At 39.0% G+C, this 500,916-nt stretch overlaps 5 protein-coding genes, 1 long non-coding RNA gene and 1 other non-coding gene across 20 annotated transcripts; 3 read left to right on the top strand and 4 right to left on the bottom strand.

Annotated features, from left to right (window-relative positions):
- Positions 1 to 15,625: 15,625 nt before the first annotated feature.
- On the bottom strand, positions 15,626 to 43,748 carry MSANTD3 (Myb/SANT DNA binding domain containing 3). 5 transcript variants are annotated; one of them, XM_019454341.2, is made up of 5 exons: positions 43,321 to 43,431; positions 42,956 to 43,097; positions 37,133 to 37,210; positions 28,474 to 28,924; positions 15,626 to 20,750 (listed from the first exon to the last, which is right to left on the bottom strand). In XM_019454341.2, exons 4-5 carry the CDS (start codon positions 28,889 to 28,891, stop codon positions 20,341 to 20,343), a joined length of 828 nt encoding a protein of 275 aa, XP_019309886.1. In that variant the 5' UTR covers positions 28,892 to 28,924; positions 37,133 to 37,210; positions 42,956 to 43,097; positions 43,321 to 43,431; the 3' UTR covers positions 15,626 to 20,340. The 5 variants fall into 5 exon arrangements, with proteins under 5 accessions (XP_019309886.1, XP_053764111.1, XP_019309884.1 ...); XM_053908136.1 differs by lacking the exons at positions 37,133 to 37,210; positions 43,321 to 43,431 and adding an exon at positions 43,484 to 43,748; XM_019454339.2 differs by lacking the exon at positions 37,133 to 37,210.
- Positions 43,749 to 112,099: 68,351 nt separating this feature from the next.
- Positions 112,100 to 172,660, top strand: TEX10 (testis expressed 10). Its single transcript, XM_019454343.2, has 15 exons — positions 112,100 to 112,263; positions 116,743 to 116,931; positions 118,455 to 119,167; positions 119,557 to 119,800; positions 125,540 to 125,652; positions 144,474 to 144,712; positions 145,469 to 145,604; positions 147,171 to 147,346; positions 148,884 to 149,061; positions 153,284 to 153,372; positions 154,977 to 155,110; positions 164,260 to 164,340; positions 166,525 to 166,706; positions 170,752 to 170,962; positions 172,435 to 172,660. The coding sequence occupies exons 2-15, from the start codon at positions 116,752 to 116,754 to the stop codon at positions 172,546 to 172,548; spliced, it is 2,790 nt and encodes a 929-aa protein (XP_019309888.1). The 5' UTR covers positions 112,100 to 112,263; positions 116,743 to 116,751; the 3' UTR covers positions 172,549 to 172,660.
- Positions 172,661 to 173,474: 814 nt separating this feature from the next.
- On the bottom strand, positions 173,475 to 331,673 carry INVS (inversin). 9 transcript variants are annotated; one of them, XM_053908133.1, is made up of 18 exons: positions 331,562 to 331,673; positions 328,685 to 328,814; positions 311,928 to 312,094; positions 250,766 to 250,939; positions 246,439 to 246,606; positions 241,927 to 242,107; positions 239,349 to 239,458; positions 235,832 to 236,003; positions 231,440 to 231,595; positions 230,715 to 230,944; positions 226,611 to 226,717; positions 219,230 to 219,442; positions 206,497 to 206,771; positions 190,820 to 190,930; positions 190,213 to 190,309; positions 178,856 to 179,085; positions 178,047 to 178,121; positions 173,475 to 174,900 (listed from the first exon to the last, which is right to left on the bottom strand). In XM_053908133.1, exons 2-18 carry the CDS (start codon positions 328,788 to 328,790, stop codon positions 174,749 to 174,751), a joined length of 2,724 nt encoding a protein of 907 aa, XP_053764108.1. In that variant the 5' UTR covers positions 328,791 to 328,814; positions 331,562 to 331,673; the 3' UTR covers positions 173,475 to 174,748. The 9 variants fall into 9 exon arrangements, with proteins under 9 accessions (XP_053764108.1, XP_053764101.1, XP_053764103.1 ...); XM_053908126.1 differs by having other exon boundaries at positions 190,213 to 190,930; XM_053908127.1 differs by lacking the exon at positions 173,475 to 174,900 and having other exon boundaries at positions 178,115 to 178,224; positions 190,213 to 190,930.
- On the top strand, positions 188,586 to 188,688 carry LOC128778770 (U6 spliceosomal RNA). Its single transcript, XR_008424482.1, has one exon. It is a non-coding gene; the product is annotated as a U6 spliceosomal RNA (small nuclear RNA).
- Positions 331,674 to 331,866: 193 nt separating the features above from the next.
- ERP44 (endoplasmic reticulum protein 44) lies at positions 331,867 to 427,626 on the top strand. The gene is made up of 12 exons (XM_019454353.2): positions 331,867 to 332,175; positions 369,429 to 369,501; positions 371,438 to 371,477; positions 375,581 to 375,696; positions 395,890 to 396,074; positions 397,268 to 397,383; positions 400,095 to 400,152; positions 401,742 to 401,858; positions 405,505 to 405,616; positions 406,565 to 406,706; positions 423,986 to 424,088; positions 426,225 to 427,626. The coding sequence occupies exons 1-12, from the start codon at positions 331,882 to 331,884 to the stop codon at positions 426,324 to 426,326; spliced, it is 1,458 nt and encodes a 485-aa protein (XP_019309898.1). The 5' UTR covers positions 331,867 to 331,881; the 3' UTR covers positions 426,327 to 427,626.
- On the bottom strand, positions 426,446 to 432,350 carry LOC109270075 (uncharacterized). Its single transcript, XR_008424282.1, has 2 exons — positions 431,758 to 432,350; positions 426,446 to 430,751 (listed from the first exon to the last, which is right to left on the bottom strand). It is a non-coding gene; the product is annotated as an uncharacterized LOC109270075 (long non-coding RNA).
- A 1,238-nt stretch (positions 432,351 to 433,588) lies between these two features.
- STX17 (syntaxin 17) lies at positions 433,589 to 500,450 on the bottom strand. 2 transcript variants are annotated; one of them, XM_019454354.2, is made up of 8 exons: positions 500,390 to 500,450; positions 491,730 to 491,915; positions 479,608 to 479,673; positions 456,737 to 456,962; positions 448,772 to 448,887; positions 448,640 to 448,690; positions 440,607 to 440,693; positions 433,589 to 439,857 (listed from the first exon to the last, which is right to left on the bottom strand). In XM_019454354.2, the coding sequence occupies exons 2-8, from the start codon at positions 491,850 to 491,852 to the stop codon at positions 439,618 to 439,620; spliced, it is 909 nt and encodes a 302-aa protein (XP_019309899.1). In that variant the 5' UTR covers positions 491,853 to 491,915; positions 500,390 to 500,450; the 3' UTR covers positions 433,589 to 439,617. The 2 variants fall into 2 exon arrangements, with proteins under 2 accessions (XP_019309899.1, XP_019309900.1); XM_019454355.2 differs by lacking the exon at positions 500,390 to 500,450 and adding an exon at positions 500,286 to 500,377.
- Between the last annotated feature and the right edge of the window lie 466 nt (positions 500,451 to 500,916).

Genomic DNA, 500,916 nt, shown 5'->3' with positions numbered 1-500,916 from the left:
GAAAGAAGGGCAGGTGGTCTATTATACATCTATTTTCTAGGTGAAGCAACTGAGCCACAGGGAGGTGAAGGTGACTAGTCCAAGGTCACAAACCAAGAAATGGCCAGGACGCGAATTGGAACCCAAGTTCCGACCCCCAACTCTGCAGTTCCTAGAGATGGGCTAAATTTCTAGGCTCCTCACCCCCACCCTTTCCCACAGACACCAACTGAATTTAAAAATCTGTTTTGCCCTCTCCCACCCATAATAGCCAACATGGAGAGCAGATTTGCCATATGCAAGACCTGGACGAAGCCCTTTATGAGCAGAGCATTCTCTCCAATTCTTTTTTACAGCCCTACAAGGGAGTTTTCATTCTCATCCCCATTCCACAGATGAGGAAGTTGGGACTCAGAGAGGTAAGGTGATCTGACTCCCAATCCAGTGCTCTCCCTATCACATCATGATAGATGAGATTTAGCCTCAGGTAGTAAGATTATGGAGTGAATTGTTCGAAGGTCTCTGACTTTTTTCATAGACTATGCTGCTTCTCCCCTAAGAAGAAATTTCTTAGTCTCACTGAAAAACTGATAAATATGACTCAAAATTTTTAGCATGTGGGACAAGCCACCACAAGCAAAAACACATCAGGGGAAATGTTTTCAATGTGAATAAGAGACAATGTACTTAATAGAAAGAACATAAATCAAGAAGAAAAAGTTGACACAACAGAAAAATGAGAAGAGGAGCTGACTTGTCTTATTCACATAAAATACAGTAAATATATGAAAAGATATTTAAACCCACTAGTAATGAAAGGCAGATTAAAACCACAAGATTTTTTTCCTGAAGATGATTAACAATAGTTAAAAGAATTGACAAAACCTAGCACTATTAATTTATACATTTGGGGAGGACAATTAGACTATATATCAAAAACCTTTAAAATATGTGTACCCTTTAAACCTAGGAATTCTGGGTATTGGAATTTATCCAAAAGAAATAATTGTACATGGGGCATCTGGGTGGCTCAGTAGGTTAAGCACCCCACTCTTGATTTCCACTCAGGTCATGATCTCATGGTTCATGACATCAAGCCCGAGTGTGAACCCTGCTTGGAATTCTCTCTCTCCTCTCCCTCTGCCCCTCCCCCACTCGCACACACATGTTCTCTCTCTCAAAATAAACATTTTTTTAAAGAAATAATTGTACAAGCACTCAAAAATGTGCATATGGATGTTCATCAGAGCTTTTTTATAATAGTAAATATAATCTAAATGTCCATCTGGAAAACAAAGTATCCTGCCTCTTTGTACACAGGAGTATTTTGCAGTTTTAACTATGATGATTAACTGACATCATAGTTTACTGACATGGAAAACAGCAGGCTACTGATGAGTATAATAAAGTCCTATATTTCTAAAATATACATGTGTGTGTGCGCATATCCATAGGAAAGAAATCAAGAAGAATATACAGCTATATATTAACTGTGACTATTGGGCTTATGAGTGGCCCTTGTCTTTTATATTTTTCTGTTTGATTTTTTTTTCAATGAAAATTTTTGTTATAATTTAAAACTCTCTTTTCTTTCAAATTGTATTTTCAACATACTTTTTATATAAATTCATATTGTTAACATTTTGTTAAGACTTGCCTCAAACCTCTGAACTGTTAGCAGTGGCATAGCAATTGTTACAATGAAAATTCAGCTTCTGGCTTCCAGTTCAGGTATGATCCCAGGTTCCTGACTGCTAAGCCACAGCTAGCTAAAGGCTCCTTCTCAGACCATTCCCTCAATAGCTTCTCTGCTAATCTTGACCTCTTCTATGCTTCTTTTTTGCCCTCTGTCTTGGCTCTTTCACCCCCTGTATTCTGCCTTTAATTTTCATTTGACTGCTAACCATAGCTCAGGCATAAAAACTAAGAGGAGACAACCCTTAAATAAAAAGCAAAAACACTGTGGCCATAAATCACAAATTAATTTACATCTGCACCTTCCTCCAAATTAGGTAGGAAAAATTAAGCATAGATTTCTCAAAAGTTGTCAAATTGAAAAGGACTCTACTTCAGAAATAGGATTTCTCTGACCTTAATTATCCAATCTCAGGAAAAAAAGATCTTAGTGGTCATCTAATACAACCGTCACGTGCTTTAGTATTGGTGACCCCAAAATGTCAGGTAGCAAAAGAATATGGGACTCACTACATGAAAACCACCCAGAGAGTTTTAAAAGAAAGTAGATTTCTGAACACCACTCCAGACATGCTGGGAGTCAGGGGGTAGGGGGGGGTTATTCAAGTATCCCTTATTTATATTAAAGTTCTCTAGAACCTCACATGCACTGCCAATTTGGAAACCCCCGATCTAACCTTGATCAGTTACGGCTCCATAACAAACAACCATAAAACCTTAGCAGTGTGCCACAATAAACATTCATTTCTCATAAATCTGGGGGTTGATTAATCTAGACTGGGCTTGGCTGAATGGCTCTGCTTCAAGCTGCAGGTCTAGCTGAACTTGACTCTGATCTTCTCCAATATTATTCTTTTGGGGGTCCCAGCTGAAGGAGCAGCAAGCAGCTACCCGGAGGAACTCTTATGGAGTTGGCAGTGGTGCAGCAGGGGAAGCCCAACTGTGCAAGCTTTTTTCACACCCCTGCTTACACTTGTCTGTTAAAATTCCACTGGCTCAGTGGAGTCTCCTAGCTGAACCCAAAGACAACAAGTAAGGAACTCTACTCTGTGGAGGTGAGTGAGAGGGAGTGAATACGGGGTGAATATTTTTGAAAAATAATCTATCAGAAATCCTGTACTTGAATGTCATTATTTATGCTCTGTCAGAATGTTTTCAGCTCCCAGTAACAGAAAAACCAACCCAAATTAACTTAAAAAGGGATTTATGGGCTCAAATTAAAAAAAAAAAAAAAAGGCAAAAAGTAGTGCCCTCTCCTATGAGTTGGCTTTTGTCCTCAATAAGGCTTCACTCATGGAAAACATCTCATTCCCTCAAGAATTCTTTGTGAGCATCTGCTGTGTGCTAGGCACCACAGTAGCCTTGAGGGGTGAGAGATAATTCTGCCTCACTGTCTCAGGAGGAGGAGGGGAGGACATCTGAAAATTAGCAATTACAACTCAGTGTGATAAACACTAGATTGAAATGGAGCATGAGGGCGGGGGTAGGAGTAAATGGCAAATCCTACTCCACACTCCCAGCCTGGCCAAAATTCGGGCTTTTCTGGATCTCCCGCTGCAGGGTCTAGCTGCATAATGAAGGCCTGATAAATGGTAATGAGACAATTTGGGACTGACAAATTGGCCCTAGTAGGAGAGAGTCACAGCACTTGAGCTCACTCCAGAAACACTGAAATGATTTATGGTACAGCACTGACACAAGCCTGGGGCTGACCTCTGGCCCTCTTCAGAAATTGGACTCCCCTTCCTAGAGAAAGCAACCCTTTTTAAAAAAAAAAAAAAAGTAGGAGTGCCTGGGTGGCTCAGTCGGTTAAGCATCCGGCTTCGGCTCAGGTCATGATCTTGCGGTTTGTGAGTGGTTTGTGAGTTCAAGCCCCGTGTCGGGCTCTGTGCTGACAGCTCAGAGCCTAGAGCCTGCTTCAGATTCTGTGTTTCCTTCTCTCTCTGCCCCTCCCCTGCTCATGCTCTGTCTCTCTCTGTCTCAAAAATAAATAAAACATTTAAAAAAAAAATTTTTTTTAAGTAAAGAGTGAAATCATTCATTCATTCATTAAGTCTGTACTGAAGACCTACTTCTCATTCCTGAAAATACAATGGTGAGCACAACAGACCTGGTCCCTGTCTTAATGAAGTTTACAGTCAAATATTAAACAATTATGCAAATAAAAGTGAAATTGCGGAGCACCTGGGTGACTCAATCAGTTAAGCATCCGACTTTCAATTTCAGCTCAGGTTGTGATCTCGCTCTTGGTGAGATCAAGCCTGGCATCAAGCTCTGTGCTGACAGAGCCGATGGAACTGGCTTGGGATTCTGTCTCTCTCTCTCTCTCTCTCTCTCTGCCCCTACCCTGCTCGCTCTCTCTCTTTCTGTCTCTCAAGATAAATTTAAAAAAAAACATTTTTTTAACGTTTTTTTATTATTTTTGAGACAGAGACAGAGCATGAACGGGGGAGGGTCACAGAGAGAGGGAGACACAGAATCTGAAACAGGCTCCAGGCTCCGAGCTGTCAGCACAGAGCCCGACACGGGGCTCGAACCCACGGACCGTGAGATCATGACCTGAGCCGAAGTCGGACACCCAACCAACTGAGCCACCCAGGCGCCCCCAAAAAAAAAACATTTTTAAGTGAAATTGCAACAATGTTGATAAATACTATGAAGGGGAAGTTCAGAGGTTTACAAAAAGGGTGAGTAAAGTTAACCAAGTGAAGAGGGAATGTTCCAGGCAGAGGGAACATCATGAGCAAATGCCTGTGAGTAAAAAGGGTCTGAATGTCAGCCAGTGTAGTAAAGACAGCAAGGTCAGCTTGTTTTAAACCTCATTCATTGATTCAACAAATATTTACTGAGTATCTACTATGATGTAGGCACTGTTCTAGATGCCAAGAAATAGCAGTGAACAAAACAAAGTCCCTGCTTCTTATAAAACGTCTAGTCTAGTGAGGAGACCTCATAACAATAATACCAGTGGGAGAGAATAATTGTTGGATCAGGCCATAACAATAGCAACTATAATTCACGGAAGACCTACTACATCCCAGGTACTGCCAGCCACTTTGTATTTGTTGTCACTAATCTTCCCACCCACTGTTGGTAGGTATTATTTCCATTTTATAAACGAGGAAATTGAGGTTTATGAGGGTAAGTGACTACTCAAACTACAAAACTAGGAAGTTGGAGTCACCTGACTCTGGTTCCAGAGCCCCGCCACATCACTAAGGTGAGCGAGCTGGTGGAGAAGCATCATCATCTAATACAAAATGGAGCAAAGATTGTCACCACTGAGACTGCAGCTACCAAGGAGTGTGCACAAACAGTCCTGAGCCCCCTGCCAGCATGTCAGGAGACTTTAGTTGGGGCTTCTTGTGATCATGCAGGGATTACAGTAATGTGATTACGCTGCTTGTAATTACAACTCCAGTTGAAAGCACTATGATTGTTACCCACATCCCCTTAATGGTCCTCAATTACATAGATGGGCAGAAGCCAAGGAGGCAAGGGTTACAGATATCTGAACAAAAAAGTGCTATGGGAATCCAGAGAAGTAGCCTCACTCCGCCTGGAGAACAGGCTTCACCACTATAATTCTGTCAATTTGAAAGGCTTCTCACCCAAACAGTCTCTATGAGTGGGTAGGGAGACGGAGGCGGCATCTCTGGGTTTCTCCTGCAGGTCTTCTTGTCGTTCAGTTGTGCAGTATTGCCCTGAATACAGAATTAAGATTTTTCCTCATCTTTCAGCAAATGGAAATTTTCAGCTGCAATTCAGAAATTTCTCCCAGGGTTTAACTCATAAAGGATTGTACCAAAGAAATAGCTTCTCTGACAATCACACATAAATGGTAGTAAGAGGTATAGCATCGTAATTAAGAGTGTAAGTTCTGGAACCAAACCATCTAGTTTTGCATCTTAACTCTGCCACTTGCTACCTCTATGACCTTGGGCAAGTTATTGAACTTCTCTATGCCTCAGTTGCATAATCTGTAGCGTGGAAATCAAACTTCTATCTGCCTCACAGTGTTGTTTTAAGAAGAAAATGGGTTTGTATGGGCAAAATGCTTAGATTCATGCTTAGTACATTGTAAGTACTCAATAAATAATTGGCTAGGAGTAGTCGTGGCAAAGTAAGCACATAATAAGTGATAGTTCTTATTAGTGGCAGTAGCCGTTAACTGCATTTATATACTAGGCTAAGAGCTTCATGTGTATTATCTAATATAATGTTTCCAAAAACCTAATGGGGAAGGTGATATTATTATCCTCATTCTGTAGATGAGAAAACTGAGATTTGGAGAGGTTAAATCATTTGCCTGAGGTTACACAGTGAGCGGTCAGCAGGACTGATGCTGAAATCAAGGTCTGTCTGACTCGAAAGCCTATGGTCTAAAAAAAAAAAAACTCAAAAGAGATAAAGTCAGCAGTCAAAACAGTTCATATGAGCTGGCTGGTTGCCGGAGAGACCTGCAGGAGGGTAGCCTCCTGACTGGCGGAGGCAGCCAAACAAGGAGGAGGAAAGTGGTGACAAATAGCCAGGTGGGTCAAAGGGAAGGACACGAGGTTACAGCCAAGAGTCTGGGAACTTGAGAATGGCATCCACTGAGCTAAGAATCATGAAAAAGAGAGAAAGCAAGGAGCTAACTACGTGGAGGAATTAAAGTGAGCCCAGTGGAGTTAAATAACTACATTTTGCCACTATGTGTATTTAAGTATGTCAGCTTGACTCTGTATGTATACATATGTATGGAACATATGTCATTTGCCTGTGTGTGTACATATGTAATGAGTATATCAGCTTGCCTCTGTACATATGCAAAAGTGCCAAGCATATGCCATTTTACTCTCTGTGTACATATGTAGGGAATGAGTATATATCAGGTTGCCTCTCTGAGAGGGTGTATGTATGCAAATCTAAGTGTAACAGCTGGGCTCTGTGTTTGTACATGCACATGTACATGTGTGTATCCATGCACACATCACCATATATAGCAAATCATCGGTACATGTGAGCTTAAATTGAGTCAGCCATTTTTTAATTCTCCTCCTTTGGTTCTAAGTTGAAAATTATTTCCTACAGTCTGATGGCCTTAGGACTCAACATCAGGGTCAATACAGTTAGACTCGGCACTTAGTCTAGGTTCCTAATTAAGGAAGTTATAAAGGTGAAACAAACACTGCATGCTGGAGCTGTTTCTCTCAACAGAGAACAATCATAATAAGACTCAGGGCAGCTCTGGTAGTGGTGGTTTCAACAACAGTGGGAGCAGGGGTCACGGTAGGGTATGGAGAGTGGTGACAGTAGTGCCATTCATCCGACATCCATCCAACAGTGTTTGTTATGTGCCAGTGTTAGGCACTGAAGATGCACAAGTGAACAAGATAGACACAGTCCCTGTCCTAGAGTCCAATAGGGAGTCAGACTTTAAACAATCCATTACAATTGTGAAGGGTTTTGCAAAGTATGTGTGAAAGCATCAGACAGGGACCCCTTACATACCAGGGGCTAAGAGTATCAAGGAAAACTTCTCCAGAGAAGTGACATTTAAGCTAAGGCTGGAAGACTGATGAAGAGTTAGAAGGAGGTAGAAAGAGAACAGTATTCCATGAAGAAAGTTTGACATAAAAAAAATGAAAGAATATGACAAGGTTAAAAACAGAGAAGACAGCTGTGGCCGAAGTTTCAGAAAGTGAGGAGGTGAATGACATAAAGAATGAAGTTGAAAAAAAAAAAAAAGAATGAAGTTGGAGACTTCAGGAAGCACAGGCCAGATCACACAGGGCCTTTGAAACCAGGATAAGGATTCAAACTCCATCCTAAGATGATAAACAGGAAATAGCCTGCTCAGATTTGTTTTTAAAAGATTACTTGGTTAAAGGCATGAACTGTAAAGTATGTTAATTATATCTCAGTGATGCTGTTGAAAAAATCACTTGGGCTGCAGTGTACAGAGTGGATTGGAAAGGCACAGTGTACCCAAGAAAACCATGGGAGAGCTATTGCAGTGGTAAGTGATGATGGTAGCTTGGACTAGAGAAGATGTGGACAGGTAAATGAATTAGATTAAGGGAGGGGGGAATCAACAGAATCTGGTGACTAACTAGATATATAGGGGCTGATGGAGAGAAAGTGTCAAGCCAGGGTTAGCCCTACCTTCGGTGGCATTCACTAAAATAGCCATTTTCAGAGATGAAGCAGGTTTGGAGAGAGGATGATGAGTTCAGCTGTAGGCACACTGAGTCTGAGGGGCCAGTGAGGTATCTGTATCAAGCCATCAGTAGCAGTTGGATTTATAAGTCTGGTGTTCTTAAGAGATTTACACTGGGCATAGAGTGTGGGAGTCATCAAAGGATCAATTAATTGAAGTCATGGAAGTGGATGTGATGACTTGAAAGTGTAGGAGATTCTACAAAATGAGAAGAGGGCCTAGGCTGAAGCCCTGAGGAACTCCAATGGAGGGGACTAGGAAAGAATTGCCAGAAAATTAGGAGGAAAATGAGGAAAGAACAATGTCATAGTGACCAAAAGGTATTTCAAGAAGCAGGACGTGGTCAACTAGTCAAATGTTGCTGAAAGATCAAGCAGACGAGTCCTGAATAGTGTCCAATGGCTATATCCACTTGAAGTCATCAGTGATTTTAGCAAAAGCCATCAGTAAAGTGGTAGGGGCAGAATCCAGATTAGAGCATGTTGAGACATGAGTAATAAGTGGAAAATGGAGAAGAACGTTTAAACAGCTTGGCTGTGAAGAGAAGGTGACTGTAGGTAGAAGAGGGACTTTTTAAGAGATGAGACTGTACAGTATTTAAATAATGATGATAAAGATCCAGTGGGGTGGGGGGAGTTGAGTATACAAACAGGATGAAGGATAACCAGTAGTGGGATAAGGATAATTTCAAGATACTTGAGAAGACAGGAAGGGGTGGAATTCAAAGCACAGATGGATTGACTTGAGAGAAGACACTTTCTTTGTAACAAGAGGGAAGATAGAATGGAGGCTGACTCATGTGGGTATTACACATATGGTATTGAGATATCGAAGAAATTCCTGGATCCTGGCTTTGATGTTCTCTGACAAGAAAGGGAAATAGGGGTGGAGTGGGCATGGTGGGTGGGGGAAGTGGCTGGATCAAAAGGCAGGTGAAGGCAGCTTTGGCCCCACTGTAATCCCATAAACTCCCTCCTTAGCCTTTCTACCCCAGTCTTCATCAACCATCATTGATGTGGACAATCTCATTCTCCCTATCTTTTATGCAAAGTTCCTTTTTTTAAAAAAACTGACCTAAAACATGCAATGTATGTACTAGACACCACTTCAAATCAGGTACCTAGCCCTCTCTCTTAGCCAGATTACTGCTTTACTACAGAGAAACATGGGGTCAGATTTGAGAAGAGTGGTCATTGATGTTAAGGGGAAAGAAAACATGATTTTCCCAGCACAGCTCAGGAGAGATCCACAGCACCAGAGGCACAGACCAGAAAGGTACCCAGAAGCAGGAGTGCTTAGGAAAAGGAAGTTAGGAGCCTTTTATCTCAGGTGTGCACTTATTAACATGGGTGGGGGGAGAGGAAAAACCTACCCCTCTTCCTACTCACCTCCAGCAGAGGAGTTCTAAGGGAGATAGCTTCTTTTTCTTTTTTTTAACGTTTATTCATTTTTGAGGACAGAGCACAAGCAGGGGAGAGGCAGAGAGAGAGACAGAGGCAGAGACACTGAATCTGAAGCGGGTTCCAGGCTCCAAGCTGTCAGCACAGAGCCCGATGTAGGGCTTGAACTCATGAACCACGAGATCATGACCTAAGCCAAGGTCAGACACTTAACCGACTGAGCCATCCAGGCACCCTTAAGGGAGACAGCTTCTTAAGAAGGGGCAAAGGGGACCCTTTGCTTTCTGAACTAAATTCAGATTTTTCTCAGATCTGGCATACCTTCTTTCCATATGAATGCTAGCAAATAGTCAAGACTAATTTAATAATGATTTTGTAATCCCCATGAAATAACATCAGAGTGATGATCATTGATGGATGCTAAAACCATTGGGTGGAAGTTTGTTGGGGACAGAATATTCAGAGTCTTAAAGTATCACCCCACAGATAACTTATTACATATGAGTGAAAAACACAACTTTATAATGAAGAGAATTAGCAGACAGTGCCTTCACCAGGTGATCAAATTTAGCCTCACCAATGTGACTCCCCACGTTATGTAATGAGAATATAACATAATAGGGGCGCCTGGGTGGCTCAGTCGGTTGAGCGTCCAACTTCGGCTCAGGTCATGATCTCACAGTCTGTGAGTTCGAGCCCCACATCGGGCTCTGTGCTGACGGCTCAGAGCCTGGAGCCTGTTTCGGATTCTGTGTCTCCCTCTCTCTCTGCCCCTTCCCCGCTCATGCTCTGTCTCCCTCTGTCTCAAAAATAAATAAAAAACATTAAGAAAAAAAAAAATTTTTTTAAAGAATATAACATAATATACATGCTAGTCTTGCCAAAGAGGTTTAACCTGAATCAAATCTAATCATGAGGAAGAAATCAAATAAATCCAGCATGTGGGGCACATTGACAAGGCCTGGACTTTAAATGTAATGTCATGAAAAACAAAAAAGGAGAGAAGAGAGGTTTGTTCTACATTAAAATAGACTAAAAAGACAAAACCAACCAAATGCAATAAGCCTTGATTGAATCTGAGAAAATCAATAGCAATAAAAGACATTCTTAAGGCAACTTGAGAAATTTGAATGTAGATTACACATAGATGATATTATTGAGTTAATATCAGTTTTCTTAGGTGTGATAATGGGATCATGGTAATGTAGGAACATGTTCTTAGTGCATGCATGCTGAAGAATTTAGGGGCAAAGTGTCATAATATCTGCAGCTTTCAAGTGCTTGAGAGAGAGAAAAGCCATTAACAATTGGTAAATCTAGGTGGAGGGTAAAAAAAAAAAAAGATTTTAAAATACTCAATGCAGTCTATTTCTTCATCAAACATTTTTTTTTTTTTTTGCCATGACCTTGGGTAGCTTTATGCTTATAAGCATAAACTGTGCTTCTTAATGTGCTAAATTAAATTAGACTGAAATCTTTAAAAGCATCATAGCAAGAAAATTGCTCTGAAAAGCTTTTTAGACATAAAAGAACTTCTAATTTGTGTAGGAGTATAAGTGAAGATATGGTAAAGTGGGAGAGAGAGCCACAAAATAATAAAAAGAACACTTTCCTAGGAGTCAGAAGACCTTTGAGTCCAGCACTTAACCACAGGAGATGTTAGATTCTCTGTCAGCAAAGTGGGGCTAATGGTATTGCCTTCATCATCTTGCTGTAGGTACAGGAGAAACAGAATGTGAAAAGGCTTTATCAACTGGAAAGGAGTATACAAGTGAAGTGATTTTTATTATCATGCCATGCTGATGTCCTATTAGCAGTGGTTCCAGAACTGTATTATACCTAACAAGCAACTGGAAAGCTTGTTAAAAGTGTAGATCTACAGGGGCACCTGAGTGGCTCAGTCAGGTAAGTGTCTGACTCTTGATCTGGGCTCGGGCCATGATCTCACCTTATGGTTCATGGGTTTGAGCCCTGAGCTGGGCTCTGGGCTAACAGCATGGAGCCTGCTTGGGATTTTGTCTCTCCTTCTCTCTGAGCCCCCCCCTTCTTAAATAAGTGAATAAACTTAAAAAAAAAAAAAAAGTATAGGGGCATCTGGGTGGCTCAGTTGAGCGGCCGACTTCAGCTCGGGTTATGATCTCACAGTTTGTGAGTTTGAGCCCCATGTCAGGCTCTGTGCTGACAGTTTAGAGCCTGGAGCCTATTTGGGATTCTGGGTCTCCCTCTCTCTGCCTCTCCCCTGCTTGCGCTCTGTCTCTCTCTCAAAAATAAGTAAACATTAAAAAATTTCATTAAAAAAAAAAAAGTGTGGATTTCCAGTCTGGCCTTCAGGGATTCTGATTCAGGAGGTCTGGGTTGGGCCCAGAATTTGCTTTGTGAAAGCACCCTCACTTTCTCTGGTGAGAGGGATCTGAAAACCACACTTCACTGCCATGGAGGTTACCGTGATCTAAAATCCTTGGACTCAATGTTTGGTTCGTGGATCAGCAACATCACCAGCACCTTGGGAGCTTGTCAGGAATGCAAAATCTGGCTCGACCCCAGATTTACTGGACCAGAATCTGCAATTTCAACAAGATGCTCAGGTGACTCCCATGCACACTAATGTTTGAGAAACACTAATCTACATGGCAAAACTGATCGGTGACCTCTCTTCTTCGTCTTGGTCCTGATTCTCCGCTTGTTGTCAGACAGAATTGAGCTACTAGCTTTGCTGTTGCTGACACCCTTAACCTCATTTAGCTCTTCTTTCGGCTTCTCTTTGTTTCTGGCTCCTCAGTGGTGGAAGATATTCGATAAACATAACCAAAGTTGCTTATCTTCTCACATGCTGTAAACGGACAATCAAAGCAAACTGAGTTGGTACCTAAATCTAGTTAAGCTATTTACCAGGTATGTGATTTTTTTTTCTTATAGTGACATAAAATTTACCATTTTAACAATTTTTTAAGCATACAGTTCAGATATGTGATACTGAACAAGTCACTTAACCTCTCTAATCTTCCATTTCATTATCTTTAAAATATAGGTGATATTACCTACTCCTGCAGAGTATTTTAAGCATTAAACGAGATTTAAAAAAAGAATTAAATGATACACATACATGCCTAGAACCCACAGAAGATGTTCAATAAATGCTAACTCCCTTCCTTTCATTCTAAGTAGATTTCAGATAGCGCTGATTTTACAACAGATGTCATCTACTGAAACCAACTGATAAGAATTTCAAAGCATATATAAAAATGTACATATTATTGCCTTAGAACAGGGCAATTTGTAAAATAAAACTATTCTATAATCTATAGCATTGGCCAGTTTGAAATAGCTAAAGGAAAGAGTACCCAATTGCATTTTGTTGGGAAAATTACATTTTGGGAAGCAGCAACCCTTTTGTGCCCATTATATAGAAGTTCTTGCACTGACTGTACTTAGATTGCTTTAGAAACAATTCAAGTACAGTCATTATCCTAACATCAATAACTTTTACAAGTGGAGCTTTCAACCTTGGGGCTGATCCACTTGGATGCAGTATTTGAATTCCATTTATGTGCACATAATCTTTTAAAGAGATGCTAAATTGAAAACTTGGGTTACATGCAGTAAATTGAAAAGATTAGTTTACCTTGAGAATGAGACTAATTAGAACAGGGGAAGGGAATTTAGAGATTCTCTCCTCCAACAGCCTTATTTTACAAATAAGGAAATTAATATCAAGAAAGACCTAGTAACTTGCCCTCACTCACATGATGAGTTACTAGCAAACCTGGGACCAGAGCCCAGGTTCCAGGAGTGTGTCCTGGTGTCACTTGACTTTGAAGAATGGGTGACACTTCAGCAGCATAGGTGATGGGAAGGGGTTATGGAGAGGTCGACAGCACTCCTGGTAGAAGGATCAATGGAAGTAATTTCACAGAGCCAGGCTCTGAAATGGAGAGACTGATGAATGTACTCAGGAAGTGTCAGAGTGGGGAGGCTGGAAGGAGAGATTAAGATGAAGTTTTGTGACGTTAGAAGAAAGTCCTGGATTCTCTTGTAACACAGAATATCAGAAGAGAGTTTTAGGGACTCTTTTTTATAGTTTATATGGTTCTTCCATATTTGTAGTCTCATTATAGCAATCTTGGGAAATAGATATTATACAGATGATGGTCTAATATTCAGAAGGTCATGTTCTTTGCAAAACTAAGATTTGAACTAGGGCTCTGAATAGCAAGGCGGTGTATTATGATCCTTTTTTTGTCTGTTTGCTTGTCTTTGTTTTTTGTTTTTAAGTAATCTCTGCACTCAATGTGGGACTCAAACTCACAACCCTGAGATCAAGAGTCGCATGCTTTACTGACTAAGCCAGCCAGGTGCCTCATGTGTATTATGATTCTTAAAAGCATAAGCTCCAGAGCCAGGCCACTTGGGTTTAAATCTGTCTGGCCCCATTTAGAAGCCATATAAACTTGAGAGAAAAAAATGGCTAAAACTTAGTGTTTATTATGTGCCAGGCTCTGTTCTAAATGCATAGAACTAAATACAATTACTCATTTAATCCAACATCCCTATTATCTATTATCATTACTACTTTAAAAGCTCTCCTCCAGGAGAAAGAGGAGTGAAAGAAGTAAGGAAGGAGTGCCTCAGTAGAAGATGAAAAACAAGGAAGCATTTCCTCCTAGATTCTCTGTTCTTTATTATATGGTCTCAAGTCTGGTATTCCACTGGTTCCCTTCCCACTTGTGATACTGTGGTAGATTAAATTATTGTTCAAAATATTCACCTCTTCACTTCACCTTCTTAGGAGGATTCTACTTCCCTCTGCTTGACTTTGCGCCCAGCCATATGACTTGCTCTGGCCAAGGAAATATTAGCAGATTTAACACCAAAATTTGAAATAAAAATGCTTCTACAGTTGGGCTTGTCCTCTTGTACTTCTGCTAGCACACTGAGAAGAGCTTCCCCTGAATAGCTTCTGCCCTGCTACTCCCTAGACTTCTCAGTGGTTAAGTGTGAAGTAACCACCCTCCAATCCTACAGAAGATCTAATAGTAGCTCATCCAAAGACACTCTTCGAGATTCAAGTATAAGAGGGGCGCCTGGGTGGCTCAATTGGTTGAATGTCCGACTTCAGCTCAGGTCATGATCTTGGGGTTCATGGGTTCGAGCCTCACCTCAGGCTCTGTACTGACAGCTCAGAGCCTGGAGCCTGCTTCAGATTCTGTGTCTCCCTTTCTCTCTGCCCATCCCCTGCTCATGCTGTTCTCTCTCAAAAATAAATAAATGTTAAAAAAAATTAAGAGTGCCTGGGTGGCTTGGTGACTCTTGATTTCAGTTCAGGACATGCTCTCACGATTCGTGAGTTCGAACCCCATGTCATTGGTGTTCTCTCTCTCCCTCTCTGCCCCTTTTCCACACAAGTGCTTGTGCTTTCTTTCTCTTTCTCAAAATAAAGAAACTTAAACAAACAAACAAACAAAATACTCAAGGATAAGAATCTAGATCCGTATATATTTCACCGGCAGAGCAACAACCACTGATCTTCCTTCTTGGTTACTCTGGAAGCTGAACCAGAAGAATGGGACAAAACCTGACACCTTCTACTTCTACTGACTTCTGCTACTTACAGTACTTTCTCTATTAACAAGCATTCTTTTTATCAAAAGTAACCTATCTCTTAAGTAACAGGGTTTGGAATCTCCCCCCCACCTCAATAAACCCACAAAAAGAAAACTCAGAACAGAACCCAATTAAATCTCTTGGCACTCACCAGGAGAAGGAAGCCCATATTTATGGATGGAGAACCTTCTGCCCTGAGCCCTTTACTAAAGGTACAGGTTAATCTTACACACACATGCGCGTGCGCGCACACACACACAGTGGCAGTGCTGTCAAGGCATCTTGCAAGCAGAACTAGAGCTTCTGATCCTCTCATTCAGAAGTAGTGGATCACCATTCTGTCCATTCCAATGAGTGGCAACAGTGAGGGAACCCTCACACAGAATCTGGGTATCTGGATAATGTAGGAATATAAGTTTTCCACCTAATGATGATAAACTGCACTGTTGGGGTAACAGTCAGCTTGCAATCCTGACAGTTACAGTGGGTTATGAGGTTCAATAGGTATGTTCTTTAAAAAATTTACTTAAATCACCCTTCTATAAATTGAACCTCATTCTAAATGCACCAAAGGGCTGTTTTAGGAAATGTCATGTTGAAATTTTTCACAAAGAAAATAATCTCACTCTTGTAACTTTATGTAAGTTTTCTACACTGGGTGTTCCTGAACCATAGTGCACCTGGGTACTTCCCCTATAAAGGAGTTTCTCTACAGGAGGGCATCCATTCCACAATGACAACAATAATGTTAAAATGCTTTACATCACTCTTTATTTCAAAAGTGCTTTACTAACATAGACTAATCTTCACAACATTTAAGGGAGGTAGATAAGTATTACACCACTTTCACAGATGGAGAAACGGAGGCAAAGATTAGTAAATTGTGTTGAAGGGCATAATATATGGCACGATTAGGAAAATAATTTGTTGCAGTCACGGATTACTGGTGATCTTGCCCCATGACTTCTGAGTCCCACCAACACAAAAGTAGCAGATGCAGCATGGAAGCAGGTTGTCCTCAGTTTGGCTAGTCTAAGGCTACGCTTCTCCTTGTTGACACCAGATGTTGAATGTGCTGCCCTTTGGCCAGTATTTCCCTCACACACATTCTCACATGACTCCACCTCTAAAACAGGGGAGAGTAGGAGCTATGGTGGGTACAGGAGGAGGGGCTGGAGGAACAGGGCTGGGAAGGTGGAAGACAGAAAACACGAACTGGTATCAAGCAAGGGCGAGGAAGAACAGGAGGAGCCATGGGAGGCAGCCCAACAAAGAAAGCCAGAGCAGAAAAGAAGTGTCACTCCATGTGAAAAGCTCAGACATCCAGAAATGCTATTAAAAGGGTAATTCTTCACAATGACATTACAGAGCCATTCCTCGTGGCTTTGCCAAATATAATTATCAGGTCCTTCTGACATTCCCAGGAGGCAGAGCCATTCCTTTCCCCTGGTCCAAACCAAGTGCTGATGTAATTGACCTGACACTGCAGAGGCTGTTGACAACTCAAATGCACTCTCCCACCATGCTGCCTCTTCTTCTAGTCTCTTTCTTCCAACAACAACAACTACAAAACAACAACAACAAAGTCAATGCCTTTCAAGATTCTCTCTGCAAAATTCCTAAAACGTTCCCTAAAACTTTGATGAGTAGGGTAGAATTCCATGTTTGACTTTTATAAAGGGGCTGTAATAGGCATACATGGGCATGAACAGCCCCTCTCGGCCAATGCCCCTTTATACAACGTGGGACACTAAAGAAAGGACCTTTTCTGATCTTTCTAGGGCAAAGCCATTGTAAGTGATGGTGACATGCACCACCACCTGCACTGGAGGTACTGGTGGCTGAGGCAGCACCAAATGAGGGGGCTGACGAAGACCCCGGGCTAAAGTGTCATCGGAGGGACAGGTGGAAGAAGAAGTCAGAGCAAAGAGAGGCCAGCCACGGCAGAGATGGGTAGAGGTGCTCCCTCCCATCCCATGTTCAAGGCTGCATGGAGGCAACAATGTTAGTTCATCTCTCGGCACCTCCTAGGTTGGGTCAGAGCCAGAAATGCATCCTTTCTTCATTTCAATCGGCAGCATGGTTCTTTCTGGCACATAGCTTTAACACCTCACCCCTCCTCTCCAACAAGAGCAATCAACTGCCAAGCCTGACTGATTCCACCTCTGCAGTGCCCTTCACATTGGTCTCCCTGTCTGACGACAGCCTCCTCTAGATCCTATCATCTCATCCTGACCAGGGCAAGACCCTCCTACCTCATCTCCTGCACTCCAGTCTTCCCTAAACTCAGTTGCACCTTCTCATCTTCCTCCTGGAGCACAGCGTTCATGCTGCTGCCCAATTTGGAAATTCACCATGTTCTCACTGCCTCCCAGTTGTGTGTCTCATCATCTTGAATCTTCAACAGATTGCATCTGTTGCATCTAGCAAAGGTTCTCTTCTTTCTGAACCTCCACCTGTCCAAATGCCAACTCTAAAGACTCAGCTCAGATACCACCTCTCCCAAGAGGTCTTCCTTACCGGAGGAGGTGGCATTTCCTCTGAGCTACAAATGCACTTGAAGACATGCACTAATGGAGTACATGACAACTGCGTGTAAGTCTTACCTCCCCGACTGGGTGTGTCCACGATTTGGCAGGGTGGGGGATGGTGAACTGTCTTAAAATTTGTCTATTCCCTACAGCACCTACCAAGAATTGGTTATTGCATATCCACCTCAGTAAGGAACTGCTCAATGGTGAAATGAACATATACCTGCCCATGAATGAAGACACCAAAGTACACTGCAGGTGTGATCTGACTCTCAGGATAAAACAAATCCATGATATAACTTTGAGGGATGGGATAGGGGCAGGCAGGTGGGACTATCTGTTTTGGAGTCGAGAGACCTAGGACTGAAGTTCTGCTTTGCCATCTACCAGCCACTGGTCTGGTACCAGATGATTCTTCTCTGAGCATCATTTCCTGACTTCTGCATGACCTCACAGGATTAAGGATCAAATGAGACATAACTGTGAACTCTACACCACTGGTTCTCAATCCCAGTGATGTATCATAACCTCCAATAAACCTTCTGAAAAATGTAGAGGACAAGGCCCCAACCCAAGTCAACTGAACCAGAATACTCTGGGATTGGGACCAGGTGGGACTAATTATTTATAAAATACTATTTTTATGCATAGCCAAGGTTGAAAACTACCGTTATAAACTCATAAATACCATTAACAGTAGAGCACGGTACTTTAGGCTTCGGTTTAATTATCCTTTATTTGGTTAGGAATTCATTCTGTTTTTATAATTTCATTATGTGTGTGAGCATGTTTTGTGTTGTTCTGCATTGCTGTTTGTGTGCTTCAGTGATAAATTCTGAGAGAGGATAATGTCCAGCACACTGCTATACACAAAGTGTACCTAACCCAATTTGGGAGAATCTGGGGAGGATGATAAGTAAAAACTTCACAAAGTCCTCTAAAAAACCTTGCTACGCCGAAGTGTGGGGACCAGACAAGCAGAACTGGCAAAACTGGGGAGCTTGTAAGAAATGCAAAATCTCAGGCCCCACTCCAGAAGCTGCATATTAACAAGATTTCCAGATGGATCAGTAGGTGAAACAAAGGGAAACTTCACTCTGTTCACATCTGTGTTGAGGGCCTGCCATTCCCTGCCCTAATCCTGAGCGGGTAGGAGGGCATGGAGAATGTCAAGTTCTGTCTTCCATAAACCATTTAAGCTTGGGACGTTACCTAGATGTGTCTTCCCTAAAGGGTCCATTTTGTAAACATGAAATTAAGAATACAAATCCTTACAAAAGGATCCTTTCTTTCAAATCTAGTCTTTATAGCTTTCCTTCAAATAACCAGTGCTTCTAAGATATTTAAAATAAGATCAGAGTATAAATTGATATCCATTTAAGTTTTATGTAGTGCGTAAATTAAATAACAAGTATATGTTTATCTTACTCAACTTACAGTCCCCAGGACCCAAATTCAAAACTTAGGAAGGCGGGAAGCTTAGCCAAAGCAGTAATCAATTGTTCCCTAATGACCCATACCTTCTGGACAATTCGGATGTTTAGCAGTACCCATTCAAGACTATGCAGACCACACCACAGTCAAGGAGTTGCAGAAGATTCTAAACATTATCTAAACCAATGCCTTACTTTATTACAGGCACTGATTAAAAGGAGGTACCCCAGGTCACACAGCACTTTGAGGCAGAGCCAAGATCAGAATTCAGGCCATGGCTTCTCACCCTACACCCCCCTACATAGCCTCTGCCACACATACTTTTCTTTCCCCAGCACGTGGCCTTGAAATTTCATGCTCAGAAATTGCTGACCTGCCTTGACACGTGTCACTTTTCTTGTTCCAGCTACTGCTGTGCCCAACATCCCAGAACTGGTTTTAACACTAGGCTACAGGAGAAGCTATCTCACAACTAAATCAAAATATCCATTTACCAATCCATAGTTCCAAATATGCTGGTAACAGGTTCTTAAAAAGCCAATGCTAACCGTGTGATGCAAACTCCACAGCATTACTAATAGCTAGCACCATGAGCATGGTGAGGGAAGGGCCTTTCCCTAGGTGGCCAATGATTAAAAACAGGGCACCCATTAACTCAGTAGCACAAAGTTGGGAGGAAACTACAGAGGGAAAGCAAAAATGAGCACAGTGGGGTTGGCAGCACCTTTAAAAAACATACACAGTGTGACTATAAAATTGCAAGTCTTATCTTTTAATAAAACAAACATGATAGGTTATAGAAATCTAAATGAACATTTGTCCCTCAAAGCAGTTACATCCTTAGTTCCAACAGAGCTACTGCTTTTGGAGCCATTATTTGGAACCCCTCTTTGGGGAAAGGCCTTCAAAGGCAGTGCATGAGCCACATGAGAAAATATCCTTCCAAATGTTGGGTGTTTAAAATCAGAAAAGCCACTCAAAGAATGACACTGGGGGTGGGGGGAAGGAAAAAGGCTCTCATGGAGGTTTCCCTAAAGACCTCCAGCGAGTTCTGAGCAATAGCATCACCCCTGGAGAAACATGTGGCCTCCAGGGACTTTCAGCCACTTTCAACGGGAACGCGTTCACTTGGATAGAAAAGTTCCGCTATTAAAAAAAAAAAAAATCAGCCATACTCCTTTATAGTCACACTTGCCTCTGATTAAAAAAATACAACAACAACACTCACACGTGGTTCTTGTATGAATTCTAATTAAGAGACATTACATTCAGAATCATAGCACTCATAGTGATAGTTTTCAGGAGACTGGATCAGCTTCTTTGCCACTGAAGGGGTACATGGGGTGCAGCAGTTTACCTGAATGTATTCTTAAATACGTGACTACTACCGCTCTAATTTTCCTAGTTGTAGCTCTGTTACAAGTTACTGACCGCAAGTTCATGTTCCAGGCTTTCTTTGCCGACACAGATTGGTTACAAGGGAGCCGCCCCCACAGTCTTAGGGTGAATTGGGAAAGGGCCGGTTAAATGAGGAGACAGGCCACTCCTTGGTGAAAGTTTGTAGCTTCCTTTCCCAATACATCTTCTTTTTATTGAGAACTTCCATTTTTATCCTGTGTTCCTCCTCTGCCATCTCACACTCCCGCTCTATCTGCTGGATTTTGGCCACATGCACCTCATTCATCTGTATCAGCTGCAGCTGTAAGATGGACATTTGTTGATGGTGTTCTTCCTCATGCATCTTTTTTAAAGCACCTTCCTGAGAGGTTTTGCTCCTGTAGTGTTTATTGGCTGTTATTCTGACAGCTGAACACGAGGGTTCAGGTTGAGAGGTCCCCTCACACACAGGAAAATGTATGAACTCTTTCTCATCATCGCACAGTTCTCTATTTGAAACAGCAAATGATTCTGAAAAACAGTAGCAGAAAACATACGTTCAAAGATTTTACAGGCAGAGAGTGTATCAATCCTATTCCAAATGACAGGTCCCCCATCACAGGATGTAGCGGAAACAGTGTCTGCTTTGGCCTGCTTTGTCTATGGGTACTCTTGCCACACCTGACTTTTCAAAACCCACAAGTCAAAACCAGTGTTCCCTCCAGAAGCAATGATAAAGGGTTTCGTCATGTGGTTTCTAGAACTGTGAACTATAGGAACAGTGGTCCGAGACTGTGCTTATCAAGAACTGTTGACCTAAATTCTAAACCGAAGTGTGCACAACTCCGAATAAGCAGAACACCATGGTACGAGCGCAATGGTGGGTTTTCAGATTAAGTTCTCCGTCAGTTTGACCTCCCTGTCTCAGTTTCTCATCCGGCCGTGAACACTTTCCCTAGCCCTTGGCAATCCTTCCTGAAATCTCTTTCCTCTGTTAGCTTCCACACCATGGCTTTCTCCTCAGTTTTCGACACCTCCTCTCCGACTGCTCCTTCTCAAGCTTCCTTCCAGGACTCAGACTCTTGCTGCACCTGCAACTCACCTCTTAATATTCCTCTGGGGTTCCCATTTTTGGCTCAGTTTTCACTGCAGCCTAGTAACCCTCATAATCTGGTTTCTGACCTTCCTTTTTCTCGCCTTACTCCAAAATACCCTGGGTGCCCTTCAATCGTACCAAAAATTTCACATTCTTTAAAGGCCATGCTCTGTTTTATAATTCTGTCTCTGTTCCTTCAGCCTGAAGTTGGGCTAACTATTCATCCCTCTTCACTCCCCACCCAGGACCCCACACTCACTCAAGCATGCACTCTTATTCCAGACTCTCCTTTTCAACCTCCCCACAACCCCTACTTTGTTCAGCATCTGCGAAACCCCAGATCGCTCCTTTCTCTATGAGTACTCCTCTGTAATAGCACTTACCATGTTCTAGTATTACTTTGGGACCATGCCTTATTCATTTCTTTTATCCTCGGGCACCAATTATTTTGCTTGGTACATAGAGGATGCCTAGTAAATATTTATTGACTGAAGCTTTGAACACAGGGGAGAAGAGCTTATGGATACAAAAGGATGCCAGTTTTGCTGGTGCCACATTCATACTAGTATTTTTATAGGGCAATGACATTTTATCAATTAAGGAGTTTCAATATGGAAGACGCTAACTCCACTAACCCATGGAGTCTTCCAGCTGTGACTCCAAGGCTTTCTTGGGAAGCTTTATGTTCCCAATAATGAGAATTGTCTCCTTGGAGAAAAATAATATCAATTTATTAACAGAGTTGATTACATTATTACGTCCACTCCATTATTCCAGAAGATGGGATGCCGGGAATGTTAATGGCTACTGGGGGAAACCTAACTCGTAATACTCTGTTAATAAAAGGAAAATGGCTACTGTTTAGATTATTTCACTCCAAGGGGTTAGGTAACAACCATAACTGGTCCCTAATTAAGATTAAAGAGAAAGAAGGTAGAAGTCTCACTTTTGAAAGAGAAGGTTAAAAGTACTTCTGTGTCATCCAGAGATAATGAAAATATCTCCCTAGGAATCTTTCCCAACTCCAAGGGCTATGCCTTAATTAGATATCCTTCCTTCATGCTCCTGCTGCCTCCTGAGCGTACCTCTGGCAGAGCACTTGTTAAAACTGGTGGCTTAACTACCTCCCCATCCGATCTCTGAATACTCTGAAGACAGAAAGTGTCTCTTATTCATCCTCGTGGAGAACGCATTCCAGGGCCTGGACGATGCTGGCCACATCAGAAATGTGTGGGAATGAACTGGTTGCGGTGGGTCACATCCCTCCCAACACAGCACAACTGTGTAGACAGGACAGTGTTCTGAGTAGAGCCAAGGCACAGGACAAGGAAATGGGAAAGGCTTCACCCTGGGAATAAGATCCCTTGGGTGTGAACAACGGCAAAGAGGTTACCTCATCTGCGTCCCATCTAGCCTTAGATCTGAAAGTATCTTCTTTGAAGACTGGACACATAGACATTTTTTGGCACTTTTGGCCTCTGTTTTCTTTGATTCCATTCCAGAAGATAGTTCTGTATGCTCCTCTAAGTCTTTAAAGTTCATGCCCTTACAATGCTGCTCATCTCTTCCCATTTCTAAATGTTCATTTTTGTCTAAACGATTCCAAGTTTTAGGGGCCTGATGATGATGATGGTGAAGGCAGCTACCATTTTCTGAGTAGCTAACCAGGCACTAGGCTAGTGCTTTGCAGCATCACCTCATTTAATCCTTAAACAACCTTCTGAGGGAGGTATTATTAGAGAAAACCAAATACAATATCCAAAGTCATTTGGCTAGCTAAAAGAGCCAGCACTCTAATCCAGGTCTGCACGACTCCAAAATCCAAGCTCAACCACTACAACGCCCAGCCTCTCCCTCCTTCCTTGCTCAGCTGACCACTTATGTATCGTAAAATGCTGCCTCCAAGTTGTATCCACTACAAACCCCTTTATTATTAAGAATATGGGTGCATATTCCAAATTTTGATCTCCAAATCTGTCTCTATAGAGCTGGGAACATGAAGTCAAGTACGGTCATGTCTGGGAGCAGAGAAATAAATGACTCTACTTTCAAACTGTTCTTTTGTAGTTTAAATGTGTACTAATATATAAATATTTAAAAAAAAATCCAGGCCTCTTAAGAGGCAGAAGCTCTTAAAAATCCAGGCCTCTTCTGGCAGAAGCTGGAGCTTAAAACTAGAGGAGCCTGATGGAGTAGTTACTTAACTTTCACACAAATATTAGCTCCAATGAATGGAAGCTAGTGTTCAGATGGGGAGAATCTTCTCCTAATTATTAGGAAAAAGACTATGCTGGGAATGGCAACCTGCTAAAAACACACACCATGTAATCTGTCTCCCAGGTAAAACAAAGCCACCCAACATAGAAAACAACTCAATCTTGTGCAAAATGGATAGGATGGCCTAAGGGCTTTCCTGGGGGCAGAGGACACTGCAAGGAGGTATTCTTCCACTTGGGCAATTTGAGTAAGTTTAATATCAGCAGGAAAATACCTACTATGGCAATAAATGGATGGAAAGGAAACTGTGCACAGGCCAAACTCCAGCTCTTCTCCCCTGTAGAACAAAGGGAATAGACCTGACTAGAAAAATGGATTAATAAGATGCAGTGAGTGCATACTACAGAATGTCATGCATCAACTAAAAGAAACAAATTTATGGGAACAGATCTTAAAAACATTCTAAATGAAAAAAGCAAAAAAACAAAAAAGAAAAAAGAAAAGAAAAGGAATGTTATCTAAAGCACAATTTTCAATCTATGTAAATTTAAAATATATGCACACAGGAGCCCCTGGGTGGCTCAGTCGATTGAGCATCTGGCTTCGGCTCAGGTCATGATCTCATGGTTTGTGAGTTCGAGCCCCACGTAGGGCTTGCTGCTGTCAGCAGATCCTCTGTCTCCCTCTCTCTGCCCCTCCCTCATGCACATACTTTCAAAAAAAAATAAAAACATTAAAAAAAATTTTAATAATAAAATAAAATAAATGTACACCAAACACCAACACCTGCTCTCAAGAATATGTGAGAGAACGCACGAGCACATTGTTATGATTAGGGGACAGAAGAAAAGAATAAATGAGATGAATGGTGACAAATGACAAGGGAATCAACACATAAGGAACACAAAATAGGGACTTTTCACAGACCAATGATTGTTAATGTGCCACGACTGGATACGTAACTCAGTCTCTGTATTGGAGTTCCCATCCCCAAAAGAAGGGGATTGGATTAAAAAGTGATAGTAGTGGAATTTATTTGCTTATTTTTAGTGTTTCTTTTTGAGAGAGAAAGACAGAGTGTGAACAGGGGTGGGGGAGGGACAGAGACAGGGAGACCTAGAATCCAAAGCAGGCTCCGTAACTCACGAACCGTGAGGTCATGACCTGAGCCAAAGTCTGACGCTTAACTGACTAAGCCACCCAGGCACCCCAATAATAATGGAATTTATTAATAAACATTTGCATTATTTAATTATAGCTTTGTGTACCCATGTTTGCATTATTTGCTTATATAGCTTTACAGTAAATAATAGAATATGAAATTAAGTGGAAGTTCTCTTAAGATAGTTGAGTACTTGAGGGGCGCCTGGGTGGCGCAGTCGGTTAAGCGTCCGACTTCAGCCAGGTCACGATCTCGCGGTCTGTGAGTTCGAGCCCCGCGTCAGGCTCTGGGCTGATGGCTCGGAGCCTGGAGCCTGTTTCCGATTCTGTGTCTCCCTCTCTCTCTGCCCCTCCCCCGTTCATGCTCTGTCTCTCTCTGTCCCAAAAATAAATAAAAAACGTTGAAAAAAAAAAATTAAAAAAAAATAAAAAAAAGATAGTTGAGTACTTGAAAGCTTAGTTTTCTTAAATGTATTTGATGTTTAGTCATCCTACCCCCCTGACCACCCCTATAGCACATTTTGTTGGCTCCCTTACTTTGTTCTGCAAACCTGTTCCCGCAAGATAATGGGAGATAGGTGTCACAGCCAAATGAGCCATATTATAAATCTATAGGGTACAAATTGTTTGAATGTATTGAAGGGGAAAATACTGTTTGTTTTGTATAAGAAAATACATTCCTTAGTGTTAAATCTTAAGACTACTGTCTTCAAATACAGATGCACATTTCAAGAAAGTCGTGGACAAAGCTAAGAACATCCAGGGAATGGCGATCAAGATGACACAGCTGAAAGCACCTCGCACAAGAGATAGTTGGAGGGAGGCCTCTAGTGGAATTCTGCCAGGTTCCATCCTGTTCAATGAATTTCCACAAATCTCTAATCACCTAACTCTGTAATAGGCAATGTGTAAGGTGTTAGAACAGCACTGTCCAATGGAAATATAATACTAGCTACATATGTAATTTAAAATTTTAAAAAGTAAAAGGAGATAAAATTAAACTATTTTAATAACATATTTTTATCAATATATTTAAAGCATTATCATTTGACATGTAATCAAAATATAAATTATTAGTAAGATATTTTACATTCTCTTTTTGGTATAAAGTCTTCTCGAGGGGTGCCTTGGGTGGCTCAGTTGGTTGAGTGTCCGACTCTTGATTTTGGCTTAGGTCAGGATCCCAGGTCGTGGGATCAAGCCCTGTACCAGGTTCCACACTGAGAATAAAGCCTGCTTGGGATTCTCTCTCTCTGTCTCTGTCTCTGTCTCTCTCTCCCTCTGCCCTTCTCCCCCACTTGTGTTCTCTCTCCCTCTCTAAAAATAAAAAAATTAAGTTAAATAAATAAAATTTAAAAACAGCATTTCTATTTCAGTGTGAATAGTTAGAGCATATCTCAATTCAGTCTACCTATGTTTCAAGTGCTAAAGAGCCTCCTGTGGCTTGTGACTACTGTATTGGACAGCCCAGGGTTAGAGACACTAACTAAACACACACACACACACACACACACACACACACACACACACACCACAGAGTCCACATGTCAAATGAAATACAACAAAATGAAAGCCATACCCTACAGCAAGTTTTCAACTTATTCCCCCAAGACCCTGAAGGGATGACTGACAATTATAGCTTTCTTCTTCTTTCTTGAAAGTAATTTGAAATAAAAAATGAGTAAGGTAACCTCAAGGCTGTTTTAATGTATAAAGAGAGTTCTAGCACCTTAACTACTAGTGTTAACAGATTACTTTGGACACACTCCCCAATTGACAAAGCACCCTGGTTCTCCACAGTGTGACCCAGAAACAGGAATAGTCAGCACAGGCTATACTTTAATAATCACTAGCAAAAAGAGAAGTCTCCTGTGTCATATAACTACAAACACTCAATTCTAAAATAAATCCCTTTTACAAATGAGTCTCTAGAAATGTCACTACAGAAAGACACTGAGAATCCACATTCATTCCCTTCTTGCTGGAAAGCTGGAAGTTGTGTTTTAAGAGTAAATGAATTTACATCAGTTCCTCTGAAAAGAAAGAGAAAGGGTTTTTTGAAGTGAACTTTCTAGATCCTACTCTAGAATTTGAAAATGGGGAAATAAGACTGTCCCCTTAGAATAACCCTATGAAATCAATACCCAGTAATCCAGATCAGAGATCTGCAAAGTTAACTGAAAGTGGTCTACATCAGCATCTTCCTCGGCAACATCTCCCAGGGAATGAAGCTATTTGACAAGCAGCCCTGATTCACCTGCCTCCCTCCCTCAGCACCCACTCCCCTCACCGCCTGCAGAGAATGAATGGCTCTGAGGCCAGCAAGATGGAGAGTAACTGGCTAACGCTAGGGATATCTCCAAAGCATGGACACTGTCAGTTAGCAGTGGGCCCCATCCACCACAGAAGTAACATGGAAGGGAGGAAAGAGAGAATTGGCCGTGTCCATATAAATGCTGTCTGCTGGGAGATACCCAGCTTGGGAACTCAAGAATCAAAACTCACATAAGGTTTCTACACTGGAAAACAGTACGTGAGATTCATGACACTATGGTCATCTAACTGGTTCCCTGGACTTAATCTTGGTAAATGATCAGCAAACTTTTGATCACAATGCAGCTTGCCAGGATGATTTGCCTACAGGGCGAAAAAACGTGCTAATCAAAAACATGTGTTCAATTCACTTGGTTATTATCTTTTTCACTCTACATGGATAACGTTCTTGGTTTCAGATAGTTTCTTGTGACTTTTAATTAACCACTGCCTCAGAGCTCAATCTACTCTGGGGACGCTAATAAGTGAATTTCTCATCCTGCAAGCCAAGGATCACAGCTTTCCTAGACAAGTGCTTGCTGGGTCCTTGGAGCAGCCCTCTGACCTCACCAGGAATATTCCTCTGCTTCAAGATGTGTCTTCTGCAAACTGCAATGAATCTTTATATAAATTGGCCGTTTCAATCTTAAAGGAGGCAAGAATTATTAGCAATTTATCTATATGCATTCCCACTCTCCCCTTGCTGAGTCATTTCAATAGCCTTTCCAAGCTATGACACACTATCATAATATCCTCGATTCCATGACAGTCTTTTCCTTCCCTAAGAATTATGTATAACCTATTTTTCTTTTTCAATGAAAGTATATTAAATCTAAGATGAAAAAAAAGCTAAAATGAATTTTTCCCAGAATTTCTCAAGGTAGCTGGAGTACCACAAACCAAAACTGTGCATCACAATACTATAATGGGTAGGAAGGCTGATTTTTAACCCAGATGAATGTTAAATAGGTATTTGCTATACTCTTTTCTACTTAATTCTTAAGTCTGAAATAGTTCACTTATTTTAATGTGGCCTGTGAGTGACTTAATGCAGTGCTCTGCACCTAATAGGTCCTAAAACAATCATTTTCGCAAAAAATAAGATTGAGTGAATAAATACAGATTCTCAAAGAAATTCCCTTTAATATATATGACATAGGCTGAGATAAGCAACAGGGGTCCTTCATTCATAACTATATGACTAGAGCCTCTTATTTTTCCCTATTCTTCAGAATAAAGATGAGAGATCTCAGAGAGAGCGAGAACAAGGATATTAACAAGTCCTTTTGTTTTTTATGTGCTACACGACTAGAATGTTCCATATAATCTGGAGGTTTTGACTTGGGAAAATCAAGTTTGACATGAAAGTTTCTCTTTACTAAACTGCCTCAAAATTAAAGATTTTAAAATCACAAAGTCCAGCAGGTACCCAGGGAGGACACGCACACCGGCCTCAAGAACCAGTACCTTGGGCTGCACTGTCAGGGTGGTATTCAGGCTCCTCTTCCGGGGGGCTCTGCAAGAAGTAGAGCTGCTCTGGCAGCATGTTGGCAATCTTCTCCTTCCCTAGGACGTGGGTGCTCAGAAGAGGGCTGACACTCCGTTTCACCTTCTCTCTCCTCTCATGGGCCATAATCTTTTTGGTCCGAGCCTTGATGTTCTCCCAGCACTTCTTTAGCTGTTTGAAATCCCGCAGTGACACACTTGGCTGAGAGTTGTATTCATGGGCAAGCGCCTGCCAGGTACGCTGCTTGAGGGCAATAGTTCGCGCGTCGCTTTTCTTACATTCCAGCACATATTTGTACTTTTCTACCAAAGCAAGCAGGATGCTCTTTTCCAATTCCGAAAAGTATTTGGCAGGTTTTATAATTTCGTTGTTTTGCATTTTCCACTATATTTCTCCTGGCTGCTAGCTATCCTGTAAAAGGAAGTTCAAAACAATAATTACTAACCCCAGCAATAAAAATGTCAGCAAATCACTTAATCTTAATCCCTGACTTGATTCCCTTGCCTGAAATACAGTACTCTCTTTCCCATTAGTATTGAATTATGATATTCTCAGGAAAACATTCAGAAGTTCACTAGGAGTGGGGTTTTACTTCAAAGAAGATTTTCAAGTAGGTCCTTTGTTGTAGTTCTTGGCCATTTTGTGAATATCTTGTATGTAACAGCAAAAAAAAAAAAGAAAGAAAGAAAGAAAGAAAGAAAGAAAGAAAGAAAGAAAGAAAGAAAGAAAGAAAGAAAGAAAAAAGAAAAGAAAGCTTGACCATCTAGGCAGAACTCTTAATTTGTTAATTCATTTCTGCTCAATATCAGGAAACTGATCATTCCCCAAACTCATGTTAGGCAGCTTTTCAACTAAACAGCTTTCTCAAAGTTTTGTCACAGCTGAAAACAAGAAATGCCACCGAGTAACCAAATAGAATGGATAATATAAACATCGAGATTTCAGAATCATCAGGAAATCACCTGAAAAAGAACTGACATTTCCATCACTTCCATCTGTGACCTTGGATAGGGCCATGCTCCCAATAGGAACCTCAGTTTCTCTTCACCTTTAAAATGAGGGCTTGGAGTCTATGATCCCTAAGGTCTGAGGCCACTTTTAAGTATACCGTCCTATGTAAATAATTCACATAATTTCAGAGGTGAAAGGGCCAGTACCCTTTTTTTCTTTCCTTTTTTTAAAATTTTTTTAATGGTTATTTATTTTTGAGGGAGAGAGACAGAGAGACAGAGAGTGAGTAAGCAGGGGAGGGGCAGAGAGAGAGGGAGACAGAGATCCAAAGCGTACTCTGTGCTGACAGCAGAGAGCCTGATGTGGGGTTCGAACTCACAAACCGTGAGCCGCCTGACCTGAGCCAAAGTCAGACACTTTTTTTTTTAGTTTTTTAAATTTTTTTTAAATGTTTTTATTTATTTTTGAAGGAGAAAGAGAGAGACACAGCATGAGTGGGGGAGGAGCAGAGAGAGAGGGAGACACAGAATCCTAAGCAGGCTCCAGGCTCTGAGCTGTCAGCACAGAGCCCGATGCGATGCGGGGCTCATATTCACAAACTGTGAGATCATGACCTGAGCCAAAGTCGGACGCTTAACCGACTGAGCCACCCAGGCGCCCCTTTTTAATTTTTTTTTAAGCTTTATTTATTTTTGAGAGAGAAAGAGAGAGACAGAGCATGACTGGGGGAGGAGCAGAGAGAGAGGGAGACAGAATCTGAAGCAAGCTCCAGGCTCTGAGCTGTCAGCATAGAGCCCGACATGGGGCTCAAACTCACGAACCGCGGGATTATGACCTCAGCTGAAGTTGGATGCCCAAATGACTGAGCCACCCAGGTGCCCCCAAAGTCAGACACTTAATTGACTAAGCCACTCAGGGGCCCCTACCACTCTTTTCAAGTGAAGGAACTAAGGGCGAGTGAACTGGACTGCCCAAGATCACAAAGATGGTACCTTGGGAGGTCAAGAACCTGGACTGTCCTAATAATCTGGTATCCTTTTTTTTTTTTTTTTTTTGAACACACCAAACATCCATTTTATTATGCATATTCCTTTAAAGTCTTTGTTCCATATTATAATTAGTTACAATTATATATTATTTATAATTTTTGAAATATACATTTTCTCCATTATCTTTTAAGAATAAGTCTACATACCTTTTTATGTTTAGTTAAAAAATAGATATTTAACATACATAAATTTTATTTGACAGCCATATACATAATGAAATAATTACAAGCTAATTAACATATCATCTCACATGGTTACCTTTTTTAAGATCTTATGTATTATATATTTATTTATTTTTAAGTGTTTATTTATTTTGAAGGAGAGAAGAGAGCAAGTGAGTGGGGGAGAGGGGAAAAGAGAGAGAAGGAGAGAGAGAATCACAACCAGTGCAGAGCATGACACAGGGCTTGATCTCACAACCCTGAGATCATGACCTGAGCCAAAGTCAGGAGTTGGATACTTAACTGAGCCACCCAGGTGCCCCAAGATTTTATTTTTGAAGTTAATCCCTACACCCAACATGGGGTTTGACATTAACAACCCTGACATCAAAAGTCACATGTTCTACAACTGAACCAGCCCGGGTGCCCCAAAATAGCTACCATTTTTGTGTGTATGCCAAGAGCCCCTGGAATCTACTCTCTCACCGTATCTCCAGTATTCAATACAGTATTAGTAACTTTTGTCATAGACTTATTCATCCTACATAACTGCAACTTTGTACCCTTTGTCTATTATCTTCCCATTTCTCCCACCCCATCCTCAATCCCCGGTAAGGTGTGTTTAAATAGTCTGATATTGTTTGTATCATTTCACAACTATCTCTTGGACTCTCACGTTGGATGATTCCAAATTTCTCAACAACCATGATTACCTTAGGTCATCTTACCATCCTCCCCATTACTGAGCCAGGATCTTTCAAACAAAAGGTGCTTAGTAAATGTCTTATTCCCCTGAACCTATGTGTGTTTTGTGACCCCACACTTTTTCCACTTAAGCTTCCTACAAACTTAATCTCTCAAATACATTATGGAAAGAATGTTCCTAAGTAACACTGAATACAGCAATTGAGCATTGCATATTTCCCTTTGTGGAAGGAGCCAAGACACCTCAGTCCTTTTATTTTCCAAGCCTCTGATTTTTTCAGAATAACAGGCAAGCATCAAGATTCTGATGATGTAGTCCATTTAAAACTGATCGACTCAAATCAAAAGAATTAGGAATCACTTGAAAAGAGTCCCACTAGCCAAAAAATGGAATATCTGAACATCAACAAGGACGATGGGTACACAAATATTCATTAAATTATTATATCTGTGTATGTTTAAAAAGTTCCACAATAAAAAGTTAGGGGGATGTGCCTGGGTGGTTAAGCATCTGACTCCTGGTTTCAGCTTAGGTCATGATCTCATGGTTCATGAGTTCAAGCCCCACATAGGGCCCTGCACTGATAGCGTGGAGCCTACTTGGGATTCTCTCCCTCTCTCTCTCTCTCTCTCTCTCTCTCTCTCTTTCTCCCTCTCCTGCTCATGCTCTCTCTCTCTCTCTCCCTCTCAAAATAAACTTAAAAAAATTTTTTTAAACGTTTATTCATTTTTGAGAGACAGAGCACAAGCACGGGAGGGGCAGAGAGTAAGGGAAACACAGGATCTGAAGCAGGCTCCAGGCTCTAAGCTGTTAGCACAGAGCCCAACGTGGGGCTCAAACTCACAAACTGCAAGATCATGACCTGAGCCGAGGTTGAATGCTTAACCAACTGAGCCACCCAGGCACCCCTCTCAAAATAAACTTAAAAAAAAAAAAAATTTAAGTTAAGGAACAAAGGCAGTGACTTTTAAATACATGGTACACTAATTTAAAATCACATTATTACAAGCTAGCTATTCACATACTATGCCTGGGGAGAGGTTACTAATAGAGTTGTGAAGAGCTGAAATCTTAGACCTGAGGCTGGAGGAGATCCTGCCATATCAGAGAGCCTTAAGATTGAGGCCAAGGAGCTTGGGCTTTACATGAAAGCAATAGAACCTAATCAGGGTCTCTCACTGTGCACCACCTCATCCCAAAAGGTAAGATTAGAATGAAGGACTAGTGTGACTGGCATCTCCACATACCAGATACCCTGCCTCACATTCACTGTGAGCATATCAGTATCACAGATCAAGAGATTCAGATACATGTCAAAGTGCTTTGACCCTCAGGTCTTGGACAAAGCTAAACAAGGAGAAATGTATCTTTGGGGATGTATCACTGAACCCTTAACTTCCCAGGCCTGTATTTTAATGATGTTGTTCAGGGCGCCTGGGTGGCTCAGTCAGTTAAGCATCCAGCTTCGGTTTGGGTCATGATCTTACAGTTGGTGAGTTCAAGTCCCACACTGGGCTCTGCGCTGACAGCTCAGAGCCTGGAGCCTGCTTCGGATTCTGTGTCTCCCACTCTGTCTGCCCCTCCCCCACTCACGTTCTGTCTCTCTCAGAAAATAAACATTAAAAAAATTTTTTTGAAAATCGTGTTGTTCTAATGTCCCTATAATAACCAGTCCCCTTCCTCCCCAAAGGTCCAAAACTTTTTGCCTACATCAATATTCCTATTCCCTATTAACCAACATTCCCCAAACGGAAATTTATTAATACACACCTGCTACAATATAACTCTTCTGTAGTATCTCTAACTGCCAAGATATCTATATCCAACTTTATGTAGTTTTTATTCTAAAATTAATAGGTATACTGAATGTTCTTAAACTGCACAGCTCCTAGAGCAGACTCTGATTGCCCCCCATCCCAGCTTTTCTGCACCAGATGTCAATATGCCTACCTTCCGTCACACTCCCACTTTTTTTATTTTAATTTTTTTAATGTTTATTTATTTTTGAGAGAAAGAGAGAGAGACAGCATGAGCAGGGAGGGACAGAGAGATAGAGGGAGACACAGAATCCAAGGCAGGCTCCAGGCTCTAGCTGTCAGCACAGAGCCCGATACGGAGCTGGAACTCACAAATGGTGAAATCATGAACTGAGCCAAAACCGGACACTCAACCAACTGAGCCACTCAGGTGCCCCCACACTCCCACTCTTTTTAAGAATCATTGCTCTTGGGGCACCTCGGTGGCTCTGTCGGTTGGGAGACCGACTTCAGGTCAGGTCATGATCTCGCAGTTCATGAGTTTGAGCCCCACGTCGGGCTCTGTGCTGACAGCTCAAGAGCCTGGAGCCTGCTTCAGATTCTGTGTCTCCCTCTCTCTCTGCCCCTCCCCTGCTCGTGCTCTGTCTCTCAAAAAATAAATAAATGTTAAAAAAAATTTAAAAAAAAGAATCATTGCTCTAAGGATTAAGAAGTCTGATTCACAAATGAAAAAAGAGATTGTTCCCTATTTTTTTCTAACATAGGTAATGCTATCTTACTTATATGTATCTATATTTTTTCTAAGAAAACATTTTTTAAAATAACTTTATTTCTTCAAGATAAATTCCTAAAAGAGGAATGGCTGCCACAAAAGATGAAAACACTTAAGACTTTTGTTACATTGGGGCACCTGGGTTGCTCAGTCCATTAAGCATCCGACTCTTGGTTTCCACTCAGGTCATGATCTCATGGTTTGTGAACCTGAGCCCTGAATCAGGCTCTGCGTTGGCAGCTGGCAGCACAGTGCCTGCTTGGGATCCTCTCTCTCCTTCTCTCTCTGCTCCTCCCCTGTTCATGCTCTCTCTCAAAATAAATAAACTTAAAAAAAAAAAAAAGGACTTTTGTTACATCACCAGCTGTCCTCCAGCAATGGTGTACCAATTTACATTCCTACTAATAGCACATGAGCACTTCTGTTTCCCCACTCCATTTACTCTTGCTGTTAACATTTTTTTAATTCTATCCCAGCTGTGGAGGTGCAAAATGTCACTTCACTGTTTAATGAAATATGAATTCCTGCTCTTAGGCAAATAAGCCACACTCTAAACAAAGTCTCTGAGGTAGTTGGTGGAACTGAAACCCCATAGAATTAATTTCAAGCAATTAAACGATTCCACCTTGCAATGTATGCAGTACCGCAAGGTACCACCAGGTGGTGGTGCGTTTGTGGGAAGTCTACTGATGTGTGTGACCACTTGAGTCTCTAATAACTACAATAACAGTGGCAGATAACCATTATTGAGTCCTTACTGTGGGTTAGACACTATACTAAGTGCTTAATATGCACTCTATCATTTAATCCTCCCAAAAATAGTCCCTGAGACTACCATTTGTTACACTACAGTATTTTCTGTTAAAAAAAAAAAAAAAGACTTTATTAAAGTACCAGAAGAAATTATACAACTGCTCTCAAAAGCAAACTCAGAATTACCAACACCTGGGGACCATTAATAGCCTATTAACTAAACTGTTATTTAATCACTAGCTAAGTAAATCCAGAGTTACCAATTTACTTTGCTTAATTTTGTAGAACAGCAGGCCTCCGTGGGCCATGTGGTTGCATTCTGCAGGGCTGTAAAGGATTCTGGTATGAGATGGTGTACCCCAAAGGTCCCCTATGGATTCCCAATAGCTTCATGAAGGAGGCTGTTTATTCCCAGTAACCACTTCCATTTCCCAGATCAGAAAAGTGAGGCTTGGTAACTTGCCTGTGGCCACACAAAGAGTAAGTGGCAGAACCAGGATTCTGCACTCCACCCTGCTTAGCTCTCCTCTTCAGACCTAGTGACTGCTTGTGTCCCTGCTCAAATTACATGTCAATTAGCAATCTGTTAGCAGGGAAAGGTCCTAGGGTAAAGCTACTCAGGAGATGTTCCCGCCTCTGTCCATCTCCTTTTGGGGCCTCTTCCCCTCCCTCCCATCACCTCTACCTCTATGTCTCAGACCTAGGGCCTACAGCCACCCCGCCCCAGTGTACAGTTCTCTAACCAGAGCTCTGAAATAATTTCTGCTGTTGATCTGATGGGAACGTATAGTTTGAAACGTAACTGTAGAGATGATATGGAGCTTGCTTTTTTAAATTTTTTTAAATGTTTATTTTTGAGAAAGACAGGGACAGAGCGTAAGCAGAGGAGGGGAAGAGAGAGAGAGAGAGAGAGAGAGAGAGAGAGAGAGAGAGAGAACAAAGCAGGCTCCAGGCTCTGAGCTGTCAGCACAGAGCCCGATTGGGGCTCGAACTCGAGGATGATATGGAGCTTTAAAATTGTCTAAGCCCCAGGGGAACATTAATATTTAGCTTAAGCATCTGACAGTCCCAAGTAAACAAACTTCCCAAAGTAAGAAATCTCCAGGCAAAGCTTAATAGAAACGTCAAGGCTAGAAAATACATTCTAGCTTAAAACTACTCAGCAATGTCCATAATTAGTTATAGACGACAACATAACAAGCCTTCTCTGCTGCATCAGCTTTTATTAGAGAAAGATGGGCCTTCCCTGCCCCCCAACTCTGCTCAATATAGATCACCTTTTCTGTCTGCTTTTCTGGAGACAACAGTGCTACTGGTCCTGATGCGTGGTTGTGGTTCAACTAGCAGCCCAGTGACCCTCACAGAGTGGGCCTTCATTAAACATTTAATGAATGAGGGGCACCTCGGTGGCTCAGTTGGTTGAGCATCCAACTCTTGATCTGGCTTAGGTCATGATCTCATGGTTCATGGGTTTGAGCCCCACACTGGGCTCTGCGCTGACAATGCGGAGCCTGCTTGGGATCTTTCTCTCCCCCTCTCTCTGCCCCTTCCCCACTCAAGCTTGTGCTCTCTCTCTCCAAATAAATAAATAAACTTAAAAACCATTTAATGGATGAATACATTTTGATATAGGCATAAAACTGCCTATGATGCACAGAATGAGTATCATACATAATAGTCTGTACATCAAAAGCTGCATTCAAGTAAAAGTGGTCAAAAAAATAGCAAAATCCAAATGCAATGAAAGTTGCCCTTGGGCCAGGCAAAGACTCGTAGACAGGACTAAATAAGAGCATGAATCCAATACCAAAAAAACAAAAATTAAAAAAAAAACCAAAAAAAACAGAGAATACAGCACAATTCTCCAAACACTACCATTGACTAAACCACCAGAAGATTATAATAAGTACATTTAATATCACTTTAAAACAAAAATCCATCTGTTATGGATTGAATGTTTGTAGCCCCCAAATTCATGTGGTGAAGCTCTAACTCCCACAGTGACTGTATTTAGAGATTGGGCCTTTAAGGAAGTAATTAAGGTTAAATAAGGTGATAAACGGGGGGGCCCTGGTTCAAGGGGATTTAGTGTCCTTACAAGAGACATCAACATTCTCTTTCCCTTTGCCTTCGTCTCTCCCTCCTTCCCTGTCCCCTTTCTCCCTGTCTTCTCAGGGGCTCACAAAGAGGTCACGTGAGCACACAGAGCTATGGCAGCAGTCTACAAGCCTAGAGAAGAAGGTTCACTCAGAATGAAACTTACTTTGCTGGCACCTTAATCTTGGACTTCCCAGCCTCCAGAACTATGAGAAATACATTTCTGATATTTAAGCCACCTAGCCTGTGGTATTTTCATTATGACAGTCCAAACTAACACACCATCTAATGATATTTTAAGTCCACCAAGGGTCAATCTAAGTCCTAAAATTTGAGCCAAGACGAGAGAAACTTGGCCAGATTTTAGTATTACCTTTCATGGAAAAGGGAGTTCTTTGAAGTCAGTACTCAGAATAGGAACCGTGGCTGAAGATCTGTGTAGAGCTGAGACCTGGGAGAGATGTCAGGACCTTTTAAACCTTAATGAGTTATTGCTCGTGAAGTAACATGAACCAAGACACTGAATGCAGAAAACCTGGGCTCAAATCCTGACTTGAGCACTTACTTAGCTGTGTGGCTCTGGCCAAGTCAATTAATCTCCAGTGTTTCACTGTAAAATGAGGCTAAATCCCTACTCTGTCTCACTCCCTCTGCACAGCTACCCTTCAATGGGTGTAAAGAAGAAACACAGACTAAAGCTGCAATAAATTTTAGTTTCTTCCACCCCTCCCACTCATATTAAGCTGCTTCCAAAAATAGAATAGTGGTCTATATACAAGATATACTCGAATACTTATTGGCTCTTTTATTGCACAGACACACAATTCAACAAATGTAATGAATTCCTGCCAAAGGCTATGTACTGTCCTAGAGCATGCAGGAGACACAAAAACAAGCTGAAGCCTACAGCCTGGAAAGAACGCTGGCATGCCTAAACTGATAACAGACAAGCACAATGACACAGACACCACAGAAGAGGACAAAGCACCTTGGGCAGTCAGAGAAGGGAAGAGGTTAATTTGCATTCTTCATGAACAAGAGGACTTTGGAGCTAGATCTTTAAGAATGTAGAGGATATGAACACAGAGAGTTGAAGGAGATCATTCAGATAAATAATTGATAAGGGCCTAGACTCTGAGTGGTGACCATGTTAATGGGAAGGAGAAGGTGCACACCAGAGACTGTTTCAAAGTGAGAAATTACCAGGGTATGTGTGTGTGTCTGCATGAAGGGGATCAACAGGAAGTAGAAGCAATGAGGGTACAGGAACCCCCACTCTGTGCGGGCACCAGAAAGAGAGGTATTGTTTAGGATCGAGGAGGTCATACATATTTCAATGAAGACCTAACATAGTACAGCTTATCGTGTGGGGCAGGCTGGTGACAGTGATAAGCACAATGACAGAGATGTGCCTAGGGACCCTACTCCAGGACTGGGGGGGATCTAGATTAAGAACCTTAATTCCTACTAGAATAGACTGGAATTAGAGTTAGCATTGGAGCAAAGGAGGGCCACGACTTGGGAGACACTGAAGGAATGCATACAGATGTGTGGGTGAGTGGAGGGGAGGCAGATGTGGCACCCATTCCCTTAAGAGAGGCTTGGCAACACGTTATGCGTGATTATTTGGCTCTGAAGAAGACGGATGACAGGCTATTTCCTAACCTGGTCTGTTGCCTCGGTGTCTTCACTCAGCATCCCCACGACACTGATCCTGACATGTTAAAACTAAGACCAATCCTCTCATTTTACAGATGAGGAAACTGGGGCTCATAGCAAAATAGGGGGCTTCCTGGGATTCTAGCAACAGAGGAGACTAGAAGCGAAGCTTCCTCATTTGTTTTCAACCCCTCCCCCCCACATCTCCTCTTTGGGACCCTCTCATGGTCAAGATGTCCTTTTGTGAGGTGCCCTCAAGCCTTCCCTGCTATCCATCCTATCCGGGAACTTGAAGGAAACTGCTCTCAACTCTGACATTAAATTTGTGACAATTAGGACAAGTCCACTTTCCTCCTTGTCAATTCCTCATCTCGAAATTATGAAGCTAAAGTGGGTGTTCTCTAAAGCCCCATCCAGTCCTGGCAGTCTGTAGTAACTCTGAGGCTATGATGGGTTTTCTGCAACCTAATTTCCACAGTTCTCTGCCAAATACGCATCAATGGTATCTTCTGGTTATTTATGAAGCTGGTGGTGCTACTGGCCAATGAAAGAGAACACTGAAACAACAGAGTAAAGCGATTTCAGCACTTTATGAACACGGGCCAGTGAAGGCCCATACACAGGTTTAACCTAGATGTTAAGTAGTTCCAGGTGAAACAGGTGATTGGACCTCGTCACTACAGTAGCCCCAGCAACTAGAATGTAGCTGGCGCACAGAAGGCGCCAAATATTGATAAATATTGGTAAATATTTGTGGGATATATGTTGAAACTAACCTGCTCGCCATTTGCATTTTTTTTACTAATTATATCTAATTGTTCTACTACCTAAAATTTGTCCTTTTATAGAGGATTTATAATAGAAATTACTTCTTTGCTTCTCCCTGTAAATGTTATTGTACTGTATGCCAAATTTCTAAGAGGTGCACTATGACGGTGATGGCTTCATGATTTCATTCTATCCAGAGGTAGGAGTGATCAGACCTTACGGTGCCTGTGCCCACCTCCCCGTATACCTGCTCTCACAAGTCCAGACCTGACCACCCCAGATGGCCACTCACCTGGGCCCTCTCCGCCTCCTTCCTTCAGAGGGCTTTACGGTCTTATACGTTGCCATGAACTTGCTTCCTCTAATGCTCCCCCTCGTCTTCCCCTTCACCACCCACCCCAGGCAGCCATGTAACTTGGAAGTGTTTATTTTTACCATCTGTGTCTGAGTGTGACTGTGACTGTGACCAGAACCAGCCTTGTGTTTAAGGCATGAACTTACACCTCCTGTCTTTCCACCCTCACACTTTCCTCTACAGACCAGATGAAGGTTCCTAAAAGTCCCTACCCGTACCTTCCCTCCCTCACAGCTCCAACCTAAACCGTCTCCCCACCCCAACCCCAAGCTCCCTGAAATTCCCCACGAATCATTTTTAAAGTATCGTCTACACAAAGCGCTTTTATAATACAGTAAGTTCCCATTCCAGCCCACTTCTTGCCTGTGGGTACTCGCTCCTCTCCCCCCACTACTTCAAAACAACCAGGGGCTCTCAGATCTCTGGGACAGGGATCCCAAGTATTTACCCCTCTGCAGCACTCAGAATTACTCAGTACTATGATCTATCCATGTTCTCAAGGGTCACCAATATCTGAGGGTGAACTCTTGAGGCTTGGAACTACGTTTTATTTGTATTTTTAGCATACCGCAGATTCTCAGTGTTTGTTCAAAAGAAAGTAAGGGTGTCAGGGAGATCATCTCTCCCCAGCTCCATTCTCTCCCCTCAGCACCACACATGTCTCCACTTGTCCACCAGCTACCTCTGTCTAGCTGTCCATTGTGGGCACCTCAGAAATCTCCAATTCTCCGTGCACAAAAAGCAATGAACTATTCCCCTACTCCTAAAACCTCCTGATCGCCGATGATTTCAGCCACATTAACTTGGGTCAAAGCAGAAAACTCAGCATGTTCTTCCATCACAGGTAACCAATCACTAAGACCTAGTGTACATTTTACCTTAATGTTTATTATCTCCTCTCTCATCCTTATTGCCTTATATTCTTGAGGTCAGGCCCCAGTTCTCAAAATCATCTCCCACCTTCCAGCCCCTCTTCCACACAGCTGCCAGAGGGCTCTTCCTAAAACTCAGTGATCATGCCATAACTCCTGCGCGTAAACCTCTTACATCTCCCTCACTCCTCAGTGATCAAGTCCAAACTCCACATATAGCATTCGAGGCCTTTTCAGATCTGGCCCCGATTACAGTACCCCCTCCACCCCACCCCTCTTTCCCTATATTTTTCAACACAGCAGACCAAACTCACCTTCATGCCCTTGAATATGCTGTATTCTCATGACTCTGTACATGGGGCTTCCTCTGGCTGGAATCCAAGGTCCACCAAGAGTTCATTTTCTTTCTTCCCTTTTCTTTTTTAAAGATTTTACTTTTAAGTAATCTCTACACCCAACATGGAGTTCGAACCCACAACCCTGAGATCAAGAGTCAGATGCTCTACCAACTGAGCCAGCAGGTGCCCCACCAAGGGCTAATTTTCATCCCTCAAGATCCAACTCTCATGGCATTTTTATGACATCTTCTTCAACTAAAGTCCAGGCTGTCATGTTAATTTACAATAGTTTCCTTCTAAAAGGAGTTTGAGGTGGCTGACAAACCATGCACACACTGCAAATATGTATGTGTATATATTTATATATTTGTGTGTGTGTGTGTGTATTTTTTTTTAAGGGAAAGAATATCAGGGCAAAGATAAGGCAAGGGTTAAAAAAAACCCAGAAGCTAGGGAGTGGTGTAGCATTCAAAACTTCTATCATAATGTCTCATACTCCCCTTGTTAGAGATAATTTGACCCTGAGTTTTCTATCCAAAATGAATTAGTTACTCCTCTGTGAGCTCACTGCCAGTTGTATACGACTATACTGTAGCACTTCCCATATTTTTTTGTAATTTGCTCTTTGTGTCCATCTCCCTCACTGGACTGAGAAATTCATAAGGGAATACATAATTTCTGACTCATCTCTGTATCCCCAGCAGGAAGCATATGACTCAGCAGACAACTGGTACTCAGCAGACATTTGTTGAATGAATGTCACCGTGGACAGGGAAGAGGGTACTAGTGTTGGGTGAGCTCCCTACCAGGCATTTGAAAAAACATTGTTTTATCCTCATAAAAAAAAAAAAATTACATGGCTGAGAAATGGCAGAGCCAGGATTTGAACCCCAAACTATCTCTCCAAAGCAACTGCTCTTTCCATTAGCACACTGCTCCCTACCTTCACCATCACTATCTACTCAAATATCCACTCCTTCAAGGTCTGGTTTAAAAAAAACCCCTCCTCCAAGAAGTCTTTCCTACTCATTCAGGTCCAGCCCAGACCTTCAACAACACTCAAGTAAGAAACAGCCACAATTCAGGAGAGGAAAGGGTGCCTTCTCAGTAGGGGTAGGTGAGAACTGAGCAGGCTGCATAGGTATTCTGCAGATGGTGTTGTGAGGTCCTGAGCTCCCCCTGCCAGTCCCTTTCCCTGGGGTACAGTCACTAGGCCTTCGTGCCTTTCTCTCCAGTCTTCAGGGTCCAAAACCTTCAAGTTCTCCCCATTTCAAACTGAACCCCAAGTGAACTGTGTTCAAAACACACTCCTTCATTACATCGGTCAGACCTTTGTATTTTAAGTGTCTTATCAACCTTTAGCGTCTGTGAGTACCCCAATCTCTTGAAACACATGAAAATAATTTCAGGAATCACAAGAAGGGACAATGACATTTTAGGAAGCCCAATCATCTGGCTCTCAACCCATCTGAATATTTTTGGGGTGGCCTGGGTGTAAGAAAAGACAACCTGCGATCTCATCCCAGCATCCCTTTCCCCTCCCTGGGAGCAGGATGCCTGGTCTCTAAGGGCAGGATGGAATCCTGGTCCAGAATGCTTCTGGGGTAGTGAACTCTGGTCCCTCCCTCAACATCTTCCAGAGCTTCAGAATTCTTCTCTCTCCCCCTCCCCAGTCCACCCCTTTCTCTCCCTGGTCCCAAACTCCCATAACAGCCCTCAACCTTAACTTAGGAACTATGGTTTTGAATTCATATTCAACAATTCCCTTGGTAACACAAACTCTCATCTGACATGCTGAAATCCACATCACTGGCTCTTGTATTTTTCCACCTGGTTTTAAATGTGTGACAAATAGAGTTCTGCATCCAACCCCTCTCCTGTACTGCAGGAACGTTTGTAACCTTAAGTGTTACCACATCTAAGAAACAACCAATCTCTCCGATCAGAAGAGGTAGGCTAAATAAATTCTTCATGGTTTCCTACTCCTAAATAAAGATTATTCGTGCAATTTACAGTAGCTACCTCATAGCGCTGGTGTGATGATTTAGATAACTCATACCAACTGTTTAGTACCTGGGGCCTGGTATACAAAAAGTGCTCAAAATTTGGCTATGATCATTTATGTACACTATCTCTCACAATAGTACCAGGGGGTGGGTATTATATCACGCATTCCCCAAACCCCAGCACCCCCTCCTCCTTACCCCATTAACAGTAGCAGCAGCCCAGGCTCGGAGTAAAGAAGCTTTCCCAAGGTCAGGCGGGCACCGATATGATGATGCTCGGCCCTCGGCCTCTGACTGAGGGACCCCTCCCATTATACCCTCGGACGGGGCACCGGGGGGCCTTAAAGGAGACAAGTATGGAAAAGCGCTGAGCACAGTGCCTGGCAAAGAGCAGGGACCCTGGAATGCGAAGACCGCGGCACTGCGGTCGCCTGGACTCCTCCCTAGCTGCTCCCCCGGCCCGGGGGAACCAGAGTCCTCCCACCCCCACCCCGGGTGCGCCGCCGAATCACCCCGAGGTCCGCGCCCTGGGGCTTTGTACGCCGCAGGCCGGCCCCACTCACCGAGTCCCAATCGCGGCGCGCGGAAGCGGCCGCCTGGCCTGCGGGGCTGGGGTCGCGGTGGCTCGGCCCGGAAACCCGCCATGCCGGCCCGCGGCCCCCGCACGCCGGGCCCGCGCCCCCGCCCCCGCCCCGCTGCGGCCCGCCCGGCGGGGGAGCCTCCTACCTGCAGCGGCGGCGCGGCGGCCGAGGCGACCGGGGGAGGGGCCGGCGAGGCGCGAGCGCGGGCGGCCTCGGCTCCTCTCGCAGGCGGGGCGGCCGGTAGGGCCGCGGGCTCCGGAGCACCGGGCAGCGGCGGCGCGCCCCCGGCCGGCCAGGCCCCGCCGCGCGCGCCGCGGCCACAAAGCCCGGGAGCCGCCGCCCCCTCGCGGGCCGGCCGCCGGCTGCGGGTCCGTCGGCGCGGAGCAGGGCGGGAGCGCGGCCCCGCGCAGTCCCCACCTCCCTGAGCTGCGGCCGCCGGGCTCCCCCGAGGCGCGGGGCGGGGCGCGGGGTGTCCCCCGCCCACCCGACCGTCTTCCTCGGTGCTGACATCCCAGTGCTGATTGAGTTCCCTCTTCCCACCTCTGCGGAGGGGCTCCTGGAGGCCCCGAGAAACTGTGTTTCATCTCCTTGAACAACAAAAGAATCCATTTGTCACAAGGGATTTGGCGGCCATGGACACGAGTTAGCTCCGTCCAAGTCCTCTGTCTGAAAAGGGCCCCCTTTTCTTTTGGGACACCCTGCTACTCGAAACAGCCGGCCCTCGTGTGCTTGGTTCATCACGGAGTTTTGTTTTGTTTTGTTTTTTTATTTGCGGGATGTGTCTCCCCCTAGGCTGCGCGCTCCTAGGGCAAGGACTGTGTGTGCCCTCTGAAGCCCAGGACCTGGGTCAGACACTTTGTGCTGAGTAAGTGGAAATTCACGCGCAGATCAATGAATGCACAACAGATCAAAGTGTAGAACAAGGCACGTTTTATTGCACCTCCCACAAGGATGGTGGCTAGGTGTTTCTTACGTCCTGTATCCATGGAGAAGATTCCAAGCTCAGAAGGGCGGAAAGAGCTGTTGAACTTTGTTTTAATTAAGGTGAAATTCACATAACCTAAAATTAACTACTTTAAAATGAATAATTCAGTGGCATTTATTACATTTACAATGTTGAGCAACCAACATCTCTGTCTGGTTCTGAAAAATTTTTATTACCCAACAGTGACTCCCCATTCCCTCCTCACTCTCCTCCCCCCCCCCCCCCCCCCCATCTCTGGGCAACCACTAATCTATTTTCTGTCTCTCTGGATTTGCCTATTCTGGACATTTCATATACATGGAATCACAGTATGTGGCCTTTTATGTCTGGTTTCTTTCACTTAGCTTGATATTTTTAGGGTCATCTATCTTGTAGCATGTATCTATCAGTACTTCATTCCTTTTTAAGGACAAATAATATTCCACTGTATGTATACCACAATTAGTTTATACATCATCCATTGATGGATATTTCCATTATTTCCATCCTTTGTGAATAGTGCTGCCCTGAACATGCCTGTAATTTTATTTGACTGGGTGCCCGTTTTCAATTCTTTGAGATATACATACCTAGGATTACCCAGGATCAAAAGCGCCAGTAAAAATGAAGATATTATAAGAGTTTTACTGCTTATTGTTTATTATCATAGCAATAATTTGTCTAGTATCCAAGTAGCTTTGAAATTTTCCAGAGAACCTGGAAACTAAGACCAGCCTGAGGAAGTTGCTATTGATAAACAAACTTTATGACAATCACGTCCCTGGAACCCAAGGCAAGATACCATTTCTACTATAGTTTTCCACCCCAGTGCCACATTAGACATCCATGAATATTTCCTTCTTAAATAGGGATATGGTCCAGAGAAAACAACTGGGGTGTGAAAATAAGAGTGTCAATTGGGATTAGAAATGTGATTGACAGATGGCACAGAATGGGAAAAACGGTGGATTTAACAGATAGGTTCTGGGTTTGAATCCTGACTTTACTGCCTATATCTTTGTGAACTAAGTTAAACTCCTTGAATCTCAGTTTTCTCATTTCTAAGGTAGGAATAATAATACCTAACTTGGCAGGGTAGATTAACCTACTTGACTTCAGTAAATGACCAGTATTATTATTGTTATTTTTGGTTATTTAAAGTAATGATGATTGACATGAGTCACATGCTGAAATGCTGTTAAGGAAACACAGAAAACTCATATTTAAATTAAAAAATATTTTTGAGGGGCGCCTGGGTGGCTCAGTCGGTTAAGCGGCCGACTTCGGCTCAGGTCATGATCTCGCGGTCCGTGAGTTCAAGCCCCGCGTTGGGCTCTGTGCTGACAGCTCAGAGCCTGGAGCCTGTTTCGGATTCTGTGTCTCCCTCTCTCTGACCCTCCCCTGTTCATGCTTTGTCTCTCTCTGTCTCAAAAATTAAAAAAAAAAAAAAAAGTTAAAAAAAAATTAAAAAAAAAAAATTTTTGAATGTTTGTTTATTTTTAAGAGCGAGAGAGAGAGAGCGCGTGAGTGGAGTAGGGACAAAGAGAGACAGAGACACAGAATTTGAAGCAGGCTCCAGGCTCCGAGCTGTCAGCACAGAGCCGTGAGATCATGACCTGAGCCGAAGTTGGACACTTAACCAACTGAGCCACCCAGGTGCCCCAGAAAACTCATATTTAATTATGTGTCTCCTCTCCGAATCAAGAGAGCAAACGTTCTCCAAAACAAACATGACCAGGGAATCTACTCAGACCTGTAATGTGGTCACTGCCCTCCCAGTTCTCTCCGTGTCCCTAACTGAGTTCTCTTCATGTTCCTTTCCCTTGAGCAAACTTCTTTAATCTGTCTGAAACTTCTCTGGAAAGTAGAGTAGCAATACCCACTTAACAAGATTGTTTGATGACTCAGTACCGTATCTGTCTCTAAAGGGCTTAGCACAATGCAAGTTTCATAGAAAATACTTAATCAATGTTAGCTGTTATTTCATTATTAATAATAAAGCTGTTATCAGGGTGCCTGGGTGGCTCAGTCTGTTAAGCGTCAGACTTCAGTTCAGGTCATGATCTTGCGGTTCATGAGTTCAAGCCTCACATGGGGCTCTGTGCTGACAGTGCAGAGCCTGGAGCCTGCTTTGGATTCTGTGACTCCCTCTCTCTCTCTGCCCCTCCCCTGCTCGCTCGTGCTCTCTCTCTCTCAAAAATAAACATTAAAAAATTTTTAATAATAATAATACAGCTGTTATAACTTCTCTGTAGAAAATGTTAACAGAAGGGTAGGGTCCACATATCTAGTAAAAGGAAGGCCTATAGAAAGAACACATCCAGGTGACTCGTCTCTTCCCCAAGAGCATGGGGCTTGCCTCAGATGGTCCATCCCCATGCTGGAGGCACACGATGCACTGTGCTCTGATAGCATGTGGAGAACAACTCTGCAAATGGTCTCCTCTACACTCAGATCCAGTCTCACCAAGCAGTTGACATAGGAGTTGGTTTCTACACAAGTTTCCTTACAGGAGGAAAAATAGACGGATCATCTAACCTGAACACTCTAGAGTTCTGAGAAAGTACAGTTCTCTTTGAAAATTAATGCACTGGTATTTCATTTATCCATGTGCCTGTTTTGATTTTGACTGGCCAGATCCAGTCTTCCTAAAATCTAATGAAGTATAGACATTAGAGACTTCTTTCATCTGGCTCTTTGGGGGGTAAGGAGTAGATTCATTCAAATTTGCTAAAGAAAAAGATGTTTATTGAATTACAGGTGAATTGAAAGACAAGAACCCAAGTTGAGCAGGGCCTCACAGGCACCTAAGAGCCAATAGGAACATTTCTCTCTCTTATTTGAGGTGTATCTTTCTGTCTCTGCCTCTCTGACTTTTTCTTCTTGTCTCTCAGTCCCCTCTCTTTGTCTTGGCCTGCCTTTGTCTCCCTCTGTCCATGTACTCCCCTATCTCCCAGCCTGTTCCTTCTGCTTACTTACCTGCACTTGACCATCATGGGTACCTCGGCCTAGGGTAGAAACCTCCTCCTTGTCTCTTGGTTCATATTTACCCACACAAAAAATGTGACTGATCTAGCTTATCATTTCACGCCAGGACACAAGCTGGCAGCTTATGAATTGACTAGTTTGGGACTAGAAGTCCATTTCCAACTCAATCGGCAGTTGTGGGATATAAGGGAGGTATCATCCAGTACAAAAATAACCACCCAGCACAATGGACACTGGGAGTGGGGGTATTCACTGGATACGGGCATGGGTGGATAGATGCACCAAAATCATACTTTCTGAGCCAAATATCAGGATAAGTTGTACTAAGAGTATTTGCAATCCATTCTCTGATGGTAGAGGTAATCTAGGAGATATAGTTCTGATGCTAAAATATCAAAACTTCTGAAGCATTTTGAAAGCTAATGACAAGAATAAACACAGATTTTTGAACTTGAGACTTTTCTGGAAAATATTAGTTACTCTAAGATGGTGAGTGATTTTATAAAGCAGCATACGTACATCACAGAATTGTTTAGAGGACTGAGGTTTGTATATAAAAATCATTTAAGTAGTTCCCATATAATACAAGCTATTATCACATAGTGGAAGACCTATCTGTAGTGATCCTACTAAGGTGCAACTATACTATCAGGCAATCCCTGACTGTTGGTCCATCTGTCTCTTGGCACATTTCTCTTTAAATACAATATTAAGCACAGATAAGCAGGAAAATAGTTTTTAGGAAGCTTCAGGGATTCCTCCTAGGATCTTACCACTGAGGGCATTGAGTTAATATTCTATCTGAACATCTCCTTCCTGAAGTTAGAGAAAGGTAGGCTATTATTCTTCAATGGCCACATATATCCAAATATCTTTCATAAGACGTGGGCACTGAGATCAACAAAAATGCCTCAGTTTACAGGACCTATCTGTCCAGGGAAGGAATGAGGGGCACAGAGCATGGAGCGCTGAACAAGAGGCTACAGGTGAAGCTGTTAAGAACAAAAGCCAGTGTTGGGGCGCCTGGGTGGCGCAGTCGGTTAAGCGTCCGACTTCAGCCAGGTCACGATCTCGCGGTCCGTGAGTTCGAGCCCCGCGTCAGGCTCCGGGCTGATGGCTCGGAGCCTGGAGCCTGTTTCTGATTCTGTGTCTCCCTCTCTCTCTGCCCCTCCCCGTTCATGCTCTGTCTCTCTCTGTCCCAAAAAAAAAAAAAAAGAACAAAAGCCAGTGTTGATGGAACAATCTAGAGGAGTGTCAGATCAGAAAGTGATGGGGGGAGAGGCCAACCTGAAATACAGGCTGCCTGAAACTTCCAGGACTCAGGGAGTTCAACCTGAGTTGAACACTGCCCTCTACCTTTTCCTGAGACCCACCTTATCTATTTTATTTTATTTATTAAAAAAATTTTTTTAATGTTTGTTTATTTTTGAGAAAGAAAGAGACTGAACAGGGGAGGGGCAGAGAGAGAGAGAGAGAGAAAGAGAAACAGAATCCAAAGCAGGCTCCAGGCTCTGAGCTGTCAGCACAGAGCCTGATGTGGGGCTCAAACTCACAACCCACAAGACCATGACCTGAGCCAAAGTTGGATGCTTAACTGACTGAGCCACCCAGGCACCGACTCCCTCCCCCACCCCGTCTATTTTATTTATTTATTTATTTGTTTATTTTAATGTTTATTTATTTTGAGAGACAGAGAGAGAGAGGGCTAGGGCAGAGAGAGAGGGAGACACAGAATCTGCAGCAGGTTCCAGACTCTGAGCTGTCTGCACAGAGCCCAATCCAGGTCTTGAACCCACGAACCATGAGATCACGGCCTGAGCTGAAGTAGGGTACTTAACTGTATGAGCCACCCAGGTGCCCCACCTTGTCTATTTTAAAGTGGCTGGATTCACAAGCTGCTGGCCACTAAAATTGCTGGTGCCATAGTAATTTGACGTTAACATTGAAGTGGTTTTGGGGAACATGTTGTTGGTACCTAGGTGTATTAGTTATTTATTGCTGTGTAACAAATCACTCCAAAATTTAGAGGCGGAAGCCAACAAACATTTAATATCTCACAGTTTCAGTGGGGCAGGAAGCAGCTTAGCTGAACAGTTCTTCCAGGTCGGTCAGATGGTTTCAGTCAAGATGTCAGCTGGGGCAAGAGGCAGATTCCAATGTTCTTTGTAGACCCAAATTTGTCCTCACAGGTGCTCGTCTGTCCTTCATCTCATCTACATCCAGGCTCAACACTAGACTCGAGGCAACAGCAGCCTGAACACACTGTTCCATAAGCTGTCACAATTACGTCAGGCCTAACCCCTTGAAACTGTCCAAAGACACTGGGGCAAGCCTGCATTACTTTTCATAAAACTGCTTGACCCTGTTTTGTATTTCTAGACCTCCTCTGCCACTAATAGGCTGTGAAACCTTGGGAGGGAGGTTTAGTGCCTGAAAAATGAAGAGTTTGGTTTACATCCTCGATGGCTGTTTTGGCATTATTCGCCACTCCTGTCTTCCTTTCACTATCCAATTTCTAACACAGCAATTCCACTGCTAGGTGTCTCTTCTGGAAAAATATTTACCTGTGGTTACCAAGAGGCATGTTCACTGCAGCTTTGATGATGGAACGTAAAGGAAGGCATGAGGGAGAGAGGCAGAGAGAGAGAGAGAGAGAGAGAGAGAGAGATGCAGAAAGGAAGGAGAACAAGGAGGAGGAGAGGAGGAAAGGATGAGGAAATAAAAGGATAAAGGGAGAAGGAAATTTTGGAAAATACCTAAGGGCCCATCAATAGAATACTTCAATAAACTATGATTTTTTTTTTTATAGGACAACAAAGCATTCTATTGATGTGGGGTTTTTTGTTTGCTTAATTTTGGTTTTGTTTGGTTTTGCCCAGTCATTTTGGCTCCACAATTTTAAACTGGTACACATTTTAGTCTTGGGCATATTTTCACCCAGGACATTGTGATCTAAGGATGTTGTGATCCATTTTGATGCAACTAAAAAGTTAGCTTGCTCTTAACTCTACAGCAAATATGAATAGCTGGTCCTGTAAGCAAAGGTAAAAAAGCAATAGACCTACAGAAGATGACAAGGAGATTTTACTCCTCTGGAACACCTGAAAGGATTTCCTTACATATTCTCACAAATTAAGAATTAGTATAAACTGTCAGTATTTTATCCAATTCATAATAAATATTTCTGGTGGACACAATACAAAATTAAGTTGACAGTGGCTAAAAGTGCACATGGCAGATGTCAGATCTGCCAACTTTGACTTGTAAAAACAGGACTTACTAGAAATACTAATTATAAACTAGAACTCAAATAGCAAAAAAGCTAACCAATTAAATAGAAAATAGAAACTTTTCATAAAGGAATTGATTTTATTAATCCTCTCAGTTACAATTTCAGTAAAATAAAAATGTAAAAATTTGGGCAAGGTCAAAAATTTGATGACCAAGTCATTAAAAGAAGGAATATATGAGAAACTTTCATAGCCAAGAGGAGTTGAAGGGGACATGACAATTAAATATAATGTGCTGTGTGGATGAAACCGGGAACCAAAGGGGGGCATTAGGCAAAGGAAATCTGAATAGAGTATAAGCTTTTGTTAATAATAATGTATCAGTGTTCCTTTTCCCAACCTCAGGCTGGACATAGTGGGGAGAATGCTGACTGCAAGATAGAAAACAGATTGGGTTAAAAAAAATAATGATGATAATGATAATAATCAATAATCAATAATCAAATAATAATAATGATGATGATGATATTGATGATGATGTATCAACACTGGTTCATTCATTGTGACAAAGGCCCCATGCTAATATCAAAGGTTAACAATAGGAAAAATTGGGTGTGGGGGGTATATGCAAACACTGTACTATCTTTAGTTTGGAATGACTTTCACAGTTTTGGGAAGTATTAGGTATTTTATAGGATGTCCCTCAGTTTTTCTCAATATTAGATGGGGGTTATGGATTTGGGGGAGGGAAGTAACTATTAGAATTTTTAATTGTGAAATTCTGCGCATCTAGAGAAATACTACTTGCACATATGGGAAAAGGGTACAGACAAGGGTTTTTGGAGCATTATTTGAGAAAAAGTAAAAAACATCTATTGATAGGGAAATGATTAAATAAACTATGGAATAGCCATAGTGTAGAACACCACATTTCATTGACTATAGGCGTCATCAATTATAGACATCATTATTTTATGTATCACTAAGAAAAATGCTCCTAATTATGACATATTTATCACTCATACTTTTTTTCATACTTATTCAGAAAGCCAACTAAGACTTAAGGCATGGATTTTTTCAAAATTTCATATCATCCTTGTGCATACACTAAAAGGAAAGTATTCACAAAATAAAGACACATCTAAATCTTCTTCTCAGAGCCTGAACCTTCTGAATCATGTTTAGACTCCGAATCATCAATATTCCAGGCTGCTAACATCCATTCTGCAAGTTTTGAAGCATATCCAGCAGGCAATGACGGCTACATCACTACTGCTGCCTAGCTGACAGCAATTGTAAGGTGCATACCAATTTTAAAGATCATAAAATGTGAATGAAAATGTGTGCCTTAAAATAATGAAACAAGGATATCAGGCCACAGCTAAAGGGACCGAGGCAGTTTCATATATGCTACCATGCAAAGCTCTAATTCATATTGCAAAGGAAAAACAGCTAGTTGCAAGAAATATATACACTATGAGCTCATTTATGGAAAAAGCAGAATCAGCCTCTATATTTCTGTAGCAGACACTGAATTGGTTACCTAAAAGATAGGCACAACTTGCTTTTACTGTGCCATTCTATACTTCAGATACTTGCAAGGTAAATTACTTTCCTACACTCCCTTGTTGATAGACGGGTCATGTGATACAGCTCTGGCCAATGAATTATAGGCAGATGTTCTGGTAGGCTTCCTTTCCTGATAAAAATAAAAAACTTTGCAAGAAGATGACTGTTGTCCTTTCCTGTCTAGTGTGTGGACACATTCTTAGAGGAGCAGCAATCACCTTGTGGCTTGTGAGGACAAAAGCCAAAGGCTGTGGATGGTGGAAATGAAAGAAAGAGCCTGGGCTCCTGATGATATCACAGGGCTGTCCTGCATTGCTAGCTCTGCCCTGTCTGCCCCTGAGCTTCTTTCTGAAGACACCAGTGAACTGCCTTCTTTTGTTGGGTATTCAGTTGGCTGAATAGAGTCCTAACTGCCACGAGTCATACAAGTGTGGAGATAGATTTAAAAATATCTGAACAAAGTATAGACTAAACTGATAAAAGACAACTGGAGGTGGGAGTGGAATGGGGAGTAGATGTTGGGAGGCTTTAGCTTCATTTTCACTTTTTGAATCTCTTACAACATAAAGGTATACACATATTACCTATGTAAGTAAAAAAACATTTTTTGTATAAGACTGATGTCAAATGGAAAGGGACTTGCTGACAGGGAAGGAGCTTACAATGGGGTAGCACCTCAGGCTATTTTTTCAGATGACTTAAGCCCAGGAAGACAAAAGATTTTCTGCTGAGCTATCAGATTACTCTCCATTCAAAAAGGTTAGTATGGATTGATTTATTCTTTTTTTTTTTTAATGTTTATTTATTTTTGAGAGACAGAGAGAGCACGCTTGCACATGGGAGAGAGGCAGAGAGAGAGAGAGAGAGAGAGAGAGAGAGAGAGAGAGAATCCCAAGCAGGCTCTGCACTGTCAGCATAGAGGCACACAGCAGGACTCCATGTGAGATCATGACCTGAGCTGATAGCTTAACTGACTGAGCCACCCACGCACACCTGGATTGATATATTCTTACTGCAGACTGCTTCATAATGAATACCAGTTCTTTTTCTAAATGCCTACAAATTACCTTTGGTATGATCCATTCTGGGTTTGTATGGGTGCTCAGTAAAAGTCAAGATTACTAGATGGCATTTTTCAAGATTACTTTTTTCTCCTTTTTAAAATCAGAACATGTCCCAGTCTTGAATTTCCTGTTACTACACACATACTCTGACATTTTCCAAGGATTACTAGCATAGCAGTGGCAAACAAAAGATCCTGGCACAAAAACCACAATATGATGACTATTATGCTATTAATAATGATAATGATAATAATAGTACTTATCACTTATCGGGGGTTTTCTGTGTGCCGGGCAGAGTGCTAAGCAATTTACACACAGTCGCATTTAATCTTCACAAAAGCCTGTTGCAGTCCATGGCTATTATCGGTTCCATTTTATTTTATTTTTTAAATGTTTATTTACTTATTTTTGAGAGAGAGAGAGGGGCAGAGAGAGAGAGGGAGACAGAGAATCCCAATCAGGCTCTGCACCCTCAGCGCAGAGCCCAACCCAGGACTCAAACTTACCAACTGACATCACAACCTGAGCCAATATCAAAAGTAGGATGCTCACCTGATTGAGCCAGGTAGTCTCAGGCGATTAACTTGCCCAAAGCCACAGTCACACTAAGTCATAAATGTATTGGAACCCGCAAAGCACCAGCTCTTGACCATTAAATTTAACTGAAAGGCAAAATCAACAGACTTCTACAGGTAGTGGTAAAAGGCGCATCGTGTGCAAACTGAGGTCAGTCTCCAACAGGTTCCCTTTGAGTATCCGTCGACACCCCCTACCTGGCCCCACCTTCACTAACTCCGAGGAGCCAGAGCCGACTCCTTTTCGGATCCTATCCGTATTTTCCTTATCACCGCAGGCTGAGTTCCGCAGGCCCCGCCCCCCAGCCGGAGGGCGCCTCCAACGCAAGCGCACTATAGCCTGGAATTTGACTAAGGTTCCGCGCATCCCCGAGTGCAGGGGACAGGTGCTGAGGGGCGCGTGGTGCGGGGCCACGCCTGGAGGTGGGTGGGGCCTCTGTGTAAACTGCGAGAGGCCTGGGCTTTGGGCTTGCGGAAATAAATGGTGGGGAGTGGGCTTCTTCCCCGGAAGGAACCTTAAGATGTTTCCATGCACAAGAGTTTCATCACCCGTACATTTATTCCAGAAATAAGTCTTAGTGACTACTGTGTGCAGAAGCCCACCCACCTGGCATGAATACTGTCCTCCCTGGGCTCCCGCATTTGACAGATAGAACATGAGAGAGGGACAGACTAGGAAATGTGAAAGATGTTCCTTGAAATCCCCCTCCCTCCCAACACCCATGAATGACAATATCCAACGCAGTAGGAGGAAATATAGGCCTAAGTCAGGGTTCTTGTCCACACCTACGAGGGAGATGGTAGTCAGATTGCTTCTAAAGCCTCCATTACACTCTCTTCTGTTCTCCATGGCACTTGTACTTACTCCGCACTTAACGTCAATCTTGCTTTCTAGAAGCTTACACTCTAGTGGGCTTAGAACACTCCACCACAATATAGGATGAGGAAAGCCTGCACTCAACGGAGGGGCAAACAGCTGGAGAGGGTTTGTAGAAGACACACAATCCTCACACTGGTCCCCAGGATTATCACTGTGGTTCAAAGTAAGTAGGTAAAGACAGGCCTGACCTATTCAAAATACTTGCGAAAGTGAGGCGCCTCCCTCAGGAAGCTCACTATCTTTGACAAAAAGAAAAATTAAAGAATGGAAACAGCATGCTGTGCTGTTACCTAGGAGAAAGCAAAATAAATAAGTAATGGATAGAAAAATATGATTTCCCTTGTTTATTGGTATTTTTGTGAAAAACTATTTTTATTGCAGTTCTATTTTGTCCAAAGTTTTAGTTTCTCAAATCTGCAGCAACCTGAGCCATTTTTGCATAAGTTCCCATTTTTTCACTGTCTACTTCATGCCACCCCTCTGCCCTCCCTTCCAATTCTTCCTCCTCAGGCTATCACATTCCCCTAGTAATTAACAAACCTAAATTGTAGAAATAGTTTCTGCTCCCATTGTTCAGCTCCTAAACTGTCTTCCTTTCCAGAATATAGAGGCTTTCATTCATTAAAAAAAGCAGCCAAATCTTTTTTTTTTTTTTTTTTTACTTATATTGACTTAAAAAATTTTTTTTTTCAGTGAGCTCTGCACTCAATGTGGGGCTGAAACTCACCATCTGAGATCAAGAGTTGCATACTCTACCTAACCAGTCAGCGGCCCATATTGACTATTTTATAATGTCCCAGTTCCAGAAAGCTTTCCATCTTTCCGGTCTTACAATCAAGAAATCTCAGAATTTTTGTAATTGTCCCCACTCCCACACCACCATGTCGGGTATATTACAAAGTCTTCTCAATTTTATGTCCCCCCATATTTATCAAACTTTTCTTTGTCTCTCCATCACCATCCACCACCTTAGTCTAACTTCCCACCTGGATTACTGCTATTTCCACCTCCATTTCATTTTTGGCCTCCCTGACAATCCATTCTCCCCTGAGGAATTTTCTTTCTTTCTTTCTTTCTTTCTTTCTTTCTTTCTTTCTTTCTTTCTTTCTCCCTAATGTTTATTTATTTTGGGGGGGGGGGAGCAGAGAGAGAGGAAGGGAAAGAATCCCAAGCAGGTTCTACAATCATCTCCCAGCTGTTGTGGGACTCAATCCCACATCCTGAGATCATGACCTGAGCCTAAACCAAGAGTCAGATGCTCAATTCACTGAGCCACCATGGTACCCTTCCCCTGAAGAATTTTCTTAATTCACAAATCTAATTTGTCATTGAATGCCTAATACCTATCAATGGTTTACTTTATTTTTTAAGGATAAAAACCCAAATCCTTAATGGAACCTACAATGTGCTCCTGCCAAAATCTTCACTCTCTTTGACTCTGTTCTCCCCTTTTGTCTTTCTGTTTCATCCATTGTCCTTCCAATACCTTAAACATGCTCTCCTACCACAGGAACTTTGTACAAGCTATTCCTTCTGTTTAGTATGTTCTTTTTCTTATTCATTACATTCTTTAAAATTTTTTTTTTTTTAGTTTTATAACTTCATTGAAGAATAATTAACAAATATGTATACTTTTAAAGTGTACAACATGATGGTTTGATATACATTGTGGAATGATTACCAAGATAAAGATAACACATCCATCGCCTCACAAAGTTAACTCTTTTGTACACACTCTTTGTGTGTGTGTGTGTGTGTGTGTGTGTGTGTGGTGAGAATACTTAAGATCTACTTAGTAACTTTCAAGTATACAATACCATGTTAAGTGTAGTTGCCATGCTTGCTCTACATTAGATCCTCAGAACTTATTCTTCTTGTAACTGAAAGTTGTACCTTTTGACCTACATTTCCCCATTTCCTCTTCCCCCACAGCCTCTGGCATGACCATCATTCTATTCTCTGATTCTATGAAACTGGCTTTTTTTTCTAGATTCCACACATGAGTGATACCATACAGTATTTATCTTTCTCTGTCTGGCTTATTTGACTTAGCATAGCACCTTCACCTATGTTGTTCCACATGAAAAGATTTTCTTCTTTTTATGACTGAAAAGTATTTATTTTTATATTTATTATGAGAAATAAATATTTATATTTATTATGAGAAATATATATCTCATATTTTATATATATTTATATCTCTGTCACATTTATCTTTTATTACATATTACACATTATTACCTATTATCATATATTTCATTTACTTGTATATGAGGTATATATATACACATTTTCTTTGTCCATTCATCCACCAGCAACAGGTAGGTTGTTTCCATGTCTTGGCTACAGTCAATAATATTGCAATGAATGTGGGAATGCATATATCTCTTTGAGATACTGATTTTATTTCCTTTGAATATATATCCAGAAGTGAAATTGTTAGATCATATAGTAGTTTTATTGTTAATTTTTTGAGGAACCTCCATACTGTTTTCCATGATGGCTATACCAATTTACATTCCCATCAACATAGTATAAGAATTCCTTTTTCTCCACATCCTTTCCTACATGTTACCTTTTGTCTTGATAACAGCTATCCTAACAGGTGTGAGGTGACTTTCCATTGTGGTTTCAATTTGCATTTCCCTGATGATTAGTGATGTTGAGCACCTTTCCATATACCCATTTGCCATTTGAATGTCTTCTTTGGACTCATCACATTCTTAACACCTACACATCCTTTAGATCTCAGATTCAAAGTAACTTCTTAAGAGAAAACTTCTCTTGGGGTGCTTGGGTGGTTCAGTGGGTTAAGCGTCTGACTTCAGCTCAGGTCATGATCTCACGGCCCATGAGTCTGAGCCCAGTGTCCGACTCTGTACTGACAGCACAGAACCTGGGGCCTGCTTTGGATTCTGTGTCTCCCTCTCTCTCCACCCCTCCCCCTCTCACGCTCTGTCTATGTCTCTCTCTCAGAAATAAACAAACATTAAAAATTTTTTTAAATTTATTATTATTATTATTTTTTAAACGTTTATTTATTACTGAGAGACAGAGAGACAGAGTGTGAGCAGGGGAGGGGTAGAGAGAGGGGAGACACAGAATCCAAAGCAGGCTCCAGGCTCCGAGCTGTCAGCGCAGAGTCCGACATGGGGCTCAAACTCACAAACTGTGAGATCATGACCTGAGCCGAAGTCGGTCGCCCAACCAACTGAGCCACCCAGGCACCACCCCCAAAAATTTTTTTTGAACGGAAAATTTCTCTGACTCACAGACCAGGCCATTACAGAGAGATTTCCATTTACCCCTCCAGATACATTCTCCACCTTTTCTACCATGCTTTGTATCTAAGGAGGCCAACCTGTAAGGACCACACCAAAGACTCCCTGGCCCTCTGGCTTATGACTGGGGAAAACAATCTGAGCGGGGAGCACAGACAGGAGTTCAGAGCCAGGTGGGATATTTTGGCATTTATTCCTCTGATCTCTCTTTCAGGATTGCTGCAGGCAGTCTGTTCCCTTAACCAAGTGCCTACTACAGCTTAGACCAGGCAGGGGTCTCCACCAAGTGTTCTTTGTTTCCACATTCCAGTAACTGCCCACTCCTCCCTCCTCTTGCCCAGTGTGTCACATACTGCATTATTACTTGTGATTTCCCTAATCCCTACCCACTCCTTTCTGAATAGATCTTGTGTTAAACACTCTTCAAATTACTCTCTTGAAGTGTGCCATCTGTTTCCCCCTGGGACCCTGATTGAGACATTGCCCCAGGGAATTTTTCGTGTAACTAAAATTTACATCACTGGTGTCAAGACTTCTTATAGCCAACAACAATGGATTTTCTAATCAGTTATATTTCCAGAAATTGAATGCTATTTGTTTATTGAAAAATTACATTTTTTTTAAAAAGAAAAAGGATACAAAATATATGTTGAATTTGATCTTAATTTTATAAAACAAAACAAATTAAAAACAGATGTGTATATATACAAAAGATTCAACATATTAATGCTCCAAAACGGTGACAGTCAATTCTGAAGTGACAGGATTATTTTTTCGTTATAATTTTCTATGTTTTCCTTGCTTTTGGCAAAAATGCTATATTATTTTTACAATGGAAAAATATATATAAATGTTATTTTAAAACATTTTATTTGATCCAATCATACAAATTATAAAAATTGCTAATTAATTAAAATGGAAGTTAAATAAGACAATGAAAGTGTATTACCTAGGACATTACTTGGCACAGTAATGTAGACATTCAATATGTCAATAGTAATTTTTTGTTACAAATCAATGTGTTACATACTTTACCTAATGAAACAAAATACAGAGAATAGAAATTAACCTTTTCTGGATGACTCAGGAACGTTAATTATTATATTGTACTTTAATAACATGATGCTCTGAGCTCAGTTCAATCCTATCATTTAAAATGCAAGAAAATCTGTAAAATGGAAGCATCCCTAGAGAGATTAAGTGACTTCCCTGAGGTCATATACAGCTAATTAGTGCTCTGGGCTCACCTTTTCTCTCTAAAGACTTCCTTCAAGATATCCCTCCTTCTCTCTGGAGAAATACTTCTTTCCCTGTATTTGTCACTACCTACAATTTAGTTAATTCTATTAGAGCCTTTTCATTAAGTAATTAAATCTATTTCTATCTTTATCATAGTACGTCATGTACAACTTTTTCTTCTCTCTCCTTGTCTCAGTTCTATTTTATTTCTGGAAACGGAACTAACCAGGTGAAATGAGTACTAGTTATAGACACAGGGAAAGGAAATAAAAGAGTTTCTGAGTAAAATTAAATAAAGAGTAAATACCATCAACTTTTAGAGCCCATTGACATGTCCTGTATTCCTCTTCAGAAAACATACAAACGTCCATTCTCCAACTCTTTATCCTAACAGTACTTTAGTGGTGTATGACTTCGGTATTAAAAGATGGACAAGTTAATCAGGTGGTTCAGTGAGTTGAGCGTGCGACTTCCACTCTGGTCATGATCTCACGGTTCGTGAGTTCGGGCCCCGCATCAGACTCTGTGCTGACAGCTCAGAGCCTGGAGCCTGCTTCAAATTCTGTGTCCCCCTCTCTCTCTGCCTCTCCCCTGCTCATGCTCTATCTGTCTCTCCCTCTCTGTCAAAAATAAATAAACATTAAAAAAAAAATTTTTTTTTAAGATGGGTAAGTTTAGGGGCACCTGATGGCTCAGTTGGTTAAGCATCCAACTCTTGATTTTGGTTCAGGTCATGATCTCATGGTTCATGTGATGGAACCCCAAGTCTGGCTCTGCACTGGCAGTGTGGATCCTGCTTGAGATTCTCTCTCTCTGTCTCCCTGTAGCCTTCCCCTGCTTGTGCTTAAGCTCTCTCTGTCTCAAAAATAAATAAATAAGCATTAAAAAAAAAAGATGGACAAGTTTTGTGTAAAGCTTTATGAATTTTGAGAAACATGTATACTTGTGTGACCATTGTCTAGGTCAAGATAAAGAAATTTCCTTCTCCTCAGAAAATTCCTTCATGTCTCCTCATCCCATGCCCTACAGCCCCCATACCCTGCCCCTGGCACATTACAACCACTGTTTTTTTGTTTTTTGGTTTTTTTTAGGTAGGCTTCACACTCAGCATGGAGCCCAGTGCAGGGCTGAGATCAAGGCCTGAGCTGAAATCAAGAATGGTTGCTTAACCAACTGAGCCACCCAGGTGCCCCTGTTCTTGAACTTCTTATAAATGGAATCACACAGTGTTTACTATTATCATTCCTCTATACTGCTGTGCGACATACTACGGTATTCCATTCTTTATTTATTCTTCCTTTGATGGACAGCTGTGTTGTTTCCATTTTGGGCTTCTATGAATAAAGCTGCTATGAATATTCCTGTACAATTTTTTTTGGACATGTGCACTCGTTTCTTCTGGGTACATGCCTAGAAGCGGAATTCCTCTATCATGGAAATTGCTTTATTATGGTGGACATGTTACTGTAAGAAACTAATGGAAGGAAGAAAAATTTCTTCCTCCACCCCTCAAGGTCTTCTAGCGAGACTAAGAATTAAATTTGCATGAAACAGATTAACAGGAGAAAAAAGCCACAGTTTTATTAGGTGAGCACAGAGGCCCAATAATGAAATTGAAACCTAAAGAAATGACCGAGTCAGGCAGTTTTTATACTCTTTAGACAAAGAGACAATAAATCTATGAGGAATTGACAGGACAAAGAAAACCTAGCTTTGGGAGCTACAATTACTTAAAAAGAAACAAGCATTGTTGATACAGCCTTCCTGGCTCTAAATTTCCCATCTCTGGTGATAAGGACATCGCTTTACCTCCTAGTCCAGGGAGGGTAGCTTTCACAGAGGAGACTGATTTCCTGATTTCAGGGGGACAGAGGAGGGTCTGAATGTCCTTGCACAGCTGTTTCTTAAGTAACTTTTATTTAACATAATCAACATGTCAAAGTGGCACATTTTGAGGCAGCCTGCCTTAGGCCCTTACACTAAGAAACAGTTTTCTAAAGTGGTTATTCTCTTTCATATTCTCTCCCATTACCCCACACCCATACCAATACTTTGATTTCCTAGTCTTTTAAATTGTAGCCATTTTGTGAGTATGTTTTTTGTTTGTTTATAGTTTTTTTTGTTTTTTTTTTTTTTCAACATTTTTTATTTATTTTTGGGACAGAGAGAGACAGAGCATGAACGGGGGAGGGGCAGAGAGAGAGGGAGACACAGAATCGGAAACAGGCTCCAGGCTCCGAGCCATCAGCCCAGAGCCTGACGCGGGGCTCGAACTCACGGACCGCGAGATCGTGACCTGGCTGAAGTCGGACGCTTAACCGACTGCGCCACCCAGGCGCCCCTGTTTATAGTTTTTAAATATTTTTTTAAATTTTATTTAAATCCAAGTTAGAGTATACAGGTGTCTTACATTATGATTTTAATTTGTTGAGCACATTTTCATGAGTTTAGTAGGTCATTCAGAAATCTTCAGTGAGGCTTTACCTCAAGAAGCCCATCACCTAAGTATAAAAAAATCAACTGAAAAAAAAAAAAAATCAACTGAGATTGTGCTACAGAAAGCTGTACTATGTTGTTGAAGCCTCATTAACTGAAGATGATATTCAGAATATTGATCTTTCCAGCCAGGCCGGGTAGGGGAGTAGGGAGACACGTCCCAGAGGAAACAAGAATAACCCTCTATTACAGGAAGGAAAGCAGCATTTTTGTAAGGTTGTAGTTCCCACTGAAGGTTTCAAGGACTGTCAGAGGGAAATGGGGACCAGTTCTAGATTGGCTGTTGTTTCTGAGGCTGAATCAAATGTGTGATCGATGAACCAGGGATTGGATGCTATCTGTTGACAGAGTATCCTTCCTGGTCAGTCATGTGAGCACACTGCAAAATGACCAGACATGGAGGGGGTGGGACCAGACGATAGGAAACAACAAAAAGAAACATCCCACAAGGAGTGCCTGGGTGGCTCAGTCCATTAAATGCCTGACTCTTGGTTTTGGCCCAGGTCAAGATCTCCCGGTTCATGGGATTAGCCCCACAACATTGGGCTCTGTGCTAACAGCAGGGAGCCTGCTTGGGATTCTGTCCCTTTCTCTCTCTTTGTTTCTCTCTGCCTCTCTCCCCTTCTCTCTCTCTCAAAAAAAAAAAAAAAAAAAAAATCCACATTAAGAGCTTGCAAACTCGGGGCTCCTGGGTGGCTCAGTCGGTTAAGCGTCCGACTTCAGCTCAGGTCACGATCTCGGGGTCCGCGAGTTCGAGCCCCGTGTCGGGCTCTGGGCTGATGGCTCAGAGCCTGGAGCTTGCTTCCGATTCTGTGTCTCCCTCTCTCTCTGCCCCTCCCCCATTCATGCTGTGTCTCTCTCTGTCTCAAAAATAAATAAACGTTAAAAAAAAAAAATTAAAAAAAAAAAAGAGCTTGCAAACTAAAGTTCAAAGTACAAATGGCAGGGTAGCTGGTTCAATTGATTGAGCATGTGACTCTTGATCTCAGGGTCGTGAGTTCAAGCCCCACACTGGGGGCAGAGATTACTTAAATAAATAAAGAAAAAAGTACAAATGGAAAATGTACTCCTGAGGAAACAGATGACAAAGAAAAAAGTTTATAATTCTCAAAGAAGTAAATGAAGGACACCCAGAAGAGAACAAAATCATGAAACACTACTGCTGAAAAGGAAAACTGCAGTGAAACAAAAATCTCAGCAAACAAGATAAAGCCTAGAATGAATACTATTTAAAAAAAAAAAAACAATTTGAGAAATAGCGCTGATGAATTCATCTAGGAGCACCACAGAGATGAAAAGATTATTTTGAAAATATGAAAAAGCAGTTAACAAACATGGAGGATAGTTTAAGACATTGCAAAATATATTTCACAGTGGATGAATGATTATGTGCGTTATGGGAATTATATGTAAATAAAGCTATTTTAAAATCTATCTAGATCTAGGGCGCCTGGGTGGCTCAGTCGGTTGAGTGTCCGACTTCAGCTCAGGTTATGATCTCGCGGTCTGTGAGTTTGAGCCCCATGTTGGGCTCTGTGCTGACAGCTCAGAGCCTGGAGCCTGTTTCAGATTCTGTCTCCCTTGCTCTCTGCCCCTCCCCTGTTCATGCTCTGTCTCTCTCTCTCTCTCTCTCTGTCAAAAATAAATAAACATAAAAAATTTTTTTTAAATAAATAAAATCTATCTAGATCTAAATCTATGAGGAATTGACAGGACAGGATCTAGATATATCGGAGTTCCAGAAGAGAATAGAGGGAAGCATGGTAAAGAGAGAGCAGCTGATAGTTTTCTAGAACTGAATAAAGTCTTGAGTTCTTAGAAAGCCCTAGGTACAATAATAAATCTGTAAAACTGTAATAAATAAGAAAAACTTAAAAAACTACAGTACAGAAGTATAAAGTGCATGCATTTGAAGTCCCTCATTGCTCACCACAGTATCACTTCTCTCTCTGTGAATCATCCCTATTTTTCCTCTTTAAAAATTTTAAAATTTGTTTATTTAGCTATTTATTTATTTTTAAGCAATCTCCATGCCAAACATGGGGCTCCAACTCACAACCCCAAGGTCAAGAGTCACATGCTCCACCAACTGAGCCAGCCAGGTGTCCCTAATCATCCCTGTTAACCAGCTTGGTGCATCAGTGTACATCTATATCTGTATCTATATCCTTCTGTATATCTGTATTATACAAGTATTTAGTTCAGTGTGTGTGTTTGTTTTTAATTAATAAAGAGGATCTTATAATACATTTGCTGTATAGCTTTCTCTTCTCAAGTGATAAGTCATAGGGATCTTTGCGTACAACTATCAGATTGTTTTATTTTTTATTATGAAGTTTTTCTTCCTTTAAATGTTATTTTAAAATAAGTTTTGTTGGGGTACCTGGAAGGATCAGTCAGTTTAGCATCCAACTCTTGATTTCAGCTCAGGCCATGATCTCATGGTTCGTGGGATTGAGTCCTACCTCAGGCTGTGCTGACAGCATGGAGCCTATTTGAGATTCTCTCTCTCCCTCTCTCTCTCTGCTCCTTTCTCTCTCTGTCTCTCAAAATAAATAAATAAACTTAATAAAAAAATAAAAAATAAATAAAATAACATCTGTTATTTCTTTTCAAATTCAGAGAAAAATAAAGAGGAGCCCATAATCTCACTTCCCATCTATTGACATTTTTAAAATAATGAAAGAAATAAATATTCATGGCTAGAAAATGAACACTCCAGAAAAGAACAAACAACATGATAGCATGTGACTCTTCCCAAAAAATTATGTTTATTAACATATGTCATTTATATAGATTTTTTAAAAAGTTAATACAAAAGGAATCATTATAATCATATGATATATAATGACCATATATCAATGTTGTTCCACACATTGATTTTTCACCTAGTAAAATCTACCCATTTGATCTACCCATTAACATATATAAAACTATAGTATTATTTCCTTTTTAATGGATTCATAATATTCCATAAAACATAACATATTATACATAAGTACAATATATATATGGAATATATTGCATATACATTCTTTAATGTGCCCTTACTATTCCTTTAATGACAATCATTTAGGTTTTTTTACAATGTTTTGCTTTTGCTAAACATCCTTGTTTATACATCTTTGTGCATGTGTGTGAATATTACTGTTCCATAGATTTCTAGATTTGGAACTCTGATCTAAGGCACGCAGGCACTTAAAATTTTGCTGACTACCGTCCACTTTTCCTCCCCCAAATCTACACAAGTTTACACTTCCTTTAACAAAGTATCTGAGCGATTTTTTTCTCCACTTCTTGTTAATACCAAGTGTAATCAATTAAAAAAAATCTTAGTCTGCATGGAAACTAAAAATGCTATCTCATTATTTTACATGGCATTTTCCTAATTACAAGTAAGAAGGACAATGTTTCATAGGGTTAATGATCATTTGAATTTCTTTTTCAAGCCCATTTTTTGGTTAGAGTGAGTGTGTGTGCGTGTGTGTGTGTGCTGAAATAATCTTGCTTGTCTTTTATCTGTCATGATATCTTTTTACTATATCAAAGCTTGAAATTTTAATGTTTGTTTATTTTTGAGAGAGAGAGCACGAACAGGGGAGGGGCAAAGGATCCAAAGCAAGCTCAGTGCTGGCAGCAGAGAGCCCAATGTGTGGCTCGAATTCAACAAACCATGAGATCATGACCCAACCCAAAGATGGCCACTTAACCAACTAAGCCACCCAGGCGGCCCTCAAAGCTTGAAATTTTAATAAAACCTAATGGTCAATCTTTTCCTTATGGATTTCAGTTTTAGTTATCTTCTTGTAAAGGCCTTCTACATGCTCAAGATATTTTCTTTTAAGGTTTTTAAAAAAAATATTTAGGGGCACCTGGGTGGCTCAGTTGGTTAAGCGTCTGACTTTGGCTCAGGTCAGGATCTTGTAGTTTGTGGGTTCAGACCCTGCGTTGGGTCCTCTGCTGACAGCTCAGATCCTGGAGCCTGCTTTGGATTCTGTGTGTCCCTCTCTCTCTGCCCCTCTCTTGCTTGCACTCTGTTTCTCTCTCTCTCAAAAATAAATAAACATTAAAAGATTATACAAAAGTATTTAGATGTTAGGTTGGGATATAAATAAAACTTTGCTTTTCAAATCCATAGCCAATCATCCCAGGGTTATTACATCATCTTTTTCTTCATTGGCTTGAAATATCATGTTCATCATATACTTCGTTCCGATATATATATCTCATATATAATTGTGTGTGTGTGTATGGATGCCATATATGGAGACCTCAGATCTCTACTGCACCAGAATAATTACCAGTGGCTCCAGGTCTTACACTCTGAAATCCATCACTGTTTTTGCTCTGAGGTCTCACCTTACATGGACTGCTCCCAATTAGTGATGAAGATCTGAACTAAAGCACTGATACAATAATTGAGAGGAAGGCATAGCTATGAGAGATATTAAGTTGATAGACTCTAGAATCTACCTGTAGTCCCTGATTGGAGGTGAAGAGTGAATGAAAGTTAGGGATGTGGAATCATTTTGGATTTCTGGCATTGGTCACAGGTGAGGGGTAGGATCATTCAGGGACTATTGGAAGAGATTCAGCTTTGTATATGATAAAATGCAGGGGAAAATCATGACAAAGATCAAGAGATGTGTTGGAGAAGCAGCAATGGAAAGTGCTGGAAAAGTAGGCTGGAGCAAGCCTGTGAAAGACCCTGATACTATGCTTTGTAGGTCAGTTCTTACTTTTCAGTCAATGGAGAATTTATTAAAGGACAGCTCCACTCCACTGGCAGCATGCATGATAGACATTTACAGTAAAATTTTTATGATCATAACCACCAGCAAATATTTATTAGGCCCTTGCTATGTATATAAGATTCAGACCCAAGTTTCAGAATATTTACATTCTTTTTGGAGGGTGACAGGAAAAGTGAGAGGTAAATATGATGTAAAGGGAAAATTAGAAGTACAGAAAATCAATGCCACAGAATCCAAAGGAGAAAGAGAACATTATAGGCTGGAGTAGCTGAAGAAACTTATCTTGAAGAATTAAGGTTTGAACTGGATCTTGAAGGACAGGTAGGTCTTAAGTGTGGAACAGGTGGGGTGAATTCTGGGAAAAGGGGTTAGCAAAGTGGAAAATCACATCAGGACACCAAAGGAAGAATTAGTAAGAGGTAAGTTAGTTGAATAGGTGGATTGAAACCAATCTATATTATTTTGTAGACAGGTGAAAACACTCAAAGTTTAAAAAATATTTTTTTTTAGATAACGCTGGATACTACAAAGTCGTGTTTAACATGATCTTAATTCAACATTGCTTCTGAGAGGCTGCAGATTGGTGGCAGAGAGAACAGTCTGGCCTGAGTGAGCAATTCATTAAGGAACTATGATTGACCAAATTATTAATTAGGAATGAGGTTTTGTGTTATTGTACCATTTAACAGAAAAGTCAAGTAATATTGGCTTAAATAACATAGTCTAGAAGAAGTTTCATCTGGGCTGGTGAGCAGCTCAAGGATTTCAAGGCCAACGTCTTTTAGTTCTCTTACCTAAGGTTCCCATGTGCTATAAACTGTGATGTGTCCTTTCCAAAGTCGTATGTTGAAGACCTAGCCCCCAATTTGACTATATCTGGAGATAGGAGCTTTAGGAGGTAATTAAAGTTCAATGAAGTTGTAAGGGTGGGTCTTAATCCAATAGTACTGTGGAAGAAGGAGAAGGAGGAGGAGGAGGAGGAGGAGGAGGAGGAGGAGGAGGAGGAGAAGGAGAAGGAGTAGGGGAGGGGGAGAAGAGAAGGAAGGGATCAATCTCTATTTCTCTCTGCTATATGAGAACACAATGAGAAGCTGACTGTGTCTCCAACCTGGGAAGGGAGCTCTCATCAGAAAACCACCATGTTGGTATAGTGATCTTGGACTTCCAGCCTCTAGACGGCTAAAAAATAAATTTCTTTTTTTAAAACAATTGTTTAAAAAATTTTTTTAATGTTTATTTAGTTTTGAGAGAGAGAGAGACAGAGTGTGAACAGGGGAGGGGCAGAGAGAGAGGGAGACACACAACTGGAAGCATCTCCAGGCTTTGCGCTGTCAGCACAGAGCCTGACGCGGGGCTTGAACTCATGTACCATGAAATCATAACCTGAGCAGAAGTTAGACGCTTAATCGACTGAGCCACTCAGGCACCCCAGAAAATAAATTTGTTATTTAAGCCAACTAATCTATTGTTTTTCGCTATGGCAGCCCAAGCTAATTAATACACCATGTTTGTTCCCAAGTTAATTCCCATGATTTGTTGTAAATGGATGCTGTAGCTCTAGGTATCATGTCTATATATTAGACAAAAAAAGAAGAAAACATACCAGTGGAGTCTGTTTCCCTTTAAAGATGCCTTTCTGGAAGTTCCACCCAATGACATACACTTAGATCTGATATACAGGCACCCTTATCTGCAAAGAAGGCTGATGAATGTACTTTTTTAGCTAGACATATCACTGTACCTAATAAAACTGGGATTTCTGTTAATGACAAAGAAAGGAGAATGGATACTGGGTAGGCAACTAGCTATCTCTGACATAGCCAACAAATATATGGGGGGAAAGTACAATCTTGATAAATAAATTCAAATTAAAACAACAATAATTTTTTTTTTTAATCCACTAGGGTAGAAAGGATTTTTAAAAGTTTGTACCTAGTTTTGGCAAGGGCACAGAGGAGGCACATCATTATTGCTGGTGGAGGGGCGAATCTACTCAATGTTACTAGGCATATCTTGAAATGTGTATATCCTTTGGCCCATTAGTTTCAATTTCCAGAAATTTATCCAAAATTAATACAAATCTGAATAGAGATTTTTTTCAAAGAAGATATGCAAATGGCCAATAAGCACTCAAAGAAATGCTCATCATTATTAGTGATCAGGGAAATGCAAATCAAAACTGCATTGAGATACCACATCACACCTGTGAGAATAGCTATACTAAAGAAGACAGATGATAAAAAGTATTAGTAAGGATGTGGAGAAATTGAAATTTTCAAACACTCCTGGTGGGAATGTAAAATGATTCAGTGTCTTTGGAAAATAGTTTGGCAATGCCTCAAAAAGTTAAACATAGAGTTACCATCTGATCTAGCATTCCACTCATAGGTATATTCCCAAGAGAAATGAAAACATTTCCACACAAAAACTCGTACATAAATGCTCATAGCAGTATTTCTCATAATAGCCAAAAGTGTAAACAATCTAACGTCCATCAGTTGATAAATGGATAAACAAAGTGGATATTATCTATATGATGGAATATTATCAGCCATGAAAAGGAATTAAGTTCTGATACATGCTACAACATGGATGAACTTAAAAAAAATTATACTAAGTGGGAGAAGTAAGTCACAAAAGTCACATATTATATTATTGCATTTATATGCAGTGACTAGAACAGACAACTCTATAGAGACAGAAAGTAGATTAGTGGGTGCCTAGGGCTGGGAAGATAGGGGAATTAAGGGTCATAAATAAAGGGCATAGGGTTTCTTTTTTTTAATGTGTATTTATTTTTGAGAGAGAGAGATAGAACATGAGTAGGGAAGGGGCAGAGAGAGAGGGAGACACAATCTGAAGCAGTCTCTAGGCTCTGAGCTGCCAGCACAGAGCCTGACGTGGGGCTCGAACACACGAACTGTGAGATCATGACCTTAGCTGAAGTGGGCACTTAACCAAGAGCCACCCAGGTGCCTCTAGGGCATAGGGTTTCTATGAGGTATGGAAATGTTCTAAAATTGATTATGGTGATGGTTGCAAAACTCTGTGACTATCCTAAAAACCACTCTATTTTTACACTTTAAATGAATGAATTATATTATATGTAAATCATATCTCAATATAGTTGTTACAGGAAGAAGAAGGAGAAGGAGAATAAGGAGAAGAAAGAATTATCCTTAAAAAGGAGAAAGAATTCATTAAATTGTGGCCACGTTAAAAAAATTAATGTTTATTTATTTTGAGAGAGAAAGGGAGATAGCAGACAAAGGCATACACAGGGGAGGGGCAGAGAGAGAGGGAGAGAAGGAGAGAGAATCTTCAGCTGGCTCCACGCTGTCAACACAGAGCCTGACAGGGACTCAAACTCACATACCGTGAGATCATGACCTGAGTTGAAATCAAGAGTTGGACGCTTAACCAACTGATCCACTGAGGTGTCCAAATTGCAGCCACATTTGATACAAATATCCCTAAGGTCATGTTTCTCCTCTGTACTCCCAATGGACCTTCTTACATATAATTTAGTTTCAACTTTCTTCTATGTCAGCTAGAGTCTTGTTATTTTTTATGATAATACTTTCATCTCTGTGAGTCTAGTGTACTTGCTGGAAGCACAGAGTTTGAATTCCACCTTACATTCTAAGCCTCAGTTTCCTTGGCTGCAAAATGGTTTTGTCTGCAGAATAGCTAAACTTTTATGCTATGTGAATTTTTACTGGCTTCAGTTCAGAGGTATTGCTTTTCTTTTCTTTTCTAAAAAATGTTTTTATTTATTTTTGAGAGAGAGAGCATGCACAGGGGAGGGGCAGAAAGAGAGAGAGACAGAGGATCTGAAGGGGGCTCTGTGCTGACAGCAGAGAGCCCGATGTGGGGCTCAAACTCAGGAACCATGAGATCATGACCTGAGCCAGTCAGACACTTAACTGACTGAGCCACCCAGTTGCTCCAAGACATTGCTTTTCTAAACTTGTTTCTAATTTATAGAATTGTATTACCTTGAGCACTGCTACAGCCACCATTGAGAGTGCATAAAAAAAATAATTGGCAGGGTGCCTGGTTAGCTCAGTTGGAAGAGCATACGACTCTTGATCTTGGGTTTGTGAGTTCAAGCCCCACAATGGTTGTAAAGATTATTTAAATAAGTAAAACTTGTTTTTTTAAAAAAGATAACTGGCAGATAAAGGAATAAAACAGAATTAATTTCTTAAAGAATAGAAAAGTGTCATGAAGAATATGTACTTTACCATGCCTATCCAGACTTGCATCTTTCTTTAGAACTTTGTGGCTTGGCAAGATGCCTGGCTGTCTCAGTCCGTAGAATATGCGATTTTTAATCCTGGGCTTGTGAGTTCAAGCCCTGCATTGATTACTTAAAAATTAAAAAAGATTACTTAAAAATGAAAAAAAATCTTTAAAAACTTTGTGGTTTGGAAAGGAACTGGAAAGGGAAACAGTAAGGATGTTCCAGAACTGGAGATTGGGTCTGAGATAAGACAGCAGTACGCTAAAGGCATCCCAGATGCCAGAGGAGGCAGAACTCAGGCAGTTGCCATAGCAGTAGTCAGCACTGAGCAATTGATCACGTTAAATGTGGGTGTTGCTAGATGGAGGCTTTGATAGGTGAAGAACCTTTGTGTTGGCGGTTATGAAAACCCTGCAGGTAAGGAAGACCGTGATTAAATGAAGCAATCTCAGAGTCTGAGAAAGGCAGGATATTGATGCATGGCTCTTAGGGAAAGAGAGCTCATGGAATCAAGGATTTCACATGGAACAAGTTTTATTACTCGTTTGAGGTAAGTCCATTTCATGTATATTCTTGCTTCACTTTACACGAGGAGCTCTGAGAAAGGACTGGTTAAGAATCTCATATTATGTGATTGTTTTAGAATAGAAACTAAAATTGGAATCTGTTTCTCATCCTAGCCATTGTCCCCAAAGCATGACCTGTCTTTCTTTGCTGATATCTGGTCCCTCTCTGGGCACCACAAATGACTTCCTTCTATAGTGGGTTAGAGAGAGGAGTAGCTCCTAAATGTCAGTCATTCTTCTTCCACCTTCACAGGGCAGATCCAAAGATTTTGTAAGATCCCAGTATAAAAGTAGGATGTAAATAAAGAAACTATTCAATACCTCTGCTGGGTTATCTGTTGGCAAGAGGAGACCAGATCTTCAGCAGGGCTGTGCGGAAATCACTATGTTCCTGAATGCAGTAACTGGGTAGAACAGAATGTTAGAATGTCCTCTTTGGTTAAGTGTTGAGTGTGTTCTGTGTTGTCAGGGAGACATGATATTTGAAAGAGACCGAGGCTAGCTGGGTGTTTATCAAACTGAAGGGATTAACAGCGTACCAATGTGGTATGAAAATTACTCCAACCTGGAAACATCTCAACAGTCAGCAGCCACAGAAAGAAACATCTAAGCTTAAGCAGAGCCTCCCCAAAATACGGTTGCCATTGACCCTTCTTGAAGAGAGTTTCCCACTTGGAAGAAGACGGACTCTTAGCTCGAGGAAGTATTAATTCAGCTGCCCATAAGTATAAAAAAAAAAAGGCAGGAGAACCTTCCTTCCATACTTTCCCATTGCAGCCCTAAACCACTCTCTTTTATTTATTTATTTTTATTTTTTTATCTTTTAATTTTTGAGAGAGACAAGAGAGCATGAGTGAGTGAGGGGCAGAGAGAGAGAGAGGGAGAGAGAGAGAATCCCACGAGGTACAGAGAAAGAGGGAGAGAATGCATTGGGATTCTCTTTCTCTCCCTCTCTCTCTACCCTCCCCTCCCTCTCCCTCTCTCTCTGTCTCTCCTTCACTCTTGCTCTTTCTGAAAAGAAAAGAAAAGAAAAGAAAAGAAAAGAAAAGAAAAAAAGAAAAAAAAAACCAGTGCCTTACTTAGCTGGACACACAGATGAATTATGCTTCCTGTATTACCCCTGTAGCTGTGGCCATGTGACTGAATACAAGCCACGGAACATGAGTTTTGAGGAAATACTTAAAAATAAATTTCCTGCCAACCCAGAAAACACCTCCACAAAGGTAGATAAGAAAGAAAAAAAAAAGTTTTGTTATTGAATACATATTAAACAATAGTGTGATGCCCATCACAGGTAATGGCTAAAGAAAAAAGAAATCTCATCCTTTTATATATGCATGTTAATTGTCCTTATCCAATGGGAAAATAAAACTTCTCATACCTTTTCAACAACCGGGAAGTCACATCTCGGAGTCAAGCATCTGGGCTAGAACAGGTAGACGGGGTGTCAGGCTCCTTGAGGTTCATATTTCAGAAAGGTGGCTGTGAGAAAGAGGTTCCTTAAATGCAAAACTGGCAAGAGGCTCATTTAGCTTTTAAAGAGATTACATACATTTCCGGGAGAAGGGAAAGCATTCAGTTTCAAGTTTTCTAAAGGAAATGCTAAAGAAGAGGGAAATGGGGAAAGTTCTGTCTGTTTCCCATTTAAAATTTTACATGAAAAAAAAATTTATTTTGCATCTATTGACCCTTATATGAGCAGAGGTGATGTGCATCTCCTCTAGGCCTTGCCCATGAGGATGTCCCACAAGTGATTCTCCATACCCTCTCTTTCTAACATCTTGATATAATGAAGCTCAGACGCCATATTTACACAGCTCTTCCAGTTGTTTGATGCTAATATATGTAACATTTCTTGTTTATATACAGGTTATATACACACATGGACAAAATTTCAAATATTAAAGGACTCTGTAGTCAACACCGTTGGTGCCCACGCAGGTCCTCTGCCCGGCCAGCACACCCATTCGCGGCTGCTGAGTCTTGGCTGCTAGGGCTCACAGCTGCAACCTTCTCCAGAGAATTGCTCTTGGCCAAGTGGGATCTGCTTCCCGGAGTGATTGCCTCCCACCCCCAGGTGCAACCCACAGCCAATAATTGACCTAATGCATGGGTACAAAAAACTGGCTCTTCTGCCTCAAGGTGGGATCAATACTTGGTGGCAATTTGTGCTCCTGCTTCCACAGTGTGAACAGGTAGAGACAACATCCTCGCTTAGCTACTTCTCCAGCTTTATCCTGCTTTCCTTACTCCCTGTCTCCTGGAAGCACTCCCTCAATCAACCGCATGCATGCTATTTCCTGTTTCAGTCTCTGCTTCCAGAGAATTTGAACTCAAGCAGTAATGTGGCTGACCCTTGTTCAACCCAAGTTTGAACTGTGAGGGTCCACTTATACGTGATATTTTTTTTTTTTTGAAAAATACAGTAGAGTACTGCAAATGTATTTTCGCTTCCTTATGATTTTCTTTCTTTTTTAAAAAGTTTTTTTTGTGTTAGAGACAGAGACCGTGAGCAGAGACAGGAGCAGAGGGACAGAGAGAGAATCTAAAGCAGGCTCCATGCTCAGCACCGAGCCTCAAGGGGGGCTCATTCCCACAACCTGGGATCATGACCTGAGCTGAAATCAAGCTGGACACACTACCAACTGAGCCACCCAGGTACCCCCTTATGATTTTCTTAATAGCTTTTTCTTAATAGCTTTTTTCTTAATAGCTTTTTCTTAATAGATTTTCTTTTCTCTAGCTTACTTTATTTTAAGAATACAGTATTTAATACATGTAACATACAGGGGGGCCTGAGTGGCTCAGTTGGTTAAACGTCTGACTTTACTCAGGTCGTAATCTCACAATTCGTGGGTTTGAGCCCCACAATGGAGGCTCTGTGCTGACTGTGTGGAGCTTGCTGCTTGAGATTCTCTCTCTCACTCACTTTCTCTGCCCCTGTCCTGCTTGCTCGCTCTCTCAAAGTAAATACATAATGTTTAAAAAAATGCATGTAACATACAAAATGTGTCAACTGACTGTTTAGGTTATCGGTAAGGCTTCTGGTCCACAGTAGGCTGGTTTTGAGAATCAAAAGTTATATGCAGAGCTTTGACTGGGGAGGGGCAGATCGGCGCCCCTAACCCCTGCATTGTTCAATGGTCAACTGTACAATTAAATGGGATGTCAGTAATGGAAGCAGTGACCTCTCAACTTGTTTTGGACTGGCAAATTTTCTCTAAGATACCCTGTGGAAAAAAAGGAAAAAGACTGGAAAGTCACATACACTTGTGTTATATGAAACTGCCTGTTTTAGTGTATTGCTAGACATAGCATACAGGTTTCCTCTTGTGTCCCAACTACCACATATGTTGTACTGAGAGGACCCTGAAGCCTAACCTGGGCTTAGCGTAAAAGAGTGCTGACTGATACTTTTGCTGTAGGCAAGAGATAAGGGTGTTCAGGAGGAGATGATGAGAGATAATTTTGGTGTTTTGCTGTTAAAACAAATTCTTCTCTTTTCTTAACATGATTACATTTTCAGTCCTAATTTTGGTGCCAAACTGAATGTGGTAAATTCCTCAGTAATTCAGTTTCAAAACAAGTGTGTAAATGCTATTTGAAAGGCGTGTTACAATACTGGTTAAGAACACAGGCTCACTCACAAATGGCTAGGGATGAAATTCTGACTCCTCCACTTACAAACTATGTAATTGAAAGAGGACTTCAACTACCTACCTCTATTTTGACCTCAGTCTTTGATGCGGGGTCATGGAGCCCAACAGTCAAGAAAGAATTCCTAAGACATTTTTATAGAGCAAAAAGGTGTTTTTACAGGACCCATGGGTAGAAAGAGCCACACTGTGATTGTGAGGAGTGACTGATTTTATGGGGTTTTCTATCCTATGGAGGTGACAGTGACATTAGGGCTCCAGGAAATGGAGTCTGGGGGTCTATTATTAAATTTGTGTTTCTCCTGTAAATCATTAAGACAGTTACAAACTATAGTGCAAGTTTCATGTCCTACGTGACTTCGATCTTTATCGGTTCACCATTTGTTTCCCCCGACCTTTGTTCTTAGGCAGTCACTAGTGTCTGAGGAATGTTACACGTGTCCCACCTTAAGTGTGTGTGGTGGGGGAGGTTTCCAGGGGTGTCAGCTTGCGTTTTGCCCTCAGCCTTTGGTCCTCTCTTCAGTCGGTACTTTCTGATTAAGTTCTTTCCAGCTTATCTCTTAATTCAGGCAAAAGACCCTGCAGGCAAAGGATCCTGAGAGGCAAAACTATCCCTCAAGCAATAGGGACCACCGTGGGCCAGCAAGACCCTACTGTGAATGACCCCAAGACACGGATCTGACCAGACCTTTTCTGCCCACCTGCACGTACCCAACGACCCTTGCCCCATGTTTTCCTTACATAAACCTGGAAGTATTTTCAGCACTTTGGAGGCAGTCTTTGAGCCTAGTCCCGCTGTCTTCCCAGGTGTTGGCCTCACAGAAATAAATTCCTTACCACTGCTGGTATCTCTGCCTTTGGATTTTGTCAACAGGGAGTGGTGGAACCTGGGACTGTATGGAACCCCAGAGCCAAGTGCTCTTGCACCCTTGAGTCCCAGTTATGCAACTTTGACCAAGTTACTTGACTTCAGTTTGAGTCTGTGAAACTATAATAATAATAGCTTCCTCAAATAATTTTTATCAGAATAGTTAAGTTGATTCATGTGAAACTCTTAGAATGGTGCCTGGTACATATGAAGTGCTCAAAAATTGTAAGCTTTTGTTATTATTTATCAGGAATCTCTACACCCAGCATGGGGCTCAAACTCACAACCCTGAGGTCAAGCATCAGTTGGTCCTCTACCAACTGAGCCAGCCAGGCACCCCGCAACTTTTGTTATTTTCACTTAATGATTCCAAAGTAGTACAGGCTTCATCAGTGAGTGATCATTCTTTACTTAAACTATGTGTGTGTGTTTTAATCACATAACTGGTCATTCATGCTAATTTTAAAAATATCTTATATCCTAGAATTATAATTTCTAGGTAATGGAATACAACTACTTAAACTTTTAAAAGAATAAACTGTTTAATAAGGCTGGTTATTTTTTTAAAAATTTTTTTTAATGTTTATTTATTTTTGAGACAGAGACAGAGCATGAACGGGGGAGGGGCAGAGAGGGAGACACAGAATCTGAAACAGGCTCCAGGCTCTGAGCTGTCAGCACAGAGCCCGATGTGGGGCTCGAACTCACAAACAGCGAGATCATGACCTGAGCTGAAGTCGAACGCTCAACTGACTGAGCCACCCAGGTGCCCAACTACTTAAGCTTTTAAAAGAATAAACTGTTTAATAAGGCTGGTTATTTTTTTTAATTTTTTTTAATGTTTATTTATTTTTGAGACAGAGAGAGACAGAGCATGAACAGGGGAGAGTCAGAGAGAGGGAGACACAGAATCTGAAACAGGCTCCAGGCTCTGAGCTGTCAGCACAGAGCCCGACGTGGGGTCGAACTCACGGACCGCGAGATCATGACCTAAGCCAAAGTCAGACACTTAACCGACTGAGCCACCCAGGCGCCCCAATAAGGCTCATTATTGACCTTATTATCTATGAGTGGTCAGGTTAAGGTTGGGGAATGTGATTACTTCTGTCAGTTACAGATGCTAATCCCCTTAAGGGAAGGCAGTGAAAGAGAAGGTCAAAATGGAAGAGATGTAAAATTAGAGGTAGAAGCTCTTAGAAATATTGATTCGAAAAAGAACTTTTTAACAAGTTTCTTTTTCACCTTTGGAAGTTACTTTGAATGTTGATTTCTTTAATTCACTATTTTGGGCTGTCATTTGAATAATATGTATTCATCAGAAAATATTTCCTAGAGGCCTTGAAATCAGGTATTGATAAATATACCAAATATGAATGTTTTGTGAAGATCAAAATCCTACGATTTAGGATAGGTGTCCTCTATTCATTTCATGAACATGTTTGCACAACGTGCAAGAAACTGGAAATAATGATGACAATGTGAAAATAGTGTAATGTAGGTGGGTTGATGGGTTCCTAAGTGAAACACGAAACTGTAATCCCCAAGAGAAACCAGAAAGAACTCAGGATGCTTCTGTCTCAGACATGTGCTAATGTGGCTATTATTAGTCTGAGGAGGGAGGCACTGGAAAATTATTGCAGGAATAGTTTACGTTTAGGGGTGGTTGTTTTTCAAGCTACATTTAAATTTTAAATATGGTGAATATTTTTTTTTTAATTTTTTAAACATTTATTTATTTTTGAGACAGAGAGAGACAGAGCATGAACGGGGGAGGGTCAGAGAGAGAGGGAGACACAGAATCTGAAGCAGGCTCCAGGCTCTGAGCTGTCAGCACAGAGCCTGATGCGGGGCTCGAACTCACGGACCGTGAGATCATGACCTGAGCTGAAGTCGGACGCTTAACCGACTGAGCCCCCCAGGCGCCCCAAATATGGTGAATATTTTAATTGTACCTCGTTCTGAGGTGCCCCAAATATGGTGAATATTTTAACTGTACCTCGTCCTGGGGCGCCCCAAATATGGTGAATATTTTAACTGTACCTCGTCCTGGGGTGCCCCAAATATGGTGAATATTTTAACTGTACCTCGTCCTGGGGCGCCCCAAATATGGTGAATATTTTAATTGTACCTCGTCCTGGGGCGCCCCAAATATGGTGAATATTTTAATTGTACCTCGTCCTGAGGCGCCCCAAATATGGTGAATATTTTAATTGTACCTCGTCCTGGGGTGCCTGGGGGCTCAGTCGGTTAAGCGTCCGACTTCGGCTCAGGTCATGATCTCACGGTCCGTGAGTTCGAGCCCCGCATCAGGCTCTGTGCTGACAGCTCAGAGCCTGGAGCCTGCTTCAGATTCTGTGTCTCCCTCTCTCTCTGACCCTCCCCCATTCATGCTCTGTCTCTCTCTGTCTCAAAAATAAATAAACGTTAAAAAAAAAAAATTTAATTGTACCTCATCCTTTGCAAAAAAGAAAAAGGGCTACATTTGCATTAGCATAGCCCAGGTAACACTTGACCCAGAAATTTCATTGAAAGGCAACATTCTTAGTTTATTAACATACTTGCCATGAGGATTCTGTGATGAAATAATTAAACACATTTCAAACAAGAGTTAGGGGCAGCTGGGTGACTCGGTCAGTTAAGTGACTGACTTTTGATTTTGACTCCGGTCGTGATCTCACAGTTTATGAGTTGGAGCCCCTTGCTGGGCTGCTCTGTGCTGACAGTGCAGAGCCTGCCTGCTTGGGATTCTCTCTCTCCCTCTTTCTCTGCCCTCTTCCCCCCCCCCCCCACCTCTCTCTCTTTCTCTCAAAAATAAATAAGCATTAAAATTTTTTCAAATAAGAGTTAATAGATAAGTTTATTGTGCTGGGAGAATTGTGGGTTCAGGAAACAGTCACAGAAAAAAGAGTCAAGTTCTATAATATGCCATTTATTAAAATTTTTTTTAATGTTTATTTATTTTTGAGAGAGAGAGAGAGAGACAGAGTGTGAGTGGAAGAGGGGCAGAGAGAGAGAGAGAGAGAGAGAGAGAGAGAGACATAGAATCTGAAGCACACCCCAGGCTCTGAGCTGTCAGCACAGAGCCAGACTCAGGGCTCAGACCAACGCACCATGAGATCATGACCTGAGCCAATGTCAGGTGCTTAACCGACTGAGCCACCTGGGCACCTCATGTGCCATTTATTTTTATGTGCATCATAACTGATTTAAAAAGGAATATAAGTGCCTTTTTCCTTAACTGAAGATAGTCTAAATAGTCCTTTATATTGATTGAGTTAATTATAACCAGATCTATAAAGACATAGTAGCTAAACATTGCAAGATTAATGAATAAATTTAAGTTTAATTTCCCTTAATATGCACAGGGAACAGATAAAATTTCCTACACCAAACAAGGAAATATGAATTATAATCTTAAGGTTAAGAGTTACTTAACAAACAACTCTTGGTATTAAAGTAGACTCCCACATGGGGTTTGGCATGTAATCATTCTTAGCAAATGTCAATTTTTTTCTTTTTGTCTTCTATTATATTGAGTTCTTCTTATTAAATATCCTATGTTTTCAGCTTATCTTTAGATAAGAAGTAAAATTCCAGCAAACACTGGGCACACCTATAAATATCAGCCAGTCTTCTAACCCTCCTGGATGACCCAGGCTGAAGAGAACACAATTTAATGCTTGGGAAAGAGGGAAATAAACCACAGAGTAATAGGTGCAGGCAAATGTCTCAGGTAAATTGCAAGCAAAAGTCAAGAGATCTAAACCCTCCCTGCTGCTCCATTTTAATGTAATTTTATTATTCACACTAGTTGATAGTGTGAGGAGGGAAGAGAAAATATAGCTAAAATTTTACTTTTTTTTTTGTTGGGTACAGTATCATTTATTGATAGTACATGATAAGGTAGGACTCCCCAAGCCCCTCCCCTTCTTCAGGGGGTCTGGGATGGAAAGTGGAGGTCAGGGGATTCTCAGTGTGTTTGGGGATGGGTTGGGACAAGGATTCCCCAGCTGCTGAGGGCCTCTCTCTTCCTCTTGCTGAGGCTGGTAGTCCAGGGGGCTCTTACTCTTTGGAGGCCACGTGGACCATAAAGTCCACTACCCAGTTGCTGTAGCCAAATTCATTGTCATACCAGGAAATGAGCTTGACAAGGTGGTCGTTGAGAGCAATGCCAGCCCCAGCATCAAAGGTGGAAATAGCAGAAGATGACCCGGTCCTCAGTGCAGTCCAGGATGCCCTTGAGGGGGCATCCCGATGCCTATTTCACCACCTTCTCGATGTCCTTGTATTTGGCAGCTTTCTCCAAGCAGCAGGTCAGATCCATGACTGATATGTTAAGGGTGGGGACACAGAAGGCCATGCCAGTAAGCTTCCCATTCAATTCAGGGATGACCTTGCCGGCAGCCTTGGCAGCTCCAATAAAGCAGGGATGATGTTCTGGGAAGCCTGTTGGCCATCACACCACAGCTTCCCAGAGTGGTTGTCCACAGTAGAAGACTGTGGCAGTGATGGCATGAACTGTGGTCCTGAGCCCCTCCACAATGCCAAAGTTGTCATGGATGACCTTGGCCAGAGTAGCCAGGCAGTTGGTAGAAGGCATTGCTGACAATCTTGAAGGAGTTGTCATACTTCTCATGTCTCATGACCATCACAAACATGAGGGAATCAGCAGAAGGGGCAGAGATGATGGCCCTCTTGGCCTCACCCTTAAGGTGAACCACAGTCTTCTTCATGGTGGTGAAGACCCCAGTGGACTCCACGACATGCTCTGCATTAGCATCGCTCCCACCCTGCATTAATAAGGATGGCTACATTGACAGAAAAAAATAGACCTCTGAAAGAACAATAAGTTCATTTCTCATCTCATTTCAGAGTAGGTTTCTAAGTCAGCAGGTAACTCTCCTCTATGTAGTGATTCAGGGATCCAAACTCCTCCCATCTTGCGTTTCTGTCAACTGCTAGGACCTTTTCTTTATTTGTGCAGTAGAGGCAGGGTCACCATGTGCATATTGCAGCTGCTGGAAAGAGAAAGTAGAAAAAGGTTCAGCCTAATGTGTACTGATGTGGGTTTGGTGCATCTCACATTGCTTTGGATACAGCATGCTTGCATAACTGTACCTAACTTAATAGCGGCTGGGAACTCTAGTATAGCTGTATTCTCAGGAAGAAAAGGAGACTGGATTTTGATAGATACCTCTCAGCCTTGTTCATCCTCTCCCCTATCAATGCTAGCTATCTAAATCCTAAATATGATCATGTTAGTCCCTCAGTTAAACAAAAATAGGGGCGCCTGAGTGGCTCAGTCAGTTGAGCATCAGACTCTTGATTTTGGTTCAGGTCATGGTCCCGGGGTCATAGGATCGAGCCCTGCATCGGGCTACATGCTGAGCATAGAGCTTGCTTAAGATTCTTTCTCTCTCTCTCTCCCACTCTACCCCTCTCCCCTGCTTGTGAGTGTACCCTCACTCTCTCTAAAATTAAAAACAATTCTAGTAAAAAAATACGTAGTGGTTTTCTATCAGTGAACAACAAATATCTCACACTAAACTATGTGTTGAATACTGTAGATACAAGGATAAGGAAAATAAAGATTTGATATTTATCTTCTTGGAGCTTATGGAGGAACTAATATCCTAGGACTCTCATGTGGTTTTTTTTCTCTCTCACCCCTACACCTCATCCGTCATAAAGACCTGTGAATTCTACTTCCATCTAAGGTACTACACATCCTTTCTCCTCTGGTTCCCACCAGCATCACCACGCTAGATCTTTTTTAAAAGCTTGAATTGCATAGCTCCTATATAACCAAATTTATAGAGGGTTTTATATCAAATGAGCCATGAATGTGCAGAGTATAGAGAGAAAGGAAGCATTTAATTTTAACTAATTTGTTGACATTATTTTATACTTATTCTCACTCTACTCTTGCTTGAAGCTATGAGGGAAACCTTTTCCAGAAATGCTATTCGATCCCTTTTCTTTTGTGTAATGGCTAGGTTCGTTACCTGTGGTGGTGGTCCATGAGATTTCCTCTGATATTCTTAAAAAAATTTTCTTAAGGTTTATTTATTTTTGAGACAGAGACAGAGCATGAATGGGGGGGAGGGTCAGAGAGAGAGGGGGAGACACAGAATCTGAAGTAGGCTCCAGGCTCCGAGCTATCAGCACAGAGCTCTACGAGGGGCTTGAACTCACAGACCGTGATATAATGACTTGAGCCAAAGTCGGATGCTTAACTGACTGAGCCACCCAGTGCCCCTCCTCTGATATTCTTACAACACACTCCCTTCAATTTGGATTGCTTGAGAGGTGCCTACGTGACTGAGTTGGTTGAGCATCCGGCTCTTGGTTTCGGCTTAGGTCATGATCTCACAGTTTGTGGGTTTGAACCCTGTGTTGGGCTCTGCACTGACAGTGCAGAGCCTGCTTGGGATTCTCTCTCTCCATCTCTCTATGCCCCTCCCCTGCTCCCTCTCTCTATTTATTTTTGAGAGAGAGAGAGAATCCCAAGCAGGCTCTGTGTTGTCAGTTGCAAAGCCCCATGTGGGGCTTGGACCCACGAACCACGAGATCATGACCTGAGCCAAAGTCAGATGCTCAACTGACTGAACTATCCAGGTGCCCCAATATATAAAGGTTGAAAACATTTGGATTGCTTGAATGGCTTTGTGCTTCTAGGTACCAAAAGATCCTTTAGTAAAATATTTTTTTATTTTTCAAAAAGTGTATTTAACATTTAATGGGGATATTGCATGGCACTAGCTGTTTGAGGGTTACCATATCATCCTGAATGGAAGGGCTTTGGCGGTGGCTGATGCCCAGGCTGAAGAAGAGCCAGACATCTGTATTATTTTTCTATTGCTGCTGTAAGAAAACCACAAACATAGTGGTTTAATACAATGCCCATTTGTTATCTCATAGTTCTTTAGGTCAGAAGTCTGAAATTATGTCAAGATTAAAAAAATAATTCTTAAAATACATGTAATAGTGAACTACAATTAAAACAATTTGTTCTAGGGGCTCTGGATGGCTCAGTCATTTAGGTGGGCGACTTCAGCTCAGGTCATGATCTTGTGGCCTGTGGGTTGGAGCCCCGTGTCAGGCTCTGTGCTGGCAGCTCAGAGCCTGGAGCCTGCTTCGGATTCTGTGTCTCCCTCTCTCTCTGCCCCCTCCTCTGCTTGTCTCTTTCTCAAATAATAAACATTAAAAAAATTTTTTTAAAAAAATGATTTGTTCTAGTTATGGGATTGAATCATAAGCTCGTTCTGAAGTAAGGAAGAGAGGAGAGCATTGTAAGTGATAAGACATCTGACCCTAGCAGCATCTCTTAGTAGCTGTGGGAGTTAGGTTAAGTTACTTAAGCTTTCCCAGCAATATATAATATATTTCTATATAATAATAACACCTAAATCTTAGACTCATTATAAAGTTATAGGAGAATACTTGTAACAAAGCATATGTAAAACTGTTTGGAATAAAATAAATGATCAATAAATGTCAAATAAAAAAAATTTTAAATAAAGGAGATGATGTAAAATAGAACTCTTCTTAGCTTTTACAACTGTGAAATGCTTAGATCTTAAGAATATAGTTTGATGAGGGGCACCTGGGTGGCTTAGTCACTTAAGTATCCAACTCTTGGTTTCAGCTCAGGTCATGGACTTGCAGTTTGTGGGATCAAGCCCTGAATCAGGCTCTGTGCTGACAGTGCAAAGCCTTCTTGGGATTCTGTCTCTCTGCCCCTCCCCTGCTCCTGCTCTTTCTCTCTCTCTCAAAATAAATAAATTCACTGAAAAAAAAAAAGAATATGGTTTGACGAGTGTTGATAGATATTTATGCCCCTGTGTAACTCACATCCCAATTAAGCTGTAGACCTTTGCTGTCACCTGTCACTCCTGAAGTTTCCCTGTGGCCCTTTCAGGTCCCTTTTTCCTACTCTACAAGAGGTAACTTCTGTTTTATCTCTAAAAAGTAGTTTGGCCTGTTCTTGAAAGTTATATAAATAGAACTTTACAGTATGTACTTTTCTAGTATCTGGCTTCTTTTTTAATCAGAATAATGTCTGTGGGATTATCTATGCCATTGTGTGCTCCAGGTATTCGTTCCTTCATCTTGCTGAGTAGTATGAACATATCACAATTTATTCCACTCTTGATGAATATTCGGGTTGTTTTCAGCTAAGAATAAAGCCGCTTGGGTTGGTTGAGTGACCGACTTTGGCTCAGGCCGTGATCTCATGGTTCATGGGTTCGAGCCCCCCGTAAGGCTCTATGCTGACAGCTCAGAGCCTGGAGCCTGCTTCAGATTCTGTGCCTCCCTGTCTCTCTTCCCCTCCCCTGCTGGCAGTTTCTCTCTCTTTCTCTCTCTCTCTCTCTCTCTCTCAAAAATAAATAAACATTAAAAAAAAAAGAATAAAGCTGCTTGGGGTGCCTGGGTTGCTCAGTCAGTTAAACTTCAGCTCAGGTTGTGATCTCAGGTTGTGGGTTTGACCTCCACATCGTGCTCTGTGCTGACAGCTCAGAGCCTGGAGCCTGCTTCCGATTTTGCGTCTCCCTCTCTCCCTGCTCCTCTCCCACTCACGCTCTCTCAAAAATAAATAACCACTAAAAAAATTAAAAAGAATAAAGCTGCTCTAAACAGTAATGAAAACATTTCTGGTGGATAGGAGTTTTCATTTCTCTCAATACCTGGGAGTAGAATTTCTGGGTCATGTAGTAAGTATGTGTTAAATTTAGTAAGAACAGTTTTCAAAAGTGGGCACACCAGCTTATAGTCCTACCAGTAAAAGATAAGAATCTCGTTACTCTACTTCCTTGCCAGCACTTAATCCTGTCCTATTGTGTGACAGTGAAGGAAACCAGAATATGTCACCCAAAATATGCCACTTTGGCATATTTGATTATTTTGAATTAAGAGCACTTAAGAGTAGGTGCAAGGACAGTCTGACCCTTCTTTTTCTTGCTGAAAGCAGGAGATAAAACTCCCGTGTGAACCATACCTTCCCTGTACCAGGAGGAAAGAAGACCTTCTTGTCAGATCAGAGACTGGAGGAATCTGTGAACAAATCTTACTCCGTTGTTCTTCTCTCATATGTTTGTCTTCCTCAGTTTGCTGACTTGGGAAACCAAAAACTGATTTTTTTTGCCTTTCAGTTATTACCTTTTTTGAAAAAAATGTTTAATGTTTATTTATTTTTGAGAGAGAGAGACAGAGACAGAGACAGAGTGCGAGTGGGGTAGGGGCAAAGAGAGAGAGAGACACAGACTCTGAAACAGGCTCCAGGCTCTGAGCTGTCAGCACAGAGCCAGATGCTGGGTTCAGACTTGGGAAGGGCAAGATCATGACTTGAGCTGAAGTCATAGCTTAACTGAGTGAGCCACCCAGGCAACCCCGTTATTGCCTTTTGTTGAAGGTGCTACCTAAGCTGGAAGTCTAAGCTGCCATTTTCAGTTACTTTCCAGTAGAGTTTCTGGAAAGTATGGTAGGCGCCATGCTCTTCCATGTTTTTCTCTTGTTAATCTGTCTTTTTATTAGAGTCTCAGCCAGAAACCTAAGATGGGTAAAATTTTTCCTCCTTTACAACAGGGACTATGCCCAATTCTCTCTCTGTCGCCCCATGTCAGCCTCACAATGACCCAATAAAACAGGTGCTAATACCACCCAAATTATATAAGATAAGGAAATTGAAGTACAAAAATAAGAACTAATTTGCCCCAAATCGCACAACTTTCAAATGGTGGTACAGGAAATTTCACAGGGTAGCCTGCCTCCAGCACTGCTCTCATTCAGATACTGCCTTTCCAGATACAGCTTAAAGAGAGAGAGCTATAATGTATATCGTTCTCATATTTTATATATAATAGATTACATTTCATTCTTATGTACAAATGAAAAGAGTTGGCCTAAGTAGATGATGTTGTGAGTTTATCACTTGTGCCCCCTACTCTGACTAAATTTCCTGGTTATTTTTCAAAGCTTCGATGTTAAGGTGTATTTTTTTCATCCTGGGTCATGCAAATGATTCCAAGGAGGCAGTCAGGACTAAATTATAGCTGTTGTATGAGAATGACTATATGGTTAGGCAACAATACTCTTAGGTCTTCTTTCAACATCAAACATCTATTTTACAAAGAAAGTAGCTGCTGTATCCATAGGAAATATCTGTAAATCATTTGCTAAGAAGTTAGCTTTTTATTTTGTAATTTTTAGTCCCTGTAATCACATTTCATGCAAAAAGAATAAGTGGTAGAGAAAAGAAAAAACATTAATTTGAAATATTTTTTCCAGTTTTAGGATGCAACTGTTATAAATATAAATGTGTGTATATTTGTAAGTGTATGAATATGTGTGTATTTACTTAAACATATTTTACTCAAAGATTTTCTTAGTCCTTTTCTACACTCTGTGAAGACAAAGGAGACCATTTCTATTTTCTACTATATGAGGTCCACACTGCAAACAATCAAAATTTAGGATTTAGATATAGTGGTAGTAAAACTTAAAAATCTATTAAAATTCATAAATTATAAAGATGGTATTCTTACAAGTCCTCAGCAGTTCTGAGAATATCTTTTCTTACAATAAAATCAACATTTTTGCCTGAGTATTCAAAAAGAAGCTTTTACAGTCCCAATCCTAATTTTATATAATTGTAAAATTAATGGTGATGATCATATAATAGGGGCAGATTTATATATGTGTGGGCATGATAGGGATGGGGAAACCCAAATACTAATTATAAATAAAGGAAATAAAATTCCATCTTTTGGAGTTAATGAAAAAAACGATATATCCTGATTTCAAATAGGGATGTCACTTAAACAAAAAAAAAAGCTTTCAAGGATTGTAAGACAGAAGCTAAACTGAATTCATTAGCTAAAGAACAAATGTCAATCAGAAGTGGAATTGATTATCCTTTAAAACAAGAAAAAGGAAATTCCTAAGGAAAATTTTAGCTGTGCTCATTCAACATTGCTCAGAGAAGAAACTTACTTGCAATGCTTGAGAAATCTCTTCTCTGGGGCAGATCTAACCCATGTTTGAAAGTGGGCTCATCAAGCTCTCTTACTAGCAATCATTCAGCGTATTTAACTTATTCCCTTTGTTCCATTTCCCTGTCCACTATTCAATCTTGTGATCATGATTTTTGTTTCTTCCCATGGAAGTGTGCCCATTGGAAAAGAATGTTCAGGCATGTTAACTTGAGTATCTAGTCTCTGTACAGGTATATTTTTAAATGTTTATTTATTTTTGAGAGAGAAAGAGTGTGAGCAGGGGAGGGGCAGAGTGAAAGGGAGACAGAATCCGAATCAGGCTCCAGGCTGTGGGCCTTTAGCATAGAGCTGGACGCAGGGCTCGAACTCACAAACTGTGAGATCATGACCTAAGCCAAAGTTGGTTGCTCAACTGACTGAGCCACCCAGGTGCCCCAGTGTATTTTTTATTATAAATCTAAACGTTGACACTCGGTCTTTATACACTAGCCCCCTTGAACTGATTAATCTGAACCTGTTTAAGCTAACCTTGAAGTTTTCAGGGTATAAGAGTCAGATTCTGCAGGCACTTGAGTGAAATTATCAAGGTAATGGCACACATTACCAGCATTTTCCCCCAAAGAACTCTGCGTCACTGAGCGCTGTTTTCTTTCCAAAAAGTTGCAGCTCATCTCAAGAATCCACTGAGGCATTGTAAGATAATTGACAGTTTTTCTATCCTAGAAAAAAAGAAAAGATTGACGTTTGTTAATTTACAGAATGGAATTAATAGGAGCACAAATTGTTTTGTTCTGCTGTTTATAAAATACCTTTCTGTCTTGCAGATGGAATGATCTCTAATGATGAAAAGGGAAACCTTATCTCCAAAATGGTCTTAAAATTAGATGAAGACAAGGGTGGGTGGGTGGTTCAGTTGGTAGAGCATCCAACTTTGGCTCAGATCATGATCTCGCAGTTGGTGAGTTCGAGCCCCACAGCGGACTCTGTGTTGACAGCTCGGAGCCTGGAGCCTGCTTTAGATTCTGTGTCTCCTTCTCTCTCTGCCCCTCCCCTGCTCCTGCTCCTCTCTCTCTCTCTCTCAAAAATAAAAGCATTAAAAAAATTTTTTTAAATTAGATTAAGACAAAACTGACAAAATATTCAAAGTCTTAACTATTTAAATTGATTTCTTTGTGGGCTACTAAAAAAAAACCAAAGAAATCAGTTATTTGGGAGGTAAGTTTTTGAAAACCATGTAAGTATTTTGAAAGGAACAGATGAGAAATACCAAAATCAAAGTATTTTGCAGTTGCTAAATAGAATTTTTAAAAAATATATTATAAATATCCCTAAGGTTAATATAAGAAGCTGAGTCTTAAAGAACAATCCTATTCTGTGTGAGAACCTATAATAGGTTTGTTCTTGGGAGAAAAAGTAAATTTGTCAGAAGTTACTTGGAAGTGCCATGCTAATTTCAGGTAAGATGAAAGAGGTAACGGTAATGTTAATTAACATTTAAAATTAATGCTCTCTCTGTGTCTCAGAAATGTGATCTTGGGGCGCCTGGGTGGCTCAGTCAGTTAAGCGTCCGACTTCGGCTCAGGTCATGATCTCACGGTCCGTGAGTTCCAGCCCTGTGTCAGGCTCTGCGCTGACCGCTCAGAGCCTGGAGCCTGTTACAGATTCTGTGTCTCCCTCTCTCTCTGCCCCTTCCCTGTTCATGCTCTGTCTCTCTCTGTCTCAAAAATAAATAAACGTTAAAAAAAAAAAAAAAAAGAAATGTGATCTTTCTAATAGTCTTTATCTGTAGATGAGATACCTACTCAAAACTGGTGGAACCACCCAGAAAGCTTAACTCCAGAGCTTTGTTCTCTGATCACTACAGTGTGTCCTGGAACAATTGATATTTACCTTAAAATGCAATCATTTGGGGGCACCTGGGTGGCATCTGACTCTTGATTTCGGTTCAGGTCATGATGTCACGGTTGTGAGATCGAGCCCAGAGTTGCACCAAAGTTGGGCTCGGGCTGGGTGTGGAGGTTGCTTAAGATTCTCTCTGATTCTCTCCGTCTCCCTCTCCCTCTGCCCCTCCCCCTGCTCACACTCACATGTGCTCTCTCTCTCAAAAAAAAAAATGCAGTCGTTTGAACCTATGTTTCGGTAGTGTTACATAAGAGAATTCTAGGTAAAGAATTGTTGACTGAGCTGTTAAGTACAGCTAAAATTTCAAGTAGGAACTTGAATACTCTCTGACAATCCTTATGACTATTGGTGAATCAATTCAATTCAATTCTTTACATTTAATAATACAAATAAATATGTATTTTTTAATGTTTATTTATTTTTGAGAGAGACAAAGACAGAATGCGATTAGGTTAGGGGCAGAGAGAGAGGAAGACACAGAATCCAAAGCAGGCCCCAGGCTCCAAGCTGTCAGCACAGAGCCTGACGCAGGGCTCAAACTCCCAAGCTATGAGATCATGACTTGAGCCGAAGTCAGATGCTCAACCGACTGAGCCACCCAGGCACCCCTACAAATAAATATGTTAAAAAATAAGTTTGAAGTCAGGGCCACCTGGGTGGCTCAGTTGGTTGAGCATCCGCTTCTTGATTTGGTCTCAGGTCATGATTCCAGAGTCATGGGATTGAACTCTGCATGAGGCTGCATGGTGAGCCTAGAGCCTGCTTAAGATTCTCTCTTTGTCGGGTGGCATCTGGGTGGCTTACTTAGATGACCGTCTGACTCTTGATTTCAGCTCAGGTCATAATCTCATGATTTGCTGTCAGCACGGAGCCTGCTTGTGATTCTCTCTCCCTCTCTCTCTGTCCCTCCCCATATGCATGCCTTCTCTCTCTCTCTCTCTCTCACTCTCTCTCAAAATAAAAATTCTTTCTCTCTCTCTGCCCCACTCATGCTCTCTCTTAAAAAAAAAAACAAAAAAATCCATGCTCATGGATTAGAAGAACAAATATTGTTAAATTGTTAATGCTACCCAAAGCAATCTACATATTTAATGCAACCCCTATCAAAATAACACCAGCATTCTTCACAGAGTTAAAACAAACAATCCTAAATTTGTATTGAACCAGAGAAAATCCTGAATAGCCAAAGCAATCCTGAAAAAGAAAACCAAAGCTGGAGGCATCACAATTCCAGACTTCAAGATGTATTACAAAGCTGTAATCATCAAGATAGTGGTACAGGCACAAAAAACAGGCACATAGATCAAAGGAACTGAATAGAGAACCCAGAAATGGACCCACAAACGTATGGTCAACTAATCTTTGACAAAGCAGGAAAGAATACCCAATGGAAAAAAGACAGTCTCTTCAGCAAATGGTGCTGGGAAAACTAGATAGCAACATGCAGAAGAATGAACCTGGACCATTTTATTATACCATACACAAAAATAAACTCAAAATGGATGAAAGACCTAAACGTAAGGCAGGAAGCCATCAAAATCCTGGAGGAGAAAACAGTTAACAACGTCTTTGACCTCGTCTGCAGCAACTTTTTACTAGACATGTCTCTGGAGGCAAGGGAAACAAAAGCAAAAATGAACTATTGGGACCTCATCAAGATAAAAAGCTTCTGGTTAATAAAGGAAACAATCAGCAAAACTAAAAGGCAACCAACAGAATGGGAGAAGATATTTGCAAATGATGTATCAGACAAAGGGTTTGTATCCAAAATCTATAAAGAAGTTAACAAACTCAACATCCAAAAAACAAATAATCCAGTGAAAAAATGGGCAAAAGACATAGACACTTTTCCAAAGAAAACATCCAGATGGCTAACAGACACATGAAAAATGCTCAACATCATTCATCATCAGAGAAATACAAGTCAAGACCACAATGAGATACCACCTCACACCTGTCAGAATGGCTCACATTAACAACTCAGACAGTAACAGATGCTGGCGGGGATGTGGAGAAAGAGGAACACTTTTGCTCTGCTGGTGGGAATACAAAGTGGTGCAGCCACTCTGGAAAACAGTAAAATAATTAAAAATAGAGCTACCCTATGACCCAGCAACTGCACTACTAGCTATTTATCCAAGGGATACAGGTGTGCTGTTTTGAAGGGGCACATGCACCCCTATATTATAGCAGCACTATCAACAATAGCCAAAGTATGGAAAGAGCCCAAATGGCCATTGACAGATGAGTGGATAAAGAAAATATATATGTATCTATGTATGTATGTATATATATACAATGGAATATTACTTGGTGATCAAAAATAATGAATTCTTGCCATTTACACTAACATGGATGGAACTAGAGTGTATTATGGTAAGCGAAATAAGTCAATCAGAGAAAGACAAATATCATGATTTCACTCTTACATGGAATTTAAGATATTAAAAAGATGAACATAAGGGAAGGGAAGGAAAAATAGTATAAAAACAGAGAGGAGACAAACCATAAGAGACTCTTAAATATAGAGAACAAACTGAGAGATGCTGGAGGGGTGTTGGGTGGGGGATGGGCTAAATGGGAAAAGGGCATTAGAGGGGACACTGGTTGGGATGAGCATTGGGTGTTATAAGTAAGTGATGAATTACTAGATTCTATTCTTGAAATCATTATTACACCATTTGTTAACTAACTTGGATTTAAATTAAAAAAAAAGTTTGAAGTCAGAAATCCCAAATGTATTTGCCTACCTTCCTTATTTTCCCCTTGACAGTTAGATTTTTGCCAGAGTATTGGGAAATTCTTTTTTTTTTTTTAATACAATGTCTTTTTTTTTTTTAATTTTTATTTTTGAGAGAGAGACAGCAGAAACAGGGGAGGGGCAGAGGAAGAGGGAAAGAGAGAATGAGCCTGACCCTCAGGCTCTGTCTCACTACTGTGAGATCATGACCTGAGCCAAACTCCAGAGTTGGATGCCCAGCTGACTGAGCCACCCAGGCACCCCAAAAGGCATAAAGGTTTTAGAGAAAAAAATATCCTTTCACCCATTTCCTAGTCTCCTAATCCCCCTCCATGAAAGAAATGTTTCTAGCTTTGTGTGAATTCCTCCAGAGATATTTTATGCATATAGAGGCAAAAATGTAAAAACATTATCTTCTACTCCCTACCCACCCTCCCAGTACAAATGCTTAAGCTTCCTTATGGAAGGTAGTAAGAGCCTCATAATAAGAAAGAGTCTCCTAGTGCTTTTAATTTCTGGGTGTTTGCTGAATCTATTGACACCCACACCAACAGTAAAAAACAAAATAAAACAAAAAAACCCAAAAAAACAAAAAAAACCCTTAATCTCCATTTTTTGAGTTGATTTTATGCCTCAAAATTTTCCTTCCAACCCTAGTTGATTTCAGAATTAACTATTTTCAGGCTAACTACTCCTCACTGCCAGCTCCCATTCTATTTACTCTAGGAATTTTTCTACTGAAAAGAAAAACAAAACAAAACGTAGTGACTCCCAAAGTAGGAATTTATAACTATTTCCCTAATTGGCTGTGTATGTATACCATTTTTTTTCTTTCCCATAATCTGCTAGCTATTGTTTGCCCAATACTTAAGGAGTAGGAGGTAGTTTTGTTTTAAAGCAATTAGGTAAGCTGGCAATGACTAGAAAACGATTATTGTAAACCAGTTTCCTCCTTCAAATTAAATTAACTTTATCCAGATTAAATAATTATTTGCTGGGTGTCTGGGTGGCTCCGACTTTGGCTCAGGTCATGATCTCGAGGTTCGTGGGTTCGAGCCCCGCGTCGGTCTATGGGTTGACAGCTCAGAGCTTGGAGCCTGCTTCAGATTCTGTGTCTTTGTCTCTCTCTGCCCCTTTCCTGCTCATGCTCTGTCTCTCTCTCTCAAAAACAAACATTAAAAAAATTATTTGTGCTACTTGCCTCTTTACTTTTCTGTCTTCCCTAGCATATAATTAATGGACAGGACTGTGCCCCCAAGACCTATCACAGAAACCTGTCACATTTTAGGGCTTTGTAAGTGTGCATGAAATGAAAGAATAAACAACTCTATCTACCCAGGTGATTCTAAACAGATCCAGAAAATCTGCATTTTTCTTCTTAAACTTGAGTTACTTGGGAGAAAGATTCTAGAGTGAACTAAATGAGGATCATACTTAATTTCTAGAGGAAGACCTTGTTTAAGGCTCTGGACTAACGTTTGGGGTTAGTGCCAATGATTTGGGAAAGATTTGCCTTATATCCTGAGAATGGCAAAGTTTCACAGGCATTAGTCTTTAGTCTTTTCACTTGATCATGGGCATGATTTCTATACTGATGTATTTTTTAAATCCAAATTCATGATATATAACCTGAAAAGGCAATTTTCCCAGTATGTGAATTTGTTTATATCAAAATTTACAGTAGCATAAGAGTTAAATATAGCTATTTATAGGTTGTTTATTTATTACAAGCTATAAAAAATATGGTCCAGGAAATCTCCTTACTCTCTTGCAAGTCTACTGGCCTTTTTTTAACTATGAGTCTATAGTACTAGTTTTTTTAAGTAACTGTATTATAGAAAATTACATGTACACAAAGAGACAATGAATCCTCATATTCCTATCCTCCAGCTTCAATAGTTATCAGCTTGCAGATAAACTTGTTTTATCTCTGCCCCACTCATTCCCCCTTCCTACAGGGATATTGGAAGCAAATCCCAAACCATCACTTCATATCATCATTTTATCCATAAATATTTCAGTATGTTTCTCTAAATAATAGGAATTAAAAAAATAATTGACAATGATACATTAGTTTTAAGTGTACAACATAGTGATTCAACTTCTCTATACGTTATGCTACGCTCGCCACAAATGTAGCTACCATCTGTCACCATAGGGTGCTATTACAATATCATTGACCATATTCCCTATGCTGTGACTTTTATTCCCATGACTTACTCATTTCATAACTGAAAACCTGTACCTCCCACTCTTCACCCATTTTGCCCATCTCTCCACCCCCTTTTTCTCTGGCAACCATCAGTTTGTTCTCTGTATGTATAGGTCTGATTCTAATTGTTTTGTTTTGTTTATTCTTTGTTTTTTAGACTCCATGTATGAGTAAAATTATATATGTTTGTCTTTCTCAGTGTCACTTATTTCACTTAGCATAATACCTTCTAGGTCCATCCATATTGTTGGAAATGGCAAGATCGCATCTTGTTTTATGGCTGTGCAAGATTATATCATATATACATATATCACATTTTCCTTATTCATTCATCTATCAGTGGACACTTGGATTGCTTCTATACCTTGGCTATTGTAAATAATGTTGCAATAAATATACAGGTGCATGTAACTTTTTTTTTTTAAGTTTATTTATTTTTGGGACAGAGAGAGACAGAGCATGAATGGGGGAGGGTCAGAGAGAGGGAGACACAGAATCTGAAACAGGCTCCAGGCTCTGAGCTGTCAGCACAGAGCCCGACGCGGGGCTCGAACTCACGGACCGCGAGATCATGACCTGAGCCGAAGTCAGACGCTCAACCGACTGAGCCACCCAGGCGCCCCACATGTAACTTTTTTAAATTGGTGTTTTTATTTCTTTGGGTAAATACCCAGTAGTGAAACTATTGGATTATATGGTATTTCTATTTTTATGAAAAATGTTTATTTATTTATTTTTGAGAAGGAGTGTGCATGTGTGCATGTGTGAGCAGAGCAGGGGCAGAGAGAGAGAGAGAGAGAGAGAGAGAGGGAGAGAGACTCTCAAGCAGGCTCCATGCTCACCATGGAGCCCGAGGAGGGGCTCTGTCCCACGACAGTGAGATCACGACCTAAGCCAAAATCCAGAGTTGGACACTTAACTGACTGAGCCACCCAGGTGTGCCAATATTTCTATTTTTAATTTTTTGAGAAATCTCTGTAGTGTTTTCCACAGTGGCTATATCAATTTACATTGCCACCAATAGTGCATGACGTTTCCTTTTTCTCTATATCCTTGCCAATACTTGTTATTTCTTGTCTTTTTTGTTTGTTTGTTATTGTTTTAGCCATTCTAACAGGTGTGAGGTGATAGCTCATTGTAGTATTGATTTGCATTTCTCTGATGATGAGATGATTAGATGATTGCATTCTCTGATTTTGAGCATCTTTTCATGTGTCTGTTGGCCATCTGCATATCTTCTTTTGAAAAATGTCTATTCAGGTCCTCTGCCCATCTTTTAATTGGATTTTGTTTTTTTGGTGTTGAGTTGTATAAGTTCTTTATATTTTGAATATTAACCCCTTATCAGATATATCATTTGTAAATATATTCTCTCATTCAGTTGGTTACCTTTTTGTTTTGTTGATGATTTTTTCACTGTGCAAAAGCTTTTTAGTTTGATGTAGTCCCAGGAGTTTATTTTTGCCTTTGTTTCGTTACCTTAGGAGACATACCTAGAAAAGTGTTGCTGTATATGGCCGACGTCAGAGAAATTATTGCCCGTGTTCTCTTCTAAGACTTTTAGGTTTCAGGTCTCATATTTTAGTCTTTAAAATCCAGTTTGAGTTTATTTTTGTGTATGGTGTAACAAAGTGTTCCAGTTTCATTGTTTTGCATGTAGCTGTCCAGTTTTCCCAGCACCGTTTGTTGAAGAGACTGCCTCCTTTGTCATGGATAAATTTACCATATAAACCTGGATTTATTTCTGGGCTCTCTATTCTCTTCTATTAATCTATGTGTCTATTTTTGGGCCAATACCATCCTGTTTTAATTACTACAGGTTTGTAGTGTATCTTGAAATCTGGAATTTTGATAATTACAGCTTTGATTTTCTTTATCAAGATGGCTTTGCCTAGGGGCGCCTGGTTGGCTCAGTTAAGCGTCCTACTCTTGGTTTTGACTCAGGTCATGATCTCATGTTTCATGAGTTTGAGCTCCATGTTAGGCTCTGTGCTGACAGTGCAGAGCCTGCTTGGGATTCTTATCTTCCTCTCTCTCTGCCTCTTCCCTGTTCGTGCTTGCTCATGCGCTCTGTCTCATTCTCTCTCTCTCAAAATAAATAAATCAACTTAAAAACATTTTTTTAAAAGATGGCTTTGACTATTTGGGGTCTTTTGTGGTTCCACACAAATTTTAATATTACTTCTGTTTCTGTGAAAAATGCTGTTGGTATTGTGGTGGGGATTGCACTGATTTTGTAGATTGCTTTGGGTAGTATGGACATTTTAAAACTGTTAATTCCTCCAATCAATAAACATGGACCATCTTTCCATTTTTTGGTATCATCTTCAATTTCTTTCATCAGTGTTTTATAATTTTCAAAAAGTACAAGTCTTTCACCTCCTTGGTTAAGTTTATTCCTAAGTATTTTATTCTTTTTGGTGCAATTGTAAATGGAATTGCTTTCTTAATTTCTCTGTTACTTTGTTATTAGTGTATGGAAATGCTATCAATTTCTGGGTATTAATTTTGCATCCTACAGCTTTACTAAATTCATTTATTGCTTCTAGTAGCTTTTTTTTTTTTTTGGTGGAGTCTTTAGGATTTTCTATGTATAGTATCACGTCATCTGCAAATAATCAGTTGTATCTCTTCTTTACCAGTATAGATGTCTCTTATTTCTTTTTCTCTCTGACTTCTATCCCTACAACTACCAACACTATGTTGAATACAAGTGACAAGAGTGGAAATTCTTGTCTTATTCCTATTCCTAGAGGAAAAGCACTCAGTTTTTCACCATTGAGTGTGATGTTAGCTGTGGTTTTGGTTTTTTTTTAATGACCTTTATTATGTTGAGGTATGTTCCCTCTAAACCCACTTTGTTGAAAGTTTTTATCATGAATGGGTGTTGATTTTGTCAACTGCTTTTTCTGCAACGATTGACTTGATCATATGATTTTTATCCTTTATTTTGTTGAATTGGTATATCACACTGGTTGATTTGTAAATTGAGCCATTCTTGCATTCCTGGAATAAATCCCACTTAATTGTGGTGAATGATCCTTTTAATGTATTGTTGAATGTGGTTTGCTAATATTTTGTTGAGGATTTTTGAATCTATATTCAGCAGGGATATTGTCCTGTAGTTTTCTCTTTTTGTGATGTCTTGTCTGGTTTTAGTATAAGGATAACATTGGCCCTTAGAATGTATTTGGAAGCTTTCCTTCCTCTTCTATTTTTTTGGAATAGTTTGAAGAGAATTGCTATTAAATCTTTAAATATTTGGTAGCATTCATCTGTGAATCTATCTGTTCTTGGACTTTTATTTTTTGGTGACCAAAAAAATCTTATCTTTTTATGACCGATTCAATTTCTTTACTCATTGGTCTCTTCAGATTTTCTATTTCTTCCTGATTCAGTTTTGTAAGGTTGTATGTTTTTAGGGATTTATTCATGTCTTCTATGTTGTCCAATTTGTTTGCATACAATTGTTCATGCTATTCTCTTATAATCCTTTGCATGTCTGTGGTGTCAGTTACTTCTCCTCTTTCATTTCTGATTTTATTTATTTGGGTTCTTTCTCTTTTTTTCTTGATGAGCCTGGCTAACAGTTTATCAACTTTGTTTATCTTTTCAAAGAACCAGCTCTTGGTTTCTTTGATTTTCTTTCTTTCTTTCTTTTTTTTTTTTTTTAAGCCTCTAAGTCATTTATTTCTGCTCTGATCTTTATTATTTCCTTCCTTCTACTCACCTTGGGCTTTGTTTGTTCTTTTTCTAGTTCATCTAGGCCTAAGGTTAGATTGTTTATTTGAGCCTTTTTTATGTTTGTTTCTTGAGGTAGGCCTGTACTGTTATATACTTCCCTCTTAGAACTGCTTTCTCTGATTTTGGACCATTTTCATTGGTCAAGATAGACTCCCCCCCCCCCAAAAATAATTAAAATTCCTTTTTTTATTATTCGTGATTTCTTAATATTATAAAATATCTACTTTTCATATTTCCCTGATTGCCATATGTATATTTTACAGTTTCTTTATTTGAATCAAGATCCTTGGGAAGTCCACACATTACAATTGGTTGATCTATCACTTAAAATTCTCTTAATCTATAGCTTTCTATTTAGTCTCCTTTTATTCCTTCAAAATGACCTTTTTTAAAAACAGAAACCAGGTTGTTTGTCCCTCTGTTTTTCACATCTAGATTGTGCTGATTGCATTGCCATGGTGGAGTTAATATGCTCCTCTGCTTTTTTTTTAAAATTTAAAATGTTATAATGTTTATTATTTTTGAGAGAGAGAGAGAGACAAAGCACCATTGTTGGGAGAGGGAGACATAGAATCTGAAGTAGGCTCCAAGCTCTGAGCTGTCAGCACAGAGCCCCACATGGAGCTTGAACCCACAAACTGTGAGATTATGACCTGAGCTGAAGTTGGACACTTAACCAACTGAGCCACCCAGGCACCCCAATTTTTTATTTTATTTTATTTTAGAGAGAGACTGTGAAAACAGGGGAAAGGGGCAGGGGTGGGGAGACAGAAAGAGAGAGAGAGAGAGAGAGAGAGAGAGAGAGAGAGAGAGAATCCCAAGCAGGCTCCACACTTAGTGGAGAGGCCCACATAGGGCTCAATCCTACAACCCTGGGATTGACCTGGGATCATGACCCCAAGCTAAAATCAAGAGTCATATCAACCAACTGAGCCATCCAGACACCCCTCCTCTACTTTTAGTCTCCCTAAATTGTTAGATCTAGGTTTTTTTGTTTTTTTTTTTAAGTTTGTTTGTTTATTTATTTAGAGTGCAAGAGTACGAGCAAGGGAGGGGGAAAGAAAGAGAGAGAGAAACCCAAGCAGGTAACACGTTGTCAGTGTAGAGTCCAATGCAAGGCTCTATTCCATGAGCCCCAAGATCATGATCTGAACTGAAATCAAGAGTTGGAGGCTTAATGGGTTGAGCCATCTTGATAACAGATTCACTTTTGAATTTTTTCTGCAAGACTTTATTTATTTATTTATTTATTTATTTGGAGAGCGCACACGAACTGGGGGAGGGGTAGAGGGAGAGAGAGACAGAAGATTCCAAGCAGGCTCTGCATTGATAGCAGTGTGTCCAATGCGGGGCTTGAACTCACAAACCATGAAATTATGACCTGATCCAAAGTTTGACGCTCAACCGACTGAGTCACCTAGGTGCCTCAGGAGAGAGAGAATCTTAAGCAGGCTCCAAGCCCAGCACAGAGCCTAAAGCGGGGCTCGACTCAGGACCGTGAGATCATGACCTGAGATGAAATTAAGAGTCAGATGTTTAACCAACTGAACCACCCGGTCACCCTGGCAAGACGTTTTAAAAGGTATTATTGTGGACTTTCATATGAAGGTACATAATGTCTGTTTCACTCTCTGTGATTTAAGCAGCTATTGATAATCAATATGCCTAGATCCATTTGTTTACTAAGGGTTACAAAATGGTGATTTTTCCACTGAAGATTTCCCCTGATCCTCAAAAAAATTTTTTTAATGTTTATTTATTTTTGAGAGAGAGAGAAAGGGAGAGAGAGCATGGCAGAGGGGCAGAGAGATGGAAACACAGAATCCTAAGCAGGCTCCAGGCTCCGAGTTGTCAGTGCAGACATGAGCACACGGGGGCTTGAACTCATAGACCACTATATCATGACCTGAGCCACCCAGTGCCCCTCCCCCAATCCTTAAATATTCTTTAAAAATAGTGTTGTTGTTGTTTTTTTAAAAGGTTTTAGTGTATTGTTTCTTAAATATTTGCCATACTTATATACACATTCCCTGACTGCTGACCATGTAGACTTTCTGAGTTTTCACTCTATAAACACTGATGGGATCACCATTCTTGTACATTTCCTATGCATAACTCATTATTTGCATATCTGGTTATTTCTTCAGAACAGTCTTAGTAGGGGAGGTCCAAGGCATAAACAGCTCCATAGCTTCTTCCTACGTACTTAAGTGTCTTCCTCAAAAGCAGCAGTTCATTCCCTCCACTGATAAGAACGCCTAGTTCCTATATATCTTTACCATTCTCACATATTTAATGTGTTTGTATTCCATGTTTTTTATTAAATGTAAATTGTAATGTGTACATTAGGAATGTATCTACTATAAATACACTAAGAAAATTCAAGGTTTGTTATTTCATAAAATGCATAGAAGTTAGAAAAAACAGTTGTTCACATATAAGAAAATAAAAAATTAATCTGTAGAAATTTCAAAACTGTGAAAAATTTTTGAACTCCCTGGTGGGCCTCATGTTTATTTGCATTTTTTTTTCAGGAATTAATTGTAACTATAGACTAGCTTTGTGTGTGTGTGTGCAATTTAATGTTCTAAAATTTTTGAAGTAATGTTTTTTAAATAAAGGTAAATTTCTGACTATAAATATAATATGCTAATTGCAAAATGCTGTTCTGTGGAATACTATCTTAGAAATAATGCCTTGGGTTTTGTGACTCTTATAATTAAAAAAATTTTTTATGTTTATTTATTTTTGAGAGACAGAGAGACAGAGAGAGAGAGAGAGAGAGAGAGAGAGAGAGAGAGAGAGAGAGAAACAGAGCATGAGCAGGGGAGGGGCAGAGAGAGAGGGAGACAGAATCCAAAGCAGGCTGCAAGCTCTGAGCTGTCAGCACAGAGCCCGACGTGGGGCTCGAAGTCAGCAACCATGAGATCATGACCTGAGCTTAAGTTGGTTGTTCAACTGACTGAGCCACCAGGCACCTTGAACCATTTTATAATTTTAAAGTTTCCTTTAACCGGCTATTATAAGGAAAATTGTCTGATTTCCTTCCCTATAAACAAACTTAGGGGTTTTAAGATGTGGATTCAGAGTTTACCTTTATGATTTACCATATATGTATATTCTTGTGCCTTAGTTTCTTTAGGGCTGATATTCAACTGGGAGGCAGTAGGATGGCTATTTCAGTAGGTGAAAGCTGTACCAGTTGTGAAACGTTCTGAACATCATCCCCGAGGATATGAATGTCAACCTGGTAGTTACACCTTCTTTTTTTTTTTTTTTTTTAAATTTTTTTTTTTTTAATGTTTATTTATTTTTGAGACAGAGAGAGACAGAGAATGAATGGGGGAGGGGCAGAGAGAGAGGGAGACACAGAATCGGAAGCAGGCTCCAGGCTCTGAGCTGTCAGCACAGAGCCCGACGCGGGGCTCGAACTCACAGACCGTGAGATCATGACCTGAGCCGAAGTCGGACGCTTAACCGACTGAGCCACCCAGGCGCCCCAACACCTTCTGACTTTCATTGTGGTCTCAAAGATCCTCATCTGAAATCACAACAGAACCCTTTTTTCACTCTGTACCTATGGAAATTGTCAAACTCTTCCTGCTTAGCAAAATTGCTGAGAGGTGCAAAGTGATAGATACCCTGTGTGGGAAAGTGTCTGCAGTGACTGTGGACATGTGTCAGATCTGCAAGGTGGCAATTTAACCTCTGCAATGGTCATGTGACTTTTAGCAAACAATTTCTTCAAGGATGTGCTTCCTTGCACACATGGTCTGGTCTTTTAGGAAACAAAATTAGGAAGTTCACTGCTTAAGATGAGTCTTCCTCAGGGGGCACCTTGGTGGCTCTGTTGGTTAAGTGTCTAACTTCTGCTCAGGTCAGGAACTCACAGTTTGTGAGTTTGAACTCTGCATCAGGCTGTCTGCTTTCGGCACAGAGTCTGCTTTGGATCTTCTGTTTCCCTCTCTCTGCACTCCTCCCCTGCTCACACATGCTCTCTCTCAAAAATAAATAAACACGAAAAAGATTTTTAAAAAAGATTAGTCTTCCTCAGAACTTTGTAATGGGACTTATAGGTATGTTATTATAGGGTTTATTAATGTCTAAAGTTTGAGGAAATGGTGAAGCATCCATTTAAAAATCAATACTTGGACAAATAATGTATGATTCTACTTATACGAGGTCTCCGAAATAGTCAAACTTAGAGAAGCAGAAAAGAGAATGGTGATTGCCAGGGGACGGGGAGATGGAAGTGGATGTTCAATGGGCATAAAGTTATAGTTATACAACATCTGTGAGTTCTAGAGATCTTCTGTGGGATGTATTGTGTGTAATTAGCAATATGGTGTTGTGCACTTAAAAACTTAAAAGGGTAAGAGTGCCTGGGTACCTCAGCCAGTTGAGCGTGTAACCTCGGCTCATGATCTCATCGTTGGTGGGTTTGGGCCCCACACTGGGATCTACACTGATTGCTCAGAGCCTGGAGCCTGCTTCAGATTCTGTGTCTCCCTCTCTCTGTCCCTCCCCAGCTTGTGCTCTCTTTCTCTGTCAATAATGAAAAAAAAAAAAAAAAAAAAAACCTAAAAAAATTGTAAAAAAAAAAAAAGCCTTAAGAGGGCAATTTTCATGTTAAATGTTCTATAACAGAAATTTTCTTCTTTTTCTTTTTTAAAAAAATTTTAAAAAATATTTATTCATTTTTTGAGAGACAGAGAGAGACAGAGCATAAGTAGGGGAGGGGCAGAGAGAGAAGAAGGCACAATCCAAAGCAGCCTTCAGGCTCTGAGCTTTAAGCACAGAGCCCGATGTGGGGCTTAAACTCATGAACTGCAAGATCACGACCTGAGCTGAAGTCAGACGCTTAACTGACTGAGTCACTGAGGTACCCATCTTTTTTCTAAGTTAAAAAAAAAAAAGTTTTTTCTTTTTAGAGAGAGAGAGTGAGATCACAGGGGCAGAGGCAGAGAGAGAGAATCTTAGGTAGGCTCCACTCTCAGCATGGAGCCCCACACCCTGGGTTCATGACCTAGGCCGAAATTAAGAGTCAGACACTCAACCAACTGAACCACCCAGGTACCCTTATTGTTTTTTGTTTTTTTTTGTTTTTGTTTTTTTTAAAGCAAAGGGGCACTGGGAAACTTTTAGAGGTGATGGATGCGTTTATTACCTTGATTTATGGTGATGGTATCATAGGTGCATACATATGTCCAAACATCACGTTGTATACATCAAATATGTGCAGTTTTTTTGTGTATCAATTATACATTAATAGAACTATGAAAAAATCAGTGCTTGTTATAAAAACTGATCAAACCCAAATGTGATCAGCACCTGAGTAAATAGTATTGTACCAAATTCAATTTCCTGGTTGTGAAAATATACAATATTAAGGGGTGCCTGGGTGGCTCAGTCAGTTGAGCCTCTGACTCTTGATTTTGGCTCAGGTCATGATCTCATGGTACATGGGTTCAAGCCCCACATCGGGCTCTACACTGTTAGCAGAGCCTGTTTGGGATTTCCTTTCTCCCTCTCTCTCTGCCCCTCATGTGTGCTCTCTCTCAAAATAAATAAATAAAACTTAAAAAGAAAAAGAAAATGTACTATGTTAAAATTAAAAAAAATGTTTGACATTAAAGTATTAAATATTTTATTTTAATTTTGATAACCATCCTTTCAATCATCTCTTTATGCTATTTACACATCCCTCTTTGCTTCTGTTCCTTTCAGGTAATTAATAACTTTCTGACCTGTGTTTACATATTTCTCCGTGTTTACATGGTTGCATACAATACATGGATTTTTGGTTTATTTCATAAATGTGATTAGATTATGTTTACTTTCATGAAGGTTGTTATTTTTACTTGAAAATACATTGGGAAAGAAGTCTCTTCAAACAAACTAACTGATATAGAGGGAACTCAGTCCTTTTTTCTTCTTTCTTTTTGTTTTCTTTTTTTTTTTTTTTGAGAGAGAGAGCCCTTGCGTGTGAGTGGGGGGAGGGGCAGGGAGAGAGAGAGAGAGACAGACAGACAGAAGGAAGAGAGAGAGACATAGAGTTTTTTTTTTTTTATTTTTTTTTAACGTTTATTTATTTTTGAGACAGAGAGAGACAGAGCATGAACGGGGGAGGGTCAGAGAGAGGGAGACACAGAATCTGAAACAGGCTCCAGGCTCTGAGCTGTCAGCACAGAGCCCGACGTGGGGCTCGAACCCACGGACCGCAAGATCATGACCTGAGCCGAAGTCGGCCGCTTAACCGACTGAGCCACCCAGGCGCCCCAAGACATAGAGTCTTAAGCAAGTTTTAACTTGGTGGGGACTCCGCCGAGAGGCTCAATCTCACAACCCTGGTATCATGACCTGAGCCGAAATCAAGAGTTGGATGCTCAACAAACTGAGCCACCCAGCTGAGCTGCCCTAGAACTCGGTCCTTTTAGTGGCTTCACAATAGTCAATGTATCGCAGTTTATTAAACTGTCCCCCTACTGATTTATATCGCGTTGTTTTGTTACTCAAATATTGTTGAAATAAATATCTTACAAATACAGTATGTACTTTGGACTGATGCTTTTATGTCTATGGGGTAAATTCTTAGGGGATGGGATTACTAGATTTAAAGAATATGAATTTAAAGAAAACTTTGGGGGCGCCTGCCTCTGCACTCAATGTGGAGCCTCCTTGAGATTCTCTCTCTCTCTCTCTCTGACTCTCCCCTGTTTTCATTCTCTCTCTTTCTCTAAAAAATAAAAAATAAATAAAACTTTGTTTAGATATTTCCAGACTTCTTTCCAAAATGGCTGCATTATTTTACATTTTCAGCAGTAAAGGATGAGAATACACTTTTCCTTATATCCCTACCAGCAGTAGGTGTTCGATTGGTTTATAACTGTTGTGAATTTGATAAATTAGAAGTTATATCCCATTGTTATATTAATTTACATTTCCCTGACAGTTGTCTGCTTGAGCAGGCTTATAAAAGTTTATTGATCATTTGGATTTTTGTGTGTTTGAATTGCTATTCATAGCTGTAGGCCTCTTTCTCCATTGGATTGTTTTTGTCATTTTCTCAATAATTTGAAAAGGCTTCTTGTATATTGCAGATATTAATCACTTATCTTTCATATGTGTTACAATTCTTTCCCCTGAGCTACTTTTTTTGCCTTTTGTCTATGTTTATGGTATTTGCCATATCGCATTACATTTTTTTAATGTTGTGAACTCTATATTTTTCTTCAATGGCTTCTAGGTTTCCTAACTTTTCAAAGAAAAGTCTCCTTAACCCCTAAATTACACATGCATTGTACTCTATTCTTTCTGATGCTTTTGTTACTTTGTTTAGTTGTTTACAATTTTTTAAAGTTGTAGTGCTGATTATTAAGTAATCCTTCTTTCTTCAAACTCACCCTTCTATATTCTGCTCTGTGCTTCTGCATCTGGGACTCTGCAAATCTTGTTTGAGCTTTGATAGCTGGCTCCCTGCTAGGCTCTGCCAATGGGAGGCAGGACAGGAAGACTGGAAGGATCCAGGAAGAAGAAGGGACTCCCTTATTGTTTGTTTTTGTTCTTGTCAACAGCACTACAACAATGAGTATTCACCCAGGAGCAACTTGCTTCCAGAGCAATATTCCAGTTTCAGTTTTTCCAAAATGTACACCAGCAGACTTATTGCACCACCTCAAAGGCATCAGCCAGTTGGTACCCCCCCCAATTCTCTGGAGGTCTCACTTATAGCTCTGAGGGCCCCATCTACAACCTTCTGAATTGTACTAATCCCCACTCCTTCCTTTGTTCTTCCAGCCTTTGGGGATAGTGGCTGCTTCCTTCAGTTTTCCCTCTGATATCTCACATCCTCTTTCTGTGCTTTTATTTCTTCAGTATGTAGTTAATAATTCTTTCTATTAAATTCTCTCTATAAAAATAACTGACATGGTTTCTGTCTCCTGACTGGACCCCAGAGGTTGCTGTGGAATATTTCAATTTTTTCCTTCTTTTTTTTTTTTTTTTGTATGTCATGCTTCTGATGTTAGGAATTTTATGGAGGCCAGTTTCTCATCCCTTCAAATGGCTCACCAATTGTCCTAACAGCATTTATTACCTAATCTATCTTTTTCCTACTGGTTTTGTTTAAAATATTTTTTGATATAAAAATTTAAAAATTTTTACCAATTCATCCCACCAGATCATTCTTCTTTGTTCTTATGCTTTGAAAAGTCCTTTCCACGTGGGTCAGAAGAATAATCATGTCTATTTTCTTCCCGTGTTCTCGTAATATATCATATCACCTCATTTAGTTTTCAAAGTTTAAAAAATTGAGACCCACTAGAGGAATATTTTTGGCTTTGTCAATGAATATACATATACATGTTTATATAAAATTGAAACAAAAATTTCACAAAATCATCTTTGTGGCAGTGATTTTCAGTACTCACAAAAAGTCTCTTCTGTTTCTCAGTTCTTACACAGTTAGTTAGATACAGTCTGTGTTCTGCCAGAAGGATGTAAGCAGAAGTGCCGTATGTAACTTCTAAGAAGTCTCCCCAGATAGAGAGACCATGTCCTCCTCGTTCATTTCTTTTTGCTTGCTGGCTAAAATGTGGGCATGATGGCTGGAGCTACAGCACTCTTGAACCATGAGGTGACTTTGGGAATGGAGCAATGACAGAGAAGCAGCCTGAATGAGGACTTCCTGGAACAGATACCTCATGCTTAGCCTGCCTACACCTTGATTTTAATGTGAGTAATTAACTTCTCGACTTTAATGTAAGAAATTATTTTTTGTGTGTTTTACTGTGACTCCCAGCCAAACTTAATTCTTGCAAATACACCTTCCATAATTTACACTTCTACCAACAGTATGTGAGAATGCTGCTTCTCCAGTGTCACCAACAGGTATGTTGTCAAACTTCTGAGTTTTGATAATCTTAAAAATAAGAAAAATAATCTGACTTTTAATTTGCATTTCTCTTATTGTATATCAGGTTTTAAATCTTTTATTTAGGGTGATTTATATTTCTTTTTCTATAAACTCTTTGGAAATAAATATTTTCCTATTAAGTACATGATGTTTTTTATTTGTTTCTAGGATTTCTTTATATATTAAGAAAATTAATCTTGGGGCGCCTGGGTGGCTTAGTCAGTTGGGTGTCCGACTTTGGCTCAGGTTATGATCTCTCAGTCTGTGAGTTCAAGCCCCACGTCAAGCTCTGTGCTGACAGCTCAGAGCCTGGAGCCTGCTTCAGATTCTGTCTCTGTCTCTGTCTGCCCCTCCCCTGCTCTCACTGTGTTTCTCAAAAATAAATTAAAAACATAAAAAAAATTAAAAAAAAAAGAAAATTAATCCTTTACTTCCTTTTCCTGTGATATGAGTTGCAAATATTTTTCCAAATTTGTTATTTGCCTTGTAACTTTACTTTTTATTTCCTTTTTTTTTTTTTTTTTTTTTTTTTTGGTCTTGCAGAAGATTTCTGAAAGTTTTGGGAAAAGCCTATAATCATATTTTTGAAACTTTCCCCCCTGGTGTTTAGATTTTAAGTCCTAGGACAAGGTCAAAATCATAAAATAATTTTGTTTTCTGAGACTTTAATGGATTTTTAAAATTTATATCTTTGAAGATAGTATGTAAAGTAAGAACCCAACTTTATCTTTTTCCAAATGGCTTCCTATTTGTGCAAACCATTTATCTTTATACTATTGATAGGAGATATTGACCTTATAAGTACTAAATTCTTGTTTTTATTTGGGTTTATTTCTGGACTTTGTATTTTGTTCCATTGATTTGTCTATTCATATGCCAAAATCCATATTTTAAATTATTGAGGTTTTAGAATATGTTTCTGTATTTAATAGGGCTGCTCCCTTCTTGCTGCTTTTTTTTTTTTTTCAAAATTTTCTTGCTATTCTTAGTTGTTGGTTTTTGTTTTTTTTTCATATTCAGATATTAACCAGCCTGTGTAGGTCTAGAAAAAAAAAATTCTGTTGACATATTTATTGGGATCTCATTCAGTTTACCAATAAATTTTGGGAGAATTGACACCTGTAGGATATTGTATATTTTAATCCGATTTCTTATTCAGTATTAGGAATTTTTTATTAAAAATATTTAAAGTTTATTTATTTGTTTTTTAAAGTTTATTGATTTGAGAGAGAGAGCAGGGGAGGGACAGAGAGAGAGAGAGAGAGAGAGAGAGAGAATCCCAAGCAGCCTCCTTGCTGTCAACACAGAGCCGGATTCAGGGCTCGAACCCATGAATGGTGAGATCATGACCTGAGCCAAAATCAAGAGTAGGACACTTAACTGGCTGAGCCACCCAGGTGCCTGGGTACTAGGAATTTTTTTTTAAGTTTATTTATTTATTTTGAGAGAGAGAGAGAGAGAGAGCGCGCACACAGGTGAAAGGGGGAGGAGCAGAGAGTGAGAGGGAGAATCTCAAGCAGGTTCTGCACTATCAATGCTCAGCTGAAGCCAAGAGTCAGAGGCTCAACTGACTGAGCCACCCAGGTGCCACTCAGTACTAGGAATTTTATCTGTTTTGATTGCTATTGTAAATGGGACTTCCTTTTCCATTCTATTGTCTAACTGGTTATTGTTTGTATATGTGAAATCTATGGATTTCTGAATGTTAATTTTATACTGACTCACTTTTTCTGAATTCTTGTTTGTAGTAGCTTTACAATTGATTTTTTTTTTCCAGGTATACAATCACATCAGTAAATGGAGATGATTTTATTTCCTCATTTCCAATTCTTATGTCTTGAACTGATTTTTGTGGTACAATGGTGGTTGTATTCTGAGCTCTTAGCTTGTGTTCCTCCTTCCTGTCTTTTTCCAAGTTGTCAGCAGTCTTCCTGGCCATCCTATGTGTTGCCCAGTATCTCAATCAATTCCTTTTAAAGTCAGAACTGGTTTCTCCTTACTTTCCTACCCAGGAGACCTAACTAAAAGTTTCATTTTGCACAATGATACATTGTCAATAACAACATTTGTTGCCATTTATTGCCCTTTAAAATATACCAGGCAAGGACACCTGGGTGGCTCAGGTCATGATCTCACAGTTGGTGACTTTGAGCCCCGCATGGAGCTCTGTGCTGACAGCTCAGAGCTTGGAGCCTGCTTCAGATGCTGTGTCTCCCTCTCTTTCTGCCCCTTCCCTGCTCACGCTCTGTCTCTCTCTCTCTCTCCTTCAAAAATAAATACACATTAAAAAAAATTAAAAATATATATACCAGGTAGTTACCTAATTTGCATATATCCTATAAGTCAATTCCTAGAGAATGTATTTTGAATTTTTGTCTCTGGTTTAGCACCAGATTTGAAGTTCTCCTTTTCAGCTTTCTTCAAAAAGTCTCTGATTTTTGTGTGTCAGCAGTCGCTTTGAAACATAAGGTAAGAGTTTAATATGTTTATGCTTTTATTATTTGCCTCAACATTATAAAATCAAGTTTATTAACCTTTTTTTTTTTAAGGAGTGGTACCCTATTTCCAAAGCAAACATTAACTGGAAGTCTGGTATAAAAAACAGAGAACCTGAAACGGTTATACAAATTGTGTAGAAGTTACTTAATCTCAGCGTTTGTGATGTGTCTGAGCATAGACAAAAAAAGAGAGGTTGTTCAGATTAAATACAGATATTTCTGGACACAGATCTTCGTGTCCCATATGAATTGAATTGTGTCCCTCCGAAAAGACATGTTGAAGTCCTAACCCCCAAGCAACCCAGAAGATGATCTTATTTGGAAACAGGGTCTTTACAGAAGTAATCAAGTTAAAAATGAGGTCATCAGAGAGGGCCCTAATCCAATATGATTGGTGTCCTTATAAAAGAGGAAATTTGGACACAGACACAGATACACATAGAAGGAAGATAGTGTGAAGACACAGAGAAACCATCTACCACCCACTTGGAATTCATCTAAGACCACTAGAAGCTAGGAGAGAGGCATGGAGCAGTCTCCCATAGAGCCCTCGGGAAGAACCAGCCCTGCCAAACCATGATGTCAGACTTCTAGCCTCCCAAATTAATACATTTCTGTTGTTTAAGCCATCAAATTTGTGGTACTTGGTTACAGAAGCCCCAGGAAACTAATACTGTAGTTTCTGTGGCCAATTGGACAGAATTTTGAAAATGAAATATACCATGGATTCTAGAATGCATGTTCACTGTGTATGTGTTTTTTGGCGTGGGTCCAAGACCTTGATTAGCTATATTGTTGTTATTTATCAAAGGTCTGTTCTGGCTGGGCTAAGCAGATGATCCTTGCAGTTGCTGAGTTCATCATTTACAGTTGGAAAAAGCTAAAATACATTAAAATACATACGGATAAAATAAATACAATGGATAAAATACATTATCCTAATGTATATATTTTTCATGTCTTTAACCAGGGGTTGGAAACTGGCAACCGGCTTGTAAGTATTTTGTTTGGCCTACCCAGTGTTTTGTTGTTGTTGTTGTTGTTTTAGGTTTTATTTTTAAGTAATCTCCACACCCAACATGGGGCTCAGATTCACAACCCCAAAATCAAGAGTTTCATGCTCTACTGACTGGGCCACCCAGACACCCCAGTGTTTTAAAAACAGGAAACAATGTTCTTCTTCACCAGTATTTAAAGATCATACTTCTTACAGGGGCACCTGGGTGGCTCAGTCAGTTAAGTGATTTCAGCTCAGGTCATGATCTTACAGTTCTTGGGTTTGAGCCCCACATCATGCTCAGACAGCTGAGCTCAGACATGCTGACAGCTCAGAGCCTGGAGCCTGCTTCGGATTCTGTGTCTCTCTCTGTCTTTGCCCCTCTCCTGCTTGTGGTCTGTCTCTGTCTCTCTCAAAAATAAATAAAAACATTAAACATTTTCAAAAAAAGGTAATATTTCTCATAAAAATTTCTGGATTTCTGTTTTCCTTTATTCTTGAACATGAGATTTGCATTTCCTCATGGTAATAGTTGGCTGAAGTCTGGCTACTTCCTTTAGCCAGGCTAAGCACTTCCATCAGCTACATCACCACCAGCGCCACTTTGCTACAGGCAAAGAAGCAAGGATGGCTGGAGTAGAGTGAAAAAGGAAAGTCATTGGAGTGCCCAGAGGTTCAGTAATAAGTCAGAATATGGCAGATCTTGAGGCCATGATAAGGACTCTGGATTTATTCCAAGTGAAGTGGGGAATTAATGAGGGGTTTTGAGCAAAAGAGTGACCTGATCTGAGATTTGAAATTAATCACACAGCTACTCTGCTGATATTAGAATGTAAGGGGAAGACACGAGAATGCAATGGTGGAAATGGCAAACCTGTTCAGAGGTTTTCTATAATGATCATGAGATGCCTTGGACCATAATGATAGCAAGGGAGGTGATGTTAAGTGGTGGAAACACTTGATGTCAACAGAATCACCTGATGAATTAGATGTGTGATGTGGGAGAAAGAAGACTTTCTTTGGGTTTTTGGCCCGAGTAACTAGAGGGGTGAAGTTGCTATTTGAGATGAAGAAGCTGTAATAGGAATAAGTTTCAGGGGGAAAATAGGGAGATCCATTTTTTTTTTTTTTTTAATTTATTTTTGGGACAGAGAGAGACAGAGCATGAACGGGGGAGGGGCAGAGAGAGAGGGAAACACAGAATCAGAAACAGGCTCCAGGTTCCGAGCCATCAGCCCAGAGCCTGACGCGGGGCTCGAACTCACGGACCCTGAGATCGTGACCTGGCTGAAGTCGGCCGCTTAACCGACTACGCCACCCAGACGCCCCAGGGAGATCCATTTTGGACATGTTCACCTCGAGATGTATATAGGATGTTCAAAGGAAATGTTGAAAAAGCTGTTAGCCAGGAATCTGAAGTTTAGGGGACATGTCTGGCTAGCAATAAATCTTTCCTCTTCTGATCCAGTCTCATAACTTTTAATGTCATGTAATACGATATAATGCTGCTGACTTCCAAATGTTTATGATGGATTCAAGGCAGATTGTGGTAGTATGGCTCTGCTGCCAGGGAAGGGAAAGGTGGGTATTTGAGTCAGCTTTGTCTCTGATCTTAGAACAGGAATGGTTTTAGTCCCTGCGTTTGGGTCTCTGCTCATAAACTGAGGCTCATATGATTGTCAGTTTTACTGTTTTATATCTGGTAAGCTGTAGAGGCAAATTTGGATCAAGGTCTCAGGTCCACACCTGGGGTTCTTTTCTCCACTCCACCAGCTAGTCTTTGGCAAGGCTATCTTTCAAAGAACCACTCTCCTTGCTTTCTCAACCCTTTCTAGGCATTCGATTTCTCCCTTAGCTTCCCTGGGCCCACTTCATTTCAGCAGTAGGAATCTTAGTGCTGAGCTATTGAAATATGAGGGAAAATCCTCGACTAAGACTGTTAGGTTCCAGCTACTAGGTGTACTTTGCCCTTGGTCAAGTGATTCTTAACTTCCATCCAGGTTAACGTCCTCAGGAATTCTGTGGTTCTAGCAGCTTGAAACTTTTCCCTTTCCCAATTCAGTTCAACTTCTGTTCTTTGAATGTGGCTGCAGGTCTGGGGAATCGTGGTCTAGCGAAGGGAGAAAAGGCATGCTCTCAGGCAGCTGTAACTAGGATGACACCCCCCAACATGCACGCCCAGCAAGTTCAGGGCTGGACTTAGGGCCAAGCTTTGTCCCCGGATCCTGCGCTCTCCTCCCTGGGCTTCCCGGAGAGCGGGGGGCTTCCGGCGGGCCCCCTCCTCCCGGGGGCGGGGCCTACCTCTCCCACTCCCGCCTCCCCGGCTGCGCGCGGCTGCGGGCCGCTGTCACGTGAGCGCGGCGCGGCGGGGGAGGGGCCCTGATTTCCGGGCGGCGGAAGGAGACGCGGCCGCGTGAGGACGAGGCGATTTGAAAACACGCTCCGGGAGCTAGAGGCTGAGGCCGGTGGCGCACGCCGTCGCCTCGTGGGCTTCTGTTCGGACGCTCCTCTCCTCTGTCTCCGCGCCCCGGTCCCGGCGGGCCTTCAGGTGAGCGGCCGCCGCCCGTCGGGCCGGGCCCTCCCGGGGCGTGGGACGGCGCGCGGGGCCGTCGCCCCCCGGTCCGCGGCCCAGGCGGGCCGGGCCGGCTGTGGCCGGTCTGCGCGTCCGGAGGCTGTCCCGCGGCGCCGCGGCGGAGCGGGGCCTGGGTGCGGAGCTGGGCTGTGCGGGGGCGGGGCGCCCCGCGGGCGTTTGAAGCGCCTCAAGTGACTGGGCGGGTTCGCGCGGTTTCGCGTCCCGGAGACTTTTAGGCCGGGGTGTGTAGGTTGGGGCCCGCTTCCCCGACTGTGGCCCTGATCGCCGTCCGTGGGAGTAGAAGGCACGGTAGTTTCTACAGCCCGCCGGCTCTTCACTTGTGGGATGCTGGACCGAAGTGGGGCGGTGGGGATGAGTGGGCGTCTCCTACTCGGCCCCGTCGCCGTCCAGGTGTGGGGGTTTAGCAGTCTTTGCGGAGCAGAGTGGGTTCGGCGGCTGTCTGGAGGCGCCCCTGTGTGGGGCTATTTACTTTCTGGGAAGTCTGGTGTCTCCCGATTGTCCCCCTCAGGAGAGTTGGGAGGAACTCGTGAGAGTAAGGGGTTGGCGGGGAAATTACCAAAGGTCGACTGCAGTGTGCATTTTTATTTATTTATCTATCTTTTGGAAAAGAAGCTGGAAATTAAGGTGGTAGACAAAGTAGCTGAAATTCGATTAGGTCGAATTGTTGAAATTAGAAGACCTGTAACTGGAATGTATGAAATTCACTTCTAAAACTTTAGGGGCTCACCCGCGTAGGAGGTCCAGTGATGTGAGATTTCAACCCCTGACGCTTGAGTTTCTAGCTACTATTCAGTGTTGGCTGCTGTAAAAGTGGCTTATTCAGAATATTTGCTGTGCTATGAAAATCTTTATTTTTGTTTTATTTACTTATTTTTAAAGATTTAATTTTATGTAATCTTCACACCCATGATGGGGCTTGAAATTGGAACCCTGAGATCCAGGATCCAGAGTTATATGCTCTACCGACTAAGCCAGCCAGGTGCCCTTGAAAATCTTTATTTAACTTATTTAAAAAAAAAAAAAAAAGTTTTTGAAAAGTTTATTTACTTTGAGAGAGGGAGAGAGAGCGTAAGCAGGTGTGGGGCCGAGAGAGAGAGAGAGAGAGAGAGAGAGAGAGAGAGAGAGAGAGGGAGGGAGAGAGAGGGAGAGAGGGAGAGGGAATGAGAATGAGAATTTCAAGCAGATTCCCTGCTGATAGTGAAGCTTGAACTCACAAACCTGAGATCATTACCTAAGTGGAAATCAAGAGTCAGAGGCTTAACTGACTGGGCCACCCAGGCATCCCCTTTATTATTTTTTTAAGTTTATTTATTTTGAGAGAGAGAGAGAGACAGAATCCCAAGCATTCTCCGAGCTGCCAGTGTGGAGCCCATTGTGGGACTTGATCCCATGAGCAGCCAAAATCCAGAGTCTGAGCTTAACTGACTGAGCCAGCCAGGTGCCCCTGAAAATCTTTATTTTAATGTGAAAGTAACAAATTGGTAATAGGACTTTAAAAATTCCTAGTATAAAAATGGTCTTTGTGTACCATAAAATAATATTATTAGCTTTAAAAGTCAAGGAAGGGCCATCAGCCCTCTTAGTTTCTAATAGGGAAATTACTGTGACTAATATAAAGTGATGCATAATATGGTATAAGCTTGACCGACTGTATGTTGGACACAGGTCAGGTAGTTAGTGGCTAAAGATAGCCCAGAGGATTGGTGAGTGGGGGTTAATTCATTTTTTGTCTCATACCGTTTATTTTCATCTCTAGTACTAGCTAATAATAAAATTGTAGGGAAAGTTCACAAAGAGTGCTTGCTTAATTAAAAACTTTTTGTATACGGGGCGCCTGGGTGGCTCAGTCGGTTAAGCGGCCGACTTCGGCTCAGGTCATGATCTCACGGTCCGTGAGTTCGAGCCCCGCGTCGGGCTCTGTGCTGACAGCTCAGAGCCTGGAGCCTGTTTCAGATTCTGTGTCTCCCTCTCTCTGACCCTCCGCCGTTCATACTCTGTCTCTCTCTGTCTCAAAAATAAATAAACGTTAAAAAAAAAAAGATTAAAAAAAAAAATTTTTGTATTAAAAGAGGCCAGGTGAGGGGCACCTGGGTGGCTCAGTTATTTGAGCGCCCGACTTCAGCTCAGGTCATGATCTCTTGGTCTGTGAGTTCAAGCCCCACTTTGGGCTCTGTGCTGACAGCCTGGAGCCTGCTTCGGATTTTGTTTCTCTCTCTCTGCCCCTCCCCTGCTTGTGCGTGTCCCCTCTCTGTCTCTCTCTCTCTCCCCCTCCCCTCCTTCTCCCCCTCTCAAAAAAGTAAATATTAAAAAAAATTTTTTTTTTTTTTTTTAATAAAAAGGCCAGGTGAGTATTCTTTTTAGGTTTTGCTTATCCCTTTTTTAAAACTAGAATAACTAGAGGTGTGGGTGGGGTGAAAACCTGGAATTGGTATAAATGAAATAAGTTAAGCCATTTTGCCACTCAGGTTTCCAGTCCTCACCTTAATTCCAGTATGTGTAACATAAAGCTGATTTTGCAGAGCTCTGTTTTGTAAGTCCCTCTTCAACTCCCTAACACAGGACTGACAAATCTTTCTGAGGCTCATCTTTAATTTAGTACCACCTTCCTCACTTGGTTTTGTGAGAATTGAATGCCAGTGTACATAATGTGTCTCATATTGTGCTTGATAATGTTCTGGTCCTAAGAGTTTGAGGAAAATGTACGTGTTGTTATACGTATTGAACAGTGCCAGGTGCAGTTCTCAGTGTTTTACAAATAGGAACTCATTTGCTCCTTATTAATCCTATCCTGTAACAATTATATGAGGTAAGTATTATTATTATCATCCCTGTTTTGATAAAACAGATAAAAACTGAGGCACAGTTTTAACTACAGCTAGAAAGTGGCAGTCTGAATAAGAACTGAATCAGTCTGGCTCTAGAATCTGCTTTTAACCTAGGTTGCCAAATCCTACCTAGCTTAAGGGGCTCTAATGTGGTAAAACCTTGCAATCATGTGAATTTGGATGTAATGTTATAGGGGATTGGCTTCTGGATTCCTGGAACTTGAGCTGCTTGGTCTTGCACAAGCCATTTTATTTCACAATAATGTAAACCTTCATTTTATTCACATTTTTTGGGCTCCCCATTTATAGTGTTGTGACTTCTAAAAAAAATTTCTGGACATAGCATAGTTATGATAGACGAGAAGTTTTGTTTCAGAGGTACTTACCTGTTCTAGTGGGTGTATAGTGGTGAGCAGAATTCATTATTTTTGTAGCATGTGGAAAAGTTTTCAAGAAGAGTTGAGCTGATTCCAGGTATAGGAGGCTATATTTTAGATAGATGTTAGCTTATGAGAAGATAAAGCTGGAGGGGAAGTTAGGAAGGACGTGAAATGTCAAGCTATGGAGTTTTTACTGTAAGGGAGTGGAGGAACAGCTGAAAACTCCTGAGCCAGATCTGTGTTTAGAAAGAGCTCTCTCGTGATTCTAGCAAATGGACTGGGGAGTAGACACTAGAAACGAGGCAAGCATACTGATGGGGAAACTAATAACAGTCTGGGGTAGAAGTAAAGGATTTAAGAGGTGGCCTGGGAATGGGTAGGAGGCACGGATCAAAATTTTTGTGTGGGAAGTTTTGGATGTAAACTGAAAGAATGATGAAGAGGGGGAAGTACAAAATGACATATTTGTGCCCAGGTTATGTATTACAACAGTGGCCTAGCTGGTCTTTGTTCCTTACTCCTCTGTTATACTATACTCCCTTTTATACTGCTTTTATTTCCTGGTTTGGATACTGTTTTCTGTTTAGTCTGAACCTATCCTGGTGTTCAAAATGCTGATACTTCATTTTTGCCCATACCAGACTTATTCTCTACCCCTGAATCATACGGTGTTTTCCTTACTCAATGAAATGCCCATTAACTCTCCTTGCTACCTATCTCTGAATCTTACACATTTTTCAGGCACCAGTTTAGATTCATGAGACCTTTTCTGGCTGTTAAAGGATGCATTAGATGAAAACATTAGTCTTCAGACTTAGCTTTGTTTCATTAGTAGAGGTTCCTCAGGGACTTTGGGGGGCCAGGAACAGATATAAGGTATATTTAGCAATCTGTGTGCCACCCCCTCCCCCAACCACCCACCCCAAACCTGGACCTGGTTATTTCAAAAGGTTTCCATTTCCCAGCTAAAAACGCTTGACAGATTTGTGGCAGGGTTGTTGCCTTATTGTTGATGACTTCTCTTTATATGTGTCTTGACTAAGGTATACCTGTTGGTAAAGGTATTCTCCATTTAATACTTTGATCCTTTGGCACAGTCACTGTTGGCCTTGATTCTTGATTAGCTTTGAAATAAATTTTAGAGTAATATAAATGTTGGAAAATACCTTCTTTATTCTTTTATAGGTTATTTTCTTATATCCATTGTTTTAAAATTCTTTTCATTATAGCACTCAAGAATGACCAAAAAAAGAAAACGCCAAGATGATTTTCAAAAAGTAAAACTAAAAGTTGGTAAAAAGAAACCCAAATTAGAAAATGCTACTGTTACAAACTTTAAAACGAAGACTATACATCTGCCTGAGCAACTCAAAGAAGATGGAACTCTTCCAACGAACAATAGAAAACTTAACATAAAGGTAAATCATAAATACTGTTTCGATAAAGTAAGAGTTTTCTTTGAAATCATCTAGAATGTTTTTTGTGAAAAGTTGTATTGATTTCTCAGGGTTTATTGACGGCTTAAGTTCGGAGTTTGTCCGTTAATCAAATCTGAGTTGCCACTGCAGCTTTCCCACCTCCTCCAGAAAGACTTGCTCAACTAAACGCACAGTGATTTCTGTTATATACCTATTTGATGGGTTAATATATGATCTGGAAGAAATTCTGTTTAACTTTTCAATGTAGCAAGTTTTTGATGTGACAATTTTCTAGCTGTTTTTATAGTTCATGAAGATCTTGTCTTACTGATTTTTTTTTTTTTTAAGAGAGAAAGTATACGAACTGGGGGGAGGGAGGGAGAATCTTAAGCAGGCTCCTCACCCAGTGCAGAGCTCAAAGATCTTGTCTTACTCATTTTGAACCCACATAACTTACAGGTTCTCAGTAAATGTGTGAAGTTAATTCAAGTTTGAGCAATAGTTTTGTTTAAAATTTTAACAGCTTTATTGAAATGTAATTTTTATGCATAATAAAATCAACCCATTTAAAGTGTGCAATTGTGTAACTTTTAATGTATTTATAGTTATGCTATTATCCCCACAATCTAATTTTAGAACAGTTTTATCATGCCAGAAAGAAACCCTATATCTATTACAGGTCACTCCCCATTCTTCTCCCCTAGCTCTAGGCAGCCATTAATCTACTTTTTGTCTGTGTAGATGTGCTTATTCTGGTCATTTCATATAAATGGATATGTGGTCTTTCGTTACTGGTCTTTTAGTTAGTATGTTTTTGAGGTTCATCTGTGTTACAGCGTATCTGTCAGAACAGTACTTCATTTCTCTGTACTGTTGAATAGAGTTTCAGTGCATGGTTAATGTCACATTTTATCACTCATCAGTCGATGGACATTTGGTTGCCACTTGTAATGCCACTTGCCATTTGGTTGCCATGTGTAAAGCTGTTATGAGCATTTGTGAGCCAGTTTTTGTGAAGATCAACATTTTCTAGTTTTGCTTTTAAGTTCTGAAGTTAAATAAAATTGAAAAGGTACTTGAAGTTACTTTTTTTTCCCCACAGATGGTATAAAGTATTCCACAAATAAAATTGTCAAATGTTATACTCAGAATACACACATATCCTGAAAGACTATTTAAAATAAGGAGAATGCATTTGTTAAATTAAGAGTATATAAACGTACCTACCATATGTTTGGTACATAGTAGGTTTTTCAGTAGCGATGATGATTGTTGTCACTTTAAATGATAGCCTACATGCAGGTTAATTTCAGAAAGAAGATTCTGACCAAGAGTTATGTAATGTTTTTATTAAGCTAAATATATTTTAAAGATAAAACAATCTTAGTAAAAGCTAAATAACATTTCAAAAATACTTACTGAAGTAGTTTCCTCAAGGAGGGTTAATTTATTAGCATAGTTTTAGTTAGCATGTTTATTTGAAAATGTTATAATATAGCTAAATCCTGTATTTTTATTTTTAGGATTTGCTGTCACAGATGCATCACTACAATGCTGGGGTTAAACAAAGTGCTCTTCTTGGACTTAAAGACCTTTTGTCTCAATACCCATTTATAATTGATGCACACCTTTCAAACATATTAAGTGAAGTGACTGCTGTGTTTACAGATAAAGATGCTAATGTACGATTAGCAGCAGTTCAACTTCTTCAATTCCTGGCCCCCAAAATACGAGCTGAACAAATTTCTCCATTTTTTCCTTTGGTAAGTGCCCATCTCTCTAGTGCCATGACTCACATTACTGAAGGAATTCAGGAGGACTCTTTAAAAGTTTTGGACATTCTGCTGGAACAGTACCCAGCCTTAATTACTGGCCGTAGCAGTATATTGCTTAAGAATTTTGTAGAACTTATTTCTCATCAGCAGCTGTCCAAAGGACTGGTAAATAGAGACAGATCCCAGTCCTGGATACTTTCTGTAAATCCTAATCGGAGACTCACTTCTCAGCAGTGGAGGCTGAAAGTCTTAGTGAGACTCAGTAAATTCCTTCAGGCCTTGGCAGATGGATCCAGTAGGTTGAGAGAAAGTGAAGGACTTCAGGAACAAAAAGAAAATCCCCATGCCACTAGCAACTCCATTTTTATCAACTGGAAGGAACATGCCAACGACCAGCAGCACATCCAGGTTTATGAAAATGGGGGTTCACAGCCAAATGTCAGTTCACAGTTCAGGCTACGGTAAGAAGGATTTCAGTTATGTCCACACTCAGTTTTCCTATATTGAATTTTAACTGCTGATCATTGATGGCTAATTGTGGGGAGACATGAAGTTGTCTTTTATAGTTTTCATATAGTTACTCATGATTTGATTTTATTTACTGATGGGAGGAGTCATATGAAAGTATTAATTTGTTCATTTCTTACAAAGCCTAATGAGAAATAAAACTTGATGGTCTTTTTTGGCTTTGTCATCTTAGAATTTTATTTTCTTACTAGTCTTGATCAATGTAATTGTCAATTCAGGGAACTTCATTTTACTGGTACTTTACATTTAAATTTAAATTAAACAGGGAGTGATATTTTTTGATCATTAATTTTTATTTTTCATTCTTACCTTTCTTTATTAGGTACCTGGTTGGAGGACTAGGCAGTGTGGATGAAGGCCTGTCATCTACTGAAAACTTGAAAGGATTTATTGAGATAATAATTCCATTGCTAATTGAATGCTGGATTGAAGCTGTGCCTCCACAGCTAGCTGCTTCTGTTGGAAATGGTATAGAAAGAGAACCTCTGCAGGTTATGCAGCAAGTTCTTAATATTATTTCCCTTCTGTGGAAACTCTCCAAACAACATGATGAAACTCATAAATTGGTGAGAACTTAATGGATTCTTTATTTTCTAAGTAATGCCTTTTATCATAAATGGGCAGGTTAGAAATTTACTAATTGATTGCTACTAATTGATTATGCATTTTCCAAAATAATTCTAGTGGTGTAACTACAAGCTTGTTTCTTATTTTAGCCCCAAAATGCAAGTTAAGATAGTCTTGTGAGATGATTCTGAAATTTATTTGTTTGTTTACGTAAGACAGCACAAGTGGGAGAGAGGGGCAGAAAGATTTTTTTTTGCGCGCACACGAGGGGTGGGGGGAGGGGGAGGGAGGGAGACTATCTTAAATAGGCTCCATGCTCAGCTTGATCCTGTGGCCCTGGGATCCTGACCTGAGCCGAAATCAAGAGGCAAGATGCTCAACTGACTGAGCCACTCGTGTGCCCCACTCTGAATATTTTTAATTTAAGTGAAATGTGTAACTTAATGAGCTTGTTTTCATTTGCTTTTATTAGATGTAATCACAGTAGCGTTACCATGTATTGTTTATGGCAGATTGATTACGTAGGAGCATTCTAGTTTCTGGAGGCCTCTTATGGGATTAAAAAAGTTGCTTATTAAGGAGTTTCTTCCAGTGTATGCCACATTGTCAATTTTAGCAGAAATGGACCACAGTGAAGATCTTATAACTAACCTACTGTGATTTAGAGAAGAAATTACTTACAGACTTGATTAGTGCATGCTGTTTTGTTTTCTCTTGACAAGGGATATAAGATCAGAACACATTTCTAAAAGTCACCTTTCACTGTAGGTAAGCTGTAGTTCTAGGTATGGTCTGCGTGAAATTAACCTAAGATTCTAAGTTGTGTAATAGGTTTTCACTAGAAAAGATGATAGTAAAGACGAGTTTCGTGATGATTTGTCTGCTGTGTGGGGGAGAGTTGAGTATTGGCAGCCTTTTTGAAGTGCTGTGGTATAGAGAATATAATGTATAGTCCATGGTGTAAGTAAGGAAGAACAAGATCTAAGATTAATTGGTATTAAATTAATATGATAGCACACTTAAAGGGCAGCTGCAGGAACAATAAAGCTTAAAGTATCTGGTTTATAGAATTTCTGCAAGGATTTTTGACTAGGCAGGTGTGAATCCTTGAAGTTGCCTGCATGTGTACAAAACTGACAAAGCAGTTTTTTGGTTTTGTTCAATTTTTATTTCAAGCTGGAATTTAGAATGAGTGAATAGACTCCATAAAATAAGATGAAGGATAAACTAAAAAGAGTATTCGATGATCCTGAAAAGCATTGTGGAATCATACTAAGGTGTGTGTTTCTTTTAAGAGCTTGCTCTAGCACTATTAACCCATTATCCATCATCTGTAGGGTTGTTACATGAATTGCTTTTTCAAATAGGATGGCATTTTATTGACTACAGTTTTGAGCCTGTCTCATGATTCATTGCATACATTGGCAAGAAATTGATCAGGGTTGGGGGTAGAGTGTATAATTTTATGAAAGCAAAGCTTACTGTCCTTTATGGCAATTAACCTATGGTGTAAGCTAGTGACTAACAATGCATACAGGTTTTTGGAAAAGCATATGTTATTTGCATTCTTGAATGGATTTATCTGAAGCTGGGATAGAAAGTAAAAGTCACGATATCAACATAAACCTTAAGTACCAGTCTTTCCTTCATTTTTAGAAAACTAAGAAAAATTCTAAGCATTTTGGTGTTTGGTGACACACAGGCACTAATTGTTAATCCTTTAGTAATAGTGTTTGTAACCAGATAGAATGGTAGGACCAAATGCAAATTCATTAATTATGCTAATTTTATATTATGCACTATCGTTCAGATAATACTGTGAAAATATCTAAACACTGCTTTAATTTTATGGATATTTAAAGTTGTATGCGTTAGAACTATTCTGTGCTATTATGACTGTTTATTAACAGTTCATTAACGTAGGACACTATATTCAGAAGACTGTTTTGTATAGATTGTTGAACGCTATGTAGAATACTGAACTGGGATACTATTTAAAATTCAAATAAATTGAAGAAAGTTTAATTCGAATAGAAATAGTGTTTAAAAGCATACACTGGTAGAATTCTCTAATTTACCTTGGCAAATTGGTTATGTTGAATTGTAATAACTGGATAAGGTAAGATCTATTATTTTGTTAAAAAAATTTTTTTTAATGTTTATTTTTGAGAGAAAGAGCATGAGCGGGGGAGGGGCAGAGAGGGAGACACAGAATCTGAAGTAGGCTCCAGGCTCTGAGCTATCAGCACAGAGCCCGGTGGGGAGCTTGAACCCATGGACCACAAGATCGTGACATGAGCTGAAGTCAGAGCTTAACTGACTGAGCGATTCCAGGCACCCCAAGATTCATTATTTTAGAACAAAGCATGAATATGTATGTGAGCTGTACAAGGTGACATTAAAATGCGTTAATTTATTTTTTGTTACCATTATGTTTGTCTCACTCATCTTCAGTTATAGCTTAGTAGTTAAGATACTGGATGACCTATAACAGCTCAAACTTTAAAAGAGGAATGAAGTGGCATTCCTTGGTCTTAAATGCAAATTGTGTCCCACAACCTAAATTGTAGCTCTTTTCTCTCAGAAAATGTGAAGGTCTTCTGGAGCACCTGGGTGGTTCAGTTGGTTTAGCATCTGACTCTTGATTTCGGCTCAGGTCATGATCCTAGGGTCATGAGATTGAACCCCGCATTGGGCTCCATGTTGAGCGTGGAGCCTGCTTAAGATTCTTTATCTTTCCCTCTGCCCTTCTACCCTGCTTGTGCGTGCACTGGCTCGCTCTATAAAATTAAAGAAAAGGCGGGGGAGAGAGGGCACCTGGGTGGCTCAGTTGGTTGAGGATCCTTCTTTGGCTCAGGTCATGATCTCACGATTCGTGGGTTTGAGCCCCACGTCGGGCTCTGTGCTGACAGCTCAGAGCCAGGAGCCTGCTTCGGATTCTGTGTCTTCCTGTCTCTCTGCCCCTCCCCCACTCACACTCTGACTCTCTCACTCAAAAATAAATAAACATTAAAAAAAAATTAACAGAAAAAATGTATAGGGCTTCTATTGATAAATTGGCATCTAGATTAGGTGCAGCCTTGGGACACTTGCTTGCTTTTAGGTTTTGCTAAATGTATTTGCTGCATAGTTGAGAAACTTCATTTTAATCCAGGTTTTATTATTTATTAAAGTTTATTTATTTAGAGACAGTGTACACACGTGCATGAGCAGGGAAAGGGCAGAGTGAGAGGGAGAGAGAGAATCCCAATCAGACTCCATGCTCAGCAAGGAGCCTGACATGGGGCTTGACTGTGAGATCGTGTCTTGAGCCGAAATCACAAATTGGATGTTCAACCAACTGAGCCACCCAGGTGCCCCTTAGCTTTGTATTTTAATGCTTGCTATTTTTAGTTTATATACTTCATTGCCCACGTCTTTTTTGCCATGAGGATTGGAATTTGTACAACGTAATGCAATTATGCATCAGGATTTGTTGAACATCTATAAATATGGCTGTTTAAGTTAATTAAGATTCAGTTCCTTAGTCACACTGCCACATTTCAAGAGCTCAATAGCTACATGTGGCTAGTGGCTGTGGTATTAGAAGACACAGATGAGTAATAATTCCATCACTGCAGAAAGGTCTGTTGAGTAATGTTGCTGTACAGTCTCGGGTGTTCTAGGCTCGGGGAATATAGAGATGAACATGACTGACAAGGTTGCTTGCCCTCCAGTACTTAACTTTTGGTGGATGGTAAACAAATATATAATGTCAATACTAAGAAGAAAGATGAAAGTAAAGCAGGGTAAAGAGAACATGTGCTGGAACAGAGTGAGTGGGAGCTGTATTATTATTATTATTATTATTATTATTATTATTAAGGTTATTTATTTGAGAGTGAGAGAAAGAAAGAATCCCAAGGCTATGCACTGTCAGTATAGAGCCCAATGCAGGGCAAACTCATGAACTGTGAGATGACCTGAGCTGAAATCAAGAGTCAGAGGCTTAACGAACTGGGCCACCCAGGTGCCTCAAGGGGGAGCTATTCTAAATAGATGGTCAGGAAACGCTTTCATGGCTTTTAAATGTCAATGAATAGTTAAAGGAGCAAGTCTTAGACCTGTGGGAAGAACCTTCCAGGCATAGGGAACAGCAAGTGCAAAGCCCCTGAAGTGAGAACAAATTTGGCATATTTGAGGAATGGCAAGAAAGCCTGTGCAAGTGAGGTACTAAGAGAATGGTAGAAGATAAGGGAAAAAAGTGACAGTGGCCAGATCATGTAGCACCCTATTGTCCATGGTAAGAAGTTTGGATTTTAACCCAAATGTGGTGAAAAGACATTGGAGAATTTTCAACAGGGAAGTGGCATGATCTGAATTATGTTTATTTAACTTTAATATGACGAATTGGTACATAGAACACTAGTGAACTTCTCTGTGATCAGCATCCAGGTCTAGCAAAACTGTGGAACCCAAACTCACACCATCTTTCCTATGAATGACCAGTCCTGCCCTACATACATACTTATTCCCTTTCTTCTTTCCTGTGTTATTTGGAAGTATGGTTTATGCTTTAAAAGGTCACCCTAGGGGCGCCTGGGAGGCTCAGTTGCTTAAGCATCCGACTTCAGCTCAGGTCATGTTCTTGCAGTCTGTGGGTTCGAGCCCCACATCAGGCTCTGTGCTGACAGCTCAGAGCCTCGAGCCTGCTTCGGATTCTGTGTCTCCCTCTCTCTCTGGCCCTGCCCTGCTTGCATTCTGTCTCTCTTTCTCTCTCTCAAAAATAAACGTTTCTTTAAAAAAATAAAAAGATCACCCTGGCTACTATGTAGAGAATTGACTTTTGAGAAGGGCAAGAGGAAAAGTAGGGAGACCAGTTGGGAGGCTATTGCAGTAATCTTGGTAAGAGTGGTGGATTAGAATAGAATGGTAGCTAGAGTTGAAGTGATGAGAAGCAGCTGGGTTCTGATAAAGTCAGTGGGACTGCTCATGTGTATAGTGAAGGAAAGAGGAGCAAGAATGGTGCCTGCGTTATGATCCAAATGACAGTGTGACTGCCGGTGGGGAGATCAGTTTATTCATGTTAAATTTAACATGTCTGTTAGAAGTTCAAGAAGACATGTTGAGTATACAGTGATAAATTAGCACAAAGAGAAGAATACGGTAAAGGATACTAAGGAGCTGTAGGGTAACCAGCTAGTCCTATATCCCAAGAAACCTTTTAGTCCCTGGAAAAATGGAATGGTTGGTTCTCTGGATAGGAGAAAATAAGAGTGTTGTAATTTGGAAAAAGTGTTTCAGGTAGGAGAGAAAGATTCATGAGTACTGCAAGAACTTTAGAGAATTGCATTGCTTTTTGACAAATATTTTTAATGGGAAATAATAGAATTGCTGGGAAGTAGAGTTATTGTGTAACGGAACACTAGTACAAAGACTTTCTGGTATATTTTACAAATATTGCACTAGTGGTTCAAATTCAGAATTTTCTTCTTACTTTCTCCCTTTTTCTTTTAAACAGTAAATAAAATACAAGTAATGATAATTATTAAACACCAGAAAGATCTATGGGTGACATTTGGGCGCTCTAATTTATTTTGATTTTAAAATTTATTTGTATCTCTGTCATAAGCAAAAGATGTATTATAATGGTAAATATATAGTTGAATATTAATAAGTGGTCACATTTCTGCTTAAAGTTTTATTGGTTATTTTAAATTGTTTCTTGTAGATTTTCTGATTTTTATTTATTTTAATAGGAGTCGTGGCTTCGAAAGAATTATCTTATTGATTTCAAACACCATTTTATGAGTCATTTTCCGTATGCCTTAAAAGAAATAACCAAGCACAAAAGGAAAGAGACAAATAAAAGGTATTGTGATTCCTTCCACTGTATAGACTTGAAAAAGTTTTTAACCTGAAATTACCAGAAGATAATTAGCCTTAAACTGAAACGTTCTAAACTGTGAGGGGTTTGTATCTAAATTTTGTGAGATAAAAGTAAAAGTAGCCGTAGTATGGCTGATCTTGAACAAGTAAGTCACTTTAAGCCTTGAGACTTCCGTTTCTTTTTTTTTTTTTATTTAAAAAAAAAATTTTTTTTTTTTCAACGTTTTTTATTTATTTTTGGGACAGAGAGAGACAGAGCATGAACGGGGGAGGGGCAGAGAGAGAGGGAGACAGAATCGGAAACAGGCTCCAGGCTCCGAGCCATCAGCCCAGAGCCTGACGCCGGGCTCGAACTCACGGACCGCGAGATCGTGACCTGGCTGAAGTCGGACGCTTAACCGACTGCGCCACCCAGGCGCCCCGACTTCCGTTTCTTTTAATGTTTAAAAATCTAAAATGAATTCTTTTCACAGAGTATCAAGTTATATAAATAAGAATATAATAAAATTTGTTGGGCTGATTTATTTGGGAAAGAGGTACTATGTAATCCCTAAGCAAGAAAGTATCTTAAAGGTCATGTAGTTGTGTCATTTATATATGAGGAAACTGGTAATGAAACTATTATCAGTATCAGGAAGAAGGATAATTGGAGAGAAATAACTTTCTAAACCAGAATTTATGGATTAGAAGATGGAATTTAAAATTGTAAGCCTGAAAACGGTTCAAAATGTTCACCTCAAGTGAGAGCAAGTAAGTGTAGAAACAAGTTATCTAATAAAATTTGAGAAGCAGGTGCAAGCTAGAACGCTAAAAGTGGCAGTTCCTCAAATGAGTAAATGCCTGAAGGGGTCTTAGTCTGTCAGATGATTGTTACATTTGTCAAAGGGAAGAAACTACCTGGAGAATCAATGAGGCTCTTTGAGCAGGGTTTAGAGGATATGCTTAGAAGTGACAAGGCTGTTGGAGGCCGATAAGGTTTTCATTTCTTCATTAAATATTTTGGTTGCTTACTATAAAAGTATCATAATAGAGATCATCAGATGTTTTCTTGTTCTAAGCAATTCATAAGGTTGTTTAAATCAGTCAAAATACAAAATTGGTAAAAATATGTCAGGGAAGAGTTAGGAGACAGAAACCACCCTAGTGATTTTAACAGCATTAAAAAAAAAAATTTATTTAGTGCACTCAAACAGGGGAGGGGCAGGGGGGTGCAGAGGATCCAAAGGGGGCTCTGTGCTGACAGCAGTGAGACTGCTGTGGGGCTCAAACTCAGAAACCGTGCGATTGTGACCTGAGCCGAAGTTGGACATTCAACTGACTGAGCTACCCAGGTGCCCCAAAGAACCGAAAAGGCAAAAGGAAACATAATATGGAGATAGCCACTCAGGAAAGTAGGTACTGTCTCTAGAAGTGGGAGAAAGAAGAGAGCAAGAAGCTTGGAGGAAATGCTTTGTGGCACCAAAACTCTGACCCCTGGGAAAGTGGTTTTTCCTTAGTGGGCATGAATGTTTTTGAGATCTGAAGAGGGGCCTCGAGCTGGGGCTCAAAACTTTGCTAAGGGAATTTTGGCTGGCTGGTGCTTCTTCGGGTCGTGATGATGCTGGTTTTGTGTCACAAAAACTGCAAACTGGATTCAACTGTGGCTACTAGAATAAACTGCTTCTGGCCTGAGGAAGAGTTGTTGAGTTGAATTGGCAGCAAAAGGAAGCAAAAACAGGACTGGGAAGCAAACAAAGGAGAGTATCCTATCTTTCTCCTACAGCTTTCTAGTCTCACTAGGACCCCTTCATTGGCAGAGCTTAACGAGAAGCCAGCTGCAAAGGAAAAATGTGGCCTAGAGTCCCAGCTGTAGGATGACAAAGCAGAGTATAGAAGGGTGGGTTTGAAGCTTAAAAACAATAGTCCAGTAACTGGCAGGAGGAAAATTGAATTGTATGTAGCAGAAGGCAGTTTATTTAAGGGTTATTAGAATTGTATAATTAACAAGTGCTATAGGAATTTATAGGAAGAGAAAGATCCTTGATGGGATGAACAGATAAAGCTATATTGAAGAGTAGTATTTGAGCATGGATATCACTTTAGCAGGCATAAATGAAGCAAGGGATGAGAGATTATACTAACTAGAAGAGGTAGCATGTAAGAAAACCATAGGATTAGGTAATGGAGAGCATGGGACAGATCTGGGTCAAATCTGATTTCTGCTGTTTACCAGCCTTGATGCTGAGAGACGTTCCTTGTCTGTGAAATTCAGTGCCAAAGGGTCAAAGCTGAAAGATAAATGAAGACTTTTGGTTGGATCAGAACTACGTCTTTGGAAGATTCATTTAGTGAGTTTCTGGAGTTGGAGGGGACAGTCAAATAGGTAGCTACTTTCTTGAGTAAGGTATTAGGTTCCCCACCTCGTATCCCTCAACAAACATGATTTTTTATTAGAGCAAAACTTTTAAATCTGGTCCATGGATAAGCTTCAGAAAGTCCTAGAACTCTTGAAGAGTTTTATGTGTGTGTATTTTTCTTGATAAGAGCTTCCATACATAATTTTCATCAAAATGAGATTAAGTAGTGGTTAGGAGGTTTGGCATTTAGTAGACCATTAAATGCAAGTAAATTATCCAAGAGTGTATGGGTGTGCTGTCATTATTCAAAACATTTATTGAACACTTAACATGTGGAAGGCAGTTACTGTACTGTGTGCTGAGCATTTTGAGGTAAAGGGGTGATGCTTTGGAGTACAAGCTAATGGGGGAGATGTTTCTGATTGTTTAATCTGTGACCAACTGTGATAAAGTTAAGGAACAGTTTAGGGTAATATGAGAGTATATAATAAGGAGCCTGTCCTGATCTTTTAAGAGGGAATAGAGTTGTAGGGAAGGCTGCCCTGATGAAGTGATTTGTACCAAGATATAAAAGGTAAAAAGGAGTTAACTTTATGAAGATGTTGAGGTAATGAAATTGTGGAATTTTTTTAAAAGATTTTATTAAAAAAAAAATTGTAACGTCTAGAGAGACAGAGATAGAGCGCGAGCAGGGGAGGGGCAGAGAGAGAGGGAGACACAGGATCTGAAGCAAGCTCCGGGCTCTGAACTGGAGCCCGATGCGGGGCTTGAACTCATGAACTGTGAGATCATGCCTTGTGTTGAAGTCGTACGCTTAACCGACTGAGCTACCCAGGTGCCCCCATGTGGAATTTTGAAAATTAAATTGAATTTTATTTCATTACAGTAAGTGTACTCTTTAATCCCCATCCCCTATTTAACCCATCCCTCTACCCAACTCCCCACTGGGAACCGTCCGTTTGTTCTCTATAGTTAAGAGTCTGTTTCTTGGTTTTTCTCTCCCTCCTTTTTTTTTTTTTGTTCTTTTTTGTTTTTTGAATTTCTCATAAGTTTCCACATTTGAGTGAAATCATATGGTATTTGTCTTTCTCTGACCTATTTCGCTTAGCACTATCCTCTTCAGGTCCAACCATGTTGTTGCAAATGGCAAGATTTCATTCTTTTTTATGGCTAAATATTTGTGTGTGTGTGTGTGTGTGTGTGTGTGTGTGTGTGTGTGTGTACAAACATATGCAGTACCTTCAGTACCTTCTTTATCCATTCATCTTTTGATGGATACTTGGACTGCTTCCATAGTATGGCTATTATAAGTAATGCTGCAATAAACATATGTGTACGTGTATCCCTTTGAATTAATGTTTTTGTATTTTTGGGTAGATACCCAGTAGTGTGATTCTTGGATCATAGGGTAGTTCTATTTTTAACTTTTGTTTTTAAGTAGGCTTCACACCCAATGTGGAGCCCAACGTGGGGCTTGAACTCACAACCCCAAGATCAAGACCTGAGCTGAGATCAAGAGTCTGACACTGACTGAGCCCACCCAGGCACTCCTGTTTTTAATTTTTTGAGGAACCTCCATGCTGTTTTCCACAATGGCTATACCAATTTGCATTCCCATCAGCAGTGCATGAGTGTTCCTTTTTCTTCACATCCTTGCAGCACTTGTGTCTTCTGTTTTTGATTTTAGCCATTCTGACAGGTGGGAAGTGATAATTGTAGTTTTGATTTGCGTTTCCTTGATCACGAGTGATGTTGAGCATCTTTTCATGTGTCTGTTGGCCATTGGCCATCTGTATGTCGTCTTTGGAGAAATGTCAGTTCACGTATTCTTGTTTTAAATTGGATTATTTGTTTTTTAGGCATTGGGTTGTGTCAGTCTTTTATATATTTTAGCTACTAACCCTTTATTGGATATGTCATTTGCAAATATTTTCTCCCATTCTGTAGGGTGGTATTATTTAGTTTTGAGGATTGTTTCCTCTCTGTGCAGAAGTGTTTTATTTTGATGAAGTCCTAGTAGTTTACTTTTGTTTTTATTTCCCTTGCCTCAGGAGACCTATCTAGAAAAATGTTGCTATGGCCAGTGTCAGATTACTGCCTGTGCTCTTGTCAAGGATTTTTATGGTTTGAGGTCTCACATTTAGGTCTTGAATACATTTTGAATTTGTTTTTGTATATGGTATGAGAAAGTGGTCCATTTTCATTCTTTTTTGTGTGTAGCTGTCCAGTTTTCCCAACACCATTTGTTGAGACATTTTTCCATTGTATATTCATTTCTCCTTTGTCCAAGATTAATTGACCATATAATAGTAGGTTTATTTCTGGACTTTCTATCCTACCCCGTCTGATCTACATGTCTATGCCAGTAGCATATGTTTTAATTGCCACCGCTTTGTAATATAACTTGAAATCTGGAATTGTGATACCTCCAGTTTTGTTTTCCTTTTTCATGATTGATTTGGCTATTGAGGGCTTTTGTGGTTCTATACACATTTTAGGATTGTTCTGTGAAAAATGCTGTTGGCATTTTGATAGGGATTGCATTAAATGTATAGATTGATTTTGGGTAATATAGACATTTTAACAATATTTATTCTTCCAACCCATGAGCATGGAATGTTTTTCCATTTGTTTGTGTCATCTTCATTTTCTTTCATCAGTTTTTAAGAATTTTTCAGAGTGCAGGTTGTTAACCTCTGGTTAAGTTTATTCCTAGATCTTTTATTGTTTTTGGTGCATTTGTAAATGGGATTGTTGTCTTAATTTCACTTTTTGCTTGTTTCATTATTAGTGTATAAGAATGCAACAGATTTTTGTACATTGATTTTGTATCCTGTGACGTTACTGAATTCATTTATCAGTTCTAGTATTTTGGTGAAAATTTTGGGTTTTCTGTGTATAGTCTCCTGTTATCTGTAAATAGAGTTTTACTTCTTCCTTACCAATTTGGATGCCTTTTATTTCTTTATGTTGTCTAATTGCTGGGACTTCCAACATTATGTTGAATAAACGTGGTGAGAATGGACGTCCTTGTCTTGTTCCTGACCTCAAGGGAAAAGCTCTGTTTTTCACCACTGAGTAAGATGTTGGCTGTGGGTTTTATTATATTGAGCTATGTTCCTTCTAGACCTACTCTGCAAAGGGTTTTTATCATGAATGGATGCTGTACTTTGTCAAATGCTTTTTTGCATCTGTGGGACAGAATGCATCATCTATATGGTTTGTATTCTTTTTCTTACTGATGTAATGTATCACATTGATTGTTTTGCGAATATTATTATTTGATGTTTATTTTTGAGATAGAGACTGAGTGGGGGAGGGACAGAGAGAGGGAGACACAAAATCCAAAGCAGGTTCGAACCCGTGAACTGGGAGATACGACCTGAGCTGAAGTCTGACACTGAAACCAACTGAGTCACCCAGGCGCCCTGACTGTTTTGCAAATATTAAACCACCTTTGCATCCTAGAAGTAAATCCCACTTGATCATAGTATATGCTTTTTTAATATATTGTTGGATTTGGTTTGCTAATATTTTGTTGAGGATATTTGCATCTGTAAGAGATAATGGCCTATAGTTCTCTTTTTTGTGTCTTTATCTGGTTTTGGTATCAGGGTGGTAATTGGCCTCATTGAATGAATTTTGGAAGTTTACCTTTTTTATTTTTTGTAATAGTTGGAGAAGGAGTATTAACTCTTCTTCAAATGTTTGCTAGAATTTGCCTGTGAAGCCGTCTGGTTCTGGACTTTTGTTTATTGGGAGTTTTTTGATTACTGATTCAATTTCATTGTTGGTAATTGATGTGATCAGATTTTCTATTTCTTCCTGCTTTAGTTTTGGTAGGTTATGTTTCTAGGAATTTATCCATTTCTTCCAAGTTGTCCAATTTGTTGGCATAGATATTTTCATAATATCCTGTTACAGTTGTTTGTATTTCTAGGGTGTTGGTTATTATTTCTCCTTTTTCATTAATTGTATTTGGGTCTTTCTCTCCTTGTCTTATGTATTTATTTTTTAATTTTTCTTTATTTAGTTTTTTGTTGAGTCTTGCTAGAGGTTTATCAGTTTTTGTTGATTTGTTAGAAGAACCAGTTTCTGGTTTCATTGATATGTTCAATTATTTTTTCTAAATTTCTGTATCATTTATTTCTGCTCTAATCTTTATTATTTTTTTCCTTTTGATGGCTTTGGGTTTTGTTTTTTTTTTTGTGGCTTCTTTAGGTGTAAGGTTAGTTTGCTTATTTGAGGTTTTTCTTTTTTTATTTTTTACATTTATTTATTTTTGAGAGAGACAGACAGCATGAGCAGGGGAGGGGCAGAGAGAGAGGGAGACACAGAATCAGAAGCAGGCTTCAGGCTCCCTGCTGTCAGCTCAGAGCCCAATGCAGGGCTCGAACCCACGAACGATGGGATCATGACCTGAGCCGAAGTCGGACGCTTAACCGACTGAGCCACCCAGGCGCCCCTTGAGGTTTTTCTTCTTGAGGTAGGCCTGTGTTACTATAAACTTCTTTCTTAAAATTTTTTTAAACCATTTGAAAAAAATTTATTTTAATGCTTGTTAATTTTTTGAGAGAGAGAGAGAGAATATGAGTGGGGGAAGGGGCAGAGAGAGAGGGCAACCACACGAAGCAGGCTCCAGGCTCTGAGCTGTCAGTGCAGAGCCCAATGTGGGCCTTGAACTCACGATCCACATGATTATGACCTGAGCCCAAGTCAGATGCTTAACCAACTGAGCCACCTGGGCACCCCTATATAAACTTCTTTCTTAAACCACTTTGGTACAGCCCAAAGATTTTGGACTGTTGTGTTTTCATTTTCATGTAATTTTTGATGTTCTCTGATTTCTTGGTTGACCCGTTCATTGTTTAATAGCATGTTATTTAACTTAACCTCCATGTATTTGTGCTCTTTTCAGATTTTTTTCTTGTGATTTAGTTGTAGTTTGATGGCATTGTGGTCAGAAAAGATGTATATAGAACATTGATTTTTTTTTTTTTAATTTGTTGAGACTTGTTTTGTGGCCTAATATGTGATCTATTCTGGAAAATGTTCTGTGTGCACTTGAAAAGAATTTGTACTCTGCTGTTTTAAGATAGAATGTTCTGAATATGTTAAATCCATGTGGTCCAGGATTTCATTCAAAGGCACTATTTCTTTGTTGATTTTCTGTTTGGATGACCTGTCCATTGATATAAGTGGACTTTTAAAGTCCCCTATTATTATTGTATTACTATCAGTTATTTCTTTTATGGTTGTTATTAACTGTGTTTTGTATTTGGGTGCTCCCATGTTGGATGTGCAAGTACTTACAATTTTTATATCCTCTTGTTTGGAATGCCCCCTTTATTATTACATAGTGCCCCTTTTTGTCTTTTGTTATAGTCTATAACAAGTCTTTTTAAAGTCTATTTTGTCCAGTATAAGTATTGCCGCCTTGGTTTTCTTTTAACATCCATTTGCATGATAAATATTTTTTCATCCCCTCACTTTCAATCTGCACATGTTGTTAGGTCGGAAACGAGTCTTTTGTAGGCAGCATATAGATGGGTCTTGTTTTTTTAATCCACTCTGTCACCCTGTGTCTTTTGATTGGATCATTTAGTCCATTTACATTCAAAGTAAATATTGAATAGATATGTATTTACTGCCATTTTGTTACTTGTTTTATGGTTGTTCCTGTAGATTTTCTCTGATCCTTTCTCTTCTCTTGCTCTCTTTCATAGTTTGCTTTCTCTAGTGATATACTTGGATTCTTTTCTCTTTATTCTTTGCATATCTATTACTGATGTTTGATATGTGGTTATCATTAGGTGTGCACATAACATCTTCTACATGCATATAGCAGTCTATATTAAGTTGATGATCATTTAAGTTTATACTGTTATTTACTCCTCTCCCTCCCATGTTTTAGGTATATGGTTTCATATTTTACATCCTTCTATTTTATGAATCCCCTTAACTGAATATTTACAAATACATTTATTCTTATTGCTTATGTGTTTTTTACTTTTTGTACTCTCACTTCTGGTCTTCCTTTTCATTCAGAGTCCCCTTTAAATATTTCTTGTAGAGCTGGTTTAGTGGTCATGCGCTCCTTTAGTTTTTGTCTGAGAAACTCTTTTATCTCTCCTTCTATTCTGGATATTCTTGGCCACAGATTTTTCCCTTTCAGCATGTTGAATATATCCTGCTGTACTCCTTTCTGGCCTGCAAAGTTTCTGCTGAAAAATCCACTGATATCCCTGTAGGGTTTCACTTGTATGTAACTGTCTTACTTTCTCATCGTCCTTTAAAAATTTTTTCTTTATCACTACTTTTTGCCATTGTAATTACTATGTTTGTTGGTGTGGATGGCCATGGTTTGAATTGGGAGTGGGGGGAGGGTCTCTTTTTCCTGAGTCTGGATCTCTGTTCCTTCCCTAGACTAGGGAAGTTTTCAGGTATTATTTCTTCAAATAAATTTTCTTCCCTCTTATCTCCTCTTCTGAGATCCCTGTAATGCAGATTGTTACTATGCTGGATGGAGTCACTGAGTACCCTAAGACTATTCTCAGTTTGCATAAGTTTCTTTCCTCTTATTTGCTCAGCTTGGTTACCTTCCATTACTGTCTTCCAGGTCATTAATTCATTCTTTGCTTTGTCTAGCCTGATATTTATTCCATCCAGTGTATCTTAAATTTCATTTTCTGTGTTCTTGATCTCTGATTAGTTCTTTTTATTCTTTGACAGTCTTACTGATGTTCTCCATTCTTTTCTCCAATCCAATGTCTTTTTTTTTTTTTTTTTTTTAAGTAAGCTTCGTTTTCAGTGCAGAGTTCAACATGGGGCGTGAACTCAGGACCTTGAGATCAAGGCCCGAGCTGAGATCAAGTGTCAGATGCTTAACCAACTGAGCCACCCGGGTACCCCTCTCCTGTATCTTAAATTCTCTATCAGGCATATTACTTATTTTCACTTTGGTCTCTTGCTGTGGTTTGATCCTGGTCTTTCATTTGGGAGATGTTTCTCTGTCTCCTCATTTTGCCTGACTTCCTGTGTCTGTTTTTGTGTGTTAGGGAAGTCAGCTGTTTCTTTTGCTCTTAACAATAATAGTCTCTTAAAGAAGAGGCCCTGTAGTGCCTGGCAATGCAGTGTCCTGTTTCCCAAGGCCTGATGCTTCAAGAGAGTGTCTCCTATGTGTTTTGTGTGTGCTCTCCATTTGCGTCTTGGCCTCTTTTTCCTTTAGTGTAGTTTACAGAAGCTCTCTTTGCTCATTGTGTACAATGTTTGATCCTTGGCAGGGGTGGGGCACTGTTTATTTGTTTAAATGTTTATTTGTTTGGCGGGGGGCGGGGGGTGAGTTAGGGACAGAGAGAGAGGGAGACACAGAATCCGAAGCAGGCTCCAGACTCTGAGCTGTTAGCAAGAGCCTGACATGGGGCTTGAATACATGAACTATGAGATCATGACCTGAGCCAAAGTTGGATGCACAGCTGGCTGAGCCACCTAGGTGCCCCCAGGTGGAACACATTTTAATAAGGGGTGTAGTGGTCTGCTTATGAAAGGAGACCTGCCACTACTGCTGCCAGAACTGAGGTCCTGAAAACATGAGTGTCAGGAGATGTGGCATTGGCAGAGTTTGTGCTGGGTTTCTTGGGGAGGGGCCTGCAGCGCTAGGACTCAGGCCTGCATGTGACTGGGAAGGGCATATCTGCTGAATTGTCATGGGTTGGGGGGTGTTGGGTATGGTGGAGGGTGTGGGATGTTTTGGCAGGGGTGGGATGTAAGGAGGCTTGGCAAGTTAGGTTAGGAGTGGTAGCACGGGGCTGTTTCCTGTTGGTGGCTATTTATGCTGAAGGGAGAAGAGGGAAATGACCCTTGCCAGGTCCTTTGTTCCTGGAGGGGTCTCCCTGTGACCTCTGCCTCTCTGGGCCATGCTTTGAGATGAGCAAATCGCAAATCACTTTCCCTCTTGTCTGCCTTGAGTTTTCCAGTTGCTGATACTATGCTGTATTTGCACAGGCTGTTTGTCCTGCTCTAATTGTGGGAACTCTGCTTCCTAATGTCTTCTGGGCTTTCTCAGAGCCAAGTCTGCCGATTTTTAAAATTTCAGGCTTTAAGTCCCGCTGGTTTTTGAGAACTACAAAATTCAGCCCCTCTCATTTTCAAAAGCAAATATTCCAGGGATTCATCCTCCCTGTTCAAGGGCTCCCCTATGTGAAGTCTGTTTTCTGCCCTTCTCTATGCCATCATCTCCCTCTCCATCGTGTCAAATAGCCATGGTCCATTTTGCTTCCAGACTGTCTTTGCCCTTCCTACCTTCTTTAATATGTCCCCTTCCCTGCCTTTAGTTGTGGAATTTGTTCTGCCAGTTTCTGGATGGTTTCCTAGGTAATTTACACTGATACGGGTGTTATCTAGTTGTATCCGTGGGAGGAGGCAAGCTTAGGGTCCTCCTACTAGTACTGCCATTTTCCCAGACAACTTTGCAGTTGTGGGATTTTTAGCAAAAATAGATTGGCAATATAACTGGCTTATTTTTTACAAGATTCCCTAGGGATTCATTTTTAGGGATTTTGGGCTGCTCTTCCATAAGGAGCTGCATTGAATACTCAGATAACCTGTGGAGGGCAACAAAAGTTAAAGTTGGGGGGACAATGTTGGCTTTGGCCAGTGGTCTTCATTCTTATTCATATAACCTCAGTTAATTTTTTACCTGATGTCTAAATTTGTTCATCTTTGGTTCAAATACAAAGGATAGTATTGATTTTTATTGTGGTAAAATATACATAACATGAAATTTGAGCTTTTTAAAAAAATGTTTATTTTGAGAGAGACAAGCGCGCGTGCAAGTCAGAGAGGGGCAGGGAGAGAAGAAGGTAGAGAATCCCAAGCAGCCTCTGTGCTATCAGCACAGAGGCCCTTGTGAGGCTTGATTTCATGAATCATGAGGTCATGACCTGAGCCAAAGTTGGACGCTTACCTGACTGAGCCTCCCAGGTGCCCCTTTACCTTTTTAACTTAATCACTTGTATGTGTTTGGTTCAGTAGTATTAAGTATATTTACATTGTTTACAACCATCACTATCATCCATTTCCAGAAATATTTTCATTTTCCCAACTTGAAAGTGTATCGGTTACAAAATAACTCACCATTGTCCCCTACCACCAGCTCTTGGGAACCACTGCTCTATTTTTTATCTCTAATTTGACTCTTCTAGGTATCTCATAGAAGTAGAATCATAAAATACTTTTCCTTTTGTGTCTGGTGTAATTTCACTTAGGAAAATGTCTTCAAGGTTCATCCGTATTGTAGCATGTACCAGCATTTCATTTCTTGTTTTTTTAAATAGGTTTCATTTTTTGGAGCAGTTTTAGTTTCAAAGTAAAATTGAACAGAAAGTACATACAGAACTGTCCTGTACTCCTCCCAGAAATGTATAGCCTTTTTTCTATCCTGCACCATAGTTTTACATTTGTTAGAATCTATGTACCTGCATGGACACATCTCACATTTGTCGTTTACCTTAGGGTTCCCTGGTGGTATTACACATTCTGTGAGTTTTGACAAATGTAAAATGATGTGTATCTGCCTTGTTGGTATCATACAGGATAGTTTCACTGCCCTGAAAATCCTGTTCTCTGCCTATTCATCCCTCCCCATGTTTTTTTCATGACTTGATAGCTCTTTTTATGTTGGTTTATTTTTGAGAGAGTGTGTGAGCATGCACAAGTGAGGGGTGGGGCAGAGAGAGAGGGAGATGCAGAATCTTAAGCAGGCTCCAGGCTGTCAGCCCCATGAACCTGCGAGATCTTGACCTGAGTCAGATGCTCGATGAGCCACCCAGGCACCCTGATAGCTCTCTTAAGTGCTAAGTAATGTTTCATTGTATGGGTAGGTCACAGTTTATGTATGCACTCGCCTACTTCCTGAAGGATCTCTTGGTTGCTTCCATGTTTTCCTTCCTTTTTAAGGCTAAATAATACTTCACTGTATGTATATACCATATTTTGTTTATCCATTCATCTGTCAATGCACATTTGGTTGGTTTCCACCTTTTGGTTACTGGGAATGATGCTGTTGTAAACATTGGTCTTCAAATATCCATTTGAGTTCCTGCTTTCAGTTCTTTCCTGTATATCAAAGGATATAATTTTGTCATTGAAAATACTGACATTTAAAAATGCATTGTAGTCATCTGTAAGAAAACTTTTTTTGCTCAAAATGTATGAACCTACGTGGTGATGGTCTTTAACAAGGTAATTCTAACATGTACTGGGAACAGATACTATAACTGAACTAACATGAGTTCATTCGTTGGTGAGTTCTAGAGATGCAGTGGTCACACAAAGAAAACCATTTGCTACAAATAAGGAGATCATGGGGAATAGCTTCCAAATCCATGACTCCCTGAATATGGGTGAGCAGGTTCTTTTTATTTGGGGTTTAGGATGAATATTCAGAAAGGGGGGCTTTGTCATCGCATGTACAGGCAGGCATAAATTTGCACAGACATACTTAGATTGTTTTTGCATTCCTTTTGTTCCCTTAAAATCCTTAACTACTAAAGTTTTTGCATTTCTTTGTACTTCTGCTAGGAAGTTTTGTAAAAAGTGTCCTTAGGCTTAGTAGAACCAGTGGGGCATAGATCACAGAAACTAACTGGGGCCTAAATGACTTCTCTTGTGTCCTGAAAACTGTGTCTTTCTTTTACTTGGGACTCCAAATCTTTCTGTTCACAACAGCTAAAGTCTTGCCTTTGGTGTATGAATCGGCTTGTGAGAGCAAGCTGACTGGAGTCATCCACTAGTTGGGATGATTTTCTAGTATGCTGGGAAAATTAGTTTCTTTTTTGAGTGGGAATGGAGAGCTTTGATTTGGCAAGTTGTCATTAAGTGGTGGTTTGGTTGTTGGGAATTTAGTGCAAAGGGTATTAGAAAAAGATTGATTTTCTGCTTATGGCAGTGACAAAGTTTTTTTAGAAATTTTATTTTTTTTAATAGGTGTACTTTTTCCTTTCTCCTTTTTTTTTTTTTTTTTGTTTAAATTTTATTTATTTTTGAGGGGGGGGCATAGAGGGAGAGAGAGGGAATCCCAAGCAGTCTCCACACTGTCAACACAGAGCCCGACACGGGACTTGAACTCCTGAACCATGAGATCATGACCTGAGCCGAAATCAAGAGTTGGATGCTTAACCTACTGAGCCACCCAGGAGCCCTTATTTGTTTTAAAAAAGTGAGCTATGTTAAAGAAACATAATAAATACTAGTTCAGACTGTATATGAATGATTAAATTTTAGAAAAAGTTACTGGCAAATAAATTTATTTGTGGGACCCTGAAGACAGAATAGAGCCCAGAGAAAGAGTGCAACAGGAATTGAGTACTTAAAGAAGCAGAATTCAAAAGGAAATTGACTTGCAGTTACATGTGTAGAAGAAATCTGAGCTTCCTATAATTAAAATTGAGTAGCAATGCCTGTTAAGGCCAAAAGAAAAGATGTTTGGAAGAGTATAAAGTTTATTTGGTAAAAAGGAAGTTTATTGGATGTATTATATGTAGAAAGTTTTCCTAACTAGCTTGTTTGTTTTTTTAAGTTCATCTTTATTTATTTTGTGAGAGATAGAGAGCAAGCGGTATAGGGGAAGAGAGAGAGGGAGACAGAATCCCAAGCAGGCTCTGCACTGACAGTGCAGAGCCTGATGTGTGGCGCAAACTCAGAACTGCAAGATCAAGAACCCAACTGAAGTGAGATGCTTAACTGACTGAGCCACCCAGGTACCCCTTCTAAATAGTTTAAATAAGGACTCCCATTGAATATCCAGAATCTGAAATTTTTAGGGGCAGATACTACTTTGGGAGAACCTTAAGATAACAAATTAGGTTGGGAGTGGGAAAGAAGCTTACGGGGATATCCTATAAACAGTAGATCATAGTTACTATTGTGAGACAGTTTGTTATAGTTAGCTGGCTTACTCTTATGTCAGTTATCTAAGACAGCGGTTCTCAAAGTGTAGTCTGTGATCTCTGGGGTCTCCAAGGCCAGAACTATTTTCACAATTATATCATTAAGACATTGTTTGCCTTTTTGATTGTTCTGACATTTGCACTGATGGTACAAAAGCAGTGGTGGATAGGACTGCCGGTGTCTTAGCATGAACTAGGGCAATGGCACCAACTGTACTAGTAAAACATCGTATTCTTCACCACCATACACTCACTTAAAAATGTCCTTAATGAAGCAGTAAAAACTACTAATTTTGTTAAGTCATGACCCTTGAGAACACATTTTTTTTATATTCAGTGTGACAAAGTGTGTGTAAAGTAATTTGAATGCATACCATGGGATGATGGTTGTCTCAAGGAAGTACACTTTTGTGATTATTCTACTTGGGAGTATTTTTCTGTGATGGACATAATTTTAACTTGAAAGAATGACTACCAAACGAACTGTGGATTCAGACTTGGATATTTGGCAGTTATTTTCTCAAAATGAACAAAGAGCCTATCAATTCCAAGAAAACGGCTGACCGTATTTATGCCAGTGATAAAATTTGAGCTTGTTTCAAACCAAAATCAGTATTTTGGAGAACTTGTATCCATCACCTAAGTTCTGTCCATGTATTTCCTATGTTTATGCTCATTTTTTCATATGTCTGTTTCCATCTATCTGGGACCATTCAGAATCTGCTGGAGGTTATTTTTGCTTAATTGTTTTGTCTAAAAAATATATATACATATTTTTCATTTCTAAAGAGTGTTTGAGCAGAGCATAGTACTCTGGGTTTGGCAGTTTTCTTTAAGCACACTGACAATAACACTTTACTGTCTGCAGATTTTCATTTTCTGTTGAGAAGTCAGCTATGAGTCTAACTGTTGTTACTTTAAAAGCTTCCTATTCACACTCCCCATGAATTTTCTTTTTGTTTTTTGCAGTTTCACAATGATGTATCCAGGTGGGGTTTTTGTTTTTTATTTTTTTTTTATTCTCCTTGGGATTCAGTGAACTTAAATCTGAGATCTTAAATCTTGATTGGAATATCTTTAAACAGATCTGATAAATTCTCATTATCTTAAAAAAAATTGCAGTCACATTTCTCTCCTGTAAAGACTGATTAAACATGTTAACATGTTAGATTTACTTACTGCATCTTTCTTCTTTCTTTTTCTTTCTCTTTCTTTCTTTCCTTAAATCTCCTATGTTCTAGCTTTTAATTCTTCAGTTTTGTTCAACTGAGCTCAGACACAAATACATTGAATTTTTGTTTTTCATTTGTAGAATTTTTGTCCATTTGCTCCTAGCACCTTTTGTTGAAAAGACTTCATTCTCCACTGAGTTGCTTTTGGTCTTTTGTCAGAGATGAGTTGATTATATTTTTACGGGTCTATTTTGGAGCTCTTTGTTCCATTAACCTACGTGTGTCTGTTCTTTCACCAATTCCATGCTGTCTTTGTTACTGTAGTTGTATATGGTAACTCTTGAAATTGGGTAGAATAAGTCCTCCAGCTTTGTTCTACTTCTATCTTGGGTGTTTTAGGTCTTTTGCCTTTCTATATAAACTTCGGAATCAATTTATTGATAACTACAAGTAGCTTGCTGGGATTTTGATTTGAATTGTGTTGACTCTGTAGAGCTAATTGGGAAGAATTGTTACTCAAACCAGTGGTAGAAAGCAAAATTGGGATTACGTTTTATCTAAGAGCTGTTTTTATTTCTGGTTTACCTTTACCCTGGATAACATGAAAGTTCCGGTGTTTGGCAGGCCCTGGGCTTTGACTTTTCCCTGTGAGGCCACTAAAAGGTTACTTCAGTTTTGTAGTTTTTTCTTTGGAATTGGCAGCTGCCCTAAGGACAGAGCCTTGAGTGCTAGTATCTTGCTTTTTTCCTAGGTTTTTGGGCCCAGTAAATGTTTATTATCTTAGCTCTTGAGCTTTTGAGTTTTTTTAATGTTTATTTATTTTGAGAGAGAGAGAGAGAGTACAAGTGGGAGAGAGGGGCAGAGAGAGAGAGAGAGAGAGTACAAGTGGGAGAGAGGGGCAGAGAGAGAGAGAGAGAGAGAGAGAGAGAGAGAGAGAGAGAGAGAATCCCAAGCAGGCTCTGTGCTGTCAGCATGGAGCCCGACACTGGGTTCGATTCCATGACCACGAGATCACAATGTGAGCCAGTATCAGGAGTTGGGCACTTAACTGAGCCATCCAGGTGCCCCTGCTTTTGAGGTTTTTAAAAAATTTCATCTAGTTTTAAAGTTGTTTTCAGGAAGGGGATTACCTACATTTATCATTATTGAAAATTGGAGCATCCCCAGTGGTCTGCCTCCCTCATAGAATTGATGGTTGATATATTTACTCTTAAAAATTTGTATAAATTATTGGAGGAGCAGAATGAATTCTCCCAAATTTGCAGTGTCCATTGAGACCTTCCAGACAGTAATAAATTATGCTGCTTGAGATAAACTTATGGTAGATCTTGGAAAGCTCTACTTGTGAAGAAATGTGGCAGTTGAGTTTTGAGTGGTCTAATTAATGTTAAAATGTGCCTTGGTTTTGGGCACTGGGCCGTTTGGCGAAAAACCTTGTAGAAATTTTGGGTTTGTGGTACAGACTGCTAGTTGTCTGTCCCAGTTCTCATTCCTTTCTTAATTTCCAGTGTTGAGGAATATGACCGTGCAAAATAAAAACTAGATTTTTCATCTTCTTTTGCACCTAGGAGTGGTTATGTGAGTAATCTGTTAAATAGTTTGGACTTTTCTCTCTGTTGTCAAACTTGTACATTGAGCTGTCTGTTGGCCATCTCTGCCTGGATTTATACCAGAAACACTGCAAGCCCAACATAATCAAAAGTAATATTTATTTTCTGGATCTCTGCTACTTCATTTATCCAGTCACCAATGCTGGAACTTCTGACTCCTCCAAATCCCACTGTCCCAAACTCACACACATATATATACTTCAGACTTCAAATCCAGCTAATTTTTATTCTTTCTAAATGTCCTGCCTTCTCCCAGTCTATACCCAGCATTGACCCTGGTTCTTGCACTTGTCATCTCTTGCCTAGATTGCTACAAGAGCCATACAGTTGCTTCTTTGTTTATAGTTTTTTAAAATGTTTATTTTTTTTTAATGTTTATTTATTTTGAGAGACAGCACGTGCACATGCACCCAGGAGAGGGGCAGAGAGAGAGGGAGAGAATCTCAAGCAGACTCTGTGCCGTCAGCACAGAGCCTGACACAAGGCTCCATCTCATGAAGTGTGAGATCATGACCTGAGCCAAAATCAAGAGTAAGATGCTGAACTGACAGCCACCCAGGCGCCCCTGTGTATAGTTTTGTAACTCTCATTTTTCCTTTTCCATCCACAGAATCGCCCATCTGAAATAAGTTTTCAGTCATGCTTGCATAATTAATTTTAGTGCCCTTAGCCTCCCAGACTCTGTAATGTGGTTCCATTTTACCTTTCCAGCTCATTTGTCATTCCTAACCCTACATTTGATGCTCTAATAGCACCAGATTTCTTTTTTTTTTAATTTTTTTAAGTGTTTGTTTATTTCTGAGACAGAGACAGAGCACGAGTGGGGGAGGGGCAGAGAGAGAGAGAGAGAGAGAGAGAGAGACAGACAGACAGACAGACAGACACACGCAGAATCAGAAGCAGGATCCAGGCTCTGAGCTGTCAGCACAGAGCCCTATGCAGGGCTTGAACCCATGAACCGCGAGATCATGACCTAAGCTGAAGTCAGACACTTAACCTACTGAGCCACCCAGGCACCCCAGAGAGATTTTTTACTTTAATTAACTTTACATTTTTCTAAACATGAAATAAATAGGGCCTGCTGTTGAATATACCATATTCTGAAATAGGGATTTATAGTCTAAGTCACAAGTTTTCTTTTTGAAGTACTGTATTTGAGATATCTTTTTTGAAATTTCTTTCACAGTCTGAAAGAAATGTTTTATTTGGCTGGGAAAAATGATTTTCATATGTGTATCATATACGTTGTTTTAGAACATTGCTTATCTGGACCAGTCTCCTTCTGTCACACATACGGAAATGGTGGCCAGGAGAAATTAGTGATTATGTTGATGAGGTAGAAGCAGAGTCAGGATCTGCCGTGACCTACATCCAAATACAAGTATCTGCTTTAAAAAAATCTTCAAGCATGTTGAGGTTCTCAAGTCTTATCTCCAAATTGCATTTAGGATTACCAAGCATTGTTACAAAGACCTTGACCTTTTGTGTAAAGAGTAACTTGGGTAATTAACTGAGCAGGATACATTGTAATTCGTGTCTTATTAACAACCTTAATTCTATAAGGAATGGTTTATTTACAAAACAGTGGCCTAAACCTTGCCTCCATACCTGTCTTGGCAATTTATTTTAGAAGGAAATATTTTTTGACCCATTGATAGATTATTTTTAAGTATTCTAAGTGAAGCAGGCGTGGTAGATATAACATGTTATAGATGTATTTGTCTTTGTTTGTTTTTAGCATCAAGCATTGCACAATTCTCTCCAATAATGTAGATCATCTCTTACTGAATTTAACGCTGTCTGATATCATGGTCTCCTTGGCAAATGCCTCAACTTTACAGAAGGATTCCAACTGGATAGAAATGATAAGAAAATTTGTGACAAAGACCCTTGAAGATGGCTTTAGGCTAAATAGTAAGCAGCTAAACAGATTGCTTGGAGTATCATGGAGATTAATGCAGATACAACCTAACAGAGGTAGGTGTTCTTGCTTTGTCCTTATTTAAGAGAGGAGCTCTTATGCATGCTATTAGGGTCTAGCTTTGAATTGATGACTTTCACACATTTTATGTAGACAAGTTAATTACATTCAAACCTTAAAAGTTAGCTTGTATAATTATAAATGGACTATCTGCTTGAACACTGAAATGGTTAATACTCAGCGCATCTCTTTCTCAGGTGAGTAGGTCCACTGTGAAGCAATATGATTAAATTTCTAGTAGATTACAGACTTGAGTAAAAGGAGGTAGGTATTACTTCAGAATGCTATTGAGCCTAATGATAAAGAAATACACTTTTCTGGTCTAGTTTGATTAGAAATTGAGCACTTTCCCCTTTTATCCATATAGAATGTGTTGAATCTTGCCTGTCTCTACCTTTCTGTTAGCCTGAAGTTATGTCACATAAAGTCTATTTTTAGTGTGATTTACGAATTCTTTTCATTCAAAAACAAAGCTTTCCTGTTTGGTTCCCATCTTATTCATCTTTCTAATATCTTGGTTTTTGTCATCATTACATAGGTTTGTTGTCCCTTACAAAAATTACACTGTAGTCTCAGGTTGCAGTCTGACTTTTATATTAACTCATTACTATTGGACTTCAGTGGTAGTATCAGTTTGTGACTAAGATCTGCTTTGTCATAGGAACAAAGTAAAGTGCTTCTGTGCTTTTAGAGGAATTTGGGAGCTGGTGAAGAAACATTTTTGATTAATATACAGTTGTTTTTGTATTTAGAGGCTACAGAGTCTCTCATCAAGGCAGTTTATACATTGTATCAGCAGAGAGGCCTCCTCCTTCCAGTTCGAACTTTGTTACTAAAGTTTTTCAGTAAAATCTATCAAAAAGAAGAACTGAGATCTTACAGAGTCAGGTAAGGTTTCATTTATTTTACCTTTCTTTTTTGGTGGAGTTATTTTGTAGTCTACTTAAGATACTAGAGTGGTAAAAATCTTTGGAGATGTTCATTCTTTTTATTTTGTTTGGCTGCATATAAGAAAAGATATAAAATTGTATATAGAAACATGCATAGTAGTGCCAGTAATCTTTATGTGCACCACCAGCAGATAAAAGCCTCTTTGAGCTTATATTTCCACTTGTCCACTTACAACTTAAGGTCAGTTGGAGTAACCTATAGCAGCCTCAACTTTTTCTTTTGCTTTCTGTAAAAACTATGGAGGTTGAACTATTAGCTATTAGTGGCATATTGGGGCATATGGTGTAAGAATGAAGACGATAGAAGATGAAAAAGTTTCCGGCTTAGTTTGGTGCTATCAGTTGAGATGGATAACACAAAGAGTAGAATTAAGGAATTAATTTTTTGATACGGTGAATTTGAGATATAGTTTGGAAGTCAGGAAGATGTGTTTAAGTAGAAGATAAGGTTTGGGGATACCTGAGCATATGTAGGTAGTTGTTGAAACATATTTGAGTCTTTAGTAGAAGCTGGGTGCTTTTCATAATTTATCTAAATCTCATATTCCTACTTTGAGGTGTAGATACTGTTACTTTCGTTTTGTAGGAGGAAACTGAAGCTTAGTTTAATAAGTTGGTGAGTGTCCTATAATTAATGGGGAACAGAGCTGAGACTTAAGTTTAGGTCTGACAGCAAAGGTCATGCTTAATTCACTAAGCTCTTGGGGTACAGCAAAAGTGATTGCCGTTGCCTGAGTGAAGAGACATTGGAGCTTTAGCAAGTATAAGTACAGTTGATCCTTGAACAGTGTGGGGATTAGGGACACTGACCCCCCCTCCCCATTACAGTTGAAAAACTGTATGTAACTTTTGACTCCCTCAGAACTTAACTACTAATAGCCTACTGTTGATTAGAAGTCTTACCGATAAGTTGATAAACATATTTTGTATGTTATATATATTATATATTGCATTCTTACAATAATACCTAGCTTAATGCTTTCAGTTTCTAGGGTGTGCAGTTTGTGAGGTTTTCGCAAAAAATTTTCCAGTATATTTATTGAAAAAAACCTGCATGTAAGCAGACCCACGCAGTTCAAAACCATATTGTTCAAAGGTCAACTGTATACTGAAGAACTAAAATAACACAGGTTTGAAACCATTTAGTGTGAGAGCACCCTACATTGAATGCATTATTGAGTTAGTATAACAGCTAATACTGTAAGGATAAATAGAACACAAAGAGCAGTAGTAGTGTCTGTTTTTGAAGATAAACATGCAATTTAGATAGTGCCCCAAATTGCATGCTCTTTTTAAGTGAGTGGTTAAAACCTTGGAAAATGCTACAGCTGAATAAATGATGCTTCTGGTCTTATAAACTCTAAAATGTTTAAATGAGTACATGTGTTCTTGGTAGATAATAATGTCACTCTGTGGTATATTTAAGTTAAAAATTTTTTTTGTTTGTTTAAACTTATTTCTCTTGTCTTTATACTTTATTTTGTTCTTCCTTGGTGTTTCTTAGATATCGTAGTAAGGTGTTATCCCGTTGGCTGGCTGGTTTACCATTGCAGCTTGCTCATCTTGGCTCCCGAAATCCTGAGCTGTCAACACAGCTTATTGATATCATCCATACTGCAGCAGCACGAGCAAATAAAGAATTACTAAAAAGTTTACAAGCTTCTGCTCTCCGAATCTATGGTAAGAGTTTAACTGTGTAGGTAACCATTGATCTACCCTGCATTAGGAAAGAAGTTTCTTTAAAAAAAAAAAATTTTTTTTAATGTTTATTTTTGAAGGAGAGAGAGACAGAGTGTGAGCGGGGGTGGGGCAGAGAGAGAGGGAGACAGAATCTGAAGCAGGCTCCAGGCTCTGAGCTTTCAGTACAGAGCCATGTGGGGCTCAAACACACAAGCTGTGAGATCATGACCTGAGCCGAAGTCGGCTGCTTAACGGACTGAGCCACCCAGGCACCCCTGGGAAAGAAGTTTCTAAGCGGAACTCTTTAGGTTTGCCTTTCCTTTGAATTATTATAAATGATTCACACCATGGTTAAAGTGCCAGAACAAAATATCAAATAGTAAATTCATTTTCAATAGTAAGTATTTTTTATTAGGATACTTTTAGAAGGTTAATGGTTGTAGATGCTTCTTGGATTCTTAAATTGTCTTTTCAGCCACATGCTGTTTACAAATTCAAAACTGATCAGGTATTTAAAAAAAATTCCTTTGAAGCTTTGGCAGCAAATTAATCATAAAGGATATTTTGTATGACTTCTATATATTTATACTTTTTTATTCATCCTGGGAACTATTTTATATTTTAAGCAAAAATACCAATAAAAGCATATTGGGAGGTATTACATATATGTAATATGTATTTATTATTGAGATGTAATTCACAAACCATAAAATTTGTCCTTTTACAATGTATATTTCAGTGTTTTTAACATATTCCCAAAGTTGTGCAGTCACCACTGTCTGATTCCAGAATATTTTTATCACCCCAAAAAGAAATGAAACCCATTAGTAGTCCTTCCCCAGCTCCTGGCAACCACCAATCTACTTTCCTGTCTCTACGGATTTGCCTGTTCTGGACATTTGTTATAAATGGAATTATATAATGTAGAGCCTTTTGAATCTGGCTATTTTCACTTAATGTACTGTTGGCAGTATACATGCATATTTAGTGTGCATGTATCTGTACCTTTTTTTTTTTTTTTTTTTTTTTTTTTTGCTGAGTACTAGTATTCCACTCTATGAATCTGTCACTTATATTTACCCATTCATTAAGTGATGGACATTTGGTTTGCTTCCATCCTTTTTGGGTTATATTTTTAAGTCTTTTTTTTTCAGTACTGCTTATATGTAGATGTCTTCTGCTTTAAATTAGGTTGATATTGTAATTGTCACTGTTTAGCAAAAGCGCTTGTTTTTTACCGTTTTACTTTGGTTCAATCCCTTTACCCCATCAAAGTTATTATTTCAGACATTGACACTTGGATGTTGTGGAATTATTACAGTGTTAAATAAATATATCTTTAATAATGTTCATTGTTTTACTTTAGAAAATAGTTTAAGTCCTACATATACTTTATGATAAAACTTTTTTATGTAGATGGTAAGTTGAAATTCAGTTTAATACAGTAAAAAGTAAGCAAGCACTCAATCTGCTTTACTAATTTAATCTCTGTATATCTTTTATAGTTGACTTTAATATGTGTTACCTACCCCACTAGATCCACAAGAAGGCACTGTGGTGGTTCTTCCAGCAGACTCTCAGCAGCGTTTGGTCCAGCTTGTATATTTTCTACCAAGTCTGCCTGCTGATTTACTTTCTCGGTTAAGTCGTTGCTGTATTATGGGAAGACTCAGCTCAAGTTTGGCTGCCATGCTTATCGGGATACTGCACATGAGGTAGCATCCAAGTGAGCTATATTTTAAGTATATAGTCTTTTCTCCCATGCCTTTTACTGGCAGTGTGTAAATTACAGAAGGCTTATACTGCTACTAACTTCATTTGCTCTTAATGCAACATTTAAAACTCTTCATCCTATTATTGCTAGATAAAGTTCACTGGAGTAAGACTGTTTCAAGTTTTTTAGTGATTTGTATAGATAGAAATTATCTATAATTTGTACATAATGTACAGATTTTAAATTCTCAAAAGCCTGTAGTAAGGGTTCAGTGGCAGGTGAGAGTACTGTGCTTAAATAAAACCTTTGGTGTTAATGACATTGTGATACAGACCTTCTTTTCAGGGACCTCCAAATTTAACGTAGCTGGTGAAATAAATATGTTTGTGACTCAGGCGAGGAATCAGTTGAAATTTCTTTTTGTGTGTGTGTGGTTAAATGTACATAACATAAAACTTAACCATTTTAACCGGTTTTAAGTATACAGTTAAAAGTGTGCAGTGGCATTAAGTACTTTCACATTGTTGTGCAGCCAGCACCGCTGTCCATCTCCACAACTCTTTTATCATTCCAAACTGAAACTCTGCATGCGTTAAACAGTAACTCCTCATCCCCCTCCCCCCCGGCCCTTAGTAACCACTGTTCTATCTTCATGATAAAAAAAATAAATTAATTAATGTTTATTTTTGAGAGAGAGAGAGAGAGATCACGCGATGGGGAGGGGCAGAGAGAGGGAGATACAGAATCCAAAGCAGGCTCCAGGCTTCAGTCTGTCAGCACAGAGTCCAGCGTGGGGCTTGAACTCACAAACTGAACTGTGAGATCATGATCTGAGCCAAAGTCAGACTCTTAACCGACTGAGCCACCCAGACGCCCCTTCATGATTTTGAGTATTCTAAGTACCTCATATAAATGGAATCCTACTATATATGACCTTTTGTGTCTTGCTTATTTCACTCAGCATAACTCTTCAAGGTACATCCACATCGTATCATGTATCAGAATTTCCTTTTTAAGGTTGACTTAATGTTCCAGTATATGTATATACTACATTTTGTTTATTTTTCCCTTGATGGAAACTTGGTTGTTTCCATCTTCTAGCTTTTGTGAATAATGCTGCTGTGATCATTGGTGTACAGATATCTGTTTGAGTCCTTGCTTTAAATTCTTTTGGCTATATACCCAGAAGTGGAATTGTTGGGTCACATGGTACTTCTCTGTTTAATTCTTCGAGGAACTGCTGTAACGTGTTCCACAGTGGCTGCATCATTTTACTCTTAAATGTTTTATAATAGTGTTTCATATTGTAGGTATTCAAAGTATCCTTAAACACCTTGTGTTTGTATCATTAGGCATAATATTTTTAGTGTTCAGTAAGATTTATTATTGATTGTGTCTCATAGGCAGGGTCTAATATGGTTTTAGGGAGAAATTGAAATCTAGGTGGTACCTGAAAAGTTTAAAGACTAATAACTTCCTTGTGACTTGTACAATACAGATCCTCTATCCTGGTTAAATAGGAGTAGCTCACTTTATTGGTAGACTTGCTTTAGCTTGTTTGACAGTCACCTCTTACCATTATAAGACATATCTTGGAATCAGTCACCTAAAGTGTGATTTACCTTTCTTTTTAGCTAGCAGAAGAGAGCTCTCGGCAATGTGTTTGTTTATATGTGAAATTCACTCTTTTATTTCTTCTGTGTGCATGTGCATTAGAGGGACTTGGTCTTATCTTTAAGTGCTTTAAGCATATATTAGTTTCAGTGTTTTTCTTTCTAAGGGAAAAAAATCCTTGTCTAGTAAGCAGTTATTTAGCAGGCCTTTAAAAAAATTAAATGTGATTTCTTTTTGTTACTGAAGTGGTTTTGTCTATTAACTTCCAGTAGAGGGCACTCTGTTCCTTTGATACAACTGGTGAAGGATCTGTTTTCACGTTGACTTAAAATCAGTTTTTGAACACTTCTTGAAGCTAGTTCTCTTTGGAAGCTATGTTTATATCTTTATCAATATCTGTTATGATTGACTTGATAACTTTTGCCAAGGATGTTTTCAATTTTTTTTTTTCTTTTTGTGGAGATTTGTGGTAACTATTGAGAAAATATATTTACAAATAGTCGGGATTCATAATCACCAAATTAAAAGCATATTGTCAATATAGTTAAAAATCCACCAAGTTAAATTGTGTTTTTTAGCAGAGTCTGTTAGTAGACTTCTCTCTCTGTAGATGTATTGTTCCCATTCAGATGAATCTCTCTTTTTTTTTTTTCAGATGAATCTCTTTTTAAAAAAATAATACAAAATTAGGACTTCTGAACTTTCTTAGGCCAGTGACATCATTATATCACTTCCTAGATTCAGAATTTAACAATAATGTTTGTTTCCCTCAGACATACACTGGGTTATTTCATATCTGGTTTTCTTTTCAAAATACCCCCTTCTGTCCTCAACTATGACTATACACAAGCCAGTTGCTTTTCATATCTTCCACCTGCACTGTTATAATATTCCATCTAACTTTTGCACTTTTGCCAGATTAATTTTCCTTAAATATTGCTTTAATTCTGATTTTTGTCTGTTACACTAAGTGTATTATGAGATCAGGTTCTTTTAGGTTTTGTAGTTCTGATGTCCTGTTTGTCTTTATCCAAGAGAGTTAACCCCAAAGAATAGTTTGTTCCATATGTGAAAAACCCATCAGCTAAAAACTGTTGGTATTCATCTTTTTAAAAGTGCAATTAGAGTTGTTGCCCCTATCTAATTTTTATCACCCACTTAAAGTCTTTTAGAGTTTGACTCCCCCTCCCCCCCCCATACCATTCTCCTTGCGTTTTCCCCCTTACCTTTGCTCATTCCTTATCCTTTCTGCCCCTAGTTTATTTACAGCTGGATTGGGAAACATAAGACCTAAATGTGGAGAGAATCCACACTGTTAGAGAAAAATCTGACAAGGGAGAAATTTGGGACTAAGAAATTTGGCCTGATTTTTAAGTAGGGTAAAATACATGACCTCCTCTGTCAGGAACAGTTTCAGTTTAGTTCTTTTGTCCCAGCTTACCTCAGAAGTGTTCTGGCTCTGACAGTATATATGGTCATCATAATTTTAAGGGCAGTATGATATATTGCTTGTCATTTGTTGAAAGCAGTCTCTTAAATGGATTTTGCTACCTTTTTTAGCCACTGGATGGCACAGTTGCTTTCTGTTTTCACTGGGTTCAAAAGCATATTAGTTTGTTTTCTAATTACCATTTTGTACTCTTTCCCATTGTGCATTTCTGGCTTTTTAAAATAACCTCTCAGTTTTTGTTACTCCTCCCATAAGTCTTTTGCTTATTGTGGGAATAATAAAAAAGGGTGTTTCCATTATTTTAACTGCCCAGATTTAAAGAATGGTAATAAATATTAGCTATTGTAACAGTAAATTAAGTGCTTCTAGTTGAATTAGAAATGCCCAATTTTGTCTGACATTTATTCAGATAACTGAAAGAATTTGTAGCCTCAGCTTGTTGGATCTGATCATTCTCAGCATCCCCCCCCCCTTTTTTGGGCCATATCTGAGACTAACATTTGTTGTCTTTTCCCTTAGCCTTAACTTGAAGAGAGTTTTTAAAGGAATCACTGGAAACTGATCCCCTACCAGGAACCACATAATCCTCATTTAATGAGAAGCTGCTTTACATTTAGCTATTCGCCTAAGTATACCATGAATACTTAGCTGTGCTATTATGACGTAGACCCAGTTATAGCTTTGCACAGTATAGGAACATATGATTATCCTAGAATGACTTTACATGGAATATTCTTTGCCTAACTAAGATACTTTTTGCTTAGTTAGGAAATGAGCTTGTTTAAACTTAGCTCATTTAAGTAAGCAAGGTAAGACTTTATGAAAATCAAGTAGCAGCCAAACCTGCTACTGAAAAGCAAAGCTTCATCTTGGCTCCTTGGAATCTGATTTTCAAATGGCATGGAAATTTTCTAATTTATACCATATATATGGATCAGTTATGCTTTTTCATGGATATTTTGCATAAGTATGTTAGAAGTTGAACTTCCTATATTCTGGTACTTGAGCCCTTATATTTAAAGTGAATATATACTATGGGTTTTTAAGTTATTAGTGCAGATTTGTTTTCAATAAAGAAAAATAGTTATGTATTGTGCTGTTTTTCAAAGTCTTCCAAGTTGGTCACCTCTGGTAATAATTCTCCTATTGTTTGTTATAGATCATCATTTTCTGGATGGAAGTATTCAGCTAAAGACTGGTTGATGAGTGATGTGGACTATTTCAGCTTCTTATTTTCAACACTTACAGGTAAAGACATTCACCTGACAAATTAAGGAAAGGAAAAATCTGGTATAAAAGTTGTCCTAAGATTTACTGTCTTATCTGTTTGGTTCTAAGTTTTGAAGATGGTAAATAATCTATTTACCTTGAAATGATTTTTATGGCTAATAAGTGGGGATCTTTGAAGGAATATTTGTATTCTCCAGTGTCAGGCTTTTGAGGCAGGGATATACATGATTCATGTTTAAATCTCTCAGAGTACAAATACTCTGGAGATGATTTGAATGTCATATGATTATATTTTCATTTATTTCTAAGTCTAACTTCTCAACTTGATTATCTTGCTTTACAGTGAGTTGGACATACTTGACTCTTTCAGATAGTCAGGTGCAAACCTCATTGCATACTTTAAAAAGTTGATGAGCAGAATATCCATTTTAAAAATGTTTAAAATGTTCAACTTGATAGTAAGTACATCAGATTTCAGTTAGCCATTTTCTACATTCCATTGCTCAAAAGCAAAATTAGTAAAATGAATCTACAAATAAGTTAGATGTGTAAGTATTATTACTTTTGTTTTAAATGATTGTACTGTTTCAACATTTCTGTTGTATATTTGGAGGATAAAGATGACATTCTTTGACATTTTCTGAAGGCTTAAAATTTAGGAGATTTAATGAATAGGTTAAGATACTCCAGAAAAAACTTGACAAGTGCTGATAATGAGCTGAATCCAAGATAAATATTACATACACGGATAAATGAGTGTTTATTTGATAGTTTTGGATGTACCCATTTGAGATAGAAGGCAGGGATTTTATGTTTTAATAGTGGTAAAGGGTTAGGGTTAAGGGGTAGTGGTTTTAGAAAGCTCATTAGGAGTCAGTACTGTGATGTGGCCATCAAACTAGATGGTGACTCTTTAAGCTTAATGTCATGGAAATACAGTGATTTGAACATCAAAGCAGGCCACAACGCTGGTATTCTGATCCTTCTGAGCACTGTCAGGAGATACTGTCAAGTTGTCTATGTAGGTCAGACCAAGTGTATGTAATAGGGGTGGTGAGAGGATCAGAAATTTTGCTGTATAAAGTGTAGTTGGAAGAACTACACATGTATTATCAAAAAAAAAAAAAAAAAAATCCGGAAGGGTTTAGGAGGGAGAGTTTTAAAACATTTGAAGGGCTATTAGAGCTCCTGGGTGGCTCAGTTGGTTAAAACATTTGAAGGGCTATTATACAAAAAAATATATAGATAGTATACATATGAAGCAGTATATCATTTTACTTGTTGATTTGCTTTTTTAAACCTGCCATTAATGGAAAAGCTTATGCCTTTCACATTTTTTAAAGTAAAAGTGGTATGGTTCCCAGTATAAGGGGTAAAACTTAACTTGTTGCTGCATCATATATTGGGTCAGATCACATCCTTTGTGTACATAATTAATAGGAATTTTACTGCCTCCATTGCTAGCAATTCGTTTTTTAAAATATGTGAAAAGCAGAAATTCAGAGAAAGCAGAGTAGCCAAAGAATTTAAACTTGAAGGTACATGTCTATTTTTTAAAAATAAGAATGTCATTTGCTTTGTGATTTATTTTTTTAAATTAACTTTCTTTGTACCTAAATTAGGGTTTTCAAAAGAGGAGTTGACTTGGCTTCAGAGTCTTCGAGGAGTTCCTCACGTCATCCAGACACAGCTTTCCCCTGTGCTTCTTTACCTTACTGACTTGGATCAGTTTTTACATCATTGGGATGTTACAGAGGTAATAGTGCATTTAAAAAGAAACTTATGATTATTAAAATTCTGTTCATCAACTACCAATAGTTACTATATATTAGGATTGCCTTGTAGGAGATCCTTTCAGAGATAAAGAGTAGTATAAGAAATGATCCACATTTTGAGAGCACTTATCTTGGATAGGAGATATATGTTTCTAAAAGAGGAGTGTTTTTCATTACTGGTTGCACTACTAGAACAGAATAAATTAGCAGTCTGAATGGTGGAGATAAATTTCTTTTATCTAGTATAGAATGGATAGAATAGATGCTTCTATGAAAAGGGAGAATTTGACTTAAGTCTTGAAGGATGCGTAGAACTACTTGGATTTGGTATCTTTGAAGGTGACGTTTTTTTAAAAAACAAGATTCAATTCTTTTGGTTTTGAGAATTAGTACATAGTATGTTAAAGATAATTTAAAGCCTTGTTTTTCATTAAGTTTTAAAGTTCAACCTACAAATCTTATTTTTAAGATAAATACAATAACTTTAAGCAGTCTTTTAAAATGGGACTTTGATTATCCTTTTATAAACTTAGTTAAAATTTTAAACCATTTAACCTTTGTTTAAAGTTTATTTTGAGAGAGAGAGAGCATGAGCATGAGCGGGTGAGGGGCAGAGAGAGAGGGAAGGAGAGAATCCCAAGAGGTTCCGCATCATCGGCGCAGAGCCCAGTATGGGGCTCGAACTCGTGCACTGTGAGATCATTACCTGAGCGAAATCAAGAGTTAGATGCTTAACCAACTGAGCCACTCCGGTGCCCCATCAAGTAATTCAGTTTTCTGATAAACCTTCACAAATGTTAAAATATTAAATATAGACTAAATTAAGCTTTATAAAACACAATAAACCTTAAAAAAGTTATTTTAATACTTTATTTATTTATTTTGAGAAAGAATGAGTAGGGGCAGGGCAGAGAGGGAAGGAGACAGAGAATTCCAAGCAGGCTGTGCACTGATGGCACAGAGCCTGCCAGGGGGTTTGGACTCCTGAACCATGAGATCGAGACCTGTGCCAAAGTCAAGAGTTGGATGCTCAACTGACTGAGCCACCCAGGCGCCCCTATAAATATAATAAATCTTAATAACTTAGGCTTTGGTACTGCTTATAGTAAAAATCAAATTAAAATCATAAGTTTTAAATTGGAATTATTAGGCTGATCTTTTACTGTAACAGAATAAATTGTCTTACATGTTACAGATATGTAAGCTAAATATGCAAAAACATAAACATTGATATAAGGTTTTGATTCTCTAAAACATTTCTATAATAATTAATTTCTATTATTTATTTTTTCATTTTTTTATTTCCTACATGAAAAATGCTTATGCAGTAAGAATGTACTAATATCATCCCAAGTAATTTTGGTTTGAACCTTTTTTGCAAATTCTCAGGTTATGTTCTCTGCTGGCTAGTTTCTTTTAATGATTTGGAAGGCCCTTGGTGAGAACACTGACTAATACAGTCTTTCCTTAAAGCTTATAATAGCTAGTCCAAAAGCTTTTTTTTTTTTTTTTAAACCTCTTTGTCATTATTCTCAACAGGGTAGTCTCTAGATTCAAGTTACATCCTACTTTTCTATTTTGTTGCTATAACAATTGATTTTACTCAGCTGATCTATTATTTACTTCTTTTATTCTATTCTCAATATGCTTAATATTTTCCCATCTGTTAAGACAGTACCTTTTATAGATTTATATACACTTTTCACTTTGCATTGTTTGACTCTGATTACAGTTCTTAGGTATGCCAGTGAATTTATCTTCACTTTATTGCCCTAATGCCTGGTACTATGTTTATATGTATGTTCTCCAACAATACTGGATTTTAAAAAAGTGAAAAGAAATAATGAATTGGTTTAACATCTGAAATTTTATCTTACTTCATAGTAAATGAAGAGAGCTAAGATAGATCTCCTGAGGTTAAGGCCTTGAATATTAGATTGGAGGGATTGGGCTTGCCAACAGTAGTAAGAGTAGTTTTAAAGGACAGACTGTAATTAATGTATGTAAACCATCATGATGTATTGGAGAAAACACTGTATGGGATTATTGGGCTCCAGATTCCAGGCATAGATTTACCAGTGTCTAGTTTGGTAACTTGGACAAGTCATATAGCCTTTATCTGATTATTTAAATTTTTCATAAGCACATCATCTGTGTAAAGCCAAAATAAAATTGTCATGAAAATGTTATCAGCTGTATTTCTGAAGTGAACATTTCTCAAGGACGTGCATTAAACTTCAAGGTTCCTGTCTTTGAAATGTTAAGACATAATTAGGAAAAATCTGAAAGTCTCATTTTTAGTTTGTGAACTTAAGTGAAGATTCCAGTTTTCTTTTGGATAAGTTTTATTATTTAAGTTGGCCTTTTCATGTGAAAATATTTGACATACACATAGTTTTGACATCCTTAATGTAAACATTTATTTTTCTAATTATTTCATTTGAACAAGTTATTAGGACTGGGATCGCTCAGTTGTTTTGTAGTTTCATCTGTTTAAGCCAAAGTGATTCTTTTTCAAATCAGACTTTTTTTTTTTTTTTTTTTTTGAATAGGTATTCACAGAATACAATTCAGAACAGAGGATAATAGTAAAAAAGTCTTCTTCCACTCCCTCTCAACTACCCATTTTTCCTCCCCGGTTTCTAAGTAAACGTGTTCTTTCAGATATCTTCTGTCTTCACAAATGACTAAATATATTGTCATTTTTTTTTTTTTAAAGAAGTAATATCCTTTATATGCTAACCTAGACCTTGTCATTTTCACTTGTATCTTTGTTATTCTTTCTGAGCACTAAAGGAAGAGTTGTATGACCTTCCTGTTAATGATGGAAACTATAGTTAACAGGGAACGATCAAAAAGAGAACAGGAATCTCTGTGCAGAGATACCTTTTAGAAATGGAGATTTCTACTCCAGAGCCAATGAAAGGTTTTAAGGTTAATGTTAATTGTCATTTACAAAATACTGATTAGTTGTAAAAGAATGTTTTTTAACATGGATAAGCTCAGAATAATAATAATTATATAAATTCAGCTTAAGAAATAAGAACATTTTTATTTTTGAAACCCCTGTGTCCCTTTCCCTTCAGAGTAACACTGTCTTTAATTTTATCATATTTTTGTTTGTTTACAGTTTTATTGTAATTAGCATGTAACTCCAAACTATATTGTTGAGTTTTACGTGTTTACAAGTGAAACATTTTTTAGTAATTTTCTTTTTATTCAGTGTGTTCTTAAAGGTATCTATGTTAATGTGTAAGCAGTAATTCATTGTTTTCGTTGCTGTATAATATTGCATTGCAGTAAGATACCATGATTCATTGCTTTTGTAGTTTGAGTATTTTTAGCATTCCATTTTACCTCTGCTTTGGCATATTAGCTATGCCTCTTTGTTTTGTTTTTAGGTGTTTGCTCTTTAACTTAATACAGCCTACCTTCAAACTATACTACTTTATACCATAATATAATGTGTAATGATATGTGAGGTCATTCTTATGTTTTTCTGTATGTAATGTTTTTTTTTTCCTCTATATGCTTTTTTCTTCCTACATGTTGTCAAGATAATCTTTTTACCACTTTCTTCAGCAGTTTGATTGTATTAATTAATGCCTTGGTGTTACTTTCTTAATTTTTTTTTTTTTAAGCTTGGTATTTGCTGAATGTTTTACTAAGTTTATAGTTTATTGTTTTGGGGAAAAAAATGTCACTCATTCCTTCAAAAGATGTTTTGGTTCCCTTCTTTGGGACTTAATTTACTTGTATGTTAGACCACTTGACATTGTCCTGTAGACCTTTGAGACTCTTTAACCTTTTTTTGCCATCTCTTGAGAAAGTATGCTGTATCTTCAAGTTCACTGATCTTTCCTGCATTATCTAATGTGCTATTTAAATCTTAAAGATTTTTTTAAAACTAAGATTTCTTTTAGAGCAGTTCTAATTTCACAGAAAAATTGAAGGGAAGGAAAAGGTGTTTCCCCGTATAATCCCTTCCCCCACATTTGCATAACCTTCTCCCTTATCAACATCCCCCACCAGAGTGGTATATTTGTTATAATTAATGATTCTATGTTGATATAATTACCCAAAGTCCACAATATACATTATGGTTTACTCTTGGTGTTAACACATTTTATGGATCTGGACAAATGTATAATGCCACATATCCATCAGTATGATCTCATACGAGTGTCTTTACTACCCTGATATCCTCTGTGCTCTGACTGTTCATTCTCCATGTCCCCCAACCCCTGACAACCACAGGTGTTTGTTTGTTTTCACTGTCTGTAGTTTTACCTTTTCCAAAATGTCATACATTTGGGAGTATGCAGTATATTGCCTTTTTTAGATTGGCTTCTTTCACTTCATAATACTCATTTAAGATTCCTCCTTGTTTTTTCATGGCTTCATAGCTCATTTCTTTTTATTGCTGAATAATATTACATTGGATGTACCAGTTTATCTGTTTACCTGCTGAAGGACATCTTTGTTGCTTCCAAATTTTGATAATTATGCATAAAACTGTGTATATAGGTTTATACACATCCGTGTGTAGTTTTTGTGTGGACATGTGTTTAACTGCTTTGGGTGAATACCAGGGAGAGCCATTGCTGGATTATATGGTCAGAGTGTGTTTAATTTGTAAGAAATTGTCTTCCAAAGTGGTTGTACCATTTTGCAATCTTATCAGCAGTGGATGAGTTTCTGTTGCTCCAGATCCTTGCCAGCATTTGGTGTCAGTGTTTTGAATTCAGGCTGTTGTAATAAGTATGTAGCATCTCATTATTTAATTTTGATTTCCTTGATAACCTGTGATGTGGAGCATCTTTTCATATGTTTATTTGCCATGTCTTCTTTGGTGAGGTATCTATTATGGTCTTTGGCCCATTTGTTAATTGGGTTGTTTTCTTTTCGAGTTTTAAGTGCTCTTTGAATATTTTGGTTAACAATCCTTTATCAGATATATTTTTGCAAAGATTTTCTCCCAGTCTATGGCTTGTCTTTTCGTACTCTTGACATTATCTTTTGCAGAGAAAAATTTTTTAATTTTAATGAAGTCCAGCTTCTTTGTTTCTTTCCTGAATTGTGCCTTCAGTATTGTATCTATAATGTCATCACCATATGTAGGTCGTTTAGGTTTTTCTTCTAAGTCATTACAGTTTTGCATTTTGTATTTTACATTTAGGTCTGTTAGGATTCACTCTGAGTTAATTTTTGTGAAGAGCCTAGATTCATTTATTTGTAGATGGATTGTTAAAGCACCATTTGTTGAAAAGACTCCATTGTCAAAGATCACTTGACTATGTGGGTCTGTCTTGCTGGGCTCTCTGTTTTGTTCCATTCATCTATTTGTCTAGTCTTTAACCAATATTGCAGTGTCTTGATTAGCATAGCTTTACTGTAATTTATGAAGCTGTGTAATATCAGTCCTTTAACTTTATTCTTTTCCTTTAATATTGTGTTGGCTATTTTGGGTCTTTTTCCTGTTTAAATAAACTTCAAGATCAATTTGTTGATATCCACAAAATGACTTACTGTTTTTTTTGTTTTTTATTTTTAATGTTTGTTTATTTTTGAGAGAGTGAGAGCAAGCAGGGGAGGGACAGAGAAGAGGGAGACGGAGAATCCCAAACAGGCTTCACACTGTCAGCACAGAGCCTAATGCAGGGCTCAAATCCATGAACCGTGAGATCATGACCTGAGCCAAAATCAAGAGTCGGATGCTTAAGTGACTGAGCCACTCAGGCCCCCCTAACTTACTCATGACACTGATAGCAAGAGTAGTATGCACTGGGGCGCCTGCGTGGTTCAGTCAGTTGAGTGTCTGACTCATGTGGCTCAGGTCATGATCTCACAGTTCATGGGTTTGAGCCCTGCATCGGGCTGTGTGCTGTGACAGTTCAGAGCCTGGAGCCTGCTTGGGATTTTGTGTCTCCCTCTCTCTGTCCCTCCCCTGCTTGTTTGTTCTCTCTCTCTCTCTCTCTCTCTCTCTCTCTCTCTCTCTCAAAAATAAATTAAAAAAAAAATAGCATGCACTACCAACAACCAGCCAGGTGCCCCCTCAACAGTGTTCTTTTTTAAATTAATTGATTTTTAATTTTAGAGCAGGGGAGAGGGGCAGAGAGAGAATCCTAAGCAGCTGACGCAGGGCTTGATTCCACGACGCTGGAATCATGACCTGAGCTGAAATCAAGAGTCAGACCTTCAACTGACTAAGCCACCCAGTACCTCTCAGTAATGTTCTTATGCACCCCAAATTGTTCATTGTATTTACTTGTAATATCTGTTTTGTTTCCTTCAATTTGGTAAAGTTCCTCAGTCTTTGTCTTTCATTGACCTTGACACTTTGAAGTACATTGGGACAGTTATTGTGTAAAATTTTCCTCCCATTTGGATTTATGTTCCCTCATGGTTAGATTCAGGCTATATGAATTTGGTAGGAATATGACACAAGTGATGCTGTGGTTTTCTGACTGCATCCTGCCGGGTGGTGCATGGTTTTGATTTGTCCCATTAGATACTCACTTTGATTACTTGATTAAGTGCTGTCTGTCTACTTTTCCACTGTTTACTTTTTCCCCTTTGTAATTAGTAATGATTTATGAGGAGATACTTTGAAACAGTGTTAATGTCCCAGTCATTTTTATTAGTCTATTTATTAATTTGTGTTAATATGGTTTCCTATTTTATTCAGTGGGTCACTATAGAATATAGTGGTTTCTTTGTTCTTCTGACGTGTACTTATTTTTTTCTGAGTACTTCTTTACTTCCTTGTACCACAGATTGTTCTAGATTCATACGTGATTTTCACTGTCCCAGCCCTGCAATCAGGTATTTTTCGAAGAGGCCCAATTTTCCTTTAAGTGGAGAATGGTATCTTGAAACCAACTTCAGGACTCTGGGTGTGGTCATTGCTTTTGGACCCTGGTGTTCCCAGACTGTCGGTGGACAGAAATCAGGAATTTAACACTGTAGGGTTCATTCTAGTTGTCTTCTTTTCCTCTTGTACCTGCCTTTTCTGAAGGTTAAGAACCCTGGTTTCCGTTATACTTAATTTACTTGATCAATTTCTTTGTCCATAATTGATCTTTTGGTGCTATTCCTCTCCCATGCAGGCATCTTCTTTTTTTTTGTTTTTGTTTTTTTTCTCCCATGCTGGCATCTTCACTCCATTTGAACTCCCAACTCTGTGGGGACAGTCTACTTCTATTTATTCATGAATGGCTTTCTCTGGGCCACTGCAGCTCTCCTACCCATTCCAGTGCTGTTTACCTAACTCAGCCCCACCCAGTGGCTTTAGAACTGGATTGTTCAGGAAGGGAAGGGGTGGTGGAAGGGAAGGGATTAAATGGTTATTTATTGGGAATGAGCCCTTATTTTGTTGTTTTGTTTTTTTTTTAGTTAGTGCTCATTCATGCATCCATGAGCAGGGTGGGCAGGCCAGAGAGAGAGCTTGCTTGCAAGCAAGCAGAGGACAGTCAGCAGGGGAGAGAGAATCGAAAGCAGGATTTGCTCTGTCAGTGTGGGGCCTGACGTGGGGCTTGAACTCAGGAACCATGAGCTCATGACTTGAGCTGAAACCAAGAGTCAGATGCTCGAGCCACCCAGGCACCCTGAATGGGCCTTTTCAATTGCAATTTACCTTTTATTAATGAAAATATTCACTGCTTGTTTTTGAGTAGGAAGATGGTATTAGAAATACGTTGTTTACATTGTTACTTATAAGCATAAAAGAGAAGAAAAATTGCCATGTGTAAACTCTGGGTGGTATTAATTTACAAGAGGTTTTCCAGGGAAATAATGCATAGAGCTATTGATTTTTTTCAGAGTTGACTGACCATTCCCTTAAATTTAGCTGGACTGTCCTCTTTCTAGATTGATATTCTTCTTTTCCACCAGTCTTTTCTTTGTCTTTCTAATGTGATTCTTTTCACATATTTCACTTTTGGCACTCCCCTCAGCTTCTGGGATGGTGTAATGAAGTCTCTGAAGGACTTGATGTTGGCTTCCCTCCTCGTGTTTCTTTGAGAACTTAGAAAATTAAAAATACTAAGGATTTGACTCTCACTTCCCTTATATTTTTCTTCTTTTCCTGTGGACTGTTCTCTTACTTTTGGGGAATAGGAGGCAGTGTTCTATTAATTTGAACAGGGTATTAGTATTTTCTGGATCATAAGTGTTTTTCTATTGTATGTTTTCTCACCAAATGGGAAAAAGGCTTTTCAGTCCTTTGTTCACATCATTCAGATTTTTCTGTTGTAGCACTTATTAACAGAAATAGTCTTTACTTTGGTAGATTGAAGCTACTCTTTTAGGGCTGTGAGAAGAGTTTCTCAGTCTTTCATTCCTGTACCTGGTACCTAATAGGACTAGTTCAGTGCGTAAATGTTTAAATAATGAGTTGTTTGGAAAATTAGCCCATATATGAGATGTGATTGATTGACCTTTGATACTTGCATCTTCAAAGTCATTATTTTCAAGAAACTAAAATTAGAACTATGTTATGATCCAGCAATTGCACTATTAGGTATTTATCTAAAGGATACAGAAATACAAATTTGAAGGGGTACATGCACCCCAATGTTTATAGCAGCATTATCAATAGCCAAACTATGGAGAGAGCCCAAAAATGTCCATTGACTGGTGAACAGATAAAGAAGATAGGGAAGATGTGGTATAGGTAAACAATGGAATATTACTCAGCCATTAAAAAGAATGGAATCTTTCCATTTGCAACGATGTGGATGGAGCTGGAATGTATTATGCTAAGCGAAATAATCAGAGAAAGACCAATACCATATGATTTCACTCGTGTGGAATTTAAGAAACAAAACAGATGAACATATGGGAAGGGGGAAGAAAGAGAGAAGAAAACAAACTGCAGGAGATTCTTTAATGATAGAGAACAAACTATGGGTTGTCAGAGGGAGCGGAGCGTTAGATGTTGTATGTAGGTGATGAATCACTGAATTCTATTCCCGAAACCAGTGTTGCTCTTGTAAACTAAAATTTAAATTAGGAAAAAAAGTCATTTTTTTTTAAGTGTCCTGTTGTATATAGGGTAAGTAGGTTAAAAAAAAGTCTATAGAACTGATTTGATCCTGATTTGGTTACTGGTTTTTTCCTTTTCTGACAGACAGTTTGTCACAGTTTATTGGTTATCCCTGCCCGAAGCCAGAGTTTTGACATCCTGCAGAGTGCCATCAGTAAGCATTTGGTAAATATACTTAAAAAATTTTTTTTGTTGCTACTTAAAAAAGCGTAGAGAATCCTTGGTTAAGAGTGGGTTTGCCATAGGCAAGGAGAGAGTGTCTAGACTGAGAAGTCTTGATGTTTTTCTTGGCTGTTACTAATTACTTCTGACCTTGGGAAAATCCCCCTTTTCCAGGACCCTACTTTCTACATCTGCAATGAAGGGCCTTAAAAAAAAAAAAAAAAAAAAAAAAAGAGTTTATTTGGGAGAGAGCATGCACAAGGGAGGGGCAGAGAGAGAATCCCAAGCAAGCCCCGTGCTGTCAGCTCAGAGCCTGACAAGGGGCTTGATCTTACAAACCACAGGATCATGACCTGAGCCAAAATTGAGTCAGATGTTTAACCAACTGAGCCACCCAGGCACCCCTGCAATGAAGGGCTTTAAAATTATACCTCAGGGGGGCGCCTGGGTGGCTCAGTCGGTTGGGTGTCCGACTTCGGCTCAGGTCACGATCTCGCGGTCCGTGAGTTCGAGCCCCGCGTCGGGCTCTGGGCTGATGGCTCAGAGCCTGGAGCCTGCTTCCGATTCTGTGTCTCCCTCTCTCTCTGCCCCTCCCCCATTCATGCTCTGTCTCTGTCTCAAAAATAAATAAAACGTTAAAAAAAAAAAATTAAAAAAAAAATAAAATTATACCTCAGGTTCTTCTGACATATAGTGCTTTAATGAACACAAACCTGGTGTTTGTGTATTGGGAATCCAGCATCCAGACTGGGGTCTGATTTCCACCTTGAATATTTGGGTTCTAAACAAGGGATATAGCCTAACAGGTTGAAGGCCTGGCCACTAGAAGCAGCAAGCTAAGCCTTGCGACTGTTTGGTCTTCTGGCTAGTCGGTGTCTCTTGTTCCCAAAAACCTGGGATTTTGCTTTTTAGCTTCCTCCAATGTTTATGTTTAGATTTTTGGCTTATTATAATTATCCTTAGTGCAGAGGAAACTCCCACAGTTTTATCTTTCAGGCACTGTCACTTTTTTGGGTAATTTTCTAGGTACATTCCAACCCCCTTTTCTCCTTTAAAATGTTACTTCCCTTGAGTTGAATTTCCAGTGCTCTTTTCTCTCTGTTGTCAAACTTCTAATCTTTATCCCGTGTGTCTCTAAAGATCTCTACCACTTTTCTTTTCACCTCCACTCCAGATATTTATGCCCTCCTTTGACTACATTCATTATTCTAGTAAAAGATTAACATGCTAGTCTTGGGCACTATTTTCAAACAGCCTCATCAGAGCCTGCAGACTTTTTCATGATGACTTAACAGTAGTTTCCAGGAGATTTAAACCATGCATACATAACAGTTCTAAGTTAGAATCCACCTTAATGACAGATAGTAGAGTCCAGATGAATACACAAACCATGATGTCCCTTATCGGGGTTTTGAGGCAGTGAAGCAGTCAACTGTTAAGTATAGTGATGTCTTACTCCAGGGTGTTTTACTTAGTCATGTCTGAATGACTAGCTAAATTAAAGGGCAGGGGTAGGCTAATTGTAAAATGAACTTCGGTTTGTACATTTAATTACCTGGGACGGAGGTGGTGCCAGAAATGAGAGTTTTCTAGTCTGAAGAATCTAAAAATCATGGAAATGTGGTTGGTTGTATCAAGATTTGGGGTGGGGGGAGGGTGCATAAAGTAATCCTTTCAAATGATATTTCTGACCATCAGAAATTGTAATGTCTTAAATTTTAGTAGACTCATGGAGGGAAGGCAGTAGATTAGGTTAATAGTATCTCTTGAGTTGGCATGTTTTCAAAGTTATTTAACGTAGTAATTCTTTTTTTTTTTTTTTAAGTTTATTTTGAGAAAGAGAGTGCGTGTACGCATGCAGGAGAGGGGCAGAGAGTGAAGGAGAGAAATGCAAGCAGGCTCCATGCTATAAGTGACACAGAGCTCAGTCTTACGGTTTGTGAGATCATGACTTGAGCCGAAATCAAGAGTTGGATGCCTACTTGACTGAGCCACCCAGGCACCCCTAGTAATTAAATTCTTAAGGGAAAACAGGACCTTAAGTTGTGGCAGGTTGTGTGTTTAACGTATGCGCTGTTTTTCAGTAGAAGTGATGTTAGGTTAACTCTCCAGTTAATGGGATTTGTTTTTTTCATGGAGAGAAGGACGGTTGTGAAGAGGTCATTAATCTAATTTTTCTCTTCCTAGGTTGGGCTGACTGTAATTCCTGATAGTACAGCTGGCTGTGTTTTGGGTGTTATCTGTAAGCTCCTGGATCATACGTGTGTACTTAGTGAGACTCTCCTACCGTTTCTGGCTTCTTGTTGCTACAGTCTTCTTTATTTTCTGCTCACTTTAGAGAAAGGAGAAGCAGAACATCTAAGAAAAAGGTAATAGTTTTTGTATTCTTCGACTTTAATTTTTTTCTACCTATTCCAGTTTTCCCCACCAAATAAGTAAATAAGAATAAATAAAATCAAAAAATTTTTTAAAGAGGAAAGAGTGAAAGAAAATTAGATTTAATAAATACCCTGAATTGTCTTTCAGAATTTGTATAAACCTTAACTGGATTTCTCTTTATTGTTTCATAAATTCCCTTTGTCTTGTAAGAGGATTTTTAGTTTTTGTTTTTCTTTTAAACTACAAATTTGAAAAGTTAGATGGCATTTTAAAATTTCTTGGGAGCTTTCATTATTAATGTTGCTGTAGGTCTAGCAAGGAAAAAAAAATCTACCTTTACAAGAATGCAATCACTGATAAATACAAGCCTTTATTAAAACTAGCCAGAGTAAAAATCTTTAAATTCTTGGATTTAAGGAAATTTCTAAGATACTGGTGTTTATATTAGTACTTTAGCTCTTACATACTATTCACACTAAAGTTTCTAGTATAGTTTGGAACATTTCACTTTAGTTTAAAAAAGTATTCTCATGCTTATATTCTTATTCATAATGCCTGTTAAAATTTTGGGGCGACCTGGATGGCTCAGCCAGTTAAGTGTCTGACTTGGGCTCAGGTCATGATCTCGTGATTTGTGAGTTCAAGCCCCACCTCATGCTCTGTGCTGACAGCTCGGAGCCTGGAGCCTGCTTCGGATTCTGTGACTCCCTCTCTCTCTGTGTCCCCTCCCCTGCTCATGCTCTCTCTGTGTCTCAAAAAATAAATAAACGTTAAAATTTTTTGTAGAAGGTTTTTAAAAAAAATCTAACAGATGAACAAAGATCAGAAAATAAAAATTATTCTGTTGCCTGTTAACATTTTAATATTTGTCTTTCTAGTTTTTTTGACTTTCATATATCATAAGAATAAACACGTATATAAAGAGTAAGTTTAAACTGAATATCCATTTAGCCAACTTACACGTTCAGAAATAGAACATCATCAACACACTCTCTGTGTAACCTCTAGTTAGATTTCTCTTCTATACCCCCCAGAGATCACTTTTGCGTGTTAAATAACAAAAATTCAGCCTGGTACATTTTAAACATCTAATAGGGTTTATTAATTGATTCATTAATTGGGCAGCGTCCCATCTAGCAAGTAGAGGGGAGCTCTAAAGGACTACAGAATAGGAAAGTTTTTTTGTTTTCTTTTTTTTAAATTTTTTTTTAACGTTTATTTATTTTTGAGACAGAGAGAGACAGAGCATGAATGGGGGAGGGTCAGAGAGAGAGAAGGAAACACAGAATCCGAAACGGGCTCCAGGCTCTGAGCTGTCAGCACAGAGCCCGATGCGGGGCTTGAACCCACGAACCGCGAGATCGTGACCTGAGCCGAAGTCAGACGCTTAACCGACTGAGCCACCCAGGCGCTCCTAGGAAAGTTTTTTAAAGGTAGACAGGGAGTTGAAAGAAGGAAATTATTAGTAAAGAATCCATTGTTGAGGCAGGGAGGCTCTCCAGAATCGTAAGGATCCGTCAGTACGTTTTTCCTAGTGCTGATCAAGAAGTTCCCATGTTGACTGGTTAAAGTTTCTTGGGGGGTTGAAACTGCAGTTAGGTTAGGTATTAAGTCTTGGTTTACTGACTTAGGGCCTTCACCTGAGTGATGCCGTTTTGAGTCTGTAGGTTTTTTGTTTTTGTTTTTTTTCTTAATGTTTGTTTATTTTTGAGAGAGAGAGAGAGAGGGGGGAGAGAGAGAGAGCGAGCGAACGTGAGTGGGGGAAAGGCAGAGAGAGGGAGACAATCTGAAGTAGGCTCCAGGTTCTGAACTGTCAACCCAGAGTCCGATGTGGGTGGAATGTAACCAATTGTGATACCATGACCTGAGCTGAAGTCAGATGCTTAACTGACTAAGCCACCCAGGTGCCCCTGTAGTTTTCTTGTTAAGTTGCCTTCTAATTAAAAATTTTGTGTGTATCTGTAAACAATATAATTTTTGTTTGGCGTATTTTAAGAATATCATACTGTATGTTTTTGTGATTTGATTGTAACCATTGTTGTGAGTCATTCATGTTGATTGAAAAACTGATTTCATTTTTGTTTCTCCATACCAGGGCTAAGCAAACTTTTCTGTAAAGAGTCAGATAATAAAATATTTTAGGTTTTTCGTGCCAGTAAGTCTCTTGTCAGAACTGTTCAACACTGCCCTGGTAACACAAAAGCAGCAACAGATTACATGTAAATGAATGCATGTGACTATGTTTCAATAAAACTATTTACAAATATGGGCTCTGAGCACAACTGGCTCCAGTACAGGTGCTTTACAGTATTTTGTTATGTGAATGTACCCCAGCTTATCAATTTTGCTGTCAAAGATCTTTTATATACACACACACACACACACACACACATAAATATATATATTTATATGTAATATAAATATAATTGATAATTAACAATTATGTAATTATATTAATTATAATCAATATTAATATTGATATATAATTATATATATAAATATATACACACATACACACATATATATACACTCTTAGGAAAACCTAGGAATGGCTGTTCGTACGGTATTTCTTCTGTTGCTTGTGGTACCCAGGTCTCTTGTACTTCTCTTTGGCTTGACAGTTTTATTTGTGTTGTGTGAAGGTGGAGTACTAAACTTTATTGATCCATTCACTGTACTTATATTTAGTATTATGTAGAATCCATGAGCCTTTTTAGCACAGTTTTGATCAGCAGTTATTTGAAATCCACTCAAGTTAAAGTAGACAATGAATATATTGGGTCATTACAGGAGTAACTCATAAAACCCAAGGGCTAGGAATTTTGGAGGCAGGAATTGAAACCCATCAGGAACCAAAGTGGTTTTCTCTACTTTTTCTTCTGGATTGTGTAGTCTTTATCTCTGTGCCTTTGCCTCATTATTAGCTATGTCTGCAGACTGGCTTTTTTCTCCTTGCACGTGGCTATCCTAGCCTGGCTGTGCATGAGTCAATACTCCAAATAAAGTCTCCAAAAAGAGGATCTGGTTGGCTTAGAATGGAGTCAGTATCCACCTTTGATGGAGATGCTGCATCATGGAGATGGAGTTGGGGAGGTTGATCAGATTGTGAAAGGGTTGCTGCTTCCACATCTAGAGGTAGTCAGATTCTCTTTGAAGGATCTGGGGACCACTCCTAATACGAAAACTATAACAGACTAAGGTCAGAGCCGTTAGCAGTCAGTGGATTCTTTGTCCAAAGGGTATTGCTCCATTTAATGTGGTTGGCTAGCTACAAGTCCATTTACCTTCATCATAAAACATTTTTGTTCTGCCCTATAGTGAAACCAAGGGAATGGTGCTTACTAAAATTAGGATTTACTGTTTCTGGCCTTTCATGATCTAGTAACATGGTAGCAGTCCACTGACTGGCTTCTTTTCTGAAATCCATTTTGGTTCCTTGTGAATACATCTTTCTCTGCATATCTGCCCTGTTTAAAACATTGAAGAGGCTCAGAATCCAGGGCACAGCATTAAAATTTCATGAAGTTTGTTTTTGTTTTTAAATAAACTACCTTCAAAGTGGGGCTTGAATTCATGACCCCAAGATCAAGAGTCGCATGCCCTACTGACTGAGCCAGTCATCCCAAGTTTTTTTTCTTTCTACCAGTGGGATATTCTGATTGTACCAGTGGGATTTTTGATGGTATGATAGTTGAATATTGTTCAGTGGTAGAAAACAGTATGCATATGTAGATTATTGTGTTCTTTGGCTAATTCTGTGTTATATATGATCACCAGAGCTTTAAGAATGTCCTGGTAAGCCCAGGAAAGTGTTGATTGCTAGGCTTCCTGGAACTTACCGAGTAGGGGAGAACAGCTGATTCTTCATTGGATTTGCTTATTCAGCTATGATGAAACCCAGTTGTTAGTTTTGATTTGTGGGGTTTTATGAGAAAACACCACATTTCTTAAAAGGACATTTTCAGTTTTGGAAAATACAGAAAGGGTACTTCTGTGTGTGTTGGCTCACTGATTCATTTTTGTCTGTTACTGTAGGGACAAGCTGTGGGGGGTCTGTGTCTCCATCCTGGCTCTCCTGCCTCGAGTCCTCAGGTTGATGCTGCAGAGCCTGCGGGTGAACAGAGCTGGACCTGAGGAGCTGCCTGTTGTGGGCCAGCTGCTTCGCCTGCTGCTTCAGCATGCACCCCTCAGGACTCATATGTTAACCAATGCCATCTTGGTGCAGCAGATCATCAAGAATATCACGGTAAGCATGGAACAGGGCTTTGTATTATTACTAGAAAAGGGATTCATGAGGAGGGCATGGGTGGGGTTCTCTGGGGAGGCTAGGCCTCCAGTGCATTGACTGATTCCTGGAATGAAGCCCACTGTGGTGATTTCCCAGGTTTTCCCCTGCTGACTAGCACCTGTCACTTAGCCAGAGGGAGGTCTTTGATCCAGAGTCAGTAATAAAAGGCTTAAAATACTCAAATTGAATTGGTCGCAGGCAGCTTAGAAAAGGTACAGAGCATCAGAATCACTCCTACCAGGATTCTGGTACAGACTCTTAACTGTGCTTATTCAGCATGTTTTTAAACCTGAGTTGTTTAAAAAAATTTTTTTTTGATGTTTATTCATTTTTGAAAGACAGAAACAGAGCACAAGCAGGGGTGGGGCAGAGAGAGGGGGACACAGAATCTGAAGCAGGCTCCAGGCTCAGAGGTGTCAGCACAGAGCCCGATGTGGGGCTTGAACTCACGAACTGTGAGATCGTGACCAGAGCCAAAGCCCGACGTGCAACCGACTGAGCCACCCAGGGGCCCCTAAGCTAAGTTGTTTTACTTAGCTGTAGGAATAGCAACTTCATTGAGTTTTGGTAACCATAAAGTGAGATCATTCAGGTAAAGTTTTTAGTGAAACTGACATTAAGTGCTCAACAAATGTTAGTTGTCACTGAAAACATTATTTAGCAGGAATAGGCTTACGGCCAGTTCCTAGTCAGTTCGCTGGAGAATAAGAGGAAGTTAAGAAGTTGCAGGCTTCTGCTTTGTGTAATGGCTGGTTCTGCATTTATCTGTATCTGTTTTGCAGGGGCAGCTCTGTCTAGGATTCCTTTGGTGTTTTTGGTTTGGAAGAGTTAGAGGTTTTTCCTATAGGTATTTGGGGGTTTATTAGTTGATACCTGTAGTAGTACTTCAGAGTAATAGAGCTTATACATGTATATAACACAAGTTCACGTTCTGAATATTCTCAGTAGCTTTGTAGAAATAATGAAAGCAGCAGCAGAATAATTCAGAAATAGAAGGGAAGAAAAGGCAAGAATTTGGATTGTTGAGAGGTTGGAGAATCAGCTCACCTCTATAAGGAAGAGAATGACAGATTGTCAGTCAGCCTTGCAGAATTCTTCTCAGTTGATGTTAATGCAAAGATTGTGAGACTCGAGCATACCAAGGGAAGTCCAGAGTGTGGAGATGGTTGATGGTGAAATGTCATTAGTTCCTGGCAATATTTGAGAAGGAACAGATGAAACGAGAAACTGGTAGCTCTTGTACTTGAGGTTGTACCGAGGAATTTTCACTACTTGTGGCAATGCCCAATTAACAAATATCCTGTGGTGATTGATAAATGGAGGAGATAGGATTGTGGTGGTTCGGAGATCTCGTTTGGGTGTGAAAAATACTGTCAGGTAGCGTAACAACTTTGATATAATTCTCAAATTACTTTTGTTTTTCTCTGCAGACATTGAAGACTGGAGGTATTCAAGAACAGTGGCTCACAGACTTACATTATTGCTTCAATGTGTATATCACTGGGCATCCCCAGGGGCCCACTGCGTTGAGTACAGTGTATTGAGTACAGTAAGAGGCACCATGGTACCTCCTGTTTGAAATTGTTTATTCACGTCTATATAATTTTGAAGAGAAACTGATGTAATGTTTGTCATTAAAGCTGAACTTTTAAAGAAGTTGTTTATGAACCTTCCTTTGCACTAAGGTAGGAAAATAACACAGGCTGGCTTCTTGGACCAGGACATTATACTTGGTCACAGGTGGGTAGAGTATTTTGCATTTCATAGAAACTAAATATTTACAAAATATGGAATGATACAATACCTTCTGTTATTTACCAAGAAAGAATCTTTGTGGTCTCAGTTCTAGTTCATTCAGACAGCAACAGAAACCAATTTTTTATTTGGGAATGGTTGCCTTTATCCATCATGACATTCAGCTCCTCACTATGGAGTTCTGTTATTTACAGAGGTTTTCTAGCTCCTTCTGCAGGAGCAAGATTTCAAGATAGTACTACGGTTGTTTGAGGTTTTCCTCAAATGGTACTTGGTTTGATTTAGATAATTCTTCTTTCAAAATTACTTTCTACTAATGACCATAATTCTTTTAAAATTATAAGCCATATATAGCGATTTATGCTGACACCCACACCCCCAGTCAAAAAATCCATGTATAACATTTGACTACCCCACAATTTTACTAATAGCCTACTGTTGACCAGAGGCCTTACTGATAATCAATTTACACATATTTTTTTCTGAGTGAGAGCAGGGAAAGGGAAGAGGGAGAGAGAGAATCTTCTAAGCATGCTCCACACTCAGCGTGGAGCCCAACACGAGGCTCAGTCTCATGACTGGGAGATCATGACCTGAGCTGAAGTCAAGACTCAGACGCTTAACCAACTGAGCCACCCAGGTGCCTCTACACCTATTTTGTATACGTATTATATACCTAATTCTTATAATAAAGCAAGCTAGAGAGAAGAACACATTTGCAGTACCATGGCTATATTTATTGATACTATATACATTTATTGGAAAAAAAATCCATGTTAAGAGGACCCACACAAACCTGGTTGTTCAAGGATTAACTATTTTCATAATTATGAAATAATTAGCAAATTGTAACAAAAATCAAGGTAACACTTTATTGCTGCTTATCTCTACCTGTCAGGACAGGGGTGGCAATAATCTTAAGAAAATGGAAATGCTCCTACTACAAATATTTGGGCCTAACATGCCACTGTTTATGCCTTCTGTCTACATTCCTATGGTAGCTTTGCTCTTAAAAATGTGAAAAAACTGGGGCACTTGGCTGGCTCAGTTGGTTGAGTATCCGACTTCGGCTAAGGTCATGGTCTTGGAGCTTGTGAGGTTGAGCCCCGAATCAAGCTTGCTGTGTCTGCGCAGAGCCTGCTTCCAATCCTCTCTCCCTTCCTCCCACTCCACTCCTACCCCTTTCCCTGCTTACGCTCTCTCTCAAAAATAATTTTATTTTTGAGAAGAGAGAGAATCCAAAGGGGAGGAACAGAGAGAGGGAGACACAGAATCCAAAGCAGGCTCCAGGCTCTGAGCTGTCAGAACAGGGGGCTTGAACCCATGAACCATGAGTTCATGACCTGAGCTGAGGTTGGACGCTTAATCGACTGAGCCACCCAGGCACCCCAAATATAAATAAAACTTTTAACAAAATGTGAAAAAGCCTGTAACCACTGAAATTTATTTATGCCAGGTGTTCTTATAGCTCGAATGTATGTAGGTTTAGCAGTTTTCCCTGCCAGTAGGAATGGCATTTTGACAAGCTTGCTCACCTATAGGTCAGGCAGAAAATACAAGTGAATTGGTAGGTTATGCATGAATGGTCTGGTCCAACTGATAAAAATGGCTGCTATAGGACAGGCTCTTCCCCCTCTCATGTAGGTTCTTCCCTGGAGCCAAAAAACCAGGCTTGCATCAGCTGGCTGGCAGAAATCTCATGTTAGTGCTCATGTTCTTAGTTTGGCTTAGACGTTACTGTTAATTATGTGTTCTACTTTATAGCTGTACTGACTGAAGCGAGGGCAGACAGCTAGTAAGTTTTGCACGGGTATAGTCTACTGTGGTGGTTGTAGCACAAGCTAACAGTGCTGTATAAGAGCAGAAAGAAAACATCCTGACATTGTCATTCAGTTGTTACCATGTTTTCAGGCTAATAAGGCTTGAGGCATGAATATTAAAGTTTTCTCAAGGTGGAAAAGTTAATCAGCAGAGAATCAGAACTCTGCACTAGCTATTCCAGCTCCCCCGGACACGGTCTTCCTCCACAGGTGGTCGAAGCTTTGTTTTGGTTTTTGATTGAGTAGCTGATTGCAGGTTATAAGAAAAATTCTTTGATCTTCCACTATTCTCAAGGAGGTGTATACACTGCAAGTTGCTCACTGTTAAAAGCAAATACCAGAGAGATATTTGTTATTTTTAATACTGAAAAGTTCATTGCTGGTGAGGTAAAGGGTTTAGATATGGACTATTTAGGGAGCTAGGAAGGTGACAGCCAGTTTGTTGTAGAGACAGGTGACTTACCAACCTTGCATTTTACATCATCCTCCAAGATACAGGACATTTTTAAAGATTGAGAGCGAAAGCACAAGTGGGTAAGGTGCAGAGGAAGAGAGAGAATCCCAACCAGGCTCTGCACTATCAGTGGAGAGACTGACTCAGGGCTTGGACTCATGAACCATGAGGCAGTGACCTGAGCCGAAGTTGGACACTTCCACCCAGGTGCCCTGATACCTGACAGCTCTTGAAGAACCTTGACTGGGAGAGGCCAGGTACTTGAGCTGGGACTGGGACCTAGGTCTTCAGTCTGTCTAGAATAACTGGTATAGCTTTCTTTATGTAGGTCATACATAACACAAACACATATACACATGTATTTCTCAACTTGCCATGTACCACACACTAGGCTATATAGTACATTCTAGAAAACCATTTCATTTGAAAATTTACTATCTTCAAGGATGACAGACTGATAGGCATATCAATCTTAAAATGGGTATTTTTAGGCCTTTTTATGACTTTGAAGTTACTTATAGCATGAAAACTTTTAAGATGTCACAGTTGGAAAACAGTGATGTATTCAACCCTCTTGCTGAGGCCAAATTGCTCTGTTTTTCCTCTCTGGAGCAAAGGAGCAAACATGAAAGGTGAGTAGTTTCAGAAAGTTACAAACATGTCTTACTTTTTCTCTCCTGGTTTTATTATGGTTATTTAAAGTGAACTACTGATACTGAATTCTGTTTCTGGCTGCCTTTACTGTATCAAGTCTTGAGTTATCTGTATACCCATCTGTAGATGGGCAGGAATATTCTGCATTCATACAAAGGGGTTATCATTAGTAGTCATCACTTGAGCCATGGTTATTCCATTCATTGGAATGGGCTTTTTAAAGGTAGTTCTTTTATATTTAAAAAGAAGGGCTCCCAAATTTAGGAGTGTGAGCCCAAGCAAGGGAGAGAGGCAGAAGGGAGTCGTTGGGGGGGGTGGGGGTAGAAAATGAATAAATCTCAAGCAGGCTTCCATGCTCATCACAGAGCTTAACACAGGGCTTGATCTCACTGCCATGAGATCATGACCTGAGCCGAAATCCAGAGTCAGATGCTTAACTGAGCCACCCAGGTGCACCCTGGAGGTTATATATTTATATACATATATAAGTTATATGTATATGCTCTCTGACCAATACTATGCTGCTATTTTGTGGGTGGTATACGGGGGTTGCTGTTGAAGGACTAGAGAAAACAGGAGTTGTGGAGTCTCCCAAATGCATGTAGAGAAACACAGGCGCAGGAGGCTATATACTTTGCTATATCCAGCTCACTTTCTGCTTCCTCTTTAAAGAGATAAAGGCACTACTAAAGCCTCTCCTATGCTGGAAGTTGGGAGCAACAATCCTTGCTCAAGTATTTGAGCACCTACTGTGTGCCAAATAATTTCCTAAAAGTGAATAGGACAGTGAGCAAATCAGAAGATCCTTAACCCCATGGAATTCTCAAAGCAAAAAAATGAACTAACATTTTTATTCATGGAGAAGACCAAAATTAATGTTCTCTTTTTGGTTCAGTTGGGCACAACTGACACACAGAAATTTCTGCAATGTGGAATCACAGATGCCCATTTCCATGGAAACTATTTATAGATGCTTTCTGTATGAAACATATATGGGCTCCAGCTACACTAATTAGCAGCTCTGATAATCAGCTCACTGGATAGTGCCTTAATGTACATGTGTAGACTTAACAAAACCTTGTGTTCCCCCATTTAGGGTTAGGAAAGATTCTCTTAAGACCTCGTCTGTTTTCAAGCCACTTAGAATTACATGTGTAGGACAAACAAGCTACTTGTTCATGTGAAATCCCAAAAAACCACTAAGTATATTTGAGTTTGTTTATTCGTCCCTTAACTAAACCCTTTGACTAAAAACCTTTTGTGTTTCTAAACACCTCATTTTTATGATTTCTGATGGTCTCAAGAGAAAAACCCAGGACTAAGTAAAAAAAATGTTTTATTTAAATGCGACTTTTCTGGTAGTTCTGTCTGACCATTGTTTTTGAAACTAATTTTCAATTCATTCAAGTAGAACAAAAGCTTTTTTTTTTTTAAACATGGAAAGTTTCAAAGGAATCAAGGCCCACAGTTGTAACTACCCTATCCGCTACTCCCTGATCAGCCTGCCTATATTACATGAGTTGCCCAACCCATATTAAAGATTGGGCAGTAATTACACTGTCCCCTACCTCCAGGTTCCCCCCCCCCCAATCAAAAACTAAATGAATGTTAAAGTTCACGCTGACAGTCATTGTTCACCTTCCAGCTGCACTCTATTCCTGCAGGATGACTGGATCAGCAAGGGTGGGGTGGGGGGAGCGTGTTGCCATAGCCACCCATGAACAACACTGGATCTGGCATTAACTGCTGACAGCACTGAACTTATCACCCAGATTTAATGCTGGTGTGAATGAAGGGGGCCCAGAGTAAAATACTCTTGTCTTGCAGTTGAAAAGAAAGTTCCCTGAGCATGAGTGAAATTGTGCACGGTGAAGCCTGAACAGGACGTGTTATTAAATATTACATGTCCCCTTCATGGGGCCGTGAAAGGCAAAGGCCAGAATTTGTGGTTAAGGAACCTCTCAAGTTTGGGAAGGAGATGAAGAATCTTAATGTGAAATCAATACAGAACAAGAATTCCCAAGGTATTACTTTGAAGAATGACTGCATTTTCATTTTCCCCCCTTCATGTGAACAAGTATGTAAAAGTACCATTTATTGTCTCTACTGGAGGTAATGTTAACAACTTGTGGTTGTGAAAATAACTTGCCTGTTAGGGAGGCATGTTGATTGCAGTAATAATTCCATGAAAGGGGAATGAAAAACATGTACACCTCAAAGGAAATGACCATATTGGATTTCCAATATCCCTAGCAATCTCTATCCTCATGTCTTCCATCTTTGAGGATGAAACAAAAAAGGCAAATGCTTCCCCACATTGTCTTCCCAATCTGCTTTGCCAGTGCAGTGGCTACCTTACCTGAATTGAGATGCAGCACAGGATGGGCTTTGGAAGATCTTGTGGGATGAGGAACTTTCCCTTCTTGAGAACAACCTGAAATCAACCAACAGTGACTATTCCTCTCTGACCAAGGTTAGCTGTGGCCTCACCAAGTTCTAAGTTCCTTTTTGAGGTAAAGACTTGAGCTTGTTGATATCTGCCAAGAGAAATTAGGTATAGTGTGGAAATACCATGTAGGCCCAGAGTAAAGTCCTGAGATTTTGCTGCCTGGGCTGCAGATCTATTTCTCAAGTGCCTTGGCTCAACTTTTTTCTTTTGGGGAGCTATCTAGGCCTCTTCTCTGCTGAGTTTATTTGAATGGGTTCTTTCCAGAGCTGAAAATGTTCCAATTTAAAGCAATTCGTCTGCTGAGCAAGTATTTACTATTGTGCGTGGGTCTGGGGCATTCCCACAGATGGGCAGCCCTGTACTATTTTAGCATAAGGAAGGTCAAAGTGAGGCAGGCAAGGTGTTCCTGCTTCTGGAGCCCTCCAAATGGGTAATATAAGGGGAGGACCCAAGCAGTGGTCTGGAGGGGTTTAAAGGGTAATGAAGGCCAGCAGAAGACCTCTTGATTGAGATGCCAGAATGCATCATCAAACCAGTTCTGAGCTAGAATTGCTGGAGGGGAGGCATTAAATGTGTGTTGAAAATTCTCTTGGTTCTTGGAAGTAAAGTTCCTATCTGAATGGAGTTTTGCCCAGTGTAATTAAATCCCATTTCAGATTCTGATGCAACACTCTGGGGGTGCTTGTTGTCAACTACAACGTGCCCAGAAGGACATTTACCGTAGATTTGCTTGAGTACTAAGTGTCTGGTGGACTTTGTGCCTGAGCTGCCCTTGGATGAACTCTTCGTGGTCCTGCTTACTGCAGTGGTCTTTGGGGGGGTTAGTTCCAGTTCTTTCCTCCAAACTTGGAGCAGCAATGCCAGGCACTCTTGGTTCCATCTGTCCACATCTCTGGTTCCAAGCTGCTTCATGTGCAGAAGGTGGGACAGGTGCTTCCTAAGCTGGTAGCTGGTGAGGTCAGAAGAGAGGAGAGACTTTAAGATCACAGTACTGAGAAAAGAAAGTTTCCTTTGGGTTCCTAGAAGCTATAGGTATAGTTTGCTGAACTGGGAGATTCATTTAAGCTCCCATTCCTAATTTACAGTGGCAGTAGGTTTAATGTTGAAAAAAAAAAAATCATTATTTTTTTTTTAAATCAAACAGTTCCTGAACTAGGAATCAGATGAGTCTGCCCTCAGGGTGGGCAATGTGTAATGTGTAATGTGTAAATAAATGAGAAGTACTATGTAAAACCGAGGAGCTAGATTGCATGAGATCATGTGAGACTGATAATTCTTGGTGGTCTGGTAAGGCTTTATAAGGCTGATACTTGTGCTGGGTTTTAAAGGATGCATAGGAGCTTACTGGGCAGAGAAGGGTACTCTAGGCAGAACTGGCCTAAGTGGAGATATGGACATTTGTGCCAGGAAAGTAATGAGAGGTGTACGAAGCATTGTGTATTTTGTGAAGAAGGATGGAAGGCTAGGCTACACTGTAGAAGGAGCCAACATTTGTTCAGAGCCTGTTACATGTCAGGCACATTCCTCATGATAAAGGTGAAAATCCATCAAGTAGACAGGGCTGAGTAGATGGCACATCACACCAGGATGACAACATAGGTTGTTCCTTACTTCCCCTTACAAAAACAACAACTAACAACTATTCACGGATAAGACACCACTGAGAAAGTCCTAGAACATGGGAGAGAGGCTGCAGCCCCATGCACCACAGGGGCCAAGACAGACTACAATGGGATATGAGGAACAGCTACATGCAGACTGCACTGCCCCTCCATCAGGCTGGTGTAGCACCACACCAAAGTGACTTTAGCCTATGGTTCCTCAAATGGGAAAAGGGAACCCAGGGCAGAATCCAGCACCTCCAGCATTGTAGGTCACTTCTTGGGAGCCCCCACTCCGGTCTCATCCCATGGGGAATCTGTGGGACTTGGCCACTGGGAGTCTGTGATGGGGAAGGTAGGGGCTTGCAACAACCAGGATGTGGGTCTTTGCAGACCAAGTTCCTACCTGCAGTGTCCAAGTAGTAGTCCCAATCTTTAATTTTGCTCATCTGCAGAGCCAAAACAGAGGTGCGGTCTGACCAGGGAACTCAGCAGGGTGCCTGAGTGGTTCTTAAAGAGCCTTGTCAACCCTGGAAGTCTGGTCTGCTTCAACTCAGGCAGGGGAGCTGAGGCATAACCTGGCCCACACATGAGTGTTGCTCCTGGCCCTACCTGACCAAAGCCTGGACAGACCACCTGGAGGGGTATAGCAGGTAGAGCTGGTTATCTGCAAAGCGAAAACCGTGACCCTGTATAGCCAGGGACCTTGGGGTGCAGGTCAGCTTGAGTCAGCCACAAAACTTTAGGCCTTGGAGCTGGTTCTCATGCTCTCCATGAACAGGGCAAGTGATTCATAGCCCTAGCCATTGCTGAATAGAGCCTTCAGCCCATCTGACCAGGAAACCTAGCCAGATCACACAGGAAGCTGTGTAGCCCATCCAAAGCCCTTCTTATAGGGCACTTGAAGAGAAAACACAGCCTGGTATTATCCCTGTCTGCACGGCAAAACTGGTGGCCCCCACCTGGCCAGGAAACTCCATGCACAATCTTGTCTGACTTGAGTCCCCAAACAACCTGTGCAGGCCCTACGGCCTGTCCTGCTGCTCTGTCAGTTCAGGGAAGTGACTTCATAGCCCCACCTACTAGTAAGCCTGACTAGAAAACCCAGGCAACTGCAGAGCCCATCCTAAAGCCTTGCTTGGGCAGAGAACCAACTCAGCAGTCCTATTCAACTATTCCCAGCTAGCAGCACACCCCACCCCTTGCCCCACCCCAACCTCAGAGCTTGCCCTGCCCAAAAACAGACTGCCTTAAAAGCAACCTTCATCTGCCCAAGAATGTTACTAGTAGACATGTCCAGAAACCCAAACTGAGCTGCCTGGTGAAGAACTCTTGGTTAAAGCAAACCTATGAAGTATGGAAGAGTAGACCACTTCTTCAAATGTTGAGATAGCAGCATCAGAAATTAGGAATCACAAAAGAATCAGGTAGACATGACCATGCCAAAGGAAGCTAATAAAGTTCTGGTAACTGACTCTAAAATAGAGATCTGCAAGGGGCACCTGGGTTGGCTCACTTGGTTAAACATCTGACTTTGGCTTAGGTCATGATCTCGTGGTTCGTGAGTTCGAGCTGCATACCAGGCTGTGTGCCGACAGTGCAGAGCCTGGAGCCTACTTCATATTCTGTGTCTCCCTCCCACTCTGCCCCTCCCCGACCTGTGCACGCACGTGTGCTCTCAAAAAGACAACATTAAAATTTTTAAAAAAAGGACATGGAGATCTGTAAACTGTTCTACAAACAATTCAGAATTCTTTAAAAAAGTTTAGTGAATTACAAGAATGCACAGACAACTAAATAAAATTAGCAAAATAATGCATGAACAAAATGAGAAATTCAACAAAGAAAAATGGGGGGGGGGTGCAGAAAAAGAAATCCTAGAGCTGAAAAATACAATGTCTGAACTGAAGAATTCAATAGAGAACTTGAAAATCAGACTCGACCATGTAGAAGAAAGAATCTGTGACCTAGAAAACAGGGCATTTAAAATTATGTAGTCAGAGGAGCGAAGGAAAAAAGAATGAAAAAGTGAAGAAGGTATATGGGACTTATATAGGACATGCTAAAATGAATTGCATTATGGGAATTTGAGAAGAGAAAAAGAATGGGACAGAAAATATATTTAGGGCAGTAACAGCTGAAAGTTTCTCAAACTTGGAGAGAGAAATGGACATTGAGATCCATGAAGCTGAAAGGACTCTAAATAGAACCTGAATAGTGCTACACTGAGACACACTATATTGTCATGAGTCTAATGTAGAAATAAGCAAAAGAAAAATTATAACTATGAATGCACTTCTCAACAAAAAATTTTCAGGCCAGGAGAGAACAGGATGATATATTAAAAATATTAAAGGAAAAAACTGTCAAGAATTCTATAGTTGGCAAAACTGTCCTTTAGAAATGAAAGAGAGAAAAAACAAACTAAAACTGAAGTAGCTCATAATCTTACTAGACCTTCCTTGGAAGAAATGATAACGGGAATTCTTTGAAAGTAAAAGGATGCTAGTTAACATCATAAATACTTAAGGTAGCCTAAAACTCACTGGTAATAGTAAACATATAGTCAAAATTAGAATTTGTAATATGATAATGGTTGTGCATTATGTACTTTTAAAAGTTTAAAAACTTAAGGGGCACCTGGTGGCTTAGTTGGTTAAGTGTCTGACTCTTGATTTCAGCTCAGGTTATGATCTCATGGTTTGTGAGATAGAGGCCTGCATCCAGCTCTGTGCTAACAACATGGAGCCTCCTTGGGATTCTCTTTCTCCCTCTCTCTGACCCTCCCCCGCTTGTGATCTCTCAACCTCTCTCAAAATAAACTTAAAAAAACATTAAAAAAGGTAATAAAAGTAACCATAACTACAATGGCATGAAACTAGAAATCAATTCTAGGAAAACTGGGAAATTCACAAATAAATCGAAGTTAACATTTTTCCTGAGCAACCAATGGATCAAAGAATGAATAAAAGGAAAACAAAGTATCTTGAGACCAAAATGAAATAAAACACACCAAAACTTATAGAATGCAGCAACAACAGTTTTAAGAGGGAAGTTCAGAGTAATAAATGCCTACATTAAGAATCAAGAAAGATCTCAACAAAACTAAAAGGCAACCAACGGAATGGGAAAAGATATTTGCAAATGACATATCGGACAAAGGGCTAGTATCCAAAATCTATAAAGAGCTCACCAAACTCCACACCCAAAAAACAAATAACCCAGTGAAGAAATGGGCAGAAAACATGAATAAACACTTCTCTAAAGAAGACATCCGGATGGCCAATAGGCACATGAAAAGATGTTCAACGTCGCTCCTCATCAGGGAAATACAAATCAAAACCACACTCAGATATTACCTCACGCCAGTCAGAGTGGTCAAAATGAACAAATCAGGAGACTATAGATGCTGGAGAGGATGTGGAGAAACAGGAACCCTCTTGCACTGTTGGTGGGAATGCAAATTGGTGCAGCCGCTCTGGAAAGCAGTGTGGAGGTTCCTCAGAAAATTAAAAATAGACCTACCCTATGACCCAGCAATAGCACTGCTAGGAATTTATCCAAGGGATACAGGAGTGCTGATGCATAGGGGCACTTGTACCCCAATGTTTATAGCGGCACTCTCAACAATAGCCAAATTATGGAAACAGCCTAAATGTCCATCAACTGATGAATGGATAAAGAAATTGTGGTTTATACACACAATGGAATACTACGTGGCAATGAGAAAGAATGAAATATGGCCTTTTGTAGCAATGTGGATGGAACTGGAGAGTGTGATGCTAAGTGAAATAAGCCATACAGAGAAAGACAGATACCATATGGTTTCACTCTTATGTGGATCCTGAGAAACGTAACAGAAACCCATGGGGGGAGGGGAAGGGAAAAAAAAAAAAAAAAAAGAGGTTAGAGTGGGAGAGAGCCAAAGCATAAGAGACTCTTAAAAACTGAGAACAAACTGAGGGTTGATGGGGGGGTGGGAGGGAGGGGAGGGTGGGGGATGGGTATTGAGGAGGGCACCTTTTGGGATGAGCACTGGGTGTTGTATGGAAACCAATTTGACAATAAATTTCATATATTAAAAAAAAAAAGAATCAAGAAAGATCTGATAACCTACTCTTTAAGAAAGTAGGAAAAGAACAAACTAAGTCCAAAGTTAGAAGGAAGGAAATAATAAAGATTAGAGCAGAAATAAGAGCAGGAAAACAACAGAAGATTAACAAAACGAAGACTTGGTTCTTTGAAAAGAAACAAAATTGACAAAACTTTAGCTAGACTAACCAAGGCAAAAAGAGAGATGATCCAAATCAAAATTATGATTAAAAAAGGAGACATTACAACTGATCCCCAATAGAAAGGCAAAGGACCATAAGATACTACTATGAACTGGAACAACCATAAGATGCTATATGACAAACTGGACAACGTAGAAGTAATGGAAGTTATTAGAAACCTGTAAGACTGAATCAAGAAGAAACAAAGTATATAGTCAATGTTCTACATCATGTTAACAAAATCATACGATTATCACAATAGAAGCAGAAAAAGCATTTTTACAAAATTTGACATCTGTTCATGGTAAAAATTTAACAAATTAGGTATATAAGAAATGTACCTCAACATAATAACGGCAACATGACAAGTCCACAGTGAACATCAGTGGTGAAAAGTTGAAAACTTTTCCTCTGAGAATGGGAACAAGACCAGGGTGCCCACTCACAACTCCTATTCAACACAGTACTGGAAGTCCTAGCTAGAGCAGTCAGGCAAGAAAAAGAAATAAAAGGCATCACATAAAGAAAGGAAGAAGTGACTCTGTCTTTATTTGCAGATGATTTTACATATAGAAAAACTTCATGACTCCAGAAAGTGTTAGAGCTAATGAACAAATTCAGTAGAGTTGTAGGATACAAAGTTAACATACAAAAATAAGTGACATTTCCATACACTAAAAAATTATCTGCAAAACTAATAAAATGACCCCCATTTACAACAGCACCAAAAACAGTAAGATAGGAATAAATTCAACTGAAGAAGTGAAAGATCTCTACTGAAAACTACAAAACACCGATGAAATAAATTGAAGACACAAATAAATAGAAAGATATTCTGTCTTCTCGGATTGCAGGAATATTATAACATCCATAGTACCCAAAGTCATCTATAGATTCAGTGAAATCCCTATTAAGATTCCAGTGGCATTTTTTATAGAAGTAGGAAAAACAATTATAAAATTTACATGGAACCATAAAAGTACCCAAATAGCCAAAGCAATCCTGAGAAAGAACAAAGAGAGAAGTATCATACTTCCTGATTTCAAGCTTTATTATAAACTCATAGTAATCAAAACAGTATGGTACCAGCATAAAAATAGATGCATAGACCAATGGAAGAGAACTAAAATCCTAGAAATAAACCCATGCGTATATGGTCAATTATATTTGACAAGGGAGCCAAGCACACTCCATGGAGGAAAGACCATTTGTTTTATAGATGGTGCTGGAAAAACTGGATATTCACACGTAAAAGAATGAAACTAGACCCCTATCTTACACCACTCACAAAAATAGACTTGATATGGATTAAAAAGCCTTAAATGTAAGACCAGAAATTCCTAAAAGAAAACCCAGGAAAAAAGCCCCCTGACAGATATGTTGCCAGATTTGTTTTGTTTTTGTTTGTTTGTTTTGGATAGGACACTGAAAGCACAAACAAACAAGCAGGGCTACAAAGTAAAAAGATTCAGCACAGCAAAATAATCAACAAAATTAAAAGACAACTATGGAAGAGGAAAAATATTTACAACTCATGTATCTGATAAGAGGTTATTATCTAAAATATATAAGGAACTCCTACAACTAAATAGCAAAAAACCCCAAATAATCCATTGATAAAAATGGGCAAAGGACCTGAATAGACATTTTTCCAAAGAAGATACATGAATGGACAACAGGTACACAAGAAGGTGCTCAACATCATTAATAATAGGGGAAATACAAATCAAAATCACAATGATATACCACATCATGTCTGTTAGGATGGCAATTATCAAAAGACAAGAGGTAACAAATGTTGGTGAGGGTGTGCAGAAAATGGAAGTCTTGTGCACTGTTGATGGGACAGTAAATTGGTTTGGCCACTATGGAAAGCAGTATGGATTTCCCTCAAAGAGTTAAAAATAGAGCTACCATATGATGCATCAATTCCACTTCTGGGGATTTATATAGAAGGAGATGAAAAACTGTTGAGATACCTGCGTCTCCACGTTCACATTAGCATTATTTACAATAGGCAAGACATGGAAGTGTCCACCCATGGGTGAATCAATAAAGAAATGGTGGTGTATATACACAGTAGAATATTATTCAGCCATAAAAAGAAGGAAATGCTGCCATTTGTGGCAACACGGATGGCCCTTGAGGGCATTATGCTAAGTGAAGTCAGAAAGAAATACTGTATGGTTTTACTCTTACGTGTAATCTTAAAAGATCAAATTTGTGGTTACCAGAGGCAACGGGTGAGGGGAGGAGGAACTGGGTGTAGATGATCCAAAAGATACACACTTACAGTTATGAGATAAATAAGTGCTGGGGATATAATGGACAACATGATAACTATAGTTAACACTGCTTTATGGTCTATATGAAAGTTGATGAGAGTAAATCCTAAAAGTTCTCATCACAAGGGGAAAAAAAACCAATTTAAGTATCTCCCTGAGATAATGGATGTTAACTAAACTTATTGTGGTAATCATTTCATAGGAATCATATATGTAAGCCAAGTCATTATGCTGTACACCTTATACAAGGCTGTAGGTCAGTTACAGCTCAATGAAACTGGTGGGGAAAGAGGCTGAGTAACTTGCAGAAGGTCTCACAGCTAGAGCCAGGAGAGACCAACATTCAAACTCGGTGCCGTCTGGTCTAACAGCCAAATACTGCTAAGGACTTTGATCTGTACTATGTACTTAGTGGGCATCGGCAAAGGGTTTTAAAAAGGATGGCAAAAGTAAGAGCTGTATTTTACTAGGTTCATTCTGTTGCAGGGTGGGGCCTGGAGTGGGAGAAAGGTATGGGACATGGGGATGATGGCTGTCTTTACATCTAACGTTGGGTTGGTGGGGTCTATCCACATGCACTCTAAAACTTACTGAACACAGCTGTTTTGGAGCCTCTCAAGGAAACCTGCATCACTGTTCATTATCGGGTTGGTAGCTGATGAGTTACTAGTGAGCTTATAAGGTGCTGCAGAAAGCAACAGGCCCCATGTCTGATTTTACCATACACCAAATGGGAAATGACGTCTTCCTGAAGTCTGCTGAGAAGTCTTTGTGGTACTAGGCGCAGGTACTAGGTACTTCTCTCTTGCCCTAAAGGCCGATTTCACTCAAACTGCATGACTCTTCTTTTTCCTGTAGCATGCCAAACCAGGCACCTCTCTACTAGAGTATAGATCACGCTTCCAAAAAGCCAACTATGGAGAAAAGCTGGAGATAACGGGGCAATACTGCTCCATAGTTCGGCCTCTTTGGTTTGTGGGCAGAAAACTCACTGGGAAGCCCAGGTGTTGGCTTTCACTGTGTACAGCTTCCACCTAATAGATAGCGGAATGCAGACTTTTGAGTCTCTGTCCAGATGATAGGATGGTGCCAGGGGTTAGAGTAACAGCCTCTGTTCTTCTATTTTCAAGGAAAATAGCACTTCTGGTTTGTTGAGAGTCCTAAGATGCCCAGTCATCCCTATCAGCCCAGTGCTCACGGCTCTCCTTATGGTCCAGCCCGGCCTTGCTTACTGACCTCACAACATGCTAGAGAAGAGCTGATAGGAAGGTAGTTTACAAATGTTTAGATTAAGACGGAAGTGTTTAACACAACAACTGCTCTCAGCCACAGCAACTCTCCAGCCTCACTTAGGTCATCCAGTATCCAGTTTCAACATTGAAAATAAAGTCTTGATTGGTAATAAGATTCACACGTTAAGACTAAGCCTCACTCACCGCCTCAGGGCCCAAGGTTCACACTGCTCGCCCTACCCCTGCCCGTTTCCCAGTCTGCCCGTCTCTGTCCTCAACATGTCTCCTATGATAGTCTGCATTTGTGGAGCACGCGTGTGCCAAGCCCTGTGCTCTACCCCACCCCTCGTTGGTCCTTAGGTTTCGTGTCAGACACCATACCCTGCTCCAGGACAATGCTGTGAGCTCCCATACTTAAAACAGAAGATGCACAGGCTGTATAACAGAATCAATGGAACTGTTTCTACTGTCACCAGACACGCGACTTCCCACAATGCGCAGCATCCCACAATCCCTTTGGGAGTCAAAGTCCCATCTCAGAATTGCACAATGGTGCAGCCAGAGGGCCTGTGTAATTGCCTCCCCAGATGGGCCTACAGACTATGAGCCCACTGTTCCTGGGGGGATGACTGAAGGCTCATTTGCTGCTATGCACACTTACGGACAGGACCTGTCAGCTTCTGACTCTTCAAAGGAGTCAAAGAAACAGCTTGACTGGAAGGCATTTCAGCTAGGGAGCAGCTGTGGGGCCTGATATGGTACACCTTGTTGGCTTGTTTCGATCCCAAGTTTCAGCTGAAATACTTAAAAAGTTCCTCTGGGACGGTAGCCAGTGCACATCCTGGCAGAACTCCCCAAGGAGGGAGAGCAAGGACCATCCCCATCTATGGCTTCAGAGTCAGACTATCTCTGCTTCAAGCCAGTACAGCACTTATTAGCTCTGCAACCTTGGTGGGTTGATTAAGTTCTCTGTGCTTCAGTTTCCTCATCTGTGAAATGGGGGATAAGAACAGTGCCTCACACAGTTATTGGGAAGGATTAAATCCGTTAACACAGTGCTCGCTTCGGCAGCACATACTAAAATTGGAACGACACAGAGAAGATTAGCGTGGCCCCTGCACAAGGATGACACACAAATTCATGAAGCGTTCCATATTTAAAAAAAAAATGTTAACACACATAAAACTACTTAGAACAGCATCTGGCACAAGTGATTAATAACGCCAAGTACTAGTATTAATGACAGTAATAAAACATCCCCCTGTAACAACATTACCTTGATGAGCGTGAGCACCATCCAGGCAGCCCTTTTCCCCCAGCCTGTTCTAAGGTGAAGAGCGTGAGGCTGGCCTCCGCTGCCGTTATCTTGACCACTGCAAACACTGCCTTTACTGAGAACATATGGGAAAGGCCCTTGAGTCTGAGCTTCAAGTGCCTGATCTGTATCACCAGGACAAGTCATGTTTCCTGAGACCATTTGCTTGCCTGAAAAATGGGAACACTGATCCCTATCGTGATGGCTTCCTGGGATGGCTGGGAGAGCAAAGGGGTTCAGGCAGGAGGTGACTTTATAAGACCAGCAGCTTGAACGGACACGAGGACCCACTGTAGCAAAGGCCGTGCCAGCATGGAGCAGATCGCCCGGCTTCCGGCCAGGCAGTCCTTGATACCACAGTCCCTGAGGCCTCTCCCTGGATCTCACAAGAACCTCTCCCGCTCTCTCCTCTTTCTCTGCCAACGTTAGGGTCTCTCTGCCCTTTTATCTCCTGACAAGGGTGTTGACATGCGGCACACCTGTGCTCGCAGTGATTTGCTTGCTTTGTTCCCCCCGTCAACCTTCCTCTCTCTGGAGATGGAGGCCACCTGACCCCCAGCTGCGGGCAGTGGCACCAGCCCTCCCCCAGACGCTGGTCATTACTAAGGCCTAATGTAGATTTAGGCCCTAGTGGGGCCTGCAGATAGACGGAGGAGACTATGAAATATGTGAAAAACTGGTCGCAAAGGACTCCTCCGGTCCTCCCGAGATTCCTGCCTGGAGAGATCTGTCTCCGTATTTCAGGGAGCCTCCACCACTACTCCTAGCACCTACCCAACATTCCGAGCTTGGCAGGTGCTCTCACAGGTTGTTGCAATATGTTTAATACTCAGCCCCTGAACCGCACCCTGGCTTAGGTACTTGGGGTATGACTAATTTGTGGGTAGTAAAAACATAAAAAGAAAAATAAAATATCTTCCACGGGTAGTACTTTAGAAATTACGAAGTGCACACTATCTCACTCAGCAGCCTGCCGTATAAACAGGATGGGTGCAGCGATTACTAAATCCTATTTTACAGGTGAGGAAACTGAGGGTCAGGGAGGCCACGTGATTTGCCCGAGGTCAGATAACTTGTCAGAAACCCGAAACTCAGGCTTCCTGGTTACACACTGAGGCTTTTTTCCTTGACTCCAGGCTATCCTGGGTGCTTCCTACCTTTCTTGGCAAAAACATCTTCCAAATAGCTCATCCAATGTAAATAACTAGGACCTACACGTGAGTGAATTTTATGGGCGGGTTCAGTAAAATTGGCCTTACGCCAGCACGTGGAATTCACTAGAAAATGCCACTTGAGCACAGGGCGTGTCATGTTAGGAGCATCAGGACAACCACAGAATCAGAGACTCGTGGCACCCCCATCGTCCTACCTTCTCCAGGCCCGCTGGATGACCGCGGCCGCCTTGTTCTTCTTGCGAAACAGCTCTTTCCTGCTCCTTTCTCTCTGGATTATCTGCAGCCGCAGTTCTACGGGGAGAAGGTCAATATTGACACTCTGCCCAGAGAGGGGACCAGGTGCTGGATCAGTCTCCTTGGATAGCTGGGTGTCCTCAGACAGGGCAGATGTTCCCAGCTTCCTGACTCCTGACCTCAACACCTCTGTGCTCTGTGGCAAATCTGAGTAGATCCCTCCTGCGAGCTTGTCCTGTGTCACTTTGTTTCTTGGTGTCCGATGGTGGAGAGGATGCTGCCCAGCGTGGACCACCTCCCCCTTGGCACTGCCAGGCCGGCTAGAACCAGCCGGGGAGCCCCTTCCTCCTCTGAGCTCTTGAATGCGCCTTTTCTGGGAAGCACACCTGGCCTTGGGTGCTGGGTCCTGCCGCCTGCCGGGCTTCCGGTGGCCATCCTGCTGTGGAAGGCTTGCAGCTGCCCAACCGGGGTCCTCTCCTTCCTCATCAGGCCCAGCCGCCCTGATACAGGAGGGCTGCTTCAAGAAGCCTTTCCCCTTGTCACACCGCCGCTCACCAACTGTCTCACCTCCGGACTTCTCAACAGAGGAGACTCCCGGATGCCTGTTTCCATCATTGCCTTTACTGGGGCTGAAGTGGACACAGGCAGATCGGCCTTTAGAGTGTTCTCTGGATGATTCTTGGGGAGATAAGGAAAAAAGGAAAGAATATTTATTGTCCCAAACTTACATAGTAGGGCAATTCTGCCCATTTTTTCACATAAAATACTCACACTTGTCCGATAGCTTCACCATGATAGTAGTGACTCTAATCAGAAAAAAACCGTTCAACTTCTATTTCTAGCAATGGAATGTTAGATAACCTGAAATCCTTCCCATTACAAGAACCTACAAATGCTGGGGTGCCTGGGTGGCTCAGTCGGTTGAGTGTCCGACTTCAGCTCAGGTCACGATCTCGCGGTCCGTGAGTTTGAGCCCCACGTTGGGCTCTGGGCTGACGGCTCGGAGCCTGGAGGCTGCTTCCGATTCTGTGTCTCCCTCTCTCTCTGCCCCTCCCCCATTCATGCTTTGTCTCTCTCTGTCTCAAAAATAAATAAACGTTAAAAAAAATTAAAAAAAAAAAGAACCTACAAATGCTGACTAAAGTACAATAAACACTCTCTTACAAGCACCATAGTGCCTTCAAGAAAATAAAGGAAATCCTTGGGAGGCCAAAAATAAAGAGAAAACTGAAAATCTGGGTGTTAAGCATGTGAGCTGATCCAGCAGCCGTCTGGGCAGATAGTAGCGGTGGAGTGGGCAACGGTTGGTCTTATTAAATATCTGGCTGTGCACATCCTGACAAGGACAGAAAATGAGGGCTTGCAGGCAGATAGTTAGCTAGAACCATGACCCTGCATGAAGCCAGGACTCCTGATGGGGTAAATCCTTTGGGAAATGATAGTCCAGATTAAAAAAAAAAATCTAACTGCCAGCACTGGGAAACAACAAGCAAGGTTGTCTTAGCCTGGGTTCCGGATGGGGGAAAGAGTCTCCTTTGAAAATTCGAAACCCAAGTTCTCTGCCTCACGTGGTTTCATTTTCATTTATTCTTAACCCATAGGAAAAATTCATATAAGAACCAAGATGGTGGTGCAAGATGCTTTGTAGAAGCAAACACAATATTGCTTTAACATGGCATTCCCTCAACTCAGGCCACACAGAGGGGTCCTTCTGAAAATGACTTCATAATCCGAAATTATAAAATGCATGAGGAAACAATCTACCATGAATGAGTTAACAGACACAATAGCATTATTAGACTGGCAAGAACTTAGCTAATAGAATAGTATGCACACACACACACACACACACACATGAACTGATTAAACACACAAAAGAATTTAAAAATAAGAGGAAAGAACACACCTATTTGAAAAATCACTAAATACAACATCTAAAATGAAACATTTTAGACTCAATGTAAAAAGGAATGCAGGAACTTCTATAATGGCACAATTGAGGCATACTCACCACTGAGGACAATAGAAAAGCCTAACAAAATATTACAAACCACCTGTCTGAAGACATCAAAAGGCTAACAAGTCAGGAAAAATAGGGGGCCAAGACACAGGAGAAGCAGGTAACCAACAGAGATGAGCAAGGCATTTGGGGCCATATGTTCCTAGGGGAATCATTTCCTCAAGGTCTAGAGGACAACATTTGGGAGTCCAGAACCTTGCAAGAAGCATTCTTTTGGACTGGAACCCTGGAGGGCTCTATTTTAGGAGAAAAGGGGAATGCGTGGTAAATTGACCCTTGCAGCGACTGAGTGCAGCTTTGCATCATCTCAGTTCTGGAGACTGGGTTAAGGTGATCTCGGGTTGTTCATTCCGGAGACCGGATTAAGGTGATCTTGGATTGTTCACACTCCTAAATGCCTGCTGGGAGCCAATGCAAATCCTTTCTGGAGGAATTAATATCATCTTAGGTCTCAAGTTATTTCTATAGTTCTTTATATTAAATGTCTACCACTCAATCAAAGATATGCAGGCAGATAAGAAGACAAGACAATAAAAATGGACACACAGGGTATCCAGATAATGTGTTTTCAGAAACAGACTTTCAAATAACTATTTTGCAGTGCAAAAAAGTATCCAAACTAGCTACTCTTCATGTAAGACAAAAGGGGATATAAGAAAATATCCTTGTATCTCATTTGTGTTTTTTTAAATGTTAAAATATTTATTTTTGAGAGAGAGAGAGAGAGAGAGAGAGAGAGAGAGAGAGAGACAGAACACAAGTGGAGGAGGGGCAGAAAAAGAGGGAGACACAGAATCCGAAGCAGGCTTCAGGCTCTGAGCTGTCAGCACAGAGCCCCATGTGGGGCTCGAACTCATGAGCCCTGAGATCATAATCTGAGCAGAAGTCGGATGCTTAACCAACGGAGCCACCCAGGCACCCCTTTGTATCTGCTCATTTCTATAAAAGAAATATAGAAAGGATAAACCAGAAACTGAAGAGATTGGGTACTTACTGGGATGGGTCAGGAAAGGGATAGAAAGAAGAGGGAAATGGGAACTGGGTAGTGGGCCTGGGGGAGAGCAATGCTTCTCTGTTCATATCTTTTTGTACAGCTCTGACTTTTAGAACCATTATAATGGTTCACATACACCAAAAAAAGCCCCAATTAATTAACAAGATGCCACTACACACCTATTAGAATGGTTGAAAACCCAAAAACACGGAAAACACCAAATGCTGAAGAGGCTGTAGAACAACAGGAACTCTTCACTCATTGCTGGTGGGAATGCAAAATGGTGCAACCACTTTGGAAATAGTGTGGCGGTTCCATACACAACCATTCTTACCATACAATCACGTAATTGTGCTCTGTCATTTACCCAAATGAATTTAAAACTTATGTCCACCCAAAAAAACCTGCACGTGGATGTTAAGGGTAGCTTTATTCATAATTTACAAAACTTGGAAGCAACCAAGATGTACTTCAGTAGCTGAATAGATGGTTAAACTGTGATACATTCAGACAATGGAATATTATTCAGCACTTAGCAGAAATGAATGGAAAGGAAATAAGTGCGAAAACAGGAATGAGCTATCAAGCCATGGAGGATATTCCCAAGTGAAATATTACTTCCCTTGCACGAATATCACTAGTGCATATTAGTAGGCGAAAAAGAAGCCAATATGAAAAGACTACCTATTGTGTGATCCCAACTAAATGACCTTTTGGAAACAGGCAAAACTATGGAGATAGTAAATGGATCAGTGGTTGCCAAGGGCTCAAGGGAGGGAAGGATACTTAGGCAGAGCACCGGGGATTCAGAGGGCAGTGTGATAGTTAATTCTGTGTGTGAACTTGACTGGGATAAGGGACATCCAGACAGCTGGAAAACATTATTTCTGCATGTGTCTGTGAGCGTGTCTCCAAGAGAAATTAGCATTTGAATTGGCAGACTGAGTAAAGGAGGTTGCCCCCACCAATGCAGGTGGGCAACATCTAGTCTACCGAGGGCCTTAATAGAACAGGAAGTTGGAGGAAGGGGAAATTTGCTCTCTTTGCTTGAGCTGGGACAGCGTCACCTGCCCTTAGACACAGGAGTTCCTGGTTTTCCAGCTTTCAGACTTGCATCAGGACTTCTACCATCAGCCCACTCATCCCCTTGATTCTCAAGCCTGGGGACTCGGCCTCACACCATCTGCTCCCCTGCTTCTGAAGCTTTCAGATTCACTGAATCATACCGCCCGCTTTCCTGGTTCTCCAGTTTGGAGGTAGCAGATCGTGGGACTTTTCAGCCTCCATAATCAAGCGAGCCAATTTCTATAACAAACCTCCTCTTTTATATATATCCTATTGGTTCTGTTTTTCTGGAGAATCCTGACTAGTACAGGCAGTGAAACTATTCTGTATGACACTGTAATTAATGGTGGATACATTATACATTTGTCAAAGCCTACACCAGGCATGAAGTCTGATGTAATTTGTGGGCTTCATGTGATAAGAATGTATCAATGTAGGCTTATCACTTTTAACAAATGTACCACTCTGGTATAGGATGTTGATAGTGGGGGCGTATGCATGTGTTGGGGGCCAGGAGTGTATGGCCTTTCTGTTTCAATTTTGCTGTAACCTAAAACTGCTCTAAAAAGTAATCTCTATTTTTTAAAAACATTTTTAGTTATTTTATTTATTTTAATTTTTAAGCTTATTTATTTATTTTGAGAGACAGAGACAGAGAGCAAGCAGGGGAGGGGCAGAGAGAAAGGCAGAGAGAGAATTCCAAGTAGGCTCCATACTGTCAGCACAGAGTCCGATGTGGGACTCGATCTCATGAACTATGAGATCATGACCTGAGCTGAAATCAAGAGTCAGACGCTTAAGTGACTGAGCCACCCAGGTGCCCCTAAAAAGTAAACTCTATTAAAAGGAAAAAAAAATAAGAGGTACAAACTTCCAGTTCTAAAATGAATAAGTCACAGGATGAAAAGTCCAGCAGAGGAAAGATAGTCAATAATATTATAATAGGGTTGTATGGTGACAGATGGTAGCTACCCTTGTGACCAGCATTGCATAATGTACAGAACTGTCCAATCACTGGGTTGTAACCCTGAAACTAATGTAACATTGTATATCAACCACACCTCAATAAAGAAAAGGAAAAATAATGGAGACAGATGATATTAGATACTATTAACTAGTAATAAAATAATGTGATTTGGGTATTAATATAGATAGATTAGTGAGAAAAAAGACAAAGCTAAAAATATACCCATTTGTGAAAGTATATAATAAACATAGTATTAAATTTTTTTAAATGTTTATTTATTTATTTTTGAGAGAGAGGAGAGAGAGAACAAGTGGGGAAGGGTCAGAGAGAGAGGGAGACATAGAATCTGAAGCAGGCTCCAGGCTCCGAGCTGTCAGCACAGAGCCCGACACAGGGCTAGAACTCACAAACTGTGAGATCATGACCTGAGCCTAAGTCGGACGCTCAACCGACTGAGCCACCCATGCACCCTTGATAGCATTTTTAATTTGTGGGTGTGGACCCAGAGAGGGATGCTGTACCCCTCCGGAAGCCGTCATTCACAAAGCCCACTGCCAATTTTGCAGCTCCATGTATATGGCTATTACTCCATGAAGATCATTCCATGTATATGGCTAGAACAACTGCCTATTATCTAAAAAGAAGTCATTAGATTCCATCCCTATATAAAAAATTAAATTTGAGATAATAAAAATTGCTGTGTTTGTTAGATCTTGAAGTTGGAAAAACCTTTTCTTTTCTTTTCTTTTTTTTCTTTTTTAATGTTTATTTATTTCGAGGGAGAGAGAGAGACAGAGTGTGAGAAAGGGAGGGGCAGAGAGAGAGGGAGACACAGAATCCGAAGAAGGCTCCAGGCTCCAGCACAGAGCCCGATGTGGGGCTCAAACTCGCCAACCATGAGATCATGACCCGACCCAAAGTCAGACACTTAACTGACTGAGCCACCCAGGAGCCCCATGGGAAAATCCTTTCTTAGCATAAAATCACAAGAAGAAAAATCTCAAAAGAAAAAATTAAACAGAATTAAAAGGTAAAATAAAAAAAGACATTCACTATCTATGATAGACAAAGGTTACTATTTTTATTATGTAACAAACTTTTAGAAATATTAAGAAAATTGGGGCTCCTGGGTGGCTCAGTCGGTTAAGCATCCGACTTCGGCACAGCTCATGATCTCGCGGTTTGTGAGTTCGAGCCCCACATTGGGCTCTGCACTGACAGCTCAGAGCCTGGAGCCTGCTTTGGATTCTGTCTCCCTCTCTCTCTGCCCCTCCCCTGCTCACGCTCTGTCTCTCTCTGTCTCAAAAATAAATAAACATTAAAAAAAAAGGAATATTAAGAAAATGAAAAACCAATATAAAAATTGACAGAGGACATCTGTGAACAGTCCAGAAAATAAATACACAAAGCCAATGAAAATATGACAAAATTCTATCCTGCTAACTAGGATTCAATAAAACCATTATTTGCCTAAATGTTTGGAGAGAGTTTGGTTGTTGTTTCTTTGCTTTTAAAAGGGTATATGACTTGGGAATGCAAACTGGTGCAGCCACTCTGGAAAACAGTATGGAGTTTCCTCAAAAAATTAAAAACAGAACTACTCTACGATCCAGCAATTGTACTACTAGGTATTTATCCAAGGGATACAGGTATGCTGTTTTGAAGGGACACATGCACCCCTCTGTTTATAGCAGCACTATCAACAATAGCCAAAGTATGGAAAGAGCCCAAATGTCCATTGATGGATGAATGGATAAAAAAGATGTGGTATATATATATGTGTATACACACACACACACACACACACACACACACACACACTGGAGTATTACTCGGCAATCAAAAAGAATGAAATCTTGCCATTTGCAACTACGTGGATGGAACTGGAGGGTATTATGCTAAGTGAAATCGGTCAGTCAGAGAAAGACAAATATCATATTACTTCACTCATATGAGGACTTTAAGAGACAAAACAGATGAACATACAGGAAGGGAAGCAAAAATAATATAAAAACAGGGAGGGGGACAAAACATAAGAGACTCTTTTTTTTTTTTTAACGTTTATTTATTTTTGAGACAGAGAGAGACAGAGCATGAACGGGGGAGGGTCAGAGAGAGGGAGACACGAATCTGAAACAGGCTCCAGGCTCTGAGCTGTCAGCACAGAGCCCGACGCGGGGCTTGAACTCACTGACCGCGAGATCATGACCTGAGCCGAAGTCGGCCGCTTAACCGATTGAGCCACCCAGGCGCCCCTAAGAGACTCTTAAATATACAGAACAAACAGAGGATTGCTGGAGGGGTTGTGGCAGGGGGGATGGGCTAAATGGGTAAGGGGCTTAAGGAATCTACTCCTGAAATCATTGTTGCACCATGTGCTAACTAACTTGGATGTAAATTATAAAAAATAAATAAATTATAGGGAAAAAAAAGGGTACGACAACCTTCTGCAACCTTCCTGGAATGAAATTTGAAAGGATGTTTAAAGAGCCATAAAAATTAGAGATGTACACAAAAATTTATATGAAAGTCTATTTAGCTTATATGTCCTACAACACAGACATGAATAAACAAGTCATGTCGATTCATAATCTGATATAATACTAAGCAGCTAGTAACATTTTTGTTGAAAATAAGGAGACAATGTAAGAAGATCTCAAAACAGGATGCCCACAGTTTTCTGAATTAAAAAAAAAGGAAAGTTCTAGGGGTGCCTGGGTGGCTCAGTTGGTTAAGTGACTGACTTCAGCTTAGGTCATGATCTCACAGTCCTTCGTTCGAGCCCCACATCAGGCTCTGTGCTGACAGCTCAGATCCTGGATCCTGCTTCTGATTCTGTGTCTCCCTCTCTCTCTGCCCCTCCTCTGCTCATGCTCTGTCTCTCTTCATCTCTGAAAAGTGAATACATGTTAAAAAAATTAAAAAAAAAAAAAAAGGAAAGTTGTAGTAGATGGAATGGAACCAAAGTTATAAGAGTTGTTAAGATTAACGAAGATTTTTATTTATTTTTTGTTCTTTTATGTTTCAAAAATTGTTTTGTAATGGACATTAACTAATTTTGTAATTAGGAAAAACATCACTTCTTGTTTAAATAAAAAGTACCCAACTACAAAAAAAAAGGCCCAACAATTAAAATCAACGAGAATGTGGAAAGGAACTCAAAATGGAATATAAATAATAACAAACAAACCTAACTATCTTACAAATGAATTAGGTAACCACACTAAAAGGTGAAGAAGAAAACTGACCTAAGTAACTTCACAAAAACAGATTTTGGCTGAATACTGTAAGGACAAAAAGGACAAAAAGTAATGTTTGTAAATACCGTGCTCTAGGTAGTAAGTTTGTCTCTTGCAGGGGTATGGGTTAGCAATTCTGAAACTGCTCTGCTGTATACTAGGATTGAACAAATAAACATGTATATCATAGATGAAAGGAGCCGATCTTTCACTGCTGGAGGGAGCACTTCAAATAGAAAAGAATAAACTCTGTGGTGTTGAATAGAATTGGAGGTATCATAAATATGAACTCATGGAGCGTGTGTGTGTGTATGTGTGTGCGTGCGTGTGTGTGTAATACTCATACACACAGCTAGATGCAGAAACAAATGTAAATAATTTTTAGCTCTGTCTGCTGAAAGGGCTTAGGAGCAATGGTGCTCCAGTAGTAATATGCCTACCTAGCACTCAGATCTTGATTTCTTTAAAAAGATTTTTTTTAATGTGTATTTATTTTTTAGAGAGAGAGAGAGAGACAGACAGAGGCAAGTGGGGGAGGGGCAGAGAGAGAGGGAGACACAGAATCAGAAGCAGGCTCCAAGTTCTGAGCTGTCAGCAGAGCCCCACGTGGGGCTCGAACTCACAGGCCATGAGATCATGACCAGAGCTGAAGTCAGCTGCTTAACCCACTGAACCACCAAGGCACCCCCCCAGATCTTGATTTCTAATACCATTCTTCAACAAAGGGGACCAGGATTCACTGGAGAAGTGGTTAATTCCAGGGCTTTAAGGTGGGGGTAGAGATATGATGAGGTTTCATTTTTGAAGAGACCAATCTGTTCACAGAGAGGAAAATGGATTAGGGGAGCCAGAGCAGATAAGTAAAACCAGTTAGGAAGCTACTAGAATAGTCCAAGTTAGAGATGAAGGTAAGAAGATGCCAGGCAGAATATATGGTGGTAGATGAGAGAGAGAAAATGGGTTTGAAAGATATTTAGGAAGTAAATGAGATAAGACCTGGTGACAGATGGGGCATGGGTGGTAAAGGAAAAGGAGATAAGGATTACTCCTGGACTGAACGTACAGATGGATGAGTATATCGTTAACCAGTACACAGAGCAGGTTTGCATAAAATTTTCATCTGTCCTGTCTTGGATAGGTCGGGTTTGCGACGCCTTTGAGACATCCAAGTGAAGACATAAGTCAATTGGAACAAGGAGAAGAGGTCAGGGAGTCTTTGGCATATAGGTGGTAACTGACATTTCTGCCTTACCCATTGTACACGTGCCGAATGTAAGGGCCCACGTACTCCCACCAGTCATACCCACTAGCTCGGCAGCCCATATGGTGAGAAATAAGATAACACCAGGGATGGCCCTTAAAACAGTGAGTTTCTCCTCCACTAGACTCTCCTGAAAACCACACTGACTCAAAGACAACTTTATCTTACCACCTCCCACAGGCCATCTGCTGTCAAGTCCTCTCAATTCTACTCTCCAGACCATCCTCTACTCTTCACCCTTCTGCTACTGTGTCTTAGTTAGGCCCTCTAAACCCAGCCTCCGCTCAGTGATCTTCCTAAATATTATGTATCCTTCCTTCCCTACCTTTTATTTGAAATAATAATGAGGTTAATTATAATAACAGCTCATATTTATAGAGTGCTTTAGGCACTGTGTTTAAATCTTTTCATGGGTTATCTCATCAATGTTCACAAATTTCTAAGACAGGCAGTATTACCATCTATTATTATTATTACTATTATTTTTACAAATAAAGAAATGGATGCCTGAAGAGGTTAAGTAACTTGATCAAGATTATATAGCTAGTAAGTGGTAGGGTCTAAATGTGAACCTAGTTTATTTGGTTCTAAAGCTCATGCACTTAGCCATGATGCTCTCCACACTCTGTCAACAAGAGAGGAAGAATTACTATGTGAGAGAAGAAAGAAATCACTTACTAAGAGACCTTGGGCAAACTCCTCTTCCATGGCCTCAGTTTCCTGACTTGCGTTGAGAAGGCTGTACTAGATGCTTTCGAACGACCCTCAAGCTCTAACATCATCTATTTCTATGAGACAGGATGAAGGAGAAAAAGAAGTGGCCCACATTTCCCATCTCTGGGCTCCTGCTGGGATGCCCACCTCTCAAGGTCTACACTGTGTGAGTACTGATTGGCTGAAGCAGCTGAGACCCTTCTTCATGACCCTTCTTAGCCAAACACAAAGTAGCTCGGGGTGCCATCTGCCCAATTATGTTGGGGTTTCCCAGGAATACTGTGCTAGAGAAGCTCCAGTCCAACGGCCAGTCTTGATTCCTAGATATATCTCCCAATTTTCCTTTGCACTCTGGCCTCTTAGGCAGGTAAAGGAGGGCAAAGGCTGCCCATGAAACTGCAGCTCCCTCTCCTTACACCTGAATCAGGCTCACTGGCCTCCATTCCTCTTACTTTTCCCCCAAGTTTGGATGCTGGGCTTCTCTGAGGCACTGTCCATATATTTGAATCTGGCTCTTCCCAAAGGTTCTTTATTCAGGACACCAGTTCCTGCCCTCAGATAAATGAGGAGCTCCCCTGCTTCAGAAGTGCTAGGTACACAGAAATAAGAGACACATTGCTCCTTGTGGCCAAAGATTCTTTCCATCCCAGTGTAGAATGTGATTTTGCAACATCTTCAAACCAGAGGTGGAGTCTATGCCTCCATCCCCTTGAATGTGGACTGGCCTTGTGAGTTGATTAACAGAAGGTGGCAGAAATGATGCGAAAGTTTTGGAACCTAGGCCTCAAGAGAGCTTGTCACTTCTGGCTTTCTCTCTCTTAGAGCACTGCCCTGAGAACGATATGCAAGGAAGATGGTCTAACCTCCTGGAGGCTGAAAGGGCATGAGAAGGGAACTGAGACACCTTAGCCAACAGCCAGCACCAATGTGAAGGACGCCATCTTGGACTTTCTGGCCCAGCCAACCTTCCACCAGCCACATGAGTGAGCCATAGCAATCTAGGAGAGGAACTGCTCAGACAACCCACAGAATTGCGACAAATAATAAATCGTTGTTTTAAGTCACTCAGTTTTTGGGGTCTTGTTATGTCACTAGAGATAACTAACACAGAAACCAACAGCCTAACAAGAAAGAACCCATACATGGACTCGGACCAGTTAGTGAACAGAGCTGGAAAGGCAGTGAAGAGACTAGTAGCACAGGCTGAAGGAGCAAAGAGGAAATCACTACTGGAGTCTGGAGAATGGTCCATTGTATTATTCAGTGGCAGAATAAAGGGCAAAATTGGCATAAGTTACCTGTAGTGACTTAGAAGACAGAAAACATACCTAATGAATTTATAAACATGGTTTAGGAGATTTCCAGTTTCAATCACCAAAGAAAATATTAACTGGCCTTTTTAGCTGCGTATGATACGGTGTGGGGAGAAAGAAAGAAAATTAGGAAAGAACTTCTCAGTTTGCATGTGGAATCTAGAGGAAATATACAGAGCCTAAAATGTGCCGGCTTAGAAACTGCTTCCCATTTTCATTCTTTCCAGCCAGTGAAAGAGTCTCGTAGTAAAATACAACTTATGGATAAAGATCAAATCAAGAGAATTACTGTGCAACCCTGTATTAAGACCTCAAAAATATCTAAGATGGTGTGTTGTAGGCACTCTTAACAAAAGAACTTTAAGAACTTCAAGGGCATTTTACTACAGCAGCCTGAGCCACCCAAAATAGAGACAGCCCTGTCTGGGAAATAATTATGGATGTAGTTTTTTTTTAATTAAAAAAAATTTTTTTGTAATATTTATTTATTTGTTCGTTCTTTCATTCATTCATTCATTCTGAGAGAGCACATGAGCGAGAGGGGTGCAGAGAGAGAGGGAGAGACAGAGAGAGAGAGAATCTAAAGCAGGCTCCACACTGTCAGTGTGTGGAGCCCTACATGGGGCTCAAACTCACAAACTGTGAGATCATGACCTGGGTCAAAACCAAGAGTCATATGCTTAACCGACTAAGCCACCCAGGCACCCCTGGATGTAGTTTTAGAACACGGAGTGAACCCAATCAGATCCATAGGAAACCCAGAAAGTTTCTGGGGTAATTGCATCACAAAGAGTATCACCAGCTTGAACTGCTGAGGCAGTTCAAAACAAACGGGAGCCTCTGGAACCTCAACTTCCTATTGATCGGAAATAGGCTGAGAAAGCTATTTAACTGCAAACATGGGCTATGTCTTATGGAAAGGAAGATGTCTCAGAGAGCAGAACTGAAAGCCCAGGTGGAAGAGCCAAGTGACAAGGAGAATAATGGACTAGGAAACCACACACAGGGGTAAAACCATACCCTAATCAAGGAACATTCCATACTTCAGAGTAGGGAACCTGCTAAGGTATAGCCAGCTGGCTTTCAGAATTGCTATGGGCTAGTGACTGTTATGTGCCTCTCATTTCTCCCCTTTTGCAGCAAGGGTGTCTACTATGGTTATTTTGTCCCTGCCTCACCATTGCTTGTTGGGTGTGTTTGGGGGTTGATAATGTGTGTGTTTGGTTGACTAGTCCCTCAAATGGAATGATTCACACCTGGGGAAACTTGACAACATCTGGACATGACATACGTCTCAAGAGCCCAAACTTCAAGCTTCATGTGGTGACTGAGATGACATTTTTGGGTCCTGAGAAAACAGTGAGAATGTTGTGCCTGCGGGAGGAATGTGAATAATCTGTGGCCATAAAGGACCTGTGCTAGAGTGTTCAATAGTAGAAAACTACTTCCATCTGAGTGTGCACAAAAGTAGAGTATATTTCTAAATCACATTTAGTGTCAGGCTGGTCATACAACTTGCTTTGATCAATAGAATGCAGCATGCAAATTTTAGAGCCTATTCCTGAAGAGGTCCTGTAGCTTCTGCCTTTGCTTTCTTAGAATGATGCCCTGCGACCACTGTGTGAGGAGGCCAGTCTAGCCTAATGGAGGATGAAAGACCATGTAAAGCAGAGTCAAGGAATCCCAGCTGATAGCCAGCATCAACCGCCAGACATTCAAGTCAGTCTATCGTAGACCGCCCAATTCAAGTGACCCTCCGCCTGTATGTAGTCACATGAGTGACACCAGGTGAAACTGTAGAGGAACTGCAGTTCCAACCCACAGAGTCATGAGAAATAATAAATTGTGGTCCTAAGCCACTTAATTTTAGTGTAGTTTTTGTTTGTTTTTTTACATAGCAGCAGATAAATGAAACAACCCTGATCTTAAGATCTTATAATCTATAGGAAAAAACAGACAAATAAGCCAGTAATAATCACAATAAAAGGTGATGATCTTTCTAATATGGAGGTGCAGAAGGCCTATGGGAGCATATAGCAGGAAAATGAAGGCTTGTTTAGTGGGGAGGTATGGCTGTATAGAGGGAGGAACATTCATCCTGAGATCTGAAAAATAAGAGGCATTTTTATCCATAGGGATGGAGGGAATGTAATATGCAGTGACCTCAAGCTAAGAAAGCATTTACTCAAATTCAGCATGGTTGTTACATCATGGGAGTCTAGTTAACACTACCTGAATGAATATATAACAAGGCATCAGACCTCCTTAAAGTATACCTTGCTGATGCATTATCACCACAAAGTGGGTTATGGAGTTATATTCTGGGTATGTTTATGATAATTCATGTGTGCTTTTATGTAGTTGTTTTTGGCTAGATCATCAGTGTGGTTTAATAATAGTAGTTACTGAAGACCTACGATGAGTCGTGGGCTATGACACGTTTTCTACATTAATTATTTTATTTCCATTTATAACTGCCTTGCAGGGTAGAGTATGCCCTCATTTTCTTTCTTTTTCAAAATTGAAGTATAGCTGATACACAACGTTACCTTAGTTTCAGGTGTACAACACAGTAATTCTGTCATGCTACGCTCACCACAAATAGCTGCCATCTGTCACCATACGGCACTATGACAATACCATTGAGTATATTCCTCATGTTGTACTTTTCTTTCCCATGACTTACTCATTCCATAACTGGAAACCTGTACCTTCCACTCCCCTTCACCCGTTTTGCCCACTGTCCCACTCCCCTCCTCTCTGGCAACTATCAGTTTGTTCTCTGTATTTATGAGTTTATTTCTGCTTTTTTTGTTTATTCGTTTGCTGGTTTTTGAGTATGCCTCCCCATTTTATAGCTAAGGAAATTAAGGTTCAGAGAGATAGAATGAATTGTCCAAGCCCTGAATCGGGTCACCATGAGATCTAATAGACTTGTTTCTGGGGTCCACAAAGTCAGAACTATGTTTATAATAATACTAAGACATTAATTGCCTTTTTCACTATGTTGGCATTTGCACTTAGATGCCTGGAGGGCTCTCACTGTTCCCTAATTTATAAGAATGGCTCAATATACTTAAATTGCTTCATGTAAATATTATAATATACACTGAATACCTGTCTTCCTTCTGGGAAGTTGGAGTCGTAGTATATGCTAGAGATGTATGGTACCTATGTCCCTGACCCCATAAAATTCCTGGTGTCCTAAGTTTAGGTTTGCTTTCCTGGTAGATAAAAGGCTAACTGGTTGTCACAATTCATTGCTGGAGGAAGAACTGAGCATGTCTTATGTGTGATTCCACTGGGAGAAGACTCTTGGAAGTTTGCACCTGGTTTCTTCCAGACTTTGCTCCATGTGCCTTTTCCCTTTGTTGATCTTGATTTGTAGCCCTTTGTTATGATAGATCCCACCTGTGAGTACAAACACTGAGTCTTGTGAGTGCTCTTAGCAAATTACTAAACCGGGTGGGGGCGGGGCGGGGTCTTGGGGACGCCCAACACACTAAGTGAAATCTAAACAGGATAAACTCCCCAAAATCCATCTCAAGACACATCATATTAAACTACTCAAAACTAAAGATAAAGAAAAATCTTGAAAGCAGCCAGAGAGCAGGGACATGTTACCTGGAAACATTACCGAGGAACACCCATTCGAACGACTGGATTTCTCATCTGACACCATGGGGGCCAGAAGAAGGGGCATGGCCTCTTTCAAGTGTACATTCTGGATCTGGCTCACCAACTTGTCAGGAATGAGACAAAAACCTCCTCAAAGGAAAACTCAAAGAATTTGTTGGTAACAGAGCTGTCCTTAAATACTGACTAAAGAAGTTTCTTCAGACAGAAAAGAAATGATAAAAGAAGGAATCTGGAGCACGAGGAAGGAAGATGAAACAAGAGGAAAACAGAACTCTGGGTACAAAGAAGAGAGTGTCCTTTTCCTCATGGCTTTTATAAATTATATTTGATGATTGAGACAAAAATTAGAATGCCATCTGATAATCAATGATATTTAAAAGCGGGGAAGGTAAAGGTACCTAAATGGATGTAAGGTTTCCACATTTCACTCAAAGTGGTAAAATGTCAGGGTGCCTGGGTGGCTCAGGTGGGTGAGCATGCGACTTTGGCTCAGGTCATGATCTTGTGGTTTGTGGGTTTGAGCCCTGTGTTGGGCTCCATACTGAGTGCAGACCCTGCTTGGGATTCTATCTCTCCCTCCTCTCTCTCCCCCTCTCCCAGTTGCACACACATGTGCTCGCTCTCTCTCTCTCACTCAAATTAAATAAAAAAATAAACTTTAAAAAGTGGTAAAGTATTATTAGTTATAAGCTGTGTGTATATATATATATATATATATATATATATATATATATATATGACACATAAAAGTATATGGTAATACTCAGAGCAACCACCACAAAAACTGTAGAAAGAAATACACTCAAAAACACTATAAATTAATCAAGATGGAATCCTAATAGATGTTCAAGTAGTCCACAGGAAGGGGAAAAAAGAAACACAGGAATGAGAATCAGAGGAAATAAATGGAAAATGTATAATAAAATTGCAGTCTTAGGTGCTGCCATAATTACCTTAAATGAATTGGAATAAATACATCAATCAAGAGAGCCCACAGTCCATGAGTTGGCATCAGATAACAAGGGTACCTACCATTTGGCTTTCTGGGGTCTGTTCCCTGCACATCTGGGGGGCTGTTCCCAGCCTCCCTCTGGGGGGCTCTGCCTGGAGATCCTCGACAGGCTCTCCCCTCAGGGTCCTGGGCTGCGCTGCTGGTGGGATGCTGTTTGCTGGGGGTCCAGCTCTGCCTGTGGGGCTCAGCCTGGGTGCTGGGCACACAGGGAGGGGCTTGGGATCTGCAGGAATCTGGGCTCAGCCTTCCCTTCTGCTGTTCTGCCTCTCTTCGTTTGTTTTCTTCCTCTCGCTTCCTGGAAGCAAAGCCAAGGGGAAAGAGGAAAAAGTTAGAAGAGTGTGACCCATCCAAATATTCCTGAGTGAGATTTAAATTTTATGAGGAGCTACCACCTCACAGGAGGGATTTGGAAATTCATGATTACCACAATGTCACAATTTTCAGTCTTTTCTGCAGACCTTAGAGCTCAACAGAAGATGAAGCAGAAAAGAATCTTATAGATCAGCCTTTGCCCAGCTGGGGCACACATGATGGAAAACTATGTGATGGGGCACACATGATGGATAGGACAATCCTGAGGTGTGTGTGCCCAAGCTTGTGTGGGATCCCTGCCTGTAACTCCACGCCTTTTTCTCCTATTCCAGAAAGCACATCAGAATGCTGCTGAGAGTGCCAGTCACAGGGATGACCTTTAATCTTCTCTATTTCTTAAAAAAGACCATCGGCAAACCTTAGGATTATATGAAACGATTACTTACAAAGCACCTCACAACTGATTATAATACACCTGTGAGTTGCCACATGGCTATCCAGAGCTCCAGCTAAGGAGGCAAAGCCACTCATTTTGCAGATGAGGTCCAGAAGGCAGGAGGATTTTCAAAAAGTCATACACAAGTCGTGGTGGCGAGGCTGGCACCTGTGGATAGCAACAGACTAGAAGAAGGCTGGCCAGGAGAGGCCAGGAGGAGAAACGAGAGGCAATGGGAAGAGGATGGGCCTGTGACAGCCCAGTTCCAGAAAGGGGCAAGTTGCCTGAGGATGAAGGAGCTGAGTTAAGGACGAGGTTTGTGTGACCAATAGCATCAACGGTAGGGATTTCCAGCGGAAAGAAAGGGGGAAGAAAACTAACATTTATTGAGCATCTTCTGTACTGGGTACTGAGGACCATGGGGTTCGAGTCTCCCTAGAGGAAACTTCGATTCAGAAGGGACACTGAGGAAACAAAGACCTAACAAATAATGGAGGAAGTGCTCTGCTAGTGTGCTTGCACAGAGCAAGTAGTGATTAGTTTTGTCTGGAGGAGTCCGGAAGCTCCCAGCTGGGGCTTCTCAAAGATGTGAAGTCTGCTGGGGCAGATTGGATGGGAATGAGGAGTTCGGTGGGAGGGAGCAGTTTGGGCGAAGGCAAGTAGTGTGGAAAACTGGGTCTGTTTTGCCTCTTCTCATCTTTGAACGATGCTTGCTATACCCAGCAGGCACTCAATGCAGATTTGCTGCCCAGATGACTCAGTTATTGCTCAGGAAGAGAATTAGGTGGCCACATAAGGTTCACGTTCAAGTAGAATGAATGATTCGGTGTAGTGGAGAGAAGCCCAAGCTGGGAAGTATGAGAAATTTTCTAGTCCTGCCCCTGCCAATAACTACATTGAGCCGGTCACTTTCCTGTTCCTGAGACTCAGTTTCCCCAGGTCTGACACTTGTGTGATAGTTTATAACCTGGAATTGATTTAGGGGTCTGTTTAGAAGCCAGATGTCTTTACAAAACCTGGGATATCTTTTGTAACCAGAGAGATGTCTTTTATTGTTATAGTTGGTATCAGAGTCCCTCTTGGGGGAGGGAGGACCTTGTTTAGACAAATATTGTAATCAGCTTCAGAACGGACCTGAGGGCTGGCAGCAGGTGAGACGTTTGGGACCTAGGTGGTGAGTGGCCCTGAGGCTCCAGGGTAGGGCTATTCTATGGTAACAAAAAATAAATAAATAAATAAATAAATAAAATAAATAAATAAAAGAATGTTTGAAGCTCCTGACAGGAGGGAGGAGATGAAAGAACCAGAGAGAGAGAGAAAGGAGGGGGAAGAAAGAGAAGATAGAAGTCTTAGCATTGTGTAGAGCAAGGGCCAGGCCAAAGAGAATCCTCCATGGTGAGATGATGGAGAAGGACTTTACATCTGTGCTCGTCACACTTTAATCCACAGAGTCTCCTGACATCTCATTAAAATCTAGGTTCTGATTCAGCAAGCCTGGAGTGGGGCTCAAGATTCTGCATTTCTAGGGGCATCTGGGTGGCTCAGTTGGTTGAACTTCTGATTCTTGGTTTCAACTCAGGTCATATGTCCTGGTTTGTGAGTTCAAGCCCCGCATCAGGCTCTGCATTGACAGTGCAGAGCCTGTTTGGGATTCTCTCTCTCTCTCTTCCTCTCTCTCTGCCCCTCCCCTGCTCACATGTTCTGTCTCTCTCTCAAAATAAATAAATAAACTTTAAAAGAACAAAAAAAGGCTCTGCATTTCCAACAAGCATTCAGGTTATACAGGTGCTGTGGGTCCCTTGAACCACACCTTGTGTAACAAGGCTTAAGAAAATGGAAAAGTGTGATATGGACTGTGAACTGTATCAAGATGGGTTAGGAAGTGCGTTTCTCCTCAGTGATGCAACTTTTTGTAAGGTCTACTAGGCTCATACCACTTTTTTATAAGCACCCTGACAAGCTGCAGAGCTAAAATACCAGACATGGAAGCAAGAAGCAAGAGTGAGGCAGAGGCACTAAGCCTCTGTGAAGTCACAGAATTCAGATTTCCATAGGCTGTGGGATTTGAAGCAATGCTTGTTTAGATCTCAAGGGACACAGAAGACCCAGATGTAACCCGCTATCTGGGTTACACTCTGATATAAAGCTTTGTCCACTTAACTTCCCCTTCTGAAGGTTTTTTGTCCTGTGGTGAAAGCTCCCGATCTGGGGTCCATGCTTGCTTATCTAATGGGTTCCCACCGGCTCCCATCTGAGCAGAAGTGGCCAGATGGGTTGTGCTAACTCCTGTGTCGCTCTGATGTTTTCATTTGACTCCGGTTTTGTTCCACGCTTTGCCAACTGCTGACGCCCGAGTGTGCGGCCCTGCAATCGACAGGCTGGCTGGACGGCCTGTCATCATCAGCGCCTGAGATTCGTATGGATGCTAGCAGGTGCCAGTTCAGTGTGAGCTGTGCGGGAGAAGGCTGCTTTTCAGAAGGTGGAAGCATCTGGGTGGCTGAAGTGCCGCTAATTGATCTAACAGCCTTGCTCCTGGCAGGCAGGGGGACGGCCTCTCTGTTTATGAGCACCGATGAAGAGAACTGCTCTAGGAAAATATTGGTCATTTCGACAGACACACACGTGCGGTTGTCTGGCTTGGCAGCCACATGGATCTCACTGCCATTAAGAAGGGCTTTGAGGTGATAAATTAGACTTTGTTGTTTGAGCGGTCATTTCTCTTTCTTTGGGGAAAGCAAACAGCTTTCCTTTTCAATTCCAAGAAGCCACTTACAATCAGCCCCTGGGCAACCCTTGTTACTGCACACCTTTCTGGGCCTCCAACAGAGACAGCCACAGGACACACAAGGGATCCGGCCTTTTAGAGTGATCAGGATGTCCAGAAAGCAGGGGCACTCGGCCTTCTGAAGACTTCTTTGGAAGGGGAGGTTTGCAGGAGGGTGTTGTTGTTTTGTTTTGTTTTTTGTTTTTATTTTTCATTTTGGTAGAACCAAGTAAAGCAGATTTGGAAGAAAGAATGCAATTACCAGAATATATCATTAGACCCTCAGTCTGTGAATAGAAATAAATTAATGTTTAAAAAATTTGACTCATTAACAAAAAAAAAATCTTCCGGGCGGCACACCGCCCACAACTGTGCAGTTCTCCAGAGCTGTGGCTCTTGATGTAAAAGTAGTGATCGCTGGGGAAAAGGGGGGCGGTGGGATTAGAGCTGGGAATGATGCATAACCTGCATCCTATTATATACCTGCTGCCTTAAAACAAAAGCAACAACATGGGGTGCCTGGGTGGCTCGGTCAGTTAAGTGGCTGACTTCAGCTCAGGTTATGATCTCATGGTTCGTGAGTTTGAGCCCCACGTGGGGCTCTGTGCTGACAGCTCAGAGCCTGGAGCTTTCTTCGGATTCTGTGTCTCCCTCTCTCTCTGCCCCTCCCCCCACTCACATTCCATCTTCCTCTCCAAAAAGATTAAAACAAACAAACAGAAGCAACGACAGCAACACACATGCACACACAGGACACAGCCCGAGAGGAGAACACGAGCCTATGCATATCCCTGGGGAATAAGGTCCAGCGCCACTGTTCATGGCCCAAGTTCAAAGGAATTTCAGGTGATTCATTTTTATTTGGTAGATAAGGAAAATGAGGCAGAGAGGTAAGTGATTTACCTATGACTACATACAGCTGAGCTGGAACTCAGCTTTTCACCCCTCCCTGTACAATTTACCTCTGTGACTGAGTCATTTTCGTAACATTTCACTTCATCTTTTTCTATCATTTAAAAAATGAACTGGGTCATAAGAAGAAACTGCTAATATTGCATCAGAGTGGCCATTAACAGCATTTCAACCTAGCCCCGGATGTAGCCTTTCATCCTAAAACTCTCAGATGCAGTAATTGTCCTGAAATTTAAGTGTTTTTTTCTCCAACTAATTTATTACAGAACTTGTAAGTTCTAGTAATCTTCGTGGGGATTATGTTATAAACTCGACCTATTTTGGTCCAATTTAGCAAACAAACACTAGAAAAAGAATCAGTGCTATTCTAGTTTATATGAAAAACTGAAGAGAAAAAAAATCCTGTCTATGACACAGCAAGTAACATTTTAGCAGGAGATTTATTAACATGGCGGAATGTTCACGCACAAAATAGTCCTACCTTGTCCTCTCCTTTTTTCTATTATCTTAAGGGAAACTGACCAGACAGCAGTTTTCGAAGGACTGCCAATTAGTCTTGTTTGTACAGTCTTTTCTAGAGCAATGCTTATAGCTCCCCAGAGGCTCAGAGTATAAAAAAGGGAGAAAGTCAACTGAAGATGACATCATTGGCAATGTCCATTTTGGGTCCTGTGCACCACAGAGCAAAGAAAGTCTCCCAACTGTAGGCTGAAGGAACTGGGGCTGTTTCCCCCAGGGCAGAAAAGATTTAAGGGACACATTGCTGCTGCAGATCTCTGAGGTGCTATTGTGAGGCACTGGCGTGCCCTGCAAACCCTCCAGATCAGACCTAAGTCCCAAGGATGGGGATTTCTCCAAATTAGTGGCCTAGATGGCAACTGCAGAAATGGGCCAATAAGAAACTCAGTAATCAAAAGATTGCCTGATGTGCAGAGAATCAGATCAAGGGCAATCATTTAAATGACTTGGCCATCCAATGGCTTAGCATCTCAGGACTGGGACTGTTTGCAGTGTGGCACAGATCTGCCTCTGGACCTGGACAGTTTGAGTCCTGGGAGATGATTTTTTTCTACCCTCCTATGTGGCTTCCATAGAGAGCTGCATTTGCCCAGTTTTGACAAGAAGAAACTAGTTCTGTCAGACAACGCAGAAAGAAGCAGGGTCTTTCCCATTCGAGTGGAGTATTCAAGTTTCCATTGCCATGGATGTAGGGCCTATGAGGGGTTTGAAAGATGTGATTAGAATGGCTTCACAAAAAGGGACATCTAGTTTGTTTCGACGTCCTGTTGTTGGACCAATTTAACTGGGCTTTGCCCTAATGACATTCTTGATTATAGTCTTGGTGTAGGCTTGCAACCAACTAATCTTCTTAATTTTCTCAAAAATTTAGTTAGAATTTGATGTGCTCTGCCATGGTAGTTAGCTTTGAGAGTAATAGGAAGAATTTTTTTATTAAACTATGTTGCAGAATTGTGATGGTGGCTTGGCACCACTCTTTTTTTTTTTTTTTTTTTTTTTGAGAGAGAGTGAGAGTGGGGTAGGGTAGAGAGAGAGAGAGGGACAGAGGGAGAATCCCAAGCAGGCTCCATGCTGTCAGCCCAGAGCCTGATGCCGGGCTCGAACCCATGAAGTGTGAGATCATGACCTGAGACAAAATCAAGAGTTGGACGCTTACCAACTGAGCTACCAAGTTGCCCTAATACCATTATTTTTTTAGTTTTTAATTTTTTTTTAATGTTTATTTATTCTTGAGAGACAGCGAGAGCAGGGGAGAAGCAGAGAGAGGGTGGGGGGGAGACACAGAATCCAAAGCAGGCTCCAGGCTCTGAGCTGTCAGCACAGAGCCCAACACGGGGCTTGAACCCACAAGCTGGGAGATCATGACCTGAGCCAAAGTCGGACGCTTAACTGACTGAGCCACCCAGGTGCCCCACAACACCATTCTTTTAACAACAACACTGGAACAACTGAACAAATACTGGGTTAAGAGAAAAACTGATTTAGGGCCTGATTCTGGTTACACTTATAAGTATAAGAAGAAAGAAAGAAAGAAAGAAAGAAAGAAAGAAAGAAAGAAAGAAAGAAAGAAAGAAAGAAAAGAAAGAAAGAAAGAAAGAAAGAAAGAAAGAAAGAAAGAAAGAAAGAAAAAAGAAAGAAAGGAGAAAGGGAGGAAGGGAGGGAGGAAGGGACGGAGGAAGGGAGGGAGGGAGGAAGGAGGGGAAGGAAGGAAGGGAGGGCGGGAGGGGGGGTGGGGGGAAGCAGGGCTGATGCACGCTGGCCTGTCCAAACGGATGCTGGCACCTGGAGACAGCCTGCAGCCTAAGTGTGGTTGGTAGGAGTCCTGGCTTAGGGCAGGACTGAAATTCCTGTGCCATCTTTCTCCTTTACTAGCTGTGTAATTTCAGGACAGTTAACCTCTATGTGGTATTTTCCTTATCTATGAAATGAGATTAAAGATAGTTGCCCTGTGTCTACCTTACTGAATGACTGGATGGACTTAATGAACCAATATATAAGAACTTTGTAAGCTGTAAAGTACTATATAAACGTAATTGGCATTACTGCTTTTTAGGTAAAGCTGTTAAGATAAAGCTGCCCCGTGACAGGATCTGGTTAGAAGTGAAGAAATCAGTGTCTGGCATGGGTTCCTTGCAGTTAAGAGCCACAGGGCTTGGCCTGATGATACTTTCAGAGATGCTCATTGATGAAACCACACAACTCCCTTTCCTACAAGAGCCGCTTTAATCATCTCTCTAAAACCTCTCATGGGTCCTGCATTCATGGCAATGGAAATCTAAATACTCCACTGGAATGGGAAGGAGCCTGTTCACTGTTCTGCAGTGTCTGACAGAATTTTCCTTTCTTCAGCACTGGGCAAACACAACCCTCTGTGGAAGCGACACAGTGGTTTCATGTTCAAATACATGCAGTGGTGACCCCCTTTGCTCTTACGTTTCTTTTAAGAATCAGAATAAAGAACTGTCATAAACCTGTCAAATGGTAATTTGCTCATGAGAAATATCGAGGGAGCTAGGAAGCCAAAGGCACAGATACAGAAGCACCAGTGTGTGTTGTGAAGATAAATGGTATGTAAACATAGTTCCTGCCTGAGTAGGGCAAACAATTAAAGTGGTATTCTTACAGAGATCCACAGAATTGAAGGAGACCTAAGAGAGTATCTGGCCCAAGCTTCCCACTTGGCTGAGGGGGACACTAAGGCCGAGAATGAAAAACGATACATGTAAGGTTTCAGACCCACTGTAGGGGCAGCTATTAAACATTTAGGATTTTATGATTAAATGCTTATTAAATCTCAGGTATTTTAAGAGACTGGACATATGGAGACACACAATATAATCCCTGTTCCCAAGGAGTTGATAGTCTAGTGGGGGAATGAGGCCCATTCACTCCTGCAGATGGTTCTGCGTGTAATGGCTTCTGGATGTGATGAGGGCCAACACGGAGGGATCTACACGGAACTATGGGAGATGTGGGAGGCAGTGACTACACTGGAAGAAAAAAAAAAACACCTAGAAAGGGTGTCAAATGAGAAAGAGGGAAGGAACTGAGAGGTTATAAGAGCGTGAGCGAGGACATGCAACCCAGGTCTCAGAGAATCTTTGACTCAGAAGAAATCTCAAAGACTGGCTCTTCATACAGCTGAAAGAAATTCCTTGTATATCACCCCGGCGAGATGATAATTCAGTTTCTGCTGGAATATTTCCAGGGAAAGGAAGCTGATTACCTCACAAGGCATAAAAGGTTCCGCTCTAACCTTTTCAGTTGGTGTTGTGTGGTATGTAATGGGGTCTTCTGTACGATTCTGTCTCTTCATTGTCACTGAATAACAGGCTGAGTAATATCTGGTCTCTGACTTCCTTTCAAGGGAAGAAGAAAATGTCACGTGTCTTAGGACCTTTGACTTATAGAATGTTAGAGCTGAGGAGCGGGGAGCTCAGATATCATTTAGTCTAATGGTTTTTAAAAGTCTCTTTGTGACTCATGGACTTTTTTGACATTGTGATAAAAATATGTAGGTCTCCTCCCCCAAAATGTCCATATGCTCATGATATACAAACTGTTGCACACAGTTTCAGGGCATTCATGGAGCCCCAGAGCCCATCCTGGATTAAGAAATCTTTTCATTTCTTGGGAAATGGGAAACTGAGGCTCAGAGAAGTGGGATGAAATGGAGTGGAATCATAGGAGTGATTTCCCATGGGTCAGACGACAATGTGAGCAGAGGAGTAGGGCTTATGGGTCAACCCTGGAGAAACTCATTGCCAGACTGAAGATGTTCAGGGAAGCAGGCAGTAAGCGGATCTATTATAAATTGAAAAGGAGACTTGGGGTAGGAGTGGGGGTGCCAGGAGCACTTTCTTTATCTGAAAGTTGGTTTATGGAAAAGGGTGTAGACTTTTCTCTTTTGCTTTAAGGGGTATCTCAAGACCAAAAGGTAGAAAAGAACTTCTGACAGAATTGCCCTCTACTGGAATGTGCTGTTTGAATTCTTTGTCACTTGACTTTTTTGAGGACACAGAACAACCTCCTTAGAAGGGACTTCAGCATCACAAGAGTTTGAACTGGATGACTCAAACTGGACTTGATTATGTTAACTCTAGGAGACATATGCAATCTCATAGAGTAGCCAGAAGGCAGCTCAGGTCTCCCAAAGAGTATGGTAAGTTAAGGAAAGGGAAATGTGAGGAAGTGAGGGAAGTTCAGGGTGGCGGAGCCCTCAAGTGTGAGGGTGTGGGAGGGAGGCAGTCACGGAGAGAAATGGGACTTGGAGATAGAAGCGGAAGCAGAATGATGAAGGGTCTTATGTGGGACCATGGATGGTATTCAAGAACAATGGCCCGTGTAGCATGGTGGGACATGAGAATGGAGGCAAGAGGACATTTCAAGAGGAATTAACAGAATCAATGGTGGCATCACTAGCAGGGAAATCAGGAGGCGAGAAGAAAGGCTGTGCTGATGAGGTGTAGGTTTCACAGTGAGTCTGAAGTGACAGTGACAACAAGACACAAAAATGGAAAGTGTTGGCAAGTCACAAAAGGACAGCAAAGTGGAAATGCCCACTAGGCAACTGATGATGTGGAATCAGAGTTCCAGGAGGTCAGGATGTGAGACAGATTAATGGGCTATCTACAGAGATGAAGTCACTGAGGTTTCATGAGTAGACACCTTTCCAATGGAAAAAATGTATAGCATGAGTAGAAGTCTAAGGAGCGAGTCTGCAGAGCTGACCTCAGTGTGGAGATGGTATAATTAAAAAGCTGTGAGAAGGAAGAGATGGAGAGACAGAAGAGAGCTGGGATAAGAGAGTGAAATAAAAACCCAGCAAAATGGAAGCTTCCGGGGACAAGAGTGATCAACATAAATACAGTCTTGTCTAGTGTGCATTCAACTGTGTGCTATGGCAGGTAAATTATAGCAATGTTCCTTTTGGCAACAACATAGGTGGTGCAGTGTGAGTTATAAAGTGCTTTTAAGTGGATTATAGCTATTTCTTAAATAGTACTTTCTAAAAGACATGCCTTGGAAAGCATGACTAAAACTTTGCTCTCTCCCAATTTCTCTATCAGTAAATGAGAAGTCATTTGAAGTTTAATAAGTTCTTTTCACATCGTTGCTTTAAGGATGGTGATCTGTGCCATCCCGATGTGCTATGCTGGGAAAGGTAGACCGAGGCGGTGCCATGTGCCTGGGTCACCTTGGCCAGCGAGGCGGTAGCAGCGAGGACTGAAGTCAGCATTCTGATTTTTGTTCCTTAAAGCCCAAACCACATCCAAAGTTAAACACTGACTCAGATCTTAAGAAATAACTTCTGAGAAATAAAATTAAAACAAATGAAATCAGTTTCTTCTCCCTTTAAATATTTCTCTTGGAGTCCTATGCCCACAAGCACCGTAGGAGGTGATGGTTAGACTGTAAGAAATTTATTTACTTCCAATAATGACACCTAATAGAGGAAAGATTGTGACTGAGAAAAAGGAAAGAGGTTACCGTTCCCAGTTTGGGCCATTTCAGATATTATCTCAGTAAGCACAGCTCCCACATAACAGGTTTTTAAAAAAGACCTTCAGGGGTGCTGGGGGGCTTAGCTGGTTGAGCATATGACTCTTGATTTCAGGTCAGGTCATGATCCCAGGGGCGTGAGATTGAGCCCTACGTCAGGCTCCGTGCTGAGCGTGGAGCCTGCTTAAGATTCTTTCTTTCCCTCCGCCCCTCCCCCACTTGCTCTCCCTCTCTCTCTCTCAAAAAAAGTAATAAAAAAGTTTTTTAAATGAACTTCAGAAACTAAGAACTAAGAACAAAGAGGACCCATTGTCCATAGCCGTGAAACCAACCAGGATAACAATGAAGGGGGGGTTGGGCTAGATGGTCCCTTAATCCCCCTACCTTTTCAAACCCTCAGGACTTGGAGTCACAAAAGGCCTGGTTAGGAAAAAAAAATATTCTAAGGCTCTATTTATACATGTCCTGAAGTGAAAGCCCTTCCTCTCTATAGGAGATCTTCTGACAAATGGATTCTTGGTTCTCGGCTCTATGCTGACTCAGCAGTGCCTGTCCAAACTCTTGGCCCCTGGGGTATACGGCCACTAGGCAGCACTGCAGGCAAAGGAGAGAAGGAAGAGGCTGAGATCATTAACAGAGAAGACTGGGGCGGAGGTTCCACAGAACTGGAGAGTGCCTACAAGTCAGCTGGTCTAGTTTGTCATGTTTCATAGATGAAAAAACTGAGGCTCAGAGGACGGATGCTGTGTTACCCTACAACCCCTCTATTCTGCTGGAAAGGGAGTTTGGGGACTCCAGGGCCCCCTCTCTATGCTAATGAAGTAGAATGTATTTGGACTAATACACTGCTTTTTCTTTTTTAATTTTTTTGGTGGGGGGGGGTGTGCAGGGTGGGGAGGATATACAAAGTTGTTGCCTTTGTACAGTCCCACCAACATATTCAGATAGGTGTGACTTCAGATTCTGAAAACAGAGTCTCACCCATAAAAACCTGAGTTTATGGAAACATCAGATGGAAGGAAATATAGCATTCCATCCCTTACAGAGAATATTTAACTTACAACTCAGGATAATTTGCCATGTGTATTAAGTAATACCTACTTAACAGTTGTCACTCTCATGCAAGGAAATTTCCTAATAAGGATAGAAGAAGAGGCACGTAGAGAGGCCTCAGGTTAAACTGGATTCTTTGGCAAAAGCGAAGAGAAGAGACCCTCATAAAGAGAACCGTGCAAGATAGTATTTCCTAGGATGCCACCAACTGCAGTAGCTTCGGTCACAGAAAATGATGTCTTCCTGTCAATCTCATCTACCAAAGGCCACCATTATGGTTAGCATCCCAGTTCACAGTGGCATTTAACTTCTCACTAAAATGGCTTATCCTGCCTTTTATTATTATTTCAAATTATTATTTATTACACACATGCTTCCCCCTTGTGGGCAAGAAATGGAAGGATTCAAGATTTAGAAACATTCATGATCCAGCCAGGAAGTTAAGATTCTGCCTGTTATCTTCCGCATCAGAGGTTTGGGGACCTATACCTCCTGATGCAATAGTTCCCTGATAAATAAAGCATCCCAACAAAGGTATCCAAGAAAAGGTAAACCAAGGCATAATCTAAAATCAATCACTTCTGGTAAAATAATCACACTGTATATGTAATAGGCACACATGACTATTTTACATAGTCTATAAAAATAGCGTGAGGTCCTTGAGGCAAAATCACTATTTTCTCTAAAGGCTCTAGCCAAGAGTTTTGAATGTACAGTAAGAACCCGGTCAATGTTTCATGAACACATCACATGAGTTAGTACAGATTTGATAAGGAATAGGTGGGGAGGGCAAGTTATTCACACAACTTGGTCGCTTTAATCAAATCAAAACTAGACGCTTCTCATGAAGTAGGTTAGATACTGGTGTTGGTTTCCTGTGGAAAGGCAGGAAAGGAAGGAGGAGGAGCAGTTATCTCTCTGTAGCTTCCTGTAGGTAAGCTCCTGCCCCCCACTCCTTGCCATCGTGGCTGTGGCAATGGTTTGTCCCTGGGTTGGAACCGGAGGGGCTAACCTAGACGAACAGCCAGCCACCAAGTAGAGACTGGGCCTTGGTCCTTCCCTGTAGCCTCAGTGCCCCATAGGCCTGGTGGGCAAAAGGGGGCGGGGTGTGACACAGGGACAGGGATCAAAATTATTTCTTTCTGATCCTCTTCGGATTCCTCCTCCTGGCCACTGCCCAACCCCCCCGCCCCACGTGCCCCCTTCCACCCTGATTCTGGGCTGTGAGAACATAATGTCCACAGCTCTCACTTACTTGGCAGCAGCATCTTTTCTCAACTGTTCGTGCTTCATGAGGAGATTTTTCCGATCTCGAAAAGCTTTTCTGACCTTGTACCCTTTGTAGACCGCCTGGATTTTGAAGGCAGCGATGTCTTGTATGGCTGCAATGGACAGGGCGCCGTGCTCCAACATGAACTGGATCACTTCATGGCGCTCACCGAGCAAGGCATAGTCAAGGGGAGTGTACCTGAAGGAGGAAGGTATTTTGTAAGTGTTGGCATGTAACCTGAAGTACAGTTCAGTTGGCAATATTATGCAGCAAAGGAAACTTCATTCTGAGATGTGGACTCTTCCTCAGGCAAGGCTATCTTGTGTACTCCAGGGCTTTTCCTTTTTTTTCCTGAGGGGACAAAACAAGGCAGGAGCTGGGGTCAGGTGCTTTGTGTCACTGACCATGATGGTTCCTGGGTCTTGCTTGCTGGCTCACAAACCGGGGGCTATAGGAACACATGATCACTTTTCTTCTTCCCCATGTGCCAAATAATACCCTGCTCCTATCTGAAAAAGTACTGCAGATAATTTCCTGTGGGACTCCTAAGTTTAAGCCTGGGACTACTGATAGTTAATGCTTGTGAAATAAAAAATACATCTCCAAATGGACAGATTTAGTATATGATGAGGATGGCTCTTTAAATCAGAAAGCATTTATTAAGTAGTTTTGGGACAGCTGCATAGCCATCTGGAAAAAAAAGAGAAAGATTCTTATATCACATTTTACATGAAAATGAGTTCTGGATGAAGCAAAGACCTAAATATAGAAAAAGAAACCATGGAAGTACTAGAAGAAACCAGGGAAGACTTTTTAAAAAATTAGAGTGGGAAGGTCTTTTCTAATAAAAATAGTACAAAACTCAAAACTGTGAGAGAAGATTGACAAATCCAACTACATAAAAATAACAAAATTTTGCAGGGCAAAAAACACCAAAAACAAAGATAAAAGAGAGTCCTCAGAACAGGAAACACTGATGGCTCCTAAACATATAAAAATACGTGCAGCTTCACTCATTTAAGAGAAATATAAATTAAGACTAACAAGGAGAGTTAGGTTAGCTAACCAATGAGCAGGTTAGCAAAGATTAGAAAGTTTAATAACCCACTGTGCTGGTAAGGATGCAAAGACAGGCTCCCTATGTACTACTTTAATCTTCAGAAAGACCAATTGGGCAGTATCTATCAAAATTGTTCCCACATCTGTCCTCTGGCATTTCACTTGCAGGCATATATTCCAGAGACCTGCTCTCGTGCGTGCGTGTGTGTGTGTGTGTGTGTGTGTGTGTGTGATGCTTTCTATGTAAGGATATTCACAGAGGCACAGTTTGAAATAGTTAAAGAATGGAAACAACCTCAGGATCCATCAACAGAATACTGCTTACATAAAGTACAGGCCATTTGTGTAACGAAGTCATCTCTATAATGCAGCCATTACTGTGGCATGTGAATAAAATAAGGAACAATGTCCAGGATGTCTTGTTAAATGAAGAAAAAGAAAACAATTAAGCAACAGAACAGTATTATGGCATGCTCCTTTTGAATAAAAAAAAAGAGAACATATCCCTGTATTCTTATTGATGTAAAATATATCTTTAGAAGTTTACCAAGAAACTGGTTGACAGCGACATCTCTGGGGAGGAAACTGGTTGTCTCAGAGGCAGGGGTAGGAGGGACATTAAGTTTTAACTGAATGCTTTTTTATGCCTTTTATTTATTTATTTTTAATGTTTATTTATTTTTGAGAGAGGGAGAGAGACAGAGTGTGAGTGGGGAGGGGCAGAGAGAGAGGGAGACACAGAATCCGAAACAGGTTCCAGGCTCTGAGCTGTCAGGACAGAGCCCAACACGGGGATCGAACCCACAAACCGTGGGATCATGACCTGAGCCGAAATCAAGAGTTGGATGCTTAACCAACTGAGCCACCCAGGTGCCCCTTTTATGCCTTTTTATACCTTTTAAATTCTGTACACTGTGCATACCTTTTTGATAAATATATTATTTAGAAAAGATGGGTTTTATTGTCATATAGCTATATATTTGAATCTCAACTGGCTACTTTCTAGATGTATAGTTTTGGGCAAATTCCTTTCTTAAAATATATCCTTTCTATTTCTGGAAATATAAAATAATTGGATAAATACACAGAAGAAAATAACAGTCATCTATTCCCCCCCCCCCCCTTAGAATTAATCAGTGTTGTTATCTCGGCAGGTATGTTTTTTAAATGATTACTTTGGAATAATGACACATATTTTAAGTATTAAAATAATGCAAAAAAATACAAAAATTGAAGTAAAATAAAATCCCAACTCTACCTTCCAACAATGGTAATGCTGACTGTCACTTCTTAACCAACTTACCTCTCCTCACTACAGATTTGGCATGAAGAATAAATGAAATAATAAATCCAAAGAAGATAACACTGTGCCTGGCATAAAAGAAGCAATTAATAAATGTCAGCTGTTGTCGTTATTATTATAGGACATGCACTGCATCAGGGTTTGTGATACCATGGTCACATGTCATCGATATTGTTCCCACAGGACCCAAGCTAGGAGTTATGGCCACCTAACGACTGCTACTGATCTGATTCCTCTCTGGGAGACTGTTACTAATCCAACACAATCAGAGGTGTTAGGAAGAAATGATCAGCTGATTTATGAGGTGGAAAAACTGATGATTATATGGATGCATGATTAGACACAGAAAATCATCCAGTGATTATAGAGATTTTCTCTCTTCAAAATTCACCTGACAGTCATAGACGTCAATGGAGGAGATTTTTCAGTATAAGCAAAGGGTGGTTTGGTCACTTCTATAAGGAAACTGAATTCAGAAGGAAGTCTGTATGTTAAAATTAAGAAACTCTCATTTTTAGGACATCTTGATCTGTCTTCGCTGTTCAGGGACCAGAAGGCCCTACGGTAGAGGTGCCAACATAAACTTTAAAAACATTATCTATAAGTAGGTAGTGTCTTGTAAATTCAGAAGAACTTTAAAATTTTTCACTATATATTTTATTTAAAAATTTTATTATTTAAAAAAAATTTAATTCTAGTATAGTTAACATACTGTACTGAATCAGTTTCAGGTGCACAATACAGTGATGAAGTGATCAAGATAAGTGTAATCACTATGTATTCTAAAATATCTTTCATGACCGTACTCTCTCCCAATGGAAAAAATTATCAGAGTCACAGAACTCTATGACAGTAGAGCTAAACTGAATTTTGGAGGTCTTTTGGCTTAACAGCTTCATTTCATAAATGAGTAAATAGATTCAGAAAGTTTAAGCAACTTGCTGAAGGTTATGTAACTAGTTCCCTGCAGAACCCAGACCTGAACTAAGACTGTATGACTCCCTGTTCAGTAATCCTTCCACAGCACATCTATCAGTCCTGGAATATAATCCTTGTACAGAATGAAGCTGCTTCTCAAATCAACGTGCAAATTACGTATGCATTTAGTAGGTTTGATCATCTTTTCTAGAATTACTAATAGGAGTGTCTTTTTCACACAGTATACAAGCAGGATTATCAAAATCTGGTGTGTGAAAGTAAGGCCCAACCTCTGCCTTTGCTATATCTCTCAGGCCACTTGTGGATGGAAAATTATATTTTAAATATCTTTATCATGAAAAACTGTATTTTTATTATGAGAAACTTCAAGCATAAAAATAGCATAATAACCATTTATATGCTCATTACCCAAATTTAACAATTAGCAAGATTTCTGCCACATTTGCTTCCTCCAACTCCTTTCTTATTATTTTTGGTGAAGTGTTTTAAAGCAAATCCTAGAATTCCTATTATTTAATCATTCTGCACTATGGTATTGATCCACAAATTATGTGGACATGAGCACAACGTCATTACGGTATTCAGCAAAATTAACAGGAATTCCTTAGCAAAATCTAGTACCCACTCCAAACACAGATTTCCCAATTTTCTAAAAAAATGCCTTCTTTATAATTGGCTTATTCAAATTAGGATTCTTAGTCAATATTTGATTCATGGAAACACAGTCCAAACATCCAGAAATATTTTAAGACCAAAGTCTATGCCTAGTGTTTGGGGACTGACCATATTGCAAATTACTACTATTGAATCTTTCTTCACCCCAAATTCAATTTAGAAACACTCAAGTGCTGTGAATATTCCCATCGATGCCGGAGGGTGGCTGTCAGATAGTTATTGACTGAAAGCCAGCGGTAGTTGGCAAAAATTATGTCTATACAGTGCACATCAAGTGCTTGGTGTCAGTGCATGAGAAGTAAAAATTAGCACCATGTTGATGGTAACCAGTCAAGAAACAATGTAGATAAAGCCAAGAGACAAGATACAATTGGCCTTGCCTGTGCAGGAATGGTCTGATGGGATGAGTGGAAGGCCTAAACTGGAATGTCAATAAACATCAAAGGCAGAGCCGGGTTCTGACATTTGCACGTCAAGGTGCACTGCTGATGAAACATTAAAGGAGACTAGGATATTGCCACTGTCTCTTTTCATCTAAAGATTGGCAAGTACAGTTAGGAGGATTTTTCCTTCAGTCTTTTGGTCTGTAATTAACATATGTTTACTCTAGGAGGCAGTAAGCACCTTAATTCATACTCTTACTTAGGCCTGAAATTTAAGGCTTCCCCTAAAAATGGGAACTGAATTACAACAACAAATGTTTTTACTGTTTCCTAAGAAAACAGCAGTCAGGCAGTAAATACTGTTATAGAATAAATCCTTTCTAATAGACCTAATAAATCATCACAAATTCCTTAGGATTCTTAACCTTTCCCTTTTGCCTTTATGGGATTTCTAAGAGCGAAATCTTCTCTCTCACATATCTGCTTTCATGTCAAAACCTCAGCCTTGAGGATTCTGCTTGGCTTTCCAGCTTCCTTCAATGTCCAAACCCCTAAATCTTCGAGTCTTCTTGGTTTTGCAGTTGTCATTTGACTATAATAGAGACAGTGAGTTCTTTATACAACCCCTTCCAAAGTAAGACATACTAGTCTGATTTACCTAATACTGTATGTACTCGAAGAATTCCAGAGTTTCTTTCTTTCTTTTTTGTTTTTTTTTTTAATTTTTTTTTTAACATTTATTTATTTTTGAGACAGAGAGAGACAGAGCATGAATGGGGAAGGATCAGAGAGAGAGGGAGACACAGAATCCAAAACAGGCTCCAGGCTCTGAGCTGTCAGCACAGAGCCCGACGTGGGGCTCGAACTCACGGACTGCGAGATCATGACCTGAGCCGAAGTTGGCCGCTTAACTGACTGAGCCACCCAGGCGCCCCTGTTTTTTTTTTTAAAGTTCATTTATTTTGAGAGAGACTGAGACAGCACAAGTAGGGGAGGGGCAGAGAGAGAGGGAGAGAGAATCTCAAGCAGGCTCCACACTGCTAGCGCAGAGCCTGATGTGGGGCTTGAATCCACGAAGCCGTGAGATCATGACCTGAGCCAAAACCAAGAGTTGGATGCCTAACCAAGTGAGCCACCCGGGCGCCCTAAAGAATTCTAGAAATTTCTAATGCAGGTGTGAGGCAGGGGAAGCTACTGGGAGCCTGAAAGCATCAACTCAACAATGCAAGTTATTTACTGAGCACTTACTTCCTGAAAAGCACTGTGAGAAACACAGAGATGACGATTCTCTTCAGGAGTTCTCTGCTAACACAGAAAAAGGATTACATAAAATTATCAGATAAAGTGAAGTGTGCTAAGTGCTATACAAACCCACAGTGTGGGGGAGAGCTTTGTTTGGAACACCTGCCTCGGGGATCAGAATAATCTTCTTAGATGGGACTGCATTTGAATGGAGGAATGACGTGACTAACAATTATATTAGAAATATGATTTAGGGAGGCTACTTGGGAACCAAATGAACTGAAGGAGGGAAATTTCAAAGGGTGCAGAACAGCAAGGAGGCATTGCGATAGTCCCGGGAATGAGTCAAAGAGGGCAAGATTTAGACAATGGTGCTGGTAATAAAAAGGAAACGACAGTGTGAACCAAGGAGAGACACTGAGTCTGAAAGACGGATTTAGAACTCACCGGCACCCAGGTGATTACTGAAGCCTCCGTGGAGATGGGCTGAGAGGAAAGATCTAATCCTTGAAGAATGTTTAAAAAATAAAAAAATGGAAAAGGAGCCAAAATAAATGGAGAAGGAGCAGACACAATTGCAAGAGAATCAGGAAACTAAACTGTCACAGAAGCTTGGAGAAGATAGTCTCAGTAAAGGTAAAGAAGAGGGGTCAGCAGAACCAGGCGATGCAGAAAGGCCAATGAGAGTAGACAGGGGGACCAACATATGATTTGTCAATGAGGGGTCTGTCAGAGACCACTCAGACACTGTTTCAGCGTAAATGTGAGGATAGAAGGCAGACAGCAAAGGCGGGAACTGTGAGTAAGGGTAAATAAACGGAGCAGTGCAGGCACTCCGAGAGCAGGAGGGCTTTATAGGCAGAGAAGACAAACTTCAGAAAAGAAATAAATTGGAAAATAATAGGCGGAGGCTATCTTTAATGGGGAGGGGTTCTGAAAAGTAGTGGGAGGGATGAAGGGGTTCACCCCAGAAAGGAGGAGCAGTTTTCCTGACACAAACAGGTGGCCTAGAAAAAGTGCCCCCTTCTGCACAAAATCTCCCACAGAACTGGCAGTGGTTATGGGGGTGGGGCTGGTGTCATGGGAGGAAGCACTGCAGTTATAGCATCCGTGAACAATGGTTCCAAAACACAGACCTGGCCAGGCAGAGCTCAGGTGTGGAAGTCACATGTTCAGAATCTTCCTAGATCCAAGATGGCCAACACTGTCTCCTGATTAGACTTCACACTGTGTCTGCTCCTTTTTATTGGGCCTGGGCCCTGGGGCATAACTCCAGCCTAACTCTGAATCTTAGATTATTCAATCCTCTCACCTTCTCCTTATTTTTCATGCCACATGATGGCACCTCTGTCCACTAACTGATAATAACCTCTTTATCAGGAGAAATTTCTTGAACATAAGACACATTCTACTGTCCTGACCAAATTCCTAGGTCTGGTCAGTCAGGACTCCCCTGACTTTATGCCAGCTATAAGCCACAAGAACCTAAGTGTCCTCATCTGTAGAATGTGAGCTTGCCAGAAGTAATATCTAAAGTTCTGAATAATTTTAAAATCCCATGATTCTAAATCAATACTTTTCTTTAGGTTTAGGATTTCTTACTGTAGTGTGGTGTTTCTTTATGAGTATACTTATTACTTCTGAACTAGTATCTAAATTTTTTTTATATAAAATTTTTTAATATATTTTTTTATATAGAGATTTTTTCATATAGCAGAAAGGATGTGAGTTGAACAACAATACATTCTTTTCATCAACAGCTTACCTTTCTTCATTATTTTCCATCTGATTAGGAAAAGCAGCAAAGTCTAACAGTAATTTAATGGCATCAAGATATCCGTTGTTACAGGACCAGTGCAAAGCTGTTCTTCCCTATAAGCATAAACAAAAATCAGGTATATCTGGAGTAGGTATTTTTGGACACATACTTAATTATGAAAAGGGAAAATATTAAATATACAGTGGAGAAAATGGATGGTATCTTAACCAAGTGATCAAAATTAATACTATGTTAAAAGGAACGATATGTTTCTAGAGGTGATACCCCGAGAAGGATTCAATATCACTTGTATAATATTCTAACCAGAAATGTAAAACTTAAGTCTAATTATGAGGAATCATAAGGCAAACTCCAATTGAGTGAGATTCTACAAAATAAATGACCTGTATTCTTAAAAAAAAATTTAATACCATGAAAAATAAAGAAGGCATGAAGCATTGCCAGAGATACAAGGGGGTATTTCATAGTTTTAAAGAAGTCAAAGAGGAAGATATCACAACCCTAAATCTGTATGCCACAGCTATTAAATATACAGAACAAAAAATGACAAAATTAAAAGGGGAGATGGTCAAATCCATAATCACGGTGAGAGATTTTTAACCCGTCCTTTGTAATAGTTCATAGAACAAATAAATAAAAGAGCAGTAAAGATATAGAAGACCTGAACAATACAGTAAAAAACTTTGATCTAAGTGATATATAACATTGTATCCAACTATGACACAATTAGTATTCTTTTCAAGTGTACATAGAACGGTTACCAAAATCGATCATAGGCTGGGCCACAAAGAAAGCCTCAAAGGACTTTGAAGGATTAAGATAATTCTGAAATAAAGTAAAGTAAAGTAAAATAAAATAAAATAAAATAAAATAAAATAAAATAAAACAAAATAAAATAAAATAATTGTGTTATTCTGATTGCTTTCTGACCACAGTAGAACTGAAGTTACAAATCAGTGTGGTAGACAGAATAAATGCATGCTTTTGCAAAGATGTCTACATCCTAATCTCTGGAATCTGTAACTATGTTATGATATTGGAGAGGGGGAATTGAGGTTGTAGATGGAATTAAGGTTGCTAATCAGCTGAACTTGAGATGGGGAGATTATCCTGGATGATCTGAGCAGGCCCAATGTAATCATACGGTCCTTGTAACTGAAGGAGGGAGATGGGGGAGTGAGTGTCAGAGTGATGCAGTGTGAGGGTGACTCAGCTAGTCATTGCTAGCTTTGAGGATGGAGGAAGGGGGCCACAAGCCAACGAAGGAGGGCAGCATCTAGAAGCTGGAAAAATTAAGGAAACAGATTCTTTCCTAAAGCCTTCAAAAGGAATGCAATCTTGCCCACACTTTGATTTTTAGCCCCATGAGACCCATTTTGGACTTCTGACATCCAGAACAGTAAGATAATATATTTGCGCTGTTCTAAGCCACTAAGTTTGTGGTAATTTTTTTTTAGCAGCCAGGAGGAAACCAACATAATCAATAATCGAAAGATAATGAGAAAATGCCAAACTGCCTAGATATTAAACAATATGCTTCTAAATGATCTATGGGCCAAACAATAATCAAAATAGAAATTAGAAAATGTTTGAACCCAATTATAGTGATGGTGCAACTTTGTGAGAGAGAGAGAGAGAGAGAGAGAGAGAGAGAGAGAGAGAGAGAGAGAATCCGAAGCAGGCTCCATGCTCAGAGTGGAGCCGGACGCAGGGCTCAATCCCACGCTGTGATCATGATCTAGGCCAAAAATCAAGAGTTGGATGCTCAATTGACTGAGCCACCCAGATGCCCCAGTGATGGTACAGCTTATCCAAACTTTCAGGATAAAGCTAACGCAGGCTTAGAATAAGAATCATGTGTAAATACATATATTGGAAGTGAATACTAAAAAAAAAATCAATGATTTAAGCTTTCACCAAAAGAATCTTTAAAAAAATAGTAAATCAAACCTGAGGGAAGTAGATGGCAGGAAATAATAAAGATAAGAGTAAACACCAATGAAATAGTAAATAACTTCAAATATGGAAAATTAACAAAGACAGTAAGTCCTTTGAAAAGATGAATAAGATGGAAAAATTTTTTTAAAAAGAAAAGAGACAACACACATTACCAATATATGAAATGAATAAGAGGAAATTACTATAGGTCCCATAGTCATAAAAAAGGTAAGAGAATATGTGACCAACCTTATGCAAAACATTTGATATTTTTAATAAAATGGATCAATTTCTCAAAAAATGCAACTTACCGTGGCTGAAAAGAAAATAATTAGAAATCTGAATAGTCTTGTATTTATTAGTGATGCTGAGTCAGTTATTAACACCTTTTACACAAAGAATACCTCTAGGTAAGATGGCTTCACGAGGGAATTTTTCTGAACATTTAAAAGGAAGTAATATCAGTATTACACAAATTCTTTAGGAGAATAAGAGGAACTACTTCCTAACTCCTTTTAATTCACCATGTAAACAGCAAAGAGGTAAAAAAAACATGTTGAAAGATGCAGAAATAGTATCTAACAAAAATTAAATGGCTAATTGTGAATAAAAAACCCCAATTCTTGGCAACTAGAAATACAAGGAAACCTATAGCAAACACCATATTCAATGGTGAAATAGTTAAAGCTTTCCCCTTGAGAAGCCAGAATGAATTAAGGGTGCTAACTATCACCAATTCTATTCAACATTGTATTGGAGGTCACAGTTCAATAAGGTATGATATTCACAGATGATATGGCTGTATATGCACATAATCCAAAACAGTACATAAGACCTAAAAACACTAGAAAGTAGCTTGGCATACTACTTATGTAAGAAACCAGCAACGTGTAAAAAAAAAATGTAGAAGATACTACAGATTGCAAAAGATGCATTTCTAATAACATAGGTACAAGAACCATTTTTTACATATTTTTCATTATGTCACTCTCACATATAGGAACAATCCTGATAAATATATATTGAGTGAATTAATAGAAATTATATTTTCTGGCTTGGAAAAACATAATATGCCAGTATTTTTGAAGACTTAATACAATTAAACTAGCAAAAAAAGTCCATAGTGGCAAAACTGAGAGAAGTCAATACAATCCTATATGGCTAGGGAAGTGGATATTAACCCACATGGGTTAGAAAGCAGTTCGGCAGTAATATATAAGAGCTGAATCATATTCATATACCAATAATAAATAATCTCACTTAGGGGAAATTATTCTAAGGATACAATTAAAAAAAAGTTAAATGCACTTTGATGATTAATGAAATGTGATTTATAATATCACGAAAAACTATCCAGCAATAGGAAGTTACTTATTTAATTTTAAAACTGGGGTTACAAACATAGTTTGGATCCTGACTCTCCACAATAACCCTGGCCCTGTTGTCACCTTAGGGTAATTATTTAAGCTCTATGAGCTTCGATTTTCTACCCTGCAAATGGGAATAATAATAGCAACTCCTTTAGAAAGTTGCTGTGAAAGAGAGCCAAAGCATAAGAGACTCTTAAAAACTGAGAACAAACTGCGGGTTGATGGGGGGTGGGAGGGAGGGGAGGGTGGGTGATGGGTATTGAGCAGGGCACCTTTTGGGATGAGCACTGGGTGTTGTATGGAAACCAATTTGACAATAAACTTCATATATTAAAAAAAAAGAAAGTTGCTGTGAGAATTGAATGAGTTATGAAACATAAAGCTCTTAGAACTTTGGAATATTCAGCATCTATGATTATGTGGAAAATTATATACCAAAGGACAAAATGCTGGTGATAATTTTAAGTGAACAAAACAAAAATGTGGTTTATGAAGTATCATATATGTATGTATACACATACATACACATATACCATGTATGTTTATTTTAAGAAGTTATGAAATTATTCCCATTCTGTATTATGGCTTTGTTAAATTATATATGGCTATAGAGACAAGAACTAGAAGGAAAACAGGGAAAAATAAGACTCATTTTTAATTAACACATAAATTTATAAGTGATCTCTTTACTTGGTAAAATGTTGTTTTACTTTATTTTAGTTAATGAAGAATAAACAAACACCTTGGAGCAAACAATACAGAAAAGACTTAGAATTTCTACCTCTTTGTCTTGAATGTTAGGGTCTGCATTGTTTTCCATGAGCACTGCCATGCAGTTGATGTAGCCGCCATAGGCAGCGCACTGCAGAGGGGTTCTTCCCGCGTAATCTTGCACATTTGGATTGATCTTATTTTCTATCAAGATCTGGCAAACATCAGCATTTCCTCCCAGTGCTGCCCAATGTAGGAGAGAGTGTCCATCTTGATCCACTAGATCTACCCTTGCTCCACCTGAAAAAGCAAAAATATCAGTAAAATGTTGAACATAGAGAGCACTGATCAAAAAGGAGTCTGAAAACAGCAGTCCCTTAAATGCTTTGCTCTTAGCATTGTATACTATCTGCTTTGGATTTTTACAACAAGCCTGTAAGCTGGTCAGGGTAGGAGTCATTTTCCGTTTACACGAAATCAAACTGAGGATCAGGCAGGTGAAGTGGTTTTTCCAAAATCACACAACTACCAACAGGTGGAACTAGGAGTGGCCCTCAGGTTTCCTGATGCTTGTGTGTGCATGCGTGCGTGCACGCCCGTGTGTGTGTGTGTGTGTGTGTGTGTGTGTGTGTGTAGGTGCGCATGCATGTGTGCATGCATGCGTGTATGCGTACGTGTGGGCACTCCTCCCTCCATCTGTCCACCCGGGTGGCCCTCTGCCTGTAAGCGTTTCAGCGAATGCAACAATTCCTACCTTCTGAGAGAGACTTAGTAGGAGCACTCTCAATAACTAACCTTTAATAAGTGTCTGGATCACATCTTTGTGTCCCATCTCACAGGCTCGGAAAAGTGGAGTGTGCTTCATGACATCAGTGGCATCTACTTGAGCGTTATTTTCCAACAATAACTTCACGGTGCTGACGTGGCCAGAAAGGGCCGCGGCATGTAATGCTGGAAAGGGAGCAAAAGAAAGCAAAGAACTCTTTGATAACAACGTCCCCTTTTTCTTATTCTGTGTATCTTTTCCTCTTCTGATGTCTTCATTTTGGCTAAATGCAATTTAATCTTAAGGATTCTCTATTGTTCACTTCTACAGATTTGAATCTTCCTTTCTATTCATATGTACTACTCACATTTCCCCTCCCTTCCTGTCTATCTTTCTCATCTCATGGTTTCTTCCTTTCCATCCTGTTGCTCTGAAATGCTTTCCTTTCCTCAGTTACTACTTTATTATCTTTTCCTCCCTCTTAGAGGGGAAGGGAACAAAAACATGACAAAAAAGAAATGACTTAAACGAGGCAGGCAATTCTGCCCACCAACCCACTCAATAAACATCTGCCCCTGAGGGTTGGTGTAATGGGAGGTGTCAATCTACCAGCCCTTCAGTGGCTTAGCCATGCTATTCCTGCCATCGGTCTGCATACCCATGTGGTACAGAGGGTATGTGCATCCCACTGTATTCAGTGCATTTTTCATACAACATGGCTCCAAATGCAAGCCATTGATTTCCTCAGGGCCCAATTTAAGAAGCAGCAACTTGTTTCAACATTGGAGAAAACACCTGAGAAGGAATGGGGTCTGCCTTCAAATGGGATTTGAAAGAGTCATTTTGACTATATATGAGTTTCATGTTATGCTGACCTGTGCCTATGTTACTTCATTCTAGCACTTGACTTATGCCATTACTCTTTGGATTACTCTTTAAATTCTATTTAAATACACCACTGCTTAAGTTCTGAGTTTGCCAGCATAAGGGCCTAGAGGTCTGGGCCAGTTCTTCCTAAGTATCACGGCTCTATAATGCCTAGAACAATGTTTCTTTCATAAGGAGTGATCCATGGACCAAACCTAGGATGCCTATAAAAACACAGATTCCCGGGCATTTACTGAGAACCTGCTACAGGCTGGGTATTAACGTAAGGGTGGGAATTCAGCAGAGAACAAAATACATAAGGTTACGTTCTAGTAGGAGAAGCAAAATAAAAATGGAATGGATAAGCAAGAAAGTGTCAGATGGTGACAGATGGTATAATGGGAGTATTAAAAGGTACCTTGATATGCAGAGTGACTAGGAGACCACTTTAACGGATGATGATGGAAAGCCTTGCTAAGGAGCTGATATTGAAGTTGAGACCTGAATCATAAAGAAAGAGAGAGCAATGTAGAGATCTCTAGAGGGAGAAGTTTGGGCAAAGAGAACAGTTGATCCAAGGGCAGGAGTGAATCTATGTGTTTAAGGAAGGCTAGGAAGCTGCAGCACAACGAATAAAGGCAAGTAAGTCGGAAAGGTAGAGAAGGCCAGGTATAAGTGGCCACATAGGGCCCAGTGATGAAGACACTGACGGACTTTACATAGGTGAGTGATAGTATTTGACTTGTGCTTTAATCAGATTGCTCTAGCTGCTCTGAAGAGAAGGCACTGTAGTAGGTTAGAATGAAAGCAGGGAGACCAGCTAACACTATTGAAGAAGACTCAGTAAAAAATGATGGTGGCTTGAGCTAGGGTGGCAGGAGTGGAGATGAAGAGAAGCAGAAAGATTTAAAATATAATTTAGGGACACTTGGGTGGCTCACTTGGCTGAGCACTGGACTTGATTTTGGCTCAGATTATGATCTCACGGTTTGTGAGGTTGAGACCTGCTTCCAGCTCTGCACTTACAATGCCTAGCCTGCTTGGGATTCTCTCTCTCCCTCTCTCTGCACCCCCCCCCCCCCCGGCTTGTGAGCACATGTGTTAGTTATGGATTGAAGAATTGAAAAAGCAAAAAGGAAACACTGAGGTATCACAGAGGTAGTAAATGCAGAAGACAGCCAGCAATTCTAGGACTAGGGGAACATAAAGAAGAAGATGGAATTGCTAAAACCTAAAAGCCTAGAAGAGGAGCCCTGTGGAGTGGAAACTCAGACCTCTGAGCAGGGCTCTGCTTGACTGGTGTTGGTGCTCTGGGGCTGGTACTGTGAGTGTTGGAGAAATTGCAAGAAATTAACCATCACCACTGGAACAAACTATCACTGCTGTGTTGAAGAAGACTGACTAGGGTGATGCTGACAGGAACAGGAAACCAAAACAAGAATAGTAAGCAAACAGGAAGGTGTAATCCCATTCTTCTAGCTTCTAGTTTCTCTTTACTGCCCCTTATGGGTGGATTCTAGCAGGGCACCTACTGGCAAAGGGGGAAATGTGGTCTGCAGAGCCCGGGCCCTGGCATGTCAAAGACAGGAGAGTCCCGTTATCATATCTAAAAAACATTAGCAAAAATTCCGCCATATTGAATACACAGATAATGCCCATATTTTCCTGATGGTTTTATATTTTTTTTTCAGTTTATTTGAATGAAGATCCAAATAATGTCTGTATGTTGCATGTTGATGAGAACTCTTCTTTCATGGGAAGCAAAAACAACCCTGTAGAGGGATGATGGAGACAAACTCACTCTCGTAGAAGAGAAATGGCAGGAAGGCATGTCTGACATATAATAAAATCCCCTTAAGAGAAAGAGCCAGGGAACTGACGAATCTGAGAAGAAGTTATGTCTGAACTCCAACCATGGGGCACATCAGAAAGACACCTTTGGTCAAAAGGATGGAAGTATCCTTGCCCATACTTTATTAAAATACACGACAAAGTTAAACTAAAAGAAAAGCTAGTGATGGAGTGAAAGCCTGCATACTAATGGGAGTCTGACAAAAAATGAAACGTTCAGACCATTTATAAATTCAATGTCCCACATATCATGTCTGCAATATACCCCTCTTTAAGAAGCTTAAGGTCGGGGCGCCTGGGTGGCACAGTCGGTTAAGCGTCCGACTTCAGCCAGGTCACGATCTCGCGGTCCGTGAGTTCGAGCCCCGCGTCGGGCTCTGGGCTGATGGCTCGGAGCCTGGAGCCTGTTTCCGATTCTGTGTCTCCCTCTCTCTCTGCCCCTCCCCCGTTCATGCTCTGTCTCTCTCTGTCCCAAAAATAAATAAAAGACGTTGAAAAAAAAAAAAATTAAAAAAAAAAAAAAAAAGAAGCTTAAGGTCAAGAGACTCATAAATATGGAGAACAAACTGAGGGTTATGGGAGGGGTTGTGGGAGGGGGGAGGGGCTAAATGGGTCAGGGGCACTAAGGAATCTACTCCTGAAATCATTGTTGCACTAGATGCTAACTCATTTGGATGGAAATTTAAAAAAATAAAAAATAAAACAAGTTAAAAAGTAAAAAAAGAAGAAGCTTAAGGTCTACTGTGAAGTGCTGATAAAGAAATACTCTTGACAGTTAAAGTCTTTATTAAAATTGATATTACCTAAAACTCTTTAAAAAACAGTTTAGAAGGGGTGGTGGCATAGGGATAGAAAGGGAGATTATTAGGTATAACCCTGCCTCCCCACCAAGTGCCACATCAGTAGTTCTGGTGGGTGCAAACAGCTCTACTGTGTTTCCACAAGTAAGAAAACACTGAGAAGCTTGTAGCTGAGTTTTTATTCTGGTCTGTGTTGTGCTAATGTGCGATTTTCTTTCTTTTTCTGACTTGTAATTAGGATATAGTACCCAAGGTAGAGACTTCCAAGTTGACAACGAAAGCTAAAAAATTCATACCTTTCTTATCAGCCAACACACAGTTAAAGGGGCCTCTTCTTAGAAAAAGAGAGCGAAAGAAGGATCTACTGAAAGCTTTGGATGCAAATCTAATGTGAAGCTCTGAAGCTTCAAGAGTCATGTGGGGGTTATCTCTAAAATGGGAGATATGGGAGGAGGTGATGCTCTTCAAATCTGAGAAAAGAGCACATTAAATGAGACATACATAGATATGTGCATTCCTTAAAATATAATCCTGTATTTTTGAAGTATGATCGATAACTACTAAATATGCATAGTTTAAGTACAGGTTTATTTATTTATTTTTTTTATACCAAGATAAACGACATGAAGAGTTCTCATAATCATGTTTAAGGGGCAATCAGGCTTTTAAACCAAATGCCACCATTCACCTGGTAGAAACATAGGCTAATTTGAGCCATCAAACTTGGAGGAAATAAAGCTTTTGGAGTGATATCCTGGTAACCTAAACTTAAAATGTGCCAATGGAAGTCAAACAATATTAGATTAGGAACAATGATTTCAGGCATTACTGTACAACTTGTAGGGCACCTATACACTTTGGAACCCTAAAGAAAGCAAATGGAACAAGTCTCCCAGTTCTTACCTGTACCTCCGTATTTGTCTGCCATGTTAATATCAATGTCAGATTTTAAACTCAGCATAGTCCTAAGGACATCATCACTGCCTTTTCCAGCAGCCCACATAAAGGATGTTCTTCCTTCCAGGTCTGAATCATCTTTCACTGAAGGATGTTTTAAAAATACTTTAACTGTTTCCTGTAAGAAAACTTGATTAAAAAAAATTGAGACAAGAGGGTAGCATTTTCTATGGTAATAAAGCCAGTGTTATATGTGACTTCCTCTAAGATGCGAAGTATTTTTTCCCTGCTTTCGAATCAAATGAAATTATCTTTTTTATGAATAATGAAACTACAATTTCCATTGAAAGTAACAATCCTCTTTCTTTATATATTAGTTTTAGTTTCCATACATTTCAAACACACAACCTAACTCCCTCATTCAACATCCTCATAATTGAGGATGAACATCCACAATCAAGTTTGAAAACTTTATAGGTCACTCTTTGAGAGATGAAGTGATGGTTAAAAGACTCATGGGGTGCCTGGGTGGCTCAGTCAGTTAAGCGTCTGACTTTGGCTCAGGTCATGATCTCACAGTTCGTGTGTTCGAGCCCCGCGTCAGGCTCTGTGCTCCAGCTCAGAGCCTGGAGCCTGCTTTGGATTCTGTGTCTTCCTCTCTCTCTCTGTTCTTCCTCCACTCATGCTCTGTCTCACTGTCTCTCAAAAAATGAACAAATGTTAAAAAAAAAATTAAAACACTCAAATATTCAGTGTCATGACCAACATTAAAACATTAGGTTTTTCTTGGACATTTTACATGCAGAGACCTGTATACTCAGCCATGCCTCATACATTCTCTTGTTGTGTGTTTTGCCACTATAATTAAAAAAATATTTAATGCACTTACTGAATAATGATGTGTAACTACTGACAAATGCAGTGTTCAGTTCATTTAAACAGATATTTATTTATCAAGTCCTATATTCCAGGTCCTTCCTCTATGGAATCACACTAAAATTAGGACCTGCAATAATCCTAACAGGGCCTGACAATTTTAATGGGGGTTAATATTCACAGCTTTCTAAATTGCCTCTTTCCTTAAGCCTCAGATGCTTACACACATTTAGGGAGATCATAGAAACTTTAGCTTGAATGGAAGTAAAATAGTTTCAGGAAAAAAAAAAATTCTGGAGGTTGTGAGCTGGCCCAAAGTGTCTAAGTGTTGATGCTCAATATTCTAAAGCAAGAAGAAATTCAAGGGCAGCCCTTCATTCCCAGATGAAGAAGTTTGGGTTCAAGGTCATACAAACACTGGTGGTAGATACAGGAGTGGAGTCCAGAGCTAAATCACAGCACCCTTTCCACTGTATACACCGTATGCCACTGTATACACCGCTTCCTAGTGTTAAAACTCATATTGAGCTACTGAGGCGTTAGAGTGGAGTGCTCTTAGGATCTACTGTGTATGCTTAGTACACACAAGATTGGAATAAACAAGTGGATTTTAAAACTTGGCGATTTTTTGGTCTGTTTTCTTTTACTAATTTGTAAACATTTCCTTGTTGAGTATGTTTTCTTAATGATGAATGTTCACAGAGGTTTGTGGATTTTTGTTATTATTTTCTAAAAAGGGACTTATAGCCTCCTGTGGGTTAACAGAGTCCAAGGAGATGAAGGGGCTTGAAACTGAGCTTAGAAGATTTGCATAATTATTAAAAAATCATCTCTGTAATTGGCAGATTATCCAGAGCAAGTATTTCTTTGGATAAACACCCATAATGTTCTGCCATTCTTCCTTATTCCCAGTAGCTTAGTCACTTAATTGCTGGTATCTGTGCACATGTTAAATTTGGAGTCGAAGATGTGGGTTCAAGATCTTGGGCAAGTCATTTAATCTCTTGAAACCTTGGTTTCTTCCTCTTTAAGTTAGGGATACCACGTCCTCTCTCAGGCTTGCGTTGAAATATGAATCGAGTTCTGATTTCCGTAGGTTTAATAGGCTGGGCCAATGAATTTCTTATCTATCTGTAACAAGAAAGGGCTCCTCTTCAGAATATACTTTGTCTTTTTCTGAGACAATAGAATAATGGGAGACAATAGAAGATAATGGTTTGCCAAAAGTCTAGGTGATACATTTATAGAAATGCCAGGAAGGAGAGACCATAGCTATAGTTGCTCTAGGTACCAGAGACAAAGAATGATGGGAAAATAAGATATTTTAGGAATCTGAGCATTAAATTTATTCAGTGGTGCATTTGGGAAGGTCAGGAAGATAGGATTACACTATGCTGATGATGGCATTCTTATAACGTTTTTAAGTTTGTTTATTTTGAGAGAGAGAAAAAGAGAGAGAGAGAGAGAGAGAGAGAGAGAGCAAGCAGGGGAGGGGCAGAGAGAGAGGGAGAGAGAATCCAAAGTAGGTCCTGCACCCTCAGTGCAGAGCCTAATGTGGGGCTCGAACCCACCAACCGTGAGATCATGACCTGAGCCGAAATCAGGAGTCGGACACTTAAGTGACTGAGCCACTCAGATGCCCACATTCTTATAATTGAATGTAACCAAAGTTTCCACTACACACACCCATGCAGAATACAGTAAAATAAACTCTGACTGCTTTGACATGTGCCTTTTTGGATAAGTCTCTAGTTCTTGGAGGCCACTTAACTCAGGAAGCTGAAACAGCCTAGCTGCTATGTTACTGGCTGGACTGAGGGACATAAAGGATGCAAAAGTGCTTTGTAAAACTGTAAAGGGTGGCAAGGGAAGAATTATTAATAATATTCAATATCTTTAGAAATAATTCACATTTTTGCTTTCTCAGCTATATAATACACAAAATTATTAGCACTAGCAATAGTAAGAATGCATTGCATTTCTTGAGTCCCTGCTCTGTACCAAGAACTACACTAGGCACTGGGCACAAATTTTCTCTGATTCTTACAACAATCCTGAAAGGAAAGGTATAATTATCCTCATTTTACATGTGAAGAAACTAAGGCTTAGGAAGCTAAGAAACTTGTGCCAGGTCATACAGCCAGCCGATGGCAGAGTCAGGATCCCAGCCAAGGTTAGACGAGTTCTAAGGCCTTGCCACACAGAGAAAATACTTGAACACTAAATGCATATAAAACCTTAGTGCCATAAAATTAACCAGAAGATGAAACATACTTACATAGAACAAAATGTTACACTGAACAGTTAATATAAAAACTGTGTTAAAATTTCACATCACTTACAACTATCCCTCGCTTTACAGTCAGAGTTAACAGTCTGAGCAATTGTTAAAATATAATCGCTACACAAACACAAACACTAGTACGTGTAAAACTGAAATGTGAATAAGGTGAGTGGATTGTAGGAATGTCAATTTCCTGTTTATGATACTGTTTCATACTTTTGTAAGCTGTTACCATTGGGGTAAATGTGGCTGAAGGGTACATGGGATCTAGCTGTTTTATTTCTTATGACTGCATATGAATTTGTAATTATGTCAAAATAAACATGTAATTATGCAAAAAGATAACGGTCACATTTTACTTACGGCAAAGTTACTCTGAGCTGCGTAGTGCAAGGGTGTTGCTCCTTGGCTGTCGGATGGGATGGTTCCAGATTTATTTCTTTCTAAAAGGAGATGGACAATCTGTGCATGGCCTGAAAGTAGACACAAGGCAGTTATCACGTAAAAGGACTAGTTAATTTATAATCTATTTTAAGGAAAGTTTTCTGAATAGTGGCCCCCAGTATAGCTTCTTCTAACTTCTCACTAAAATACTATGATCACGTAGAACAAAGGCGAACACTTACAACACTGAAATCTTAATGATTCAATCAGAAAGGAAATGATATGAATTACAATTGCTAGATTGAGAAAGAGTATATTAGGTATCAGCCCACTGCATTCCCTCGCTCTGTTTTATAAAACTGTCCATTAAAAACAGGAGGGAAGCCAGCCCCTGTCAGCCACCAGGGTCCCTAGTATCCAGGTCCCACTGTACAGCTGATCAGAACCGCACAGCTTTTCGGGAGGACAAAGTATAGTAGAGCCTCTTGTAACCTCTGAGGCCTCCTATCAGTCCGCTCTACCCTCCCACCTCCACTTTTTTCACAGTAGGTGGTGATTTCAAATCCCAGAAAACGTGTGGCAGGAATGATGAGGTGGTGGCAGAGAAAATACTCTGCAGTGCATTCTGGGGGATGTGGTTTCCGCAAGTGAAGAGATATAGAAAGGATCAAAGAATGAACAAACATGGTAGCGGCATATTTGGGAGGCCTGAATATCATGCATTCTATTGCTTCCATGTTCTGGGGACCCGGGCAGCAGAAGAACATGGACACACCGCAGGAGAAAAGCAGGCAGAAAAGGGGAATGTGGGTGGGAGTTGTGCTCACAGACCTGCTCCCAGGTATGACGCAGACGGAGTTCTGAGGTGGGCAAAGTGAGATCACAGGCAGACTACTGAGACATGTCATCTTGTTTGAAAGATAAGGAGAAAAATTCTGTAAAGGCAGTATGAAAATACACTATAGGACAGGGAAATAGGAACACCATCAGGAGATGAAACGCATACCTCATAACATGATCTAGAGAAGGGTCCAGAGGAAAAACTCAGGAAACTGTTTGGCATCCTTGACTTGGGCAAAGAGATGTCCTCAATGGAACGAAACAGAATATCCTAAGAAGGAAATAATCTGAAACGCAAAGGTGATGGAAGGAGGCGAAAAGGAAAAAAGCCGAGATACAAAGAAATTGGGATGTGGGAAGGGAATCAAAATACAGCCTAAAATACAATCTATGAGAGTCAGAAAGAAAACAGAACTAGGGAACAAAAAGTCACTTTAGTGACCTGGAGACGAATTTGCGAAGTCCTCCCAGAACGCACCAGACAAAGAGAGAGGGATGAAACTGCACATTGAAGTGAAATCTAAATAATAATTATAAATCTGATAATAAGACGGAATGCAAATGCAAAAAGTATTCTGAAAAGACACAACGTGTAATTTAAAAACTAAGCCTGCAATAATAACTGGGGAAAACTTCAGATCATGTTAACAAATACTAAAAAAGTGATAAGTAAAGGCATGCTAAATTCCTCATTTTAAATTCGGTGGAAATCAATAGATGCAGTTTTGCTTTTAACTCTGACTTATGTTTTAAAAAGTTTTCGATAAATTTAAAAGTAAACACTAATAGAACCTAAAACTCTCCTAAAACACTAGGCAATTCAAAACCAAATAACAACAAACCTAATCTATATACCAAAAGGCAGGGGAAAAAAAACCCCAAAACATCAATAATACTCAAAGAACAGAATAGCAGAAAAAAGACCAAATCATATATCTTATAATAGTGACTATTAATGGGTAAAACTCCTTCACTGAAAGACAAAGACTCTCAGATTACACGCCCTCCAAAGCCAGACACAGACACATTTTTGCACTCTCTCACCTAACAAAGTGATCCCCAAAAAGGTTAAGTAAAAGGGATATCAGGAAAATATGAAGGAAAAAAATCACATATCATAGTATTGGCACAAACATAAAATTAAAGCCCTCCTCCCCAAATACACAAGCATTGAATGTGAAGATTATTTTATATTTACATTTGTCAATGAATGTACATTACTCTTAAAATAAAAACGTGTTAAGATACGATGTTGAAATTGAAACCGATATATAACAGAGAATACATTTATATTACTAAAATTTAAGCATACAACAGAGGGATAGAAGATGCCACATAGCAACTAAAAATTAAATTAAGGGCACCTGGGTGGCTCAGTCAGTTAAACACGCAACTCTTGATTTCAGCTCAGGTCATGATTTCAGGGTTCAGGGATTCGAGCCCAGCGTGGGCTCTGCGCTGACAGGCAGAGACTGCTGGAGATGGTCTCTGCTCCTCCCGTTTGTGCGCATGTGCAAGTGTGCATGTGCAGATGCGCATGCGTGCGTGTGCCCGCGCGCTCTCTCAAAAGAAATAAATGAACTTAAAAATTAAAAAAAAAAAAACCCTTAAATTAATTAAACAGGAGGTGGAAGCTGACAGGTGAAGGGAAGCCATAGAAAGTTTCTGGTACTCATTGTAGTTCCTCCTACCGTTGATCCTTTGACTGACAGCTCACCTAGCAAAGCTGCCCAGTGAAGTGGGGTTCGAAATAAGTTGTCGTAAGACGTTATATTGCAGCTTTCATATGAGGTCAAGACATCAACCACTGTCACATTCCCATCAGCGACCGCAAAGTGAAGAGGTGTCCGACCCTCGTAGTCTTGCCAGTTCAGTAAGGACTCCGTGGGAGCAGCGTCCTATTTTGAAGAAACCAGAGACTTCAGACACACGTGGAATTCTCAGTGAATCACATTTGACATAAGCATGAGCTGAGCCATTTTCTAAACCTGTATATTCATTCTCTGTTAGCACAAGTGATAAAACTCAGAAAAAAAGTATACGTTCTAAACCTTTAAAAATTTCTTGTCATGTTTAACTATAAAAAATGCAGAAAAGATATAATAAGTACCATTACTGACTATCCAGATTAAATAGGTGTCAATATATTGCCTAATGCACTTTTGTACCTGTTATGGATTCGGCTAAAGCTGTATGTTTTATACTTTTGTTCCATATGTATGCATCCATAAACAATACATAAATTATATATGTGTGCTTTCAATATTTATACCTCTGAGTTTATACTATGTATATCCTTTGGCAGTTTTTTTCCTTCAACACTATACTTTTGGGTGTCCATGTTGATACTAGTTCATTTGTTAAGCCACAATTTACTTATCCATTCTTCTTGTGAGGGACAGTTAGGTTATTTACAGTTGTTCCATTATTAACAATAATGCTGCAATGAACATGCTTCCTTTACATGTCCCTTTGTAGCACATGTGTGAGATTTTCCTCTAGCCCAGACACCTAGAAGGGGACTTTCTGGGTACAAGGATATTTACATTATCAATTACGTATTATCAAACTCCTCTCCAAATGGTTACACTAATTAACACATCCAGGACAATGTGTAAAAGTTTTTATTTCCCCACATGCTGGCACAAATTAACCCTTTGGTATTATCAAGCTTACTACATTTTTTCCCCCCTTACAGGAATGCAAGCATTTTGCTGATGTTTTAATTTTATTTATTTTATGAATGAGGTTGCGTTTTATCATATGCTTATTGGCTGGTCTGTTTGAATTGACAGTTCACATTTACTCATTTTTCTCCTAGGTCTTTGTATCTACTGCGAGGTCCCCTTTCAAGAATAAAGGATTTATTTCCCTAGCTGCTGTGAGTGCTGCCAGCAGATGACCCTCAACTGTCAGACTTTTACAATTGCTTCAGCTAAAGACAGTTGCTTCACTCAAGGTCATATCCCTTCTTAGATTAGGTCACAGCCAAAGCCAAGCCTTCCTGCCCCAACCTGAGAACTCTCTGAAAGGCCACACAAGTTTAGAGTTGCCTGTGTGGTCATCCTATTTTATATATATATAAAAAAAAAGTATGAAAGGTATTTTAAACACTTCAAAAAAAGTAGTAGAATTTTACCATGGTGGCATTTTAGGCCTTTGAGTCTCCAAAGGACTAAGATGTGTTTACAAGGAAAAAAAAAAAAGCCAAATCTGTGAGGAAACAAGATACGATGAGTGACAAGTATCCTCCAAGGACTCCAGATACTGGAGTTGACACATACAGAATATAAAATAACTATCTATGAACATGTAAAAAAATTAAAAATGAAATAAAAGGTGAATAAGGTAAAAAAAACTATCAAAATGACGAGGCAGACTTAAAAAACAAGAAACAACAAAAAGAACTTTTAGATGTAAAAATATAGGATTGAGCAATGAATAGGGCAAACGAGAGAGTGGACTCAGGTGAAGAAAGGCTGAGTAAACTGGAAAGCGTGTTTGATATAATTACCCAGAATATGGCAAGAAGATGGAAGGTAAAACAGACGAGACATGGAGAATAAAATAAAAATGTCTAAAATATGTGTAACTGGGACCATAAAGGCAAGAGTGTAGAGAATGAAAGAGAGGTAATATTTAATTTTTTTAATGTTTATCCATTTTTTCAGAGTGAGAGTGTGAGTGGGGGAAGGGCAGAGAGAGAGGGAGACACAGAATCCGAAGCAGCTCCAGGCTCTGAGCTGTCAGCACAGAGCCCAATGTGGGGCTCGAACTCACGAACCACGAGATCATGACCTGGCTGAAGTCGGATGCTTAACCATCTGAGCCACCGAGGTACCCCAAGAGAAGTAATATTGGAAGAGATAATAGCTATATATTTTCCGGAATGGACATGAATTGATAGTATACACCAAACATGACAAAAAACACCCCAAAACCCAAAACCAAAATAATGCACCAAAAAACAAACAAAAAAACCACCCCCCAAACAAAAGAACCTCCCCCCGCCCCCACCGGACACACTGTAGTGAAACTGCAGAATGCCACACAGACAAGAATGTAAAAGCAGCCTGTGAGAAAAGATAAATAATCTCTAAAGCAATGACATTTACACCAATACAGAATGCTCCACAGGAACAATGAAAGGCAGAAGGCAGCAGAAAAGCCTGAAAGAGTAGAGAAAAAGAAGTACTTAGAAGTGTGTATACAGAAAAATTATACATTCGAGAGCATGGTAGAAATGTAGACATTCCTTTTTTAAAAATGTTTATTTGTTTTGAGAGAGAGAGAGAGCGAGAGAGCATGCGTACAAGCAGGGGAGAGGCAGGAAGAGAGGGAGAGAGAGAATCCTAAGCAGGCTTTCTCTCTCAGCGCAGAGCCTGACATGGGGCTCAATCTTACAAACCCTGAGATCATGACCTGAGCCCAAATCAAGAGTCAGATGCTTAACCTACTGAGCCACCCAGACGCACTGAAATGTAGATATTCTTAAGAGCAGAGAGCATTCACCACCAATACATCTACCCTAAAGGTAGATCCCTAAAGGGAGTTCTTAGAATTATATTTCAGGAAGTAAGATATTAACTCCAGAAGGAAAACTTGAGATTCAAGGAGAAATGCAGAGCAAAGGAATCAGTTAACATGCAGGTAGAAATAACTATTGCATATACAAAAGAATATTATCTTTTAAAGTCTAATTTGTGTGTTACAAGCAAATAGGACTAAATATTAGACTACCATAGCTTATAAGCTGGAATTTGAGAAGCACTGATTAGAAACCTCAAAGAATCCACTGATAAATATTCAAAATTAATAAGAAAGTAATAAAAATTAATAAGCAAGTTGGTTAGATTCATATTCAATGAACAAAAATATCAACTGCATTTCCATGTACCTGCAACTACCAGTTAAACATACGTCTTAGGTACACTAACAAAAAATAATAAAAGTTCAGGGGCACCTGACTGCTCAGTCAATAGAGCACTCGACCCTTGATCTCCCTTGAACTCACGTTCAAGCCTCATGCTGGCTATAGAAATCACTTTAAATAAAAGCAGTATTATTTTTATTTTTTTAAGTTTATTTATTTATTTTGAGAGAAAAAGAGCATGAGTCGGAGAAGAGCAGAGAGAGAGGAAGAGAGAGATAATCCCAAGCAGGCTCTGCACTGCCAGCACAGAGCCAGACATGGGGCTCGAACTCACGAAACTGTGAGATCATGACCTGAACCGAAACCAAGAGTTGGACACTCAACTGACTGAGTCACCCACGCACCCCATAAAGCAGCACTATTTTTAAGTAGCAAAAAAAATAGAAATAGTTCCAAATGTCTGTGAATAACTGAATAATGTATGGCTTATTCAGAAAATATAGAATACTACATAATGGCAAAAAATAATATATTACAGGTATACACAGCAACATACATAAAATCACCAGCATAATATTGAGCAAGAAAAGCATGTTGCAAAAGAATACATTCAATGTGATTCCATGTATACAGAATTCAAAAGCATCAAAAATGAAACAATGTAGTGTTTAGGGATACGAATGTATGTGGTAAAACTATAATGAAAATCAGGAATTTAAACACGACATTGAGGATAGTGGCTGCCTCTCAGAAAGGGGAAGAACAGAATGGTGTTGGGAGGTACCCAGGGAACTTCAAAGGTAACGGTTAATGTACTTGTTCTTATGCTCAGAGATGAGTACATGAATATTTGTGGTTTCTATATTCTTTACAACTTTTTTGTTTTTTAAAGTAGGCTCCATGCCCAACACAGGGCTTGAACTCATGACCCTGAGATCAAGAGTTGGGCGCTCCATGGACTGAGCTACCCAGGTGCCCCTTGTATTCTTTATGTCTTACAAGCATTTTACAGATATCTCTACGCAGTGTTTAATAGGCGCAAGTATAAAACAGAGCCAGGGAAGGATAAATACAAATTCAGGAGAGTAGTTGATGGGGGACAGGGCAAGTGTGGCTTAAGTAGAGAGGATGTGTTTGGAAACTGGCATGTCAGAAATTCTGTGTGGTCTTAAATAGCAGCATAGCAGCACTACCGTGTTCTATTTCTTGAGTGATGGGTTCACGTGTCTGTTTTGTTTCTTCTGGTTCATAATTTGTTTGTGTGTCGTATATACGCTTTCGTATACTGGCTATTTCATAACAAAAAAGTTGTTTGTCAGCAAGGCCACCCGGGGCCAGCAGCACCACCGTACTCACCAGGATGCATCGCACCGTATGAACAGCACTGGGATCTTTGTGGTTAGCTGCCCAGTGAAGTGGGATCTTGCCTTCGACGTCAGGGATCCCGATGTTGGAATCGTGCTTGATGAGCAGCTTCACGTGCTCCGGGTTATTGTAATAGGCACTCCAATGTAGAGCCGTTTGCTGCAAAATCGCGAGAGGCTCAGAAACACAGCAACAGTAACACAACAGATTTCCCCCAAGCTTTTATTGTGTGACGGGCACTGTTGTAAGAGCTTTCTGTATTTTACCTCATATAGTCATCGTGATAACTCTAGGCAATGAGTACTCTTGATTCCTCATGTGATTGATGAGGAAAGGGAGCACAAGGTGGATGAGTGCTCTGCTCAGGGGTATGAAGGTAGTAAGCGGCCGGATTGAGATTTAAATCCAGGCAGTCTGAAGAGGCAGTCTGAAGAGGCAGTCTGACCTCTTAATCATGACAGGCATTTACGTCATCAGGTACTAATCAGTGGTAATACTGAGAAAAAGAAAAGCAGGCCGGTGGTTTATGAATAACTATCAACAAAGTAAGTAACAATCTTGATATCGCACCAAGCATTTTAAGAATTTGATAGAATGTTTTGAATTTCAGTATCTATCAAAAAGAAGATCCATGCATAGGAAATCATGGATTTGGAATCCATTTCTTATATCAAAGTACAAATTTAAATTTAACTATAATTTTATAGGATAAATTGTTAGACTTACTACTGATGTTAAGATACATGTTGCAAATACAGCGATATTGGCTTTATTTTGGATAAAAGTTAAAAGCGAACATCCTGTTGGGGCACCTGGCGGGCTCAGCAGGAAGAGCATGCAACTCTTGATCTTGGGTCATGACCTCGAGCTCCGCACTGGGCGTGGAGCTTCCTTAGAGAAAGAAATAAGGGCACCTGGGTGGCTCAGTTGGTTGGGCTTATGTCATGATCTCACGGTTTGTGGGTTCAAGCCCTGCGTCAGGCTCTGTGCTGGCAGCTCAGAGCCTGGAGACTGCTGTGACTCCCCCCTCTGACTTCTGACTCCCCCTCTCTCTGCCCCTCCTCCACTCATGCACTCACACACTCTCTCTCTCTCAAAAATAAATAAACGTGGAAAAAGATTTTTTTTAAATGAACATCCTGAACTTGTTGGCATTGCTTTAAAATCCCCTCTGCCGTTCTCATCAACAAACCACAGTAAGACTGGTCTCTGTATTAAAAGAGTCACTGAGCAAACACAAAGAAATGGTTGGGCTGTACATTATCTCTTATGAACAGCAGTATCATCAATCCAGTCTAGAATCAGATCATTCGCCAGTAGGAACCAAGCTCACTTGCTACACTAAAAACTTTAACTGTTGACATATGTGGAATTTACGTACAGTGCACCTACAGGCATTTAATACGAAGAGTCACTCATTACTTTTTATTTAGTAATGACTGTAGAACAAAAATAGTCACAAATATAATAGAAAATAATTTCCTATAGCTACATTTTCTTCCTTCTTCCTCTTCTTCTTTTTCTTCTTCTTCTTTTTAATTGTTTTAAATGCTTATTTATTTTTGAGAGAGAGAGCGTGAGCGGGAGAGGGGCAGACAGAGAGGGAGACACAGAACCAGAAGCGGGCTCCAGGCTCTGAGCTGTCAGCGCAGAGCCTGACACAGGGCTCAAATTCACGAACTGTGAGATCACGACTTGAGCTGAAGTTGGACGCTCAACCGACTGAGCCACTCAGGTGCCCCTCTTCTTTTTTTTAAGTAGGCTCTATGTCCAATGTGGGGCTTGAACTCACAACCCCAAGACCAAAAGTCTCATGCTCTACTCACTGAGCCAGGCAGGTGCCCCTATAGCCACATTTTCAATAAACAACATATACAGTTTCTGTAATTCTTTTGTTATATTATGTTTGCTCTGAATATGTTTACTGAAAGGTAACACTAGATCTGTTGGATCTAATAGTACAAAGTTTGGGATTGTACTTTCTACATCTTTAAGCAATTTTTTTCTAGTAATTATTATTTTTTTACTGTGATAAAATGTACATAACACAATTTATCATTTTAACTGTTTTTAAATGTACAGTGCAATGGCATTAAGCACATTCCCAAAGCTGTGCAACTTCGGCGCCTTCCACCCCCAGAACCTTTTCACCTTCCTAAACTACACTCCATACCCATTTAACAGTAATTCCCAATTTCCACCTGTTCCCAGCCTTTCACTTAGCATAATGTCTTCAAAATTCATCCATGTTGTAGCGTGTGTCAGAATTTTGTTCCTTTTTAAGGCTGAATAATATTCCCTTGCATGGACTGCATTTTGTTTCTCTAACCATCCATCAACGGACATTGGGATTGTGGTCATCATTCTCCTACTGTGAATAATGCTGCTATGAACATGGGTGTATAAATATCTGCTCACATTTTTGATTTTAGCTCTTCTGGGTTGATACCCAGAAGTGGAACTGTTGGATCATGGGGTAGTTCCATGTTTAATTTTTTGAGAAATTGCCATCCTTTTTTCCATGGTGGCTGCACCGTCTTACATTCCTACCAGCACTGCACAGGGTTCAAATTTCTCCACATCCTCACCAACGCTTGTTATGTTCTATTTTGGTAATGATAGTCCATCCGAAAGCGTGTGAAGTGTTATCTCATGGGGGTTTTACGTTGTTCAGTTTAAATACATGATACAAAACTTTGGGTCTGTGAAAAGCGTAAATTAGAAAAACAAACAAACAACGGATCCTTCCTGTCAGTTTGAGAATCGTTGCTTTGGGCTTTTGTCCTGTTCTCGTCTCTGTGCCTGCCTGGACCTTGCAGATCTGTTTTCCATCTGTCTGGCCAGATTACCTCCCATCCCTGTTCAGTAACAGAACAGACAAGTACTGGACAATAGCAGGGAGTTCCTAGAAGATTCTGAGGAAGACATCATGGTGCCTGAAGACATCTGTGCCTTGGTAAGTGATTCATGGGGCTTTGTGGACTGATCAAAGTGCTTTTTCAGTGAAATATTAGCACTACAAACATGGTGTGAGTTAGGAATAATACTGGTTTACAGTAGTTGTAAAATAAGGTCAGAGTTGATTTCAGAATGCAGGGTTATGTGAGTCATGGGTAAACAAATTCTGAAAACTACAGGAAGAGCCTGTGAAGGGCAGTGTAAGGGTCACTGGACATGAGCCCAGCGGGTTTAATCCCAAGAGTTTTAATCACATATGGGCGTGCTGAAGGTAGCAAGAACTCCATGATTCGGTGCTTCGTGGAAAGGAAGAGGATTTTTGCACTTGTCTAACTGAACACCACATTTTTATTTCCTGTAAAGAACGATCAAAGCATTGGTCAAAACAGTGGCTGGCGTGTTCAGTATGTTAAAATTCAAGATCCGGGAGGATAACTGATCCTGGCAACAAGTGCCAGAGCAGATGTCAGAGCCAAAATGAAATGAATAATATTTATTGTATAGCTAACATTTATTGAGAGTTATTTTATTACGATGCTATGGGAATTGTGTTAAACGCTATTTATATGGGTTTAACCCTATATATATTTATATACCTCATTTTATCTTCAACAACCCTATCATCCCCTTTTCACATATGAGAAAATGGAAGAGCAGAGGAGTTAAGAAAATTTGCCCAAAGGCACAGAACAAGTAACTAGTGGCTTCTAGACTGAAACCCAAGAAGTCTGACGCTAAAGCCCAGACCATTATACCACTGTGCACTTACTACATTGCCCCAGGCATTTGGCCAGAAGGAAACTCACCCTTGGTAACTATCGCTACTAGCTGTCAAATATTGGGGTTTGGAGATAGGCCTGGGTTGAATTCTACTCTTGCCTCTTGGATCTCAGACAGAATTTTAATCTTCCTGAGCTTCAGTTTCCCCATCTGTGAAAAGGAGATGATACTACCTACCACACACGGTTGGTAGGAGGATAAAATGGCAGAATTTAAATGAAATTTTTCACTGGGGAGTATGAAGACTAGAACACATTCCACAATGTGTAGGAGCAGTAGTTCTTCCTTGAGCTTTCACATCATAAAAGGATGTGAATTTGCTTTTTGCTCTTAATTTGCCTCCTGATTTTGGCAGTCCCTTACCTTTTTTTTTTTTTAAATTTAAGTTTATTTATTTATTTTGAGAGAGGGAGAGACAGAGAGGGAGGGAGGAAGAAACTCCTGAGCAGGTGCCGCACCATCAGCACAGAGCCCGATGCGGGGCTTGAACTCACGCAATCATTAGATCATGACCGAAGCTGAAACCAAGAGTTGGGCCCTTAACCGAATGAGGCACCCAGGCGCACCCCCTCTCCCTTACCTTGTTTTTATCCTGGGTATCCACTTCTCCTGGTGCCATAAACTTCAGCAGAAGCGCCAAACACTTGGGGCTCTTGTGCCGAGTGGTCAAGTGCAAAGGAGTCATCTCTTCCAGATCCTTTTGCATCCAGTTTGCTCTGCGTGTAAGTAAGAGTTTCATGAAACGATAATTTCCCTAAATAAATAAATAAATAAATAAATAAATAAATAAATAAATAAAAAGAAAGAAACAGTAAGAAGAAATTTAGTTTGGGGCCAAGACATTTTCTAAATTTTAAAATGTTTTAAGTAGTTTAATTATTCTGCTAGCGTAAAAATATTCAGATATATCAATTGATCAAAGGAAAAATACTTAAAATCCCACTACTCTATCAATTGTTTTACTATGAAAGTTCCCTTCCAACCACTTCCTATATGCATATAATTTACACTGCATGCATATAGTTTACAATAGTTTAAATAGCTGGTCAACGTTTCATTTATTGAACCATTCTAATTTCCAGTATTTTCTTTTATAGAATATGATACAATGTACATTTATTTCCACATAGTTTTCCTTAATTTTTTCATAAGAATAAATGATCAGGAATCAATTTAGTGTGCCAAAGGAGTTTATACAGTTTTTGGTGTATTTTCCAAATTGCTATCCAGTAGCAGCAAAGAATATACTAGCACATTCTGACCCATACAGCACCTATTATTTATATTCAAAGTATAATAACCTTGCGAAATGATCAGAGATTTAAAATCCCAATTTACAGGTGAGGGAGGTGAGATTCACAGTGGTTGAACATTTTGTTCACGGTCATCTGGTTACTAAAGTATAAAGTAGGTGGTTAGTTTTCTTGCAGAGCTACGTAGAGGTACAACTGAGAGAGATGAATCTTGTTCGGAATTTGGGTCCCAGATGCATCTGGTCACCTAAACACCAACCTAGAAGTCACTGGAGGCCATCCACTTGCAGGCAGTACTCTCCACAGCAGTTAAACCCTCCAATCTGGTACAATCAACCCATTCAGAGAAAGCAGCTTAGCTACAGGGGTTAGAGCAATCCACTGGTGGGGATCCAGGTCAACCGTGTGTGTGTGTAATATGGTAGCTTTGAAACCAAACAAAACCCTCAAAAAATTGTCCTTTGGAGCTCCTTCCTGAGATATAGTTTCATATTTCCAATTCTGGTTGGAGCCTTCAGTTTGCTTGGTACCACAGATATTTGAAAGTCAATATAACGCAACTGTACGACATAGTCAAGTTCTCTGCCTGCTTCATGCCTGTTTATCTCTCCCTATTCAAAGCAGAATGGCAGTCAGGGTTATCTGTCCTTTTCATCTTCTGAGATCCTCTACATCCTTAATATTGTTGGAAATGTGGTTTTTTTTAGCATTATAATGTATTGATATTCTACTGTGAGTGGCTATGAGTATTAGTAAGAAAATATTTATGAGTTAAACAGCCCCTCCCCCCATTGTGATGAATGTGAGGCTCTAAGGCAAAGGGACCAGCTAGGGAGACAATGAGGTGCAGAAGGATGATGGTTCCCTGCTCATACCCACAGGGACAGAGATAGGAGTCAACTCAGCTCAAGGGCTGGGCCACAGATAAGAATCAGAGGCTAAAAAAGTGTCCATCAGGCTGTCTATATTAGATGGGCAGACTTGGAATGGACCAAAAAGCAAAGTGACTCAGCTCAATTATTTCCTCTCAGAGAGGCTTTCCTTGACCACCCTAATGGAACTTATTTTGTTGTGCTTCATTCTAGTACCTTTCCATTTCCTTCATAGTACTTTGCTAAGTTTGTAGTTACTTACATTTGTTTATTTCCCTTCCCTGTGATCTCCTTCACGAGCTGTAAGCTTCATGAAGGCAGAGACTGTGTTTTACTGGGCACGGTGCTTGGCTAGCTGCTGGCACAACATAGGTGATTACTTGAAGGACTGAGTAAATCAGAGGAAATAAAGTGGGTGGGGGGATGGGCTAAATGGGTGAGGGGCATTAGGGAAGACACTTGTTGGGATGAGTACTGGGTGTTATACCTAGGTGATGAATCACTGGAATCTACTGCTGAAATCATTATTGCACTATATGCTAACTAACTTGGATGTAAATTAAAAAATTAATTAATTAATTAATTAAAAAAATACCTTCCAGAGGTTTCTCTTTTTGTTTACAAATTCTTAATGTTGCTATATTAGATCATTAACAGTTAAGAATCTTAATTCTCAGATGTCTGGTATTTGGTTACTCTTCCTTTTTAATGTTTTGTTTATTTGAGCATCATTCATCAGGCTTTCTCATGTCATCTAGTGCCAGCTTTTGAGAAGTAAGGTGCTAAAACTTCCTCAAGAGGGCACCCTGCTCTAAATCTCTTGCCATCTTTTCTTTGAAGAAAGAAATGGTGCCCAGGAGAAACAAATCTATGTGGTACTTCTTACCAAAAAATAAAGCATGACCTTTCTGAGTATAACATTTCAAATATTACAGAATAATTCATCACGACCTTTTAAAGATATTCAATCAGACAATCATCTTGATTCTGGAATCCAGAGGAAAGGGGAAGGAAAAAGAAAGAAACAAGAGTATATAGGTGGGGGTGACTACTGACTTACAGACACAGTGCTTTGTGTATTTACACCTTACATTGTTCTGGGGATTCTACCTATAGAAAACATGATGCACTAGGTAATAACATTTATTTACTCACCCCTCAAAAAACACTCATTGAGTCTTGTTATAAAGCAGGCAAGAGTGAAACGTTTACACTAAGCTTTATTTATGACAAAGCTCTAGGACGTATTTGCTCCTCACAGAAGTATCATGGAAAGGTTTTACAGATGAAATAAAGTATCTTCCTGTGCCTCTATTTCCTCATCTGCAAAACAGGGATGGAGTACCTGAGATTATTGTGCATATGAAATGATAAAGATCATATTTGTACTCAGTGCACAAAGTAAATGCTTAGTAAATGTTTGCTGGTTTTATTATGAACAGTTTTCCAATGTGGAGGAGGCAACAAAATATAGCTAATCAAGTAGAAACAAGAATGGCCCATGATTGACAGCATATAGATAGAAAGATCTGACCACACATAGCATATACACTTCAGCTAGAGAAGTGTGGAGAAAACCAAGGTTAGGGACAAGTAAAAGTGGAAATAATTGGGATGTCATAAATAGTGATCTTCTGATTTTTTTTTTTTTTACATTGAGAAAGATGCCTGTACTCTGCCTACAGAGAATGATGACACAGGACCAATAAGGGTGTACCCAGTAGGAAATCTGCGGGAACCCTGGGGAGATGTCAGCTTCTCTTCCCAAAGGCAGAGGCACAACAGATATTATCTATAAATGCTGGGACTGGAAACACTATAATCCATTTGGACCACCATCAACTTCCTGGTCTCATGAACAAGCATTTATTAGATGCCCAGGGCATGCAAACTCAATTCTGAGGATGAGCAGAGGCAGCAGAGAACTCTAAGAACTAAAATCAGGAGAATATTTCTAGTGTCAGTGGAAAAGGGGAAGATACCAGTTCGAAACAGGAAGCTAATTTGATAACCTTCTGAAGGTTGTTATGACTGGGGACCCCTATCCTAGACAACTTTGCTTCCTATAAAGCCCTCTCAATAAAAAACAAACAAACACAATGTTTAAATGTTTCCTTAATATTGCTTAAAATTCAGACTTCTTAAGTTTTCAGGTTTATTCTTAAATGCAAGAATAAGGAGGATTTGGAGTTAATCATTTAGCACCATCTCTTAGGGGCACACAGAACTTAATCCTCAGGTGAACACTGTTTTGGGATCTGTTTTTATAATTTCTGACTGAATAGGAAATAGTATAAGAGTGCAGGAGATAATAGAGTATATGTTCCTAAGAAAACTCATGGTAGGGGGGCGCCTGGGTGGCTCAGTCAGTTAAGTATCCAACTTGATTTTGGCTCAGGTCATGATCTCATGGTTCGTGAGATCGAGCCCCATGTCGGGCTCTGTGCTGACAGTGCGGAACCTGCTTGCAATTCTCTCTATCCTCTCTTTCTGCCCTTCCCTTTGCTTGTGTGTGCGTTCTCTCTCTCTCTCTCTCAAAATAAATAAATATTAAAAAAAAAACTGATGGTAATGAGCACAAGTTGAGAGAGCTGAAGTTAGAGAATGTCCTGATTTAGTCACCAAAAGGACATTAGCCCTGATCTGATCTGATCTGTTACGCCACCGAAGTGAGAAAACATTTACTAATGTCTCTGAAACATTGAATAAGATGTTTTGTTTTGCTATGTAGCCATAATCCTCATCTTAATCTTCCCATAATTAACAGGAGCTTCTTTTGTCTGTGATGTAAATGATTATGACATTTGGATTTCCCCCAAATGCAGGAAAAGGACTACAATATCTAAAAGGGTAAAAGAGGATAAAAAAGTTCTCTGACCTGGAGAACACACTTAAAAGGAATCTGGGAAATAAATCAATCCAAAATGTGACTTTTAACCTTATATATTTTTTTTGTCTGTCCAGTTCTCTAAAATAGGCTCCATTTTTAGAAAAAGCATATAGTCAGTTAATCTTGATAACAATAATATGGGAGTTTTGAGTGAAATGCCTTGATATTTTCCTTCAGATTCTCAATTTATTATTATTTTTTAAGGTTCACATTCGAGAGAGAGAGAGAGAGAGAGAGAGAGAATGAACGGGGGAGGGGGCAGGGAGAGAGGGGAGAGTCTCCAAAGTGGGCTCCGTACTGACAGCAGAGAGCCTGATATGGGGCTTGAACTCATGAACTGTGAGATCATGGCCCGAGCCAAAGTTGCATGCTCTCCTACTGAGCCACCCAGGTATCCCTAGATTTTTTATTTTTAAGAAATAAAACAGAACCGATACGGTTCATGATCCCTCTGTGGCCCTCTCCAATTCTCCCTCTTTAGAGACTACTATCCTGAATTTGGAGTTTTTCATTCCAATGAATGCTTTAATACATTTGTTTCTTACACATATATGTACCCATAAGCTACATAGTATTGTTTTACATATTTTTAGTCTTTATATAAATAGTACTGTATGATCGCTTGCCACCTTTTTACTCAAAGCAGTGCTTTTTTGAGATTTATCCAAGTGGCTCTGGTTCATACATTTTCACCAGAGAAAGTATTTTGTCATATGAAAATAACTGTATTTCTTTATTCTCTAGAGGAATATTTAGCATGTTTCCCATTTTTCACTATTGTGGACAATACTGTCTGGACAATTTTCTTCTACGTCTCCTGGTAAATGTGCAAGAATTTCTGTAATGCTGGGTTGAAAGTGCTCTTTAAAGCAGCTAGTCCAATTTATATTCCCACCAGGAATGTATGAGAATTTTTATTTCTTCACATCCTCGCCACACTTGGTTTTGTCACACTTGCTAACTTTTGCTAGTAAAATGGATACACAATTGTGTTTTGCCATGGATTTAATTTTCATTTCCCTGACTGAGGTGGAATGGTTTTATATGTTCATTGGCCATTTGCTTCTTTTTCTGTGAATAGCCTTTTTGCGTTGTTTACTCATTCCCCAATTTAGCTCTTTGTCTTTTTCTTAATGATCTGTAGGAGTTATTTACATATTCTGTATACTAATTCTTGGTTGGTTTTGCAAATATCTTCTCTTTGTGTGGAGTGTCTTTTTGCTTTGTTTATGCTCTTCAGCTAGGAATGAATTCATGATCTGAATAATGATATTGCTAGCTTTCTTAGCATTAGAGTTCTTCATTTATTTTGGAATTTTTGTTTGCAGGCTCATTCATTCATTCATTCATTCAATCATTAAAAATGTTTAGGGTTTCCCGGGTGGCTCAGCTGGTTAAGCGTCTGACTTCAGCTCAGGTCATGATCTTGTGGTTCGTGAGTCCAGGCCCCACATCAGGCTCTGTACTGACAGCTCAGACCCTGGAACCTACTTTGGATTCTGTGTCTCCCTCTCTCTCTGCCTCACCCCTGCTTGTGTGCTGTCTCTCTCTGTGTCTCAAAAAGGAATAAACATTAAAAAAATTTTTTCTTAATGTTTGTTTTAAGAGAGAGAGCGTGTGCACTAGCAGGGGAGGGGCAGAGAGCGAAGGAGTGAGAACTCCAAGCAGGCTCTGTGCTGTCAGCACATAGCCCAGCAGGGGGCTCCATCTCATGGTTGGTGAGATCATGACCTGAGCCAAAATCAAGAGTTAAACACTTAACCAAACTGCACCACCCAGGTGCCCCTGCAGGTTCATTTTAAAGAGAAGATTGTTTGCTATGTTTTTCTTTTTTCTCCCTCTCTCTTCCTCTCTCTCTCCTTTCTCACCCTTACAGCTGCTAACACCCGCTCCTAATGCACTAAGAATCTGTTCTTAGAATGCTTTTTTGCAGCCTCATCTCCAGCGATATGAGGGATGTCTTCCTGGTCCTGAGGCTTGATCTTTGTCCTGCTCCTGCCACTTCTCTAGACTAAGAGCTTCCTCTAAAGCTATAGCTTCATATTAAGGTAAAGAATACCCCCCAATTCTAAGTACTTTCTTGGCTTTAATGTGACCACTTTTCACTCACTTAGTGGGGAAAAAAGGGAGTGCCTTCCTGAGCCAGAAGTATTTGAAATATTCTCCAAGATGGCTCCCTGTTCCTGGTAAGTGCCTTAATCGTTAACTTCTAGACTACTGGCAGCTGAGCTTCAAAACATTCTGAATCCCTACCTCTACATTTCTTCTCCAAATGGCTACCATATTTTCTATATCTGGCTCCTTGGAACCTTTGCTATTCGCTTCCTCTTCAGTTGAAACAATTACTTTAATAGACTCCAATGCTTAAGACTTGGCTAACCCTGCCTGTAGCTGCCCCTTTCCCTCCTGAAACACCAAAGAGAACAGATAATTTCCCCAAACCAATATAGTAGTTTGGGACCTGCATGTTTCTCGATTATGATCTTTGCATTCTTGTTCCGTGTCCTTAGCATTTATATTTACTTTCAGTGTAGTTGAATCGAAAACAATTGTTCACTATGTATACAAATGTTCACTACATTTTTCTGTTCATTTATAGGTTTGTATATAATTTTGTCCTGGAAAATATTACAACTATATATGTGTATATAAAATAGCACATACAGATGCAAGGTAGGCATTCTGCCATATTTCATTCTAAATCTAATCATATTATGTACCAAAATATACATTATTTACAACTGAAATGGAAATAATAGAAACATGAGTTGTTATTAAGTCCAATGATGTCTCTATAATTATATATTTATAAACCCTCAAGGCATTTAAAATATTAATTTTTAAAAAGAATCACTATCTTTGGGAAGTATTTAGGTCACAAATATCACTGATCTCATTACATCAAACTTTTCTGTAATGGTTGCAGACACAAATGAGTCTTGGAAATACCACAAGAGTGCTGGGAGAAGCAATCTGCCATGGGTCCTGAGTGTCCCTGCATGTATTTACTGGGTATGCCAAGAATGCAAAGTCTTGACTCCTCTTTACTTAGGCTGTGCCTCAGAGTTGGGTTTGCAGCAAGCAATCTTAAAGGACATTAATGTCCTCCAGGACATTAGACAAGGAGCAGGCTTCTTAGCACACACTAAAGTCTGGGGATTCCCAAAACTCAGCATTTCTCAGATGTCATGCAAACACACTGTGCACCCAGGATCCACCTAGGTCCTCTGTGTTTCTCCCACAGTCCTTGGGAGCAAGGGAAACTGATGTAAGCATGCAAATGCTCATGTTACTGTGGCATCAGTAATAAAGCTTTTTTTGTCTCTTTTGGTAGTCTTGTGTCTTCTGCTGGTACGTATGGGCAACTTACTGCCTTGTAATGAGTTAGGGCACATTAAAGGAAAAAGTAGGGCAAAATTAAATCCAAGCCTCAACAGTACAGGCAATGAGGAAGGGATGCTGACAAAGATACATTTTGCTTGAAAAGTAAGGACAAGGGCCCTGCAGGCCAGGTTCAGGGACAAGAAGACTCTCTGAGATGGTACCCAAGTGATGGGCAAGGTGGGGGAGGTAAGAGATCCCACTGTCCTATCTGTTAACAAATCTCAGTGGTGGCAAGTAGAACTAAAACAAGCTGCCCAAATGGTGCCTTGGTGTCTGGTCACTGTCCTCTGGGCAGGCAGAGGAAGAGATGTTAGCATGACAATGCGACAGTGAGCTGAAGGCAACGTGGTTGTGGCTGCTGAGCCAAGGGCTCCCTAAAGTGGAAACTAATGGTGAGAACAACGAGGAATGAGCAGCTGTTCAAAAGTGAAAGTAAATGCAAAGACTTGTCTAATAGCACAGAGCCAAGTGCACCATGTACCTGATCCTGGCTGTAGCTGTATTTATCTGGCAATGAGGATAAAGCACTAGGTATAGAGGTAGTCACTGTCTGAAGCAAAGCTCCTGGCTTAATGGTGCCCTTGATGCATGGAGGTTCCTCTGAATGCCTTGGCCTGGTTTACTGATAATCTGGCTAAGTTAAAACCTGATGGTGTCCATTGGGAGACAGTCCAACCTCAATGCTGACTCTGGAAGACTGACTATGGTAAGGGCAAGTCAGCCCAGTGGGCTGAAATGAAAGCCGTCATTCTTACCTGAGACAATACTCCTAAGGAAGGGGCATGTTTTTACTACCCCTTGGGTTGTTGCCAATGTTCCAGTCATCTGATCTGCCACCTGGAAGACTATATATGGAGGTGGATTAAAAACACCCCTCTTTGTGGCTACAAATTATGGAAACAACTGGGGCTGCCGACTAAACAGCTTGGGTCACTCATGTAGATGCCCATAGTAAGGGCTCATTCTCTTATAAGACCAACTGGAATCAGGTTGCTGAATAAGGCTGCTTTGCCCAGGTTATTGGCCATTTACCATCTATATCCATCACCGCACTAAACATAGCGATGAATCCATCATCATAGACTAGGCTCAAAGTAAAAGGTAGGTGTTTGATGTAGAAACTACCACTGCACACCAGACTTGTATATTCCCCTATGTAGGCCTACTTTTGTGTGTGTGATGAAGGAGGCCATGTTAACAGGGCATTGCTCCTGCCTATTCCTTGCAAGGACTTTTGATAACTCCTTCTCATGGTCACCTCATGCTTCACTATTGCTGACATTTTTCAGGTTATAGTATTGTTGTGCCAGTCTGATCAGCTTATACCAGCCACACCACTGAGGCACTGAAACTAAATTATTTCATGTTTTGGTATTTCCAGACCATCTGACTGTCATAGTCTCGTTACGGTGTACCTTTTGTTACAAAGACTACCCAACAATGTGCCACTAGTTAAGGTATTTGATGGGAATTCTATGCTCTCTACCACCCTTAAGAATTTGAAATTGTTGACAGCAGGCATGACCGCCTTCAAAATAAACTCTAAAAGATTTCTGACTCTACCTGTTACCTCCTCCTGGTCCACACACCTAAGAGAGGCAATTAGGCTACTGAATGTGGCCACCCCTAGAAAGAGCTCATATCCTCAGGACAGTCACCTGGTAAATAATCAGAACAAAAGGAGTGGGGACTATATACACCGATTTTGAATATTTGGTTTTCTTCCTTGCCCCTCCTGGTTATGATGCTTATTTCTTTTCCCTAAGAGCTATCTCAGGCTGGCTTTGGTACAGCCCCTGGATGGCAGTCCACCCAAAAGGGGACTTGGAGATTCAAATTTAATTCTAGCTCAGCCACCTAGATTTGTTTGATGGACAACGTTGATAGATCATCAACGTACAAAATGACCACTTGATTGAGTACACTGTTTACCAAGTCTTCCTTACAGTGCCCACATGGGCCAAGATGGGGGATATAATGAGTCTCTGTAAATTTGTTCCGTATCTACCCTTCTAGATGAAGGACATGGGTGCAAGTAGTAGATAATTAGAGAAAAGGTGAAGAGTTATAGATATTTGAATGGGGTACCCTAATTTTACAGCTATTTGGATGAGATAACACTTCAGCACCTGGGAAGGGGATACGTTAGATCTTGGTAGATGCAAGGAGGGAGAGGATAATTATTGCTCTTTTTGTCCTCTGGATCCAGTACTGCATCCTGGATATTGTTTGCTGCCTGAATCAAAGAGCAGCTGAGGATAGCAATCTGATCTGCTTCTTGTGTTTGTCATTGCCATTCATGTGCTATGAAATAGAAAAATCCAAGTGGACATGGATGGTCCTGAAGTCTTTTGCTGTGCTTGACACCATCAATGGCAGCTCCTGAATGTGGATCCCCTTGTATATGTAGAAACACAGGGACTGGCTCAACCTTATTTTAACCTAATGGATACAAATTCATAGGTCTCTCCTGATGTGTGAGAAGCTTTGGGTTATGCCATGTATGACAATCAACTACTTGGTGATACTGCCCATGTGGCTTAGCCAAGTCATAGTAATGGTGATCCAAGTTTAACAGCAAATCCTAACCTAAAGTGACTTGTGTCTTTTCAGGTTTTATGTTTGTATGTAGTGGGAGAAAGGGCCATGAAATATTCCTCCATTAGTCCGTCTGGTGCTTCCTATACTTATTGGTAATCACACCAAAGATCAGCAGGTCAAACTCCCTTGCTTAAGTCATAATAGATAATAGACTAGTCTTAGAGTATATCCTGGTTGTATAAGGTAAGACCTATTGTTTCCCCTGGTCCTTACTAACAGTTGACTTAATCCAGGACACTGAGGGGGCATAGTTGAATTAATACTGCAGGTTGTTCTCATACTGCTGCTTTGAGTCCTATTAATTAAATGTCATATGAGACATATTAAACAGATTTGTTTTCAGGCTCTGTTGGTCAGATTAATCAGAGTAACTGATGGAATAGCATGCTTATGTCAAGAACATGTAGGACTAAGTGATGGATTGTTGGGAGAGGCAATTCACCATGGACCCTAATCATCTCTGCATGTTCTTATGCCAAAAGTCCAAAGTCCTGATCATTTTTGACTTACACAAGTTCTCAGGGGTGTGTTAGCAACAATCAACTTGAGAGATGAGGTCATTATTTTCCTTTGTGCTTAATTACTGCTTACTATAGCAGTAGATCCCTCAGTTCTGATGGAAACCTACTATGTGTATATCATCCATCTGGGCCTTCTGAAACTCCCTCATTATTCTTAGGGGTAAGGGAAATCAATGTAAATGTATAGGTGCTGATGCTTTTTGCTATGCTGTGAATAACAAACTTCTTTGTCTCTGGCCCTGGAATCTCTTGTCTATTGTCAGCATCCATGAAACAGTAACAGACCAACTTCTTACCTTGTGTAAAATTTCAGACGCTGAAAATAATTCTATGTTATTGTAATATGAAATGAGGTATAAGAAGGACTGAAACAGGATTGGAGAGGTGGGCAGGGGATAGAAAACGGAAAGTCTAATACAGCAGGAGAAAGAGTCTAAAACTTCTTGTGTAGGTGATGGGGAGCCAATGAAGAGTTTAAGAAAGAAATGACATGAGTGGATTTGTGTTTTTAAAAAAATACTCTGGAGGCCATGTGAAGCATCAATTTGAGGGGGGCAGATCTTTAATGATACCAGTCAGAAGGTTACTACAGCAATTCAGAATAGAAATGTTGAGAGCTAAATGAAAATAAGAGGACAGATTAGTGAAATATATAAGGACTCACGTATGGGTACAAGATGGAGAGTAGTGTCAGCAATGGAAAAGATGGAAAGAAAAATAGGGTTAGGAATGAAGATTTTGAGTTCCATTTTTCTTTAACATGTGGGGTTTGGGGATTCTGAGGGATAGCTACATAAAGATGTCTAGCAAAAAATGAAAAGGATATATATGGCTCTAAATATTGGAAGAGATGGCTAGATTCAAGATATAGGGTTATGAATCATCCATATTAATAGCTGCTTCCACTGTTCTCCAAAGCAATAATTCCTGGCATAAACTAAAGTACATAAAATTAGAAAAATGAACCTCTACATATAACTGAAATGTAAACATAATTTAAATATCCACATAAATAGCTCAGTACAATGCAATCCAATACTGTTCTTTTTTCTAGACCATAAAAAACAACTACCACATCAAATATAGAGTATAAGTGGATTGGAAAAGAATGGCCCTTCCATATTATTCTTGTTCACTTGGCTCATTTTCTAATTTCAGTTGATGTAGGTGTCTTGTTGTACTCTGGTTTCTTGGTCTTTCATTTAACCTGACTCTATAGGAAAGCAAACAGTTACAAAAACCAAGTTTTTGAATGACATGAATTCACTGAGTGTTAGAACTGAAATTAAACCTGCAACTGCTTTTCTCCAGTTTCGGATATTCTCCCTCTTTCCGTAAATTTCTGATAGTCCAGTCTAAACACTGCGCTTTATAGCTAAGAATTTCTAATTTTTCAACAACTTTGATGGTAACATCACTAACCTTCCACCTTCAGCAAAACTTTAAAACATTTTTAAAAAGCTATTTGAGAATTCTCTGAGCAAAGTCTAAGAATGGCACTTCGAAGACAGAATAGGAGCTGTATTTGTTGTTTTTCCAGTTTAAGATGTTCATCCATCTGGCAGAGCAGCTAGACAATACATCAGCCAAGAACATCTCCCTGGCTTGAAACAGATTCTGGCTCTCAAAGAGGATTTGACTGAAGGAAAGGCAACATCTTTAGTTGCTCTGTGGCTGAACTCTTCTAATATTTCTCCCCGGTGCCTCCTCCAAGCTTGGCTCCATCCACTAACTTGGTTTCCATAGGAATAGACAGAGCTATCAAGTGGCACACAGTCAAACAGCATAACAGAAAGAGAAAACGTTGCTGTCAAACACACACACACACACACACACACACACACACACACACACACACACACACACACATTTTTCTCTAACAGAAGAAATGATGCAAAGGTATCCTTGACTCTGAGGCTTCCTTATCCAATGCCGGATTCATCAGGTGCTTCTTCTGTCTATTATAGCCTATTTTTTAAATGAGTCCCTTCAGTACTGAGCATGTCATACCAAAAATAAATGTTAAAAAACAGTTATAACAAGTTGTGATGTGTGTTTCCACAAGTACCATTCTGTTGGGCTTGTGAGGTACACTTCTGTATTTAGAGTGGTGCTTTAAATTAGCACAACCTTTTGGGATGATTGTAAAATGCATTTTGTTTCCCATAATTGATATTGTTTGTAGGAAAACATTAATTTTTTCATAAGTCAGTAGTTCTAACTCTAGCATGTACCAGGATCACTGGAGAACTTGAAAACACAGATTGCTAAGGTCTTCCCTCAGAGTTTTCATTTACTAGGTCTGGTGTGCGGCCTAAGAATTTGCATTTCAAACAAGTTTCTGGGAGATGCTGGTGCTGCCAGTCTAGAATTCCACACTTTAAACCATTGTTTAAAAGAAGAATGTAATGTTGAAGTTGTCAACTCTGAGAAGCTTAAACAACAAACGATAGAAAAACCCAAATGAAAACAAAACATCTGTTCTATCCCAGATCAATGCAACCAGAATTTCTGGGACTTTGGAATTATTACTTCTTCAATACTTTGCAGGTGATTAAAAAAATGATATCAAGATTAAGAAATGCTGACCTGATTCAATCATTTATTCAATATTAGTTATGTACTATATGAATATTCTGTATCCAACACTGAGTAAGATGTTTGGAAGTTTTAATTTTTGTGTTTTTTTGAATCATATTTGGTACACAATGCTACATTAGTTTCAGGTGTACAACATGGTGGTCCAACAACTCTATGTATTACGCTGTGCTCACCATGGGTACCTACCACATGTCACCATACAACCCAACCTCAATACCAGGGACTTTATTCCCTAGGTTGTATCTTTTACTTCCATGACTTATTCATTCCATAACTGGAAGACTGTATCTCCCACTTCCCTTCGTTTGGTCCATTTGTCCATTCCTCCACCTCCTTCCACTCTGGCAACCATCAGTTTGTTCTCTGTATTTGTAGCTTTCATTCTGCTTTTTGTTTGTTTATTCACTTGTTTTTTAGATTCCACATATGAGTGAAATCGTATGATGTTTGTCTTTCTCTGAACTACTTCACTTAGCCTAACACCCTCTAGGTCCACCCATGTTGTGGTAAATGGCAAGATCTCACCATTTTTTATGGTTGTGCAATATTCCATTGTGTGTATATGTGTCTGTGTACCACTTCTTTATCCATTCATCTATCAATGGACACTTGTGTTGTTTCAGTATCTTGGCTGTTGTGAACACTTTTTATTTCTTGCCTGTTTGATTTTAGCCAATCTAACAAGTATAAGGTGATATCTCATTGTGGTTTTGATTTGCATTTCCCTGATAATGAGTGATGTTGAGCATCTTTTCATGTGTCTGTTGGCCATCTGTATGTCTTCTTTGGAAAACTGTCTATTCAGGTCCTCTGTCCATTTTTTAAAAAGATTGTTTGTTTTTTTGTGTTGAGGTATAAAAGTTCTTTATATATTTTGGATATTAACCCCTTATCAGATATATCATTTGCAAATATCTTCTTGCATTCAGTAGGTTGCCTTTTTGTTTGTTGATGGTTTTCTTCACCGTGCAAAAGTTTTTTATTTTGAAGTCTCAATAGCTTATTTTTGCTTTTGTTTCCCTTACCTCAGGAGACATATCTAGAAAAATGCTGCTATAGCTGATGTCAGAGAGATCACGGTCTGTGCTCTCTTCTAAGAGTTTTATGGTTTCAGGTAGAGTTTTGGAAGTTTAAAAAAATAATTAAAACACACATGTACACTCATATACAATATAAAAAGTATAAGCAAGGAAGGGTAAGTACATAAAGAGGAATAAAACAGACCACAGAGGCAGGCTGGATAGAGGATGTACTTTCAGCACTTTGTGGGGAGGGGGAAGGGTTGGATCAGGAAAGACTTCATGAAGGAGATGACAGTTGAGCTGGATCTTGACTTAGGAACATCAATATTTTAGCACTTCTCCGTGTCTCCATTTCATTCCCCTTGCCCATTTCTTTGATGTGGACAATAGGTATTTTCTTTTTCCCTTTTTTAAATTTAAATTTTAGTGAGTTAACAGAGAATGCCATATTGGTTTCAGGAGTAGAATTCAGTGATTCATCACTTACATACAATACCCACTGCTCATCACAAGTGCCCTCCTTACTACCCATTACCCATCTGGCCCATCTCCCAACCACATCCTTCTGTCAAACCATAGTTTGTTCTCTATCATTAAGAGTCTCTTGTGGTTTGTTTCCCTCTCTTCTCTTCCCCACCACCCTTCCCACGAGTTCATCTGTTTTGTTTCTTAAGTTCCACATATGAGTAAAATCATATGGTATTTTTCTTTCTCTGCTTGACTTATTTCACTTAGCTTAATATATTCTAGCTCCATCCACATCATTGCAAATGGCAAGATTTCATTCTTTTTAATGGCTGAGTAATATTCCATTATATATATATATATATATATATATATATATATATATATATATATATATATATATAATGATATATATAATGATATGTGTCCATTATCAGTCAATGGACATTTCGGCTCTCTCCATAGTTTGGCTATTGTTGATAGTGCTGCTATAAACACTGGGGTGCATGTACCCTTTCAAATCTGTATTTTTTTGTAGCCTTTGGATAAATAATAGTGAAATTGCTGAATTGTAGGGTAATTCTATTTTTAGTTTTTTGAGGAGCCTCCATATTGCTCTCCACAGTGGATGCACCAGTTTGCATTCCCATCAACAGTGCAAGAGGGTTTCCCCTTCTCTATATCCTCACTACCACCTGTGGTTTCTTGTGTTGTTGATTTTAGCCATTCTTACAGGTGTCAAGTGGCATCTCATCATGGTATTGATTTGTATTTCCCTGATTATGAGTGATGTTGAGAGCATCTTTTCATGTGTCTGTTGGCCATCTGGATGTCTTTTTTGGAAAAGTGTCTATTCATGTCTTCTGCCTATTTCTTAACTGGGTTATTTGTTTTTTGGGTATTGAGTTGGATAAGTTCTTTATAGATTTTGGATACTAACCCTTTATCAGATATGTCATTTGCAAATATCTTCTCCCATCTGTAGACTGCCTTTTAGTTTTGTTGATTGTTTCCTTCACTGTGCAGTTTTTGATCTTTTTTAAAAAAATGTTTATTTATTTTGAGAGAGAAAGAGGCCAACAGAGAGAGAGGGAGAGAATCCCAAACAGGCTCCAGGCTGTGCATGAGATCATTATGGGGTTTGATCTCATTACCACAAGATCATGACCTAAGCTGAAATCAGGAGTTGGATGCTTAACTGACTGAGCCACCTAGGTGCTCCCAGAAGCTTTTTATCTTGATGAAGTCTCAATGATTCATGTTTGCTTTTGTTTCTCTTGCCTTCAGTGACATGCCTAGTAAGAAGTTGCTCTGGCTGAGGTCAAAAAGGTTGCTGCCAGTGTTCTCTTCTAGGATTTTGAGGTTTCCTGTCTCCCATTTAGGTCTTTCATCCATTTTGAATTTATTTTCTGTATGGTGTGAGAAAGTGGTCCAGTTTCATTCTTCTGCATGTTGCTGTCCAGTTTTCCCAACACCATTTGCTGAAGAGACTGTCTTTTTTCCACTGGATATTCTTTACTGCTTTGTCAAAGATTAGTTGACCATACAGCTGTGGGTTCATTTCTAGGACTTCTCTTCTTCCCATTGATCTATGTGTCTGTTTTTGTGCCAGTACCATACTGTCTTGATGACTACAGCTTTGTAATATAACTTGAAATCTGGAATCGTGACGCCTCCAGTTTTTTCTTTTTCATGATTGCTTTGACTATTTGGGGTCTTTTGTGGTTCATACAAATTTTAGGATTGTTTGTTCTAGCTCTGTGAAAAATGCTGGTGGTATTTTCATAGGGATTGCATTAAATGTGTAGATTGCTTTGGGTAGGATAGACATTTTAACAATGTTTGTTCTTTCAATCCATGTGTAGGGAATGCTTTTCCATTTCTTTGTGTCCCTTCAATTTCTTTCTTAAGTGTTCTGTAGTTTTCAGAGTACACATCTTTTACCTCTTTAGTTAGGTTTCTTCCTAGGTATCTTAGCGTTTTTGGTGAAATTGTAAATGGGATCAATTCCTTGATTTCTTTTTCTGTTGCTTCGTTATTGGTATATAGAAATGCAACAGATTTCTGTACATTAATTTTATATCACGTGACTTTGCTGAATTCATGTAATAGTTCTAGCAATTTTTTGGTGGAGTCTTTTGGGTTTTCTACATGGAGTATCATGTCATCTGCAAATAGTGAAGTTTGACTTGCTGATTTGGATGCAGTTTATTTCTTTTTGTTGTCTGACAGCTAAGACTAAGACTTCCAGTACTATGTTAAATAGTAATGGTGAGAGTGGACATTCTTGTCTTGTTCTTGACCATTGGGGAAAAGTTCTCATTTTCCCCACTGAGGATATTAGCTGTGGGTCTTTTGTATATGGCCTTTCTGATGTTAAGGTATGTTCCATCTATCCCTATTTTGTTGAGGGTTTTTACCAAGAATGGATGCTGTATTTTGTCAAATGCTTTTTCTGCATCTATTGATAGGATCATATGGCTCTTATCCTTTCTTTTAATAATGTTGTGTATCACGTTGATTGATTTGTGAATATTGAACCAGCTCTGCAGCATAGGAATAAATCTCACTTGATCATGGTGAATATCTTTTAATGTACTGTTGAATTCAATTTGCTAGTATCTTGTTGAGAGTTTTTGCATCCATGTTCATGAGGGATATTGACCTGTAATTCTCCTTTTTCTGCAGTCTTGTCTGGTTTTAGAATCAAGGTAATGCTGGCTTCATAGAATGAGTTTGGAAGTTTCCCTTCTGTTTCTGTTTTTTGTTCTTTTGGTTTTTTTTGGAACAGTTTGAGAAGAACAGGTAGTAAATCTTCTTTAAATGTCTGTTTCTTGAGATAGGCCTGGATTGCAATGTATTTTCCTCTCAGGACTGCCTTCGCTGCATCCCAAAGCGTTTGGATTGTTGTATTTTCATTTTCATTTGTTTCCATATATGTTTTAATTTCTTCTCTAATTGCCTGGTTGACCCACTCATTCGTTAGTAGGGTGTTCTTTAACCTCCATGCTTTTGGAGGTTTTCCAGACTTTTTCCTGTGGTTGATTTCAAGCTTCATAGCATTGTGGTCTGAAAGTATGCATGGTATAATTTCAATTCTTGTAAACTTATGAAGGGCTGTTTTGTGACCCAGTATATGATCTATCTTGGAGAATGTTCCATGTGCACTCGAGAAGAAAGTATATTCTGTTGCTTTGGGATGCAGAGTTCTAAATATATCTGTCAAGTCCATCTGATCCAATGTATCATTCAGGGCCCTTGTTTCTTTATTGACTGTGTGTCTAGATGATCTATCCATTTCTGTAAGTGGGGTGTTAAAGTCCCCTGCAATGACCACATTCTTATCAATAAGGTTGCTTATGTTTATGAGTAATTGTTTTATATATCTGGGGGCTCGGGTATTTGGCGCATAGACATTTATAATAGTTAGCTCTTCCTGGTGGATAGACCCTGTGATTATTATATAATGCCCTTCTTCATCTCTTGTTACAGCCTTTAATTTAAAGTCTAGTTTGTCTGATATAAGTATGGCTACTCCAGCTTTCTTTTGGCTTCCAGGAGCATGATAAATAGTTCTCCATCCCCTCACTCTCAATCTAAAGGTGTCCTCAGATCTAAAATGAGTCTCTTGTAGACAGCAAATAGATGGGTCTTGTTTTTTTATCCATTCTGATACCCTATGTCTTTTGGTTGGCGCATTTAATCCATTTACATTCAGTGTTATTATAGAAAGATATGGGTTTAGAGTCATTGTGATGTCTGTATGTTTTATGCTTGTAGTGATGTCTCTGGTACTTTGTCTCACAGGATCCCCCTTAGGATCTCTTGTAGGGCTGGTTTCGTGGTGACAAATTCCTTCAGTTTTTGTTTGTTTGGGAAGACTTTTATCTCTCCTTCTATTCTAAATGACAGACTTGCTGGATAAAGGATTCTCGGCTGCATATTTTTTCTGTTTAGCACACTGTAGATATCGTGCCAAGCCTTTCTGGCCTGCCAAGTTTCAAAGGAGAGATCAGTCACGAGTCTTATAGGTCTCCCTTTATATGTGAGGGCACGTTTATCCCTTGCTGCTTTCAGAATTTTCTCTTTATCCTTGTATTTTGCCAGTTTGACTATGGTATGTCGTGCAGAAGATCTATTCAAGTTATGTCTGAAGGGAGTTCTCTGTGCCTCTTGGATTTCAATGCCTTTTTCCTTCCCCAGTTCAGGGAAGTTCTCAGCTATAATTTGTTCAAGTACCCCTTCAGCACCCTTCCCTCTCTCTTCCTCCTCTGGGATACCAATTATGCGTATATTATTTTTTTTTAGTGTATCACTTAGTTCTCTAATTTTCCCCTCATACTCCTGGATTTTTTTATCTTTCTTTCAGCTTCCTCTTTCTCCATAACTTTATCTTCTAGTTCACCTATTCTCTCCTCTGCCTCTTCAAGCCGAGCCATCGTGGATTCCATTTTGTTTTGCAATTCGTTTAAAGCGTTTTTCAACTCCTCGTGACTGTTCCTTAGTCCCTCGATCTTTGTGGCAAGAGATTCTCTGCTGTCCTGTATACTGTTTTCAAGCCCAGCGATTAATTTTATGACTATTATTCTAAATTCACTTTCTGTTATATTATTTAAATCCTTTTTGATCAGTTCATTAGCTGTTGTTATTTCCTGGAGATTCTTCTGAGGGGAATTCTTCCGTTTGGTCATTTTGGAGAGTCCCTGGCGTGGTGAGGACCTGCAGTGCACTTCCCCTGTGCTGTGGTGTATAACTGGAGTTAGTGGGCGGGGCCGCAGTCCGACCCGATGTCTGCCCCCAGCCCACTGCTGGGGCCACAGTCAGACTGGTGTGTGCCTTCTCTTCCCCTCTCCTAGGGGCGGGATTCACTGTGGGGTGGCGTGTCCCGTCTGGGTTACTTGCACACTGCCAGGCTTGTGTTGCTGGGGATCTGGCGTATTAGCTGGGGTGGGTAGGCAAGGTGCACGGGGGCTGGAGGGGCAGGCTTAGCTCGCTTCTCCTTAGGTGATCCACTTCAGGAGGAGCCCTGTGGCAGCGGGAGGGAGTCAGATCCGCTGCCGGAGGTTTGGCTCCGCAGAAGCACAGAGTTGGGTGTTTGCGCGGAGTGAGCAAGTTCTCTGGCAGGAACTGGTTCCCTTTGGGATTTTGGCTGGGGGATGGGCGGGGGAGATGGCGCTGGCGCCTTTGTTCCCCGCCAAGCTGAGCTCTGCCGTCCGGGGGCTCAGCAGCTCTCCCTCCCTTTGTCCTCCAGCCTTCCCGCTTTCCGAGCAGAGCTGTTAACTTATGACCTCCCAGACGCTAAGTCGCGCTTGCTGTCGGAACACAGTCCGTCCGGCCCCTCCGCTTTTGCCAGCCAGACTCGGGGGCTCTGCTTGGCCGGCGAGCCGCCCCTCCGCCCCGGCTCCCTCCCACCAGTCCGTGGAGCGCGCACCGCCTCGCCGCCCTTCCTACCCTCTTCCGTGGGCCTCTAGTCTGCGCTTGACTCCGGAGACTCCCTTCTGCTAATCCTCTGGCGGTTTTCTGGGTTCTTTAGGCAGGTGTAGGTGGAATCTAAGTGATCGGCAGGACGCCGCGTCCTCCTACGCCGCCATCTTCCGGAACCCCCTCGATACAAAGTTTTTAAAAGAATGGACTAGTAAGTCTTCAGTGGTAGGAAAGGTCACGGCGGCAGGTACTAGCATCTAGATGAAATGTAAAGCCACGAGACTGGTGGGGTCATCTCCGGAGAGTCTGTCTGTCCCCGCAGACGGGCTGGCTCTTTAAATGTCTGGTAGAAATCCCCTGGGAAGCAATCTGGCCCTGGACTCTTGTTTTTTGGAGGATTTTTGATTACTAATTCAATTTCTTTACTGGTTATGGCTTTGTTCAAATTTTCTATTTCTTCCCATTTCAGTGTTGGTAGTTTGTGAGTTTCTAGGAATTTGTCCATTTCTTCCGGATTGCCCAGCTGGTTGGCATATAATTTTTCATAGTATTCTCTTATAATTGTTTGTATTTCTGTGGTGTTGGTTGTGATCTCTCCTCTTTCAATCATGATTTTATCTATTTGGGTCCTTTCTCTTTTCCTTTTGATAAGTCTGGCTAGGGGTTTATCAATTTTGTTAATTCTTTTGAAGAACCAGCTGTTAGTTTTGTTGATCTGTTCTACTATTTGTTTGTTTCTACATCCCTTATATCTGCTCTAATCTGTATTATTTCGCTTCTGCTGGCTTTGGCTTTATTTGCTGTTCCTTTTCTAGCTCCTTTAGGGGTAAGGTGAGGTTGTACATTTGAGACCTTTCTTGCTTCTTGACATAGGCCTGAATTGCAATATACTTAGGACTGCTTTTGCTGTATCCCGAAGGTTTTGGACTATTGTGTCTTCATTTTCATTGGCTTTCATGTTTTTTTTTTTTAATTTCTTCTTTAATTTCCTGGTTAACTCATTCATTCTTTAATAGGATGTTCCTTAACCTCCATGTATTTGAGGGCTATCTAAATTTTTTCTTGTGGTTGACTTCAAGTTTCATAGTGGTGTGATCTGAAAATATGCATGGTATGATCTTGATCTTTTCGTACTTATTGAGGGCTAATTTGTGACCCCATATGTGATCTATTCTGGGGAATGTTCCATGTGCACTGGAGAAGAATGTATATTCCACTGCTTTAGGATGAAATGTTCTGAATATATCTGTTAAGTCCATCTGGTCCAGTGTATCATTCAAAGCCATTGTTTCCTTGGTGATTTTCTGCTCAGGTGATCCATCCATTGCTGTAAGTGAGGTGTTAAAGTCCCCTACTATTATGGTATTATTATCAATGAGTTTATGTTTGTGATTAATTGATTTATATATTTGGGTGTCTCAAGTTGGGGCCATAAATATTTACAAACTTCAGATTCTGCACTCTAATTTTCATAGAAAACTGGTGGTATTGAAACCCTCTCCTCCCTCCCTCCCCATCAATGGTTTTGGGGAACAGGTTTCCAGTGCAGTCCCCTGTGTGTGTTTTCACTCTTTCTCTCTAGCTGCTTTCAGGAGGAGTGCTTTCTTGTGCAAATCCAGTGCCCTGCTCTCTCTCCTGCTCTGTCTTTCTCCTCTCCATGGAAACAGCTCCCTTCTCTTTGGCACCATGGCTCTTCTCTCCCTTAATGCACCTTTCTGCAACATGTGCCTTCTGCCTTCTCTCCCTCTAATTATGAGATCATTTTGTTAATCCTCATATCAATTTCCTAGGTGTTCAAAATGGTTTGATGTTGATGTAGCTGTGTTCAAGGGATGAGACAAGCCCAGGGTCCCCTTACTACTCTGCCATCTTAAATCCTCCTCCACAATAGGTATTTTCTGAATTTTATGTAGTCTTACATAAAAATAATAGCTTTCGATCTTACTCCCACCCTTCCAATCTGACTCAGAAGCTCCTCCTATGCTGAACTTTTGAAGCCAACATTAGTTAACTTGCATAGATCATGTCTTTTGTATTTGCTTATTACATGGTGCAGTAATTCCCACACTATCCCTTACTCTGGTCATAATAGTGAAGTCATATGTATATGTTATTCACTACTGTAATATGGCAAATGAGTCAGTCCCATATAAGGCCAGACAATAGTAAGAACTCTAAAAAGGGGCACCTAACTTGGCCTTGAGGGGCCAGTAAAGCCTCCTTGGAGAAATGGTACCTGAGCTACATATATACAATTAAACTTGTTTAACTGGTAAGGAAGCTGAATGCAAGGGCACTATGCATGCAGAATGAGGGTGAGGAAAAAGTAACTAGAATAAAAGTTTTAAGTAGTTCATATGCCTGAGGATACAGTAGACAGGGGGACATAGGAAGCAGAAGCCAGAAAGGTAAGGCCTAGAAAGATGATGAAAAGTGTCAGACCAAGGCATTTGGACTTTTCCCGTTGGGTTTCTGAAGCAGTACCAAAGGATTTAAGTAAGGCAAATCAACTTCACATCTGAAGGCAAATCACTGAATTTCTCCTAGACTCGGTTTCCTCCCAAATGAAAAATACGAAGGTCAAATGATAATCTACGGGCTCATCCAGCTTCATATTCTTTGGCTATGATTCTAAGAAGCAGAAAACCCACACTGCATAGCTACTTCAAAACTCAAGTGTTTGGTTTTTTTTTATTCAAGCTGCCTCAATAACAACTTAATTTCTAATAAGGTCTATTTTTCCTGGCCACAGGGTAATAATTTTTGAGTCTATTTCCTTTTTCCTGATATGAAAATTAATTTTCCTAGCATACTGAAGCTTTAGGGAACCCCTTGGGAGTCAGCATGGTATAATTAAATGAGAATATATTTTGGAGCCAGTCAAATCTGGGTACTTCACTGGTTATATTAACTGTGAGCATGTTGCTTCTCAAAACCTCGGATTTCCCATTGGTATAAAAGAAAACAACAACAACAACAACAACAACAACAACAACAACAACATAGTGACCAGGTCACAGAAACTGCCCAATAAATATTGGTTTCTTTCTCAGATATCATTCTTGTTCTCTTCTCATCATAAAAGTAGTCTTTGAAAACAAAACATCTTTTATTTGACCATGTTTGTTTTGAATACAGGAAAATAAGAAAGTATTTGCTTCTAGTGTTCTCATTGTTTGATGTCCATTATAACCTGCCTGGCCTGTTCTCACTGTTCCTTCAGCTTTCTGAGTTATACTGCAAGTAGTTACCTAAAAAATCATACTTTAATATTAAATTCAAAAGCTAAATGCAACAAATCTTATTTACCTCCTGGTTCCTTTGAAGCACCCCAGGTCTTGTGGTAGCCTCTATCTTTAGTTTTCCAAGAATGTACCTTAGTTTTATTGATTCTAACATGCAGTTTAAAAAAATCAATTCATCTACTCGGCTAAGATATGTGCCTTGGGGGAAACTGTTTCAAACAACTGATTGAATCCATCTGTTGCCTTTTCTACTTTAGTCCCACCCTATGAATGGGATTTCTTGACAGTGGAAAAAGCAAATGTGCAGATAAATGTATAAAAAATTCAATTAAACTCAAAAATCTTTAATGAACCTACACATTAAAGGTTTTCATTAAATGTACTAACTAGTAATCTGACTCAGGAACTATGACCCATTTTCAAAATGGTAGCCGAGGTCCTCACAGTGATGATGCTTGGATTCAAGCCTGTATCCTCTACTCTCAACTACAGCCATCTCTTAAAAATCATATCACAACCTACTCTCTATCTGCTAATCAATCCCTTAACTCTGTACTGTTCCTTACCTTTCTGCCACTATTCTAGACCTTTTCTCTTTGAAACTAAGAGAGAGGAAATGGAATTGGTAAAGAAGAGTGCCCCAGTTTAGTGGTAGGAGTAGGGAAGAAAGGTTGGGAGATCAAAGGCTAGTTTAGAGGCACCATTTTATAACTGAGCTCAGGTAGGTGTCCTGTTTGCCACAGCTCTGTTTTTAATTATAACCTAAAGTTTTTCTTTTTCTTTTTTCTTTTTTAAATGTTTATTTCTTTTGAGAGAGAGAGACTGTGAGCAGGGGAGGGGAGGGGCAGAGAGAATCCCAAGCAGGCTCCAAGCTGTCAACAAGGAGTCCGATGCGGAGCTTGGATCTCCAACTGTGAGATCATGACTTGAGCCTGAATTAAGAGGCAAAGGCTTAGCTGACTGAGCCAAGCAGGTGCCCTCCTAACAGTTTTTCTAATTCAAGAATATCACAATTCTTAAATCAACATTTTAGTATTTCCTGCAAGCCCTTTGTGGATAATTCAGAAATAATCATCCATTATAGAAAGCCATTCAAAAAGTATGAAATATATATTTTAGATGCATTGAGAAATTTGGAAAATTATTGAAAATTGTGAAAATAAAGTATTAATTACCCAAAGCCTAAGATAAACTCTGTTAGCATTTTGGCACAATCTCTTCTACTTCCTTTTAGCTTATTTGTTTAACATGGGAGGTGATTTTTACAGTTTCCATCAACCTATATACATTTAATTTTATAAGAGGAAGAAGCAATGATTTAAAAAAATTTTTCATCTTATTTATTTTAGAGAGAGAAAGAATGCGAGAGGGGGAGAGGGGTAGAGGGAGAGAGAAAGAAAATCCTAAGCAGGCTCCACGCTCAGTGCAAAGGGCTCCATCCCACAACCCTGGGATCATGACCTGAGATGAAATCAAGAGTCGGGCGCTCAGACAGTTGAGCCACTCAGGCACTCCTGGAAGGAGCAATGATTTTAAAAATAACTTCTACCATTTGGCATCCATCATAATAATAAGTAATTTAGGTGGGAGTGGTCAAAGGATGCTAACAATAGTGGGTGAAAGTTTGAGGAGCAACAGGATATTTACATAGTTTAAAATCAGCTTTCCACAAAATGCTTACCAATTACAAAGGAGAAAAATAACATTATAGTGAAGCAACCTGGCAGTTGCCACTTTATCCAAGTGATCAGTGTGACTATCACCAGTAATGGGACAAATCAACAGCACGTGCTTTCTGATATGACGTACTGAGAAGAGCACAACACCACTGCTGTGGTATTCTTACCGAAAGTGCATAATCTGAATCTAATTATGAGCAAACATCAGACAAATCCAAAGTAAAAGACGATATAGCTCACCTCTTCAAAAATGTAAATGTCATGACATGTGCATGTGTGTGCACACACACACAACTGAGGAACTACTGCAGTGATGGAAGACTAAAAAGACAGAATTGGATACAAGGGTTGAGCCTGGGGTTTTTATATGGATGACATCAATGGGACAACTGGGACATCTAAATAAGGTTCGGAGACTAGATAATAACATTTACGTTAATTGCTTGATTTTGCTCATTGAATTGTGGTTATATAATGTCCTTGTTTTTAGGAAATTACACTAGAGATTTGGGGGCAAAGGAGTATCATGTCTGCAATTTACTTCAGATGGTTCAGAACACAATATCTACACACATATATGAGAGACGAGGGTAAAGCACAATGTGATTAAAAGTGCACATTTGGGGAATTTGGGTGAAGGGTACATTCCTGCAACTTTTCTGTAAATCTAAAATTATGCCAACATATAAAGTTAGAAGAAAAAGAAAAAAAACCCTTAACTTTCATTATAAAAGTAATAATATATTCATTAAAGAAATTTCAAAAATAGGGGCACCTGGCTAGCTCAGTGGGTAGAGCAGGAGACTCTTGATCTCAGGGTCATGAGTTTAAGCCCCAAGTTGGGTGTAGAGCTTACTTAAAAAAAAAAAAAAGACATTTCCAAAACAAAAAAATATATAAAGAAGAAAACAATAACCAGCTTTCAATGCACAAACGTGAGGTAACCATGTTGACATTTTGATATACTCTCTTTCTGTCTCTTATCTATCAGGAATGTTTCTTATCCTCAGATTGCACTTAAATTTTGAATTTCTCTGTAATCATGCCTTAGTTAATATTCACAATACCCCTGTTGTAAAAGCTGGAATTACTGTCACTTCACAGATGAGAAAACACAAATTCAACAAGATTAAACTATGGGTTTACTTTAAAAAGATTATCAGATAACATATATAGCAGGAAAAAAAAGTCACTATATAGCTGGTTGACTTAGATTCATGAACTGTCATTTAGTTTCCTATAAAAAGATAAGTGTGGAGATGATTTTTGGAATTCTTTCTAATACTAAAATGTTATAATTCTAACCTTTTCTATTATCATCAACATTTTCTTTTGTATACAGACTGCAGTGCTTAGTGAAGTACCTCATATATAGCAGGCATTAGATAAATATTTTTAAGTGAATAACAAACAAATGCATTACAAATTATAAAATGGATAGCTATGTCATGGAGGCTATGAAGTTAAAAAATATAAAGTGGTTTGTAAAGTATCACACAATTATAATTGATTGTTATCGGTTACTTGTAATAGAAAACAATATAAAAGTATTCATTCTAAAATAGAGATTAAAGTTAAGAGATGCCAGCTTTAAAAAAAAAGATGTCACCTTTTTGTAGGAATCTAAGAAATTTACTATGAAGTTTATTTCTGTATTACTCTTTGTTCAAGTATAATTCACCTGATTCGCATCAATAACCAATTTAACTGACTGTTTACAGACAGATGGAGAGACAAATGACAAATTAGTACTCCCCGGGTTTGTGGCATGGACATAAAAAGTGAATTTATTTTTCAAATACCTTTTATAGCCATAGCCTTGCTAGTAGAAGACATCTTATCTGGTTTACTATTGATCCAGATGACAAGGCTGAGCATCAGATTAAGGATATGTCAGAAACCTGAAAGAAGGACTACCAACGGATGCAGCAGGATATGGTAGCTTCTTTCAAAATGATCTATTAAGGCGACGGTGTTTACAAAGGCAGTTGAGAAAACAGCACAATACACTGGGTCATACCAAGGAACCAGCAGAGTGCCCATAAAAATTTCAGATACGAATGTGAACCCCCACACACCAATCATGACACATGTTTATTTCCAGCAATAAAAACTATGCACAGATTTTTGATGGCAAAAGATACCAGGCTTTTCCTTCACCCCACATCCTTTTCCTGTTGCCACTGTTTCTTTCTTGACAAAGAGTGGCATTCCTAAGAGATGATATCTGTTTTAAGATAAGGGTAGATATTATCTAACTTAAACTGTCTACCAACTAGAGAGGTTAAACTCAATTCAAGAATTTAATTCTGGGGCGCCTGGGTGGCTCTGTCAGTTAAACCCCAACTTGGGCTCAGCTCATGATCTCACAGCTCGTGGGTTTGAGCTCCACGTTGGGCTCTGTGCTGACAGCTCAGAGCCTGGAGCCTGCTTCGGATTCTGTGTCTCCCTCTCTTTCTGCCCCCACCTCAAAAAGAAATAAACATTAAAAACATTTTTAAAAAATAATTTAATTCTAAGATATCTTTGGTGATAGTGAAATATGACTTAGCTAAATGCTGTAATGACCAAAAAATATCATGCTAAAATGGAGTCCTGAAAAATAAAAATTCCAAGAGTGTTTCTTATATATAATATGATATTTTGTGTAAAAAGAAATGTCCTGAGGATAAAATACCAAGCACGCTAAAAAACAATGTAGCAAAACAAAAAAAGAAATCTGATCAGAGGTGGGAAAATCTGTCTTTTATGATCACCTTGGGATTAGCACTTCTTTAAGGAAGATCCATTACTTTCTAGACTAGAATGAATTGAAGAATTTTGTGAGAATCATGGGAATAGAAAAAGCTTCAGAAAATTCCCCTTTCAGATGACTTTAGACAGACTTGAACTGGTTTTTCAAAACCCAGAGTGCTCTAACCAATTTCAAGAGACCAACATTTGACATTGTTATAGACTAAAGACAGAGCGAGCTCTGGCCTAAACTATTTAAAACATCAGCAAATCACTCAACTTTTTAGTTAGCATGTAACACCTTTTGTAACAATAATAAAATATGTTTGTATTTATCACCAGATTAAAAAGTAGTGAATATGAGCTTCACTGCATTATCATTATTAAATGTTATAGATTATTAAATGTTATAGTTGTTACTCTAAGAACAACTGCATTTTGGTCCTGGCTCTAACTAGTTACCTAAACATGAGCATATCATTACTAAGCAACTACTCTGTGTAATATAAGGCATTGTTTTTATTTTTTAATTTTTATTTTTTTAAAGATTTTAGTTTTAAGTAATATTTACACCCAATATGGGGCTTGAATTTACAATCCCAAGATCAAGAGTCTCAGGCTCTACTGACTGAGCCAGCCAAGTGCCCCACGGTATTGTTTTTAGATGTGATGGAAACAACTTTCCAATTTCCAAAGTGTTTTTTTTCTTTTCAAATTTTTATTTAAATTCTAGTTACTTAACATACAATGCAATATTGGTTTCAGGATCCAAAGTGTTTTACCAATCACCAGTTCCTTATGATGTTACTAGTTAATGCTTAAAAAAAAAAAGTATTGAGATCAAACAGTTATGAGAAATCCTGGCTTAAACAAAACAAAAAAAACCAGTCTTCATTGTATGTCTTCTCAGAGCCTTTAAGATGCTAATATGCATTGTCAATTTCCAAGAAGGAGCACGCAGTATTTCCCAAACTTATTTGGAACCCACGGGACCCATTTGTCACACAACATTTCGTGAGAATATTGTTCTAAGGAAGAAGCTTTGGGAAATGCTACACTGAATGATTTTCAAGGTCCTGTTAAGCTTTTATAATTTTTATTTATTTTTTTAATAAGAAACATAAAGCTGCTTAATACCTAACTTCATTTTTCTTGTGTAGAATAAACTTGGGAAAATATGCTTGGAAAAAAAAAATCTCACAAAGCCAAGGAGAAAGTTACATGAGACTATAGCTATCAAAAAAACAACAACAAGCTAGGGTAATAGGTAATATAAAACACTGAGAATGGATGCCAGAAAATGTGGCAGGATAACAAAATTGCAAAAAATTACAAAACAAAACGAAACAAAACAAAACAAAACAAAAATACCTCCAGCCACGATTCTTTCCAATCAAGCCTTCTTTCAATCTACCTTATCAAGAGTAACCAGTACATACTTCACAATGGCTAACCAAATGCTATAGGTGCTAAACATCAACTATATATTGGACTTTATGTTTTGCACCTTAGGATACATGATTTGCCTATAGCTATGTTTCACCATGGCTTATTACCTACCACATGCCTTGCATTTAGCCTCTTCAAGCCCACCACATTACTTTTATGCTCAAACTCCCAATCACATCCTTAACTCTCCTCTGCCAATGGATAAGAAATATTGCTCTGGTTAGTACCAGGTGACAGTAAAAGCTCAGAGCTTCCAAGTGCAGTCATGCACAACTGAGGAGGATTTCTGGTAGCCTACAATAAATCTAGTTAGTCCAAGGAGACTAGATTTATGAATGACTCTGCTCAGTAATAGAGCCGAGTTCAAGAATGACTCTGCTGACCCAATAGTGGAATAGTCAACGGAAAGGACAAAACTTTAGAGATGAAGCAACTTCTTTAACTCTGAAGGCCACCAAAATAAGTAAGCAATGTCTGTAGATGGGACTGTGAGAAACTGAAAGATCTAAGCTATAGACACGTTACATGGGGAGAGAAAGGACAGGGAAGAGAGAGAAAGATAGGAAGTGAAATAGGAAATGAGAAGTGAAAAGAATTAGGATTGGACAGGAAAGAAAAGTTTGTATGAGGGAAACACTAATCCATCTCTCATTCTTTTCTGTAATGAACTTCTTCAGTGTTTCTAAAAAACGCCATGGCCATTCCACCTTTCAACCCTTGCTCACTCTATTCCCTCTGCCTGAAATTCTATCTCCCATTCCCATTCTTTGTCTAAATTTGACCATTTCATTAGAGCCCACCTGAAATTTCAATTCCACCATGTATTAAGTAGGTTTAACAGGGAATATTAGCTATTTTAGGTATTCTAGGCAGGAAGAATTGTAATACAGGGAATTATATGCTTATAAAATAATCAGAAGCATTCTAGCTAGGCTTTGAGGAATGACTCCCTGAAAAATGCAAAGTCACCATTGTGATTACAATATAAGTTCAATGCAGGTCTGTAGCTGCATCAGGAAGTTAGAATTTAAGCTGCTGTAGTAACTGCCCCTCAGCACCTAGGAGGAAGAAGAATAGACACTAGAATGGTCCATAAAAGCTTCCCTTGATGACTGTTCCCACCTGAGAAGCACTTACAAGCCCAACTTTCTTGTAAAGGACACTAAGCATACTAACACTGTCTTGTAAGATTAAAACATAGGCCCATTCTTGTTATCTTGGGTATAATACCCTTGCAGCAAGAATTACAGTGTATATCTCTAGTCTCTTTCTCCTCTGATCAAATCTAACTCAATTTCTTCGGATAGTTGTTCAAGGTATCAATAAGTTGCTAATTATAATCAGATAATGTCTTTGCAGACCAGACCTTTCCAGTTTAGTGTAAAGGAGTATAAGTCCAAGACTTTCAATTATGATTTTCAGCCTTATGTCTGGTTGTGGGCTGAAAGGTTTAAAATCTATTACAGAAAATTAAGACTATAATTATCTTGTAGTTTTTCCTTTGTAGATGGAAAGGAGAAGCACAAAATGACATTTCTGGTATCTCTAAAATCACTCTCAAAGCTTGACCAAAGGTAAGTTTGATTTTATCTTTTACTTCTTTGGAGGGATTCTCTGTAGTGTTTCTACATGTCTATTAACTTGGACATCTTTTCAAGGAAATCTGCACAGTAAGTGGCCTTGGAAGCTAAGGATATTATCTCCCTTCAGGTTGGAGGATAGATGTGTTTGCTGGCCAGGATGATAAAGATAATAGGGCCAAAGTTTGGGCCAGTTTGCTCAAAGTCCTGATGTAAGATTGGGGGTTTTTGAAGTTCAGGTTTCCTCAGGTGTGACACAGGTCTACTTCCTGTGCAGAATCTACCTGGACCTGTCTCTACAACACCCCTATAGGACTTGGGGGCAAGGAGAACCAATGCAAACATAAAGCTCATGCTGCCTGCTGTACCACAAGTAACGCACTATCTAAATAAATTGGGTCTTGTGGTCTCTTTACCAGCTGAATTCATGTGGCAAGCCAAACTAATAGCTACAACAGCTTGACTGCTTGACAGGATTGCCTTTTGGGTGAGTACTCATCAACTATTTGCCAAATGAATAAATGAGTGAATGAAATCTGGCTGTGGCATGGAGAATGGTTTGAAGAGAAAAAGACTTGAATCAGGAAGACTGATAAACTAGTTCAATTCTTTAGAAAATAGATTATGATGGACTGGGTTAGAATAATGCAATAATAAAGATGGAAAAAAGAGCGAGAGCGGGAGACCTCAACTATGCATATAGACTCCTCTAAAACCCTCAGCTGACTCATGAATTGCAAACACATGGGAGACTCCAAAAAATCTGCAGAAACCAATAAATGGAAGGTTGAAAAAATTGGTAAGATATTGCAGCTACTACCCAACACAGAGGAGACAAAATTTGGAGTTTGAGTCCCACCTAGAGGACTTGACACTTTTGGTTGAAATCTCAGAAAAGCCAGGGTGCCTGGGTGGCTCAGTTGGTTAAGCGGCCGACTTCGGCTCAGGTCATGATCTCGAGATCCATGAGTTCGAGCCCCGCATTGGGCTCTGTGCTGACAGCTCAGAGCCTGAAGCCTGTTTCGGATTCTGTGTCTCCCTCTCTCTGACCCTCCCCCGTTCATGCTCTGTCTCTCTCTGTCTCAAAAATAAATAAACGTTAAAAAAAAAAAAAATCTCAGAAGAGCCATTCCTTAAAAGAATAGACAAACAAGGTATAACAGATTCAACTAAAGACTATGGGAAAAACTGAAACATTCAACAAATTCAGTGTGATTAACCAGTTTTAATTGCCTGATAAAACAACAACACCAAAAAAATCAACATTCATGAGAGGAAGATAACAAAATGAAGACTCTCTCTGATATATAATCTGAAGTTATGAGTCTCCAATAAAAAATGACTACATGTGGAAAAAAATAGAAAAATTAGAGTCAGTATTATGAGAAATACAATTAATATAAACAGACCTCAAGGTGACTCAATGTTGGAATTAGCACACAAGGACTTTAGAGCAGCTATCATAACAGCTTAACTGAAAAGATGATTATAATGATCAAACAGATGAGGGAACCTCAGAAGAGAAAATGAACATATAAAAAGAACCAAGTAAAATTCTAGAACTGGAAAGTACATCTGAAATGTAAAAATCACAGACTACACTTAATATTAGCCTAGACAGCAAAAAAAAAAAAAAAGTCAGTTAATTTCAACACAGATCACAGAAATTATCTAATTTGAAGAATAAAAGTAAAAGATTTAAAAAAAAAAAAAAAGAACTGTACTGACCTAGAGGACAATATAAAAAAATCTAATGTATGTATATTTGTCCCATATGAAGACAAGAATGAGATAAAGTATTTCTCAAAGGCATGCTTGATAAAGTTAATATAAGGAAATATTAGGCAAATTTAGTTGACACTGGTGTTCAAATCTTTTATGGACAAATTGACTTTAATAATTTTTTTGAAACATGTCACACTTACAGAAAAATTGCAAGTTTGGTACAACTAACATATTTTCCTGAACCACTTAAGTGTGAATTGCTGACTTGATCCCTTACCACCTCTAAGTATTTTTGTGTGTAGTTTCTAAAAATTAAGGACATTCTTCAGCACTATCATAAGTGCATATATAAACATCAAAATCAGATAATTGACACTGATACAGTACTACCATCAAATTTTCAGATTCCATTATTTTCCAATAATATCCTTAAGGATTAAGTTCAGAATCATACATTGCATTTAATACAAAGAAAACTACTGCTAGGCACATAATAGGCAAACTGCTGAAAAACCAAAATTAAAAGTAAAATACTGAAATAAAAAAGAACAACAATAAAAGCCATTACACACATGAGAAGAACAGGAATGATGGTAGATCAGAAACAGTGGAGGCCAGAAGACAATGGAATGACATATTTAACTTACGTCTTATGAGAAATAGTATACTATACCAATGTGATAAGTAAAGGATGCATAAGGTCAACCCTAGAGCAACTTCTTAAAAATAATACATAGATATAGTTAAAAATCTAATGAAGGAACTAAAATGAAATATTAAAAAAATATTTGATTCCAAAAAACTACAAGAAAACAGGTTGAGAGGAACAAAACCATATGGCTCAAACATAAAATGAAAATAATAAAACGGAAGACTGAAACTCAGCCATATCAATAATTCATTAAATGTAAATGGACTAACATTACAACTAAAATACAGGTATTGTGTGAGTAGATTAAAAAAAGCAAGAAACAACTTTATGGTGTCTATAAGTAGTGTATGTTAAATCTAAAGACACAGATAGGGTCAAAGTAATAGGATGGAAAAACTTATGCCTGAAACAATAATCATAACAAAGTTGGAGTGGTTACTTTAATATCAGATATAGTACACAATAAGATACATGGTTTAAAAATATCCCCCCACAAAATATTCATTAATTACAAAGATGAAAGAGTACATCTAGAGTGGAGAAAAAGCAAACGCTACATTAACCAACAATAAGTGAATATCATCAGGAATGAGCAAATTAAAAATTGTGTGATACCTAATAGAATTCAATGAGAAGAACACAGAATCACTTCTATAGTATCTCTGCCAAGATGAATAACACAAATTTAATTATGAGAACATATCTAACATATCCAAATTGAGGAATAAAATAAAATATCTAGCCATAAATTTTCAAATGTATCAATACCATTAAAGTTGAGAAAAGATTAGGAATTTTTCCAGATTGAAGGAGATTAAAGAAACTTGACAACTAAATGCAATGTGTGATTCTGAACTTAATCTTTATGGATATTATTGGAACAATAATGGAAACTGAAAATTTGATGGTAGTACTATATTAATGTCAATTATCTGATTTTATGTTTATATTAAGGTGTGTATATATATATAGGTATATATATACACACAAATATATAAGGTACGAATGTCCTTGTTTTTAGAAAATACACACAAAAACACTTAGAAGTGGTGAGGGATCAAGTCAGCAATTCACTCTCAAGTAGCTCAGGAAAATACGAGTTTGTTGTACCAAACTTGCAATTTTTCTGTAAGTGTGACACATTTCAAATAAAATTATTAAAATCAATTTGTTCATAAAATTTGTGAACACAAGTGTCAACAACATTTGACTAATATTTTATAGAATACCACACCCAACAACTGCAGAATACAATTGCACATGAAATGTTCACAGAATAGAACATATCCTGGGCTGAAAAATAAATCTTAACAAATTTAGAAAGATTGAAATCTTACAGCACATTCATCACAACAGAGTAAAATTAGATAATACAATATCTATAGAAAAGCTCAAAATATTTGCAAATTTAAAAAGTGTTTATTTATTTTGAGAGAGACAGAAAGAGAAATCATGAGTGGGGGAAGTACAGAGAGAGAGGGAGAGAGGGAATCCCAAACAGGCTCCATGCTGTCAGCGCAGAGCTGACGCAGGGCTCAAATCTCGAGAATCGTGAGATCCCTACCTGAGCTGAAATCTAGAGTTGGACGCTTAACCGTCTGAGCCACCCAGGCACCCCAAAATATTTGTATATTAAATAGTACTTTAGAAAATAATCATTGGTTCAGAGAAGAAATCATTATGGAAATTAGAAAGTATTTCAGATTTAAGGACAACAAAAATACAAAACATCAAAATTTGTGAGTTGTAGCTAAAGCAGTACTTGGGGAAATTTCATAGCCTTAAATAAGTATATTTATATATTTAATTAAATCACATATATACATGCTTAAGTAATTATATATATCATATATAAATACTTAATAATATTTTACTATAATTTGACAGTAATTATTATTCTATAAAATCATTGGCCTAAGATTCCAGGATAAAATGTTAGAAAAAGATGAAAAATTAAACCCAAAGCAAGTAAAAGTAAGGAAAAGTGAATAGAAATGAAGAAAATTAATTGGAATAGGAAACTGACAAATTATGGAGAAAACAAACATAGCCAAAGTGGCTTTTTGCAAAGATTAACAAAATTAATGTCTACTTAATCGATGATGAAAGAGAAAAACCTACAAGTTACTAATATCAGCTATATTCATTTTCAACTGCTGCTGTAACAAATTATAACAAATTTGGGGGCTCAAAATGACACAAATTTATAATAATTACAGTTTTGTAGATCAGAAGTCTAACAAGGGTCTCAAGGGCCTAAAATTAAAGGTTCTCTAATAAATTAGAGGTTCTAAGGGAGAAACTGTTTTCCTGCCTTTTCCAGCTTCTACAGGATGCCCATATTCCTTGGCATGTGGCCCTCTTGCAGCCATCAATATCCTCATTCCAAGCTTCTGTCATCACATACCCTTTGGTGAGTCTCCTGCCTTCTTCTTTCCCTTGTAAGGACCCTTTTGGTTATACAGGCCCCACCCAAATAACCCAGGATGACCTTCCAATAACAACAATATTAACTTAATTACATTTGCCAAGTCCTTTCTGCCAAGTAAGGAAACAGGTTCACAGGATCTGAGGATTAGGAAATAGACATCTTTGGGGAGTCAATAATCTGCCTACCATATCAGGAATGAAAAGAGGGGATATCACTACAAACATTAAAAGGATAATAGGAATAAATGGAGAACAACTACATTTTAATAAATTAATTTAATAATTTAATAAATTTAGCTGACTACTCAGCTAAAATGGACAAATCACTGAAAAAGACAAGGTACCAAAATGGACACAAGAAGAAATATAAAATCTGAATAGCCTAAATCTATTAAAGAAATTAAAACTTTCCCACCAAAATTAGGAAGTTAAAAACCATGAGGTCTAAGCGGGTTTACTGGTGAATTCTATATAAAACTTGATAAAGAAAAAAATACCACTTTCTTAAGTCTTCAAATAGAAGAGAATGAAACAGTTCCCAACTTATTTTATAAACACTACATAATCCTGATGCCCAAACCTGACAAAGACATCAGAAGAAAAAAAACCCAACTAAACTATAGATCAAAATTTTTTAGGGGCATCTGGGTGGCCCAGTCAGCTAACTGTTTGACTTCTGCTCAGGCCATGATCTCATGGTTTGTGAGTACAAGCCCTACATTGGGCTCTCTGCTGTCAGTGGGGATCCCACTTCAGATCCTCTGTCTCCCCGTCTCTGCATCTCCCCTGCTTCTGCACACTCTTTTTCTCTCTCAAAAATAAACATTAAAAAATTATACATATAAAAATTCTTTAACATTGTTACAAAAATCCTCAAAATATTAACAAATTAAATTGACCAATATATAAAAAGCATAATACTTCATGACCAAGTGGGACTTAACCCCTGGAACGCAAAGTTGGTTTCACACTTACAAATCAATTGATGTAATGAGTAAAATTGATCAAAAATAAGGAGAAAAATCATATGATCATCCCAACAGATGTAGAAAATGCATTTGACAATGTTTAATGCTTACTCTTGGTATACATTTTCAGCAAACTAGAATCAAAAGAAAATTTTCTGCATCAGTGTACCAATTATCAATTATTTGACTTTCAACTTCAAATCAATCCTTTTTTACCCTGTTTTGTGGTGCTGGAGTTAGTAACCATTTCTCCTTTACCAGCTGCCCCCAAATTTGGCTTTATCAGTACAAGGTGCAGCAGGAACACTGTAAGTTTCCATCTGGTATGATTTCCTTTCAGCCTGAGGAACTTTCTTTGGTTTTTCTTATAATGTAGGATTTTTTTGAGATAAATTATCTTAGTTTTATTTGTCCTTATTTTAATTTCATTATGGAAAGATAGTTTTACTACATATAGAATTGTAGGTTGTTTCTTTTAGCATTTCAAATTCTACTGTCCGTGTCTATTGTTTTTGCGAAGTAGGCAGTCCTCTGAATTCATGGTTTATCTTATTAGATTGTGTCTTTTTCTTTGGCTGCTTTCAAGATTTTTCTCTTTTATTCTTGGTCTTCAATAATTTGACTACGGTGCTTCTAAGTGGAGTTTTATGTCTCTATCTTTTTGGGGATCGCCAAGTCTCGTGAATCTTTAAATTTAGGTCTTTACCAAGTTTGGGCAACTTTTGGTCATTATTTTCTCAACTGTTTTTCTGCTCCATTGCCTCTTGTTTCTCCTGATAATCTCATTGCAAGTATTTTACCACTTTCAATATTGTCCTACAAACCAGTTTTGAGCAAGTCCCTGGCTGTGATTTCGTTTTGACCTTTCTTTTAGGGAGAATTCTTCCATCTTGTCATTTTGGCTAAGTTTCTGTCTTTTGTGTATTTTGAAAGCTTATTATGTTTCCTGCACCTGGGAGTAATGCTGTATTTGAAAGGGGTTATGCACTGTCCAGGGCCTGGCACTTCACGAAATGTTTCTGGTATATGCTGTGTATGCTCTGCTGTTGAGTTTTGGCTGCTCTTTCCCCCAGGTCAGTCCTCTGTAGAGCTCCTCCTTGCTTGCAGTGGGGAGTGTTTGGACCTATATCTAGGTGCACTTCGATTTGTTTGTTAAAATAAGCCTTGCAGCACTTGCCACATTGTCTCCCTCCAACCTTGAAGATCCTTCTGCTAATCAGTCCTCAGATCGATTTCCTGGGCGTTCCAAGTGATCTGACCTGAAAACAGCTGTGTTTGAGGAACAAGAAAAGCCTAGGGTTCCTCTACTCTTCTCTGCCATTTGAACTCCTCTAATGTCCCACAAATCAGTGAAACATCATTCTTTTTTTTTTTTTTTCTCTTAATACATTCTTCTCTTTTTTTAGGTTGGATAATTTCTATTAGTCTATCCTTTAAATTCATTCACTCTTTTGTCATCTCCAGTCTGCCAATAAGCCCTTCCAATGAAATTTTTATTTAGATATTCTACTTTTCAGTTCTAGAATTTCCATTTAGTTTTTTTATAGTTTCTATTTTTCTGTGAGACTTTCTATTGGTTTATTCATTAAATCATGTTTTTCTTTGTATCTTTGAGCAGAGTTAAAGTCGCTGCTTTAAAATCTTTGTCTGCTAATTATAACATCTGGATAACCTTGAAAGTTGTTCTCCAAGATTTCCTTTTCTCTTGAGTATGCATTACAGTTCCCTGTTTGTCCACATGTCCAAAAATTTTGGATAATATTTTGGACATTGTAAACAAGAGTCTGGATTCTGTATGTTACACTGAAGAGTAATTTGTTTGTTTGTTTGTTTGTTTGTTTTAGAAGGTAGTTCATTTGGCCGAACTCAGATTCCAAAATTTGTTTCTCTCACATAGGCAGACAGCTGCTAAAATCTCTGCCTAAAAACTTTGATGAGTTATTTTAGCTTTAGCTTGGCTCCCTGAAGTTTTCTGTATGTATGTTTGGGTAAGGGATCAGGCAGAGATTTTCGCAATTTATATGTAGAATTTGGGGCTTCCCTTCTGTGGGTCCTTCTATTTGGGAATATCTCTCTTGACTTTTGGCCATTGGCCAAAATGCTGTCCTCTGACTTTTCAACTAGTGAGTATAGATTTCTCTTCAATTTTCCTCCCCCTTGAAGAACTGACTAGACTCTACCATAAAAGCAGAAATTCAACCAATGCCATTTCTTTTCTTTTTTTCTTCTAAGAAGTGATTACTCCCTAATTTCTGCCTGCTGTTGGTTACTCTTCAGTTCCTCTAGATAGCTGTTTTTATATTTTTCCCAGAGTTGAAAATGTCATTTTTTGGAGGTTGATCCAATATGAGCTAGTTCACCATTACCAAAAGGCATTGTTATTTTTAGAAAGCTCTCTAGATAGTTAAGAACCACTGTACTAATCCTGGTGATGGAAGAAGTATTTAGGTAGTCTCCACCATCCTCATAAGTACCACTTGACTGTCTATTTTGGATGTCGTGCTGCCAATAGCTGTCCTTAATTAGTGACCAACTATAATCCTTTACACAATCAACATTCCTTCCTACTGAGCTCCTGTAACCAGCTGGGTAACATATATTCTCTCGGAGTTTTCCTTGTCGAAGCAGGTGGGACCAGTATCAAGCTTCTGTCCTTTTTCACCATTAGTCAAATGTTATACTTCACTAATAAATCCTAAAATTAGAATAAAAGGTTTTCTACAATGAGTGGTGTTTCTCTGCAGAACTGAAAAGAATAGATTGATTCAAGAATGTTATTAATTCAGAGCTAATTCTGACAATACCAGCATAAGAATTCACTGTTTCATGTCCCCAAACACACAAATATTTACTTAGCACCTATTATTTATATTTGTACTTAGCAATGAATTACAAGGGGATACAAAAATAAATTTGAAGGGACTCTGCACTCTTGGAGCTCACAGAACATCAGGAGCGGATTTGTTCATGAATAGCCATAATATAAGATAAAAAGTGCTAAGATCCATAACAGAGAGTCTAACGGTATTCTCAGAACTGTTACCTGATTGCCTTGGTCACTGAGGCATTACAAAGCGTTACAAACACTGTACAAAGTGTTACAAGAGCAAAGATTTTGATTATAGGTTATAGACAGTAAGTTCTATTCAAAGACCTTATTGCAAATCCAGCTATTTAAACTTTGAACTTCTTTTCCCAGGATATCAAGTTTGTCTCTATCATTTCCTGTGAACAATTTTGCTTAAGAAAATGTGGTCATAATTTCACAGATATAGTTCTAGAAGAATTGCATGAAATCTGAGAGAAGATTTCTGCAACTGTGGATAGGTGTTTTGAAACTTAAAATTTTTCTTGTTTAGATCAAGCAAAACAAGTACTTTAAATAACCACAATGCAAATGTTTAGTCTGCAATACTGAGACTTGTGTGTATCTTCACTGTGGACTACAAAGTGAATAAGATCATAGAATCTTCAAACCAGCTGTGAAATAGGGAGAACTTAATGAAATATTTGTAATGGTAATGAATCTTAGAATTTGAAGGGCGCAAGGTCACTGGACTCATCCATCCAGTATCTAGTTTGTACATCCATTCAGTTCTTTTGGAGTACTTTTTTGAGTCATTTCAAATTGGTTGGCTGGGTTTTTCTAAATGGCTATAGAAAGGAGACGGTATGGATATAGAGATGGGCTGAATGCACAATCCATAACCTAGGAATGCTTATTCACACACTCTGAACATTACTGTCAACTCACCTTTATTCAAAGTATTCATTACAATATACTTACCTAGCTATACATAGATGATGCTTATAAGTGCTCTCTGTGCCTGGTATATTTTTATGCATGCTTTTTTTTAAGTGTGTTTTTTTTGAGAGAAAGAGAGAATGCGTGTGCGTGTGAGCATGAGTGGGGGAGGGGCAGAGAGAGAGTGAGAGAGAGAATCCCAAGCAGGCTCCATACCATCAGCACAGGGCCTGACTTGGGGCTCAAACCAAGAGATCATGACCTGAGCTGAAACTGAAAGCCAGACCCTTAACCAACTGAGCCATCCAGGTGCCCCTGTACCTAGAGTATTTTAACGGCATGTCAAAAATTATATATGCTTTTGGGTAACAGCAATGCATTAAATTAAATTAAATTAAATTAAAGTAAATTAAATTAGTACATAGAGACCGGATATATAAGGAAAATCATAAATGTTGCTTATAACATCATATTTAGCATTTATCATTGTTAACTTTGTTCCATAGAATTTAGTGAAATTTAAAATCATATACTTGGCCATGAAGAGGTGGTATTAAGAGCTCTGAACACTGGAGAATAAGTCAGTTGAGTTTTTCCAAATATCTTCTCCATTCATACTCCAAATGATCGCATTGTAATATAAGTATATACAGGAGTACATAGAGAGTAGCGTAAGTATGTGTGGGGATGGAGGAAGAGATTTTGAGACTGCATTGGATACGATAGCACTGGTACAATTTAAATCCAATCCTGTTACTTGCTCTAATTTGCTAAAGAAAAAAATTAAGGCATTCCTTGGAAGAAACAACTTGGCCAATGTATAATAATTCTTTAGGTTAGCAGGAATAAATGAAAGATTTTGTTTTATAAGGAACCATATTTCTAAATGGGTATGGGAGAAAAATATCATCAAATATCCACACTTCATTATTAATTCATCTATCCTTTTAATTTAATGTCTCACTATTTTTTTTTCTAATAATAGTGTTAAAGGTGCTTATCACTTGTTAATTGTGACAACGAGATGGCAACTTAGGCCATTTCTCCCCTACAGTTTCATTTTTAATCTCCATTTAAGTGGTTTACCTTCTAGCATAACCAGAGACAAAAGGAACCAATCTGGATTTGCACTGTGTGTATATACGTGTGTGTGTTTTGCACATCCAGGCTTGAAGATACCATTTAGAGTTACACAGATTTATTATCCAAAGGGGTATCTAATTAAATAAAGAAGGGAGCATATGTTAGCTGCGTTGACTTCAGGATCTGTTCCTTTGTATAAAAGGGCTCTCGCATGCCTTCCTCCTCAATTCTGAAAGCACACGGTTCCTTATTCCCTTCACCATGAATAAGGCCGACATTTGACAGCTTCACAAGGCTGACAGGGTTACCCAACAGCCCACCCTCCCTATTCTCAATCCAATTAGACCTCTAATCCTCCAGATGAAAGGCCCAACTGCTCACGTTCCTCATGACAACGACAGCTATTGATTATTTGTCACTGCAGCTAACACCTTCCCTGTCGAGGCTGCTCTGACAGAAGCAAACCTACCAAATTAGACAGCACTTTATCTGCCCTGGAGGCCAAATGGCACAACAAGTAAAGGCTAATAAATGGTATAAAAATGAACAAATCATAACATTATGACAGGCTGATCGTTGCCAGCAGCCTCCCAGCTCAAGTTTGATGTTCTGTTAGACTTGCTCCTTCTCTTTCCCCTCTGCTCTAGCTCCAACTTTGACTGAATTAAAGGCCAGAACAATTAAGGCATTTGACCAGCAAAGATAAGCCAATTGAAGTATCACCAAGGGACATAAATGTCAATAACTGACTGCCATTTGTCAATACAAACATTCTGGAGATGCAAATGCTCAGGCCTCTGCTCTCCACTAGCCTGCACTGACTCGCTTTCCAACGAGAGTCAGCTCAAATGGCCAGTCTGCGGCTATTTAACCAGAAGGGGGAAAAAAAAAGAAAAGAAAAAGGAAAATACAGTCCCAAGTGAGGAAGGATTCTATGAAGAACAAGCAGGAGTCATTGGGTAGGGGTGGAGAGTTGCATGAGAACAAGAGAGATAGCAAAGCAGAGCTATTCTTCCTTAAAAATACATCTAATATTAGAATATCATCATATGTTTTTAGACAAGAAAACATGCAGAATGTGAGAAGTGCTAGACCACCTGGGAGAATTAATAAAGCTGTAACTTCAGAAGTAGACTCATTAATTTAATGAATATATATATTTTTATTAATTTTTTTTTTAATTTGAGAGAGAGAGAGAGCGTGAGCAGGGTAGAGGGAGAGGGGCAGAGGGAGAGAGAGGCAGAATCTTAAGCAGACTCCACACTTAGTGTGGAGTCTGATGTGGGGCTTGATTCCATGACCCTGGGATCATGACCTGAGCTGAAATCAAGAGTCAGATGCTCAACTGACTGAGCTACCCAGACACCTCAATTTAATGAATATTTTTTTGAGCACCAACTGTGCACCAGGCACTGTTCTAAGCAATGGGGAGAAATATTGGGGGGAAGGACCCCCAAATCCCTGACTTTATGAAGTTTACATTGTAGTGGGGTAAAAGACAATAAGCAAGGCAAACAAGTAAAACATAAAGTATTTTGGATGGTGTTAAGTGCTAAGGAAAAAAAGAAAGTAGAGTAGGGGGAATAAAATGCGTGAAATGAGGGACTATCAGGAGAGCCAGGGAAGGCTTCACTGCAACAATAACTTTTAAGTAAGAACTGAGGAAAGTGAGGGAGTTCAACACAGAGATAGCTAATGGAACAGTATTCCTAGCAAAAGGAAAAGCAAATGCAAAATAACCTTGAGGCAAGACCATTCTTTTCCTTTTAGAGGAACAGCACAGAGGCTAGAGCAGGCTTATACTGGGAAAACAAGGGTAAGATTAAAGATAAGTTCATATAGGTAACTGGAGATTTAAAACATATGGGGCTTTATAAGGCATAGGAAGTGCTTGGGCTTTTACTCTGAGATAAAGACAAAAAACAACCCTTAGAGGGTGTGGCGCGGAGAGTGACATGATTTGACTCGAGTTTAAAAGGCTCATGCTAGCTGATGTCATGAGCACAGACTTCAGGGGGCAAGAGTAGAAGCCAGAAGGCCAGTTTGGAGGCCACTGCAATAATCCAAACAAGGCTCCCACATGAATCCAAGATGCTGGTTGTTATGACCAGGGTAGTAGCAAAGGGGGGTGTTGAGAAATGAGTATGTAGAGTTGACAAGACTTGCTGATGGACATCAGTCTCACACGAGACAACAGGACTTTGAATAAAAATGGGTGCACGATACGTGTTAGTTAAACCGAATTCTCCACCTGGCAGTTCAATGTAAAATTCTATGCTTTGAAGCAAGGGAAGTGTATCAAGTCAAAATTTTAAAAACCAGTGTAAGCAAAGACTTTGGAATCAGACAGATCTATGTATTGCCTTCTTCTTCTGACACTTAATGAAAAATTACTCAAGCTCTTTGAGTCTTGGTTTCTTCATCTAGATGATCTGGTATTCTATTATTCTCAGCTGGGTGAGAAAAAGGAGTAGAGATGTAAGATAGAGGAGGTTAAGTTAAAAACAACAATATCTTAGTCCTGAATTAGAATAGGAAGTGACAAAATGACATTTTTATTAAAAAATGATTCCAAGCAGTGACCACAGTAAAGACTTAGAAACAATCACCAACCCTGTAAAAGTGAGCATCCCTAGACTCTAGACTGTGGCCTCCAAATACTTTTTCCTGCTATCAAGCACCGTGGGTCCTTGGAGGAAAGGTGGATGCCAGGTCTGGAGTAAAAAATACAGAAGTTATGAAACTAATGTAACACTGTATGTTAACTATACTGGAATTGAAAAACTTAATAAAAATGCTGAAGTGAACCTGGAATATTTAGTCACAGCAGAGAGCAAGGAAGGTATCAAATAATAGGATCATGTCAAAAGGATCCAGGAACCAACTTGAAGGACTTCTCACAACCAAAGATGGAGTAATTTGAATATCAATTAGGGGTAATAATGTCGATGAACTGATACAGTAAATATAAAGTGATAGCAAAAATCCTATGCCTTGTTCATAATGATACCAATAAGGAAAAAAGGAAAATATTAATTGGTCATCATGGGAGGACACAGGAAACCAACTCCTTAATTTGAAAACTGGTAAAGAAAGAATTAAGGATTAATTTTCCTTTCCTGTATCTGTGAGTAATCAAATAGTAGATAAGTGGAAATTTCTCTTTAATCAATTATTCCAGCAAATAGTTGTAGAAGGGATGGCAGAATTTGAATATTACTATTTTGCAGCTCCCAATAACAAACTGGCTTTAGGCCCTGGATGGCAGTAACTTTGAACGTAAAAAAAAAAAAAAGAAAGGAGACAATGGAACGTTACATATCTTCTGATGAGAAATATAGCAAACCAATGAAGTAGTTTAGCCAAAAAAAAAAAAAAAGGAACCTGAATCAGATCAAGTCTATAGATCCAATAACTAACTTACAGGAAATTACAGAAGACAGAGAAACAAGTTAATTATACTCAGAGAGAATCAACGTAATTTATAGACTGAGACCATTAGTTTGGACTGAGACAGCAAATTGGTTTAGAAGTTAGGCCACAATTACAAAAAATTGCAAGAAAAAAAGAGAGACAGGGGAGGAATCTATAGATTTAAAAAGGCTTAAAAGACATAAACCAATGTCATATATAGCCCTTATTTGGATCCTGATTCCTGATTCAAACAAATGTAAATAACCAAACAAAAACATTAAGGAGGCAATTTATAATTTGAACATTGATGGGCTATTTTATGAGATCATATTAAGTAATTCTTGTAAATTTTTACAATAAGTTACAATTGCTATATTTTAAAGGAGTCATCTTCTTTTTCTTTTTCTTTCTTTCTAAAGGTTTTATTTTTAAGTAATCTCTGCATCCATTGTGGGGCTCAAACTCACAACCCAGAGATCAAAAGTTGCATGCTCTACCGACTGGGCCAGCCAGGCGTTCCACGAGTCATTTTTTTTTTTTTTTTTTAAGAAATAAATATTGATGTAATGGTATAATATCTGGGATTTCCTTCAACATGGGAAGGAGAGAAGTTCTCCCTAATAAAATGTTTAAAAAGATATGAGGCTTTAAAAAAATCGAGTGTCAGATTCATTGGCTTCTCTTCTTTTCATAACTATAATCCAACAGGAAATTCAAAATACCTTTAAAATTGGACCCCATCTTACCACCACCACCACCACCACCACCACCACCACCACCACCACCACTCTGGTCCAACCCAACAGTGTCTCTCAGCTTCCTAATTAGTCTCCCTCCTTCTGCCCTCACCCTTTTGACAGTCTCTCAGCACGGCAGTTAAAATGAGCCTTTCGAAATATAAACCAGATCATATTTTCTGTGCTTAGACCCTTCAACAACCTTGCCCTCTTGTGCACAGTAAAAGCTGAATCGCTCAAAATCCTGTACGCCCTACATGATCTCTGATCTCATCCTCACCCCAGAGTTACAGGGGCCTTCCTGCTGACTGTTCCTTGTAAATACCATGCATGCTCCCGTCTCAGAGTCTTTGCACTTGGCATTCTGTCACCCTGCAAGCTTTGTTCTCTCATTGCCTCTAGGTCAAATGTTAAATGTTAGCTCAGTTTTACTTCTTTAAGTGAGACTTATCAGGATCACTCTATAATGTGCAACCCCTCGGCTCCCCGTCTCTTTCACCTGCTTTATTTTTTCCACAGCATGTATCCTCATCTGACATAATACTATATATATTTTATAATCTTTTTCATTTGTTGGTTTGTTTTCTACCAAAATGTAAGCTCTGTGAAGGCAGGGATTTTTGTTTCATTTTGTCATTGTTATATCCCAAACATAGGACAGTGCCTTAGGATTTGTAGGTACTCAATAAATAAATATCTGTTCACTAAGTGAATTTGATTTTCAGACCAGTGCTCTTTACAACTATACTTCTCAATTAAGTTTGAAGGGTGAAGGGTGGGGTAACATCCCACATTTGTGATTGACAAAACCAAGTGATTTGACCATTCCCTTATTTAAAGGCATTCGGAAGGAGATGTCCGTATTTGCTAAAAAATAGAAAGAACATGCAGGTAGGTTAAGTGATAGGCTGTCCTGTCAACCACTGTCAACAGTGTTGACAACAGTGTTGACAACAGTGTTGACTCTGTCAACAGAGTTGGTATATCTGGCTTTTTTGTAGGCTCGAGCTGCAGGGCAGTGCCACAGGAGGTGGCCTATGGTCATTGATTTAGATAGTAGTTACCAAGCTCTGTAAGTGTCCAAAGGACACAGTGGCCAACACTACAGAGTGCCTACCTAACATCTATGGCCATCTACTTCTGGGCTAACAGAACCCTGATTTTTGTTGATCTTCCTTTAAGTGATTATGTCCTTCAGGGAAGGCTGGGCTGTCACCAAATCCAGTGGCTTTGACTGATCTGAACAATCATGGTGGTTTCATTTTTGCCAAGAGAGTGAATTAGGTCTGGGAGTCCAAGAGATGGAAGGAAAGTCTGCCACAGAGCTTCTAGGAAGGTTTTTCTTGCTATTCAAAAGGTAAACAAGATAAGGGTATCCAATTTTTCTGCTTCCAGATACTGTGGTCTGCATGCTATCCTTCCCCCAGCTTGGGACTTACCTTGACCCTAATTAAGGAAAGATTTAAGTCTAGCTTGTTACGGAGATCAGTGAGGGTTAAGTCGACCTGGATGCCTTCACGTTGTGATCCAGACAGTGTAACTCAGTTTTCTGCCTTGCTCCTATAATCTAGTCTCAATCTTGTACCTTAATGTCTAGCAAATTGATGCCTATTTATCCATCCATCCATCCATCCATCCATCCATCCATTCATCTCTCCACTCAACAGTATAATGGTCTTAGGCATTGAGGCCCTAATTCTGTTCTTTCAGTGCTAACTTAAAAACCCACCTAGTATCCAAATTTCTTCCAGCTTGTCTTTTGTGATTCTCCCATGGAATGGTGTCCTGTCATTCCTTACCTGCTCTTTCAACTTTGTGTCTGAGGTCTCACTGACAGATTACCTCCTTCCCTCATCCCCACAACTCAGCATGTTTTGTACTCCAGGTTGCCTTTAGCTCCAGTGGCTGGGATACCGCCCATGATTTCTGGCTGGGCTTTCTTTCATTTTCTGCCCATCGTAGGGATGTTCTCAGCCCCAGGCACTCCAAGTCTAGCTTGTCCACTGTCACCTGCATTATAAGTTCCACTTCTGATGGACCGTGCATAAAATTCCACGCTTTTCACTCCAGGAGGTCGTTTTAAAATATTATATAGAGGGGCACCTGGGTGGCTCACTTGGTTAAATGCCTGGCTCTTTGATTTCAGCTCAGGTCATGATCTCACAGTTTGTGAGATCGAACCCCACATCGGACTCTGTGCTGACAGTGTGGAGCCTGCTTGGGATTCTCTTTCTGTCCCCGCCTCTCTACCCTTCCCCCACTCGCTCTCTCTCCCAAAATAAATAAATAAAATTACAAAATATATTATATAGAAATATTTTTCACTACTCTTTACAGCTGCATAGCATTACATTGTGTGCTCCTCCTCTTTTTTCCCTTCATGTGTTCTCTATTACAAATAACGCTGCAATTAAATAGCCTTGTGCAGACATCACTTCTTATTTTTACCGGTGTATTTTTCTAGAAGTGGAAATGTTGGGTCAAAGGTAAGTGCATACTCTAGTTACTTTTGCTGGATATTGTTAACCTTTCCCTTCACAGAGGTTGTACTGTTTTGTTCCCTCCAGGAACAGCTTTCATCAGAGTACTCTGTCAAACTTTTCGACTTTTGCCAACCTGACACATGAAAAACACCTCATTATAATTTTAACTTGCGTTTCCCTTAGGATGAACAACGTTGAGCATCTTTTCACATATGTAAGGGCTACTCAAACTCTTTTTCTTGTGAACTATCTATACATATCTCTTGCTCATTTTTTATAGAGTCATTGGTCTTATTTCCCCATTGTATATATGAGGGATATTAACCCTCTGTTAGTGACATAACTTGCAAATATTGTTTCCCGGTTTGTCTTTCTCCTTTTTTTTGCTTACGATATTTTCTGGGAGAGAAAAGTCTTTCTTATTTCTATGTGGCCATATCTATTCATCCTTTCCTATCGCTTCTGTGTTTTGATTTACAGATAGAAGCTTTGCCCTGCTCTTAGATTATGCACTGTAAATCTTCATGGTATATTTAATTTTGTAATACGTATACACATTACCATCAATGAAATAACAATGTAAAGCATGCACCTCTGTGCACATATACATGTACACACACAAACTCCCACAGATTGTAATTGGTCATTGAAAATGACCAGTTACATACATAGTTAGAAATTTACAGTCAGTACTTCAAAGTATAGTCTGAATTTTCCTCAAATTCCTAACAAATGCTTTGCAAAGAATCAGTCTGATAAATGACAGAGATTGAAAGGGTTTGAATAAGAAATTTTACAAAATACAATGTCTTCTGAAATCTAAAATTGTTTGAGATAAATGGAGTATACTCAATAAACTTCTTAAAAATGAGTTTTATTGGTGAAATGTTAACTTTATGATGATTCAGAATCTGAAAGACTTTAAATATTTAGACACAAGTTGAATTTAAATATTTCAAGATATATAATGCAACACGATACAGATTAAACACTCAAACTGTATTTGTTGAACAAATGAATGAGTGAATTATTCATCAGAATTGGAATGGCGAACAAGTAGACTCTGATAGAGTAAATAAAATTTTTCAAGAAGCCTAATTACCACGGATGACACAATTTAGACAAGTAGAAAGAAAGAATACAACAAGCCTTTACATTGAAGTTAATTTTAGTAGTAGTGTTTCAGTGATTAAGCTTTTCCGCACACAGGATCTAGTTTGATATCAAAGATTAGGATGAGACTTCTGGTGACTCATTTGGAGCAGAGATGACAACTATACTGAATGACAGACTCAAGAATCAAGAGGACCTCAACAAGTTGTATGATGAACCCAATTCAATTTACCAGCCATTAACTGAGTATTTATTAAGTACGAAGCACTGGTAATAAAAAATATGACTATCACACTCTTGCTGATATGAAGATGTGCATTGTTGGTGAGGAAATAAAATGTGTAAACAAATAAATATCTTTCGGTGGGATGGGTGACATAACAGTGGGTGAGTATACAAGGTACTGGAGGAACAGAGAAAGGAATGGTAAACTCTACCTAAATAAGTCTGGGAAGTTCCAAGGAATGATTAAATATGGATACAATAAAATGCTACATTTGGGTCCAAAAACCACAGGATTCGTTTATGCAATAGTAAGCATAAAGCAAAGTTAGAGGTTTTGAGACATCGACGCATTTGGTTGTTAAATGTCAATGATGAAAATCACGGCATACTCTGTGCTCATCAGACTGGCATTGTATTCTATTCTAGGTGTCTTATTTTCAGGGGGATTTAGGCACCTGTGTGCATATATGGTAAAAGGGATCAGGATGGGAAGGAGACTTGAGGGCATATACGAAGAAGGACTAAAGGAATGGATAATAGTAAGTCTGCAGAAAATTATTTGGGCCAGGATGATTATTTCATTAATATATAAGTCAGATAAGGTCACTCCTTTCCCCAAAACCCTCCAATGCCGCCTCATCTCATCCAGAGTAAAAACATATTCCTGACAATGGCCCAAAGGCCCTGTAAGATCTGGCTACCATTTCTCCATGTCCTCATTACCTACTGCTTTCCCACCTAGCTCGCTCATTATAATCATGCTAGCCCCCGTGGTATTCCTTAAACATCCCAGGCATATTCCTGTTTTAAGGCTTTGTTCCTTCTGCCAGGAACAAAAGAAAGTTCCCTCAGCCATTCACATGGCTAACTTCCTCACCTCCTTCAAGTCTGGTTTCAAATGTCACCACGTTAATGATAACTATTTTGATTACCTTACTTAGATTTACACCCTACTCTCCCCAGTCACCTCCTCCTTGGCTTTCCTGATCCCCCTTACTTTGGCATTTTGTTTATATATCTGTTATCATATTAGTAAGTGATTATTTGGACTTTGTAAAAGCTTAACAGTCAAATGAGGTATAAAGAGCCCTATAATTGTTTATAGGGAAAATGTTGTGCCCAGGGGCTGACAATATTCATACTGTAGGAATAACAGACCCCCTGATTCCCTCTCGTTCTCTTCTGAACAGTAAAATATAAGAAGGAAAAAAACAAAAAGAGAAAATTATATGAGCAAATATAATCCTATGGCATAAGGAGGCAATTATCAAATTAATGCTCAAATTTTCTTTGGAATTGATGTTATATAGAAAATTAATTTTTAAAAGTTTAAATGAAAGTAAATGGATCTGAAGTTCCTTTTTATCAGCTGTAAAAATATTCACTGGCCCTGTGCCCAGAGTTTAAAAGAAATCAGCATGAGTCTAATGAAAAACAAGCTGTAGGTCTCAGGGAAATTCAATATATACTCTTTCTTTTCCTTTTAGTTTTTGATTGGTTTCCATGGGAATCTAGGCTTGTGGGGATCTCTAATCTATTCATAGAAAGCAGATGCTTGCATTTTCATGACTTAGTAAAACTGGGGGTCAGTGAAGAGATAAAGATGATTAGAAAATGACCATGGTTGTAGGAGACAGGAACATGTTCAAAACAAAATTCGGCAAGCCACATAGATTTAAAATACAATCTGCAAGGCTGCCCTGCTGTGTTTGAGGGGTGTCATAACATTGAGGGAAAATGCTGCACTGAAAAGTGGAAGTTCTGGGTTAAATTCTGAATCTGGCCCATGAGAGGGAAAACCTTAGGCACTTCTTTGGGGGTTTGACTGGGAAACTAGATTTGGAAATGACTCTAGGTCAGAAGAACCAGAAGTCTGAGAAAGTAAGCTTCAGAAAAGTATGTAAGTTATCTTCCCATGGAACATTATCAGGAACACGAAGCTGGGAATCAGAAAAACAAAGTAATTCCTGACTCTACAAGTATCAGAGTGAACTAGAAGAATTCAATCAAACTATACCTCAGTTTACTTATATAGAAAAATAGAGGGGTGCCTGGGTGGCTCAGTCAGTTGAGGCCTGACTCTTGATATTGGCTCAGGTCATGATCTCGTGGTTTGTGAGTTTAAGACCTGCATCGGGCTCTGTGCTGAGCGTGGGGCCTGCTCGGAATTCTTTCTCTGCCCGTCCCTGTTTGCGTGCATGCTTTCTCTCTCAAAATAAATTTTTAAAAAACTTAAAAAAAAAAAAAAGATAATATTTAACTATTCTGACTGCTATAAAGCCACCATGAAACTAAATGAATTTTTTTTCTCATTAGAATTATGTTAGAAAAATTCAAAGTAGTGATTTCAATCAAGATTTGTTGATGTGCTGTTCCTTATGACTACAAATGTCATCCTTGCAAGGAGACGTACATTAAGGATAGTCAAAGTATTAAAGGACAGATAGGTTTTAATTTCAGTTCTCAGATTTGTTTAAAAGCAGACCAACTCTGAATTTGGTTGGAATGCTCTTAAGTGTATGATCCTAAATATCTAAAATCAGTTTCTAAACTGGAACACCAGAAGGCAGGTTCAGAGATAGTGTCTAAATACTCCGAGGAAGATGAGCTTGAAGTGTGTTTGGAAACCTCAGAAGTTGGAATATACTGAAGCAAAGATTCTTCAGACTGGGACTTTCTGCCTGCCTGGAAAAGGCCGCCTAGCTAGGGGTGAAGTCAAATGGGGTAAACTACGAGAGTTGTCTAACATCACTCATCTCAGCCCAGAGATCTTGAGAGATCATTAAGATTCCAGAATATAAGGGCTTCATACACTGAGACTTACTACATCCCTAAGTAATGTGGGCATCACAGATGTCTTTTGGTGCCTTCTTCCAGAAGCATCCCAATGGCCAAAACCTCATTTGCTTACTCTTCAGGTATCTACTGACTACATAATGTGTGGTAGAGTGGGCACTTAGTAAATTATGTTAAGATGAGCTAATGATTGAATACAACTACAGAGAAGCATCCAGGTCATTTCGATACATGTTCAAATTTGAGAACCACTGGGTTAGAGTCTAGATACAGGGCTTTCATAGAGCTTCTGAAGCTAAGGCTGGGGAAATGTGGCCAGAGTGCTTCAAAGTTTATATCAGGAACTATTCTTGATTCCATTCTTCTTTACCCCGCATAATATATGCTATAAATAATACATGCTGTAAATAACACTGTATCAAGTTCTGGACATCTTTCCATTTTCAAAAATAATTTTTAAATCAAGGCAGAACATATAAACAATAAAGTAGATAAATCTTAAGTATACAGACTGAGAACTTTTTATGTAATGAACACACAGATCAAGATATAGATCATTTCCAGTATCCCTGGAAGCTTCCTTTATGCCCCTTTTCAGTCAATATCTATATCTTGGGTAACCATGAATCTGATTTGAATCACCATAAAGTATTGCCTGTTCTTAAAATTCATAAAAATACATGACTTCTTTCACTCAACATGATATCTGTGAAATTTATTCACATGGTGCAATGTATCAGTAGTTCATTATTTTTGTTGTGTAGTACTCCATTGTAGGAATACGTCAGTTTATTTACCCATTCGTCTGTTGCTAGGCATTTGGGAGGTTTGTACTACTAAGAATGTTTGCTACTGTATATAAAGCTGTCACATACATTCTCATACATGCCTTCTGGTAGAATGAGGCGCTTATTTCTCTTCGGTATTACTGGGATTGGAACGTGAATTGCGGTGATTGTGTGTGTGTGTGTGTGCGTGTGTGTGTGTTCAGGTTTATCAAACCATTTTCTAGGGTAGATTAATCAATTTGCATTCTCACTAAAAATGTTTGTGAGTTCCACCTGTTCCATATCCTCTCCACCAACTGGTGTTATCAGACTTTTTCATTTTAGACATTCAATGATTGTGTAGTATCTCACAGTGGCTCTAATTTGCACTTATCTAATTAGTAATGATGTTGGACACCTTTTCACGTGTCTTTCAGAATCTGCATATAATCTTTTGTGAACAGAGCTACATGTTTCAACACATACCTCAAAATCATTAGCGTAAATGTTAAAAGAGCAAGTTGGGGAATGACACATATCATATAATACCACTTATATAAAGATTTTAAACATGTGAAATAACATTGATTATGGGTATATCCCTATAAAGAAAAGGTAGAAAAATATGCATGGGGATTGAAACCACCAAAATTAAGATAGACCGAGGAGACATGAAAAGAGGGCAATGGGATTTGGGTGGATAAACAGAAAACCTCAAGTGAATCTATAATGTTTTATTTCATTAAAGAAAATCTGGAGCAAAAACAAAAAATATTCAGTTTTATCTCTTCTGGGTATTAGGCTACCTGAGTATTTTTATATGATTCTCTATTCTTATCTATAAGTTTAAAATAATTAATTTGGGGCACCTGGGTGGCTCAGTCAGTTAACCGTCCGACTTCGGCTCAGGTCACGATCTGGTGGTTCGTGAGTTCAAGGCCTGCATCGGGACTCTGTGCTGATAGCGCAGAGCTTGGAGCCTGCTTCAGATTCTGTGTCTCCCTCTCTCATTCTCTCTGCCCCTCCCCTCCCCCCCTTCTCTCAAAAGTAAAGTACATTAAAAATTTTTTAAAATAATTAATTTACACATTGGGGTACATGTATCCCTTTGAATTAGTATTTTTTTATTCTTTGGGTAAATACCTAGTAGTGCAATTGCTGGGTCGTAGGGTAGTTCTAACTTTTTGAAGAACCACCACACTGTTCTCCAGAGTGGCTGTACCAGTTTGCATTCCCACCAACAGTGGAAGAGGGTTCTCCTTTCTCCACATCCTTGCCAGCATCTGTTTTTCTTGTGTTGTCAATTTTAGCTATTTTGACAGGTGTGAGGTGATAACTCACTGTAATTTTGATTTGCATTTCCCTGATGATGAGTGATGTTGAGCATCTTTTCATGAGTCTGTTGGCACCTTGACGTTTATAACAGCATTATCTATAACAGTCAAACTATGGAAACAGCCCAAATATCCACTGACTGATGAATGGATAAAGAAGATATCACGAAAAAAAAAAAGAAAAAATATATATATAATGGAATATTACTCAGCCATAATATATGATGGTTACAGTCATAATATATAACTGATGGTTACCAGAGGGAGGTGGGTGGGGGGATGGGTGAAATAGGTATGGGGATTAAGGAGTGCACTTGTGATGAGCACCAGGTGATGTATGGAAGTGTTGAATCACTATATTGTACACCTGAAACTAGTATTACACTGTATGTCAACTATACTGTAATTTAAATAAAAACTTTTAAAAAGTAGCTTAAAAATAAGACAAAAAACATTCGGGTATATGCAAAGAGAATGATGAATAATTTGTTAAAAAAGAGAATTGAAAGGAGAATTGACCCGATTTCTTCGTCCAATAACAGACTGGGACTAGAAGATCCTGAAGGAACTTTTTACCTCTGACATCTACTGATTCCTAAAGAGTACTATGAAGTTTATACCTATATTGCAGTATGACCAATAGCGATAATATCGATAACCTACAGTGTTAGTATATTTCTCTACCAACCAAAATGCTTTCTATCTAAGAACACATCATTCCTATAAAGCAGACAGGGAGAAGTATATTATCCCATTTTATAGATGAAGAAATTGAGGCATACCAGAGTGATATTTGATGGGAAGTTAAGCTCACAGTGTCTTGTAAAATACCACTAACAAAATTATATGGGGCTGGGGTGGATAATAAAAAGGAATAAACATAACAACCAGTTTAAATTTCAACAGTTTTGAAGACCATACCATTCATAATAAATTTATCTGGCATTCGAATTTATCGATTCATTCCGTCATTCATAAATTCATTAAACAAACATTAACTGAATCTTTTTTAAATGGCAGGAATTGTGCTAAGACAGAAACTAACAGCATTAGTTGGGTGAAAATAGGTAAGTGAAATTTATGATGATCAGTGGTAGGCATGGAGTTAAGCAGAAGTATGTATATGTATGTGTATGTACACGCACACACAGGGATACGGAGTTCCAGGAGACTGGGAGATGGACTGTTTGGTGTGTTTGTGTATTAAATGAGTGTGTCTAAAGTAAGGGAATCTAATATCTTAATATTGTTACTTGGTATTAAGTTTTCCTGAAAAGTTTCAGAGGTATTCTACTCTTCTCCTTTAATTATTTTAAGTCATTAACCTGGAAACAGCCTATCTTGAAAACAGAAAATTAATATTCAGTTTTCAAGGATGAATTGAGAATTATGTGGTGAATTAAAAAAACACCAATACACTACACAACACAACCACAGTGTGAAGCTTCTTTAGTTTTTGTGTTTAACATGATATATTTTTCAGTGGGTAGTCTTAATCTTCTCGAAACCAAACTAATAACCTCCTGGAAGATTAAAAATGCATAACTATTAACATTTAATAAGATTGCCAAGACTTTTTTTATCCTTATTAACAAACAAATGTATCTGTGGAAGTGAGAGAAATAGCAGATTCCCTGGAGGAAAACATTTCTAACAATTAGGTATCTTTTGTGAGAAACCCAGAAAAGGTATGACTGATTGCCTTCTTGGATTAAACTGAGGGTACAAATGAAAAATAAATTAGGTACAGATGTTCAGTATATTGAGATTAATTTTATTCTTGTGGGTACCATTTTCTTAGCTGCTTGGACAAACAGCAATTTGTTTCCAGAGAAGTGAGTATGTGTCAAAGTAAGTAAGCCAATCAGCATGGTTCAATAAGTTTTTCCCACATATGTGTTCTGAAACCGGATAAATGTTTCTAATAAACAAAATGTCTGGCATTTGTATTAATAATGACTTTCTATATAAGTAACCCAAAGTGTATTCATTCATTCGGCCAAGACAGGTCAGACACTGTGTTAGGTTCTAGGGGATTCAAAAATAAAGAAAACAAAGTTCTTGCCTGGAGATCCAGTCCAGTGGGAAAGTGACAAGTGAGCAATTATTACAGTACAAGATAATGGGGCTCTACTGGAGACATGAACAACATGCTATGGGAACAAGAGTTTTTCCTACTAATCAACCTAATGAAAGATACATAATTAGGTCACTATCACACAAAAAAGCAAAAAGATAGTAAATAACATATGAGAATGGTTGATCTTCAGGTCAGTAGTAATAAATGACTATTTACATGGCATGGCTGTTGATACTTTATAAAATGCTTAGATATAAAAGGTAGATACCTTTATATCTATATCTAAGGCCTTATATCTAAGGCCAGCTTTAATTATCACTTGATATCTTTATTAACGATCTTTGTAGACAACTTATGAGCAGGAATCAGGTCTTTCATCTTTGTATTCCAAAGCCTTAGCACAGCACCTGTTACACAGTAACAGTTTGAATATATTTTGAATGAATGCATTCATGCACATATACATGAATACTGATGATTATGCAAATAGCACACTTCTGAGTTCACAGATAACAGAATCGAATGGGATAGACAAGTCTTGAGAAGAATATTTGATATCTGATAGATCCAAGAGGGTGACTAAACAAAGACAAATGAAGTTTAATAGGTATCAGTATGGAGAGTACTTTTTCACCACAGACATATGTGATTCATTTTTTTATATTCTCTCTAGGTGCATAATCATGACTACATAGTAGACATTTGGCAACTATGGAATGGATGAACAGTTCTACCTCCACAATATATCCCTTAGACCAAACTCCTCCTCTCTATTGGCCTGAACTGTAATAACTTTCTATGTACCTCCTCTCTCTTCCTCTTCCAAAAGAGCTTTAGTTGTCGTATTTGTCTCCCTAAAGTACTATTATGGTGTAACTTTTATTTTTAAATTTTCTAAGTAGCTCCCTCGTATTCAGGACCCTTTATTTATTTATTTATTTATTTATTTATTTATTTATTTATTTATTTATTTATTTAATTTTTGAGAGAGGGAGAGAGAGGACGTGAGCAGGGGAAGAGCAGAGAGAGAGAGAGGGAGACAGAGAATCCCAAGTGGGCTTCATGCTGTCAGTGCAGAGCCTGACGTGGGGCTTGCTCCTGTGAACCATGAGATCATGACCTGAGCCAATATCAAGAGTTGGATGTTCAACTGACTGAGCCACCCAGGTGCCCTAGGACTCTTTATTTAAAAACCATAAATAAAAACAAAACAAAAAAAGGATTGGAGGTACACAGTATAAAAGCCTGGCACTGGAACACAGCAGACACTAAATGGCTAAAAATTAATGAGCTAGGTTGTCCTGGGACAATTAGTTATTCATATGTTTTAAAATGAGAATAGATCCCTATACAAAAATCAACTTGTTATGTATTAAAGACTTATACAGGAAAGAAAACATAGGATAGTTTTAAAACAATCTCTGCTTAGCTCTTTGGTCTCCCAGCTGCTGTTTACTGCTGGGTTTCTTTGAGCCTCGCCCAGCACAAGCACAGTTTAGGAATGTGCTAACAATTAGCAAAAAATTTGTACCCAGATTTTCGAGTTCTTTCTCTGCGGTTCCCTCCTCTCCAGGATTTTGCCTTTTCACCTTCCAGCAACTGCTAACTCCAGACTCTACCTGTGGTTTCTCAGCCTCATAAGATAATCACTTCCTGCTAGGGTTGTATTCTTTTGTGTCCTACTTTGGAAGATGCCTTGAAGGAGATAAATGTGATGTTCATTTCCCATGATTCTCTTCTCCGAATGATTGTAATTTCTTAGATCCTGCTTATGCTGACTGCTCACAATGCCTTCAAACTATGTACATATATTTTGTTCAGTTTTTATAAATGTTTTTGGTGGATAGGTTATTCTAAAATAAGTGGTCATGGCAAGAACTGATGCCTAGTCATGAGAGTCTCTTACTGATTGTTCATTTTTCTGATTTCTTCTATCTTTAACCATTCCATCAATGGTTATTTTACATAGTGTTTCTAATGATGCCAATATCGGTTTCTGAGGGAATAAATCTGTTTATCATTTCTGCTCTCATTCATGGTAGATTCCTTCCTCAAATGTTTGGTGATCTTTCACTGTGAGATCTTGTTTGGTCTATGCAATATGGGAGAATCCTGGTTTGGGGTGAAGATGTTTGCTCTAAAGAAAATTTGTGTTTGTATCTGCTCAGAGGCAGGGTGTCCCAGGTGTGACCTGGGTCATGTCATCTCCAACTATTCTTTGAAAATTATTTCTAGATCCTTCACATTCTTATTCCTGCCTGATCTATACTAGCTCTGATTTTGAAAAATAATGGTGCTTTTGCATAAAGCACAAAATCAAAAATAAAACCCAGTTTTGATCTGGACAGAGCAGAATATTAAAGAATTATGACCACTCTTGTTCTGGAAATTCTACTAGTGTTAGTATAGCCTAAAGATACATTTCCGCTTTTGACAAATATGCAAAAACAAACCGCAACACAGAGAAAGGGGGAAAAGGAGGAAATGTATAATTATCAGATAGTCAAAAGACCACGAAACTGGCTATTTCTGAAATCAGCTATGTAAATTGTGACATGTAAATATAGTTCTATTTATTCTTTGATGCTGTAGAAAGTCACAGTTTAAAAAATAAAGGAGTGGGGTGCCTGGCTGGCTCAGTTTGGCATCCGACTCTTGATTTCAGCTCATGTCACGATCTCACAGTTGTGAAATTGAGCCCCACCTCTGGCTCCGCACTAGGCATGGAGCCTGCTTAAGATTCTCTCTTCCTGTCCCTCTGCCTCTCCCCCGTGCTCGCTCTTTCCCTCTCTCCGTCAAAATAAACAAACAAAGAAAAAATAAAGGAGAAACAAAAAGCAAAAGAAAACAATGCACTGTACCTTGTGAAGACTTATAACTAACCCAATCTCTCAGCCTTTTTTGTCACGCTACACCTCTACAAAGATGACATGGCTGTAGGCTCATTGACTCAAACCCCCAGTTTTTTCACATGACCCACTTGATGTGAAGCTACCTACATTTTTGAAGTTGGGTTTTAAATCTACATGAACCACAATGAAAAATCTAAAGTGTATCAAATTCTTAATACTAGGGCTATTTCCAATCTGAAATGTTTACTTTTTTATGATAACAAGTTAAATGGAGTCACCCCTCCTGAGTGAATAATTTTTACAGCTGACAAGCCTAGGTGAAAGGTTACAAATACCTGAACAGTAGTTAAAACAGAAATTGAAAATGAGGGAGATTTTTTAAAAAATTACTATAATGAAAAGCAAATTCAAGAGCAATAACTTTGGGAATAACCTGACAGACCTAACTGATCACAGCATATAACTAGCATATTCAGTAGTATCTCTTAATGTCAGTCTCTTTTCATGTAGTCAACTAATGAAAAAGATATTTTTCTAACCCCTCAATTAATCAGCTATATCTGGTTCACATTTTTTAATGGGAAATAACTCTAATAGTTTCTGCTGGATCTAGCTAATTTTTATTGCTTTTTATTCCAAAAATATATGTCTAAAATAACAAAAAGAAAAATATCAGGCACTGGAAATATATCTTATACACCATAATTTTACAGAGGGAAAAATCATTTTCAGATAAAGAAGTCTTTAAATAAATTTATAAGCTTCCCATTTTAATTTTTTGATATGTTTAATCTCAAAAATCTCAGCTCTTGACAATGTCTTTAACAAACCTGAAATTATTTATACTGGCAATACAGTTTTAGATTTTTAAAAAGGTGAAATACATTTAGAAAATAAATTTCTTTTATACTTAATGCCCATACTATAAGAGAGACTGCAACTTTTTGTTGTAAAAGATAATTAATAGTTGTGAGGGGGAAATTTTTAAACAGTAAAAAGTACCAAAATTCATACATATTACCAATGTTAAAACTCAACCACTATTAATATCTTAGTGTTTTTTAAAAAATATTTTAATGTTTATTTATTTTTGAGAGAGACAGAGCGCGAGCAGGAGAGGGGCAGAGAGAGAGGGAGACACAGAATCCAAAACAGGCTCCAGGCTCTGAGCTGTCAGCACAGAGCCCATCATGGGGCTCGAACTCACAAACTGCGAGATCATAACTTGAGCTGAAGTTGGTCGCTTAACTGACTGAGCCACCAAGGCGCCCTCTTAGTGTTTTTCTTTTTGGTCTTTGCTTTTTGCTTTTTCCCTATGCATAAATCGATTTGTAATGTGGTCTGTCATAGTATACATACAATTTTTATTCTTTTTCCCTGACTTAATCTTAGATCATAAAATGAATTCCATTGCTTAAGGAATGCGGATAAGTGAATAGGGCCACTCATGATTATCTGTGCTTTATTCTCTGCAGTATAGACTGCTTCCAGAGAGAACAAATGGAACTAAGAGTCGCATACTTGTGATTTCTTTACCATCTGTCTATTCCATAGTCCCATTAATCAACGTACAAGTATCTCACAAAAGGTTTACACTTCAAAGGAATTTAACTTCTCACCTTTTGAGCTGCAAGATGGAGGGCCGTTCTCTGGCTGTGGTCAGTTTTATTAACATCTGCTCCTGCCTTCAGGAGAGCATCTGCACAATCCAGTCTGTCAGCCAACACACAGTACATGAGTGGTGTCCTCCCAAATTGATCTTCTTTGTCTTTAAGGGCAGAGTTTCCTATGAGTATAAGAAAACAGTGGTCTTTGGTAATTGTTGTTGTTATTACTAGTATAACTAGGAATACATTTGCTAACTTTATTATCAAGCTTTGTGTTAAAAGCATGAAATATATGCCATTTTTACTTACCCGATGAGACAGATATCACTACCCCCATATTATAGGAAACTGAGACTCTGAGAAGTTAAGGAACCAGTTTATATTACACTGAAAGTAGGTAGAGCTAAAACTCAAACTGATAATTGATTCTAAAGGCCATATTCTTGGGGCTCCTGAATAACTCAGTCAGTTAAGCATCCAATTTTTGCTCAGGTCATGATCTCACAGTTTGTGGGTTCAAGCCCTGCATCGGGCTCTGTGCTGACGGAGCCTGGAGCCTTCTTTGGATTCTGTGTCTCCCTTTCTCTCTGCCCCTCCCCTGCTTGTGCTCACTCTCTCTTTCTCTCTCTCTTTCAGAAATAAAAAAAATAAATATTAAAAAAATAAAGACCATATTCTTAACTACCACGTTATGCTGAATTACCATTGTGAGATACGGAGCTACTTATTTTCCCCTCTCACTCCTTTCTTTTGTGTAGGCCATACACTACACATTGTGGTATGCTTTTACAAGGGATACAAAACTGAATCATGGTTGGCTTCCCATTACAATATGGAGCAAGTGCATACTACCCTGATCCTTCCTCTAATGACAACTAAAAACCCAGGCAAAATACATGAAAGGTTGAGAAAAGGAGACAAACTAGGGACTGTGGGACTCAGGGAACAACCTAATGGTGAGTTCCCTGTATTCCTTTCCCTTTCTTTCTTTCTTTCTTTCCTTTTTTTTTTTTCCTTCTAAAGACAGCCTGGGTGCTAAAGTAACCCACAATCAGAAACACCAATGGGTAGATACAAAATTCCCCAGGAAGCCTGCTCTCTCCAAGATTGGGAATAGGGTAGCCCTGGGAGACTCAACCCTGTTGATTATACTTGCTCTACTCAAAGCACATACAGTGAAAGAAACTGTACCTCTTTTCCCCCCTACTAGGCATGGCAGAGACTGTGGAGAGGAGTCCTATAAACCATCATGCCCTGCATTAAGAAAAGGATAGCAATGACGTAGTATCTTAGCCCTTTCCAACTAGATCAGTGGGGAGGATTATGGAGAGGAAGAGGCTGGAGAAAGCAATTTTTTAAATTGGTGCATGAAGTCATAAACAACTCTGGGAAGTCCATGTGTCAAACTAACCAGAATCAAAGTAGCCAAAGTTTTGAGAAGTGAACTCTGGGTAGAATACTGTCGAGGTTCTAAATTAGCTTGGGTAGCACACACGTAGGGCAGACCAGAAGATCCCTGTAAGAGCTATGGAAACTAACATGACATTTGAACCATAGTCCACAATTTTGGAACAGAAAGTTCATTCTAAACCAAAACAGACTGTCAGTCTATTAAAATAGGAGATTATTAAATATGATCCAGAGTCTCATAACAAAATACACAAAATGTCCAGGATATAATCCAAAATTATTAGATAAACCAAGAGCCAGAAAAACATTAAACAAAAAGAGACAATCAATAGGCACAAATACTGTGATGATATAGATACTAGAATTATCAGACAAGGATTTTAAAGTAACTATGATAAAAATGCTCCAACAAGCAATTATGAACATTCTTGAAACAAATGGAAAAATACAAAGTCACAGCAAAGAAAGACAGAATATAAAGATGAACCAAATGAAAATTTCGGAATAATAAACAGTTTAATAAACAAGTAAATAACCAAATAAAATAACTAAAATAAAAACCTCACTGAATGGAGATGACAGAGGAAAGAATCACTGAACTTGATGACAGACCAATAAATATTATGCAATCTGAAGAAATGATAGAAAAGACAGAAACAAAATAATCAGTGAGTGTCAGGGCTCCATGGGACAATAACAAAGTACCTACCATTCATATCACCAGAGTTCCAGAAAGAGAGGAAAAAGAATGAAGGGCTAAAAACATACTTGAAGGAGTAATGGCTGGAAATAGCCTAAATTTGATGAAAGACACAGACCTACAGATTTAAAAAGCTGAGCAAAACTCAAACAGAATAAACCCCAAGAAATCCATGCTGAGTCAATCATAATCAAAACTTGAAAACTAAAGAAGAAAAAAATCACGACAGCAGCCAGAGAGAAGAACATATTATAAGGGAAAAACTATTCAAGTCACAATGTATTTCTCATGAGAAACTATTGACAGAACATTTTTCAAGTGTTGGGGGTAAGGGTAGAGATGAGCTGTCAAACAAGAATTCTATAGCCAGTGCTTGCTTGGGCTGAGGAATAAATAAGGCAGGCATTTGAGGGGTCATAGCTAAAGGGTATACAGGGTTTCTTTGGGGAGTAATAAAGTTGTTCTAAAATTAATCATGGTGATGTTTGTACAACTCTGAATATACAAACTCACTGAATTGTACTTTAAATTGGTGAATTGCATGGTATGGATGTATGGCAAATTTCAATAAAGCTGTTACAAATAGCCCCACTACATATAAATTAAAACTGAAAACTAAAAACATTTAAGAAATTCAGAGGAAGACAGGAAAGAGGAAAAAACAGGAATGGAAAACAGTGTTTACAAACAGTAAAGACATAATAAACTAGAAATCTTAAATCTTAACACCAATAATTACATTAAAGGTAAATGACAAAAAATACACCAATAAAAAAAGAGGTGGATATAAAACAAAGACCCAACTATATGCTATTTATAAAAAAAACTCATTTGAAATATAATAAGTAGATTAAAAGTAAAACAATGAGCACAGATATGCTATATAAGTGCTAATTAAAAGAAAGCTGATTAATATCAGATATTAAATCTGATAAAATAGACTTCAAAGCAAAGACAATTACCAGGGGCAAACAGAAACATTATATAACGATAAAGGGATCAATTCACCAAGAATACATAACAATCTGTACTAAATGTGTATGTACCAAATCACAGAGCTTCAAAATAGAAGCACCAAAACTGATAGATGTGAATGAAACATTTGAAAAATTTACAATTATAATGGGTAACTTCAATACCCTTCTCTCTCTCAATAATTGGTTGAACTACTAAAATGAAAAGCAGTGATGACAGAAAAAAAACTGAATACCATTAAACAGCAGGATATAACTGATACTTATTGATCATGTCACTTAACAACAGCCACGTATGTAACCTTTTAAAACACCAAAAAACCCCGCAAAAAAACAAAAAAACAACCCACCGATGGGACCATTCACCAAAATAGACCATATAGTGGGTCATAAAACAAACATTAACAGATTTAAAGAAGTGAAGTCATACAGGGGTGCCTGGGTCACTCAGTCAGTTGGGTGTCCAACTCTTGATTTTGGCTCAGGTCATGATCGAACTCAGGTTCAGGAGTTTGAGCCCCACCCTGGGATTCTCTCTCTCCCTCCGTCTCTCTGCCCCTCCCCCTCTTGTGCTTGCTCGCTCTCTCTCTCTCTCAAAATAAATAAATAAACTTTAAAGAAAGAAGTGAAATCATACAAAGCATATTCTTTGACAATAATGTAATTAAATTACAAATCAATAACAGAAATATAATGGGAAATCACTGAATATTTGGGAATTAAACATCACACAGATAATCCATGAGTTAAAGAGAGTATCTCAAGGGAAATTAAAAAACATAATTAAATGAATGAAAATAAAAGTACTGTTGTAAGGTTCATACTCTACACATGAGGGGACTTAGAAGAAAATATACGGCATTGAATACTTGTATTACAACAGAACAATAGGTTCAAATCAATGATCTATACTTCTACCTTAGGGCACTAAAAAAAGAAGACCAAATTTAATCCAAATCAAGCAGAGGAAGTACATAATAAGATAAGAGCAGAGATCAATGAAATTAAAATTAGAAAAACACTAGAAAAAAATCAATGAAACTAAAAGTTGGCTCTTGGAAAACATTGAAATTGATAAATCTCTGATCAGAGTGATCATTAAAAACAGAGCAGACAGAAATTTCCAATATCAGAAATGAAAGCAGGTACAACACTACAGAGCCTGAAGTCATTAAATGGAAAATAGGGAAATATTATGAACAATTTTACGCCCATAAATTCAAATTTAAGTTAAATGGCCGAAAAAGGACACTTAGATCAATAGGACAGAATTGAGAGTACTGAACAGACTCATATATGTATATGATCAGCTGATTTTTGACAAAGGTGCAAAGGCAAACCAATGGATAATCTTCAATAAATGGTGCTGGGAAAACCTGGACATCCATACACAAAACTAAAAAAATGAACAAACCAAAAACTTTCCCTGTATTTTTCACCATATACAAAAATTATCTCAAAGTGAATCATAATCTTAAATGTAACACCTTTATAACTATATAAAACTCTTAGAAGTAAACAAAAATGACAATCTCTGTGACCTTGAGTTAGACGAAGATTTCTTAGACACGATACTAAAGAACAATCCATTAAAAAAATCAATAAATTGGATTTCACCCAAATTAAAAATGCTGTTTGAAAGACACTGTTAAGAAAACGGAAAGACAAGCCACAAATTGGGAGAAAATATTTGCAAAACACATATCTGATAAAGTCTTCTACCTAGAATAAACCAACAAAACTAAAAGGCAATCTATGGAAGGGGAGAAGATATTTGCAAATGACATATCTGATAAAGGGTTAGTATCCAAAAAATATAAAGAACTTATAAAATTCAACACCCCCCAAAAAAGAGTTCTTACAACTGAATAATAAAAAGGCAGATAATGAAATTAAAAGATGGGTAAAAGTTTTAAAGAAAAATTTCACCAAATACACATGTAGAAAGACGCCAAACATCATTAATACACAGGGAAATATAAATTCAAACCATGATGTGATGCCATTACACATCTATTAGAATGGTTAAAACAAAACCAAAACTAAAAACAAACCTGACAATACCAAACACTGGTGAGGATACAGAACAATGAGAACTCTCAGCCATCACTGGTAGGAGTTCAAAATGGTATAGCCATTACAGAAAACTGCCAGTTTCTCATTAAGTTAAACATAGACTTACTACATGGCCCAATAATCTCTTTCTTAGGTGTTTACTCAGGAGAAACAAAAGCATGAAAGCTGATGTTCACATAAAAACTTGTATTTGGACATTTAAGGAAGTCTCATTCATAATTGCTAAAAACTGGAAATATCCCAATTGGCCTTCTAGTGGAGAATGACAAAAGAACTGTAGTCATCCATACAGTAGGATACTGCTCAGTAATAAAAAGGCATGAACTACTGACCTACTCAACCAGGAAAAAATCTCAAATGTATTATACTAAGTGAAAGAACTCTGTTTCAAAGGGTGCATATGGTATTCATTTACACCACATACTTGGAAAGATAAAACTGTAGGGAGAGAAAACAGACCAGTGGTTACAAGGGCTGGGATGTGAAGACGCATTGATTATAAAGGGACACAGGGAAATTTTGGGGTGTGATGGAACTTGCCTATATCTTGATGGTGGCGATTACATGACTACGTATTTGTTAAAATTAAGTAACTCTAGAGTAGCAAGGATTGGGGTTACTGTATTTAGTGTATTATGCCTCAATAAAGTTTACTTTAAAACAACAACAAAAGATACTTCCTGACATGTACTTTAAGTGAAAAAAATTTCCTACTTTCATCACAGACAACGATCAGGTATTCATATATAAGTTGAGGGTTACCACATACAAGTTGAAAATGAGGGAAGCCAGTGACTTCTAAGGTGCTTTGGCATAAACTCTGCTAAAGCTGTTCAAATGAAATATTTTTGAAGGGAAATATAAATGCTAGGAGAAGAAAGAGAAGGTGTCACACTTCTGTTTTAGTTGTTTTGTGCCTGAGATTAAGCTACTGTGTTAGCTCTAAATATTTCAGTATAGGGGCACCTGGATGGCTCAGTTGGTTAAGTGCCCAATTTCGGCTCAGGTCATGATCCCGTGGTTTGTCAGTTCGAGTCCTGCGTCAGGCTCCGTGCTGACAGCTCAGAGCCTGGAGCGTGCTTCAGATTCTCTGTCTTCCTCTGTGCCCCTCCTCCGCTCGCACTCTGTCTCTTTCTCTCAAAAATGAATAAAAATAAATAAATAAATAAATAATATATTTCAATATATATTTAAATCTTGGATGTGTTAGGACCCAGAAGTACTTTTTAGTTTCTTAGATAACTCGTTTTGCTGATTCACGTTTCCATGTATCCTGGTAATAAAGCAAGAGAGGTCATCGCTTTTGAGATCTGAAAGAGACTTACAATTTGTGTATAACTCCTAGAGGAGGTAGGTGTTCTTTTTCAGAATCTCAGTTTGGGAGATAGAGGCAACTTCTGCATCTGATTCACCGTATCTGATAATAGAAGCCCCTGTGCTGAGTGGTAACACAGTGCTGGGTGTTATTCCCTCCACAATGTCTAATGTCTAATCCAGAAGTTTCCAGAGATTCTATCACTGCATTTATAGATAAGGACTCACTTAAACCCAAACTCATTAATAAAACTAAACCATATTATAGGTAGAGCATGTTCCTTTTATCATTTGAGCCCTGGTGGAGTTAAAATGATACTTCTAGAGAATATGCAAACAAGACCAGTCTCTAGTTGTCTTTCATGATGGAAGGGCACTCTCTGCCACTGTATTGGCTTCCAGTGCTGTAATCCTACAGCAGTATGTAGGATTAGCAAGATGATGGTAATTCAGGTTTCATTTCTCATTGGACATGTTACTGAGGGAGAAGATTTGGGAACTGTGGTCACAAGAACACATGTTCAGAAATGGAGGCAATCATCATCTACTGGGATAATGCTACCTGACTAGGCTTCTTAGGGCCAAAGTGAAGTCAACACCATGGGGTTAATAGGTAACTGTACCTCCTAGGATATAGAACTTTAGGCCAATTGCTATGTTTTTCCCAAGTCTTCTGTAAGGTACAGGGAAACTTCAAGCCTCCTCTTCAATCCCTGAAATACTTGTTTTTGCGTGACTCCTTATGACACTTGCCGACAGAGAAGATTTAATTGGGTTATGTGGCCACCATCCAGTATGTTGTGCCTGCCTATGTGGCAGAATTTGTGTATTTGAGGAGTCTGAAAGCATGTATCCCCTATTCCTGATTAGAAAAGCAGCATTCAGCTTCATTTAGGTCCTGTTTTGAGTTGCTTTAGGGGACAGAGGCTCTATGGCTAGTTTCTGAGTAACGGGAATCCTATCAGGTTCTGAGCTTCCTGGCTAAAAGGGAATAATAACCGAGAGAGGCCTGCGCCTTAATTGACCTACCATCCCCCCTTCTTTAGGTCTCTCAATTATAGCATTCAGCCAATACCCGTCCAGTCTGCACAACAGCTTATTTTGATGTTTGAGTGAAATAATTTCCTGTTTGGAAGTGTTTGGTAACTGCAATACGTTGCACACATGTAGGGTTTGGGATGTAAACTCATATTCACTCTACAGCAGTGCACTTAAATTTGAATTCCTGCCAGGAGCAGCTAATATAGAAAGCAGCTGGCTAGTGTGCTCTGTTGTTTTAATTACTCTGGCGACTGTGGAGATAGCCTCTAATCCATGACCAAATGGTGCTTGCTTACCGGGGGCTGGCATTCTGCATGTGCTCAGCCTGAACATAGCTCAGAAAGCTGAGATGGGACCGTGACTGGAAGGCCACCGTTCCACAGCATGCAGTTATTTTAAGTCTAGCTGAAGCAGAAGAGTCTGGATGGTTAATGGGTTGGTACGTGCAGAAACCAGAGCTCCAACTTAGCAGTTAGAAGATATGACTGTCACTTACAGTGATAGCTGCTACCTAATAGCTACTGTGCCACACTGTCCAACACGAGCAAATCCAGCATTCTTTTTTTTTAAGTTTATTTATTTTTGACAGAGAGAGAGAGAGAGAGAGAGAGAGTGCAAGCGTGACCTAAGGAGGGGCAGAAAGAGGAGACACAGAATCCGAAGCAGGCTCCAGGCTCTGAGCTATCAGCACAGAGCCTGATGCAGGGCTTGAACTCATGAACCATGAGATCATGACCTGGGCTGAAGTCGAACGCTTAACCGACTGAGCCAACCAGGCGCCCCCAGCATTCTTTATTAACCTTTTATTTGCTTGTTGTAAAATGTTACCTGCGTGTGGCATCAAACATGCATTTCATCTGCTTTCGCCCACTTCATACATTACACCTTTTGTATTGCTACAATCTTGGGAAGGCATTTGTGGTCATTTAAAAACCAAGGGCACCTGGGTGGCTCAGTTGGTTAAGCATCCGACTTCAGCTCAGGTCGTGATCTCATGGTTTTGTGGGTTTGAGCCCTGCATCGGGTTCTGTGCTGACAGCTCAGAGACTGGAGCCTGCTTCAGATTCTGTGTCTCCCTCTGTCTCTGCCCCTCCCCAGCTCATGCTCTATCTCTCTCTCAAAAATAAATAAACACTGGGGCACCTGGGTGGCTCAGTCGGTTAGGCGTCTGACTTCAGCTCAGGTCATGATCTCACAGTCTGTGAGTTCAAGCCCCGTGTCAGGCTCTGTGCTGACAGCTCAGAGCCTGGAGCCTGCTTCCAATTCTGTGTCTCCCTCTGTCTCTGCCCCTCCCCAGCTCATGCTCTATCTCTCTCTCAAAAATAAATAAACACTGGGGCAACTGGGTGGCTCAGTCGGTTAGGCGTCTGACTTCAGCTCAGGTCATGATCTCACACTGTGAGTTCGAGCCCCGTGTCAGGCTCTGTGCTGGTAGCCTGGAGCCTGCTTCGGATTCTGTGTCTCCCTCTGTCTCTGCCCCTCCCCTGCTCATACTCTGTCTCAAAAATTAGTAAAAACATTAAAAAAAATTTTTTAATAAATATTAAAAAAATAAAAAAAACTATTTGCTTAGGGGCACTTGGGTGGCTCAGTTGGTTAAGCGTCTGACTCATGATTTTGGCTCAGGGCATGATCTCACGGTTCATGGGTTCGGGCAATGTGGAGCTTGCTTGGGGTTCTCTCTTTGTCCCTTTCTCTCTCTCTCAAAATAAATAAATGTAAAAAAATAAAAACTACACGCTTATTGTTATAAAGGCAACATGGAAACAATAGAGAGAACATAGGATTCAAAATCAAACAAATTGGTTTGAGTCTCAGCTGTGCAGTTATTAACCTTACAACTAAATTTCTTAACTTCTGAGTCTCAGTGTCCTAACATATAAAATGAGAATTATAATAATAATAAGGGACATATTACATTTTGAGATCACTTGAGATTTTATAAAATATTATCACATATTATCTCATTATAGTTATTGTGGTATCTTAAAATAGCATTTAAACTCATTGCTATTTTGAAATTATACTTGTTAGATCTTCCATTAGACCTTGCTATTTAATGTATCAATAAAATATGATTGTAGGTATACTGCAATATCATAATTTTAAAATAGTTTGATAACCGTACTTCAACATAGCTACTTTACTTTGGATCCCTATATACCATGCGTAAGCTCTTAAAAACATATTTTTGAGAAGGGGTACATAAGCTTTACCAGATTGCCAAAAAGGTTAGGAAAAGTCCTATTTAGATAACCATTCAGTTCGTCAGTCAAGGTTTAGACCTAATCAGCTCTTCCTGTCTTGTGTTTCTCATTCTCTCTGTATCCATACATATGAATGTGCATGTGTACACAGAGATATCTCCACGCCTGGAGGATCCATAGTTTAGTAGTTAAAAGCATGAGCTTTGGAATCAGGCTTCCAGGCTCTAATCTAAGTTCTGCTACTTGCAGACAAGTCACTAAATCTCTCTACACCTCGGTTTCCTCACCTATAAAAGGAGGGTAATAAGAGTATTCAAAACTCTGTAGTGTTTTGCTGTTAAATGAGTTAATGAGTTGCAAAACACTTATATAGTGTCTGGCACATAGAACATGACTTTATGAAATGCTGGCTAATTTTATTACTATTATAAGTATGAGTATATACAAACGTAGGCTGATAAACACACACACACACACACACACACACACACACACACACACACACACGACCTAACATTCATAAAACATTTAGTGACCCTAAAGTTTAAGGTGAAGGTTGAGGTAAAGTAAGATGTTAACCTGAAATAATGTCACTGGTCTGCTACTTAGGAGACTCCTTGCCATACTAAACTACTGTGCTGGGAGAGGTCATAGTCAAAAAGAGAAAATAACTCAAGAGGTTTACACTTGTTTAGAACATGGATGGGGCATCAAAAGTTGTGGTATAATCAGAATGGTGTTGTCTTGTCACTTGACCACTCAAACAACCCCAAACGCTATTAGCAGTGATGGTCCGATCAATCATTATGCACTTTGCATATCTACAAATTATTCCGTTTAGTCTTCACAAAGAAAACAGTACTATTCTTCATTGCATTTAGTAATTTTTCATTTTGAGACATTTCTAAAACCATGTAAGCCTGGATCATTTTACTGTTAAGTCCAACCTGATAAAATAATAACAGTAACAAGGTCTTTTTATTGTCTACTATGTGTCAAGTATGATGCTGGATTTTTTTTTTTTGAGACATACTCAGCATATATCATTATGTTAGTTTCAGGTCGACTATATAATAATTTAATATTTGTATCTACTGCAAAATGATCACCACAGTGAGTCTAGTTAACATCTGTCACCACATAGTTACAAGTTTTTCTTGTGATGAGAACTTTTAAGATCTACTCTCTTAAAAACTTTCTTTTTTTCTCTCAGAAATTTTCAAATAAATGATACAGTATTATTAACTATAGTTACCCTTGATGTTTTACAGTCATTACCCCATTGAACGCTCACATAAAGCATTATGGTCTATGGTTTTCAGATGAGGATATTGAGGCTCAAAAAGATTAAGTGGCTTACCCAAGGTAATACAGCGAAGAAATGACAAAGCCAGAACTCAAAACTCAGATTTATGTGACTCTAAAATCCACATCTTTTCTACAATACTACATTGTATAGTATTAATATGAATCTACTAAATTTTATTATCAACTGTATCACTGGTATTCATCCAAATTATCTGAATTTAAAGTTAAGAGAAAAAGCTACATATCTACAAATGACAACCATAATACGTAAGGATTTTGCTATGTATGTTTATGCTTTTGGGGCCCAAGATTGAGCCCTAAATCATCTGAATCGAGGACATAATGTTATGTTAAGACATTAATCCGTTGTATTAGGTTAAACACTAAAAATCGCTTCTAAAATGATGTCTCATTCAGAGAAAGCCTCCTCAGTCCTTCTCCAGAACAATGGACAGCATAGAAAGTGTTCGATTTAATTAGTTGTGTATGTAGAAAGAGATGCTCATCTGTTTCCATGGAGTCGAACACATCACTGACATACTTCTCCATGGAAACAGAGAAGGGAAAACAGAAAACGCCAAAGTGAATGAGTTTAGTGAGCAGTTGGTGAGCAAAGATTCAAGGAAAAAAATTATTCATCTGTAGTACTATATTATGAGTTTAGGAAAGAGAAAAAGCAGCTATTCAGAGATCGTCAAAATGCATTAAATAAAAGAATACATAAGATACACTGAAATGTAAGATGAAACAGTTATTACTTTGATAGAGATATACAAATATTGGGAAATGCCAGGAGCACAGGTATGACGGTCTTTTCTCAAAAGACATGACAGCAGAATTCTGAAAAGATGAGCAGTGTTAACAGCTCAAACTTGGTAATGAAGCAAGATGATAGAACACAGAAGGAACTCATTTATAAAATAAATTTATCAGCTCTATGCTGGTTTCACAGAATTTTGTCCTGCTTTGTTTTTAAGGACTTTTATTTCTTTGGGATTTAACGTTTATTTATTTTTGAGACAGAGAGAGACAGAGCATGAATGGGGGAGGGTCAGAGAGAGGGAGACACAGAATTGAAACAGGCTCTGGGCTCTGAGCTGTCAGCACAGAGCCCGATGCGGGGCTCGAACTCACGGACTGCGAGATCGTGACCTGAGCCGAAGTCGGCGCTCAACCGACTGAGCCACCCAGGCGCCCCTATTTCTTTGGGATTTAAAGTTATAAGAATATTTCAAGTTTTGTTATGCAACACTTAGTTAATTTGTATGACTGAGTCTGTATAACCATTTTTAATTTATAAAACACTGTGTGTTTTGTTTCCTTTGAAGGTTATTTTTCATTAAAATAATAAAGAGTTCCTTTTATTTTATTTAAAAATTTTTTTTAACGTTTTATTTATTTTTGAGACAGGGAGAGACAGCATGAACAGGGGAGGGTCAGAGAGAGGGAGACACAGAATCTGAAACAGGCTCCAGGCTCTGAGCTGTCAGCACAGAGCCCAACATGGGGCTCGAACTCACGGACTGTGAGATCATGACCTGAGCCAAAGTTGGCCGCTTAACCGACTGAGCCACCCAGGCGCCCCAAGAGTTCCTTTTATAAGACATTTTTTTCTTGAGGTATTCTGAGTTACAAAAAAAAATTTCCAATGGAATTTTATCCTAACCTGCCTCTCAAATCAGTTTAATTTAATTCAATTTGATTCAACTTGATTCACCATTAATCCTGACCCTCAAAATGATTATAGGCCTCTTAGGAGGAAAGGTACTTAAAAGAATGATTGTAACATTTATTCACTCCTTCAACAAATATATCTCCTGTCTCTATTATGTGTCCAGAACCGTGCTGGGTTTTGCAAATAAAGTGATGAATTAAACAGACACAGTCTATACTCATGGAGGCTACTAGCTTATGGGAGAGAGATATTAAGATAGTCATATGTATAAATACACAAGTTCAATGAAGAAAACCCTGCAGAGTTCTAAGAGAGAACACAACAAAAAAATTTCACTGAGACTGGATGTTGAGGGCAGGTCTCTTTGAAGAAATGACCTAAAATCTGAGGACTGAAGGATGAGTAAGAGTTGGTCAGATAGAAAATGGGGAGAACAGTATTTCCAGCAAAAGCCCTGAGACAGAAAAGGGCTTGGTGGGTTTGTGAAAATGAAAGAGAGCAAGTTTTTCTTGGAACAGAGTGGATAAAGGTGAAGCTGGAGAGGGAAAGAGGAACAGGTGCACTCTTAAGTTTTATTCCATGTATAATGGGAAGCAAAGAATTTTGAGCAGGAAAATGACAAAACTGTATACATAGCTTTCAGTACAAGAAAACATGGAACACTTAAAAAAAGTTCAAAAAGGCAAAACTAGACTATAGTGTTTAAGATCTATACCTAGGTAGTAAAATTACAATGTAATTATTATTGTAAAAGTCAAGAAAGCAAATTACTCCACGGAGTAGGGTAGAAGGTATTAGGGGATTCTAGGGGAACAATGTTCTCTGTCTCTTGACCTAATGGCAGTTACATAGATGTTTGCTTTATATTTATTTATTAACATTACATATAAGTTGCATGTACTTCTCTCTATATATACTTCTTTTTATTTATTTGTTTTTAAAAAAATTGTTTTAACGTTTATTTATTTTTGAGACAGAGAGAAACAGAGCATGAACAGGGGAGGGGCAGAGAGAGAGGGGAGACACAGAATCTGAAACAGGCTCCAGGCTCTGAGCTGTCAGTACAGAGCCTGATGCGGGGCTTGAACTCACGGACCGTGAGATCATGACCTGAGTCGAAGTCGGACGCTTAGCTGATCAAGCCACCTAGGTGCCCCTATATATACTTCTAAATAAGTATGTTTTGTCTTCTTTTAATAAAAGAGTGGATTGAGGTAATGAAGTGGAGTGCAGATAGCTCAAGAAGCTTGGTTTTGGTGACTGAGAGTGACAATTGTCACCCCTCACCCATATCCATTCTCTGATTATTTTCTTTCCTAAGAATTGAGCACTCTGAGCTTTAGCTGGGCATGATGTCATCAAAGGAGAGATACCTTAGCCTCCTTTGTCATAGGTGTGGCTCTGTGTCTAAGTCCAGTCCACCTCCTAAGTGACAAATGGCTTTTCTGAACTCTCTCCACCCCTGCTGGCTGGGCTATGGCTACAACGGAAGTATCTGCCTTTGACCCAAGATGGAAGCCACATGTTGACGAGACAGCCACGTCCTAGCAGCCTCCCTGGATGGTTTTGTGAAGTGGCCACCATAGACTGCCCACTTATCTTTGTACTATGATGAGAATAAAATATACTTCTATCTTTCTTAAGTAACTGCCAGAGCAGTTCAGGCTATGACTGATACAGCTATGAGGGAAGTCAAGAGATATGGAGAGCAATGGCAGCTCCTCGAGGGGGGTGAAGGAATAGGGAAAGGATTTAAAAAAAATTTTTTTTTAATGTTTACCACTTATTTTTAAGAGAGAGAGAGAGTGTGTGAGCAAGGGGGGGGGGCAGAGAGAGAGGGAGACACAGAATCTGAAGCAGGCTCCAGCATCTATCAGCACAGAGCCTGATGCAGAGCTCAAACTCACCAACTGTGAGATCATGACCTGAGCCAAAGTTGGATGCTTAACCGACTGAGCCAATCAGGCTCCCTGGGAAGGGATTTTTAAGTAATGGAGACATTAGAGCATGTTTACATGTTGATGGGAAGAATATAGAAGAAAAGATTGAAGGGGTAGTAATCAGAAGTTTATACACAAAATGGAGCAAGGTCCCTGAGAAGATAGGAAGGGATGGAATACAGAACATATGTGGATGAACTGACCTTTGACAGAAGGGGATATTTGGTCTGTTTGAGAGAAGAGAAGAGAAGAGAAGAGAAGAGAAGAGAAGAGAAGAGAAGAGAAGAGAAGAGAAGAGAAGAGAAAAGAAGATGGATGCAGATGTAGGTTGATTTCTAGATATGCTGGAAGGTGATGGAGTTCCTTCTTAAAGCTCATTTTCTGTAGGGAATATAAAGCATTGGATGAGAGCGGAGGGAGGGAGGATTGGTGGCTAGAGATTTCAGGAGACTGAGAAGGTATGAAACACTCTTTATGGAGAAATGTGGTATAATGAGTAGAAAGTGTTGGGTGCCTATCTGAGGTAGGTAACCACATTAGGGTGCTACCAATCTTTGTGACCGGTTAAATTGTTCGGGGGTTGGCATTAGGTCCATTTATAGCTGGGGTTGCAACAGCCAGGTGCAACAGAAGGTGAGGAGAAAAGACAATTTTTCTTAGGTACGAATTTGAACAGTAGACTATGGGATCAGGGCTCAATGGCAGGAGGGAAAAAGACAAAAGGAGATAGATGGTTGAAACTGCAGAAGATAATGGACTGCAAGTCTTAATGACTTGAAAAACTATTGTTCTCATTAGTGGGTGAACTGGAAGTAAGCGTTTTAATTGAATGGTGGAATTTTTGAATGAGTGGCTCAGAGGCAGTGGAAGATGTCTCATTCCAGGAAATAACTGTGGATGCAGTAGCTGACATGAAGTTGAGGTATTAGGAGGGAACGTCTCTGATAGAAAAGAGAAGCCTGCACAGGGGATGTAGTAAAAGAATTTTGTCTTTAAAGATAAGTAGGAGTGTAGTAGAAAAGAGAATGAGGAGGTAGAAAAGAGGAGACAGATAAAATTCATGGCATTTAGGGAATGGAACCCTTAGTCAGGGGTTAGGGTGCATGGATAGAAGGTTTTCGAGAAACTGGAAAGGTAGGGCAAAAATAAATTCTGAAGGAACCTGTATGGAAATTGAAGTAGTGTGAACTTTACTTTACAGTCCAAGTCGTCAATCACGTCACTAGACACTGGTGTGTGAAAAGATTTAAAAAACATACATTTGGGGGCACCTGAGTTGCTCAGTCGGTTAAGCATCCGACTTCAGCTCAGGTCATGATCTCACAGTTTGTGGGTTCCAGCCCCGCATCGGGCTCTGTGCTGACAGCTCAGAGCCTGGAGCCTGCTTTGGATTCTGTGTCTCCCTCTCTCGTTGCCCCTCTCCCGCTCGGTCTCTCTCTGTCTCTCAAAAATAAATAAAAATGTTAATTAAAAATTTTTTTAATATTAAAAAAATTTTTTAATATACATTTTTATTTATTTTCTTTAAATAAATAAATGACTTCTGATTAGCTGGAAATGAGGTTTTTACAATATCTGAAAAATCCTTACCCATTTTTGTCCCTGAATACTCTCTTTCTTTCCTACTCACTTTGCTCTCTCCCTTTAGCATTTTTATATGGACCTCTATGTATATGATACGGAGAACATTGAATCTATTTCAATCAATTGACTCAATGATAGGGAGAACACTTAATCAATTTTAAGTCATTACAATTTCAGTTATTTGCAAGCTTTAGTACTTTGGGTATATACTAAATTTTGAAGATCATTATCCACTATCTCATTCTAGATCTCTGTTATTATAAAGATGAATTAATTCTCTTGGCACCTTTGAGTACATATCCAGATTTAGTGTCAAACATACAGATATTTCTCAAGTACTTTTTACCTAATCCTAAACTTTTTTTTTTTTTTTTTTTTTTTTTTAAGTTTTAGGACTTACTTTCTTGTTCAAGTTCTGGTATGAAATATAAATAATGATACATTGCCATTAAAATGTATAAGTACACTGCAACTAAGACTAACACACTCCCCTAGGACAGAGTTATTTTTAAAGGTTCTGTATTTATGGGGACCACTTACCTATGATGAGCCTGTGAAGAGCACCCTTATCTCCATTAATGGCAGCAGCATGAACTTGGGATGCTAATGAGGAGCCAGTAAAGAACAAGTTCTCTGACCTGTTCATAGTCTTCTCCACAACTGGAGCACCCTGAAACAATGATTTAAACCATGAGTATATGCAGGAAACATTTCTGAAAGCTGTCTCATCCATACTGAGTGGGTATGTTATAAATATGGCTGAATTGGAATAGTTGACTAGGATTCAAAAAGTCTGCAATCCTGGTCCTAGAATTGCCACAATGTTGGCCAAATAAATGACCCTTTGTACGAGTTGGTCATCTGGAAAATGAGAGGGATGGATGCTTCCACAACTCTTCTCAGGGGCTACCCGAGGGAAAAAAGAGGGGCTCAGTATTTAACCTTAGGCACAGGGCTCAAAAGCCACAGTGACTTCTGTTGTGATTCCACATGATAATAAACATCAGATTTGATATTGGGATTAAAGGTGATGATCAAGCCACAAAATGGGTATGATGTGAATTTATTGTCAGGTCAGAATCAACTAGATCTAAGTGCTAAATTAGAAAGCACTTAGTTCTTTCTCTCATGCTGCCGAAAGGGACAATTTTTATTTGTCTTTGCCTTCTGCCCATCAAGGAAATATACCTAGCTTGAGATCTCGACCTCAGGATTTTACTTGGAAAAACCACATCATTAGGATCAACCATATTTCATTTAGAAAAATTTTGTTCTGGCTGGTAACCCGATATGTTTTGCTAGAACCTTCTAGAAACTCAGCTGCATAGAAAAATAGTGAGTTCTGTAGCATAAGACTGTTGAAGCAGAGGCTGGATTATGTCAGAAATGCAGCATGAAGAATTCAAGGACAAAGGGGTAGTTGCATCTATGATTTTAAACTTCCTTCCTAAATGTAAGATGCTATATCAAAGTTCCCCAGTTGAATGCCTGCAAGGACCAGGAAAGTAAATAGTGTAAGACCCAGCGGGAGTCATGGTGAGCATGGGAAACTGAAGCATACACGCCTATCTAAAGAAAGCAGCTGCTAATCATCCATTTAATAGCTGCCAAAGGGGCAGACAAACCCTCTTCTGATTTCACCAAAGTGTCACTCCAATCTCTGTGACTCCTAAGGATCCGGGAGTTTTGTAGGAGAAATTTATCACTACTGATGAGCTAGTACTTGTATTGTCATTGACAAGGATTATTGGTTCAAATTCTGCCTCAAAGTGAAAGTGTTTTCTTAATTTTGGTAAAGGTCAGCTCTTCATGTCTTTATTTTGCTGACAATTTGAGTTAACATGCTGGCAGAAAATATGGGCTTTGTGAGACACTTCTGTCATGTCTGTCATGTCAGAAAGACCACTGTCATAGACAGGATTATATTAAAATGACTTGAAAGAAGCTACAAAATGGATGGAGGCGGGAACACAGTAAAAGAGGAATTGCACTTGGGCTCTAGGCCTGATTCTGTGAATAATAAATAGCATCTCCTTAGGCTACCTCAGCTCTCTGATTTCCTGTAAAATACGAACAATGAAAAAGGTAGACCGTTGATCCATTCAATAAGTTGAGTGCTATGTACTAGGCACTGCTCTGAACTCTAATACGTACCATTTTAGATTCTAAGTGATCACTTTTAGGCATATCAGAATCACACACACAGACAAGCCTCTTCATATGCCTTTTGAAAAATACACTGTTTAGATCTCAGTTAAATATATTTTTTATATATTTCACCTCGTAATTGTTAGCACTTATCATAGTAACAGGTACATAGCTGGTGTTCAGTCAGTGTTTGTTGAATGAAAAGTCATAGGCTGGGTGCTAAGTCCAGAGGGTGAGCAGGATCAAAGTTTAATTTCTTGGACTAAAGAGGTTATACTCATGAGCGTCTGATCTTTTTTTAATTCCCCATTTCTCTTTTGTCAGACAGGTAGAGAGTGGTATAAGGATAAGAACACAGGACTAGGAGAGAGGAGACCTAACTAAAAGTCTTGGCTCTGCCACCATCTAATAATGTCACCCTGGGAAAAGCATTCTCTAGGGTCCTTTTTTAGTTACACACACACACACACACACACACACGTTTAGTACTCATGTCTTTTGTAAATAATTTTTATAAATGAACATCAAAACTATTCGTCAGTTATAATGTACAGGTATCATTAACTAATTATAAAACCAGCCAGTGTAATAAATGCTTCTAATAATATAACTGTACAAGACTAGTGGTGCTGCAGTCACAAGCAAAGACTCATTTTGATCAGGACTAAAGGGTTGGTGTTTTGGCAAGTTCTCAGAGATGGTGACATTTGAGATGGCATTCCAGATAGAGAAGGGGCTGAGGCCATTCCAAGGCAGAGGAAAGCTGGAGTACAGGCAAGGAGTAGGGAGAACCACAAAAAAGCAGAATGCCTCCCAGGTACTTGATTGTGTAGCTATCAGGTGGGACACGGGGACCTGGCTTGGCATTTACAGGTGAGGCTGGGGAGCTAACTCGGGCCAGGTTAAGATCCTGAACGGCTCGGCTGACGAAATTCGTAACTGTCCTGTAGGTAGGGATCCATGCATTAGTAGCGATCACAGTTACGCTTCTCAGTTTACAACGTGCTTTCCCATTTTGTCCCGGATCTACTCCTTCTACGAGCCCACAGACAATTACAGATGCGGCATCCACTCATTCAACGGAGGCCCTGATAGGCGGCTCCGACTTTATAATGCAGTAATTAGCGCAGAAAGAAAAGGCAGCAGGCGAGGAGGCTAGTGATGAAAGATCAGGCCAGAGCCGAGGCCAGGAGGGCCTTGAGCTTGAGGTAGGGGCCAAGGCGATGCAGATCGATCGGAGCTTCCCCAGCCAGGCCCCTTCCTACTCACCCTCGCCTCCTCCAGGACTCACGTCCCGGGGGCGGCTCCAGGAGGCACGACCCGCAGTGGGCCGCCCCTCCCGCCAGGACAGTACACTACAGCCGACTGGGACAGACCCCACCGCGCTGAAACTAGCAGAACCCCTCCGAAGGCCGCCCGAGGCGTTCCCTCGCACTGCCCTCTGGGAATTGTAGTTCCCATCCTCTAAAAACAGAGGTTCGCCGCCCTCGGCTCTTTGTATCCCACAGGGCCCCGCGCGCGGAGAACTCGGTGGACCTAGGCGGAGAGTCTGATGGGAAAGAAGTTCTGGATGCCCAGTGACGTGCTCGATGAGAGTGGTGCAGGACTACATTTCCCAATATGCTCCGAGGTGGGCAGGACCCGGAAGTGAGGGTGTGCGAGGCCTCTCTGGAAGTTGTCCCGGGTGTTCGCCGCTGGAGCTCCGGGTCCAGAGGACGAGGAGCCGCTGCCGGGACGATCGTCCGCTGCCGCCGGCTCCCGGAGCCCAGCCCTTTCCTAACCCAACCCAACCCTGCCCAGTCCCAGCCGCGGACCCCGACGTTACCATGAATCCTGCCGTCTTCCTATCATTACCCGACCTTAGATGCTCCCTGCTGCTCCTGGTGAGTGAAGGAATGACAGACCCTTCGACAGACGCTCGGGCGGCCTCCCGCCCTAGTTAAGGGGGAACACCGCTGCCCCCACCCTTGCCTTCCTATCTTTTCCTCTGGTGGCGAAGAGTGCACCTTCCCCCGTTGTCTTCACTCTCCGCACGCGTCTTTACGCTTCCCAGGCCCGGGGTACCCGAGGCCTGAGAAACCACAGTCGGAGGTTGGGTTCTGTAAATTGGAGAGTTAGCGGTGGGGGAAGGATACGTGGGAGGGTCACGGGCGAGGAGCTCTCCCTTCCCCCAGGCTAACGGAGGTTGTTTCAGTCTCGAGGGCTTTTGGACCTGGTGGTAGGTGGAATCGAAGAGGACGGGGTTGGGGGGGGGGGGGGGGAAGACCTACTGTTCCCTCCCGTCCCCTCTTGGGAAGGCCGACAGGTGCTGGGGTCGTGTGAATCTCACACTAAGAGCCCTGAAACGGTGCCCGGGTAGGCAGAGCCCTCTGTTGTGGCTTGATGCGATTGGTTGGGAACCCGGAACTGGAGGCACATTTGGAGTCTTCCAGGAGAATAAATGTTTGAAGGGTGGAGGCAGTGATTATCTGAAAACCTCAGCTCAAGGCCTCCCTCAGATTTTGTCACACACACCCCCACCCCGAAATTTAAGCAGAAGTCTTTTTCAGTGCTCCTAGTTTGAGAATGACCAGGTTTTCTGCATACATTTGCACTCATTCCTAAACTCTCCCTCACCTGCTTGGCTCCATCCCATCGTATAAAGGAATCTTTCCCCAGTCCGTCTTTCTCCAAAGTACATCTTGAATGTGCAACCTAAGTAATACAGGCTACAAGTCAAATAGAGACAGAAGTGAAAGCGGACTCCATATGGCAAAATGACGTGCTTTTCATCGAGCCGTTATTACAATACAATATTTGAAAATACTTTAATTGTAGATTTTTAAAAAGCCGAATTTAAGGTAAACATTAAATCAAAAATCACTTTTTTCTTTTCTTTAGCAACTTAAAAAGCATAATTAAGTGACTCAGAGGCGTATAGCTGGTTCCTGGCAAAACTGGGACCCGAAGCAGGTCTCTTGACTTACAGTGCTACTCCACCATATCACGTTACATTTTTAATATTTGTATTTGAAGTTCGCTTAATTTCTCTCTCCTCTCCCTGTTTTTTCTTTCTGATTTAAAATTCATATTCAAAAGCCATATATTTGGATCTTTTCAGAGAAAAAGCACTATGAAAATCTAAAGGGGATGTTAAAGTACTTTTGAGAACGAAAAGTTGAATATAAACATGTAATATTAAATGATGAAGTGTCTTATTGTCACTTCTTATACAGCAGTGAGTGACTTCTGTATAGAGGACAATATTCTGTATAGAGCTTTTTTTTAAAATATGAAATTTATTGTCAAATTTCTATTTGTCCATACAACACCCAGTGCTCATCCCAACAGGTGCCCTCCTCAATGCCCATCACCCACCCCTCATCAACCCTCAGTTTATTCTCAGTTTTTTTTTTTTTTAATTTTTTTTTCAACGTTTTTAATTTATTTTTGGGACAGAGAGAGACAGAGCATGAACGGGGGAGGGGCAGAGAGAGAGGGAGACACCGAATCGGAAACAGGCTCCAGGCTCCGAGCCACCAGCCCAGAGCCTGACGCGGGGCTCGAACTCACGGACCGCGAGATCGTGACCTGGCTGAAGTCGGACGCTCAACCGACTGCGCCACCCAGGCGCCCCTATTCTCAGTTTTTAAGAGTCTCTTAGGATTTGGCTCCCTCCCTCTCTAACTTTTTTTTTTTTCCTTCCCCTCCCCCATGGTCTTCTGTTAAGTTTCTCAGGATCCACATAAGAGTGAAAACATATGGTATCTGTCCTTCTCTGTATGACTTATTTCACTTAGCATAGCACTCTCCAGTTCCATCCACATTGCTACAAAAGGCCATATTTCTGTATAGAGCTATTTTTGATAATTTCGTTATACACTGTGCTTCTCTTTTCCTTCTAGAAGTACTGGATTAAAGCTCATTGTTACTAGAGATTGCTCTCCTAGATACTAACCTTTTCCCTATTCATAAAATGTCTGAATTATGAGTTGTCTGCTAGAAATTACTCTTAGGTTACTAAAAAAACAAGAAACAAACAAAGACCAAAAAGATACAAGTCTAAAGACATTAGAAAGAAAAGTTGAAATACTGAATAGGAAGATGACATCAGATGCACTTTCCTGGAATGTTATGTTTGGTTGTAGGACTAAGTTTAAGAAGGAGAAGGTATTTATTTTGAAATAATTCCTGCTTTTAATGTAAAATCTCCAAGTCCTATTAAGTATAAAAAGACTTTTTTTTCCCCCTAATAATACTAAAGTCTAGTTAACATTTTATATATTTAAGTAAATGTAGAGAAATAGAAACTTAGAAGACATTTTGGAGAATACCTAGAAAATTAATGCTCTGGAAAATAAAGCCCAAGAAAAGGCTTAATAAAACTAGAATTACAAGTCAAGCTAGATTCAGTTTGAACACAGTGTTTACCAAATAGTTTTAATAATCATATACTAGTTAGCACATATTTATAAAACATCTGTTTAATCACTGCTTGAGTTACTTATCTAACTGGTAGTTCTGTTCTAGTGATGGAACCTGCTTACTCAGCATCCCACCTGTCTAAAAATATGTCCTTTATCTTCCCCAGTGTACTTTCTTCCTCTTCCCTCCAACTTCCCCTCTCAGACTTCAAGTTATTCCCTCCCACATACAGTCATTGAATATCCAAGTTCTCATCTAGCTGAGGTCATCATTTTTCCCTCAAATAGCCTGCCCTAAAAAGCTGTATGTTCCCTTACTACGATATTTTCTTTTATTAAGGAAACTATGTACTTCAGCCCTAAAGAACTAGATCTATTCAGATTTAGTGGTGTTCATAAGGTAATAGCTGAAACATATAAATCTAAACTTAAAAAAAATTTTTTTTAATATTTATTTTTGAGACACACACACACACACACACACACACACACACACACACACACACAGAGTGTGAGTGGGGGAGGGGCAGAGAGAGAGGGAGACAGAATCCGAAGCAGGCTCCAGGCTCTGAGCTGTCAGCACAGAGCCCAGTGCCCTGAGATTATGTCCTGGGCCGAAGTCGGATGCTCAACTGACTGAGCCACCCAGGTGACCCTTATAATCCTAAACTTCTGTAGAAAAATATTTTTCTTTTCCCTGATCTCAAAAACATTTTGGAACATCATCACTGTATGCCTAAAAAGCCTTTCTTGGATGGGTAACTTAAAACATAAGCTCAGTGTGATAACTTTTTTCCTGGGCTTTCATACGTATTTTGCATTTGTATTTATATATTATATATACAACTTTTTAAACATATATGTGTATATTTAAAATCGAGGTCTTAGAGAATGAATTCTTCCTGCCCCCCAGGGTTGCTTTAGGAAATCCCCCCATTGCCTTTAAATTATTTTTAAACTCCACTGAATTTGCAGTATGCCTTAGACAAAGTGAGGTATTCTGGATGCACCGATTTGGGACAAATCAGAAGAGACATTTGAGTCACCTGGCAAATGCAGTGAGCGCTTCATCCTCCTGATATCTTCTCTATCCCTCACTGTTTATTTTGTTTCTGTTACGGTTTAGATTGATCCAGTTGGTGTGTATTTATAACTTTAGTTCTGAACTGTATGTAATCTGTGCCCCCGTAACTGTTCATCATATTTTGTGGATGATTTGAATGCTGGAGATAGCAATGATTATCTGCTGCAGACCCATGTATATAGTATCTGGATTGGGAAATTGCTTCCAGGTGTGTGTGCTTTTAAGGCGCTCTACTTGAAGCAGAGAAAAGCACCTGGCCAGATATAGCATGGCATCATGTTTTCACTTTGTTATGTGACAGTCATTACATAGCAGCTCACAGGATATTATTTCATTTATCATTCTAGTAAAAAAGTCAGTACCTTTTTCTGCTTATCTTTCTGTCTGGGATGGATGTATTTAGGACTGAAAGTGATTATTTTCCCCTTAATTATTTCTTAGCAGTTGTTCTTGCTGCATTGGTTGTGTATGAGTTCTGGAAAGGTGAAATAAGAGAAATAAGACTAAATTGGGATGAAGTTGTTTAATTTATTCTAAGTAGCCTCTTCTGTGGTTCAGAGATTTGTAACACTCCAGTGGCTTTATTGAAGATGTTTTGTCTTGAGTTTCTTGATAATTGTGTTTATGGATCGTAAGTTCTTACCAGTTCTAATTGCATCGTGCCTGGACATGAAGGCTTTTGACATTGTTCCTGGTTTGTTCAATAGGTATAGGAAGCCAGGGAAAAAAAATTTTTTTTAAGTTTATTGATTTTGAGAGAGAGGCAGAGAGCAAGTCAGGGAGAGACAGAGAGAGGGAGAGAGAGAATCCCAAGCAGACTCTGTGTTGACAGAACCCCCAGTGACCATGAGATCATGACTTGAATCAAAATCAAGAATTGGATGCTTAACTGACTGAGCCATCCAGGCACCCCAAGAAAAATTTGCTTAAGTTAGAAAGCTAAGTAAATCAGAGAGCTAAGTAAACATTTGTTTAATTATAAGTAATAATTTATAATCTATATATAATAAATAATTGTAATTTATAAGTACCTTAAAAATAGGTACAGTAGAATTCAGAGATGTCATTATTGCCATTAATACCAATACAGATTACAGTCTTCAACAAGAGTACTTTGGGTACTTGTAGTTTCATTCATAACTAGGTGAGTTATTTATTTGGTTGATATTACTTGCTCTAGATTAGTGGTTTACAAAACCTGGTTGCTGGTTAGAATCACCTGGGGCAGTTTTAATAAAATAATGTCTGGCCCTTTACCCCACCAGTTATATCTGTGGGACTCAAACATTGTTTTATTAAAGAAAAAAATGTCCCTGGTGATTTTTTTTTTCTTTAGTAGGTCTTTTTAAAAGATAAGAACTAAACAACGAAACAAAACCCAGAATAGCATTATCAATCTGGAAAAATAAACAAATTTCTTTGTATCATAAAATATATAGTCAATGTTCAGATTTTCCTGATTGCTTCAAAAAATTTTTTAAAACAAATTGAAAGCAGGAGCCAAATAAAGTTCATACATGGCAATTGGTTCATGTGTCTCTTAAAAAATTTTTACAAATCTTTATGTTCTCTCTCCTCATTTTCTTCCTTGTAATTTATTGTTGAGGAAACTGGATCCTTTGTCCTGCAGAATTTCCCATATTCAGATACTGCTAATATCCTTGTGCGTGGTTTTATGTTTCTCTATTCCTTGTGTTTCCTATAAATTTGTAATTTATGTGGTACCAGCCACCAACTCTGTTTAGTTAAATTCATTTGTTTCATTTAGCTTTCATTTTTTTAGCTTCTAAAAACCTACCTTCTAGTGTATAATTATGTAAAATTTACTGCTTCCAAAAACCAAACCTATAAAGCAAACTATATTTGGACAAATCTAGCTTCTATTCCTGTCTGTATGCTTTTCTCTCTCCTGATATAAGAAACCTTTAAAAATTTTTCAATTTTTAATTGCTTTTTTTTTTAAGAGTAGGCAGTCTATGTTTGTGTATATGTTTTTCCCTCCCCTTTGATAAATCATAGCATATACTTTACTTTTTTTCCCTTTTAAACTTAAAAGTGGATTTAAGTGTTGAATCACTAAACTATACACCTGAAACTAATACATACTACACTGTGTGTTAACTAACTGGAATTTAAATAATAATAAAAAAAAAAGTGTATCCTAGAGATCAGGATAGAGATATCGTTATTTCTTTTTAAACTTACTGTTCCACTTGGTAGATGTGCCACATCCACTCTTGTTTCCATTCTTCTGTTGTAACAAATAGTTCTGCAAAGATTAGTTGGTACATACATATTTTTGCTAGTGTATCTTTGGGGTAGACTCCTGTAATTAAGTTGCTAAGGCCCACAGTAGATGTATAGGTAACTTTGTAGCTGTTGCTAGATTCTGTGAAATTCCTCTCCATGGGAGTTTTGCCAGTTTGTGGTCTCACCAGCAGTGTAACAGAATTTCCCTGTATCCTTGTCAACAGAGGTATGATGTTGACAGATTGGGTGTTTGTCCCTCTGATAGGTGAGAAATGGTATCTCAATGCATTTCAATTTGATTCTCCTTCAATGTGTGTGACTGAGCTTTTTTTATGGGTAAAGTCCATTTGCATTCAAGTTCTTAACTCATGATTTCCTTAGGTGATTCTATGATGCAGCTAGAATGAGAGGCACTGGAAAGTACTACTCTCTCTGAATTCAGTAATATTTGTGATGGGTTAAAACTTGAAAAGCCTTGGGGAAGATTTCTGATTGCTGCAGTTATTGAAAACTTTTTCTATAAACCATGATTTTTAATAGCTTTATGATAATTTAGCTTTTAGATGCACTATAATTTACTTCATCTTTTGTGAAGACATTTGGATCTTGGTTATTTCCAATTTTTCACAGAAAAATATGTACAAAAGATACATATATGATGTTTACTGCATATCTCCAAATACATCCTCAGGATACTTTTCTAGAATTATATTTCTTGGGTCATATGGCATGTCTGTTCTTTGGCATTTCTGATACATTGTACCAAATTGTCCTTTCAGGGAGTTGTTTACTCTTCCTCTAGTAAATCAGAATGGAAATACTCACAAGATATAGTCTAGGAATAATGGAACGTGGTATTCCTTTGTCTATTCATTTAATGTCTGTTCAAAAGGTAGCAGAGTGCAAAGAATTGTGGACTTCATGTCAGGGCATTTATGTACAAGTTCTGTCTCTTCCATGTACTTAACATCGTAATCTTGGATAAATCACCTAACTAGATTTTTTAGTGTATAAGGTTAAGGACATTGGAATCAGTGATTCAAGGATTCTTTAGTCTCTTTTGTTTTTCAGAAAGGAGTTCAACTCCCCTAATTAGTATACTTACAATGTAATTGGATATCTTCTCAAAAAATCTGCCTTTTCAACAAGTTGCTGGCCTGTACCTCCTCTCATCCAGTGCAAGGAAAAGCATGCTTTGGTCACAACTTTTCTGATTTTGACCATTGCTGTGCTCCATTTCATTTAACCAAGGAAGTGATTACAAAGTTTGATTTTTCATAGCATTTATTGGTCTTTAGCCTACACTTGATTCCATAGAGAGGAACTATCTGTGGCCCAGGCTGCAGGAACTTTATGGCATTGGTATTATTCTTTCCTTGCTTCCTGTCATTTGAATGCCTTTTGCTATCTGCTGTGGAAGAGAAAAATATAACTCAGATGCATATCATGCTTCCAAGAAATTTATAATTCAGTTGGGAAGAGAAGATGTGTATGTAAATAATTAAAATTCCAAAAGGAAAGTGATAGGTGCCTGTAAGGTATTTGTAGAAGTGGTTCATAGATCTCCTACCCAGAAGTGTGGTTGTAAGCCTAGTCATCTACATCAACTGGGAGTTTCTTCCAATGCCCCCACCCCTGGCTGAATCAATCTGCACTTTAACTGTACCCAGCTGATTCATATATGACCATTAAAGTCTGAGAAGTACAGCTGTAGATGTTTGAAAAAAAAATTACATCTCAATGGAAGAATCCGAGAAGTCTTCTTGAAAGATAAGTATGGCCTTGAAGAGTGAAATTGATGGGCTGATTTTCAGTCCTGAATACAATGAATAAAAAGGGTTGTGCCTTTGAATAACTTAATAGATCTTTTACATGAATACCTGTGGTGGTGTTTATTTGTTTGTTTTTGTTTTTAAGAAATCTTGCTCTCTTGCTGACATGGCCAGATGTCAGAATTGGCCCTCAAGAAGTTGGCAAACCCTTTGGCCAGTTTCCTTTAAAACAGCTCATTATTACCTTAGCCAAAGTAAAAATCATGGTCTTCAGTGGATTCTCACTGCATTCCAATTACTGCATTCAAGAGGGAGGGAAAATGCCACTTTGGAAAAGTTTCTTCTGTATTGCTGTGATTCTCAGGTCTTGGTTATGTTATTGTAAAGATTGAACTCAAATTCTAACTGCTTTGATTCCCTCAGTGATACTGTGGTCAAGATCTCTATGATTCCTCCCGACCTGTGATTTTCCCATTATGCAAAACCTTGAGCATTACATTTAACTCTAGGTCATCCGAGTTTGTAGACATGAAAATTGCTAATATAACAGAGAAAAGAGATGAAAGAGAAGAAGGAAATCATCTCAGACAAGCATTCTAGTAGTATATTGAGCTAAAGAAAACTGTTGAATGAATAGGAGAGTATGAATACCTTTTCATTTCTTCCTTAAAATTATCATAGTCTAGTAGTGGGAAATTTGGTGATTGGATTTAAGAGGTTTTAGGAACAGTTCTTCAGGAATCAGAAGAGTTTTTGACCCTGGAAGAAAGGAATTGGATATCTCTCTTATTTCTGTGGTATATTGTACCGTTAGTGTCTTGCTTGCTTCAGTAGGCGAGAAGGGATGTAAGAACCATGAGTGGATCACATGCAGTAATAATGACTGAAGGTATAGTTGTCTAGAGTTTTGCTGTAGATTTAAGTTCATCAAAATTAAGTAAAATATAAATTCCATTCCTCAGCTGTGGTGGTTCTATTTCAAGTGCTCAAAAGACACAAGTGACTAGTGGCTACTCTATGGAACAGTGCAGATAATTGAATGTTTCCATTGTTGCAGAAAGTGCTGTTGGATAGTGCTGTTCAGGTCTTGTTGTTGCTGTCCACCTCAGAAATCAAGACGAATTGAGATAAAGAATGAGGAAAATGTCTCAAATAGTGTTTCACAGCTTGTGAGCAACATATGTCTTGCCTGGAGAGCGACAATGGTAACCTGGAAAATGTCAGTAATCTTATCAGTGAGCACAGATTTGGCTTTTGGTTGCTTGCTAACAGATTTCAGTTAAACTAGAAAGTAAGAGTTTATGTGTTAGTATTGATTCTTTCGCTAGTTCACAGTCGCTTAGGGCAAGTCATTTTTTTACTTGATGCCTTAGTTTTTCAACTGAATATTGAGTAGGATTGAATACCCCGTTCTGGGAATCTAATGGGCATTCTGATGGACTCTAACTGTGATTTTGGAATTTGAGGGCTTGCAGTTTGAGGGCTGTGGTAAAATCCCTTTTGAGGGCTACATTTTAGAAATCCCTTTTGAGGCCTGTAAAAAGTTGGCCTGTTGATACCTTTTGTTTGTTTCAGGTATCAGAAGGATACCCTTGCCAGGAGCCTAATGTTCTAATTTGATTAAATCCACAAATTAATGTGAATCTCTTTCTGCCTGTTTCAGAATGGCCAGAAATTATATGAACTCATGAAGATAGACTAATATTTAATACTTACATTAAAAGGAGTTAAAATTTGTCAGTCCTTTGGACAAGATACTCTCATGTTTACATGCCTATTTTTGAGCTGTTTTGTTGTATTTGAAGGTTTGGAAAATGTAGAGGGGAAATGCCAACGTTTAAGAAATTAACACCACATTGAAGTCTATCTCTTTGCTTGAAAGAACAGTTTCAAGTGTCAGATAACTTGTGATTTTAGAGTTATCTTGAGAAAAGAAAATTTGGACATTCTTAGTTCCTTTGACTTTTATTACTATGGTTTTGGCCCAAGTGCAGTAAAATCTTAGCTAGCTGGTGAGAAGCATACACTTTGTAATGATTTCACATCTGAAAGAGCTAGGAAGAAAGAACTACTTTTTTTTTTTGTAGTCAGCATAATTTTTTATTTTTTTTAAGTTTCTTTATTTATTTTTAGAGGGAAGGAGGGAGGTAGAGAGAGGGACAGAGAGAAGCCCAAGGAGACTCCGTGCTGTCAGCAGGGAGCCCAGTCCTGCTTGATCTCATGAGTAGAGAACTGCAAGATCATGACCTGAGCCGAAATCAAGAGTTGGATACTTAACCAACTGAGCCACCCAGGTTCCCTATAGTCAAAATATTTTTTTAGAAAACAGCTATTCAAATTGACTCATTCCTTAAGCTTTCTTGATAGCACCAGTTTTTACTAAGAATGGATACTGATTCTAATAGGAAGTCTTATGATCTCACAAGACTCACAAGTAACAAAAGTACCACAGTGTCGCAAAAATATTTGGTTCTTTTAATTGTCCCTGTGCTCATATCTTCCAGAAATAATTTGAAGGATTTTTCCCTTAATGGTAACTTGAAAGTATATTGGCTAAGGAGAAAGTTCTTAGAAGAATGTTCAGTTTAGGAGTCAGAGACTTGGGCTCAAATCTTGGATCTGCTACTTTATCTTGCCTATTAACTTCTAAGGAATAATATAGGTATTATGTCTGACTCGTAGGAGCTGTTATTATTTACATGTTTTCTATTATGATTTTATAGAACAAAAAGTAGTAGAAAGTATCACATTCTCTTATTATTAGATCTCACTTTCTAGTATAATACCTTATACAAGTTGTGCTCAATAATTTTGTTAAGCGTATGGAAAAAGGTAGAGCTAGGGTAGTAAGGAAGATCAGGAATGCATAGAGGACTTGTAGTTGGTAAGCTTCATGAAGGTGAGCCTTAACCTAGGTGAGGGAGTTAGTCATTTGGATTTTTTTTTTAATGGTTTTATTTATTTTTGAGAGAGTGAGAGAGAGACAGACAGAGACAGAGTGTGAGCAGGGGATGGGCAGAGAGAGAGGGAGACACAGAATCCGAAGCAGGCTCCAGGCTCTGAGGTGTCAACACAGAGCCTAACGTGGGGCTTGAACTCGTGAACTGCAAGATCATGACCTGAGCTGAAGTCAGCTGCTTAACCGACTGAGGTACCCAGGTGCCCCAGTCATTTGGATTTCTTGAGGAAGAAAGCAGGGGTAGAGTCCCAAATGTGGGAGTGTCCCAAGCATATCCAAGGACCAGCCAGGAGGACGGCGTGGTGGTCATACTATGCATAAGGTATGGTATGTTAGAAGATGAAGTCATGTGGCTAAAACACATTTTGCAAAGTTGTGCTTACTCTTACTGTGTATGTTTACTGATTCTTTCTTTCTTTTTTCTGTGCTTTATTTTATTAAAAAAAGAATTGCTGACCTGACCCCAATAAGGTGGAACTTCCTAATAGTGTTGCTGGAAATAGTGATCTCCTCAGCCCTGGCCCAGTTGCTCCTGCTGGGAGTAGCCTAATGTGCCAGTATTTATCCCATTGGGCCCCCATGCTAAATTAAAAATATTCTCTCTGTATGACAGGGTGGGTCACAACCTACAGTTTTAGTAACTTCAAATGTTAAAAGTTTTCCTACCATATTTTTTGATTCCTGAAAGCAGTATGCTGCTTGGTACAGAAAAGTGTAATGAAAATAAAAAGCTCAGATCCTACCCACTGATGGCATTTTAATATATATGTCCTTCCAGTTTCTTCCTTTGCATATTTGGAAGGACTTTTAACAGTAACATGTATGTTTTGAAAAAGTAGGTTTGTGTTGCTCTCTTTTGACCCTGGTGTAGAGTGGTAGAGCACTGTCGATGTGGGACCACCGAAGATGGCCCTGTGTGTGTGCCTCTGCTTGGGTTCACGTAACTTGGAAGTAACTCCTACCTTGACCATTTAACTTTAAGAAGTTATTCAACCTTTCTGAGTTTCCATTTTCTCACCTATCAAAATGGGGATAAAGACCTCTTCTGCAGAGTTCTGAAAAGACAAATAAGACTATTTGTGAATGTGTCCATGGTATATAATAGGCACTTCAACTTTCCTGGTTTCTTTCACATAGTAGGTGCTCAACAAATATTGCTTGATAAGGGAATCCATGAGTGATGAATGTTTGAATACATTTCCTTTTTTGGGTAACTTTCAAGTTGTCTGTTCAGTGGTATTAAAATTGTGTGCACTGAAGTAATGAGCTGGCATGACTAGCTTCCAGCTCCTGTGGTCTTCTGATGCTGATAATTACAGTCATTATTATACTCACAAAAGCGGCTTAAAAGTGTGACTATTAAATGAGTAAGTTATCTGCTTACCTCTTTTTTATAACTGTACTTAGTCTGCATATAAATTCAGTATAAAATGATGATAGCAGTTAATGGAGACAGTTGCGTTTTGTTGTACAGGCCATTGGTTTTATAACAGGTATTAACTTGAACCCTATTCTGCCACTAGTTTGGAGAGGTCACTTAACCTATTCGAGTCTTCATCATTTAACAAGTGTTTGTATGTAGTGTATACCAGATACTGTAAAGTTTCAGTTCCTCATTTATAAAATAGGAATAATATAATTACTACTTCAGCTTCAGAGTTGTTATAATGATGTAAAAGAGATAATATATGGGTTTGTAAATACAGGTTGTTAGACTGAAATATTTTTGAGTGCTTCAAACATGTTTTCTACTTGGTTTCTCTCCCTAGAAGCCTAGATATGCAATGTATATCCCTTTCAGGGAAAGTTGATGAATTATGGAAATAGTTCTAGGGGTGGATTTCCAGGATAACTGGCAATACCAGAAGGTAGAGTGACTTTGATGCTGGGAAGACCTAGCCCATTCCCAGCTCTAACCCTTTGTAGCTGTGTGATTGATATTAAGCAAAGTTCCTTGACCTTCTGACCCTTACGTTTTCTATTTTAAAAGTAGGCATGATTATTTTGCAAAGTTGTAAGATATATGGTGTATAAAGTACTTTGCATCACGTCTGGCATACAGGCGATATTTTTGTTTTGTAAGGTGATGAATAGAGAAGGAAAGCCTGTCAAGTGGATGGAGTCATTATTATGAAATGGAGAAAGTACCTTGTAGGAGGACAGCACATGTGCTAATCATCTTTCTGTGCTTGTACTACCTTTTTTTTGACCCTCAGAAATGAGTAAATGGATGACCTTTTTATTCTAAAAGTCTAATTCTAAATATTAGTGGTTTCTTAAAGTACTTATCAACTTGTCTCTTTCCCCTGGTGAGTTATGCAGTAGTCTTATCAAAATAGTGACAAATGTAACTGTGATTGATAGAAATAAAAATCTAACCTGATATGCATTTCTGCTTTTAATACAAAAGCAAACAAATTCCTGTAAGTGGTAGAAATGGAAGTGGAGAAACATGCTTTATGCTTTGCAGTTTGAAAGGTATCATTTGCTCCACAAGGAAAGGCATCATTTCTGTTACTTTGTACACTCAAAATCATTAAAAAAAAAATATATCCTTGACTGCTGTAATTGACTAAATATTTGGAAAATGATGATGATTCTTTGGAAATATATAATCTTCTTGTTGAATTCAGTAAGGGAAGAGACGATTATGATAGCATATTTTTGGTCACTGAAAAGATAGAAAAATAAAAATCCTATTTTCTGTAGATGTGGAAGATTCAAATTGCTGGTTATACAGTTTCATTCGTTCCTATAAGCCTAACTTACTTGTATGATAGTTATCCCTTAAATATTGCTTCCAGTGGGAAGTAAAGTTATTTACACATAAGCATGTATAATATCTAATACTCTTAGTAAGTTTTGGCTCAACACTTTTAGTAAGTTATACATATGATGGAAACTGAGGGTATAATAAATATTTTTTTTTTTTTTTTTTTTCAACGTTTATTTATTTTTGGGACAGAGAGAGACAGAGCATGAACGGGGGAGGGGCAGAGAGAGAGGGAGACACAGAATCGGAAACAGGCTCCAGGCTCTGAGCCATCAGCCCAGAGCCTGACGCGGGGCTCGAACTCACGGACCGCGAGATCGTGACCTGGCTGAAGTCGGACGCTTAACCGACTGCGCCACCCAGGCGCCCCAATATTTTTTAATTTGGATGCTCTGATGAAGGTATTTGCTGAGAACCAGTGGCATATAAGATAGTGTAGGATGGGTATTTCAACTTGGATCAAGAAAAGCTCATCATATAATATTGCTTTTCTAATCTCATTGATACATCTAAAAATCCTTCCAATTGGGAAAATGAGTACTTGGTTAGAAGAGGAGGGCAAATTGTATTTCCTAGTTCTACAACACTTGCGTAAAGACCTCCTTGATATATACCAGTTATTATCTTGAACAAAAGAGTGATTTAAGGTATATAATAAGATGAACCCTCAAGAAATAGCTTTTAATTCTGAGAAGTATCCAATATTCTGTAGGAAAATAATCAAGAGTTTCAGTCTTTCTCATTTGACCCATGAGGCAAGAGAAACCACCTGACTAGGTATGACTGAAGCAACTGTTACGTTTGATGCCTTAGTGAAAAGTCTTTCTTGTCTCCTTTATTTGGGGAATTTTGATTTATACAGTAGTACTAATTTCCCTGGACCAATTTTAGCTGTTCTAATACAGAAAGGATGGTGATATTTGAGTTAATTAGCAGACAGCATGCCTGTATGAGAAGATTTTCCAAGTATCACTTATTTTGGAATATTACTTTGAAGTGCTAAGTTAATACCCTTATTGTAAAGATGGGATAGGAAATATTTTCTTAATGGCTTAAAAGGTACCTTTATTCAGGTTGTTGAAAAGAGTTTTAGCTTAAAGAATGAATGAGGGTGTCTTCAGGGCACATTTTCTTTCTTTTTTTTTTTTAATTAAAAAAAACTTTTTTTTTTTTTTTTTTTACCATTTATTTGCTATTGGGAGACAGAGACAGAGCACAAGCATGGGAGGGGCAGAGAAAGGAGGAGACACAGAATATGTAGCAGGCTCCAGGTTCTGAGCTATCAGCACAGAACCTGGCACAGGGCTTGAACTCACAAACCACGAGATCTTGACCTGAGCCGAAGTCGGATGCCCAACCGACTGAGCCACCCAGGCACCCCAGGGCACATTTTCTTCCAAAAGAAATACAGGACACTTGTATTATTAGTAAAGGTTATCCACCCATCATCAGAACTGAGGTAATTCATATCAGTAAGGTATTTTAGTAATTAAAACCAATGCCATGCAAACACTATTTTTTCACTGGAAATTATTCAAAAAACATAAAGAAGCATTTATGTTTAGGTTCTGAAATGATGTTTGTTAATGGCCTTGTTCATAAGTCCAGAGTGACATACTGTATAAGGCATGACTGATTTATTTCATCTGTTGGTGGCAGGCAGAATCTACGTGGTTTTATTTGATTTGCATCTGTGGAAACTTCTAAATTTGTAGATTGAAAGTTTATAAATAGAGGAGCCGATGTCTGCCTTCCTAGAGGCTAACAAATATGATTTGGCTTTTTAAAACTGGTGATTGTGACCTATTCCCTAGGTCACACCAGCCCCTTAATTGGGAATTGCCCTCCTCTTTGGTAAGTCTGCTGCTCATCACCCTTTGAGCATTTCATACTGTCAACTACCCCATTTCTTCTTGAAGTGCTGTTCTCCCTGCTCGGTCCATGCTCTAGGAGTTCTTTCTTTTTCTCTCTCTACCCCTCCCCTTCCCCCACTCGCCAGGAGTTGGGGAAGGGGGAAGGGCCTACATCCTAGCAACAGCAGGCGATCAGGAAGTAAACGGGGATGTTCTTGAATGTACAAGAGTCGCTTTCCTCCCTTCCCATTCCATCTTGTCATCCAGTCATTTTACCTCTCAGCTTTATTACTGTTCTAAAGTTTGCAGTGGCCGAGGAGTCTGTCAGTGTCTCGGTTAGTGCCTTGGGCTCAGTTATTCCCTTAGTGCTTTAGTCCTGGTTATAAAATGTAGTCAAATGCCATTTCTGGCCTCTTTATGCTGGTGGGTAGAAGGCACCTCATCTTCTGTCAGCTGTTTTCTTACTGACTGAACAAGGCAGATAAGTAGTGACATTGAGGTAGATCAGTAACTGCACAGAAGTTCTTTCTCTAAGACAGTCTTCCTCTCCTTTGAGTTATGTCAGTCACCTAGGTTTATAGCTTTGGCTCATTGAATGTTTCTACCCTTTAGTGTGTCATCGTGACCAATTTACTTTCTTTTAAAAGTCTCCCAAATTTCCCCCACCCCGGGTTAGGCCTTTGTATCCCTCCCCTATATTATGTGTCACTCTTTAACTGTGTAGTTTTACCTCATAGAATATGGACCTCTAACCTTAGTCTTGAAATGGTGCTCCTCACTGACAAGAAGTCTTCCATGCTCCCTTCTTTTCTGCTACAGCAGAGATCAACCCCTCTATTTGGCTTTCAAGGGTATTATACTTACTCTCCTTATACCCTGTTTTTGTTGTTGTTAACAATCCGGCCCAGCCTAACCTTCCAGTGTATCTATCAATACTGCACTATGTGAAAAGCCAGGCTTTGCTACTCCCTCGCTTTACCCATAGAAACTGCTCTGCTCATCTAACCCATGGCAGTGCTCTCTGCCACTTTTCTGCTCTCTCTAAATTTTTCTCGGATACTTGGTGTAAGCCTTGCAGTACTTGCATCATGTATCTTGTATGCTAACTTTGCACGCATGGTCACGAAGCTCTTGAAGGACAGAATGTGCTTTTCAGTTCCCCACAGGCCATACCTGCTTCGGTGCTTCCGTCCCCACTGGTTCTCAACCAGGGACTGCCAGGAGCTTGTGGGTGTGTTCTTGATGAGCTGTACATGGTAGAATTGTGAGGAATGTGTAGAAGGGAAAGGTGAGCAGATGTGCCTCCCAGTAAAGGTAAAAGTTTCTAGTGGTGCTATGTCATAATGGGTTGGTTTGCCGTGTCAAAAGCTTTCTCTCAGAGCAGGTGTTCCCGTGGGAGGCCAAATGGCTATTCTGCCAGGGATGCTGTCAGGGAGAGTCCTGCACAAGATGGGAGTGGAGGTATTATGCAGTTAGATAGACGTGGGCCCCTTCGGCTTTGTAATTCTAAATAACTATCATTTTGACCTAGTGAAGTACAGGTTAGAGAGGCTGATTAAGGTGATGCTAAGAAGTAATTTACGGCTGAGTAATTATTATAGTTTATGGTCCTCTTTCAGTGCTGTCTTTATATATTATGATGTTGAAAACAAAATTCAAAATTATGGAGTATGTTTTGGGGGCGCCTGGGTGGCTCAATTGGTTGAGCGTCCATCTTCGGCTCAGTTCATGATCTCACAGTTTGTGGGTTTGAGCCCCACATCGGCCTCTGCACTGACAGTGTGGAGCCTGCTTGGGATCCTCTGTCCCCTTCTCTCTCTGCGCCTTCCCAGTTCTCTCTCTCTCTCTCTCTCAAAAATAAATAAACATTAAAAAAATTTTTTTAAAGTATGTTTTCGTGACTTTTGCATATGATCATTTATTTGACTACTGGGGGAGTTCGATTTAGAAGACTGCTTAGCCTACATAGACCCATTATCGGACAACTTTCTTGATTACTAAAAACAAAATGCTCATTGGGATTGCTGTAGTCGCTTCGCTTCCTGGTAAATAGGAGAATTATGCTTATAATTTCCACAGTGATAGAAGATGTAAACTCCAGCTGATTGAAATTTGCTTTTTTCCCCCTCCCTCTTTAAATTAAATCCAAGATGAATGTGGTATTTTTTTGATTTGTCACTTTTTTACTTGCTAGTTTGTCCTGAGGCAGGCCAAATATTTTTCTTAAAATACTTGAGGGAAGGGAGTCTCTAGAATTCCTGCTTTATGGTGAAGCACATGTTTTTTTTTTTTTTTTTTTTCCCCTATTTAAAAGTGATCCTTTCACTGTCATAATTGAGTACTAGTCCTCAAGCAAAGATTTCAGAAAATGCTTCCTAGTCTGATTGCAAAACAAATGTTATTCATGGCCTCTCCCAGCTTTAAGTAGATAGGCTTCTTTTGTGGTCTTATAGAATTGTAGAATGTCTGAAAATGGAAGAACTTTATTTAGTTCAGTCTGTTCATTTAGCAGACATTGTGGAGTCTCTACTGTTTGTCAAGCATCATACAGGTACTAAGGAAACAAATGAATACAAGAGCATAAAACCACCTCCTTGACAAAAGTAAAATAGAGCAAGAAGAGAGGCATTTCTGTAGTGAAATAACGTTTTCATTATTTTATAACAGTCTTAGGTTTTTAAATGCAAGGTCATTATCATATGAAAGGATTCTAATGATGAAGACTTCTTGCTAGTGGTGTATTTGCTTTGCCAAATACATGTATGAGTGGTCATGACTTCTTTGCTTTTTGTACTTAGTTCTTAAATGTAAACTAACATGATTTTGCTTTTGTATTGGTTTCCTACGGTTGCTGCAATGAACTAACACAAACTTGGTGGCTTAAAACAAATTTATTCTCTCACTGTTCTGGAAACCAGAAGCCTGAAATCAAGGTACTAACTAGTAGGGCCACTGCCCCTCTCAATCTTCTCTGGGAGAATCCTTCTTTGCCTCTTCTAGCTTCCAGTGGCTCCAGGCATTCCTTGGCTTATAGATGGATCACACCAAGTCTCTACCTCCATCTTTACATCACCTTTTCCTCTCTGTGTCTCTATGGTCTCTTCTCTTCTTGCAAGGACATCAGCCATTTGATACAGGGCCCACCCTAAATCCTAAATCCAGGATGATTTCATCTTGTGATCATCATATCCGCAAGAGCCCTGTTTCTAAGTAAGGTCACAGTCTGAAGCTCTGGGTGACATGAATTTTGGGGGTGCCCTGTTCAACCCACTGCAGCCTCTGTGGTCCTTTTTGACCCCAAATCTATATTTATATAGATCCATAGACAGAAATAAACTATTCATGTGCATGTGTATATATCTCAGATGTTATTCTTTAGGCTTGAAAATAAAAGTAATGGAGCCCCCGGGTGGCTCAGTCGATTAAGTGTCCAACTTCAGCTCAGGTCATGATCTCAGTGTTTGTGGGTTTGAGCCCTGCATTGGGCTCTGTACTGATGGCTCAGAGCCTGGAGCCTGCTTCAGATTTTGTGTCTCCCTCTCCCTCTGCCCCTCCCCTTGCACTCTGTCTCTCTCTCTCTCTCTCTCAAAAAATAAACAAACATGAAAAAAAAATTAAAAAAAGATAAAAGAAAAGTAGTGAATTAAATAGTTTTTCGCATTAAAGATATTTAGGAAAATAACTTTAATTTGCATTAATAATGGAATAAGGGATAACTTTTTCTTTTTAATGTGTATTCATTTTTGAATGAATAGTTTCTTTTTTGAAGAACAGTTTCAGGTTCGCAGCTATATTAAGCAGAAGGTACAGAGATTTCCTGTGTACTCCCTGCCCTCACATGTGCTTAGCCTCCCTCATTATCAACATCCCCCACCAAAGTGGCGTGTTTATTATAGTTGTTGAACCTACCTTGACACATCATTATCACGCAAAGCCTGGAGGTTACATTAGGATTTACTCTTGGTTTTTGTACATTCTGTGGGTTTGGACAAATGTGTGATGACATGTATCTATCATCATAGTATTATACAAAGTAGTGTCACTGCCCTAAAAATCCTCTGTGCTCTACTGATTTATCCATCTCTCCCTTCTAAACTCTGGCCACTGATATTTTTACTATCTTAATAGCTTTGCTTTTTCTTGCCTTATACTTCATAATGTCATATGGTGGGAAATAAACATAGTGTAGTTTTTTTTTTAGATTGTCTTCTTTCACTTAGTAGTGTGCATTTAAGTTTCCTGTATATTCGTTCACGGCTTAATAGCTTATTCCTTTTTTTTTTTTTTTTTTTTAAGCACCGCATAGTATTCCTTCATCTGGATGTACCACAGTTAATCAGTTCACCTACTGAAGGACATCTTGGTCACTTCCAAGTTTTGACAGTTATAAAATCTTTTGTAAACATCCATGGGTAGGTTTTGAGCGAACATAAGTTCTCACTTCCTTTGAGTAGATACCAAGGAGCATGGATTGCTGGATTACATGTTAAGGGGATGTTTAGCTTTGCAACAAACAGCCAAACTATCTTCCAAAGTGGCTGTACCATTTTGCATTTTCATCAACAATGAATGAGAATTTCTGTTGCTCCGCATCCTTGCCAACATTCGATATTGTCAGCACTGTGGATTTTGGCCATTCTAATAGGTGTGTAGTGGTATCTCGTCCTTTTAATTTGCATTTTCCTGAGGATATATGATGAAAAGCATGTTTTTAAATTTTTTTAATGTTTGTTTAATTTAGAGAGAGACAGAGACAGAGAGCAAGCAGGGGAGGGGCAGAGAGAGACGGAGACACAGAATCTGAAGCAGGCCCCAGGCTCTTAGCTGTCAGCGCAAAGCCCAAGACAGGGCTGGAACTCATGAACCATGAGCTCATGACCTGAGCCGAAGTTGGACGCTTAACCAGCTGAGCCACCCAGGCGCCCTGCAAAGCTTGTTTTTATATGCTTATTTGCCATCTGTATGGCTTGTGTCTGTTAGGGTTTTGGGCCCACTTCTTAAACAGATTGTTTTTTTATTGTTGAGTTTTAAGAATTCTTTGTATATTTTAGATAAAAGTTCTTTGTCAGTTGTGTCTTTTGTAAATACTTTCTCCCAATGTATGGCTTATAATCTTATTCTCTTGACAGTGCCTTTTGCAGAGCAGAAAATCTTAATTTTAATGAAATCCAGCTTATCAATTCATTCTTTTATGGATCATGCCTTTGGTGTTATATCTAAAAAGTCATCACCAAACCCAAGATGATCTAAATTTATTGCCTTTAGGAGTTGTATAGTTTTTTGTTTTACATTTAGGTCTGTGATCCATTTTGAAGTAATTTTTGTGAAAGGTATAAGGTCTGTGTCTAGGTTCATTTTTTTACATGTGGATGTTCAGGTGTTATAGCATCATTGTTGAAAAGGCTGTCTTTTTTCTATTGTATTGCTTTTGCTTCTTTGTCAGAGATCAGTTGATTCTATTTATGAGTCTACGAGCCTTCTTTTCCATTGGTCTATTTGTGTATTCTTTTGCTAGTGTCACACTGTCTTGTTCCTTGTAGCTTTAGAGTGCGTCTTTAAATCAGATAGTGTCAATCTTCCAATTTTGTTCTTTCCCTTCAATTGTTGTGTATTCTGGATCTTTTGCCTTTCTATATGAAATTTAGAAACAGTTTCTTAGTATCCACAAAATAAGTTGCTGAGATTTGTATTGAGTTTGCACTGAATCCATAGATCAAGTTGGGAAGAACTGACCTCTTAACAATTTTGAGTTTTCTTATCCATGAACATAGAATAACTCTCCATGTATTTAGTTCTTTGATTTCATTCATCAGAGTTTCATAGTTTTCCTCATGTAGATCTTATGCATATTTTGTTAGATTAATACTACATGTTTCATTTTGGAGGATGCCAATGTAAATGATACTGATAGAAAAGCGATTGACTTTTGTTTATTGATGTCATATCCTGCAACCTTGCTATAATTGTTTATTAGTTCCAGGAGGTTTCTTTTTTGTTGTTGTTGTTATTGCTTTTGGATTTGCATAGATTATCTATCATCTGCAAACAAAAGCAGTTGTGTTGCTTCCTTCCCAATCTGTGTATGTTTTATTTCCTTTTTTTGCGTCTTATTGCATTAGCTAGGACATCCAGTATGGTCTTGAAAAACAAACATCTTTGCTTTGTACCTGATCTTAATTGGAAAGCTTCAAGTGTCTCACCACTAAGTATGATAGTAGAGGTAGAGGTTCATTAACTAGTTGTGGAAGTTCACTTCTATTCGTAGGTTACTGAGAGTTTTTATCATGAAAGGGTATTATATTTTGTCAGATGCTTTTTCTGCATGTATCAATGTGATCATATGATTTTTCTTCTATAGCCTGTTGATATAATGGATTATATTGAATGATTTTCGCATATTGAATTGGCTTTGCATTCCTTGGATAAATCCCCATTTGGTCATGGTATATAATTCTTTGTATCAATTTTGGATTCAGTTTGCTAATATCTTTTTGCATTTATGAGAGAAATTGGTCTATAGTTTTCTCGTAATGTCTTTGTCTGATTTTGGTGTTAGAGTAACACTGGCTTCTAGAATGACTTAGGATGTATTTCCTCTGCTTCTGTCTTCTCAAAGAGATTATAAAGAATTATAATTTCTTAAGTGTGTGGTAAAGTTCCCCAGTGAACCCATCTGGGCCTGGTGCTTTCTCTCTTGGAAGGTTGTTGATTTTTGATTGAATTTCTTTAATAGATATAGGCCTATGTAGATAGTCGTCTTCTCCTTGTGTGAGTTTTGGCAGATCGTGTCATTCAAGGAATTGTTCTATTTCCTAGGTTATCAAATTTGTGGACTGAGAGTTGTTCATAGTATTTCTTGATTATCCTTTTAATGTCCATGGGATCTGTAGTGTGATGTCCTCTCTTTCATTTCTGATATTAGTAATTCCTGATTATTGATCAGTAATTACTGATTAGCAATTACTGATTGTTCATTCCTTCCCACCAATATATGGGAAAGGATTTAATATGGGGAATTGGTTACATAGATGTTGGGGGCTGAAAGAGCAAAAAACAAAGACAGTAATAACACTGGGAAGTAGTTCTCTGCCTAGATTGAGGGAAATAAGAGATTATCGTCATCAAAAGGTAGGAATTTGAAAGGAAGATCCACAGAGCTGGTGTTCAGAGCTCTGGGGAGGGCAAAGTCAGCTACTGCTTCATGTGAGAAATAAGGAGGAAGGGTCTCCAGAGTTGAGGGAAGTCTAATGCCCATGTTCTCTTCTTGAAAAATCTGCTCATAGACATAATCCACTCAACTGAGATGTAAAGTATGAGTAATCACTGTGTTGAATAAATATGGGTGTTGGAATGTACTCATAAAACACTAAATTCTAGCTATCAAAAATAAGGATAATAGTGAAAACAGGAGGAAGGAATTAGTCAAGACCAAAACATCTGTAGAGAATTATAAAAAACAGAAGGGGCGCTCTGATAAGAATATGGAAATATTTGCTAAAATTGATCCACGTGTGCTTAGACATAGCAATTTAACTCCTAGTTACAGACCCTCAAAAAAATGCTTCTAATATGCATAAAGAAACACATGAATGTTGATGCAGCATCGTTTGTAATAATAAAATCTAGAAATATCCCAAATGTCTATCAGTAGAAATAGATAAATAGTAGTGCTATAGTATGTCCAATAGCTCAATCTATATGTATCACTATGTCTACATAGAAAAGTTACAAAGCGGTACCCTCCCCAGAAGCACCTGGCTCAGACGATTTCATGGATGAATGCTTACAAATACGTAAGAACTTATGAACGCTTGCTCTGTGCTGTATATGAATTCTCAAAATAACACTGTGAAATCATATCACCATCATCATCATCACCCCTTTTTTATAGATGAGGACACTGTGGCACAAAATGATTAATTTGCCCAATGTCAACCACTAGGAAGTGACATATCTAGGATGCAAATCCAGGCAGTCTGCCTCCAAAGGCTCTACTCAACCACTCATCCCTGTGTTATCAAAACTATTTCAACTCACTGTGAAAGGTGAAGCTTATCCAATTTTTGTTTGAAGACCTACATATCTAGTAAAATATCTAAATATCTAGTAAAAGCAGTACCCAAAAGGAGAACTACAGAACAATCTCAACCATTATATTAACACAAATATCCTAGTAAAATATTAGCATATAGAATTTAGTAGAATATTAAATAAATCTGCAACTTGAGCAGATGGAGTTATTCTAAGAAGATAAGGATTATTCACTGTTAGGAAATCTTTTAAAAATCTTACCATACTGGGGCGCCTGGATGGCGTCCCAACTTCAGTTAAGCGTCCAACTTCAGCTCAGGTCATGATCTCATGGTTCGTTCAAGCCCCGCGTTGGGCTCTGTGCTGACATCTCAGAGTCTGGAGTCTGCTTTGGATTCTGTGTCTCTCTCTCTCTGTCTGCCCCTCCCCCGCTCACATTCTCTCTCTCTCTCTCTCTCTCTCTCTCTCTCTCTCAAGAATAAACATTAAAAAAAATTAAAAAAAAATCTTAACCTCACTGATCAAAGGAGTAAAAACAAATTATATTGCTTAATTAGTAATTTTTCAAATGATATAGGAAAACATTCTAGAGTAAACAATTTAATATAGAAAGAAATAAATATAATAAGTGGAATAAAAAAGAAAACTTGTGTCCCTTTACCTCTTCCCATTCCTAACTTCTTTCCCCCTTTCTAGATGTAACCCCTTTGGTGAATATCTGGTAACTCAGATAAAAATTTTTAATGTATTATGTAGGTCATCTTATAGCCTTACTTAGCTGAAAAGTAAATAAAAGTTATTATATACATAATGTTTATTGTCCTTTCAGAGGACTGTAAACTAGTATCATGTGGACTTGCTTTTTTGGGTTGGGGTTGTATAGCTGTCACATAATGTTCCATTAGTTTTATGTGTACAACATAGTGATTCAGCATCTCTGTACATTATGCTCTGCTCACCACAAGTATAGCTACCATCACCGTACAACACTATCACAATACCACTGACTATGTTCTCTATGCTGTACCTTTTATTCTGGTGACTTACTCATTCCATAACTGGAAGCCTCTATCTCCCACTCCCCTTCACCCATTTTGCCCACCCCCAACCTCCTTTTACTCTGGCAACTATCAGTTTAAACTTCTCTGTGTTTGTAGGTCTGATTCTTTTTGTTTGTTTGTTCATTTGTTTTTTAGATTCATTTTTGGGCAAAATCTTATGGTATTTGTTTTTCTCTATCTGGTTTATTTCACTTAGCCTAATACCCTCTAGGTCCATCCTTGTTCCTTCTTTATCTCATGGCAACTAAGAAAAGGGAGACAGAAGTGCACAAGTGAGATAGAGTCCTAAATTTGGATTTCCCTTTAATAAACCATGGTCATTCCCTGATTACTTTTGGTCAAATTGCTTAGAAAGCTAAAACACTACATGGTAGTGATGGAGATCATGAAGTAATGACCCTTAATATTTATGAAAGCTTTGAGACTATCATGGGGCGGGGGGCAGGAAATTTAGACCAAAGGGGAAAGGACAAATCCATTTGCTTTGCAGACTTAATTTTTTTTTTTTTTAACGTTTATTTATTTTTGAGACAGAGAAAGACAGAGCATGAATGGGGGAGGGTCAGAGAGAGAGGGAGACACAGAATCCAAAGCAGGCTCTAGGCTCTGAGCTGTCAGCACAGAGCCCAACGCAGGGCTTGAACTCACAGATTGTGAGATCATGACCTGCGCTGAAGTCAGATGCTTAACTGACTGAGCCACCCAGGCGCCCCTTTGCAGACTTAATTAAAACAGTATGTGGGCTATGGGGCAGCCAATGATTCTTTCATCTGGTGATTGAATTACTACAGGTATCCCAGCAATTATGTGGCCTTTCAAAGATTAGTTCTGATTGACATTTAGAATTGGTTTGATCTGAAGGAACAGTACAATTTTGAAGATACAGATTTTTAAGCAGTGGATTAACACATTAGGCCTATATAAAAATGGAATCATTCTTGGGTGGTGCCTGGGTGGCTCAGTCAGTTAAGCATCCGACTCTTGGTTTCCGTTTAGGTCATGATCTTATGGTTGGTGAGTTCAAGCCCCGCACCAGGCTCTGTGCTTACAGTGCAGAGCCTGCTTGGGATTCTCTCTCTCCCCTCTCTCTCTGCCCTTACCCCACTTGTGCATGTGCTTTCTCTCTCTCCCCCTCAAAATAAATAAACTTAAAAAAAATGGAATCATTCTTGGATTTGTTAATGAAAATATTTTTATCGTAGAACATAGTACTCACGGAAAGGAAACCAAAAAGCCTGAGAGTCATTCCAGAACTAGTGAATATGGAAGACAAGAAACTGAAGGTTTTACCAAAGAACAGTTCTTCATTGAAGGTTGTTGACTTACCAAGAAGGGTCAGGGCCATATGTTTAGTAGTGAAATACAGACATTGTTTGATGTATATGTATATAGATGTATATATTTTCTTCACTTTGTGCAGTTTAGAAATAAATATGCCACCAGCAGAAATTGGCAAATAAGACAGTTAAAGGATTTAAATTATACAGTTTAGGATATATCAGGGCCTATATGGTACAAACCTTGAAATTTGTTTAAAAAGTAAAAACATTGGCATTTAGTTCACTGTATTATGTTGTATAGTGGGTATCTTCCCCATCCTTCTTCCCCATTTCTTTATGGGTACTTCCTTTTTCTTCCAAATAAACTGCTTGTATTGGACTACTTGTCTCGGGATCTGCTTTTGGGGGGAGCCCCGGTGAAGATAAGCTGTCATTTTTCCTGTAAAATTTCCTCTCTCTCTCTTTTTTTAAGTAGGCTTCATGCCCACCGTGGAGTGCAGCATGGGGCTTGAATTCACAATCCTGAGATTAAGACCTGAGTTGAGATCAAGAGTGTGAGACGCTTAACTGCCTGAGTCACCCGGGTGCCCCTAAAATTTCCTATCTCTTGACATGGCTTCTTGGATCCCCATGGTGTCATTTTGTGTTTTACTCTGTATTCATTGTTTCCTTGTACTAGTTCTTGGGCTTGATGAGATTGAGGTCAGGTTCAGTTTTTTGGGTTAATACTTTGTAAGTGGTGCTTTTTATTTCCTATTGTATCCTATAAAGAAGCATTAATATCTGGTCATTCCACTTTTGGTAATGTTAAGATTGTTCAGTAACAGTGTCAGTGTAGTTGTCTGCATTAAGATTAACTCAAAGCTTCTCGAAAGCCTAAGCAAAAAGAGCCTATGACATACTGTGTAATTCTCATTGTTTGGTGCCCAGCAGTTGTCTTTTGAGAATGACTTTGCCAGGAACTATGGATGTCTTTTCAATTAAAATACTTCAGACAGAGAGAATCTTCTCTTTCTCTTTTTTTCAATGTGAAAGAGAATTTAAGTTTGATGATCTTGCTAGATGTTTGTATATATATGCATATATATAATGTTATTCACAACCCTATCCCTAGTGCCTAGTACGGTGCCTAGCATGTATACAGTAGATGACTCAGTGAAATATTTATAGAGTGAATGATCTAACAAAAAAATATATGTACCAACATGTATGTAGATTCCATTAAGGGAACTTGGTTTCATGAGGCATCCTGTGTGAGAATTACAGTGCAGCACAAGAAGAGTAGTCATAATTTTCTCTCGGTATATATTTGCAAGTATTTGTTCTGGAGACAGTGATGAATGGGATGTTGTCTCACACCACCCTCCCTCCTCCTCCCCCACCCCCCACCTCTGGTTCCAGACTGTGTACAGAAAAAGAAGACAATTATCATCTTAACTTTTCTCCCAATTCCCATGCTTTGTTAGTACCACCATTGCTAGAATTTTAGGTTTTAGAGGAGGGGTATGGGGTGATTTTAAGAGAAAAACCCTTTCCACACATTGAGAAAATCAATCCCATTTCTGAAAAGCTTTGGACTTTTCTGTGAAGGTCAGAGTACTACATTGTCTATTCTAGGTAAATTAGTTGATCCCCTTCCTTTTTTTGTTTTTTGTTTTAATTCCAGTACAGTTAACATATCGTCTTGTATTAGGCTCTCATCCCGTATTTAGAATACAGTGGGGAACCAAACACACAGATGACATCAACTTTTTAATTATTTATTGTTTGTTTGTTTAGAGAGTGCGAGTGGGGGAGGGGCAGAGACAAAGGGAGAAGCTCCATCCAGCAGGCTCCGTGGGGTCAGTGCAGTCAGTGCAGAGCCGATGCGAGGCTCGAGCTCACGAAACTGGGAGACCATGACCCGAGCCAAAATCAAGAGTTGGACACTTAACCAACTGCGCCACCAAGGCACCCCATCAATTTTTAAAAAATGTTTATTATGTTGATAGAGTAGGGGAGGGACAGAGAGAGAGAATCCCAGGGAGGCTCTGCACTGTCAGCACCCCCATTTTTTTTTTTTCTTTTAGTATAGTTGACGTAAAATGTTACATTAGTTTCAGGGGTACAACATAGTGATGGGACAAGTTCATACATTATGCTGTGTTCACAAGTGTAGCCACTACCTGTTACTATACAACGCTGTTCCAGTGCCGTTGACTGTGCTCCCTATGCTGCGCCTCTTCTGTGACATTCTCATTCTATAACTGGAAGCTGTGTAGCTCCCACTCTCATTCACGCATTTCCCCCACCCACCTACCCTGTCTCTGATGATAACCATCAGTTCTCTATATTTATGGGTCTGTTTCTGCTTTTTATTTGTTTTGATCTTTAGGTTCCACATATAAGTGAAATCACATGATACTTATCTTTCTCTGACTTATGTCACTTAACATAATACCTTCTGGGTTCATCCATGTTGTCACAAATGGCAAGATCTCCTCTTTTTTTTTTTTTAGTCGAGTAACGTTCCATTGTGTGTGTGTGTATGTGTACACGTACTGTACCTTCCTTATTCCTTCATCTATGGATGGACACTTGGGTTGCTTCAGTATCGTGGTTATTGTAAATAATGCTGCAATAAACATAGAAATGCATATATTTTTTTGAATTGGTGTTTTTGTTTTCTTTGGGTAAATACCCGGTAGTGAAACTAATGGATCATACGGCATTTCTGCTTTTAATTTTTGAGGCGCCTCCATACTGTGTTCCACGGGGACCGCAGCAGCATACATGCTCACCAACAGTGCACGAGGGTTCCTTTTTATCCACATCCTCACCAGTTACTTGCTATTTCTTGTCTTTTTTATTTTAGGCATTCTGACAGTATGCGGAGATATCTCATTGTTTTGATTTGCATTTTCCTGATTATTGTGATAGTGAGCATCTTTTCATATGTCTTTTGGAAAATGTCTGTTCAGGTCCTCTGCCCTTTTGAGCTGCAGTCAAGAGTTGGACACTTAACTGACTGAGCCACCCAGGCACCCCTGCCCATTTTTAATCAGATTATTTGGTGTTGGTTTGTTTTGTTTGTTTGTGGGGTGTGTTTTTGTTTGTTTGTTTCTTTTTGGTGTTGAGTTGTATAAATTCTTTATATATATTGGATATTAACCCCTTACCAGATATATAATTTTTAAATATCTTCTCTTATTTAGTAGGTTGCCTTTTGTTTTGTTGACCGTTTCCTTCCCTGTGCAAAAGCTTTTTATTTTGATGTAGTTCCAATAGTTTGTTTTTGTTTCCCTTGCCTTAGGGGAAAATGTTGCAAAGGCCAGTGTGAGAAATTACTGCCTGTGCTCTCTTCTAGGATTTTTATGGTTTTGGGTCTCACATTTAGGTCTTTAATCGATTTTGAGTTTATTTTTGTGTATATTGTAAGAAAGTGGTCCAATCTCATTATTTTGCATGTAGCTGTCCAATTTTCCCAGCACCATTTATTGGAGAGACTGTCTTTTCCCCATTGTATACTCTTGTCCCCTTAGTCATAGGTTAATTGGCCATGTACTTGTGGGTTTATTTCTCAGCTCTCTATTCTGTTCCATTGATCTGTGTCTATTTTTGTGTCAGTACCATACTGTTTTGATTAGTGAAGCTTTGTAGTACATTGTGAAATGACATCAGTTTTTTTTTTTTTAATGTTTACTTATTTTTGAGACAGAGAGAGACAGAGCATGAACGGGGGAGGGTCAGAGAGAGGGAGACACAGAATCTGAAGCAGCCTCCAGGCTCTGAGCTGTCAGCACAGAGCCCAACGTGGGGCTTGAACTCACGGACCACGAGATCATGACCTGAGCCAAAGTCGGACGCTTAACCGACTGAGCCACCCAGGCGCCCCGAAATGACATCAGTTTTAATGGAAACCCATGCTTGATCAAACAACTAATGTGCAAGAAAAAATACGAATTGCAACAATATATTTTTATTTTCTATTGTTGTTTCTACTGGCAGAATTTGAGTTTGGGGATTATATTACCTACATTTGAATTATTCTTTGGGTATAGAATTTATTTTCCCAAACATGTCTGCACCCACCATATTTTGACTTATTTAATGAAGAATGGTATAATTTTTCTAATGTTTCTTTATAAAAGCAGACTGGTTCTGACTTGTCCAAAATTTGTGTCATTTGGCCAAATGTTGTATCACTGAGCATTTGAGGGTTAAAGTAGCTTGCCAGGGTTATTCTATACTTAGTTCTATTTTTCCCCTCTCTTTGAACTTCTAGTTCATTATAATGCTTCTGGGAATACTAACAGTGAGATGTGCCTCAATTGATACACAGCTTCAAGGCTCTTACAGTGCTTGTCAGCCTCAGTCTTTTTTCTCTGGGGACCTTTCATATCTCTTAGCTCCTTGCAGTCGACTGAAAAATCTCTATGCTTCTGTTGCCTGCCAGCTTAATGCAAAACTGAGAGTCAGAGAAGTGGCCCCAGGGAGGAGAAGCAGCCTGGGTCCCATGGCATCTGGACTTCAGGTAGTAGGCTGGTTTGTCAATTTGGATTAGAATGGAAGAGAGCTGTTGCCTCGTACATCACTTATTTCTTGCTATAGGAGAGACATAGTGTGTAAAGGGCTTTGAGAGTCTCCTAACAGAAAGGCAGGAAAATGAAAGATTTAGCAAAATACACTGAGCTCTTACTGCAGAATGCCTAGCAGATGTAATGTCAATTGAGAACGGTAATGCCACATGGAAGGAAACATTCTCTATTAAAGCTTCCATTTTATGCCAGTAATTTTCATGCAGAAATCTCTATTCAAGCAGAAGGCACTTTAAAAAATTAACATCTTTGTAAATTTCTAATAAGATTACAGATTCCACATTTTTCTAAAATCACAGTAATTTGCATGTCAATACAGACTTTTCACAAATGAGTCTTACTTGTTCTTGTGTTCATATTTGAGGACCATAAACATTGTACAGAGTTTAAAATGGGTTTACATGCTTGCTTGGAGAGTTGGAGCCTTTGCTGTCTAAAGCAGTGCTGCTTTGCCCAACTTAGCTCAGGTCACGGTCTCGTAGTTTGTGAGTTCGAACTCCGCAGTGGGCTCTGCGCTGACAGCTCAGAGCCTGGAGCCTGCTTCGGATTCTGTGTGTCTCTCTCTTTCTCTCTCTCTCTGCCCCTCCCCCGCTCGTTCCCTCCCACCCTCCCCCCTCAAAAATAAAATAAACATTAAAATAATTTTTTTAAAAGCTGTGCTTCTTAAACTTTGTGCATAGGAATCACTTGGGGATATTGTTAAAGTGGAGATTCTGATTCAGTAGGTCTGGGGCCTGATAGTCTGCATTTCTCACAAGCTCCCAACTGATGCCAGTGCTCCTGGTTTAGGAACTATTTGAATAGCAAGGTTTTAAGATTTTCAGCTTTAAAAGAAACACTTCTTGTTTTCTAAACTCATCAAATTATGGTAATAAAACATTTAAGGCAAAGCCTAGCAAATACTTTGTGACTATAAATCTTGCTAACAGAAATAATACCCAATCACCTCTTCTGCCTGATAGTTTATTAGATTCTGGTCCTAAAATAAGACAATATAAGAAATATTAGAAGTTTATCCACTAATGTAACATGGCTATTCTTGTTTATTTTTGAGAGAGAGAGTGTTCATGCGTGCAAGCATGAGTTGGGGAGGGCGGGGAGAGAGACAGAGAGAATCCCAAGCAGGCTCCATGCTGTCAGCGCAGAGCCCAAGGCAGGGCTCGATCTCATGAATTGTCAGATCATGACCTGAGCTGAAATCAAGAGTCGGACACTTAACCAACTAAGCCACCCAGGTGCCCTTGCTATTCTTAAATGAGGGTGCTGAAGTGCTATGGGCTGAAGTGTCTAGAAATCACATCAGAGTATACCTGTAGGGGAACCTGAAGAAGGTATGCCTAGGAACTCAGGACAGCACTTAGTGATGTAGAGGGCTTTCTGCAGGAGGCAGGAAGATCACTTCTGAGGTTCACTCTAAATTTGAGTCTGTAAATAATTACCTAGTAGTGTGCTCTTCACCATTACATAATTAAAAACAAATTTTAATAGGCTTCATTCTTATTTGATAACCTTATTATCCTCAAACATGTTAAAAATGTTGGCTGTTCCCATTTCTGAACTTCTTTCCCCCATTTCTCGCCTCCAGCACCCTCCCTCTAAATTCTTAGTGTATTAACATCATCTATCTTCTCATTCACTTTGTATGTATTTGAGTACTCACTGTATACAAATAGGGTGTCGTAGTAAATGGATCTGTGGTATACAAAATTGAATAAGGTGCAGTCTCTTTTTCAAGGTACTCAGTCTCCTGAAGGAGGTATGATAGCACAAGTAATCAGTGTGAATGATAATCTGTTAACACCCTCCAGAAAGTGCTCTGTGGGTTCAGAAGAGAAATGAATCACTGGGTTCTGGGATCATCAGGAAAGCCCTCATAGAAAAGATAGCTTTTGAATTAGGTCTTGAAAACTAGATAGACCTTCCTAGCTGTTCCAGGCAGGACATTGTAAGAAGAAACTGCACAAGGAAAGTATGGATGCAAGAGAATAAGGAGACACATTATAGTAATTGCATGTACTATAGACCCCTTGCATTTTGGATTCATAACTTCAGGATTTGTATTGTTTGTTTGTGAGTGACCATTGAAGGGTTTTCCTGAGCTACTGATTGTATTCCCTTGTGAAGAGCCTCATATATCAAGTCCGTGGGTGAGGTTAGTAATTGGTTCAGCAGCATTCGTATCTGCATCCATCTTTATTCTTTTCTCTTCATCATTTCCTTTTACTGTATATCGTGTGGGAAGACATTACATACTTATTAATAATTTGGGATTTGTGAGGAGCTTGTTATAATTCCTTTCCATTGCCAAAGGTCTCCTGCTAATATGGTGACCATATAATTTATTGCCCAAACTGGGACCCACTTGAAAGGAATTGTGCTGTTAGTGATATTCCACAGCAACCAGGCATAAACTGGGTGTGTCTCAAGCAAGCGAGAGTATATGGCCAACTAGAACGTTCCTGTTAGTTGGAGGATGGGATATGAATGGGGAGCAGTAGGATGTTATTTAGGAAAGCAAGTTTGTGGATGGTCCTAAATGCCAGGTTCAAGGTTTAGGCTTTTATACTGTAAGCAGAGAAAAACCCTTGGAGGTTTTTTTGTTTGTTTGGTTGGTTTTGTTCTTGTATTCTTTTTGGCAGAGGGTTTGATATATGCAAAGCAGCTTTTGGAAGGAGGAGTCTGGCCTCTGTGGGCAGGTTAGATTGAAGGGAAATGCTCGATTTAGGGAGTGCCATAGTATTCCCTTTAAGGATATATTTGAACAGTAGCCACTCAAATGGTCTTCATGTATAAGGAAAAATTGGTAATTTATATTTGCATAATTATGAACAGAGAAGCTTTAATAATTCACTTCCAATATGTGTTATTACTGATGTTAGCTCATACTTCTGAAGAAGATCCTGTGGGATTAGCGTCTTGTTCAGTTAATGTTTTCTCAAAAGAGGAACAGTACTGGGTTTAGCAGTGAGCGCTAGAACATTTTGTCTGCACTAGTGTTACGCATATATTTACCTTAATATTGTAACAATTAAAATTTTACTTAACACTGAGAGTGCTTAATAAAAATATCTTCACAAAATTTATTTCTAAAAAACTATCTTTTGTCATGTAACCAATCTTTTCTTGTATCTTGTTTCAACTTGATATCTAATCCAGAGAAGATTTTAATTTCCACTAGCATGTATCTCTCCTTTTTCTATCCCCACCCCATGGAATGGGTGAAACTTTTGAGAAAGGAAAGTTTTTTTTTTTTTAAGTTTATTTTATTTTTTAATTTATTTAATTTTGAGAGAGAGTGCAAGCAGGGAAGGGGCAGGGAGAAAGGGAGACAGAAGATCCAAAGCGGGCTCTGCACTGACAGCAGCTAGACCAGTGAGGGGCTCACATTCACAAGCTGCAAGATCATGACCTGAGCCAAAGTCAGACGCTCGCTCTACTGAATCACCAAGGTACCCGGAAAAGGGAAGTTATTTTTTACCAGGAGAATCAGACAGCTATTCATGGAAGAGGAAGTCAGTCTTTGAAGGATTGATTCTGCAGTAGTGGAGAAGAGAACTTTCCAGGTAGAGGAAACTATGTATGCAAAGAAGAGGAAGCAGAAAAATTGTGGGGTGTGCTTGGGGAAAAGCAACTGACTGCTGGGTGGCTTCAGAAATGCTATGGAAATAACAGCTGGCACACTGGCATCAGTAGCCAGTTACGTGGTCATGGAGGACACAGGGAAATTGAAGGAAAGGAATGCTTTTTTTATTCTTTTTTAAATCTTCTTTAATGTTTATTTTTGAGAGACAGAGACAGAGTGCTGGTGGGGGAGGGGCAAAGGGGGCAGTAGACACAGATTCAAAAGCAGGCTCCATGCTCTGAGCTGTCCTGGGTGTGGGGCTCGAACTCACAAGCTGTGAGATCATGACCTGAGCTGAAGTTGGACACTTAACCAACTGAGCCACCCAGGTGCCCCAGGAAAGGAAAGCTTTTTAATTCCCAAGGATTTCTTAACTTTTAGAAACCTTTTTTTTTTTAAGTCTATTTATTTTGAGAGAAAGAGCACAAGTCGGTCAGAGAGATAGGGAGAGAGAGAGAATCTCAAGCAGGCTCCATGCTGTCAGCACAGAGCCGGGCATGGGGCTCTATCTCACCGTGAGATCCTGACCTGCGCTGAAATTAAGAGTCGGACACTTAACCAACTGTGCCACCCAGACACCTCTTAAAAAACCTGCTAAGGGTAGAAAATACTCTTTACTTGTTGAAGAAGCTTCTATTTAAAGGTAGCCTATCACCCTTTTTTTTTTTTTTTTTTTTTTTGATGAATTAAGGTGCAATACCATTTTTTACCAATGGGCCTTTTATGTAATAAGATCATGTCACTAGACACATCTCAGAGTGAAATGTTTAATATTTGGTACTTATTGCATGTGGATGGAGTTATGCAGTGACTTCTAGATGATTGGAGATTCTTCTCTGTTGGCAAGAAAAAGAGGTAATGAACTGAAGAGAATGACCAACTTGTAAAATATTTCCTAAGTTTATGTCTGTGTATTTACATATGTTGTCTAAATATTTCATCATCAGAGGGTAATATTCTCCATGTCTGTTAAGATCTTCCATATTCAAAATGTCTTTGTAGGTTTTTGCCGTTTCTTTGAAAGAAAATACATTTAAAAGTTTACTTCAAGTCTTAACTTTTAGATGAATGATTACCCTCCTCTCTTCCTGGTTTAGAGCTACTTGTCTTTATTTTACTTAAGCACTATAGAATTTAACACATGAAGATGTTTCCCTGGAAGAATTTTGTTTAGACTTAGGGCTGACATGAAAAGAAACAATTTGTCAGACTAGTGGAGCTTGCTAACAATTCAAATAAACAGGCTGTCTTTTCCTTTACACTGCATATTGATAAAAATGTTAATGATAAAACACCTCCTTTACACCCTACAGGGTGCAGAGATGATTGGGTCAGAGACTGTTTTCTTGCTTTGGGCCCTCTTAAACACAGCTGCTAGCTGAATGTGGCTTATCAGTTACATGGTTATTGGTGCCATGTTTCTAAAGTAACAGGTATTTAATGCAGCCAGGTTGAGTGTTGCCTCGATTTTTATATCATCTGGCATTTAAATACTTTTGCCATGTAAATATTTCAAAGTAGAAAGCAGTTAAATTTAGAATATACTTCTTTATAAACGTACTTTGATGGATAAGTAACTCTTCAAAAATGGGGTTAGTTAGATCATACAACTGAAGACTGTTATCTGTATTTAACATTTTTCTCCCCTCCTTACTACCACAATTTTGAGAGCTCCTGATGGTAGAGCATACCATGCCTTATGCATTTGTGCCCTTGGTACCTAGTAGATACTTCATAAATGTCAAGTTATTTAATGATGACTTTGATAAAGACCAACTTTGTTGCTTAATTGTATATTTTTGCTTCACCTTCTTGAATTTTTCTTCAACACACAATTCACTCTAAAATCTTGTATCAGTATATCTGGATTTCTTAAACACAAAACAGGCTCAAATGGAGTTACTTATGCTAAGCCCCGTGCTACCAAACTAAGACTTAATTACAGTTTTAGCTCTCCCAGAAATGGAATTTTAAACCAGTCAGCCAAGAAATACCTGATCAGCACTAGTTAGGTAATATGCCTAATAGACTTCTGCCATCCCCAAAAGGAAAGTGACTTTCAATAACCAACCCACTTTTTTTTTTTTTTTTTGCCTAGTAAAACTTCCTTCTTCCCACTCCTTTTTTTTTTTTTTTAACTTTATTTTTGAGAGAGACAGAGAGAGTGAGAGTAGGGGAGGAGCAGAGAAAGAGGGAGAATCTTAAGCAGGCCCCGTGCTGTCAGCGCAGAACCCAACGTGGGGCCCAATCTCACAAACCGTGAGATCACTCAACTGATTGAGGTACCCAGGCTCGCCTCCAGTTAATTTTTAAGGTGTTAAAAATGATGCAACTAGTTATATATGTCAAACATTCAGAGGTTTTAACTTACGTAGCTTACTTTTAGTAGAGTATAATTTATTGGTTGCTAGCAGAAATAGTAGTCCACTGTTGGCTACTCAATTTTGGTAACTTGAAAATAAGGCTAGTGCTGTTTGGCTTTTTCTAAGAAAATAATGAATGTACAGAGATATTTCAAATAATTAGCTGGGCTTGTTTGCATATCAGCATCAACATGGCTCTTTGTACCATTCAGAAATTGAATTGTTGGTGAAGTAAAAATTTTTCGAGTGGTAACTGTAGTGATTACTACAGCGTCTGTGAAATGGGTGGGCAGGGGAGTAGCCATCAGTGCCTTACCAGGACCCCTGACATTAGTTGTCTTCAATAGCTGTGGTTCAGTGAAAGGATTTCCTTAAACACAAGGTGTATTAAAGATGGAACCTAAAAATAAAATAGACTAAGTGTACTGCCTTTTAAACTAAGTGAACAGTTGCTAGTTTAAAGTTGAATCTTGTATTTATTTTGCAGATGGCAAGCTAATATTGTCTTTGATAAACTTGAAATTTGGTTTAATGTTTTGGAAGCAGAAAATTCTTACTCTCTTTTAATAGCCTGTCCCTTGACACATTGTTATCACCAGTATGTGAGATGAGGCAAGAAAGGCTTCTGGTTCACAACTTAAAAGTCTTTCTTGAATTCTTATCTTTATCATTTTGTTTTATCTTAGAAACATGGTAGGGATAGAGTCAGCAAACAGCTTTAGTTTGTATTCTTTCAAAATTGATAGTAAGCCAGTACATTTTTTTCTTGTTGCTCCGTAAAGTTCTTGAAATATTAATTTAAGAGAATGAAAAAATTCTTAATTTCTCCATTGTTTAGAAACAATTGCTTTTGTGTTTTTGGATGTATAGGAAGTCTTATTTATTTGATCAGTTTCTAGGCTTAAGAAGTTAGTACTTCCCCTGTTTCACTGATCTAGTGAAGGGTTAAAATAAAAATAAATTAATAACAATTAAAACCAATTGATGGATGATTTTGTAAATAACAAGTGGAACCAACTTTACGCATAAATTTTCTTTTTATTAGACTTTCTGCAATATTTACCTTTTGTGGAAACATTTATTAATTTCACATTTTTAAAATTTCCAGGTAACTTGGGTTTTTACTCCTGTAACAACTGAAATAACAAGTCTTGATACAGAAAATATAGATGACATTTTAAGTAAGTACCTTGATATTTTTAAAGTACACTTTTCTTCTTTATAAAGAGTTAGTTTATATACAAAAACAAAGTTAAATCCCAATTACTAGAACAGCTTGAGGAGCTGGCATTCTGATTATTTCCATGGTTTACTGAATTAACAAAACACTTTTGGTTTTGATTTTCAGTAAAATTTCTTAAAATGTGTATGTCTCCTTTATGTGTTACAAATAAACTTTAATCTCATTTTATTTCTTTGTCTTGTCATAAATGCCACCTTAACAATTCGTATTTTGCTAGAGCCTACTTAGATTAGAGGCCAGGAGTCTCCACTGTGCAGTACTAAAAGTTTGTGGTCTTAGGACACAGTCTAGACATCTTTTGTCTTTTTTAACTTTTGACTAATTCACTGACTCTGATATCTTTTATTGTCATTGCTCCAATTAAGTTAAGTGTTTTACTGACTGCTTGTTTGCTGACAGTGTGATTGTGGATACAATTAACTTGCAGGGAAAAGATTTCTGTTTTTAAAAGTAGTAGAGGGAAGGTGAACACATGGTTGATGGAAAAATCACAATTCAGGAGATTTAAGAAAATGTACAATGCATAAATGATTTCTACCTTCTTCTTTTTAAAAGCCTTCCACTGGTTTAAGCAGAACAAAACCAAAAATAATAAAAGTGAAAAGAGTTATTCTTGAGCCTCATATGCTGTTTTGTGTCCTTGGAACTGGTTTTAAATGCTAAAATGTCTATTCCTACAATGTGGGATCTCTTTAGAGCAATGGTCTGTAACCTTTAGCATACATGAGTTACCTGGAGGACTTAATAATATCCGGACTGCTGGGCCTGGCTCCAAGTTTCTAATAGAAACTGCTAGACCCCACCTGAGAATTTGCATTTCTGTAAGTTTCTACATGCTGCAGGTGCTTCTGGTCCAGGGAGTGCAGTTTGTGAACCACTGCTTTAGATGAAGAAGCAAGTGGATAAAAAGTGCTTTGAAGGTAAAAAAGGAAGAAGAGAATTGAAACTTACAAAAAATTCTCCTTTCATTTTTCAAATTCTAGAATAACTTTTATTTTTGTGAGTGAGTGAATTTATCTAAGTTTCTCTGTAGTACGTTTAGTCTCCTGTCTTCACATCCTCATATGCAGATGATACTAAGTTATTTTGGCAACAGAGAAGAGCTGTTAAATGGATTGGAACTAGAACATGTACATGTTTTGCAACTTTATTGGTTGTAGATTTCTTGTTGCAACTAGGTGGGACATCTGAGCTGTACAAGAGCTTTAACATAGCTTAGTTACACAGGTCTTTTCTGTGAAATAGAATTTTCTTGCAGAGTCACTTCTTGGTTTATTCATGTATATGGCAGATCAAAAACTGGATTGTTAAAGCTCAGATCATTCCACTTCACTTTTTTAAATGTTTATTTATTTTTGAGAGGGAGGGAGGGAGAGAGAGAGACAGACGAAGAGACAGAGAGACAGAGCACAAGTGGGGGAGGGGCAGAGAGAGGGGGATACAGAATCCGAAGCAGGTTCCAAGTTCTGAGCTGTCAGTACAGAGCCGGATGTGGGGCTCGAACCCACGAACTGTGAGATCATGACCTGAGCCGAAGTTGGCCACTTAACTGACTGAGTCACCCAGGTGCCCCTCCATTTCACTTTTAATGAGTTAGTGGCTTACTTGCCTGATTTGGGTTTGATTCTTCTTTTGCTTTATATTCATTCAGTGAAGGTATAAAGATGGAGAATATAGAGAAAAGGATCATGGATTCCCACAAATTATGTAACCTATCCATGACCCTGTGTGCGGGTTTCTTAATTGTTATTGTGTATTTTTAGTGGGCCTTTACATAAATGGGAAGAAGACCATGAGGAAAACCAAATCTTGGATTATGTCAGTTACAAAGACATAATTAACTTAGGTTGTTTGGTTTTGTTTTTCAATTTCAGACAATGCTGATGTTGCTTTAGTAAATTTTTATGCTGACTGGTAAGTAATAATTTTATTTTTGTTTTTTTGCGGGGGGAGGGGTAATGAAGTTGCATCTTTTAGTTTTTTTCTTTCATCTTGCTACGCGTGTATTTTTCTTTGCTAGAAAGGGGTGATTGGGAAGCCTTTTTCATATGTGAGATAGTATTGCATACACAAAGTCAATTAAGGTTCATTCACAAAGGGAACAGCTTAATTTGCTGATCGTTTGTATTTTAAGAGAAAAATATATCTGATTCCATTATCCCACATCTTAAAAGTAGTAGCAAAAACTCAAACCCCTCCCTCCTTTTCTCTCTTCCTCTCTTTCACACCCCGCCCCCCCAACACACACAGTACTGCAGTTCTGTATTTTTCCTGTAGGGCGGTGTTTGGAGGTGAGGGTGTGGGTGTGGCAAGTTTAGAAGGAAAAATCATGTTGACGCTTTTTAAACATGTATCGTCTACTACTTCTAGGAAGCCTTTATTCTGCCCCCTGTCTAAATCAGATTCTTGTCTTTTGTGTTTACGTAGTACTGGACACCACTTTTTTTTTCTTGCTACATTATTTTGTTTTTTATATTTGTGCGCCAGGAAGAAACATTGAGGATGGAAATAATGTCTTACTCAGCATTCGTGGCATTTAAAACCAGGGCATACTATGTAGTAGATGTTAAAGAATATGTCAAGTGGAGAGCTTGAGCCAGAGAGGTTTGAAACACTCACATAATCTTTATTCCTAGACCATCTGCATTTTATTTGACCCTTTTACGCTTATTACTGCCTACTGGTTGCCACTGCCCTACTTGAGGCCACAGTCCAGTTTACCCAGATTCCTGTGACAGTCTCCTAATTTGTTTTCTGTGCCTCAGGTCCTACGTGTGTCCATTCTGTTCTCTAAAAAGTAAGCCAGAGTGGTCTTTCCTAAAGTACACACTGAATAAGGTTACACTTCATCTTAAAACCCGTAAATGATGTTCCATTAACTCTAGGTCTAAAGTCCTTTACCTTGACCTAGAAAGCCCCCAATGACCTGCTCCCTTCCTACCTCTACATCTGTATATCTTGCCTCTCTCCACTCCCACATTCTGTACCTGTTATACTGAACGTCTTTCAGTTTCTGTAATATTCTATATTCTTTAGTCACTGGACCTTTAGTCATGGTATTTTTTCTGCCTAGATGGGTCACTCTTCTCTCATTTAATTTAAGTATTAATCATCTTTCGAGTCTTTGATTAAATGCCACTTTCTCCAGGTCACCTTCCTAGATCAATATTCCTACCCTTATCCCAACCCTTTTTTATGTCTTTCCATAATACTACATGCTCACCTCATTGGGAACACTTGTATGCTGTAGTTTATTTGGTGGCACCTACTACAGCCTTAGCTTTAAGTTACTGTATCTGTCTTTTCTCAGTATTCGTCCCCAGGCTCTCTGCATAATACTTAGCAGATAATAAGTACATAATAGATATTTACTGAGTGAATAACATATAGTGTAGTTATTTAAAGAACTTCAGTAAAATGTTGAAGATATACAGAGAAAATGCCATTTATAAAATGCATAACCAAGGTAGCATTTTCCAAGGTAAATTAGGATTGTCCACATGTAGCAAAAGCTGTAAAATTTGGTATACGATTATCTAGTCCAATCCACTTTAGCAATGAAACTGAGACCCAGAGGAGCAAAGTGTCTTCCCAGGGTTACCTGACAGAGTTGTGGCAGAGTTAAAACTAGAACGCAGTTCTCTTATTTGAGGTATTTTGTGTGTTGTAAGAAAGGGAAATAAAACGTGCCATTGACCTTGTCCTAGAAACTGAATTGGAAATGTGGGCTAATTGCAGTTATTTGGGAAAACATATTACCCAAAGAATACCTTGAGTTGTTCATGAATTAGTACTCTTTATTCAATTGAAAAAAACTTGGGCAATTGGCCACAGGACATAGATTTATATTATATGGTCTCACAGGCTCCATTCTGAGTTCTGTCTGGAAGTTATTAATGTGGCACAGTTTAAGGAAGAATTCTCTAATAGAGCTGCCTAAAAATATGGATATGCCTCGGAGGGTAATGAACCATAGTAGGTCCCTGATGATGCTGTTTTGTGCCAGTCTTTTTATATACATTGTTTTTAATGCTAAGAACTACCTTGCAGGTAGGTATTATAATTTCCATTTTAGGTTGAGGAAATTGAGAAAGGTCATACGGCTAGTAAGTGGTGGAACTGGGATTTAAACTCAGGTATGTCTGACTCCAAAGCTTATTTTTCCCCCTACTAGGTCATACTAGTAAGTACCCCCAAATTGTCCCTGCAAGGACTCTTACCCATTCGGTTGGTTTGTAAAGGGTTGATTCAAGCACTAGATTGAAGATTGGATCCAGATGACCTGTAAGGCCTTTGTAATAGATCTGTTGCTTTTGTTATGTTACTTTTATAAATGTAACTTTCCATGTGAATTGGATACATGTGGATGAAGGTATAATATTGTTGATTGACTTTTATTTCATCCTTCCCTTCCACCTTCTGGTATTAAAATTGATCCTGTTTTAAGCATGAACCTGTGCTTAAATGCTTACTGGCCAGCAAACTGGACAGTCTGGAAAGAAGGAGCCCCTAATGTATGTCTTTTCCTTGCCCTTAAGCCAGGAGCCTGTCCAGTAATTGTTTACTAGGCCATATCCTAATTCTTCAAGAAACCATCTATCAGCCTTTGCCTCCCCTGCCCTCCAGCACCATATTTTCAGCAAACTATAAGAAACTACAAACTTGTGGACCTAGCCTTTCCAGTTCCTCCATTCTATCAATTTAATCATTTAACAGACATATTGAAATGCTTACTAGAATACATAGTCAAATAAGACACGGTCCCTGATGTCCACAGACCCCACCCACCTATCCCAGATGGGAGAGATTTAAGAATGCTAAAAGAGGAAAGAGCCACTTGAAAGCAAGAGATTGAAGATACAGATTGTGTCTCCTTGCTATATTCTAGGACATCTCCTTAGGAAGTCAGGTGAGTGGGCCAGAGGAGGTATCTACAGAAAGAAATAGGGAGGAGTATAAGAATTTGCATCCTTTTACAGGCTTTACCAGACTTGCATTGAATTGTAGTTCATATGTATGACCTAATCATGTGGATTAAAGAGTTCACAGGCTTCATTTAAGTAAATCTCTTAGTGGAAAAGGGCTCTGGAAGCAATAGTAATAGCAGTTATAGTTTTTTTTGTTTTTTGGGTTTTTTTTTGTTAACAAACACTTAATACCTTTTTCATACAAGAATAACTGTTCTAACCCATCTGGCTGTGTGCTCATTTTGATTCTTCTTCTCTTTCTTATCAGGTCCCTTTAATAACCTATAGCATGTTTGTGAAGTAGTTGGCCTGATTAAGGGACAGTCAGAATTAGAAGAAACAAGTTTCTGAAATACTGTAGGGTTTGTGTCCCTTTGTAAAAGTAAGAACAAAACAAACGACAAAGGAAACATGAATAAGAAATCTTGTTTAGGAATTTAGCACTTTTGCTCCTGAACTTAATATATTTGTTTATAGACATGAAAGCCTATTTTAACCAGGGGTTAATTTTGAGGGTGAAGAGTTTAATATACACTATATATCCTTTCCATGCCACTTGTTTATCTAGTATGCTGACTTGCATATGAGATTTGATTGACCTAGTCAAGCGAATCAGTCTAGTATTTGAAATAAACTTACCATCTTAAGGATTTTGTATAGTAGTCTCAAAATATGTTCATTATTTAGAGAAAGCTAATTTCTTCTCTAAATGGCCAAGTCTTAATAGTTATAAGTCCAAGTGGATACATCTTAGAGGGCTTATATCAGACTTGTTTCTGGCCTCTTTGAGAGATCCTTAGCTGTGTGCTTCATTATAGTGGCCATTTTCTTAAGCTGCAGAACACCAAAATCTTTAAATTGGAATAGGCTTTGAGTTTAAACTTGTCTTCATCTTTAATGAATGACATTCAGGTCCATGACTAAATTAACTATGTGATTGTCTCAAAAGCTGTTTATTGTACATACACTAAATAACAGTAGATGATAACTGAAATAAGATTTTATTGCTTCTGCTTTTCAGTTTTAATTGGTATCCTTCTTTGTGCATAGGTGTCGTTTCAGCCAAATGTTGCATCCAATTTTTGAGGAAGCTTCTAATGTCATTAAGGAAGAATATCCAAATGAAAATCAAGTAGTGTTTGCCAGAGTTGATTGTGATCAGCACTGTAAGTACCTCAATAGGAATTCTGGAACAAATCGTCTCATTCCCTTCTCTACACACACACACACACACACACACACACACACACACACACACTCTCTCTCTCTCTCTCTCTCTCTCTCTCTCTCTCTCTCCTTTTTTAATGCTCAAAAAAAATGTTCTACTTTAGATGGAAGGTTCTAGTGACTTTGGTTAAATGTTAATATTTAATCTTTATGTACTTACAATACTAGTTTGTATTTTGCCTGAGAAGTAATTAATTTTTTAATTAAAATATAGTAGAATAAGCATATAGGTAGTAAGTTATAACCAGCACTGTTTTCTGCCAAAGTGAATACCAAAATGATTAATAAATAAAATTGAAATAAAGTTTTAGGAAAAAATGGATTTCTGTTAGTTTTAGAACCTACAAAAATACCATTTGTAGTCATTGCAAATAAAACTCTCAGATTTTTGTGTGTTTTTGTTATTTAAAAGGTTCCACTAAAATTGGCTGAGACTGTCTTCGAGGTGTAATTAACTGTAGTTATAGATTATAAATATTGAAAGTGTTGAGAAACTTAGGTTAGACTCACTTACAGTCCAGCGTCTTGCATTTCACTTCTCCCAACAGAGCATTCTCTGTAAAAGCCTCTTGGTTTTCTGTGTACACGACCAATCTTGCTAACTTGAGCTAGTGAGCCTGCAGTGGTGTTCCCTCCTTAGCGTGTCCAGCAGGTGTGAAGTTCTCCTCTCTCATAGTACTAGACTCACTGTGTTTGTAGCTCTGGTTCATTCTGTCTTAGTTGTCTCAACCGTTGCAGTGTCCGTTCTTCAAAGGCAGGAACTTTTTCTTTTCATGCTTTTTTTTTTTTTTAATGTTTATTTTTGAGAGGGAGAGAGAGAGAAAGAGAGAGGAAGGAAGGAAGGAAGGAAGGGCATGTAAGCAGGGGTGGGGGGCAGAGAGAGAGGGAGACACAGAATCCCAAGCAGACTCTGCTGACAGTTAAGTGTCTGACTTTGGCTCATGTCATGATCTCACAGTTCATGAGTTCAGGCCCCACATTGAACTTGCTGCTGTCAGCCCAGATCTCGCTTCAGATCCTCTGTCCCTGTCTCTGCCCCTCTCCCAATTGCGCTCTCTCAAAAATAAATGACACGTTAAAAAAAAAAAAAAAAAAGCTTGTTGCCTCGTGTTACTGGCAAGTTGGTCTGAGTACAGAACGCTCCGTTCTGCAAATTTCCTGTCATTTGCTCTTAGCCTGACAATTAGAATTTGTGTGTGTGTGTGTGTGTGCACTAACTTTTCATTTTACTGATGAGGAAATGGAAGTCAAGTGACTTACTCAGTATCATAGAGCTTAATGTCGAGTCAGGCCAGATTTAGAATCCAGATCTGACCAAATACTTTTACTGGTGGGGATTTACTGGTGGAGAAATGGCAAACGGCAAAGTATTTCAGTATTTTATAAACCATACCCCAAATTTCTGTCTATTGAGATTCATAACTAGATAGGATGAAGGAAGCAGTAAAAGATTGTCAGTACAGGTGTGGACTGCATTTTCACACTGCTTTCTGGATCTTTCCTCCTACTTTTCGCTGACAGATATGATGTTTTTGGTAATGGGTTCTCATTTTAAATCTTTCTATTTTTTATGTATTTAATTAGACATTACAGTACAGACAGTAGTTCCTACTTTCACTGAATTTGGACCATAAAATCTGAACTTGTGTTTTTAAACTTAAAGTCATTGGGAAGAAAAATGAACTGTTGTTGAACCATAAATATTATTTATTCTGTTTTTTAAACTAAGATTAACTTACTTTTGAGATAAACCTGACATTACTACTATTGATCAGGCTCTCTTTTTATGGGAGTAAACAGCCGTAATTCAGATGCTTTTTGATCTACCAGATAGAGCTACAAAGTCAATTTTTTACCAATGAAAGTTATATCTGAGACATTGTGTATTCTCTCTAAATATTTTATTTTTTCTGTGCAATTCTTCACTTTTTAAAAGTGATGTTATGAAATCCTTATTGATGATTTATTCACATTTTCCACTTTCTCTTTAGAGATTATAAGACAGACTGTGCCCTGGGTCACTTCTCATGCGCCAGCTATAACGTAGAGTTTCTGAACTGGAAGGACCTTAAGAATCCTGTGGTCTCGGGAGAAATGTCTGTTAGGTAGATTGTTCTTTGGTAGGATTGGTTTTGTTTTTAAGAGATTTATTCAGATATAATTAAGGTAAAATAAACTGCACAAGTTTAAATTATAAAATTTAATGTTTTGACACATGCATACACCTATGAAACCATCACCACAATCAAAATATCAGCATATCTGTCATTCCCCAAATTTTTCTTGTTTCCTTTTGTGGTGCCTTTCTTCCCCCATCAATCTCAGGGGACCATGCTTTTGTTAATAAGAGATTAGTTTGCATTTTCTGGATTATGTATAAGTGAGATTATACATTGTATTATGTGTGTGTATGTGTTTGTATGTGTGTGTTGTTGTTGTTTTACTCAGCCTGGTTATTTTGAGATTGTTGCATTTATCATTCATTTTTATTACTGTTATTATTTTTTTATGTTTATTTTTTTTTGAGAGAGAGAGCATGAGCAGGGGAGGGGCAGAGAGAGAGGGAGACACAGAATCCGAAGCAGGCTTCAGGCTCTGATCTGTCAGCACAGAGCCCGATGTGGGGCTCGAACCCACAAACTATGAGATCACGACCTGAGCCAAAGTCAGACACTTAACCAGCTGAGCCACCCAGGCGCCCCTGGAAGTTACAGATTTTGATGTCAAATTTATCTGTTTTTACATTTGTTGCCTGTGCTTTTGGGGCAATAGCTAAGAAGTCATTGCAAACCCAGTGTTCTGGAACTCTTCTTCTACATTTATTTCCAAGAGTATTACAGTGTAGATTGTGTGATTAGGCCTTTATCAGTTTTGAGTTAATTTTTGTATAGAGTGTAAGGTAGGGATCCAATTTCATTTTTTTGCATGTGGACATCTAGTTTCCTAACACCATTTGTTGATGACCCTGTCCTTTCCCCACTGAATGATGTGGTACCCTTCATCAAAAAACATTTGACTGTATGTGTGAGGGTTTGTTTCTGGGCTCTCTGTTCCATCTGTCTATATATCTGTCTCTATACCAGTACCATACTTTTTTAATGACTGTAGCTTTATAATAAGTTTTGAAATCAGGAAGTGTGAGACTTCCAATAATGTTTGAGAGTATCTTTTGAAGGGTATATATTCTTTTTTTTTTTTTTTAAGTTTATTTATTTATTTTGAGAGAGCACAAATGGGGAGGAACAAAGAGAGAGGGAGGGAGAGAGAATCCCAAACAGACTCTGTGATGTCTGTGCAGAGCCTGATGCAGGGCTCGAACTCACAAACTGTGAGATCATGATCTGAGTCAAAATCAAGAGTTGGATGCTTAACTGACTGAGCCACCCAGGTGCCCCTGAAGGGTATATATTCTTAATTTGATGAACTCCAATTTATCCATTTTAAAAATGGATTATACTTTTGAAGCTGTGTCTAAGAAGTCTTTGTCTCACCTAGGATAACAAAGATTTTCTGGTATGTTTTCTTTCATAAATTTCATAGCATGAAGTTTTACATTTAGCTCTATGATCCATAGATCATACATTTCCTTTTAGCTCTGTGATCCAAATTTGGAGATAATTTTTACATGTGGCACAATGTGTGGGTTAGAGTTCATTTTTTTGCCTATAGTTATCAAGCTGTTGTGATATTATTTGATGAAAGGACTGTCCTTTCTTCATTGACTTTGCATCTTTGCCAAAATCAACTGACCATATATGTGTGGATCTGTTTCTCATTTGTCAATTCTGTATTGTTGATGTGTTTGTCTATGATTTATTTGTCTATGCTTATATGCCGGTACCACACTTTCTAGATTACTGTAGTTTTATAATAAGTCTTGAAGTCAGTAGTGTATAAATCTTCCAACTTTGTACTTTTTTTCAAAGTGGTTTTACTATTTTAGTTGCTTTGGATTTCTGTATGACTTTTAGAATCAGCTTGTTAATTTCTCACCAAAGTGAGGGGGAAACGTTGCCAAGATAATACAGAGAGTTCCCTGATAGTCCTTACCCACTTTACCCAAATGTTGACATATTACATTAAGATTAAGATTACATTTGTCAAAAGTAAGAAACTAACACTGGTGTATTACCATCAGTAAACCATAGACTTTATTCAGATTTTATCAGTTGTTTTACTCATGTTCTTTTTCTGTTCCAAGATTAAGGATATTGCATTTAGACCTCAGGTCTTCTTGACAGTTGATAATTTTGAGGAGCATTGGTTAGCTGTTTTGTAAAATATCCCTCATTTGGGTTTGTCTGGTGTTTTTTCTTAGGTCTCACACATCTTTATTTTTTGGTGCTATTATAAATGGCATTGATTTTTAAATTTTAATTTCTGATTGTTGCTAGAAATACAACTAATTTTTTGTGTATTGATCTTATAAACTGGTACTTAATAGTTCTAATGGGTTTTATGTAGATACAATAGGATTTTCTATTTAGACAATTATTGTATGTGACTAAAAGCAGTTTTACTTTATGTGGTCTGTATGTCCTTCCAGTATTCTTTCTAGCCAGGTGTACCTACTTGCTGCTTCAGGATTAATTTCTGTGAGGCAGAAGATCTCTAGAAAGCTTTTTTAGCAAAGGCAGAAGGTGACCTCAGAACGCAGCTATCATCCCGCCCACATATGTCTCATTCTCATTAATCACCTTCTGGCATCATGGCAGCCTACTCTGTCCTGCCCTCTGATACTTTAGTCTGTCTGCCTTGCTTCTGATGCACTGTGTCACCCAGACTTCCCAGCCGAAGTAAGAGTGTTATTTCTTGGAAAAGTTCCTGTAAAAAGTTTCTAGTCAAATTGCCGGAAAAAAACAGTTGATGTAGCGTCTACTTGGATTTAGGTGTGCTTTCACATGCATTATTCCGGTTCTCTTCCCCACAGCCCCTTGAGTCAGATAGTGTTATTCCTTCACCCAGCAGAAATGTTTACATACATACCCTTTGTCATGCGGCATGCGTAGGTTCTAGAGATACAGCAATGAACCACATCTACCCAGAAAGCAAGAGTAGCAAATACACAGTTGCTCGTTGTGATAGCTGCTCTGAGGAGAGGTGTTGGATGCTGTGAGGTAATGCGAATGCTTTCTGAGACAGACCTACAAGACCTGAGGGAAGAGTAGAAATTCTTAAGGGAAATAGGGGAAGAAGAGTATTTCAGACAGAAGGAGGAGCAGGTGTGAAGTTTCTGAGGTGGGAATGAACGTGAGACTTTGAGAGAGTGGGAGTGTGCCATCACTGTACAGATGAAGGCGCTGAAAGACTTGGAGGGGCTGAGCGACTTGCCAGAGGGTTCCACAGTAAGTGGAAGGGCCAGACCGGAGCCCAGGAGCACACAGTGCGTCCCAGGCAACTCTAGTATCCTGAGGTCAAAATAAAGTCAGTTAAATTGGATTTCTCATCAAAGCTGAGAATTCACCCAATTTCTATATAAAAATTACTAAAAATGTCTGTAACAAATTATATCATAGTCTGTTTAAATTCTTTATAATGGGTCAATGTAGAAACAAAAATGAAATTACTCATATGTGGTATTGTTGTTTCTGTTATTATTGTTTTATACTGTGGGGCCCAGCCCTCCAGTAAGATAAGAATTCTCTGGGGGCATCTGGGTGGCTCAGTCGGTTAAGCATCCTACTCTTGGTTTCCGCTCAGGTCATGATCTCATGGTTCGTGGGTTTGAGCCCTGCGTCAGGCTCTAGTGTGGAGCCTGCTTGGGATTCTCTCTCTCTGTCTCACTGTCTCTGTCTCTCTCTTCCCCTCCCTCTCTCTCTCTCTCTCTCTCTCCTCTTCTCCCCTCCTCCCCTGGTCCTTCTCTCTCTCTCTCTCTCTCAAAATAAATAAGTAAAACTTAAAAAAACAAAAAGGTAAGAACTCTCTGTTCTAATACCAGAAGCCCACCACTTATAAAAGTTACATATACATGGACAAGTGACTTAAAAAATCACTGAACTTGAGTCAGCATTTGCCATAAAAGGCGTGAGTGCATGTGTGTAGCAAGAGAGAAATGTGGTAACCAAACGTGATAAAATGTTACATCTAGGTTAGGGTATACAGGTGCTCATTCTATTACTTTTTCATATTTTCTGTAAGTTTTAAAATGTTCAGAATAAGAAGTTGGTATAAAAAGTCTCTGAACCTGTAATTTGTCTTTGGTTAAGAAGCAGGAAGGAGGGTCTTGTTGCCTGAGAATTTTTGAGAAAATGTGTTTGGAAGAAGCTTGAAATCTGTTCTGTACAGGTGTATTGTGATATTGTTAATTGCGTTTTCTGCTTATTTTCACTGTGATAAATGACCTTCCGGAGGGTCATTGAATGTGAAAAGAATTTTCTTGAATAGACTTTTGCTGACATCTTGAGGGCTACTTAGAGTCACTCGATTACTTTTGGAAACTGACGCACGGTTCTCTCTGTGGCTGTCTGAATTTTTCAGTGAAACCTCCCGTGAGCAGGTATGGCAGTTGAGGCCATTTTATTGGTCCCAAAACTACCTTCTTTCTTAAGTTGCCATCTCCTGGACATTAGCATGTCTGCCTTACCACTGGGTATCATGGAAGGTGGATATGCTTTTGTGAATATTCTCCCATTACCAAGTGGCATGTATGCCCATAATACAAAGATGGGTTAATATTAAGAAATAGAAATCCCCACCACAAGCTAAAATTAAAGGAAACCGGCTTATCTTATCAGTTAATTCTGAGAGACTTGATAAAACCCAGTATTGGTTCTTGGAAGAAATTAATGAGGCAGAGTGTATGAATCAGCCGTTGCTTGCACTGAATTTTTTAAATCTTTAATGACTATTCATTGCTTCATAATGTGTTGCAAGCTCAAATTGAGGTGTGACCCATGTCTGAATTGAGTTGTGAAATCTGTCTAAGCCATAAATTTTGTATATTGTCTTGCATTTGGGAATTTCCACCAATGCTGTGTTACTGGTGTCTTTCTTTTATCAGCCCTGTTTAAGAATTAAGGATGAGGTGAGACCATAAAGTCAGAAAACAAACAACATAATTATATGACAATATAAAAATGTAATGGCTCTAATTTTCAAAAAAACATTCCAAGTGAGTATTTTCAAAGTAGCTCCTTAGGGAGGCAATGCATGTACTCATTCCTTAGAACGTGTTGGGAATTCCTTGGGAGTTGTCCTCTGCGCCACTTTACTAGTCCACCAGGAAAACCCATCTCCGTGCAGTCACAGGACAGCCTTCTTCAGTTTGCTGCCTGTATTTTTCCTTCTCTCTCCCTCTTCCACCCATCAGCATCCTGTGGAGTGCTTTCTGCCCTATCTTGACTTCACTTCTTTATATGCCCTTCTTAGGACTTTGTGTTCAAAGGTTCAGCTAACTAGGTTGAGAACTTAGAACTGGAGAAAGGAAGAAGGCAAAAGGTAGGTGTAACAGGCTGATTTCACCCAGTCAGTTCTTTTGTTTCTGTGTGTGAGCTAGATGCGTCAGCTTTGATCTCCCCCAACCTGTCTCCCCACCAAAACAAACAAACAAACAAAAAAAATAGGTTGGGGAGGTTGGGAACTATGGAAGCAGAATTTTGAACTCAGACTAACACTAGAGTGTCATCAGGAAGTTTCCAAAGTTTTAAGTTGAGGTATATTTTTTGAAACCCCAGCGTAAAACTTGCAGCTTAAATGACCCTCATCTAGGGTTAAAATTTAGTTCACTTCCAAAGTCCCTGAATTCTCCACTGTTGCATTTATTTAAAAAAAAAAATTTTTTTTAACATTTATTCATTTTTGAGAGAAAGAGAGCGTGAGCCAGGAAGGGGTGGAGAGAGAGGGAGACACAGAATCTGAAGCAGGCCCCAGGCTCTGAGCTGTCGGCACAGAGCCCAACGCGGGGCTCAAACCCACAAACCATGAGATCGTCACCAGAGCTGAAGTTGGACGCCTAACTGACACAGAGGCACCCCTCCATATGTTGCATTTAACGAAGGGAACAAAGTAGGAGGAAGAGAAAAAAGAAAAGGAAGTCGAGGCAATTAAAGACACAGAATCAAGGAGTAAAATGTGGAACAACCTCTTCTCTACCCACCGGGCATTTATGTCCTGTGATGGCAGCAGAACAGGTGTCCTCCCTCATCCTGCATAGGACTAAGATGCTAAGTTTCATCCATGTCACAGAGCTCACAATCACCCTTTTAGTTTGTCCTATCTGGAGGGTCCATGAAAGGAATCTTTACATCTCTGGTATACAGTATAAGAGAAGTACACTAAGTATACTAAGTATGCTAAGTACAGTATAAGAGAAACCCTGTATAGTAAGTCACCAATAACTATAGAGGGTTTCTCTTATACTGTACTTACGGAATCCACACATCTTTTTGCTACCTGTATTTTGTATTACAAGTTTTTACAAATTTCATTTAAGATTCTAGCCTGTGGAAACAAAGTAGCAGTAATAGTAATAGTGATGATAATAATATAAAATAATAATGATAATAATAATAAATGTAAACTCTATAAACTCCATAAAATAAAACTCTATAATAATAAATGTAAACTCTATAAACTCCATAAAATAAAACTCTATAATAATAAATGTAAACTCTATAAACTCCATAAAATAAAACTATAATAATAAATGTAAACTCTATAAACTCCATAAAATAAAACTCTATAATAAATGTAAACTCTATAATAGCAAGAACCTTGTCTTTTTACCCTTGTGTCCCCAGCACTGGAATGATGCCTAGCACATAGGAGGTGCACGATTATAGTTATTGAATAGATGGATGGATAAATGTAATGAGTAGTAGCCAGCTTTTATGAACTATTAGTTTTGTAGGTATTCCATTAAGTACTTCAAATAAGTTATCTCATTATCTCCCAACAGTACGATTAAGTATTTTCTGCAGTATTTCATCAAATCTAACTTGGCATTGATTACAAGGCACACTTTTATCTGTAACTGAAAAAAAAAAAAACAAAACCCACAGAAAAATTACACAACACAGTGCTTTCCTATCACTTAGAATTTTTTTATGACAAGAGCTATTTTAGACTTAAAGATTTTTTTTGGTCATATCATTAGTGTATGTACCCAAAAAGGAAAATAAATTTGTTCAAGTAATCCTGAAACAATTTCACATTCAGAATCTGACTGTTATACACCACTTTTCAATTCTGAGTCATTGATTTTTGTGTTTTTCCACACAATATTGACTTCTGTGCCATTAAGAGTGTTGGTAATGCTCTTGATTAAAGAGTGTTATCCTGCTTTTTCTAGGATTTTCTTCCAAGCTTCTGATACCCATTCTGGAAGTATTGATGCTGGCACTTAACTCTTTGAATACCTTAGAGGTTTTTGTTTTTGGTTTTTTTTTTTTCCATTGAAACATGTCACTGCTTGTTACGCAACTTTAATCAAAGTCAGCAAGATATAATCAAAATGTTAACAGTGGTTTTCCTCGGTGGTGGTTGGATTACAAATTGTACCTGTTTTATTCTTTGTAATTGTCTTTCTTTTCCAAAATTTCTACACATATACACAGTTCAAACTTGCCTTTGCTTCACCTGTCGTTCATGGTCTCCCTTTGTCTCATCTTCTGCATCCTCCTTGTCTGGGGAGTTTGGAAGTTAAATTCATCACTCTCCCTGGTGGTGCTGCTGCTTTAGATGGAGAAAGTCCCATCAATCTGCCCCTGGTGGGACCAGGATCTCTGCTGACCTCCAGTGGCTGTAGGGTGCATGGCACTCAGCAAGAGCCATTTCATACATTATCTGTTGGAAGGTGCAGAACATTCAGACTCTTGCTAGCTAGCATTTTTAGGAAAGTACTTTGTAACTGACCTTGAACTAAGCAGCACATGTTCCCAAATACCAGAGTTATTCTTACCTGTGTGCCTTCCCATACAATTTGAACTTTCCACAATGGAAATTGGGAAGCGTTTGTTAGACCAATATGTAAATGAGTCATTAAGAATAAGAAAATTATTATAAACAGCAATATTGGAATATTAAAAACATCAGACTTGCTAAGATCAGACTAGATCTTAATTCTCACCACAAAAAAATGATAGTTACGTGAAGTGATAGAGGTGACAATCATACTACAGTATATATATTAATGTATCAGACCACCATGTTGTATGCCTTAAGCTACACAGTGTTATATATCAAATATATTTCCATTAAAAAAGTAAAAGGAAGAAGAAGAAGAAAATATCCACCGAAGAATTCATGTGCACAAAACAGAACTTGGATGCCCAGTGTCAGCCTGAATCCAGAGTAAGCCTGTAGGCTTTGTTTGTAATCTTTCTGTTTAGGGTTTTATTTTGTTGTGGTGTTTCATTCCTGTTGTTTTTCCCTCCATGTGGGCAGGGCATGGTTTGGGAATGGAAAAAATACAGAGGCAGCAGTGGTCCTCCTCCCTGAACCAGAAGAACAGTAAGACCTTCCTGTTGAAGTCATTGCCAGGGGTAATCACAGCAGTGAGACACATTGCTGAGATAAGAGCTGAGGCACTTTTCCCATGTGGAGCCCTGCTGGGCCTGAGTGAGCAAGGTGGTGGGCGGGCAGGCAGGCAGAGCCTTTCAAGGAAAAGTGACCACTGAAGCAAAAATACATGCTAATTTTCTAATCAGCGAGCTGTTAACCTTCTGAAATTTATAATTCCTTTGACATGCATTTTAACATTTGATCCATCCAGTTAATTAAAAAAAACATTTATTATACCCCTTAAATCATTCTTTGTTATATTGTCAAAATGTCACATTATAATTATCTTAAAATCATTTTTGACCAAAGCTTGTAAAAATTCACCTTTATGTCTGAGATTATTGATTAATGTAATTTTAAGGTTTTTGCTCCTTAATAATTAAAAGCCACCTTATTATGCAGCATACCTGCTGCCATGATATTGTTTGAGAATTAAGCAGGCAAGTGTCTGTTCTTCCAGTAGTCTTCAAGTCTTATTCGATCTTTTTCTATCCATAACTAGAATTTTAAGGCAACCTAGAGGTTGTAATGTTGAAGTTTGTAAACAGACTCTTGGTATACCTGCCAGGTCTATTGCAGTAGTTTCCTTACTGGTCTCCCTGATTCTCCCAGATTTACTGCCAGGTGAATATTTTTACAGCCCGCTTCTACTGCTCAGTGGCTGCTTTGTACCTGTCAGGTAACACTCAGACTCCATTAGCCTAGAACTTAAGTCTGTCTGGAGTACACCTATAGCCTTATTTATTTTATTTCTGGTTTTTGCATGTTTGCTATCAGCACACTACTTGCCCATTATGCCCACTAATTTAAGAAAGTTAATGACTCCAGCAGTGCCTCTTGGCCGTTTTTATACTGACCTTTAGGCCACAATAGAAAATGGATGTTTCCAATTAGACTAGTCCCTTTCTTAATAGGTCTATGTCATAAACTTTCTGCCAAATCCTTTGGGGATTAGAAAAATTCCTTGGCTTTCTACTGGCAAATTAGGCACCAGCTAGGTGAGTTTAGCCTTATTAACACTATGTACCTAAATTGGACTTAGTGGGAATATTTTCCCTTTGTGGAGCTTGATATTAATGAATTTAAAAACTTTTAATTATTACTTTGCCAATAGGATGGGCAAAATGTTTTCTGGTTGTTTTCATTTGTAACCTCTTGATTACAGGTGAGCATGTTTTTACATGTTTACTGTGTTTCTTTTATAAATCAACTGATACAGGGGCACCTGGGTAGCACAGTTGGTTTAGCGTCTGACTTTGGCTCAGGTCATGATCTCACAGTCTGTGAGTTCGAGCCCCGCGTTGGGCTCTGTGCTGACAGCGCAGAGCCTGGAGCCTGCTTCAGATTCTGTCTCCCTCTCTCTCTGCCCCGCCCCCTGCTAACGCGCGCGCTCTCTCGCTCTCTCTCTCTCTCTCTCTCAAAAATAAACATTAAAAAAAAATTTTATAAATCAACTGATACCTTTAGCCCAGTTATCTTTCTGGTGGTCCTTTTGTTAATTTTGTTATGTATTCTGAATATTATTGTCTCTAATATATGTCACAGAAATCTTCCAATTTTTCTTAAAAATTCATGGTGTTCTTCATCATCTAGATGCTTTCTAGCCTACGCAGCTTCAAAATCTGCAAATGTCTTGGTTTATGTTTGATGCTGATGCAGGCCCTCTCCACAAATAGACCTTGTTTCCTAAGCACCACAAGGCCATAGGGATGTTACTCTGCTTTTCTGTTCCAGCCTTCAGCTTCCTGTGCCTCCCACGTGCTCAGTAAATATCCTCTGGGGGAAACTTGCTGTGTGTTTCAGGGTCCTTATCATCCACCCTTCCAGCCCAGGTGACTATGAAAAGCTTCACTGAGTTCTCTTGCTGTCTGTGCAGGCATAATCCTTGGCCCTAAATCTGCACCAATTGCAGATTTATTTTTTTTACGTAGTTTATTGTCAACTTGGCTAACATACAGTGTGAAAAGTGTGCTCTTGGTTTTTGGGGTAGATTCCCATGGTTCATCGCTTACATACAACAGCCATTGCTCATCCTAACAGGTGCCCTCCTCAATGCCCATCACCCATTTTCCCCTCTCCCCCGCATCCCCATCCACCCTCAGTTTGTTCTCTGTACTTAAGAGTCTCTTATGGTTTGCCTCTCTCCCTCTCTGTTTGTAACTATTTTTTCCCCTTCTCCTCCCTCATGGTCTTCTGTTAAATTTCTCAAGATCCAAATATGAGTGAAAACATATGATCTGTTTCCTTCTCTGCCTGACTTATTTCACTCAGCATAATAGCTTCCAGTTCCATCCACAGTGCTGCAAATGGCAGATTTAATTTCTAAGAGGAATTGCATAGTAAACGTATAGGAAAGAAAATAGCCAGTGGGTGATTTTTGCTCACTTAGGAATGGTCCCTTCCTTCCTAGAATTTTCATTCATGTAGTCTTCATTGGTTTCATGGTGTCTGATGTCTGTAAAAATGTGATTTTTAAAAAATCTGTTTTTCCCTAGTTGTCACAGCAGGAGCAGTAGATTTCTGCTACCTACTACATCCCACTTGGAAATGGAAATTCTTTAGTAGATTCCCTTTTGAATTTTCTGTGAATCCAATAAGATTGCCTGCAAATAATAACATTTTTATTTCTTTTCCAATATATGTATGCTTTCTTATTAAATGACTGAGAACTCCACTACAGTGTTCTTACAGAAGGGATAGCAGACATCTGTATTTCTTTCTTGATCTCAGCAGGACAGCTTTCAGTATTTTACTGTCAAGATGTTTGGTAGTTGTTTATTTAGATATCCTTTATCAGATTATGGAAGTTCCCTTCTGTTGTTAGTTTGCCAAAAACCTTTAAGTCTGGATGGATGTTGAATTTTATCCAATGTTTCTCTGCTTCTTTTGAGAGGCACAGTAGTCCCCCTTGTCTGTGGTTTTGCTTTCTGTGGTTTCAGTTCACGGTCAAGTATAGTTCCAAAGCTGATGAATTGTCAGAAGGTCAGTAGTAGCCTAACATTACATCACAACACCTACGTCATTCATCTCATTTCATCTCATCACATAGTCATGTTATCTCACATCACCACAAGAAGGGTAAATATAGTACAAGAAGATATTTTGAGAGAGAGAGAGACCACATTCATGTAACTTTTATTACAGTGTATTGTTATAATTGTTCTGTTTTATTATTGTTGTTGTTAATCTCCTTACTGTGCCTAACTCATAAATTAAACTTTATCATAGGTCTGTATGTATAGGAAAAGACCATAGTATATAAAGGGTTCGGTATTACCCATGGTTTCAGGCATCCACTGGGGGCCTGAGAACATATCCCTTGTGGATAAGGGCGTGGGGGGGGGGGCACTTAGTGCAATTTTCCTCTTTTATCCTGTTAATGTCATGAATTACATCAATTGATTTTCAAACATTAAACTGAAGTGCTAGACCAAATCTAGCTTGTGATGTATTATCCTTTGTACACAGTGCCAAATTTAGTTTAATATTTTCAAGTTTTGCATCTGTGTTCTTGAGTAAGACTAACATATACTTTATTTTTCTCATCATTTCCTTGTCAGATTTGGCAGAAGGATTACGCTGACCTCATAAAGTTAGTCAGGAAATGTTCACTCTTTTTGTATTTTCTGGAACATTTTGTATAAACAGCATTATTGGCTGCTTAAATGTTTGGTAAAACTTGATGGTGAAGCTTTCTAGAAATGGAGTTTTCTTTGTGGGAAGGCTTTGGATTGTGGATTCAATTTACCTAATAATTTTAGGACCACTTATGTTTTCTATTTATTCTGGTGTCAGTTTGGTAAGTTGTGCTTTAATGGGAATTTTTTTAATTAAGTTTTTAATTCCAGTATAGTTAATATACAGTGTTATATTCATTTCAGGTGGACAGTAAAGTGATTGAACAACACTATACATTGCTGAGTACTCATGATGATGAGTATGCTCTTAATCTCCATCTGCTATTTCACCCATCTCCACCCGCCTTGTACCCATCGGTTTGTTCTCTGTAGTTAAGAGTCTGTTTCTTGCTTTGTCTCTCTCTCTTTTTTCCCTTTGCTTGTTGGTTTTGTTTCTTAATTTCCACGTATGAGTGAGATCTTAGCTGACTGACTTATTTCACTTGGTATTATACCCTCTGGCTCCATCCGTGTTGTTGCAAATGGCAAGATTTCATTCTTTTTTTAGTGGCTGAATAATATTCCATTGTACATATATACCACATCTTTATCCCTTTGTCAGTGGACACCTGGGCTGATTCCATAATTTGGCTGTTGTAAATAATGCTGCAATAAACATAGGGGTGCATACATCCTTTCAAATTAGTGTTTTTGTATTCTTTGGGTAAATACCCAGTAGTGTGATTACTGGATCATAGAGTAGTTCTGTTGAAAAATTTTTGAGGAACCTCCATATTGTCTTCCACAGTGGCTGCACCAGTTTGCATTCCTGCCAACAGTGCAAGAGGGTTCCCCTTCTTCCACATCCTTGCCAGCACCTGTTGTTTCTTGTGTTGTTGATTTTAGCCATTCTGACAGGTATGGCATGATATCTCATTGTGGTTTTGATTTGCATTTCTCTGATGGTGAGTAGTGTTGAGCAACTTTCCATGTGTCTGTTGGCCATCTGGATGTCTTTGTAGAAATAATGGAAATATTAAAACTTTAAATCTCCAAACTTATTGTCATTATGTTATTGATAATATTCTCTTAATATCCAAGTTAAATATTCCTGCTACATTCCTTAAATTAATTGTTTTCTCTCTCATTTTTTTTTTCTTGATCGGTCTCTCTAGTGGTTTATCAATTTTATTAGTCTTAACAAAAACCAAATTTTGGCTTTTTTGATCTTTTCTATTGTATATTTGTTTTCCACCTCATTAATTTTTTCTTTTATCTTTCTCATTCACTTCTCTATTCCTTGTTTTTAATTTGTTCTCTTTATAAATTTTTAAGATTAATGCTTAGCTCTGTTTTTCAGCCCTTTCCCTCTAACATCCATTTTAATGTCATAAATTTACTCTGTGTATCACTTTGGCTACATGTGGCAAATTCTGATATGTATTTTCATTATCATTCAGTTTCTCTTTGTGGTTTCATTTCTGATCAATGTCTGTATAGTTTTTTAATTGTCATAAGTTGAATCATTTGAAAGTTGTTGAGAATTTTTTCGTGACTCATCATGTTGATTTTTTACATGCTGTGCACACCTGCAAAGAATTTGTATTCCACAGCCTCGGGGCAGTTTGTCCTCTATGTGCCAGTTTAGTCAAGTTTCTTGGTTGCATTGTTCAAATTCTCTTTATTTTTATTTATCAGTTGCTGAGAGAAATGTGTTAAAAATTTGATTATAGATTGATCTTTTTAGTTCTGTAAGTTTTTATTTTATATATTTTTAGGCTGTTACTTGATGTATACAAATCAGAATTGTATCTGCTTGGGGCGCCTGGGTGGCTCAGTCGGTTGAGCGTCCGACTTCAGCTCAGGTCACGATCTCGCGGTCCGTGAGTTCGAGCCCCGCGTCAGGCTCTGGGCTGATGGCTCAGAGCCTGGAGCCTGCTTCGGATTCTGTGTCTCCCTCTCTCTCTGCCCCTCCCCCATTCATGCTCTGTCTCTCTCTGTCTCAAAAATAAATTAAAAAAAAAAAAAAAAGAATTGTATCTGCCTGTGGAATTGAACTTTTTATTATGAAGGGTCCCTCTTGGTCTGTAGCACTGGTTTTTGCCTTAATATCTGCTTATTTACTATTAGTATAGCTATACAAGATTTCTTTTGATCAGTTTTTGCACAGGATATTTTTCCTCAGCCTTTTTCTTTCAAGCTTTGAGCATCCTTATGTTTAGATGTGTATTTTATAACTAGTATATAGTTAGATTTTACTTCTGCACGTTTGTCAAAGATCACTTCTATATGTATATGTAGGTTGATTTGTGGTTTCTATTCCATTGATCTGTTTATCTTTATGCCAGTAACACACTGTCTAGATCCCTGCAGGTTTACAGTAAGTGTTGAAATCCACTGGTTTAAGCTCTCTAGTTTTGTTTATCAGGGATATTGGTAATTTTCTTACAGTGTCTTTGGTTTTAGAAAAAGGGTAATGCTGGTATCATAGAATGAATTGGGAAGTAAACCTTTCCATTCAGTTTTTGGGAAAACTTTGTGCAGAAATGGGATTATTTATTCTTTAAATATTTGGTAGTTTTGGCCAGTTCTCATCATGGCTTTTTGCTGGTAGTTCCAATTCAAATTAAATATTACAGGGCTTTTACTTAATTTTCTTAGTTTTCTCTTTGCATCTTTTTTTTCTCTTATGCTGAAAATCTTGACTCTTAGTGGCATTAGCATAATTGCTCGTGTGCTTTATCTATAATGTGTGTGTTTATTTCAAAATAACAATGCTAGTATTACAATTTTTTAAAACGAATTTTATTTTACTATTAAAAACATTTCCATAGTTCCAAAATCAAAAGTATAAATCCAAGGTATAGCCAGGGAAAACTAAATTCCATCTATGACCTTTTCTTGCTTTTTCTCCCATTGATGGTATTTGGGGGGGGGGGGGGCAAAGATTATATGTACTTGCTTATATCTCATATACTCATATCTCACATACTTGCTTATATATATCTCATATACTTGTTCTTTTTGACTTAACAGTGTATCTGGGAGATTGCTCTTTAGCAATACAGAGCGATGTTTTTTGTTCCTTTATGTAAGATCCTACTACTTCATTGTATGGGTATACCATACCTTATTTAAGTAGTCCTTTATTGATGGATATTTAGGGGAAACAGTAACTTTTATTTTTTATTTTATTTAAAAATATTTTTTTTTAATGTTTATTTATGTTTGAGAAAGAGAGCGAGACCGAGTGCTAGTGGGGGAGCTCAGAGAGAGGGAGACACAGAATCCGAAGCAGGCTCCAGGCTCTGAGCTCTCAGCACAGAGCCCAATGTGGGACTCAAATTCACGGACCGTGAGATCATGACCTGAGCCAAAGTCAGACGCTCAATCGACTGAGCCACCCAGGCGCCCCGAAACAGTAGCTTTTAAAAAGACATTTTCCATATTCCAGAGCAGAGCATTGTGGCATTGGCCAGTAGAACTATTTAACCTAATTTTAACAACATTTTATATTCTCATTTCTGCATCACTGTAAGCATTCATTTTATGATATGCTAGGTTTCACCATATAGTGTGCTAGGGACTGAATGTGTTTTTCATTAGGAAGTTAAAGTTTCTTTTTATTATTTCCCTGGGCTGGTTTTCTTGTAAGTAGGGTAACCCTAAGCCTTTGTGGCCTTTGCCTAATAACAAGCGCCTCTGTTTATCTTAAAAGACTTTCACTTGCTTGTGAAAGCACTCTTACTCTCAATTTGTAGCACCTATTTAAGTAAGTTAATTCCTTGCTCAGGTGATAGAACCCACCATTCTCATGATACCTCAAAGGTGTGTTTTCTCATTATAACCTATCAGGTTGAAAAAGGGCTGGTAGTGGTATATCCACTAGTCTTCCGTTCAAGAAGTACCAGCTTCGAATCCAAACAGATTAGTGTCTATATTAAATATGTGTATATTACGATATCTTACTACTATTTCAGATTTCTGTGATCTGGTGAATAAAATACTCTCCTTGGCCCCATATATAACCAGTCGTTCCCTTTGTTTGCTTGTATTTGTCTTTGTTCAAAGGATTTTAGTAGTAAAGCGTGATATCCTCCTTTGTAAATCCTCCATGGAGTTCACCAGAGTGTTATGTGATCTAACGTAGCCTTCTTTCTTTGAGAACCCATATTCCCTACTTAACCTCTAATACATCATTTTAACTTTCTCTGGTGGTTTATCCTAGAGAAAACAGAACACAACCTTGACTGACCAGGTATTATAAGTACTTTCCCCTCTTCCTGGGCAGTGCAAAACCTTAAAATACTTAGAGTCATTAGCTTCCTTCTCACCTCCTCTATCCCAGCTTATATGTTGCCGGTGTCATCGTGTATTTTAGCTTGTGCCAAACCCCACAAGGCATAACTGTTACTGTTTTGTATAGTCAGTATTCATTTAGATTTTTAAAACCGCTTTATTGAGGTATAATTGACATATCGAAAACTTACATATTTAAAATGTACAAATTGGTAAGTTTGAGCCGTGTATATGCCCATGAAACGGTCAGCACACATGTGTATGTGCATACGCTCTAGTACACTTGTTCCTACCATAGCACCTCTTAGAAAATGAAGGGGGTCGGCACAGCCGTGTTGCAGTTCTGTTGGGTTTTATAGTCACTAGAATGGGAGGCGGGGTAAGAGAATTTCCATGGTTTGTTGTGCCACCATTTTAGGATTCTCTCATTTTATGTATTTATTTTAAGTTTATTTATTTTGGGAGAGAGAGAGCACACGTGACTCTGAGTGGGGGAGGGGCAGAGAGAGTGGGAGAGAGAATCCCAAGCAGGTTCCACGCTGTCAGCTGGGAGCCAGATGTGGCGCTCAATCCCACAAACTGTGAGATCATGACCTCAGCTGACATCAGGAGTTGGGCACTTAACTGACTGAGCCACCCAGGTGCCCCTGCCTTCAGGCTTTCCATTAAAAACTCAGTTAATTAAAAAAAAAAAAAAAAAAAGTCACCTGTTTTAGGCCACTTCACTGCCCTCTCAGGTCCCCTTCATTTAAAAAATTCAGTGCATCTTTTATCATTTTCACATATGTGAGTAGTATGGTATTTGAGCTTCTCTAGTGCCTAGAAGATACTGATTTCTTGTATTTGCCACCTCTTGGAAATAACAGCAGAAATACTTTTTTTTACATTCTGATTTGGTCTATATCTTAGTAATTGTGATTTCTGCAAATGAGATCAGTATACCTTTTGATGTAGATTCTTATTTTGAGACTTATAAACACTCATAATTTTAAGGATTTGTGTGTGTGTGTGTGTGTGTGTGTGTGTGTGTGCTTTTTAAAATCTCCACTGCCTAGGAATATACCCATAGGTCATAATAAAGGGACTTTTCTTTTAGTGTATACTGTTGACTTTGGGGTTTGATTGCGTTAGCTAACACAAAATTTGTGGATTTGGGATTATGAATAATTCTTCTAGCAAAGAATCTAATATTTTCAGCTTTGAAAGTAGTTTAAATTTAAATTTAGTTTTCTTTTATTAAATGCTGTAAGAGATTCTCACATGTACAAAGTAAGGTGAGTAACTATTTTCAAAATCGGAATTTTGCACATTCTGATTACTTTCTGGAATCTATAATGTTTACTAACACTAAGAGTTTACTGTGTCATGCATTTGTATTATTTCATTTAATCCTTAAAACCACCCTATGTGGTAGAAATTTTTATCCTTACGTAACAGATGAGAAACTAAGGCATGGAGAGTTGATACAACTTACAAATTCATACAACCAATAAATAGCAGATTTGGGATTTAAACCAGGCAATATATGTCCAGAGCCTGGCTCTTAATCAATATAAATTTGCCATGATTAATTTTTTTCTCTAACACTGAAAAATAATTATATGAACCAAAATATTCTCACTAAATAATTTTAAGGTTTTTGACTGTTGGGCTAATGCGCTTACCCAGACCAAGTACGAAGGTGAAGTTAATTTTTTTTTTTTTCCATTCTTTTAGCTGATATAGCCCAGAGATACAGGATAAGCAAATACCCAACTCTCAAATTATTTCGTAATGGGATGATGATGAAGAGAGAATACAGGGGTCAGCGATCAGTGAAAGCACTTGCAGATTACATCAGGCAACAAAAAAGCGACCCCGTTCAAGAACTTCATGACTTAGCAGAAATCACCACTCTTGATGTAAGTTGTTAACTTTTACTGGATCAAATGAACATTGCCTGTTTAGTTGATGTAAACAGATTCTTATGCAATCAAAGAATCTGAACATTTTCTTATATTTTATTGCAGTGAATTTGACATATACATATTTAGCGAGTTGAATTTTCCTTGAATCAATTCTAGAGGGAAATGCTAATGTTTTACTGATATAGCATCCAGTAGAGCTGTACTAATTTAAATTAATTGAGGGCAAAGAGTAGCCTGGGTTATGAAACCTAGAAGTTAACCTCAGGTATACGGGTATATGCAACCAGAGTTTCCAGATTTTCCTTAGTGGAGACCCTCAGGCTATCTGCTCTAATTACTTCTGTGTCGGTTCTTTGTATAACTTAGTGTCATCTAAAATAGCCTTCCCTTAATAAAAACCCTTTCCATTATATACTAAGAAGTGTTAAAAAAAAAAAAAATGAGTTGGGGCTTTAGGCTGTGAGGGTCGGGTTTGAGATTTGACTTTTACGTGCTGGTGAGCTAGGCAGTTAGTTACCCTTTCATGGATGCTTTCAGAAAACACAAGGCCCCTGCTTCAGAGACAAAGGACATTATTGCTCACATCCCAGCAAACAATGGGACCAGGTTTGCATTTGTGTCCTTTCCCTCCAAGTCCTGTGGAGGGGACAGGGAGGGTCCAGACCGGTGCCTGCACATGCTGTGGATTCTGTTGCAGGAGAACTCCTGTTTCAGAGCCAGCAGTAAGCCTGCTGCTTGTCCCCAAGGGAGACATTACCTCACACTACCGTGTTGCTTGTTGCAAATGCAAGCCTGAGAAATGGCCTGGATAAAGTGTGGACAGGATCTTGCACGTGGCTGTGCCTAAATGTGTAGGAATATGACAGACCCATGAAGAAGACTCTACCAACTGTAATATGTTGTGAACCGGTGTCCTATTTTAAGAATAGTCACCCTGTTTAGGAATAGATTATCACTGATTAGTTAAAATGAACTGCTAGAAGGAAATGTTTACGATTACATTAGATGGCAGTTAAGATCGTTTTCAACCTTCAGGTCATCGTCAGCAGTTTTGGACTAGGTGTTAAAATCAAAATATGCATTTATAGTCCTACTCCGTTTATACGTAATTGAACAACAGTGGGGTGAATGAAATAATATGTTTATAGCACTATATATGTTTGCAAAATAATCACTTTATTTTACAGCGCAGCAAAAGAAATATCATTGGCTATTTTGAGCAAAAGGATTCAGAAAACTATAGAGTTTTTGAAAGAGTAGCAAATATTTTGCACGACGATTGTGCCTTTCTTTCTGCATTTGGGTAAGTATCTTAATGGAGAGTGTGTCAGTGGGTCAGCTTGGCTGCCATGTTGGATTCTTGTTGTGTGTGGTCATTTTCTGAAGATGAACTCTCCGGAGATGATCTCAGTTCCCATAAAGTCACCAACCAGTTTTCCTTACACCTGTCTGACCTCTTTAAGAGTTCTGTTTATTCTTTTTTCTGTACCATCTTCTGCTCCAGAATATGGGTGAGCAGAAAAGAATGGACAAGTTAACAACTACCTCTCGTGCTCATTTACTAACACAAAACGCTAACTTGTGGGGTTTCCAAACTGAAACAACTCCCAGTCTTTCTCATTAAGAAGACTGGGTTTCGTTGTCTTGGTTAATCTCAGGTTCTCCACCACCTTTTCTTCTCCCTTCCCTGTCCCAGAGGAAGAGTCCTCCTTCCCAAGGTTAACTTCTTTACTTGTGTCTTTGTAACCATCCCTTCAGGAACCTCTGTGGCTTTCATCCATCAGTTGTCCTTGCTTTTTCATGTTTTCACCCTGACCCTTTTCATGAACTGCTTTCTTTTTCCAAAAAACATGATTCTCTCTTTCCAGACCTTGAGCTATAATCCTGTCTCTTTCTTTTCATTCCCAAATGTTTTCAAAGACTAGTTTATGTTAGGCTACCTTGAATTTCTTAAACTCTAACCAGTGAAAAATCCTTACTCTTTTGGAAGCCGACTTTACCTTCATTACTCTCGTGAAACTTCACTCCACACAGTCACAAAATGCTTCTTAATTCCTAAGTCCAGTGGGCTTTTTTTTCAATCTTTAATCCTCTTCAGTTTCTCTGAAGGATGTGACACTCAACTACCCTGTTTTTTTCCTGCTATGTCTGCACTGTGTTACCTTGAATCCCCCTGGTTTGCTCCTTATCATTCTGATTTCTCTGACTTTCCTATTTTTTTTTTTCTTTCTCTCTCAATGGAATCATTCAGTAGTTCTTCCCCTTTCTTTTCATTGGGGGTGTTCTCCACCATACTTTGACTTTTTGGAGTACTATTTCTCTTTTCCTTGGCCAATAACTGTTAGACTTAATTTTGGTGCCTATCTTGAGTAGAGCCCAGGTTTCTGGCACAGTGTGTCCTTTCCATTTTGTGACCTTCATCCTTGTTTTAATGCTTCTGTAGATTTTGTGTGTGTGTTTTGCTGTAAACACTATCAGTGATTTTTGGAGATCAACGTAGGAGTAAATAACAAAGGAACTCCTCCCTGCCTTGCTTTTCGCATGACTGCTTTCCAGCTGTACGGGCTGCTTGCTTGCGTCCTCACACACTGTGGGCACACTGAAGGCAGCAGAGCCCTCGCCCTTCCTGTTCTCCTAGACACCAGCTCCCCAGAGCTTTCCTGACAACTTTATATAAAAGAACACTGCCAGGAAGCCTGGGTGGCTCAGTTGGCTAAGCATCCAACTCTTGATTTTGGCTCAGGTCACCATCTCACGGTTCGTGGGTTCGAGCCCCTTGGAGGGCTCTACACTGACCATGCAGAGCCTGCTTGGGATTCTCTCTCTCTCTCTCTCTCTCTCTCTCTCTCTACCTCTCTACCTCTCTACCTCTCTACCTCTCTACCTCTCTACCTCTCTATCTCTCTATCTCTCTATCTCTCTATCTCTTTCTCTCTCTGCCGTTACCTGCTTGGGTGTGCTCGCTCGCTCTCTCAAAATAAATAAACATTAAAAAATAAAATAACACTGCTGTCATCCAGCTTATTAGCCTTTATCCACCTAGTTTTCTTCAGAGCACTTTTTTTTTTTTTTTTTTTTTGGTTTCAATCACCCAAAATAAATATATCTATTTGCTTGTCTCTCTTTCTACCAAAACGTAAGCTTCGCAAGAGCACAGGCACTGTCAGTTTTGTTCACTTCTGTGTACCCAGTGCCAAGACCATATCTGATACAAAGGAAGCACATAGTGAATAGGGAATGAATGAATGAATGAACGAACGAATGAGTGAGTGAAGTGTGTTCTTCCTTTTTGTTCCATTGGTATCAGTCTCAGCTAGCATCCCTTGCACCTGTCTCCTGTACTACTCTAGTTAGAAAATGGAGATAAATCTGTTCAAGTAATCCAAATATAATTTAGAAAAAAAGTTACCCATTTGACTTGGAATTTGTTATAGAATTCAATCACCAAATATTGATGGACACATTTTTTGTGCCAGAGTATATACTGTACAAGGCATAGGAAAAAACAGTGAACACATAAAACAATTTGGTTGTCGTGGAACTAAATACCTAGGTTATTTCAGTTCATCTACTTTTTTTTTTTTTTTATAAGTTTTGGTTTTAAAAAGTAAAAAGAGAATTCATGATTGTCTGACTTGCAAGCAAATAATGTGTTTTTGTGATTGATTGATCTATGTGACCACATCAATGACCTTGACCCCAAGTTACTGGAAACAGGCTGGTGTCAAAAATAGCTTTTTAGTGCTAAAACTGCCATTCTAAATTTATAAAATATTGAGTCGCAAAAACAGCTAACTAAAATTTTCCTTTAAAAAAATGTGCCTTGGATTAAAGTTTTCCTTTAAATATATGGTTTTGTTGGTATTGCACAGTCTTATAAGTAGGAAAGATGATGGACAAGTATATATTTCAAGTCATTATAATACATGGCAAAACAGCTAGCCAATTCTGTTTCATTCAAGTATATTACTGCTATTATTTTTCTGAGTATCGCTACTTCTCTCTTCCTATCAGAGCTGTTTCAAAACCAGAAAGATATAGTGGAGACAACATAATCTACAAACCACCAGGGGTAAGTTGCTATTTCTTAGTGTGTATAATTTTAAGTGTAATTTAAATGTATAGTATGATCTATATGTTTTATAATCTATAATTCATATTTTTTAATTCACAGAACCACAGACTTTGAGTATAAAAGGAACCTTAAGGCATCTTCTTCTATTAATCCAAACTTTTTAAAGATGGGGACATACAGGCTGAAAGTCAGATAGGGATTTAGTAGCCGAGCTGAGACTAGAGATTTCCTATCCCCAGGCCAGATCTACCTCTCTGTTTTGCATTCGTTTTAAGACGCAAATGCAAAACAATGTTTCAGTGGTCTGTGATCACCACTCCTACCTGAGTCAGACCAGCCAAGCTCCTAGGTCTTCTGGGGTGTAAATTAACCTGATACTTGCCAGCTAATAAGGAGCGGCTAGGTGGCTCTTAGCCCTTGGCTCAGAAGTTAAGTGTCTAAACTTAGAAGTAGCTGCTTAAGTCCAGATGATGGTAACCACAACCAAGAGGCAAAAATCACAGTCTGTGTCATCTCGTGTCCTCTCGTTTGACTTACCAGTATGTCACTGCCGTTTTCACACACGTGCAAACAGAAAATTGTTGGTATTTTTTTGGTTCATGGTTTTTATTTTAATGTTGTTTGTAGTGTCTTGATACAGTGAAGTTTTTAATTTTCATGTAGTCATATGAATGAAATTTTTGCTTAGAGAGCTCATTTCCTCTTCCAAATTCAGAGAAGTATTTGCCTGTTATTTCATTAATAGTAGGTTCCATAGTGTGACCATCTCTAGGTTATCAGAATCCAGTGCAGTGTCTCACTGTGTATTTTGGTTGTTAAGCGCACAGGCTCTGGAATGAGATTCAGGTTTAACGTGTCAAATCTGCCACCTTCCTAGGTGTATAACTCTGGGAAAGTTGCTTAGCTTCTCTGACCTTCAGTTTGTTCATTCATAAAAATAGCCATGATAATAATAGTCCTTGCCTTTGGGGGATGTTTCAAGGATTAAATGAGTCAACACATATAAGGTGCTTACAACAAACAGTGCTTTGACACAGTAAGTTTACTCAGTTAATGGTAGCTATTGTTTTTGTCATCATTTTAAACACTTCATAAATACGGATTTTGAGTGAATGTGGAAAGAGATATTGTAGGTAATATTAGAGATAGCTATGCCTTAGATTTATATAGTATCTTGTATTTCTTAAGGCCTTTTTCCTGGAAGTTTCCACATTTTCTTCTAACATTTTCAGCTCTAAGGGATAGCTAAATCAATTCATTTGGGTGATTCTTTTTCACAATGCCTGCCTGCCATTGGTAAAAATAAATAGTTAATTGACTCAAATCGGAGGAAAAGCAGAAGGCTTAGACATCACAGGTTGGATAATTAGGTCTCTGATAAATACAGACTTACCAGCTTTTTTACACAGCTCTCTTTCTTGGAAGTTTCATGATTTTTCGTTTTTGGGTTTTTTTGTTTTGTTTTGTTTTGTTTTTCTTTTTTGTATACCCTGTAGATTTTCTGGGTCATAGATGGCTTAGAGAGTGCATTTTTACTAACACAGGTTAGATTCATTTAATTTTTTTTCCCCCTGCTTTTGTAATAGCATTCTGCTCCAGATATGGTCTACCTGGGATCTATGACAAATTTCGATGGGACTTACAATTGGATTCAAGATAAATGCGTTCCTCTTGTTCGAGAAATAACGTTTGAAAATGGAGAGGTATGGCTTTCTAATGTGTGTTATCTTGAATTCAGATTTCTGAAAGAGCCAAGGTTCCTCCAGACATCTTACTGTTTTACTACAGACTTACCAATTGTAAAAAATCGTACAGTGAACAGAACTATATTGTAGCCATTTCCAAAAAGAGGCCAGTGGTTCTTTGCCTTTACTGTCCCAGAACCCCTCTGTTGCATTTCCTGCCATAGCAATGGTTGACTACAGCCTTGAAAATAAGTTTGACCATGGCCTCTCAGGTGATTCTGATACTCCCTCTTGGTTAAGGGGGTGCCTTTAGAAGCAGTGCGCTGCAGATTTCGGTTACAATTAATTATATACAGTGAATAATCCTTTGCCATAAAAAGGTTTTCCCGATTCCTGTCTACCCTAAAAGAATGGACTTGTGTTCTCTTTCATCGTACTCATGACAGCGGTTATCAGTTATCATGTAACTGACATCAGTGATCCCATACTCCTGATCTAGGTCCATCTAAAGTCTTATAACTCTCACAGAAACAAAACACAAAAGCCTAAGATTGGAGGAGCAAATAACAAAGGCCTAGGTGTATGACGTACATAGAGAGCTGTGCATTGCATGTTAAAGAATTAGAATTGTATAGGTCAGATTTTAAATATACGGCTCAAGAAATTATCAAGTGTGAACACACCCATACAACCACCACTTAGAGATTGGCAATTCTGTAAAGGCTCAGCTGGTAAATATTTTAGGCTTTGCAGTTTGTACGCTGTCTTGTCCCAAGTGCTTCGGCTCTGCAGTGGTGGCACAGAAGCAGCCTCGGACAATACCTGCCCCAGGGAAGTGACGTTCAGTAAAGCTCGCTCGCGCTCTTTCCTAGTTTATCCTATGAGCACCTCTGCTACTTTGCTCAGTTCTCTAGGCTTCGGGTTTGTTTAGCTGAATACAATTTTTTATTGCATTAGTTTATTTACTCCTCAGAGGCTTAGAAAGAGTTAGTAACTTGTCCCGATTATTCACCTGCTCTCGTTGTTCTTGTAGGAATTGTTTCAAAAAGAGTTGAAAGGTGTAGACCTGGAAAACCTTAAACAACAAATAGGGGTTCCTCTCCCCACCTCCACAGTAGTTGACACATTTAAAAGTCTTTGGATTTTTATTACATGTTGTAACCAACCACCCCAAATTATTTAAACTGTGAGGAAAGATTTGTTAGCCTCTAAAGCTGGTTGTCTTGATATCCCTCTCCTGAATCTTTTGATACCTGTTTCATAAAGAATGTGTTGGTGGGGACACAGGTGAACAGGGAAGCCTAGGCAGCATAAACTACCGGCTACTATGTTGATGTATGTAAATTGGCATAGCGACCTAAGTGACATGGATGTATTCAAACTGCTTGTCTATTCATTATTTCTCTCCTCATGGTCGTTGGTACATCCACCTCTTGCTTAGTGTTACAAAGCCGCATGTTATATTTGTTTTTACTTTTAACCTCCTCGCTCTTAACTTTTCTAAAAGGTGACCGCTGAGTCTTACTTCACTGGTACTTATTCAACAACATGTGTCTTCATTTATGCAGTCATAGGCTGATCGCACGTTACCGTGTACAGTAATCTGTGAGCAAAAGAGAAGCAAAATGAGAGTCTCTGTTTTTAAGATGTTTTCAGTCCAGGAGCTAGCACGTACAGATAATGTAACATTAAAGACACGCCGCATGCCGCATGAGGGGCCCTGGGAGATGTTCTGGGAATTCAGAGGACAGTGTTCATTTCTACCTTTGGCGGAAATGGAGTAGAAATCCAGGATGACTTTCTAGAAGAGGCTTTTCAGTTCTGTAACGAAAGGGCTGAAAGAGAAATAGAAGGGCCCACGGAAATGGTGAAGTAAGAGGAGGGGCCTGTGCGTTAATGTTGAGTGTTGAGGGCACTGGTTAGACTTTACAGTGTAGATAATAAAGAGGTGGGTGGGAATCCAGACTTGGATGGAGGACTGGAACTGGGCTTGGAAATAAAAGGGACCAAATATAGTGGTACTTGAGGTTGTTGAACTAGTTGAAGTGTCCAGGCTAGAGCAGAGAAGTCCAAAGATGGAACTGTGGGAGTAGTAGAAGCAATGAATGGGTTGGGGAAAGAAAGAGAGAGAGAGAGAGAGAGAGAGAGAGAGAGAGAGAATGAAAAAAATGTTAGCTAAAGAGATAAAAAGTGAGGAAGAAATTGTAAATCAGCTTGCTGAAAGATCACTGCAGTGCCCGGGGCCAGGGGCTGGGAGGCAAGAGAAGTAGACAGGGACTGCCAGTGATTGAGTGTGGAGTTTCTTCTTGGAGTGATGCAAACGTTCTGGAATCAGGTACTGTCGATGTTTGAAAACCTTGTAATAAAACCTACCAAATTGTACACTTTAAAATGAACTTTTATGGTATGTGAATTACATCTCAATTTTTAAAAGGTAAACATAGGGCTCCTGGGTGGCTCAGTCAGTTGAGTGACTTTGGCTCAGGTCACGATCTGCAGTCTGTGAGTTCGAGCCCCATGTCTGGCTCTGTGGTGACAGCTCAGAGCCTGGAGCCTGCTTCAGAATTTGTGTGTCTCTCTCTCTTTTCCTCCCCTGCTCGTATTCTGTCTCTGTCTCAAAAATAAATAAACATTAAAAAAAATGTTTTTAAATATAAAGGTAAATGTGACAGGAAGCTTAATTATTCTGTGTACAAGTGTAACGGGCTTAAACACGGAGATAGAAACCACGAGCAAGCTCTTGTCCTAGAAGATAGGTTCCAGTTTCACTGTTTTAGGATAAAGGATGTTTGTGTTTTCTACTGTTGCAATTTCTAAATGACAGAGAGACACGCAAAAGGATAGTTGATAGAAATAATTTTATTATAATAATTTTATTATGAGGCCCTTTCTGGACTTATCAGTCCAAACTTAGCATTTGTCAGAGAGAATAAATGATGAAAATATGCTGTCTACTTATCACATTTCTCTTGATTATTCTCAATAACAATAATAAAAGTTCTTAAAGCACTCAGTAATTTTCAAGGCGTTTTTGCATATGTGCGTATACAAGGTACAAAACGTACACATACATAGCGGTGTTAATGTCGATACATTGTGTATTGAAAACTGGCTGTCTTGTGGGGGTTTTTGTCTTTTACTCTGAATCAAACACTTTTCAGCTTAGGGTCGTTCTCTTGTGAGTGGAGTGGATTTTGCAACAGACCTTAAAATAAATGTGTGTTTGCCAATTAGATTTGTTGCTGGTATACCCACTTAGTTTTTCAGTGTTATTTTTGAAGACTGAAAATACTAATCCTGTTTCCCCCACCCTAAAGTCCACATCTTGTTGAAGAACCAGCATAGTTCCTCCTTTGGTCGGCTCATGTTTAAAATGTCCTGGTTTCAGCCAAAGGGAACTGATAGACCAGCCCAATGGTTACTTTAAGTCAGATGAGTTCCAGCACTAGAGCAGGACATGTTTGTCCTCTGAGTGCCTGGGAACTTCAGGTAGAAGGCAGAAGGCTTCCTTCCTCCATTGAGGCTAATGTTTCTTTACACCACTGGACCCTCTTTTCCTGGGAAGTTGCAGCTGTTACACGTGTTACTTGGGTTGGGTTCAAATTGTTCCTACCTAGAACAATGGAGAGGCCTGATCATTCTTATTGAATACTTCTGTATACAGGAATTGACAGAAGAAGGACTGCCTTTTCTCATACTCTTCCACATGAAAGAAGATACGGAAAGTTTAGAAATATTCCAGAATGAAGTAGCCCGACAATTAATAAGTGAAAAAGGTAGACAGATTAAGGTGTTTATTTTCAGCCTTTCTTCTATCCCTCCGCTCCCCCATTACATTCATATCAACGTAAACGTATTTGGGTTAAGAGTTTAATAAGTAATGTTAACTCTACTTATCCCCTGAATTTACATGTAAACACGGGGGTGGGAGGCATTAGTGGAGCTAATATGAAGCGGTGGCTTTTTTTTTTTTTTTTAAACCATGACTCTATTGGCTCCCTAAAATAGCATGAAAAGTGGGGTCATGGGTGGACAACATTAGTTTTATGTACTTTATTCCAGCATCTTCATACTCTTCTGGTCCCTTTCTAATGGATAGTTCCAGAGATGTAAGTTTGAGACTTACACGGTCTAACATTTATTTCTAAATGAAAGAGAATTGAGTAGTTCTCTGTGGACTTCTTCAAACCATCAGAAAAGAGTATGAAATTATCACCTACTTTCCCTCTGTAGTTAGAGAAGAAAGTCAGAACAAAGTAAAGTTAGGGCATTGTATACAGCCACGCCCTTACTGGTCACATAGTAAATATTTTGGGGTTGAATTACATTAAGTATCAACCAGTAGGGACTGGAAGGGCATCCTTGATGAAATGAAGATGGCTCCTTGAGAAGGGCTTGTATGTCAATTTCATGAACTTGCTGAAAACCCAGATGGGTAGGTGATTGCCCATTCAAGGGAAAAAAAAAACGTCACCATAGCATTTATATTCAGGTTGAGTTCATATAATTTCTAAGGAAATTCTACTCTGCCCTAGTCACTAAAATTCTACCTTTTTAAAATGTTGTAATATTTAGGTTGTAGTTTTGGTGATCTATAATACTCTAAAGCATATTGATTTTTCATTTCATTATTTATTTATTTGTCACTTTTCATGAACTTGTAATCTTATGAGAATATGATCAAGAAAATTCTAATCTGTCTCCAAATTCTATTTCTTATAAAGGTACCATAAACTTTTTACATGCTGACTGTGACAAATTTAGACATCCTCTTCTGCACATACAGAAAACTCCAGCCGATTGCCCTGTCATAGCTATTGACAGCTTTAGGCATATGTATGTGTTTGGAGACTTCAGGGATGTATTGTAAGTATTCTCTTTTTCCCCCTTTTTTTAATTACTGATCTGTGTCTCAAAAATGAACTTAAAACCATTGTTTGGATATTTTAAATAATCCTATGTTGAACCAGTAATACTTTGTTATTTGGATAGCTGGGGTTTTATTTTTCACTCTAGAGTGTAGTATGATTGACTGAGAATTATGATATATTCCTATAGAAATGCAGCATTACATGATCCTAATGCTTGGGAAAAGAAAATTTTTGCTTTTCCAGAAATTAGTTCTGAATGTTGTTTGGTGTTTGTCAGCATGTCAAAGAAAGTAGATTATAATCCTAGGTCATCTTAAAGGTACTTGGTAATATTGCTGCTCGTTTGTGGTATTTAAAGACCTTGAAGATGGCTATGACTAGGCATTTCTATGGGTATACGGCTATGAAACTTTCCAAGAACAGATAAGCTTTCTGAATCCATTCTCAGCTATTCATAATATTAATAAACATATAAACCTGTAACTACCATAGATTTTAAATTTTTATGAGCTTTCTGAGATGTTAAATATAGTGGTTAAAAAAGGAGACGTTTCTTCATATTTGAAAATTTTAAGCAACACAGGTATTAATTCAAATTAGACCTTTTCTTTTAAATTTATTTAAATACCCTTTTTTTATGTCCAAAGATTAAAATTGCATAGTTAGAGGATGATCTGAAATCCTCTATTTATTGCAGAATAAACTACCTCACTCACTACTAAATATTTCATTAGAGATGTGGTTGTTTGATAGAAGATTCTCAGCCTTACCATATAGCCTAGATTTGAGTCCTGACTTGAGCAAGTCACTTAACTTCTCTGTTCTTGTTTCTTTACACTTAAAATATGGTTAGTGGTACAACCTACCTGTTGAGATTGTTATGAAAATTAACGAGAGGGGATGGTTGTGTTATGAAGCATAGAGTACTAATAAATATTTGTCGTTTTTACTTTACCTACACTCAAAAGGATACCATTTAGCCTATTAACTCATTACATATTTATCCACGTCTTGTATATGACAATCTTTGTGTAATACAAACCAAGTCATATAAACCAGTGGTTTAAGGTTTACTAAGTCTGGGCCCTTGCCCTCAAAGAACTCACACCCGAATAGAGAAAGGAGACAATAGGGTAATAGGCAGTTGTGTTTTATGATATGATAAGGACTCTGACAGAGTTCAACAGAGAGGTACTTGATCCAAGATCTAGAGGTGTGGATGCCTAAGGCAGGCCCTAAAGTTCTGGAGAAGCTTATCCTGGAGGGAAAAGGAGACAGGGCTTGGAGAAGGGGGACATTGGTAGAACCAAGCACGAGACTATGGCTGAATAAGTGGGAGTCGGGATGCTGAGGGATGAGGTCATGAGAAGCAAGCAGCAGCTAGCTCGTGAAATCTCCGTGATGTGTTAGGGAAATTTGACATTGTCTTCAAAACTCTGAAGTCAATGAAGGGTTTGAATCAGGAGGTTTTTAAATGTTTTCATTTTTTATTTTTTAAAGCTTATTATTTGAGAGAGAGAGAGGAAGTGCACACACAAGCACACGCACAGGATGGGCAGAGAGAGAAGGAGAGAGAGAGAATCCCAAGCAGGTTCTGTACTGTGAGAACAGAGTCTGATGCGGGGCTCGAACTCATGAAACGTGAGATCATAACCTGAGGCAAAATCAAGAGTTGGAGCCACCCAGGTGCCCCCAGGAGGTTGTTTTTTAAAAATCACTCATGCAAACTGGAGAATAAATTAGAGTGAGTAGAAACAGAATCCAGGAGACTATTCAGTAATCCGGGCAAGAGTTGATGACAGACAACAGGTTGATTCCTGAATGAACAAATTGCCTAAATGAATTTCAGCAGTAGCACTAAGGCAAGACAGAAGCAGGAATCTTGAGATATTTTGTAGGTGGAATAGGAGGACTTGGTATCTTAATAAATGGGGGAAGGGAGCTGTGAGTGATGGCCAGGAATCTGACTGGCACTGCTAAGTGGGTTAGCCATTAACTGAGCTGGGAGCTGAGTAGAGGAGCAGCCTTGTGGTAAAGGTATTGGGTTCTCTTTCTTGGCGTATTGATTTTGAGGTGCCTGTGGGCCTAAAAGGAGGAGATTCCAGTAGGGAGTTTGCGTGGCTCCAGGATTCAAGAGGGAGATAAGGGTGGAGTCTTGAACACATAAGGATATAGCTGAACTTATTGAAACAGATGAGATGACTTAGCACAGGATTGAAAATGGAACCCTGAGGAGTAGCAACACTGAAGAGGAGGACAGATGAAGGAACATGTGTAAAAGACTATGGGGGAGGAGGAATCACAGAAGTGAAAGAAAACCAGAAAGGAGTATTATGGTAATTGAGGGAGAAGCACTTTCAGCAGGAAGGAATGCTCAATCCAAAGATAAGGATCCGTTATATTTGCCCCCCAAAAAGGCAGTATTGTAGTGCATTGAAGAGTACCGTTTGGTGAGGAGATGAAGATTTGACAATGAAAGTTGTTGCAAGAAGCCAGCCTTTAAAGGGAAAGAGAAATAGGGGGACAGATCCAGAGACACATAAGATGAAGTGAGGTTTTAGCTTTTCTTTTCTTTTTTAACCCCTTTAGGGTGCAAGAACTAATCATGACTAAATGCTTGTGGGAAGGGGGGCACCTGGGTGGCTCAGTCGGTTAAGCGTCCGACTTCAGCTCAGGTCATGATCTCGCAGTCCGTGAGTTCGAGCCCCGCGTCGGGCTCTGTGCTGACAGCTCAGAGCCTGGAGCCTGTTTCAGATTCTGTGTCTCCCTCTCTCTCTCACCCTCCCCTGTTCATGCTCTGTCTCTCTCTGTCTCAAAGATAAATAAAACGTTAAAAAAAAAAATTAAAAAAAAATGCTTGTGGGAAGGAATCAATGGATTGAAGGGTTATTGAACAGATAGGAGACAGAGGGGCTAATTGATCAAGCAGAGCCATAGGAGCACAGAGGGAATGAGAAGCATCCTTCTTCCTTTCCCGTGAGAAAGAGGGGAAAGGGGGTGTTTAGGGATTATGGTGGTAGTGACAGCAGCAGAAGACTGCAGAGGTTCCTGTCCAGTTCTTGTTTTTAACTATGACTAAGGAAGCAAGATCATTTACTGAGAGTGGGAGGTAGCGGAGAATGAGAGGGTAGGACTATACTGGATTTTGAAAGGAGTAGTTGTACGCAGAAATCCACCTGAAAGGTCCAGATCTTCCTAGCATCTCGGCATTTATTTAGAAATCGGAACTCATAGTGGCGCCTGGGTGGCTCAGTCGGTTGAGCGTCCAACTCTTGATTTTGGCTCAGGTCATGATCCTAGGGTTGTGGGATCGAGCCCCATGCAGGGCTCTATGCTGAGTGAGCATGGAGCCTGCTTAAGATTCTCTCTCTCTCTCTCTCTCTCTCTCTCTCTCTCTCTCTCTGTCTCTCTCTCTCTCTCTCTCATAAGTAATAAAATAAAAATTGGAACTTGTGTAGTCCCCTTAGCAAGCGTGTGAACATTGACACATTGATGGTTAGGCTAGATGGAAATGTCTTACCTGGTTGGGTGTCCTCTTCCTCTCACTCCTTAGGCTTGCTCCCGGAAGCTATTAGCTCAAGCTAAAGTGAGATTTTTAAGAGAGGGTAGTTCTGGTGTTTGGGCTCTCGGCAAGTGCCTCCAGCAGAGGGACGGTGCTCAGCATTACAAATACTGCCTTCTTCGTGGGTGGTTTATGTGAAGTTTTTATCAGCACATTTCCCTACTTCTCATAGCAGATAAATCTCCAGTTTATTGACCTCTTCGCTTTCACTGCAGACTTACAGCCCTAATTATAAAGTCTCAAATTAGTGGAAGTCGACAGGACACTGACTCGGATTAGGTTTACTACCTGTCAGCAACCAAACTATGCCCAACTTCGGCTTTTATTCCTAGGAAATTGTGTTACACATCAAGAGACATCTGTGAGGAATTCTGTCTTGGCTATCTTAAGTTTTCTCCTCCAGTTCTGAAGACAGATTTAAAGCACTAGTCTGACTAAGCACTTCTGATCCCACCTCTGTTGGTCAGAGAACCCAAACTAACACAAGTAGGTGTATTCTTTATCACGTGACCTAGCGCCTCTATTCCCCAGCCGTGGTTTACTGCACCAAGGGGTGGGCACCTGACCAAGCAAGACTAATCTATTAGTTGGCATTATTCTACTTATGCCCTGGTGCAAAAAGAAACCGCACCAGTGAGGTGGTTTCCAAAGAAATCTGGAAATAGGAAATAGTCCTCTCCCATCCTTCAAGTGTTCAGTCCTGTGAGGAGGGAGGGAGATAAGAGAAGTGACTATACTTGAAACTCTTTGAAATAAATTACTTCTTTAATTTCTCCCTTAGGTGCCTGATTTTCCCTCCTAGGCACTGTTCGCTCTAATAGTTTTTTAATTGTAAGGAGGCACATGCTGCGTGAGCTACAGACTGAGCCTATGTGAATAGATGTTAGTGTTAAAAATCAAATAAAATATGTGGCAAAATGAATCTGACACACTTAATGGCTTGCATAATTGTTATTGTGCTGCATGGCAAGTAAGGCTTAAATGATAAACAGTTTCCATAAATTACTGTAATTATTACTTTCAGTAACTCAGCATTTCTGGGGTCAGTTGGGGGAAGTGTGGTTGTGGTAAGGGCAAGAATGCAGATTTATAGTGCACAGTCTCCCCCGCCACGCCCCCCATGCCAGAGGTAGGCATGGGGTTGTGGGAGGAGGGTATGCTACCAGTGTTCTAGTCACCTCTCCCTTATTTCAGAGAAACCGGGGCTAAGGGAGGTGATGTAACCAGCAAGGGCACACGGCTAATTAGCAGCAGGCCTAGGATTCACATCCGAGCATACTGAACCCGAAGTCTCAAACTCATAACACTTAATATCAAAGCAGTTATATTTTCAGTACATATAAAAAGCAATGTAAGTGTGAATGCGAAAGATGTTTGGAGAAAAGTACTTGTATCTGAAACTAAATCACAGATCTGAGTCTTTCTTTTTTTCCTATAGGTTGACCAGATTGGTTTCTTGCCAAATGTAAAAGAATAGATTTTATATGTGGAGGAAAAGAATGGGGTGGGGGGGTAATTTAGGAACCTAAGAGCACCTAAGGGCAGGTCTAGGAAATGTTCTATAGTCTACAGGAGAAGAAAGTAGGTGGTGGCGTAGGGCATAGGGCTGTTGAAGGACTTTCCAGAAAGACTCGCCTTCCAAAAACTGTGGCCAGGAAATACCATGGCATCTGTGCCCCTGCTGGAGTGTGCTTAGGTACTGCTGCGGGGCCCCCGGTGATGGGAAGAAGCCGGACAGGCTCCAGGGCACTTAGGAAAATGGAACAGGCTACGCTAATGCACAGTACCCTGACTGTGGGCACCAGGTCTTTTACCCCAGATCACTAAATCACGGAAAGTGATCGTAATTCCTTAAACTGCTAGGGCTGATTGGCTGCATTGGTGTCAGGGGAGGGGCGGCTGTGGTGTGGAGATGAGAGGCAAGGCCGAACTAAAACTGGGAGGCGGGGGGCGCCTGGGTGGCGCAGTCGGTTGAGCGTCCGACTTCAGCCAGGTCACGATCTCGCGGTCCGTGAGTTCGAGCCCCGCGTCAGGCACTGGGCTGATGGCTCGGAGCCTGGAGCCTGTTTCCGATTCTGTGTCTCCCTCTCTCTCTGCCCCTCCCCCGTTCATGCTCTGTCTCTCTCTGTCCCAAAAATAAATAAAAAACTTTGAAAAAAAACACAAAAAACTGGGAGGCGGGTGCCGCACTAATTTAGCAGTTTGGTCGCCTGCTGACAAATTAGCCTGTCTCCTCGAGCTTGGAGGGGCAAACCAGGAATTGGGTGAAATGATAAAGAACTTGGAAAGATAGGTACAAGAAAAAATTTAAAACCAGGTCACCATTAGGTCCCTTTAAAGTCTGAGAATTTGTTTTGTTCTTCATTATCTAGGGGCTCTATTTTTAAAAAACCCAAATGAGGCTTTTTTTTTTTAAGTGGAAAAAATTGGTACTGGGAAAGCTTCTTAAAAGGCAGATTTAGTTTTTATTATCTCTTGCTATAGCAACTTTGTGGCAGCATTAGTAGATGTTCAAGAAGTGTTTTGATTAACTTGCTCTTAGTTTTAACCTTTCTGTTATACATTTAAGAGTTTGACTACTTTGGATATATATCTTCACATCTGGGATATAGCCTGGTATTTACCAACTAGCCGTTCACCCTGTTGTTCCCCTCCTCCCTGAGTCACCTCTGTGGTTGTGATTTCTCTCTGTCTGTCCCTGCTGTCCGCCACTGGGCAGTGTACACACTGGCCTGGATCCCTGAACACCACTGTCATTGTCACTCATGTAATGTACTTACCATATAACTGACATTGGTTATCTCCTTATAAGCACTTTATATTTTACAAATCATTGCACTGTGTTTTGCCTTATTTGGTCCTGCCAGCAAAATAGACATGAAACTCTGGCAGAGGCAGGCTCTGTACCAGCTCCATTTTATACTTTATGTATGTTCTCAGTTTCTGTAACAGGCTTCTAAGACCGGTATGATTTCTACTTTTACAATAAAGAAGTTAGGCTCCAAGAGATTTAGTAACTTTACCAAATTAAAGTCAAATCACTAAGGAGGCAATATAGTTAGCAGTTAGGTGCTCAGACTCTAGTTTCTAATCCCAGTCTGTTACCTACTAGTTATATCACTCTGGGCAGTTTCTTACCACCTCTCTGTCTCAGTTTCCTCATCTGTAAAACGGGAAATGATAGTATCTGCTTCGTAGGGTTGTTGTGGGCATTAAATGAATGTGTGTATCTATAGCTCTTAGAACAGTATCTGATACATGAATATGATAAGGCTATGTTGCCTGTTATAGGAAATCATATATTCACATTCAAATCTAAGTCATTAGACTATAAAAACAATACAATTAAGTTAAATAAGCGGTGTTTTCATTTTACATATTAGAAACCTGAAGCTCAAAGAGGTTACGTAATTTAAATGGCAAAATACTGTTTTCTTAATACTATAATACATTAAATCAGTTTGTACTACATTATTGTATAAGTTAAGTTAAAGAGTAGTTAAAAGAGACGTTTGGGTGGCTCAGTTGGTTGAGCGTCCTACTTCGGCTCAGGTCATGATCTCACAATTCGTGAGTTTGAGCCCCGCATCCAGCTCTGTGCTGACAGCACAGTCTGCTTCAGATCCTATATTCTCCTCTCCTGCCACTCCCCATGCACACGCATGCTTGAGCACGTGTGCTCTCTTTCTCTCAAAAATAAACATTTAAAAAATAAAGAGTAGTAAACAATATTAGGAAATTGAATCCAGCAACATAGAAAAAAAGAATAATGTACAACTAAGTGGGCTTTATCCCAAGTGTGCAACGCTAGTTTAGCACTCAAAAACCAGTCAGTGTAGGGGCACCTGCGTCTGTTGAGCGTCTGACTCTTGATTTCAACTCAGGTCATGATCCCAGGGTTGCTGGGTTGAGCCCAGTACCAGGCTCCATGCTGAGCATAGAGCCTGCTTAAGATTCTCCTCTCTTTCCCCCGCCCCACCCTGCCTCCCTCTTTCCCTTGCACTCTTTCTCTAAAATGAGGGGCGCCTGGGTGGCGCAGTCGGTTAAGCGTCCGACTTCAGCCAGGTCGCGATCTCGCGGTCCGTGAGTTCGAGCCCCGCGTCAGGCTCTGGGCTGATGGCTCGGAGCCTGGAGCCTGTTTCCGATTCTGTGTCTCCCTCTCTCTCTGCCCCTCCCCCGTTCATGCTCTGTCTCTCTCTGTCCCAAAAATAAATAAAAAACGTTGAAAAAAAAATAAAAAAAATAAAAATAAAAATAAAAAAAATAAAATGAAAACAAAAACCAAAAAAACCCCAGTGTAATTTAGCATATTAATGAATAAACAGCAACAAAAAAAACTGATCCCAATTATACATGCAGAAGCATTTGACAAAATTCAACATCCTTTCATGACAAAAATGCTTAACAAACTAGCATATGTGGAAACTTCCTCAATCTGATAAAGGACGTTTATAAAGAAACTACAGCTAGTATCATGTTTAATGGTGAAAGATTGACCACTTTCCCCTTAAGATCAGGAACCAGGCAAAGATATTTACTGTTTTTATGCATATGTGCATTAAGCATATCATTTGTTCCTTTATTTCTGATTATAAAAAATTTATGTTCTTTGTGGATAATTCTGAAAGTTAACAAAGTGCCAAAGAATTAAAAATGACTCATAAATCCACAAGCCAGATATCTAGACACACATGTGTGTTATAAATGTAATCAGGGCCATGCCAGTTTATGAATTTTCTTTTTAATTTATCCACACATTGTAAGCATCTTCCTGTATGATTAAATTTTTTCATTTTTAATGGCTAGTGTGCCTTTGAATGGCTTGTTCCATGATTTAACCCGCTGTCTGAATCCAGGTTTTCCTGTGACAAAATTAATAACACACTGCTACTAACGGGGCTTTACCAAACTCGTCCTTTAGGATGAACACCCTCTACTTGAACTCTAGGACATCATCGTGGTCTTCTTTTTTCTGGCTCTTTCATTAGCTTTTACTGATTGTGCGTCTTGTCTTTGACCCCTTGTCGTGATAATCGTAAAGCTGTGCTAATATGATAGCTACTAGCCATGTATGAATATTGAAGTTTTAATTAAAATGACGTACGATTTAAACGTCTGTTTCTCAGGTGCTCTCAGTGCTCGGTGGCCACATGTGGGTAGTGGCTACTGTATTTGACAGCACAGATACAGCGTTTTCCATTTTCACAGAAAGGTCTGTTGGATAGTTCTGTTGCTGTCAGAGGACATGCCGTTGTAAGGAACAGAAACTCACTCCACGGAGCTCAAAACAAGGGGCTTGTGCTGAAAAACTACAGGAAAAGGGCAAGGACGAGAACTGCAGGAGGTGCAGCCACTCTCTGCCCTTCTTCGGGCCCGAAAGCTCTTCTCTTGCTCCTTTCTTCACATCTGCTCCATCCTTCTCTCTCGATACCAGCTTCTTCCTCTGCCCTGCCATGACTTCTGCATGGAGGTGGTTCTGATTTATCATGACAAATGTGGCCTCAACTCTGACTTTATAACTCTAATCAACTGACTGGTCTCCTTATATCTCTTAGTTCACGTTCCCCAGATACCTGGCTCAAACCATAGATTGGTTCCTTGTCTACCCCAGGTTCTATGTCTGTCTTCTCTTTTGTCTTCCCTCTCCTTTTTTTCAGCTTTATTAAGGTATAGCGGACAAAAATTGCTTACATTTGAGGTGTGCAACATGATATTTTGATATATTTATACACTGAAATAACTACCATAATCAAGCAAATTAGTGTATCCATTTCTTCACATACTTTTTTTTTTGAGAACAATTAAGATTTACTTACTCTTAGAAAATTTCAAGTATATAATACAGTATTAGTAACTATAGTCACCATGCTGTACATTTGATCTCTAGAACATACTCTTCCTGTAGCTGAAACTTTGTATCCTTTGACCAACATTTCCCCGTTCTCTCCCAGTCCCGCTCCAGTCCCTCTTAACTACCTGTCTACCCTCTGCTTCTATGAGTTCTGCTTTTTTAGATTCTACGTATAAATGAGATCATGCAGTGTTTGTCTTTCTGTGTCGGGCTTATTTCACTTAGCATAATGTCCTTCAGGTTCATCACTGTTGTTGTAAATGACAGGATTTCCTTCTTTATTAAGGCAGAATAATATTCCGTGTGTGTGTGTGTGTGTGTGTGTGTGTGTATACACCACATTTTCCTTATCCATTCATCAACTGATGGATGCTGGTTGTTTCTCTATCTTGGCTTTTAAGAATAGTGCTACATTGAACATGGGAGTACAGATAACCATTCAAGACAATGCTTTGATCTCCTTTGAGTAAATACCCATTAGCGGGATTGTTGGGTCATATAGTAGTTCTATTTTTAGTTTTTTGGGTAACCTTCATACCTTTTTCTGTAATGGCTATACCAGTTTACATTCCCAGGGAGAAGGGTTCCCCCTTCTCCACATCCTTGCCAACACTTATTTTTTGTCTTTTTGATAAAAGCCATTCTAACAGGTGTGAGGCGATGGCACATTCTGGTTTTGATTTCCATTTTCCCGATGATTAGTGATATGAGCATCTTTTCATGTACCTGTTGGCTGTTTGTATGTTTTCTTTTCAGAAATGTCAAGTCCTTTGCCCTTTTTAAAATCAGGTTGTTTTCTTGCTCTTGAATTGTTTTAGTTCCTTATATTTTTTGGATATTAATCCCTTATCTGATACATGGTTTACGTACCCATTTTGTAGGTTGTCTCTTCACTCTGTTGATTGTTTCCTTTGCTGTGCACAAGCTTTTTAGTTTGATGCAGTCACATTCGTCTGTCTTTGCTTTCGTTGCCTGTGCTTTTGGAATTATATCCAAAAATTTACTGCCCAGACCAAGATCAAGAAGCTTTTCTCCTATGTTTTCTTCTAGGAGTTTTACAGTTTGTCAGGTCTTATATTTAAGTGTTTAATCCATTTTGCGTTGAATTTATATATGATGTGAAATAATGATCCAATTTAATTTTTCTGCCAATGGCTATCCAGTTTTCCCAGCACCATTTAAAAGGCCATCCTTTCTGCAGTGTGTATCTTGGTACCTTTGTCAAACATCAGTTGACTGAGTGTGTGGATTTATTTCTGGGTGCTCTATTATGATCCATTGGTCTATGTCTTTTTATACCAGTACTATACTGTTTTGATTACTAAAGCTTTGTAGTATATTCTAAAATCACACAGTGTGAGGGGCCTGGGTGGCTCAGTCGGTTAAGCATCCAACTTCAGCTCAAGTCATGATCTTATGGTTTGTGAGTTTGAGCCCTTCGTTGGGCTCTGTGCTGACAGCTCAGAGCCTAGAGCCTGCTTCAGATTCTTTATCTCCCTCTCTCTCTGCCCCCTCCTCTGCTCACACTCTCTCTCTCTCTCTCAAAAATAATAAACATTAAAAAAAAAATTCCTGGAGGGGCGCCTGGGTGGCTCAGTCGGTTGAGTGTCCGACTTCAGCTCAGGTCATGATCTCGTGGTTTGTGAGTTCAAGCCCCATGTCGGGCTCTGTGCTGACAGCTTGGAGCCTGGAGCCTGCTTTGGATTCTGTGTCTCCTTCTCTCTCTGCGCCTCCCCCACTTGTGCGCTCTCTCTTGCTCTCTCTGTCAAAAATAAATAAATGTAAAAAAAAAAGAAAAATTAAAAAAATTCCTGGGGCGCATGGGTGGCTCAGTTGGTTAAGCTTCCAACTCTGGCTTAGGTCACAATCTCACGGTTCATGGGTTTGAGCCCCATGTTGGGCTCTGTGCTGACAGCTCAGAGCCTGGAGCCTGCTTTGGATCCTGGGTCTCCCTATCTGCCCTCTCCCCTGGTTGTGCTCTCTTAAAAATAAACGTTAAAATTGTGTTGGTTTTTTTTTTTAAAATAACAGTGATGCCTTCATCTTTTTTCTTCTTGCTTGAGATTGATTTTGCTTTGGCTATATAGGGTCCTTTGTGATTCCATATGAATTTTAGGGTTTTTTTCTGTTTCTATGAAAAATGCCATTGGAATTTTGATAGGGATTGCACTGAATATGTAGATTTCTGTAGATAGTATGGACATTTTAACAATATTAATTCTTCCAACCTATGAATTCAGGATATCTTTCCATTTATTTGTGTCTTCTTCCATCAGTGTTGTATAGTTTTAAATATACAGATATTTTCCCTCCTTGGCTAAATTTATTCCGAAGTATTTTATTGTCTTTGATAAAGATGTCCATTCTCACCAGTTGTATTTAGTATGGTACTAGAAGTCCTAGCAAGTTCCATATACCAAAAAATAAACATGAAATGTTTGGACTAGAAAGAAACTTTCTTCGTAGATGACATGATTATCTATCTATGTAGAAATGCCCAATATATGTACAAGAAAGCTCCTAGAACTAATGGATGATTTCAGCAGGACACAAAGTCACCTTTTAAAAAATCACTTTTATTTCTATATATATGTTAACAATGAACATTAGGAAATCACAAAACGTTTTAAAGTACCATTCATAATAGCTCCAAAAGCAAAAAAAAAAATAAAAATAAAAACTGCCTAAATATACGCCTAGCAAAATATATGTAGGATCTGTTTGATGAAAACTACAAAACACTGATAAAAAAAATCAAAGATGACCAAAATAAATGAAGAAATATTGTGTGGATTGGAAGACTTAATACTGTTTAGATGTGAATTCTCCTCAAATTGACCTATGGATTTAATGCAATTTCAATCAAAATCTAACTAGATTTTTTTATAGATGTAGCTGATTCCAAAATTTACATCGAAAGCTAAAATGAGAATAACTGAAACAAAATTCAAAAAGAAACAAAGCTAAAGGACTCAAAATACCCGACTTTGAGACCTAATTACTATATAGCTAAAATATTTAAAACAGCCTCATATTGGTGAAAAAAATAGGCATGTATTGCTGTAGAATAGAATGGAGAGTCTAGAAATAGGCACACAGTAATTTTCTTTAAGATGCAAAGATAATTTAGTGGAAAGGCTAATCTTTTCAATAAATGGTGCTGTCCCACCTGAACGTCTTCATACCATAAAAAAATAACTTCTGTAAAAAAATTAACTCAGGGACACCTGGGTAGTTCAGTCAGTTAAGTGTCCGCCTCTAGATTTCAGCTCAGGTCATAATCTCATGATTGGTGAGATCAAGCCCTGCATCAGGCTCTGCACGGACAGCATGAAGCCTGCTTGGGATTCTCTATCTCTGCCCCTCCTCTCTCTCTTTTTCTCTCTCTCTCAAAATAAATAATAAACTTTAAAAAAATTAACTCAGAATTGATTGTAGACCTGAATGTGAAAGGTAAAACTATGGAACTCTTAGAAGTAAATGTAGAAGAAACTCTTTCTGTCCTAAGGTTAGATAAAGAGCGCTTAGTACATCCAAAGCACCATGCCCCCTACCAAAAAAATTCATAAATTGGCTTTCATCAGATTAAACACTTTTGCTCCATAAAGGATATTGTTTGAACGTAAAGAAGGTAAACAAATGGCAAATAAGCACATGAAGAGGTGCTCAACACCATTATCCATTAGAGAACTGGAAATTAAAACCACATTGAGATCCTATGACACATTTTTTAGAATGGCTGAATTTAAATACTGAAATACCAGATGTTTGTGAGGATATGGAGCAGGTGGAACTCAAAAAAATGTTTACTTTGAGAGAGAGCGTGCATGCGAGGTGGGGGGATGATGCTGCAGAGAGAGAGGGAGAGACAATGGGTCCCAAGCAGGCTTGACGATTGAGGAGAGCAGAGCCCAAGGCAGGGCTCGATGTCATGAACCTTAAGATCATGACCTGAGAGCCAGAATTAGAATTGGACACTTAACCAGCTGAGCCACCCGGGTGCCCCTGGAGCAAGCGAACTCTTACACATTGCAGTTAGGACACTGGACAATTAGGCAGTTTTTTTTTTTTAAAGTAAACATTTTACACCTTGCATGTAATATACCAGTATTTTTCCTGGAGAAACAAACTCACGTTCACACAAAAACCTGTGTACAAATGTTTGTAGTAGCATTGTTCAGAATAACCCAAATCTTGAAAGAACCCAAATGCTCTTCAGTGGGTAAAAGGATGACTGAGTATGGTATATCCACTCATTGGAGTAGATATTCAATAAAGGAACAAATAGTTGTATACATGCAACAGAATGGAGGAATCTCAAAAGAAGTAAGCTAAATAAAAGAAGCCAGTCTCATGGTTACATGCTGCATGATTCCAAGTACAAGACATTTCAGAAAAGGCAAATTATAGGAACAGAGAACAGATCAGTGGTTGGCAGGAGTTAGGGGGAAGTGGAAGGTCTGACCAAAAAAAGCATGTTGGAATTGTTATGTATCCTATTTGTGGAGATAGTAACTAGATGCTATATGCATATGTTAAAACTCATAGAACTGTAAGCCTAGAAGAGTGAATTCTACTGTATGTAAGGTTTTAAAAAATAAAAATGCTTCTCACTGTGATACATATGTCAAAGTTCATTTAGTGATACCATTTGTGCATTTCCCAGTTTCTAAATTTTGCATCACCTAAAAATAAAAATTGAAAACAAACAGAAAACTGTTTGGAAGGTGGGAAAGAAACACTTAGGTGTTCTAATTAGAAAAACTGTACCCTAAAGTGTGAAAATATAATTGAATTTATTATGGCAAGAATCCGTTTATTTTCCTTTTTAGCACATAACCATGTCTGTTTTCTTAACAATATACTGTTGATTCAGTGTTTCTTACTTAATAATGATGGGTAGTTTCTAGCCACAAGCTAGATAAGAGCTCTTTTGTAATCTTTTTTTCCTCCCACATCAGTTCAGGTTCATCGTATCTCCCTTGTCTTTGCCTTTTGCTCACAATTCTTTCTCTCATCTGTTGACAAGGGGAATCAAGTTAGGAAAAAATCTGTTTTGAGTGTTCTCTATGAATTTGTTATATTTAAGATTTAATTATAAATTATTTTTTGACGAGCAGAAGCTAGTCACATTGTATTGGTTGCGGTCATCTTTGGACTTTATAAAATGACAAACTTAACGGGGTTTTGTCTTAAACATTAGAGACCATTTGTGATTCTTTGATTTGAATGGATATATTTTAGCACTTTGCTGTGCATGACAGCATAGTAGATGATGTCATATTAAATTTAAATTGATCTCCTCTCAGTGTTTATCTTTAGCGCCTGTGCAATTTCTTCAGCACCAGAGAACCTTTCAGAGGCATTCTGTCAATACAGCTACCTGACAGTCATTTGTATTTGTAAACTGTGCATTTGACACCTGCTGGTCTCTGTTGCATTGGAGCTAGTGGGGAGCCAAAATGGGGGTACAATGAAGTTATTGGTTGGTACATCTCAGTGGGAGTTATTGAAGGGAAGAAACAACACTTGCAGGACCTCGGGAGAGGATAAAAAGAAACTAGCAGCTATTCTTGGCTACCAAAAAATTGTGATTTAAAAAGTGAGTCAATTCTACTGAAGTAAAGTGTTTATGGACCTGCACTGCAATTCTTGTAAGGGATATGAAGAAAGGTTTCTGTTTAAAGTATGTAATGAATTTTTAAAACACCAATATTTCAGTAAAAGACTGACAATTCATTTAAGGAGAAATATTAATGAAAACAAGGAAAATGCTTAATTTCTGAAAAGATAGAAATTAAAATGCAGATGTCTTTTATTTGTCAAAGTAGCAAAACAAATTTTAATTAAAAAAACACATTGGCAAGCCTTCAAAAAGCAGGTAGGCAAGTAGCAAAAACTGATGTTTTGTAGGTATAATTTGCCTACACTCTATCAAAAGTTCTTATTAGCTCAACAGATTGTCCTCAACTTATGATGGTTTGACTTGGTTTTTTGCGTTACGGTGGTGCAAAATCAATACATTAAGTAGAAAGTGTACTTTGAATTTGGTCTTTTCTCAGGCTAGCGAGCTGCACTAAGATACTCTTACGGTGCTGGCGATCAGCAGTGAGCTACACCTCCCAGTAAGCCTCGTGATCCCAGATGTCAACAACTGACACACTTACAGACATTCTGTACCCATACAACCATTGTTTATCACTTTCAGTATAGAATTCAATAAGTTATATGAGATTTACATACTTTGGTACAAAACAGGCTTTGTGTTAGATGATTTTGCTCAAGTAGGGTAATTTAAGTGTTCTGAACACATTTAAGGTAGGCTGGGTATATTAAATGTGTTCTCCGTTTAGGATTTTTCAATTTAGGATAGGTTTATTGTGCTGTATCCCCCTTGTAAGTCAAGGAAGATCTGTATTCCTGCTTTATTTGCTACAACCCAAGGAAATAATTACAAAGGAAAAGGGTAGGGGCGCCTGGATGGCTCAATCGGTTAAGCCTCTGACTCTCGGTTTCGGCTTAGGTCATGATCTTGTGGTTTCATGAGTTCAAGCCCCACATCAGGCTCTGTGCCAACAGTGCAGGGCCTGCTTGGGATTCTCTCTCTCTCCCCCCCCTTCTCACCTCCCCTCTCCCCCTCTCCACACTGTCTCCGTGTCTCTTAAAAAATTTTTAAAAACAGGAAAAAGGTGGATACATGAATCTGCTTAGCTTTGTAATCTGTTTTGCTACAATGCATGTTTTTGTACTGCAAATTTGCTTATAACGTGACTGGTATTTAGGAAAAGGATGTTAATATAAGTAAGTTGTGTTCACATTATTTTCCTCAGAATGTTTTGAAGCCATCAAAGTTTTATTTTTTTATTTTTTTTACCATTAAATATAATGTTTTAGTGGTATACAAAGACGTCCGCCCACCCAAAAAGAGGAGAGGGGACAGTTTTATGACCTTGAGAAGTACTTTGCTTTTCACAATGTTAAGCTATCCAGTGAAGCTGCTGGTGTGGTTGAAGAAGTTGTGAGATTTTCCTTTGTGCTTAAGGAAAAAAAAACTCGGAAAAACTATACCCTGATTTAGATTATTTTGATAAAGTTGGTTCTACTGGCAGTGAATGCCTTCAAAGACTCACTTAATATCTCAAAAAAGGACTTATAAGTTCCAGGTTAAAGCTACAGAGGATCCACCTGGCCGACACAGTGATAGAGGCTGAACAGTGCTAGTAATTTTCTTTTTTCTTTTTGAGGGAGAGCATACTCTCTGGATTGGGCAGGGGGTGGGAAGGGGCAGAGGGAGGGAGAGAGAGCATCCTAAGCGTAAGGAGGCTCCATGCCCAGTCCAATAATGCCAGCCTCTATGTCACCACTGTGAGATCATGACCTGAACCGAAATCAAGAGTCAGACACTTAACTAACTGAGCCACCCAGGTGCCCCAGTACAAAACTATGTAGTTGTAAGTGGTTAGCACCTAACACTACTTTTCCCTTAAGACTTGTTATTTTTAGTGATTCTGCAGAACATGAGCTTTTTTAGTTACATAGATTAAGGAAAATATATAAATGTCCAACAATAAGGGATGGTTAAGTAAGTTTTAGGACAGCATCTTGATAGACTAATGCATCTGTTAAAATAAGCATCGGGAAATTTCTGTGAAACAAGTACAAGAATTAGAACACAAAACAGAGTACCCATATTTCATGATTACACTGTATAAAAATGTTTGCAGTATACCTGGCTTCTGATAGTTATGGTAAAATGATGGGGTTGTAGGTAAAATTTAAATAAAAAATGGGGAAGTTGGTAAAATATAGGTAAGTCCATTTTAACAGTTTAAGCTAAATTTTTATTTTACTTTGGTTTTAGAATTCCTGGAAAACTCAAGCAGTTTGTATTTGACTTACATTCTGGAAAATTGCACAGAGAATTCCATCATGGTCCAGATCCAACCGATATTGCCCCAGGACAGGTAGGACTCTTGTTTCTCAGTGGGAACTCTTTTTTTCTTTTTCAGTTAGCCTTGAAGAGGAACTAACCCTCTTGCACAGGCTTGAGTGTGTGCTTCTGAAAATCTTTATAAAGAAATTCTGAACAGACTGTAGATAATATATAAATTATATTCCTTTCAAAATTAATTTTTAAAATTGTGACACTTCAGAAAAGTTGCAACGTGGACGGAACTGGAGAGTGTTATGCTAAGTGAAATAAGCCATACAGAGAAAGACAGATACCATATGTTTTCACTCTTATGTGGATCCTGAGAAACTTAACAGGAACCCATGGGGGAGGGGAAGGAAAAAAAAAAAGAGAGAGGTTAGAGTGGGAGAGAGCCAAAGCATAAGAGACTCTTAAAAACTGAGAACAAACTGAGGGCTGATGGCGGGTAGGAGGGAGGGGAGGGGAGGTGATGGGTATTGAAGAGGGCATCTTTTGGGATGAGCACTGGGTGTTATATGGAAACCAATTTGACAATAAATTTCATATATTTAAAAAAAAAACTTAAAAAAAACTTAAAAAAAAGAAAAATTGCAAGAATGGTACAATATAATTTCTTGGTAAAGTGGTCTAGAGTACCTCCTTTATGGAATAGGAGTAAAAGGGTTAAATACAGTTGGCTTCAAATACAGAAGTTGGAGGTAAGAATTGGGAGCAGGTGGATCAGTGAAGAAATCAGTGGATTCCATTAACTGGTTAAGTCTTCCTCTGTGGCCAGGAGATTGACCACAATACAAAGAAAATAATGATTTGGTATTCTTGCTAAACCATCCTAAGCACCCTCACCAATATAGTATTCATAATTGCTCAAAACTTAAGGTTTAATGCAGCTTTTCATTTGAGATTTAGAATGCTTCACAGCTATTTATGAAAATTTTTTATTTGCTTTTTATTGTGAAAATTTGACTATTTCTATGTTTCTGCTTTGTTAAGCACCCCTAAAATTGCATTTTTGATTCATTATTGATTTATATCATGTCTATTACCACAGTGATACATAACAAAACTCACATTTCATATGCCCAGAACTTCACTATTTTGCCCAAGGAACCTCCACATAGAAAAATAAAAGCTAAGTCAATTTTTCTTAAAGAGTCAAATTACGTTCAGTGTCAAGAGTTCCCTGGAAGAATCCAATGATACGCTTTTTCCTTGAAGTCTGAGGTCAGATTTTATTTTGATAATTAAACAACTGTAGAAGCAAACGGTTTGTTGGCAATAACCCAAAGGCAATTATTTTCCTCAGGAAAGTAAGCCTGCTTAATATTTTATCAGATTAGGAAAAGATGTTACTTACCATTATTGTATACTTCTCCATTAGACAGTGAACCTACATTTTATAGTAATATAAGTATGGCTTAAACCAAACATATATCTCAGTAAAAATATAAATAAAAAGTATTGGAGAAGGGGAACATGACAAAATAAAATGGGAATTTTGCAGATGTTGCTTTCCCAATTTAACGGGAATGAGTCAGTATCCAGAGTGTGTAACACAGGCATTATGTGCCTCTGTTAACTACAGGGGATATTAAAACAAGGGCTACATGTTTGTTCTTGAGGAGCTCATAATGTGGAGATAAAGGATAGTCTTAGATATCTGAAATTCTTAGAAGTCACACTTACAGTTTCACTGTGTATTTTTGTCTACTGTTGGTGCACAAGTATGGAGTATTTTCCTTCTTATGGCAACTAATTTCTGGCATCCAGGTAATTGTTAAAAGCTCTATGAACAGAGTGGGTGCCTTTAATCCTCTTAGTGGTCATTTGTAGGACAGAAGGGTTTGGGACATAGTCACAGCTGTGCAGCCTCTCCAGAATATTCTAGGAAAGCCCCGTGGTGGCAGGTATTGTGTTTCCTTCCAGTACACCCCAAGAACTGTCAACAGGTCCACAGTTAAGGGCTGTGTGGCACCCTTGCCCTGGGGAATCTGATGAGTAAGGGCATTTGAAATGGGGAAAGTAAGATTTCAAGCTTAACTCTGGTCTTTGGTACATAGTGATTATTGAGCAAATAATTATAAAACAACTACCATTCATCTACTCTTATTAAAATAGTGTAATTCCATAAAATATATTGCTATAAAATGTTTTATTCTTTCTCTTGTAGCAAGTCCAAGATGTAGCAAGCAGTCCACCTGAGAGCTCCTTCCAGAAATTAGCACCCAGCGAATATAGGTATACTTTATTGAGGGATCGAGATGAGCTTTAAAAACTTGAAAAACGATTTGCAAGCCTTTCAAACAGCAGCATCAACTTACGTGGTGGAAATAGTAAACCTATATTTTCATAATTCTATGTGTATTTTTATTTTGAATAAACTGAAAGAAGTTTTGGGTTTTTAATTTTTTTTTCTCCCCCTGACTCAAAATGCATTGTCATTTAATATAGCCTCTTTTTAAAAATCTGTTAGGGATAAAAAAAAATAATAAAAATAAAAACCAGAGGCCTATCTTTGCTTTAAATCTGTCCTGTAAAATTTTTATAAATCAAGTGAAAGGTGACATCGCCAGAAACATACCGTGAACTCGCACTACTAGGTTAGGGAGGACTTAGGGATGTTTCCTGTGTGGTATGTGCTTTTCTTTACATATGATCAGTTCTGTTGGTATTTCATTATCACATTTCTCAAAGCTAAGAGGGTCTATATTCTGGATACGGGGAGGGGAATAAATGAAAATTTTCACACTGTGTACTGTGTTTTACTGATTGGTCGGATATTGCTTATGAAAATTCCATAGTGGTATTTTTTGGATTCTTAATATGTAACTTAAACATACTATGAAGAGGAGGAGAGCCATAAGCCAGAACATTTGGCAGGAACTGTCCTTACAAATTAAGAAAAAGAAAATGAAAAGTGTTATTAAATTTCTATGTGTTTGTCTAACAAAATGGCATATGGATGGCATTTAAAACTTTGAATTATACCTAAATCTGAGCTACTAGTGGAGCAGGCAGGTTACCACTGTTGAACCAGATCCCTTTTAAGGCTCCTCCTATCGTGACATGTTCATTTCCAAAGACAAAAACCAGCAGAGAAATTGTACTTCAATAATTCTAACCACCTTCTATCTTGTAGAGTCTTGTTCTGGATGTATAGATCAAAAACAAAGACAATAAGGCACATATGTTTTTAATTTTTTCCATTGTAAAATTGTTAGAGGACCTCCCCACTCTAGATTCCCTGATTTCCCAGGCCTGCAGTGTATAGTCAAATGGGTCCCTGTGCCAGGCCTCAATACTGCTAGGGAACAAAACCAGAGGGAGAGGCCCCTCAGTGTCATATCAGGAAGCCCAATGCCAGAGGACAGACAGGTTCAAAATTGGCTTTCCTCTGGGCCTGGGTTGGTGCTATAGGCCAAGAGTCATTTTATACTTGGAGTCTAAGTCAATCCCAGTTTGGGGAAAGATTATTTTTAAGCTTACAAGGCTGACATGTGCCATTATATGTAGTGTGTAATATATGTAACATCTTCCAATTCTTTTAAAATAAAGTGACTATTTATAATGCATATTTAATGATTGTTATTTTAAAAAAGCCTAGAATTCCTAGTTATGCATGACTTATCCATCATTTCATTCAGAATAGTAAATGTTAATAAGCTGATAAGGGGCATGTTTAGTATATCTTACCAGGTTGTTAACTAGAAAAGCAGGACAGAGCTTCCTCAAGGTCGGGTCTTAGTTCTGTTCAATTCCTTGCTTTTAATCAGTACCTTTGAAATCAAATTTGTAGCCTTCAGGTCAGAGAACAGACCAAATCTAAGGCAGTGAGAATGAAAATTCATAAACATTCAACAAGGCAGCACACAACACCGAAAGCAGCATATGCAGCTAACTGGAATAAATTTATAATCCTGTAATTAGCTTTAAAAATATTGTAAATAAAAGATAACACTCAAATATTGGATTGCAGAGAGCTGACTTGAGAGTAGTTCTTAGGAGAAAGGCCTCAAGGAACACATGTTCAGTGTGATCGAATATAACTGAATGGCTGTTAAAAAAGATTTGAGGCTGCATTATTTACCTTTTATGCGTATTGGGACTCAAATGTCTATTGAATGAGGGAGATGCAAAGTGATGTTGGATAAGTTTTGTACCCCTTAAGGTTCTGAACATTCATCAGGACTTGGTGCCCAATTTTATTTAAAAGGAAAAAAAAATGCAAAACACCAAAATGCATTAGGGAAAATAAGTTTTTGCCATAGGGCTAGTGCATGGGGTGGGGAAGGGGGGAGTGCTGTGGCTAAGAAAATGAGAAAGGAAGTTCAAGAATGGGAGCTGATTGTGCGTGGCCTTGAATGCCAAGCTAAAGGGTTTGTACTAGATCTTATGGGCAGTAGAGATGCACTAACAAATTTTAAGCCAGAAGTATGCTCATATTCAAGTTTGAGAGGAAATACTGTGGCAGCAGGTCTAGATACAATAAAATGGGCCACCGCAGGAGAGAGAATAGCCTGAACTAAGAGTGATGGCAGAGATAGGAACAGATCTATAGATGGCAAACATGTAGATTCCACAGGGATTTGTCACCAGCTGGATGTACAGAGAGGACTTGCAGGAATCTAGAACTCACAACTTACCCATCTTCCCATCTGAACTCTGCGTCAGAGGATATTACATTTATCGAATCGACTTTGGGCCTGAGGCTCCTCAGCTGGGGAAGGGTGGGGGGAGGATCCAAGACTAAAGAACGGCTGAGTCTCAAAACCAAAACTAGAAGCAGTCCCTTCTTGTTGTCAACCTGCTACCTTTTCAAGTTTTTCAAAAATTGGTCTAGTACTGAGGGGGGCCATAAAAGGATGAAAACTTCCTTTAGAGGAAATTCTAAACATTTTTTAAATACTTAAATGAATGTAGAGAGGAAGATAGAGAATAGGCATCTAAGCATCTCCTAGAGCTCCAGGATGAAGTTGCCAAAGGTCACATACAAAAGAAGGAAAAACTGGCATGATAAAGGCCAAAAAGAGTGAAATATAAAAGTGTTTTGAAATATTAAATCTCAGGATGAGCTTAAATTTGCAGAAAGTGCTAAAATTGCCAAGAAGCCATTAAAAAAAAGAGAAAAACCTGGGGGCAAAAAGATGAGTTTAATGGATTAATAATCAAGAAAAGCAGAATAACTCACTATTTTTTCTCTGATGAGATATAGGCTAGCGGGGCCAAACTAAAATGACATAAACAAAAAAGCAAAAATGAGAAATAAAAACAATCTTGCCACCTTAACTAAAAAATGTCAGGGCTCTTAAGACCAAACTTCAGTGTCCCAAAGAGCTGCTGGAAGTTACAAGTGCTTGCTTTTAGCAACTACTGGAGATTTTTGAGAAATCATGCAGAATGTATAGGTGACAGAAGACTGGAAATGAATAGTTATTACAGTTTTCAAAATAATTACAGTTAAATGGCTTTAGCTATTTTTCTAAATAAAACATCTCATTGAACCAAACAAATGTTTAAATAGTCTATATTTGGAGAAAAGATTTAAATAGGTGATAAGAAAACAGTAGTCAATTTTTAAGCCCAATATTTACAGACCCTGAAGACAGTAAGTTGTTTCAGAACTTAAATTGTTTAATGCTGATGACAACTGTTTTATGTGTTCATTAAAACAGGTTGGATAGGACCTCTGCTTGGCCACTGTTTTTTAGCTGTGTTTGAATTTTTGTATGTATTTCCAAGTAATAAAACTATATTTATAAAATATTTCTATATTTTAGACTTCTTACTAATTCAGTTTGTCATAAATATCATAGTGTGAACATTTTACTCTGAATCCAGATGACTAGTAACAAGCTTTTCCAGTTTTAATGTTATTTTTTAGGTTACTTAATTGTACTTGAATCAGAATGAGAAGATACATGAATCCATATGCTGACAGCTCAAGCCTGGCCTTTAGTTGAAGTGTCAAAGCTCCCTTTCACAGAGCACACTGGGGAGGACTGGCCTGCCCTTAGGCTTTGGAGAGGAAGAGGAAAAGCGCAGCTTACAAATTGCTTTTCTAAAATGTCCTCTTCTCTCCTCCTCCCCCCTACCTTGCCTAATAAATTCTTTCTATGCATCCTCCAATGCCCAGGACAGTTCTCACCCACTGTGGTCCCACAGCCCTTTGTTTATGTATTTTAGAATACCCAGTCTAGTACACACTGTTGGAAGTACATGTATCCCTTTGTCTTATCACCATGTGAATGCCATGAAGGCAGGAACTCATGTCTTTGTATTCCCAGCAACCTGGAGCACTGTAAGATCAGTAATTCTATGATGAAAAAAAAAAAAAAAAGCCAAATTCCATAATAAATGAACAAAGGACAAGAAAACATCATAACTAGAATGGACTCTGCCAAGAGAATTAATAGAAGCTGTCCTTTTTCTCTATTAGTATCTTACTGTAATAGCAAAGCATTGCTAGGTATTGCTAACCAGTTGTTTCCCAGGTCTGGGCCACTCAGGTAAAAGACCATGTACTTGCCTATCTTGTGCTGTGTCTCATATTACTTACTGGGATGGGTGATAGGAAGCTGTATGGCCACTCTTGATGCCATGTGTAAAGTTGCACATGCCATAGGGAGGATCAGATCAGTCTTGGAAGCCTGGTACTATGTTTTCTTGCCGTAACCACTGCCCAAGAGGGCATCCCTAGCTGTCACACAGAGAGGGAAATAGAACAGGGCATTTATTCTGACTTCTCAATTCTTCCTATCTTCATAATGAGCATGACTTTCTGATTTAACACACTGCTTAACAGTCTATTTCAGAATTTTTCTAGATTATAAAGTAAATTACCTGGTCTGTGGCTTCTGAAATAGAACTTTACCTCTTAAATTTTAGAATTTTGCCTAAGTTCAGTGTCTGGCACCTTTTCTATTTTCTGGTTCCCCCAAGATTACTGGTAGTACTTTAAAATCACATCCACAGTTCCCACAAACCTTAGGAGGATGTTTTTTAAAATCTAAGCCTAGAAACAACAAATTATTTTAAAAGTTTTTTTTTGTTTTTTTTTTTGAGGGGGAGGGAGGGAATAACTCTGCACTTATTTTCATTGCCTTTATTAATAGGGTGACCATGTAAGTTTATCATCCAAACCAGGACATGTGAGAGTGAAAGGAAGGACTAGTAATAATTTCACCACGACAATAGATGCAAATCAAGACTGTCCCAGGTAAACTGGGATGTATCATCACCCTATCATGTTTGGATATCATTCTTATCAGAGATGAAAAAGATTTATTCCCAGTCACCTGTCATCATTATGCCACATTTTTTTTTTTTTTTTAGTATTTATTTTTGAGAGAGAGAGTGAGAGCAGGGGAGGGGCAGAGAGAGAGGGAGACACAGAATCTGAAGCAGGCTCCAGGCTCTGAGCTGTCAGCACAGAGCCTGATGCGAGGCTCCAACTCATAAACCGTGAGATCATGACCTGAACCGAAGTCAGACGCTTAACCAACTGACTGAGCCACCCAGGTGCCCACACCATATTCTTTTTTTAGAAAGTCCTTTTAAGAATTCCTGGTATTTCCATCAAGTTTCCACTCATTTTAGGTGGCTCCCTAACACTATTCTTACAGGTCCATGATACTTTTTCATTCATGTGCTGTTCCTTTAAACTTTGGTTAAAAATAACAATTACAATAACACTTGCCACTTACATTTGTGCAGTTATGATGAGCCAAGCTCCATTCTAGGCACTCAACATGTGCTAATACTTTTAATCTTCATGACCACCCTGTAGGATAAGCAAGGTATCAACAGGGAAGGGGAGATTCAAGAAGGGAAGGCTAAAGAAGTCCCAAGTTGTTGACCTTCACTCTAACCCAAATAACAGGCCACTGTTATGAACAATAAAACCTAGGGAGGAAAGAAAGGGAATTAATGTCCATGGGGAATTAGTAAGTGCCAAGCACTTTATTCCTTTTCTTCCCTATCAACTCACTGAGAAGATGGCGGGTAAAGTACAAGAACTTGGGTATTAGAGACCTTGGTCAAAATCCTGTCACATGCCTACCTCTTAACTTCAGTTCTGCCCTTTTTGAATTCCAATCTCTGTCTGCCTCACAGCAATTAAAATCTTGCTTCTACTTTGTCTCAATACTAGGCCATCAGATTATAAATCCTTCTTGGGTGCCTACTATTCTGACCCCATCAATCCTACGGTAAGAAAGAAGATAAACCCAACTTTTCTACACCATTTCTTCAGTGATTGAGGTCCTATATCCTAAGTCATGACTTTTAATTAGAAAAATAGAAACACCTTTACCTCCAAATTCTGAAATTTTCAGTTCATGGCTCCCACGTGCTGGAGGTATTTTCCAGATTTCTTCTGTTGCATCCCTCATTCCTATGTTAATATACAAAAGTGGTACTGAGCAAAGGTTTGAAAGGTCTTAGAAGGCTTTTTCACATTTTCATACATATCCCTGAAAGATGGAACAGCACACGTACTATGAGCCCATCATTTGTCATCTGGAAGTCACTACTGGTGTGTGTGTGTGTGTATCATTTCTTCCTTCTCATCACTGTATTTCATGCCATGAAATACTCCAAGAAGCAGGTGATAGAGTCCCTGCCCTGAAAGCAGCTTACAGTCTAGTTGGGGAGATCCAACAACCACAGACAATAGATGTTTACAACTATGAAGTTGTAGAACATTGCAGAATTAGCCCCAAGTGAAAATGGGAGCCAATGAACTGCAGTGATCAAGAAATAGAGATGGAAAACTGGACCATGAAAGTCTTGGACAGTAAAAGGTAAATTTCGTGACTATTTCTCAGTGGGTTTTCAATAAATATTTATGGAATGAATAGCAGGACAGGAAGAATGCAGGCATTCAATATGAAGCAGGGGATCTCACAGCAGAGAGGCAAGAAAGCACAAATCACTTCTTGCATGTGGGAAAGGAAAGCAAATAGGCTGCATACACTGAGAACCCTGGCAAAGGTGAGGTTTATTACCAACTTCACTGGCCAGGAAGGCAAAACGAGGAACTCTGAGGGTTGTAACAGTCTTGATCTGAATCAAAGCAACCCATTGATTCCTTTAAACAAAGAATTATTAAGTTAAAAACACATATAATACCACTCTCTCTGTATTTCCATCCTACCAGCTTCATCACTCACATTTAACTCCTTGGTTTTCTGTAAGCACACTACGCTCTTTCATGTTTTCAGCCTTACGTACATGCAATTCCTCTGCCACCTCAAAGGCCACAACTCTGTCTTCAGTCAGGCATATCTTTCCTGCAGGTACTGTTCAGGTAACACATGTCCCACCAAGCCTTTCCTGTTTCCAAGCAGAGCAAATCACTCCGTCTTAACTTTGTTCATTCCTCTTTTAAAGTACTTACCATGTGTTACTGTGACTTCTTGCTTTATGTATCTGAATTCATTAGCCGGAATGGTTTACAAGGGTAGATTCTACAGGTCTAATATTTTTCTATATATGGCCCTGGTACTCAACACATAACAGGCATTCAGTCCAATCTTTGTTGAATGAATTTTATTGCATGTTTTCTTATACAAGCACCACTCAACAACATAATGAATTCAGTAAGCTTTACAGAATTTGTAGAAATTCTCACCATTGGGCCTTTTCTTGTGCTGACCCTTGCTAACATCAAGGGTTTAACAATAAAATGGAAACTATGTTTAGGAGATTTAATAAAACCCAGGTAAACATCTTTTTAATGATTAACCATAATACAAGAAAATCTCAAGTACTTGAGAAATGTACGAATAACATGTACTCTTGAGTTGTTTTTCTCAAATATTTATTAGTCAAGTTTCTCAAAGGAGCTGGACAATGGTCCATTCAAGCCTGGAGTATCTATGTTGCTGAAGAAAAACCCCCCGCTTTGGCTATGACATACACAGGCAACAGGACTGACATTGTTTTGGAGGTTAAGAAACTGAATATAATTCCTTCTGGGGGACAAAAGGTTTTCCTTAAGAAACAACTTTTGGGCTACCTAGTTCTGTAAAATGTAGTATTACAGAAATTATTTCCGTCTGGACAAATGTAAACAGTTTATTGCCAGTTTGTAACTTCACAGAAAAACTTTAAAATCATTTTTGTGGAATGTCTGATTCTCAGTGGCATTGTCAGATGGGGAGTAGTTGAGTTTGAAGAGATAAAGCTGGGGCTGGAATATGGCAAGCTGTGAATGCCAACCTAAGGGGTCTGAACTTTATCAAGTATTCAGTGGAGCCACTGACAATCAGCAGAAAAATGGAAGACGGACCTAGTTCTCACTCTTGTGGCAGTGATGTGAGGAATGGTGTAAAGTTGGGGAAAATGAGGTAGGGGGTGTATGGAAATACAGTTTTTTACTAGAGTGATGACCATGAATATATTTATAAGTAGATGCAACTAACATTCAAAGTAGAATTGACAAGACCCAGTAAGTGGCTATATATAAAGAATGCAGAGTGTCAAGTTACTAACCCCTAAGGTTTATGGTTGGCGAATCCCTGGCTGGAGCAGAAGAAGGCAGGCACCCCTGAGAAAAAGCTTACTATGCAAGAGACAAAGCCAAAACTAGCCTCTGATCTCCTGATTCCCCACCCAATTTCCTTTTCACTATTGCTATTGCCTGATTTGGAATGTTAAAGCTGGTCTGAAAGTCCATAAGCCTCAGCAGGCAACTTAATATGACATAACAAAACCTCAGTTAAATTACTTTGAGGATTTTTTTTCTTAGACCTTGGTTATAATTCTAGCTGTGGTGCTAACTAGCTTTGATCTTGGGTAAATCATTTGCCTCTGACACCTTTTTACATTTTTATTCAATTTATTTCTTTTAAATTTGCACATAAATATTTTTTATCTCCAAAAATAAATAATTTCTTCGAAGGTGGCAATGTGGATAACATATGGACATTTTGCCACTGATTGTTTATAATACCCAAGAAGTTTCTCTGTAAAATGGTGTCAAATTAATGAATATAAATAGTGAGAACCACTTGCTAGAAACAAAATGAAGTGTTGTTTAAAAACACAAACAGAACCTCAATTGTTTACATTATCTTAGGCTACTGGGGAAGCTTTCCTACCTTTTAGGACTCCTCTGACTACTTACGAACATTGTCTAACATTCATAAGTACCTGAGAGCCAAAGCCATGTTATGCTTGATTACAAGAGAAGAACATGTCCATTTCACAGGAGAACCTTTTTCCCAAGCTTTTCATCATTCTTCCTCCCAGATTTCAAGTGGCAGCAATGAAGGGCAAAGGGGGTCCTGAGAAAGACCTTTCAGTTTTAAGTTAACACAAAGCATAGGTTGGTGTGGTTTCTGTTTTTCACTGGAGGAAAATGTTATACATGATTTATGTATATTTCAGGCTTCCTCAACTTCCTGTGATTGATATTACCAGTATTCAGTCCTTACTCCTGTGCAAACTACGTAGGACACTTACAGGCAGGCAGGCAGCCCACAGAGAAAGGTTTTTGGACTCATAGGATTCTCCCTTTGCAGCATTCAGCATCAATATAAACTAAAAGTTCTTGCTCCAGGAACTCTAGCCAGCACACCCCCTTTCTGGGCATCCTTAGGTTACTAGCTCCAGAATAGGTGGGTAGGAGAGCTAAGCCAGTAGAAGAAAAGCAAAACTGAGAAAGGAAGAGAGGAAAGGTCCTAAGGACAAGGGAGTGTAATTTGTGACTAATAAACACCGAGGTGGCTTTTCTATGTGTTTGATAAAATGTCTTTGGAGATGATTTCAAAAGAAAAGTTTCAAAAATGTTCTAAGTAATACTAGCATCACTACAGTAAGTGCGTGGCCTCCCAAGGGTACCATTTTCAAGGAGAGTAATCATTTGATTCTATGAGTTATGATAGATTTTGCAGTAGAGTTCATTGTTAATATCAAAAAGCACTGCTTAAGAGATGGCTCTAACCCATGGAATACAAGAAAATTTGTAGGATGTGCAGGTGGAATGGAAACATTTTTAATTTCATAGTCTAAGGACCAAATTCAGCACTGGGTACTTCTGCATCAGCCACTATTGAAAACTCTGAGGATGTGGGACACTTTGTGACAAAAGATTAGGAAAAAAAAAACCCACTGCAAACGAATGGCATATGTAAATTCACAGCAAGCCTGCCTTACAGAATAAATTGGGGTTTGGCTGAAGCAGGACGAATGGCCTACCTCAATTTTATATACAGAAGTAGCATAGTAGGAGAGTAATAGAAATTTTTGTAGTTCAAGAGACCTAGCGAACATCCTGGCTTCAACTTTTTACAGCTGAATACCCCCCTGCAAATCATGTAACATCTCTGAGACTCAGTGTCCTTACCTGTAAAATGCCTAGTGAAGTGCCTGGAAAACAAAAGATATTCAATAAATATCAATTCCTCCATAAGGTGTTTTCTTCTTTTCAAACTAAGGGTCACAATCCATTGGTAGATTATGAAATCAATTTGGTAGGTTGCAACCAGCATATTTTAAAAACTGAAACAATAAAAAGCATCAGAGTACCCTACACATAATGTTGTTCCATTATGCATATGCTGAGTTTTGATATAAATGCATTTTTTACTGTGAGTTACAACCAAAAAGTTTCAAAGTCTCTGCTCTACAGAGAAATTCTCAAATTATTACATCACAAAAGTCTTCAGGAAAAAAAGTCTTTAGGAGCACTGCCTTTATCCAAATGAGCCTCAGTACATTCTCCCCACCCCCATTCTGTACTTTTCACCCATGACTTCTTTATAACTGGAAGTTGGTACCTCTGTAAATGTTAAGAACTTAATCAAAGTGCCCCTTATCTTCTAATGTGATCTAGTAAAAATAAGACATGAATCACAGAGAAGATGAACTTAATCTGATACTGTAGGGCATTAAATTCAGTTTAAGATTGGTTTCTGTGTCATATTGTCTAATTTATACCTCTAAACACTTTATAGGTTGATTAAACACTTCAAGAAATTTCTACAAAAAGTTAGCTATTAAGTTCTATTATGGGGAAATTAGATACAATTTCTAAATAATTTTAAATTGTAAAACTTTTTAAAAGGGCTGTAACTTGCCTGAACATGAAGACTGCTAGAGTAATATTCCGATCCTGACGACTACTGAAAACCAAAGGTCTATATGATAGGAACATGCAGTGGGAGTATAAATGAGATCCCCAGACGAAATGTGAGCTTCAGTTACAGGCCTCCTCCCTCCTCCAGCTCCAGTGTAAAACTAGTCCCTGGTGCTGTTCAGCAGGTGGGCTTAAAACGCATAGCCAAGTGCGGGTTGGCAGAGTGGGAGTAATATGTTGAGATGAAGACTGGGCCACAATGAAGGGCAGAATACTAGAAATTACAGAACTCAATGATACAGCTCAATCTTGATGTAACTCTACCTTAAATTTGTAATTTTGGCTGGCCAGGCCAGATTGGCCATTATTAGAAGTACCTATGGGACTGAAGTTTAGCAATCTTGTTTTAAACAAGGACCCTGGGTGATTCTGATCCTCATTCTGGTTTGAATACCCTCTGTTAAAGGGACAGCGAGGATCAGAAAATATTTAAAAAGGTGGAGTTCCAAATATCCCAACCTTACAGGAATCCAATATCAAATACTGGATTAGAATCCAACACTTATTCAAAGCATTTCCTTCTTGGCATTATACTAAAGGTACAAGTCAACAGTTAGCAATACTTGATATTTTCCAGTTGTTGAATGACAGTAAGAAATGGTGCTTTCTCTTCATTAGAATTCATTGGTGAGTGGGATGTAAAGTGATGAATCACTAATTCTACTCCTGAACCATTATTACACTATATGTTAACTAACTTGCATTTAAATAAAAGGGAAAAAAAAAGATTCATTAGTGACAGTCACGAAAGTGGGAGAAAGGTCTGTTTAGATTAGACAAAGAAGTAAAAGGTAGAATTAATAAAAATTATTAAGAGTAAACTCAACAAGAGAGAAGTGATAAACCATTCAACCACCTGAGGAATCTGGTTCCCGAGCTCACACATTTGGTGGTATAGGTGCCCATTCCTCTGCTCTCAGAAAACAGTAAAAATTAAGGCAAAAGGCAGTTCCTTCCTATTTCAAATGAGTTGGGGGTGCAGAATGAGGCTACCTGTGATTTTGAATTCTTTTCTCCCAAATTTAAAATCTCTTTGCTATTTGATAAGACAGACACTAGGTTAGGCTGGGCCATGCTTGCTCTGTTGGGATTAGCACCACAAATCCTTCGTGAGGACTGAGTCTTGGCACCAGGCTTTGTCTATCATCTTGAATGTGAGAAAAGGCAGGCAAGAACGCCATTCTTGGGAAGAAATAGCAGCTGTGAAAAGTAAAGGAAAGCACAGGAGACAGCAGAGCCTGGGGAAAAGGATGGCAGTAACAGAAGTGAGGTAGAAAGCCCTCCTCCAAGGGCCAGCTAGAAAGACTTAGGGTCAGAGAGTCCCTGTGTGGCAGGGACATCAGTCTCTTGAAATTGTAAGACGTCCCTAAGAAATGATCTGGTGTCCCCCTACCTTCTGATTTTTTTTTTTTTTTTTTTTTTTACCTCAAACTCTAACAATGTTGGAAATATTTGGAGATCTCTCTTCCCTTTTTTTCTCTCTTTCACCTAGAGGTTACAAGTAAGGATGATTGGAAGGAAACAGAGATGGGAGACAGTACAAGAAAGCAGATTATGAGAAAAGTCCTCATTACACATGGGTAGAACTCACCCCACAAGTCAAAGAACTGTTCAAAATTACAAGGGAGGGAAGGCAGAGGCCACTGGATCTTTGAGGTGTTAAGAGACAGACTGACAGAGCAAGCTCAGTGACTGGCTTAATAGTCTCCTACCACTTGAGATTCTGTGTTCTTTATTTAAAGAGAGACAGAAAGAAGAGTTCAGAGAAGAAGCCAGTGTCACAAATTAAGTTACCTGAAAGAGAAGTTGCACCTCTCTTTCCATTTTCTGACACTATTAGTGTCCGTCACCAGAAAATACAGGTGACCAAACTGCAATAAGGTTCACCAAATGGACTCCACCATGTAGCTCACCTGTTCCCCCTCGTGAGATCCCGACTTCCTTATTTGATAAGAAAGGCTCCTAAACTCCCCATTCTTTTCTTTGTTAATGGGCCAAATAATCTCCTATGTTTGGGAGATAAACAAACATATTTATAAGATACTTAACCTTAGGGTCTCCAAGTAAGGGTTATAGAATAAACTAGTCTTCCATAACCCATCATGTCCATACATCTCAAGTCCTTATCAGAGTTGTAAGCTCAATTTTCACATTTCCAGGCAGAAAATCTGCTCCTTGGCAGTCTTTAAACTTTACCCGACAACACTACACACCCTCATCCCAGGCTCCTCAATCTCTAACATCTCCATTAACACTCCAGCAAACAACAAAATATATCCACTTATCACAGTTCAATCCCACTTGAACATCTACAGCCACTATCTTGATATAATCATGTTCCAAAACTGACTGAGTGTCCAACAGCAGCAAAGGTCCTCATTAGGATAGACATGTTGGCGCCAATAAGACTGAAGTTGGGGTTTTAACTGCATTTTTTGTCAGTTTGGCTGGGGAGATCTGGACAGCTGGAAGTGAGCTTCTCCATCATTTTCTGTTTCTTTCTTTGTATCAGTTTTCCACCTGTGAAGCCCAACACCCCACCACCAAGTGCAGCTGCAATTCCTGCCACTTTGAAGCCTGCAAGGAGGCCAATCGGACCCCCCACCACTCCTCCGATGAGTGCACCTGCCACAGGCAGAGCTGCCAGCTTGTATTTTGCAGCCTGTAAAAAAAAAAAAAAAAAAAAAAAAAAAAAAAAAAAAATTCAATTTAGAAATTGAGTTGAGAATATCTGCCTGTGGTGATGTGCATTTTCCTCTCATTACTCCTGGCAATGCCTCTTTAACTCCTGGTACATAATTAACCCTAGAGATTGGGGAGTGGGGGGAAGTATTCCACAGGTACTACAATTGCTCCTGATCTCAGAACTCAGAGAGATGAGCTACAAAAAGTGGACTGCTACTAATTGATTTTACTTGCAAAACAATCAATCCACTAACTATCTAGCAGGCTTATTTCAACAGTTTCAGCTGCTATAGATACCCCCAAAGCTTTTATGCTGCACAGAGATTATTCCATGCTGTATACCTGGGGTTAAAAGCAATATTCTATGGAAAACAGATGGTCCCATTCTACCCGTACGGTCACATCCTTACACTTTTGCCCCTACCGGATTCTGGCAACGCTCTACTTCATTCCCCGCACTTCTGCAAATATGCCCTTATAACACCAAAATGCCTTCTAGTGGGGCTTTGGTTTATTCTCTGAAAAATTTCTCTCCCGACAGAATGAATCTTGAGAGTAAAATATTACAACAGTCATTGATTTCTTGCACTACCTATGTGTCATTTGTTCCTTATTTCCTTAATTGCTGGTTCCCTCCACATTAAAGAGAGCAGATCAATTGGGTTAATACTGGAGATTCCTGGGAGCCAGAGTACCATTGATTTGTCAGCAGGAGCAGAATCTTACCTTCCCCAAGTTTTTGGTTCCCTCTTCAACATTCACAGCAGCTCTGTTGACATGGTCTTCAATGCTGTCAATCTTCTCCTGCTGAGACTAGATGCAAAGGAATTATGAGTGAGCAGTCCTGCTGGGGAGCAGCGGTCAGCCAATACACAGTACTTTAATTCCTGTAATCAGGGTCCCGTGTACTGCAGCCTTGCTGTCTGAATAGTGGTTCATTAATAGTGTCTGATAAACTATGCTGAAAGTACAAATTCACTTGTATTAAAAAAAAAAAGGGCAACTTAATTATTAGGTAATAAAAGGGTGGCACCTTTATAGGAAAAAGGATCTCACACTAAAATCCATTCAAACATACAAACGTATTATTCTCCAAATGAACTACTTTGTAAGAGAAGAAAAATCCAAATAAGCATTTACGTGTCATGTTGAGGTTGATGAAAAACAAAACAAAACGAAACAAAAAACCTTCCTCCTAAGTTACCTTTTTTGAAGATTCAAAGATTTAAAACAGGAAAATTTGCCTTAGGAGTAAAACATGCTTGGATCCAATGAATACAAATTATTACATTTTTAGGAACGAGAAGACAATATGGTTTGATCTGTCATGAAATCTTTCCACCTGTGATATGCAGTAGGGGGCTGTGGATGAATTCACTGTCCTGAGTCTCACACCTGTACACTTTAATACATTTTAAAATCATGACAAGTTGAAATATTTCCGATCAAATATATTAATAAGGCATTCTATGAAACACAGCAGCACCTGCTCTGACGCAGCAACCTTGTGACTCATGGAATCTTTGGGCACAAGGAATGATTTTTCCCTGAGAGGTGTGAAGCTCCACTACATTTCTCACAAGTGGTTACTGAACTTCAGCTCCAGTGACAGGAACTCATCACCTGCCACAGGAGCACATGCCCACTTTTAAAAAAGCTTTATTTAGACAATTCACCTACAATATGTGCCCATTTTAAGGGTATAGGATGATGAGTTCTGACGAATGTATAAACACCTGTAACCACCATCACATCAATATAGACTGTTCAGGTGCTTTTTCAATTCACTGAAAAAAGAAGAGAATCCCTCTTTGATCCCAGGTAAATCCTACTTCTACAATGGCTGTGAAATAATTCAACTTTAATCCTGAAGTATTTGCCCGCTTAACTTACACCGAATCAGATGTAACACTCTTCTAACTCCAATTATCATTCAAGAACATGAAATGCAATCAGCTGATTTTTCCCCACAGTTCCCCACAGTCATTACTGACATTCCTTCCCTTCCCATACACCAAGTGGGTACCTTTTCACTGTCAGACCTTTCATGGTATCCCTTCATTCCTGTGTTCTCCACTGCTATCTTGACATCTCTAACACAATCCCTGAAAAAGTCCCTTATCAGTTTTCCTTTTCACATTTCTGTCAGACACAAGTACAGCAATGGTTCTCATGTGTTCGAGAGCATGCCTGCGTCCCCTGGAAGACTTCTGAAGGCACGGACTGATGGGGCCGCCCCCTGAGTTTCTGATTCAGTAGACTTCGGGTGAAGCCTGAGAATTTGCATTTCTCATGAGTTCCCAGGTGATGCTGCAAGTCCATGATTCTCACACTTTAAAACCCACTAATGTATGTACCTAACTGGTAAGGGCACAACCCTTGGCCAGATGTCCTGTGTTCAAATCACAGCACTGTGTGCCCATGGACAGATTACTCCAGCTATCCAAGGTGTTAATATTCTCATCTCTCAAGAAGGATAATGATATACCCCATGGAGTTGAAGTGAGGATAAATGAGATAGTGACTGTGTGAGGAGAAAAATTTACAAAGTCATTCTCATCTTCTCAAGAAAGCTTAACTCCCATCTTTCTTTTCTAAAAAGCATATTAAACTCTTTTCTATGAAGCTTGAAAATTCTTGGGCATGAAAACCTTAGATCTCTCCTAGCCATTCATTCATTCAGTTTTTATTTTCCTCAGACAAAACTTTTTTAATGTTAGCTTTCTTCTTCCAACCCACAGAAGCATAAGTGCCAGCATTCATAATATCCAACCTGTAGGGATTTCTGACACTGGATTTCTATCACTGTTTCTGTTTGGGACATCCTCAACACTTTCCATTCTTGCCTGAAAGTCTGGGCCAGCAGATAAATCACATGTGTGATCATCAACCTCCACATCCTGATGAGCTGATGGGGTAGAGGGAAAATAGCCAACATGTCTCCTTTCTCTCAATCTCCAAATGATTCCATCAAGATGATGGAGCCTGCTAGGACTACTGTCATTTCTATACCCCAAGTGTGATCCCAAAGCTTCAGGGAAATATTTTTTTTTTTTTTAATTTTTTTTCAACGTTTATTTATTTTTGAGACAGAGAGAGACAGAGAATGAACAGGGGAGGGGCAGAGAGAGAGGGAGACACAGAATCTGAAACAGGCTGCAGGCTCTGAGCTGTCAGCACAGAGCCCGACGCGGGGCTCGAACTCACGGGCCGTGAGATCATGACCTGAGCCGAAGTCGGACGCCCAACCGACCAAGCCACCCAGGCGCCCCAGGGAAATATTTTTTTAATGCTCCTTCCAAAAAAGGTTGGACACTGCAGCTCTATGATTGTTTTCTTTTAACATAAAGTAAAATTTAAAAATTAAAAATACTTTAAAAAAACTGGGGCACCTGGGTGGTTCAGTCAGTTAAGTGCCTGACTCTTGATTTAGGCTCAGGTCATGATCTCACGGTTTGTGGGATTGAGCTCTGCCTCTGGCTCTGTGCTAACACTGCGGAGCCTGCTTGAGATTCTCTCTCTCCCTCTCTCTCTCTGACCCTCCCCTGCTTGAGTGCTCATGAACACTTTCTCTCTCTCCAAATAAGATAAAATTTAAAAAATTTAAAACATAATTTTAGTATCTTTTCACAAAAATATTTTGGTATAATTGGAGAAAAGACCACAAGACAGAACTAAGCGTGAGACCACTGACGCTCCCCTATCACTGCAATCGCCAGTACTCGATGAGGTCTGTCTGACCCTGGGGAGTAGCCCAAACCTGTGAGTACTTATTCACTACATCAGGAAGCTTGCTTAAATATGGACATGGAGATAAGGCAGAGGGTGATCAGCAACTATCCTGGAATCAACAACTGTCCCTCAGTTGTACAGACCTGCCTCTCCCCTTTTCTTCTTAGTTTGAATCCCAAACTTCTCCTGTATCTTCAAATTCTGCTTCGTAAGTAAAGAGGACTCAATGACACCATCACAATTAGGCAGCAAATTAGTGTCAGTTGTCAATCACTGTCTATACACAATGCCAAACTAGATCCCATCAGAGCTGAATTTGGTCACTAGTCCACCATGCCCTTGGCTCTTTATGTTGGGCCAAACGATACAACTACACAACCTTACCCCAGTACGGGAAATCAAGCTCCTAATAATGATGGCTTAGAAGTCTCCTCACCTCTACCTACCGACCTCCCCGTTTTGCTTCTGATTTGCTTATGTCTGCTTTCATCTGCCTGGGCCTCCCACATTTAACAATCTTGAAACTCCTTTCTTGACATTTTATACTTTGGCCCCTCATATAAGTTCTTGGCATCCCTTTAAAAGGAGTTAGACTCTTCTTTTTAAAGGGAAAGACGTCTCAAAATACTCTGAGAATGTGTCTGTGGATTTCATTTTAAGAAACACTGAATTAGGTCCCCTTATTTACCTGAAAAAAATAACTGAATCTTAGCAGTTAGAGGAGCACTTAAGAGTCTTAAAAAAAAATGTGATTAAGTGAATATTTGTCAAGCAGAATGCAATCTGGTCATCTGAAGTCCAAACTAATGAACTGGTTTTCCCTTGAATGCCTGTTGTGGACACTTGTACACTCAGCATCCTCTATATCAACCAATAGTAATACATTCAACAAATCCATCGCCAAATCTATTTACATCAATAAAAATGCCCTGCCTTGGACAGCCTTGCTAGTAGTTGTGCAGTTTTATTAATGTGCTAAAAGCTATGGGTTTAAGAAACTATTGTCAAAACTGTGGTTATTTTCCTTTATTCCTGACTCAATTCCAGGCATCTTTCAAGGCTAGCTCTAGTCTTAGATCTTGGTTAATCCAGGGAACACTGAGCTATCCTGGTTCTGAATTCCAAAAGTATATAATCTATAATTCTTTTTTTTTTTTTGTAGTCTATAATTCTTAATCTTATGCAATAAATAATACACAGAAAAGCTCAGAAACATACAAAGACTACTATATACAGAAATTCAGGATATATACTATACTATATACAAAAATTCAGGCCAATAGGCCTAGATAGAGTAGGCAATAAACAGAGCAGAAGTAGGATGTTGATATCATGGGATTCAGCAATTAGGAAAGAGGTGGTGGCAAAACTGTAACTCTAAGGAAGGAGCCAAAGAGGGAATCATGTAAGCAGGGACAAAAGCAGGAATGCAGTTGGGGTCAGTACAAGGGAAGGGGATATTACTTCAGTTAGTCCTCCCATCAATTTTACAAAACTCACTATTGTCAAACAACACCCTGAAGGTCAAACAGGTAATAAATCTGATTAATCTGATATAATTCATTACATCCCAGTTTTTATGCATCCAGAGTAAAAGCCATAGGGAATAAAGTAGAAGGTAGAGACAATATTGGACCAGCAGCAAGGGTGACATGCCATTGTGTGACAGGCCCAGAGTTCTTTAAATTTCCCTTGACAAGAACTAGGGCAAGTTCCACAGTTATAGGAACAGAAGGCACTTGAGCAATTAAATGCTGAAGAAAAATGAAGGGTGCTTAGTAGATACTAATTTATTATTGGAGCACACCTGGATTTCTCAATGGCTTTGTAGGTTCATTTTTAATTATGGTAAAAAAAATGTATGTATGTGTGTGTATGTGTATACACACACACACACACACAAACACACACATATATATATAATATATACATATATATATAATATATACATATATACATATATATATATATATGTATACATAAAGCTTACAATTTTAACCATTTTTAAGCCTGAAATTCAGTGGCATTTAGTACATTCACAATGTTGTGCAATTATCATGACTATCCTATAGGGTTTTTTCTTTTTTTTAACTATTCTCTATTCTTCATTGAGCTTAGCACAGTACTATGCACATAGAAAGTATTCCAAAAACACATGGTTTATTTGTCTAGATACTATCATGTCCATGTGATGATAATGAAAGGGATGTGGTCACTCTGCTTATGTTCCCAAGTCATTAGGTGCCTAAATGGAGCTTCTGTGAGTCCCTGACCATGTGGTCATGAGAACTCAACCACCCTGGGAAGAGTCATCAGGGGTTCTCCTTTGAGCTTGTGCCTAATAGCATTTTGTCCCATGTCCTCACACAGATTATTATAAATAGGACATTTGTATAGAACTATGGCTATAGCCAAAGTCTTTCTACATGAACCTTCCTTGATTATGGGTTAGGAGCTCCTTACGTAACCTAATCGGATATATAATTGTTAAATGGCCACAAACTCTCAATTTTCCTTTCATGTGCCTATTCCACTGGAAGGGAAATATATTTGTCTGGAATGAGAAGACTTTGTACATGTTTAGCTTGTTTTTTAAATCAACTTTGAGGTATAATTTATATAATAACAGATTTTACCAATGACTTTTGGCAAATGTATGTTTGTGTAACCATACATGCACAGATTTTAGAAACTGTGTTAAATATTATGAGTTACAATAATTGAATTAATTCTGAAACAACAAATATTTTGGGATTCTTGTCGTATCATTACCTTTGATATGCAAGTATATCAATAGATTGTACAGATATCTAATCAAAAAACTTCAAGCATTTTGCTTCTTCTGATTTAGAAGCATCAAAAAAGGAAAATGCTTTAAACAATCTACTGACGTTCAATTTGAGGCATTAGATGCCAAGAAAAAAATACAAAAACTAGAAAACAAGCAAAGGAAGGGACTAGCACTAAAAAGCCCAGAAATCCTATTCTAGAAGGAGCATATTAGAGAATCAAGAACTCTTAAAAGAAAAAAATATGATGAGGTGGGATAGGGTGAGGAAGGAGAGTATTGGTCTCAAGAAGATGAATAATTTTATATGGAAAAATTACCAAAGTTGTTCAGTCTATGGCTCCAAGAGGGCAAAAGTACCAGAGGGAAGTTATTATAGGGCAGAGCTTACACAGGGAGGAACTTCTAAGAGGTAGTCTTCAAATAGAATGGCTGAAATAGAAAGTATCCCCACGCTGTAATTGTTCAAAAAAAGCGAAAAACCATCTATATGGGAAGCTGGGGCAAGAACAGAATTGGATTAGCTGGCCTTGTAAATCCTTTCCAATTCCAGTTCTGAGACTGTGTAATCTAGGGACTTTTATCCTTAAAAAGCCAGGCATCAGGGAAACCATAACTCACAGATGTAAAAACCCCAAATCACAGTTTGATCAAAAACAAAGAACTAGGGGTGCCTGGGTGGCTAGTTGGTTAAGCGTCCAACTCTTGATTTCAGTTCAAGTCATGATCTCATGGTTCATGGTTCGTGAGATAGAGCCCCACACAGGACTCGGCGTTGACAGCACTGTGCCTGCTTGAGATTCTCTCTCCCTTTGTGTCCCTCCCCTGTATGCATGCTCTCTCATTAAAAAAACAAAACAAAACAAAAAAAAACAACCAAAAAACTAAACCTAGACAAAAGCATAAGCAGACACTGGTTTGTTCCTGTGTGTGCACACAGACATATACACACATACTCATATAGCCAACCTTCCCATACTTCCTGGGAAGGAAAAATAAGAATAATTAGAAAAATAATGACAGAATCTATTGTCTTTCCCACCAAATCCACTTTATGTTCCCTGATCTGTGTTAACAATGTCACTGGCTACTCAATTATGCACAATAAAGCCTGATGTTTTGAGTCTTCCATCTTCCTTCAATTTCTGCTAAGCCTACCCCGGAAATACCTCTCATCTGGCCTTTACCTTTATATTGTATTGCCATTGCTCTTGGTAAAACTCTTGCTATTGTTCCTTAACTAGTCATCCGCCTATTATACCCCCCTTCTTGAGGTCATTATTCACACTGCTAATCTTAACCGTTAGCAGTGTGAACCTGCTTATCACTCTAACCTGCTTAAACATTTATATTTGCCAGGGGAGAGGGGAAAATGGGCAAAGGGCATTGAGGAGGGCACTTGTTGGGATGAGCACTGGGTGTTGTATGGAAGCGATGAATCATGGGAATCTACCCCCAAAACCAAGAGCACACTGTATACATTGTATGTTAGCCAACTTGACAGTAAATTGTATTTAAAATTTTTTTTTAATATTGGCCCCTTAATGCCTACAAATTAAAGTTAAAATTCTTTGGTGTGGCCCGCAATACCATCTCAATCTGGCTCTCACACTCCCTGCTTTGCTTGCCCATAGTATCTCATCCTTTGGTTTTATTGCAATCCTGGTCATTCTTGAAAGGCCACACACTTCTCTATTCCATGTCTTCAGCTGTTTTCAAAGGCACCCCTCCCCACTCCTACCTATGGACATTGTACTCAATTTTCAAGGCTCAAGCAAATGCTACCTATCTTGTGAAGATACCCTTAATACTTCTACCTCACAACCCCTGCCTCCCTCCCTTGGAATTAAATGCTTCTCTTAGAGCTGATAACACTTCCCTTCAATCTCATTTTTGCACTTAACAATCATGTTTGAAATTTCAGTTTTTGGGGTCCAAGCTTATCTCCACCCACTGTAAATCCTTGAAAGCAGAGAACAGGTTTCATCTATTTCTATGGCTAACCTTGTCAGACCCCTGGTGCCAAGGATCTAACACAATACCTTCTATATAACAAATCTTTGACAAATGTTTATTAAATTGATTTGGAAGCTGAGGACTGTTAGACTTTTACCCAGGGCTCAATACCAGTCTTGAAAATTGTAACTTCTATTAAAATTCTAATAAAAAGCCTAGTAATTGATAAAAGCCTCTTATCATACTAATCTAACATTTCTAAGACAAAAACTATTATACTTACATTCACTAGGAGAGAGAAATCAGTGACCAGTTGGCTAAGTTCAATTAAGTCCTTAAAAAGAGAGAGAGGAAAAAAAAAGTTACTTATTTTTATGCCTCACAGCTACCAAAATGAAAATAATTTTTTACATACCGCTTCTAAGCTTTCCCATGATTCTGCAGCATTTTGATCTCGAGGAATTTCAGGCAACGCATATACCTGAGTCATATTCTGAGGATCATCTTCAGCCTCAGCAGTATGAAATGTTCCTGAATGAACATAGCCTCATGTTTAGGGTTTATGTGCTTTGTTACAAAGTGGATAGCATAACTCAATTTCATAAAACAATTTCCATGTAAAATACTAACTGAATTCAGACTAAAAGTAAATCGATCATTCTATAAAAATAGATTTATCTATGGCAGATTGTTCAAAAGTTAACTTTTTTCTTTAATTGTTCTACAAAATCACCTCAAAAAAAAAATGGCTACAACAAATGCCATCTACCCAATCTGAATAATTAGAGCTAGATGTGGAAGAAGCACTGAAGAAGAACTATTCTATTTGGCCAACATTCCACACAGAGATACTCAGTAGAAATAGGTTTCACATTTTCAATGCTAAATCATTAACCCTTTCTTTGGGTATTTTAGTAATAAATACCAGATTCATAAGGTGTTAAAAGTAGGAAAGTGATGTGTTTTTTTGCAATGAAAATCATTTTGGGTAACAAATTTGTCATCAAATGAACACCACGTGGATCTTTTCATACATATTGTCTATCCTTCTCCTCATTTTTCTAGGCCATGTCCTAGAAAGACATTGCTTTTGTCTTTTCTGAGTCTTAAAAAGTCACCAGGGCACTTGGGTGGCTCAACTGCTTAAGCAACTGACTCCTGGTTTCAGCTGGGTCATGATCTCACATTCGTGAGTTCAAGCCCCACATCAGGCTCCATGCTAACAGCATGGAGATTTCTTTTTCCCTCTCTCTCTGCCCTTTTCCAGCTTTCTCTCTCTCTTTTCCTACTCTCTCTCTCTCTCAAAAAATAAACATAAAAAGTCATCGACCCACTAAGGCCTTCCTCATTAAAACTGCTATGATGATGAATTAATTTATACTCCAAACTCTACCATCAAGTCTTTATTTCCTTGTATTGGTTTTACCAATCATTCATGCGTTAAACTGATACGTACAGAATGTCTACTAAATGCCAATCAGTGTGCTAGGGTACTACTGACACAATGGTAAACCATAAAAACAGTTCCAGGGAGTCAACATAGTATAGTGGTTAAGAGCATGGACCTAGTCAAAAAGACCTAGTTTAGAATCCAGGTTTGGCTATTTATTAGCTCTTTGACTCATTTTCCTCATTTTAATTTTTTTTTAATTTATATATTTTTGAGAGACAGAGAGAGCATGCATGTGCATGCATACAGGGGAGGGGCAGAGAGAGAGGGAAAGAGAGAATCCCAAGCAGGCTCCACACTGTCAGCATGGACCCCAACGTAGGGCCTGAACCCACAAACCATGAGATCATAACCTGAGCCTAAATCAAGAGTCGGACGCTTAACAGGATTGAGCCACCCAGGAGCCCCTCCTCATTTTTAAAATGAGGTGAATGAAAGGGGCGCCTGGCTGGCTCAGTTCAAGAGCATGCGACTCTTCATCTTGGAGTTGTGAGTTTGAGCCCCACGCTGGGTATAGAGGTTACTTAAATGAATAAATAAAAACTTCAAAATATTAAACAATAAAAATAAAAATAAGGTGATAGATATTTACTTTGCACTGCGCCTGGCTTAAATATTCAGTACAGATGGGTTAATAAATAGTTACTACTAAAATAAATAGCCATTGCTACTGCTGCTATTATTAATGGAGCTTACCATATTATGTACAATACAGACATGTTAACAGACAAGTTCAGTATAGTCTGATAAGACCTATGGTACGAGTAAATATGGAATGCTATGTGAGCACAAAAGAGAGGTATTTAACCTAGACTTAGGGAGGGGAGACTAGTTGGAGGTTTTGAAGCTGAAGGCTGAGGATGAACAGAAATGACATAGGTGAACCCAGGCAAAGGTGGAGGGAGAAGCAGAGACTATTCAGGTCAGGGAGAATAATATGTGCATAGGTTTGGGAACTGAAAAGAATTCAACTGAAGGGAAGACTATGAAAGAGAAAAGCAAAGGATGAGGAAAAAAATCTAAGGTGACATTATTCATGGCATTATAAATTATGTTAAAGAATTTTGTTTATCTCATAAGATCAATATGGAACTATTAAAAGGAGTTGGAGACTACTGGGAAGCTGGAGGATGCCATAATCAGATTTCAGATTTAGAAAGCGAACCATAGCTATAGCGTGAAGAATAGATTAAGGATGAAGTTGAAAGGTAAAAAAAATTAGAGAGCAGAAAAACCAATTGGGAGACTTTGCAGTAAGTCCAGTGCAAAATGATGATGCTCTAGGACAGTGGCAGTGGAAATGGAAAGAAGAGATCTGAAGGTCTAATTTCCTTTTGTCCCCCTTACTTCAAGCTCAAAATACCTACCACTTTAATGTTATCTGACCACCTACTGTGTTGGGTACCAGAGATAAAAAAGTAATACAAAGTAGATGCTCTTAAGGAACATATTCTCGAAGAGTTACACATACAAAGAGATAATCCTAAAACAATAAAAGAGTACAATGGCATTTAGATAGAGGGATATAGATACATACAGTATTTTGAGAATTCCAAGTCTGGGATGGCATCTGACCCAGCTTGGTGTGGGTGTGCAGTTTATGAAATAGCTTCCTAAAAAAGGTGATCTTACAAGACAAAGAAAAAAGGTCTTCAAAAGAACAAACAATATAGCTTAACATAAAAATCAGCAGGTTGGTCTTGCCAAAGGATAAAGCAGAAGGCACAGAGTTACAAACACAGAACATTAAGTAGATGTTTAGGAGGGGCCTTGCAGGCCAGTTAAAGGCTTTGGACTTTATCTGACAGACCGTGGAGAGCTACTGAAGTGTTATAAGCAAGGACATGACATAGTGACACGTGATACCTGATCCACTCCTAAAAGTCATTATAACTCTTTAAATTCACCTTCTCGATTTCTGTTTTCATCCTAGTCAATAATTGATGGCATGTTATAAAACAGCATTACTATTTTACTTTTGAAACTTATGAATGTTTTACCTCTTGAGGAAAATAATCTGAATTGTTTAGGAAGGGCATAGTAGTTGATTAAAAAATATTTTGTAGGCTTATCAGAATTGACAGTGTTCTTTAAAAAAAATTTTTTTTTAAATGTTTATTTATTTTTGAGACAGAGACAGAGTGTGAACAGAGGAGGGGCAGAGAGAGAGGGAGACACAGAGTCCGAAACAGGCTCCAGGCTCCGAGCTGTCAGCACAGAGCCCGACGCGGGGCTCGAACCCATGAACTGTGAGATCATGACCTGAGCCGAAGTCGGACACTTAACCAACTGAGCCACCCAGGCGCCCCACAGTGTTCTTTTAATTTTGAATTTTAACTTCTCTGAATACATTTCCTTATCTTACAGGAAGAGCAAAAACATCAGATACGGAGTAGATTTTACATTACAACATTATAACAAGTATCCAATATTTTAAAAGCTCTCTGATTTTTACAAATGTTTAAAAGAGTTACTTACCCTGTGTCCTAACATAGCACATAAAGACACTTTCATTTTCATGTCAATCAAGATAAATGAATTACTCTAAGACCGCTCTTCCACTTAATATTTCTATTGTAATAAGAACTCTACTTCTTTAATAAGATGATGAATAATGATAACTTTGTTATCATTAACAGACCAAATGTAAAGCGGAACTTTATAAATAGAACATCCACTCTAAGGATTTTTATAAGCCATTACCCTTATTCTATTACAGAGGATTTAAATGAAACTGCCAGGGTATACAACAAAACAAGGGGAGACTGTCATACATAAATTCTTGACCTAAAAATTGAAGGGGTGGGAAATGTTTGGTATTTTAAGCAAACATAAAAGATTCCCCTTTGTAAAAAATAAGAAATGTTTAAGTCACTTACGTCTCACTTGAAACCAAACTGCGTATGCATCTTAGTTCAAATGGAGTCTGAGAACAAAGAAATCTGTTCTATTCCGGAGAAAATCCTGCTATAAACTTACAACTCTGAACATCACTAATCAATGTGAGGCATAACTAACAATTAAGAAAGAAACCCTTTAATAACTACAACGTCTGTAATTCATTTATTCCAGCTTATATTAGAAATCAGTACCTCAGTGACTATTTATTGACTTTGAACTTTCAGAAATTACTATAGACATGATGAGGGAAAACACTGAGACAGATTATAGCTGCAGGAAAGAAGGATGAAGAATTTATCCTGTCCACAGAAGTGAAAATTGCTATTGTTTTATATGATGAAATAATCTAAGATAGTTCCATCCACATGACAACTCCAAGTGTAAAGGGCAGATAGAATACATATACGTCGCACCACTGTTTTTCAAACTCCAGTTTTAAGACCGTATTATTTACTACATTATTTATTATTTGTAGTAAAAATATTAACATATTTTTAGTTGTTAATAACACAGACATAAGATTTTTTCCCTTCTCTTTATACGTCCAAACATTCTTTGTCTCTCTCCATATTTCATTGAAAGGCAATGATTCTACTAAGAATTACAACACAACATATAAAAAGTTTCCACTAAACTTCACTATGTTAGGGAAAGTTTCATTATAAATCTAAATTAATTTAAAAGCATTTCCTGAATTTTTCATTTTCTGACAGATTAAAAATAGTGAAATTAATCTACTGATCATCTATATCAACTTATCTATCAAAATAAAATGACTTCTAAGTCATGGCTTAACTTAGTGGTAAAGGAGGATTTTTAAGAAAATTAAAGCCAATAGAATATATATCTTCTGAATAATATACAAAACTATCCACGTGTTTCGCAAAACTGTTCACCACATGTATATATACCTGTGATAAAATCTGATATTTCATCAAATTCAATATGCAGTCTGAAGTTCCCAGCAGTTTTAAGATTGGATTCTTTTCTTTTGTGAATATTTGTTTAAAATGTAATAAGATTCTGTTCCTATTGCACTGGTGAGCTGCATGTGCCGGATGGGGAGTAAGAAAGACAATGATTGAGAGAAGCACTGATTCACTCTGTATGACCTGATACACCTTTCTAAATACAAATCAAATTTGTAGGCTCATCACTTCTCTTGGTGGGAAGCAATGCTAAAAATGAAACTAGACACACAAGTGAAACAGAAGGGAGTTTCTCAGATCAAGCAAGATTGGCAGAGAAGATTTGCTTTAGGAACTCTCAGAATCTGGACAAAAGAAACAGCAAAATCATCACAGCTTCCTCCTAAACTTAATAAGCTTCTTTTACTCTCCAGAGAACATAAAACATCCTATTCTACTTGTTATTTCTATCTGTAAATGAAAAAACTATTTTTGTATTTCGATCTCACTCGTGGAAATGTGGCAACATTGCTCCTGAATCTCTGCTGATATTTCCAACCAATTTATTTAGAATCAGATTGAATTTTTAAAGGAAGAAGTATTTTAAGGCACTTAACTTCTATGCAAATCACATTTTTCTGTATAGGCTGTCACTACTATAATGAGTATCTAAAGCAAAAACAAAGAAAAACCAGAAAGCACAGATAAAAACATGCAGGATGACAGAAAAGAGTCCACAGCCAGAAGACCACACATGGAGTGAACCGAGTTCCTACCCCACTATTAAGGTCTTATGTAAATTAGTTCCTTTGTTTTCATTATTCTCCACCTTTCCCATTCTCTCAATTACTTGTTAATAATATTTCTGGATTTAAGGCAACCTAGTACAAACTCTCACAGTTGGCGAAATACTCAGGCACTTGGTGAGATAGTTCATTTAACTGCTTAATGTTGGCAATAGATTCAAAGTCAAAGCGCAATCTGACCATTTGGAATTTGACATTCTACTATTGTTTTAGGCACAAATTAGGTATTTTTTTTTATATAAATGGGTTGTCTCAAATTTTTTTTTTTTTTATAAATGCTACAGAGGTTTAATTGTGTAGTTTCTCCTGGTGGCAAGTGATTAGGTCTTTAGCTAATTTGATGTTCCATGAAATGAGAAGTTTGAGAATCATTACAGATGGAAAATCCTCTGTCTCTGCCCCAATCTTTTTCATTTTCTCTGTACACGTTTCCTCAAATTTTGCCAATATATAATATATAGTTTTAACACCAGTTTCATACAGAGATATTTAATTGCCAGCAAACTGGGTGAACTGCCTTTTTCTAATAATCACCCAGTTTCTCTGATGATATTTAAATCCAAGTCTGTCGAGCCCAAACAGTCCTGACAGAAACCCAAATAATGCAATAAAAAAATGCAAATGAAAGCAAGTATTAGAATAGTATCATATTGTGAGAAACTGTCAGAACGCAAAATTTTTGTTTCCTAGGTAATTGCTAGTGATGGGCAACTCAAAACTAAATAGCAAAAGAAACTGATGTCAGCAACTCTTCCCAGAAAATCCAACATATCTTCACTGTTGTTACCGCCATCACAACTGTCACAATGTCTAAGTGGGTAAACTAGCTGCTTAATCACATGGAAGCCCAATTTCTCTAAGGCAAATAAAGTATCAGTTCACACTAAATGATATGAACAGCATTTAGCCTCATCAATACAGTGGTGATAAATATACATGGACAGAATAATGTAAACAGTAACCGGTTAAAAACTATCAAAAAGCATTCTTCCCAAATACTCTTCAAGCAAGGGGCTGAGTGTTAACACTTCCTTCTCTCCAAAACAACACTTTAGGTACTGGTTATCACAGAGTGTAGTGAGTATGGCACATCCGAAATTATAAAATTGTCTCCAAAAACACATTTATTTATTCACATTTATGAAACATTTATTAATGGCCCGCTATGTGCCAAGCACTACTATATGCTACGTACTGAGGATACAATAAAAGTAAGATTTACCAAGAAAGTCTGGATGATGGCTTAAATGTTTCCTCTAATTTCTAAATTTGGACTTCCCTGTAAATTATTGGGTCATTAGTACTGAAAATATAACATTAAAAATAATCTAATTTTGGAGACAGGGAATGGTACCGGAGCCTCCTACATAAATGAAAAGGGGAAAACTCAGCAGGTATAATATCCTTCAGATTCTATTCTGATTTGTAATTTATTTATATTCCACTTTTTCCACTAAGATTTAAGGCAACTTAGAACATATGTAAAATGTAATAAGATAGCATAATTAAAGGGAAACAAAGAAGGAAAAATGAAGGAAGCAATTATAAAACAAAGCCAGGAGCTAAAAAATTGGCTTTTGGTAGTTAAAAAAAATTCAGATTTAAGCTTTCCAGTAAATAACTCAAGTAGAGAAACCTTATCAGTTATGCCATCCAGTACCCATAGGATTAAAAAAAAAAAAAAAAAAAAAAGACCAACTGCTTTCAAGTACTACTACATATTAAACCAAGAATTGTTTTTTTAGAGGTCTTTATAAAGGTACTACTATCATGCAATTAACAATTATCAATTACATCCTTAAAAGAGATATAATGACAAGTTTTACCGGACTGTTTCTTAAAGTATCACCTCATAAAAGCTGATAGCATGACCCCGAATGCAGATTTTCTTTAATGTCATTAAACTCAGAAAACTGAGCTGGGAGATAGATCTAACATCCACTATGAAAGAAAGTCAGAACGCCAAAGAAAGAGGTGTGCCTGATCAGGCTACTCCTGCACCAGGAGATGAAAGGGGCATACTCTGCAATCCAGGATGACATTCTCCTTAGGAAATATTATAACATTTATTTTCATTATATAGACAAATAGGTACTTGAAGCCTCAAAGTTCCACTCTATACAGCACAGTCTTAAAATTTTTATCCTGCAAAACTTCTAGGGTATGCATTTCTAGGCACACTCAGGGTTCAACAATTCAGCAGACTGAAATAGAAGGTGATCCCTGGAGACTCACATTATCTGCAACAGCTATACAAGATGGTGAACTTTAACTAAATGCATTACTATGATCAAAAATAAGACTTAGTACATTACCACCAACAGTCATGGATCTGGTCAAAGAAGGTTGTAATAAAGTTTCTTCATCATTAAATTGTTTCTTAAGTTCTTCTACAGATTCCAGATGGAGTTGAAGAAATTCTGCTGTTGCTGTTGATGCTTCTTCTTTAACAGGGTCTATCATTCTCTTCAGAAGTACTAGGTCATCCTTTCGGACTTTCAAACAAAGTTTCTCCATTTCTCGGATATTGGAACGGAGTTGCTACAAAAGAAAAAAAGTCATTAAAGCCACCATCTATTAATATGAAATATCTTTATTGTCAAAAGTAATCTGTGATAATGCTTGTAAATGGAAATAATACAAGTATTCTCTATGGCAGAAAGTATACCTTTTTAAAAATTTTTTGTATCTCTAGCCAAATTGAACTTCATGAGAACTCATATCCAGGTACTTTGAGTTTGTTTAGCATTCTTTTCCTTCATTAAATGTGATTATTATAAAGATAACACACGCTCTTCATAATAAATCAAACACTGTAGAACATATCTAGACAAACTTAATGATGCCCGCCTTCACTGATCCCACCACCTCTCTTTACCCAGTCCTTCCACACATTTCCCACTGCTCATGCAAACATTAACATATATAGCCTTTCTTTTCACAAAAAAAAAAAAAAGGATTACACTGTGCATAATAATCCATAATTTGTTATTTCTCACCCCAATAATATAACAATACCACCATGGATATCCTTCCATGGGTGTACCATATTCCACAGTATAGATGGAAAATAAGGTATTCAATGACTCCTCCAAGTGATCAATAGTCATTCATGTTGTTTCCAAAACAGAAGTCCTTGAATATAATCCTAATATACCATAACAGTATCTATCACTATTATAGTATATTCTATTATACTATATTTTGTAGGATCGATTTCCTGGGTGCCTGGGTAGCTCAGTTGGTTAAGCATCAGACTTCGGCTCAGATCGTGATTTCACAGTTCTTGAGTTTGAGTCCTGCTCTGGGCTCTGTGCTGACAGCTCAGAGCCTGGAGCCTGCTTCAGATTCTGTGTCTCCCTCTCTCTGCTCCTCCCCCACTCGTGCTCTGTCGCTGTCTCTCAAAAATAAATGTTAAAAAATTAAAAAAAAAATGATTCCCAAAAGTGAGAGTACTTAAAGGATAATGCGCATTCTTATTTCAATAACTATTAACAGTGTTTTCCTACCAGTAACAAATTATACTACCACCAAAGTATGAATGCCCATTTCCCTACATACTGCCAGTTGTACATGTTATCTCACTGTTGTTTTAATTTGCATTTCTGAGTGTTGTCAGATTTTTATCAAATGATTTCCCTCTCTTTTTAAAACCATCTACTGACATAATCATGGGGCACCTGGGTGGCTCAGTCGGTTAAGCATCTGGCTGTTGATTTTGTCTCAGGTCATGATCTCACGGTTATGAGACTGAACCCCACATCTGGCTCTGTGCTGAGAGTGTGTGGAGCCTGCTTAAGATTCTCTCTCTCTCCCTATGACCCTCTCACATGCTCGCTCTCAAAAAAAAAAAAAAAATCATCTACTGACATAATCATAAATTTTCCTCTAAGGTGCTGATATAACGAGCTACGGGCAGGTTTCATGGTATAGAGCCATCTTTATACTTCTGAGATAAACTCTTCCTAATCACATATATAATTTTTTTGATTCAATTTGCTAATAATTTATTTGGACTTTTAACACATCTGTTTGTGTGTGCATGCATGTGCACACATGAACGGTGTGTCTATATTATCTCTATCAGACTTAAGGTCACTTTAACAAATTTAAGGTTGTGCTAGTTTCACAGAATGAACTGTGGAGCTTTCCATTTTTTCCAATAGTCTATACTCCTGAAAAACATAAAATCCAACTATTCTTTGACAATTAAATACAACTAACTTGCAAGAATGATCTGAGTATGATGCTTTTAAAAATTATAGATCTCTATATTATATAATTTATAATATATATTAATATAACAATTTTCATATAACATTTTAAATTCTTCTCCCCTATTGTACTTCCACAGATACTAATGCAAATTCTGTATAATAGGACAAAATGTACTAATTTCTTTAATTTCTCAAGTACTTACTCTGAGTGAAGTGTTACATTCCATATTACTACATTCCACATTATTACATTATAGGAAAATCAGAACAAAGATAACTTGTTTAGGATTTACTTAATTATCTAGCAGCAAAGTGCAGTTAAAACCGAGGTTTTTTTAATTAAGTTTTTATTTTAATGCCAGCATAGTCAATACAGTGTTAGTTTCAGGTCAACAATACAGTGATTCAACAATTCCATATTACACCCAGCACTCATCACAACAACTGCACTCTTTAATCCCCATCACCTGTTTCACCCATTCACCCATCCTCCCAACCCACCTCCCCTCTGGTAACTATCAGTTTGTTCTCTATAGTTAAGAGTCTGTTTCTTGGTTTCTCTCTCTCTCTCTCTTTTTCCTTTGACCATTTGTTTTGTTTCTTAAATTCCACATGAGTGAGATTATATGGTATTTGTCTTTCTCTAACTTATTTCACTCATCATTAATATCTCTAGCTCCATCCATGTTGCTGCAAATGACAAGATTTCATTCTTTTTTATGGGTGAATAATATTCCTCTGTGTGTGTGTGTATCACATCATCTTTATTCATCTATCCATGGATACCTGGGTTGCTTCCATAATTTGGCTATTGTAAATAATACTGGTATAAACACAGAGGTGCATGTATCCCTTTGAAATAGTGGGTTTAAAAAATTTTTTTTCTATGTTTGTTTATTTTTAGGAGAGAACAAGCATGAATGGGGGAGGGGCAGAGAGAGTGAGGCAAAGGATCCAAAGTGGGCTCTGCACTGACAGAGAGCCCGATGTGGCACACAAACTCATGAACCATGAGATCGTGACCTGAGCCAAAGTTGGATGTTCGATGGACTGAGCCACCCAGGTGCCCCTGAATTTGCATTTTTTGTATTTTGGGGTAAATACCCAGTTTGCATTCCCACCAACAGTGCACAAGGCTTCCCTTTCCTCTACATCCTCATCAACACTTGTTGTTTCTTGTGTTTTGATTTTAGTCATTCTGACAAGTATGAGGTGATATCTCACTGTTGTTTTGATTTCCATTTCCCTGAGGATGAGTGACATTCAGCATCTTTTCATGTGTCTGTTAGCCATCTGGAGATCTTCTTTAGACAAATGTCTGTTCATGTCTTCTGCCCATTTTTTAATTGGATCATTTGTTTTTTGGGGTGTTAAGTTATATCAGTTCTTTATATTTTGGATATGTCATTTGCAAATACCTTCTTGTATTCAGTAGGTTGCCTTTTAGTTTTGATGACTGTTTCTTTTGCTGTGCAGAAGCTTTTTATTTTGATGTAGTCCCAACAGTTCATGTCTTTTATTTCCCTTGCCTCAGGAGACATATCTAGAAAAATGTTGCTCTGGCCAATGTCAGAAAAATTACTGCCTGTGCTCTCTTCTAGGATTCAATGAAAACCCCGGTATTCTTAAAAGTCCAGCAATCTTTCCATTAAACTACAACCACAATTCCTATCTATATGGTACCTTAATATAATCTAAACTATCCATTTTATTCTAGTAAAATGAAAAACAATTCTGAAGGGGCGCTGGGGTGGCTCAGTTGGTTGAGTGTCTGACTCTTGATTTCATCTTAGGTCATGATCCCGGGGTCATGGGATCCAGCCCTGTGTAAAGCTCCTCTCTGAATGTGGAACCTGCTTAAGATTCTCTCTTTTCCTCCCTCCCTCCCTCCCTCCCCCCTTGCCCCTCTCCCCCCACTCATGCTCTTCCTCTCTAAAATAAATTAAATTTTTTAACAAGTTAAAAAAAGCAGGGGCACTTGGGTGGCTCAGTCGGTTAAGTATCTGACTTCAGCTCAGGTCATGATCTCGCAGTTCGTGGGTTCAAGTCCAGCGTCGGGCTATGTGCTAACAGCTCAGAGCCTGGAGCCTGGTTCCAATTCTGTGTCTCCCTTTCTCTCTGCCCCCCTCTCACTCCAGCTCTGTCTCTCTCACAAAAATAAATAAACGTTAAAAAAAATTTTTTTAATTCAAAAAAAAATCCGGAAAAAATAGTTTAGCTGCAACCTAATGTATCTTGTAAGATTTTCTGAGTGAATCAAAAAGTTGTGTCTCTATCCTGTCATGATTCTATATTTCCTTTAACTTTATGTCACTCTTACCATCCCAATGTGAACTGCAAAACCTAAGGATAACTGAACTATAAATTAAAAATATGTGACATGCAATCATTAACATGGAAAAATCATAGAACATACAGGCCTATGTTATCATCTAGTACAACCTTATGATTTTACAAGAGAGAAACTGGACTCCAGATGAGCACAGTGGCAGAATTAGGTCTAGAGCAAGTCCTGGAACAATATTATTGCTAACACACCACCATCTCTTGGCAATGCAATTCTTTTTTTTTTTTTTTTTAATTTTAGAGAGAGAGAGCACAAGCAGGGGAGAGGGGCAGAGAGAGGGAGAGAGAATCTTAAGCAGGCTCCACGCTGAGCACAGAGCCCAATACAGGGCTCCATCCCACAACCCTGGGGATCATGACCCGAGCCAAAATCAAGAATGGTATGTGCAACCGACTGAGCCACCCAGACACCAACGGCTGTACAATTCTCTTCCGAACTACAGTTGTAAAGCTTGGTTACATACTTGCCACATAGTCCATAAAAATATTTTGGGCAATATTATCTTGGAGAAGCATTAAAAAGTTTCTGCAGCTAATGACTATTTGCCTATGACATAGTCTTACTCTCTTACAGAATTTGTGCATCTGTTTATGCCCCAGTCAAATTATAGTGTCCAGAATTCTATTACTATGGGTGGAGGAGAAAATGTTAAGAGAAAGAAAGAAAATATCCATTGAACTATATTTCTGATACTATACTAACAAAAACACAATGGCTGAATTTTTATCAACACTTACTATAAGTTGTCTGTTGTACTAAGTATTTACCTTCTTCATCTTGTTTTACCTTCACAACTTACTTTTGAAACAGGTATTACTATCATTCTCATTTTAAAGAAGAGGAAATTAAAGCAAGAAAAAATTTTTGAAAGCCCAGGATTACACTTCTAATAAAAAGTACAGCCAGGAATCAAATCCAGGCTGCAGAGCATGTGTTCTCAACAACTTTTCTACATAGCTATAATATCCAACAGAAATATAATGCAAACCGCAAATGTAAGCCATATATGTAATTTAAAATTTTCTGACAGTCACATTAAAAAGAAACAGTTGAAGTTAATTTTAATGTTTGTATTTAACTCAATATATCCAAAATATTATCAACATGTAAGCAATATAAAAATTATTAATGAAATATTTTACATTTACAGCACGTCTCAATTCAAACTAGCCACATTTTAAGTGCTCAACAATTACATGTGGCTAGGAGCTAACATATTGGACAATATAGTTATAGAGTCTCTCCAAAATCAAATAAAAGTAACAGGATGGCAAAACCATATGTGAAAAATATAAAATGGGTCTTTCTGCTTCTGGGTATAGCAAACTAGATAATTCAAAGTAACCCTCCCACCAATGACTAGTTAAAAAGCTGAAAATCACAAACAAAATTCAAAGGCATCAAAAAGCAAAGAAGACAGTAAGAAATGTACAGGTCTAGAATTAGACAAAAGTGGAAATCCAGAGAGGTGAGTCCTAAACTCAAGGCCACATTTGCTTGGGGGTACTTGCTTACCAGAGTGTTTGACAGGCTCACAAATTTTTTTTTTTTAATTTTATTTTTTATTTTTTAAAATTTACATCCAAATTAGTTAGCATATAGTGCAACAGTGATTTCAGGAGTAGATTCCTTAGTGTCCCTTACCCCATCCCCCTTCCCACAACCCCTCCAGTAACCCTCAGTTTGTTCTCCATATTTATGAGTCTCTTCTGTTTTGTCCCCCTCCCTGGTTTTATATTAGTTTTGTTTCCTTTCCTTATGCTCATCTGTTTTCTCTCTTAAAGTCCTCATATGAGTGAAGTCATAGGATTTCTGTCTTTCTCTAATTTCACTTAGCAAATACCCTCTAGTTCCATCCACGTAGTTGCACGTGGCAAGATTTCATTCTTTTTGATTGCCGAGTAATACTCCATTGCATATATACACCACATCTTCTTTATCCATTCATCCATCGATGGACATTTGGGCTCTTTCCATACTTTGGCTATTGTTGATAGTGCTATAAATATGGGGGTGCATGTGTCCCTTCAAAACAGCACACCTGTATCCCGTGGATAAATGTCTAGTAGTGCAATTGCTGGGTCGTAGGGTAGTTCTATTTTTAGTTTTTTGAGGAGCCTCCATACCGTTTTCCAGAGTGGCTACACCAACTTGCATTCCCATCACAAATTTCTGAGTAAAATACTCAGTGCTGGAGCCTGCTAATTATAAGCACTATGGTGCTTTGAGCTGGGATCTGAAAGAGCTGTACCCTGAGAGTACAGGTGATCCTAAAATCAATCAGCCCTCAGGTGAGCTACAGTTTGGCTTCCAGTCTTTTGGGTAGTGTATAAAAACTTTAATGCCTGAAACCATATACAGACAAGCATGGAAAATTAGTACCCTACTCTCACTCTCAAAATAAACTTTAAGAAAAAAATAAACTTTTTATTTAAGTAAAAATAAATAAATAAATAAATAAATAAATAAATAAATAAATGTGTGGGTAAATCTAGATGACCAGTAACTATTCTAAAACAGTAATAATCATAATGGTAATAATAGTAACTTGAGGATTTTAAATATATGTATAAAATTAAAATATATAAAAATAGCATTTAATTTGGGGGGCACACAAACAACTAAAATATTCCAAAGTACCTGTATAATCTATATTGTTTATGGATGTTGTTGTAATTTCCAGTAAAAGAGTATACAATTCCAAAACCAACAAGAACAGTTGGATCAATAAAAAATACAAGAAAGTGAAAATGGAGATGATAAAGAACACAAAATACATGGAAGAAGTAGAAAGCAAACAAGAGAGTATAAGTTTTAAACCTAAATATATCAATAATTACATAAAACATAAATGGAATAAATGTTCCAGTTAAAAGATAAAAACTTTCAGACTGGAAAATATATTTAAATACATCTAAAACACATAGGCAGTTCAAAGTAAAAGGATAAAAAAATAAACCCTGTACAGCTGAACAACCTTGAACAATATAGGTTTGAATCTATAGATTCAATAAATTAGCATAAATTTGAAAAAGATTTTTTGTTTTGGTGGAGCTTGACAAGCGGATTCTCAAATGTATGTGGAATTGCAAGGGAGCCTGGGTGGCTCAGTCAGTTGAGCATCCAACTCCTGACTTCAGCTTAGGTCTTGATCTTGCGGTTCGTGAGATCCAGCCCCACACAAGGCTCTGCATTGACAGCATGGAGCCTGCTTGGGATTCTGTCTCTCCACCCCTCCCCCCCCCCCGCCCTCCCCCAGCTCGCGGGCGCACACACACGGTTTCTCAAAATAAATAAACAAACTTTTAAAAGAATGTATATGAAATTGTATATACAGGGCTGAGACTAGCCTTGAAGAAGGTAGGAGAACTTCCTCTATTATATACTGATTGATTATAAAGCCACAGTAACTAAGACAGTGTGCTATTAGTTCAAGAATAGAGACAAATACACCAATGAAACAGATAGCCAAGAAGCAACCCAAACATATATGCACTGAATTCATAACAAAGGTTCCACCGCAGGGAAGCATGATCTTTCCAAAAGTCAGTGCTTGGTCATTTGGGTATGCCTGTGGGAAAAAGATAAAACTGGACACACCACTTCACACCATACACAATAATCAACCAAATGGACTGCAGACCTAAATGTGAAAGGCAAAACAATAGAATATCTTTATGACATTAGGGTAGGAAATACTTCTTAAATGTGGCATAAGAAAGCAACAAGAAAAAAATTGATAACCTTGACTATATTAAATTAAATGAACTTCTAAGTCATTGAAGAACACAACTAAGACAATGAAAAGGTTAACCACTGAGTGAAAGAAGATAATTGCAACAAATATACTGATAAAGTGGTCACAGGCAGAATAAAGAGCTCTTATAGAGAGTAAGAAAAAGACAAAAAACCCATAGAAATGTGGGCAAGAACCCAAAATGGGCACTTCTCATAAACAATAAGTTACTCAATCTCATTTATAGTCAGGTAAATGTAAATTAAACCATAATTAACTACCCACTAGAAAGCTAAAATTAAACTCTGACTTTACTGAATAGTGGTGAGGATGTGTAGACCACAGGAACTCACATTCATTGCTGGAAGGAGTGTAAAATTAGTACAACTATTTTGGAAAATAGTTTGGTACTATACTACAGTGAAAATAAGGATGCCCAATGTCCTAAAAATATACTCAACAGAAATGTATGCACATGTGTATCGGTAAAAATATACAAGAATGCTAATCACATTTGTAATAGAAACTGAAAACCCAAGTGACCATCAACATATCATAGTATATATTTACCATACACTATGGTAAACTCATACAATGGACTACACACAATAATGAAAATGACTGAATACTGCTATAGGCAAGAACACAGATAAGTCTCAAGCTAGACACAAAAGACATATTCTGTTTAATTCAATTTATATAATGTTCAAGAATAGACTAAATTAATTTATAACTTAATGATACATTCTGGTGGTAAAATTATACAGAGAGACTAAGAAACAGTTATCATATAAATCAAGATAGTAATTACTTTTGGTGGGAGAAAGGTGATTGTTATAGGGAAGAGACTATGAGGGGTTTCTAGGATGCTGGCAATTTTCTATTTTTGATCTGAGTAGTAGTTACTTGAGTGTTCCCAGGATAACAATTTGTTTAGGTGTATATTTATGTTGTATGCATGGCACACATGTTATATTTCACAGTAAAAAGTTTTAGTAACATTTTTAGAAAAGCACATTATATTAACCTGATGGTCAATTAAGTTAAGGATAGAAACAAGTCAAGTTTGAAAGCATTTGGGTAGGGGTAAAAATGAGTATCAATCTCACTGTGGAAGTATATTGCCAACCATCTTCCTGGATAAAAGATAAATTCATTCATTTGACTAGATTGTGATTTACCTAATTTCTTTACCATTGTATCCTCAAGGCTATATGTGATCCCTCATATACGCTTTGATTCAATAAACATAGTAAATGAATAATGAATTCTTTCTTAATATTTTCCACAAAGGGCAAAGCAGTAGTCCAACAACAACAGAGATCTCCAACTATCAAGAATGTAACTAAATTAGTTCCCTAGGAATGCATAATATAAGTCACTAAGCATATGAAACGTATCATCTTTCATTAGCTGGAAGAAATAATGAACGGAACCACTTTTTTGGAATTAATTCTGACATACAAGGATAAAATAGTGAAGTGGGAATGAAACGCAAGAGAAAAAGCAACCATGCCATCTTGGAGCTCTTAATAGTTAAAAAAGAATAATGGAAACACTGATACTCAGGGAACTGAATCAAGTTTTTCTGGAGAAAATAGTTGTGTGATGCCACAGAAATTATATTGTGATAGGAAGATCTTTTTTGAAAGAGAGAGTTTCTAAAAGGTGATATCCTGACACTAGAAACAAAAAAGCTAATCTGATAAGAAAGAAAAGAGGTATCTGAAGAATCCAATATGGTGGTATATGGTGTGCTATGGTAAGTTCAGAATTTTAAGAGACCTGTTTTTTAAAAAAAAGAAAAATAAAGGCATGTGAACAAGGATGAATACAAAAGAGTGATCTGAAACCAGGAGAATCATGTAAGTAAAGTAGGAGCCCAGAATGAGCGGAGGCTGATGAAAAATGTTAAGAACAATAAAAAGGATTTAAAAAATACATGTAGAGCAAGAACAAGAAAGGAGGATTAGGTCTACCGCTTAGGGCAGATGGTATAATGTTAACAGATGATGCAGAAAAAGCAGAGCTACCAAACTCCTATTTTGCTTTTGATTCTCTATTAAGAAGATATATTCAAAAGTGAAAGGGGCATAAGAAACATGCTCAAAGGAAACTTGAAACATCTTACTATAAGAATCTAGACAGGCTTCATGAAGGAAGTGAGATTTGAGCTTACCCTAAAGAACACTAGGAAAACAGAACATACTAAATAGACTAGACTGGGGAAAGACAGAGGTGGAGGACAAGGACAGAAGTCTTCTAAATACCACACTTCATCAATTTTAAGACACAATATCTTTCCCACATTCTAACATCTCTGAAATTGGAATGCACCTTAAAATAGATGTCAAAAAAGCACAACGTGCCATTCTCTGGCAGCACTTTTTCTTTCTTGGAGGTACACAAAACAATGGTGTGTCTTACAACAGATGGTACCTTAGATTTAATTTCCTCCTTGAGGTTCTATAGGACCTATGCTAATCAGAGTAGAGGTGAAAAATCCTAAATCCTGATTATTAAGCTCATAAATATTTCAAGGCAAAACTAAAATTTAAATTCAATTGAAGCTCAAAATAATCTGCAATAATTTACCTTCTAATAGCATTCATTTTGGAATCTACTGTATCCTCTTTTCCATTCCCTACCAGGCCTTGACTCTCTTTAATCTTTTCTTCTCTAAGTTCTGTCTACTATCCTCACTTCCCTTTCTTCCCCCCTCATCCCCTCTTTTCTATTGCTTCTCCCTTTCAAAATCTCTTAAAAATTTAAAAAGTACATAACTCAACTGTTCCATATTTCTGACAGTAAAATTATGAAAGTCAAGTTTTACTCCTAGAAGTTCCATGGCTGATATTCATTCATTCTTCTTTCTTTCTTTCTTTCTTTCTTTCTTTCTTTCTTTCTTTCTTTCTTTCTTTTCATCACCTACAGAACTAGCATAGACTCTCTGTAGAGCAGTATCTTTCTAAATGTGGTCTGAAATCTACTATCTCAGAATCTCTAAAGTGAGTCCCAGAAATCTGTGTTCTCAACAAGTTCTGTATCACCACTGCTATGGAGACTAGGCTGATCAAGTTTCTTCTACAGAATCCAAGTTAATGTTCTTCAGTGAATTATTACAGTAGTAATAATTTCCAACTTTTTAACTTAATTCCAAAATTTGATCACAAAATCTTTCTTAATGCTAATGTTTTCTTATCCCACAGAAGAAAACTAGTAAACTTATTCCACTTGCAGTTTCAAAACATAATAATAGACTTCTGCTTCTGCAGAGTGTGTAGAACAGAGCACTGAAGTACTAGAGAGAGCTGCATAGAAAGAGAATCCTGCACATATGCAAGGGTACAATCCTCAAGTATGTAGCAGAGAAATGATCAGAACATGTATGTGGGAAAACTACTTGAGGCTAGGAGAAAAAAATCATCCAAAAAGATTAGAGGGAACAGTGCCTAGTACTCAAAGCTTTAAACAGTGTCTGTTCCCACCAGCTAAACTGGAAAAACTCTGAATTCCCTAGGCAGTGGGTAGAGCACTCAGAAAGGTTTTACTGCATTAGTGGGGAAATAATTAGCCCTAGACTGAGCACTGTTCCAATGAAGCCTAATAAATCATAAAAGTTAGACCCAAAAGAATCAAACTGTTTCCAAGTATTTTAACTGTATTCCAGAACAAAGCTCAGTAAGATTTATAGGAACATAAAAATATCTAGCACTCAAAAAAAAAAAAAAAAAAATCTAGCACTCCGCCAAGTAAAGGCCTCCCAATCAAATATCACCAGACACACAAAGAAATAGGAAAATATGACCCAAAATGAGGAGAATAATCACTTGATTGAAACTGACCCAGAATTGACATAGATATTAGAATTAGCAGAGAAGGATATTAAAAGTTATTATAATTGTATTTAATATGTTTAAAAAGTTAAGGAGAGACATGAAAAATATAAAGAGAAACCCAAATCAGGGTGCCTGTCTGGCTCAGTTGGTAGAACATGTGACTCTTGATCTCAGGGTCATGAATTCAAGCCCCATGTAGGGTGTGGAGCCTACTCAATTAAAATAAAAAAATAAAAAAATAAAAAAAAAAAAGGAAGGAAGGAAGAAGGGGGTTAGGAAGGAACCCAAATCAAAGTTCTAGAGTTGAAAACTACAGTGTGTGTGATGAAAAATGCACTGACTGTATTAACAGCAGATTGGACACTGCTGCTGCTAAGACTAGTAAACACGAAGCATGAAGGCACAGAAATAAAACTATCTAAAATGAAACACAAAGAGAAAGAGGAATCCAAAAAATTGTAAGATAACTTCAAGAAGCCTAATATACGTGTAATTGGAGTCTCTGAAGAAGAGAGATGGGAGGGGACAGAAAACATATGAAGAAATATGGCCCCAAATTTTTCAAATTGTATGCAAACTATAAACCTAGAGATCCAAGAAACTCTACAAATTGAGAGCACAAGAAATGTGAAGAAAATGTCACACAAGCTCATCATGATCAAAGTATTCAGAGCCACTGATAAAGGGAAAATTGTAAAAGCAGCCAGAGAATAAACACATACTACATACTGAGAACAAAAATACGAATGAAACATTTCTTATTGCAAAAAAATGCAAGTGAAAAAAAGTTGAAAACACCTCTAAGGTACTGAAAGAAAAAAGTTAATATAGAATCTTATATACAGCAAAATTCCTTTTAAAAACAAAGGCCAAATAAAGGCTTTTTATATATACAAAAGCAGAACTCTTCATCACCAGCAGAACTGTGCTCCAAAAAATGTTAAAGGAAATCTTTTAGGCAAAAGGAAAATTATACCAGATGGAAATATGGTTATACACAAATGCATTAAGCACACCAGAAATAGAAATGCCATTATATAAGTTATTTTTCCCTTAATATCTAAATCACTTGAAAAAGATAATTGAGAGTTTACATTATGGAGTATATAACATATATATATATAAGTAAACATACAACAACAATTATATAAAGACTGGAGAGGAGAAATAAAGGTATATTTAAGTTTATTAAACATATGTGAAATAGTATAATATCACTTAAAGATAAACTGTAATAACATGTATACTATAAACCCTAAAGCAACCACTAAAATAACAAAACCAAAAGGTATAGTTAGCATGACAAAGACATACAATGAAATAAAAAATAATTCAAAATAAAACAGAAACATCATTAATCAAATGAAAATTAGGGGCGCCTGGGTGGCTCAGTCGGTTGGGCGTCCGACTTCGGCTCAGGTCATGATCTCACGGTTCGTGGGTTTGAGCCCCGCATCAGGCTCTGTGCTGACAGCTCGGAGCCTGGAGCCTGCTTCGGATTCTGTGTCTCCCTCTCTCTCTGACCCTCCCCTGTTCATGCTCTGTCTCTCTCTGTCTCAAAAATAAGTAAACATTAAAAAAAATTAAAAAAAAAAAAAAGAAAATTAAAATCACAGTGAGATACCACTAGAGACCTATTATAATGGCTAAAACTAAGAAGACTAACCATATCAAGTGTTGACAATGATATGGAAGAATATGAAATGGTACAACCATCTCATAAAACAGCTTGGCAGTTTCAAATAATTAAGGAATAAAAACTATATGATCCAGCTATTCCCATTCATAAGTATTTATCCAAGAGAAACGAAATCCTTTGTTCATACAAAGTCCTGTACTCAAATGTTCACAGCAGCTTTATTTGTAATAACCTCAAACTGGAAATAACCCAAATGTCCATCACAAATGAACAGATAAACAAGCTGCGGTATATTTATACAACGGAATACCTACTCAACAGTGAAGAGGAATGAAATACTGATACACATTGTAACAATGAATGAACCCCCAAAATATTTATGTAGAGTGAAGGAAGCCGGACAGAAAAAGAAGTTCATATTTCATGATTCTATTTATATAAAATTCTAGGAAATCCAAACTACTGCACAGTGGCAGAAAGCAGGTCAGTGGTTGCTGGGGTATCCAGGGTGTGTGTGTGTGTGTGTGTGTGTGTGTAGAATGGGAAGGGGTACAGAGGGATTTGGGAGGGAGAATCCAGAAGGAGAGTTACAATGGGGTTTGAAGGAACTTTTTGGGGCAATGGATATATTCACTATTTTGACTGAAGTGACAGTGTCATGGCATACACATATGTCAAAACTTATCAAATTATGTACTTTATTGTATATCAATTAACACCTCAAGAACATTGTTTAGGGTGAAAAAGCAGAAAGAAAATGCAAAACGATGTATTATTTATGTATAGCCACATGCACAGAAATGATAAATACTTGGTGCCTGCCTGGCTCGGTCAGGGGAGTGTACAACTCTTGACCTTGGGGGGTTGGAGTTCAGGCCCCATGCTGGGTGTAGAGCTTACTTAAAAAAATAAAAAAGAATGAAAAACTAAAAAGAAAAAAGAAATGATAAATACTTAAATCAGGAGAAAAGATTTCCTTCAGATTAAGATAGGAACAAGGAAAACGCAACCAAGGAAAATGGAACCAAGGAAAGGTACACAAGGGATTTCAATGGTATTTCTAAAATTTTCTTTTAAAAAAGGAACAGGGGCACCTGGGTAGCTCAGTTGGTTAAGTGACCAACTCTTGATTCAGATCAGGTCATGATCTCATGGTTCATGAGTTTAAGCCTCACATGAGGCTCTGCACTGACAGTACAGAACTTGCTTAGGATTCTCTCTCTCCCTCTCTGCCCTACTCCCTCCCTCCCCCTCTCTCAAAATAAATAAATAAACTTTAAAAATTTTTTAAAAAGAAGAAATAGTGACAAAATGTTACTATGTTACTTTGACAAAGTAGTGACAAAATGTTACTTTGACAAAGTTGGGTGATGAGGACATAAGTGTTACACTATTTTTAGTATTTTCTATATTTCATATGTTTGAAGTTTTGTGTGTGTGTGTGTGATTTGTCAAAAAGTTATTTCACCATTAGGTTGATGTCAGGTAGTTCCTAATTCCTATGTCAAGCATGTAAGTTCAGAATCATTTACTAGGGCTACAAAGAGAGTAGGTAAAAAGCTAACGTATTAGGTCTCTGCCATTCTACACAAAATTGTTTACACATGTATCTGCATTTTTCTAAAAAGTAAACCCATGGTATCTTGATTATTACATTAGCCATCTAACTGGTACTCTTATATCCATCCTTGCTCCCTTAGAATCTATCCTTTTCATGATAGTTAAGGTGATCTTTTAAAGTTGTATCAGGTCATTATCTGCTCAGATCCTTCCAAACACTTTCTACCCAACTTCAAATTATCATATTCTGCAAGGCCTTCCATCATCAGACTGAGCTGATCTCCCTGATCTCACCTCCTATATTCTTCTCACACCAGCCACACTGACCTCCTCACTACCCCCTTGAATATTCCACACATCCTGTCATCTCTGTCTTCCCACTTGATTTCCTATTACCCAAGGTTTATATTTTAACTTCCTTCAAGTCTCTGCTCAGATGTCATCAGAATCTTTCCACAACCACCGTATATATAAGTTCGTCACCTTCTGTGATTTTTTTGTTCCCTTTAACCTGCTTTACTTTTATTTCACGGTACTTATAACCATCTATTTTTTTTTATTTTTTTTTAACGTTTATTTATTTTTGAGACAGAGAGAGACAGAGCATGAACAGGGGAGGGTCAGAGAGAGAGGGAGACACAGAATCCTAAACAGGCTCAAGGCTCTGAGCAGTCAACACAGAGCCCGATGCGGGGCTCGAACTCACGGACCGTGAGATCATGACCTGAGCCGAAGTCGGACGCTTAACCGACTGAGCCACCCAGGCGCCCCAACCATCTAAGTATTACAGTTTATTAGAGGTGCCTGGGTGGCTCAGTTGGGTTAGCATCTGACTTCAGCTCAGGTCATGATCCCGTGGTTCAGGAGTTTGAGCCCTGCATCGGGCTCTCTGCTGTCAGTGCAGAGCCCACTCAGATCCTTTGTCCACCTCCCTCCTCTTACAAAAATAAATAAATGTTTAGTAAATAAGTAAATATTATATATTTATTTTAAAAATTACGTCTCTGCTTTTTCCACTCACCATCCCAGAATATAAGTTCAATGACAACAAGATTTTTCTTGTTTTGCTTACAGCTATATCCTCAGTGTCTAGACTAGTATCTAGAACATAGTGAAAGTTCAAATGTTTCTGCTCTTCTAATAATAATCAGACCAGAAAGGCTATTATTATGCCAAGTTTTGAAAATTTACAGCAATATCCACAAGTTAGACAAATGGGGCTACAGTCAATGAAGTAAGTTTAAAAACAACAAAGCATACTAACTCAGTAATTAAGAAGCTTGCGGTATGCAAGAAGTAAACTGAAAACTATGGCCAAACTCTCAGGAAAATGAAGGTGACATATCTCTCTCTTTAGCTCTATAACTAAATTTAATAACTAGTTATGGCTTTCCCCTCCTTCTTTCAGAAATATCCTGAAGTTTCTGTCTAAAGATTAAAAGATATGTTTAAACATATACTTATCTATACTGATCATTGTAAAAAGTAATTATTCTGAGTTAATTGAAATTCTGAAAAATGGCTAATTATGTATTTAATGATTAAAAGAGTGGCTATGCATATATTTGCCTTTGTTAAATATTGATTTAAGGATTCCTAATGTGTTTTTACGACATGTAATTTTGAGAGCAAATTGTGTACAGCTAAAAACATTTGGTATCATAATAATCTGATTTCCTTACAAACACAGAGCTCAAGTCCACTGGTAAACATTTAAACAACTTAGAGTAAATACATTCTAGACATCTCATTTATTATTAAAGGCTCCAGAGTCACAACTGTTTAATTATAATAAGTCTGGACTATTCTTGTTTTACCTAACTACTACACAACAACTTTACACTTATTTCAACATCAAAAGGCACCAAAAAGAACATATACATAGCTTCAAAAATATTAACTGAAACACCAAAAGCAATAAAACTCAAACAAGAAAAAGGTCTCCATTCATTTACTCAACACATATCTAATGAGGATCTATTATATAGGTATTAAGTGCAGCACTCCACTTTCTATCCACCTGAGTTAATATTAATTCCAGATTGGATTCCTGCACTAACACTTATTAAGACCTTGTGCACTTAATACACTAAGTTTCTCTATTCTTCAGTCTTCTTTATCTAAAAAAATGAGGATAACACCCCTTACCCAGCATCCAGACAACTGGCACTGTATCACTTACTGATCTCTATAATATGACAATTAATTATAGATTGACTTCTATTACTAAAACCTTAAGCTATTATTTAAATATTTTATTTAATTTTTTATGAATTCCCACCTACGTAAGTTTCTTCAAAGCAGAAACTGATATATTTTTCATAATCCTCTATCACCAGCTAGTATTATATGTTAAGTACTTGGGGAGGGTAGCAGGGAAAACTAAGCTTTAAAATACACATTTTGGGGGCACCTGGGTGGCTCAGCTGGTTAAGCGTCCGACTTCAGCTCAGGTCATGATCTCATGGTTTGTGAGTTCAAGCCTCACGTCAAGCTCTGACAGCTTGGAGCCTGGAGCCTGCTTCTAATTCTGTCTCCCTCTCTCTCTGCCCCTCCCCTGCTCATGCGTGCACGCTCTCTCTCAAGAATAAACATTAAAAATTAAAAAAAAATAAAATAAAATATACATTTTGTACTTTTATATGACAAGCCAAACAAAATGGGGAAAAGTGAAGCAATTACAATGTTTTAAATTAAACTAACAAAAAGCCAACACTCATGTTTAGCTTCATCTAGCAGCTAAATGTGAAAGCATGAAATCAAGCTTATTCCAATTCTTCTTACTAACTGAATACCTACTATATGACAGGGGCTGTGTAAGCACTTGGTATACATGATTAACAATCGTTATAATCATCCTGGAATACAGCAGAACGAATGAGATTTTACTTTCTGAAAAAACATTATGTATAAATTAAGAATTATTTTGTAGAGGGATCTGTTGTTATTTATAAGATCTTTTTCTAAAAAGTAAATTTGAACGAGCTTATTTATAACCATTTCTTGTAATAACTAGAAAGCTGGACTAAAAAACAAAACAAAACAAAACACAAGAAATCAAAACAAGAAAGAAATCAGGAAAAAGGGGTAATCTTACAAGAGAAGAAAAATATTACTCAAAAAAATAAACTATAAATAGAAAGCTCAAAGGGACTTAGACTGTTCAAACTAACAAGAGAACTTAAAGATAATCAGCAACAGATCTATGAATGAAAATTAATTATATTTCTATATACACCATCATGGTAGAAAGCATAATTAAAAAGGACAACATTTAAACCTCTCCCAAATACACACACACTGTAAAACTGTAAAGTACTTAAGAATAGATAAGTGAAATAGATAAACAAAATAACTATAAGCCCTGTATTCCAGTCATTTGTTGCTGCATAACAAATTCATCCAAAACTTAAGGATCTAAAACCACCATCTGATTTTGCAGGCCAGAAATTAAGGACATCCTCAGTCGGGCAGTTCTCACTCGGAGTCACCCATGTGGTTGAGTCAGGCACCCGCTGAGGCTATAGTCATCCGAAAGCTCTAATGTCTGAGATGGCTCACACGCGTGTGGCTGGCACTTGAGGCTGCAAGTTCCTAACAGCTCAGCTGTGGCTGTGGCTATCTCCCACAAAGGGATCTCAGGATAGCTGGACATTTCACATGATGCTGAGGTTTCCACAGAGCAAGCACCCTCAGAGAACCAGGGGAATCTATCTGACTTTTCTGACTTAGCCTCAGAAATCAGGCATTATTTCTGCCTCAGCCCAGATTCAACAGGAAGGGAATCAGACTCTACCTGCTGGTTGGGGAATAGCAAGGTCATTGTGTAAAATTCCAAATAGAATGGAAACATTTTGCAGGTATTTTTTAAAAGTATAATCTATCATTATCTGTATGCAGAATATTAAAAAAGACATAAAAAGTGCAAGAACCACCCATATTCATAGGTAGGAAAACTGGACATTGTAAACATGTCAATTTTCTCTAAATACATGGATAAAGCCAATGCAATTCCCAAATTCCCAACAAGATTGTGTATGGACTTTGACAAGCAGATTCCAAATCTTATATGGAAGACTAAAGGTATACGTATAGCCAAATCAGTCCTGAAAAGGAAGAGTAAGATGGAAACGCTGTCCTACCAGATATCAAGCCTTATCATAAGGCTGTCATAATTAAGATGGTGTGGAACTTGATGGAGAAATAGACAAACTGACCAGTGGAACAGAAACACCAGAGACAGGGGTGCCTGGGTGGCTCAGTCAGTTGAGTCCGACTTCAGCTCAGGTCATGATCTCAAGGTTCATGGGTTTGAGTCCCACGTTGGACTCTGTGCTGACAGCTCAGAGCCTGGAGCCTGCTTCAGATTCTGTGTCTCCCTCTCTCTCTGCCCCTCCCCCACTCATTCTGTCTGTCTGTCTGTCTCTCTCTCAAAAATAAACATTAAACATTTTTTTTTACATAAAAAAACGACCAGAGACAGACCCGTACATATATGGAATTGTGATATGTAAAAAGCACTGCAGAAATCAGTTAATAGTGAGAGAACTGGTTTTCCAAATGGAATAAAGGAGATTTGTATCTACTTCATAGCACCAATTTCAGATGGATTCAAAACATAAGTGTTAAAAGTAAAACATTGAAAACATTCAATAGAAAATATAAGAAAATATATTCTTGATCTCAGGAGAGTATTCCTTGAATAAGACACCCAAAGCAAGACCACAAAACAAAAGACTGACAATTAGACTATGTTTAAATTAAGAATTCCTTTCAACAAAGACACTATAATGAAAGTGAGCAGATAGTTCTTACTATACATAATAATGAGAAACCTATAAACTCTATTATAACTGTTCATGAAACTGTCCAAAAATCAGTTTTATACAAACTAGCCAAGAACTAGTCTATACACAAAATTCAGAGCATATATGAATAAAACTAAGCAAATACTTACATCTAAAAACAGTCTCAATCTCATTCTTTTTATGGCACACATAAATCTTTTGTGCCAGATGGAGGTCATTAATGGAGGTCAATATATTCTTTAATCAGTAAACACTCTGACCATAACCACTGTCTCAAGAAAATAAGTGATTTTTACTAACATATTAAACAGTGAAGATGGCAAGAAATCCAAGTCATAATAATCTCATTGACATTTACGTGCTTAGCACCATTCAATAAACACTGAATCTTGATGAACAGCAGGTACTGTGATATACACAAATAGCAGAGACACAATCCCTGATCTTCAGGCTTATAATCTAGTTGGCAAGCAGTAAAATACATATATAGAGAGGTAGGTCAAATTTCTACTAGACCTCAAGTCAATCCGTTTTTCTCTATCTCCACTATCTCTGTAATCTCTCCTAAATGATCTCTTGCAATCATTTCATTCTATCCCAATCTATTCACTACACTGCAGCTACAGTAACCTTTTTGAAATCCAAGAAGATCAGAGATGCATTCTTTGGAAAAACAGACTTTAGATTCAGAAACACCAGGCACAGGGCTAAAAGAAGGGATTTATGTGAAAGCGTGTACTGAACAATGAAAGCCCAGCATCCTTCACCTACCCTGCTTTTATGACTGAAAAATAAGTGCCTACTTGCCCTGGGAGGAGGAGGAAGAGAAGGATTCTTCTTTAGAAAACTGAACCAGAGCAAACCTCCAGCTACTGATGTCTGGAGGGTCATCCAAGGAAAATGCCATCATTTGCCAATTCTTGCAATTAAAGATTTAAAAAAAAAAAAAAGCAAAGAAAAAACACAGAGTAATAACATATTGAATAATTTAAATTTCCCAGAACTAAAGAACATAAATTTTTAGACTGAAAGAGTCCAACACAAAGCACATCATCATCAAATTTGAGAACACCAGGGATAAACAGACTACAAAAGCTTCCAAAGAGGGGGGAAAAAATAGATCTCATATAAAAATTGAGAAATCAGACAATATCAGCTTCATTAAGAGCAACACTAAACTAGAGAACCCTCAAATCTGAAAGAATACCAGCTAGAATTCTATACCTACTGAAATTAGCAATCACATGTAAGGGGAGAAAAGGGGTATATTTTAGACTCATAATAACTTAAAAATTTACCTCCAATGTAAATTTAGAGAGCTTATTTAGAGAGCTACTGAGAGATGTACTCCAACAAAACAATGGAGTAAACCAAAAATGAGGAAGACATGATACCCAGGAAGACAGGGACCCAACACATAACAGCAGCTGAAGGAAGTCCCAGAACAGCACCTGTGCAAGAAGCCTAGAAAGGAAGTCCAGATTGGAACTGGGAAGAGGGCTACAGGAGGGAGTGTTCAGGATAAAGAATGGAAGTAGAATATTTGGACATATGAAAATTGTCACTGATAGCACATAGCAAAGATGTGGAGCATTTAGAAAAAAATTACGAATACCCAGAAAGCTAGGAAATTAAAAAAAAGACAAATATCAACTTCAAAAAAAGCAAAGACAATATTGTATTTCACTATTTGGTTTAGAAGAAAACAGTATTTTTATAATCAAAATAATAAAATAATGATTTATAATTTAACCAAAAATTATAATGTATGTATTTGTATAGGTGGAAAGAAAGTACCAGAGCTGGGCAGAAAGCTAGATCACCACCTATTATGGTAAGAAGAGGTAATGTCTGAACCTGATTAATTAAGAAATAGCATTCTCACATTATATTAAGGAATAAAGAGCTACATACCAGGGAAAATGGCCAAAAGGATTAAAAGTGGTTTCTTCCAAGTAGGACACAGAGATGGAGAAGGGTAAGGTAAAGCTTTTACTTTTATTTCACTTTTAACTATGTAAATATAGGACTTTTAAAAATTAAAAAAAAAATTTTTACATTTATATTTATTTATTTTTGATAGAGAGAGCACAAGTGGGGAGGGGCAGAGAGAGAGGGAGACACAGAATCCAAAGCAGGCTCCAGGCTCTGAGCTGTCAGCACAGAGCCCCAGGCAGGGCTCAAACTCACAAACCACGAGATCATGACCTGAGCCGAAGTCAGACGCTTAACCGACTGAGCCACCCGGGTGCTCCAGGATTTTTAAAAATTTAAATAATTAACATTTATTTATTAAAAAGACAATAACTGCAAAGAACACTTGTAATAAATACTATGTTACTGTAACAGTATCGTTTTGAAGTTCTTTTTTAAAAAAATTTTTTTAAGTTTATTTATTTTGAGAGACAGAGAGAGAGAGAAAAAAAAATGCATGTGTCAGGGAAGGAGCAGAGAGAAAGAGCAGGAGAGAGAATCCTGAGAAAGCTCCATGCTGACAGCACAGAGCCTGCTTGGGATTCTCTCTCCCACTCTCTGCCCCTCCCCCACTTGCACATGTGCACACTCTCTTAAGATAAATAAACTTTTTTTTTTTTTAAGACAACAACATAATATATGCAGGGGACATGAACAGGCGATTTACAAAAGAAATATTACTATCCAAGACACATATGAAAAAAACTTTTACCATTCAAAGCAATAAAAGCTCCAGATTAGAACAACAAAAGCAACATTATTTTAACTTACTAGTAGGCAAAATTTTGAGAAACTGATAATACTAATGTACATAAGGTTTTTGGAAAATGCGTTGATTTTGAGTATAAGTTGATACTTTGTTCCTGGAGGAAATTTTGGTATTATGAATCAAAATCTTAAAAATATGTATGACATTTGATTCAGTGACTCCTGCTAAAAATGCACCCTTAAAGAAATAGTTACAAATATACATAAAAGGATTCAGCCACAAGACTATTTAGTTTAGCAAAATATTCTTAAGACTGTTTTTCATATTGATCTACTAGAAACAATGTAATAGACTTACCTGAACTGTACGGCCTGCGTTGATATGCTCTTCATGCAACTTATCCCAGATTCGGCACCTTTGATACTACATAAAAGAGAGGAAAGGTACTGAATTCTTGTTTAATCACTAAACTGATTATTTCTACTTATCCACAAAAATCCCCACTCACCTACCCAAACTTAAACATACCAGCTAAAAGTTATGGACTTTATAGTTGCAGTTAATGGTTCAATGACAATACAAGTAGGAAATTTTCAAAAACATTACACACAAAATTCTGGCAAATGGTAAAACAAATAAAAATCACTAGATATAATTCATTTTACTGAAGAAAAAACAAAAAACCAGTGTACTTTGTCTTAAAAATTCTTTGGAGATGAAAAAATAAAGAATGAGAATGTAAAAGTGTGAAAAATAAATAGATTAAGGGTACTCATCAGAGAGTCTCACTATTCATGAAGAATGTTAAAAGTTTGTCAGTGATAGTGTCAACTATTAAAAACCACAATCTGACCTTGAGAAAAAGTTACATTGATAGTGCAGACTAGAAAGTATACAAAAATGAGAATGAACATTTAATATACATGCTTCAGTTTTTATCAAGACAATGTTTAGTTTTCAGAGTTTCACCGAAGAAACTTTATGCGTATGATAATGGCAAATTTTTCATCTGACAGGAACCACAGCAAAATGTGGTAACATTACAGCACAACACTTACACAGCATATAAACATCAACATCAAACATCACATATTATTTTTGGTTGAAATGAAAAATCCAAATAATATGTTAGCAGTTGTGACTAATGACATTAAACATATTTCTGGTATACTACAACACTAAAAGAAAAAAAAAATCCAATGTAGAAATACAATGAAAGGACAGAAACATGAAAATGTCCCATATATGCATGAAAGGTGTAACAGATTACAAAAGAGCACTAAAAAAGTTTCTCGGGCATTTTCATATTCCTTATTCTGCATATTCTTTAAATTTGGCAGTGAATAATGCAGCAAAAAGCTCTTTAGATACTCCTAAATGTTTTTACCTCATCTAAGAACTAAACAATAACTACTAAGCTTAAAAATAACATAGAAAATATATTCACCAAACAAATTTAAAACCACTATCAAACTACTTTCATTTATAAGAAAAATTAAACTGATACCATCAGATCTGGTATGAATGCTCTTCTATTTCTTTCCCCAGGTTTTAAAACTTTTAATTGGTATTAAAGGCTCTTTTAGATAGTGTTATTGTATTAATAAAAAGATGAGAAGAGAAGCCAAAAATAGGGGTGCCTGGATGGCTCAGTCAGTTAAGTGTCCAACTCCTGGTTCCAGCTCAGATATGATCTCATGGTTCGTGAGTTTGAGCTTCGCATTGGGCTCTGGGCTGGCAGCACAGAGCCTGCTTGGGATCCTCTCTCTCCCTCTCTCTCTCTACCCTCCTCTACTAGTCATGCTGTCTCTGTCTCAAAAATAAATAAACTTAAAAAAAAAAAAGAAGTCAAAAATATATGTTTGAAAATAAGTCACTTTTATTTATTTTTATGATTATTTTTAACATATATTTATTTTTGAGAGACAGAGTGCGAGCGGGGGAGGGGCAGAGAGAGAGGGAGACAGAATCTGAAGCAGGCTTCAGGCTCTGAGCTGTCAGCACAGAGCTAGATGTGGGGCTTGAACTCACAAGCCATGAGCTCATGAGCCAACTGAGCCACCCAGGCACCCCTGAAAATTAGACACTTTATTATTATTTTTTAATGTTTATTTATTTTTGAGAGAGACAGAGACAGAATGTGAGTGGGTTGGGGCAGAGAGGGAGGCACAGAATCCGAAGCAGGGTCCAGACCCTGAGCTGTCAGCACAGAGCCCGATGCAGGGCTCGTATTCACGAGCTGTGAGATCATGGCATGAGCCGAAGTTGCACGCTCAACCGACTGAGCCACCCAGGCACCCCAAAAAATAACCCACTTTTAAATTTATTACTCAACACTAATCTGTCCTGATATTTTAAGAAAAATTAATGTTAAGAGAACAGAGTTAAGAATTTTTGGAGGCCATGGCTGCTAGAATTCATGGACCAGAGTATCAGAGAGGAGAGAGCTGCATGTGAAGAGACAGTTGCAATGGGAGGAGATGACTACACTGAGAGAGACAGCTCCAGAGACCTGCAGCGTTCTCCTTTTGAGTCTTCAGCCAAGTATAAGTCAGCACATTCACACAAGGAAAACTACCTGAGGTCAGAAAAAGAACCACTGAAAAGTTTCCTTTTCCTTTGGTGGACTAATTTCCAGAGATCACACAGCCAGAAGCAGTGCATGTGAGCCCCAAGTCAGAGTGGAGTGGGAAAACCTTGCAATAAACTGCACATCGGGTATGATACTCCAAAGTGTTGCCCTTCATGGGGAAAAATTCACCCCGGAAGAAAGAATATTTTAATCCTTCATGATAAAGCTTCAAAGAATGACTCAAAAGGGTCAAACTGCCCCCCAAATAACTAACTGTGTCTCACACATCTTAAAGCTCAAAAATACTTGAAGTTTAAAATGTTCAGTATCCAACAAGGTAAAGTTCATCATGTCCGGCATCCAGTAAACAATTACCATGCATACAAAAGAGCAAGAAAAATGAATCAATGGAAACAGACTCATATGATAGAGATAATGACATTAATAGACAAGGATATTAGAAATTATGATATTAGATAAATGAATAAAGATGTGGTATATATACAGTGGAATATTACTCAGCCATAAAAATAAAATCTTGCCAGTAGCAACGACATGGATGGATCTAGAGGATATAATACCAAGTGAAATAAGTCAGAGAAAGACATACACCATATGATGTCACTCATATGTGGAATTTAAGAAACGAAACAAACTAAGAAAAACAGAGACAAAAAAAAAAATCTTAAATATGGAGAACAAACTGGTGGTTTCCAGAGGATGGGTGAAATAGGTCAAGAGGATTAAGAGTATATTTACTGGGATGAACACCAAGTAATGTGTTGAATAGAATTGTTGAATCTTTATTTTGTACAACTGAAACTAATGTAACACTGGAGATTAATCATACGTGAATTAAAAAAAAAAAATGACAGGGCACCTTGGTGGCTCAGTTGGTTAAGAGTCAGACTCTTGATTTCAGTTCAGGTCATGATCTCATGATTCGTGAGACTGAGCCCCACATTGGGCTCTGCACTGAAGCATGGAGACTGCCTGGGATTCTCTCTCTCCCTCTCTCTCTGCCCTTACCCTGTGTGCACATGCTCAATCTCTTTCTCTCAAAATAAATAAATGAATATTTAAAACAAAAGAATGACTAGTTGTGTGAGGTTTGTAAACTTGGGCAAATCAGTAACTTGGACCTCAGTTCACTATTCTATAAAAAGAGCAGGTTGAATTAAGTCATCACTAAATTTATTTCAGTTTTAAAATTTTATAGTTTTAGGGTTTATCTGTTCATATATATGAAATATTCATGACCACGTAAAAAATTCATTATAATAATACTTTATGAGTAGAGAGAGGGGAAACTGAGAGAAAGCAACGTTGCTTCCAGGGCCAAAAGAAAAATGTGGGCTTGGGCTGTAGAATACTTTCACACCAGAGGAATTCCTTATAACAGTCCAGGTGGTTATCATTACCTTTTCTCTCTAAGCCTACTCCCATTTTTTGGCTAATATTTTCCACCCACTATTTCATGAAACACTTCCATGGTGCAAGGCATTGGGTTTCTAGGATAAAACAGCAAAAACTTCTTACATTATTCCCTCAAGCCTTTACTAAAACATATATCCAGTAGGCAATGCATTAAGATATTTACCATGAATAACAGGCAATTAAAGTAACTGCACAAACAGACTCATAAATACAGAGAACAAATTGGTGGTTGCCAGAGGAGAGGGGGTAGGGTAAGGGGCAAAATAGGTAAAGAGGATTAAGAGGTACAAACTCCCAGTTATAAAATAAATAAGTCATAGGGATGAAAAGTACAGCATAGGGAATATAGTAAATAATACTGTAATAGTATTATAATAACATTGTATGGTAACATTGTATGGTGGTTACACTTAGGGTGAGTGTTGAGTAACATATAAAACTGTTGAATCAATATGCAGCATACCTGAAACTAATATAACATTGTATGCCAATTACACTGCAATAAAAATTTTAATGTTTTTAACTAATACAAATAACTACAAAAAAAGTTATGTAGTTCCTGTGTTCAAGAAAGTAGAAGAAAATATGAGCACACTAAGACATGAAAGATATTTTTAAAAATTTAATTCCTAGAGTTAAAAAAGTCATCTGAAATGAAAAATGCAATGGATGGGATTAATAGCAGATAAGACAATGCAAAGAAAAGAATAGCAATAGAAACAATCCAAAATAAAGCACAGGAAGAAAAAAGATGGACAATAAATGAACAGGGCATCAGCAGGTCTTGGGCCAACTGAAAGCATCATAGTATACGTGTAATTGCACTCCCAAGAGAAAAGAGAGAGGGCAGAAAAAATATTTGAAAAATGAATAACCAAAGCTTTTCAAAACTTGATAGAAACTATAAATCCATAAGATCTGAGAAACTCCAGAAATGCCAGAAATATGAAAAATGAAGAAAACTATAATACACATGACAATAAAATTTCTTAAAATGATAGAAAAGTCATAAAAGCAGCCACAGACAAAACGCACATAAAGTACAAACGAAAAAAGACAAGAATGACAGAAAACTTCTTTTGAGAAACAATGCAAGCCAGAAAACAACGGAGCAACATCTTGAAAACAAACTAAAACGTAACGTGGAATTCTATACCCAGAGAAATATTTTTTTTAATGAAAGCAAAATAGGGGCACCTGGGTGGCTCAGCTGGTTGAGCATCCAACTTTGGCTGAGGTCATGATCTCACATTTCATGAGTTTGAGCCCTGCATGGGGCTCTGTGCTGACAGCTGTGTGTCTGTCTGTCTGTTTGTCTGTCTGTCTCTCTCTCTCTCTCTGCCCCTCCCCCACTCACGCTCTGTCTCTCTCTCTCAAAAACAAAGGGAAAAAAAAAGAAAAGAAAGGAAAATAAAGACCTTTTTTTCCAACATAAAAAAACTGACAGTGTTCATCACTAGCAGACCTGTACTGCAATAAAAAGGAAGTCCTTCAGGCTGATGGAAAAATGATACCAGAGAGAAACCTGGCTCTACACAAAGTAATGAGCACTGAAAATGGTAAATATATAGGTAAATATAAAACATTTTTTCTTATTTCTAAAATCTCTTTGGAAGGTAACTGTTTAAAAACAAAAATAACAATGTATTGTGGGGCTAATAATATATACAGAAACAAAATATATGACAATAATACTATAAAGATCATGAGACAGGAAATAGAAGTATATTGTTATGAGGTTCTTATAATTACATGAAGTGATTTATATATATGTGTGTGTGTGTGTGTGTGTGTGTATACACACATATATATAATTATTTGAAGGTAGAATGTGAAAAGTTAAAGATGGATACTTTGAATTATAAAACAAGCACTAAAACCCAGAAATAAAAACAAAGAGGTATAACTAATAAGCTAACAAAAGAGAAAAATGGAATTTCTAAAAAAACATGCAATTAATCCAAAAGGGAGTAAAAGAAGAAAAAGGGGACAAAGAACAGATGGGGCAAACATACAAAACTAGCAAGATGGTAGATGTAAAGACAACCATTTGACAAATGTCTATTCATTATAAAAACTCTCACCAAACTAAAAATAGAAGTTAATGTCCTCAACCTGATAGAGGCATCTACATAAACGCTACAGTTAATATCATGCTTAGTGGTAAAAGGCCATTCCTTAATACTGGGAACAAAATAAGGAGGTCTGATCTTACCACTCCTATTCAACATCACACCAGAGGCCCTAGCCAGTGCAGGAAGGAAGGACACAGTCGGAGAAAGAAGAAATAAAATAGTTTGTCTTCACAGGTGACATAATTGTCAACACAGAAAATATCAAACACTGTAACAGAAATGCTGCATAATATTAGCAGACAGCCCAATGATCGAAAGCCATAAACTGAATATTACTCATGTAATGAAGATAAATAATGATATCTACCCCATAGTGAAAAATAATTCATTGTGCCTACAAAATATCAAAAATAACACCCCCCAAAACAAAGCACAAAGCCTACCTCCCAGGAGTGTGAATCTCCTAATGCATTATTACCATTTGCTCACGTGTCAAGCAAGCTGTAGAAGAGATTAGTGTCTTAGGTGGAGGTTGAACTAAATGACCTTATCTCTTATAACAATAAAATTCTTTAAAAAATTTTGTTAATGTTTATTTATTTTTGAGGGAGGTGGAGACAGAGTGCAAGCGGGGGAGGGGCAGAGAGAGAGAGAGAGAGAGAGAGAGAGGGGGGTGGGGAGACACAATCCGAAACAGGCTCCAGGCTCTGAGTTGTCAGTACAGGGCCCGACACGGGGCTAGAGCCCACGAACCATGAGATCGTGACCTGAGCTGAAGTCAGATGCTTAACCAACTGAGCCACCCAGGCAACCCAGTAAAATTCTACGAAAAATGGGGGTGCCTGGTTGGCTCAGTCTGTTAAGCGTCTGACTTCAGCTCAGGTCACGATCTCGCGGTCCGTGAGTTCGAGCCCCGCGTCGGGCTCTGGGCTGATGGCTCACAGCCTGGAGCCTGCTTCCGATTCTGTGTCTCCCTCTCTCTCTGCCCCTCCCCCGTTCGTGCTGTGTCTCTCTCTGTCTCAAAAATAAATAAACGTTAAAACAAAAAAAAAAAGAAAAAGAAAAAGAGTAAGATAGTTCAGATTTCCTATTACTTGCTACAAGCTATACCTAACTTATATTACATTATTAAAATCTATCATCGCAAATTTTTGGAGAAGCGGAAAAAGCTAAAGTGATTTAGTATGTGTGAAAAAAAATTACAAGAAGGAAATCCTTTAAAATTTAGTTGTGAGAACTACTGACAAGCGTTTTTGAACTGTGCTGTTTTTACAAAACATTGTTGTCCATCTACACAGCAGCACTAGAGAGACCAGTGAAAGCAATGCTGTAACTTGAAGCAATTAGGATGTGTTTGGTTGCAAATAACAGAAAACTCAAAAATTTCAAATTGCTTTAATAAGGACATTTATTATCTCCCCTCAGAAGCAGCCTAGAAGGTAGTTTAGTTCAGAAGCTTACAAGCTCACCAACTGCCTAAGTCCTATCTTTCTTCTTTACCACTCTCAATAGAAAGTTTTTGTCCTCAGATTTGTCCCCTACTAGCTATTGTTCCAGAGACAACAGGGAGACACAAGGCCAGGAGAAGCAGAACTGTTTCCTCTCATGTGTATCTTTCTACCAGTAGGAAAATCTTTTCCAGAAGTTTCCATATCCCAAACAGGCTTTCCCTCCAGTCTCATTAGCCACAACTCTAGGATACAGTTGCTATTCACACACTGACAAGAATGTAATTACTACCATTAGAAACATTATTCACCACCTGTGCTGAAGATTTCCTACTCTGAAGCACAGGAAGACAGACTGAATCAAGGTTCTGTCAGGAAGAAAAAAATGGGGCAGGGGGTGGGGGTGGGGGTGAGATTAAAAGACTGAAATAAACATTCTCAGATTAAAAAGAGAAATGGAAAATTTTTGGTTGTAATCACAGGTTTAAAAACAAATCAAAACAAATCAGTAAATAACAAATCAATGAGACTGATAATGTTTGATTTTGCACCATGTAGTTTGTGCTTCATACTGCCAGAACAGTTCATGCCACTCATTTTCACAATTATATGTCACCTATTATTCTCTGAATATTTCCTATTTTCTTAACTGCACTGTAAACTTCTTCAGGATTAGAAAACTAATTTTTTATGAACTTTTCAGAGCTACCAATAAAAGAAATAGCAAACACCAACACTTATGAAAACCTAACATATATTTATTTCTTGCAATTAATAATTTTCCTCCTCATTAAACCTGGAAGATTGAACACAAGCATGTATCTCTGCTCTTTTCTAAAACCCAACTAAAATGACAATAAAGGACTTTAAAAGGTATACATTCATAAGAATAATGAGAATATAACAGAAGATATCAGTGGACATGAAATTTTAACCAAATTTGAGAAAATCGAAAGATTACAGACATGTTGCAGACTCAGAAGACCCGAGAAAGCCGAAACATGAGGCTGCAGAAGGAGTGAATGGTGTGGGAGAGGCAGTGAGTGACAAGCCAACGGGCACATCACTACTACCGAAAGGCCCGGTAACCAGACGTACCAGCTACCGGGCAGCCAGGAGGATGTATACGGTAGGGCAGAAGGATTGGTTCAAAGCTTAGGGAAGGAACAGGTAGTCTATCTACCACATGCCCTCTCCGCAGGCCCAAGCAACTACACTGCCCTGGTCACCACAGAAGACAACATTGCACAAGAGTGTCTGGTAGTTCCCCATGAAAACCGATCTTTCACTCGTTCCCCCTCCAAGTTACAAGACCTTTCCTACTCCCTGCTACACACACAAATACCTTCTGATTAGCACTCTTAAATATCAACAGCTGGCCAAGGAAAGCAAAGTCCATAATATTGCAGGCTGACACAGAAAAGAAAGGGAGAGAGTGAGTGAGTTGTGGAGAAGATAAGAATTAAGTTTAAAAAGAAGAAAACAAAGAAACTCAGGAAAAACAGACAAAGAGGCAGATAAAACTTAAATAGTAATAATAATACCACCATGGATGATACTGCATCCATGAAACAAGAACAGGAGGATTCTCTTTAAAAGAAAAAAAGAGGGAACTGACAGAAAAAAGAACACAGTTAGCAACAATATGATTCTCTTTATTTCATCTTAGCTGGAACGTAATAGCTGATGTAATAGCTGAAGCTGGAGCTGCCATTTTACATGCAAGATAGAAACCAGCTGAGGATCCGAGAGCAAGATAAGAAGAGCCAGAGTCTTTAATGACGGCTGAGCTGCCACTGCAGCCCTGGAGTGCTCCCTAACTGTGAGAGTTTCAAAATAAAAGCAAAAACGAAAAACGCCTATCTGATGTGATACGCTACTTGGGGCTTTTCTGCCACTTGTACTTTAACCATATACTAACACAGTACGTGCTACGCAGTAAGTTTCCTCCCAACCCTGCAACCTGAAACAAAGAAAATTATGTCCCAAGCATATAATCATGTTGTTTCTGTCCGCTGTGCTTAGGTCTATCTTACGTTAGCCAAGAAAGCTGGATGCTAACACTTCGGGTTTCAGCATCACAATCTAATCACATCTACCACGTGCAATACAGTGTAGTGCTGAAGGACCCGTGGCAGAGTCACAGGTGCCACGGCACACTGCACCCATTGTGTTCGGGTGTTGCAGCGTCACTCCACTAAGGCTGACCTTCAATTTCCCTTCAGTGTGACTTTCTTCTTTTAAATTCATACTGGATGACGGATGGCTAACATAATAAATATGTGATCTGTCTACACCGTTCCCCCAGGAAGAATATGCCTTTTTTAAAATAAGGCACTGTCACACACCTGGAGCCCAAACCTAGCTCTTAACTCTTTTGTCCATGGTGAACATTGCAGCTTTTAAATGTTTTTACGTTACCATAAACTATTAAAATATGCTATTCAATCATACACAGACACACACACACACACACACACACACGTCACTTTCATGCAAAACTAGAAATCCTAGAGACAGTATTATGATCAAGAACATAGAATAAAACACAGATCAGTAGGAGTTTGCTTAGCTGCAGATATCCCCTACACCGTGAATTATAATTATTCCAACATTGTCTAAAACTTTCACGTTAAGTAAAGATTTCACAAAATGCTAAAGTAAAAATGTTATGGTAGACAAAGAGGAATATACCTCTGGAATAATTTTCTTAGGAAGTCTGGCACAACTAATCAAACCGCTAATAAATCCTTCCTATCCCTACCTCCCTTGTTCCCAGGGTTCTGGCTTTTCCATTGATGACTGACTGGGTGGTACATGTGGCTAGGACCTGAGGGAATGATGGCAGGCACTTTTATACAGAATAAGTATAAGAAAAGGGAAATGAAAGACACGCCGAACCTCAAAGGTAACATAAGACAACAGTCCACCTATTTCTGCCTTTCAGAATCAACTTATCTGCTAAATTCTTGTCGTCTTTGTAACTGAGCACTTTGATATGAGCTCAGGACTTTAAAACACACCTTATCAACCTCCCTCCCAGGTATGATCAATCAAAAGTAAACAACCCTACTTCTATATTATTATAGTGCTAAAAGAATGAGCTCTCCTCAAGGCGCCTGGGTGGCTCAGTCGGTTAAGTGTCCGACTCTTGGTTTCTGCTCAGGTCATGACCTCACAGTTTCGTGGGTTCAAGCCCTGAATCAGGCTCTGCGCTGGCAGTGAGGAGCCTACTTGAGATTCTCTCTCTCTCTCTGTCTCTGTCTCTGCCCCTCCCCTGCTCATGCTGTCTCTCTCTCTCAAAATAAATATATAAACTTAAAAAAAAATTAAAAAGAAAAAAACAATGAGCCCTCTTCATTAATGAAAGCATGGAACCCTATAATTTGTTTTTGCTCATAACAAGAATAACCAGTTTACCAGAAAACTCCTCCACCCTAAAAAGTCACAGTACTTATTGTTTACAGATAAAGAAATTAAAAGATGACAAAATACTAATCTTGAATTCTAGATAGCTTCATATTTGCATTGAAATTTCCATCTTAATATTCTTGGCACTTATTGTCTATACTTTTTAAAAAGATGTAAATACTAGGAAGACAGATGGTATCTACTGGGGAAAAAAACTGACACTCTTCTTAGTTGTATAATGTGCTCAGGTGAGGGTGATAAATATTGTTTACACTGAAAGGCTTAATGACCACTTCCACACCACCCCCCACCACAAAAAATTAACACAAAGTGACACAGCTTAAAATGCGTAGTGGGGGAGGGGCACCTGGGTGGCTCAGTCAGTTGAGCTACGGACTTCGGCTCAGGTCATCATTTCACAGTTGGTGAGTTGAAACCCCACACAGGGCTCTGTGCTGTCAGTGCAGGGCCCACTTCAGATCCTCTGTCCCCTTCTCTCTCTGCTCCTCCCCTGCTGTCTGTCTCTCAAAAAAAAAAACATTCAAAAAAATAAATAAATAAGGGCACCTGGGTGGCTCAGTTGGTTAAGCATCCAACTTTGGCTCAGGTCATGATCTTGTGGTTCGTGGATTCCAGACTCATATCCGGCTGTGTGCTGACAGCTCAGAGCCTGGAGCCTGCTTCGGATTCTGTGCCTCCCTCTCTCTTTGGCCCTCCCCCGCTCGTGCTGTCTGTCTCTCTCTCTCTCTCAAAAATAAACATTAGAAAACAAATTAAAAAGATAAGTTAAAAAATAAAAATTAAAAATAAAAAAATTTACACTGGGAGAGATCATTTTTAAGGAGCAAATCCCACTGACCTGTCCTCTAGCAAATGAAACCAAATAAACTGCCAAATCAATGCTCAGTACTCAGTAAACCTGATGCTCCCATGAATGCCACAACTATTCCATCAGACACTGACCTGTCCAGGTTCTATGCAACCTTCACCACAGTCCCTGAGACTAGTGCTTCCCTCTACCTATTTCCTAAACTGATCTGTAGGTGCTATTTCTTAATTTGGGGCTTTCCTCAATGGGAAGAAGTCAATTTGGGAAATTCCCTCATATCACACAATGATTTACCTCTTTATGCTACATGCACCTAAAGAGGATAGGAGTTACTGATAGACCCCAAAGTTCAAAAAACTTGCCATGAGGCGAATGAAATTAAGGCAGGCCCCTTAGCCAAAGTTCACTGCCTTTACATTATGGTACACTATCAAACGATTTGTATGTTAATTATTAACTACTTAATATGTCAGCATGTACAACTTAAAAGGCATAGTTTCTATTCTAATATTCCTCCCTAAAAAATGAAGAATATGAGAGGTATATTTGTAAAACAAAACCCAGATGAAAAAATGAATATTGTTAAATCAACAGGAGATGGATATTTTAGCAAAGCCTCTTATCTAATATTCTAAATTTCGCTGAAATGCACAAGTATAAATCAGAATATGTAACTGTTTCTCGTGGCAGAAAACGAAAAAACTCACCTTTTCAATATTTATCTGGTGTTTTCTTAGCCTCTCCAGGTCTGTTGGGATTACTATCTTAATGAATTTCTGGATAGCTGGTTCAAGACGGCGTAATTTCACTTTTTCTTCATCTTCAGACATTCTAGAAAAATGTTATGTCACTTCTGCTTGCAGCAACTGTCTTCCCCACTCACATGGAAAAACCTAAAAGGCAAATATTTAAGAATGTTTTTAATCGGTTTCTATTATTTTCAAAAGCCAACAACTAGGTAATTTTATGATTTATTCTAAACATATATTCAACTTAGTTCTGAACTTGAATGACTTGTTTTTTCTTGAAGAAATCTTTTATTTTAGGGGCACCTGGGTAGCTCAGTTGGTTCAGCGACCAACTCTTGATTTCAATTCAAGTCATAATGTCACAGTTCGTGAGATCAAGCCCCGCACTGGGCTGTGCGCTGACAGCATAGAGCCTGCTTGGGATTCTTGCTCTGCGTCTCTCTCTGCCCCTCCCCTGTTCATGCTCTCTTTCTCTCTCTTCAAAATAAATAAACTTAAAAAAATTTTTATTTTGAAACTCTTTTCTCTCCACGAAAGTAATGTATATTCACTTTAAGAGAATATGAAAAAGAAAAAAGAAAATACAAAAAAGAGAATAAAGTAATATCAATCAGGGGTGCCTGGGTGGCTCAGTTAAGCATCTGACTTTAGCTCAGGTCATGATCTTGCAGTTCATGGGTTCAAGCCCGCGTCGGGCTCTGTGCTGACAGCTCAGAGCCTGGAGCCTGCCTCAGGTTCTGTGTCTCCCTCTCTCTGCCCTTCCCCTGCTCATGCTCTGTCTCTCAAAAATACATAAAGATTTTTTAAAAATTTTAAATAAAATAAAATCAATCATCTCCTCACCCACAGTTAACTAAGCTTTCCATTTTCTTTCTCCCGTTCTTTCCATTTTTTTATTTTTTAATGTTTTCATTTATTTTTGAGACAGAGAGACAGAGCATGAGCAGGGGAGGGGCAGAGAGAGAGGGAGACACAGAATCTGAAGCAGGCTCCAGGCTCCGAGCTGTCAGCACAGAGCCCAACGTGGGGCTCAAACTCACGGAGTGTGAGATTGTGACCTGAGCCGAGATCGGACGCTGAACTGACTGAGCCACCCAGGTGCCCCTCTTTCCATTTTGATGTCTGTTTTTTTCCATATAAGAATGTATATGCTTAAATACCTTTTTTTAAAAAAAGCTATGAATTTATTGCCAAGTTTTCATTTCCCAGTATATCTTGCACAAGACTAACCTTTTTAAAAAAAGATGTCAAATGGCAAAATTCGAAAAAAATTCATAACATTTCTGCTTGTATCAAACTTCATTTCTTTTTTTAAAAAAATGTTTGTTTATTTACTTATTCTAAGAGAGAGAGTGGGGCCAAAATCAAGAGTCATGACCTAGGCCAAAATCAAGAGTCAGCCTTAACCAACTGAGCCACCCAGGGGCCCCCAAACTCCATTTCTAACCTCATCATAATGTAACTATGTAACTACAGACTTTAAATATAACATCATATGCAACTCTTTTTTCATTGAAATCCTTTAAACTGCCTCTTCCCTTTCTTACAATGTAGACAATGATGAGCATTGTCTACAACCAATACAAATAACCAGTAACAGAGGTGGAATAAGAAAGAATTCCTGAGAGTACTATCAAATGTTCTTTCTAATTCACCAGTAGTCTTCTACCAGTGTTGCAGAATGTCACAGGGTATACTTTTGGCCCCAGGATAGGTGAGGGCAGAGGCTGGCAAGTGAGCAGGCTCCAGGATCCCATGCCTGCTTCAACTGGAGAAAATTTACTTATATATATTTCATAAATTTGAGCTAATTAGATTTTACATCAGTAAAGGACTCCACAGCTTAACTAAACTTGAGAACCACTGTTGTGCAACCTTACTTTCATGCCGTCTCATTAGCCCACAACCTCTCCTAAATTTAAAAAAATTTTAAGCTATGTTAATCCCAATGGGTTAAGGTGTCTTAAACCAGGGTCCATTATGGACAGAGGTTCCCAAATATACTTTATGGAGTCCCTGAATCTTTATGAATAATTATTAATGTATTTTTTACTTATTTCAGAGGACAGAGTCCATTGTTTTATGATATTAAAAAAAAAAGAGATCACTCCAGAAGCATTAAGAACTATAAATAATGTTGTTTCTCTCCTTTCCTTCACAGTTGAAAATCCTGAAGTGTTGGTTATATAGACTATCTCATCGACTTAGTAACTTGGTTTTTATGTCTAAGCTTGAAAGCAAAAAATGGAAAATCTCCACACATCAAAAATAAAGAGAGTTCAACAGCTACAGTAGTTAAGTAGGAAATGGAGATATACGGATAAGTTCATTGCCAAGAGTCCACAGAGCCAACAGGAAAATTCATAGCTAAGGGACTAGACATAATAATCTAAAAAGGAAATTAAAGGGCATCTGGGTGGCTCAGTCAGTTAAGTAGCCCACTCCTGATTTCAGCTCAGGTCATGATCTCACAGTTCAACAGTTTGAACCCCACATCGGGCTCTGCACTCACTGCACAAAGCCTGCTTCGGATACTCTGTCTCCCTCTTTCTGTCCCGCCCCCGCTCTCTTGCTCTCTCTTTCTCAAAATAAACATTACATTTTTTTTTAAAGAAAATTAAAATAGGTACAGTTAAAAATATTCAAAGATACAAAGGAAGGAATAAAATATTTTTACAAGTTAGGTAATACTATGAGATATCAGGCTAACCTGAAAAACCAAGTACAAATTTGAAAAATAAAAACCTAAAATTAGGTTAAATAGTAAACTATGTAGCTGAAGAGAGAATTATTGATTGGAAGATATCAGAGGAATAAAGAGATGGAAAACATAAAAGATAAAATGAGAAGCTCAGTAACAAATAGGAGTCCCATAAAGGAAAAATAAAGAAAGTGGTAAAAATATTATTCAAAGCGAATATACTGAAAGAAAACAAAAAGAATATGTTGAGAATTAAGATGCAAGACCTCAAACTGAAAACGTACATAAGCCCCAAGAAGCATAAATTAAAAAAAAAAAAAAAAAATTTGCCCCTTCCTCGCTCACTCACTCTCTCAAAATAAAAAAATAATTTTTTTTTTAAAAAAGAACTACTAAAAGGCACACTTTAATAATAAACCCAAAGGAGATGAATGGTGAGAAGCTATGATTATAATAAAGTATACTGTTACTGGGTGGATAAATGAATGAATGAAAGAAAAAAGGGTTTATTTTGAATAATAAAAATCTTTGCATGTAAATTATTATTTTTCTATAATGCATCTTTTATAGAAGCATAGTGTTAATTCCATAGATGCTCCATAATTTAATCATCTGTTGCTGGCTATTTAGGTTGTTCCAATTTTCCACTATTGTAAACTACACTACAGCATATGTACCCTTCTTACACATAAATCCATACTACCATCTATGATGGTTCTTCAAAATAACTAGAAATAGAATATGTGCACAAATTTTTTTTAAGTTTTGATACCACATGTCCCAAAGGTTGTGCCTATTTACATTCCCATTAGCAACATATCAAAATGCCCATTTATCCATATTCCCACCAATACATGGTATGGTTCTCCTTAGACATTCAAAAATGGTAGGATTCATTTATTAGCCATTTGCACTCTTATGAATTGCCTACTAGTGCTATGTATCTATTTTACTACAGGGGATGTCTTTTTCTTATTATATTTAACATATAATAGACTCATAAATTATCAATTATTTGTCTCACAATGTTCCCAGTTTATCACATTGCTTGTGTTTTTTTCTACCATGCAGATTATATACTATAGGAAGAAATCTTTACATCTACCACCATTCCTATTTTCTTACCATACCTGATACTCAATATATGCTGATGGAATAAAATATTTTTTCACGTCTCTTCTTCACCATTTCTAGTTCCATCACTCCAACAATGCAATATGCATAGCACCTTACAAGTGTCTTAATTGGCCTGCCTTTAGACTCTTTCCCCTCTTCCAGGTTTTTCCTCAGACTACCACCAATTAATAGAACTCAAACACCAACTGCAACATGCTACTCCTCTGAACAAAAACTTCCAATAGTTCCCTATTATTTGAACAAAAAAATACAATGTTCATAAGTAGATACACCCAATCTAAGTATTATCACCCAACCTCTACTTTTGGCATTGCAGTGATGCTCCCTCTGTCTAGATGTTCTTTTATATTCCACCTGCCTCTAAAATTTATGTATCATTTGATACACAACTCTAATGTTTCTGCTTTCCCTTCCACTAACCAGCTTATGGTGTACATAACAACCCTAATTATTAAATATTTGACTTGTTTGCACTGTTCCCCGATGCTATGATTTTTTTTTCAGTTCCCAAAGTGATATTTCCAGGTTAGAGTTGTGCATGATTCTACCCTCAGCTTTCTGTGTCCAAGGAAAATCTGGTGCCTCATTAAAGCCATCTATCAGGGAAGACATTCTGCCCCAAGAACCTCCCAAGAGACTTTTCTAACTCTTGGTCTCCCTCTGGCCAGTCTTTTTTTCCTTCTCGCCACTATTTCCATTTTTATAAAATTATAATAAAATGCTTATATAACACTAAAATGAGAATACAGTATAAACTTGGTTTGCAAGCATAATGCATTCCAGAAACATGCTTGGAGTCCAAAGCACTCCTATCAAAGCAAATTTCAAGAAACATTGGCTCAGTTGTGATCATGTGACATTCGGCACCATGTAGAAGTACTACTCCTATGGCAAAACACCAATCATTTATCAAGTCAACATTTGTTAGAAATGTTTGCTCATCTTGCAGAACACTCGCAGACCAAGTTACTTGCAATCCAAGGTTTTACTGTATAACATTCAAATAATTGCATAAATCATGATGTTATTAAAACAGAAATTTGTCCAGCAGTGGCTCCAATCATAAAATAGCTCAAATAATCTTTGTAAGCTGTTAAAGGAAGGTCTTCATCCAATATACAAAATGTGGGTTTATTAATTTTTTATTTTTATTTTATCTCTACGCTCAATGTGGGGCTCAAACTCACAACCCCGAGATCAAGAGTCACAGGCTCTACCAACTAAGCCAGCCAGGTACCCCCAAAATGTGGTTTTAAAATATAATTGAATAATAGGTAAAAGTGTATTTCAGCATTTCTTGATGATCTCACAGTTCATGAGTTCAAGTCCAACATCTGGCTCTCTGCTGTCAGCATAGAGCCCACTTGGCATCCTCCGTACCTCCCTCCTCCCTGCCCCTCCCCGGCTTGCTCTCTCTCTCTCTCTCAAAAGTAAACACGCGGGATGTTTGGGTGGCTCAGTTAGTTGGGTGTCTGACTTTGGCTCAGGTCATGATCTTGCAGTTCTGTGGGTTCAGCCCCACATCAGGCTCTCTCCTGTCAACATGGAGCCCACTTCAGATCCTCTGTCTCCCTCTCTGCCCTTCCCTTGATCATACATGGCTCGCTCTCTCTCTCTCAAAAATAAACAAACAATAAACATTAAAAATACATTTAAAAAATTGGAACGTATTTCCAATATAATTAAGCCACAAAAATAAAAAATACATTTACATTAACATCACAACTGTGTAAAATATGCCTATAAAAGAGACAAAACACACAAAAATGCCTAACCTCCTAAACTTCTGTACAGTTGATTTCCTTGTAACATTTTTTTAAAAATGTAATGAAATATTTGGGGTGATAGAATTGTTCTGTATCATGAAGGTGGTGGTAGATATATAATTATATGCATTTGTCAAAGTTCACAGAACTATACACTACAAAGAATGAAACTTTGAAAATTAAAAAAAGAACACAAAATGTGGAGGAACACAAAATGGAACACATGCTATAAAAAAACAAAACTATTACCAACGAATAGCATAACCACACTGAAAGAATTGGGGGAAGAAAATAATCTAGGTAACTGGACAACAGTTTTTTTAAAGTTTTTATTTATTTAAGACAGAGAGAGAGAGAGAGAGAGAGAGAGAGAGAGAGAGAGAGAGAGAGAATCCCAAGCAGGCTCTGTGCTGCCAGTGCAGAGCCTTACGCAGTGCTCGATCCCACAAACCATGAGATCATGACCTGAGCAGAAATCAAGAGTCGGATGCTTAACCAACTGAGCTACCCAGCTGCCCATGGAAAAATATATTTTAAGAGGATACTAAAAGGCTGAAGACAAAAAGAACTACACACAACTATACTGTATGCTAATCAGTAAATTTGTTTTTTTATAGGAGTATGAGTAAGAAATCCTGAAAATCCTTGATGTGTATACTAGGACTGAACAAAGAAGAGAATATTTTGTAGAACATGAAAGACACATGTCTGTCAAAGAAAGAATAGGGGCGCCTGGGCAGCTCAGTTGGTTGAGCATCCGACTTCAGCTTAGGTCATGATCTCGCAGTTTGTGAGTTTCAGCCCCACGTCGGGCTCTGTGCTGACAGCTCAGAGCCTGGATCCTGCTTCCGATTCTGTGTCTCCCATTCTCTCTGCCCCTCCCCTGCTCATACTCTGTCTCTCTCTCTCTCTCAAAAATAAGTAAATATTTTTAAAAACGCTTTAAAAAAATCACAGTAATAATCAATGAAGGCAACTTCCATCAATGGATGGTAAAGTCAGCAAGTGAAAAGTCTGAGGAGAAACAAGATACCTGCATAGTTTAGAAACTCTCCCATTACAAGGGAAAAGTAGTAAATTTACATTAGAGAATCATAGCAGTCACCATCTTAACCAAGTGATCAATAATATCAAAAGCAGTGTCTCATAACATGAACCTCTCATATGAGGAACTGAGAAGGTACATCCACTTCCGCGGCATCAACAAAAAATGCACAGCTGTAATCTAATCATAAGAATATATCAGACAAAATTCAATTGAGGGACACTCTACAAAATAACTGACCAGGATTTTTCAAAAGTATCAAGATGGGGAAAAACAAGAAAAGACTAATGAGCCACTCCGATTAAAAGCAATGTGGATCCTGAGAAACTTAACAGAAACCCATGGGGGAGGGTAAGGGAAAAGAAAAAAAGGGGTTAGAGTGGGAGAGAGCCAAAGCATAAGAGACTCTTAAAAACTGAGAGTAAATTGAGGGTTGATGGGGGGGTGGGTGATGGGTATTGAGGAGGGCACCTTTTGGGATGAGCACTGGGTGTTGTATGGAAACCAATTTGACAATAAACTTCATATATTGAAAAAAAAAAATAAAAGCAATGTGGGATCTTATATTGGATCCCAGAACAGAAACAAAGTCCATTAGGATAAAAAAATTATGAAATCTGGAAAAAAAAAAAAAAGTGGTAGTTTGGTTAATAGAACTGTACTAATGATAACTTTTAAAATTTTGATTACTGTACTATAATTATATAAGGTGTTAACTTTTTTTAAAAAAAAGCTGTAAAGAACTTTTTTTTTTTATTTAAAAAAAAATTTTTTTTGAGAGAGCACAAGCGGGGTAGGTGCAGAGAGGTGGGGTGGGGGTAGAGGGACAAAGGATCCTAAGCTGGCTCTGTGCTAACAGCAGAGAGCCCCATGCGAGGGCTCGAACTCGCTAACCCTGAGACCACGACCTGAGGCTCAACTGACTGAGCCACCCAGGCGCCCTGAAAACTCTATTCTTTTGAAACTTCTCTGTAATTGTAAAATTATTTCAAAATAAATAGACTTTTTAAAAAATGTATTAACTGATGTTTCACATGGGCCAACTGACATTTATAAGTCAAGAGCTGCCCTAATACTCGTGGAGGCGGGGGTGCCAGGTGCTCTGCAACCGATCCTTGGGTGCTTACAACTATTACTACCTGCGTACCCTTAACACTCAGGTTTCCCGTGAGGAAAAAGTACTGGGAGGTTCACTAAATTACTTAAGAGGTTATTTAAAAGTGAAACAGCCCCAATTATCAAAAAAACTCCAAAACTGCCGGCAACCTTCCGCCCCCAAAAGCGATGATGAACACCGTCCTAGAGATCCCACAGGTCTTCCCACTGGTGGCCCCGAATGTTCTCAGGCACGTCCCCCCGAGACGGGGCACTGACTTGGGAAAGAAAAGTCATGGCCCCAAGTCCTCCCATATGGTCTCTTCTCTAAGCCCTCTGATTCTGAATTTATAAAGGAGGGAGTGAGATGCGGGACCTTCCAGAACCACCTTCCGATGTGGCTGACAGGAGGCTCCGATTTCTGGCTCCCCAGTCCTCCCCTCATTGCCCCCGAGCCTGGAGTCGCCTCTCGCTCGCTGTGTCGCCCCCGGCACCCCTGGGCCACAAACACCAGACGCCGCCACCTGGGAACGGATGCACGAGCGGTCTCGGGACCAAGGCGCCGGCGACCCTGCGACCCTGACGACCTAGGGCCCACACTGCGTCACGGGCAGATCAGGCGCAGGAAACTTTCCCACCCCGCGACCCCGGGAGGCCGCCAAGCTCGCCCTGTCGGCCGCCTCCCAACACCCGCTTCGAAGAGAGCTTCCAAAAACGAAACCGCCACTTCGTGGAGCCAGGAGGACCCCCAAAGCGCTCGCACTCCGGACCTGATGCCGGGCTTCCCACCCGGCGCCTCTCGCGCGCGCGCGGGTTCAGCGCCCAGCCGGTCAGGGCCTGACGCCCCCGAAGCAGCCTCCCGCAAACCCCTTACCTCCCGCCGGGGCGCTCGAGGCCGGTTGGTGTGCACGGCGCAGGCGCGGACGCGACGGGGCGGGGCGGGGCGTCGTGATGGGCTGGCTGGGCTGGGCCACGCCCCCTCCCGGCCCTTTTGGGCGCAGTGGGGCGTGGCAAGGTCTCTGTAGCTGCTCCCAGCCGCAGGAATGATTTAAAAGAGTGGTCTTGGTTTACATTGGGGGTTGTAACATTGGAGCCGATACGAAAGAGACCCACAGTCGTTTTTTTAGGTCTGTTTGTTGTGTTATCAGTACGAGATAATTCATACCTTCTACATTTTGCAAAGTTTTTCCGTCCATTTTCCTGTTTTAACACGGATTTTGGTGGGCTAGCCGTGTGTTCTAAGCTTTTTACACATGTAGAAACTGAAGCTCCTCCGAAAGGTTGTGCCTTCTCCCACTCATCCCCAAAACCCCTGTGAGGTGGACAGGACACAGTCTTAAAAAAACTGTAACAGGCACAGAAATTGAAGCTCAGACAAGTTGTGATTCCCTTCCCCCCCAA

The sequence above is a fragment of the Panthera pardus genome, unplaced genomic scaffold (genome assembly GCF_024362965.1).
Source record: "Panthera pardus isolate Hobbes unplaced genomic scaffold, ASM2436296v1 HiC_scaffold_20, whole genome shotgun sequence".
NCBI lineage: Eukaryota > Metazoa > Chordata > Mammalia > Carnivora > Felidae > Panthera > Panthera pardus.
The sequence above is the reverse complement of the archived record's forward strand: the minus strand, read 5'-3'. Positions and strand labels throughout refer to the sequence as shown.

Excerpts from the sequence above, each read along its gene's own strand:
- MSANTD3 (XM_053908136.1), bottom strand. The coding sequence starts at position 28,891 with ATGCAAAACAACGAAATTATAAAACCTGCCAAATACTTTTCGGAATTG. Across the intron at positions 20,751-28,473 it reads CCCTGACAGTGCAGCCCAAG|AATCATTTGCTGTTTCAAAT; the intron begins GTACTGGTTCTT and ends ACTGTTTTTCAG.
- TEX10 (XM_019454343.2), top strand. The coding sequence starts at position 116,752 with ATGACCAAAAAAAGAAAACGCCAAGATGATTTTCAAAAAGTAAAACTA. Across the intron at positions 144,713-145,468 it reads GCAGATACAACCTAACAGAG|AGGCTACAGAGTCTCTCATC; the intron begins GTAGGTGTTCTT and ends TTTTGTATTTAG. Across the intron at positions 149,062-153,283 it reads ATCGGGATACTGCACATGAG|ATCATCATTTTCTGGATGGA; the intron begins GTAGCATCCAAG and ends TGTTTGTTATAG.
- INVS (XM_053908126.1), bottom strand. The coding sequence starts at position 328,790 with ATGAACAGGTCAGAGAACTTGTTCTTTACTGGCTCCTCATTAGCATCC. Across the intron at positions 190,931-206,496 it reads AGACCCCAGAAAGCCAAATG|AATCATCCAGAGAACACTCT; the intron begins GTAGGTACCCTT and ends TATCTCCCCAAG. Across the intron at positions 174,901-178,046 it reads TGTGCTGCATCTCAATTCAG|TGAGCAACTTGCAGTGTATA; the intron begins GTAAGGTAGCCA and ends TGCTTTTAACAG.
- ERP44 (XM_019454353.2), top strand. The coding sequence starts at position 331,882 with ATGAGAGTGGTGCAGGACTACATTTCCCAATATGCTCCGAGGTGGGCA. Across the intron at positions 369,502-371,437 it reads AAATATAGATGACATTTTAA|ACAATGCTGATGTTGCTTTA; the intron begins GTAAGTACCTTG and ends TTTCAATTTCAG. Across the intron at positions 396,075-397,267 it reads CAGAAATCACCACTCTTGAT|CGCAGCAAAAGAAATATCAT; the intron begins GTAAGTTGTTAA and ends TTTATTTTACAG.
- STX17 (XM_019454354.2), bottom strand. The coding sequence starts at position 491,852 with ATGTCTGAAGATGAAGAAAAAGTGAAATTACGCCGTCTTGAACCAGCT. Across the intron at positions 456,963-479,607 it reads ACGCAGGCCGTACAGTTCAG|CAACTCCGTTCCAATATCCG; the intron begins GTAAGTCTATTA and ends TTTCTTTTGTAG. Across the intron at positions 440,694-448,639 it reads ATTTCTCTCTCCTAGTGAAT|TCTCAGCAGGAGAAGATTGA; the intron begins GTAAGTATAATA and ends CTTTGCATCTAG.